The sequence below is a fragment of the Triturus cristatus genome, chromosome 1_2, assembly GCF_964204655.1.
Source record: "Triturus cristatus chromosome 1_2, aTriCri1.1, whole genome shotgun sequence".
Classification (NCBI taxonomy): Eukaryota; Metazoa; Chordata; class Amphibia; order Caudata; family Salamandridae; genus Triturus; species Triturus cristatus.
Window position 1 is genome coordinate 168,829,598 of NC_140580.1, and position 576,716 is coordinate 169,406,313.

The window sequence follows — 576,716 nt, forward strand, 5'->3', positions numbered from 1 at the left end:
AAGGGACATAATACGCACTGCAAAGACACTGTGGCTATTCTTCCACCCAATGGGTAAACGGGCGTATCGCCTCTGGGAACTGAGGACGGTAAACGCAGACAAGTGACGCATCTCAGGAGCCAGGTTGTGACTGAAAAAACAATTAGAACTATTAAGTGTAGTCTTAAATTTTTGACAGACAATATTATTAATCAGAGCAGTACTATGCATGTTTTTGCACTACAAGTGTGTAGGACTATTCAAATGTCTGTAATATAAGACAATGCGATAAGAACTATCAGGTTACAAAATCGGAAAAAAAAGATCATAGGAGAGAGACAGGGGTTGATCACACCCTGATACTCAAGTTGCATAAGCAGGTCTTTAGCATCAAGTTTAATTGGATATTGAGGCTGAGACTGCGAGGTGAAACATATTGGAATTACATGTAATGGAGAATCCGTATCCTAACCAGCCTCGTTGAGGTATAAGGCAGGGACTAATGCTAGGGCCCACTTAGAAAAATACGCATATGCGAAAAAGACGGGAAGATTACATCTTTCCCACGAGGACACGTGGGCACAAAGGAAGGAGGCCAATCGACCTCCATCTATAAAATGTCATAAGAAGTCAAATTATCTGAAAAAGTGGCATTAATAGTATGTTTAATATCAACTTCAATCAGAATGTCTAAATGATAAAGTTGATCATGGGGAGCAACGCAAGTGTTTGCAATCTCAACTGTTAAAGGTGTCAGTTACATTCGCCTCCAGAAACTGGCAAAGTGTCTGGCGCCCTACAGTGACTTCTGCCACACTGTCAAGAAGAGTCACCAACCAACTCCTGTCCAGGAGAAGGGTTCTCACCTTCTGGGGCATATTTCGCAGCAGCCTCCCCAAATCTAGGGCAGGACTTACCCCATGTTCATTCACTACATGTTCAAGAATGTTCATAAGAACGCTCATCAAGGGGGTGCCATAAGAAAGTGTATACACTGTAGAGAACACCACTCCCCACGTGTTGCAGTCGGCCAAGGGGGGGGGGGCAGACCACTAGGCAAACACATGGTAAAGATCCTATGTTTTCCAGAGGACCTATAAAGGGAAAGACAGCATCATGCTAATCAACTTTTTGAGCAATCCAATACGGAAAGTCTTCACGGTTAAGGGGAAGTTTGCCCATAACAAAGTTGATAATGAAAGGGCTAACAACAAGCCCTCCAACATGTGGAGCTTGCACAGGAGGCGCAGCCTCAGGCAGAGCTGCCAGAAGGCACAGGAAACAAACTGAATCAAGCACCTATACAGATGGACTACTTGAGCGTACAACAAACATACATCTGCCACAGTAGCAGTGGCATGTGGATATGGAGTAAAACTGGCCAACAAAGGCCATATGGCCATTCAATACTTAAGGTTCGTATTCAAACAGAAGCAAGAGGATGAGGAAGAGTGCCATTAAACCAAATTTGGTGCTCCCAGGCTGTAAGAGGAAGCTTAATAATCACGCAAGAGCAATAAGCTGCAGGAACATCAGCCACAGAATAAGAATTAAAAGTATCATTTGCATCAACAACAGGGAACATAACTCCGGAGTAAAAAACTTCAAAGCGGCACGCAGGGTTCGCTTCAACTACAAAAATAACAGCCGACCCTGCATTGGGGACTCCATGCTGTAACATATTTGGAGTAACTGCTGCGCGGCAATGAGCCGGAATCGCAACGGGCTGAGCCATATGTCGAAAAGGAAGGGATTCAAACAGGAGCACAAAAGTGGGTAAAAACATTTTAAATTTCAAGCTTGAAAAACCTACAGAAAGAGGCAATCCCTACACACAGAGGAGGCAAAGCCAGACGTCTCCGGGAAATGTTAAGAGGGTATTGTGGACAGGCACTAGCGCTTCTCAGTCGTCCCGCAAATAAGTACCAGACCAAACATTGCTGGCACGATATTGCAGGGATTCTACGAAATCACAGAACTATGCTTGGGACCACAGAACCCTAGTAGGCAGTGACTGAGTCATCCTATCACCTTAGTACCCATGAGCCTGGGACCGACAAACTATAGTGTCTCATCCTATTCACTCAGAGATGCAAGTGATTAGATACCCTAGAAAACAACACTCCCGACCCTCTCAGGAATCGCAGTGACAGAACACTCCCTTTCGCTTTCGCTCTCGCACTCGTACTTGTCCACAATAATATCTGACGGAGACACGAGAAACGTTTAAAATATTTTAGCTATCATGCTCTAGTATGCAGTATATGTGCCACAAGAAGTAAGAAGAAGCCTAACGAACAAGTTACTTACCTTCGGTAACGATATCTCTGTAAGAAACATTAGTAGTGATAGATTCCTTACCTTAGAATTACCTGCAGGCGTCAGACTGGATCCGGAAAGTTTTTGTCAGCAGTACCCCTGCGTGTCGGAAGGTGGCGTCGCACGGCTCCGCGTCAGTCGTTGGCGTCATGGTCGCCGAGATGACGTCACGGCAGCTATTTAGATGTCGCCCTCGCATGCTGACATCAGTTCTGTATACGACTTTCCGCGCCAGGAACACAGAGCCATGACCACTGGTGCATTGAAACTAGGGCCCTGAAATGGATGACCTTAACCCTACAAATCAGTTCGCAGAACGGGGAGGATGGGTGGGGCGGTAAAGAATCTATCACTACTAAAGTTTCTTACAGCTATATCGTTACCCAAGGTAAGTAACTTGCTCATCTGAAAGAAACACGTAATGATAGAATCTTTACCTTAGAATAGATACCCCAGCAATACCAACCCCGGTGGTGGGTCTGCGAACCAAGATGACACCAGGAAGTCTCGGAGAACAGAACGGCCAAAGAAGCAGTCTCTCCAGACTTGGCTGTCCAGGCAATAATGCTTAGTACAGCGAGGCACACGTAGCTGACTGACAGATGTCTTGCAAGAGGACAGCACGTCCCACTGCTGTAGTGGCTGTCGTCGACCGGGTGGAATGGGCGTGCAGCCCCACAGAGGCTCCTTTTTAGCCAACGAATTACAGGCTTTGATACACAAGACGACCCATCAGGAAATGGTCCGCTTGTGTATAGCCCGACCTTTCTTGGCGCCTACGTAGCCAACAAAGAGCTGGTCATCCACCCGGAACTGTTGTATGCGGATCAGGTAAAATGAGAGCGCACGCTTTGGGTCCAGACGGTGGAGCCTCTCTTCCTCTCTGGAAGGATGCGGCGGCGGAAAGAAGGTGGGCAAAGTGATGGTTTGCCCGATGTGAAAATCAGTGACAACTTTTGGCAGAAAGGATGGACGGGTTCTGAGCACAACCTTGTCCGGATGGACAGATAGAAAAAGAGGTTTACAAGAAAGAGCCTGGAGCTCACTCACTCTCCTAGCGGAGGTGATGGCAACCAGGAAAGCAGTCTTCAAGGTTAAGAGACATAGAGGCCAGTTGTGCAGAGGCTCAAAGGGAGCACACATCAAATACGTAAGAACCAGGTTCAAGTCCCACTGTGGCAGCACAAAAGGAATAGGAGGGAAAAGGTGAGTAATGCCTTTGAGGAATCTATTTACAATAGGGGACTTGAAGACAGAGGGCTGATCAGGGAGCCTGAGAAAGGTCGAAATAGCAGAAAGGTAGCCCTTGATAGTGCCCAGAGCAGAGCCCTGCTGGTCCAAAGAGAGGAGAAACAAAAGGGCTTCTGAAAGAGGGGCAGAAAGTGGATCCACAGCCTTTGCTGTGCACCATGCCACAAATTTGTTCCACCTGCAGGCGTATACCAACTTAGTGGAGGGCCGCCTGGCCGCAAGAATAACATTACAAACTTCAGGAGGCAAGTCGAAAGGAATCAACTGCCGCTGCCCAATCTCCATGCAAGGAGGTGGAGACTGGACAGGTTCGGGTGGAGGACCGTCCCCTGCTGCTGCCACAGAAGATCCTTCCGAAGAGGCAGTAGGATCGGGGGATCGATTGTCATACTGAGTAGCTTGGGATACCATACTCTTCGAGCCCAGTCCGGAGCCGCAAGAATGACTTGGGCCCGGACGCACCTGATCTTCACCTCTCTGGGTAGAAGTGGTATAGGCAGAAAGGCGTACAACGGACCCCAACTCCACTTGTGACAAAAAGCGTCGCCTATCAAGTGCCGCCTTGGAAATTCCAACGAGCAGAACTGCTGACATTGCGTGTTCTCTTCGGTGGCGAACAGATCTAACCAAGGCTCTCTCCACTGTAGAAAGAGAAATTGCTCCATGTCAGAGTGAAGACTCCATTTGTGATCCATCATGCACCAGAGGCTGAGTTCGTCTGCCCTGGCGTTCAGTGAACCTGCCAGGTGTTGAACCACCAGGGAAATGCCCTGATGTTCCAGCCATGTCCAGAGGCGCAGAGCCTCCTGACATAGGGTCCACGACCCTACCCCGCCCTGTTTGTTGCAGTACCCAAGGTTCCACGACCCTACCCCGCCCTGTTTGTTGCAGTACCACATGGCGGTGGTGTTGTCCGTGAACACCTGTACTACTCTTCCCCGGACAGTGGGAAGGAATGCCATCAGTGCAAGTCGGATCGCCTGAAGCTCCAGAAGGTTGATATGGACCCATGTGACCACCCCATCCCAGGAGGGACGCATCCGTCACCGATGTTTGCTCTGATTGGGGAAGGGAGAGGGATCTGCCATTGACCCAATGACGGTTTGTATGTCACCACTGCAACTGTCTTGCAGTGCCTTCCGAGATCCGGATGGACTCGGACAGGTTCCCCTAGTGCTGCGCCCACTGGAACTTCAGGCCCCACTGCAGAGCCCGCGTATGCCATCTGACATGATCGACCAGCAGGATGCAGGAGGCCATGGGGCCCAGCAGCCTCAGGGTTAGCCAGACTGAAACCCAGGATAGAGGCCGAAAGATTGGAATCAGAGACTGAATATCCTGGACTCGCTGTTCGGGAGGATAGACCTGAAAGAGCGTTGTATCCAGAAACGCTCCGATGAAGAGGAGCTTCTGAGAGGGAGTCAGGTGTGACTTCTGCACATTGATGGAGAACCCCAGCAAATGCAGGAGGTCGGCCGTAGTCTGGAGGTGGGAGACGACTGCCTGGGGCGATCCCGCCTTCAACAGCCAGTCGTTGAGATAGGGGAAGACTGGAACCCCTGATCTGCGCAGATGAGCTGCAACTACCGCCATCACTTTCGTGAACACCCGAGGGGCGCTGGTAAGGCCAAAGGGGAGCACGGTAAACTGAAAGTGCTTGTGGCCTACCGTAAACCGCAGGTAAAGCCGGTGGGCCGGCAGGACGGGAATATGGAAATATGTGTCCTGCAGATCCAACTCTACCATCCAGTCTCCAGGGTCGAGGGCAGACAAGACCTGAGCCAGAGTTAACATCTTGAACTTCTCCTTCTGGAGGAAGCGATTGACGTTACGGCAGTCTAAGATAGGACGCAGGCCCTTGTCCTTCCTGGGCACCAGAAAGTAGTGGGAATAGCAACCACGGCCTACTTCTGGCGCAGGAACACGCTTGATGGCCCCCTTGGCCAAGAGGGTCACAACTTCCTGTTGGAGAATTGCCAAGTGATCCCCCGACATACGGTGGTACTGGGGTGGCATGGCTGGTGGCAGTGATGGTGCGCCAGTGGGGGAGATGATGGCGAATCCTGCTTCCCACTGGCGTTTGATGGGCCTGAAAAACCAGACTAGGAAGGTTTGGAGGCAGTGGTGGCCGAGGTGGAGGTGGACTGACCCGCCCCCTGGCCCCCTGACCCGCCTCTGTGGGTCCCACGTCCGCAGCCACACGGAGACTGTTGCTGCTCTGACCTGCGGCTCTGAAGCGAACGTGTCGTGGCGCCCCTTCCGTGGCCACGAAAGGAGCGAAAAGACGAAGGCGGAGGAGGCCGGGTGGCTGAAAGGCCCAAGGACTTGGCCGTAGCCCGCAAGTTCTTAAAACGCTCCAACGCACTATCTGCCTTGTTGCCTAAAAGGGGAATGCCATCAAAGGGAATGCAATCAGAGTGTTCTGGACACCCCCCGAGAAGCCAGTAGTCCTCAGCCAGGTGTGGCGGTGGAGCGCCACCGTTGTGGAAATCGCCCTGCCCAGCGAGTCGGCGGTGTCAAGGCCACATCGTATTGTGAACTTTGCTGCAGCTCTCCCTTCAGCAATAGCTTTGGAGAGCACTGTCCAGGTCTCCAGACACTGAGGCAGCACCTGCGCAACCGTATCCCACACAGAGTGGGAATAACGGCCCAAGAGGCAAGCGGTGTACACAGACCGCAGCCCCGAACTGGTGGAAGATAAAATCATCATCCCAAATTGTTCCAGTCTCTTGGATTCCCTATCGGGAGGGGCGGTAGGGAAGGCGCTTTGGGACGTAGAGGCTTGGACAACCAAGCTCTCAGGAGTGGGGTGTTGGGAGAGGAAGAGGGGGTCGACTGGGGCCAGGTGATGGCGTCGGGCCACGTTCCTATCCACAGGAGCCCCTGTGTTGGGCCTGGACCAGGTGCCCAAAAGAACGTCCGAATGTGCATCATTAAAGGGCAGCAGTGGCTCTGCAGAGGTAGCCGCCGGCTGAAGCACTTCTGTCAGGAGGTTAGTCCTGACGGGCACTGTAGGGAGTTCGAGGTGGAGAGCCTCGGCCACCCTACTAACACCACTGCATAACTCACACCCTCCTCCGTAGCCACGGTAGGAGGAGTTAGCATGCCAAGGTCAGGAGAGGGGAGGTGTCAAGACCGCTGGCATCCCCCAATTCCTCAACCCAGTCCTGGTCAAACTCACACTGTGCTGTGAGAGGGTCCTCAGACCCCTCCCAGTCCTCCCCTTCCTCCAAAGGCTGTGGAACAGGTCAAAAATACAGAGGCTGGTGGACATAGGGGTAGAAAGGCCCCATCAGCGTCGGAATCGGCAGAAAAAGAAAGAACTGACATCAGCGCGCGAGGGCGGCGTCTAAGTAGCTGCCGCGACGTCATCTCGACGACCAAGACACCAACGACGGACGCAGAGCCACACGACGCCACCTTCCGACGCGCAGGGGGACTGCTGACGAAAACTTTCCGAATCCAGTCTGAGCCTGGGGGTAATTCTAAGGTAAGGAATCTATCACTACGTGTTTCTTTCAGATACAAATTTCGGTCAGCATAGTAAGTAATCCATTAATCATAACGGGAGCTGTCATGGTATTAGACAGTATAAACTAACCTCCAACCCCTTTTTACAGAAAGAAGGTGATTATATATCAGAAGATCACTGAGGGTTTGCAGCAGACCTCGCATGCACAGATGAAAGTTCTACATCTCGGGTGTAGTTGCGATCTCTTCTGTGTAAACTCTCTCTCAAAGTGATGATGTATTTATAAAGCGCGCAATACCTTAAGGTGTCTAGGCGCTAGCCGTGAAGCAGACTGATTCAGCTCAAGTAGATTAAGCGTTATGCCCAAACAGCCATGTTTTTCGACCCTTTCTAAATTTTAGCAGATCTGTCTTTTTTGAGTGATGTTGGTAAGGAGTTCCATGGTTTGATTGTTGTATTGGGGAAGCTATTACCACTCCACATGGCCCTTTTTATTCTCAGGACGACAAGATTCCAGAGTTCGGCTGATCTGAGGGATCTTTCTGGGATGTAGGGTTTAAAATGGTAAGTCAGTTGCATCGGCTCTAGGTTGTTCAATGATTTGAATGCAATGCCGAGAGATTTGAACTAGATCCGTTGTGCTACCGGCAGCCAGTGGGGATGAACTAGGGCTTTGGTCACAGAGTTAAATTTAGAGATTCCTAAAAGTACTCTTGCTGCAGCATTTTGAACAGTCTGTAGTTTCTGGATGCTGCGTTTTGAAATGTGTATGTGCATGCCCATATGACAAAGTACGTGTTCCCAAACAACAGCTGCATTTGTGTGTTTTGTCTAGGTGCTAGAGCCGGACCAAAACCGAACAAGGGGCATTTTTGTTTGACCTAGTCTATGGTGTTCAGACTAAATCCCAGGAAAGAACAGAACGCAAAAACAGCAAGTTGTGTGTGAAAGTACAGTGTGGCATGAAGAAACATAAATTTTAATAGTAATGTGTGCACAGCATAGAGCAGTCTGCAACGTACTGATGCTAACATAAAGGAAAACAACAACGGGCCTCTATGCAAGTTGCAGGAAGGGGCCAATTCCTGCTTGCCTTCTTGTGCTTTTTTCGGACTAACAAACACTTCGACCGAGACTATGATCTGCCGGAAGAGCATGGCAATCCTTTCTAATTCCACTGGTCACGGGGTGGAGTCTTCTAGTGTTTGGCGACGCAGATTTTGGCTTCAGTGTCACATATGGCCTTAGAGTTCATCTGTGTGCAGTCATCGCAGGACTTGGGAGTTGCGGTCGCCACAAACCAATTTCATGAGCGTCCGTCAGAGACATCTATTTGTGGCAGTCCATACACTGTTTAAACTAAGAGGTTGTTGGCAAAGGATGGGGGGGGGGGGGGGGGTGTGACATTTTACCTTGCACATTGGTTAATTTGGTTTGAAAGAGTTGGTCAAACGACTATGGAGAAGCTCTGGATCCGCATCTGGAGAAAGAAAGGAACTGACATTAGCGAGCATCGATAGCACATATATGCGGCCCCACTCATCTTTTCTGGGTGAAACAAAGTTGGCAGAGAACCACAAAATGTCACCTACTGGTGAGCAAGAAAAATAGCTTTCAAATTTCCAGATCCAGTCCAATGACTAGGAAATACTCACAATGTGAGGAATCTGTGGTTAGATGTATCCACCAGAAATATCTGTTACTCAAATATAGGGATAAGGAGGGTTTAATCATACTAGACCTCATGTATATGCGCAATTTAAGGACACTGAACGCTCAACTTCCCTCAGGTTTACCATGGGCCTATATGCACGTCTGCAAGTAGACAGGCAAAGTTAGATTAAACTTTTATTTTATGCACCTATTATGCATTTATAAATATGTATATGGTATTTCTATAGCGCAAACCTAACGAAAAAGCAGAAGATCCCAGTGGCAGAGCTTAGTCTGGCTATAGGTACTGAACTAGGTGTGGCCGAGTTGATAGTTCTTATCATTCTAGGGAAAGTGGTCCAAGTTTGCCAAAAACCATATATGAAGTAAGCTAATAAATGGTATAGAAGGGAACTCAAAAACAAATTTAAGGTGCTATGGGCTGAAGTGAAGAGGTGATTAAATTCCACATAGCATCTGAATGCAAAGTACTTTTCGTTTGCATCTAGCAGCAATTAAGAAGTGCTTCTTTGGATTTTTGCTTTTTGTCTTCTATATAATATGCACAGTGCCAAAGCCATTCCCATAGTTAGCTAAATAAAAAAAAAGGGGTTGAACCTCACGCTAGCCAAGTCAAGAAACAGGCTGGGCACACTTTCAGAAAAGCCTTGGGAGGCACACTGAGAAACAAAATGGTTACTTACCAGTGGGAGTAGTTTTGCAGCCTCAAGAATTTTCTGGATTCACATTATTTGCATTATTCCACCATCTAGGAATTGGGTCTGGAATAGTCTTTGTATTTTTTTTCTTCTTGTTTTGGGTGTTGTCTACCACCATTTGGAGCCAGGTATATCCCCTGTGTGACGTCAGACGGGACCCTGGAGGTCATTGTGTGGGGTTATCCGTCTTCTAATTCTTTTTTCTCTGTGTTTTTAGTCTATTATCCTTTAGATGGTTCCTTAGCTAATTATTATAACTTGCTTCCCCACATCTTTGTATTCCTTGTAAGGGAGGCCGGGTGGGTCGCATGTGAATCCAGAAAATTCTTTAAGCTGCAAAACTACTGCTACGGGTAAGTAACCATTTCGTTTTTCAGGGTGAATTATTTTCTGGATTCACATGCTGTGCATCAGATTATGTAGCGGTTTCTCCCATCCTGGGGAGGCCGTAGGGAGAGGACGACTTTGCTAACAGGTTTTGTATAGTACTTTCTATCCTATTTGTGGTTCCTTATTCATTTGTATTTAATACAGTAGTGCCCTCCTTACATCCAGGGTATGGAGGCTTTTTTCCCCTCTTGTTTGTGGGTTTCAGAAGAAAACTGGAAGGAGAATACTTTGATTTAAGTGATATTTGGATACCACTTTTGGTAGGAACTGTGGGTTATTTTTTATAATAACTTTGTCCTTGTGGATTTGCATGTATGGTTCTTGTATGATTAACGCTTGTAACTCACTCTTCGCAAGGATGTTATGGCAATGAGAAAAGCAGTTTTTAAAGTGATGTGTTTGAGTTCTGCTTTATGCATGGGCTCAAAAGGTTTTGTCATAAGTTGCACGAGCACTGTATTTAGACTCCACATGTAAACTGGAGCTGTTCTAGGGGGATATCAAAAAAGGGAAAAAGGGGGACCAAGAGCCAATTATGGTTCAGTGCCTGTGCCCCAAATTCAAAAGCTTTAACCAAAGAGGGGGGTCACTGTTCCATCGGTGTGTGTGCTAAAGAGTCACGCTCACAGCGAAAAGAGAGTTAGTAGGACAAAATAGGGAGTTTAGGAAAAGCAGAGCTAGGTCCGGGACCCTCTTCGTGTGGGATGGGGGAACGGGAAAGACACTTCTTTTCTCTTGTTGCCCTCACACTCCCTGAAGGATGTCATGCTTCATCATCAGGCGGTTGCTCCCCATCGGGCAGACGTTGCAAAGCCCTACGGGTCCACCAAAGGGTTGCTTTTGCGGAGATCTTTTAAGAGAACAGCCGTAAGATGAATGCGGGTATGTGGAGAGGGTCCTCTGTGCACACTGAATGTGTGAGTAGTGGGATAAAAATGGCTAAAGGATACCAAAAAAGGAATGTATTAATAGTGTAGGTACCCTTGTCATGCTAAATAAGCTTTGGCATAGCCAATAGGTCTCGCCTTTGGGACCTTATACGTGTTTGATTCTTATGAGTTTCCTCATGTACATTTTGTAAATGTAAATCTTTTAACATGTAAAGCGCTCTGATACCCTTGGATCTAGCCAGCGCTATATAAAACTCAAAAATAAATAAATATATTCCCCAACTATTTTCAGGAAGGGTTGAAAAGTAATAATTTTGAATGGGAGAAAGTGCTGCCCTAAGGGCGCAGCTAAGGACAAAGAACTTGGTAGACCTAAAGATGAGTGCTCTACGTCTACACAAGTTTACATTTTTTAGTGTCAGATTCGCTTCTAGTGAGAAACAAAAACACATTACAGTAACGTTCTCTTTTCCCATTGTTCTTGTGGGAGTAGAAAGGAGTTCTACCTTTATCACCTTCCTCTTGTCATTCTATTGATTTTTAAGCTGAAAAGGGTGGCCTGTCCGGAGAGAAGTGTGCTATTTCACCACACTGCTGTCAATCATGCAATATTTCAATTCATGTGAACTTGCCCCCTCCTCTCCTATTCTCATTCACGTCCCCGGTGTGGAGCATCACTTACCCCTATCATCTGCAGCAGATAGTAATACTGTGGTCCACTGTAATAGAGGAAACTCTCACAGAAGAGCCATAGATTGAGCGCTAGCCAGAAAACCTGCAAGGAAGAGAACAAGGCTGTAGGAATCCAGAACTACAGTGTCAAGCCCTAGTGTGTCAAGCATGAAATGAAAAAAAAAAAACATTTATTTTATAACTAACATCAGCCATTTAAATGTTTAGCTATAAGTGACACATCCGGCCAGTTCTGGTTTTTAATTCACTGCACTTTGCTGTTTGGGGCTGTTGATCAGTACTTATTATTGCTGGAAACCATGGTTCGAGCCTCGGGGTCGCGTCCACATCCTGTGATTCTGGGCAAATCACTTTATCTCCCCGTACCTGAATGTTTAATGTAAAAACGGGGCTCATGTAAAGCGCTCCAATACCTTCGGGTCGAGTTCGCGCTATATAACTACGCACAAAAAAAAAAGTTGGGCGAAACTTCAAGTCCTAGAATGCAGCAACCCAGATATTTGCATTCTGGGATTTGGTTCCAACATTGTAAACGTGTATTAAAGAAATCTCACCCTCTTAAAAACGAAAGATCAACCCTGAAAAGATGCATTCTGGGGCTCATAGTTTCGCTTTTAACCGTCAGCTTGCACAAAAAAAAAAAAACACAAAATGCTAGATGCGCGACATTGTCAGAGTATGCTCATATTCTGATCTTATGCGGGAGCACTTGGCAACTGTGAGAAATGTATAGGGGCACGTAATTTGTTTGTATACTCTGACCCAGTTTGGACAACCACAGCTGAAACTTAAGTGATCATCCTCGTTTCCGAAATAAGACGTTTATGAAGCGGCCACTTCCAGACAAAACTAAGCCGATGTACATGGCAGAGGAGAGGCAACATACATGGTAGATGTGCAGGGTGGATACATCTGCGCCACAAAAGCAGACACAAATGCAAACTTGCAGATTTCAGATGTTCGCCTGATGTAATGATGCGCGCGCCCCAGCAGTCATCCAACAAGTATTTTACATAAAACAGCTTGCACGACAACCAAAACTTCGCCCAATTTAACTCCACACACAAATCACGTTAACAAAAACAGATGCTTTGCCCCCTCGTTGGAAAGCCAGCTCTTCCAGTGGACGGACATGCTGCACACCGGGACACCCCCTTCTCACCACGGTACAGCCAGCACCAGAGGTTGACCTTGTCATGGAAGTTCAAAGGTTTCCTCGCAGGGAGGCTGGGGACGCCGTGCTTCTTCCGCGGACTCCTTTGATGATCATGACTGCATTTTGTCCGTAGTTTTGCAGCGTCCCCTTGAAGCCCGTGCGTGCTGGTGTCCCGCGAGCTCCTTTGTTTAGGAGTGAAGTTGTCCCTGCAGGCTGCGCAAGGCACAGCGGAGTCACAGGAAACGCGGGCATCAAATTTCTCTCCCCCCAACCAAACGTGAGTGACAGCACCCAGAGTGGGCAAAACACGGCTCGCTGTACCTCATCAGCCTTTAAGTAATGTTACATTAGTCCAAAAAAACAAGGTTGCAAAATAGTGTGCATACATGTTGTAAAATATTTGAAGGGGTGTTCTATTTTATGTATTAAGATGTGAGATCAACTTTACCACTCTTTGAAAGCAACAGACGAGTACATAAGAAGTTTCCTAAGCTGACTGTAACCCTCCCCTAACGCTTACTGATGTAGGGGGGGGAAGCGGGCTGTCAGTGCGCTGAGGTGCTGTAAACTCATTATGCAGAAGCACAGCTGGGACGTGTGTAAGAACTCGTGTCAAATCTCTTTTGCATGTAACATCGAAATGTGAAAGCAGAGCACAAGGCTAGCGTGTCGCTCCTTTACTTTCATTGAGGAAAATAAACCGAGACTCTTAAGTTAGGACACTAGACAGAACCTCAAACAAGTGCGCGTGCATCGTGCAAGGGGGGGGGGGAAAGAGTTCGGCCAAGAGCAGGCAGCGTTTCCCTTGCGGGAGCGAGCGCAATATTAGCTACCATATGGCTCCGCTCGCTCCCGCAAGGGAATTGCCAGACGTGCACACGTTGCCATTGGAAGCAATGCAACGCATGCACGTTTTTGTCCACAAAGCTGTGCCGATGACTAAAGGTCAATCAATCAGTTATTGGTAAAGCGCACTACATACCCGCGAGGGTCTCAAGGCGCTGGGGGGGGCGCTACTGATCGAACAGCCAGGTCTTGAGTGTTCTCCTGAAGGTCAGCAGGTCTTGGGTCCGTCGTAGGCTCAGTGGGAGGGTGTTCCATGTTTTGGCGGTGAGGTGGGAGAAGGATCTCCCACCGGTGGTAGTTCTTCGAATGCACGGGACAGTGGCTAGTGAGAGGTCGGCAGAGCGTAGCTGGCGGTTGGGGATGTAGAAGGAGAGACGTCTGTTGAGGTCTTGTGGAGTGCCTTGTGTGCATGGATTAGGAGCTTGAAGGATAAGGTCTCTTTCCTAAGCAGCGCATGCGCGCAGCGTAGGCGAGACCTGAAAACCAGAGGTTGTGGGTTACGTCTATGGGTAGTAATGTACCCTGGGTAACTAAAAAATGGTCAGGTCGACATGTTTCGTGCTCAGATGGTCATAATGATCCTACACACTTCATAAGGACCAGTGAAATCAAGTGAAAAGTGCAGTAAGGAAGTGCAAGGGGTATACTAGCCCCAATGTCATTGAAGCGAGCAGGAGCTCCGCTACAATTAATTAGTTGATCTACTCAAAAAGGAGACCTAGAGGTAAAAGAGAAATACAAAAATACAGGAAACATGCATCAATACCGATTGTGAGATGTGTTCAAAGCCTGCGTGGGAGAATAACTGTTGCAGGCAAACTGATGGGCGAAAAAGGGTTAAAACCGGTGGCCGCCCCGGGCAGACCTCGGTAGTCAGAGGCTAAACAGAGAGCCCCCAAGATCATAACCTTCCTGTAGTGCCCCCAAAGCAGGCGGGAGTGAGGGTAATAATATGCTGTTCTCTTAAACGATCTCCGCAAAAGCGACCCTTCGGGGGACCCGTAGGACATTGCGGCGCCGGCCCGACGTGGAGCAACAGCTCGATGATGAAGCATGACATCCTTGGGGGTGTGTGAGGGCAACAAGAGACAAGAAAGGTCTTTCCCGTTCCCCCATCCCACACGAAGAGGGTCCTGGACCTAGCTCTGCTTTTCTTAAATTCCCTATTTTGTCCAATTAATTCTTTTTGCTGTGAGCGTGACTCTTTAGTACCCACACAGATAGAACAGTGACCCCACTCTTTGGTTAAAGCATTTGAATTTGGAGCACGGGCACTGGACTATAATTAGCTCCTGGTCCCCCTTTTTCCCTTTTTTGATATAGTATTAGCACGGCGGATCAGCTGAGGGACCTCTACTCTATTTTATTTCACCATACTTTTCTGGAAACATGACAACCTCCTATATGGGCGAAATCCTAGGATTAGGATTTGGCGATGATATAGTGGCAGAAATATTAAAAACGCCATCATTACTAGACAGTGAAGGGAACATGACTTCAACCAGTCTACAGGGAGACTGGAATTCTCTAGCATCTCTCAAAATACTGCAAGTTAAAATCGCACTTATTGCCACGATAATGAAAGAATACCTCAGGTTAAACACATCCCGTAACGGTCTGCTAGTGAGAAATGCACCGCGCATTTTCCTTGATGACATAATCTTTCAGACGAGAATGGAGCCAGATCGCGTGGACATGCACTCACAAGTGGCTAGTACTGATTACAGGCACAGCTAAACGCCATTCCGAAGCACTCATCAAAACAAACATAGCGGAGAATGGCCTAAAGACCGGCATTCGCATTTCGGCACACAAAACCAGTCTGGCCGAAATAAATTGAGAGATCCCCGACCACCATGACTATCTTACAACAAAAGATCCAAAAACTACAAAAGGACATCAAAAGATTCTCAAGAGAAAAGGTATACCCATATATAAAGGAGGACTACCAACCCTTAGACATTGATGCCCTATCTGATGAGGGCTCCACAACCTCGAACAACTCGAACCGAGCATCCAACAGCAACTCAAGCTGGGGTAGGAATACTCAAAAACAGGGACTTCTCCCACCACCACCCACGTATGGATATCCGAACCTACCATTCCATCAACAGGGACCGATTTGGTACCCCCTATACCCGGGTTCACACCAAGGGTACCAACAACCAATCTTCCATCACACTCCACCTCTTTTTCAGAGCAGAGGCAGAGGAAGAAGGGGGAACAAACAACTCCACTGGCAAGACACGGAGAACCAACGGTCAACCATGAGCATGACAAACCCAAAACCCTGATTGTCAACCTATCGAAAAGACATTTGAACCCCGAAGAGATCACACTGTCCTAGAGCTGGGTCTAGACTTTGTTCACACCCCCAAAGTGGATAACTTCCGTATGAATGAGGAACTTCATCTACTATTCCGTAAAATATGACTTAAAAGTTTCTTTTTGGACAAAGCAGCACCTGAACAAGGGGACACTGGGCTCAGACCTCCCTCTAAATTCACTCCCACAGCAGGTATGGTACCCAGTGAGGTCCTCACCTTCGAGAAGGCAGTTTTGAAAGGAGCCTACCAACTGAAGAGTAAACCTACATTCAGTAATTTCCCAAACAAACTGTGCTGAGCAATCGCTTCCCTCACCGAAGACAAAAGCATTGTCATCAAGCCGGCGGACAAGGGGGGTGCCACCGCTGTTCTCTACACCAACGATTATGAACAGGAGTGCCTCAGACAACTGGGCAGCACCCAATACTACAAGAAACCGGACACAGACCCCACGGAACACCTCTTAACCAGAATCAGGATCATGGTAAACGAGGCAGCAACAGAGGGCTGGATCTCCCCCCAGGAAGCATCATTCTTGATCAACAATGACCCCAAGACACCTTACTTTTATCTACTGCCAAAAATTCCTAAGGGCATTGTCCCTCCACCAGGACGCCCGATCGTATCGGCTCAGTACTTGAACCTCTGAGTCAATTCAGTGACTTCTTCCTACGACCTCTAGTCCAGGCTACCCCTGCCTACCTAAAAGACAGCCGTGAAGTCTTGAATCTGATTCAAGAAATCAATGAGGAAAACACCAGACCCATTGAATTATTGATCACCTTAGATGTAGAAGCACTCTACACAATTATCCCTCAGGATGCTACCATTGAGGTAGTAGGGAACCTCCTGAACGAAGCAGACCTCTCCACCAACACACCGGCTGACTTCATTCTGGCATGCATTACCATGCTCTCCAGAACAACTTTTTTATGTAGAGGACCACCACCTACCATCCGGTACAGGGTACCTCTATGGGTAGTACCTTTCCGCCCAGTTTGGCTGAGCTGTACATGTCACACTGAGTCTGCCCACATCTTCACGGACGAGAACCCTTTCCAAGAAAACCTCATCACGTGGAAGAGATACATAGATGACGTGCTCATCCAATGGAAGGGCACCGAATAAACTTGCGCCAAGTTCCACGACTGGATTAACCGTCAACACTCACCTACACTTCCTGATGACAACATCAGAAAAAGAAATCCCCCTCTTGGATTTACTGATTTCCCTTGAGGAGGGCCAACTTCATACCAAGACATTCAAGAAACCTACAGATTGCAACAGCATGTTGAGCTTCAAGAGTTACCATCCTAAAGCACTCTGGGAAAATCTACACTACGGCCAGTTTCTCAGGATCAGGAAAAATTGCAGCGAAGTCAGAGCCTTTGACGAACAAGCCGAGTGCCTCAGCAGAAACCAACACGACAGACTATCCAACGGAAGATATCCGCAAGGCCAGAAAACGTGCCAGGAATAATAACCGCCAGGGACTTCTAGAAACCAGACCACAACAAACAAACAAATCAATAATGTGTGTAACAACTTTCACTCCTCTATCAGACCAGATCAAAGGGATCATCAAACGCAATTGGAGAATCCTGAACACAGGCTCGCTGGACATTGAACAACCACGCTTTCCATTTAAACGGACAGTCAATTTGTGTGACCAATTGGTCCACACCTGACCACTGCCTAAAAAGAAACCCAATGAGAAGACACTTTGGAACTTACCGCCGGTGTCTGGTCACTACCCGTGTGGGTCATGTAATGCCTGCCCCACCACAAAACACACTAAGACTCCAGATTGGGGATTTCTCGTGGGAACAACGCGCACACACTCATTGCAACACTAAAAACTGTATATATAATCACGTGCCCTTGCCAGTTGAGATACGTTGGCATGACCACCAGATCAATCAATATCCGGATGAGTGAACACAGGAGCACGATCCGCAGGGGTCGCACATCAACCAAAATGACTAACCATTTCATTGAGACAGGACACACTGGTGACGAAATGGAATGGACTATTCTGGAGGCAAACCAAGCATGGAACACCACCACACTCCTGAGGCGTGAGCAACGCTGGGTCCATCGCTTACGCACCCACGTACACGGCCTAAACAATGAGATACCATAGTTGGAACTGTAACTCTCTCATAAAACTGAGACAGTGCATCAATAGTACTGACACCCTAACAGGGCACGACAGACTGTCCTTGTTTGAATAGATTTCACCGTCAATATATGCAACAGCCAATACATTAGGTTTGTTTGTATTTACAATGTGCAGATCCCAATGCCCAGGACTGCCCATATCTCCTGTCACACTATCCTATCTGCCAACGCCCCGCACATTGTGGAGATATACATCAGTTACAGGCCATAACTAACATGCACGTTTGTTTTTTATTTACAATGTGCAGATCTCAATGCTCGGGACTGCACATATCTCCTTTCTGTCACAAAATCATTGTGCCAATGACATCGCCCTATCTGACAACGCCCCCCACGTTGTGGAGATATACATCAGCTACAGGCCATAACTAACATGCACTACTGCAACCGGGATCACCACCACCCCGATAAACTAATGGACATGGATCACTTTACACACTACATACTCTATGCCAATACATTTGTTAAAACCACATGCGTTGCTCATTAATGCGGTGACATTTTCGGTTCCCGCGCGCATGCCCTACTGAACTGCGCACATGCGTGTGGCCTAACACTACACCCTGGCACATGCGCTTTGTCGGAGAATGGCGAGATGGCTTTGTTATTTGCGAATTATCGTATACTGAAAACGCAGTGATTTGTTACACTGTCTCGTTTTGCTATATGCAATTCTAGACGGTTTAAACACTGTTGAGCACGATGTGTAGAGCGCTTTGTAACATTTTCATGCTATTAATGGGATATTGCTAATGAAAGCAATTTACTATCTGCTATGGCTGTGCACTTCTCGTGAAGTTTCATTGGATGCATTTCTTGTCCTTTTTTTAGTTAATGGACAGCACTGACTGATCGGTAAACATTTTTGGGACAGACTGGATTGAGTGACCTTTGAATTTTTAAACGATACTTGCAGTACGTTTTGGAATTTTCCCCCATTTGGATAAATCATGCCATTTCAAGATACCATTTATTTCTAGTAAGTGTACTATGTAAACAGGGATAGCTTTTCAGCTTCCTTATATATATTGGGCAATTGATAAGTGCTGATCCATTTATATTGTAGTTGGTGCCCATATGTAATTTGGATGAGGACTATTGAATAATCTTGGACACGAAGCTGGAATGGTTTCTGAACTTAGGTATAATTTGTTTTTAATGGTTATATGGGCACGAATTGGTGTTATTTCTACTATTCTTTATTGGAGATGGTCTTGATTTTAATTAGACACATGTCTTTGTATTGATTAGTTATTTATGGCACTTGGGGTTCGAATTTTTCCAAAACATCTCTTCTCACTTGAGTTGTTTTAGTTTGTTTTCTTTCCTTATCTTTCTTTTGTTATGGTGGAGGAAGCTCAATGTTAATTTGTGACCCTGTAAGAGACCTACAAAATATATATGTATACATATTGATTTATATATTCTTTTTTGTACATGCTCTTTTGAAACTGTTTTTGTCCTGATGATGACCGTATATTGATAAAGCGGTTGAAACGCCGTCGGCGCATTTGTGGCCTGTGAATTAATTGAGGACACAGTATTTGTTTTTATGTTGTTCCTTGTTTTTGCGACATATTTTTGTCTGCCACTGCTTTTGGTCTGTGAATTTTTATTAAATTTTACCAACGCACTATATAGAGTACCAGTGTTCCCCCTTTTTTCTTGTTCTTTTTATAAACATATTCATTATGATAAATTTGTAATTTTGATAATTGTATATATAAGGGTCCTGTCTGTTTTTTGTTTCTTCCTTTCTTCTTTCTTAATTTTTGTGATTGTCACTAATATGCGATTTGTTTATTGAGTGTAATTTGTATGAGTTCTTGAACTATTGTTTGGATTAAATATTGTCGCTGACAATGACACAGCACCTGGAAATGGAAACCGCCCACACCACTGCACGGAGCAGTATTTCTAGACCTGCTCCACGCTGGCCTCACAAGATTCGGGCCGGCATATGGTGGGGTAGGTGCTGAGAAGCAACTGATGATCAGAAAACCGTGAGCAGCTCACATGCTTGATGTGATGATAAGCACTGAAGCAACGTATTTTTGGAGTTACTGAATTGTTGATGTAAATATGCCACCTATCTCCTTTTAGCCCGTGAATCTACGGGGAGACCCACACCGCAGCCCATGGAGTAATTCTCCACGCTACCTTAGGTGAGGGTTTTGCAAGGACTTTGGCTAAGCTTTATGACCATTCAGTAAAGGGGGTTGCCCGAGCAGTCTGGTTTGGATGCATGCATTTCGGTCGTGTATCTCACCCACACACTACACAACAGCGCGCCGCATCACCAGACTGTTTATGGGCAATCACAAACATGTGCATGGCCACTGGTGATAAGGTGCAGACAGACCCGGGCATCCCTTTCTGGACATCACCCAGTATAATAAGGTGGGCCAGAGTACCAAGAGTACACACACTCCTGCCTGCTTTGGGGGCACTACGGGAAGGGTACTACAGGAAGGGTACTATCTTGGGGGCTCTCGGTTTAGCCTCCGACTACCGAGGTCTGCCCGGGGCGGCCACCGGGTTTAACCCTTTTTCACCAATCAGATTGCCTGCAACAGTTGTTCTCCCACGCAGGCATTGAACAAATCTCACAATCAGTATTGATGTATGTTTCCTGTCTTTTTGTATTTCTCTTTTACCTCTAGGTCTCCTTTTGGAGTAAATCAACTAATTAGTTGTAGCAGGGCAGTAGTGTGCACAACTCCCGTTTGCTCCATTGACATTGGGGCTAGTATACCCCTAACACTTGCACTACCTCACTGCACTTTTCACTTGATATCACTGGTCCTGATGAAGCATGTAGGATCATTATGAACGTCTGAGCGCGAAACAGGTCGACCAGACCATTTTTTTAGTTACCTAGGGTACATTACTACCCATAGACGTAACCCACAACCTCTGGTTTTTTAGCATGACAAGGGTACCTACACAATTAATACATTTCTTTTTTGGTATCCCTTAGCTATTTTTATCTCACTCCTCACATACACATTCAGTGTGCACAGAGGACCCTCTCCATATACCCGCATTCATCTTACGGCTGTTTTCTTAAAAGATATCCGCTAAACGACCCTTCGGGAGGACCCGTAGAGCATTGCAGCGCCGGGCCGACAAGGATCAACCGCCCGATGATGAAGCATGACATCCTTCGGGGTGTGTGAGGGCAACAAGAGATAAGTGTCTTTCCCGTTCCCCCATCCCACACGAAGAGGGTCCCGGACCTAGCTCTGCTTTTCTTAAACTACCTATTTTCCCTACTAACTCTCTTTTCACTGTGAGCGTGACTCTTTAGCACCCACAGCTGTTCTAGGGGGAACAATTCTTTTACGTCCTTCTAGGAATAGTTTTCTGACAGTTTTTGTGAAGAAATTGTGCTTGTTTTTCCCCTGGTGTACGCTACGATGGCAGCAAGATATACTTTTATGCTTGAGTAGTTGATGTGACTGGATAGGAGATGAATTAGATATATGATCACTGTTTCTTGTGTTTTGATGGAGTTCATTTGATTATTAGCTGTGCACCAAGTGGTGTATTGCTTCCATTTTTCGGCACAGCATTTTCTTGTAGTTTGTATTCTTGCTTCCTTTAAAATTTCCATTGTTCATTGAGGCAGGTTGAGGTGACCAAACTTTAAGTATCCAGGTGCCAAGCCACTAAGTGTAGCGTCTTTGGTTCTGGATGAAAGATTTGGCCCGGTGGGGCAACGAGAATTAGGTTTGTCCCGGTTTGTCTTGCTTTTTCTAGTACTCTGATTCGGGGTATTGGTGGAAAAGCGTATGCAAATGTCCCTGACCAATTTAGTGACAGGGCATTCCTCTTTTACAGGTGGTGAGGGAAACCTCTAGGCAAAGAACTGGCATTTTGTGTTCTGTATTGTTGCAAACTGGTCTATTACTGGTGTTCCCAAGAGTTTGAAGATGTATTGTACTGTTTTTCGCTTCAAATCTCACTCGTGGGAGCAGCTGTTTTGCCTGCTCAGAAGATCTGCTGTTGTGTTGTGTACTTCCGGTAGATGCATTGTTTGCAGATTGATTCCTTGAGGGACTGCCCATTGCCAGATCTGTTGTCCTAGCTTGCTTAGTGGAAATTAATTTGTACCCCCCTGTTTGTTGAGGTAGAACATTGTGGTGGTGTTGTCCGTTTGAATCAAGACAGTCCTTTTTTAATGTTTTTGGAACGCTTTCAATGCTAGGAATACGGTTTTCATTTCCAAGTAACGGATGTGTTTTATGGAATCTTGGTCGTTCTATTGACCTGGTACTTTCAGTTACTTGAAGTGCGCTCCCCATCCGTTGAGGGATACATTTGTAGTGATTGTCACAGAAGGAGTTGGGTTTTTGAAAGGTCTACCCTATGTTATGTTGTTGGATGCCCATTATTGTAGCTCTGCTTGCAGCTTGTGCATAACAACCACTAGATCCTACAAACTCCCTGTGGCTTGACACCAATAGTTGGTAAGCCATTGCTGAAAGGGGCGCATATGTAGGTGGTCATGAGGGATGAGTGGGATGCATGACGCCATCATGCACATAAGTTTCATGACTCTCCTCACTGTCAGAGATTGACCCTTACCGTAGAGGGAGGTTTCTTGTTTGATAGCTTTTTACCTTTTTTTGCGTCTTGTAAGCTCGCTCGTTCTTAGAGTCTAGCCTTGCACCTAGGAAAATGTTTCCTCTTTCTGGCTTTGTGGAGGATTTCTTGTGATTTATTGAGAATCCTAGTCTTTATAGCGTGTGGATTGCTGTTTGAATTTGGCTGAGACATTTTTGTTTTGTTCTTGCCAGTATAGGCCAGTCATCCAGGTAGGGGAAGACGTGCATTCCATCCTTTCGCAGGTGTGCCACGACTGCAGCTAGGCACTTGATAAAGATGCGTGGTGCGGATTTTATTCCGAACGGCATTACTTTGAACTGGTACTGTGTTCCCTTGTGTAGAAACCGGAGATATTTTCGGTGGTTCTTGTTCATAGGTATGTGTAAATAGGAGTCCTTGAGGTCTATTGCCATGTAATTTCCTTTTTGAATTTGTGGGATTTTCCCTTGGAGAGTAGTCATTTTTAAATGTTGGGTTAAAATGAATTTGTTTATGAACCTTAGGTCCAGGATTGGTCTTAGTGGTAAGTCCTGTTTTAGAACCAGGAAATACGGTGAGTAGTTTCCTTTGAAAAAGTCTTGTCTTGGTACCAATTCTATTGCTTGTTTTTGGAGAAAGTCTTTGATTTCTGCATTTAACTGTATGAGTTCTGATTTGAGGAACTTCCTTATTTTTGGTGGGTTTGCAGGTGGGGTTTTTGTTAGTTCTATGTAATACCTGTATTTAACCAAATTTAATATCCAATTGTCTGTGTCTCCACTGTTGTAGGTATTGTAATATTGTGCCTCCCCCCCACTGGTGTTGGGTGTGGGTCTTTCTGTGAAGGAGTCAATTAGAGCCATTTCCTTTTCCTCTAGAGAGCTGGCTTCTGCCTCTTCCTTGATAGGACTGTTTCGGCTGTTGCTGCCAACCTTAGTATCCTGTTTGTTGGCTTGTTTCTTGGTAATTCCCTTGGCCTTGTTGTTGGTGTGATATTTGCTGTCTTTGAACAAATGTCACTCTTCCAGTGGGCTTTCTGCTGTTAAACCCACCTCTTTTGAAGGTACCTCTTTGTTGCAGGGCTCCCATTGTTCTTGCAGTCTCGTTATCCTTTTTTTTTTTTTTTTAAAACCTTTATTTCTTCAAGAGTCTGGACACAGCTATTCAGCCGACAACCCGGAGGTTCGGCAGCTTCGGTAAAGAAGAACAGAGAAGCGTCCACATTGCATTAAGGAGCAGTGAAAAGGTTCCATTTTTAAATAAACGCAAACACACAACAAACCCCAGCAAGGCAAGAACACTGAATGCCCATGGTGATAGCCCCCCAGGGGAGGCCGGACCCCAATCATCTAACAGTCGCAGTACTGTGATAAGAGGAAGAAGGGGGACAGCAGAGGCCCAAGAAGTCAATTAACCATCACATCTTATATACTGAGCTGGAAAGAATGTCAAGAAGAAAGCTGTTCCTAGGGGGGATCCAAATCAGGGGCAAGACATATTCCCCCCCCTGTATTGATTCCACCGCCCCCAGATGGCGTGCCACTTCAGAGGGCGGCCTCTAGCGCAATATACTGTCTTTTCCCTGAGCATACTCCAGTCCATATTTTCTTTCCAAGCGGTCAATGTGGGGGGCCCCACGGAGCCCCACAATCGCGCGATATCTCTCTTAGCGACCATGTTACCCAGAGTCACCCATTGGGTCTGTGCCTCATCGTGATCAGTGGGCCCCCAGACATTCAGGAGACAACACCGCGCTTCCGGCTGCATAGCAATGCCTCGTTATCCTTTTTGATTTGTTAAGAGAGATTAGTCCACCTCCTTTCCAAATAGTGCCTCCCCTGTGAAAGGCCTGTTAATGATGGAGGGTTGAACCTCCTGATTAAAGCCTGAAATTCTAAGCCAGGGATACCTTCTTAGGGTGGCACCTGTGCACATTTGTCTGCTAAAAGTGTCTGCTGCATCTAGGGCATATTAAGGCACGTGTTTGCAATGTTCTTGCTTTCCTGGACAATAGATTTAGCCCTTTTCTTGTCCTCCTCAGGGAGCTTGTTGATGAGCTTCTCAATGTCATCCTATTGCTGGTGTCTGTACCCGTTTAGCAGGGCATTCGAGTGTGCGATGTGTCGCTGCCTCTTTTTCCATCTTCCTGCCCAGCATATCCATTAGTTTGCTTTCTTTCTCTGGGGGTGGTCCACTGTTCGAGAGGGCATTTGCTCTTCTCCTGGCCGTGGTGACAATGATGGAGTCAGGTTCAGTATTCCCCTGAATATACTTGGGGTCCTTGAGGAGGCTTTGTACTTCTTCTCGACCCTTGGGGTTACCCCTTTGCTTGAGGCTGGTTCCTTAAAGGCTTTGTTGCCTTGGTCTAGAATGCTTGGCAGCATTGGCAGGTATTGTGTCCCCTTGTTGTCTGGGGCTAATGTTTCTGAAAGTAAACAGGTGTCTGCCTTCTCCTCTTCGAGGGGGGACTCCGAAAGTGTCTACTGCCCTTTTAACTTGGCCGTTGTATAAGGCTCTATCATCTGGTGGGGATGCATTTGAGGAATAGCAGCATATCTCCACTTTTGGACTTTTGGTGTCTAGGTCATTCCGTGTGTCCTCGAAATTTTCAGAGGCTTCCTCCTCTTCAGGAGCGTCATGTGCTCCTCGAGATCTTCCTCGCTAGGTTCAGGGGTTGAGGGTGATTAGAGAATCTCCTCTTCTTCCCCTTCAGCGTCTTCTGCCCCATCGGCGTAGACTACTTCGGTGGCTAGGACTTTTGGAATTCGGAAGTCCTTTAGTGAAGCGTCAAACTCCTTCTGGAGGAGCATCGCCATTTCGGCTTCGAGTCAGTTTCTCTTTTTCTTGATTTCGAGGGCTCTCTCGGCGTCGGAGACCAGAAACTTTCTTTTCTTGTTGGTGCTTGCCTCTGGTTTCGACGGAGTCGCGCTTCCCATCGGGGGTTTGTGCTCGACCCGTTTGACTTCTTGTGTGTTTTTCCCTTCACTGTGTCCCTTGTAGGGTTCCGTGGGGTTCTTTAGATCGCGGCTGGCCTTCGATCGCCTTTTTCTTCGGTGTCAGGGCTGCCTTAGGCTGCGCCTTGCTCTTGTGGCCCTTCGGTTCCGACAGATGTGTATGGTATCTTAACTTATCCGTCTTCTTCCCTGTATCGCCCGTGGGAGTGTGGTTTTTTTGAAGTCTCCTTCCAGAATTTCGATGTCCGATCCTGCGTTCATCGATTCTGCCAGAACTCTCTGGTCCTCTTCATCACTGGAAAGGACTAGGTCATTCAGGGAAGTTTTCTTTGAAGTCTGTGACAGCCTTGCGTAGTGCGCCTCTCTCTGCTTTCGGTGTGTCTCGAGTTATTTCCGCTGGAACACCGCGCAGGATTCAGCCCTTGTCCTTATGGTCTTTGGGCAGGCAGAGGTTGCACACGTGTGGGTCGTGTTGTGCTAACTTGTGGTGGCACTCGGAGAGAATTTGAAAGGGGTATTTATCATTGCCCCCAACTAGCCATTTGTCGACCCTTTATGTCTTTGATGTCGATCTATGGAATTCTGTTCTTCTCTCCGGTTGCGATGTCGATGGATGGTGGAGTCCACTCAAATTCTTGATTTCTCTCTTATCTGGTTTTCCAGAATAATTTTCGGAGCGTCCAGTCTTACTTCCAGAACCAACGGCAGAAAAAGGAATCTTAAGATGGCTACCACGCACAATGACCTCCAGGGCCCCGTCTGACGTCACACAGGGGACGTACCTTTCACCAAATGTTGGTGGACAACGCCCAAAAAAAAAAAAAAAACATAACAAAAAACAGACTATTCCGGACCCAACCATCAGATTGCAGAATAATGCACATCATGTGAATCCAGAAAAGGATTCACGCTGCAAAACACTATTTGAGACATAAGAGACCAAAACAGAAGTAGTAAATGCATAAAGCAGCAAAATAAATGCATCAAAGATTTGTTGAAAGCATTTTATGCTTTGAAGGCTGATCATATTTTGAATCCAGGGATTTCTATGACTCAGGAAGAGTGTGTCCAATCATCAAACTAATTAGTTTTAAAAGTAAAGTTACTTACCTTCAGTAATGATATATCTGTAAGAAACATTAGTTAGTGATAGATTCCTTACCTTAAAATTACCCCCATGCGTCAGACTGGATCTGGAAAGTTTTCGTCAGCCGTACCCCTGCGCGTCGGAAGGTGGAGTCGTGCTGCTTCGCGCTAGTCAGTGTCGAGGTCCCAGAGATGTTGCGGCAGCTCCTTAGATGCCGCCCTCGGCCGCTGACGTCAGTTCTGTGCAGGACTTTCCAAGCCAGGAACGCAGAGCCATGCAAGATACTGACCACTGGTGCACTGAAACAAGGGCCCTGAAAGGGACAACCTTAACCCTAGAAAACAGTTTGCAGAACGGGGAGGATGGGTGGGGCGGTAAGGAATCTATCACTAATGTTTCTTACAGATATATCGTTACCGAAGGTAAGTAACTTGTTCATCTGAAAAACACGTTAGTGATAGATTCCTTACCTTAGAATAGATACCCCAGCAATACCAACCCCAGTGGTGGTCTGCGAACCTAGATAACACCAGGCAGTCCCAGAAAACAGAACAGCCAAAGAAGCTGTCTCTATGGACTTGGCTGTCCAGGAAATAGTGCTTAGTACAAGTGTGCAGCGAGGCCCACGTAGCTGCCTGGAGGATGTCTTGTAAGGGGACACCAGGTCCCAACACCATAGTGGCAGCCGTCGCCCGGGTGGAATGGGCGCACAGCTCCATCGGAGGCTCCTTCTTTGCCAGAGAATAACAGGCTTTAATATACAAGATAACCCATCGGGAGATAGTCTGCTTGTGTACGGGCCGACCTTTCTTGGTGCCTACATAGCCAACAAAGAGCTGTTCATCCACCCGGAACTGTTGTGTGCAATTCAGATAAAATGAGAGCGCACGTTTTGGGTCCAGACAGTGGAGCCTCTCTTCATCTCTGGAAGGATACGGAAAGATGGTGGACAAAGTGATGGTCTGCCAGATGTGAAAGGCAGTGACAACCTTTGGCAGGAATGATGGACGTGTCCTGAGCACAACCTTGTCCGGATGGACAGGCAGGAAAGGAGGTTTGCAAGAAAGAGCCTGGAGCTCACTCACTCTCCTAGCAGAGGTGATGGCAACCACGAAAGCAATCTTCAAAGTTGACAAACGAAGAGGACAGTTATGAAGAGGCTCAAAGGGAGCGCACATTATATATGTTGGAACCAGGTTCAAGTCCAACTGTGGCATTACAAAGGGAATAGGAGGGAAAAGATGAGTAATGCCTTTGAGGAATCTATTTACAACAGGGGACTTGAAAAGAGAGGGCTGATCAGGGAGCCTGAGAAAGGCCGAAATAGCAGAAAGGTAGGCCTTGATAGTGCCCAGAGCAGAGCCCTGCTGGGCCAAAGAGAGAAGAAACAATAGTACTTCTGACAGAGGGGTAGAAAGGGGATCCACAGCTTTTGTTGTGCACCATGCCACAAATTTGTTCCACCTGCAGGCGTATACCAACTTAGTGGAGGGACGCCTGGCTGCCAGAATGACATTACAGACTTCAGGAGGCAAGTCGAAAGGAATGAACTGCCGCCGCTAAATCTCCACGCAAAGAGGTGGAGACTGGACAGGTTTGGGTGGAGGACTGTCCCCTGCTGCTGCGACAAAAGATCATCCCGAAGAGGCAGTCGGATTGAGGGATCGATGGCCATACTGAGTAGCTCAGGATACCAAACTCTTCGAGCACAGTCCAAAGCCACCAGAATGACTTGGGACTGGTCGCGCCTGATTTTCTTCAGCACTCTGGGCAGAAGTGGTATAGGCCGAAAGGCATACAACAGACCGCATCTCCACTCGCGAAGAAAAGCGTCGCCTAGCGAGAGCCGCCTTGGAAATTCCAACGTGCAGAACTGCTGACATTGCGCATTCTCTTCGGTGGCAAACAGATCTAACCAAGTCTCCGAACTGTCGAAAGAGACCTTGCGCCACGTTCAAGCAAAGACGCCATTTGTGATCCATCCTGTAGCTGCGGCTGAGTTCATCTGCCCTGGCGTTCAGTGAACCTACCAGGTGCTGAACCACCAGGGAAATGCCCTAATGTTCCAGCCATGTCCAGAGGCACAGAGCCTCTGACATAGGGTCCATGACCACACCCGCCCTGTTTGTTGCAGTACCACATAGCGGTGGTGTCTGTGAACACCTGCACTACTCTACCCTTGACAGAGGAAAGAAATGCCTTCAGTGCAAGTCGGAACGCCCGAAGCTCCAGAAGGTTGATATGGAGCCTGGACTCCGCCGGAGACCAGAGTCCTCTGATCTTCACCTCTCCCATGTGGCCGCCCCATCCCAGGAGGGACGCATCCTTAACCACTGTGTGCTGCGGTGGGGTTAGGGAGAGGGATCTGCCATTGACCCAAAGCCGGTTCATGAGCCACCGCTGCAGCTGTTGTGCAGTGCCCTCCGAGATCTGGACGTAATCAGAAAGGTTCCCCTGATGCTGCACCCACTGGAACTTCAGGTCCCACGGCAAAGCCTGCATAGGCCATCTGGCATGAGTGACCATTAGGATGCAGGAGGCCATGATAATATTGTAATTAAGGAAAGTATGAAAGATCCAATAGCCAATAAAATGAATGATCAAGCAGTGGACATTCCATGTTCCTCACAAACTATACCTTTAGAAGCATCAGAATTTCATTTATCAAAAAGACAGAGGAAAAAACAACAGAAAGCAAGAAAAAAATTCTCAAAAGTAACAAAATATGTAACTACCCTGGAAGTAGAGAGAACAAATATAGGAAATAAGCGAGAACAAATACCAAACCAGAAACAAGACGATAAAGATTTGTTACCAGCAAAACCGTTCTAGCCTTTGTTCAATCAAAAATTGTCAGAGCACATATAGTTGTAAAAAACAGTCATTAATGAGTCAATAGAGAATACAAAATAGGCAGAACAGGAAAAAAGACAGCTTGCAGGTGCATCATGTGTCAAAGAAATTAAAGAAAATGTGAAAAGTAAACTAGTGCAATCAGAAAAGAAAAGCTCAAAAAGAGAGAGTATTAGAGTGGCCCATGAGAGCACAGAATCGCCAAAAAAACGGAAGGAAAACAATACTCCACAAGATCAGGAAATCGAGGGAAGGAAACCACTTAAACAACCAATATGGTCTCGGGAGTTACGTAAACGCACTGGCAAGCCAATAGAGCGTGATCAAGAAAAAAACGCAAATCTCCTACAACAAAGATTAAAAAAACATGGTCAAAAAGGAGGAGTAACACAAGTAATTTTTACGCCAGAATATAAATCGAGGGGTAAGAACGATATCTTGAATCGAGGAAACATCTTAAAATTGTGCAAAGCAGTCCCTTCACTGGAAAGAATTAGAAGTACTGATATAGAATCAATTGAATTCTTAGCAAGTCATAACAGCAATCAAGAATAGACATTGGTAACCTGGACAACACCTACCTCTGCTGGTCTTATTAAACAAGAACCCGATCTTTTTCTGGACTGGGGAATAAAAGTAACACCACTCCAACCCTCCTACCCAAGCCCATTTATCTCACCAAAAATACAAAATAAGCAGCAAAAGAGATCAGACAATAACCAGATATATTCAATATTAAAAAATACGATTGGTATGACACTGACAAGCCCTGAGATCACTAGTTGATAGCAAAAGTGATCCAACTGAGATTCTAAAGTTTGGCTGGTTGACTGCAGCCCTACATGATGTTAAGGAAGACTGACGAATCTCAATTGATGTTCCTACGAGGGGTACAACAAGCCCAATTGATAGGATTAGAATATGTTCCTGGAATATAAATGGCACACAATCAAAGATCCAGAATGAGCAACTACCTTCCCTGTCTGACCATTTTCAAATTATCTGCCTACAAGAGACCTGGGCAATTGTACCTTTCAGATTAGAAGGTTATAAGGGCTTCTATTCGTTGGCCAGAAAACAAGTAAATATGGCACATCCTGTGGGGTTTTGGCTATTTTTATTTCAACAGAACTAAATATGGAGAGTGAGATGGATGCCCAAAGTATAAAGGACTGTTTGATTGTCAAAATACGTTACAAAGAACAAAAGATCAGTAAATCCCTTTTAATAATTAACGTATACATTAACCCGGACACCGGTTCACGAAGAACAATGGTTAGCTGCTTGACAACTATGATATTGCAGCAATTGGAAAATGACACCCAACCTGAGATTATCATTACGTGTGACTTTAACATGAATATGTTGTGGTGTTACATTAGAGATGCCGAAGTTCAACAACAGAACTATTTATGGTCAATCCCCAGCCTCCCACTTACATCAGATATTATGGGAGGAAAGAAAGAAAATTGGTAAGAGATTTTTAAAAGACTTGGAATCTATAGGTCTAAGGGTGCCTAATGGGCGATTTCAGCAAGACTCACCACCCGGTTCGACGTATCAAGCTTTGGGTAACAAGTCCAGAATAGATTATACAATGGCATCGGTGGACTTATTCCATAAAATGTTGTCTTATCAGATTGGAGGAACAAACGGGAGTGATCATAATCAACAAATAATAGAGTTAAACTTATATGGTGTAAGGCATGAAAAATATATGACACTTCCGGGAGACATAACAGTAAATTATAAGAAACTTTATTGGTCAGAAATTTCTAAAGAATCAATCATAGCCACTGCACAAGCAACGGTTGAGATAGATTTTAAAGGAGACTTCTCTAATGCTATTGAAAAATGGTCCCTCTTTACAAAGAAATTAATCTCAGGTCAGTTTCAAAGAGATGGAAATAAAGAGCATCGGAAAAGAAAATTACTGGCACTGGTTAAATTATCTTCTGAATATCAGCTATTAAAAAAAAGCGTACAAGAACCCTAAGATTGGTAAAGAAGCACCCAGGTAATCGAATCTACGGCGAAAAACAAAAAAAGATAAACACAGATGTAAGGAAAATGACCTGGAAGGATAAAATGCAAGCAAAACAAGCACTATGGGCAAAAGTTTATATACCTGTAAAAAGAGTAACGCAAGAGAATTCTGTGCACTAGTCAATAACATGAATAGATCTAGAAGGAAACCTACTTCTTCTACAGTCACTGAATCAGAATGTGTAACGTTTTCACACTTGCATTTGAATCAAAATCCAGGTACGGATATGAATCCCATCGCTGAGAACATAAGTAGAGCAGAGGACAATAAGAAAACTGATATAATTATAATGGAAAGCCAAGTATGCAAACTTATTATGAAACAGATCTAATGGTGCCCCTGGCCCAAACGGGATTCCAGCTGTCTTCTATTAGGAGAATGTATTATTTTAGTCTAGCTACCCAACACCAGTATTCAATCAAGCATTGCAAACAAGGACCATCCCAGAGTCCTGGAAGGGTTCTATAACTTCACCCATCTTCAAAATCGGGGAGTGGTCACTACCAGCTAACTATAGATTAATTACGCTGCAAGATATTGAAGCTAAGCTCTTTGCATCAATTCTCCTTAAAGAACTAATAGACTGGGCAACAGATAGAACTTAATTCCACCGAATCAGTCGGGTTTTATACAAGGCCAAATTGACTGCAACAAATATTTTAATATTGGGAACATTAATAGAAAAATAAAGTGAAAAAACAGCCACTATATCTATGTTTCGTGGATTTTAAATCAGCCTTTGACTGTGTGGATAGGCAAATTGTAATGGAGGAAATTGGATCACTATATGGCATTAGTCCCGGTCTTTAAAATGCTATTCAATTATTACATACTGAGACCTGGACTAGGGTCCGGCTAGGTAATGGCTCACGGCTTTCTGGAAAAATTAATAGATACCAAGGATTAAAGCAAGATTGTGTTTTAGCACCGTATTTAATTTATTTTTATCCAAGTTTACGGTGGCGATGGACAATGAGTTGGCTCATTCAACGAAACTGGCAGATAAACAAATATCAAATGTATTATATGCCGACGATGTCGTTCTGCTTAGTCAAACAAAGATAGGGTTGCGGCGACTTATAAACAAAATATCAATGTATTCAATTATGAATAAGATGATAATAAACGAAACAAAAAATAAAGTAATGGAAGTCAGCAATAGGGTATTGACGTGCAGTAAACATAAATGGATCTTTTTCACATCATAAAACAGAGATGAAAAAAGAGGCAACTGTTTACAAAGGGCCTTTTGTTTACTTTATAGCTCCCTGGGAGGTCCAACCTATCTCCCACTACTAAAAGTAATAAAAGCAAAATTGCTCCTTAGCCTTGCCTATGGAAGTGAAGTTCTTTGCAGTACGAACTGTACACTAATGAATAACGCTGTAACAAAAACTCTTAAATATTTATTTCTACTACCAGCTAATGCATCGCCTGCCCAGGTTCGGCTGGAATATGGCTTCGGCAACCAACAAATTGCAAGATGGGTCAATATGTAAAGACATGGAAACAAATTAAAACCAATATTAATAATCCAATGTGCTGTCTTCTTTGGCAAGAGAAGCCACGGAATCAAACGTCTGTCTTTTATAAACATCTTCACATGGCTTTGAAAGAATTGTCAATTCAAAAGATTTCGGAAATGTCTCTAACACCACAAGCTTTTAAGAAAATAATTAATAAATCAATAAAACATCTATCCTTTCTGAAAGATAAAGAATTGTTTATTAAGCGAACCCATGCATGGATGATGGTGAACGAATATACGATTCTTAAAGTTCAACCACATCTAGAAATACCTTGGACAGTACAAACCAAAAATATATTCATGAAAGCAAGATTCGGCAACCTGCCAGGCTTAAAGCATGCGATGCCTTGGCTGAGACCAACTATGCCGACTCCCTGCAGACTATGCAATCTGTGGGAAGAAAAGATCATTCATTTGGTTTGCATATGTGTTTCAATGATGGCTGAAAGAAAGAGATATCTGAAGAATTGCTTCATTGATAGAGGTGTTCGAACATGTAGACAAGCTGTGGTAGTTTTTTTTAAACCAATGGACATTCTAATGAACGCTAACTTTACCAAATTTTTGTTACTTGTAAAAAAGAAACTGGATGTATAGTAAAGTTGGACGTTTTAAATAGCTAGGGATAAACTCTGCATTGCACATGCGAATTTGAACATAAGTAAGGAAATTATAATTGCTAATTATCCATATTCAGTTTTGCCTATTTGACCTGCAAAAATGATTGACTGAATTAATGTTCATAATGTATTTTGTGGTATGATCTGTGGAAATTGTCGGATTAAGATTTTTAGATTTATTGATACGTTTTAAAAAGGTGTGTATTGAAGATTGTTCTAATTGCAAGATTTTAATTAATCATGCAATATTATTATTTATTATGATGATGGCTCCGCGACCAGTCCCTCGCCCTCCCACAGGACCGGGACCTCGAGCGGTGCGGAGCTGACTGCCGGACTCCAAGCAACTTTTGGGACTGCTCCTGCAAAGTCTTCGGCGCCATGGCCCGATAGTCGGAGCACGAATTGGGGTCGTGGTCACGCCCCAGGCAGTAAAGACACACGTGGTGCGGGTCCGTCACCGACATCATGCGATGACAGTACCCGCAGGACTTGAAGCTGGGCATCCCTACTGCACCAGGAGTCGATCGACTCGAAAAATAGAGACAAAAGCCTCGCAAAAACTTAGTCAAAAAGTGACTGGGGTTTACCGCTCTCTCCTGATCTGCGCTTGCTGGTGCGGAAAAAGAAAGAACTGATGTCAGCGTGCGATGGCGGCGTCTAAGTAGCTGTCGTGACGTCATCTCGGCGACCACGACGCCAACTATGGACACGGAGCCGCACAAAGCCACCTTCCGACGTGCAGGGGTACTGCGGATGAAAACTTTCCGGATCCAGTCAGACGCCTGGGGGTAATTCTAAGGTAAGGAATCTAGCACTAACGTGTTTCTTTGATTAAAAGGATCTTTGTGTCACGCTCTATAAAAGAGTATGCAATAAAGTAATTAGATTAAATTTATTGCTCGTTGCCATGATGAAATTTTGAAGTTTGTTGTCCTCGTTTGCAAATAAAACTTAAGCCCACATATTAACTTTGCATATACAAAAACAAGTGAAACTGCTGTTTAGGCTTCGATGATGGGTTTTAAGAATTGATCAATTTTAATGAATATCTTAACCTATTTGACTTAAACTTACAGTTGGAGTAAATCTCTGACTTTCACAACATTCACAAAAATTCCATGAGGTACCCTAGGAAATTCAAACTCTCTCCAACTTTTTTGCGGTTAACTCTGCAAAATGTTATTAACTTAAGAGGTTGCAGGTGCCAATGCACTGCCGGATGCCAACGCCTCCTTACAAACACTCCCACGCCTGTTACTATCTATAAACCTTCAAGGGTGTAAAAATGATTAATCTGGTAGATTTTAAGCATCAAAAACACTCCTTTTCATCCTATGGGTCAACTTTCCCGCGACACGAGAGGCAGAATTTAAACCTGAATCCTTTTTGGACAATTAGGCTTTTGTAACACCTATGTGTAAAATTTGGAAACAGACAGACTGCCATTAAACATTTTTCACATTTTGCATAATATCTTTTAAAGTCTTAGAACTCTTCCAGTCACTAAGTTCCAGTCCTTGTATAGGTTGCATAGGGAGGGGGCTTTGTAGCGCTTATGGTCTTTGCACTGTTTTTTGTGGCAAGCAGTTTGCCACCATATATCAGGTTGGAGCAGTCACCTTCCTGATTGGGTATCTCTATTGTAATTTAACCATGTTAGGACTAGGTCATATGTTGTTTCATCTAGTATCCTTCAACAATTCAATTTGCTTCCTTTTCTATGATGTAATAAGTACTGGAAATTATTTTAAATTAATGTTTTTATCTTTGGAGGATGAGCCGCCTGACATGATTGATCCAGTATAAATTAAAATAAGAGCCCATTTTCACAGGAAAAAGTCAGATTTGAAGAATATCCAACAATCTGCCCATTTAAGTTGGTGACATCTTTTTTTGTTAATTTTAAACTTTTGCTACAGTCCAGAAACATTCATTTTATGAAGGTCATAATAGCCAGCACGCAGATGATCAATTCAATCACATTTCAGTCTACACTCTTCTGTATTTGGAAGAAAAGAAAAAGCATACATGATATGAAGTAGGTCAATTGTGCTGGATAGGTTTCAAATATTTCATTCTAAAACTATTTTTAAATAATAGGATATAGTATTGCACTTTTGTTTTTTCAAGAGCAACGATTCAAACGGAACGCATGCTAAATTGGGCAGTTAGTAATGTATCACTGAATTTCAAATAAAAAAAAGATACAATAAACATGTTCTTAATCACTCGGACAACTGTAAAGCATCCGTTCACTTTTTGGGTTACACAGAGAAAAAAAGCCCTCCTTGGTAGACAACATTGGATTTTAAACAAAGTGCCCTGAGCAGTGAATCAACCAATAAGATCATGTCTGTTAGTGATCATTTAAATTGGTAGATTAGCCTCATGCAGTGGGTTACTTCCACAAAGCCCTTAATTTCAAATGGGAGTTTTTTCTAAATAGAACTACAACTAGTTTCATACACTCATATTCGTCAAGATGCATGACAAACAGCTATTATTTAGCAAACTGCAAAGGGTTTAACAAAAAGCAATACATTTATTCAAATTATTTACTCTCAGAGACCAGCTTTAAAAGGTGAAGTAACATTTACTGAAGATTTAGTTTTGCAATTCCATGTCAAATGGCAAACAAGTTAGTTTTAAGCAGCATTTGTGATACAGCACATGGGTTTTACCCTTGTCATGGTAAATCAAACTCATTAAGACTATAAAATCTTTACTCAATGGCAGCTCATTTACAAATATACTATTTATAATGAATGCATTGGTACAGAATGACTTATAAAAAAGGAAAACAAGGCAATTGTTATATAGACATAACATAATTGACATTACAATAATTCTGATTAAAATTACATTATCTTGTTGCACTGTTTACACATCAGTTTTAGAGCCCACATATCAAACTGTGGCACAGATTCCACAGCAAATCTACTGTGCTGTACTAATTAAAACCTAAACACAAGAATAGAGACATGATCTTCTCAGCTAGAATACAAAAAAGATACTGTACGTAATTTCAGTTTCGGCTTGTAATGATCCCAACTGTGCCTTTTCAGTTGTGTTGTGCAAATTTCTGCCACCTGTACATCTAAATAAAAGCAGGATATCTGACATGCAGATTTAAGATGCAATCAAGGTGCAGAATTTACTATACAAAATACTCTGCTGCATTCAAATTCCTTAATAAATCACATCATGGACAGTACTTTCCTCTGATAAGATACAGTGCTTTTGCCTGTAACATTCGATACAGAAGACACTCATAGAAGAAACACTGAAGATATGAATATATTTATGTGAACAAATTTAAATAAGATATGTTACAGATATCAAACTCCACACTTTTGTTTAACAACGGTTTCAAGAGCAAATGTAACATTATATGAATAGAAATTTAGTTCCAGGCACAATGAACTTGTATCGTACAAGTTATTTCTTTTTCCAACATGAAGAAACAAAGTGCTAATATATGAAGGGGGCAGTAACGAGTGCCTGAGCGTGTGTGTGTTTATGAACCATTGTTCAATGAACAATACCACATGGTTAAAATACAAAGTGACCCACTTGAATTAGTACAAAGGATCTTGCAAATGTTCATACTATGAAAACAATCGGAAAGAAATTTTGCATTCTCCTTGATCCCTGCAAAAATCGAAAATAACATAGCAAGATGGGGCGCATAACAGACGACCAAACATAAATCTGCCCTTGGTCTGCTAGACAGTTACATTTTTGTATCACACAGATAATTTGGGCTAGTTTACCTTTCAAAAAGGGATTACACTTTTTAGCATAGAACAGTGTTCTATACCTTAAATAAACTTGTAATTTTCAACCAACTCATACAAATAAACCAAGATACAATGTTAAGAACTGCATGAATAAGCAATTAGAGACCTACAGCCGAAATCATGTTTGAGAGAACTTGCAAAGAAAGAGGACATGCTGTAGAAGAAATAAAAAGTTAAGCCACACTAAACTACTATTACATATTTTAGTTATGAATTCAATGCCAACCTAAATGTGAAGTAAAAGAACCACATGTTAAGTGTATTTGGCTACCAACTATCGGGAATCATGGCACTCATCCCAGAAAACATGGACTAAAGTAGGGAACACAAGCACAGAATGATATAAAGAATATTTACAGAATAAGGCAAGAGACACCAAAAATAACAAGGAGGCACACAGAATATCAAAGAAGAAAATAAATTAGCTTAAAGACTAACAAGAACTGCTACAGTGGAAAGTAGAACATCACTATTTGATAAGTGATAACTGCTATAAAAATAATTTTCAAGGCTAAATGAACCTTGATTTTCTTGAACCAGGCAAGAGAACTAAAACAGTAATTCAAGAACTACACTATAAAAAGCAACATAAGGTCAGCTGATCCAGTATGTAAGAAGAAAAAAAAGCCAGAAAAAATATTTAAGAGCCGTAGGTATAGCTTGTCCATAAAGAAAAAGGCAAAGTCACGGACGTCTATTCCTGTCATTTTAAAAAAAAAATCTTGCAGGCCCAATGGCAGTGGTTAGGCAGCAGTCAGAGGCAAAAAAAAAAAAAAAAAAAAAGAAAAAGTACTGGATTTCTGAACTGAAATGTGTGAGTGTAAGTCATATAGCCAATGTAAGCCCTCCTTTGTTAAACAATCGAGCACTTTTCCATAAAAAAGTGTTTATAAGTGGAAAATAAATCAGAATATGGGGGGGGGGGGTCTACAAAGACTAATAAATGACACTAGACGAAAAACAATGTAGTCAAAAATGGGGCAAAAGCCCTGGAATAGGTCTATTGTCCGTTTATGGACCTTGGAAATATCAATAGTTAACTCAGCATAAATCCAAACCTCTTGGTAATCTATAGGGAATTACTTTAGAAATAGTGGCTAAAACAGAGAGGTAAGGATGATTCAATCAATCAATCAATGGGTTTATAGAGCGCACTACTCACCCGTAAGGGTCTCAAAGCGCTGACCGTAATCCCAATGTCACTAAAAGGAGAAAACTAGCCAGAAAAATACAATACTGACTGCATATTGCACAACCAGTGCACAGTACAACGAAAGATTTGTTTAGTTTTATTGAGAATATTGCATCCTATTTATCAAAAAATACTACAGTCCAGTTTTAGGTTATTCTGCACTTGTATGAAGTCAATTGACAAATACACTGAGAACTCAATCACGCCAAGTGCATTAAAATGCTATAATAGCTTTAGGCACAAGCTTAAGCAATATTAAAACACAGGCATGCCTGATGGGCACCATGATATAAACTATTTTGGTAAAACGTTTTAAGGAAATAACATACAAAAATAAATTAGACCAACAGTAATGCCAATTGCTTACTAGCTGGAAATTCAAGATTGGGTCTCTAGTATATAAAGCCGAGTAGGCAGTTAATTATGGCACACAATGTAATGTACAACAATCTTGCCTACCCGTGCTGATAACAGCAGGTCTGGTAAGTACAATGTGGAGATTAGCTAGAGATTACAAGGTTATTGGACTTACTGATTCTTGTGCATGTCTGTAGACAAGGAATCTAAGCAATCAGCAACTAAACTATGGGTGATCAAACTGAAACTCCCAGATATTAACTCAAAGTTTCAAAGGACTTAAAAGGACCATCTGTTGAATGAATTAACAGTAAATTCCCCCCCCTCTCCCCCAAAAACAAAACGTGATACCAACTTCAAATAAAGGGACGTTTTGGAATCCTTATTGTTGGCGAGGCTGGACTGGGTACGGATAATTGTGTTAACATTTCCATTGCTCCTTTTTTAACTAGCCTTTCTCTGTGTGAATCAAAAAAACGTACTGAAAACATCCAAGAAAGGTACCAAAGAGTTTTAGATCTTTATGGTCGAAGGAGCATGTTATATAAATTCTACAAATTGCACAAATGCCTAAAATGCCACAGGAGAAGACACTATGTAAAAATCAGAGCCAGAGAAAAAATAACTTATGCAAAATGATAAGAAAAACACATCAACGAGAACCCCAGACAAGAGCCTTCAAAAATGTAGGAAACTGTTGACTTAGACAGAATTACTTGCACATTTCATCAGGACTCAATAAGTCAATAAAAGTTCAAAACAGAACCAGCAGACTTGGGTTTCTATGAAACTGATGTTGAACTCGTCTAATGGCTTGAATCAGACTTTCATAGTCCCCCTCCTATTGTATTTGTCTCACATCTGACCACAGGAAACCAGGCCCTCTGGATTTTATAAGATAATTATCTACAGCTGTATCCTGATGCTCGGTGGTGATGTCAATGGTTTGTAAGCTATTGCTTCAACAAAGATTAAAGACCTTCCTAGAATGTCTAGTTTAGGAGGGGTTTATGATTTTGTTAATGCCTGGATAACGGGGATACCATTCAGTTGCAGGTTATTTTTAGTCTTGACATCATTCATATAGTAATCGGACTGAAAGAACAGCCACTAGGACAAAGCATTCGAGACGTTCAAGCCTGTCATGCAGTACATAACCTGGCTCTTAAACTGCGCCACAGAGCAAGTTTAACAAAGTATCCTTTCACAGTGCTTTACAAAAGAACAGTCTTTGTGGAATGAAGGATACATTGTCTATCACTTCCATTTCCTATAGTAGATTACAATAAATCTTGAGGACAGATACATTATCCTTCCAGACCCAGTGCAAACACATGGCTTAGTAGTTTAGCCAATCCAAAGGGGAGATATGCATTTCTGGGTCTCACTATAAACAACAAGTGATTAAGTCTTCTTCAACCCCATACCTATAGGGGGCATGAATATACAACAATGGATCACTTGGTCTGGAACAACTCCAAATTTTTGACCATGCAACAACCAGACACAATGTGCAAGTAACCTACATCCAAATTCAGCATTGTACTCCAGATTTAAGCATGTCACCTGCTATGAATTGTTGATCTGGATCTCAATTACACCCAGAAGACAGGATTGTAAATGACAGGAGTCACGATTCTCGGTGTTTAAAATCCTGGAAGTCTGCCATCCTCTTTGGTCCTTCATGCGTAGGCTATCATGGCTAAACGATGTGCTCTCTGGCTCATGTACATAAATAGCCTGGATTGATGGCTCAGAACTGCTTCAGTGGCGCTCAAACCAGAAACCTATTAGACCAGCACAGCATAATGCAATACTTGCATTTTATCTATCCCTTTTGCTTTGCTAATTACGACTGCTCTGCTCCTGGCATTACCTTATCTTGTGCGCTAGAACTGGGCTAGTAGTTTCTAAAAAATATGATAAACATGTCTAGCTTTCTTTTTATGCAGGGATTATTCAAACGCAGGCAAAAGCTTAAGGTAATAATAATTCAGAACACTTTAGAATAGTCTCCTCCAGAAGTGGTGACTAGCAGCCATGTAATCTGCACTAATACAGCCAAAGCTGCTGTAGAAATGGAGCAGATAGCAAATATATAGTGAAAATAGGTCAGAAAACAAAAATGGTCTGGCCAAAGTTTTCGTTGGCCGCAATGCTGGCTTTGCTGAAATCAATTCATTCTGTGGAACCATTATGATGTCAAAAATAAATAGAAAATACATCACTGGTATATAGTATGATTCTGCCAACCTGCACAGCTAGCTTGCATTTAGTTTTCCTCCCAAGGCCAGTGAATAACTGTACAAAAGTGTATCAGGCACTGATCAGTATCATTATCACTTAGTTTCGACATCTGCCCCGGAAGGCAAGAAAACAAAGCTATGTTATGCCATATCTGCTCATGAACACATGGGCATATAAAGCTTTTTGCAGTTATGTGATGTTTGCTTTGGAATCTAAAGTGTCATATTACACAAGTCAATATAATAGATGACTTTCACATTTACGCCACCAGGCAAAAGGCTTACTTCCACCTTGCTATGGAACGGTTTGCATTCAAATTTGCTTAATGTCTTCCCTAAAATACATCATAATAAAATACGCGAAATCTGATCATCACATTTTTACCATACCGCTTTAACTATTTAAAAAACTGCAATAAAATAATTAACTATGAAGTAAATTTTTCAACAATTAAGACATTTATAAACCAAACAATATTAAACAAAATGCATACTCGTTATTAAACAGCGTTAGTGAAATCATGAAAAGTACATTAAATGTACAGAGAATTATAATTTTATTTCGGGTTTTCTTCTTCCTCACAACAGCAGCAGTTGGAAACAAGAAATTGCTTCTCAATGTGAGAAAATAGTGCGTGAAAAACCTTCGGAGCAGCAGCCCTGCCTTTCTGTTTGAAAAAGTCAACCTATTTTCAGCTATACTGAATTCTTGCATTCACCTTGCATAAAACAGTTGCAATTGCTGATTTTTCAGGTGTGCTTTCATTTAAGAACCAGGCAGGTTGATGGGGACAAGTTTTATCTTAGAGCTATGCGAAGGGAACTATTAGCTGAGATATATGCATGCTATTAAGAGAGCTTGCAGAGTTCATTTTGGCACACATTGTATCCGAAATTCTGATTTGCAGTACTTACACAGTGATAGCCGCTTGACTGAAAGAACACTCATGAACACTATAAGACACCTACGGAGAAAGGACAGGTTTGATGCTCACTAAATTTCTGTTAGTGAACTGCAAACCAAAAAGCAATAATTCTGGCTAAAAAGACTACTAAGCCCAAATAAAGCAATACATTAACATTCCGTCCAGAGAAAAAAAAATATAAAATGAAGTGGAAATATGAAGGATGAGATACATGCCCCTGTAAGGGGCATTTGAAGTACGTGTGCATAGAGTTCCGTTTGTAAAATGTGTTTAAGATTACATCAAAACTTGGAATGAGCATATTTTCACATTGGTTGTAATACTGAACTGTTGCAAATTCAAATGTAGTCAGACCAGCTGTGGTTACGTTTATGTTGTTCCATTTCAGCTAAGAGAGAGGCATGTATTGGCAGAAGACATTTCAAACCGCAACTCAGACCACATTGTTGCTACAAGACTATTCTTAAACGTGTCATTTTAAAACTTTAGTCTAGATGGACAAAGTGAAAAGGATACATTTAATCTGCAGCAATAAGCACAAGTGCACTGAACTGCTACAGCCAAGAACAAGGTTTTTAGGATAAGTGCCATACTTTAAATTCGCATGGAAGGTCTTCACACAGTGTCATTTACACAAAAGTGGTCAAACTTGTGTACTTAGGACCACAGCGTAAGTCTCCTGAAGTACACTGCAGTGCTTATAAAACCTTCAATCAAATTACACCAATCTAACACACAGTCTTTAGGTCCTAAAAAGACCTAAACCTGGAAATTACACCAAGTACAATCTCCTGATGGAACTAATCTCACAAATAATATGTTCGAAGCCTGTAAATTATTAAAAACAATGCGGTATATTTGAGTCACAATGAACCAAATTGGGTTTACAACGGCCAACCAATACAATAAATTGTCAACATGTTCCAGCTCAGTCTATTAGGTGTGCTCTGAATTTGATTACACTACATGTATGTTACATTATGTACAGCACCAAAAATATAAGCATCCATAGTCAAGATCTATATAACTTTAACAATGCAGATATATCTATTTTTTCCCAGAACACAACTTCAATACCTAAATCATGTAGTAGATGTAGGAGCATCATAGTGCAGCGATTAGGAGCCACCCTATGTTTTGCACTTGATAAAAGCAGGCGGTGTATCCAACCCACATTATAATTCTATGTGAAGTACTTTATGGGGATGCTCTGAACTGTGTGACTTATCAAACTATAAGATGGGATTTATAAAACGATTACTTAGTTTACTGTTAGTACCCTCACAGCCCCCTACTCTTGAAGCTTTGACTGATGGATATTACACCAACTGCTAAATTAAGCCTGCTCTGTAATGGGTCCACATGTGGGGATTCCATAGTTAAGCCATTGTACAGAAGTCCTGAAAGAGGTTCTTAGACTCACAGGTAGTAGACCACTGGGGTGGTTTAGGTATGCTCTGGAGATGCTTGAAAGCTAGACATGCCAAAGGTTAAGACTCCCTGGAATCGGTTACCCCAGGTCTAGTTTACAAAGTTAAACTAGACTATAGAAAATGGTCCTAGAGTTCATTATCCGCTAATATGTCAAATGGAAGGACTGTCTTAACAGGAAGTCTGTACCCAAATATTTTTATTTGGATGAACTCGCACTTGTAGTGGCTACAGTTTTGTACTTATCATACAGGTTTGGCACTATATATATATATATATATATATATATATATATATATATAACATTTTAACACCTAATTGGGGTGCTCTTGGTGTGCCGAATCCAAATCGAGGACAAAATGAATTTTTCGTACTTTTGCCCAAGGTACTCCAATTCCCGGGTCAAATAGCTTAAGAAATTGCTGAATAACCAGGGTGTTTGGAGGATGAAACCTGCAACAGTTACACAAAACTGATACTTCAAGTTCAGTGGTGTTTGTACTTTTGTACTTCTAGTTGGCTACATGGAAAATAAGGAAACGTTTGACCACTGACCAAAATAAATTTACACATCCTCAGTGCATAACCTTTAATGATTATATATTAATTAACAAGGTGGTATTCATTTTTGATCTATGATCAAAGTTTGCAATTTGCATTCTTTAAATTGTATACTTATATTGAGTAATTTTGTAGTAATCTATATTTTATGGACACAATAAAAAAACTATTTGGCTTTGCAGAAGGAGCAAGTGAGTGTATATCCTACAAGGGTGATCAAAATGCATTTTGACTTGAGGTATTAAGGGCAAATAATGCTGCAAGACTTGTTTTAATCACAGTGCTAAGCGTTGGAACCATAAATCTGAACAGAATTATATTGTGAAAATGCCAATTGTTGCCAAGAACAAACTGAATTACTTTTAGTAAACGTAGTAAAGTGCTGAATATTTAAAGAAGTGATAGTTTTATTTTCTGTAATGACTAATGAATGACCCAGGACTCGTGGGCCAAAGTCTAAATCAACAGCTTTATTCAGCCTAGAAGATTTCTGCTCAGGGTTAAGATTGACTAACTAGACAGTGTCAGATTAATTGTGAAACTTTTCTCACAAAGTAATTCTGTTTTGTCAGGATACCTGGTCAGATGAATGAAATATGGTTAAAATTGTCCTGTTCTCCTATGAGCTGGATTAAAAATTTCTCAGCCCCAACTGCAAATAAAGGGTCTGGTTGCAGTGAGTCTAGCAAACATCAATGATTCCCTTAAGAAATCCAACTATACATATAATTAGAAAGACCCAATCATTATTGGCACCAAGTTATAATTCATGAAAATAGGGGTGCTGGAGGAGATTCATGATGATGTTTTAAGTGTTCTCCACTAAAACCTTTAAGGAATTAAAACTGCTACTTCACCTATATGGATTCCACCATCAGGAAAAGGCCAAGAGGTCTATTTTTATTGTACAGGATTCCTCCTTGGATACAAGAGAAAGGTCAAGACAGACTCCATAGGGAGATCTATAAAAACTACACAGAGGTAAAGCAATACCAGTGGCCTTAAGTAGAGCTGAATCACAGAGACATTATCCCCTTTGCAACTGTTAGCCAGTGAAGTGTCTATTTATTCCAATTAACCTTTTGTGTTACTTGGCCACCTAGGCTTTCCTCCTAAGGTCTGAATAGGAGAATGGGGAATATGCAATTATGTTTCTAACTAAGCCTAAGACCCAAGCAAAATTTTTGAAAGAACTTCTTGTGTATGAAAATATCAGAAGGCCCTAGCTCATTCATACATGCTTTACATCTATTTATAAACTAGGTGTTCACTTTTGGTCAGAATCAAGGCAATATTACCTTCAAGGACACCGCTACACCCAAACATGATTTGTGGGGCTGTATAGACAAAGATGAAAAGAAAGCCAGAAAGGTTGGATGCATATTATTGACAATAAAAGTTAAAACATCTCATTGCTTGGAATCCCCTTTAGTTAAAATTAATCGAATCCAACTAAGAATGCAGTACCTGATATTTGTTATTTCCCCTATTCCCTGTTCAAGAAGGTTACTGCAATTACAAGCTCTCAGCAGCATTTTTACGGGTATGCTGGTGACAGAACTTCCACAGAATGAGAGAATGATTTAATTGTATTTAATTATAATGCTTTTACTGGTAAGACTTGCATTACTTTGAATTGATGGACTTCAAACCTACATGCAGCACTTAATTTATAAAACTTTAGTGATATTGCTTATGCACAGTTACAGTAAAGGAGGAAGAAGAGGGGGCGATATCTTGATCAATTCTTGAAACATTATGTAAAAGCATCTCCTTTGAAACAGAAAGCGACAATAAAGAACACCATCACTTATACCTTTAAAAAGCCAAAATAAACAGAATTTACACTATGAAATTGCTACTCCTGGATTACCAGTTTACACATATGGGTTAAAAATATAATACTAGAAAGCACAAATAAAATAATCTGAGATTCGTGACGTAAAATAACTTTGTTAAACAGCACAGAGATGATGGGTCAAACCCGATGAAGCTGAGGAACGTGACATCAGATTAAGAACAAGATAGATGCCAAGTGTGCAGGAAAATCTAGAACATACTGAAAAGACAGCTGCTTAACTTAAGTTTCTTTCTGAGCTAGTGCTAAATGTGTTTTTCATGAGTGTGTGTAGTGGCGATTCAAAAAGTGATGCCGCCACACACCATGCCACCATGGGTATGTTTTCCAGTCTAGGCTTTCATTTGGCAACTTAATGCAATTGGGGTGTTGTAGTCTTGGACTGTATCCACTAAAACCATTAGACCAATACACCGAATATAATATTTACAAACCAGACTGGAAGCTGCTTCAGTAATGAAGTCGAATTCAGTAGCCACTCAGACTCTCTACACTTCTAAAAGGTACTTTGCTGACTCCAGACTATTTTGAATAGGTCAACAGGGGCAATAAGGAATTCACCATAGTGCCTTTTGTAGTACACAATGGCATCAGCTTAAGCAATGGAAATCTTTACTAAAAGGAGAACACAAACAACTGCTTTTTACATAATGCTGAAGTTTATCAACACCAACTGGTACGCTTGTTTCTTGTACATGGCTTATTATAACCATGCCTTTCTATAGAAGGTAAAAGGTAAAGGACAAAGGGCGTGATTTAGATCTCGGCAGACGGGTTACTCAGCCACAACGGTGATAGCTCCACCGAAATATAAATCCCATTATAGCCTATGGGATTTATATTTGGCGAACGGGAAATCCCTCACCGTTGTGACAGAGTAATCAGTCCACCAAGATCTAAATCAGGCCCAAAGTTAGTAGACATCGGAAAAAAGAATTCAAAGACACCACTGAACTCAGCGGATTGTTTAGCATGTCTGGATAATGCAGGCTCCACTCTTATGCAATTAAAACCCTTCATAACACAAATGTTTCCCATTTAAAATTCCAAAGACAAAAGTTACTATTCCTTACAATATAATCCAGTACGTAACAAATGAAGCATTACCGCTATTATCCAGAATAACTGCACTGGCCTAAAGAAATGAACATATTGTAGCGTGGCACGGGAAGTCTCTTGAAAAGCCTTTAGCTGCGCAAGTCCATTTAAGAACCTTTACTTCTGCTGACATGGAACAAAAGGAGGTGGTTAAAAAAGGATGGCATTAATCAGTGACTAAAGAAAGTGCCCCAGTGATGAGAGAAAAAGTGCATTTAGATCAGCAACAAAACACCGGGAAAAAAATGTCACTTATGCACAAAATGTTCCATTAAGGAAGGGTATACAAGGCAAGTCAATATAAGAATGCATCCAAATGTTTAAAATATACAACACTTTTACTTATTCTCCAAGCCTCGAGGCAGCTGCTTGCTCAATGATTCTGGTAAGTAACATTTGCATCAATCGTGATAATGCATATATGTCAGCCCTATTCGCAATCAATGTGCAAATTCTCTAAAATCCACTGGGAATACTAAGAATTTTCTTAACCATCAAACTGATTTCTGGAGCTACAGAAAACGCACATTTTTTGCTCTTAATTTTTGCTCTACGCTCAAGTAAACTTGGTTGGGTTATATTGTGCCCACACTGAATGACAAACTAACTTAGGAAAACACAAGAAATACATTTTTGATTGGCTCTTTGTAGATCATCCAAACCTGCAACTCAACCGTTCATAAGAAATGTATATATTTCTGCATGTAAGGAGTTTATTGCCTCCTTACGGTCTGAACCGAAAGGCGCATGTGTGTGTGGATATATGTACATAAAAACAAACAAGTTAAAAAAACTGTTGTAATCGAAGATCTTCAGCAGAAAATCTACCTACGGATGATTAAAACAGAGCAAATCATAACGCATTTAAAAAAATCCAGTGATTTACTCCGACTGTAAACAATATAAAAAAAAAAACACCATTATTTTTAAAATCTAAAAAATAAATTAAAGGAAGGGGGACTGGACATAGGGGTCTCAGGGAAAGGGAAGAAGGAGTCAGAACATAGCCGCAAGCATGTCCACATACAACCTTTGATAAGATAAAATAAAAGTTGATCAACCGATACCAATACAGCTAATATTCTCACATAATTATAATTACTGTTGAAATTGTTGGCATTATTGTTTTCTCAAGTGAACTGGCAATTTTAGATAACTCGTTAGACAAAACATCCAGCAAAGAAAAAAGTGGATAAACATTTTTTCACAGGATAAAAAAAAATCTAAATGGCTATGATTCCTCTATTAGCAGAAACACAATGCAGCCTTAATCAACTTGCCTTTTTTCATTTCATAAAATATACACATATAGGTATACATAAATATATACACAAATATATGTATATATGTATGATACTATAACATTAATGCAGGTTGTTTTCTGTACAGTGTAAGTGATGTCCGTTTTGTGTTAGACCATAGCACGGTAAGGACCCTGCATTTTCAAGAATTGGATGATGAAGGACGGTCCTCCTGCGACAATCTGTGGTGGTAGGTGGCTAAGTGGGCAGTTCTCAATACTCATGATTGATAGTTTACTGCAGAGAGCCAGCTCAAATGGTAAGAGATGTAGATTGGGGTTGTCATTCAAATAAAGTTCCTCCAGGTTCTCCAGTGTACCTAGATGCAAAAAGAAACAGCAAATTATTGTAATCTGTATTAAAACCTGGCTTAAATATTACAGGGTGTTCATTAAAATCCAGCAAGAGTGAAACGTTTATTAGATGTTTATATGCATAAATTAGCTACACACAGAGTATCACAAATCCAGTGTAATCCCAAAGTAAGCCTACAGGAAGCTTGCTCTTTATAAAGTGGACCAAAAAGAGGTTCATTGTGTAAAGTGTCCAAGAAACCCCAGAGGAATTACAGAGGCACAAATGACACCCCAAATGCTCTCTTTTGTGGCAGTGTGGTAGAGCAGTTAGGCATATCAGAGGGTAGTGCTGAGCATTTATTAGACACACAATGCAGTAAATGAGACACGTACTCAAAGAAATTATAAAAATAACTTACTTTTAGATACATTTAGATACCAAAATCGGAAGCGGGTAAGTACATTTCGAAGTTACGAATTTTTACAGTTGTCAGAAATGGACACTTCGTGCATTTTCTGGACTGGACCAGCCATGTTATCCAAAGGAGGAAAACCATGAATTGCATTCAGGCACTTGTCAGCCACTTACAGACCTGTTCTTCTGGACTGAAGGTGAGTATGTATAAGTTACTTACCTGTAATCCTAGTTCTCTTCCAGGGGTATCCTCATCAAAGTCACAAGCACTTGAATATTCTCGTTGATGTGCAGGGACCCCGGAAAATATATAAAAATTATATATGAAAACAATTATATACACAACTATATACACATATATATTATATATATATACATATACACAACTATATATATTATCTACTGGCGGTCGCCAGTAGATAGTTATAGTTAGGACCGTGTTTCCATAGGAAATCCGCAACATTCTATTTGGAATAACTTTGGCGCCGGTTGACGAATCCTCGCGAATTTTTCAAAACTAATGTAGCGCTACGCTCCGCTCCTACCCTGAAAGTCTCGGGGGGATTCGTCAAGCGGGGGCTGAGAAAAAAGGGGGGTCCCAAAACGCATTTTCCCCATGCATTTTCCCATAGGAACTTTAGTCCGAGCTACAGCCCGAACGGCTGAACAGAATTACTTTAAATTGGGCAGAGAGGTAGTCCTCAGGTCAGGGATGTGCCTTTTGCAGGTCTGGTGTAAATCTGTTCAGTAGGTCCTGAGAAAATAGCATTTAAATCAATATATATATCTGTAAGCGCACTCCGTGCGCTTATGGTAAGCTTACCGTACGCGTACGGTGCCGTGCGCGAGCTCAATTCTGATTGGTGGTTACATGACTGTAAACATTCGAATCGGTCGAAATCAGAAAGTATCGGCCGCCATTTTCTGTCTCTCGCACTGAAAAACAAAGGTTGATAACATGAAAAGGGGGCAACGAAGAGAGTTGCAGACCCCCTAGCGTTCGTCAGGGGGTTCACGAAGGACCAAAAAGTATGAAAAATAAATTTAATAATTTCAAAACAAAAATCGCGGAGTGCGCGTACGGTAAGCTTACCGTACGCGTACGGTAAAAAAAAATAAAAAATAAAAAATGAACAATCACATTTAATATATAAATCTAAGGACCCCCAAGGGAGAAAAAAAACAATTGATATTTTGTAAAAAATGGCGAGGCGTGCACGGTACGAAATGCGCAACGTGGCGCGAAGCGCACCGTGCGCTCAAAAAATAAAAATAAATACATAACTTAGCATTTAAAAAACCGTACAAATTCACTGAAAAAACCATAGGTTTCACACACGTTATAGTTAGGAATTAGCATTTAAAAAACCTTGCAAATTCACTTAAAAAACCATAGGTTTCACACAAGTTATAGTTAGCTGTACATTTCACTCGTAAAAAACCAATGAAATTCCACGTTATAGTTAGATCAGGTAACTATAACTTGCGCGACCGCAATGCACAATGTGTCATTTCAGATGTCATCATTGATGTCATGAGTGATGTCACTGACCATGTCATAAGTTATGTAATATGTGACGTCATCAGCAGTGCATTGCGGGCGCGCGAGTTATAGTTACCTGATCTAACTATAACGTGGAATTTCATTGGTTTTTTACGAGTGAAATGTACAGCTAACTATAACTTGTGTGAAACCTATGGTTTTTTAAGTGAATATATATATATATATATATATATATATATATATATATATATATACACATATACATATATACATACACATACACATATGCACATGTTATTTTTAAAACAATCAGTGCAGCCTCCCAGAAGAAAAAAACAAAACACATAATAGGCTAAGCAATGCTGTGAGACCTGGTCTTTGTACATACACAAAGAAACCAGGAAGACCAAAAGACACTTGAACTGCTTTTAATGAACAGAAGAAAAGTAGTCCTGCAAAGAAAAAGGCAGGCATTGGTAGCCCATAGGCTGCATTGGAACTTCAACAGCATAGAAACTCAAAGCAAATGTAGAAACTCAAAAACTTGCACAGTCACTTTAAGGCAGCCATGACCCCTAGCTTCCCATCATGTCTCAGGGGTGACAGTTAGGTCAGTTGTTCTTTGTGGAGACCCTAAGGTAAGGGCACAAAGATGACATCATTTTGGGTCATTTGCCCAGGGAGGTGGGTGGGTTACTTATGACTTTGATGAGGATACCCCTGGAAGAGAACTAGGATTACAGGTAAGTAACTTATCCTTCTCTTCCAGGGGATCCTCATAAGCACTTGAATCAAGTAGCAAGCCCACCCCCCTCGTCCTGCGGGCAAATGAGTACCATAAATGACAGTAACATAAAAGAAGCACTTCAAATGACATTAGCATTGAAATAAAATTCCTCAAGGAGGCTTGGCCTACTAGAGTATCTGCTCTGGAATCAGAGTCGAGACAATAGTGACTTGTGAAAGTATGTACCGATTTCCAAGTGGCTGCTTTGCCGATCCCAGCCATTGTTACATTGTGTTGAAAAGCTATTGTAGTTCCTTTCCCCCCATTTGACAAAAGCCGGGGACAGTCTGGGCTGAAGCATGTCTTTCCCGTAAATGATAGATGCTGTTCCGATATTATGCGGACTTTCTTTATACCCTGAAGGAAATCCTTAACCACCTGGAGCTGGAAGAAAGCAGGTTGATTGGGAGACTTTCTGTAAGCCGAAATGGCAGCCAGGTGTACCTTAATCGAAGTAAACTTTAAACCTGACTTGGCTAATTGCAGGAGATAGGGCAATATTACCTCCTCTTGCCCCTTGGTAGGCTAGAAACCATTACGTATACACCACACATAAAACCTTTTCCATTTAAAAGAATAGGAATGTCTTGTGGAAGGTCTTTTGGACTTCCTCAAAATGTTCATACAGTCCATGAGGAAGGTTTAGGTGGCTGTACTAGAAGACCTCAGGAGCCATGCTGCTAAGCTCAACGAGTGAAGGTTGGGATGATGGATCCTCCCGTTCATTTTGGACAGAAGGTCCGGTATGCACGCAAGCCTCCTGTGTGGACACTCCGAGAGATGCAGAAGGTCCGGGTACCACCACTGTCGTGACCAGTCTGATGCTATTAGAATCATCCTCATTCTGGCACGTGTGAGTTTGGTTATGATCTTTGGGATTAGAGGAAGAGGCAGAAAAGCGTTAACAAAGGTTCATGACCTGTCGATCAAAAGGGCATTCCCTATCGATCCTGGTTTGTAAAACCTTGACGCGAAGGCGTGGCATTTTTTGTTTGACTCGTCCGCAAAGAGATCGAGGGTTGGATGACCCCATTGTTGAAAAATGTCTGCCACCAATTCGTTGTTTAGAACCCAGTCTGGTTGATAGTCAAAGTGACGACTTGGAGTCCCCCTGAGAATTTTGTTCCCCAGGCAGATGGACTGCTGTGATTGAGAGCTGCCTGCCAGATCGTCTGAGCCTCCAGGGACAGCGGCGAGAGCAAATTTCCCCCCTACTTGTTTATGTAGTACATGGTGGTCATGTTGTCGGTCTGTACTAATATGGACTTTGACTGTATGGACGGGTAGAACGCCTTAAGGGCTAGGTGCACTGCCTGTAGCTCTAGCATGTTTAGGTCATATGTTTGTTCCTTGCTCGACCACCTGCCCGGAGTCTGTAGAAGACCTATGTGTACTCCTCAACCCTGAAGTGAGGAGTCTGTGATCAAAGATTGTGTCAGATGAGGTTGGCGGAAAGGCACTCCTACCAGGAGATTTTTTCGATGAGTCCACCATGGGATGGAAGATCTCGCAGCATGGGAATGAAGAATCCGGTCTTCCCATTGTGCCGACGACTGATCCCATTTGTCCTCCAAGTCCTGCTGCAGAGGTCTCATCCTCAGTCTGTCGCTGGAAAAATGCAAGATGCCATCGACCCGAGGAGCGATGCAACCTGCCGAACTGAGGGCTGATGAACTTGAAGACGATTGCACTTTAGCTTGATTGTTGATAGTCTCTCCTCCGAAGGAGACACTTTTCATGTGCTGGTGTCGAGAGTAGCACCCAGGTAGTGAATTCTTTGAGTGGGCTGAAGGATTGATTTCTCCATATTTACATGAAGGCCCAACCGTCGTAGCAAGTCAAGGCAGATTCAATAGTGGTCTTTCACCTTTTGGGGAGATGAGCTCTTTAGAAGCCAGTCGTCGAGGTATGGATAGGCGAACAGACCTTGGAGACGTAGAGCAGCGGCTACCACTGCCATGCATTTTGTGAATACTCAAGGTGTAGATTTTAGGCCGAACGGTAGGACTCTGTACTGATAATGCTTGGAGCCTACCATGAAGCACAGGAACGTCCAGTGCCGTGGAGCAATTGGAACATGTAAGTAAGCATCCTGGAGGTCTATCAAGCACATCCAATCCCCTTTCTGAAGATGTGGATATAGTTGATGGAGCGCCAGCATACAAAACTTTTCTTTTTGGATGACTCAGGGAACGAAGATCCAGAATAGGTCTGAAACTCACTTTTTGACCCATCTGTTGTACCAGGAAGTATCTGGTGTACACTACCTTTCCTTGTTGTGAGGGAGGGACCTCTTCTATGGCCAATTTCTGTAAGAGAGTAGATACCTCTTGACGCAACAACGGCAGTTGGTGAACTCTGGTCTTTACTGGGAGAGTGCACTTTGGAGGAGAACGAAAACGTAGTGCATATCCATTTTGCAGTATATTCAGCACCCACTGATCATTTGTGATGCTGTGCCACTCTTCTACATGGCCGGCGATACTTCGTCCCACCGGAGTGGGTAACGGCAGTAGAGGAAGTGAATGTTCATTATTTGTCAGTGTTCTTGGCCGTGGAAGAGGGTTGTCGGGCACACCTCGAGCCCTGGAAGGTCAACGTCCCCGATAGTGAGACTTGGACTGGTGGTACTGTCTCTGGGACCATTGAGGGGCTTGAACCCTCTGATGGAACGCTCTATGATCACAAGGCCTGTACGGACGTCTGAATTCCTTCCTTTTTCCTAAACCCATAGCCATAAGAGTGTCCAGTTATGATTTCATCCTGGCCATCTCTTCATCTGTGTGCAAACCAAAAAGGGAATTTCCAGAAAATGGAAAGTTCAGGATGCGCTGTTGGGGTTCCGGCTTTAAGCAGGTACGCCGTAACTAGGAGGATCTTCTAGTGCATATGCCATGGGAGTATGAGTGCGCAGCTAGAGGTGCTCCATCAGCTGCCGCACAATGAAGGCTCCCTCCTGGAGAACATTCCCAAAATTGTGGCGGTCCTCTTTGGCCAGTTTTTCTTTGAAATGCGCAAGTGAATCCCACAAAGCCCCATCATAACCACCCAACAGGGCTGCAGTGATAGACCCTTTCACAGATGAAGCTACAGAGCCGCAAGCTTTCCTCCCCCAAAAATCCTGAGCTCTGCTCTCCTTGTCCGGACGGACCGTTGAGGAAGAGGCTACTGCATTGGTCTTCTTTGCAGCAGCAATAATCACTGAATCTGGTGGGGGGGGTCTGACCTGAGGAACAGGGGATCTTGCTCGGTTAGTCTATATTGTTTTAAGATCCTTGCTGGAGCCCTTTTGAGTATTGTTGGGGTATGAAAAATGTCCATGACTGGTTGTAAGAGTCCAGGAACCAATGGCAGCAGAGGCCTCGACACAGACCTCTGATGCAGAGTCTCAAAAATGACAGACATCTGAGGTGTGGACATCTCTAGGTTCAACTTTTGTGCCCCTCTTGTCAGCACATCATGAAACGTGTTGATGTCGCCAACAGGTGACACTCTGGAGGGTGGACTGTCCGTTAATGTGGTTGAGTAATCCCTCTTGGAGGCATCAGTCTAGGAGGACAACCAAGAAGGTGAACTGCGTCTCCTGTGACAGCCATGGGAAGTGGATTTACGACCTGATGGAGATGGACTTGTCCCTTTGGCGACCCCTGGATGGAGCAGTAGGTAAATCATCCACTGCCTGCACTAGCCAAGCCCGAGGAGATCTATGGAGAGGACTTAAATAATCCAAAGTCTGTTGCACCTGTGTTGATGTCGCTTTCTGCCAGTGATGGACTGGGAGGAGCCACCTGGGAGAGAGATGAACAGAAGGAGATCGGTGGTCTTCTCCTCGTTATGTAGGAGGAACAGATATCTGCGGAGTGGATTTCTGCACTCGCCATTCTGGAGACTGAGAAGAGGAGCTTCTTAATGTCGAGATAACCTGTGGAGATCCTGCTCTCGACACTGAAGGTTCCAAGAGGCCCTTTGATGCAGAGCGGTGCCTCACCGAGGTCGAATGATGTGTCGACGTCGATAGTTGCGAGTGTCTTGACGTTGAGCGGCTATGCCCCACGAAGACCTGTGAATCCACTGACTGAGATCATGGCCTTGACATCAGCCGCATAGACTCATTCTGCTTAGATGTTGATCGATGCCCCATCAACAGACTTGTGTTTCGATGTCTGAAGAGGAGTACCCAACAGAGTATCAAGCCTCTTGACACAGTCGATCTAGGCCTTGATGTTGAGCACCGTCTCGTGGGCTGCAACGGAGGAGTCTGCATTGATGACAAACCCTTTTTCGACATCGTAGATGAGCTATGCCTCGACATTGACCGTCGTCTGGATGACGGCAATGGAGGACTGTGCCTCGATGTCGAACACCGTAACCCCACAGACGACAGAGAGCGGTGTCTCGACGTCGGGCGATGAACCCGCACCAGCAGAGAACGACTCCTCGGCGCTGACCGTCGTCAGGCTGACGGAGACGGTGGATTAGGCGCTGAACTTGACGTACCTCTGTGCTTGGAAGTCTTCAAAGACGACCGATGTTCGACAGTTTTGCTGTCATGGAAGGGATTGTCGTCAACGTTTTCTTCGCTGGTGGAAGCATTTTCGACGCTGAGCCAGATGCAGATGAAGAACAGACTTTGCTTCTGAAAGACGATCTGGGCCTTTTCTTCTTCTGTCTCATAGGAGACCTACCTCTAGAGGTATAAGTTTTCCTTTTCTCAGAGAGACCATAAAGATGAATCCTTTCTCTGTCCTTGAGAGTGCGTCTTGACAAAGTTTGGCAGTGTTGGCAAGTCTCCGGAAGGCAGAGAATACAAACAGAGTGAGAATCTGTTTTGGTCCTTTTTGCCACAGGAAGGGCAAAGATCAAACAGAGAAGGCATCTCTTAGGGGAAAAAATGCCTATTTGCCAGATAAAGGGTAATATATTACTCAAACAGGTGTTAAATGTCGAAGTAAAAGAATTTTAGCTAAAAAGTAGATATTTTCTGACAAAAAAGTCAAAGTATCTGTGGAGCTGATTAACCAGGGTCCTGACTGAAGGAGCCAGTAAGAACAACTGACCTAACTGTCACCCCTGAGGCATGATGGGAAGCTAGGGGTCATGAACGCCTTAAAGGCACAGTGCCAGTTTTTAAGTTTCTACATTTGCTTTCAGTTTCTATGCTGCTGAAGTTCCAATGCAGCCTATGGGCTAACAATGCCTGCCTTTTTCTTTGCAGGACTACTTTTCTGCTGTTCATTAAAAGCAGTTCAAGTGGCTTTTGGTCTTCCTGCTTTGTGTCTGTGAAAAGACAAGGTCTCACAGCATTGCTTAGCCTATTATTTGTTTGTTTTTTCTGGGCGGCTGCATTGATTGTTTTAAAAATGATATGCATATATATATATAGAGTTGTATATAAATATGTTTTCATATATAATTTTAATATATTTTCTGGGGTCCCCACGCATGGGCAGGAATATTCAGGTGCTTAGGACTATTGATGAGGATCCCCTGGAAGAGAAGGACCAAGGTCCAAGGCCACACCATCAGGTCACCACAGGAGGCTCTGGGACAACCGGGTGTAGTGGTGTGTCATGGCATAAGTTGTCCCATTCACTTCAATGGGAGCACGATCAGTTACAAAGAGGCTGCAAGAGGGGACTAGGTCAACAGTCTGTGGCAACCTACAAGGGGGCTCAACCCTGGAGAATCTCTGGCACTCAGACACCTTTGGTCCACTTCTTGGGCAGTGGGGCTCCAGTGCAGTGGTATCTTTTGGGGTCAGATTTTGGTGAAGGAGTCTCTTGTGGTTGGAGAGGGTCTGCAGAAAGAGGCAGCAGGCGGTGACTGGAAGTCCAGTCTGGGCAAAGCCAAGCGTGGGCTTGGCTCTTGTGTGTCTGGGGACCCCGTAGGGACCGTCACTTCCCTTGGACTCGGGCTCTGGAGCGCGCATAGATGCTTTGAGGCATCGTGTGGCAGGGTTCACAGACTCACTTTTTTGTCTTCTGCAGGAGAGTCAAACAGGACAGTTGGCCAACTCACTAGGTGGGTCTCAATGACCCTTTAGTCCCTCAGCCCTGGTGTCTGGTCTCAGTACAGGGATTGGCAATGTGCAGCTCAGGTCGGGCCTGGTGTCCCCACACTTGGAGGAAGGATGGATCTGACCTGTAGGAGCACTGCTACCTCTTTCTGGGTGGCTGCTGTGCTGGTAGACTCCGTAGGCAGCAGGTTGGTGTACCGGGTCTAGCTTCTTCAGTGTCTGCTGATGCAGGAGTGTAGCGCCTCGACTCGAAGGAAGATTCTTTGTCAAATGGCGAAACACTGGTAAGCATCTGGGCTTCTTGAGGTCTGCACAGCGGCAGGATGAATCCGTTGCTCCACAAGGGTCAGGTGCAGCAGACAGGCCGGCAGGGTTGGAGCAAAGTCAGTCATACTCCTCTGTTTTCGGGTCAACCGTCTTTTTCTTGCACTCTTTTTGTGTCTGAAGTCTATCAATGTCTGTGTTGTGTTTAAATCTGAAGATCTGGTATCAGGGGGTTCCCCTAAATACCTAATTTAGTCGCATTCAGAGGAGTGAGAGGGGGTAGCTAATGGGCTACTCGCCCCTGGGGTCACTATACCCCCATATGACCACTTCCTGTGGGAAGTGGGCATAACCATCTCCCAGAGTTCCTAAGCATGCCAACACAAAGATGGCCTCTTCATAAAAATTCGTACCCACATCACGTTAGGCCAACTTAGAGTGTGGTAGTAGCTTGGGGGGGGCACGCCTGCCAGACAAGCTAATTTTCCCACCTTCAAGGTGCCAAAGGGCTCTGGACAAAGGGGGTCGGCATCCTCTCCTGTGAGGGGAGCCAGATTCAAATTTCAAAGGCAGCAACCTCTTTGAAGCTTGACGGCCTAGGAAGGCTAATCAGCAGGTCATCCTGTGGGCGAGTCTGACACCCTTTTCCCGGAAAGGCTTTGCTCCTGACCTCCTGAGAGCAAAGGCTCTCACCCTGGGAGCTCAGAAACTGGTCTTGGGTGGCAGGCTGGCAGATACCAGTAAGCCAACACACCAGAGGCTGGTTTTCAGGGGGCACCTCTAAGGTGTCCTCTGTTTGCATGTATTCATAAATACGACACTGGGCTTATCAATATGAAATGTTTGATACCAAACACCCTATGTTTCAGTGAAGCCATTATGTAACTGGGGAACTCTGTTTGACCAGTGCCCAGTACATACATTTAGAAAGCTTCCCTGCTGACTTGCAATATCTAGCAATAGAACTATACATCACGGGGCATAGCTGCTCAGGCAGATATGTCCTCACATAAAATATAATGCACCCTGTCTTAGGGTTTAAAGGCGTACTATAGGGGTGACTTGCATATATTAGATGAAGTGACTTTGGCATGACACACAGGGGAAGAGTGTCATGTTGTGTTTTCACTCATTGTTTGCACCATGTCATGCAGCCTGCACTGGCAGTCTGTGTGGAATGCGTATGTGGGTCCCTTAGGATGGAATAAGCTATGCTACAGCACTTAGGGACCCTCCTTAGTACCCCTGCCCTAGGTACCTGGAGCACCATTTACTAGAGACTTACACGGGTGCTCAAGTCCTTAGTCAGTTGTAGCACAATTACACTTTACCTTTTTTAGGGAAGGAGCCCTAGCATTGGGATCTGGTTAGCAGGCCTCAGTGCAAGTCAGATTAAAAAAATCAGCTTCTAGTAGCTAAACAAAGGGGAAAAAAAACACAAACCGAGTTCCCTACAAAGCCAGACTACAGTTTTGAGATTGGCAAGGTTTTATTGCCTACATTTTTTTCACAAATAGATTTGTCATATCAACATATGGCAAAAATACCGCAGCAATACAAGTGCAGTGCATGGCTACATTAAAGAGATGGTTCCTGAACACCAACCTTGCCTCCTGGTCTGTATGTTTAGTTGCGTATTTAGTTGGAGCCGCCTCCTCCCAACAGCTTGCCCACTCACATTACTGCCTCGGCATTTGCTGCGGAGGCAGCAACGTGAGCAGACACGCTGTCGGGACGATGATCCCCTGAGCCAGCATGTCCGCTAGGCTATCCATGAATGGATCTTAGATAACTGCGGCCATTTAAAGTCAATTTTGGCTTCACTTCAGGATTATCGCTTTTATTTAACTCTTGAGAAATCCTCGGGCATTCCAGCAGATTTTATTAATAATTTGTACATGGGTATTGGGTGTTCTAATGGTTGGGTAGCACTTTTCTTTCTTTCCCCAAAAATGTTCTCCTTCTTTCAATTGGGGAGGTGTCTTCCTCTATTTTAATTGATTATAAAGTGGTGCACTTGAACCATTGTTCCAAACCATACAGAACACCACTGCAAAACTCATCCTCAATCTTCCCAAATGGACCAGCATCACCCCACACCTCAGAAGCCTCTATTGGCTCACCGTCCTAAAGAAATGCCAGTTCAAGACACTAACCCATGCCTTCAAAGCCTTCCACAACCAAGCAACTGCATACCTCAACCACCGCCTGAACATCCAGCAACCCGCTAGACAAAAGCCCTCCACCTCCTTAGCCCACGTCCCTCTCATCCAAAGAAGCCACAGCAGTGGTTGTTCCTTCTCCTATCTCGCTGCCAAGTTCTGGAACGTCCTCTCACTCCACCTCGGAACAGCACCTTCACTGTCAGACTTCAGGTTGGGACTCAAGACCTGGCTCTTCGACTAAGACCCCCAAGACCTTAACGCCCGAATGCCCTCTGGGCTAATTAGATGTGGTTTATAAAATACTATCGGAAAGTGTCAATGAAAAACCTTGCCTGAGAGTCAGGAGATAAGTAGAGGGCTCAGTGGTAATGCAAAAACTTCTACAGAAATTTGCAAGCGGAGGAAACTGCAATCCAAAATCAATGAGAACTCAAAAAGCCCCTTGGGTGACATGAAAAATAGCAGTAAGAACACAACACAACTGCAAACTAAGTAGGGTTTTTTTTGTATAAATAAAAGCACATCAGGTGGGTCCTGAAGTTGATGTTTGCCACGGATGTATATATAATTTTGTGAATGGCAATTCAGTGAGCAGCAGCATGAAAGACAATTAGACAACTAAGGATTTCCCACGGCTGGGTACTGCAATGTTGCCATCCCTAGCAGAGCAGTTATGTAAACATTTCGAAAAGGTCACATTTCACAGATACTATTAACTTAAAAATATTTATCAGAACACATTATACTTCGAGTTTCCAATGGAGCTAAACTAGTACTAACAATTCAAGTACAAGATTGGATACCATGATGGATAGGATTAAGAATGAGCGCAGAACATTTTCAATGGCATGAACTAAACTCAGATAGCAGAAAGTAGACCAAATCAAAAGAGTTTTTCCAAGATAAGCGACAATCAAAATTGTATGATACATTCATCAGTATTATGGGAGAAAAGCATAGAAGCCAGACAATCAAAGAAATTGTAAAGAGGTCATGCTCCATGTGAGGGACAAACATAAGAGTGACAAAAAAGCCATCAAATAATAAGCAGCCAAAACAAGAGTGACAGGAAAGCCAACCAATGGTAAGCAATGGGCAGGCTCCAAGCCTCTATATGTTCTTAGGAAGACCACAATATGTAATTTGCACAACACAGCTTGAGCAGTCTGGTGGGTTCAGCATAAAACAAAAATGCTCTTCTAATATCAAGCCTCTATCATTCAACTGCTAATGGAGTTAATATATAGCTAGTCTTCGAAAAAGATGGTAAATTAATACTTTCTAGGGACATGATTTTAAAAGTGCAAATAAAATTAGGTGAATAAGGAAATCTTCAACAAAACATGGATACTGAAAAATTGAGTTAATGTGCAACTCTTCATGCTAAGGTGAATATTTATAGGGAACTTAAACGTATCAATGTTTTATAAGGATAGCTTTGTTCGCATCACATATCTTAACAAACGTCAACTGTGGAATTATACTAAAATGACAGAAACTTATTAACAATTTACAAGTACTATAATTAAAAGATGTCTCGAAAAAAGCCATCTTGTAGAAGTGTAATGCCTACAGAAATGCTCACAAATTTTAATGTAAAAAAAGTGATATGTAGACGATGGAGGAGAATGTTAAATGAAAGTGGGATTCAACAACTGGAGGCAAATCAAGAGTCAACAATCAAGTCATTAGATTCCAATCGGGATTTTGAAGTAGGTTATGAGAAACTGAATACAGCAGCAGCAAATGCTCATTGCTAACCGGTCAATTTCCCAGATTTCCAGTGATTACACTTTCCTAACCTTGACAGGTAGACTGTAATTTCCTGACTTTTTCATCTGGTAAAATAATAAACAAATGTTTTACTGGAGAGAATGATCTAGGACTTTCCATGTAGCCCACCTTCACCACTGGGGATTAATATGCAAAACTCCTATGTGATGCCCTAGAATCAAGTCTGCCGACAAAGGCGGGGCTATAGTGGTGCAAGATACGACTGCATACAAATCGGAGATTCTACGGCAATTACAAGACGGTGTTAGTTACTCACTGTTGAGGTCTGACCCAACGAAGGACCTGATGGAGGAAATCCATTTAATAACTCTGGATGCTTTAAACTGTGGCTTTCTAAGCAAATTGGAATACGAGTATCTGAATCAACAACATCCACGACTACCAACCATCTATACGTTACCCAAGATACATAAGGATATCCTACATCCACCAGGTCGCCCTATAGTATCCGGCTGCGGATCACTTTTGGAACCTCTATGCAAGTACATAGACATTTTCTTGAAACCATTGGCAGAAGAAACAGAAACATACCTCCGAGACACCATGCAAGTTATTGCAATGATTGATCAACAACCTTTTAACCCATGTGAGCAGTTACTTGTCACTTGTGACATAGTCTCGCTATACACCAGCATCCCGCAGGAGCCTGCATTGACAGTTATGCGGAAAGTACTGGATCTAAGACCAGCACCAACAAGGGTACCTACAGATTTTATCATAGCTCTCTTGACCATCGCTATGAAAAAGAATTTCTTTTACTTCCAAGGGAAGTACTATGTACAAACAAAAGGAGTCGCGATGGGGGCTGCCTTCGCACCAGATCTAGCGATCCTTTATATGGATAATTTTGAGAAGCGGTTTGTCCTCACCAACAACCCCTTTTTGGCACATGTCAACACTTGGAAGAGATATATCGACGATATATTGATGATTTGGAATGGTGAGACTATCCAACTCAATTTGTTCCACCAATGGTTAAACCAGTGCGACCCTAACATTCAGTTCACCATGCAGTCCAGCACACAGGAGATCCCTTTCCTCGATTTAAAAATCTTCCACGAAGATGATAAACTTCTTACTACTCTATATAGGAAGCCAACGGAAAGAAATTCTCTACTGAGATACAGTAGCCACCATCCGCGCGGCTTGCGCGATAATCTCCCAGTGGGACAGTTCCTGCGGATCCGCAGGAACTGCACGAAACGAACTGACTACACTACAGAGTCTGAGAACCTAACAGCCAGGTTAATACTGAGAGGTTACCCAAAACGCCTGGTTAAGAGGGCCCGGAAGAGGGCATGGTACAACCCACGGGACATTCTGCTTTCACCTAAACATCGCAATACATCAAGTCAAAATAACAAAATGATTTGTGTTACAACATTCTCCACACGCAGTAATGCAGTGAAAAAGATCATCAATAAACACTGGAACATTATATCTACGGAGATTGACCAACCTGACCCACCGTTGCATTCTTTTAAGAAAGCAATGAGCATTAAGGACCACGTGGTACACTCCTTTCTTGAGGACCCGGTTGAACCAACGATTCGTTCACTCTGGAGTTTACCACCTATCATAGGTCACTTCAAGTGTGGTTTGTGTAAAGCATGCCCCACAACTATGCAAGCAAAGAAATTCGAATATCAGCATCAGACCATTACTTTACAATCACATACCAATTGCAATTCTAGCAACGTCATCTATGGGATCCTGTGTCCATGTGACCGACTATATATTGGCCAGACACAACAGAAAGTCAAGGCTAGAATCCTTCAACACCAAAGTCGAATCAGATGTAATGTGACAGGTGCACCCTTAGTCGATCACTATCACCAACTGGGACACCACCCCGAAGAGATGAAATGGATCGTCTTGGAAAAGACAGAACTGGGACCTCGAGGAGGCAATATATCCTCTATCCTGCTCATTAGAGAGTCAAAAATGATGATCCGCTTTGACACTATCCTAACTGGTTTAAATGAGCAAGACCCGAGTAATGCCCAATTAGCTACCCTCGGTAGCTCATGAACTAGGTTCTTTTTTGCTCTGTTCTCCCCAGCCCCCTTTTTCTAACCTGTGGTTAACGTTATTTCTGTGACATTGTATGATGTTGACCATGAGTCTTTTCGACCAATGTACATATTATGCACATGCATTTTTTTGATTTTTTTCTCACCGGAACCAGACTTTGTCTTACCCAGCAAGCTTGTATCCATTCACATGTATTGGCATTACTTTTTGATGTCCTCTTCCCAATGTAATTTATTTTTCCATCTGTAATAGCTGACCGATATGAGCACATATGTTTGTCTGTTTTAACTACCACTGTTCCCCCTTTTTTCGTCAATATGTTGTGCCGGTTCGCATCCCTAAGACGCTTTGAACAAATGCATTCATTGTATAACAGTGTTTTTCTTTTATGTACCTACTTAATTGATTACGAGCTTCACTGTATACTCTTTATTTTATGCAATGTTGCAATCTCCAAGTGTACAATCGATTCTTCCTTGTTACTTTTACGTAATCCCCTAAGTGCACATTCCTTTGATCAGGTTGTTCCCCCGGGCCCCGACGATGCCCTTTCATATTTTCATTTACACTTTTAATTTGTAATGATTTTATTTTCTCTATTTATTTAGTGTGGGACTTTATTTACCCACCTTCTATTTCCCTACCTCGCAATTGAACTACTCGGATGGTCTTTCTTCTATTCTCCCGTTGTTGGCAGCATCCAGCTGCTGCACCCGGTTTAACGTCACGCGGTTTCAGCGTTCTCCTTATCTGGGAGCCGCTCCGCGTCCTCAGTTAGCCGTTAGAGTCGAGCGAGCTCAGTCTGGTACGCCGTCTCAAGGTAAGGGAACCTGTCGGAATATACTCCGTTCACTCGGACCTGTTTGACCCAGGATTTTGTGTCCCTGTCCATTTGTTTAGTCCCCCTTCATCACTCATAGTCAAGTTTTGCCTCTTTTTATTATGCGCACCACACGATTAATCGCCCCTTTTGTTTATTACTTTTGGGTATAAGCTAATCCTGCTGGTTTCGACTTATTCAATATACATTCTCTCAGTTTTACTATTTACTGGACTTTCTAGTCCCGTTTCATGACACCCTAGTCTACGGTTGATAATGTGGGTGACCTGGTCCCGTTAGCTCTGTATTTCTCTAGTTTAGGAACCACCTTTTGTTTCACTCATTTATAGAGCGCTCTCTCCATTTGTTTTTAGAGGCTGTTTCCTCGGTGATTCGTCTCACCCCACATACCGATCAATCAGCGGTGTGTTTCTGATGGAGTATTCGTTTCCTCCTTTTTCCAAAAATAAAACGTGAGTCTAGATTAATTTGGATTCATCACCCACCTCCCGGTTTTTTAGCCATTTGCACTTTTGACCTTACTGTCGCTTTTAAATTAACTTTTAGGTGACTTTCACTCCCACCTGACCTTTGAGCCTTTGTGCCCAGATGCCAAGCTGTCACTGACTTGATGCCCTCTCGTTCTCTGGTAATTATGGCAGTCATATCCCTATCCAGTCACACAGTTGAATTTCCGCCTGGCACTATTCCCTTTTTTAATCTTCACCTATATCTTTGCATAGGTGCCTACCTCCCCCGGTTCACCATCCTCTTCCGTCCTGAGGAAGACCCCACCTGTAAGGATTTAACTCACCTACCTGTGAAGAGGGGTCGAAACGTCGACATCCCATCATGCCAGTACCCTCAATAGTGCGTTGAGCACTGTGAACTTTCATTTGTATATGGCCTCCTGGCAATAATATTTGATTTTGTCCATGAATGACTCTTGAATATTTGGCACGCCACTAAGGTGCCCAACAATTGATTTGTACCATTGCTTTGAAATTGTCTATGTCACTTACTCAACTACCCTACCCAATTCTTCACTCCCTTCCCATCCCCCTGGCACCCTGCACATCTGTAAATAGTGTGATTTGCTTTATGCATTTATATGCCTGTTCCTAGTGTGATTAAATAACACTATGGTTTTGCCTTAAAATTGTTGCAATATTTGTTTTGTTGATCTTTTTTAAATCTCCATGTATACTCTGGGACCATTTCTATTCCACTGTATGTTACCCAGGTCCCAGTGATTATTGGGTTTACGCCCTAGAATCACAGGCACATGGCTATTCTTGACCAGATCTTGTTGAACAGGGCCAATATTATGAAGAATAACAAGCCAGATGCTCATATATATATTTGAAATCAAGGTTTTGTAACAAATGTACAACTTGTAGATTAACACTGCTGTTTCTAAAATTTTCTATGTGACCAATTATGCAGCTCACTGCCTAATAAATCGTATAACATGGCAGAGTACACTGGCTAAATCTTAGTAGGGCAAATATATAGTTATGTGCATACTAAAGAGAATGTTTAATAATGTTGGGGGCACGGGAACAATTTGCTTAATTTCATGCAACAATCCACCTGCAGCCTTTGGAATTGGCTTGGTACATGAGAGAGTAGATTAAGGTGAAGAAGGCATTAACTACAGACACTACAAATATGTAGCTGGTGTCGCATGCTAGGCTGTTACCTCTGGATGGGCTGACCGGAGTGCCCGCATGGGGTTCCCCTGGGTGACCGCTGATATTTGATTTGTGGGTGTTCGCTTGGCTCCTACAGCTCCGCAACATTTAGATCTTAACATCAGGAGAGTGGTGGAAGAAGTACAAGCCTCAAACGGGTTTTGGAGGGAATTGCAATTGTCCATTATGGGCTGGATCAAAATAAAAGTGATAGTGCTACCATGCTATTTTTATGCCTTGCAAAATACTTTCTATGTGATCCCCAGGCAGTACTTTCCTACATTAGACAGTAGTAGACCTTTTTAAGAGCTCTAAACTTAAAAGGGTTGAACTCACCACTCTACAGGGAACGTGGAGTCAGGAGGGACTTAAAGTTTCCAGTCTGGAGTTTTACTATACGGCAGCTCAGTTGCAGAATGCCGTTCATTGGCTGGATGAGGACGATAACTGGGAAAAACAACACTTATTGAGCACTCTTAGTGGGAGGTCTTTGTCGGCATTCCTGATATCTGGAACCCGCACACCCTCGTTGCCTCCTTATGTTCGACAGCATGTTTCAACTATCTGGGAAAGAGTTGTTAAACGGATCATCTGGCTGGCTCCCTATGCACCGGATAAGCCTCCAAGGGTGGTGAAGCCTTTCTCCTGCATCGCTGAATTCATGTCAGTGCACGGACCAATGCCTTATTACACAGGCAGAGGCGACTGCTTCCTTTGATTTAGGCTATTGGCAATATCTCCAATATATGAACATTTCCAGCACCGCCTGGGAGGTGTGGCCGTCTTTCAGCAAAGCCTTCCTAATCCAATGTGCCAATGGTCATGTAGTATACGGCCCAGGGATGCCGGTCAATATCAGATCTCTATCGGGCCCAGCAAAATGCCCTGCCAAGGGCAGGGCTCCCTGTACAGGTGAAAAGGGACACCCTGGAATACCAAAGGGGATGATGGACGGAGCGTTAGAGCAAATCAAACACTCACCCCCAGTCAACTGATCTGGGTTTAATCCATCATCATTCTTTAGCTCACTCCACCACCCCAGTTCAGACATGGCCATATGCAAATCAGTCTGACCCTGTGCCACATGGGAACAGTCCAGCCCGAACTGCCAAGCCATGTCTTCCCTGGACCGGAAACAAGCATCCTGGGACCGGTTTCGGGTTCATTACCCTCGTCAGCCAGGCTATCTTGAATCCAGTGGCAAAGTGAGCAAGGGACCCACGTCTGGGCATACCCTGACAACTTAGGGCGAACAAAGCAATACCAAAGGGGATGATGGACGGAGCGTTACAGCAAATCAAACACTCACCCCCTCACCCTGTCAGAGGAACCCCTGTCGGCAGGGCCGGACCGGCTGTAGCGGGCACCGGGCATTTCCCCAGTGGGGGCCAGTTTTGGGCCCCTGGCGGGCCATTTTTGTTACCGGGCTGGCAATATCGGCTCTCTATAACAAAACCGGCCGAAACCGGCCCTAGCAAACAGCTTGGCTGCACCCCCCCTGTCCAACAGGGGGGCCAGCAGAGCAGTTTGGCAGGGCCGGTTTCGGTTCCCAGTCCGGCCCTGCCCGTCAGAGAAGGAGTGGGCAAAAGTTCATGAGAGGACCAGCATAGTTAGCTCTGATGCACGTTTTAAACTACTCCAATATAACTTTATCCATCAGACCTATTTTACCCCACAGATGCTCCATGTTATTTATCCTGCCTGCTCGGAGGAGAGCCTATGTTGCAGAGCCCAAAGGGCAGATTTTATCCAAACGGTGTGGACTTGCCCATTATGGTCCTCCTACTGGCAGGAAATACTTGGCAGTCTCAAAGAGGCTTCGGGTGGAGGGTCCCAATGGAGATTAGACAGGTGTTGCTTGGACTGCTTTCATTCCCTGCAAAAAAGAAATTGAGCAGGAAGTTTGATGTTTTGTGTCTTGTGTTTGTGAAGAGGCGTATTGACATCACATGATTTAGTCCTACACCCCCCACCTTTCGGACATGGTTGAACAATGTCTGTGAATGGGTGACTGCAGAAGAGGTGCGAATGAGACATATCCGAAGAGATGCAAAACTTGAGGATGGTTTGAAGGCCTGGTCGTCAATGTTGTCGGAACTCTTTCTGACAGTGTCCTACCTACACTCTCCGAATCAGAGAGAGACACTCTTGATAGTAAATTATCAGTAAATTATCAGATGATGAAATTTAGAAAGCTATTGCTCAAATTCGGTCCAGGAAAGAGATGGGGCCCAACGGCACCCCCATTGAGTTCTTGAAAGTGACGGCCTCCCAGGTAGCCCCGCATCTACGAGCTATGTATAACTAAAGTTATGAGACCGGAAAACTGCCAAAAGACCAGCGTCTTGCTACCATAGTAGTTATCCGTAAGCCAGGGAAGCCTGGGGATAAATGTGGTTCATATAGACCGATCTCATTGATTAACGTGGAGGCTAAGATATTGGCGAAGGTGCTTGCCACTAGGTTAGTTGCAGTTATCTCCTCCTTAGTTCACCCGGACCAATCGGGCTTTATGTCCGGTAGAAATACGGCACTTAGCATCTGTCGTCTCCATAACGTACTTGCACGTAGAGATTATTTCGAGGAGGATGCAGTGGTCCTTTCATTGGATGCATCTATGGCATTTGATTCTATTAAATGGCCATACCTATTTGCGGTCCTAGCGAGGTTGGGATTTGGTTCAACATTTCTAGGCTGGGTGCAGCTGCTTTATACCGATATACAGGGTCAAATATGAGTTAATAACTATACGTCCCGTGCCTTTACGATGCGAAGGGGCACCCGACAGGGCTGTCCGTTATCGCCACTGATATTTTCCCTCGTGATGGAGCCACTCGCGGCATGGATACGGCGGGATGTAATGGTAAGAGGGCTGAAATGGACAATGGACTACGAAGACAGGATATCATTATACGCTGATGATATACTGCTATAGCTTGCCTCCCCCTATACATCCATCCATGCTGTCCTGAACATATTTACAAACTTTGGGAAGTATTCCGGCTATGCAATTAACTGGAGCAAATCTGTACTATTTATGCTTCGGGCATGTTCCTCTTCTTCCGACGAACTGCACGATAAGAGTTGGCTAGAGATGGTTTCCGATATTTAGGGATCTATGTCACGACAGATCCGGCCCTGTTTCATAGTCATAATCTGACCCCTTCGCTGGCCCAGTTGCGAGCTGATGTAAAGCACTGGAGGTCCTTGCCGCTGTCCCTAGTGGGACGTGCAGCTCTCTAAGATGTCGGCTTTCCTGCGGTTTTTATATATTCTTCAGAACTGTCCAAACCGTGTTCCAGATACATATTTTGCAGCGGTGGAGAGTGAAGTTCTTACACAGCTGTGGGATGGCAGGACCCCTCGTGTGTCACTGAAAAAGTTAACCAAGGGGTGGTATGATGGTGACATAGCCCTTCCAGACCTTAAACTATATTACTGGGCTTCGCAACTGGTGGTGGTGAATCACTGGATATACGACTCTCCTAATGATCCGGCATATGTGCTGGACAGCTACCAAACTGGACGAGCCGGCTACCTGGGTGCACTATATTCCAAAGTCAAGAAACAGAGGTTTATTGGGCCCACTTCTCACACAATAGGTATCTGGCACCAGGCAAACTCCCGTTTGGGTTGGGCAAATACACTTACAAAAGCGACACCATTGTGGCAAGCCCAGAGACTGGGTACCCTAAGTCACCAACCAGGGTTCGATAAGTAGGACACCATCGGAATCTCAGTAGTGGGGGATTTGATCAAAAAGGGTTCCATCCTTAGCTTCGAGGAACTTAAGGGGAGTTACCACATGGCACAAGGGGAACTGTTCCGCTATTTGCAGATCACGCCCTTCTGACTGTTTTCACAGACCTCAAAGGTATACCAGAATAGTCACCCTTAGAGGACCGGTTGTTAAGACGGGCCACTGCACTCGAAGGTCATATCCCTAACATATAAAAAATTATGTAATAACTTGCCCGACACTTTCGAGAAACTTAGAGAGAAGTGGCAAAGCGACATAGGACTCATTGAAGAGGAGGACTTGCAGGAGGCCTGGATGTCCCCTAGAGAGGCGGCAATCAGCAGTGTGCGGCGTGCAGCAGTGTTTCGTGTAGCAGTGTGAGGCATGTAGCACTGTGTGGCGTGCAGCGGCGTGCAGCAGTGTGCGGCGTGCAGCAGTGTGTGCTGTGTGCAGCAGTGTGCGGCGTGCAGCAGTGTCGTGCAGCGTGCAGCAGTGAGTAATGCAGCAGGGTGCAGAAGTGTTTGGCGTGCAGAAGTGTTTGGCGTGCAGCAGTGCGAGGCGTGCAGCAGTGTGGGGCGTGCAGCAGTGTGAGGCGTGCAGCAGTGTGAGGCGTGCAGCAGTGTGAGGCGTGCAGCAGTGTGAGGCGTGCAGCAGTGTGAGGCGTGCAGCAGTGTGTAATGCAGCAGCGCGTGTAATGCAGCAGTGTGTAATGCAGCAGTGTGTAATGCAGCAGTGTGCGGCGTGCAGCAGTGTGCGGCGTGCAGCAGGGTTTCGTGTACCAGTGTGAGGCATGCAGCACTGTGTGGCGTGCAGCGGCGTGCAGCAGTGTGCGGCGTGCAGCAGTGTGCGGCGTGCAGCATGCAGCAGTGAGTAATGCAGCAGTGTGCAGCAGTGTTTGGCGTGCAGCAGTGTTTGGCGTGCAGCAGTGTTTGGCGTGCAGCAGTGCGAGGCGTGCAGCAGTGCGAGGCGTGCAGCAGTGCGAGGCGTGCAGCAGTGTGAGGCGTGCAGCAGTGTGAGGCGTGCAGCAGTGTGAGGCGTGCAGCAGTGTGTAATGCAGCAGTGTGCAATGCAGCAGTGTGCAATGCAGCAGTGTGTAATGCAGCAGTGTGTGCAGCAGTGTGTGGCATGCGGTAGTGTGCGGCGTGCAGCAGTGTGTGGCGTGCAGCAGTGTGTGGCGTGCAGCAGTGTGTGGCGTGCAGCAGTGTGTGGCGTAGTTTGTAAACAACAAGAAAAGCGCACATCAAAGGAAGGGTGGGAGGGAACGAGCATATGGGGTGTGAGTTATAACGAAAGTTAATTGTTGTAGGAGGGGATGCAGGAAGTGAGGCCAAGTGCGCTGGCAAAAGCAGTCTGCTGCTTTCAAGTCTGATGCCAGATGCCAGCTTCGCGCTTGAATGCCTCACATGCACTGGCCATAAACCGCATTCCTAAGGTCTTGTGCCCCTTACTAAATCTCTCTGAATGCGTGAGGCGGTGCACGCGCAGGAAGTAGCTGGTGGCAAATGTAATGCGCGTGGTTGTGCGCGTAACCGCCACCCGATCCGCCTGGGAAGCCTTTGGGAGCATTTTCTGAAGCCCCTACATAAGTCTCACTGAGCGATCGCTTACGCGATAGCCAGGTGGGACCTAAAAATGACATGAATGTGGGCACATCTTAAGAATTGTGACAATCTCTAGTTTCCTGAATGATTAAAATCAATCAAAAAACCTATTCCTAAATGTGAACTAAAATGCCCCTTCTGATGAATGCTGTAAGAGGGATTGGAAGACCGCAATGAAAGCTGTTGATAGATTTTCATTCAGAAATCTTGCACAAAAATAGCAGCAGGAACTCCATAATTCTGACAGTGCGAAAATGGCCTGGAAAGTACCCCGATTATTTTAGAACTCTGCATATTGTTGAAACTGGGCACTTACTGGCCTTTCAAGAAGATTAGGCTTGTATAGCAAGAAAGAAAAAGGTAAGCATGTTGTTTAGCAGGTCCAAAAATTACTTCATGACAAACACGACTGGCTTAATATCACTCAATGGTCTCTCACACAGGTGGTTTTTTAGGCATCAATCCTGGGGAGAGTGGGCTGGATACAAGCAGAATCTGATGTCCTCCTCAAATCCAACTTCTTCGCAAATGCTAAATCAGGAAAGTGGTACAAATTGAATGAAGAAAAACGTTGATAGAAATTGCATAAAGATCGAAGATGCACAGTAGCTATATTTGCCCCAGTTAGCTATACTTGTGTGCTAAAAAAGAAGAAAATAAAAGAACTGGTTTGTTTTTATAAAGGTAAAGTCTGGCTAGAGAAGGTATTCAAGCCACCCACTCATTACTCTTTCTGGATCTTCGCCAATACGTTTTAACCCCTTCGCCACGGCAGGAATTCCGCCGCGGCGCTGGGGGGGTTTGGGGGCAGTTGCGGTGGCGCTGTGCTCGTGACTGAACCACTCCGTCACGAGTCACGGGTGAGCTGTGCTCATGACGGAGTGGTTCCGTCACGTCTCCGCCCACTGCGCTAATCGCCCGCACAGGCGGGGAATTAGCGCTGCGTGGGCGGAGCGGCCGCCAACGGCCGCAGCATGACGGAACCACTCCGTCATGAGCACAGCGCACCCGTGGCTCATGACGGAGTGGTTCCGTCATGAGCACGGAAAGGGTTACGTAAAGTGCTAACGAAGAGAAAGCATGATTGCTGACTTCAGGCTCATGCAGCACAATTTCAAACTGTACAGCAATCCCGACTCAAATTATTCCAACAAGATGAGCTCAATATTCTCAGTGAAGTTCAGGATGCATAGTCCTTTCTTTAAACATTTTTTTTTTTAAATGAAGAGGAGATGAGGTAACAGAGGGGAGATGATAGGAAGGGATGGGGAATAAGTAGCTATAACAGAATTTCTATTGTGCTGCAGCAAGTGTCGGTATCGACTTAACAGAAAGGGCACGGACACCAATATTTGAACTAGGTTTGCTGTAAGCTGAAAATACACAACTGCTTATGTATTAAGGGGAGCAGGAATGGTTCGAGAGCAGGGAAGAGATGAGTGGTGGGAAAAGGAATTGGGGGAAGGTAAGGCAAAGTAGTGGGGAAGAAAGAAGTGCATTCAGAAGGAAAAACAAAAATGAAAAACAGAACCAATATGGACATATGACTGTGTAATATCTGCAGTTTGCATGGAGGAAACGGATGTCCAGGGCACATATTGATAATTTTTAAAGCAGATCGTGGTTCTTCAGGAATATGAAATTGCATTCTGGGATAGGAATATCTTTGTTAAACCGGGGTTTTAAGCAGGTAGTATACACAGAACAAAGAACATCATTAAAAGTAGTGGCTATTGTAGTTCTAAATCGCATAATCTAATATCAGATCTCCTCAGATTCAAAAGGACGTTGTGTTAAGCTCTCAATGGCCAGTACATCTGTCAAAACAACCGGCAGCATTCAAACAGCTATGGATCACATTGGTGAAGAATAAGTACCCAGTTGTTTCTAATGACCTATGAACCTATTCTAAAGGAAGATACCAGACTCCTGAAGAAATGGGAAGCCTTTCCAGAGACTCTTACAATGCTTGATAAACATGATTAAAATTCTAATACTATATTTATTTCGGGCTCTCCAAACTTAGTTTACCCCTTTCAACATTCACAGATTAAACTAAGCAATAACTATCTTTATGGGGACCCATAAAAGGCACAGGTGTGCCTTAAAACGTTTGCAGCTGCCTCATAACCCTGGAGGATTGGGGTGCGCTTCTCAACTTTCATCTTTATCAGCATTAGGAAAGAAGGTCGAGTCAGCTACAGATTCCTCACTGCACACCTGTGGGTGGTGCGTTGCTGATTTACAATGACGTCATTCCACTCTGGAAATAACATGCCAAGCCTTTATATGTGCTACTCCAGCACGCTGTCAGTTGCTTTCGAGAATGTCCGCATCCCCAGATCCAGAGCACCAAAAGCAAATTGTTGTGACCAGTGTGCAGATTCCTAGACCTGGGATCTAATTAATAGATACAGTCCAATCATAAAATGGGGTGTACGGGAGAGTTAGTGAGTTATCTGCGGCTAGATTGCATCTCTTCCAGAAAAAGCGTTCACAAAGGTAAGCCACTTGTTCTTCAGATAGAGACCTCTTGCCCAGATTGCTAATCTTTTGAATTGATACCAATACAGTATGTATTTGAAGGTGGGTCTGTGGATGGACTCAATTCAGAAAGTCTTGCAGGACCGAGCGGGCAAAATGTCCGTCTCAGCAAAACGGAATGTCCAGCCAATGGTGGTGTAAGATCTAGTGGAGGGTTGCCATTGCAGCCACCTGGCAAATGTCTAGGCCAGGGACTTTGTGTGCCAACACAGTAACAGCTTTGGTCCTGGTAGAACGAGCATGCAGTTCTTCTGGAGGCTGTTTTTTAGCCAGTGCATAACAGATCTTAATACTGAGTACAATACAGCAGCAGCTGATTCTTTTCTGCACAGCCTTGTCTTTTTTTTGCTTTAGAGAACCCCACAAAGAGATGATCATCAACCCAGTGTTCTTTGGGCAATCTGTGTAAAAGCTTAGCACTCTATTGGGGTCCAAGCAATGGAGTCTCATCCTCAGAAGGGTGAGGCGTAGAACAGAACACTCGCAAGGTGATATATCCTAGCCGATGTGGAACGGCATCACAACTTTGGGCAAGGAAGAGGTCAGTGTCCGCAAAAACAGCTTGTCTAGGGTAAAAGGTGATCTAATGCACTTTGCCACAGAGGACTTGATGCTCACTCACATGCCATGCCAATAGTATGGCAACGAGGAACACTGTCTTCAGGCTATGAAGCAGGAAGGAGCCATTGTGCAGCGGCTGAAAGGTAGAGCACATCAGAAACTTAACGACCAAGTTAATGTCCAACTTCAGCATGACAAAGGGAAAGAGAGGAAACAAATGTGAAACTTCGATAAAACAATGAGGACTCATCCAGGAAATGCAGAAAAAAGTAAAAAAGTACCCATTAACTGTGCCCAGAACAAAGTATTGCTGGGCTAGGGCCAAATCAAATAAAACGTCAAAAAACTTCGCCAGGAGGGGGTCAACCAGTTGAGCACTGCACCTAGCCACAAATTTGCCCAACAGGGGTATACAGTTTTTGTCCTTGGATGCCTGGCTGCCAAGATGACATTCAGCACCTCCGGAGAAAAGTCGAAGGTGGTCAGTTGTTGTCCATCAATCTCGAAGCATGAAGGTGGAGCTTGAAAAGGCCTGGGTACAGAAGCCTGCCCGGCTGCTGCGACAGCAGATCCTCCTGAAGAGGCAGGTTGGTTGGAGGAGGAGAGAAGCTCGAACTCAGGAGTTCTGGATACCATAATCTCTGTACCCAATCTGGAGCCACTAGGATGACTTGGACACAGGCGGTCCTTATCGTCTTGAGAACTTCGGGAAGTTCTAGCATCAGTGGAAAGGCATACAGGAGTCTAGGTTCCACTTGAAGTCGAACGCATCTCTGAGCACGAGACAGCTTGGAAACTCAGAACTCGATTGGCTCGGAGGGTCCAACATGCGCAGAGGACGAAACCTACAACAGCATTATGGAGGGAGAGTCTCTTTGCTCCATGTGGACTAAAGGCTCACCAGAGGTGCTTAGCAAAGATCTGAAGAATCAAAGCAAGGCCTTGCAGAGCTCTTCAATCTGTTTTTGGGTGGCGGACAGCCCTGTAAACTCTGGTAGTGCCAGAACAAGTTGCGGGATATGCTCAGACATCCACCAACATCTGAAGAGGGATCGAGAAGTATGGTACCGCCCCAGTGCCATCTTAGGGGAGTGAGTAATTGAGCAGGTAACCTGGAAACTTTCAGTAGTACAATAGGCAAAAAGATGCAGAGAAGCGGTTCGAAATTGCAAACAAGGTATAAAAAGATATACTTCTATGTAGGACTCACAAGTATGTATGTATGTTTCCTTGTAATGTATTCTGTATGTGTAAAGATTCTGTTGATGAAATCAGTTGTCAAAAATGTTTTTAAAAATAAGCTCTGGTGGAACTAGCAAGATATGGGACTGCCGGATGATCATTTGAGTAACTAAAGGTGTTTGCCATGGTCATACTCTGGCTCTAAATTGATTTAATTTGTGTATCATCCAACTGTGTTAACAATGCTCCATCACTATCTGGGGTTACAATTTCTACATCATTGTCTGCAGGCAATATGATTTTAGTCTTCCACAATCCTGCGGGCCTTCAAAACTTATTGAATAGGTGCTCTGAATTTGGTTCCAGTTGATGGCATTTTATAAATACTACAAAAGCAAAGTTTCCTCCCATAAGCCTTCAAATCTCATTTTAGGAAGTATACAACTGGAAAAGGTGTCAGACATAGACCATCTTGGCATACGAGTAGATTCTAACATAAAACTGATAAAGCAGTCATGGACGTCATCAAGGCGTAGTCAAGGGTCGCAGCTATTTCCTTTAACTTGCTCCCTGCTACTCCTGGCACATCCTTTGCAACCCCCCCAACTGCTCCCAAATGATGTCCACGAAAGCAGCTTGAGTAAAGCAAAAGCTTATTAGGTTATCGTGGTGATGCTACAATACATTTTGCATCTATCATTGCAGTTCGAGCATTGTTTCCATCTCTTGAGCTGTATAGAGGTGAAGCCGGAAAGTCTGCACTTTATCGGAATCTAATAATAAGGTAGCCAATTTGCAAATTGCTAAAAATCATTTTCTGAAAGCTCTTGGACTTCCTCCAGGCATATCTACAATTCTTTTAAACTATGATTTAGAAGCATGGAATTTTTTAGGTTTAATAAACTCTTTGTCAGACTACAAGTACTCTAAAACTATTTTGTGACAGGAGGGGTCATCAATGGAGAATGATGCACATTTACACCTTGGTTTAATTATGTGTGCCATTCTTTGGTTTTCTTAGGTTTGAGGGAAGTTTGTTCTAGTACAATAACAATGAAAAGGGATTTTATTATATCTATTGAAAATCTGTTCCAGAGAGTCCAAGAATGTACATTTTTAGTGTGCCTAATTGGGAATCACCAAAGACACTTTCTCATACTATGAAAGCACTTCGGAGTACGTGATTTGCTTAGATTACATTTATCTCCAATTAGCTTGCATCTAAAATTTTGATTTGGAATTTTTCTTAGTCCATATATATTTACAAATTACATTTATTCAGTCTATAATTGTGATTCATATTTCAGGTTTGTGGATTCTGATGTTTGTTTTTTACTTTTCTGCGCGATATACACACAAGGCTAGACTATGGCAGTGCTACACTCTGTGGTCTCCCCAAATATACCTTGGCCCCACTAAGGGCCTCATTGAATGCGGTGGCCAGATTGGTCACGGGTACTAAAAGAATTGCGCACATCTCCCCAGTCTTAAAAATCACTAAACTGGCTATCCTACGAAGCAAGAATACAGCTAAAGATTGCCTGCTTATCACACAAAGCCCTCCATTTCAAAACCCCCAGTTATCTAGCGCAACAACTGGAGCTATCCGGAGGGGGTAGACCGTCTAGGAGTGCTAACTCCCTCCTCCTGAAACCTCAGATCTTTCGCAAAAGGAGAACGTGTCACCGAACTTTCTCCGGCTCTGCTCCGAAGATCTAGAACTCTCTCCCACCAGAAATACGGAGAATCTCCTCCAAGTTCACTTTCAAAGTGGAAGTAAAAAGATTCCTTATGAAAAAATTCCTACCTTAATAGGGTGCTGGATTGTCTGCTCTATTACATTGGACTTACACCTTTTAGCCCTGTGCTGGATGTTATTCTTGTTGTTTTTTTTCCATTTTTTTTTCTCCCTTCTCGATTCATCTGTTGCCCTCCTTGTTCGCCACGTATCAGTTGTTATCTTACTCTTTGTCGACCCCTTCATTTGTATCCGTTCTTGTGCTGTGAGTTCTATTTTGATATGTACTCCGTTTGGTATCCCGATTTGACTCATGTACTGCAACCTTTACCTTCCTCTCCCTCCAATTGTAAAGTGCTCTGATATCCCTCGGGATCATGTTCACGCTATATAAAACTTTATAAAATAAAAAATAAAGTAAAAAAAAATAAAAAGTAGAATGCGGTTTACCTTTGGCAATGTAGAATTTATCATTTTAAGGAGTATAACATCGCTTTTCGTTTACGGAAAGAGTGATGCATAATTATCAAGGATTTTTTCATTAACCAAATATACAATCTGCTTGGTAATGTCCTGTTATACCAGTGGGTGTCAAGGCGCCAACTCAGGGAAGAGAACGTAATGGCATAGAAGGAAAATTCTACTTACCAGTATGCATCTGTTATTGGCATGTAGAGCTGTACTTTTGCATAGATTGCCATCAGGTGTTAGGCTCGGATGTTTACACTTTGTTATTGTAGAAGTCTTTGTAGTCACGGTTTAAGTGACGACTCCTCTGGTTAGTAGTGAGCATGGGCATCGACTGCATCCTTAGATTGTTTTGCCATGAAGGGTGATGGAGTTAGTTAGAAAAATAGGAAGATGTCCATGTGTAATGTATCTAAGTAAGATAGTACTGCAACACATACAGGTGTCCGGGGAGGTGGGTGGGCCTATGCAGATCTACAGCTCTACATGCCAAGAACAGATGCATTCTGGTAAGTAGCATTTTCAGTTCGAGGCATACAACTTGTAGATCGCATACTTTTGCGTAGACTATACAGCAGTTCCCGTTAGCAGTGGCTACCTGTATGCGTTGCAGTAGTTTGAAAAAGTGTTTTTAGTACAGCCTGGCCAACACTTGCTTGTTGTTTTGCGTGCACATCTACACAGTAGTGTTTAGTGAACGTGTGCGGTGTAGACCATGTTGCGGCTTTGCAAATGTCATCCATGGGAATATTTCCTAAGAATGCCATGGAAGCCCCTAGTTTGCGTGTGGAATGTGCTCTAGGGAGAATGAATAATGTACGCTTTGCTTTTTGGTAGAATATTTGAATGCATTTAACGATCCACCTGGCAATTCCAGATTTTGATATAGGATTGCCTTTGTGTGGTGGTGAAAAAGCTACGGAAAGTTTAGTTTTCCTAAAACTTTTTATCTTTTCAATATAATAAAGAATAGCTCTTTTGACGTCAAGCGTACGAAGAGCTTGTTTTGCTACTGAGTCTGGTTGAGGAAAGAAGACTAGGAGCTCAGACTGGTTAAGGTGAAACGCTGAAATGACTTTAGGCAGGAATTTAGGGTTTGTCCTAAGAACCACTTTGCTGTGATGTATTTGTAAAAAATGGTTCTTGTATGGTTAATGCCTGGAGTTCACCCTCTCTTCTGAGGGATGTGATGGCCACAAGGAAAGCTACTTTCCATGTGAGGAACTGTAACTCACATTTATGCAAAGGTTCAAATGGGGGACCCATGAGTCTTGGAAGGACAATGTTTAGGTTCCATATTGGAGAGGGTGGAATTCTTGGAGGAATTATCCTTTCAAGAACTTCCATGAAAGCTTTGATGGGAGGTACTCTGAACAAGGACAAGTGTAATCGTATAGAGATGTGTATGCCAGATTACATCTTTGTAGGTGCAGGAGATAACAAATAATGTTTTGAGTGGAAGCATCTAGTGGATGGATTGTGTTATTGCAGTAAATAACAAATCTTTTCCATTAAGCTGAATAGCATGCTCTAGTGGTAGGACATCTAGCTTCTTTAATGAAGTTCATGCAATCTGGTGGGAGATTGAGGTAAACAAACTCTAAGACTTCAGGAGCCAGATCGCTAGGTTCAGTTGCGCTGGTTCTGGATGTCTTCTCTCCATGGTTCTGTGTGAGAAGCTTTGGGGAGAGGTAGAGCTTTTGGTGTAGGACTATTGAGAGTTCCAGTAGTGTTGTGAACCATGGTTGTCGTGCCAATGTTGGCGCCACCAGGATCATTGTGAGAGACTGTTGTTTGAGTTTGCGCACCAGTAATGGATTGAGTGTGAGAGGCGGAAAAGCGTATGCAGATCTGCCTGACCAATTCATCCATATCGCATTGCCTTTGGACAATGTGTGTGGGTACCTGGAGGCGAAGTTTGGGCATTTTGTGTTTAAATGTGAGGCAAACAGATCTATGTCTGGATGTCCCCACATTTGAAAGAATGGATGAAGAACTTGCAGATGAAGTTCCCATTCGTGAATCTGCTGTTGACTACTGAGCAGATCCGCAATTTGATTGTGAATCCCAGGTAGATGCTCTACTAAGAGGTATATCTTTTGAGGGATGGCCTATCTCCAAATACTTTGGGCTGGTCGTGAAAGCTGCAGAGAGTGTGTCCCGCCCTGTTTTTGTATATAGCACATTGATGTCATGCTGTCCGTTTGGACCAGGACAGCTTTGCCTATCAGATATTTCTGAAAATATTATAGGGCGAGAAATATAGCCAGTAATTACAGGTGATTTATGTGGAGAAGTCTTTGTTGAGGGGTCCACATACCCTGGATAGTGCAATTTAATAGAAGAGCTCCCCCAGTCGGTGAGCAATGAGTCTGCTGTTTGCACTATTTGTGGAACCGAAGAGCGGGGATGAATAGTATCATTTGGATCCAACATATCTGAGGTGACCGAAGGGGAAACACTGATGACATATGTGTCTTTATGAAAAATAAATATTTGTAATATATGTATAGCTAAAGATTAATGGAAGAAGACATGGCTAAATAAGTGTCTAAATACAGTGATGTAATATCTGACGTCATCAGCAGAGGATTGCGGTTGCGTGAGTTATAGTTACCTGCACTAACTATAACGGGGGAATTTCATTGTTTTTTTACGAGTGAAATGTCCAGCTAACTATAACATGTGTGAAACCTATGGTTTTTTAAGTGAATTTGCAAGGTTTTTTAAATGCTAATTCGTAACTATAACGTGTGTGTAACCTATGGTTTTTTCAGTGAATATATATATACATACATACATATACACACACACACACATACGTACTCATATACAAATATACTCACACACAGTTATAGTTAGGACCTATTTTCCATAGGAAAAGCATTTTTTGTCTTTCTAATAACTATGACGAATCTTCACAAAATATTCAATACTAGTTTGCCATTCACTTCAGCAGTAGTTTGGAAAGAGTTGCATTGATTTGTCAAGTGGGAGCAGAGGAAAAAGGGGGGGACCCAAAACGAGCTTTCCCCATACAATTTCACACAGGGATTTTAGACAGGACTACAGCCCGACCCGCTGAACGGAATTACACCAAATTTGGCAGAAAGTTAGATCGTGGTCCAGAAAGATCTCTTTATGTTATTTGGTGCAAATTCGTTCAGTAGTTTTGGTATTATTAAAGAAAAAATATTTAAGTATATCTAGTGACACAGAGGGCCCGTGGATCCGACAGATCTCATGGGGAGATTGGATTGGCTCCCACCACTTCAATCAGGGGGAGTCCCAAGAACATACAATTAAAAAAATAAAGAAATAAAAAAAGGATACGGGGAAGGGTAGGAATACCCTGACCCCCTAGGCCTGGTGGTGGGGTCCCACAACCGTATTTATTTATTTTAATTTTTCAGCGAATTTGTAGAGAAATACTGAAAGAAACAAGCGTGGTTTCCAGCGCTTGTTTTTACCAACCCCTGGGTGGGCCAGGTCTGGGGGGGTATTATTTATTATATAATGGGGAGAAGCACATAGACCCCCTTGCCGGGCCGCTTTTGGTCCCCATCCCATCGGGCTCAACTGTGGAATGGGGGCTGCGCCTCCTGCCAGGCTGATTTCGGCCCAGGGACCCCATCCCCCTGGGGGCCGGCTGACCTAGAAAATAGGGAGGGGTGCTGATTTCGGCCAGAAGGACCCTATCCCCCGGGGCTTGGCCGTGCTTTCAATAGTGAGGGGGCCACGTTCCCACCCCCCGGCAGCCATTAATGGCCCTGGGGACCCCAGCTCCCAGGGCTGGCTTCTGCTATGTCCAGGGGTGCCCTCCCACAGGAAATAGCAGTTTCCCTGGGCACACTGGTGCAGGAAGGGCAACCTGTGTTTGTTCATGCTTGGCAGGAGCAACTTCAAAGCTGCAGCCAAGCGTGCAGCAAACACTAAGTTCACTCCCAGCTGGGAGGAACAGGTAAAATACTTGAAAAATACTCCCTCCCGCTGGGAGCGTTCTTTTCATCGGTTTCCCTGCCCGAAATGAAGCGGGCAGGGAAACAGCAATGCTGGCTCCCGCTGGAGACGGGGATTCAGCTGGGGCCGCTAGGGCACTGGAGCTCCCCCGGCAGACCCAAAAAAGGATATTCCGGGGGATGGGTCTCGAAGGCAGATATTGGTCCGGGGAGGGGGGCTGTGTGCCCCCTACCCCTTTATAATATGGCGGGCCCAGGAGATGAGAACCCTGGGACCAAAATAGTTTGCGGAGGGGGGCTGCGTGCCACCTTCCTTCATAAATCCAGCAGTGGGCCCCAGGGAATGGGGTCCCCAGGGCCAAACATGGCCCGGGTAGGGTGGCCACTTATCCTCCTTCCCTAAACAAATGTGGCTGGCCCCAGGGGACAGGGAGCTACAGGACAGAAGTCATCCCAGGAGAAGGGCTGTGTGCCCCCTCCCCCCCCCCCCCGGTTTGCTGCCTTTGTGGGGTTGGCTACAGGCCAGGCCCTGCGACCAACCATCCGCTGCATCGGTTGAATTTACGTATGGTAATTAATTACTCTACGTAAAAAAAATTAAAAAAAATAAAAAAAATAGAAATTTACTGAAAAAAAGCAAAAGGTTACAGGGATGTTAGTTAGGAAATACCATTTAAACCCATAGAAATTTACTAAAAAAAAAAAAACAAAGGTTACAAAGATGTTATAGTTAGGAAAAAGAGTACAACAAAATTTTTTTTTTTAAATTCACACAAAAAAAAAAACAAAGGTTACAGTGACATAGTATGACATCATTGGTAATATCACTGTTCATCTTTCCAATAAAATTATTGATGAGAAAACTGTACATGGCAGGGGCGCAAGCTATAGTTACCGCAAGGTACGACCTCATAGTAAGTCTCACGGTTACAAGACCTTCATAAGTAGATTTGTAATGGCCACTAAAGTCACTCAAAGCTCACTTACCCATAATTATGACATTCCCCAATGGAGTCGTTAATGTTAACTTATATTTTATTACTGAATAGAAATGCACATGAAAGGGGTATGTAATTAAAACACCATTATTTTTCCATTAAACAAAACTATCTGGAAGAATGTCAACTGTTTGCTTACCAATTTCCTCAGGCAGATGTGACAGCAAATTCTCTCCAAGTCCAAGATGTGTCAGATTGGTTAGGTGTCCAATTCCTCTAGGAAGGGTGTTTAATTGATTGTTAGTCAGGACCAATTTCTAATGAGAACACAAAAATAAATAATTAGTCTGAAGTTATGTCTCAAAATTGGAAGAACATTGCTCAACTTTAGCAGATATTCAATCTCCATTTCACAAATGGATTGGAATAGCATGAAAGGGTCCTAAAAACGTACAAGTGCACACCACTTTAGGGCTTTCCTGTGCTCAGTAGAATAAATTTAGAAAAGCGTAATCTTCTGTAGATGTTTTCTGGAACTCTGAATCACTGATGACACACAACAATATAGCTCTTGTTAACAAGTCAGATGGGGGAGATATAAAAGAGAAGAAAGCAGTTACTTAACTGTAACAAAAATTCTCCAGTATTGAGATCTTTCATCAGTTCACATGCTTTAATAATTCCAGTTGTTGAGCTGGGATCCCACAGTTGACATAGTGAGCAGTACAACGATAAACATACACAGGAAAGCTTTAACAATTACAATAGTAGCCTATTCGCATTACGAAATAACAAAAACTCAGCCAATCAAAGTACTATATTACTTACCCTGTAAGCATCTGTTCTTGGCCTGTAGAGCTGTAAATTCAAATGATTTGCATAGTCCTGCCATCTAGTATTGGGTCCGGATGTTTGAAAGTTCTTTTTCTTCAAAGAAGTCTTTTCCAGTCACAAGGTTTATATAGGCCAACTACTCACCCGTAAGGGTCTCAAGGCACTGAGGGGAGTGTTCCTTTCGGCAATAGTGCCCACCGGCATCGACTCCATTGTTAGATTGTTTTTCCACAAGAGGGTGAGAATGGAGTAAGTAAGTGTAGTACAGAGATGTCCAGACGTATGTAAAGGGAATAGTAAGAACTGCAACAACTGTAGGTGTCCGGGGAGGCGGGAGGGCGCATGTGAATCTACAGCTCTACATGCAAGAACAGATACTTAAGTAACATAATCCGTTCGAGTCATGTGCGCTGTAGATACACATGCTTTGCATAGATTGTATAGTAGTATTCTCTCAAAGCAGTGCTACCCAGTGGGTGTTGCAGTCTTTTTAGCACAGCTTGTCCAACATTAGCTAGCTGATGTGCTAATACATCCACACAATAATGTTTGGTAAATGTGTGTGGTGTAGACTACGTAACTGCCGTACAGATGTCAGCTATGGGAATAATGCCTAAAAAGGCCATGGATGCTCTTAATTTGCAAGTAGAATGTGCTCTCTGAGGTATAGTTAAAGTTATTTTAGTTTTAACATAGCAAGTTTGAATACATGTAACAATCCATCTAGAAATACCTGACTTACAGATAGGAATTTCCTTCATGAGGTGGAGCAAATGCAACAAAAAGTTGTTTTGTGGAACTCTTTTGTCCTATCAATATAGCATAATAATCCTCTTTTGACATCAAGTGTGTGTAGAGCCCTTTCTGCTACTGAATCAGGTTGAGGGAAGAACACAGGTAACTCAAGTGATTGGTTAATATGAACAGCAGAAACTACTTTTGGCTTTGTACAAAGAACCACTCTTTCTTTATGAAGTCAAAAGAAAGGTTCGTCTAAGGTTAATGCCTGTAGCTCACTAACATGTCTTAATGAAAAAATAGCAATTAGAAAGGGAACCTTCCATGAAAGAAATTGTGTTGTCATCAGGAGGTGATGCTTTTGCAGAGTCCGGATCATTATCTATAAGCGGATCAATATTTTAATCATTACATGGATCTATTGGTGGTGGAATATAGTCATCCCCATCTTCTAGATCAGGTTGTGTATGCGGAGAACCCTGTGGTTTATTGTCTAACAGGTATGAGCATGGTAATGGTGAAGAAGCTGGTGGGGATTTAAGGATAGTGTGGGTGGAGATTGAGAGATAGGGTGGAAAGGAATTGTAGCAATGTCCTTTTTTAGAGGGATTTTGTACGTTATTTCCTCTGGAGAAATTTTCCTTTTAGAAGATGCTGATTTTGCCAATGTCCAGGGTCTGGATTAATGTAAGTTTTCTTTTGCTTAGGGTCCAGTTTTTCCTGCATAGTTTCCAGGACTGGTTCTTTGGTTCGGTGCCAAAGGAGTTTTGTCTCTGCTCGAGCCCGAGCCGGAAGGCTTTGTTTGCTGTTTCGGTGCCGAGCCAGAGGGCGAGGCATTAGAAGCAGAATCGGTCGACCATGGCCAGAAGGCAGTGGAGGCCCAGAAGCTTTCTGTTTGATGGAAGCAAGTTTAGTGGGCACAGGGGTTGTTACTCACCACACCCTGTTCAGCTGAAACGTCTTCGGACTCCAACTCTATTTACAGTTCAGAATCACAATCTTGGAAGGAGAGTGCCTGCTCCGCTTCTGCTGCGGATGCTTCCATCTTCTCTTGCTCAGTAGGTTCTCCGAAGATATCCAGGGTGTGTTCAAGAGGCACAAGTTGCAGACTTTATGGAGGTCTGTGCATGGATATTTGGAGTGACACCGAGGACAGAACTGGAATGGGGTCCCTTCCATCAGCAGAAGACTTGATGATGTGTAAAGGAGTGGAATTAAATCGACAAGGCTAGGCCTGAAGGCTGTCAGTGATGTCTTCATGATCGAAGATCGAGTTTTCACGCAGAGGATGATGAACGCGTACAAAACAATACCGACAAAGGTACAGTGGATTGCGCACCAAGGGGATCCGAAAGAACAGTTTTGAACCAGAGCCCCACAAACCACGTCCAAATCTAATGGCGGAAAGAAAAAAATCTAACAATAGAGTGGAGGACCAAGCACATTTTTTTTTTTTTTTTTAAATATGTTTATTGGGATTTTGCACAAAGCAACAAATAAACAGAAAGAGGGAAAAAACAAACATATTACAAGTGACATTATCTGCATGCGAGTCAAATAAAGATACCAATCTAAAACGAGAAAAACAGTACAGAGGAAACTGGGGAAGTCCTACCCACTGAACGGTAAAGGGCATAGTATCATATACGCTTTACTGGGAGGGTATAAATTGTGGGGTGGGGGGGCAGGGGGGGTCTACTCAGTTAGTGTCGAGGAGGCGGGGTTGGTACTAGGCGGGGTGTCTGTCCGGGAGGTCATCAGTCGTGGGAAGAGGGGCGTCTGTAGGGTCGGCAGCAGTCGGGGGATTTCGTCTCGACATATACAGGGCCCAAAAGTTTTTCGGCCTGTTGTGAGGCGGCATCAGTTCGCTATAATTTTCTGTTTGGGTGCAGCAGAACATCATGTCCCTGGAACATTGTGCTAACGTGGGTGTAGGGACTCGGAGCCAGCAGAGCGCAAGGCACCTCTTGCCCAGTAAAAATGCCATGTCCACTAATCGTCGGTGTGCCTTGGGAAGGGTCTTGGAATACCCCAGGAGGGCCAGGGACGGATCAGCAGTCAGAGTCAAGTCCGTGATGCGGTTAACTTCAGCAAATAAGTCTCCCCAGAAGCGAGCAACCCCCAGGCACACCCAGGCCAAGTGATAAAAATCTGCAATCTGCTCCCCACATCGTTCACATCGTGGCTCCTCGCGCAGCCCATAGCGATGTTAACGCTCCGGCGAGTAGTAGACCCTGTTTAAGAATTTGAAATGCACCAGTCTGTGGCGTCCATTGAGCAAGATATGTTTAGTGCTCGTACAGCAATAGAGCCACTTTTCATCTGTCAGATCTGTCTGCAGGTCTCGCTGCCATGCCAGTCGTGGTTTGGTGTAGGTATCTCCCCTAGCAGTTAAGACAATACGATACAGTCTGGACACTAGTTTGGCGGGGGATTGTGCGTTGATAACTGCGGTGAGTGCCAAGCATTCAGGGGGTTCCCTCCATATCCTCCCCTAGGAGGTCACCGAGAGCGTGTCCAAGTCTGTGGTATTGGAATCAGGCGAGGGGTGACGATCCTGCCTCTTCGCCAGATACACCGTCCCAGGTGCGGGCTGTACCGTCCGTGAAGAGGTCTCCCTAGGTGCGTATGTTTAGTGTCTGCAATGCAGTGGTAACCCCCGTCTTTGCACGGAGCTAGCCAGTGGCACCAATCAAGGGGGGCAAGCGGTGAGTGTAGTATATTGCCGACCTGAGCGTCTAATAAAGAATGCCAAGCGTGCACGACTGATTTGATAGAGTCCATTATGCCCGTGCGTCTGTCATGAGGTGCAAACAGCAAAGCGGGGAGAGGCCTGGGGGCAGCGACTATGGTTTCAATCCGTATGTGTGGGATGTCCGGATGGCCATGTATCCAATAATATGCGTGAGAACACTGAGCAGCTCTATAATATAATTCCAAGTCAGGGGCTCCCAGGCCCCCCATCTCATAAGGCAGTGTCAATAGTTTCCAAGCTACACGCGCTTGCTTGCCCGCCCACGCCAGGCGCACTATTAGGGATTGGAGGTGCTGAAAGAATATCCTGGACAAAACCATGGGTATGTTCATAAAAAGAAAAAGGAAGCGCGGCAGGATTATCATTTTCATAATAGAGACTATAACCATCAGGGACAAGGGGAGGCGCACCCAACTGTCAATATCATCTTCCAACCTGGAGACAGCCACTCCGTAATTCTCCCTTAGGACAACCTGAATCAGTGTGCAGCTTGATCCCCAAGTATCGCACTGCCTCTGTGGTCCACTGGAGAGGGTATTCCGGTTCAAAGCAAGTGGTTAAAGGTGTGAGGGGGAACATGATGGATTTGCTCCAATTGACCCTTATGCCGGACAGGGAACCATAGTGGACAACCTCGAGTAGGACGGGAGAGATGGTTGGTCTCAGGGTCTCGAACATATAGAAGCGTATCGTCCGCATATGTGGAGACAATTAAACTGTAGTTCGGGAATAGGATGCCTCTCTGACCGTGATACTCCCAGAGTGCGCAGGACAGGGGTTCCGCCATCAGTGCATACAGGATTGGTGATAGGGGACAGCCCTGTCTCGTGCCCCTGCGGACTCGTATGGGGTCAGTGACCAGGGAGTCAATCCGAATACGGGCTGTAGGAGCGGAGTACAGTGCTGCAAGGAGTTGCAGAAAAACTTCGCCCACCCCAATGCGGACAAGGACATGTCTCATGAAGGGCCACTCGACCGAGTCGAAGGCCTTTTCCATGTCCAAAAAGACCGCGATAGCCAGAACGTCAGGCCGTGTGTGCTGTAGGGCAGCAAAAACAGTTCTCAGATCATATGTTAGATTTCGACTAGGCACGAATCCAGGCTGTTCCAGTGCCACCAGGGTTGGAACGAGCAGGACTAAACGATTAGCAAGCAATTTCACAAAAATCGACGTTCATGAGGGACAAAGGGCGGTAGATAGCGCAGTCCTCCGGTGGTTTCCCCGATTTGAAAATTGCCACAAGGATCGCCTCTTGCATAGTTGGGGGCATCATGCCCATGCGCACTATTATCAAAAGGAAGCGTCACCTTACCTCGTGACTGGGAAAGTCTTCTTTAAAGAAAAACAACTTGCAAACATCCGGACCCACCACCAGATGACAGGAGTATGCAAATCATGTGTATCTACAGCACACATCCCTTGAACAGCAGTATTCACCTCTCCACATCGCATAAGTGTTAGTGGAAGGGGAGGAGTATGGGTTGCATGTAAATCTATGAAAGATACCAATACTGGAGACCCTCAGTTACAGATGAGAAATGTTTTCTTCCCCTATGTTAGTTCGTTCATAGATTTACATGGAAATCAATGAGCAATCAAGCGACAAGTTGGTGATGGTCTCAAAACATCAGAATGAATCTAAAGGTCGAAAGATTTCTTTTCATTACAACTAGTCAGCCATTGTGTTAGTCAGAACATGTCATCACAGTCAGGATGCCATCTCCCCTTAATTTCCTCACGTGAAAGTATCTCACTGCCAGAGTAGAGATCACCTAAAGTGGGAGTGTTGCAATTATTCCTGACCCTATAGTGATGGTTACTAAGTTCCAGCAGAAAGTCTGGGCTGTAAACAATAGGAATTTGTGGTGAGGAAAATGTGGTAGAACCCTTCTTGCACGTAATTTGTTGCCAATACTTCAATGGGATCTGTGTTGTGGTAAGCATTCTAGACCTCCCTAAATGAGCCTGTGGGGGGAGCAAATGTAATGGTATCTGGGAGAAATATTTTTCAATATACACCCAACCCTTATTTCAAGGGATATGATGGAGTTTGAAGGTGGCCAGAGTTGAGCGGCTTGAATATAAGATTCCATGTTCAGGAAGCCCAGGACTCCTTCTGCTGTACCTGTATACAATGTTGCTTTTAGAACTTGGAGAATGACACTCCAAAGAAAGGATTCAATTTTTCTCTAAATTTGCTCCACTAAAAATGTTGATAATCGCAAAGGCAGACTACATTACAGAGGGGATGGGGGAGGCAGTTCATTTTACTGATGCTAATCTCCCTTGAAAAGATATTTAGTTTGTCCCAATGGTAGAGGTCTTTGTATAATACTCGCAGCAAAGGTGAGATTTTGCACTGATATGTCAGCCATTGTGTCTGGTAAGTTAATGCCAAGGTATTTTATGGACTCACAAGCCCAGGTAAAGTAGTTTGTGGGGTCTTTTTCAGGTTTCAACAGCAACATCAGTTGAGATTCCAACATTGTACCTGTGACTATTCCTTGATTGCAGACATTATTAAAACCTACTGTTAATATTTCTGCTAAAATGTATATGAAGGACTTATGGAAGAATGCCAGGTAAATTACTTACAGGTGCCCTGACCTGCTCCCTGAGACGGTTTCATCCACAGGTGAGAAGTCAGCCTCTAATAGTGGAGACCAAATGTCCACCAAGAAGGCCTCCTGTGCATCTGATTACAGATACTCTTCAGTAACAACAAACTGGTAACAATCAATAAAGTAATTTAGGATACTCAGTGTCAGAGAGCAGAACACCTTGCGAGTCTTTAATTTTATGAATGTGATTTCTCTTGCACGCCTGTCTGAGTTTATAGGCTAATAACCAATCTGCCTTGTCTCCTTGCTCGTAATAAGTTTGATTAATGTATAATAATTTCTTGGCCGTATCAAACATTAGTAATTATTCTAGCTACCCTCATTGCTTTTCGTAGAGCACTATAGCTGTGGGCTGAACTGTTTTGCTTATGTTGTGTTTACAGTCAATGTAACTCGTCCTCGAGTTCTTGCTTTCTCTGCCTACCCATCCTCTTGAAGTTTGCTGTGTGAAATATTAATTCCCCTCCAATTACTGCTTTCGCAGCATGCCATAGTATGCCATATCGTATCTCGCTATTATCATGCTCTCACAAGTAGTTAGCTAGGGCCTCCATAATACGTTCCTCTGCAACTGGGTCTCTTGTGAAATTTAATTTAGAAGCCATGGCCTGCGCACTTGGGTATAGGGTTCACCATGTTCAGGTGAAGCCAAATTGACGCATGGTCAGATATTTTTTGGGACCCATTTCAGTGTTAATTATTTATGGCCTCAACGCCCTTGAGGTGAGAAAGTAGTCTACTCGCATACAAGATCTATGTACATTCGAGTAGAAGAAATAATCTCTAGCTCTCAGGTGTTCCTCCCTCCATACATCTGCAATGTTGAAGTCTACGCAAAAGGGAAGGAGGAGCCTTGGTATATGTAGGGCACACAGAGGTTCCATCCAAATCTGCGATTAAGGATACAATTAAGGGATACCCAACTATAACATTGCCCTTTGTGGAGTGTGCTAGCTTTGCATGAACTCCGTGTAAAACTGTACCTTTTCCTCATTCTGGTATTAAGCGAGAATATAGTCAAGAGAAGGTCACCCAACCTGCCCTGAAAGTCTATCCACCAATCCTCTCTATCCATGTGGTTGGAATTTAGCTCCAAAGTCCACCCCTTCAGATGAGCATCGCAGTGCGCTTCGTTTTTGTGGTGAAAATTGTGTGGAGTTGAGATGGGAACCAATCAAAGCAAAACCTGGGGGACATCTCTAGTTTGTTTATTTTATGTGTTTTGGTACTCTACTGAGGACCACAAATTTTTTAATACGATAAAATTCAGTTACATATACTTTTAGAATTTCATATTAATACAAAGCTAAAAAAGGTTTTAAAAATTTATAAAAGTTATAACAAACTAGTTCATTAGGAGGAAATTTGCATACTGTGATCAAATCCTTTACGGTGGTGATACGGCAGTTAATGTATATAGGATACAGATGTTTTGTCCTAGCTGCCACTACTTTTGGGTTAGGGCATATGAATAAAAGATGTTCTACATCCTGCTCCCCTCCGTGGCAGAAGTTACATAATGAAGATCCGTTTGGGTACCATCTTGATGTTGTGGTTAGCACTGGTAAAATGCCGAGCCTTAACAGGATAATTGATCTCCTTGCTCCGTGCGAGAGATTGAAGTATATGTATTGTTGCACTTGCTTAGGTGCGATTGTTTCCGTGAAACTTTTATACAGAGTCAATTTCACACAGTGTGAAAAATCAAGATCATAACTGAGTCTGGGGGTGAAACATTTTAAAAAGAGTTTCAATTGTGACGGAGTCCACGTGAGCAACAGGTTAACATTAATCTCAGCTAGTTTAAATACAGTGGACATGTTGCTGAAGAATACTTGTTTCGGAGCGTCACGGTCAAAGGTCTCGATTTTAAGTAGTGAACGAAGAGTTCCAGCCTTTGCGTGCAGCAGATTATATGCCCACCTGATGACGTTTGCGATAGCTCTTGAGTAGGAGCTCGTGATAGAGAATTCGAGGCGAAGAGCTTGCACCAGGGTGGAATGTGATACCTTCAGCATTTTCCTCAGTATCTTCCCTTCTTTTTGGTCCAGGAATGACCACTGTTTTATTGGAATATATTCCAAAGCAAATGATAAAACTGGAGGTATCTTTGTACTATATACTTTGAGAAGGGATGAAAAATGTCTGTTACCCGAAGCCACGTATAGTCTTTGAAGGGCTCCGGCATGCACCTCGGATTTCCTAGTCAGGTTATTAACCTGTAAATTGTTTTTTAATGTCTTAGTGAAAATCCTACCCAGGTATGTGTATTCCTCTGTATCTTCTATTGTTCCAGCGCCGAGTCTCCAACCGAATTTGGTGCTTCTTTTTCTTCCTGAGAAGGAAACTATTTTTGTCTTGGTGAGATTCGGGATTAAGAAGTTTTCCTGGCTGTATTTGTTCAGAGTGTCTAGAAGTCTTTGCAGGCCAAAGGGCGTAAAATCTAACATTACGATATCGTCTGCATATAAGAGGGCATGAATATTATGGGCTGCGATCTTTGGAGGCAGACTTGGCGTTTGTTGCAAGTGCTGAGGCAAATCACTAAGATATAGTGAGAACAACAAGGGGGCTAGGAGACACCCCTGCTTAAGACCGTTTGCTGTTGGAATTATATTGGTCAGGCCCTTTTCACTCCCCATTTGCACTTGACACCACGTGTGCGAATGCAGTGTAATTATAATTTGTAATAATTGTTGAGGGATTTTTAACTTTCTCAGTTTTTTCCAGAGTGATGGTCTGTCTACTCGATCAAATGCGGTAGAAAAAAATCGATGAATGCTGCGTATACCGGTTGGAATTTTCCTACAACGTATTTGTCGAGGATTGTTTGTAGTATCGCAATGTTATCGATAACCGAATGGTTAGGCCTGAAGCCGGCCTGATATAAGGGGATTAGATCCTGAGAAAATGCCCAATTTTTAAGTTGGTCCAACACTTCGGAGGCGAAGATTTTCCCCGTGGCATCTAGTAATGCTATTTGGCGATAGTTGCCAGCCTGATGTCTTGACCCTTTTTTGAAGATCGGTATTATGATACTCCCCTTCCAGGATTTTGGCACTGATCCTGTTTTAAAGATGAAGTTAAAGAGGGGAGAGAGCATCTTACTCCAACCCTTAGGATCTGCCTGCAGGACCTTGATTGGGATTTGGTCTGGGCCGGAGGCTCCTGTGGATCTCGCCTTTCGGATGTGCATTTCTATTGAGAACGGGGAGGCGGTTCCGATCAGAACGTTGTTACCTTCGCTGTTATTCCCAGTATTTACAGCCTCTTCATTACTCGTGTTTGCTCTATACAAAGCTGTCAGGTAGATTTCCCATTCTTGAGGTGGAACTGGAATGGGGTGCAGGGCCTTTTTTGTACCGGTTTCCTTTGCGATTAATGACCAGTATGATCGTTGGTTGCGCTGTTTTGCCGCAATTTGTAGATCGACCCAGTTTTTGTCCTGTGTTATTCTTTTTAAGTGACACTTTTCTCGCTTAAGTTGATTTTTCAGTTTGTTAATTTCTGCCTGTCTTGTGATTGAGCAGTCCACATATTGCGCTCTGATGAGTTTGTTTAGTCTTTTTGCAGTTACAGAATTTGAGGTTTTATTTTTGTTTTTATTCGTTACTGGTAAGACTTGTTGCAGTTTGTTTCGAAAAAATTGCTTTAGGTTCTCGATAATGGATTCAAAGTTTGTTATTACATCAGCGGAGAATTCTATAGGTAGAAGATGATTTGTATCGATTAGAGTAGTTATTTTTATCTAACATAGATGAATTCCAGTAGAGCCTCCTTTGGTTTGTTTTTGCCTCCACAGTGCTATGTTTATACATGATTTGACTAGGAGAGCAGGTGCTTATCTTCCATTGCGTATGTAATAGCAGGATTGCGTGGTCACTCTCTTCAGTGAAGTAGATGCGGAGATGTGAGGCGGACTCAAATGACTCCATACTGCTGATCATATAATCTAGGATTGAGAGGGTACTATTTCCCAGTCTGGTATGCGATGCTGGAATGTCACCTTCCACGTTCCCATTCAAAATAATTCCATTTAGTATTGGAAGTGACGCTAATAGCATTTTCCCCCTTTTATCAGCCCTGCTTCTAGTCGGGAATGTCGGCACCGGTATTTCTAGAGCTTCATCTTTGTACCAGTTCGCCCAGTTGGAGATTTCGTTGTTTGATATTTTTCCGTTGAGATCACCCATTATCAGGAATGGTGGGTAAGATTGAGCTTCAATTATTTGTTGAATGGTTTCAAAGGTTTCCTCAAATTGGACATCGTTCTTTGGTCCGGGAGGGACATATACATTGAAGAGTAATAAACCTTTTTGGGGGTCTGAGGAGTGAATCTCCAACCTGATTTTTATACACTGGAGTTGCTTAGAATTGGTGTCAACGATCTCTTGAGCCCAGAGATACTCTTCCCTTAGTAGGATAGCTATCCCTCCCTTAGCGTGTCCCCGTTTAGCTTCCTGCGCAGGGGTGTCATAAACGGAATATCCGTCCTGGTAAAAAGATTTTATGGACCAAGTTTCCTGTAATGCCAGTATGTCCGGTCGATTTTTTGTGACTTCCGTCATTTTTTCTGTGGTTTTCCCTGCCATATTCCAGGATGTTATCGAAAGGCCGTTGCTAAACGGGTTGAGTCGGGTACTTCGCATTTTTCCTACCGTTAAGTGACTCTGAAATCCATGACCATGACTGGAACGATTTTGCTGCTTCCTTTGCTTCTGCATCATGGCTCCAAACTTCTCTTTCTCCGTTATTTACTGAGATCCTTAGATTTTGGTCTCAATTTGGGTTTGTTTCTGAGTCTTCAATGCTGTAGGTAGATTTGTATTGAATTTGGGGATTTTCCCATAAGGGTCCTTTGGACGATTTTTTCGGGTGGTTGACTGTGGTTTCCTGTGTATAGACCAGAACATAACCACATTTTTGTAAGGTCTCTTGTTCTCTTAGGATGATCCCTGGTAACACCGGTGACTGAAATGCTACCACCGCTATTTTGGTATTTTCTTTGTCTGGGAATATTACTAAGTCGATCTCATTTCTTGTTAAAGTTTGTAACGGAGTTATGCGTTGAAGAAGGTTGACTATTCTGCCTCAATTTAGGGGAATGCTGTCTGTAGGAAAAAGCTCTGTTATTTGTAAAAGTTTTGACGATGTTTCTTCCCCTAAAGAGGCTTTTTTGTCGTGATCAACTGGCCCTTTGAAGCGCTCCCTTGACCCTGTAGTTGTTAGATTGAGGTGAAATTCTTCGGCTCTTGGATTTAAAGTGATATATTGTCGAGGAATTTTATTGTCTGTGTTTTCTGCCGCGTTTCGGTGTATTCCCTTTGTGGGAGTCGGTGTTTTTGTGCTTTCTTCGTGCTCGTACTGGGATGCGGGGGGGGGGGGGGGGGGGGGGGGTTCGGGAGTTATAACTTTCTGGAATTTGAGTCTACGCGCTTTCTTCTTTTTAATTCTACGTTGCGGTTTTCCTCTTTTTTTCCTAGCTCCTTCTTGGTTCTTCTTGATTTCTTGTGTGCCTCCCGCTTGTTCACCGTCGAGGATGATGTTTGCCTTCTTTCCTTGGTCGTTCACCGAACCGGACGTTGAGGATTTATTTTTGGTGTTTGTGAAAATAGGATATAGGTTGTGAGCGTCAATTGTATCTTCTCTGAAGAGTTTCTTTAGGGAATATATAGTTGGTTCCTGGTGGTTATTCTGGGTTCCCTTATTTGGTCTTCCTTTCGTTTGAGTACCTTTCGTTTGAGTACCGGTGTCGCTTTTTCCCTGGACTTGCAGCATGTTGGTGATATTATTATTATTACCTGTTGCCTCTTGAGAGTTTACTGGCTTTTCTTGTGTTTTTGTTGACTCGGAGTGATCTTTTTTTCTTTTTTCTTCTACTAGGAATTTTAGTATTCCTATTTGAGTGTCAAGGGTTTGGTCTGAATTCTCCAGGATATGGCCTAAGAGTGAGAGGACTGATTCTAAAATTTCTTGCAAGATAAAGAGTGATTTGGACACAGGAGTGTTGTGATTAGTTATGCTGGAGGATTTAAACATGTAAAGGTCTGGTGAGTATTCGAGTTCAACTACTCGGTCCAGGGATTTTTGTAGTGTACTAGTAAATATCTCCTCTGGCCTTATTTGTGGTTCGAGCTTCTTATCGTCCTCCTTGACAATTATTTCTGGGCATAAGTTGTTACAATCAGTACTGCGTTGGATGTTTAATAGACTCGGAGTAATTAGACCAGATAAGTCTGATTCCAGAGGGGATTCCTCTATAACAGAAGGACTAGAATTTTGTTCTGGGTCAAATTCAGGGTTTGTTAGGTTTTGTTCACTTGATTGGTCGTGTAATACTCCCGATATTTCTTTACCACCCTCCTTAAATTCGGGTTTAGTTCCTTTATTTTGCAGTTGACTTTCTGTTTGGTCTTTGGTGGTAAGTGTGGAAAAATAATTAGTTATTGCGGGAGTCCTAGTTATCCGTCCACTTTTCACCGCTTTATTGGAGGACTTCCTGATTGCCTCTTCAGTTCCCATTCGTTTCATAAAAATGGTTCGCGACCTCAGTTTCTTAAAAGCCATATCCTTATCCTGGGGCGGTAGATTATTCCGCCTTCCTGGGGGGGGTGGTTATTTTGGGCTTCCCCACGTGTTACGAGGCGAAGTGCGGGCTGTGAGGAGGCGTCGAAATCCCTCTTGGCGCAAGACAAATTGTTGGATGGACTCTCTTTCAAGGGCGCAGGGCGTTTTGGGGGGGGGCACTGGGGCGGGGAATGGCAGCGCTGACCGCTCAAATCACCACCACCCCCTTTCCCGAAACCCAGGCACCCCTCTCACCGTCTCACTGCCGGAGGCCTCCACTCGAGCTAACCGCCTCCTTCCTCTGAGTCCACCAGTTCCCGGGGCTCCTCACCGACGCCTCTAGTCACTCCGGTGCTGGGGCTCCGTTGGAGTCTCTGGTCCTCTGCTCACACTCTAGTCCGCCTCCGACTGTTCCCTGATCTCCTCATAGTTTGTTTTTTATTTATATTATTTTTAAATATTTGCAGGTGTCCAGATAGATTATTAAGAAATGTCTTTGTCCTCTTACCAGTAGTTGTATTTTCTTTCACCACTTATTTTGTATTTTTCCCCTTTTGTGTGTCAGTTCTGCAGCTATACTTTAGTTGCTTTTGTTGCTTTTTCCTCTGAAATTGTGTAGGCATTCTAACTGTCTGTAGTTATGTATATATTGTTCGCGCCCTAGTTGGCTGTAACCTGTGCGGATCAGTTGCCCTGTGCGATGCCAGCAGCGGCCAAAGAGGGGGACATCTCTAGAGACCACCTGGGTTTCTTGAAGGAGGGCCACATAGAGCTCCTTTAGATTAAGCCAATGTAACAGCGCCCTCCGCTTGACAGGAAAAGTATTGCCCTGACCGTGTTATGTAATTGTGATAGCAGTTATATTAGTATAAGGTGCATGTTTGGTGGAAGCAAAGTGGTTGAAAACAATTTTGCAGGCTTTTTGACCCCTCCCCTGTCTGCCACGCTTGAGCCCAGTGTGCGTGAATCAGCCATTGAGTGTGAATGGTATGCAGACTGTGAGGTACAAGTGCAAACCATGAAAAACAAATTCTGTGAACAAAGCCAAACAAAACAACAACTTAACTCATAAATCATTCCAACATTATCATGCATCTTACAGTCTATCTTGAATGTCCTCCAAAGTAATCTAGCTTGGAGGAACCAATTAGGGCTGGCTCCGAACAGTAGCAGACGAGCTCCCGCCATGCCAATGTTGGTTGCTGTATGAATCATGATATTGAAGACTGGGTAACCTGTTAGCAATTGCAGTGTATGGCGATACAAAAAACAGTGCTCTGCCCCACCCCAAGAGACAGTATGCATACCATCGAGCTAGTACATGGGGTTACAATCAGTCATCTTCCGAGGTGACTGTGAAATTTTTTTTTCTATTTGCTGTCTGTCGTTTTTGTTCCTCTTCCACCTTATCGGTGTTAGGTTTGCTCTAGAGTTCACTTGGACCATCCTTGTTAAGATATTGCCTTGGCCGTATCTCCCATTGCCTCCGTCAAACACAAAGCCCATGTTGCCTCATGCACCCAATATTATTTACCTATGTATGTGAAGAATATGCGAAAAGAAAACCACCACTTGTATGGGATGTTTTTATGGTGGAGGTGGATTGTGATCTGTGTGAACTCCTTTTAGCATGCTAAAGTGGGGGGTGATATATCCTGTAAAAGAGGGAGGGTGGAATCTAAAGGTAATTGATTCCTGCTTGTGGGCTGCCACTAGGATTGTCTCTGTCTTTAAAGAAGGTAACCCTAATGAGAACATCCAGGGCCAAATTTCTCTTCAGCTTGCACGCATAGAACACCATATGCGGGAGATAGAGCCTTATGGGATCTGCAGGCGGGTCTGGCAATATCTGCTGAAACAGGGCCTAGACATAGTCTTTTAGGATGAGATTTCTTATGGGAATCCTCAAAGTCATGTTATGTCTCCTGGAGCGATTCTCCAAATATTCCAGTTTGTTATCCAGATCCTCATGGCGTGATTCCAGTCAGGATATTCGTCATGAGAGATCCTTCTGATCATGGGCAGCTGTTGCTATATCGTTCTGCGCATGTCCATTCAATTTGACTCTGGATGGTCTGGTCTAATTCAAAGAGCAGTTTAGTGAAGTCATGGCTCCAGGCTGCCATATCTTTGCGAAACTCTAGGAGGAGTGTCCGTATCCAAGCCTTTTGTCACTGGTGCATCTGGGCTGGCATTTGATGAGTCCATGAAGTCTACAGAATGTGCCAGTGCAGATGCACCCAGGTTGTGGCTCTTCCCTGTCTTTTGCCTTAAAGCAAATCTTTTATGGAGGTGGCTCTTGATGCTTTAGGTTTAGACCTAGCTATAACTAGAACACTAGAAGGGTGTCAGGTTCTGGTGGTTGCCCAGCATGACTGAGACTGCCACCAGCCTAGATGAGACACTGCAGTCCCAGGTGGGAGTGCAGTAGACTCAACTGTAGCTGAGATAGAGGAGCTGAATGAAAAGGGGGGAGGGGGGCAATATCAATTTTCACACTTCCCATGGGCAAGAGCTCTCTTGTGCTGTGGTTCTTTGACGGTTAAGATTAGAGTTGAATAGGTTCCTTCACCCTACTCTGCCTGAGCCCCTTAGAATGGAGGGATGTCCCAACAGAAAAGGTGGCAGGGAGTCTGGGAGGAGGCCTTTCCATGTTCATGCTGGGGGTGCATCTCACCAATGTACGGTCCCAGATCTCTGCCAAGAGCGCTTCCTAGGAGGCCCAGAATGTAGTCTTTCAGGATGTCCTCCTACACCCCCCCTCTACCGCCCCACAAGCCAGAAGCACCGAAGGGAGCCTCTGCTTCCTCGAGGTTGAGTGCAGCCCCCCATGCATCCACCCCGTAGTGATATTGAAGAGTGGATCCTACCAGTGCCCCCCATGCCTATGAGGTGGGTCAGACGAAAGCCCCCGGATTCTCGTAGTATGTATGCCTTCAGGAGACTGTTTCCCTACTCCGCTGCCACCTGCTGGGGAATTAGGGCAGCTCTCCTCTCAGTTCAGTCACCACTTTGGCCACCTGTGTGCAGCCTGGTCGTCACTGCATTGTTTTTGCGGTTACTGTCGATGTGGCATCTTTCGAGACTCCATGGGTCTCTCCGCTGTTGACTGGGCAGGATCCCCTTACCTGTACTTTGTGCAGTTACTGTCAATTAATATTCTAAGTAGCAGTGCGGGAGCTCAGATGTCAGAGCTCAGGCGAGAGACATATTCCCAGGTACGCGCCCAGGCACCGCACCGAACTTCTGTTTTTCAGAGTTTCTGTAGAATATATTAGACACATTTTACAATCATTTGCCTGATGTACTGGTTGAAGGCAATATAAGCACTCCTAGTGGGGTCCTCAGAATGGAGCCTCTTGTTTTTCCACAAGTAGGCCAAAAAGACCTTTTTGTGGGAAGATCGGATATGACCTGATTTAGTCGGCTTAGTAAGATGATTATTAAAAAATGCTGAGAGAAATAGGGTTAATGCCACTTATCTGACTGAGCAGAGTTCAAGAGCACTCCCTTCACACACAATGTATGGTAGAAATTATCTATGGTGACCAAGTTGGGGAGGGGTGAAGACTGTGCTTTATTCTGACAGGCTGAATTTTTGATATTTTACAATTATGTGAATAGGCTACTACAGCTCGACAACAGGGCTAATTCAAGCATGTAAATCGATTAAAGATCCAATATTGGAGGAACCATGTTATCATTTTCTAGAATTTTTAATATGTAAGAACTGAGGATGCACCCTCAGTAGAAATGCAACACAACAAAGGAGCTCTAAGACCCGGAACTTGAAACTTATTTTAGACTTTAACCTCTTCAAGAAGCAGTGTAACATGAGCACTTTACATGTTCAATGAGTGTTTCTACTCTTATCCACTTCTGTGTTACTACTCGTGCCCTATCTTGTTCTTTTTGCCTCCTACTAATTTTAATAGACACAGAGAAGCAGCACACTTTTACAACAAATAAATAAAATGAAAAGGAGGCTAGGCAAAATATTGGAACTACACTGCAATTGTTATATTAGAACAAATAAAAATATCAGCCTATTTTACATTTACAATACCTTCCAAAATTAAAATCGAAGTATCTCCAAGTCAGTCCATTTTAAAAGTGGAAGACATTGTACAATTTGCTGTATCTGACAGAAAATTCAAGTGCCCAATGATGATTGACCAATTACTATTATATTAGAGAGACAGCAGCAAAAAGTTACAAATGATATTGATGCCTTACAAAGTACTCCTGAATTCCTTACCACACAACGAGCTAGTCAAAAAAACAGTAACTGTTTTTCACTCATCTTGTAATCTGCAATTTAATAAGTGCCTATAACCAAAAGTTAAGGAACTGAAACATGACAGAACAAACTTTAAGATGCAGATTTGAAAAATAAATGTACTGTAATTTTTTCCATTGTGCTTCATGAAACTACATATATCTTATTTGTTTATCCGTTATAGAAAACCTTTCAAGCAAAGAGGAAATCTGTAATGACTTTCTTCTGTTATGAAACTGCTGGGACAGAAAATAGGCAACTGTGGCACTATGAACCTGTGTATACACTGCACCTTTAATTTTTTTTTTTTTTTTAAACAGCCCCACTAGGTCAGGTTTTCTAGGACAGGTGACATTGTGTTAACTAATAAAGTGGGACCATTTTCATTAAGACAGCTGAGACCAATATTTTCTGTTTTGGAAGGGTGTTGTTCCCTTATGTCCCTCTTCTCGAGGAAAATTCAACTCTAGTTTGATGCTGAAATTTTAACTTTAACAAGTTGTAAAATGCTAACTTATTATTTCTTCTCGAAATACTCACTAGACTTCACTCATAACTCGCAATGTGCATTCCTCATATTAATATACTAACCTGTAGATCTTTAAGATATGCAATTTCATTAGGCAAAGACTCAAGTTTGTTCTCCTCCAAATCCAACTCTCTTATTTTCCGCAGGTTTCCAATGCCATGGGGAAGCTTCTTCAGAAGATTATTTGACAAAATAAGAACCTAAAAATAATAGCAAAGAATTTTAGGGAAGTGCCCACATCTGTTCTAGGATTACTGCTAGGGTAATTATGGAAACATGGAAGTTGTTAGGCTGCAGTACTCCATCTGTCACCGGACTTACCATAGTGGACATTCATTCTTTAAACACTTATGCGTAAGGTAGGAATCCAATTAGAAAACTGACTGCCAACCTTTTAAAAAAAAATTATACAATAATAATCATAAAAGGAAAATAAGCTATAGTAACTGCACATGTAACCTACGGCACAATAGCGTGAGATGAGAGAAGCCCCTCACTAGGCGCCTGCCTTTGATCATTTTAATATTGTGTAATCTTTTCTCTTTTTAAAATTTTGGTCAGATCCTAAGAAGTCTCTTAATGCTTTTAATATTGCGCTAGCATTTAAAGACTTGACAGACTTGACTTACCGTGTTTTCTGATGGTGATTGTGCCCACGCGATCCTTCGAGGCATGACAGCCTCTGTTTCCGCTTCCCTGGTCCGCCACGGCGCTTGCCAATTGAGCAGAGGGAAGCAGACACACCCCTTTGCCTGACCTGCCTGACTTCCGGCAGGAAATCCAAACTAAGGGACAATTTTGCGCCCGGCCAGCTACTTAAAGACATGCTGGGCCGGACGCGCAGCGGAGCGTGAGGTGAGAGAAGCCCCTCACTAGGCACCTGCCTTTGATCATTTTAATATTTTTTTATCTTTTCTGGTTTTAAAATTTTGGTCAGATCCTAAGAAGTCTCCTAATATTGTGTTAGCTTTCAATGTTTGTGTTGCCACAGACTTGACTTACCGTGTTTTCTGATAGTGATTGTGCTCACACGAACCTTCGAGGCAGCACACGCGCAGCGGACGCTCCAAAGGTGCTCCTAAGGGAAGCCAGTCTGCGCTCTGCGCATGGAATGCTGCCGAAAACTCCCCAGGTATGGCCTATACGTCAACGACATTAAAGAGCCTTAACGCAAGGGGGAATTGTGGATGTCAAATCTCACCTGAGAAACTAAGGTGGCCTCTTACTTGTCACAAATGTAGACTAGAGCTTACCATCACAGGCACTCGCAACAGGGGCAAGATAGCCACAGCAAGGCACAATTGAAAAGGGGGGGCTAATCAATGTCCGCTCATTATGCAAGCACGCCCAAGACATTAAGGAACTGATTATAGAACAACTTGACCGGCTCTTTGTCACGGAAACCTGGCCAGAAGACTGGCAATCCAGATATTGCACCAGCACTCTCTCCCCCCCCCCCCCCCATTAACACTATACAATTAGTAGGAAAGACAGAGGAGATTCCAGAGGAGGGGGGCTGGCCATTATTTTACATGATTCTTTACACCTCATGAGTTTCGAACTGGACACACTTAAGGGAGCAGAAAGCCTTGGCTTCTGCCTTACAATAAACGCCTCCCTTGCCTTTTCAGGAGCCTTGGTCTACCTCCCACCCGGCCACAGAACCTCCTTTCTCGAGTCATTAGGAGAAACCTTAAGCCATCTACTACTAAGATATGCTAATTTTACCTTCCTAGGAAACTTCAATCTCCACCTGGAATGTAGGAATGATCCAGGAGTTTATAATTTCCTCCAAACAATACAATCTTTTGGACTGCACCAACTAGTAGATGCTCCGACACATAAAGCAGGCCATACATTGGATGGCGTCTGCTCCAACTTCTCCTTGCTATCTGTAGACGCCCACAGATATGGTCAGACCATAAATTCGTACCCTTTATTATTAAGAGTCCAACCATGAACTGTCCAGGCAAACAAGTCATAAGTGGGCGCAATTAGCCAGCGATCCTAAACTGGCCACCACCGCACAGGCCCGAGTCCCTGTCCTAAAGGGTAAAACCCCAGAAGAATCAGGACTCTTCCATACCTGGATGACCACAATAAGCGATGAACTAATTCCACTAGAACTACACAATAATAAAATAAAACCCAAAACCCATAAAGCCCCCTGGTTTACGCCCACCCTAGCTGAGCTACATCTCCAATGCAAGCAACAGGAACATAAGTGGAGAACAGCGTACGATGTAACAGAGTAAAAAACCTTTATAAAGCGTAGGGAACAATACCATTCTCAGATCAAATTAGCAACAAAAAAACGTTCTATTCCCAAAAAAATTCTTCAGGCCAAACAAGACCAAAAAATATTCTCAATTATAAAATCCTTCATCGATCCCAAAGCACTGCATAAAGAAATCCCGCCCTCCCAGAGCTTATGCGATCAGATCTTGCTCTTCTTCGAGGAAAAAAACGATAATATCCAAAAGGACTTTATAACGCTCCACGGACATAGCCTGGTCGCCGGCCTGGAGACTGCCCAGCCAGCACCAGTCACTCACTTACTCCAAACCTTTAAACCAGCTTCGCTGAAGCCGACAGGCTGTAAATCAGGTTCCCCGATGGATGCCTGCCCTCCAATGATACTACACCAAATTATAGACATTATTAACCCAGAAGTCAACCAAATAGTCAACTCCTCACTAAATTCAGGCATAGTTCCAGACGAATGAAACAAGCCATAGTAAAACCACTGGAAAAAAAAACAGACTCATCCAATCTCTCTAATCTCCACCCAATACCACTTCTTCCTATACTGGGCAAAATCATGGAAAGATTAGTCCACAAAGAACTAACAAAGTTCCCTTTGAAACTACCATGATCCTTCACCCCCGGCAGTTCGGCTTCCGTCCCAAGCACTCCACAGAATCTGCCCTCCTGGAAATATCGGACACTCTTAAAATTATAGCAGACAAAGGCAGGAAGGCATTCTTGATTTTGCTCGACCTGTCGGCCACTTTTGATACAATCTCACATATTATTCTTCTTACAAGGTTCAAATCAAGTGGCATCTCCAATACCATATTGGCATGGATTGAGTCCTTCCTTACCAATTGCAGGCAAGCAGTGTCCCTTGGAACTTTCTTTTCTACCGAACGTCCCATCAAAATCGGAGTGCCACAGGGATCTTCCCTTAGCCCACTGTTGTTCAACATGTACATGACCCCGTTAATTTCCCTGATAAATTTATATGAGATAGAAGTAACTTCCTAAGCAGACGACACACAGCTAATTCTTTCCCTGGACGAAGATTCCACTGATGCTGAACTCAATTTTAAACTCTGCCTAGCCAAGGTCATTCAGTGGATGAGGAACAACCACCTCAGGTGCAACACCGACAAAACAGATCCTACTAATAGGGAAAGGCAATCCCTTTCAGTAAAATGTTTGGTGGCCAGAGGGCACGACACCACCACCCACCACTGTTAAGGTAGCAAAAAACCAAGGAGTACAATTCGACACAGCCCTCTTTCCGACCACACGCACGGATGGTGGCGGGGACCTGCTTTAACCTCATTAAGAAAATTCTTTGACTTCATTCCCCTAATGGCCAGGAAAACAGTGCCGGTGGAACTGATCTTATCGCTCCTGGATTACTGCAACAGCCTCCTGGCTGGAGCCAACAAACAAACACTGAAAAGACTACAGGTGGTACAACACGCTGCGGCCCGCCTAGTCCTGAAACTACCACGAAGGTCCTCAGCATCCGCAGCACTTAAAACCCTCCACTGGCTCCCACTGCACAAGAGAATCCTATTTAAGATTCTCTTAATTACTTTTAGAGCCGCACAAAATCTAGGCCCAACGTATCTCAGCCAGATTCACCCCATACACCACATCCAAAACCTTGAGATCATCATCAGCAAAGCTTCTCAAACCTCCCAACTTTAAGTACAAAACAAAGGGAGGTAAAACAGTGGCCGCATTAGGAACTAAAGCCTGGAACCTTTTGCCAACGCACCGGAGGAGGTCAGAAACCAAGACATTTCAGGAAGGCACTGAAAGCCTGGATCTTTGTAGCCACAGGCGAACTCGGTTTATCCCTTATATAGGGCCCATATGGCTTAATCTCATCCTCTCCTCGCGCCAGGATGCTCCTTCTGGAGTGACAGTTTGCACTTTATAAATGCAAAAAACAAATCATGACAGTCAGTGTAGAGCTTTCATATTGCAAAGATAACGTAAACAAAGGAGTAATCCAGTGAAACGCTTGGTCTTTTACCCAATCTTACAGCATCAACAATCACCAAAAACTAAAGGTTCCAGAAAGTCTTTGTTTCATGATAGCTAGAGGGGATATATAACCTACTGTGCTCGCAATCATCAGAAGGCCCTTTTAACGAGGGTCACACATCTAAAGTTAAAATTTTTCCAACCAGATGATTTGACAAACAAAAACCTATAACCCAGGCAACAAGGTGAGCATTTGAATCAAGGCAGAGAACTAGTAAATGGGCAGAACCAGTTTCACTAGGAAAGTGCTACAAATCTACTGATCAGAAACTTTGTATTCCAGAACTCTGGTATTTAAATTACCACTGTACTGAAAAGACATGTGCCCTTTTTGCCAAAGTGTGAAATCTATTAAGGGACTTGAAAAATTGCGAGAAGGGACCAGGTTAAAGTGGACCTTAGAAAATAATTACTATTAATCATTTGCATTATATATTGAACTTTTTGTGCAGGAGGGGAATATCAGGAGCCTTGGCCTTCTTTCACTGTCATCCACATTCTGAAAACCTGTACCACTGCATCACAACTGAGCGATCTCAGCAGCAGAACAACTAGCCTACAAGTACGTAAATGCAGTGTTTTTTGTATCACTTTTTAAACAAGAAATGCACACACACACACACACACACACACACACACACACACCTTACATTCATGTCAAATATAGCACTTGTTAAGGCAGAATTATTTGAGGAAATACAACCAGATAAAACAGGGCAGCACTGAATGTTTATTTCATTATGCCAACTAGACTGTTCATGTATGCCTTCTGTATCACACCCAGCATTCTGTAGCCTGCTGTGGAACTTGCTAGGGATGTGTTGGGAGTACAATGCAGCTTCAGGGATCCTCCACACAACTGAGGAAAAGGCTGCCTGGCACCAAGCAGGAGGACTCATGTTTGAGTAGAGGCAAGGACAGCCTACAGGAAGAAGGGCAGTTCAGTACAGGGTATGCAGTCCCAGATCTGCGGCCAACACGGTTTGGCTGCCCACAGAGTGTTGAGCAAAGCCTGGTGTTGGTCTGGTCCTGTGACCAAGCATATTATGAACAGCTTAAGGTCATGCTCTGCAGTTATTGGCCACCCGTGGAGGGTTCAGTGGATGGCATAGCTGGAGCATAGGTGTCTAGTGCATTAGTGAAAGTGTATGTAGCTGTTCAGGTATTATTGTCCTGTGTAGTGTAGGGCTTTATATGTTTTCATGAGAAGTTTGAAATGGCTGCGATTGTCATGTTTTGGCAATGTCATTAAGAACAGGATCGGCAAGTGATATCAACACAGAGCCAAAAACTGACAAAAACATATTCTACTCCAGGCACAGTATTACAGCTTTGGGTTGATAAAATACCATCCAAACCAACCTGGAACAAGTAAAAGCAGCTCCTGGCACACGTGTTTCGCTCTTGCTGGGGCTGGTCAGAGAAGTATAGCTTTGTCCAGGAGTGTGAGTGAGTGAGTGAGAGAGTGTGAGTGAGTGTGTGAGTGAGAGAGAGTGTGAGTGAGAGAGAGTGTGAGTGAGAGAGAGTGTGAGTGAGAGAGAGTGTGAGTGAGAGTGTGAGTGAGAGTGTGAGTGAGAGTGTGAGAGTGTGTGTGAGAGAGAGAGTGAGTGAGTGTGAGTGAGTGAGAGTGTGAGTGAGTGAGAGTGAGTGAGTGAGTGTGTGAGTGTGAGTGAGTGAGTGAGAGAGTGTGAGTGAGTGTGTGAGTGAGAGAGAGTGTGAGTGAGAGAGAGTGTGAGAGAGAGTGTGAGTGAGAGAGAGTGTGAGTGAGAGAGAGTGTGAGTGAGAGTGTGAGTGAGAGTGTGAGAGTGTGTGTGAGAGAGTGAGTGAGTGAGTGAGTGTGAGTGAGTGTGAGTGAGTGAGTGAGAGTGTGAGTGAGTGAGTGAGTGAGAGTGTGAGTGAGTGAGTGAGAGTGTGAGTGAGTGTGAGTGAGTGTGAGTGAGTGAGTGAGTGAGAGTGTGAGTGAGTGAGAGTGTGAGTGAGTGAGTGAGAGTGTGAGTGAGTGAGAGAGAGTGTGAGTGAGTGAGAGAGTGAGTGAGAGAGAGTGTGAGTGAGTGAGAGAGAGTGTGAGTGAGCGAGAGAGAGTGTGAGTGAGTGAGAGAGAGAGAGTGTGAGTGAGTGAGAGAGAGTGTGAGTGAGTGAGAGAGAGTGTGAGTGAGTGAGAGAGAGTGTGAGTGAGTGAGTGAGAGTGTGAGTGAGAGTGTGAGTGAGTGAGAGTGTGAGTGAGTGAGTGAGAGTGTGAGTGAGAGTGTGAGTGAGTGAGAGTGTGAGTGAGTGAGAGAGAGAGAGAGTGAGAGAGAGAGTGAGCGAGAGAGAGAGTGAGCGAGAGAGAGAGTGAGCGAGAGAGAGAGTGAGCGAGAGAGAGAGTGAGCGAGAGAGAGAGTGAGTGAGTGAGTGTGAGTGAGTGAGTGAGTGAGAGTGTGAGTGAGAGAGTGTGAGTGAGAGAGTGTGAGTGAGTGAGAGAGTGTGAGTGAGTGAGAGAGTGTGAGTGAGTGAGAGTGTGAGTGAGTGAGAGAGTGTGAGTGAGAGAGTGTGAGTGAGTGAGAGAGAGTGTGTGAGTGAGTGAGTGAGAGAGTGAGTGAGTGTGAATGAGAGAGTGTGAGTGAGAGTGTGTGTGTGAGTGAGTGAGTGAGTGAGTGAGTGAGTGAGTGTGAGTGAGAGTGTGTGTGTGCGAGTGAGTGTGTGTGAGTGAGAGTGTGTGAGTGAGAGAGTGTGTGTGAGTGAGAGAGTGTGTGTGAGTGAGAGAGTGTGTGTGAGTGAGGAGAGTGTGTGTGAGTGAGGAGAGAGTGTGTGTGAGTGAGGAGAGTGTGTGTGAGTGAGGAGAGAGTGTGTGTGAGTGAGGAGAGAGTGTGTGTGAGTGAGGAGAGAGTGTGTGTGAGTGAGGAGAGAGTGTGTGTGAGTGAGAGTGTGTGTGAGTGAGAGTGTGTGAGTGAGAGTGTGTGAGTGAGAGAGTGTGTGTGAGAGAGTGTGAGTGAGAGAGTGTGAGTGAGAGAGTGTGAGTGAGAGAGTGTGAGTGAGAGAGTGTGTGAGTGAGAGAGTGTGTGAGTGAGAGAGTGTGTGAGTGAGAGTGTGTGTGAGTGAGAGAGTGTGTGAGTGAGAGAGTGTGAGTGAGAGTGTGTGTGAGTGAGAGAGTGTGTGAGTGAGAGAGTGTGTGAGTGAGAGAGTGTGTGAGTGAGAGAGTGTGTGAGTGAGAGTGTGTGTGAGTGAGAGTGTGTGTGAGTGAGTGTGTGTGAGAGAGAGTGTGTGTGAGAGAGAGTGTGTGAGAGAGAGAGAGTGTGTGAGAGAGAGTGTGTGTGAGAGAGAGAGAGTGTGTGTGAGAGAGTGTGTGTGAGTGAGAGAGTGTGTGTGAGAGTGTGTGTGAGTGAGAGAGTGTGAGAGAGAGTGTGTGAGTGAGAGAGTGTGTGTGAGTGAGAGTGTGTGAGTGAGAGAGTGAGAGTGTGAGAGAGTGTGAGGTAGAGTGTGAGTGAGAGAGTGTGAGTGAGAGTGTGAGAGAGTGTGAGTGAGAGAGTAAGAGTGAGTGTGAGAGAGAGAATGAGTGTCTGTCTGTCACCGACCGACCGGGGAAATGCATCCGGCCACTTCAACTAGGTGTTTAAGACTATATTAGCTTACTCTTAAACATGGAATTGCTTTGTTTCACTTTCCCGAATGACTCGAGCAGATGGGCACAATGGAAATGTTGTTGAATACTTAGGACTTTGCACACTATCAGAATTACAGATTAAAAAACAATGGAAAAGCAACATGCCAATATAGTCCCTCAACAGTTTCTTGGCTGCAGAAATAGCAACAGCACAACAACAAGGGTAAGCTTTAACCTACACAAAAACATGCACACAATCACATCAGAACAGACGCATCAATGAGGCATTTGAATGAAGTCCATTTGCAGTTGGATAAAGGGGCCCCAAGAAGGTGGGCATTAAATCCAGGGGTAATGATCCCTTTCCCAATATTGTGGCTGGGTTGGTGAAATATGAGTGGCAAGCTTTGGACAAAAAAAAGCAGCAATTCTGTGGGTCGCTGAGGCACAAATCATACCTCCTTTTCCTACATGGGTAATGACATGATAAAGACATGCTAGGTTGGAGAATAAGACTTTAGACGCCATCACTCTCCCTAAGGGGTCCCTCCACACTCCCGCAGGTTCCTTTGACAAATCATTTTGATTCATTACAGTTTTTAAACAAACAGATCTTTAAGTGTAGGTAAAGAAAATGCATCACTTTGCAAAACATACATTATAGCTTCACTGTTGGGAGATGGTGCAGCTTTTTTGGCTGCTTGATATACAGGTATGTTTCCTTGAGACACTTCATATTGTGTAGACTGATGAGCGGCAAATTTTATCCATCCAACTTTGAAAGGCAACATAAGGGCATTCAGTAGGTTTTGTGAGTGCAGTCTGTTTTTAGTTAAGGGTACTACATAGTTAGAAACCCTTGTTGCGTCCACAGCAGCATGAAGTCATGGGCCACTTCAAACAAATCTGGAGTCTCTGAATATTGTGACAAATCTTCTCTTTTGGTAATTGGTGTGTCTGGTAAATCAATATGGGGTTTGGCCACGAGTTTGGGGACTAAAGGCCAGTCCAGGTTGTTCACCTTATTGGAAAGTGGGCATCAATTAGGTAGGATTCAATGAATCAGATTGATGCCAGAAGGGCTCACTAATAATATCTCTGGACAAACTGGCTCTAGCAGGTATTGTATTTTGTATTAAGTAAAAAGGTAGTCACAAAATGGCAAACTGCAACAATCAAGAATAAGTCTTAGCACAATATTTTGTGATCTATGAAAGATTCAATACTGGAGAAGTGTTACTGTGAAGCAGTCTTGAGGCGTGTCCACATACAGATGGATTCAATATTCATATCATCATAATATTTACATATGGCTTCAATTCATCAGGTGGTAAGTGGACACTCTCCAGATGTAATTCCATAACTTAAATATCACATATAGGGGGGAGACAAAATAGTACTTTCTCTTTCGAAGCCTTCTGCCCACTTTTAACCCATTGGGTGAGTAAGTAATGGGAGTCAGTCTTACACTGACTTCAGGATCGGACGGGACAGTTCAGGGCTTATAAAGACTGAGGTAGATCCCTGGAGGAGAATTAGCTTTCCAAAACGTAGGTATTAATGAATAAGTTTAACTGAAGTTCCAACTCTTTAGAAGACATGCTGGAAATGCCTGCAGCCAAATTTGTGGCTGCAGAGATCTTGTTGGCTTAAGGGACCTGCCATATGATGTTTAACCCTGTCACATATTCCGCTATTAGTGTGGCATGGTTTACTTGTCTGCTTCACTGGAGACTGTGTGCCACATTCTTTTGCAATGTAATATGAAGTGATTATGTTGCCAGTTCTGACCAACATCTTTAAACTTCATGCAGAGCAAGAACACCTTCAGGGATCATCTTTCAAACCCAATTAGTAAGATGGTTATGTGCAGCATCCCTTCCTGAGGGGGGAACTTCTAGTGCCCTGCCCACATAATGGGTTGTGAACTTAAGTTGAGGGTTCTATTTACACATGCTGTCATTTATAAATATGAACTTTGTCCAGCCATCAGGTAAGGGCCTGTTTGGTACCCAGATATCCCACGGTCTAATGACTAGTTTCCCCGATGGCCCGATTCTTCATGGAAATTCACATTGTCAGATGGTATTAAGATACACCAAAATGTAGGAGGTCCCTCCACCAAGCACACTGTGGCAATTGATATAGTTGGTTTACTTGTGACAATCTTGTGCCTCATTATAGAGAATGTTCTACAGTCAACCTGTTCCTGGAAAGTGGTGACCAAGGGAAAGGACATGCCAGATTTCCCTTTGCTCAGGGTGAGACCCACTGATGAAAACAACCTTAGTGTGATTTGTACTGCTTGTTGCTTGGCATGATCAGAAGGAAGGGATCTAGGCATGGAAAAGCGTCTATTCCTTCACATCAAAGTTGTGCCACCAGAGTCACACACTTTGGGAAAGATTTGTGAAAATGTCTTGACAAAGGGCAAAGTGTTCAACTGCTGAACATCTACCATGAGGCAAAGGCATCTACTTTAACAAGGGTCTTGGGGATAGGGAAATAACATTTTCTCTAAATCATGTCTGACACAAGCATGTCCCCTGCTTTATCGGGCTAAAGCATTCTGAAACCTATCTTCTTGATGTATTTGTTGATTGCCCTGAAGTAGAGAATGGGATGCCTCTAGCCAGGCTTTTCATTAAGATAACATCTGAATAGAATAGTTTATGCCTTTGGCACTCATTCAACTGAATACACAAGATCTTGCATGTCTTCTCAAAGGGGGTGCAATCGCAGATGGTTCTTTAGTTGGAGGCCAGAGAAATGGGCTTGAATTATTATACGAATTAAGGAAGACTGTATCTGGACAACGAAACTTTAGAATATGGGAACAAAGTTCATACATATAATGAGGAAATGTTGGCCCAATTGATAGCTACCTCACAGTGCCCCATCTGAACCCCTAACCTTACCAGGGTACCAGATGGACACTTTTTATTCCCTAAGGGAATCAAGAACACAGATCTACCCTTTTGTTGTCACTTTTGCATGCGCAAGGTTAACAAGAAAAAAAAGCTTTGTAACCAGCCTTACGAGAATGGTGCAAAAGATAAACAGTTCAATCATTATGACATTACTATGCGATTATACTGTTATTTAATACTACCTATACTATTGAGCTTATAGTGGCAGTACCAGAGTATGTTGTGCCAGGCAACCGATCTGGTGCAGAGCAGGCTATTGTCCTTTGCTGGATATAGGTTAGAGTCAGCATAGCTGCATCCCAGTAACAGTGCACCGTGTTCCAGGACAATCCCAGCAGAAGTGCCCCTCTGCCAAATGTAATGTAGGGGGTGTTCATATAATAAAGGCACTGTTCCAATGGGACAGAGTCAAAAGTGGAGAGCTCATGAGATGGTTTGTCTGGAGCCTTTCAGCTGTCTCCAACCAATCAAATATAAGAGCATCATGTCCTATATGCCTAGTCTTGGACAAAGAGTATGAACAACATCATAATACTCACTAAGAAATTAACTGCATGTATAATAGCTGGTCAGCAAATTATTGTGTAAGTGTAAAACATGTAAAAAGTAACTATTAGAAAAAGATGTCAAGCTCAAATGTGTAACTAAAATGGAGACTCAGAGCGAGCCCTGTTGAACATCAAAACATCCTCTGCTTGGCTAGAGGGAAGACTCGACCCAAACTAAAAGCAGCCTAAAAGGTCAAGCTAAACAACTATAAAATATAATTTAATAAAACAGATGAAAGCCATAAATAAAAAGATACATATTAAAAGCCCGCAATTAATAAAAACAAATAAAAGACAATTTGTGTTAAAACAAGGGGCCGAATTAAAAATCTAGGCGCCACCCGAAATGCTTCCTCTGTTCAGAGAGTCAGTGGGATCCAGGAAGGAACCTGCATCTGCAGACGATATATCCAGTGGCTCTAAATGCGAAGTCGTAGTAACAAACATGGCCATATCCAGTCCAATGAGTTGCTGATGCTGTGACACCCGGTAGTGTAACCGCAGTAGAAGAACCAGATCCCAGGAATTCATAAGCCAAGGCATTCATGCTGGCTGGAGATAACACCTCATAGTAAGCATCCTGCAGCAATGGTAGTCTCATACACCAGCATTAATAGAGCCCTCAACGGACGCACTTGCAGATCCATATCCATACATAGAACCAGTTGCATTACAAGACATATTGCACACTCAAAAAGGCACCGCAGACAGCGGAATACAGGCTGCACACAGTGTAACCACACATGTCTAAAGGACAAGGACTAGTTGTCGTTTGGTTACTGAAGTAAAGACACTCCAAAGTACTGTATCATGCATTCACAACACAGCAGGATGTGTGATAAGTCCATCACCAATTGGATTCGAGGAGGAACGTGCATTGCGGAGCAACAAACATAGATCAAAACAGCAATAACACAAGTGTTGTACCTCCAAATGTACTGGAAAACAAGGAGTGTAAAAAGGATGGAATCACCCAGAATACAGTCTGTAATGTACTAACAAAGCCAGACCCAATCGCTTTAAATAGTGTACCATTACTGCGGCATTTGAAGCAATAAATATTCCTCGTACACATTCACCAAAATGCTCCAGCAAGTTTATGTGCAATAGCGATTGTACTTCATAGGAAGACCTTTCAACTTGAACATCAAAGGTTTCTCAAGCAGATGTTAGTGCAACGTTCTTCTGAAGCAATATGGCTTTCAGCCAGCTTAACTCAAAGCTAATGTTATAAAATAGGAATTGAGGGCCACAAGCCCAAATTGTGTGTGCGGGCAGAAATCAAACGTTATTACAAGTCACGCCCTTAGAAACTGTCGCGTCATATTACACTCCCGGTTTACACTCCCGGTTTAATCCCACACCAACCTTGGTCGTTCAGGATCAAATAACTTCCATTTCAAACCAATCCGAACACTAGCCGAATTAAGGAGACTGGGATGCCATTCAGATAACACGCCAAATTGGACATGATAACACTGCACACACCATGAAGTGTCACTTCTTTACAAACTAATGAATAGGCAAATTAAGTTTTACATTTGTTTCCACGAAGGAAGGATTCAGTTTCCCCACTCAAACATCTGCAATCAAAGGGCAAAAAACTAATTTCATGAACAAAACTCTCCCCTAAAGCTTCATAGCTGCCTACTTAAAGTGTTTAAGACTAGACGTACACTGAAATGTGTATAATGGTAAAGAAATAAACCAGAAGATCAACCATACAGCAGATGGTGTTTCAGTTGTGTAAGTCGCATCTTTCTTTGCGATCAGCCGTTGTGTGCGTGTTAAATTGTAAGGCAAAAACAATTCTGTTGGGTTCATATATTTCCAAGTCATACAGTTTGATTTTATGTGCAACTCAATTCCATAATCTATCTCAGTTGATTATGCCGATGCTGGAGGAGAGACACATCATTCTGCATTATATAGAAAGCAGATGATACAAGTTTTCTTTGAATAATATTGTTGACAATGTAGTCATGCCATTATCTACAGCAACCAATGCTCTCCCCAAAATATCCCTGTTAATTTGTTTAAAGCGTTCAGCAGCTTCTTGCTGAGAAATTTGACAGTTCATTTTAAGTGGTATATAGGAGTCATTTAGAATATGGTGACCTAGGACGTAACAAGAAATCTGGTAAATCCATGTCGTCGGAAAGAAAAGATAGAAATTTCTTAACGGCAGATAAGGTGGAATGCTGTAACAAGTGATGGCATAACTTTCCTGAGCTATAGGTGGTAACCACCCTTGAATGTTGTGACTGCATATATTGGGGTCTAGTCTGCTAGCCTTGAAAGCCACTGAGTAGTGGCAGTAGTATAAAAAAAGCATCTGCAATGCAATAGGTCTCGCATTTACGCGAGTTTGAGCTATTGGCATTGTAAATGACAATGCCTTTTATTTAGGTTTTGGTTTTTAAAACATAAATAAAAGGCATTGTCATTTACAATGCCAATAGCATGAACTCTAGCAAATACCTATTGCGTTCCAAATGCTTGAAGGCATCGCTGAGTTGCCCTCTTCTGCCTCCCATGGCCCCTGAAGAGCTCCCCATTTGCTACAAGTTAATAAACAAGCCGGCGGTCACAACTGCGCACAGAAGACCCTCCGGCAGTAAGAGAAAGGCATCAAAGAAAATAGTGCTAACAGACTAAAGAAGACGTACCGTGTAACATCCGAAGTAAAAGGGCCTGTCCTCTTGGGAGGTTACAAATGAAGACAAGGCGGTACTAAGGAGGGACTAACAAGCCCAATAACAAATGAGAAGCCAGCATTTAACAAGGACAATGACACAAGCCAATGACAAATATGGACAGAGTGAGCGGGGCTTCACGTACATACTCCAATACAGCATGGCCCGCAGAGCAGCGCATGCGCTGCCCAGGCTTGACCTAAAAACGTGGCAGAGGACAGACACAGCACAGTCAGCATGATACACTGTAGCATTTAGGGCCTTGAGCCCCTCACAGATGAGTAGCGCGCTTTACAAACCCCCTGATTGATTGATTGATTGAGGCTGACAAATGTACCCCGATGACTGCATCCAGTTAACAGAGTCTACAGTAAAACCCAGACTTACAAGGTAAAGAGAGAAGAGTATCCTTCCCCACGGATGACATTGGACATATGGTCTCATGTCATGTGCTACTTTATACCATGGCTTCATTTGTGGTTGTATTTTGGCGCAAGAATATCCAGGAACCTATAGTTCTTTGTGTCCTTAATTTTACCGTCCCTTTTTTCCTACCTAGTAATAAAATACCGGTTCTTCTTCAGATCTGCAGGTATGATTGGACTTGGTGTTTATTGAATGGGATTACAAGAGTTGCAGTGTCGTGGTCCAAATCTCTTACAACTCGTGGAGAAGCCTTTGCTGCTCGTCCTTGCTACTCTTGGCGAGTCACGTGTGCAAAGAGAGGAACTAAGTTTGCTAATTAGAGTGCAAAAGTACCGTAGGGTATGAGAAAATAATGGCGAATATCAGCACCCACTGTTTATTATCCAACAACCTATATGGCATTGCTGGCATTCGTTTACAGGTTTAGGCTACTGTACCATTTTTATAGGGTTTGTTTTGTATTGTATTGGTACGTTTCTTGATTGGCCGATTAAAGATTTCTTGAACTGAACAGCACCCCTTCTCCACCCTACTGCAGAAAGAGAGGAGGCCTGGCAGAACAGGCCTCCAGGAGATGGTGGTTTTGGGTGAACCTAAAGGTGATGGGTGGGCCCTGGTGATGAGGGTGTCAGTGGATGGATGGTGTGATAAGATGACTGTGGTGGGCTGTTATGGTGTATAGACTCTCAATTGCATATTTTGATGGTGGTGAGTGGCGTCTCGTGGTGGGTGGGCTCTCATGATGGTGGGTGGGGTCTGGTGATGGAAGGTGAGCTCTGGTGATGGCGGTTGCACTTTATGGGATCTGAGGGTGCTGGGTGTGGTCTGACGGTGGGTGGAGTATAATGTGCATGGGGGTCTGATGCTCTTGTGTGAGGTCTGATGGAGTTGGGTCATGCTGGTGGTTGAGCACAGGTGACTGTGCGGACTTTGAAGATAGAGGCCAAGATTTACAAAGGATTTTACACCATTGCAAAGTGATGAAGTGACGCATTGGTATTTATTTTCCAGTGCAAAAGGTATATTGCGCCAGAAAGCTGGCCTTTGCCCCGAGCAAAAGGGGCTTTGCACTGCTTGCGTAGTCTGGGTGTTACTCGGGTGGAGCAGCACGAACTCCTACATCATTTGACGTAAAGCCTGATCTACTAAGATAGCCAGATGGGCTTGCATCAAAAACTAACACCTCCTTGAAATAGGCATTAACATGAGGAAATGCTTTCATTTCTCAAATAATGCATGTGTGCTGAAGTGCCCAGCACACATTCAATCCTTCTGAAATGTATGTAGTCATTGAAATATGTAATGGAAGAGTATGCTTCCAGTATGTTTCCACCGCAGGCAACTCCACTGGCTGTCTGTGCAGAAGAGATGGAAATTGAAGCTGCTGACCCACGCCATAAGGCTCCACACAACCAAGGACCCGCCTAAATTAAGCACTGCCTGAACTTCTGCCGTCGAGAAGACTACGTACCGCCTCCCTTTCACTTGCCCATACGGCCCGCATCTACCGAAGCAGAAGTGGAGGATGCTCCTTCTCCCACATCATAGCAAAGACCAGCAACAGCCTCTCCTCGCACCTCTGGACCATAACCGCTCTTGCAGAATTCCAAATGGCCCTCAAGACCTGGCTGGTCGAGTAAGCATTGTAACCTGCAAGCACCTGGATACCCTATCAGGGGATAAGATGCGCTTTATAAATGTTGATTGACTGTTGTACAAATGCTATGCTAGGCAACGCCCACTCACCTCTGTCTCACGATGCAAGGTAGTGCGTCCCGCAAACCAACCTAATTAGACCACCAGTGCATGAGATGACAGAAGCAGCACCTAAACTTAGTAGATATGGCTCTGCGCTGTGTTTTCCCTCTAGTGCAACACATCACAGCAAATTTGGCTGTTGTGTTGCTTGCAAAGTGAGCATATCAGCCCCATATAGTGCTGGTTCTGATGTTGGTGGGAGCTCTATGGTGAAGGTGGTGGGCTCTGTTGATGATCTGTGGGGGCCTAATGCTTGCGGTTGATGATGGGGTGTTAGCTGGTTAATGAAGGTTGGCAGCGATGGGTGGGGTCTGTTGATTGGCTGTTGGGCGTTGATGGAAGGCCTATGATCATGTTGGGTGGGGTCCAAGGATAATGGGGGTGGTGTGATGATGGTGGACAGGGTGATTATGGTTGGCGACCTGTGTCAGCAGCAGATAGTCGGTTGTAAGTTGTCAGTCATTCATCCACTACTTTATTTTGGATTGTTTTATGGGAATTGTAGTCCTGCATTTGTAAAAGTGAAAGGCATGACCGGGGTACCAGAGGACGGGAGGAACTAGAAAGGCAGAGGGGTGAATGGTTATCATGGGGCACCGTAAGAGAGAGGGACAAGATGAGAGAGAGAAAGGGAAAGAAGATGAGAGAACAAGAGATGGAGAGAGCAGGGGGAGGAGAGAACAAGAGCAGAGAACAGTTGAATAGAAGGGAGACGTCAAAAGAAGGAAGACAACATGGAGAAAGGGGGGAGAAGGGGAGGTGATAGGTGAGTACTGGAGGCATGAGGGAGAGCACAAAGGTAGCGAGGGAAGTGGGGGTAGCAGTGAGCAAGGACACGGGCAGAGATGGAGAGAATAAAGGGAGTGAGCGAGGAGAGCGAGCGGGAAAGGGGACGCGCAGGAGGAGAAACTTGAGAACGAGAGACACAAAGAGGGTGGGGAAGTAGATTAGAAGGAGGGAAGGAGCCAATAAGGAGAGAGACATCTGAAGAGAATGCGAGGGGAGAAGGAATGTGGGAAGCAAGAGAAAAGGGGGCAGGAGGAACGTAGTGGAGAGGAGGAGGCGAGATGGGGGGTCACGTTGCGGAGGGCTGGGAAAGAAAATGGGGAGAAGATCGGCGGGCGGGTGGGCGTTCAAGTGCTGGGGGATGAGATGATTGGGCGGTTGCAGGAGGTGCTGCTGGAAGAGCTGGGTAGCCTTGCTGTGTCGTCGGACCCTCTCTTTCGGGTGTGAAGCTTACCGTCTGCTACCAGAACAGATTCATTACATGCTACAAATGTCAGCAATTGTCAATCCGTGAGCGTTCAAAGCAGGTGGGACAGGTTTCGTGGGGGAGGGCGCACGCCCCTCCCTCCAGAAGTCTGCCTGCCCTCTCTACCCACGCATAATGATTTGCACCAGTCTCCCTCCCACATTTACATATACAGGTCTGCAGCAGTTTGCCACTCTTCCCTAAACACGCTGATCTGCACCAGTCTACTCCCATACACTGATCTGCACCAGCCCGCCCCACACACACTGATGCAACAGTCTACCCCACACACTAATATGCACCAATCTACCCTACACACACTGATCAGCACCAGTCTACCCTGCACGCACTCATCTGCACCAGTCTACCCCACACACACACAGATCTGCACTAGTTTGGAGGCACCATGGGAGTGTGCAGCGCCTTGAAGCCCGTGGGAGCACAACCAGAAGAAGCTGCAGCTCGGGAAGCATTGGCCGCCGCAGCTCCCCGAGACTCCGGGGTCCGGAGCGCATTAGCTAGCACTTTGAAGCTGGTGATGCCTAGAGCCCACTTTTACCAGGGAGCACGAGCCGCTGCAGCTCCTTGAAGCCCTTGCTGTGAATAAAACATGAGCCGCTGCAGCTCCTACATAAGCCGCTGCAGCTCCTTGAAGCCCTTACTGCCTATAAAACATATGCCGCGGCAGCTTCGTGAAGCCCATGCGGGCTAGAGAAAGGGCTGGCTTTTGTCATGGGCGAGTTGAGTCCAGGGCGCCAATCTTCAGAGGGGTGCACGGTCTGCATCAAGGTCCTGTAGACAGCAGCGTCCCTCTGACTAGACTCAAATTAGGTTCCTGCAAGACCACTGACCTGCCCCCAATAACGTGCTGAGCTGCCTTGGAGTTAGTTTGACCCAATCCTGGGTCTGATTAGTTCATCAATGGTGGGCGTATCAGGTACAGTGCCGATCGCCCCCATTCCTGTTTGCCTTTTATCTTTTGGGGCTCCCCCGTACTTCATCCTTTTTAACATCCTCTGCTGCGACTAGTACGGACCACAGACTGTCCAACTTGATCGAGGCCTCCTGTTGCCACATGTCGTGTTACTCTGCCTTGGACTTGCCGCTTGTCCTGCAGTCAGCTGTTCCTCCGGCCCCAGCCCTTTTCCGTTCACTGCATTTGTTTTATTTACCTAAGGGCTCCAGCTCTCGTCTCGAATGAACTCTGCAGACTGTGCTGGCCCCCAGACAGTTAAAAGGTGGTGATCGCGTGCGCGGCTCCCAGAGCAGCCTCAGAGCAGCGGAGTAACAGAGCAATCGGAGCAGCAGGGGTGCAGCTTTGGTGGGGGCCGGAGGCAAAGCGGAGGAAAAGCGTGAGCGAGCCCAAAGCCCTTTGGACCGGGAGGTCCTGCCAGCCGCTGCGTTGTGCCGCTGCGTTGTGCAAGGAGCCGGAGCCTGAGCAGGCCTGAGGCCCTTCGGACCGGGAGGTGTCCTGCCGCCGCAAGGAGCCGGAGCGAAAGAGCGGACTGGCTGTAAGTAGTAAAAGGCAGTCTTGGTGGGAGTTCGACGCTTCCGGCATCTTTGGGCATCTTTGGGCATTTAAGTTCCGAGTATCACCTGGAGCGGGTTGGCTGGGTCAAATTTGGCCCTCCTTGGCCCTCCCCGACTGGGACTTACCCTTCGAAGCTGCCGCTGTTGCTGCCCTGTGCCTCCAGTATCACGGCGGGGGGAGAGACAGCGCTAGAGACAGTGCTAGAGAGTCAGTGCAAGTGGCGTCGAGTCGCTGTGTCGAGCCAACCCAGGTCTGCTGAGTGTACTTGCTGGGGGAATCCGGTCGTCTGACCAAAAACAAAAAAAAACAAAAAAAAAAAACTTAATTTTATGTCCGAACGCTAGTGAAACTCCTGAGACCTGAGCCGTGGAGGCGAAAGAGACCAGTGATCTTGGGCCTCGTGAAAAGGGTCCTGTGTCCTGTGCCCAGCGTCTGGTGGCCAGTAGTATCTGATCAAAGCCCTGCCGCTGCAGAAGTCCGGCTTTAGTCCTGTGAGCTTTTCTTCGGTCAAGTTCCTCATCTACCTTGTCGCCTTGAGATGAGATCTGGCAGGGTGAGGACGACGGCTCCCCAAAGGAAAAAGAAAAGCAAAAGGAGAAATGAGAGGACAGTCTCTGACCCAGAACGGTCACCTATTCTGTTGCTGAGCGACACCGACACCACAACTGATATCGAGTACCAGGCCTTAAAGAAGCATTCTGATACAAGGGCCAGTAAATCTATTGGAAACCAACCGAAGATAACAACAAAATTTAACTACTTAAAGGACGCTGGGTCAGCGTTTTTTTCTAGCAACAAGAACATCACCGGGCTCCCAACCCCCCTAAGCCCACTGGTGATTATTTCCAAGGACCGCTCAGCGAACGGGGGCTCAAGGAGTGTTGACCTCAACACAAAGGAAACTGACACTGAACCAGCGGCGGAAAAAAACAGGATTTTGGGAAATCTCAATCGTACGCTTCCTGAAGTTAGCTTAAGCATCCCGTGCAGTCAAAACAGAGAATCTGCGCTTCACTTTATTAAGGGTATTAACACCTCCCTTATGACGGAAAATCTAGGCACCTCCTCTGGGGGGGGTGGTTGCAACCAACAGGTTTCTCACCGTGTATGCAAATCTGAATCAGTGCACAATGAAACTAACGAACACAGAAGACGCTGAGGGTGTCATGAAGGAGCTTTCCTACCTCGAATCGACGGAATGGGCAAAAATGTTGAATTCATATGGGAATTCAAATCCTGGCTCTCCCAAGCCACCAGCAAATCCAAGGCAAGACAAAAGTGAGGTTCCCTCGCAAGAAAACGCATGGGCCACCGCCCTTGATATCCTTCAAAAGTCAGCAGACGCTATGCTCTATCAGGCTGATAAAATGGATATACAAATCAGCCTCTTAAACACACTTGCCGTATATGTTGCCAAAATCGATGAAAGGATCTCAAATCTAAACAGCCTGATCAGACGGGCCCAGGAAACTGCAGATCGCCCGCAGCAAGGATGCGACTGCTTACCTATTGTGGAGAAACTCAGTTCGCTTCCAGGCATAATAGAAAAGCTGGTAGCACACTTAAAAGAAATAGCAAAAGCTACACCTACCTCTGGGAATGGCAGCGATACAGACCTAGGAAATCCAAGTGAAGCTCGTCAATCTAAAACAGTCTTTAACTTAAGACCAAGCGAGGAAGAAATTGATAACTCCCTACGACCCAAAGAGAACACGGCGCAAAGTGGTGGCACGAGAGGGAAGCAGGTTACTAGCAGAGCCAGTTCCACCCCTCTCTCCCCAATTGAACAAGAAGAGGAAAACCCTGCGGGGAAAGTTAAGAGACAGAGAAAGCGGAAAGGACGTAATAAAATGAGAAGGGGCAAACAAGTTCTAAACCTCTACCCGATGTTTAACAGCCTTGGACCACCTGGTGTCTCCGGAGATGTCGAGCAAGTAACTCCCTCTGTCCCAGGAACAACAACGGAAGCACAACCAATCAATCAAGTTTGTGACAAAAGGAAGAGTCTTACTTCCAGCCCGCCAACAGCAAAGGAACCACCAACGGTCCCTTCGGGTAAATACTTGCCCATTGATGCAAAAGAGCAAAAAACCACCACCAACTTGGCTCCCCCCAACATACACATCAAGCAGAATGAAATAGATGTGAATCATGCTCCGAGTCTTGAGACAAGGCCGCTTGGAGGCCCCATCTCCAAGCTGGAAGATGCAGCAATCTGTGCCAACCACCAACAGGGCTCATTCCCAGTAAATAAAAACTGGAACTCTGGTCATGTAAATAATGAAAGGCTTGACACTATGCGCAATGAGATCCCCTTCACGGGTCCGTTGATAAAAATAGCGCAATTACCAATCATGGATAAAACAGAGGCAATGCCCAGGCCAAATAGCATAGTTCGGAGTGGGGACAACTACTCTACCCTTTTCTATCCAGAATATAAGTCTAAAGGCAGCCACGATATCCTAAATCGGGGTAACATTTTAAAGCTGACACAAGCGTTAGGTCTGTCTGATGAAATTACCTCTCAAGACAATCTCAGTAGAATTCGTCGCACCATGTCAAGGTCAATCAAATGATTCTACAAAAATCACCTGGAGAACTGCTGAAGCAATGAACAAAATTCTAGGGTCAATTGACACCTTCAAACAATGGGGAATACTGATACAACCGGGAAGGGAAGAGGGTTATCCACACGTTTTACAGGGAAGCTGCGGTGTTGTAAATAGAAGTGTAGGGAGGGGTACAGTTTACTCCGTCCTCAGGGGAGCATGTAATAAAACTCCCACTTCTGCCCACCCAATGAGGAAAGCAAAAGAAGATGGGTGCCTAACAAACAGGAATTTGGACGAGGTGGGTTCATGGTCATGGCTGGCCGGCGCCCTGAATACAACTCGTCTTTTACGCTGACATCCTAGCAGGGTGGTCTGTAAGGACAAGATTCCTTTAAAAATCTGTTCATGGAACATAAATGGCCTCATGAACAAACTCTAGGACAAGACTACCATTCCCTACCTTCGGGGTTTTGACATACTCTTATTACAAGAGACATGGCTTATGGCACCGCATCACCTAGAAGGCTTCAAAATCCACCACATCCCAGCGCACAAACTGAATCGTCCTGAAAGGGGGAGTGGCGGTCTAGCAGTCTATATAACAACAAAAAACGCAGTCACTTCCTGGGACTTGTCGGACTCATCAAATCGCCTCCAATGTGTGGGAATCTCTCTTATCTTGAACAATGGCCAAAAATGGAGGTTAACACTCATGAACGTCTACGTTCGCCCAAACACAGCATCCAGGAAATCCTTTGCAGGTGAAGTATCGGCATCAGTAGTAAGAGCGCAAACAGGCTTTCCAAACTCAGAAATTTTACTCACTGGTGACTTTAACATGTGGTTAATGTCAGTTCTTCATAAAAATGAGGTCACCAAATCACACGATAGCATCTGGGTGATCCCACCGCAAGCCAAGCCTGGTTGGCATAAGGAGGATTCTCATGGAAGTTCTCTACAAGGTTGAAAATCTGGGTCTAAGAGCCTTAAACGGACGTTATCCTGCTGACAAGCCACCTCGATTTTCCTACCTATCGAAAAAAGGCACTTCATTAATTGACTATACCTTCGTCAGCATCTCTTTGCTCCATCAAGTAGCAGGATACTGTCTTGGAAACAGAATAGAAAGTGATCACTGCCTGCAAGAAATTATTTTGAGTACTGGCTTAATACAACATAAAAAGGTAAGGGACTTGCCATCTGAGAGCCTCACAATCAACCTTAAACGCATCAAATGTACCCTTAAGAATCTTCAACCTATATCAGCCGAGGCTAAACAAATAATTGAGCGCCAAACGTGCCCGGACAATATATGTGCCAACTGCTCAATATTTGCTACCGAACTTACGGAAAGATTTGCGAAACCAACAAATTACGTAAGCCAAATTGATCAAAAGAATATGCCACGCTTGAACGGTGAGATACTATCTGCAAAAAGAGCAATGAATCGCTCATGGCGGGCTTTAAAAACTGATCCATCGGATCCCAGCAAAATAAAAAAACAGAGAGGCACGTAATCATCTTAAGAAAGCAAAACGTGAACTACGCAAAGACCAATGGAACCTGTTTTGGGTCAAATTACAGTATGACATTAAAACAAACAACTCGGCCAGGTTTTGGCGCACAATTAAGAGTGCATCTGGGCGCTCTTCCAAAGTCGCTTCTTCGAGCATTCTTGAAATAGAGTGGGTTGAATATCTTTCTTCCCACTTTAATGACCAGGAATTGCTCAGTAATGATCAATATCCCCCTCTCAGGGACACACTATCACAATTAGAGATTGCCTCAGAATCTCATCTGAACACTTCAAACTCCTCAAAAAAGCTCGGTCACAAAATGATACCAACAAAAGTAATTCATTCGATCCAAAGCAGCGCCAATTTAGTGACAGTCCAGAAGGGCGAAATTGAAAAAATAATAAAAAAGGGACGTCAGGATGGCGCGCCCGGCCCAGGGGGAATTCCTCAAGCTTTGTTCAAGGAAGATCCAATTTTTTGGGCTGCGAAACTAAGCCCCCTTTTCAATACATGTCTCCAAAACAACATCATACCGCCCTCCTGGCGTGGATCTATCCTTGCACCAATCTTTAAAGGCGGGGACAAAAAATCTCCTGGGAATTACCGCCTCATTGCACTCATTGACAACGAAGCAAAGTATTTTGCGGGAGTGCTGCTAAACTCACTTAGGTCATGGGCTGAGGAAAACTCCATAATTCCTCCGAATTAAACAGGTTTTACAATAAACACCGGAACCTCAGTCAATCTCATGTCCCTCTCATGCCTAATCGACCAAGCTAAATTCTGCTCTTGTTCACTTTATATGGGGTTTATCGACTACCAAGCGGCCTTTGACAATGTCAACAGAAGCAAATTATGGCAGAAGCTGTCCAGTTTCAACATTCCAGAGGCCCTTCTAAGAGCCATACAACTCCTGCACCAGGACACATGGATTAGAATTAAGATCGGGGACGGCTCAAGACTGTCTCGCCAGATTTCGACGGAAAAAGGCCTCAAACAGGGATGTGTCTTGGCCCCAAAACTTTTCAATCTATTCCTAGCCGACCTTCCCGAAGTTCTTAAGGTCAATTCCCACGCTCCTAAATTATCTGGTTTGCCGCTGACAAACCTATTATATGCTGATGACATGGTACTGTTAAGCAAAACAAAGATCGGAATGCAAAGACTTCTGGATGCTATTTCCGACTACTCAAACAATAATGAGCTTCGCATTAATAACAGGAAGACGAAAATTTTAGCGGTGCATTCAAGGAAAGCAAAGAAGCTGTCTTGGGCTTTGAATAACGAAAGCATTGTCGAATCCAACTGCCAAAGGTACCTTGGAGTCACTTTTAACAACAACGGAAAATACAAATCCCAACTAGAAGAGCAAAAAAGGAAGGGTACGTCACTTGCCTTTGCAATCGGACTAATTCAAAAGAAATTTCAAGGCCCTACTCTTGCACCCACACTTCAGGTGGCTCAGGCAAAAATCATTCCCACTATAACTTATGGCAGTGAAGCTCTAAAAGGACTGGACAGTGACCATCTGGATAAAATAATCACTAATATCTACAGGTCCGTGTTCAAATTACCAAACCACACATCACCTGCACAAATCAGGCTGGAATTTGGCATCTGCAAACAACGACTGGGCAGAGCCATGTCCTTCCTCGTGTGCTGTCACAAGTTGAGGTTATCAAAGGAGGGAAGTTTAGGTTACCATTTGTGGGCCTGCATTGATAACAACTTATGGCAAGCAGGACACGAATATTGGTCAAAAGGCTTAAAAACTCTGTGCCTAAATGACCTCTGGATCCTGCATGCCAGTCAGAAGGAATTCAAAAGGCTAGCGAAAATCAGCACCAAACAACTATCAAGAGTGGAAGACAAAGCCAGCCTTGCCAAAAGAAGTCATGGGTGGATGACTCTTCAATCCTATGCCTTGCTAATCCCACAGCCGTACCTTACTACATTGTTTAGTGCTCGGACGAAACTAAGTTTTTTAAAACTGAGACTGGGAGTCATTAATCTGTTGACACACCGGCCAAAATGGAAAAGAGAACATGGAAAAGTACAGTGCCGACTTTGTGGGTCCCCCAAAGAAGACATTACACACATCATATGCCTGTGTCCTCTATTACTGACAGAGAGACGGGCTTTACTCAAGCATCACTGGAATAGAAACATGATTAGAAGCTGTAGAGCAGCAGTCTTGGCGTATTTCGATCCTAGGAACACTAAACTAAATTGTGCCCTAGTAAGATTTATGGAGTGCGCTGCAAAAAAAACATACTGAGCTGTCCAGAGTCTGCGACCCCCCATTGGAATAATGCTGCCAAATCCTCACTTGCTGCTTCCGGCTCCCTTGAATATGACTTTTAAACTGAAGTTTTATTGTTATTATCCATACATATCAACTTTTTAATGAAATCGTCTTAAATTAACCTTGAATATTAAATGTTTGTATTTGCAATGGTTTACTTTTAAATCACGCAATCAAGTTTATTCTACCAATGACTAGACTCAAATTATTCCCACTAATCTGCTTTTCATAATTTTTACTTGCAGCAGGTACCGTGTTATACCAGATTACCCCCTTCCACCACTCCAATCTCCTTTTCATTCCTCTGGCCACATACACCAGCACTGTCCAGTCGTACCGCCAACTTGGCCCTAGTGTGAGTGACCTATGCTGTGAACGAATACTGATATTTGTGGGAGGTGCTGAGAAGATTATGCTTAGAGGACAGTCACTGCCGAGATGTGTGGATGGTAGGAAAAGGCACCTGTTAAAAAGTGATTGCATCCGGTTAGGGAATCAAAAATAGTGGGTTGAAGTAAAACCCAGCTAAAAAGCACAAAGTGTCTTGGGATTGTTTATGGACAAGTTAGAAGAAGACTAGATATGGGGACCTGGAGGAGGCAGATTTCATGATCACATACTATACTGGGGGCGCTACATTGATGATTGTCTGATGATTTGGACGGGCACCCCAGAGGTTTTGGCGGAATTTTTCACATACCTGAATTCAAACAATTTACACATGCAGTTTACACAGGTCTCAAGTAACACATGTATCACTTTTCTGGACATTGAGATTCTTATTAAAGACAATAATCTACATACCAAACTGTATAGGAAAGACACCGCGTGTAATGCAATTTTACACGCTAGCAGTGCACATCCACCACACCAGATTAATGCCATTCCATTTGGGGAATTTACTAGGGCCAGACGCAATTGTAGTATCGACACAGATTTAGTTTTCTGCCTACATGACATGGGTGCCAGATTTACTCAAAGAGGGTACCATAAATTAACCATACAAAGAGCAGAGAATAGAATCAGGAACACAGACCGAATTAATACCATCTTAGACAAAGAGGTGAAACGCACGGACACAGTGGTCAGATTGATTACCAATTATGATATCTACAGCAGGGCTCTCTCTAAGAGCATGCAGAAACATTGGTATATTCTTACTAACGATTCCTCTCTTACAAAATCTGTCTGTAATAAACCACAGATCACTTAACGTAAGGGTAAAACACTACGAACCCGTCTTAGTCCTAGCTACACACATAATGCAACCCAAAACACTTGGTTGACTACACGATCGATTGGTTTTTTCAAACGCGGTTCTTGTGGTACATGCAGATGGGCAGAAGACAAGAAGAAGAGTTTCGAAGGCCCCAATAGGACATATGACATAAGAGTACACAAACTGCAATAGTAAATTCGTGGTTTATGTACTAGAATGTACATGTGGGGGTAAATATGTAGGCAGCACCATTAGGAGCCTGAAAGAAATAATTGGGGAACATATTAGGGCTCTGAAACACAAGGACTCGAGATACCCCATGGCATTGCATATTTGGGAATGTCCCACACAAGACTCAAGTAAGAAGTTCAAGTTCTACGGAATAGATATCTGTAAACAAAACCCCAGAGGGGGCAATAGGGAGCTGAATTTAAGGAGGCTTGAAGCATTTTGGATCATGCGCTTACGTACTCATGACCTAGGTTTTAATAGTGACAGTGAGATGCACTATTTCCTAGGGAACTGAAACACTAGATTCATACGTAGTTTTATTCAAGCACGCCTCTTATGGGGTTTTGATTTCCTTAACAATAGGAATAGAACGCCATGTATTAAATCAAGTTGTGTTCTCAGTTACGTGCATACAGGATATATTTCCCTGGTATCTATACTTTTATCTCAAAGAGACTTAGAATGACTAGAATTGAAACTGCGGTCATTCTCATCATGTACTAAATGTAGTGTCATTATTTATATGTGTGTATGCCTTTACATGTAATTCGTGATCTTGTTTTCGTTTGTATATTCTTATATGTCTTTCTCGTACACTACAAAGCAAATAATTTTAAGAACTTTGATATGTCTCATTTGGAACATATGATATTGTCGTGGATAGTAATTTTCATCTCTTGTGTCATAGTCAACAGTCATTACATGTGATATCGCTGCCTTTATCTGTTCCGCCTTATAAGGATTACAATGCCTTTGGAATGTTGGCGTGTTCGTCACAGTACTTTTTATAACACCTCGTTTGGCTTTTCCTGTTTGTGTTATATCGTTTTCGTTTTCACTTATAAACTTGAAAAATATATTTCTTTTGAAATCATAAAATAATATCTATAAGATGATGCTACTTGACAAAAACCGGGATGCGCTGCACGTAACGTCACGCATGCGCACTGTCACATTACTGCATTACACACGTTCTAGTGTTTCACTGGCGCCCACGGTATAAGGTACTTCCGGGTATGCGCACGGTGCAAACACCAAAGAAACCATACGCGAGGTGATTGAGGCTGGGAGTCCGGGATGTACTCCTCATAGATTCGAAGCGCTTTATTGGCAATACTTGGATGGCCGTTTACTATTCTGAGGACGCAGACGGTATACATAATTTGTTAAGACCCACCGGGTCGAAAATTATCACCGGTTTTGAGGTAAGCCTTATTGTGGTTTTATCTTTAGGTGATATAGATATGCGTCTCATATACAACATTTTGGGGACATTTAAGGTTATATGTTCCCTCAAGGCAATTGATTTTCTTCCTGACTAATAGGTCTGATACACCCGCGACACTTATAGAAGGTAGGGGTTTAATAAACCGTTCGCATGTTTTCTCTTACATGTGGGGCATTATAAGTACCCCTAAATCTTGTGACGTCAGGAGACACAGCTGATGCACATTGTTATAGGGTGTTGTCGTTTTACTGTTAAACACACAATTGATTCACAATTGATTTACGCACATATCGTGATATAGGTTTGCTGATTGTCACACCGTCACTTAATAGTATTTTGAAATTTTGCAACTTTATGCATGCCGATTTGTACACACTCTCTCGGTCTTTTGTCAAGTTTTTCAGACGCTAACCTTAATACTACTGCTCACAGATCGGGTTTTCTTGATATCCCTTAATAAGTGAATCGAATCTTATCCCAAGACACTTTGTGCTTTTTAACTGGGTTTTACTTCAACCCACTATTTTTGATTCCCTAACAGGATGCAATCACTTTTTAACAGGTGCCTTTTCCTACCATCCACAAATGGAAATTAAAGAGTGGGCATGTCTGAAATGTTATATAAAGAATTTGTGTTGTGATACGTACTTTATGTATGTTTTTTCACCAGCCCTGAAGAAGTCTGGGGTTTTGTGCCCCTTGACGAAACACGTGTTGGCTGGTTGGATCTCCTAACTCTACATAAACAGAGAGACTGAATACAATCCTGTTTCCTGTGGTCCATCGCTCTTGCAATTACTCTGTTCATTGAATGTTTGTCGATTTATTATGCTAATACGCATTATACACTCACTAAACGTGTGCACAGCTTGCATTTTGTTTGTACGAGTGGGCTTTTGGTCCACCATTAGAGGGTTTTAGGGGTAAATTTTCCCTCTTCTGTGGCACCGTTTCAGATTTATTCAGGCTCATAAAATAACGTGATCAATAGTGCGCTCAGTAATAACCGGACATAAGAATAACACCCCCCTGTTTGTTTTTCACTGCCGAGATGTGTGACTGACCAGTGAACACACAATGAACCGCCTTCTGCCTCGTTTTATTCACCAGCTGTCACGAGAGCGACAAATTTCTATCAGCCCATGGCCCTCCCTATCCAAGCAAAAGCCGCTGTGGCTAGCGCCAAGCAGGGAGAACACACAGCTAAAGCACCTTGAACCTCTTGCTTCCTAGTGGGCTAATGCCACGCAGATCCTTCAAGCCAGTGCTGCAGAAATAGCCCAGGTCACTGAGGCTCTGAGGCTCCTCGAAGATTGTGCACAGGCCACGCAGCTCGTTAAAACCTATGCTGACCCGAGGGCACAGGCAGTACAGCACCTTGAAGCCAGACAGAGAAAACAGGCAGCTGCTACTCTGAACCCCTTCTAGCCCGTATGGCAGAAACAGAACAGGCCTCTGTGACACTTCAAAGCCTCACTGCCTAGGAAGCAAAGGCTGCGCAAAGAGCTCAAGATGCTGCAGCTCCTTGAAGCCAAGATGCCTAGAGAACATGGTGCTGCAGGACACAGGCTAATTGTGGTCTTTGAAGGCCCCACGGCCAAGTGAGCACCGGTTGCAGCAGCCCCTTGAGGCCTGTGCTGCTCACTGACGCCCGTTGCTGCCTACTAAGCTCAGGCCATATAGCTCCTTGAAGCCCCTGCTTCCTAGAGAGTTCCAGGTCGCCACATCCCATTGAAGCACAGGGAGCTCGGGCTTCTGCCAAGTACAGGATGGTAGGCCGCCCCAGCTCTCCCACTCCTCCCGCGGCAATGTGAATAAATGCAGGCCGCAGCAGCACTTTGAAGCAGGCACTGCCTGCCTACAGAAGACAAGCTGCTACCTGCAGCGCCTTGAAGTCCCGACTGCTCAAAGAGAACAGGCCCCGTAGCGCTTCGAATCTCATGTGGCTCTACATTACAGAGGACTCAGACCTGTCCATCCCACGTGAACCGGAGCAAAAGCGCTATAGCTCCTTGAAGCCTTCTTGCTCCCACGGTGTATCCGGATTCTCGGAGCAGCAGTCAGTTTTTGGCTCAGGAAAAGCCCGAATCTGCACCAGCGGCCGCCCCACACGGCTATAATTATGCCGGTAATTACAGGGGCGAATTAAAGCTCCACAGGCGCATTTGATGCAGTTTCTATTCTCCAGAGAGGTGTGGCGAAGACTCTTCTCGGGGGCGGGTCAGCGCTTTATTCTCAAGAAGAATGTATGGTGCATTTTATGAACAGAAACAGGGCATGCTTATAAAATAAATTCACACAAGAGCATAAGGGGTGAGAGGAAAAGGTCCCTCCTCGACCTCCCTACAATATCTTAATGACAACCCGGAAGAGGGACAGGAAAGTTGATAGTAGAAAATGCGTGTGGGGGAAATACACAAAAGTGGTTAAAAATGGACGGCGCCGGGAGAGAAAAGGTTTGGGCCACAGCTACCCTTGACGAAAATGTGTGACAATGGGGAGCTGTGCTCACTCCCCCGCCAGTTCAAGTCTAGATTTTAAATGAACTCTGTTCCTCTTGGAGAGCAAGGTGCTCTACCACATTTAAAATGAGCAGTGACTCAGTAGGGTGACTTGTCCTTTACTCCTGGATCAGAAGGAGGTAGGATCAGTACCAATAGGGGTCATATAGTTGAGAGTTCTGATTAAAGCCGGGGTAGTACATTTTGCTGGTTGAAACATGTTGACGGTTCTGCAGAGTGGAGGGGTCGGTGTCTCATTATAAGCCCCCCAACCCAGCATCCACAAGTCCATTTTTAATCTGGACAGGGTACCCAATATTAAAATTGTAATAGGAACTCCCCAAGACCAGTTTTAAGCCACTATATCTGCACCTTGTTTCACATGTGATCCAGTTTTTCTCAATTTAAGTTGTATGGTCTTCCCCCTCCCCATTGCTCCACCTCCAGCGTTGGTCTGCAGAGGTGTGTCAGCAGTCCTATGATGAAGCATGACACAGCTTGCTTATTAAATACCTGCAGATCTGGAGAAAGGAAACGGGTGGCGGGGATGGCAGCGCCAAGAGCTAAAAGCGGCTATTGAAAAGGATTAACTCCAATTCCTGCTGGGCGCTACCTCTAGAGGGTGTGGGCGCTCTAAGGGACCTTACTAAGAAATACATATTTTAAATGGTTCAAAACGGTCTCTTTTATTGGAAAACATTGTAAATGAAACAGTGTAAAATGGTTAGGGTGTTCACGTATTTCTGAATGGGAGCCATGAACTACTCCAGCACCTTAGTGACTGGCAAAATATGCAGGAGCTGTATTTCACCACAGCAGCAAATCACGTGTGCGCTTAGCCAGGTTTTTACCATGCGTGGAGGGCCGCTTTGAGGCTTGGAAAGGTTGAAGCACACAGACTCCTACAAGAACTCTACACCCCAAATTAACAAGGGTTCCCCAGTTCCTCTGTGACACAGGAAGGGTACAATACAGACGTGACATATGGGAGGAAAACAGATCAGCATGGGAAGAGGGCTGAATGTTGTGGGAAAATAAAGAAAGAGGCGGTGTGCAGAAGAGAACGTGAGGGGGAAACACAAAAACAAGGAGAAAATAAAGACATTTGCTTTGAAAGATTCAGGAAGTGGTTGGGTAAAAAATACATTTAAAAAATGTGAGGAAGCAGAGGACAGAATGGGTGGCGAAAGAATAAAGGACCACATGTGGGAGTAGAATGGTGTGGAAAACAGAGGTCACGCTAGAAGCCAAAAATAGGTATAGCCTGCCCTGGGGAGAATAACCTACACAAATAAACCTCTGTGGGCAAAAGGAGCTTGTTTTTGAAACAGAGAAATCGGGGTGAGAGACGCTCTTGTGTCTGCCATACAGACTTTGTGGAAGCAGGAATTGTAGCGATGTGTGATCTTGGGCAAATGACACCTTCCCTGTCCGTCAGGTCCCACATATGATAAAAAAAAAAAAAATAATAATATAGAAGTCGAGCGATTAATCGAAGGCTACATGTATGTGCAGGCTAAATGTATCAGAAATAAATAGAAACCTAAGCATCTAAGGAGAGAAGGAGGGTGCGAAGGGAAGAGAGGCACGAGTGCACGGTGAAACTGTGGAAAAGCGTGGGAATAGAAGCATGCCGGTGAAAGTGAAAAGATTATTGTGAAACGCAGCGAGTGGCCGGATCACTGTTGGAATCGGCAGGAAATTGCCTTGTGGGGCGGAGTGATACCTATGCGATGGAAGAAGGTAGTTTGAGAGAGGGGTGGATTTTTGGGGGGCAGAAATGAAGAGTGGAAACGGTGGAGGGAAGATGGAGGAAGAAGGAATGTGTTGTCAAAAGTTTACTATGGGGAGTTTGTGGAGTATGAAGGACATTTTCAGACCAAAGTGATTAAGCTTCTTTCTATGAGAGGAAAGAGAGAAATCTGCGAGGGAGGGAAATCGGATGGAGAGGAGGAAAAAATGACAGGACAAAAATTGTGGGTATATGAATAAAAGTTGCAGGGAAAGGAAAAATAGGTGGGAGAAAATGTGGAAAAGAAGGAAAGTTCGCGACGGAGGGAACTCTGCGGGAAAGGAGGGGCATTTGCAGGGGGAGGTAAAAGCGATTGCCACAGCTCCTTTGTATCGAGGAATGTGGAAGTGAAAAAACGCTCCATAGCGAGATGGTGAAGCGGTTTATAGCAGTGTGGAGAGCACGTCACCTGCTCGTGGGTAGATACCTCCGGAAGCAGGAGGTAGAGGGTAGGAAATCACTCCATCTCGCTGCGATGAAGTGGTCTATGCTTCTCTGAGCGGAGAGCGTCAGCTCCCAGCGCCATAAATGATCAAATTCAACCCCACAAAGGATGCTGGAGACCGTAGAGACTATAAACCACTCTTCCTCGCAGTGATGGAGTGGTGAGCTGAGTGGAGTGAGGTTATCCATCCCCGGAATAAATGACAAAGCAATTCTATGTTCAGGAGACAGTGTAGAGACAAGCACTCGCCATCTGTTTTCACTCAACCGCTTGTTTATATTTGCATCGCGCTTTCACTTTCACTGAAAGCGCGATGTAAAAATAAACACGGGGCTGAGTGAAAACAGATGGCCCCGACCAAGATAAGAAAATGGTTTGCGACAGCCGCAAAGCATACGAGACAGTCCGGATGGGCCGGACAAAAAGGCGAACGGCGGAAACAAAAATACCTAATTTTCAATGGCAGCCCACCGTTTAGCATAAACAGTGACGCCAGCCAATGGAAATGAGGGAGCAGGGCTTCAAGTCCCCTTCTGAAACCTGCTCTTGTACAATATCTCTCGCCCAGCGAGCAGCGCTTTGCACTGCAACGCCTGCGACACCTAAAAACATGTGTTACAACCATTAGCGTCAACAGGCTATAAAAACCACCCATCAGTACCGGAAAGTGTAGAATTATATGAACCATTAAGTACCATCATATTGAGCTGTTCTTCAGTAAAATTTTCAAAATGTTGCCAGTTATCAAAACATACAATAGAAGGTATGCTTATTTCTTTAATTTCAGCCAAACCAATAAAACACGGTTTGCTGCACTGTTTTGTCCGGAAAGGAAATTTGTCTAGGCATCAGACAAGCTCTAAATAAATCATTACTGCCCTGTACTTGCCAGTGTCATGACGTCCAAACGGATTTCATATCAATGTTTTCCTCCCAATATTCATAGCCTCGTATGGCCAGCTGGGAAATAAATGAATCTGAATAAATTAATTGTGTTTAGGTCAACATACTTTTCTTCACTGGGAAAGGGATAAGCTTATAATAAGCAAGTGAGTCCAGAAAAATAAGCACATTTTTTTTTAAATGTGTGTTTAAACCACCGACTGTTAGCATCCACAATGTTCTCATCATGTGTAATTAAAAGCTGTACGTGGAGTATTAACACTGTGTAAACAATGGTGAGCAAAATGATAACAAAACATTTCACCATAATTAGCAGAATTTAAATACAAATCTTCAATTTCAAATACTGTAGAAGACTAGTTCAGAAAGCATGCCATTCATCAGCCATGGATCCAGGAGTATGTCAGGGGACTGATGACGAACAGGACGATGTAATGCTTTACTACCCTTTGAACAACATGCCTGACACCCTGTCAATCCTCTCACAGGCTATCGACGGCCCCTTTAACTCCTTGCCGAGCACCCACGAGGAGGAGGAGCCCGAGGGATGTGCCAGATGACACCTGCTATGTCGGTCCTATCGTGTGAGGGCAGCAGAGAAGAGGAAGTGAACGCATCAAGGAGGGCAAACGTGAACGCGAGGATCGAGAAGGACGAGGAGATGAAGCTAACGCCAGTCCCTTGTTCAAGTCCCCGGACCTCAGGAGAGGAAGAAGCTCAGACCCACGTACAAGACGACAGTGAGACGCCAGGAGGCCAACGAGACCATGCACTGCCCAGCCACTCTCCAGGAGTGTGGCTGGACAATGTCCGGTCCAGACTACAGGGTTTTCAGGGTACTGGGCAGGGAAGGGTACGTCGTAGAGGGAGGGCACCGTAATCTTACCAAACCGCATTACACCAGGTGCTGGCAAGTGGTGTTAACCCCTTACATCCCCTACCTTGAAACCAAAAAGATCTTCGTATCCTTCCTACTGAAACCATTTTCGTTTTGTGTCTTTTTTTGTTCCGCATGCTCCGTGACAACGGTGGGAGTTGGCGACATCGGCATGCATCAGTAAATCCGTGGTGAAGCCTGGAGTGCTCCCTTAACCAGGACTCAACGCCTAGCTCAACGGACTCTTACCTACCTTATATGTCCCTAATAAACCAAAGGCAAAGTAAAGAAACCGATCGCTTGTGCCTCCTTTTATCTATTCTCAGCACCTACCCAAGAGTGACACGTGACAAAGTGGTGGAGAATGCGGGCATTACCCGTCCGATACAGGATGGAGAACATTGTGTACCAACTAAAGGAGGGACAAAACAAGCTAGAATGGGCCATGGAGAAAAGCACGAATCAGGCGGAGACGGACCGTGCTGTCTAACCTCCGCCATTCAAACGCAGGCTGACATGACAAAATTCATAGAAGGACAGACACAGCTGCTCTCGGGCCTAGGACAAGGGGAGGGTCCTGCACTTCCTGGGACGGTAATCCCCCTACAAAAGTATGTACCGGGAGAAGACCCCAATTCCTTCTTTCTGAATTTGGAGAGGGCAGCAAGAGCCAGCACTTGGCCAATGGATCACTGGCCTTTGTACCTGGCCCCTTTACTCACAGGCGAAGTACAGGCCACTTACCAGATCGTCAACAAGGACGGAACCACTGCCTATGGGCATGTGAAACAGTATATATTGGACTGACTGGGGGTAGACCACGATACACATCGTCTCAAGTTCAAGCAAGAACAAGGGAGGAGCATCAGGAGACACCCCGAAAACCCTATTTTACAAGATGAAGGATGCTGCAGATCGTTGGCTCAAGCCATTGGAGTCCACTAGAAAATTTACTTGGAGTAATATCTTGATGCATTGCCTTAAACACAAAAGTGGCTAAGGCAACATGCTGGCTTAACCCTGGACCATGAAGTAGAGATGGCTACCTCTTATACACGAGCACAGAACCGCACCTTGGTCAAAGAGCCAGAAAGGCTACAAAAGGCACCCCAACAGATGAAAACCGAGAAGAAACCCGGCAAACCCCCTGTTGAACCTTTTAGGGCCCGACTAGGAAGAACCAAAGGATTTCCCTCTTCAAGTCCCCAATGCTTAGAAAGTGGTGAACGTGGCCATATCCCCAGGTTCTGCAGAAAGAAAAAGGACAAACAAGACGACGAACCAATGAACGTCAGTTATGCACCCCGGCCTATCCTCTATGCTCAAGAGATGATCGCAGTTTACTATGCGAGTCTGAGGGTAAACAACGAGGCTGTGACAGCTCTTCTTGACAGAAGATCTTCCAGAAGAGGCAGTCTGGTCAGAGGATCGATAGCCATGTTGAGCAGCCAGGGCCCAATCCGGACCACAAGGATGACTTGGGCTCGGTTGCGCCTGATCTTCTTCAGCACTCTGGGCAGAAGTGGTATACGTGAAAAGGCATACGACAGACCGGAACTCCACTCGCAACGAAAAGCGTCGCCTAGCGAGTGCCGCCTTGGAAATTCCAACACGCAGAATTGCTGACATTGCGCATTTTCTTCAGTGGCGAATAGATCTAACCAAAGCTCTCCCCACTGTCGAAAGAGACCTTGCACCACCTCCGAGTGAACACTCCATTCGTGATACATTATGCACCTGTGGCTGAGTTCATCCACCCTGGCGTTCAGGGAACCTGCCAGGTGTTGAACCACCAGGGAAATGCCCTGATGTTCCAGCCATGTCCAGAGGAGCAGAGCCTCCTGACATAGGGTCCAAGACCCCACCCGCCCTGTTTGTTGCAGTACAACATGGCGGTGCTGTTGTCCGTGAACACCTGCACTACTCTTCCCCGGACAGAGGGAAGGAATGCCTTCAGTACAAGATGAATCGCCAGGAGCTCCAGAAAGTTGATGTGGAGCCCGGACTCCGCTGGAGACCAGAGTCCTCTGATCTCCGGCTCGCCCATGTGGCCGCCCCATCCCAGAAGGGACGCATCAGTCACCACTGTGTGGGCTGGTTGGGGAGGGGAAGAGGGATCTGTCATTGACCCAATCGGACAGAGTCCCCTGATGCTGCGCCCACAGGAACTTCAGGTCCCACTGCAGAGCCTGCATATGCCACCTGGTATGATCGACCAGCAGGATGCAGGAGGCCAAGAGGCCCAGCAGCCTCAGGGTCATTCTAACCGAAACCCAGGATAGAGGCTGAAAGATTGGAATCGTAGCCTGAATATCCCAGACTCGCTGTTCGGGACGCTAGACCCGAAACTGCGTCATGTCCAGAACCACTCCGATGGAGAGCGTCTGAGAGGGAATCAGGTGCAACTTCCGCACGTTGATGGAAAACCCCAGCGAATGCAAGGAGGTGGGCCGTAGTCTGGAAGTGAAAGACATCTGCCTGGGGCAAGGCGAGCCTGCCTTCAACAGCCAGTCGTCGAGATAGGGGAAGACTGACACCCCTGATCTGTGCAGATGAGCTGCGACCACCGCCATCACTTTTAAGAACACCTGAGGGGCGCTGGTAAGGCCAAAGGGGAGCACGGTAAACTGAAAATGCTCGTGGCCTACCGTGAACCACAGGTAACGCCAGTGGGCCGGCAGGACGGGGATGTGAAAATAAGCGTCCTGCAAGTCCAACTGTACCATCCTGTCCACCGGGTCGAGGGCAGACAAGACCTGAGCAAGCGTTAACATCTTGAACTTCTCCTTCCGGAGGAAGCGATTGATGACCCTGAGATCCAAGTAATGACGCAGGCCGATGTCCTTCTTGGGGACCAGAAAGTAGTGGGAATAACAACTACAACCTACTTCTGGGACAGGAACGTGCTTGATGGCTCCCTTGGCCAAGAAAGCCGTAACTTCCTGCTGGAGAAAGGCCAGATGATCCTCAGACATGCGTTGGTATCACGGTGGCATGGCTGGAGGAGTAGTCTCTAAGGGGAAGAGTAGCCCCTTCGGACTATTTGCAAAACCCACCTGTCCGACGTGATGGAGCGCCAGTGGGGGAGGTGATGGCGGATCCTGCCACCCACTGGTGTTTGATGGGCCTGAAAGGTCAGACAAGGAGGGTTTGAAGGCTGCTGCAGAGGGGGGGGGGTTGGTAGACTGGCCCACCCACTGTCACCTGGAACCACCACGGTTGTTTCCACGCCCCCGGCCACACAAAGGTTGGGTAACTTGCTGTGGACTGTGGCTCTGGGCAGGACGTAGCGGGGAACCCTTCCGTAGCCACGAAAGGAGCGAAAAGCAGACTGCGCAGTGTGGGTGGCGAGGCCCAAGGACTTGGCCGTAGCCCGTGAGCCCTTGAAATGCTCTAGAGCATAGTCTGCTTGGTTGTCAAAAAGGCGACGGCCATCAAAGGGCATGTCCATAAAGGTGTTGTGGACATCCCCCAAAAAGCCAGTCGATCTCATCCAAGCATAGCGATGCAGTGCTACTGACGCTGAAATGGTCCTGCCCGAGAGTGGGCGGTGTCCTGTCCACAACGTATGGTAAACTTGGCTGCATCCTTTCCGGTGGCGACAGCATGGAAGAGCACTGCCTGGGCCTCCTCCGGACACTGAGGTAGCACCTGCGCATCCATATCCCACACAGAGTGGGAATAACGGCCCAAGGAACATGCGGTGTTTACAGACCGCAGTCCTGAGCTGGCGGAAGAGAAAATCTTCTGCCCAAGATGGTCCAGCTTCTTGGATTCCCTTTCCGGTGGGGCAGTAGTGAAGGCGTTCTTGGAAGTGGAGGCTTGGACCACCAAGCTCTCCGGGGTGGGGTGTTGGGAACGGAAAGTGGGGTCCCACTGAGCCGGGCGTCGGGCAATCATCCTGTCCATGGGAGCCCCTGTATTGGGCCTGGACCACGTGCCCAAAAGGACGTCGGTGAGGGCCTCATTAAAAGGCAGCAGGGGCTCCGAAGAGCTCGCAGCCGGCTGAAGCACCTCCGTCAGGAGGTTAGTCCTGACCACCACCGTAGGAAGCTCGAGGTTGAGAGCCTTGGCCACCCTACGCAACGTCACTGCATACGACGCTCCTTCCTCCGTAGCCACGGTAGGAGAAGACAACATGCCAACGTCAGGAGAGGTGTCAAGACCACTGGCATCCCCCAGTTCCTCTCTCCAGTCCTGCTCAGATCCCATCTGATCAGTTAAAGGGTCACCTGACCCTGCCCAATCCTCCTCCTCTTCCTCAGGTTGCCAATCTGGGCGAAAAGGGACAAAATCTCCTCCCGGCACCGGATCCGGCATCGGGCGATGCCGGTCCGGCTCCGGGTCCACATCGGGGTGGAGTCCGGGGTCGACAAAGCCAGGACACGACCGGCGTTGGATGCGGTGCCCGAGGAAGCGGCGCCGGTGGAGGTGTATGCAGGTCAACCGGCGCCGATCCGGACCCAATCCTGGATCCATGGGGGCCTGGCGGCAATGGGGCTGGAGCAGACGGCGGAGAAGGACTAGGTCCCCCAACTGAGTCAGCGGGCCCGAAAGCACGCCAGCGGATTCGGGTCACCCAAAGTTGGCATGCATCGCTTCGTAGAACGTACGATGTGGGGCGGGAGTCATTCCGGGTCCCGGGAAGGGAGGGAAAACCGGAGCAGACTCCTCAGGCTCTGGGGAGGGGCACCGCCCGCATTCCTCCTCGCGTCAGCCGACCGATGTGGAGAAGTCAAAGAGCGACTATGCTTCTTCGACTTCTTTTTGTGCTTTGACTTACCTGATCCAGAGAGCGAAGAATTCGATGACTTGACGCATGGTAGTGGCTCCGCGACCGGTCCCTCGACCTCCCTGACGACCGGGACCTTGTACGGCGCTGAGCCAAATGCCGGCGCTCAAGCAGCTTTCGGAACCGCTCCCGCAATGCCTTTGGCACCATCGACCGGCAGTCGGAGCACGACTTGCGGTCGTGCTCCAGGCAGAAGAGACACGCGGTGCGGATCCATTACCAGCATCATTCGGGTACAGGAACCGCAAGCCTTGAAACCGGACATCCCTGGTGCACCAGGAGTCGATAGACTCAAATAAGAAGTCGACAAAAGTCGCAAAAGGCTAGTCGAAAAATGACTGAGGTACCGTTCTCTCCGGATCTGCGCTGGCTGGCACAGAAAAAGAAAGAACTGACGTCAGCACGCCAGGGCGGCGACTAAGTAGCTACTGTGACATCATCCCGGCGACACGATCGCAAACAACGGACGCAGAGCTGACCGACACCACCTTCCGACACGCAGAGGTACTGCTGACGAAAAACTTTCCGGATACAGTCTGACGCCTAGGGGTAATTCTAAGGTAAGGAATCTATAAACAATGTGTTTCTTTCATATAGGACTGTTAGCATTCGTTGTGTGTATGGCGATGTTAAGGATTACCCTGTAGCCCGGGTAACCTTTCAGACCGAAACAGGCCTGAGAACCACAGTTGACGTAGGGGTCCTCCCTGAACAGCTCATAATAGGTATAGACATTCCCTGCTTTTCTAGTCTCCTAGTTGATAATTTAAAGACATATTGCCGAAGGAAAGACACCCACAATAGTCTCCTCACTTCCGAACCATGGGCAACGGATACACACTTTAAGGTAGCGCAATTAAATGACAGCACCCTTAGTAACGCCTGGCAGAGCACCAGGGACACACAGGGCAACCCCCGAAAAACCTATCCCTATTTTTTGGAGCAAAACAGCGTCCTGTACAGAGTCGCGAAGGAGGGAGAAGAAACTCAATTATTGGTCCCAGCTGGTTTTAGAGACCAAATTCTCTTTTTTGCCCATTCCCGTCTTTTGGCGGGCCATTGCGAGGTAGAAAAACCAGTCAGTCCATCTTGAACAATTTCTTTTGGCCTGGCATCCAAGAAAAAATAAAGAAATACCTTCAAGAATGCGCTATATGTCAAAAAAGGAACCCATATGTTCCTGCGAAGGTACCCCTACAACCACTACCCATAATTGGCAAACCATTTGACCGGATAGGATTGGACCTTACAGGCCCTCTTCCTAAATCTTCCAGAGGTTATCAGTATGTCCTCGTAGATTACTCTACCAGATATCCCGAAGCCCTGTCCCTGAAAACCGCGACCACCACCACCACCACCACCATAGCGCAGAGATTGAGGTATTCGAGGATGGTATTTCCACAGGAGATCCTCATTGATCAAGGGGCCCTGTTCGTCTCTAGACTGATGAGGGAGGTCTGCAAACAGTTGGACATCAAGCATATTAAAACCTCTGTGTACCATCCACAAACTGACGGCCTAGTGGAGAGATACAACGGAAACCTAAAAACTCACCTTAAAAAAACTACTAACAAGGGATGGGAAGAACTGGGACCAACTCCTTCCGTTGGCCCTTTTTGTCATCAGGAGCACAGTGCAAAGCAGTTTGGGTATTTCCTCTTCAAGCTTCTCTTTGGGCAGAAACCGCACACCCTTTTGGAGATCACAAAGGAAAGCTGAGAAAAACAGGTAACAGAGGCTCAGGCCCTGTTAGAGTATACTAATCAAGTAAAGGATCGTCTTCATAAACTACAAACCCTAGCACATGATACGTTAGAAAGGACTCCGAACACACAAAGGTACCACTACGATAAGGGCAAGCAGTGGAGGGAATTCCAAGTCGGTGACTGGGTTATAATCTTTTTCTACCCATAAATTGAAGGAGTTGCAAGGCCCACATGAGATAGTGAGGAAAATAGGGAAAACCACCTATGTGTTACGCCTCTCCTCACAAAAAATTGAAATGTACCATGTCAATCGCCTAAAAAAATGGTTAGGTCGTCCTCCTGGTAGAGCTTGTACCGTTTTGTTAGGAAACACCCCACCTCACATGGTTGACGGCACTGTCCTTAGTCCTGACCTCACAGCACACGAAAAACAAGACTTAAAAGACCTCCTTCACTCCTTCAACGATATCTTTCCAGATCAGCCCGGCAAAATGCATCCAGAAGTCCATTCCATACCCACCACAGAAGGGATCCCGGTCAAACAACGACCCAATCGGGTTCCTGAAGCCCGTAGGGTTGCCCTACAGCAAGAAGTCGCACAGATGCTAGAACTAGGCGTCATTGTTCCATCGTCCTGGTACCAAAACCAGATGGGAGCACCTGGTTTTGCATTGATTTCAGGGCCATAAACCGGATTTCTAAACAAGATGGATATCCCCTTCCCCATGTAGACTAGTTAATCGAACGCCTAGGTGAGGCTCATTATATCTCCACGATCGACCTCTCCAAGAGTTATTGGCAAATCCCTTTACACCCGGACGATCAGGAAAAAATGCTTTCTCCACTCCAGACGGTTTATACCATTTTACCGTGCTACCATTTGGGCTGCACGGTGCACCCGCTAGCTTCCAGAAATTGATGGACACTCTGTTAAAAAAAACACCTTAGCTATTCATTGGGATACTTCGACAACTTCATTGTATACAGCAAAACGTGGGCTGAACACCTATGCCATCTTGGCCCAGTCCTGTCTGAACTTGGAAACGCCAACCTTCACATCAACGCGCAAAAGTCTAAATTCGCTTTTCAGCAAGTAAAATACCTGGGCTATTTAGTAGGGAAAGGTGTAATTGAACCCCAGACAGAAAAAGTGAGAGCTATAGAAGACACCACCTTTCCAAAAACAAAGAAAGAACGGAGACCCTTTTTGGGGCTGGTAGGGTTTTATAGGTGCTTTATTCCCCAGTTTTATGACATCGCTGTCCCTCTCACGGACTTGATGAAAAAACAGTAGCTCCTTCGTGCCTTCGATCTCCGTCCGGTAAGGAAACCCTGGCCTTTTGGACACTGAAAACCATACTGACTACTTCCCTGGTTTTACTTACTCCCAATTTCCAGAAACCATTAATCCTTCAGACCAACGCTTCAGGGGTGGGTATAGGTGCAGTCCTTTACCAATTAGATACTGATGGAATTGAAAGACCGATTCTCTACATTAGTCGGAAACTCTTACCTAGGGAGCATGTGTATGCTACGATTGAGAAGGAGTCCCTGGCCCTGAAGTGGGGCATTGAAAAACTGAGGTATTATCTGGAGAGGAGGACTTTCGTTTTATATACGGACCATGCTCCTCTTACCTGGCTCCAGAGGAACAGGGGCTGCAACGACGAGTCCTTCAGTGGTTTCTGGCCCTGCAACCGTTACGGTTCGAGTTCCGCCACCATAAGGGTAAGGACCAGGGCAACGCAGACTACTTACCACGTTTCCCCCTTTCCCCCCAGATCGGGGAAATCCTAGGGGAGGGATGTGTCAGGGGACTGATGATGAATAGGACGATGTAATGCTTTGCTCTCCTTTGAACAACGTGCCCGACACCCTGCCAATCCACACATAGGCTATCGACGGCCCCTTGAATTCCTTGCCGAGCACCCACGAGGAGGAGCCCAGGCAGGGGGGAGCGTGCCAGATGATGCCTACTACATCGGTCCTATTGCATGAGGGCCTCAGAGGAGAAGAGGAAGTGAATGAGTCAAGGAGGGCGAACGTGAACGCGAGGATCGAGAAGGGAAAGGAGAGGAAACTGACGCCAGTCCCTTGTACAAGTCCCCGGACCTCGGGAGAGGAAGAAGCCCGGACCCACGCCCAAGGCAACAGCGAGACGTCAGGAGGCCAACGAGACCACGCACCGCCCAGCCACTCTCCAGGAGGAGTGTGGCTAGACAAAGTACGGTCCAGACTATGGGGTTTTTCAGGGCACTGGGCGGGGAAGGGTACGTCGTAGAGGAATGGCACTGTAATCTTACCAAACCGCATTACACCGGGTGCTGGCAAGTGGTGTTAACCGCTCATGTCCCCTACCTTGAAACCAAGAGGATCGTCATGTCCTTCCTACTGAAACCATTTTCGTTTTGTGTTGTTTTCTTTGTTCCTTATGCTCCGGGACAACGGTGGGCGTTGGCGACATTGGCGTGCATCAGTGAATCCGTGGTAAAGCCAGGAGTGCTCCCTTAACCAGGACTCCACGCCTAGCTCAATGGACTCTTACCTACCTTATATGTCCCTAATAAACCAAAGGGAAAGCAAAGAAACCGATCTCTCGTGCATCCTTTTACCTATTCTCAGCCAGAGTACACCTGCCCAAGAGTGACACGTGACAGAGTAATTTCACCCATAGCGACCTTAAAGACATTCGGAACCTGTTAGGTTTCTGTAGGACCAAAAATATCAAGTGGGAACTCATCCTAAACAATTCCACCAGACACAGGAAGTGCAGAAATGTTCACAAGGGACCGGTCTCTTCACACTTTAAGTGAAGAATGAGGCTTCTGAAAAGTAATGTCCTTTCAGAAGCATGATAAAAACTGTAACAAATACAATCCAAATGAACAGGAAAAGCAGAAAAGTGGAAATCCAAATATAGGACCATGGAGGAATCAGATATGCCAGTTTTAGTCAAAGAGAAAATGCACATACACCATGCATGGAAGTATGTGATGAATCAGAAGCAAAATCATCAATATCGGCAAAGTAATCTGAGGCAGTCTGTGCAAAAAACAGGGACCTCACGAGGTAAAGGAGAACTGGTAGACACCTCCAAAGGTGTCTACCAACTTTGTTGTTAGAAACATCTGTAGAAAACTGTAAATTGACTTCTTATGTGCATCCTGTATCAGTAGTAGTAACAGGAAGTAGTAAAAATTCTGCATCTGAAGTACCCAGCCAGGGAGAATCAATATTAGTACATGAAATGCTTATAGAGGGATTTCCTATATGGTAGCAAAAGGAGTCCGGTAACTTCGCAGGAGTCCTCGCAGATAACTGTGTAGGACTGGCCACATGATGGAGCTTGATCAGATCTATTGAAATAAATGGTGTGTTTCTAAAACAAGCAAGCAATGGCAATCACAGTTCTGGTACCCTGAATGCCAAGGACTGGCGCTGGTGTTCTGTATGGGCCAATTTCTTTCCTGTCCGTAATCTTCTCTCGAACTAGATCCCCAACTTTAGTGATCCAGCCAGAAAGTGTTGTTTACTCCTTCAAAGCCAGTGGCAGAACATTTGGAAATGTCATTTTACTGCTCATCTCTTAAGTCTTTTAGTTCTTGTAAGATAGCGGAACATTAATTGATGTCAAAAGGTGAATCTGCCACCACTGTGCCAGGGCTGTCAAGATCTTCATAGGGAGTCCCGCCACCCAAGAATCATCTAGGTAGATTTAAAGCATTTCCATTATTGAATTTCCCTCAGGATGATGGGGGAGGAATAATGCACAGCAACGCTCAGTTTTCCCATGGTATCCGGGTAAGCCTTGGAGGCAAACACGAGTGCCTGGTCCGCGTGGTATGCTGCTACTGCATATATCCTGATAAAGACTTGTAAATCTTTAAGAACAATTAAAGCATCCGCCAAACGCTGTGGTGGCCACACACACAGAAATCTAGAACATGAATCTATGACCAATAGTATAAAATTGAATGCACCTGAATAAAGAGGTCACCGTGATCCGAATAGACAGGTTAGGTGGTTAGGTGTTTGTTTAAAACTAAAAGGGGTGTCTGCGTTTGAACTTTTAATTTGTTGGCAAATGTTACAGCTAAGGCTGTACAGGCCAGTGTTTTTGTAGTAAGGAAACTGTAGCTGCCACACCTTCATGAGCAGATGTTAATCCCTCATAAGCAGCTATGATTAATTCTAACCTGCAGTCTGGGTTGGGCATCACTACATCACCCACCCTGGGAATGCAAGCAAAAGGAATGTTTTGGGCACTCAATAGAAAGGAGTAATTTGCTGGATATTTTTAGGTAATGGAGAGCCGTTACATGAAGTGTTGACAGCAACCATGATGTCATTATGCACCCATGTGTGTGAACGAGTAATTGCAGCAGCAAATGCAGTCTGAACCGCTGATTTCATGGCTTCTGCAGCCAATGAATTCCCTACAACGTGTATCCCAGCACGATTATGAAAATTTATTAATTACATGAGCACATGGAAAGCAATCTTCAAGATTTGTCACTTTTTCCCAATGCAATTTATGCTTGATAGGGTTTCCTTTAGAATCTCTGAATCCATTAAAGTGCCAATAATGTAAGTTCTGATTAAAAGACTGGACACAGTAATACAAATCACATACTAGGAGTGTGGGGAGGTTAGGATCAGTATTCTATAGTACCAGAATTAAAACTTTCAATTAAGCCAGCTGAGTGATACAATCCCCTAAGGATTGTGTAAATGGTTTTTGTTGAAGGAATTCTCCATCTTACATGACACGGTGTACTGCTTCACACGCAGCTTATCAACATTGCGTTATGCCAATTGAGGGCTTAGCTAAACCATCTGTATATATTATGAAATCATACTGATCAAGAGGCAAAACTTCAACGGGTATTCTTGTTCAAATTGGAGAAATAATTCTTGTTTGCAAGGTAAGATCAAAGACATATTCAACAACTGTAGCTGCCCATTGTATCCATCTTGGATGTAAGACTCTTGTGTTAGGAATGCTTGCCTTGGTGACAGCCTCTGGGGATGGAAGGAAGTAGCCACAATTATGCGTTTCCCCTGAGCCACGTTCTTTCCTTTATAACCGATGTCTGAACAGCAATCAGTGCTTTTTCTGACAATTAAAAACATACTTTAGCATTGGAGTGTAAATGTGATTTATAAGCAATCAGTACAGTATCACCCTTGTTAAAGTTGACATGTATAACCAGTGGATCCCACAATTATGTGGTTCACCAAGTTTGTTGTGTTGACAAAAGTGCGTAAGTGTCTGGATGAAAGCATGTCAGTTTACAGTGTTCTGAGAATCTGCAAGTATACTGATGTCCAAGGTAAACTGGAGAAATCAGAATGAATCAATTCGTACAACTGTTTAACCCATTGTGCGCAGTCAGGTATGTATGTTCTACTAAAGTTGAGAAAGCCTAACAAATGGCCTTGGACAGAGTGTATGAACAGGAACATAATACTTACTGATAGAGCCAGCTCTGTTCTTCAGTGAGTTTAGCCCTGATGACCTTGAATAATTCTTCAACAGATTGTTTCAAATACTGATATTCCCACAATTTATTTTTAATGTCGGTGATGTGCGAGAGTCTATTACAGACATTTTGCAGAGAAATGTTTTGATGTTTCCTGCAACATCCATTTAAAAAACGTTTACATCAAAGCAGAACCTCGCAAATGAGAAATGGGAGAGTGTCACTGACATTATATCCAGTAATATTAGTGAGCTGCTGCTGTGTTACAATATTGAAATATTAAAAACACATCACAATCCCTGAATATTAGATGTAAACACATTTAACATTTTGACAAGTGTGCCTGTGCACTGTTAGTGACCTGGACAAAGAGAGCATGAAAGAGCTGAAACTAGATCATCAATTCAAATCTGTTCCGAACAAGGACCCCAAAATAGGTTTGGCCCAGGGCCCCCAAAATCCTTAAGATGTTCCTGGTTTCAGGCCTGACATTGCAAAGTCTGTGTGTGCAGTTGAAACTGGCATTTCGACCTGGCAAAGTAAATCTTTGGCCAGGCCCAAACCTACCTTTTTAATAGATATGTAATCCATAGGCTAGCATGGGGATTACCTTATTATATTTTATAAGTATAATTTCCAAATGTGAAGATATTACTAGTTCAAGTTAGTGTCTTTGGAATCCTAATCTAAAATACCAACTTATGGTGAAGTCGGATTTTAAATTACAATTGTACAATATGTACAACCCAACAAAAAATGTAATTAGTCATGGACTACAGAACTAATTTGAAACGCATGAAAACACCCAACTGCTTTCTACAGACCAGACAACACTGATTTTCTGGACCTAAAGTTCTGGTTGATGAGATTAGCATTTTTGCATAGCTTTTATTGAAATAAATGTTGTTAGTTTGCCATTTGCTTGGAAACTAACCAATGGAAGACCACAAAGTTCTTCCTAATGTAAACAATATCCTATTGAAAAAAGGAGGGGGGTCACTTAGACACCAGCAAGTGGTCAATCAACAGCTGTGGTGGCTTGGGCTCTGCCATGGTGGGCCACAAACTGTAATTACACTGACAGATTCACTCTGACATGGTGGTGATCTTTTCAACAAAAGGGTTCCTGCAAGTGTTCGGCAGGGATTTCAGCAAAAATTTAATGACAGCGGAGAGAGTGGCTTGCAGCCGAATGAAATGGCCGCAAGCTAACTGAGCTCCGGTTAACGCTCAGACATCCCCTAATAATCCGGTCACTAATCCGCCATAATACTGGCTCAGAAGACGTTCTCTCGGCATCGGAGCACTTGGGGCTCCTTCCGACCGAGTTTTGAGCAGAAAGCAGCGTCATCGCTCTGCAGATGTAAGACGAGGAGCAGCCTGCGGCCTTGCACGGAGCCGCGGACTCTCGTAATCGGACGGCCGGCGGTCTCACATGGCCCAACGAACCTTCCGCACAGCGTTGAGCAGTGAAAAGCGCTGATCAAGCTGCGGAGACTGTGCTCAGATGACCTCTCGGCGCGACGCCATCCAACACTGAGGAGGCCCCCCGCAAGACCTGCTTACAGCGTGATAGCCCCCAGGCAGCTGGAAGAGGTATGCCTGCGCTCCACGGACCCCCAACCGGCAGACCCTCGCGGCTCGGCGCGGGAAGACATCGGCGGAGCCCCAACACCTGTGGCGCCTTCAATCCTAGCGGGACCTAAGCATTGAACTCCTGAAGCCCCGGGTGCTGTGTGTGAAAGGGGCCAGTGGGACACAATACACCGGAGGCCACGGAAGACCCACATTGCCGCCCGACCTGTGTCCCACACAAACGGACAGACCAAGACGGAAAGCGAAGCGCTACACCCCCAGACGGTGGGTCTGCACTTTGGCGGCACAATTTCAGCATTCTCTGTGGCATCGCGCCACCCTGGTGACACGGGCAGCTTCCCACTAGGGATTGAGACCGCCTGGCACCCCAACCCCAACACCATCACCACTTGCACGGATCCTGCAGGAGACAGGGGGCACAGAGGTACAGATAGGAGGGACTGAACCCCCCCCCCCGGCACTTCCACGCTGCTAACTGCTGCATACTGATAACGCGGCAAGAACACCGGGCAGGGACCCGCTACACATGGAGGGAGCTGCATGACCTGCATATTTTAAGGGGCCCAGTGCCTCTGGCCACTACTGACGGTAGCGGTAGTGTACAGCATTGGCGATAGAGTGGATCACACCCTGTGGAGCCTAATTTGGGCACTGGACGGCCTGCTGCTGACCCTCAACTCTTGTGCTAAGATAACGCTCTGCCTGCCCTGGGAACAATAACAGCTTGGTCCCCACGCAGTCACGAGGCAGGCGGCGGTGAGTACTGCGCAAAACCAGAATTCCCGCCGAGAGGGTCTGATGTGGGGCGGGGGGGGGGGGGGGGGGGGAAGAGGGGGAGTCGAGGCCCGCGAGCGACCCAGCAAGCCAAACTGGACAAATACGCGTCCTCCAAAGACGCGCCGGACACAGCCACCCAACGAGCGCCCACGGAGGTCGGTGTCATGCCCGAGGGCCAATGAGAAGTTACATTGCTGGATATAATGTCCGCTTTGACAAACGTCTTAACAGTAGGGTCTATCTCCGCAGATTTATCATTCCTCCGTGCGGACTTCCAGCAAATAGCTTCTAGAGTAACCGAGATTGAAACCAAGACGACGTCTCTCACGAACGACACTGCCAACCTCCAGCAAAAGGTCCAGCAACTAGAAGCTCAAAACCGCCAGATGGCAGCTAGCCTGGATGACCAAGAAGGCAGGTCAAGACGTAACAATGTACGTATTACAGGAGTCCCGGAACCCAAGGGGATGCCAGCCATGGACCTCTACATAGAAGACCTCATCAAGAACCAGCTCCAACCCAGATGACTCTCCAGTTTGTTCTCTGTGGAACGGGCGCACAGGATACCGGGAGGTAAACCAAAGCCTGGAGCACCCCCTCGACCGATCCTTGCTAGGATTTTCAATTTCAGGAACCGCGACGCCATTCTCCAAACAGTGGCTCCACCGCTACGCATAGAAAACTCCGTAATCTCGTTCTTCCCAGACTACACGGCGGCGGTCACCAAGCAAAGAAGGAACTTCCTCGAGGTCAAGAAGGAACTCAAACGCAGAGAACTGGCATATTCTATGCTTTTTCCTGCGAAGCTCCGGGTAGCAGCAGACAGAAAAACCTGGTTCTTCGATACACCGGAAGACGCCCACAACTGGCTGGAGGGTTGGCAACGGGTCACCGGACCTAAAAAAAGACAGTACACAACGACGACGCCAACATGTGGAAGCAGCGTCACAGGGCCGGAGGCATGTAGGAGGAGAAGATGACCAGCAACAAACGGACACAGAGCAATGAACCACTGGGGATGGTGCTGGCCGGCTTGGCAATGACGAGATCTCGCACTGGAGACATCCATTCACCTCACGCTAGGATGCCCTGCCATAACCCGGATTGCCAGAGGTGGTATGGAACTGGCCCACTAGAGACTTGCTACGGCACTTTGTTTCCCAATTCCGATGCCATACTTACTGTAACGCTTTGACTTCACCAACGTCCTCGAGCAAAGGGATGTTCGGGGTGCTCCGGATGTCCTCTCTCCCTACACACAAGTACTGTTTATGGGACTGAAGCACTCTGCACAGTTGGGGTGGCGGGTAGTTGGGAATCCGCCTAGCAGGGAGTCAGGGAGAGGGGGGTGGAAGGGGGCGGTTTGATTAAGGTATTGTTTAAGTTTGTATTTCCTTTTTTAGATATGTTTAACTGTTTAACGCTGATGCCGTACACTTTAAAGTTACACCACGGGGAGCCCAACAACTCGCAAGCATGACTCCAATGTCTCAAAGTCGCCTTACCATTATGGAAGACATAGTTCCTGATCTCTTACATTCGCGAAGACACTCGAGAGCCCAGCCCTTCGCTTGCTCTTATATCCTGGAATGTTAATGGCTTAGGTAATAAAATTAAAAGAGGGCTGGTACTATAATATCTTAAGAGACATACTCCATCAGTGGTCTTCCTACAAGAAACTCACTTGGTGGGAACCGCCACCAAAGCACTGGATAGATGGGGGTTCAAAATGACCGTGCACTCCGAATTCACTACGGGCTCTAGGGGGGTAGGAATATTGATGAGGTGGATGGCGCAGGAGCAGGAGAGTTTCTCATCCGTCGGCACTCTTCTTGTGCAAGATTGTTCGGATGAAGGGTCCTCATGTGCTTCATCATACTTGCCGGGCCACAAGAGTATTTCTTGTTAAGATCCCCTCTCGATAGGACTCTTTTGCAAATCTTGCACGTGACCAAGGTGGCATTGGTCTTATTCTGCCCCTCGGGAAAAGTAAAAAATTTCCACACCACTGAAGAAAAACGTTTTTTGGGTGGTGCCTCCGGCAAAAATTCATCCTCAGAAGTATGAGGTGATGCAGGTGATGCCTGCTGCCCTGAAGCCATTTTTGGTTGAAAAAAGTTGGAGCTAAGTGTAAACTTAATCTAAAATATCTTCTTCTCTCCAAAGAGATGGTGCTCTAAAGAAGGTCAAAGAAGAATGATTGAAATGGCTGGGGTCTTTCAATAGTTAGAAGAGGAAGTGTAATGAACCAATCAAATCTTTTTTTGCAGGTCACATGGGATCCGCGCACCCTGCACGTACGCAGTGCGCACCCAGCGCGCATCCGCGAAATTGAATTAAAGAGAAATATAGGATTAGATGTAAAAATATATTACTTTTAAGACTAGTTTAGAGTTGGTCTTCAATTAATATTCACATGAAATACATATATATATATATATATATATGTTTTTTTAAATGTAAAATATTTCGCGGGATCCGCACACCCACCGCGTCATAGACGCAGATGACGCATCGCGGAAGCACGTAAACGTTGTGTTACGTACATCGAACGTGTCGCGTATAGGCTGGGAGTCGCGTACCTGTCGCATTGCAATCGAGCACTAAACACGTACCCAACTAGTACCATGCACGGATGCTATCACGTAGGGATCGAGAACGGTGCGCATAGGGTGCGCGGATCCAAAAACATTGAAAATAATATATAAAATACAGTTTTGAACATATAGTTAAAAAAATATTTTGAAAAATATAAAAAATTATGTTTGTAAAACCCATTAAGTTCAAATAACATTTTTTAATTTTTAAAAGAATTAATTGAAAAAATAAGTTTAAAAAATGGTGATAAAGTATTTTAAAAAAAAGATAATTAATGAAATTGACACACTGAATTTGAAAAATATAGAAATCCAATAAAAATCATTAAACAGGATATCTTCAGAGATAAGTTATAGATAGGAATTATCATTTAAAAACCTTTGAAATTCACTGAAAAAAACATAGGTTTCAGGGGCGTTGTAGTTAGCTGGACATTTCCCTCGTACAAAACCCTAGAAATTCCCCTGTTATAGTTAGTTCAGCTAACTATAACTCGCGCCCCCGCAATGCACTGCTGAGGACGTCACATATTACATCACTCATGACATGGTCAGTGACATCACTCATGACATCTCAAATGACATCACTGATGACATCATCCATGGAGTATGTGTTTCTGAATAGCTTTAATATGTTTAATATATATAGGGAAAGGCCTGTTGAAGAATAAGTGGGTATACAAGTGTGTGAATGGATGATTTTCTAGGTGCGTAACTGACTCTATAAGTGAGTCATTAAATGTATCTTACTGTTGACTAGTGACTAAACTGTGTGAATGTCTGTATGTGTCTGTGTGTTGGTGTATAAGTGGCTGCATGGTTTTGTGAATAGCTATATGAGTGTCTATATGGGTTATTGATTGGTTGTCTGAGTATCTGTATGGGTGCCTGAGTGTTTGTGTGGGTAGGGTGTGTGTGACTCTGTGACTAGATGTGTGAGTGGGTGATTCAGTGGGTGCATGGTTCTAAGGGGGAAGCTGTGATGGACTGTATGGTTGGGTGACTGTATGTAAGGGTGTGTTAGTGATTGAATGTATATCTCAGTTGTACATGTGTCAGTAACTACATATGTGAAACGCAGTGTATATGTGTGTAAGAGTATATAACTATCTATATGTGAGAGTGTGTGATTTTGGGAGTGGCTGTATGCGCCATAGTGCAAGGATATCTGTGTCATGTGCTGTTTGTTTTTCTGCAGGAAGACACAGAATTTGTTAGTATTGTTATGAGTAAGATAACAAGTGTGTTTAACTGTATAGGTGAGTAAATTGGACTGTGATTAATTATTTGCATGACTGACTAGATGTGTCAGTACCTCAATGGATGATTGGCGGTGTATGAGTGTCTATATAGGTGTATAAATGCACAGAGTGACTGTAAGTATGAGTGACTGTACAGGTGAGTGAGTGGACATGTATGTAGACCTAAAAGTCAATGAGTGGGTGTGTAGTTATTGGTATTGTAGTATCTATGGTTGTCAAAATGGCCGTCTGAAATTTTGAGTCGGTGTATCAAAGGTTATATTAGTGTGTGAGAAGGTGCACTAATATGTCACATGGATGACGTCATCAGTGATGTCATCAGTGATATCATTTGAGATGTCATGAGTGATGTCATCAGTGATGTCACTGACCATGTCATGAATGAGGTAATATGTGATATCAGCAGTGCATTGCAGGGGCGCGAGTTATAGTTAGCTGAACTAACTATAACAGGGGAATTTCTAGGGTTTTGTTCGAGGGAAATGACCAGCTAACTATAACGCCCCTGAAACCTATGGTTTTTTCAGTGAATTTCTAAGGTTTTTTAAATGCCAATTTCTAACTATAACGTGCCTGAAACCTATGTTTTTTTCAGTGAATAAATTATATATACATACACTTACCTGTAAAATACTTACATTTTCGTTGTAAAGGCACGCATGGTAAAGGCATATGCGTGGTAAACATTTTTGTGGTAAAGACACGCGTGATAAAGATGCATGTGTTGTAATGGACGTATAGTAAAGGAATGTATGGCAATGGTATGCGGAAATCCGTGATACAAAAAAAAATGGTTTGCCTGCCCTAAATAAGATGGTCCTTCTTACGCTCTAAAGTGGGTGACAGTATGGTTGAAGTGCAACAGCGGCTAAAGGTTTCCGACAGCGCAGCTATTGAAGGTCAGAAATCAAACCCCTAGTAGTAATAAGTAGGTTTATTAAAAGCATGGTGCTCCAAACAATGACAAAAAATCTCATACAACCATTTCCTAAAATCAATAACTCCCACAGCATTTACGTCCATTAAAAATGTAACCAACACACAGCCATCCAAGAAGGTTCATTAGTATAAAAATGTGAGTGTGGCACAAAGGACAATTGCCATTTTACAGTAAATGACCTGTTCTTATACGGTTAAGCAAAAACATCAGAAAACATAACGTTAAGGTGAAAGCATATAGAAGGAGACAAACGTCAAATAACTAAAATGAAAATGTATAGTTAAATAGACAACTTGCAAACTATTTTAGGCAATCAATCAAAGAGATCAATAGCAATAAATCCAAGGAAACAATGTACTCTACCTCGAGCGAAACAAGCCCAGACACATCCTCAGGAATTTTTGTAAGTTGATTAGTTGCCAAGTTCAGTTCCACCATACTTGTCCAAGTCCCAAAATCTAAAGGGAGCGAGGTTAGCTGATTGTCCTGCAATGCAATCATAAATCATTCATGTTAAGCTTTAGTAACAAACTTCATATATAATAATTCAACATAATTGCATCTAGAAGATCAATCATTACAATAGAAACAATACAATTATACTGTGGCAAAGTACCACTCCAGCAAGACACACCCTTCTTCACAAAAGGCTACAAGAGACTATTTTGTAAGCTATTTAGAAATTCAAAAATAAATACAAAATGCTTTAGAATACTTTAGTGTCTCAATTTTACACTTTAGTTGTGTGGATAATATTTGAAACAACCAGCAAAAACCAAACAGGATAGTTTAAAATTTGACTAATTAAACTTGGAGTTTAAGAAAGAGTGAAGAAAACGTCTACCACACAACAAATGACGAGCACATTTAAGTTCAGAACGATTGCTGGGGAGTACTAAGAAAACAACATATACTCTATGGCTCCCTTGGCCAAGATAGTAATGACTTCCTCTTGAAGTAAAGCAAGGTGATCCTCCATGGAGGGAAGCGTAGCTTCGAAAGAGAAGGATTAGCTCCTTCAGACTATCTGTAGAACTCACCAGTCTGAGGTGATGTCCTACCAGTGATGGAGGTGATGGCGTATCCTGCCATCAACTAGACACCCATTATCTGGATGGATCAGTCTAGGGGGGTTGGAGGCTGAGGTAGAGGGCAAATGGGGGTTCGAGGCCTCACCTGACTTCTGGCCGCCCGACCCACGGGGTCGGGGTGAGACGTGCCCACAGCCACGGAGGGGTTGCAAAACTTGCATAGTTCTCTGGCTAGGATAGGGCTGGTGCAGCTGGAAGCCCTTCCGTAGCCACGAAAGGAGCGAAAGGCAGACGCCGGCTGGGATGACAGAGGTCCAAGCCCACCGACTCCTTGAAGCGCTTTAACGCAGCGTCTACTTTATCTCCACATAGCGGAGAGCCATCGCCCTGTCCAGCAAGTCTGTCATGTCAAGGCCATAGCGTACAGAAAACTTTGCTGCATTGCTCCTATCTGCAACAGCTTGGAAGTGGACAGCCCAGCCCTCCTCCTGGACTTGTGGCAGCACTTGCGCAAACGTCTCCCGTAGGGAATGGTAGTAACTGTCCAAGAAGCATCCAGTGTATATTGACCGCAATGCAATGCTGGTTGAAGAAAACATTTTCCTTCCAAAGCTATCCAGCCTTTTAGGGAAGGGAAAGCACCACGGGAAGTAGAGGCTTGGACCATAAGCTTGAGGGTTGGGTGGGAGGTGAGGAAAGCTGGGTCACCCGGTGCAGGGCGGTGGCGGCGTGTGAACGTTCTATTCACAGGAGCCGTGTGCAGGGTTTGGACCACATCCCCAGAAAAACATCAGTTAATGCCAGCAAGGGTTCCGTAGTGGAGACACCAGGCTGCACAACTTCAGTCAAGACACTAGTCATGATTACCACAGTAGGAAGCTGCAGGTCCAGGACCTCCGCAGCCCTACACACCACCATGGCAAAGGAAGCTCCCTCCTCAATAGCCAGGTTAGGAGGAAAAGCATGCCAGGCTCTGAAGAGGTATCCAAGCCACTGGCATACCACTCCATTTCTTCTGTATAAGGCAGGATTTCTAAGGGGTCCTGCATCCCCTTCCAATCTTCCTCCAATCCTAGCCCAAAGGCTCTGTCGGTCTCTGCTTCGGTGGACGTCTGACCGGCTCCACGTCATTGGGGATAAGATTGGGGCTGGCATCGCAGAAGGTCAAAGATCTGGATCCAGGAATGGATCAATGAGGAGCCTTCGGCACCGGGCCAAAGCTGCCGGCACGGAATCCAATGGGACTCCTTCTGCTCAGCCTGTGGGGCCTAATGGCACGTCGGCAGGGTCAGGCCGCCCACAAATGGCGCACATGGCATCATAAAACTCTTAAATGAGCAGGGGTTGCTCCCGGTCCCAGAAAGGAAGGATAACACGGAGCCTTGAACGTTGAGACTCCTCTGTCACGTCAAGTGATGGACTTGATACAGTTGAAACATGCTTGTGCTTCTTGTGGTGCTTCTTACCCGACCCCTTCAAGGACTTCGATTGGGAGGAAGACCTGGAGCAGTGCTCAGACCTTTCTCTCGACTGGGAACGGGAACAAGACCTCTGAGAAAGCCTCCAAGGAGCCTGACGCAGGACCGCAAGAAGCTTTAGGGATCGCTCCCTCAAAACTTTAGGAGCCATGGTCTGGCAGTCTGAGCATGACTTAGGTAATGGTCGTGCTCCAGGCACCAAAGGCACAAGAGGTGGGGAGCCGTGACCGACATGGCGCATAACCAGCGCTGCACAGTTTGAATTCCCAAGCTTTCTTAAATATGATGGGTTCCTACACACTGAAAAAGGTTGAAAAAAGGCGAAAAAAGTCTGTCAAAAAATTGACAGGAGGCAGGTCTCTTCAACGGATTTATGCTGGCTGGCGTGGAGAGAAAAGAACTGACAGTGCGCTGAGGTGGCGCCTATATAAACGACGCACACATCACTAGGACGGAGATGACGTGGACGGCGTCGTCATGCAGAGTCGACCGATGCCTTCTTTCGGCACGCAGTGGTACTGCTCAAGAAAAATATTCCAGATCCAGTCTGATGTATGGGAAGTTCATAGGTAAGGAACCTGCGGCTAGACGTATCTATCAGAAGAAAAGGAAAATACTACTTACCAGTATGCATCTGTTCTTGGCAAGTAGAGCTGTAGATTCGTATACTTCTGCATAGATCGCCATCTGGTGTTGGGCTCGGATGCTTGCACTTTGTTTTTGCCTTGGAAGAAGTCTTTTGTAGTCACAAGGTAGGTGACTCCTCCTTAGGACGATAGTGCGCATGGGCATCGACTCCATCTCCAGCTTTGTCATGGAGGGTTATGATGGAGTTAGTAAGAAATAGAAAAGGATGTCCATGTGTAATGTATCTAAGTAAGATAGTACTGCAACAGATGGAGGGATCCGGGGAGGCGGGTGGGGTTAAACGAATCTACAGCTCTACATGCCAAGAACAGATGCATACTGGTAAGTGAGTTATATATTAATGGGGTAACCCGGTAGACCACTGGACTCGGGTATAACTAGGTACACAAAAAACTGTCACAGTGGAAACACATTTAGAAATGTAAAAAAGCCATACATCTGTTAGCAATGCAAACAAATTTTACGACAACACCTGTTACTTGCATGTATGCACATTATTTAATATCCAGTTTCTAAGTCCAACAAAGGATCAGTAATTCAACACAGCGCCAAAAAACATCACAATATCAACATATTCAAAAGTATCTTGGTGTAAGGTACGTGATAAGTGCAGGATTTTTGGGATTAGTGCAGGGCGTAGTGAGGGAGGGAGGTTGTGAAAGATTTACGAACATCCACAATTCAATTGAAGAACCTGACCTGCCAGTTAAATGGCCACAAAACTTAAATTAAATAACACAGACTAAGACAGCAGTTGTGCATTCACTGACAATCTCCTGTGTTGATTAAAGAAATGAAAAAGTCGACGTTTCGACCCCTGTTAGAGCCAGCAAATTGGTTTGCTTGGGGTTGGGGTCTTCATCAGGACCGGGGGAAGGGCTTACACCTGGGGGCAGAAGGTCAAAAATAAAGAGCCGTGAGGTGTGTCTATGGAGGACCATTACAGTTAAGAGAGAACAATTGTAAAAGATTATTTACCAGCAGCAGCGGCAATTGTCACGCTGGAAAAATTGGGAAGGGGCCAGTCAGTGCTCCTAGGAGGAAGGAAAAGAGACGAGGAATACTAAAACCATACTAAAAAGACGGGTGTCAGTAAAACCTAAGTAACCAGAAATACTCACCCAAGGTGTAGTATTCCAATGCTCGAAAAATGAGGCAAGGGAGGGCTGAATGTATCAGCATAAACACTCATCCAATGGTGTTAGAAGCTGGAAAGAAAGGGGGGAGATGGCGTTAATGGTCTCCCACACTCCAATCCCGTTGTAAAAACAAAGCGCATATAAGGTTGCTAACCCTAAATATATTGCGCGGGAAACTTGTGAAACAAAATTAAGTATCAGCGCATTCATGGTACGTCTGCAAATTATGGCAGGGCGTACAGAGGTGTAGGGAATCCCAAATACACTGAGAAAGTGGCAAGACTCACTTGTAAATTAGCATTGGGGAAAAGGACCACTGAGTACTTGGGCTGCAACATACCTCGAGGGCCGCGCCGTGGAAACTGACAGCTAACCCTGGGTGTCGTCACAGGACTAAACAAATACGGACCAATCGCGCGCACAACCAATTGGTCGCGCCTTGATTGGTAGGCTTGGGGGTGTGTCAAGTCACGTGTTCATGTGCGAACCCGGCTAAGGGTCTGGAAGTTTAACGAGAGACAGAGAGAAGCGAAACCGCCGCAGCTGCAAGCGATAACATACCTCGAGGGCCGCGTAAGTCGGTCTGACAGCTCGCCTTGAGCCGCGTCACCTGATCAAATATATATCGATCAGACGCGTCCTGATTGGTGGAGGATAAGGGGTGTGTAGTATTAGCTCGGTTTGTCTAAAGCAGGGACCATTTGCTGGTTCTTGATCCATGATCACAGTATTAAAAAGCAATACAATAATTTAAACAGTAGTATGGTAACATCAGTAGATGATATGGAAAACAACCCAACATTTGACATGACATATATATCCTTTGTTAACGCTCAAATAGCATACGTAACAACACAGGTGATTGGTATCACTTAACGGCACCACAGCGGAGGTGTATTCAAGTAAACACTGCAAATACCCAGTGTAATGGGGATTCACCCAGACTTATACTAGACAATTGCAGGGGTGTGTCCCATGCTGGCTTAGATGTTTAACCATTGTTTATTAAGGATATTTGGCTAAAAGTTGCGTCAAGTTCATTCAGGCCACATGTGACAGAGTCAAAACGGTCCATCCACTTACACTCCCGGAAGATGGAGTTTGATGTGAATACACAAACCAAGAAATTGGATAAACTATCTAAAGACGTCCGTTTTTATGATAAAAAAGTGACCTACCCATACCTACAGGAAGACTATTATAAACAAGACCAACAAGGCCGTTTCTTCAACAGAGGGAGAGGGGGCTATCGAGGCTCCCGTAGATTCACGAATTTCTCGGAGTCGTCTGGCTCCACAGGCAGTGAGGGAGAACCAGCAGGGAGCTACACAGGGTACCAACCTCAGGATACTACCTACTACCCACCCTCTGGACCGGCTTTTTTAGAAGACCGACAATGGCGTCCACCCAGGGGAAGGAATACGAATTGGAACTGGAACAGGGGACGCGGACGCGGCCGCCTGCAACAAATCCAGGGCTGGGACAGAGCTCAACAACAGGGCATGAACACTGCCCAGAAGCAGGTACACTTCCCTCAGGAACAACATGGCGAAATTCAAACGAGACGTCGAGTCTATCGTTGGTAGGCACATCCAAAGACCCCATTATGAACCTGTCGGATCATACACTTACCGCTGATGAACACCGGATTCTCAGTAAAGGCCTATCATATGTCCCTACAACCTATCCCAATAAATTCAACCTACAGACTGAGCTGTACCGGTTTTTTCGAAAGATACGGTTACGCTATTTCTTTCGTCAGGCCCCTGTGAGTACAACTACATCGTGTACTGGACTACGCACTCCATCGACATTTACACCTACCTCTCAGATGGTTTCACATCGGATTTTAACCTACGAGAGTACTGTACTAAAGGAGGCGCTTGGAGTATGCTCCACTAGAAAGTATGTCAAACACAATGTCACCTCAGCTGAACGGAAGGCCCTGGACGATTTGAGGAATAACCGTTCTATTGTCATCAAACCCGCTGACAAGGGAGGAGCCATCGTATTACAGAACGTGGATAACTATAAAGAAGAACTCTACTCCCAATTGAATGATGGCATTAGCTATACCAGACTCAACATAAATCCCACGAAAAAGATCAGCACCATGATCCTTCGAATAACCCAAGAAGGCCTTGCCCAAGGCTTCCTCTCAAACCTGGAGTTTCAGTTTCTGAATCAACCCCAGCCGCGTCTTCCGACAATCTATACCCTACCAAAGGTACATAAGAATTTGGAAAGACCGCCCGGCCGCCCCATAGTCTCGGGGTGTGGCTCAATCCTCGAGCCCCTGTGTAAATACATCGACTTCTTCTTGAAGCCCTTGGCAGAGAAAACAGATTCTTACCTACGGGACACGATGCAAGTTATTAATCTGATTGATGGGATGCCCTTCGATCCAACCACCCAGATTCTAGTGACAATGGACATTGTGTCTTTATACACAAGTATCCCTCAACAACATGCTCTGGAGGTGATTTTGAAATGTTTAGAGACAAGAAGCCAACCGGTGCAAGTCCCCTCTGATTTTATCATCAAATTGCTCAACATAGCAATGACGCAGAATTTCTTTTTCTTCCAAAATGACTTCTTCATGCAAACGAAAGGCGTGGCGATGGGTGCCAGCTTTGCCCCAGATCTGGCCATTTTGTATATGGACGACTTCGAACAGACTTTTGTCAGTAATATCACCAACCCATTCAGGCAAAGAGTCAAATATTGGAAACGATATATCGACGATGTCCTGATGATTTGGACGGGCAACGACCAGGATCTTGATGAGTTCTTTCTTTGGTTGAATGATAGATCGGCAGACATTCGGTTTACCATGACCAAGGATAAGTCCAGTATCGATTTCCTTGATATCACTATCAAGGTTAGGGACGACTGTTTGTACACAACCCTGTTCCGAAAAACTACGGAAAGAAACACCCTTTTGAGGTATGGAAGTCACCACCCGAGAGGACTACGTGATAACCTCCCCTTTGGACAGTTTCTGAGGATCAGGAGGAACTGTTCCAGAAAAGACGATTTCTTCACGGAATCCGATGACCTCATCCTCAGACTGATTGAACGCGGCTACCCTCGGAGGCTTGTCAAGAGGGCCCGCAAGAGAGCCTGGTACAATCATAGAGACCTCCTCCTTACCCCCAAAGCACGGATGGATGATCCCAACAGACTTATATGTGTTACGACCTTTAACACCAGGAGTAATGATATCCGCAAAATCGTCAACAAACATTGGCACCTGGTGGCAGCAGAACTTCAGCTCACTGAACCCCCAATGCATGCCTTCAAAAAAGGCAAAAATGTCCGCGATCATGTGGTAAAATCGCTTTTGGAAATACAACCTAGACCAACAATTGAATCGCTTTGGCATCTTCCGGCCCCCACGGGTCATGTGAAATGTGGACAGTGCAAAGCCTGCAATTTGACTCTTGAAACAAAGACGTTCCAGCATAACAACTGCACGGTGGATTTAAAGACGCTCACCAATTGCAATACTAAGAATGTTATCTATGTAATTGTCTGCCCCTGTAGCAAGATCTATATAGGCCAGACCACCCAGAAAGTGAAATGCAGGATATTGCAACACTGCAGCAGGATTAGATGTAACACACCTGGTGCACCCTTGGTTGACCACTTCACAACATGCAACCATTCCCCTGAATCACTTAGATGGCTGGTAATTGAAGCCATAACACTGGGTGTTAGGGGTGGTGACCTCGGTTCAATCCTAAACATTAGGGAGTGTAAGTGGATGGACCGTTTTGACTCTGTCACATGTGGCCTGAATGAACTTGACGCAACTTTTAGCCAAATATCCTTAATAAACAATGGTTAAACATCTAAGCCAGCATGGGACACACCCCTGCAATTGTCTAGTATAAGTCTGGGTGAATCCCCATTACACTGGGTATTTGCAGTGTTTACTTGAATACACCTCCGCTGTGGTGCCGTTAAGTGATACCAATCACCTGTGTTGTTACGTATGCTATTTGAGCGTTAACAAAGGATATATATGTCATGTCAAATGTTGGGTTGTTTTCCATATCATCTACTGATGTTACCATACTACTGTTTAAATTATTGTATTGCTTTTTAATACTGTGATCATGGATCAAGAACCAGCAAATGGTCCCTGCTTTAGACAAACCGAGCTAATACTACACACCCCTTATCCTCCACCAATCAGGACGCGTCTGATCGATATATATTTGATCAGGTGACGCGGCTCAAGGCGAGCTGTCAGACCGACTTACGCGGCCCTCGAGGTATGTTATCGCTTGCAGCTGCGGCGGTTTCGCTTCTCTCTGTCTCTCGTTAAACTTCCAGACCCTTAGCCGGGTTCGCACATGAACACGTGACTTGACACACCCCCAAGCCTACCAATCAAGGCGCGACCAATTGGTTGTGCGCGCGATTGGTCCGTATTTGTTTAGTCCTGTGACGACACCCAGGGTTAGCTGTCAGTTTCCACGGCGCGGCCCTCGAGGTATGTTGCAGCCCAAGTACTCAGTGGTCCTTTTCCCCAATGCTAATTTACAAGTGAGTCTTGCCACTTTCTCAGTGTATTTGGGATTCCCTACACCTCTGTACGCCCTGCCATAATTTGCAGACGTACCATGAATGCGCTGATACTTAATTTTGTTTCACAAGTTTCCCGCGCAATATATTTAGGGTTAGCAACCTTATATGCGCTTTGTTTTTACAACGGGATTGGAGTGTGGGAGACCATTAACGCCATCTCCCCCCTTTCTTTCCAGCTTCTAACACCATTGGATGAGTGTTTATGCTGATACATTCAGCCCTCCCTTGCCTCATTTTTCGAGCATTGGAATACTACACCTTGGGTGAGTATTTCTGGTTACTTAGGTTTTACTGACACCCGTCTTTTTAGTATGGTTTTAGTATTCCTCGTCTCTTTTCCTTCCTCCTAGGAGCACTGACTGGCCCCTTCCCAATTTTTCCAGCGTGACAATTGCCGCTGCTGCTGGTAAATAATCTTTTACAATTGTTCTCTTGTGGAAATGTGGATTTTCCTGATCAGTTATGTCCCCTATCTTGGACCCCAACGGTTCTATATGCATGTTACAAGTACATGTATGTTCCCTCCAGTTCCAGTTTCTAAGACGCAAACATATGTGTGTCTACCGTCGACATGTTCTCTGTCAGATCCGCCATCAATGGGCTGGATATTCGCTTCCTAAGTATGAAAGGCCACCGACTTTTTATGGTTAAGTTACTCCATTTTTACAGTTCAGGCAAGTAGGCCCGATTCTGTCCTCAAAGCCTTTCCCTGCTCTCTGTCTCTGACAGTTTCAGCTTGAGCTCGCATCTGTATCCATGAACTTTGTCCTACTCCCTGTGCAGCTAACGGTGCCCGCCTCGGCCAGTTTTCGCCTGCCTGCCAAGAAGCTGTATTTCACCTTCGAATTATCTATTTTGCTCTTCAGCCGATGCATTCCTGTCTAGTGATTTAGGTAAACATTTCCTTTTGCTCACAAGCAAAGGACTCAGCCTTTCCGTCCTCCTGCAAGTGATTCATAGCCCTGTTGCCATGGAAAGTTTTCTGCCCCTCGCATCTCATATAGGCACTTAGACGCTTGTACACGCACACACAGTCAGTATAGAATAGATTCTGTCCGAGAGTCCTTCCTTGTGGATAACATCGTTCTCTAAACATAGGATGTTAGATATGATTTGGGATTAGGTTGACTTGACCCCCCAGACTTCTCGTCTCCACATGTAGAGCTAAATGTCAAGTCCCCTTCACCCCCTAGTTGCACGTCAATCACACGTCATGCTGCTGCGCGCGCATCTATGTTAAGGATTATCTTATAGATCCACCTATGTAAGATAATCAGAGCCAATCATGTTTCTTTTTGCTCCTTATTACGCCTAGTTTCGATTACGTATTACCATGTCATTTGTCTTATCAATTGTTACGCCTTTTGCATTCGTTTCATTTTAATGTATGACCTATAAAAGTTACTTCTTGTCAATAAAGTATTGTACTTCACTTCCTGAACCCTCGTGGTGACGGAACCTGAAGGCCGCGACTCGAGTCGGCCATTTTGGAATAAAGCCCATTTAGAAAACCTCTTATACCACGGATTCTGCCTCTTGTTATTCTGAGCTATTTTACTTTATTTTAAGATTCCGTATGAAATTCAGTTTAGGTGAAAAGAATATTTACCACACTCTCTTAACTGTAATGGTCCTCCATAGACACACCTCACGGCTCTTTATTTTTGACCTTCTGCCCCCAGGTGTAAGCCCTTCCCCCGGTCCTGATGAAGACCCCAACCCCAAGCAAACCAATTTGCTGGCTCTAACAGGGGTCGAAACGTCGACTTTTTCATTTCTTCAATCAACACAGGAGATTGTCAGTGAATGCACAACTGCTGTCTTAGTCTGTGTTATTTAATTTAAGTTTTGTGGCCATTTAACTGGCAGGTCAGGTTCTTCAATTGAATTGTGGATGTTCGTAAATCTTTCACAACCTCCCTCCCTCCCTCACTACGCCCTGCACTAATCCCAAAAATCCTGCACTTATCACGTACCTTACACCAAGATACTTTTGAATATGTTGATATTGTGATGTTTTTTGGCGCTGTGTTGAATTACTGATCCTTTGTTGGACTTAGAAACTGGATATTAAATAATGTGCATACATGCAAGTAACAGGTGTTGTCGTAAAATTTGTTTGCATTGCTAACAGATGTATGGCTTTTTTGCATACTGGTAAGTAGCATTTTCCTTTCGAGGCATACGAGCTGTAGATCGTTTACTTGTGCATAGACTATTATACAGCAATTACCTCCTTAGCGGTGGCTACCTGTATCTGTTGAAGAGGTTTGGAAAAAAATGTTCTTAATACAGCCTGGCCCACACTAGCTTGTTGTTTTGCTTGCTCTACACAATAGTGTTTAGTGAATGTGTGTGGTGTAGACCAAGTTGCTGCTTTGCAATTGTCATCTAGGGGAATGTTTCCTAAGAATGCCATGGATGCCCTAGTTTACATGTGGAGTGAGCTCCAGGGGGAATGGTTAAGGTGCCTTTGGCTTAAGCATAGCATATTTGGATGCATTTAACAATTCACCTTGCAATCCCTGTTTTAGAGATAGGATTGCCTTTCTGAGGTGGGGAGAAAGCCACAAAAAGTTGTTTAGTCTTTCTAAAGGATTTTGTTCTTTCAATGTAGTGAAGTATTCGTCTTTTTACGTCTAGCGTGTGAAGTGCCCATTCTGCTACTGAGTCTGGTAGAGGGAAAAACACTAGGAGTTTTACAGACTGGTTAAGGTGGAAAGCAGAGACTACTTTAGGTAGACATTTTGGGTTAGTCCTATGAACCACTTTGTTATGATGGATTTGGAGAAATGGTTCTTGTATGGGTAATGCCTGGAGTTCACTAACTCTTCTGAGAGAGGTGATTTCAACCAGGAAAGCTACTTTCCAGGTGAGAAATTGTAATTCTCATTTATTTATAGGTTCAAATGGGGGACTCATGAGCCTGGTAAGTACCACATTTAGGTTTCATACTGGAGAGGGTGGAACTCTGGGTGGAATTATTCTTTTAAGTCCTTCCATAAATGCCTTGAAAGCTGGTACCCTAAACAAAGACAAATGTTGTCTGTTTTGGAGATAGGCTGCCATTGCCGCAAGATGTAGCCTAATGGATGTATACGCTAGGTTACATTGTTGTAGATGCAAAAGGTAACAGATGATGTCTTGAATGGAAGCATCTAGTGGGTTGAGTTTGTTATTTGTACAGTAAATTGCAAATCTTTTCCACTTTGTGGCATAGCAAGCTCTAGTGGTTGGACGTCTAGCCTCCTTAATGATATTCATGAAGTCTGGCGGGAGATTATGTAGCAAAACTCTAAGATTTCAGGTGCCAGATCGCAAGGTTGAGTTGATTGGGATCTGGATGCCTCATCTCTCCATGGTTCTGAGTGAGAAGCTTGGGTGAGAGGTGTAGCTTTTGTTGAGGAAATACCGGTAGTTCCAAGAGGGTTGTGAACCATGGTTGTCGGTCCCATGTTGGAGCAATTAGGATCATTGTGAGGGAATGCTGTCTGAGTTTCCGAACCACTGATTGAATGAGTGGGAGAGGCGGAAAAGCATAAGCAAATTTGCCTGAACAGTTCATCCATAGCGCATTGCCTTTGGATAATGGGTGTGGATACCTGGATGCGAAGCTTGGGCATTTTGGTGAGTGGCGAACAGGTCTATGTCTGGGTGGCCCCACATTTGAAAGAATGGAAGCAGAACTTGAGGATGAAGTTCCCATTCGTGGATCTGCTGGCGACTGAGTAGATCCGCAATTTGATTCTGTATTCCTGGGAGGGGTTCTGCAAGGAGATGTATGTTTTGAGGAATGGGCCATCTCCATATGCTTTGAGCTAGGTGTGAAAGCTGGAGAAAGTGTGCCCCCCGCTGTTTTTGTATATAATACATTGCTGTCATGTTGTCTGTACGGACTAGGACAGCTTTGCTTAGGAGGTGGAGTTGAAAAGAATTTAACGCTAGGAAGACCGTCAACCATTCCAGGTAGTTTATGTGGAATTGTTTTGGATGAGGAGTCCATATGCCCTGAATGGTATGGGTTTGAAGATGAGCTCCCCAGCCAGTCAGCGATGAGTCTGTTAGCACTATCTGTGGAACCGGGTCGAGGAGCGGCCGCACTTTGAAAAGGTTTTGTGTGTTCCACCACTGCAGAGAACGATGGGTGCGGTCGTCTACCAACACCTCATCCGCTATCTGACCTTGAGCTTGGTTCCACTGACATGCCAAACACTCCTGTAAGGGACGCATTTGGAGTCTTGCATGAGGGACAATGAGAATGCAAGAGGCCATCATCCCGATTAACTGCATGAACACTCACGCTGGTAGTGAGTGTTGAGGCTGAAATCTTGCTTTTAAAGCTTGTATGGTGCTTATCTTATCTGGGTTGGGGTATGCTAGAGCTTTTGAAGTGTCTATTGTAGCCCCTAGATACTGTTGTATGCTTGACGATTGGAGATGGGATTTGGTGAGGTTTACCGTGAATCCTAAGTTGTGAAGCAGTTGGATTGTTTTGTGTGTTGTACACAGCTGCTGTGTGACTTGGTTTTTATGAGCCAGACGTCCAGATAAGGGAAGACATGAATGTGCTGTCTTCTTAAGTGGGATGCAACTACTGCGAGGCATTTGGTGAAGACTCTGGGTGCTGCAGTCACCCCAAATGGGAGGACCTTGAATTGTAGTGTTGACCATCTACCAGGAACCGGAGATATTTTCTGTGAGCAGGGTGAATGGGAATATGAAAGTAGGCGTCCTTTAAATCAAGAGTGGAGAGAAAGTCGCCTTGTTGAAATAGTGGGAGCACTTGGAGAGTGACCACGTGGAAGCGATCTGACAGAATGTAGAGGTTTAGTGGTCTGAGGTCCAATATGGGTCTGAGTGATCCGTGCTTTTTTGGAATTAGGAAATAGAGGGAGTAAACCCCCGTGCCTTGGTGAGGCAAGGGGACTGGTTCTATTGCATGTTTTTGTAATAGAAAGAGAACCTCTTGTTTGAGAAGTGTTAGATGTTCCGTGGACACTGGGTGTTGTCTGGGCGGAATGTTTGGGGGGGGTAAAGGTGAGTTCCAGGCTGTAACCATACTGGATAATTTGTCTTACCCTCTTGTCTGTTGTGATTGAATTCCAGACAGGTAGGACTGTGAGAGACGTCCCCAGACAGGAGTGGGATGATCAGGGGGGGAAGTGCAGGGAAGTAACTTTTTGGTGGTAGGAGAGGTGCAGTTATTGTTGCCATGACCTCTTCCCTTACCATTGTTGCCTCTGTAGCCTCCGCAAAGGTATCCTTTGGAGGACATTTGAGTGGGGACCATATAGGACGAAGAGGGATGTTCTGAGCCAATGGTTTTGGAGCCAGCTCTGTTGAAGGAGCAGTGAAAAGAGCCAATGGGGAAGGGAATTGTAAGGCCCCCCATGGACTTAAGAGTTTCCATATCTTTTTTCATCTTTTCTAAAGATGTGTCAACTGAGGGCCCGAAAAGATGCTCTTGATCAAAGGGCTGATTTAGGATAGCAGATTGCACCTCCCGTTTGAATCCAGAGAACCGGAGCCAAGCGTGCCTGCGCAACAAACCGCTAGTTTTAATAGCGCGGGATACGGTATCAGCCGCGTCGAGCGCACATTTAATTGAGGTGTTTGTGATTAATTTCCCCTGTTGGATAAGGTCGTTGGCCTTTTGTTTGTACTAGTCATAGTGAGCCCGGTCGTTTCTGGCCAATAAAGCATGGGCATTGGCAATGCGCCAATGATTTGCAGCCTGTGACGCGATACATTTACCAGATGCTTCTATGAATTTTGATTCCATATCAGGAGGAGGGGGGGGGGGGGGCTGTACTTTGAGTGTGCCCTCTTACGTGCATTAGACACCAACAGAGAATCCAAAGGGATTGGACCATTAATGTCAATTGGATCATTGGGAGCGGCCTTATACTTTTAATCTATCTTGGTGTTGAGCATCCTGGTTCTGACAGGGTCCTTAAAAACTTCTGAGGCATGTTTGAGCATGCCTTTCAACATTGGCAGGGTGTGCGTGGACTTTTGCGAGGGTGCAAAGGTTTCAAGTAAAAAGTCTTCCTCTAAGGGATCAGAATGTAATTGTTCCCTTGTGGTATTGGACAGCCCTATTGATTAGTTGGGCGAACCCAATATTGTCATCTGGTGATGATGGCCTAGATGGATAGCGGTCCGGGTCATTGTGTGGGTCGGGATCTGTGTTGTAGTCATCCCAAGGGTCTACATCATGTGGGATAGTATGTGCATCATCATCCCCATGTGGATCTATATCCACTCCCCTGTCAGTAATATCGTCCTCAGTATCTAGTGTTTGAGGTGAAAACGCATGTCGTGGGGAGTGTGGTGGAGAAATCAGAAGATTTGGATCAACTAGACGAGGAGAAGGAGGTGGGGAGGTGTTAGTACTCATCTTCTTTCGTTTCAAGGGTATTTCAGATTCTTCTGAAGTGTCCAGTTTCCTCTTTTTTGGGGGGCTTGGCGGAGACTATGCCAGTCTCTGGGTCAATAAAAAGAGTTTTTTTTTTGGATCCGAAAAATCAGGTACCTGTTGTGTGGGTAAAATGTATTTTTTCGGTGCCGAAGATTTTGGGTCAGAATGTTCTTTGGACCGAGTTTGAGGCTTTCTGTGGGATTTTGGACTCCTTAGGTTTTGTTATAGGAGTTTGTCAGTCCGATACTTTATTCGGCTCAGACGATTTTTTTGGCTCCGAATATTTATCCTAGGTATGTTTCGACGCCGAGGCCTTCGGTGTCTAGGCTGCCTTCGGTGCCAGCGAAGGGCGTGGCACCTCTTTGGTCTTGTGCTTCGGTGCCGAAGGTGACTTTTCGGCACCGGAATGGGGTTGGCTCGAGCCGGAAGGCTTCTCTTTAGGTTTCATAGCCGGGCCAGAGGACGGGGCATCTGAGACATGTTGCCAGTGTCCACCAGAGGGCGAGGGTGTTACCGGAGCCTTAGGTTTGTTTTTTGGGAGAGGGGTTTCGGTACTCACGGACCGCTGAGCTGGCGTGAGTGTCTCCTCTTCGACGTCGGAGTCGTCGGCCTCAGACGGAGAGGTCTTCTTCATCATCATCACCTTGTTGCTCCGGCTGGACATTGGCATCTACTCGGAAGATGTCCGGAATCGAGCTGCTTCCGAGAGACATTTAGTGACGTCGAGCCAGACGTTCACGGATGGTTTTCTTCGACCTGAAAGATGAGCAGGCCTCGCAGTTCTGGTCTTTGTGCTCAAGGGAGAGGCAGAGGTTACAAACCTATCGCAAGTCCATGTGTGGGAACTTAGCACTACAACCGGGTCATTTTTATGAAAGGAGTCCTTTGCATTGACTGCAGGTGTAGTCGGCGCGGTTAGGCCCATCGGCCCGCGTCGAAGATCGAGGATTTTGTTTCAAAGATGTGAGCCGAAAGGGAAACGCGATCGAGACAATACTGTCGAGTGTAGAGGAATTGCGCGTCGAAGGGGGGTTTGAAACAGACTCGGAACGCAGCAAATCTCATCTGTACCTGATGGCGGAAGAAAACAATCTGGAGATGGAGTTGATGCCCATGTGCACTATCGTCCTAAGGTGGAGTCACCTACCTCGTGACTACTAAAGACTTTTTCGAAGACAAATACAAAGTGCAAACATCCGAGCCCAACACCAGATGGCGATCTAAAGGGAATCCTGGAGTTCAAATGACACATACCAAGTGGGGAAAAACAATGGACTACAGCTGCTGGATTATACACATTTTCAGATGCTTTATACACAGTCTCAATGTAAGCTGAAGGTGGAGAGAAGTGGGAAACGGATCCCAGTTCCTGTTCACCAAGATGACACATGGCATTCTTTGGCTAGCCAATTTAATGGCATTTGCTCTTGTAATCTGATGTTGTGCCATGCTATATTAATGCCATAATCCATACCCTCATAAGACCTTTCTTTTACAAATTACGAAACCACAGCTTATTAACTGCATATTTATGACTGACCACAAATACAGGTTTAAGTAATTTATTTGCAGGTATAAACAACTTTGAGGAAAAAACTGGGATCAATCACTTCAAGGATAAATATTCAAAGCCTAAACATACAATTCATCAAGCTACTACTTTGGCAGAGATGTACAATGAATGAAATCTTCACAAGTCTGCTTTCTCACAAGAAGTGAAAGTACCGAAGAACATATGTCTCGATGCGGCGAACGTGACCCACGCACGTTGCCGTAGCGTCCCTTGGTCTGCCGATACCCCGCCCATGGAGAGAGCTGTCGTTTGATGGCCGCCGCGGTCTCCGCATCTGAACGCATTTGAATGCAGAAAACTATTGCCTGCTTTGGGCTTTCCACCCGCTTGCCCGGTGGCTTGTCTCGCCCCGGTGCCGCGATTTAGCGGTCTTTTAGCGGTTTCCGGCCGCCATCAGAGCCGCTCCCACGCCCGCCTCTGCTCTCGTAAAGGTGCCGATAGCAGAAACAGGAGGAAGTGCGGTAAGCACGGCAGTGAGACGCTGAACCTTTGAATTGGCATTTTGCATGGATGTCCTGTGCTGCAGAGCGGCGAGCGAGAGGTAAGAGGGTGCACGTTACTGGAGCTACAGTGAGGTAAAGATGATCACTACAAGCGTTGCAGATGAGGAAGCTGGTGGGGAGCAATTGGTGTTAAGTTTGGGCCCTCCCCTGCAAGAACTGTTGAATGTTTTGACCTCAAGTTGGACTGAGCAGGGGGACAGGGGAGAGGACATTATATTACTTGCACTGCTCAAGGTTTTTTTTTTTATACTCCTCACTGCCTCTTCAACCCTCTTAAACGTTCTTAGAACACACATTGAGTGAAGCTGTACGAAGTTGTAGATGTGCTGTAGGTCTGCAAATCCTCATAACACAGAGGTTTCCAAAGGCTTTCTAAGGGCCATCTTCTTCAGCTTCCAAGCTTCTCAGCAGTGCCCTACGCTCTGTGTTCTCTGCCTTGGAGAGAGGAGGATTAAGGGAGAGAGGAAAAAAAAGAAAAAAAAGATGTCGGTAGTTTCAAAAGCAGCAGCAAAATTGCTGAATAAACAGTCTAAAGCTGGGACAGGAAAGGACTTTTTAAAATCTGGTCAATCCAACACCAGTCTTAGCGTCCAAAGGTGCTAGGACAGGGAAAAGAAATGCCCAGCAAAGAATGGACTTAAAAGCTAAAGTTCTGGCATTGGCTGAGAAAAATGAACTGCTTGGACAGAATGATTTTGACAAAACCTTGGAGGAAGAGGATGAGAGAGAGGAGACTATCTGAACTCTCAGCTGATTTAAGTATGTTGGCTGGGGAAGAAGGAGGAGGGGAGGGAGATGTACTTAGCAGAGAGAACGACAGCTTGGCAAACTCTAAACAGTATCCTCTATTCGGCAAGCCCCTCGTGACACGGGGAAAACCTACTAGTACACCGCAGCAGAGCCGGGAGGAGCAACAGGCGGAAGGTGAAAAATGCCTACAGGATACGCAAGGACAGAAAATACTATCCACCCCTGCCCATGCCCAAGTCACAAACTCACAGCCCATACTGAAATTGCACCCAGGGCCAGAGCCTGTAGAAGCAAGTACAGCTATCCATGGGAAATCATCTCGGACTAGTCAGCCACTGATGATCAAAGTAGCTCAAACACTTCTACAGACATTGCAAAAGACATCGCAAAAGGAAGTTGGGAAAGAGATACTGTCAGACGAGTTGGATTCTACGTCTGAATTAGAACCAGAATCCGAGTCAGAAAAGGAAAAAGAAAAGGAGACACTCCTCACCTCAAGAGTCAATGAAACCCTGGGTAATAAAAGATCCGAGCCTCAATACAAGAAATGCTTACAACTATTTTACAAGAATTACGAGCAAGCATTCAAAATATCACAGCTGCACAATAGGTTAACAAAGATGGAGGAAAGTCTAGGCAACTTACCCAGAAGGGTTACTGAGGTGGAGGTCCGTGTCTCAGCCCTGGAAGATAACATTATCATCATGCAAAAAGATCACCAGGTGTTGAAGAAGAATAAGCCAGATGGATTCGAAGTTACAAGATTTAGAGAATTATAACAGAAGATCCAATCTGCGCCTTGTGGGAGTATCGGAGGGTTTGGAACATGCGGAAATGGTGAAATGGACTGAATCTCTGCTGAAAAAGGTAATACCTGAATTACAAGGAGACCTCACAATTACGAGAGCCCATAGGGTACCTGCACACAAACCCGCGAATCCTAAATACCCACGAACTATCCTAATAAACTTTTCTGATTATAGAATTAAAGAGCAAATCTTAAATGTGGCAATATCAAGGAGATCATTTACCACCAATGCAATAAAAAACTTTAAAATCTTTTCCGACATGTCAGCAGCCTCTGCCCATAGACGCAAGGATTTTGTTAAAATGATTGACTCTTTTAAAGCTAAAGGAGAACAGGCGATGATTGTGCAGCAATCTAAATTAAAAGTTATAGCCAAAGGAAATTATTTTATCTTCACAGAGATACCGGAAGCTCAAAACCTTTTGGATGTTCTCGCAGCTGTATAAGGAAAAGATACTCTGTGGTTATAAGGCTATAAGACTGAGCTGTAAAAAAAAAAAAATGTTTTCCTTTGAGGGGCGGATGTGAGGTAACTCAGGGGACGCAACAGGATGCAACAAAATGGCATCCAATAGAAAGAGGGAAGGATAGTGGGTCAAGTTGGGGTCTTTCTTCTTTCGGTGTGGGGGGGGGGGGGGGGGGGGGGGGGGAGTGGTGGTGAGGGTGAAGCAGCTAGAAAAAGAGTTCATAGACAGAAATATTTTTCTTTTTTTTAATAAGTTAAGGAAAAGGATACGTAATGTTGCTAAGGAAAGATACTGTCTTATATAATTGTCATATTGCACATATTGCACATTGAATCCTGCACTTTAATGTTTTAATGTTTTTCTAGCATAATTGATACAATTTGTAATGTAGTATATTGCTCTGATTGGTCTAATAGCTGCCTGATTTGCACTTTAAATAGCTTTTTGCACAATTGATACAAACTGTACTGTAATATGCTGGTCTAAATGCGTGATTTGCACTCTATTGTATGATTTGCACAATTGTCATATTAGGTATGGTAGACTTGCGCAGTTTGCACAATTTAATGGCCTGTATTTTAGTGTATAACCTAGCCCGCTATTTTTCCATTGGGAGAAGAGATTTAACTTCTTAAGCGGTCACTTATTTATGCATTTTGCACATTTGCACAAGTTGCACTTTAGAAATGCATTCTGCACAAATTGCACTTTAGACGAGATGCCCCGAGGCGTACGGATAAAACAGGCTTAAGTTTTTCGTTTTTAATTGCATAATGAATAGGAATAAACTGTCAATTTTGTCTCTGAACGTTAATGGTTTAAACAATAGGCGTAAAACTTGTGAATAGAAAGCTGGCTAAAAAGTCACAATTCAGATGTGATCTTTTTACAAGACACACATTTCCGAGCCTTAGAAGATGCTAGTAAAATGATTAAAAACTGGGCGGGTTTTTATTGCTCGGCTGTGTCGGGGACAGCTCAGAGGGGTGTGGGCATCTATATAGGTAAACATGTCCAATTTCATGTTGAAGCATCTCATTCAGATACGAGGGGCAGATGGACATTCTTGCATGGGAAAATAAACTACACAAGCGTGATACTTGCTACAATCTATGCACTAGTCATGGACCACCCGGTCCCCATTTTGCAGTTAAAACAAGCACTGTCAGGTATACCTGGTCAGATCATATGGGGAGGGGACTTTAACTTCCTGCAAAATCCAGTGGTTGATTCTACAAAAAAAGATCGAAGGCAAAATAAACCACAAGTATGCACCGCACTGTTGAGTTGTAAGACAGATTTAGATATTTTAGATAACTGGCGGCTCAACAATCCAACCAAACGTGAGTACTCTTGCTATTCGGCGAAATAGGACTCGACATCAAGGCTAGACTTTTTTCTAACCTCCCATAATCTGGAAGTCGGTAAATATGAACATATAGTGAATGCCTTCTCAGATCATGCCCTCATTAAGATGGAAACCCTTCTAGGGAAGAAAGATGAACAAGCATCAAGATGGTGGTATTTTATTAAACTTAATTTTGCAGATAAGCAATGGTGTGCAGACTTAGGGAAGGAGATTGGTTCCTTTTTTGTTATAAATAAGGATTCTGCCCCAATTAACATTATATGGGACGCTTTTAAGGCTACACTGAGAGGCATAATCACCTCAAAAGAGATACCAAAACAAAAAGCTAAGAAGGATAGAATGGCAATAGAAAATAGTCTAGCCCATGCAAATCAAGAATATTTTAGAAATAGGACTTCGAATAATAGACAAGAAGTACTGAATGCAAAAACAAGAATGAGGAAATGTTATTATGACTTAGGGGATAAGGCAAGTAGATTATATCTTCAGACAAGCTATGAAGATAGCGAGTACACGGGAAGATTGGTAGCCTGGCAAGCAAAGGAAAAGCAAGTCCGAAATAGAGTCGAATGCATTCAGGACAAAGTAACTAAAACTCGCGGAAAAACGACGCCACTAATAGGCGAGCTGTTCCTTAAACATTATAAAGACATCTATCAGACATCTCACCAGGTCTCCTTAGAAATAATCAATGAATTACTGCGGGAATTGACAATTCCAACTTTGGAAAATAATTTTAAAGAGCTGCTGCTAGCCGAATTCACGAAGGAAGAATTAGATGCGGTTATCAGCTCTTTGCCCAACTGTAAACCTACCGGAGAGGATGGCATTCCCGCAGAATTAAAAAAAACTTTTTCTACTGTACTCTGCCCCGAATTTAAGACTCGCGAATCATTTATTACAAGGGGGTGACCCACCTGCATCTTTCCGCACGGCAGTAGTGGAGAGTATTTTAAAAAAAGATAAAGATAGTGAAAATGTGAACTCTTATAGACCAATAAGCCTTTTAAACACCGACTACAAAATGTTTACTAAACTCCTTGCCAACAGGTTAAATAAGATGGTGGGATCTCTTATTGGAACAGATCAGTGCAGTTTTGTAGCAGGGAGACAGCTTTATACCAATACAAATTTTTTATTAGAGGCACTTGATTTTTTTTAATATCAATGAGGTCGAGGCACAGATTTGGTTTTTAGACGCCGAGAAAGCATTTGATCTTGTTTCCTGGAACTGTCTTTTTACAATTTTAGAAAACTTCGGCTTCCCAAATGAGTATCTTTTTATTGAAACAACTCTATATAAATTCACAGGCCCAAATCTTAATCAATTCTGTTAATATAGGGACATGCCAAATAAATAGAGGCACCAGACAAGGCTGTCCCCTTTCCCCGATTTTATTTGCGCTATTTATAGAACCATCAGCAATTGCAATCAGGGAAAAAAGAGCCCACACGGTTCCGGTTCAAGGAATAACGAACATAAAATTATACGCTGATGACATTGTTCTCTTCCTGAACCCAAAGATAGATACCCAGACGGAAGTTATGAGAATCTTTGCAGACTTTGAAAAAATAGGGGGTTATAAAATCAGTAAGTCTAAAACAGAAATTATACTGCGCAATTGCGGTGTAAATTCTCTCTTATTAGAATTTAGACAGACATACAACACCCGTCCAAAGAGGTATTTAGTGATTCATGTAACTGACAGAGTAGAAGATCTTTTTTCCATAAATTATATTCCATTGTCGAATAAGGTACACGCTCAGTTAAAACGATGGAATCAGCTGCAATTATTATTAGGACGAGTTGCGTTAATTAGAATGTCTATTCTTCCGCTTCTTAATTTTCTTTTTAGTGCAGCTCCTTGTGCAATACAGACCTCTTTTTTTAAAGAAATACAGTATGTTCTCCTCTTTCTTATGGACAAATAAAGTACCAAGATTAGCACTTAGCACTTTAAACTATCCTGTCGCTGATGGAGGACTATCTCTTCCGAATATCAGAAATTATTATTATGCGACATTTGCACATCACAGTTTTAGATTTTTCTTTTTAGATCCTCAAGAGACAGATAACTTCTTCATGAAAAAGATCCTAAGGGAGTGTAACATAATAGACCCCACAAGAGTGACTAAGTACCCTAAAAATGTACGTTATAAGACCCTACAATGGCTATTTAAACAAAAAACTCAGCTTTTAGCACACTACGATATCCTAAGAATTAATCTCTCTAACAGGCTTTCAAATATATATACGGAGGAAACAGGTTTGTTAGAGAACAATATACTAAGGTTGTGGGAAAAAAATGGTTATGTTCAAATCCAGGATTTCATCAAGGGGAACTGTTGGAAAACCTGGGAGGAGATTGAAACGGGGCTCCAACATTCAAACACAATCTTAAAATGGTCATTTATTAGATTGAAACCCATATTGGAAAAAACTAGATATGGAAAGTCTGCGTTATAAAACTATTATTAGCGAAGCCCTTAATTCCCCCGCACAACGGAAAATTAGTAACTGGATTAAGATCTATGAATTTAGACAATGCACTGTTGAATTATAATACCAAAGTAGAAAAGAACACTCAACACAATGCAACTAATAAACAGAAGTGACAAAGCATTACATTAAGGGTACTCAAGAATACATAGTTAAATAAACCATTGTACCACAGGAGTCTGGTATTTTAGAAGCATGTGTAATTTTTTTTACAGTATTGTTTCCATTTTTTTAACTGAATATTAGGAGAGTGAATGTTAAAGCAGGCAACTACCACACTTGGTAACTCACAATCTCCCAAAGAGTGGAAAAATGTTTCAATATGATGCAAATAATATTTCGGTGTCCTTCCTTCCTTTGGAGAATTCAGGACAAGTAATATGTGCAATGGTGTAAGAAATAAGAAAAAACAAGTTTACAGTAATACAGAAGACTGCTTAGACAGAATCTATACTAAATCTACATAATATGTTTCACCTCACTACAACAACGATAAGGACCTGACAAAAGAAGGAAAGACTAAATAAAACAATCATGAGATATTAACACAAAAATTAGATTAAAATGTGAACTAGTGTAAGCTCATTTACAGTAAAAATAAAACAATATTGTTCAGGTGTTGTAAGATAAAGGATATTTTAAACCGTGTAGAAATAATTGAATAAGAATATCAGATAACTTGATGGCATCACACAGGACTGCTATATTTATTAGCAAACTGCCATGACTTTGTGGAGACTGTGGAAGAACATGCAAACAAGACGTTAGGCGCTATGTAGTACTAATCTGGAAAGTTTACTGTCGGCAGTGTCTTTAGGCCCAGTTAAGAGTGGTACACTGTTCCACACAAGGTAGGCCTGGTAAAGTTTTAGGCATTACACAATTCTATAATATCTAAATTATTCTATTTAATCAATATTATAAACAACCATAACGTGTGAAAGAACACAAAAGCTTAAATTAATACTTAATGAAATTGCTGTAGAAGTCTGTAATGATAAATGATTTGTGTAACCTAATTAGCAAGAAAACATATTTCTGATACGCTAGCTCATTCCTCCAGAATTTACCCTTCATATATAAAGTAATCCAAGTATATGACCTAGGCTGCCACGGTTATGGGAGACAATATACCTCAAGTAAAGATCTGCCTCAATTATTTTAGTACAGGAGCAAAATAATGTGTGCTTCCTTGTGGCAAGCATGAACGTTGCTATTTAATTAACCTAGTCAACAAAAAAGTATAAGGTCTATAATACACTAGAGGTATTAACATTTTCTCAAATCTATTATATTGTGACTGCTGCACAAAACAGCATAATACGTGGTCAGACAAAGACTTGATAAGGGATGTGGAATTCCTATCGCCCGAAGCCCAGGACACATTGTTTGGGGTCAAGGGCAACAAGTTTTCAGGTGTATTTTGTCCTTGGGACAAGTACGCCCAACCCCCTGCAGCACAAACCCTTTAGCTGCCGGATTGCAGTACTGCATTATGGATCAGGAAGTGCACTGTATGCAGTTATGGTAATATTTTTGCCCATATGTTTAATGCTGTTCAAACTTGTATTTATGGTTCATTAATTGAAAGCCTTTATTATTAGGTTGAGCGCTCCAAGTAAATGTTGTAAGCTTCAACTACACTACCAACAGTGGTTCCAGTATAAAAAATGTGTGCACACGTTTTCAAAGTTTAGCAATATGAGGCTATATATAATGCTCCCAGAATGCTCTCGGATTTGATGCAAATATTTGCAGAAGCTTGAAAACAAGATTGATGATTCTTTGCTTTCAAAATAAAATGTTCATAAAAAAATGAAAGGAGAAAAAAAAAAAACATTTTGCTAAACTATTGTAAAATTTCAGGTCCCATTTCTTAGCAGCATTATTTAGAAACATGTGTTGATGCAGGCTAGTATTTACCAAAAATATTCATAATGGTAAATCAGTGTAACCAGTATCAATAAGATTATGGGAAACAATAAACCAGCACTGGCAAAGCCAGTAGGTCTGAAATTGGTGGTTAGCTTTTTAGTTTTGTCAATGTGTGACTTGTTTTGGCATGGTTTTTGTAAAACCTTATTGGTGAGGGAGATGCCAGGCCCTCAACATTATAACAAACATTAGCAAAGGTAAAAATTGTTATTTGGTCTCAAAAAGCACACACTGCCAACAGTAGTTACTGGCACTGAACAAAACTACTTTGTGTTAAGTTATGCTCCTTGTGAAAGAGCAGAATGCTGGCATTCACAGTGAAGATAGTGAGAAAGAATTATAATAAAAACAAAAGGTTACGGCCAATGCATGATCAAATTAGGGGTCCAATTATTAAAGAAAGTCTCAAAAGTGTACCCATGGTATGTGTCTTTGCATTAAGTGCAGCTGTATGGTTTTCATGAATTCCCAAGAATTTACAGAAGTAGGATAAGAAATAGTACTCCTAGAAAATAATTTTGAACTGCATTTTAGCATGAGCAAATGTGCATGTGCAGATTTGCTCATGCGAAAATCAGTGTTTGCAAGTTCACTTTCCTTCTGTTAGAAATGGGGGTCTCTAGTTGGCAAGGGATGCACCATTGTCCGAATAGGAACCCTTCCGTCTAGTCAGGATAAGGGAGTTACACTCCTAAAATAACCCCTGCTCACCCCCTTGGCAGCTTGGCACGAGCAGTTAAGCTTATCTTAGAGGTAGTGTGTTACATTTGCACATAACCAACAGTAATACTGTGTAAGCGATACAAAAGGACACCACACCAGTTTAGAAACATAGCTAATATATTTATATTCTCCTGACAAGACCGAAAATGATAAAAATCCACAATACAGTACTTTGAAATCTTCAGTTATCAAAATAACCTTGAAATACAGTCCTTGAAGTCGATAGCTCCGTCTGTGGCTATCATGGCTTCGTGCACAAACAAATCCAAACAGTTCCGGCTGACCGCGGCAAAGCGAGCCAGCTGCGGTGTCTGGGAGATATGCAAAACAGTACCTTTAGAAATGTAGGGCATCGGCGACCTCTCATTGAGCTTCCGAAAGTACAGCGTCTATAGGCGTCGGTGCAGGAGTCCTCGGGCCCTCGAAGTCACACGCTTTGCAGATCGAACTCCTCGCGGTTGAAGTCAGGAGCGCTGGCGTCGGGTGCTGAGGTGCGAAGTGCAGCGAGCGATGCCCTCAGGACACAGTGCGATGCGTCAGATAGCATTGTCGGTGAGAACAGGGTCGCGGTGCTAAGTGATGCGGTGCTCGTCCCGGGACTGCAGGTCAAGGTGCAGGCAGCGGCATAGTCGTTGTTGAAGCGCTGTGGTCAGCTGACTAAATGGAGCCGATGGCACCAGCGTCGGTAGGCCAAGGCTGCGGTGCGGGATGAGGATGGTGCGTCGTGTAATTTACGAGTGGTGCCCTTGAACCACAGTGCAAGCAGCGGCATCGAAGTCGGCGTGAAGCAGCGTCGTCGGGGATACCAAGGCGGCATCGTGAAGCGGTGCGGAGTGCAGTGCCCACAAGTCGCGGAGTGAGCAGTGGCTCGGTGGCGGCGTCAGATGGAGTCGGCCATGAGACCAGGGTCATGGTGCGGCGGTGCCCTCTTCGATGCCTTCAGAACACGGAGTCGGCAGAGGCGTCGGGTTGCTTTTTCTTCTGTTGCAGCACAACACACAGTCCCCAGTGCTGAGGGCAGAAGAACTTGAAGTCTTTGCTGTTCCTGAGACTTCTTGAACAGGGGGAAAGCTATACCTCACGCTCTTGTAAAAACCCACAAAAAGAGATTGCAGAAAGTTCAAGTCCAGTCCTTTCACTGCCCAAGTCAGAAGCAGCCACTGCAGGCCAACACAGCAAAGCTCACAGCAAAGTGGTAGTTCCTCCTCACAGCTTCTCCAGCTCTTCTTCTTGGACGTCTTCTTCGTCCAAAAGAGTTCTGAAGTTCAGGGGTTTGGGCCCCACTTTTTATAGCCCAAAATCCTTTGTCCTCCCAGGCAGAGTGTGTCTGTGCCCGGCCAGAACCAGTTCTGTCCTCTCTGGTGTAGCTTCCTGGCAGGGGGTGGAGACTGCATTGACAGAGGCAGACCAGGCCCATTCAGGTGAAAGGAAATCTCCTCCCCCCCTATTCTAAATGCAGCCCAGGTCTATTCAGCTCTGCCCTGACTCATCAGACTTCTGGAGCTACTGCTCCTCTCCAGCTCCGTCATCCAAAACCCAGTCAATCCACAAACCCAGCAGAGGCCTACTGGATGGCTGACCCAGAAAATTACAGACTTTCTAAAAGTGGTATTTGCACACACAGACTCTAAAAATCACCTTCACTAAAAGATGCATCTTTAGATTCTGAGTTCAGGCTTACTAAACTTTATTTCTCTACCTAGTTCCCAGGGCCAGTTATGTTTATAAGATGTTATAAACAAACTCCCCACTCTGTCCTATGGGAACAGGTAGCCTTGCAATAGTGAAAAACAAAATTAGCAGTAATTCACTATCAGGACATGCCACACACATCAGGGCATGTCCTACCTTTCACATACACTGCACCCTACCCTCAGGGGTACCTTGGGCCTATCTTAGGGGTGACTAACATGTAGAAAAAGGAAGGTTTAGGGCAGTGCTTTCCACAGTGTGTGGCACGACACAGTAGTGTGTGGCACGACAGTACTGTGTTGCCTCCCATCTGTGGGTGTGTCGCGCAACGGTGATGTCTGCAGCCAGATTAGGGCGAATGCTCTTGCATTCAGTGACGCAGTTCGGCGGAGGAAGGAGAAGCGAGAAGCATTATGCGAGCGTGAGCCCTTGTTCCCTTTGCGACGGTGACCTCTGCTCCCCATGTAAATGCTCAAAATGTTCAAACTCCGTTTAGGCCCCTGGATGAAATAAAACCAGTTTCAGATGCATGAGCGTGTGGCCTTGTCCCCTTTGCGACTATGACCTCTGCTCCCCAGGTAAATGCTAAAAATTTTCAAACTCTGTTTAGGCCTCTGGATGAAAAAGAACCCGTTTCAGCTGCGCGAGCGAGCAGCCTTGCTCCCTTTGTTATGGTGACCTCTGCCCCCCAGATTAATTTTGTAAAAGTTAAAGCTGTGTTCCCGATGGAGTGTGCTGGTTTACGAGCCCGAGCTCGAGAACAATTAAAACATGTATGTTCTTTTTATACATTAGGCAGCATTACCATCAATGCAGACATTACTTTCTGCTCCTCTCCAAACCCCATTTCCATAAGTCTGTGTTAATATCTAGGATGCTGCAAAATGTTGATCATAAACATGGCTCTACAAGTCAGACATAGAAAAGCAAGCAGACGTGCTTACTAAAACTTAATGGTCTCCATATTTGGCAAAAAAAACTCACAAAATGTACCGCAATGGGAAAATACTGAGGAGAAATATTGAAGAAAAATATCCAAAAGTACAGAAATATACCTATGAACAGTTATTGGTGTAAAGACGAGAACCCTCACTCACCAAGATGGTGACATGCTTCATCATTGGGTCCCCTCTTACACACAGTGTCCGCAAGGTACTCTGTGTGGGCTACAACTCTCCCACAGGAGAGGAGCATGAGGTGTTCTATACTCCAATGTGAGTGTGTGAATGAGGGGCAGAGTGCAAAAATAATATCAAATGTGACTTTAAAACCATCTCTATATGGAGAAAAATTATTTATTGGCTCTCCCTTATGGATGGACTTTAAAATAAGTAGTGTGACGATAAGAATACAAATATTTCTTATCTGACTAGGTCAGGTCAACATGTTTCTGTCCATTGATATGAATTCATGGCATTCATCAGGACCATTGTCTTGTCGCTCTGCTTAAAATATATAACAAAAACCATACTCATATTCTGTAGGTATCATGAATGACCAACATCATTCGGTCTTCTTTCTGTAACACATGAAAAAAAACAACAACCTTCAATATCTCACACTAGTTCCTCACCAGTGTCTATCACCCAGTGTATATACATTATGTGCCAAAAAACACCCATGTGGCACACACAAAAATTTCAAATGAAGAGCATTGTCCTCACCATTAAGCAGTTCAATACCTGCCAATACCTTTCATTGGTCTTCGCGAACGGGTGTCTAAAAATAAAACAGGCAAATACACACAAATTACCACATCAAACTGGGTTTCAATTTTTTTTTTGCATAAAAGTGATGTAATGAAACATTCCTGTAGAGTACTCCCAGTACTGAGTAATAGTGTTTTCTAGACGATCTAAATACTATGATGCAAATGGCCAGATGAAAGGTTCAATACTCAGCACTCTCCGTATTGAATCACAACACACCATTTCATTATTTTGTGTTGCCGCCAAACGATCACTCAAAAGTAGTCAGTCTAAACACAACTTCACATAACTATATCCTCCAAAGAATCAACTACACAGGAAACGCTTAGTCTCTCACAGCGCCTCCTTAACATCTTGCTAATCACTTAGTTCAATATATTTGCGAGTGTGACTTACAAAAAGTAAAACATAAGGAAAATAATTAACTCACCGACTCACTCCGTGCGCTTCTCCCGAATGGAGCAGACGCAGACGAGTCGAGTGATTCTTTATATTCTCGTTTCACTCGTACCGCTACAGGAGAAGACCCGGAAGTATACAAAAACTTCCGGTTCACGGTGACCTAATTGGACGGTGCCGTTAAAAATTCACTAAATAGACAACTGGTGTTAACTGGTTAATAACCGTTTGGTTCCTCATTATTGTCAACACATACTCAATTGACAAAAACTAAAATGATGTAGAAAATTCATCTCGCTATATATTTCGTATTCCCTCAGCCAGTGAAATGCATTGTGGGATATATAGTATGAAAATCCATTGGAGAACGTCTGACCAGTTTAAGCAATGTCAATGTAACTATATATAATTTACATTGTGAAATGTATAATGTAAAGTATATTTTTCTCTTAAAAGGCCTACTTACGCACCCAAGCGCTAGATCTACAAAACAAGCACCGTAATGTTGTTGCATGTAAAATGGAAAATGACTGTCTCCAACACATACCACCATGCTAAACATAGTTTGACAAGGGATATTAGGGTAAAACAGCCAGTTCTTAATATTAAACTCTTCATAGACCAGTATAGATGTGGTGTTTGAAATATTCTTTTTCTAACACCATATGACAAGACTCTGCCATGCCCAAAAGGGTTGCTTATGGTGTAACATTAGCAATGTGAAAAAACAGCCCTATTTGTGAGGGCAAAATTATGTCACAAAATCAATTTCACAGCGTATTCCACAATATATCTTCATTGAGACCAGTGACATGGCTTTTCATACGGAACACCCATCTCTGTTCCCTGAGAAACAAGACCCTCTCTAACGAACCCATGTTGATATGGTATTTAGGTTTGTCGATGATCACCCAAGTAAAATCATCTTCATTATGTGACTTTTCAACAAAATGTCTTGTCATGCAAGTGTTTTTTTATTTTTTTATTTGCTTTATTCGATAATTACTATCATAAAAGCTTTACATCCTTAAAATCAACATTATACAATTCAAGGTTTAAAATTCTTAAAATAAGAGTTCCATAAAACACACACTATAGCACCAATGGTTAAGACAACAATTCATTAAAAACAGGATTTCCAATAAAAGCGAATTGCTCATAGCAGCAGATGATCTAGGTAGCACAGTTCGTCCCTTCTACCCTCTTACACAGAGTAATAACTACAAGTTCATTATGGGGCGACATCAACTATTTCAGCGGCTTTAGCGATAGCTTTTGCACGAATAATCCAGGCACAGCCCAGGAATTTAGCAACTCCGCATACAAAAGCAGGCCTAGAAGCATCGGATCTCAAAATACGGAGTGCAACTTGATGGTTCTTTGTTCCCATCCGGACACAGATGCATTTAAGCCATTTGTTCCTTGCCTGTCGATAAGCCGGGCATACGAATAAACAGTGTGCTATAGTTTCTTGCATATCGTTGCAACACGGGCAGCGTGGTGAAAGATTTTTGGCTGGGTCCCTTTTGGCAACTGTGGCATTAAGGTATAGTGACCCAAACCTGAAAAGCATGTACAACTTTCTGTCCATGGGAACTCGAATAAAATCCAAATAGGGTTCCAAAAAGCCAACTTGTTTGTGTTGTAAAAAGTCCTCTGTTAATTTCCCATGGCTCGAATAAAGTATGAACCGTTGCTGGATCCAGTTCCAGTAGGTCTTTTTTAACTCCGCCTTAGATGGCAGGGCTTGGTTCTCCCACATATCAGTTAAGCCCAAAGATGACAAAAGTTCCTTGAGTTCTCTTAGCCATTTAACCCTTTTGCCCGTGTCCAGAGTAATCAGTTCGCTAAGTCCTGCCGCATAGTGGCATAACTCGGGAGTGGATCTTAGTCTTGCCCAGTACAAGAGAGGGCGTAATCTAACAATCTCACTCAACCTGTGTCTCCCCATATCGAGGAACAATGGTGTTAGAGGGGTACAAAGGGGGACGGAGACCAGATCTCTTAAGAAATTGTTCTCTGATTTTTGGATCTCTGCTGTTTGTTCAAACCCCCAGAGTGCCGAACTCACTGCCTTGCCCTCTTTAACAACCAGGACAGGCGAGACCAATCTGGAAGAGGACAAACGCTGCTCTCTCAAGATTGCCCCCGCTGCCCTTTTGTGGTTTAGGAGCATCTTGCTTGGTTTTTTTACAACGAAAGGCACTGCGATGTTCAATCATCCTTTGCTTTACCTTCCTAGTGGTCATTCCAATATATACAAGTGAACACGGACAAGTGATCATGTATATAAACCCCACTTGTATTACAATTAGTGTGTGTATGTAATATCAGAGGTGCATCAAGGCCTAGCTCAAGCTGTGTCACTTTTTTTGTTTAAGGGCAAACAGAACATGAACCACACGGAAAATGTCCTACCACTGGTGTTGCACCCCATATAGTTGATTGTCTCATTTCTTGTGTACCAATCCTAGATCTAGTGTGTACTAGCACGTCACGTAAATTACCACTCCGTTTAAAAGCGAAGAGTGGTCTTTCTAAAGATAAATTCCCTGTGTTCAAAATATGCCAAGCTTTATTGACAGCCTTTTTAACGTTGTCAGATCGATCGCTAAAGGTCGTAACACAAACCATACTTTTATTTTCAGGTCTAACATAGGATTCCAAAAGAGCCTCACGGTGGTTATTACGTTCTCTTTTATTAGCCCCATGTACCAATTTCTTCGGATAGTTGCGAGATATTAATTCTTGACAGAAGTTCTTAGCATGTATTTTATATCTGGATATTTCACTGCAATTTCTACGTAGTCTAAGAAATTGACCTACTGGAAGATTATTCAGGAGTGCTCGCGGATGAAAACTATTGAAACTTAACAATGAGTTCCGTGCCATCGGTTTGTGGTACAATTCTGTCTGAATCTTTCCATAACCTGGATAGAGACGTAAATCTAAAAATGAAAGAGTAGTGTTGCTGGATTCACCAGTAAATTTCAGATTACGATCTCGAGTGTTTAACCAAAGGGAAAACGCATCTAGAGACACCTGGTCACCTTCCCATATGACCATATCATCATCTATATATCGTTTCCATAGTTTCAGATGATGTGAGAAAGGATTGTTAATGTCAAAAATCACATGAGATTCAAAGTTGTACATGTAGAGATTGGCCATACTGGGAGCACATGTGCTCCCCATAGAAGTTCCAGTCGTTTGCCAGTAACGCTTTTCTTCATAAGCAAAGAAATTTTCTTTCAGTGCCAACACTGCACATTGCATCACAAAAGAATTAGGTGTTTGGTCATCCAGCGGATGGCTCTCTAACAGTAGTTCTAATTTTTCGAGAGTGTCATCCTGCGGGATATTAGTATATAATGACTCAACGTCATATGTAGCCATCAAACATGTGGTAGGATCAAAGGAAACTGTATCCAGAAGAGACAGGGCCTGCTTGGTATCCTGTATATAAGAGGGCATTTCTGCCACCATGGGGCGAAGGAAATGATCCACAAATTTAGACAAGGGCTCCAAAACTGAGCCAATGCCCGACACTATAGGTCTACCAGGAGGTGGTCTCTGGGGCTTGTGTATTTTGGGAAGAATGTAAAACGCAGGAATCTTCGGATGTCTCTGAATCAAGAATTCAGGAATCTTCGGATGTCTCTGAATCAAGAATTCTGCTTCATTCTTAGTTATCCAACTTTGTCTTCCTTCTTCTACTAAAATCCCAATTCGTGTCCGTAATCTCAAAGTGGGTTCATGATCAATGGGTGTATAAAACTTCGCATCATTCAATTGTCGTAAACATTCGTTACGGTAGTCAGTGGTATTCATGATGACGGTCGCTCCACCCTTATCAGCTGGTTTGATTGTGATGTTCAAATTATTACCTAGTTCCTGAATGCACCTCAGTTCTATATTAGATATATTACAAAATCTACCTTTGGGAGATTGTAAACTTTGTTCATATTCCTTCAGAACTGCCTTCTCAAAAGTGTGTACTTCTGAGGGTACTTGTTGTAATACAGGCATAAAAGTGGATTTATTCCTCAGACCAGTATTCTGTGTTGAACCTATCTCAGCTCTACCTTTATCAGCAAAGAAAAAATGTAATCTAACCTTACGAAAGAACTCAAAAAACTCCTTATGAATCAAAAAATTATCACCTAGCTTCGTCGGAACAAAGCCAAGCCCTTTCGATAGAACTTTATTTTCAAGTTCTGTAAGGTTTTTAGAGCTCATATTGACTATCAAACAGTCGGGTCGTTTGTGGACGCTGTCATACTCCCGGTCACTCGCTGCTCTATTGAGGGATCCCAACTCACTTGTTGTCAACTCATCGCCCGTCCCCTGTTGTTTCCTCTGCGGCGTCCTCTTCTTCCTCTGGCCTGGCCAAAAAAGGGGGGTAATTAGGACCTCCAAAAGATGGACCTTGATGAAAAGGAGGAGGTGGATACGGCCATGGTTGTGGTGGCCACCAAGGGGTCTGTTGTGGATATACTTGTAAATTACCTCTTCCACGTCTCACAAACGGTGGTGGTGTGTAATCAGGATCTGAGTCATTAGAGTCACTCCATTCATCTGAATTAGAGGTCCACTCATCTGTGTCCTTACGCCATCCTCGTTGTCCTCTTTTGTCTTTCTTCTTATTCATCGTGGTTTGATAGTTATCTGAAATATACGGATAAACTTTCTCCAATGTGAATCTATCAAGATCTTTCTTCAATTTATTTACCTTAAACTTTACCAGATAATCTTTCATCTCATTGAGATTTTTGGTAATTTTATCCAGTCTCTTCTTGTACACAGTAACCTGCACTCCTATTTTCAGTTGACTCTCTAATGCTTGTATTTCGATGGCTAAAAGGTCGGCCGTTTCTTTAGCTGTATTTATAATTAAAACTAGCCAATCTCTAGTACAACGCCATGCAATTTTGGACCAATTTGTCACAAAAATGTTGTTATCCGAAAAGAGTCTCTGGGCATTAGTCACCACCAATCCTGGGGGAGCCATGTTCCCTCTCAAATATTCTGTCAATATTGCACCATGTAAAATAGTTCTAACCTGTTGTTTCTTCACATTGCTGAGTTTAGTCCATTCTTCTGTGTTGAATAGAGTCTGTGAGATATGTGTATCCAGGATACTGGATGTTTGTAGTATTGCTTGGACCATATCGTCATCAAATGCCAAACCAGTATTCTCCATCATGATTACAAAATTAGAAGCCCAAATGTATAGGGAAAATGTGTATACCACACCTCTAAACACCGATTAAAAAACTGACCTACAGCCCACAGCTGTACTCACTATAAACTCACGAAAAAGGCCACTAAGGAGAATTATAGACCACACATGGTACTACTCCTATATCAAAAACTCACAAAAAGTACCGCAATGGGAAAATACGGAGGAGAAATATTGAAGAAAGATATCCAAAAGTACAGAAATATACCTATGAACAGTTATTGGTGTAAAGACGAGAACGTAGGTTATCACATTCTCAGAGTGGATAGACCGGTCGGCAGAGGCGGAGGTCTGGCGATCATCTTGAAAAGCCAGTACCAATGCCGTTTCTCGGCAGACACTATCCCTGACTGTGAAAGCGCAACTTTCTGCTTAGAGTTCGATGCAAACAACTCCTTCTCAGGCACCCTGATTTATCGCCCCCCCGGAACCTGCAAACATGTTCCACAGGTCCCTGCCAGAAATCATTGCGGAAAGAACCCTCACATCAGCCAACCACACGATTCTGGGGGACCTCAATCTTCATTTTAATTCCCCTACTGATCACATCGCACGGAACTTACTAGAAGATCTGGAGGCCCTCCAACTCACCCAGCTGGTGGCGGCTCCGACCCATGGAAAAGGCAATTTGCTAGACCCCATTTTCAGCAACTGCCTGGACCTAACGGTTGATCCACCCATCCCCCTTCCGTGGTCAGACCATTTTCTGGTCCCCTTCTCGTGGGCCACTTATAAAAATCCCCAAGTACCCCCTCAAGTGACCATCAGGAGGAACTGGTCAAAACTCCCGTTGGAATCCTGGCTGCACCAACTGGATTCCACTTGCCCCTCCCCCTGCTCGGATCCTAATGTGGGAAATGACATCTATAGAGACTGGATCACCCGTTCATTAGACTCCACTCTCCCGATGCGTAAATCCTCCTCTAAGAGACTTCAGAAATCTGCCCCATGGTTTTCTGACTCTCTAAAACAGCTAAAACGCACTTGCAGACAAAAAGAGAGAGCTTGGCGCCTAGATTTCCTCCCAGAAAAGAAGACCTCTTATAAAGAGGCCATCAAGGTATATAAAGAAGGGATTAGAGCAGCCCAGGCTACCTACTTTTCAGAGAAAATAATGGAAGCGAAGTCCAAACCTAAGGAAATCTTCCAAATTATAAAACAATGCTCTAGCGCCACCACGGCTCCCCCCCCTATCAAATCCCAGAAGCAATGTAACGAGCTTGCAGATTTTTTCCATAACAAAGTTTCAAAAATTTATTCCACCTTTCCACCTGCAGCTACCCCCCCGGAAGCATTCAAACCATCTCGCCTCAGACCACCCCCCCGTCCAGGCCAGCCGTCGCTCGAGCACTTTCTCCCCCTTGACCTCGACACTTTAGGCAAAGTGGCCCGTGCGGTCAAGTCGGGATCTCCCCGTGACCCTGCCCCTCCAGATATCCTGATGCAGGCAAGTAAAACCATCCTGCCTGTAATCTTGGATCTCTTGAACTCGTCCATCTCTGCATGCTCTGTCCCCACTGCCTGGAAGCAGGCCATGGTACGGGCACTGCTAAAGAAACCGAGCCTAGACCCAAACGATCTGTCAAGTTACCGTCCCATCTCACTCCTTCCTTGGACGAGCAAGGTGCTAGAGAAGCACATAAATGCCCAGCTGGTGCAGTACCTGGAGGATCACTCGCTGTTACACACATCTCAGACAGGTTTTAGACCTCAACACGGGACAGAAACCGCCTTGTTAGCAGTCACCGAAGATACTAGAAGGATTCTGGACCAAGGAGGATCAGTGGCAGTGATCCTCCTTGATCTAAGCGCCGCATTCGATACGGTCAGCTACTCCACCTTGCTGGACCGTCTCCATAACATCGGAGTTTCAGGTGACGCTTTAAGGTGGCTGGAATCCTTTCTGTCTGGGAGGTCGTTTCAGATCTTCGACGGTGTAACAGTATCCTCAAGCAAACCCCTGAGCTGCGGAGTACCACAGGGCTCTTCCCTGAGCCCTGTGCTGTTCAACGTCTACATGAGGCCGCTGGCAAGTGTCGTCGAACCACATGGCATCAAAATCGTGTCATACGCCGACGACACCCAGCTGGTGGTCTCGCTGGCCACCGAGAACAGTAAGTGCTCCCCTGCCGATCTGCTACACTGCCTAGAGGACATAAAGGGTTGGATGACCAACTCCTCCCTTAAATTAAATGGAGATAAGACGGAACTCATGCTCCTAGGCCCACCTTCTCCAGTTCCATTCACCTCCCTGTGGCCTAATGCACTGGGTCCCCCCCCCACCCCAAAGGAAAGCGTGAAGAGCCTGGGAGTATGGTTGGACAGCAAACTCTCCTTCTCCACCCAGGCCACTAAACTATCTGCCACATGCTTTGGCCTTCTAAGAACCTTGAGGAAGGTTCTTCCACTGCTGCCACTAGAAGCCAAAAAGGTTGCGGTCCAAGGGCTAATCCAGTCTCGCCTTGACTCGAACAATGCCCTATACATGGGGGCACCTGAGTTTACACTTCGAAAACTGCAGGTTGTCCAGAACTGTGCAGCTCGTTCCTTGCTAGAAATCCCGCGCACTCAGTCTGCTAAACCTGCCCTAAAAATTCTCCACTGGCTGCCAGTGAGGCAGAGGATAGCCTTCAAAGCACTGTGCCTGGCGCACCGCACTTTCTGGAACACAAGCCCAGCGATCAACAGAAATCTTGTTAACCCCTACCATCCCAACCGGAACCTACGATCAAAGGAGGCCTTCCTTGCCGTCATTCCCAGAGTAAAGCGAGCCAGAGCAGGGGGAAGAATGTTCTCGCTGAATACCGCCAGGCTCTGGAACGACCTTCCCCTCCCACTCCGGTCCAACTCAAATCTTCTATCATTCCGCAAAAACTTAAAAACATGGCTGTTTGACAAACCCACTGTACCATAGCACCTCCTCCGTCACTTCTGTTCAGCTTAGCGCTTGGACGCCCATGGGCAGCAATCGCGCTCTACAAATACCATTACAATTACAATTACAATTACAAGCACAAATGAGTTGTGATGGGAGAGATGCATGTTAACCTCCTTTACAGCCGTCTTTTTCGAAAGTGAAATACAGAGATTGATTTGCTTAAACTTCTAATAGTCATTATGTTTATGTGCGCAAGCTCACTTCCACTCACACGATAATTTTTTTGTTCCATCTCAAACATTTACTTTGAACTTTTATGAATTTTAAACGGATCTAAAACACTCCATATGTAATGAAAGTTCATCTGAAGTTATGGAAATCATGGCTAGATTCAGTTTTTTTACTGCTGCAAGTCCTACTTGTCAATAGACTGGATACACAGATATAGTCATAGACAAGGCACTGGTATATTAAAGGAGTTTCATTTAATTCCTTGGATATTCTTTTTTTTTTTTTCTCTCTCTCTAAGTAAGCTATGGCGCAGAAAGCTCAACATCTTTCGGAGTAATTATTTATGAATGTCTGTAGATTCATCCTACGTCAGAATGACGAAGTTTAACCATATTCGGCTTACTTGAACCTGTGATGTTATGATTCACCTTGACTGTTTAGTTTGTGTGGCTTGCTGAATTACGGCAGTCTGTTACAAGAAGTTACCGATCTTCCCTCCAGGGGTGGTTGATGTGGAAAATGGTTGTAAGCATTTGATATGGTGGCTTTTAATTTTACACGAGTAGCCATATTTTTTTTTTTTTTTTTTAAAACCTTTATTGACATTTCAATCAAGAACAAATATGGGCCTACAACCCCCCGGGGCCGGCCGCTAAGCAATCAGAGCAATAACGATCAAATGTAAACACAGGCAGCATTTCGGGGAGCAGAATCCTCATGCTAATACTATGAACAAGGCAGGTAGGGCAACAGAAAAAAGGTTTTCATTTTATAATAGAACAAGACAGAAGGATCAGGTGCCAGACAATTTCCCAACAACGATAAAAGGTATGCAGAGTAATAGATGTAAGCAATATACCGCAATCTATTGGATCAATGGCGCAGACACAAAAACGTCAGGATGGGGAAGAATATCATAAACAGTTGCGCCTGCGGTCCCCCGCCCAAACTCCCAGAGAACACCCCGGAAATTGTGGCACCCATGGAATGGCAACGAGTCATAACAAAGGAGGCGTATCACACTGATCCCAGAAAAGGAAAAACAAGAAGAATCAGAGAAGAAAAAGGAGGCCATGGAAAAAGAGATGAAAGACTAGAGAATCCCCTCCCCCAACCCCCCACCCTGCACCTCTGCAGATGAGTACGGCCCCCCCCCCCAGCAGTGTGCCTGTCGCCCTGGAACCAGACCCGAAATATAGGAGAATAGGGAAAAAGAAGCAGGAAAAGAACCCCACCAGACGGGGGGGTAGAGAAAGTATTAATAAACTGGAGGAGGGCCTTCAAAACATACCCCCGGCTTCTCCCTCCCGCACGGTAAGTATCCCCCAAAGTGAACAATAAGCAGCACAAAATCGATCGTATCAAAGAAAGAGGGGGAGCATTATGCACCTATCATGCTATTAGCTATTCCAGGGGAGCACGCAACCCCTGAGCCCGCCCATCCACTAGATGACCACCCCTGACGGATCAGCCTTATCCCTGACCACTCTTTGTAATTCTGCCCATGCCTACCCCTCGACCCAGCACCATAACCGATGTTTCAAGGTAGAGGAGTGTCCAAAAACGACCGAGAAGCGACGCACACAGGTGGGGTGGAAGTCTCTGAGCACAAACACAGTCCGCAGCATGGAGGGACAGGCTTCCCAGTGCTGCCCCAGGATCTGCACAGCACTCAAGGTCCAGGAAAGCAGAAGCAGCCAAAGCTGACAATTGTTGCTGGAATTGTCCCTGGGTCGCCGGAGGCCATGTACGGGACGAGGCCACCACCTCCCACTCAGGTCCAATGCCTCCGGGACAGATCAGGCCCTCAGCTGGCCGAGCACACGGTAGCATACTGTCCGGAGCGTCCAGCTGTGCACTATCCTCGGGGGTGGCCGCCACCGTGTCCTCCTGTGCGCCGTGTGTGTAGTCCCTGTGTACGTGAGGACAGGCGGGCCGCCACTGTCCCAACGCTGACGCCACACCGTCGAGCTTACTCCCCAAGACCCCGACACCATGAACCAAGGAGAAGTGAAGAGCACCAAGGGCCTCGAGGAGGTCGCCGTACCCCAGCACAGCTCTCTGCGATCGCTCCGCCACACTCCCAAAAGTCACACACTCACAAACCCGCTGCGACACAGCGGACAGGATGGTAGGCTTCATCGCAACAAGATGGCCGCCAAGTATGCCCGACCCGCACCGGGGCCGGGACCCAGGGACAAGCGCCTCGAGGTCCACGTCGCTAGGGACCGGGTTCCGGGGGCAGGCGAAAAGTTATCCGTTGCGTGGTCAGGGGCAACAGTCGTCCCCACCACGGACCAGCTCCCGCGAAAAACCGGGAGCGGCCCGCAAGGATCAGGGCAAGATACGGGCGGCGTCTGGGCAGCTCACCATCAAAGGCAGGGGCAGTCACCGGAGGATCTGAGAGTTGCACCCCCGGGCGTGCACTCGGTCCGCTACGCTTGACAGTGGAAACGACCACGACGAAATGTAGGTCAAATTTGGCACCGCTCCGGTGGACCGACTCCCCCCAGTCACCACAGGCCGCTGTTGTCGAACTTCCACCCGGCCACGGCGTCCACTCGAGGTCCCGGCTCCAGGGCCGCAAGGGCCGCTAAGTTCAAATGCACATTTCTCCGGCGATACCGCAGCCAGAGACCTCGGAGTCACACGATCGGGTGCCACTCTCCTTCAGAAACACAACCGCGTAGCACAGGCTGAGGATCTCGTACAGGATATCCGTGCGGGATGCGGAGGTTCACGGAGCCGGGAGTCTACGCTGCCGTCCCGGTCGCCATCTTGGCTCCTCCGAGTAGCCATATTGTTAATTATTCCCGCAAACTGCCTGCATAAGAGGCAGCAGTTTCTCTCAGGTCTTTGTTTAGTAACACTGAATAGGCTTCTCACTCCCTCAAGATTGTTCCAGCCATTCCATTCCAAATGTGACTTTCCGTAAGTTTTATCACTTTCTGTTCAGTACCTATGATTATTTTGCGACGCATATTAGAGAGCTTCTAAGCTGCCTGACTGCATTCTGCTCCTTCCATATCTTTGAAAGCAGTTTGTGATGTATCCAATCTACTTTTCTAGCCTCTTCGCTCCATGGCCAATAGTCCACCCAATCACTCATACTGCTGCATTGTGTTGATTGTAATTCTGTTGTTGACTGGTCTAGTCTTGCTTTCATGGGGTCCACTTACTTTACTGTGCCTCCGCTCCACCGATTTCCACGTTTCCCTTACCTTCCCACCTTTGAGTAGAGATTAATATGCATTGGTATGCTAAACCTGACACAAGGACACCAGGGTGTTGTGTATCTTATCGTCATTTTTTGCACAGACATATGCCATGGTGACATAACTGACAGAAAAGCAGGAATGTTGTTGATAGATACATTGCTTAACATTTGAAAATGCTTTTAAAATAGAATGTTACAAAGCTTTGGGGATTTGTTAAATTAATATAGTTTTTTTTTGTCTGTTCTGCTATTTAAAATGACGAGGGGGGGGGGCAAGATTTTAATTTAGAAGCCACTTTTGAAGGATAATTCTAAACATATATTTCTTAGCTTGATAATATTCCTCAGGGGCCAGACAGGATCCGGAAACTTTTCATAACAAGGCTCCCGTGCGCCTCTATGTTGCGTGGTGCGGCTTATAGTAGACTTTGTGCCACCCCAGAAGTGACAGAGTGGAGCCACCTATAAGTGCCACCACTGTAGGCCGACGTCAGTTCCTTTCTTTCTTCTCATTGGAATGTGGTTCTGGAGCTCCGCTCCCACTTTTGTCAGTCTGACTCCTAAAATGAAATTCAGTGTGCAAAGGAACAGTGTCTTCTCCTAAAAAAACAGGTTTCCAACCATGCTGCGAGTGCCGATAACATATGAGGCTCAATTGTCTTTTTTGCTCAGACTCTGGCCAGAGCTTGCTGCCGTCCATTTGTAGCCCTGGACCTCTTGGATTGATGCACGGTGTTCTCAGCTGTGGGGGGCTATTACAGTCCTCCCAATAATGTCACTACTGTGGCATTACACAGCGTCAGCCATCTATATACACAGCATCTTAGAGCTTCCTCCCAGGTCATGTTGCCGTCCATTTATAGCCCTGGACCTCTCGGTTTGTGCTGTGTGTTCCTGGGACCATGTCTGGTTACATTCTAGTTTAGGCTTTCCAACCTGCATTTATTTGCGTTCCTGTTTTGTTTGTTTCTGAACCTTTTTCTTTGTGTGCAAGTTATTGAGTGTGTTTGTCTGCCTGCGAGGGTTTCTGTGTTTGTTTTGCGTGTTTTTTTTACAGCTGCGTGCAAGTTTAAAGCCAGTTGTATTTTAAACATCTAGCAGGGCAGGCCTTGGTTTCAGTTACTTGAGGGTGAACTGTCAAAAGTGCAGGTGCTTTCAGTTTAGTTTTGGGGTGCTCCCGGAGAGTTTGTTTCATTTCAGCATTGTGTGTTTGTTAGTCAATTGCCCTTTGTGTCTAGGAGAGTGCAAGCTTTTGTGTATGCGTGTGTCTGAGAATTTGTGTTTACCATGCCGTCGCTTCTTTGGGTCATCTCTGTGTGTGTGAGCGTGAGTGTGTGTATGTGTGTGAGAGAGCATGTGCTCGAGTCTGGAAATGTCACATATTTCTATGCATGTGATTGTATGTTTGTTTTTGAACATGTCGGTCATCCTTTGAATATTTATGCATGTTTGTGGCAGGGTATGAGGGGGAGGTATGGGAGACATTTACATACTCCAGCACTCTAAACAGAGTATGATAAATCTTGCACATTTATGCATAACAAACACTAACAGACCTGGGGCTGACCAGGCTACTCCAAATTTCAGAAGATACGTTTCCATTAATGTGGATCATGTAGTCACAGAAGCAAGCTGCCTCAGTTCGGCTTCTCTAATTGTAATCTAGACAATCATTTTTAAAGCTGCACACTTCAAACACCATGTTCAAATAACGTGTGTTACATGGTTACCATCCTAGGACTGCTCAGTTACTGTGCACTAAAGTGAGCATTACTGTATGCTGGATTGAGATGTTTGTGAATATAACTGTAAAACTAGAGTTGTTCAGTTAGCCATCAAGATAGTGTTGCACTCTGGTTGTTTGTACATTCTGAAAGTCACGTTTCAAGGAAGATGTTTTTTTTTTAGTTTTGCTGTAAAATAAATGCTTTGTTTATATTTCTGACTTTCACAATTGGTTGATATTACAGCTCTGTGTTTACTGCTTACTCTTTCAGTGTAAATTCATTGTCATATAGCTGGGTCTGAACTGAGGTGGCAAAGTGAGCTAATGAATGATGCATCAACCCAGATCTGTGACTCGGGAGTTGGGGGGGGGGGGGGGGGGGGGGGGGGGTATTGACTGTAAAGTGTCAGCGCTCCGTCCATCATCCCCTTGTGTTTGCTTCTTTGTTTTCGAGACCAATCTTAAATCCTGTGATATTATTGACTAGATTAGAACTAGATTCTTGAAATATGGCAGCCATTATTTTCAACACAGCTTGGGCAACAGTTGGATTCCCCAACCATTTTAGAGGTTTCAGAAACGTGGTCCTCCAACTGAATTAGAATTTTCCATGGGCCATGTTGGCGTGGCTCTTCCACTTCAATGTCATGTTCCCGCGTGCCGCACTGCTACCTCATTTAGGTTGCCCGTCTCTGATCTAGTCAAAGTGGCTTCAGTGTCATAGCAGAGGAATATGTGGTTGTTTATGTGATTATCTCTTGATTGCTTCCTGTTCAAATAGGTAGATTAAAAATGAGACAAATTTGTTTTTAGGAAAGTAAGCAATCTAGTTTGGCGGGGAAGACCACGGCATGGAAATGTAAGGACCTTCTGATAAAGGATGGAATATAATTGTGGATTCTGGACAGCTCACTTGGAATCCCGAGTCTGTCCCAGCCAGCGTCAATGCAGTTATTACTTCTGTTCCACCTTATGCTGATAGCTCTGATTTCACATGATTATCTACTACTCAAATCCTGCAATGCTACAAGAGAGAATGAGGACTGTAAGCAAGGCATAAAGATGTTAAACTTCGTATCTCGTTTACTTCGTATCTCTAGATTTCCACATTTCTTCATTTTCCCGAAAGGCAAACAGAAACTCAAATTGGATAAGTTTATAATTAAGAAGCGAAAAGCTGGTGAAGATGGCGTTTGCAAAGAACAAAATGAAGCAGCTATTGAGCAATGTACCCAAGAATCAACTGGCCGGTCTGTCTCAGTACGTAAGAAGTGTAAAGGAAAAATCTCCAATCCTCGTTTATATAACAAAGCTTATATGAAACTGGGGTTCACATTTTCTGGCAATAAAATCCATCCTTGTCCCCAGTGTTTAGTTTGTGGGGAAATACTTGCAAATGAAAGTAGGTAACCAAATAAATTAAAACGACATTTTAACACAAAACACAGCAGTTTGTCAGAAAAACCAGTAGAATACTTTGAGCTTTCAAAATCTATAAGGAAGCAGTCTGCGTCATTCACAAAGAGAATGAAGACGTCAGAGAAAGCTCAAAAGGCAAGTTACTTGGATGCTCAAATAATTGCCAAAAACAAGGAACCACACACTGTTGCCGAAACCACCATAAAGCAATCTTGCTGTGCTATTGTTCCAATTGACCAATGTTTGGGCCCAAATTTGAGATAGAAATTAATAAAATCCCTTTGGCAGATAACACCATTGGAAGGCGGATTCAAGATATGTCTGCCAACGTTAAGCTGCAAATGAAGGATATTTTTCAAGACGATAATATGGTCTTTATATTGCAATTAGATGAATCAACAGATGTCAGTGGGTTAGCTCAATAACTGGTTTTTATACGTTTCATTCATACTGACAGAATTATTGAGCAATTCCTGTGTTGCCTAGAACTTCCATTGAGAACTAGAAGTGAGGATACATTTACAACTTTAGATTGCTTCATGAAGGAAAATAATTTGTGCTGGTTAAATTGTGTCGGGATATGCATGGATGGTGCACCCTCAATGGTCGGCTCAACAAAAGGTTTTATAGCTTTAGCAAAGAAAGAAAATGAAAATATCATATTTACTCATTGCTTTTTACATCGCAAGGCACTAGTCGCTCAAACCATTGGAATTGAATGAAGAAAAGTTATGGACAAAGTGATTCAAATGGTCAATTACATTAAAAGCAGACCTCTTATATCAAGAATATTTGCTCATATTTGTGAACAAATGGGGGCAAGGTTTAAAAAGCTCCTACTGCACACAGACGTTCGTTGGCTCTCAAGAGGTCGTGTGCTTTGTCGTGTATATACGAATTGCGGGAAATGATGCTTAAACTTTTTGAGGAAAATCAGCAACACAAATTCTGCGATCTTATTCAAAACAAACTTTGGTGCACAAAATTGGCATATCTTGCTGACATATTTGAACATTTGAATAAAATGAATACCAGTATGCAAGGAAAAGGCGAAAATATCTTAACAGCAGTAGATAAAATTTGTGCTTTGAGAGACAAAATACAAATTTGGGAACGGAAAGTGAAAGAAGGTAGTTTTGAAAGGTTTTCCAAAACTGATGAGTGCCAGCTGAAATGTGATATCAGCCCGCTGATTGTTGACCATTTAACATTGCTCGGAGAGAAAGTTTATCATTACTTCCCAAATGTTGAAATCCAAGACTATGATTGGATCAGAAATCCATTTCTTTCAACTGCAACTGGGAACTTTTCACTAACTGAAGAAGAATTAGCTGAAATAAAAAATGATCGAAGTATGTTCATGATGCATGCAGAGGGTGATTTAGACAGCTTTTGGATTCGTGCTACAAAAATGCATTCAAACATAGGTCAAAAAGTGTTAAATATTCTCTTGTAGTTTTCTACTACATACATTTGTGAAGTAGCCTTTTCAACAATGACAAACTTAAAGACACTTAAACGTGGATGCTTGAAAATGCTTGATGATGAAATGCGAGTGTCTTAATCTAATATTGAACCAAATATTGACCAGCTGTGTTCATCCCATCAGCCTCATATATCTCATTAAAATAGTAAGACAAGTGCTGTTTTTATTCCAATTTTGTAATTCTTGTGCTATGAGAGACAAAAGAGCAATTTGGAAAAGCAAAGTGAATGAAGTAACTTTTGAAATGTTTTCCAAAACTGCTGATGGCCCGCTGAAATGTGATATCAGCCCACTGATTGTTGACCATTTAACATTGCTCGGAGAGAACCTTCATCATTACTTCCCAAATGTTGAAACCCATGTGTCAATGTGTGCATCATTATATTCTTGTTTCAGGCACGAACCTAACCTTGCTTACACCCAGTTTTGACAGTCACTATCTTTGTTAAAACAGATTCACAATTGCTTTATTAACCTTCCTGCTTTCTCAAATTTGTTTGAAAATGCAACATTTGCCCACTATTTTTTCAAAATGTTATGGGGGGGGGGGAGAAACCCCCCCCCCAAATCCCCCTTAAGTGGTTTCTAGCTCGGTCGCTCGCATTACCGTGTCACTAGGTCAAGATTGTCTAAAAGGTGTGTCACCAACATGAGAAGTCTAAAAAGCTGTGGTTTAGGGACTGGCAAGTGGGTGCACTTGCATGGGTCGACATGGCAGTTACAAACTGGGCACAGACCCTGCGGTGGAAGGCCTGAGTTACCTTTTCAGTGCTACTTCTGTGGGTGGCACAACCAGTGCTGCAAACCCACTAGTGGCATTTGGTTTACCAGCCCTGGCACTCTCAGTGCACTTTACTGGGGCCCTTACCAGTAAATCAAGTATGCCAGTCATGGAAACACCAATCCATAAACATAATTTACAACAGGAGCACTTGCACTTTAACACTGACCAGCAGTGAGAAAGTGTGCAGAGACACTAAACCAGCAAAAACAGAGTAAAAACCAGGAGGTCGGAAAGCAAAAAGAGGGAATACACACCATAAGATGTCCAGTCTAACACCCTCCAACCAATTTTTTACCCAACTCTGGAAGAAGGTTTACGTGTGCCATTGTCGGGAGTAAATTTCCAACATTTCTCAGTAAGGGAAAAGATTAGAGCAGAGTTGTTGAAACCCCTTAAGCATGCAAGTTAGTAGGTTTGCACAGACTCAAAAGGGCATTCTAACTCTAGAACAATTGCTTATCACTACCTTCAACCCCAGTATGTAGAAGTGCGGAAGCGTGGCAACATAAGGGGATTGCAAGTATTCAAACACTACTATGGTATGATCCCTGGCATAATCAGAGAGGCTATATCAGAGCTTATATAATAAGATTGCTGTCATAATATGTCACTGCACTACATGGCCCCAAAAGGGCAAGTGGATTTTGTTATAGGACAAGTAGATTTAAGAAGCAACCTGCCCCATGAACAAGTGGATATTTTATTAAATTCCACACCTCTGCTAGATGGGAGTTATTTATAGAAATACCTACCTATTGTAAAATGTGTTTAATTCGGATTTGGAACAGCTTTTAGAATGAGAGGTATTAAAGGCTCATTGTAAAGTAACATTTCAACATGCTGAAATACCAAAGTATTGACATCATGCTCTTTATTACAAGGATGTCTGCTTCCAAGTTAAAGTCTTAGAAGATAAATTTGGGAAATGAATCCATAAAATCTTTGACAACAGCATATTCATGTTTGCATAACATTGCACAATTTACAAGTTTTAATCTTCTAAAAGGCAGTAGCCTAGGACAAGTCTTCAAAGGATTATATGTTTCGTTTGTAACAAAGACCTCCATATGTAAGGACATACAAAGCTGAACAAACATCAGTTGCCTATACATAATGTGATAGCATGTTTGGATGAATCTAACAATCTGTCTTACAATGCCCGATTTAAAAATGGTCCTGTCAGTGTGAGGTTTCGTGAAAGCAATACAAATTTGTTGTGTTTATCTGAATGATTTAGTCCGGCCAGAGTAATACATGAGAACTCGTTATACGTCTAATGTCTGAAAAACCCGTTCGAGAACGGAGTTAGGTTGAGGAAAAAAAAAAGTTCAGTGGACTGATTTATGTGGAACTGTGAGACCACCTCTGGGAGAAATTTGGGGATGGTGCGGAGTACAACCATATCCCTGTGTATTTGGAAGAAGGGATCTTCCAAAGTAAATGCATGAAGCTCACCGACACTTCTAAGGGAAGTGATAGCAACTAAGAATGTTACCTTCCAGGATAGAAACTGGAGGAAACGGGAGTGGAGGGGCTCAAAAGGTCCCATTAGTCTGGTTAATACAATATTGAGATTCCATGTCGGAGCTGGTGGCACCCGAAGAGAAATGACTCTTAAGACCTTCTATAAAGTTTGTTGCCTAATTTATAGGTATGCAGCTACCACCCTTAGATGTAGCTTTATGAATGTAAAGGCTATACCAGAGGTGTGAAAGTGAAAAATAGCAGACAATATTTTGTACCTTTGCTGCTAAAGGGTCAATTTGTTATGGAGTGACAATAGTGAACAAATCTTTTCCCCTTAGCAGCATAACAGGCCCAGCAGTAGGCCTGCACGCCTCTGAGAATGTGCATATATTCTTGCAAGGTTGAGGGATCTGAGGTTAGGGTGTCTGATTTCTCCATGATTCTGTGTCAGAAAGTCCTGCCTGCTAGAGAGTATTTCATGGGGAATGTTAGAAACGGGTGTCTCTAGTTAACAATGGTTTGCACCTTTGTCCAAGTAGGGACCCTTCTTCTCTAGTCAGGGTAAGGGGAAACACTTCTAAAATAACCCCTTCTCACACTCTTGGTAGCTTGGCACGAGCAGACAGGCTTATCTCATAGGCAGCGTGTAAAGCATTTGTGCACACATACAATAATACAGTGAAAACACTACAAATGGCCACCACACCAGTTTAGAAAAATAAGTAATCTTTATCTACACCAAAGGAGACCAAGACAACAAAAATCCAACGTACAATAATCAAAATATGACTTTCAGAAGGTAAAAACAGTTCTGCCCATAGCAAACTATAGATGCAACACTTTCAACACAAAGTACCTTGGATGCGTCAAAATCAAACAAAAACAGCCGCAGGGAAAGTGATGCGTCGGTTCCTTACACCCAGGGAAGATGCTTCAGTTCCTTACTTAAGGGAAGGTGATGTGTATGTTCCTTACTGCCATGCAGGGGAGGTGATGTGTCTGTTCCTTACTGAAGGGGAGGTGATGAGTCAATTTCTTACTGTGCAGGGAGGTTATGCATCTGTTTCTTACTGCGGCCCGGCGTTCTTGTAGACTTGGCGCCCCGGTGTGATGCATGGAGATCGGGAATGCGTCGATTCTCGATGCAGTGGCGGTGACATTGGAGCTGCATTGATCTCTCAAGACACAGTCCCACAATGCGTTGGTTCTTGCAGGTGCACCGAAGGGCCTGCGTCAGAATCGGTGCGGTGATCTCACACTTCGGAAATCGGCGCACAGGATTCAGTGTGCGGCGTTTTCTCCAGCCATGGGCAGGTGCTCCGTCCGTTTCTTCAGAGGCACAGCAGCAGTGCTTGGAAACTGATGCGGATGCGTTGCGCTTCTCCTAGTTGAGTCTCTTTTCCAGCTCCCAACAGCAGGAATAGCCTCCAGAGGCCCACCAAAGCAACAGGCACCTCTTGGCAGGTCAGAACTCCCAGCAATGAAGCTCCAGGGAGCTGGTACTGAAGTCTTTGTGTCCCTGAGATTTCAGAACTGGAGGTAAGCTCTACTTCAAGCCCTTGGAGATCTTCTTCAAGCAGGATACACAGCACATATCGTAGTCTTTATCCTCTCCTTGGCAGGAACAGCCACTGTAGACCAGCCCCAGACAGCACATCGCAAAGGGGAAGTACTTCTCCTTCAGCTTTCCCAGCTCTTCTGCTTGGCAAAGGTTCCTCTTGAGTCCAGAAGTAGTCTAAATTTCTGGGGTCTGGGCCCCAATATTTATATTCCATTTCTCTTTGTTCTCTGGTGGCAGAGTGGCTCTATGCTCACTTAAAACCAGTTCTTTCCTCCCTGGTCCAGCTTCCCGGCAGTAGGTGGAGACAGCATTATGTAGGGCAGACCAGGCCCATTCAGATGCAAGGAAATCTCCTCCCCCTACTCTAAATGCAGCCCAGGTCTATTCAGCACAGCCCTGACTCAAAGGTAGAACACACATCAACCACCCCTCAGTGGCTGTATGAGAGAATGCACATCCCCAGCCCCCGTCACTCCAAAGCTGGACAGTCAATCCAAAAAAGGCACACAGTTTGGCTAAGCAAGAAAATACCCACTTTCTAAAAGTGGTATTTTCAAACACATAATACAAAAATCATCTTCACTAAAAGATGCATTTTTATATTCGGAGTTCAAGCATACTAAACTCCATCTTTCTACCTTATTCCAATGGGAAGTTATACTTATAAGATAAGCCTTTCAATAGTGAAAAACGAAGTACACTATATATCACTATCAGGACATGTCACACACATCAGGGCATGTCCTACCTTTCACATACACTGCACACTGCCCACAGGGGTACCTTGGGCCTACCTTAGGGCTGACTCACATGTACTAAAAGGGAAGGTTAGGGCCTGGCCAGTGGGTGCACTTGCCAGGTCGACATGGCAGTAGAGACTGGCTGCAGACACTGCAGTGGCAGGTCTGAGACCCCTTTGAAGGGCTGCTTGTGTGGGTGGCACAATCAGTGCTGCAGGCCCACTAGAAGCAATTGACTTACAGGCCTTGGGTACACATAGTGCACTGTACTAGGGACTTAGTAGTAAGTCAAACAAGCCAATCATGAAAACACCAATCCATAATAACAATTTACACAGAGAGCATGTGCACTTGAGCACGGATTAGCAGTGGTAAAGTGTCCAGAGTCCTAAAGCCAACAAAAACAGGGTCAAAAACAAGAAGCTAAAAAGCAAAAAGGTCTGGGAGTAAACCCGCTGGAAAAGCCAGGTCTAACTTGGAACTACTATTAGTTCAAAGAGGGTAGTGAACCACGGTTGTCGTGCCCATGTGGGAGCTACCAGGATGAGGGTGAGAGATGTTCAAGTCTGTGAAATACAAACAGAAGCAGTGAAGAGGTGCAAAAGCATAAGCAAATATCCCTGACTAACTCATCCATAGTGAGTTGACCCTGGACTGTGGGTGTGGGAACCTGGAGGCAAAGTTTGGGCATGTGACGTTTTCTGCTGTGGCGAAGAGGTCCATTTGTGGTAGTCCCCAACACTGCAACTTTTGTAGGAGGACTTGCGGGTGGAGTTCCCACATGTGGACTTGTTGGCACTGCCTGCTGAAGAGATCTGCAAAGTCATCCACTCTACGCAAGGACTCCTCCAATAGGTGAATGTTGTGTTAGAGGGCCCACTCCGAATGGTCTGAGCTAAATGAGAAAGATGAGGGGATATGTGCCCCCTTCATTTTGGAAATAGTACATGGCAGTCAAGTTGTCAGTCTTGATGCCTTGTCAATCATGTGAGGAAAGAAGGCTTTCAGTGCTAGGTAAACTGGTAATACTGGCTGTTTATTAAAAACCTGAAATATTGGCGAGTTGCCTGTGAATAGGAATATGGAAATAGGCATACTTGAGGCAGAGTGCAGCCATGAAGTCGCCCTGTTGTAATAATGGGATGACATCTTGAAGAGTTACCATGTGAAAGTGCTCTGAGAGAATGCAATCATTTAGGGGTCTGAGATCTAATATTGTACTTGGGGACCCGGTTTTTTGGGGAATAAGGAAGTATAACAAGATGAGTCCAGTACATTGTTGGTGGAGAGGAATGGGTTCTAGTGCTCCTTTTTTGAGGAGTGCTTATACTTCTTCCATGAGCAATGTTTAATTTTGTGGGGACAGTGTGTTTGGAGGTGGAATGCTGGGAGGTGTGAAATCCACACAATAACCACGTAAGATAATATCCTACGCCCACTGGTCTGAGGTAATGATTCACCAGGCAGAAAAGAACCTTTGTAGATGACCCCTGACAGGTGTTTTGTGATCTGGGGGAATGAAAGGTAAGTTAGGCCTTAGTGGTAGTGGGGGTTGGTTTGGTGAATCTACCTTTGCCTCTGCCTTTGGAGTCATCTTATAGGAGACTCAGCAGTAACTCCAAGGAGAGGTGGTTTGAGCTTGTGGAGGCTTCAAGAGATGCTGTTTTGGACCCTCCACCATAGAATGAGTGGAGAAAGGAGCCACAATGGGAAGGTGTTTGTGTTGCTGCTATGAATTTCACAGTTTCAATATCTTTTTCAAACCAAGAATCTACCCATGGGCCAAATAAATGTTCCCCATAGAAAAGGGAAGCACAAGTAGATTCTGCTTGACTTCCGGTTTAAAACCGGCGACCCGAGGCCAAGCATATCTGTGCAATAAAACACTGGAGTTTACACCCTTAGCCGCAATGTCTGCAGCATTTGGGATCAACATATGGTTGTATTGGATATTAATTTTCCCTCAGAGCCTATTGGCTATGGTGTGTTCTTCTGGTAGGTAGTGGAGGATTTCCTCTATCTCGTCACGGTGGGCCCAACCATATCACGAGAGAAGGCCAATAACATACGCCAATGACTGGCCGATTATGAGGCTACCTTCTTTCCTGTAGCACCTATCCTATTACTCGCTTTATCTGATGGAGGAGCGTAACCGGTTGTTTAGGGGATAGCTCTTTTGCATGTGGTTGCTACCACTAAAGAGTCTGGTGGAAGTTGACCTTGTATGTAGTGCGGATCATTAGGGGATGCTTTATATTTCTTGTCTACCCTTAGTGTTATAATCCTAATTCTTACTGTGCCATTGACTAGATCAGGGATGTGGTGGAGAATACCCTTTAGCATTGGTAGGTACTGGGCGGAACGCTATGTAGAGGAAAGCAATTCAAAGAGGAGGAAGTCTTCCTCCAAGTGCTCCTTGTGTGGCTGTAACTTGTGGAAGGTAGCAGCCCTACCAATGAGGTCATAATAGGTTGTAGTGTCTTTTGGGAAAGATGGTTTTGTGGGATACAGATCAGGGTCTGTATCCGAAGGTGGGTCTCTGTCAAATGTATCCCAGGGGGGTCATACTGTGTTGGGATATCAAAAGTGTCCCTTTCCTCTTGTCCCACCTACATATGAAAAGATTGACCCTTCAGGTGAGTATGGTGTAGGGTAAGCTGGCAAAGGGACTGTGGCATGTCCTGGTTATTTTTAGGTTGGCAAAAGTGGTATGTTCAAAGCCTCTTCAAAAGACAGCTGCATTTTGGAAGGTTGAACCTTAGTTTGTAGAGGGCCAGCAATTATCCGGCATGTGTCAGGGTGGATCATTAGAGGTTTCTCCCGGGTGACTATTTCCTTCTGCAGTCTTTGAAGCAGGGGTTCCACGGACCCCGATCCATGAGCAGCTCTGCTATGCGTATACATTCTCTGCTCTAAAGCCAATTTTTTCAGCTCAAAAGGTCTCTGCTCCGAAAGGGAAGGTTTTGGAGCAGACAGTGGCCTGTGCTTCGAAGCTGAAGTTTTTGGCTCCAATGCTCAACTCGACTCAGAGGTAGAAGCGGTCGGCTCCGAAGCACTCCGCTTTATTCAGCGCAGAGCCAGGGCTGGGCATTTCCAAAGACACCGGCTGGTGCCTACCATGGCCCAAAGGCAGTGGTGGCCCGGCAATCTGCTTTGAGCAATCATGAATGGTTATTGGACTCTTGGTAGTGGTCTACAGGGGTCGATGGTGAGAGCACCGTACTCGCGGCTGGTTGAGGTAGCGGTAGATCTTGGATATCGAATTCTGAGCCAGAGATGTCGACAGGGGAGAAGGTCCCTTCTTCCGCAGGTGACGCCTGTGCATGATGTTCCTCCTCAATGACCTCAGGCCGAAGAGGGCTGGTGTGTCGTTTCATGTACATCCAAATCTGACCATTCCTGCCAACAGAACATTTTCCTTTCAATTTTCAAGCCATTTTAATTCATAGTGGGATATTAAGGTGCAAAAGACCATGGACACCCATTTGTCTACAGGACAATTCCTAATTGAAGAAAAATGAATGTTGTATTGGATTACTATCAGGCATGCCATATGTGAATTCCTTCCCGCTACCGGGCTTTTATTTAAATACAAGATGGGAGTATGGTCAGCTACAGTTTAACCTCTTCGACGCCGATGACGGAACGGTTCCGTCATGCACGTCGGTTGGGCTGTGCTTATGACGGAACCGTTCCGTCATGGCCCCGCCCGCGCTCAGAACTTTCAGCACCGCGCGGGAATCCGCGCAGCGCTGAAGAGGTTAATGATAAAAGAGAAATAATGCATGGTGCACCCTCTAGATCAGGTAGTTGTAGACCATTCAATGTAGTCAAGGAACAGAATTTCATCATTCTGAGTCCTTGCATCATATTATCCCAAATGAACAATTTGAAATTATTGTCTGATCATGACAGAGGTTTTCTGTATAATGATCAAAATCATTCCAAAGTCTTAGTTAAACATATGCACATCATCAGCTTTTTGCTGAAGGCATTTTGGACATTTTGGAGTAGGACCCTTCGCAAATTTGGAAAGCTTTTAGGGAGACCAGTACACCCTGTGGAGACAAAGATGTGATTTCTCCTTAGGTTTGCAGCTTGAACTGTGGAATACAAGATGTTATAGGATACTTGTCATAATTCTTCTGGATGGGAGCCGAGCAAGCACTCTCCCCACAGCTCCGATGGAAGTTTGAAGTCGCCCTCTGCCAGGTCTACCAAAAGCCAGTATAGTTTTGCCACCTCTTTCTTTTTCCCAGTTTTCTACCTCAGAGTCGTCTCCAGTTCGTTAGATATACCAACAGTTGTCCCAACCGCTTGATACCAGCTCTTAATTTGCAAATATTAAATTTGGATAATTCGTTGTCCGTGATGATCCTCAGATTTTCCCACGAGAGCAGAGAGCCCTCTGGTACAAGTTGTACCCAGCATAAAATCCCGTCTGTTTTCAAAGGAGTTACCAAGGAGTCCTTAGTCCATTCAGGCGAACCCGGGGCATCCCAAATAGGCGCCAATGCGCTGTAATAGCTGATTTTCAATAGTTTCTAATTTTAAACCATGTAGAGGCTAACCAGTTTAGGATCTTTAGGCGTACCTTTTTGTAAAAAAACTTGGGTCACTGAATTTATATATAAAGCCTTGGTCTCCTCCCTTTAGATCTAGCAGCATTTCCTTGAACATTCTCCCAATGTCCGAGCTGTCTGGTTCGTTCATGAGCATTTTCCCGGCCCTCATTAAAAATATCCATGCATAAGAAACTAGGTCCGGCAAACACAACCCTGCCTTGTTTTTCTTTCTACATCGTTTTTTCCACGATATCTTTGTACTTTTAGAGGCCCATATAAAGCTATTTATTTTTGCCTGGAGTTTTTTCAATCCCTCTTCCTTAAATGCTAGGGGGATGTTTTGAAATAAGATAAGTCATAGTAAAACCATAATTTATACTAATTTATCTCTACCAATTATTATTATTAGAGGTAGGTATGCCCAGCTCTTTAAAGAGTTGCATATCTCTTTGCTAATTTTATGTAGATTCGGGTCGGTGATTTCTCAATATTTTGCGTAATCATAATGCCCAAATACCTTATCTCTTTTTCATTAAATGGGCTTTTGTATTAAATTCCAGGCCATACACTGCGTCTTGAACGCGTTGATCTCATAACCAGAGACCCGACCAAACTGTTGCGCCTCATTTTATATTATTGGAATTGCTGCATTTAAATCTGATGTGTAAACCATCAAATCATTGGCATATAAAGCTAACTTTTTTCCCAGGTCTTATACTTAAAGGGAGATATTTCGGCATGGCTTCTGATCTTTACGGCTAGAGGCTCAATGTATAGATTAAAAAGCAGTGGAGATAACGGGTACTCCTGCCTTATTCTCCTCCGAATTTCAACTGGAGCAAACAAGTTCCTGCTCACTTAAACTCTGGCTATGGGGGTTTGGGAGATCAGGCTAACTGTCCTGCAAAATTTCCCCCCCAAATTACACAGTCTAAATACATGCATCGGATAGACCCAATTGACTCGGTCAAACGCCTTGGTGGCTTCCAGAGTGATAATAGCCAATGGTTCTTTGTGGAGTGTTGCTAGATCTATTGCCCTGATTAAGTAGTAAGTGACGTCACAAATTCCTCTCGCCTGGACGAAGCCTTTTTGATCCTTACGTAACGGACTCCATTTAACCTCTTAGCAAAGATCTTATAGTCCAGATTAAGCAGAGAGATAGGTCTATATGAATCACAGGAGCTAGGTGGTTTTGATGGTTTAAGGATCAAAGCCACTGTGGCTTCATTCGAGGAATGCAGCATATTCCCGCCCTTTTCAAAGATGTGGGAGAATAACTTTTCCATAACAGGGATGAGGACCTCCATCAGAGGTCTGTACAGTTCCGCAGGCAGGCCGTCCGGTCCTGCAGCTTTACCAGGTTTTCCTGCTGCTAAGGCTGTCTTAATCTCACTCCTGGTTATCGGACTATTGAGATTGTAAGAATCCTTCTCGCTGATTTTATTTGGAACATCTTGGTGCAACCAGCCTCTTATTACTTCCTCTTGGACAGTTAAACCCTCTCGGTACACCTTTTCGAAGTGCATTTGAAAAGCCTCTTCGATCTCTGCAGGACTCGAGTAGATTCCCAGAGACATCACATTTTACTTCTTTAATGTTTCCTCTAGCTAGATCTTGTTTAGTCTTCTAGGCTAGAAGCTTTCCACAGCCATCCCCATACTCTAGCTTACTAGGTTGCCACCTCTTTTTAACCTTGAAGCGATCACCCCCGGCCAGTTCTGATTTAAAAGATTGCAATTCTGCCGAAGTGTTTCCAGCCGGCGAGTTGCTCTCATGGGTAATGGGCCTTTGCTCAATCTTCTGAATTTTACACTCTATCTCCTCCACCTCAGCTCTTTGTTTTTTCTGTCTGGCAATGTGGAGTGACAATATACATCCTCTCGGGAAAGCTTTCTAAGTGTCCCACACAATTTCTATTGGGGCACTATTCATGTTAGTTAAAAAGAAATGTTTGGTCTCTGCAATTAATCGCTCAATCACATCTTCCTCTTGCAGAATGGCACGATCTAGAGTCCATCTTCAATGAGTCAGCTTAGCTGGGACTTTTAGGACTAGAGTTACTGCCGACTGATCCGAAAGGTGTTCCCACACATGTTTTACGTCCTTCACACAATTTTTCAGATCAAGACTGACTAAGAAGAAATCTAATCTGGACTTATGGCCATATTTCTTATTATGAAAGGTGTACCCTCTTCGGTTTCCTATTTTGTCTTGCCATACATCAAACCATCCTAACTGCCTCATAGCATTTTTGATTGTAGAACTCATTTTACAGTTCTGAGTTGCACTGCTCTTTAGTGACCTATCCATGGCTGGGTCTAGGACCACATTAAAATCCCCTGCCAGGATTAAAGGGTTTGGGATGTTTAATAGATCAAAAAGCAGACCCCTAAAAGGGGCTGGGTCATCTATAGTGAGACCATAGTATCCCGCCACTGTAAATTTATAAGCGTGAAACTTGATTTTAGCAATGGCCCATCTGGTCTACTTTGCTGCTTTCTACAGAGATAGCGGAGTTTCTTTTTAATAACTATAGCCACACCCTTCGTTGTTAATTGTTGCATAGCTGAATCCAGCTCCTAGATTTACAAAAATTCCTAATTTCGCTCTTTGTTAGATGTGTCTCTTGGAGTATAAGGATTTGTTCTGGGACATCTCTCAGATATTGAAAGATCCTCTCCATCCTATACTTCGATCTCAGCCTTTTTAAGTTCCACGTCAGAACCTTTAGAAGTATATTTTGGTCAACTAATGACTGTGCCATATCTCTATTAGCAAAGAGACAATTTATTGAGGAACCTACTCAGGCGAATTGGACATTTTGGTGGGGGATTTTTTTTCCCCACTGAACCCCACCCCATACCCCCCCTCCCTCCCCATTCTTCCTCGTGCTTCCTTACCTCCAGCCCCCCCCCCCCCCCCCGAGTAACCCCTCCTTCCCTTTTTATGGCCCTACCCTGGCCTACAAGGCCCCCCTCCTAAAGTCAGAAACATTCAAACTTATATTACACATTATCTTGGGAAGGTTTCAAACTGGTTAGTGATACTTCTGTATCAGTAGTTATAATCTTAACCGCTGTGGTAGTACTGTAGAGATGTTTTATTTAGCTTACCGCTCCCCCTACTCCCCCGAGATAGACTGCAGAAAGTTTTCAGCTTCATCCACCCGCCTGAAAGCCTGCATTTTGTTGTTGTACATCACTTTTTATGTGGCAGGGTATTGAAGTTGTGCTGTTACGCTCTGCTTCCTGAAGGGTTCTAATAGCTTCCCCAGCTCCCACTGCTTAGTTGCTGTAATAGAAGAAACGTCAGACCGTATTTGGAAAGTTATTCCTTCCATACTTAGTGAGCTCATCTTGAGAGCTTAATATAACATTTTGTCTTTCAAGTTATATGTTAAAAAATGAACTAAGATTTTCCTGGGTCTGGTTTTATTTGGGCTCAACCTAAATGGGTCCCTGTGTACCCTCTGGATGTCGACCATAAGAGCTTGCTCTGACCAGTCAATTTGAGTAGCCTGTGTAATCAATTTAACCACAAACTCTTTAAGATTACTCCCCTCAACTCCCCCGGGAATTTTAAGCAAACAAATGTTGTTCCTCCTTTGGGAATTCAAGGGATTCCAACTTTTCCTTGAAACCGGTTTCTCTTTCTTTCATCAGACTTGTATCTCTTACATTCTCTTCCGACTGAGAGGCTAGCTCAGCTACAGTAGATTCCACAGCTTTAGTCCTGGCTGCTAGGGAGACCAGTTTGTCTTCCATTTTTTCGCAAGACAGCTTGATTTCAGCTTGTTTTTTTTTACGACACCACAAATCTATTTCGGACTTACTTTGTTAGCATTTGCAAGAGATCTAGAACTGCTCGGGGGTAGTCTGATCTACAAGATCCTCTCTCTGAGCTGCCGCTTGCCTGGGATCAATTTCATCTATTTGGTTCTCTCTTAAGGAGACCGAATCCCCCTGTTTTGTCAGGGTGCATTCATCTAAGTTTCTATCTCCTGTATCTGCCATCATTGATTCCCTTATGCCCATTCCTTCTGGTGACTCCAGCTCCCTTGCAAGTGTTTTGAACCTATCTGGGCGTAGTATACCTTACGGGTATTCAGATAACTTCAAGGCGTTGCTAGAAGAAGTGCAGTCTAATGGCTTTAGTATTAGAGTGCTGGGTGCAACCTTAAAGTAACTCCTCAGTGAGGGGGTAAGTTTTAGGTTCTGTTGCTTTTGGGAGGGATTTATCGTTTTCTTAGATTTTCTATTTTTAGGAGTGACCCATTTCCCTGTTATTTTATTCTGGGAGTGTAGTGTTTTTATACTTTTTTTGCCTGGTTGAACCCCCTTTTTCAGATACTATCCCTGGTGGCTTTAAAATCCGTGTTGGACGGGTTAAGGCTTGCACTTCTCAGAGCGTATCTGGATTGTCCTCCTGTGCCTCTGCCTATACCCCTGCCGCCTGTTCCACCTTCCCAAGTCACCCGAGTTCCCCCAATCAAGTAATTACCCCCCACCCTGTCCACCAGTATTGGACTTACTTTGCAGTCTGCTCCTGCCCCGGCAATACTCTCCTCCGCCGCGACCTTCATCCTTCGGGGGATTCCTCATTGTTCCTGCACTGCAGGCACCACGATTGTGCTGCCTCTGCCACCCTGGATAGGGAACCTCACCGTGGCTTTCCGTCCACGGCCCACCTCTCGGGCCACAACGATTCCTGCGTCACCTGGCCCCCACAGGGGGCTGCCGTCACCACAAACTCAACTGGCCCGCCACTTCCACCGCGCCAAAGACCAAGCAACAATCACAGTTGAGAGCCCGGACAAAGCCACCTCCCGCTGTCCGCAGCACCTCGCGTAAGCTTTCTTTCACGTCAGTATTTTCAATTCACTGCACACAGATTATACCTAGCGCTTTTAAAAGTAGCATCATGCTGTATTACAAGTTCACAGTTATTCACCGCTCGCCCAAGACATCTTGGTTCCTAACTCAAGGAGCCTTCACAACCGGCTACTCTCTGGCCACCATGTTCTCCCAGCAAGATTGAGAAGACTTGTCGAAAGAAAGGAATCGAGCAGTCTGATCTTCCAGTGACCCACATGGAGTTCATAGAGCCCCTTCATCTCGGAGATAAAGTCGCATCGCTTTGCAACTCCCTATCCCACCCTATAAAATGCTTTCTCAAAGTCTAAGGAAAGCGTTAATTAGTTGTCCAGGTCATAAGGCACTTGTAAATGAAGAATGATGTAATGCATGTAGGTTATTTGAGAAGAATTGTGCATCGGTGTCTGTAACACCATCCTGAGCCTCAGCCACACTTTATGCCACGTTTAGTGTCTTCTTCAATAAGTGATACGGGGAGGTAGCTTGAACACACAGATGTGTCTTGGCCATGCTTCACTATTAAGCTTGTGGCTGCACTTTTGATTTCCGGTAGGAGGTGGACTTTTGCTTCGGTGTCTCTGGAGAATGTCTTGTGTGGCATTATCACGCTTGTAAATTTCCACTGGATCCATGTCTTGAATGGCTATTGAAATTTCTTATGGGGAAATACATCCGCTCAGTGTCTGGCTTTATGTGATGCGCGGAGTAGTTTGATTCCTTTTAGCAATCTATTCCCTTCTTCTGATATATATAAGTGGAAAGAGATGTATAGAGAGCTATAGTTTTTCATTGAAGGTAGCACATTATTTCACTCTCTCTACTGGGTGAGTCAACAGGTCACCCAGGTCAGTATGGATTGCAGATATTGGACACATTTTCACACTGTTGCAGCTGCTGTGCCAATACCATTTAATCTCTCTTTATGTTCTTAATGATTCCACTAATTGCAGGATAAAGCATATTCACCACTGAAGGTGGATAGTTACTGTCATATTTAGCCATTAACAAATCTTTCAGAGTAGTCGATTTGGTACTGCTTATGTTATTACACACTCTAGGAGGAACAGTGTTTCCTTGGACATCTTTGGTCTGCAGATTCCCATGCAAGCCAAATACATCAATATGCACTACATATGCTTTGAGTGTTAGGTTGCAAGTAGGGAAATGAAGCAGAACTTTACATGAGTGGGCCATTAGGCCTCCAATTCAAAGACGGATACAAATTTCTGGTTACAGCTATGGATTCACAAAGCATTACACCACCACTGCTTTATGTACTAAACCCTTATCCTGGATAAAAGACTACTATCCGCTGCAATTACGGCATGCATGGTGCATCTTTCAGGTCAGGACAGTTCTAGAACCTCACTCATGTCAAGGGACAGGCCTAGGCCTGTGAGTGCACACTAGATTACTGTAAGGCTACGATCAAAATCGAAAACCAGTTCACCAGATACAAGCAGTAGGGCATAAGGGGCAGGTCAACACAAATGAATACCAAGCAGGGGGATATTCCGGTCCCAACACCTTGAAATCCTTTTGGAAAAACTGGATACTACGGCCATGGATACATCATATACAGAGTGCCACCCCGAACATATAGGAAATGGGATGAGAAACTGACTGACAATTAACTACAGTCCTCAAAACTCAGAGAAAAGTCTAGGTCTCCCCTCAAAAACAACACAGTGGATGCTTGCTAGGACTCGTACCATTATCCCTTTCTTAGCACAAGACAGACAGACCTCATGTCACAGTAGGCCCGCCAATCTTAATTGCCTGAAGGGCTCACTCCTTCCTCCCTCTCACTTCTTGCCCCTTTCACTATTGCTTTCTTCCCAACTATGCAGCCTGTATCCTAGATCACATGACTAGATATAGTTGGCCTTTGTGTATTCCTCCCGGACAGTAAAACAAACGGGGACATGGTAGACAGGATGGGACATTCTGAGAAGATATGGGTGATGAGCAAACGTCTACTGCTACTAGGCCATCTAGGAGATCTTGTGACTTGAATACCAGCTCAATGTAGACATTCTGCTCTCTGGGTATAGAATAGTTGCTGCTTTTACTATATCAGAACACATCACTGTATAGTAGTGTTGAGTATTTTGTATCAGGTGAATTGATTTGGTTATCAGAGAATCATCTTCTCTAGCACCAACAGATAGTTTAGAGGCATTGGTCATATATACTACTCGCCTCAGGGATTTGGGAAGACACATTGGGTCGGACAGAACTTGTATTGACCCAATATCAATGTCTTTATAACAGTTTCTCTGATTTGAAGGCAACCAGTATGCTTTCTGTGCATTATGAATGATGACTAAATCACATTCTATTTACATATAACTTGTATCATCGAACCGATGCCTAGAGCAGCCACATTTATTCATTCTCCAAGCTGGAGTATCCATTGTAATCGGTTGCAGTGAAAAAACAGTATTGGCTACTCAAGTAAAGCGGTTTCTGTAGGCCCCGTCCACCCACTAAGTAAATTGTGTTATTCGTAGATGCTTTAGGTGGCCACTGCTATTTCCGTTTGAGTTGTCACATCCACCCGGTCCATTCCACTTTTCCTAGTCAAAATAATGGGAGAAGATTCAAGCATTTTTCTCAGGAGAGACTTCACCAAAGTTGGTCTAATGCTCTAGAATTCCAGCCTCTAGTTCGTTCACTATTGTGATTAAGTCATTATTCGCTGGGGCAAATAAGTAGTTTTTGCACGGCCGGTCTTTATTTACTTTGTTTTACATGCTGATAGGGTCTGGAATCGCTATTCCAGTAATCAGATTATATAACAAATTACATTAAACTCACGTTGAATTGGTGCAGGCAATGTTGAAATGAAACAGTTTTGTGGCTCAACATCTTCTCAGGTTCATTAATGACCACTGATGGAGATTTGGCCTTCTGCATTAAGAACTACTTGTCCTTTTTTTCAAATAGTTTGGCCAATTTTGGTGCCTTGCTACAGGGCTGTGTGCTTGTGGCGTTCTCAAAATTCAATATTGTATCCACTTCCTCGATTAAGACACCTATTCCTCTCAATGTACAATTTCTTGAGGAGAGTAGTTTTTCGGGCTTCGCTGCACTATGAGTAATGTCAGATGCCTTCCTCTTCCCAATTTACGCCGTTCTTATTCGAGTCGATGTAACACAAAATGGCTTTGCTTGTAAGTGTAGGACTAATCCCACGCTCGACCCAGTGTTTTTTAATTTGTTTGGCAGCAAACTGATGAAAGCAGCAATATTTAGAATAAGATATTACGGCTTAAAAGTAAAAAACCTCACCAATTTGATGAGGATGGTCCCAAGTCGCAGAGCCAAGGCCGGTGGCCCAGCCATCTCAGGGTGATGACAGGTCTGTCCAGGAGTGCTCCATGAAGCAGGCGGTCTTAGCACTTTCTAGCAGTAGGTGGGGGCTGCAGAGCCCACTCCTCAACGCCCTTCTTGCTGACTTCTTTGGAGTGTGAGAATCTGGACCCCAAAAACAGGGCCTTGATAGATTGTTCCATTTAATAAATCATTGATTTAAAAGACGAGCCGATGTAATCACAATGGTCTTAAAAGTCAGGAGAAACAGGCACCCATGCATTGGCTTGAGTAGTGTACACGAATAACGTCAATACAAAGATAAGGTCCTGTAGCGGCATCACAAATGAACTGGATGAGATGTGTGCCAAATCGTTTATAAATCTTATCACAACAGGTGATTGAAACAAGGATGGGTGTTTTGGCAAATGGAAAAGGTGTCCACTGCCAGGGCCAAAGATAAAAAGAACAAAATAACGTTAAACAGCTTTGCTTATAAAGGGGCTGTTTTGCAAACGCCACAACCAGGATACATATTTGTCCCAGCAGCCAGCATAAATGGAAGTGGAAGGGCAAGGAGGACATCTACTACTTCATACGCAGAACAAGCACAATCAATTGCTGCTGCTCCATCTACATGCATATATGTATAAATTGTGCAGCTTTGGGTGGAAAGCTGAACCAATATTTGGTGCAGGGCTAGTGCTGAGGTAGTTGAGGCAGGGGTCGAAGGGATGTCAAGTGAGCTTGATCTGGACTTTGAAGCAGGTGCAGAGCTTCTAAAATAGTCCCTCAATGACACTTTTTTCAACAAGGAAGCTGCAATTGTTGAAGGTCTCGATGTTGGATCTTCGAGGATTGAGCTTTCCTGGAGCGTACCTGCACTCCAAGTTGTTTATTGGGCGAGGGTGCCATGAGGAACTGAACTTGAGATGTAGACTGCTGAGGTTGAAGCTCAGGAGCGGAGTCAGAGACAATGCCCGGTTGTGGTTTCAATGATTTTGCTAGTTTTGCAGTTTGGGATAGTGCAATTGCTGCAGCGTCGGAAGCCCTCATCTTCAGGCTTTTTTGTTGTTGTTGTTTTTTAAGAAGAGTTTGTAGGGGCTTTCCTAGTTATCCCTGATCTCGTCGGTGGAAGACATTATTGGTAGAGGACGGGGAATAGCCTTGGAGCCGCACCCCCCCCTCCCCCCTCCCCTCCCCCCCCCCATCACAGAACCCCCTTCCAACCGAGCAGCTCAGGAAAGCTCACCCGAGGTTCGTAGCTCCGCCGTGCAGCGCAGGGCAGGGCGGGCTTGACTTGCCCCCTCGGACAGCTCCTTGAACTCCTCAGTGGTGACAGCAGTGGCGGTGACGGTAGCTGCAGTGAGGCTGTGTGGTGAGGCTGAAAATGAACTGCAGCTGATGATGGCGGCAGAAGCGAGTGAGCAAGCGCAGGGGAAAAACAGGTGAAAGGCAGGTGGGGCACACAGGCAGGTTCCCATGCTGCACCTGAACTAATCGGGCCAATTCCGTGATCTGCCAAGGGCACACACTCGCTGCAGCCGCCGACTAATGGCGGCAGCGCTTGCCGCGAGAGCTCCAGTCCCAAGATCCGGCAGATCTCTGGCGAATTCCAATAAGCCCCGATCACCGTCCCCCCCCCCCACCCCTTGCTGTCAAAGGGGTCTTCGAGGTGGTGCTGGCTGGGCTAAAAGTAATGAAGCTCAGGTGCTCGCTGCTCACTACTCGTGCTCAGCCGCTCCGCAGACCAGACACACCTCTTCCTGTCAGGGCTATGTTAAGCAACATACTTCTTCGCCTCCTGGTTCCTGAAGGCATACATATTGCACAAATTGGGTGTCGTGGACTGAGCCCAGATATCAAAGACACTATATGCGGATCCATGACCGACAACGGCTTCCTGAAGTTGTGGCATTCTTGAGGCTCATTTTGGGCAGGATGAGACATCGTTCCCAAACACACTCATTTGACACAGTTTAGAAGTCGTTGAAAAACTGGAAAAGTTGGGAGTGGAGCTCCAGATCAGAGTCGAAAGGCACAGAAGTGTAATAAACTTCCAAATAATTAAAGGACCATTTCTGGAACAATGCAAACAGGAAAATAAACAACAAAAAGCCCAGAAAAGTTCCACATTTTAGAAGGTATTAATTCCCCAAGCTAATGCTAGTACTGTGTACATATAAAGGTAACAATCTGCTTAATTTATAGATTTTAAACAGAGGTTAAAGATGTCTAAGTTAATTGGTCAAGTTGGAGAATAGAGGACAAGCGAGGGTGGACGATCTGATTTAAAATGCAGCAAGGGTGTAACAGGTACAGAGGCACTGATAAACTGAGAAACGCCAACACTGCATAATAAAGAATGAAGAGAGATTTAATAAGTGGCAAGAGAAGAGGTGAGAGCAGATGCCAACAGTAAAGGAAGCTTGTTAATGAGGTAGCCATCAAACTTTAACTGAGACAACTGCAAACAAATAGAAACAGTAAGAACTGACTTGTTTCTCTTTTCTGTTGTATAAACTTATGTCGCATATTTTCAGTTAGTTTTGAACTAGAATGTGAACTAAGTAATTCCAAAACATTTGAATTGGTGGCTACAAATGTGGCTTAAGACCACTGGTTGTTCTATCACAAGGTAAAAATCAAGCCTTGTGGTTGTAAAATTCATTCAGGAGGACTAGTTGACAACTAAAATTTAAGTCTTAAACAGGATAAAATAATCAAGCAGCCTTTAATTAAAAGACCTGAGGTAAGTGAGGAGGCAGACACCCCACTGGTACGGCTCTATAATAAATGGAACGGTCCCAATTCCACAGTGAGAAGTGTTGAAAACTGTCAAGCATTTACCTTCAGCAATTATACAATTATGTGAGCAAGGGCAAGCAACTGTACATTTTGATTTGGGCCAAGGTATTTGCCATCTAACACAAGGAGTCAAGCATATTTTGGTGTACAGTAAATCTGAGGTACCAGAGGCAAGTTAGGATGGGTTTGGTCTGAAACTTATTAAATTCACATTTATGATTAACATGTCAAACCATCTAAGGCACAATGTAGTACAATGTGCTAAATTGGACAATACTGGACTCTATAAGCAATTCAGTGAGGAGTATGGATTTTAATAAAAACACAAAAAGTACAGGCCAGTATTGTCTGAATGTATTCTAAACATAAAAGTTATGTTACATTTTCCTCACCTTCATATTCAGCTTACTTAACACTTTAGCTCTTGAGAAAATTCCAAAAGGAATTTTATTGATACGATTGTGCTCCATGTTGAGAGAGTAGATAGTGGAGAATTGAGATGGTCCACCAACGGGGTAGGACTGGAAACAGTTCCTGGCCAGAGTTAAGTTGCTCAAGTTCACAAGACTGGATAAAAGACCCTGTGGAAAGCAAAAGATGCATTTAAAAATCTAAGACTAACTTCCAAGAGCTTTGGGCCTCGTCTGCGGTAAGAGGTTCTACACAATGCAGCAATAAAAATACAGTATTTGTTATTGTGCTAAAATTGTCAATATGGTACTTTGTCTCATATTCCAAACAGGTCATTGTGAAGGCTGGGTCAAACAGTCTAACAACAATAAATGAGGGTTGTCCAAAATGTGTTTCACAAGACATCTACAAGTTTTGTGCTTAAAAAGAAAAAAGAAAGGAAAGTTTCTGATGCTTTTACCATGATACTCTATTCCCATTAGGAAAAGCTACACAAGGTATGTATGTCTCGATTGATGGGGAAAACTAAGATATGGCACAGACTAAAGGGAAATGGTCATCCCTGTACACTACATCAAAGTCAATAATCAGGAACTTTGAAAAATCCCAATTGAGTAATAAAGCTTTGCACACCCTTCTACTAAACTGATTTTGACAAACTTCCTCCGTTGTTGCCAAAGATCATTCCCATATACTCTACTAAGCTTTTTTTTTTCTTGTTCTCTCTATAGTAATTAAGTCTGTTTTAAGACCTTACTTGAAACTGAAACCAAAACAGAAATATAAAATGCGTGCAGAAAACAAATGGTCTATTAATTTTGATATATACATCATCGCCTCACTGTCTCGCCACAAAACATGCATCACAACTGTTGGGATGCTAAAGTCCCCTACATGGTGACGGACTTGCACATGTGGCCTGAGTGCATGGATAGCTGGGTCCCTGGGACCGATTTTTAGTCATGGGTGAACATGGATCATGTGTGTGCGCTATACCCTACACCTGTCTTACGGTTATGCAGTCTTGTTAGACCGGGAGGGGTACAAGTGCTACCCTTATAATGGTAGAGAGCTACTGTCCTTAGCCGGAGTAAAGTGACACGAACACAAGGGTGGTTTTTATGTTTAGTAGTGTGAACAGATGGTTTCATCTGCTGTACAGGAGTGGTGCCTTTGGGACCACTCATGTAAAGATCCACTACTGTCTCACATATGTGACATGATGACTGTATGTAGTGCAGGACAACGAGTGTGTGTTGAGATGTAGGTCTCTCTCTGCAGGGCACATAAGATGGAGTCCTGCGGGCTCCATTTTGGAAGTCCAGGGTCTATGAAGGCATGTGGCGGTGAGAACTGCATCCCCCAGATAGGAGATGCGGATTGAGGATATTCTTGAGAGCTAGTGTGGGAACACATGCACACTGGATGAAGGGGAGCAGAGCATTCTCAGAGCACATTTAAGGTCTCCAATTCTGGAAAGAGTTACTGGTCAGTGGCGCCTGGGGTCAGGGAGATGGTTGGTCCAATATGGTTGGCACTTTAGCACCAAGAAACCATGAAAGGGAGGAAGGCTTGGGCCTTGGACCCTTTGAGGCATATTTCAGTGGAGGCTGAGAGCCAGGTGCGATCCCCGGTTACTCCACTGGCCTGTGTTGTGGGCGAGCAAAACTGAAGCCACTCCTGTAGGCAGCAGACTTTCCCTTCAACAAAGAACTGGGCAGGAGTTGGATTGGGAGGGGGGGGGGGGGGGGGGGCTGAATTGAAAGACTGACACTCCGACTGGTATATCAAAGAACCACACGCTGTTTTACAGCCAGGTTCAACTGGAGGGAAGATCTCCAACACTTCTAGTTGATGGACTAGGACTAGGGACCAAGGGCTGATAGTATTCCTGCTGGGTGAGGGGCCATCACCCAGGTAGTTAAGACCACTTGCCTGAAGCCTGAATTACCAACTTTCTGTCTCCCTACCAAGACCAGCAGACCCCGTAAGGAGTAGGAGATCGCCTGCTCTCTCCAATAAGGCTCAGCAGAGATCCTGCTGAGAGGCTCCAAGTGAGCAAAGTGTTGGTTCAGTCGGGATCTTTTCAAGCAAAAGGGCTGTGTGCCCTCTCCTGCAAAAGCTAGCTGAGATCAGCGAACCACGTGTGCCAGGAAGGGGAGACCATGAAGTCTGGGATCATCATGCCAAGGATGCTGTGAAGAGCTTAAAAATTGCCACAGGATCTGAGAGAGGATGTGCAATACAGACACAGGCAGTCCGAAGACTGAGGAGGCATGATGTGTCATTGGAAAAAAGACCGCATAAGGTTGCGGGCCCTCAGCTTTGGGAGAACAGAGTCTGTGAAGAAGCACCAGGGTCCTCCTCTGCTTGCCTGCACCCATCAAGTTGGGTAAGACTGTTCTAGGCCTATCTGGGAGGATTAAAGAACTTAGAACCTAGAGCTGCTAATATGGACTCTCAAGGCCAAACTTATACTGCGTTGCATGAGAACTAGCGTGGGTCACATCTGAAAGTCATCATCATCAATTGGGGAATAATCAACCACACTAGAAGGGGGAAGAGGGACTCATGGAATCCACCAAAGTTGATGCTAATGTGCAGATTTTGAGACTGAGGATTATTTATTATGTTTTTATTCTTTGTGTTTTTACATAATCAGCTTATTGAAGTTACTATTTGTACTTTTGAGACTTGCACCTGTGTATACCTTACACCTACCTCCCACTCAAAGACAAAGGACTGTTTGACCTGTGCTATAAGCAGTAGTAAGTGGCCCATTTTCTCAGGACCTATAGTAGGTCGGCCCCAGGACAGCAGGTATAAAAGGCTGCAAACCACTCAGCTGGGTCCTGTATTCCCCGCTTGCCCCATGGCTCTCTGAAAGGGGTTCTGACAACAATCATTTGTTAAACATGACCAACCAGCCTATACATATTGCTGATACACTGTATACTTCATTTCCAAAAGTAATTCTCAACATGTGGAACTGTAGGTTGGATGTACAGCCTAATGTGCTTAAGGATGTTCACTTTTTAGATCTTTCTTGAACACGCAGTTATCACTAGACCTTTGGTGATCCTCAGGGAAAGGGCTTTAAGGAGTACAGAGAGACAGCCCACATGCTGTTCTCTCTCGCTAAAACCTTTTTATTGTCGAACAAAAATCACAATAAGCTGTTTAAATACTTCATCTAGCTAACGTCCTGCTTACTGCCATACTACAAGTATGTAAGCGTGACCGGTCTTAAACCCTCTCTCCAGACTTGGAATTTATGTGAATGCGATCGTGGGAGACAGTTGCAACATACCAGACATAATCAAATGTAAATCTTCAGTACAAAGTAGTTGATGAACTGCAACTGCACCTCAGCCTCCCTGCACGGGAAGAAAACCACCACTGTTGAAATGAGTCTTCAAAATCCTACAAAATATTTTTGAAAAGCCCTCGAGCAGTCCTCAGGACTGTAACACTGACAGGATTTTGAACCCCTTTAATGGAGGAAGGACTCGGGCGAGTAAATAGTCCGCATTAAACGCCAGCACACCTAATCAAGTCTGGATGGTCTGAAGCAGGCTTTGGAGCTCCAGCCTCCTTGAGGGTTTCAATCTTGTGAACGAGCGGTCGTAAACTTGATCTTTTGTTGTAACTTTACGAGGCCAAACTCTGCATGAATTTGTTTTTTTGCCAGAAATACTTCCTACAGTGAAGACCTAGAATTGTATGTACTGTGATTATTACACATTCTCCGTTCTACAACGTTGTGAAAAAAATGCACTAGCTCGTTACTATATGGTAAAAATCAAAGGCTGCTATATGTGTATCGATAAAACCAAAACTATGACTTAAAAAAGGTAAATTACAAACGTTTGTCGTATAGTGGAGACCACTTGCAATGAAAAGAAGTGGACAAAACTGTTAAATAATCACCTCCACACAGGTAGATCAAGAGACAGGCGTTTATTCAGCTACAGATCCTCCAGCACCAGCTGAACAAGTGAAGAACACCAACATTCCAAGGTGAGCTTCACACCAAGATTCTACTGGGATGGAACGTACTACTATGGGAAGAGGAGGAGGGGGAGGAAAGGGATAGAGAGGGAAGGAGTGAACCAAGTAAGGTAGAGAGGTACAGGCATGGGGAAAATCACTGGTTACAACACAAAACGGTTGTGCGAACTGTCAATATTACCAGATTAAGAGAACAGAGGAGACAAATGGACCATGTTTGGGCAGGTTATGTTGGCTTTTCATTTTTTGCCAGAAAGACTGAAATATGATTATCTTTAAAACGGTATTCCTTAACAAACTTCATATACCTAAACACCAAGATTTAGAAGTCCATGTTAACTGTTACGTAAATTCATAAAAACAGCAACCCATATGACCGAAAATGCATGCACATTACAGATGCATTTCCCCAAATAGCAATATGATTCACTACCAAGGCATTGCAAAAGGGCAACTAGAGATGTTATTTAGTGTTAAGTAGCTTCTACCTGTGGCATGTTAGCAGTAGCAAAAACAACCCCTGGCCATAAGGCACACATGGCTCAGAGCCATAATTACTTTCTGTAGTTACCTCACAGAAATCCTTATCTCGCACAGGACATGTCCAATACGGTTAGCCCTTTGGGGCAAAATAGCATTCTGTCTCTGCCACTTGGGAATGGTGATCTGACTTTTAAGTTTCAAAATAATCATAGGGCCAGGCCCCTTATGTTATGCTATTTAGATTAGCCTTATATAGCTAAATATAGCAGTGTTAAGTAATTATATTTACAACCCACTGAGCTATAATAATAAAGATGATGTTTTACAGTATAGGTTAGTCTTGGACGGGTGGCATCCATTTTGTATGCCGGCTGCCATTTTATATTTTGGTTATATACGAGCACGCGATGAGCTTCAAACTATGAACGAGGTAGGCCCAGATAGTTGCGCCATGACACTTGTTGTTCACCTAATAAGTATACGCCCAGTTTTGTTTCTGTTTTGAGCAAGGGGCACTCCCTCGCTTATGAATAGGCTCTTTCTGTGTGTGTAAGCAATGTGCTGTTCACAGCACCTCTCCTACGTGGGGAGGAGTAGGCATGCAGCTGGCTGACCTTGACTAGAAGATACTGTGTGTCTGTCTCGGGCTGCTGCTGTACGCCCCTCTGCCTCCCTAAAATACGCATCCAAAACCTGTAAATTTCTCTTGTAGGCGTGCTCTAAAGGTTCATGAAGTATTTGATGTATTATACTATGTTGCGCATTATTGATTCAGTCCAGTAGCAAGCATCGCATGTAGCTTGTTGTATTTGGGCTCCTCTGCAGAGTATTGCTAATAAACTGCTTGTTTGTATTCTCTACTGGCTGACCGACTCTTCAATAATATAGGTAAGGCCGAGAGGTGGTTTAGTAACCCGAGTGATCATATTCGGGTCACTTCCTTCAGATGGCGCCCGAACAGGGACTCCGCGTTATCACTCATCACACCTGCAAATGGGTCATGAGGTCGGGGTGCAGGCTGGTTCGGCAGGCGGATCGGGGGCCCCCCACAGATGGAGCCCCGTCTCCGTGGCTTGCCCCGCCCGCTGTGTTCCCTGTCTAGTGGTGATACGCCGGAGTTAGAGAGACGGCGAGACCTTGGAGCTGACCAGGTTGGTCCGGAGAGTCTGCCGTAGAGAATCACGTGTGAAACCTTGCATCAAAACGAGGTGAGTGAACTTGTGTACGTTTTAGTACCTGGAAATGTACTGGCGCCAGTCTTGAGGTAGTGTTGGACTGGACCATGCAAGGCAGACCGTTGACGTCTGCCTTTCGGTGTGAACTTGAGCTGCTCCGGGTGATTCGGGCTCTTGAGACCCGTCTCATGGCAGTTCTTGGGTAGCACCGGGAGGGGCAGGGCCTTCGGAGCATGTTTCATGGACGGAGCCACACTACCGACTTGGGTGAGACAGAACCTATCAGTCTGTTCTCCGATAGTGGTGAGGGCTGCGAGGGTGAGGTTGCCCATCAAGCTGTATCTTTGTGGTCTTGAACCACGCATGAGATGAGCCTTAGCAGTGTACCTCACGGGCAGTGCCGGACCACGCCTTGCAAGGCAGACCCAGAGCAGTACTCTAGTGTGAGACAAGCTGCTGGGCTGTGCTCCAATAGCGAGTTTGATCTGAATGGTATGTCAAATTCGTGGGGCTCAATCTCGTAGTGGTTTGAGAGTCGGTAATGACTCTACGAGCTACAAGATGCGGGATAGGCTTTAGATCGTGTCGAAATGCAATAGGATCGAGCTGGGCTATTCATAAACCTAACAGAGGTTCTTAGGTGGTGCTTAGTGAAAGGCTGTTTGAGCCATGTTGTATTGCATATCTAAGAGGTTTGTTCGTGCTGGTTTTGATTGTATTTTATGGAACGATTTTTGGACAAGAGAAGTGGATTTGTTTTGTAGCTTATATTAAGATGTTGTGTTTTAGTAAACTTGGAAGTTTTGCATGCCGATGTTGTTGAAGTAATCGACTGGAAGAAAGACAACCTGCTCCTCCAGAGGGTACCCCGAATTATGATGTGTACATAAAGCATTGCATTGGCCTCATTATGTTTAGCACTCTATGGCATAAATATACGAAGGACAATGCTGATTTGCAGTGGCCACTTGATGGCTCGTTCGATTAACAGTAGCTGACATTTTTAGAAAGAAAGCTGTTTGCTAAGAAGAGTAGGCAGTCAATGTTTGATATGTTAATGGGCTGGCAGAAGGAGGCAAAGCAGTGGGCATTAGAGGAGAAAATGTAAAGAGGACAGGCGATGACGATTGCTCTGAAAGCCATGGCTTATGATAAAGCAACAATAGATAGAGGCATTGAGTGCGCAGATAGAGCGTTTCGGCTACAAGCTGAGAAGAGTTATGTCGTTCAAAATGAGTGATGCTTTTGTTGAAGATTTGTTAGACACCCAGCCCCCACCGCTGTATGCTCCTGTATGGATATATACTTCTGTTCCAGCTTCCCAGGCACCAGCTTCAGGGGCTCTGGCTCCAGTTCTTGGCCCCATTGATACTCTTCCTGCTAACATTCTGGGTCTATATTTGACACCTTCTGGGCATTATAGTACTTTACCTATGCCCAGGTTGGAGGATGTCCCTCCATCTGTGGCACATGATTCTGCTCCTTCTAGTTCGACTTTCTTTACCCACTCTAGTCAAGATCGGTCATCCATGATACTGGTCTCTTCATCTACTCTTTCTCCAGGGGATGTTTCATTTCCCATGATGCAATTTGACAGAACGCCTGTGAGTGGAATGTCCCCAGGAAGTCGAGTGAATGCACAAGACCGTGTGAGTAGGGTGTTCGTGCGTTCTGCAGTAAGTGAACAGGAAAAAAGTGGTGGCGAATCAGGCTGCACAGTGGATTCGACATCCGATCTATACGGTTGAGGAAGTATGGGATGTGATGAGACAGTATGAACCGCTTATGCAGCAGCTCGCGCTTCAGCGTGTGTGTACAGTATTGAAGAGTTTGTGGGAGCAGCGTTTCAATGCTGAAGTCCCGAGGGAGATTTGTGAGATACGAGATGACATGTATGGTTATGGTATGGATCCTGCTGCTGCGTTGAATAAGGTTACTACTTTGTTCAAACATCGACGTAGGATGCTTACAGAAAGTTCTGCAGCATTAGCACAATTTCCTATGAGAGAAGTTCACCCCATATATCACCAGCAGTAATGAATGCTACAGGTGACATTATTCGACCCCAGGTGGGGGCATGATTTCAAGAACAATGGGTTTATACGACGAGAAGTGAAGTACTTGCTCTTAAAAATCAATTGCCCGATCCTAGAAAGAATCTGACTGCTTACTATAGAGAACTGACTGAAGTGGCCGACTAGACAGTTATGACGTTAGCTGACATTATGTTGTTTTTTGGACTTTTGGTGCAGACTGATATATGGAGACAGCTGCACTTGGTAGATCATGTGTTGGAGTTAGGAGCTACATGGGATCAGATAAAGCTATGCGATCAGGAACGTAAGCCAGGTGAGAAGCCAAGAGCGGAAGTGTTAGCCTTACCTTGGCGAATTATTTCGTATATGCATTCATTTATTGCTCCAAAGAAAGTAGATTGGGATAAACTTACGGCATGTTATCAAAAGAAAGAGGAGTGTGTCAGATTTCTTACTAGATATGAGGGAGTGTTTTGGGATTTCAGTGGACAGGATTTGTCAGTGGATGGTGGAGTCTGGCTGTTTGTTGACAGGTTTGTTAATAATTTGCTTACTGAGATTGCAGCCAGGATGAAGGCAGCGGAAAGTACCCGGTTCACAACCACTCCCTCGGGAATATTGAGTATGGCACAATATTATGAACATCGAGAGAACAAACAGAAACAGAGTGTAGAGAAGAAAGGTAAGGAATTGAAGACAAGACAAAGGTGTTGTTACAGCAGGTGCAGGGAAGTAGAGGAAGGGGTCAGCCGCATGCGAAACAGCGATGGTCCGTACCGCGAGGTGGTGGAACGAGTGCTCCATATGTACCTGTGGGACCTAATCAATGTGCGTATTTTGAGAAGGAGGTGAACTGGCGACATGGGTGCCCTGAATTGTTACAGAATGGTGGGATCTCTAGAGGAATAGGAGGTTTTCGGGGACGAGGTAGAGGAACGGGAGGACAGGGTGAAAGAAGACCAGGACGATTTGAGCATGTTGAAAAGGATCAGAATTACTTTAATGATCCTAGAGGACGACAGTATTGTCGTGAGGATTATGATGTGAATGATGGGACAGGGAGGTCCATTAACAGCTAGGACAGCGACGGACAGGGTGTGGGACCAGTTTCGGTGAATTTAGATCAAAGCGGACCCTATGTTGCTGCAGATTTGCTTGGTACCTTTCTAAGGTTTTTAGTTGACATGGGTGCTATGAACAGCTCCGTTTCCCGTTCGCTGGATCCTGGAGCAGCTCTGTTTGGCAATGGTTTGGTGGGATTTTCAGGCGTGCCGGTTGTTAGTCCCATCTCTAAGCCCCTTGCTTTGACAATTGGTCAGTTTTCAATGAAATCTTCGTTTCTTTTGACTTCAAATTGTGGGGAAAATTTATTGGGGCTTGACATGTTGAAAAAGCTGCATGCACCCATTTATTGTTCCCCAGATGGTGTTTACATGACGATTGGACCTGATGTGGCGCGGGCGAAACAGCACTTTGCCAAAGGTGCCCCTCTCCCTGACGAATTTAAGGACATGCCTAGTATGTTGTGGGCGACAGGTGACACGGACGTAGGACTGTTACAGGTACCGCCAGTTTCCATTCAGGTTAAGGACAATGTCTCTCTGCCCCGTATTCCACAGTAGAAAATATCGCAAGTAGGAGAGACTGCTTTGTTGAAAATAATAAATGATTTAATTGTATCTTGAGTATTGAGGAAACTGTTTCTAATGAGTGCAACAGCTCTATTCTTCCGATTCTTAAGAAGGTCCCGAGAGATTCCCCTGATGCCTATCTAGATGTGTACAGTTTTATTATTGATCTTCGGGAAATCAATAAAATAGCAATACCACAATTTCCTGTTGTTCCCGATATTACTTCGGGATATTACTTCGATTTTGACTGCGATCCCTCCTACAGCTCAGTATTTCTCTGTGATTGATTTGAAGAATGCGTTCTTTAGCATTCCGATTCATCCAGAGTCAAGGTATCTTTCCGGTTTCAATTTATCTGGGAGAAGCTTCATTTTCTGTCGCGCTCCTCAGGGGTATACTGAAAATCCTAGTATATATAGTCAAGCTTTGAAAGCACAATTGGATTTGTTAGTACTTCCGGCTGGTAATGTACTGTTGCAATATGTTGATGATCTCATCGTGGCTTCTGATACTGAAGAAGGATGTAAGGAAGCCATGGTTAAATTGTTAATGCATTTGGCACAAAATGGACACAAGGCGTCCATTTCCAAGTTTCAGTATTGTCGACAGGTTACCTATTTAGGTCACCACCTATCGAAGGAGGGTAGAGGACTGACACCTTAACGCCTTTCTGCAATCAATAATATGAGTGTGCCAAAGACACAGAGAGAAGTGCGAGCTTGCATTGGAATTACCTCATATTGTCGACATTGGATCCCCAACTATTCTTTGACTGTTAAACCCCTTCTTCATTTAACTACGAAAGATGTGTGTGAACCTTTGCCGTGGACGCTTGAGTGTCAGCATGCCTTCGAACAGCTGAAGCATGCGTTGTGTTCTGCTCCTGTCCTTGGTACTCCTGACTATAGGAAACCCTTGGTATTGTATGTCCATTAAGTGGATGGTTGCGCGCTGAGTGTGTTGCCAGAGGCTTTCGATGGTAAGTACCAGCCCTGTGCTTATTTTTCTGCAGTCCTTGACAATGTGGCTAGAGCGCTACCGAGCTGTCTGAGAGCTGCTGCTGTGGTGGCAATTTCAATCAGACAATCGGCAGGGCTCGTTCTCAACACTGACCTAACGCTCATGAAACCCCATCCTGTAGACATTCTATTGAATAGAAAGCAGACACAGCACCTTACCAGTGCACGTGTGACTGGATGTGAGCTAACTTTGACCGCGCCACAGGTCACCATTAAACGATGTGTCACTCTGAATCCAGCCATATTACTACCCCTCCCTTCGACAAGTCATGATGCAGATGCGCATTACTGTATGTACAGAACAGAGGCAGAAACAAAGGGACTGGTAGACCTGACTGATGTTCCCTTATCTGACCCCCAAGGGGAACTATACATCGACAGCTCATGCCTTAAGCTACCAGATGGCACTACTTCTGCCGCATATGCCTTCACCACATTGCGCAGTCGTAGAGACTTCCCGCGTCTCATATCAATCTGCCCAGGCTGCTGAGTTGGTAGTCTTGTTGAGAGCTTACGAGTTAAGCAAGGGAATGGCTCCTACTATTCATACCGACAGCCAGTATGCGTTCGGAGTCGCTCATAATTTTGGGCGGCTCTGAGCGGAGTGGGGGTTCCTGACATCCCATGGGTTGAAGATACAGCATGGCCCGTTGGTCCATAGATTGCTGTTGGCTTTGATGTTATCCAAAAAGCTGGCAATAATAAAATGCAGTGTCCACAAGGTAGTTACAGATGACGTAGGTAGGGCCAATGCATTTGCGGACCAAACAGCTAAAGAAACTGCTAGATCGGAAATGACTAAGATCTTTGTGGCAGGACCTGCTAGTACCTGACAATACAATGTACGAGAACACTGTAGATCGTGATAAGGACATAGAGAATGAGGCCACAGCAGATGAAGTGGCTGTATGGCAGGAACGGACAGGCACTCTAGATGAAGATGGGTGCTGGAATGATCTGTCCGACAGCCAGAGATGGCTGCTGCCTAAGGCATATGTTTTCCCAGTTGTCACTATAGCTCATGGTCCCGCTCACATTAGCGCAAAAGGGATCTGTAAATTGTTAGACCCAGTGTGGAGAAATGATCTTATTTCCAAGGTAGCTGCACAATTAGTGAAGACTTGTATGATTTGCTTAAAGTATAATCCAGGAAAAGGTACCCCTGTCCCTCCTGGGAATTTTGCACCACCCCCATTTCCCTTTGAGGTTCTTCAAATGGATTTCATTGAGCTATTTGAAGTACGTCCTAGTGGTAGTGTGTGCTTTCAGTAAGTGGGTGGAGGTGTACCCTGTGAAGGCAAATATTGCTAGCGCCACGGTGAAAGCACTCAGAGTTCTTTCCTCGCTACGGGTTACCTCTGGTGATCTGGAGTGACAACGGCAGCCATTTCAATGTCAGACTTGTGCAGTTGGTGTGTGAAGGGTTGCACATAAATCAGAAATTTCATGCCTCAAATCACCCCCAAACTGCAGGTCTTGTGGAGAAATACAATGGAATGATCAAGTTAAAATTGGCCAAAGTACAGGAGAGCACAGGTCTGAAGTGGCCGGATGCGTTACCATTAGCCCTTTTATCCACAAGAATGACTGCACACACGAGGACAGGACTATCTCCGTCCGAGGTAGTTTATTGGGCACCCAGCCAATATCTGGGGTGTCCCTAGGCCCAAGAGATTCAGGGAGATTGAGTATCCAATGATGATAGATTACCTGTATGAGTTAACTAAAAATCTTTGTTCCATTCATCAGCAGATCGAGGAGTCACTGTGACCACTTCCTGAGAGTCCTGAGCACACGCTGCATCCCGGAGACTGGGTCCTGATCCGGAACTTTGCAAGGACCAAGGCTTTGGAGCCTCGCTGGCTCGAGCCGAAACAAGTGCTGTTGGCCACGAGGACTGCGGTAAAGGTGGATGGGAGAAAGAAAGCATTGGATCCATGCTCACCACACCAAACGGGTATCCCTGCCACTCTCTTATGACCGGTGGGTCCAAGAAGGAATCCGGGATCAGGAATGTGAGCACATACCACTGTTTGTCCCCTTTTCGGATACCCGGCTGACCTGGACAGAGACAGAAAAGGAGAACGACGACGTGATGCTGAAAGCTGTCCCCCCTAAAATAAGGGCAGCCCAAGCGTCCTCTGACACTGAACAGCGAGTGTTGGAGTCTGGGAGTGTTGTTGAGACTGAAACTCCGTTGCTTTTTCCTGATCAAACAGTGCCTGGGCCTGGACACGATATGACCTGCGCACACGACCAACGAAGAGCACCAGAGGGAAATACAGTGTCATGGATTTAAGTTTATGGTAAGAGCACGATATCTGTACTGCCTGCCGTTTGAACACTTAGACTTTCGAGTGAGCTGTGAGTGTTTGCCAGGAGGGCACTCCGACAGATACTAAGAAGGACTAATTTCATGAGAAAGGCCTAGACTGGGAGACCCTACACGGAAGAAGACAACTGGTACAGTTTGGTGGACAATAGAAGCCTACTAAAGAGGCTTAGAACGGACTTTGGTGAAGTTGCTTATTGAGTGAAGATGGTCACAAGTGACGCCAGTATTATTGTATAAAGTAGGTGTTAGATATGTTTCCATTTGGGCGATTAGTCGCGCAAGAGGAGCAGCCTCTGGCTGCCCCGCCCTTAGGTCAAAATGATCCTGGATAGCCTATTTGGACCACTAAAACCAAAATTGTGTTATTATCTTGTATCTTTGTTGTAACGATCATATTGATTGGTGTGATATTTTATTTAGAAGACAAACACCCAATGCATGTTCTGATAGGGACTACTCCTGATCCGCCTGAGCATTCGTTTGTTTCCCTAGCTCCGCATAAAGATAGACATAGGCAGACATATTTTGGAAATGCTTTTCTTCAGATGATCCATGAAGTACACCAAACGACTAATGCAACAGTGTTGAATTTGTGGTTTACTCCCTTCTATGACTCATAAGTATGATCTCTTTATATCCCTGCCTCTATCATATCTAGGAAGTTGTGAAGCAAGGTTCCAGCTCCTTACTGTAATGTATACCCACTCGCATGCAGATACTGCCAAACTGACTAAAGAAGAATATGAAGCAGTGTTGGAATACATAGTGATGCACCAGGGTTACACTCCGGGAAAAAAAAAGGAGGGAAGCTAGATACTTTGCACCCAGATGCCTGTATAAATGTTTTTGAGCGAAGTGTAAACAGTTCATGGGAAAAAGATGAAATGACGTAGTTCCTAGGGTTTAATATCAGAGTATTTTAGATCCTTCCATGAGAAAAATATCCCAGATAATGAGGCCATACTGATACCGATAATTGATACACCAGCCCCATTTTGTGTAGAAGGGGTTGGGAGTATTCCTGTGGGCCATTGTAATTACACGTTTCGTTTACATTGACCACGAATAGTAGTCCACCCTTGCTTACACCCCCAAATGTATATATTGTCTGTGGGACACATGCTTATGTATGGCTCCCGAGGGGGGGGGGGGGGGGGAGGGGGGTCAGGACGCTGCTATGTTTCTTTCCTCCTACCCCCGGTTTATTTAGTCCAGTTCAATTATCATAAGGATCATCAGTTACAGAAAAAGAGTGCCTCATTGTCTAGAGTAGAGAACTATTGACACTGAAGATGTTGATCAGACAGATACTACATTAGAGCAATTCTATGGGGCTGAGCTGTGGGGTCTTGAAAAACTGAACCAGCTAACACTAGCCGAGAATGCGTTTTTTCGTGTGATTACCAGTTTACCAGAGAGTACACCCACCCTTTCCCTAAGGAACGATTTAGGTAGGAAAGCCCTTAAAAATTTAGCTAGGTTACAGCTAATTCTATTCTGGGCGAAGATAATGGTGTACGCAGGAATTGACAGTATATAAAGAGGGCCTAAGCGAGGGCATTAATCTGGATCAATTCCACAAAATTAGCAGGTTGCAAGATCTGAGAGGTTTGAGCTATAAAATGGGCTTATCACATCTGTGGGATTCCCCCATTACCTTAACATTCCCCTAAAAAAAATATCCTTAAAGAAACCTACTGGGAAATAGTCGCACATGAAGAATTTAGGCGCAAAGACCCTACCTCACTCTCGGGGCTCTTTCTCCAGAATAAATCACGTCCGAGCCTCGAGACATACTGGGATATTATTAAAAAGCCTCTGGATCGGAAACTTTATTTTCAATTTAGATCAGGAACTTTGCCCCTGAAGTGTTTTTCATCCAAATGGTCACCCACAGGGGATAATAAATGTTAGGTTTGCACAAACATGTAGAATCATACTAGCACATGCTCTTTTCCTACCCTGCCTACGCCGGTTCACGGAAATCTTGGCTGGCCCAGCTTTGTAAGAATCTAGGCACAAGTTCATCTAACATAGCCCTGCGAATCCTTTGCTGTGATCCATCACCCAGGTATGCAACCCCTGTGGCAAAATTTCTGAGGTGGATGTGGCACAGTTGCTCCAAATCAATTAAGGCTGGCAATTGTTCATGATGAAATCTTTCAACATCGAACAGGAGCATGTGGGCATATCCGGACTTGTGGGGCTCTTAATGTCTACTAAGGCGCATGAGATTACATGCACTCGTTTTTTTAAAACTTTGTTTTATCATGCAACATCTGATAACGATGGCTCTGATTGCTTTTTTGCACAAATGTTCCTATTCAGATTTTAATTCTTGCACTGTTGATCTTTTTAAACTTTTATACCTTTTATATGTATGTGCTTTTATGACTTGCATAGTCGAATAAAGCTTCTTTTGAGACAGACAGACAGACAGACAGACAGACACACACACACACACACACACACACACACGCACACACTTCATGTTTTCCAGGTTTCGACAAACACGGTCCTTAAAAGACCAGGTCTAAACATTATTCCCAATTATTACTGAATAATGTTATGCACATAATTGAATTCTGTATCTTCCCGTACCTTCACTTGGGGCAAAGAATACTGCAGGTACAATATAATTTTCCCTGCCTATACCCACAAGTCTATGTCTAATGTCAAGGTCAGATTTCAATATGCTCAGAGCTCTGCAACACAAGTATTTGCAATGCACTAGGTCTCGCATTACTGAAAGTTTGAGCTGGTGGCGTTGCATTATTATTTTCAATGCCAGTAGCTCAAACTTTCTGTAATGCGATACCTATTGCATTGCAAATGCTTGTTCTTTTCTCTCCCCCCCCCCCCCCCCATACACACACACCGCGCTGCACTGTATTGGCATAGTCAATATATCAAAAAGACGAGGCATACTGGCTTTGCCACAGTTTGCGTTTATTTCAGTTTTACTTGTTAAAATGTTTTTCGGCCTTGAGTGCAGTACATGCTATTACGAACCAGTTGTGAGAAGGATGAACAATGGTAAAGAGTACTTACTGTACCATCATAAAAGTAATGTTTCTGTGCTGGTCATTAGTGGTCTTATTTCTAGCCATCAGCCGGGCCAGACTGGGATCCAAAGTCAACCCTGGCCAAAATAGTTAAATCCAGCTCCACTCTGTTGGAGGCCGTGAATTGCAAGGGGCCGTGAGGGGTGGTGAGGTCATGGCAGCCCACCCTAGCTTGCAGACTATCGCGGGCAGTCCGGCTCTCGCAGTGTTGGCCCATACTGTCATGTGAGATGGACAGGGAGCATTGTGGGTGTGCTCTTTGACTGCAGCAACGACCAGTCAGCTCGGTCCACCATTCTAAGTTAGCAGCAGCAATTCTGCTGGCCATACTGAAAATAGCTCCAGCGCCTCGGCATGTGACAGAGTTGCAACGTCAGACGGGATAATTCTGAACCATCAGAAATGCAGGACTGAAGGTTACCTCAAAAAAAGCCTGTCTGACGAAACCGGCGGATGCCCAGCTGTCAGGCACCCTCTTCTTTACTGTAGTCTAAAATATAGGAATTCGGTGTAATGTAGCGGTATCGGGACCCGCAAGCAAATGTCCACACAAACGCAGCTACTTTAGTTATTTATGTCTTTGGTTATTATTTTATTTGTGCGCTTACAATTGTTTTCCGCAGGTGTTTGTCTCCACCCTTATTGTCCCAGCTCTATCCGGCACTGGAATGCCCTTCTTTCCCCACACTTACTATCCTTTCCTAGGGACAGGAAGTGGTGGTCGGTGTCCTGGCTTTGGCACTCGGAGGGATCTGCACAGCATTCCTACAGTCCTCGCGACATGATCAAGCATGCTCGCTAAAACACAGAGCTGGTAGCTGTTCCTATTGTGCCCTGTGACTTCTCTGGCATTTACTCCACTGTCATTGTGTACTTTTAAGAGTCTGCATCCATAATCGCAGTCACATAGCAGACCCAAACTATTTAATGTCTGGGGGTGGGTGGCTCCGGTAGAACGGAGTCAGTCAACGATATTATGCACTCTCTCAGCTTTGTTGTTAAATCCAATTAATTAAATCTGCTATTTGGGCTCAGCCATTTCTTTCATCGCCTGCGTGAATAAGAAAATAACAAATGTTCCACCACGAAGAGGAGGCGGGAGGGGTTGGGGAGGGAAGGGAAGGGAGGTGGGGGTGTGGGAGGGACAGGAAGAGGGTGTGGAGCAGGACGGGGGGTGAATGCAGAGACAGAAGGGGAAAGGGAAGAGCCTGGACCGAGAGCCCCAAAATCTTCCAGAGAGGGGGGTGGGGGGGGGGGGGGGAGAGATTCCTGGGGAGAGTGAGGGGTGTGAGGTACGGTGCACCGAGTGAGGTACGGGGCGGGAGCGCTGCAGCCGGGACGGGGCCTCAAGAGCATGACCTGGAGGGACGGAGCTGGACCAAAGGCAAGGACCCAGCCGGACGTAACAGAACCGGCTAAAAGTAACAGAACCGGGCCAAAGGTAACAGAACAGGGACAAAAACGTGAAAAAAGTGGGCACCAGCGCTCGCCATTGCGGGAAGGCAGGGGGCCATCTGTTTTCACATGGCTGAGTGAAAACAGATGGCCCCCCTAAAGATAAGAAATGGTTTTGCGACAGTCGCAAAGCAAACTAGCCAGTCCGGATGGGCCGGACTAAAGCGAGAAAGGGCAGTGGCCTAAAAGCCTAATTTCCAATGGCAAGACACCGTTTAGCATAAACGGTGACGCCAGCCAATGAAAATGAGGGGCGGGGTTTCAAGTCTCCTACTGAAATCTCCTTGCTCACAAGAGGTCTCGCAGAGCGAGAAGCGCGTTGCGCTGCAACGCTACGCGAGAACTAAAAACGACCCTCACTTCAGAGACCGGTTATGAGAGAGAATTTTCAAATTCTCAAGTGCAGGCCCTAGTAGCCAACAGCAGTTTCAGCTATGTAGTTATGCTCCCACATTTATAAATTGGCCTATTCAATCTAATGAATGCACTAGCTACTTCTTGGGTACAATCTGTGAACCCTTAGATCGTAAGCCTGACTCACAGATAAGTAGAAAAACATGCATATCTTTCTGGTCCTACTGCTACCTGAAAAAGGCTAGTGGCACACAGAACCCAATCCTAATTCTCGAACAAAGGCGGTCTACTGCATTAGAGCCATTAAATAAAAAAACATTAAGAAGACCTTTGACATATTTGACAATAATGCACACACACTAACTATGAAGCTCTGTTCCATTTCTGAAATTTCAGCTTTGGCAATACACAGAGCTTCAGTCTCTCCGGACAGAGCCTTTTCCAATCTAAATTGTGTACAGTAGGACAAAGATACACTGTGCAACATGGTTGTTTATTAGTGATGTAGATTTATTACTTCCATGCTCTCTCACAACCACTCATTACACTTCATGATGCCTCACAGATGTTGCTATTTGTACAAACATTAAATATTGAATCTCTAATTCCATAGCAATTCACTTAAGATAATTTGGGCGACCCACGATAACCTTGTTTCCATCACGTAAACACCAAATAAACAGTATGCAGAGGGGTCCACTCTTTTCCTGATTTATATCTTCAAGATTTCAGGCACACTCCACCTAGCTGCCATTGTTAAACAGGTAACAATGCAGTCATCTTAAGTTCACAACATTATTAGGAACCCTAAGGGCATTTCCTTGTACATGAAGTGATATTTATACATTACCATTGCTACTTTATGAAACCAAATGTCCAATGCAGGCTTAGTGCAGTTTCATTCATACCCAATGACTGTCTCACATCTTGCACGGCTGTCAAATGGCAACTACGTTTTTTTGTCTATTTGTACTGGGGCACATTTTTTGAGGGGGGGGGGGGGGGGGGGGTTTACCAGTATTGGCCTCTAGTCAATTGCTGTAGATATTCTAAATATGCCTAATTAAAAAGAGATCACAACTATAAAAAACGGCCATCTGTCCAAATGGAATTCTGCCACAGAAGACAACCAAATTATGAGGCAGGGTTGACTAAATTATGTGGAAAGAAAAGGCACATTTTGTGCTCATGTTACGTAATTATTTTGATAATTTTACAATACTGTCTTGGAAAATATTTCACCGTATTAGAACCAATTTAATACCCAAATACAGCAATAACCAACTAAAAGATGACCAGTCACTTTTTGCAAAAGTTTTCCAGTGTGCAGGAACATGGGTCGCCAACCCCAATCAAACTAGTATCAGAAGTTTAACCGCTTTAAATTATCTTACATCATAAGTCACTCACCTCTGGTAAAGTTGATATGTTGTTGTTCTCCAGATTCAGTTCATCCAGTTCACTGCACTTTGCTAAAGACTTCGGTATTGCAGATAACCTGTTGTACCTTAGTCCAAGACGGCTTAAACTCGAGAGATTACCTAAATTACAAAGGTAAGAATGTTTACGCGAAAAAACTATTCAAGTAAACACGACGTACATCAGAAAATTAGCAGTGAAATAATTGAAAAAATATTCACTCATGAATTGCATGACATTAAACAAAAAGCAAACAAACCAGGTTGAATTCGCAGACCCTACAAAGCTAAACATTTTTTTTTAAAAAGACATTGTGTAATCATGTGATGTCAACAAGATCTCAGCATGTCACTTTTGTGGTATTTCATCATTGAGGCTAATTGTTTATGTGGATTTTGAACTCCTCTTAATTTGGTTGCATAATGCTTTCCTCCATGGAGATCTAGGTACGTTTTGTAAAATGTATATGTTCGAGGCATGTGAGCTGTAGATCACATGCTGTGCATAGCCTGCCATCTAGTGTTGGGTCCGGATGTTTGCACTTTGTTTTTGTTCAAAGAAGTCTTTTCCAGTCACGAGGTTGGTGACTCCTTTCGGTGATGATACCCGTGTGCACTGACTCCATTGTTAGATTGTGTTTTTTCACCCATCGGATTCGGATGTGAATTGCTGCGACCAAAGAAAAGACTTCCGTCAAAAGAGCCTCGTTCCAACGTTCCTCCTTCGGATCCGAAACAGAAAGAACTGGTAATAAATCGAGACACTGGGTATATCCATGCCAAATTGCTGGAAAAAAGGCAAATGGGTCTGCTGGAGGATTACCACATTCCTCTGAAGAACAAAAATGTGGGTACTTGCCCTTCTCCACCTTATATTTCACCTCCTTCGCCCACTGATCCAAATGTACTCATCACACCCACGAATTCACCACCACCACCACTATCACCTGACCCACAGGATAAAAGGGATGGGGGATCAGTATAGGCCACAAGATACTGACCCATGGGACCATTATGACACTGCCCCAGACACAAATACTGACCCCGATTTATATCCGCCCAGACCCTCACCGCCCGACGACACAATAGGCTACATTGAGCTACTTAACAGGGCTGCTCATTATGGGATGGAGCTGCATAAGGAGGATTTAGAAGAGGATTTCTAAATTTGAAACCCTAAGTTCCTCTCAGAAAGTTATGAGATCTTTAAGGATCCTGTGAGGGTAAGGATCATTACACCCAGGGTGGAGAAAAAATATAAACCTGCACCTACTGACCCCACCTATATCAAGGGTCAGCTGCCTTTAGACTCTCCGGTAGTTTCCAACGCTCACAAGAGAGCTAACTCGCAGACAGGTGAGGCCCCTCCTCCTGATCAGGAGTACAAATTAATTGATGTCTCGGGCAAAAGAGTAGCGTCGCAAGCAGCCAATCATTGGCGTATTGCTAATGCTCAAGTTTTGTTAGCTCGATACGATAGGGCTCATTATGATGAGTTAGAGAAGCTGATGCAATTTTTGCCTGATGAGCATAAATCAAAGGCTAATGACCTTATTCAGGAGGGTAAAATTAATCACAAACCCCTCCATCAGGTGTGCCTTAGACACAGCAGCCTGTGCAGTAAATACCAGCGTCTTGCTACGCGGGCATGCTTTGTTGGGAATTTCAGGATTTAAACCTCTGGTGCAAGCCTCTATTCTCAACCAACCATTTGACAAGGAACACCTCTTTAGCCCAGAAGTTGACACAAAGTTGGAAAAAATGAAAACAGACACGGAGGTCGCCAAATCCATGGTGGCTTTGCAGTTACCTTCAAATAGGGGTGCCTTTCGTCGCTCCTTTTACAGGGGTGGTTCCAAGAATATATCCACAGAGACACCCTCCTCCTCTTATAAGGGCAACAACCAATCACCCTCATCAAGAGGTTCTTTTAGAGGCGGGTTTCAAGGAAACAACGGTAAGGCAAGAGGCAGAGGCAACTCAACACGCACTTCCCCCGCAAACAAGCAGTGACTTCTTTTCCCTACCCCGATCATTCCACTCCTGTCGGGGGACGTCTCTCCCAATTTCTACCTGTCTGGAATACCATCACCTCAGACAAATGGGTACTACAAATTATCCAATATGGTAACTGCCTGGAACTTACAGACACTACCCCAAACATTCTTCCAAGACCACATGCAAAGTCACAGGAACATCTTACCCTTTCAAAAAAAAAAAAAAAAAAGTACTCTCCCTGTTAGAAAGGAGCAATAGACCCAGTCCCATTAAAACATCAAGGCAGCGGGGTATACTCCCTGTACTTCTTAATTCCCAAGAAGGATGACTCTGAGGCCTATACTAGACCTCAGAGAACTAAATCTATACATTCTATCGGACCACTTTCACATGGTCCCTTCTCCAACAAGTGCTTCCGGCTCCTTCAACAAGGCCGCTTTCTGTCCACACTGGACTTAAAGGACACCTATTTCTATATCCCAATACATCCTGCTCATCGCAAATACCTAAGGTTCATAGTAGCAGGACAGCATTATCAGTTCAAGGTGCTCCTATTCGGAGTAACTACCGCACCCAGAGTTTTCACCAAGTGTTTAGCAGTAGTCGCAGCTCATCTTCGAAGACAACACATTTGTGTCTTCCCATATCTGGACGACTGGCTCATAAAAGCCAGCTCGCAAGAAAGCTGTATCGATCACACTCACAAAACACTGCAGTTGCTCCACGATCTAGGATTCACAGTGAACCTGTCCAAGTCTCATCTACAGCCATCCAACACAGACGTATCTGGGAGCCACAAGAGATACACAAAAGGCTTTGGCCTATCCCAATCCGGCCAGAATCCGCAACACTCATTGCCAGCTCAAGTGTTCATGCAGTTACTAGGGATGATGGAGTCTTGCATACTAATAGTACCTTACACAAGACTTCACATGCGCCCCCTTCAGGAGTGCTTAGCACGTCAGTGGAACCAGGCTCAGGGTCTGTTATCAGATCTAGTGTTGGTGGACGGCCGCACCCATCGCTCTTTGCAGTGGGGGAATACCCAAATCCTTTCAAAAGGGCGGCCCGTCATCCACCCGGTTCCATAGATAGTGCTTTTAGAAGACGCATCGCTCACTGGTTGGGGAGTTTATTCAAGCGCATACAATTCAGGGCATCTCTGAGGAGAGTGGGTGAGCTTCAGGCACTAACCATAGAAGAACCAGTCTTACAAATACATCAAAACAAAGTGGTTCTTCGGACCAACCATAAATTTCTACTTAAGGTAATTCCTGCTTTTCATATCAACCAATCTGTTGAGTTGCCTGTGTGCTTCCCTCAACCAGATTATGTGGCAGAAAGTGCTTTACACACTTTAGATGTGAAAAGAGCAATTCTTTACTATATAGAAAGTACAAAACCCTTCAGCAAGACAAAACAGCTATTTGTCGCTTTTGCTTCACCACATTAAGGCAACCCGATATCAAAATCAGGCATTGCAAGGTGGATAGTCAAGTGCATGCAAATATGCTATGCAAAAGCAAAAAGAACTTTAACAATTCCTCCTAGAGTGCACTCCACTCGCAAACTAGGGGCTTCTATGGCATTTTTAGGAAACATACCCATAGATGATGTATGCAAAGCTGCAACATGGTCTACACCTCACACATTCACAAAACACTATTGTGTAGATGTGCTAGCAAGACAACAAGCTAGAGTGGGCCAAGCAGTTTTACGTACACTATTTCAAACCACTGCAAGAGCTACAGGTTAGCCACCGCTTTGGGAGACAACTGCTTTTTAGTCTATGCACAGCATGTGATCTACAGCTCACATGCCTCGAACGGAAAATGCTACTTACCCCGTATGCATCTTTTCTTGGCATGTAGAGCTGTAGAGTCACAAGCGCCCACCCGCCTCCTCGGGTACCTATATCTGTTGCAGTTACATCCATTATCACCCTCTGCGTCAAACAATCTAACAATGGAATCAGATGCCCATGCGCACTATCACTGAAAGGAGGAGTCACCTACCTCGTAACTGGAAAAGACTTCTTCGAACAAAAACAAAGTGCAAACATCCGGACCCAACACTAGATGGCAGGCTATGCACAGCATGTGACTCTACAGCTCTGCATGCCAAGAACAGATGTATACTGGGTAAGTACCATTTTCCATTCTGTTGCATCTAGTCAGGGACTTGGGCTTGTGTCCACTTAAGACAGTTTGTGCATTATGGTGTGGATCTCATCATGTTAGAGTTTTGTGTTAAAGGAAAGCTAAGCGGGAAGAACAGCACTTAGTAAATAATATCCACATCAAGAATTTTTAACTAAAGTCTGAGCTCTCTTAGTGAGAGCCCGAAGTTTGGACCAATGAATGAATACTTGGTAAGACATGTGAGTGCTCCTGGAAGAATTCTGGTATAAATACGTCAATCAGTTTTTGTGGTAGACTGGAGCGGGTAGATTGTGGCAGACTGGAGTGGAGTAGAGTGCGGTATATTGGAATGGAGTGGAGACTGGAGTGGGGTAAATAAGAGTGGGGTGGGGTATAATGGGGTGTAGTGGGACAGATTGAAGGGGGTGGTTTAGGTGTAGACTGGAAGCAGTGGCTCTGGGTAGACTGTAGGGGAGTGGGGTAGATTGGGCAGAGTGGAGTAGATTGGGGTAGAGTGGAGAGGGGTAGATTAGATTGGGTAGATCGGAGTGGTGTAGATTGTGGCAGATTGATGGGATTGGAGTGAGGTAGAGTGGAGTCAGGTAGACTGGGGTAGAGTGGAGAAGACTGGGTGGATTGGAGTGGGGTAGACTGGAATAAATTGACTGGAGTGGGTAGATTGGAGTGGGGGAGATTAGAGTACAGTAGAAAGGGTGGACCGGGGTGACTCATTGTCAGTGAAATTGCTCTCCCTCCCTCGCAGTTCCACCATTAAGTGAAGCCTTCCCCCCCAAGCCCCTGCACTTTTGAGTGTTGGTGTTCGAGGCCCTCCTCCACCCGCAGGTTTCACCTGCTCCTCAACTCTGGTGGTCCAGTGAACCTCTGTCTCCATTCTCTTGCTCCGCTTTTTCTCTCCTTTTCACTCGTTATTCCCTCACTTCCCCCCCCCCCCCCTTCACTCTCCTTCTGGGTCTTTCCTCCATTTTCCATCGTTTTCCCCTCATTTCAAGCTCCCCCCTTCACTCTCCTTCTGTGTCTTTCCTCTGTTTTTCACTGGTTTTTTACCCTCATCTCAATCTCCCCTTTCACTCTCCAGGGTCCTCGGTCTTTCCTCCACTCTTACACTTTTTCTGTTGTTTTCCCCTCATTTCAAGCTCCCCCTTCACTCTCCTTCTGTGTCTTTCCTCCGTTTGTCTCTCGTTTTTTACCAGAATCTCAATCTCCCCCTTTCACTCTCCGGTGTCCTCGGTGTCTTTCCTGCAGTCTTTCTTGCACTTTTGCTGCCTTACTTGCACTGTTCGCCTTTTTCCTTTTGCCTTTTTCAGCCCATTTTTCCCCGCCACTGCTGCCCCCGTGGCCCCTCCCCCCCCCAGCACGACCAGTGCAAACAGCCCAATCCAGCTCCCCTCCCCGCCTCCCAGCTGTCCAGCCCTCCCCGACCCCTACTTAATGGCTGCCGCGCCGCCGACTGCGACCAGCGCCAGGAACCCTGGATCTCTGCACCACCAACACTACGACCCAGCGGCACTCCACGCTCTCAACCCAGGCCGCAACAACAACTGCAAGCTAGCATTACCAGTAGACACCCACAGACCCTTCAGCTGTCACCGCTGCCGGGACACCTGCAGCACCGCCAAGACCACTGACCCAGCGCAATCCGCCCGAAGAACACAACCTAACCGAAGACCCTGCAAGGCATCCTCCTCAAAGTCCGATCCCTCCACAAACACGCCACTGAAATCTGGGACCTCCTCGACAGCACTACCCTGGACGTAGCATTCTTTACCGAAACCTGGACCAACACCACCTCGGGAACGGACATCGCCATTGCCATTCCCCAAGGATAAAAGATCTCCAGGAAGGACCGCCCCACCCGCCCGGGAGGATGAATCGCCATCGTCCACAAATCCACCCTCCGCCTCAGCACACTCCAACGAGCCCACAGACCTGATGGAACACCTTCACTTCAAGATACTGGCCAGCCCTACCTCCACCCTCCGAGGAACCCTCATCTACTGACCCCCTGGACCCCGCGGACTTTGCCAACTATCGCCGATATCATCTTGCCGCATGCCATCGCGTCCACCAACTACACCCTACTGGGAGACCTCAACTTCCACCTCGACAACCAACTGGACCCCAGCACGACATCCCTCCTGGACAACCTCCACAACATTGGACTCCACCAGATCGTGACCGAACCCACGCACTCCGCAGGACACACCCTCGACCCCCACTTCACAACAGGAAACTTCATCACCTTCAGCCACACCACCGGACTCCCATGGACTGACCATCGATGCGTCCACTTCACCTTCAGAACACCCACCATCCACAGACACCAGCACCTGCTCCCACCAAGAAACTGGACTAGATTCACCGACAACCAGCTAACCTCATCACTCAGCAACTCCACCTCAACCATCGCAGAAAACGACGACACCAACACCGCAGCCGGAACCATGCACAGATGGATCTCCGACAGCGCCAACACCATAGCACCCCTCAAGAAAAACAACAACACCCACGCCAAGAAAGCTTAATGGTTCACCACCGAACTTCGAGAGTCCAGACGCACTTGCCGCCGCCTCGAAAAGGCCTCGAGGAACACCAAATCCACAGAAGCCCACAACAACTTCAGAGCCGCCACCACCACACCAGAAAAACGAGGAAAAAAGCGATTGCAGACAGAATCTCCACTCATGCACACAACAGCCAAGAACTCTTCAACATCATCAAGGAGTTCGCCCAACCCACCAGCGAGTCCACTGACATCCCTCCCACACAAGACCTCTGCGACAAACTCTGCACCTTTTTCCACCACAAAATCAAGAGCATCTACAACAACTTTGACGAAGACAACCAACACACTGAACCCTCACCAACCACCCCGACACCCTTAAGCCAGCAATCGACAACTGGACAGCCCTTACTACCGAAGACACACTGAAGACTATGAAGTCAATCCACTCCGGGGCCCCCACGGACCCCTGCCCCCACCACATTTTCAACAGAGCCGCCAACACCATCGCACCCATGCTCTGCCACACCATCAACCGCTCCCTGGCAACCGCCTCGTTCCCGGACTGGAAACACGCTGAGATCAACCGCCTCCTGAAGAAACCCCCCGGCGGACACCACCTACATCAAAAACTACAGACCCATCTCCCTGCTCCCGTTCCCAGCGAAAATCATCGAGAAAGCCATACAGCCAACTCGCCACATTCATCGAAGAGCACAACATCCTCGACTCCTCCCAATTCGGCTTCAGAAAAACCACAGTACAGAAACCGCCTTCCTCGCCGCAACAGACGACATCCATACCTTACTGGACAAAGGAGAAACAATAGCCCTCATCCTCCGGGACCTCTCAGCGGCGTTCGACACAGCCTCTCACCGCACCCTAATACGCCGACTCCACGACGCAGGGATCCAAAAAAAGGCCTTCGACTGGATCCGCTCCTTCCTCTCCGGCAGAACGCAGCAGGTCAGACTCCCCCCTTTCCTTTCGGACCCTACACCGACCACCTGCGGAGTCCCCCCCAGGGGTCCTCCCTCAGCACTACGCTCTTCAACGTCTACATAGCTCCGCTCGCCCCCATCGTCAGAGCCTATGGACTCAACGTTGTGTAATACGCAGACGACACCAAACTCATCCTCTTCCTATCCAACGAACCCAACAACGCCAGACACAACTTTCGAGAAGGCATGGAAGCAGTCGCCAAATGGATGAAAAACAGCTGCCTACAACTAAACACCAACAAAACGGAAGTACTCATCATGGACCCAGACGCCTGGAACGACACCTGGTGGCCCCCTGCCCTCGGAGGCCCGCCCACCCCCACGGACCACGCATGCAACCTGGCAATCATCCTGGACTCCGAGCTCAAAATGGACCGCCAGATCAACTCAGTCTCGTCCTCCTGCTTAAATACCCTCCGCCTCCTACGTGAGACCTTCAAATGGATCCCCCTCGAACACAGAAAGACCATCACTCACGCCCTGGTCACCAGCAGGCTCGACTACGGCAACGCACTCTATGCCAGAATAAACAAAAACCTCACCCGCAAGCTACAGAACATCCAAAACGCCGCCGCAAGACTGGTCCTCAACCTGCCAAGACACTGCCACATCTCCTAGCACCTGCGCACACTCCACTGGCTCCCCATCGAAGCTAGAGTCACCTTCAAGATGCTAATCCACGCTCACAAGGCCCTCCATGACACCGGACGAGCATACCTGAATAGCCGATTCAAATTCCACGCACCCCAAAGGATGCTACCATCAACCCAGCTCTCTTATGCCGTGGTCCCCCGCACCAGAAAGACCAGATCGTGAGGCCGCTCCTTCTCCTTCCGCACGGCCAGAGCCTGGAACGACCTTACGCTCCACCTCAGAGAGATAACATGGCTCCCCATCTTCGCAAGAAACCTCAAAACCTTTCTCTTCGACAGACACCCTCCTTGATGGACTGGAACCTGCAACCCCCCCCAAAACAACCCCAGCGCCTTGAGACCCTTACAGGTGAGTAGTCGTGCTTAACAAACACCTGATTTGAGGGTGGGGTGAACGAGTGGAGTAGGGTAGATAAGATTAGAGTAGGGTAGATAAGATTAGAGTAGGGTAGATAAGATTAGAGTAGGGTAGATAAGATTAGAGTAGGGTAGGGTAGATAAGATTAGAGTAGGGTAGGGTAGATAAGATTAGAGTAGAGTAGGGTAAATAAGAGTAGAGTAGGGTAAATAAGAGTAGAGTAGGGTAAATAAGAGTAGAGTAGGGTAAATAAGAGTAGAGTAGGGTAAATAAGAGTAGAGTAGGGTAGATTGGAGTGGGGTGGGGTAGATTTTAGTGGAGTTGGGTCGATTGGAGAAGAGTGGTGGAGCATAAAGTGGAGAGGCGTAGAGTGGAGGGGAGTGATGTAGAATGTAGTGGTGTGGAGGAGTAGAGTGTGAGAGTGGAGTGGCGTAGAGTGGAGAAGTGTTGTAAAGTGGAGTGGGTAAAGTGGAGTGGCGTAGTGAGATGTATGCATGGTGTGGAGTGCACTGAAATTAAAGACAACACATTTTCAATTGAAATGACCACTACATTTTCACACACACAGTTTTACTGCATACAAGCGATAATGTGTGGAAAGGTCATCATCTAGTGTATTGATAAGCTCTGATCGTATTCCAATATTTGTTTTCACAACACTTAAGAATTACAAAAAAATAAACTTAATCAGTACTTTACCAATTATGATATATTCCGAAATAGGAGCACAGTTCATTTTTGTTGTATGCTAGAAAAAAGCATTTCGTTTCCCGGAAAGATTGTCACATAAATTCAAGAAAACACCATGCTCACTGGGAAGACAGTGCCCGTTTGACCTCCGTCATTGAATGCACAGCAAATGTGACAAGATAAGAACAAGATTTAAAGGCCTGTTAACAGAAAATGAGCCCTCGGAAGGATGCAGCAGTAAACAAGCAATGCTCCACCAGACAAACTCAAGCTGGACAGGATAAAGACAGAAAATAGAAAGCAAGCAAATGAGTTACAAATCACAAAGCCAATGGACAGCAATGAGAAGAATGAATTCCCAGGAAGCTTTCAGAATGTCCATAAGTAGTAGTTAGCAAACCAGACAGCTGTACTGTCTGGTAGGCTTCGACCTAAAAAGGAATTCACTCTCTTCTTGTTTGAGGAATGTTAAGAACTACAAATGGAATTTCCTGGTAGGGAACTCAAACTGGCACCCACCCATTCTCACCGTGCAGACTCCAAGCTTACTTTTTTATGTTGTTGGTTTGATATGTGGCAACTATTTCAAACTCATGTAAATGCATCTACCCGCTGCTTGAGCTGGTGTTCACTGAAGATTGTAAATCATGTTTGGCAAACCGCTGACATACAGTTAGCAAATAGCTTCTAAATGTGTGTTTTTTCTGACCAGTGTTTGCAAAACTAGATTCCGTCCAGAAGAGGCACAGAATCTGGCCTCATCACCATTTGGATGATCTCAAAAACACAGTAGACCTGAACAGGGTCACTGCATGACTTCTTTTGGACCTTTTGGCTGCCTACGACACAGTTGATCATGACACTGCTCTTGAATGAATCACATCCTACGCTCAAAACAGAATATAGGTCATTCATACTCCCCATTTCTCATCCAAACCGTAATTCAGAAAAGCAGGGGTCCCTCAAGACTATCATCTCACCCATAATTGTCAACATCTACATCAAGTCATTACTGGCAATGATCAAAGAATTTCAGCTCAGATGCTATAAAAACGCAGATGACCCACAAATACTTCTTAAACTGGAAAGCCCCAAGACATTGAAAAATCAAAAATATTCAGCTGACTCAGAGCCATTGATTAATGGATGACATGGAGCCATCTCAAATTGAATGCATCCAAAACTGACTCACATGTGGTGAATAGAAAAATTATGACCCCACACTGCACCTGGCCTGACAATTTGGGACCACCTCCGAAAGTATCCAAGGAAGTGTGAAACCTTGGAATAAAATTACAGTGGACTCCAAGCTATGAATGAATGCCCAAGTGGATAAGTTAGCAAGGTCAAGCTTCACTACTATGAAACTCTGAGATGCATCTTCCCCCACCTAGGATTTCCACATAAGGTCCAAACTATTATCTCTCTTGTACTGCCTAAACTTGATTACGCCAATGGCCTCTACCACAGATCTTCTTTATCCAGTATGAAAAGACTACAAACAAATTCAGAACTGCTGCCAGAGTTCTGAATTTTCCTACATGTGAAGCACCAAGCCCACATCTCACCTGCCTTCAGGGTCCTACATTGGTTACCGGTTACCAGAAGATGCACACTCAAGCTGCTCTGCATCACCCACAAAGCAACACATGCAATAGGACCACTTTTAATCATGAATAAAATCACCAAATACATACAAACAAAGAAACCTCTGCTCCAGATTGGCACCAAGGCCTCAAAACCCCAGCATTCAAGATAAAACCCATAGCTTCAAGCAGCCAAACTATGGAATTCACTGCCCCCAAACATAAGATCCATGGATAACTATCATCTCTTCAGAAGACTACTCAAGAGTTAGCTCCATCCTACATGACCGCCATACTCAAAACACAAATGCACACCATATGCCTGTGTATGTAAACATGATAAATTGATATGTACGTGTGTAGATATGTAAAAAAAAAAAAATTGTACAAATATATACCCTACTTATGGCTTAAAAATATGTAGATATTCCTGAAGGTCAGGTTAACCAATGTATACATTACTTACGAGAGAACTATCTATTATTTTATGCTCAACATGCATATAGGTCACTGCATACTTTACATACAATTTATATGATTATATGCTTATGGGTCTCGGCTTTATTTTATTTATACTACCACAATGTTTAAATATGATCATAATAGTATCGAAAAGTGCTTCACTATTGAATTTGTGGGAAATATAAAATAAAAACACATTTAAAAAACTATTACAAAACAAAAAAATAAAATACAGAAATAACTTTACGTACAGCAACACTTGTAAGTTGAAGTTTCTAACTCTTTATCCATACATATGCATATGAGTCTTTATAGAACTTTTTCTCTACTATTTTCCATATACATGCATACCTTACTATGCAGTTATTTATCTATATATTTATTACTTTACTTCTACTGTAGAAAAAATAAATTAAAAAAAACTTTACTCTCCAATTCACTACTCTACGTCTCATTCTATACCTCTTTCAATACATCTTCTACCCTTTCTCTTTGACTTATCCCAAACCTCATTGTACTACTACGACCTCCCTAATAACCCTGTCTAGACTCTTCCATGCTCTGTCCCTCCTTTGACTCATCCCAGACCTAATTTTACTCTGATCTCCCCAATTACCCTTTTCAGACTCTTTTCTCCTCTATTCCTCCTTTGACTCATCCTAAACCTAATTTTACTACTATGATTTCCCAAATAACACTTTCTAGAGTCTTCCTTCCTCTAGCCCTCCTTTATTTATTTAATCTAACTAGCAGACTCACATGTCCACTGCATGGATTAACAACTTCGATTTCGCTATACTAACTCACCACTAATCCACTTTGGGTTCCGGAGCTGCCGGAAAGCCCTTCACTGACACGTCAGGCGTTTTATGCACTTTTAACGTAGAACTAAATCCATCATTGAGTCCATGTAACTAAATGGGATTTCCTCTAACCAACAGCCAAAATCATTTGTCGCCAGAATTATGCTACCAAAACACTCTCCGATTGTGGCAAGGAAGCATAATGCTGATAAAAGCCCAAATAAATTAACCTTTTTCAATTTTTACATGTGTGGGGCACAAATAAAATGTCCACACAAACCGCAATTTTTCTATATGGGTATACAAACCTATCACCTGTACTGGGGGAATTACTGAAATCTAGATCACACAGTTGGCTTAAGAGCAAGGAGAAGGCGTTTGGTGCGGATAAAACTTTAAATGCAAAGCCAAATGCATCTATTTCACTGCACCCAGCCTTCAAAAAGGCCCAATTGATAAAAGAAAAAACTAAGGGCATGGCCCAGCGGGCCAACGTGGTGGACGCACTGTAAGCAAGCTTCCTGCAGTCACTTCTGTGATCAGTCAACATCCTGCTCACATTGCGATACTTTTTAGATACCTACCCGCCCCAGAGACAGCGGAGGAGACAGGAAGCACCTGGATGCAGTGGAATTGTCGATGGCCCCTGGCGGTGCATTGAACAAATTGAAGTGGCCTGGCGGCGGCCTAGGGTTGTGGACGACGGCCAGGCATGGGAGCTGCCAGAGGCTGAGGCCTTTTATCAGCGGTTGCCATCATCAGGAGCCGGCGGTGAGGCGGTCTGCGACTTTCTGCCCGCCCCCGGGCAGATATCCGCGAGCACCCATTCGCGACTAAGCAGCGTGTAAGAGGAGGCCACACCCAGTGGGTTGAGTGGCCTGACGGGAGCACGATGTGGGAGCTGCAGAGACTTGACCCTGCGGTCCCGCTCCAGAGCCTAGCTTGGGGCCAGCAGGGTGGCAGAAGCAGAGTGGTGAATAGCTGAAGTGAAAGGCTCCAGTTTCCCAGTGTGAATAGTGACGACAAGGTTGCTGGGAGCTCAACTGATTGGTGCCGTTTGGACCCGGGCTGATCTAACTGCTGGCAGAGTCCGGGGTTCGGGGCACCAGGTGTCCCATGGGCCGGTGCTGCACAACATACTTTGCGGCAGTTTCCGGGCACCACGCGTGGATAAGTATGCCTCAGGAAGTGAGAGTTGGGCTTCCCTGCATGATGCGCCTGGCATAACGTGTTTTGAAAGGGGCGCACTGAGAGAACCAGAGGAGGCACTGTTGATCCCCCCCGCGATTGGAGAAGTGGTTGCCCGTTGAGACCCCTGCGCGTGTGATGCCTGGTCATCTGCCCAGGAGCTCGGACAGTGTACACTATACTCGATGCTAGGCTACGTTAGGTGGTCGCGTTGCAGCAGATTCCTTGGTCGCTGAAGCGGCTAGGCTAGGCGCGCCTTGCAGCTGGGGACTGGCTGAGCCTGGAAGGAATACACTTGTGTGGCCCTACACTTGGGACCGTGGCTACTCTCAACTGCAGTGGGTGGCAGTGCAGGGCTACCTGTTGACGACTGCTCGTGCCACCCCGCAGTTTCACTTTGGGGGGGGGGGGGGGGGGGGTCTGGCAGGTCGTGCGCACCAGGGTCGCCAGGAGTATCATCAGGGAAGGTTTTCGTGTTAGAGGCCTCGACATGAAAAAAGACAAGCCTACCCACACGATGACCAAACAAATCACCATGGACAACTTTGCAAGTGTTGGGGCCACAGCTCCGGGAGCAGGTAGGCCTGCGGGTCCAGACCCGACAATGCAGCACTTTTGGCGGCATTTAAACAGTCAAGGGATATGCTGGATTCAAAGATCGGTGCTGTTTGCTTCGAAGTTACCAGGATCTCCGGAAAGCGGTGAAGCAGATCAATGAGGCAAAACCTAGGGTGTCTGGCATAGAAGATTCGGTGGTGTCCCTGCAACAAAAAGTCAACAATCTCACGGTTGTTATGAAGGAATTGGCAACGCGGGTGTCACCATAACTTGTGTTTTGTCAGCTTCCCTGAGGGGTGTGAGGCCCCCTCCATGGACAAGTTCCTGAAACAATGGCTCTGCTCGACAATGCTAGCAGAGTCTCCCCCGGCGTGCTTTGTGGTGGAGAGGGCCCACCAAGCGCTAGTGAAGAAGCCACCTCCAGGGGCGAGGCCGCAACCAGTGATTTCCAAGATCCTCAATAACTTGGACGGGGATATGGTCCTTCAATATGCTCAGAGCAGAGATACGATTATTTTTCAATTCCAATACATAATAATTTCAGGACTACACGAAGCTGGTACAGCAGCAGCGTCAAACGTTCGCGGCAGCCAAGCAGCACCTGAGAATTTAAAATTGAAAACATGTTAAATCCAGATCATTGAGGGTTGCATTCAATTCACAGACTTTCTTCTTAGACACTCCAAAGGAGGTCTTCACATGGGCGGACTACCACTGAAGCCACATACTCTGCCATGCTTCGACTCGTTCCTGAGTGATTGACAAACCCAACCCACGAAATCTACAGTGAAGCGCTGCAATAGATCCCACTCCTGCTGGAGAAGCACACGTCGCGAGGATGAACACTAGCAGCCTCTTGATAATACAGTGACATATGAATACGTCTAGATTCAGCTTGTCTGGTCAAATACTGAATGCTGTGTCTGGGGGGTGAACTGGATTTCTGCACTTGTAATGTGGGCTTAATAAGCATGACTGCAACCCTAGAGTTTCAATTCTTATTAGCAAGGTATTTTTCTAGTTGGGTAAGGGACATGGGGCTTGGTTGGCATTGTCCTTCCCTCTGCCCCATTGGGGTGCGCAGTGGGTCTCTACCATGACAGGTATTTATTGTTTACTGAAGTATGGGGACAGGGTGGGTTTGACTTTTGTTGTTGCCGCACTACACAGACTCAATACATGCACCTCCCTTGTTCAATATGCAGAAACCCAACTCTACTTCCCTTAGCCATAGATGAATGACACATACTCCATTGGCCCCAAAGGACATGTCCGTCCTTACATGGAATGTGCGGGGAGTTGTTGATATAAATGTGCTGTACTGAAGCAGGCCAAGATACTGAAGGCAGACCATCTATTCCTGCAGGAGATGCATCTTTTGGGTACCAAAGCTCCCCGTTTGGCCAGATATGGTTTTACACCGGTATATCACTCAGGGTTTATAAGGGGATCACGAAGTACAGGCATTCTAATCCACCGCAGGGTTCCTTTTTGTTCCTTAAAGGTGTGGACGGATGACTATGGCCAATTTCTGCTAGTGACAGCTACACTTTATGATGATGCCCCTCACAACACTTGGCAGTATTTTGCAGATCGGATGATCAATTGGGGGGAATCTGGCAGGAGTCCTTTCATTAATCGGCGGAGACTGGAATGATGAAATGCAACCAGCAATCAATTAATGGAGTGTTGGGAGCAGAGGAGAGGGGGCACAGGGGTTCAAGTTAGGCTCGTTGGTGTCCGAACTGAGTTGGACGGATGCTTGGAGGGTATATTATCCCTCAGATGCTGGGTATACATATTTGGCAGTTCACTGCACCTTCTACAGGCTAGATTACATTCTAGGTCCCATCAGATTCATACATAGGGTTTCAGATGTCGACATTCTGCCTAGAGGGTTACCCGACCACTTCCTAGTGGCCCTGAAGCTTCATGTGGGACCAGGGTCTCCCCCCCCCCCCCCCCACTCAATTCACTGGTGCTCGTTGCTATGGCACCTGCGGAACCCCTCGTACAAGGTGCTTCTTGGTCAGTCCATTACACCATATTTTCCCTTAATACAAGTTCGGTGCCCTCCAAGATTATGGGAATCCCTCAAGCTATCGATCCGAGGGGAAAATATCTATTGTGCTGAAGAGCAGTAGTGTAGAAACCGTAGAGGTGAAGATACAAGAGCTAGAAAAGAGAAGACACGAGAGGGATGGTGGTGTAGTGCGGTGCCAGCTATGTTTTATCCAACAGCAGTACCAACAGACACTCCTAGACGATGCTAAACATGCGTGGCAGGCGGCGCAAAGCCCCATTTATCAATGGGGTGACAAGCTCAGCCGGATGTTGCATAGGCTGGGTCAAGCAGCCCATACAGTCTTACCAATGCCAGTGATCAGAGATGCTCAGGGCGAGTTGCTGTCTGGTCCCAGGGAAGTGGCCCAAACTTTTGCTGCCTATTTTGAGGCAGTATACGCCCCAAGGGAGGCAGTTGACACAGATCAAGTAATAGAATTAATCAAGACTTTGTCTCCGTGGTCTGTGACAGATGCCACTCGAGCTCAACCAGATGAAATGATCACTGAAGAGGAGCTATTATTGGCCCCGGCAGAGCTGTGGACTGGACAGGCTCCGGGGCCTAATGGTTTCTCAAGTAAGTTTCTTCACTCCTATATGCCGCAAGTACAAAGTCACTGGCATGCTGAGATAGTGGTCTCCCTTAAGCTTCATCAATATCAAGGTGAAACTCCTTGCTAAGACCGTGGAAAATAGACTAATGAAATATATGCCGGATCTGGTCCACCCTGACCACACTGCCTTTATGCCCCACCGAGTCACGCGCCACAATATTAGGCTAGTGAACAAAACCCTTGCGCTGGTGGTCTGCCTGGGAAGGCCATCTGCAGTGCTTCTAGCTGACATAGATAAAGCCTTTGATTCCATCAGTTAGGAGTGCTTATTTGCTCTTCTCAAAAGCATTAATTTGGACCCAATGTTCCTTTCTTATGTTAGCCTATTGTACACCGACCTAACCGCCAAGCTCCGGGTCAAAGACGCAGTCTTGGATACTTTCCAGATCTACAAGGGCACAAGTCAGGAATGCCCGCTGTCCCCCCAGTTATTTGCCCTGGCCATGGAGTCATTGGCTGCATGGGTGAGAGTGGATGTCGAGGTGAAGGGATTTAAATGGTCTCCTGCGCTGTCCAATAGGATAGCTCAATATGCAGATGATGTTTTATTCTTTATAACAGACCCGGCAGCCTCTTGACTACGTATCTTGCAGATCATGCAGATATTTGGCGAGACATCCGGTCCATACAAGAACGTCGGGAAATCAGTAGTTTTCTCGGTGGGTAGGGATGCCGGAGACCTGGAGTGGGAGGCGGGGCAAAAGATAGCTACTGGGAGGTTCAAATATCTGTTTCTCCAGACCAGACATTATCATCGGTCCATAATGTTGCCTTAGTGCCGACGTACGTTAAAGAGGAAGTGATGGCATGGCCCACTTTGCCGTTGTCTCTGCTCGGCAGATCGGCCATCTTCAAAATGGTCTCCCTACCCCGAATGTTATACCAACCCCAGAATAACGTATATTCTATCCCTTCATCCTGGTTCCATCAAGTTAATGCAGTACTAAATCAATTTCGGTAGGGGGAAGGGAGCGACACGTATTGCTCTACGGACATGTGTTCAATCTACATACTGTGGGGGCGTTGCTGCAGCCGACATGTAATCGTACTAAACTGCCTCCCACCTATTATTGACTGGTAGTATGGCGCCCGGTAAGATCCCGCCTAGGCAACAGAGAGATGGGCGATGGGTGACACTTACTTGCTTGACCTCATACATAGTGGGAGGGATTCCTTCCCCCAGCAGCTCGCATAGTCTTACATGTGTGGTAACATTCCCTCAGATGACTGGAGTGGTGGGTGAGACTGAGGCGGAGTACACCTTTGAGGCCGGGCATTTTCCTTCGGCAGGTAGCCCTATTGAGAGGCTTCTAGAAGTGGGACATCATAGGAATATCGATGCTAGGGGATGTTATGCGGAGCACAGTGTTTCATTTCTTGGAAAGGTCCTCTCCTGAGGGATTCCATTAGCCCCCAAATTGATCCTTCTTTACAGCACAGAACACATAGGAGGGAATCGGTATAAAAAGCACCTGTTTTGGGGGATTTCAGTGGCGAAAAGAGATAGACAGAATGTGGAAAGCTAACACATCTCAATCTGTGGGGGCTTGGAAAAGAGGGATGGATCATTGTATGGGTCTTGGTGTCAGTTTCAGGCACAGGGATGCCCACAAAAACATTTGAAGATACGGCAGTGATGGGCAGATAATAGAGGTATAGTTTTAGCCCCAGTACATGCTCTAGAATCTCAACTGAAGTAGCGATACGGAATCATGGAGCCACAGAACGAGAGACAGAGACGGGGTCTAATGTTGCATCTGAGTAAGAGTTTTATTGGCGGCGCTGGGTGGAGACTGATTGAGCAAGTTTTTATGTTTTAGTTGTTCACTGGAGTTTATATAGCAATCGCCTATGTATGTATGTATGTTTGTATGTATTTGGGCCGGGTTGCCCTTCAAATATTTCAAAAATTCTATTAAATGTGTTATGGAAAAAAAAAAAAAGACAAAAAAAAAAAAACACAAAGCTCAAGAAAAAAAATAAAGAGCACAAGAAAAGAACGATCTCGCATCCAGACCTAGGATCCCATGCATGCCAACCACTAAGTAGCCAGAATTATATAAAGAAGTGTTGGGTGGGATGCATGAATTACTCAGACTGGATCCGGCCCGAGTAATTAACAGTGACTATTGTTATTTTGCACATCATGGCCTGAGCAATTAGTTGTGGCGGAGATTAATTCAACCATTCCATTCATCACTTTTTTGCATACTAGGCATCCCCTAAGGTTCTACTCTCTCCCATACACCATTTAACCTGTACATGGAACCCCTGACAGAAATCCTCAAACTCTTTCACATCTCCAACCACATTATATCAGATGATACTCAACTCTACATGACAACTACCTCTTCTGACATCAGCATCCATAATAACACCTTGACAAAAAACACAACATTGGCTGACGGGTAAGCACCTCAAACTTATTGAATGAAAACATTGTGTTGCATAATTACTTAAAGTCATTGTAATTACACACCTATAATAGTTTAAAAAAACAATTAAAAAAAATATTTTGCTAATAATACAGGCCAGAGGACAGTTCAGAACCAACCTCTTCCCTTCAAGTTGTCCGTGCATAAAAAATGGCCGTGCAAAGTCAATCGGCTAGACTGTAGACATGGCCTCCCACATTCATAAACAATAGCTCTATGCCAGCAAAATAGCTTGCTTGTTGCCTCTGTTCGGGGCATCCAAACAGCCTAGTCCCACCAGTTTTCAAATTTAAAAGAAAAGAAAAAAAAAAAAAAAAAAGGATTCTACTATAAAAAAAAAAAAGTGCACTCCACAGGCAGAAAAAACTCCATCCCAGATATATACCCATAGCTCAAACTTAATGCCCTCAAAAGATAATTCTTACTTATCTCAACGCCCAGTATCGCCCCTAGTATCAAAGACTGGCCCCCACATTTTACTGCCTTGTAATGTACCCTACACATCATTAACTCAGCTAAATCCATAGAAATAATCTTGGACAATGATCACTCCATGCAAAACTACATTTGTGTCACCACCAGCGGAGGTAACCATCAACCGCATGCATTAAGGAGGAAACTAAAACCTTTCCTTCCCACAGCAGATCTCAAACAGTGTTTCAAGCACTTATGATCTCTAAATTAGACTATGGTAGTGCTACTCTGTGGGCTTTCAGAAAATCAGACTTGCACCACTGAAGGCTTTCTTCAAAGCGGCATCAAGGCTCATCACTGGCTCATTAAAAGACCATATCACCAGACCTCCAATCACTGAAATGACTACTGTTAGAAATGGGAGTCTCAAGCTGGCAATGGTTTGCATCTTTGTCCAAGTAGGGACCCTTGCTTCTAGTCATGGTAAGGGAGTTACGCCCCTAGACAACCCCTGCTCACCCCCTTGGTAGCTTGGCACGAGCAGACAGGCTCATCTCAGAGGCAGTGTGCAAAGAATGTGTGCACACATACAGTAATACAGTGAAAACACTAAAACTGGACACCACACTAGATTAGAAAAAGGAGTAAGCTTTATAAAAAAAACAAAGATCAAAGCGACCAAAAATCCAATATCCAGTTACCAAGATGTGACTTTTAAAAGGTAAAAATAGTTTCTGTCTATAACAAGTTATAGATGCGACACGATCAACACAAAGTACTTTGGATGCGTGAAAATTATAAGCAAAACCAGCCACAGGGAAAGTTCCTTACGCGCTGGAAAGGTGATATGTCAGTTCCTTACTGCCACGCAGGGGAGGTGCTGCGTCTGTTCCTTTCTGAAAAGGAAGTGATGCATCGGTTTCTTACTGTGCTGGAAGGTGATGCGTCAGTTTCTTACTGCAGCCCTGGCGTTGTAGATTTGGTGCCCCAGTACAATGTGTGGGGATTCAGGGATGTGCCAGTTCTCGATGTGGTGGCGGCAACAGCGCTGTGTTGATCACTCCAGCCGTGGTCCCACATTGCGTTGGTTCTTGCAGCTGCACAGCAGGTCCTGTGTCAGAGTTGGTGCGGTGATCGCGACTTCGGAGATCGGTGCACGAGACTCTGCGTGCACCGATTTCTCCAGCCACGGGCAAACGCTGTGTCTGTTTCAACAGTGGCACGATAGCGATGCTTGGAAATTCTTCCAGCTCGGGGGTGTTGCATCGGAAACCGGTGCGGATGCATCATGCTTCTTTAGTTGCTTCTCTTTTCCCAGCTCGCAGCAGCAGGAACAACCTCCAGCGGCCCAACACAGGCGCAGGCACCTCCTGGCAGGTCAGAATTCCCAGCAAGGAAGTTCAGGGGAGCTGGTAGTGAAGTCCCTGAGACTTCACAACAGAAGGCAAGCTCTACGTCAAGCCCTTGGAGATCTTCAAGCAAGATGCACAACAAACAGTGACTGTTTCTCCTTGGGAGAAACAGTCACTGCAGGACAACCCCAGACAGCACACAGCAAAGGAGCAGTACTTCTCCTACACCTTTCCCAGCTCTTCTCCTCGGCAGAGGTTACTCTCGAGTCCAGAAGTATTCTAAAATTCTGGGGTCTGGGCCCCAATATATATTCTCACTTTCTCTAGTCTCTTGTGGCAGAGAGGCTCTGTTCTCAATCCAAACCAGTTCTGTCCTCTCTGGCCCAGTTTGCTGGCAGGAGGTAGAGACAGCATTGCGTAAGGCAAACCCGGCCTATTCAGGTGCAAGGAAATCTTCTCCCCCTACTCTAAATGCAGCCCAGGTCTATTGAGCCCAACCCGACTCATCGAGGAAAGGCAGGACACACAACAACCTCCCCAGTGGCTGTCTGAAGAAAATGCACATCCCCAGCAGCTGTCACTCCAAAGCCAGACAGTCAATCCATAAACCAGCAAAGGCACACAGGATGGTGAAGAAAGAAATACCCACTTTATTAAAGTGGTATTTTTAAACACACAATATAAAAATCATATTTACTAGGAGATGTATTTTTTATATTCTGAGTTAAGGCATACTAAGCTCCAGCTCTCCATATTGTCCCAATGGAAAGTTATACTGACAAGATGTTATAAATAAACTCCCATTCTATCCTATGGAACATATAGCCTTTCAATAGTGAAAAACGTCACACACATCAGTACATATCCTACCTTTCACATATACTGCACCCTGTCCACAGGGGTATCTTGGGCCTACCTTAGGGGTGTCTTACATGTACGAAAAGGGAAGGTTAGGGCCTGGCAAGTGGGTGCACATGCCAGGTTGACATGGCAGTAGAAACTGCTGCGCAGACACTGCAGTGGCAGGTCTGAGACCTTTTTGAAAGGCTGCTTGTGTGGATGGCACAATGAGTGCTGCAGTCCCACTAACAGTATTGGACTTACAGGCCCTGGGCACCAGCAGTGCACTGTACTATGGACTTGGTAGTAAGTCAAACACACCAATCATGAAAACACCAATCCATATTCACAATTAACAGAGGGAGCACTTGAACTTTGGCACTGATCAGCAGTGGAAGTGTCCAAAGCATCTAGACCAGGAAAAAATGAAATTCAGCACATAGCAAAAATACAAGAGGCAGAGGTAAATAGGGGAAAACCATGCCAAGGATGCCAGGTCTAACACCTGTCCCCTCCAGCTCAATAGTGGGGAGACCAACCCACCCTCCTGGGAGTGCTCTTCACTAAGGCGGAAAAATCTAGACAGACCATCAGCACTGGCATGTTCTGTAGCCGAGCAGTGTTTCACAGTAAAGTCCATCCCCAGTAGGGAAATGGACCACTGCAACAGCTTTGGGTTCTCATCCCTCATCTGCATCAACCGTCTATGGGGCCGGTGGTCGGTTTGAACCCAAAAGTGAGTCCCAAACAAGTAGGGCCTCAGCTTTTCTGCACCCAGACCACGACAAAAGCCTCACGCTCAATCGCACTCAAACTCTGTTCCCGGGAAGTTACCTCCTACTAATAAAGGCTACAGGTTGGTCTAGACCCTAATCATTTAGTTGAGAGAACAGCCCCCACACCATGCTCTGAAGCATCTGTGTGCACCACAATTTTTATTGGAGAAGTTGAGCGCCTTGAGCACAAGAGCTGTGCACATGGCAGATTTCAGGGCATCAAAATCTTTCAGACAGGCGTTAGTCCAGTTCACTTTCCTGGGCTGCTTCCTGGAAGTCAGCTAAGTCCCCTTGACTGAGCTGACTTCCAGGAAGCAGCCCAGGAAAGTGAACTGGACTAACGCCTGTCTGAAAGATTTTGATGCCCTGAAATCTGCCATCTGTCAAGGTGTCATGCACCTTGACAGACCTCCTGTAAAAACCGGTGAGGCCTAAGAAGGCTCTCACCTCTGTCTGGGTCTTGGGGGATTCCCAAGCTAGGATGGTGTCAATCTTAGGCTGTAGGGGCACCATCTGTCTGCTTCCTACCTGGTGTCCCAAGTACACCATTGTTCCCTGCCCGATCTGGCATTTGCTGGCCTGGATCGTGAGGCCTGCCCCTTCAGGGCCTTCAACACTTCCCACAGGTGTTGCAGATGTTCCTCCCAAGTGGCACTGAATACTGATGTCATCCAGGTAGGCAGCACTGAAATCCTCCAGTCCAGCCAACACCTTGTTGACCAACCTCTGAAAGGGGGCAGGGGCATTCTTCAACCCAAAGGTCATCACCCGGAACAGGTAGTGCCCCTCTGGGGTTGAAAATGCACACCTCTCCTTGGCCCAATAAGTTAAGAATATCTGCCAGTACCCTGACGTTAAGTCAAATGTACTAAGGTACTTGGTAGTTCCCAACCGATCTTTGAGCTCACCAGCTCTGGGGAAAGCGTGTGCATCCGTCCTGGTGCCCGAATTGAGCCTTCAGTAGTCCACACAGAACCGAAGCTCTGGATTGGCACCGGGTCCGGCAGCTTTTTGGACCAAGACCACTGGGCTGGTCCAAGGGCTGTTTGAGGGCTCAATCACCCCTAGTGCCAACATCTTGGAAACTTTCTCCTTGATGCTGGTTTTGACCCGGTCAGTCAACCTGTAGATTTTGGGTTTAACAGGAGGACTGTCCCGAGTGTCCACATCATTGACACACCACTGAGTGACACCTGGGGTTAAGGAGAACAGTGGCAATCTGCCCCAACACCTGGCGGCAGTCCCTCTGCTGCTTAAGGGGAGAGGTTTACACCGTTCACTGACCCATCATGTTCCTTAGCAGACAGGAGGCCAGGGAGAGGCTCAGTTTCCTCCTCCATTCCATCATCTGTCGCTAGGAGCATGCCCACTTCGGACCTCTCCAAGTGAGGCGTGCGGAAGTTCATGTGTAGGACCCGCAAAGGGTTCCTGGGAGACTGCAAGTCCACCAAATAGGTGGCTTTACTCTTGCGCTCCACCACATCAAAGGGTCCAGTCCACTTATCCTGGAGAGCACAAGGCTCCACTGGGGCCATGACCCACACTTTTTGGCCAGGCTGAAACTTGATCAGAGTGGCATTCTGATTGTACCGGACGTTCAGCATGTAGCTATATACATCCTGGGGAGGTTTACTGGGAGCTTTCTCACAGCCTTCTTTCACCAGACTCAGAGGTCCTCTTATAGGATGCCCATACAGGAGTTCTAAGGGCCCGAACCCCAAGGACTTCCGTGGCACCTCTCTGTAAGCAAACAGCAGGCATGGTATTAGGACTTTCCACTTATGACTCATGGGTTCTGCAAGACCCATAATCATGCCTTTTTGGATCCAGTTGAATCTCTCAACCAGCCCATTACCTTGGGTGTGGTAAGGAGTGGTGAACTTATAGGTAACACCACACGCCTGCCACAAAGACTTCATATCCAAGTATATGAAGTGTGTACCCCAATCGGATACCACCTCTCTGGGGATCCCCACACAGGAAAAGATCCCCGTCAACACCAGGCCCATCATGGGGCCGTCGTGGTTCCAAAAGGGATAGCCTCTGGGTACCATGGTCCCCAAGACCAGGTGGAACCTGTTGCCCATGGCTGTCTTGGGGTCCAGTGGCCCCACTACGTCAATACCCGCCATCTCAAAGGGGTGCTGACTACAGGAAAAGGTTGGAGAGGAGCCTTGCACTACCTCCCACTCTTAAAAAATTGCCTGGCAAGTCTGGCAAGACCTACAAAGCATGTCAGAGTTCTTGCGCATTTGGGGCAGTAGAAGTGGGTGACAAGCCTTTCAAAGGTCTTGTCCTGCCCCAAATGCCCTGCCAAAGGCACATCATGAGCCAGACCCAGTAGGAAGGCTTTGAAGCGCTGGGGTACCAACAGCACATGGGCTGACCCAGGCTCAGCAACCTCAGGCTCAGTATACAGGAGACCATTCTCCCATTAAATCCAATCCGATCCGGACTGAGGGGGCCCTTTCCTGCTTCCAATGGGTCAGTGCAGGCAAGTCCCCCAGTTCGCCCCTGTAGGCTCCAGGGTATCCCCCCTCAAGGTCTGCCTCCTCTTGAACTTCGGAGGGTGGTTTCCTGCACCCCCTGCCTCTTCTCTTTCTGCAAGGCACCTGGGCCACTCTTTCAGGCTCCAGGTCCTCTTGATTGCCCTTACCGGCTGCCATTGACAAATGTTCACCAATGCCCACTCAGGCAGATGCAACATCTCCAGATGATGCCTGTGTTCCACCTTATCCCTAGGGGAACTCTCCAGGTCATTACCAAGCAGACAGTCAACTGGCATGGCTAGTCTCACAACTACTTTCAAGGTACGAGACACCCTCAACCTCCCCCGCCCCACTCAAATGGATCCTGTGCCACTTTGCAGAGGCACTGAGTTGTCAGCTGCAACTACGGGGTAAAGTCCTGCTTTTCAGACACCAGCCGACAGCTAACAGCTGTCACACTGGCTCCAGTGTCTCTCAGAGCCTCCACCCAATGGCCATTAATGGTCACCCACTGCCTGTATTTTAGTGTTTGCTGCAGGCGGGTCCTTGGGACCATCTCACTGTCACCTAGTGAGACAAGGGTCAATTCTGCTGGCTCCCACCTACCCTGTGGGTCCAATTCCTCCCCCAATGCTACACTTGTCAACAAACAGGGCGGTGCACCAGTGGGAACACTTAGGATCCCAAATAAAGTGACCCACCTGATCACAAGCCTAACATTTGAAGGGACCCTTCTCTGCAGGCTTCCCTGTAGAGATCCATGGCTTCTTGCCACCGGAGGGCTAGGAACCTTTCCCTTGGGAATTATTTTGGGGCCCTTTTGGAACTCCTTTTGTTTACCCTTGTCCCCTCCCCATAATTCTGCTGGGGACCCTGCCCACCATTGGCTGAGTCTTCCACATACCCCTGCGGACCCTGGTGCTGAACACCTCCACTGCAAGCTTCCTGAGGTCATTCAGCTTACTGTCAATCAAGTGCTGGTGTGGGTCTGAAAATCTATTAGCAGACAAGTGCTCCCATGCCATCAAATCATGGTGCCCCGGAAAATCAGTTACCTGGCTACCCTTCACCCAACCATACAGCGCTCTGCAAGAGGAAGCAACATACTGAAAGTGTGTGATTCAAGTTTCTTACAGGCCCTAAACTTCTGCCTATACAGATCTGGGGTCAATCCATACTTTGTGATCAAGGGAGCATACACCATCTTATCCTCCTAAGGCATGGCTAGCAAGGTGGCCCTCTCTTCTGCCGTGAAACAGCTCCACATTCCAGCTCCCTAGTATCTATCAGGGACTCTGTGGTACCTCAATGCTACCTCGTACTCCTTAAACCACTGACTAGTGTCATCACTAAGCACAAAATCCTCCTCGGGAATATGCACCCTCCCCTCCAGATGCACTGAAGATAAGCTGCTACCATTGGAACTGGACACTCTTGGCTTTTATGTCCAACTCCTTCAAACATCTCTCATGCTCTAAGAGCATCCTCTTTTCCTCCATGGCACGCTTCTGCCTCTCTAACTCCAATTTCTTATCCTCCATCTCATGCACTCTGCTTCTCTCTCGGTCCTCTAGCTCCTCTGGAAACAGCCCCTTTGAAGACACGCTACTGCCCTCCCTGAAAAGCACTCTCCCACCAGGCAGAACCAATAGCCCATCCTGCTGCCCATCTAAATTCTCTACCTCCACCAAAGAATCCTCAGTATGTCCACGGGCATTCCTCGATTCCAACCAGGCCCTTAGTGTTTTTGGTTATTTCTCCTTTCTGGTGAGGCCTCTCGCTGAATTTTAAATTTCTTGCAGATGGATTTCTATTGTAGCACAGTGTAGGTTTCTACCCTATCCTCTTCAAACTCGATAGCCTTAGATGCAATTGATGCTGTTTTTGTAATGGTGAAAACTGGAAGTCCACAAGTTGCAAAAAAAAATAAATAAAGAAAGAAATCACCAAATAGTATGTAGTTGCATAACGGTCTGCACTACACTAGTTAGTTAGTCTACACCTATCACTGTATGTTAGGCACAAATGCAAGTCCTAATCCTCACCGCTGACCACCAATGTCAGAAATGGGGTTCTCAAGTTGCCAATGGATTGCACCTTTGTCCAAGTAGGGACCCTTGTTTCTAGTCACAGTAAGGGAGTTACGCCCTTACGCAACACCTGCAAATCCCCTTGGTAGCTTGGCACAAGCAGACAGGCAAATCTCAGAGGCAGTGTGTAAAGCACTTGTGCACACATACAGTAATACAGTGAAAACACTACAAATGGACATCACATCAGTTAAGAAAAATAAGCAATCTTTATCTAAACCAAACAAGATCAAAACGACAAAAAAATCCAAGTTGTGACTTTTGAAAAGGTAAAAATAGTTCTGTTCATAACAAGCTATAGATGTAACACTTTCAACACATAGTACCTTGGATGCATCAAAATCATTAGCACAAGCAGCCGCAGGGAAGGCGATGCGTCGGTTCCTTGCTCCGCAGTAGTTGATGCCTCAGTTCCTTGATGCCACGCAGGGGAGGTGATGCATCGGTTCCTAACTGAAGAGGTGATGTGTCTGTTTCTTACTGTGTGGGGAGATGATGCATCGGTTTCTTACTGCGGCCCCAGGGTTGTTGTAGATTTGGCGGCCCGGTCTGATGCGCGGCGATTCGGGATGTGTTGCTTCTCAATGCGGCAACAGCACAGTGTTGATCTCTACAGCAACAATCCCACGATATGTCGGTTCTTGCAGCCGCACAGCAGGCTACTGTAAATACAGCCCAGGTCTATTCAGCCCAACTTTGACATCCATGAAAGGCAGGACACACCTCAACCCCACCAGAGGCTGTCTGGAGAGAATGCACATCCCCAGCCAGTCACTCCAAAGCCAGACAGTCAATCCACAGACCAGCAAAGGTACACAGGATGGCTAATCAAGAAAATGCCCACCTAATAAAAGTGGTATTTTCAAACACACAATATAAAAATCATCTTTACTAAACTCCATCCCTTCATCTTGTCCCAATGGAAAGTTATACTTGTAAAATGTTATAAATAAACTCCCGTTCTATCCTATGGGACAGATAGCCTTTCAATAGTGAAAAACGGAATGAACTGTATTTCACTATCAGGACATGTCACACACACCAGTACATGTCCTAACTTTCACATATACTGCACCCTGCCCACAGGAGTATTTTGGGCCTACCTTAGGGGTGTCTTACATGTACGAAAAGGAAAGGTTAAAGCCTGGCAAGTGGGTGCATTTGCCAGGTGGACATGGCAGTAGAAACTGCGTGCAGATACTGCAGTGGCAGGTCTGAGACCCCTTTTTAAAAGGCTGCTTGTTTGGGTGGCACAATCAGTGCTAAAGGCCCAGTAGCAACATTTGACTTACACATCCTGGGCACACACAGTGCACTGTGTTGGGGGCTTAGTAGTAAGTCAAACAAACCAATCATGGAAACACCAATCTATAGTCACAATTTACAGGGGGAGCACTTGCACTTTGGCACTGATCAGCAGTGGCAAATTGCCCAAAGCATCTAGACCAGCAAAAACGAAATCCAGTACACAGCAAAAATGCAGGTGGCAGAAGCAAAAAGACAGGGGAAAACCACGCCAAGGATGCCAGGTCTAACAGCTACCCTATGAGGCTAGGATCCATCTGAAAATCAAACCGCCTCTATAACTAATTAAAGTGGTACACCACATCACCCCTTCTTACCTGGCTCAGAAATGTTACTTATCTGGCGGAAGCAGATGTTCCAGATGCACAAACTTCCAAATATTAAACCACAAAAATTCAACTAAAAGAATACCTACAATAAATCCTTTTCCGGAATTGCCCCTATAATCTGGAACGGTCTTGGTCCAGAGACCAGGTGCAACCCTTTCACATCAATCTTCAAAAAAGAAGTAAAACTTCTACTATCCAACAGATTGCTCTCACATGGAGGCTAAAACTCCCTCTCCTCATGTGCAATGCTTACCTGTTTGTTTTATCACTCCTTCGTCCACACCACAATGCCCGCGCTGCTCTACCGTTTCCCTACCTGACACCTACTGGATTTTGACTGGACACCAATTGAATTTTGCTCATGCCAGTACTTACGAATAACTATTTTTTCCCCGTCTTACTATTTGGTTTTGTAACTATTGCCTACATGACCTATACAATTTGTATCATAACTACCTTTCAATATTCTTGTAAAGCGCTCTTTCACCTGAAAGGGTCTTGTTAGCACTATATAAAACTCTATAAATAAAAATAAATACTTTAGTGGGCAACCACTAATTAGCTAATCACAAAGGATGAGGGAAAAAGTGAACCATTAAGCGCTTTGTTTACGCCAGCACATGAGCTTAGTTTTAGAGTCCTTGGGAAGTTGCAAACATTTCACCTCAAAAGCACAAACTAACTGTGGTGGTGTACATCTCACAAACCCACACCGATTGCCCAGATGCACTATCCAAGCCCTTAAACATGAATGCAGTATGAATGCATAGTTCTAAAAACATTTTTTTCCCCCCAAACTCGTTGTTGTTCCCCTCAGTACAAACATGTTTTTTGTTTGTCACCTCATAAAACACACAGGCTTTAAAAACACTGCAGCATTTGACATTTTTAGGTCGAGCCTGGGCAGCACATGCATTGATCTGCGAGGCATGATGTATTCAGGTAGGGACTTGAAGCTCCGCCCACTCTCCATCCATACTTTTCATTGGCTTGTGTCATTGTGCACCATAAACTGTGGCTGTTCGTTGATCAAAAGGCATAAAAGTCCCTCCTTTGTACACCCTTGTTTAATTTTGTAACCTCCCATGGCAACACCCCCTGTTACGTGTCATGTTACTCTGTAGGCTTTAATCACAGCCTCTGAGCATTATTATCTCAAATAGCTTTGCAGGCAGGACACAGTCTTTGGACGCTTTAAAAAAAAATGTTTATAGCACTGGCACCGAACACATTTGCGATGCAATTGGTCTCGCATTTGTGAGAGTTTAATCTATTGGCATTGTAAACGACAATGCCTTTTGTTTATCTGTTTTAAAAACAACACATGAATAAAAGACATTGGCAACAATGCCAATAGCTCAAACTCTCGTAAATGCAAGATCTACTTCATAGCCAATGCTTGTTTTCTGTTCTACTTGCGTCTGGTGACAGTTAGAGGTCTACTTCCGTGCAGGGAATGTCCCGTTAACGTTTGTGAATACTCTCACGCAAGTTTATGACTGGGTGCTCACCTCGTTTGCAATGAATTTTCCTGACCACTCTTTTGACACTCTTAAGCAATGCCGATGAAGCACGTTTAATTATATGTAAATCAACCATAAAATAAATTAACTTGTCCAGGCATATGTCACAATTGACGTATGCCTGGAGGAAAAAAAATTACAAGCTGACAGACGTCTGCTACAAATTGATGTGCCTTCCTGTGCAACTCTCATACTTCTGGTTATTCAATATTTTTGATAATGGCAGATCCCAAACCACTTATATAGAAGTCAAACTGTTAGGATATTAGAAACAATTTAATATGAGATCAAGTGTCTAGATCAACGTCTGCGTACCTAAACATGTGTGCTAGTTGAGAAGGGCGTGCAGCGATAACAACCGTTGATGGGGAAACTCTACGAAAAGATCGTGCATTTTTTTCAGCTGATCAGGTCTTGTGAACACGGTTTGCAGTAACGGTTTAGTGGTAACACGCTTACCTAGTTAACATAAAAAGATTGAGTTCTACCTCCTACTATTTCCTCTCCAAATAATAAGTAAAACATGACCAAAATGATACTGTTTTACAGCAAGAGGCCATTCTGAATTCAAATGCTGTGCCTTCGCTCACCACCAAGTGGCTGAGTTTGGGATAGCATCTAGTTTATTCGAACTATGAGATTACATACATTATGTTCACAGAGATTTACGACCAAACCCACATGTTACAGAGACCCACAGAAACAAACATTGGCAATGCCAATAGGTCTGGCTTTACTGTGTCAGTGTGTGCAAACACAATCATTCAAAATGCTGTTTGTATGTGTTGAATGCACAAATTCTGTTTATCACATTAAAGCCAATTCTATGTGCTTTGTCATGCTTGCGAAAAAGTAGCAAAAGAGACTATTTTCTGTAGATTATGCTTGTAGAGTAGGATGAAGACTTTAATGTGGCAATGGTGTGGGTGTACCTTTTAGATGTAAAATCGTCCTTCATGTATTTCTTACTCTGCGCTAGGAAGTGACTGCAACTATAAATACTACTTTTCATGTTAACATCAGTAGGGAGCATGAGTAATGGCTACAAATGGGGGAATCACGAGTTTTGTCAACACAATATTAAGATCAGAAGTAGCCACCCCGTTCTGTAGAGGGTCTAATGAATGTGAGGATTGTTCCAATGCAATGCTGTAACAGATCAGTTCTTCGTATAGGCCAAATAACATTGGAATCCTGTCTAGATGGCTCTGTGATACATGACATACCCCCCAGCCACACCACACCGAATTGAGGACTGATTCACCATATACGAAAGACAAAATATAATGGTCTGATTAGTCTGGTCGCCAATATTTCATTAGAGCTAGTGGGTTCTTCAGTAAGTTCTTAAATTAATAATCTATCATTTGAGTAGCCCTTGTATCTATGAAGGCAAACCTAATCACAGCATCACATTCAACAAATAAAACATTCAACGTATAGAGACCTCATCTGGGTCTGCAGCGATTTACCTATAGTCTCCGGCAGGTCCAGGAGTTCATTGTGTTGCAAGTCAAGGTTGGTGATCTGTATACAATTGCCAATTTCTTTTGGTAGGTGTTCAAGCTGATTGTGAGCCACGTCCAGCGTTATAAGATTACACAATTCACCTAAACGTAGAACAACAGGACAATCAATTAATAGGCATGAAGCTTCCAGTAACAATGACCCAGAAACAGACTATTTGCCTCGCCCGGCAACGGTAATCAAACTGTCAAACAATAATGAAATCCTGCTCATTAGAGGTTTACCAAGCAACGTCAATTAATGGAAACAGAAATGATAGCTTAATACTGAAAGAACCCTTTCTCTTAGCAGTAAGTTAAACCAATTCAACATAAAATTAATGACAACTATATCATTTATGCTTTAGCAGCTTTGGCTTATAAGCAAACGTGAGCAGAACATACAAATAGGGCAGTGGAAAACAGTGATGAAAAAAAGTAAATAATAAAGAGGAATTAGTCTTTATTAATGCTGCCTTCTATCATTAGCAGTGGACGCTGCAATACAAGCGCATGACAAAGACAGACAGGCTGAACCAAAAGCATTCAAGGTCTGTAAGAAATAAAGGACCCGCGATACCTGAAATGACTACAGCTTATATGCACATGGCCACAGCGTGCCAGGTGACTCAAAATGACAAAGCAGGGTGAAATAAAAGTAGCAAAATGCAAGAACACTCAGACAATGCTGCACCACAGACATCAACATATGTTTTATAGTCGCATTGGGTCGTATTCACATACACCTAGGAGAAAAACAAAAAGGAGAAAGAGGAGGTAACTACGGGATCAGCAACAGGCAATCAGAGAACTTGATTCACGGATCAGAAAAGCATGGTACTGATTTTCAATGTGATGACATATCGGTTGTGAATCCTGCGGATTACAACCTCAGCACTCATCAATTAGCGATCCTTAGCAAAGTACTTGATGTTTGTTCACGTCAGTACCTACTTTTTCTGACTTGCATATTGGTTTTTTCAAGTTTAGTCGTAAACGTAAACTCCATAAATACTTTCATGGAAAGGAACTATATCGGGTTCTTCAGCTTCCAGTAACCATGGACCGCAATATGTTGATTAAAGACACAAGTTACATATAGGCTGTGTGTTCTTTGGAACACACAGGACACCACTCCCTCTCTTTCACACATCATGGTGGGTTTAAGTATAATCCCCAATCTACTTGGACAGTAGCCTCAAAACTAGATACAACTTTACACTTTGTCTCATACCAGACAGACAATCTCATGGATATTTATCAGGAGGTTAACACAGGAACAGTAAAAGTTGGAAGATATTCATATGAAGGGTTACTAACACATTAAAAATAACATCACTAAAGAAGACAGACAGGCATTAAACTCCATTACTAAAGAACCCCACATTGTCATCAAAGAAGGAGTTAAGGGTGGTAATAATGTGGTCATGAAAAGGGTTGAGTATAATAAGGAAATTGATCGACAACTGTTTGATGGTGTTGTGTATGAGAGACTCACACATAACCCACTTAAGGATGCAAATGTGATTAATGAGCAAAGAAACATTTTAAGGAACCTTCCCTGTTTTTTTTAGACAAAATATCGATATCTTTTCAGTCCCACACCAAAGGCCCCTTGCAGATACATTTTGCCCAAAATTCATAAACGTGGGGCTTTTCCTCCTGGCAGGTTCATTATATCGGTTCCCCAAACGAGAGAATAACTGAATATATTGATCTCTATTTGCAACCTTTTGTTTGTAACTTTCCTTTATATATTTAAGACACCAAAGATCTTCTTAGTGTGAGATCAGATTTTGAGTGAACTGAGGGTAAAATTCTGGTCACGCTAGATGTATGTTCACTTTATACAAGTATCCCAAAATGCTAGGGCATTTATGCTATTTAACATTCATCAATGCCCAGAAGAAGCCCAAGGTTGGGCGAAACGCGTTGGCTGGCTGTTTTTATGAAGTGCAACAAGGAAAATAAAAAGAACAAAAAAAACATTCACATGTGAAATGCTTTATGTTGAAACATTACTGTTTATTTGATTACCTGTGCTATCATATTGCCTCTCATTCAAACAATTGTTAACTGCTGGGTACTCTAGAGTACCTAGTGCCACCCCCAGGGATGAGTCCCAGGGATGTTCTAACTGTTGCCCATAGTTGACCTTTTTGGTTTGAGGGTTTTGGCGGTCAGCCATGTTGGGGGGGCTGAAGTGGGTGTGCTTGTTTGATTGGGTATGATCTGGGGGCGTTACAATGTGCTTTGTATTCTTCTTTCCTTCTTCCCCCTTTTCTCTCTCTCTGGCCCTGCTGCAATGACAAATGGTGGAGCTGGGGGCCCCAGGGCGTCAGGACCTGCATGATCCAAAGGATGGGTGAGAGTGTCAAAGTGGAGACTGTGATTAAAGCAGTGACATGGAACGTGCGTGGTGTGAACGACTGCCGTAAGGTGAGACTGCTGGCAAATGGTGGTGTTGGGGTACCCAGTATATCAGATCTTGTATGTTCCAAAAGATGGCTGCGGCCATTACAGAGGTGAATGCGATTTAAGCAGGGACATGGAATGTGCATGGTCTGAATGACTGTCGAAACTACAACAATATTTTTGATGGTACCCGGGTCAAAGTAGTAACAGACTTAGCCGGTGCTATTGAAAATTTATGTTTGGAAGAGAATGTTGTATTTGACTTTATCTGGGTAGGGGATTTTAATACTACATTGTGCGAATTGTCTACACAAAAGGTCTGTGGGGTTACTAATAATGCTGGCTGGGATGTCCTGCATTTCGGGCATAGCAGTTATGGGGAAGCATTGCACAAGCTCAGGGGCTGTTATGACCTGGAAATAGTGGAGTGTTGTAAAGATGTTAATGGTTTATCCATTCCCACTTTTAAAAATTGGCATACCAGCTCTGTCATTGACCATGTGATCATATCCTCCAACATTATCTCTTACTGTGACCCACCCAGAATTGAAGTAACTACATTAAGTGATCATAACCGCATCATTCTGGACACCACTCTTTGGGTAGGTAGCTCGATGGATGTAGGAATTACAATTACTAATGTAGAACCACACAGGATTAATGGTGTAAGGCTAAGATGGACAGGTGAAAGGGCCGATTAATTAATTAGCTCCATAATTAAGGAGAGCCTGCTGGACATAGTTTCTATTTTAGAAAATAGTTCTGATTCTGAGAAGGTTTTATATTGTTTTAATAAAATTAATAAAGCTATTGATGCCAAGTTCACTGGGCGCAATAGCGGGCAACGTAGGACTGGACCGGGTTGGTTCAATCACCATTGCACTTCCACATTAACTGCCCTCAAGCTGGCATTAGCAGTGAAGCCCAGGGACAAAAATTTGATAATTAAACTGAGAATGGAATATAAATGTGTGCTCAAACAGAGGAAGCGTGAACTACAGCAACAGGCTTGGGACTCCCTTAACCAAGCAGCAGAGTTATCGAATTGCACCTTATTTTGGGCCACGGTTAACTCGTCCTTTTTAAGGGATGAAAAAATGTAAGGGATGAAAAAATACCCGAGCTGACTTCTAATGTATCAAGTGAGGGTTGGATTGCCTATTTCTCTAGCATTTTTGACTCTAACAGTGTCACTGATGCCAGCCCCAATAAGTGGGCTGTTTTGCCCCTGGACATTTCTGTGAGTGAGGTTGAACATGGCATACGTGCTAGTAAAGGAGGGAAAGCCCAGGGCCCGGATGGGGTACCTATAGATGTTTACAAGGCTGCACCAGATGTTTGGGGTCCTCTTCTGGTTACTGTTTTTAATACAGCTGTGTGTGTCGAGGCCCCTGTAACTTGGGGCGAATCGATTATTGTGCCAATTTATAACAAGCATTTACAATGCAATGGTCTCGGCAATATTATAGGTAGAGCTATTGGTATTGCTCATTTTTTTATCATTTTTGTATCCCTAAATAAATGGCATTGTCATTTCTATTGGCATTAGCTTTTTTTTGCATATGCGATACCTATTGCATTAGCAGAGAGAGAGTGAGGTAGTGAGATAGAGAGAGAGAGTGAGGTATTGAAATAGAGAGTGAGGTAGTGAGAGAGAGTGAGGTAGATAGAGAGTGAGGTAGTGAGAGAGTGAGGTAGTGAAAGTGAGGTAGTGAGGGAGAGGGATGTTGTGAGGTAGTGATATATAAGCATAGAGTGATGTTGTGATGTAGTGAGATAGAGAGAGAGGTAGTGAAAGAGAGAGTGAAAGTGAGTTAGTGAGATAGAAAGAGTGAGGTAGTGAGATAGAGAGTGATTGAGGTAGTGAGTGAGAGAGAGTGAAGTTGTGAGGTTGTGAGCTAGAGAGTGAGGTAGTGATGTTTTGAGAGAGAGAAGTTGTGAGATAGTGAGGTAGTGAGATAGAGTGGAGTAGTGAGGTAGAGGGAGTTATGGCAAACACAAATTATCTAAGGTGAAGATAAATATAAACGGGACCTGCAGCGTGGACTTAGATGGCCATAAGGATTTTTAACGTAGTTGTTGACGACTTAATCAGTATTGTAGAGCACGTCATCTGAGTTCACGTATCTGCATGTATAGCGCCAAAGAACATTCTTGAAGTGTTCGCAGAGAACAGCGCTTCTTCGTTCAAGACCTCTTCAGTTTAAAGTTATTTATGTGGCAGCCAGGAACAGAGGGCCACAGTTCCACAAGCTCCCAATGAAAAGCGCGCACAAGACACAAACGACTCAACTGTCTGTATAGAGCGCTTTAAGAAAACAGCGCTGTCAGTCCCCCCTGACCTGCTTTAACAAAGCCGACCATTCACTACCTGTGCTGCTTGGTGTAAGCAACTAGCATTGTCCATACCTCCCTTCTTCGCCTACACACCCTGATCCTCCCGTCACTGTATTGTAATTGCATTTATATAGCGCTTACTACCCCTGCCGAGAAGTCGAAGCGCTTTGTCGGCGAGTAGCACGCTACTCCGGAACGATATAAGGAAACGGTGTAATTCATATCACCCTTCTACACCTTCACGTCGCCGATCACCCTGTCCCTGTACGGAGCGGTATAAGCAAACAGTGCTGTTAATATCACCCTTCACCGTCCTCACACCGCTGACCCTCAGGGCACTGTACACAGCGGTAACACGCACCACGAGTCTCGCGGTAACGGCGCACAGCGGTATATACTTAGAAAACAGACACTGTCATCATTTACTAACTTAGCGCCGACGGACCTTCTGAGGCTGTACAGAAAATGGTACTGTTAATAACAACCCCCTTCATGGGTTCACCTATCACACCGCTGCACTGGCGGTAACGGTACAAAGCGGTATTATTTCCGGATAAGACTTAAAATGTCACCCTTCACCGACTTAACGCCACCGAGCCTTTCATAACCGTCCAGGGAGGTCTAAGCTTGTCGTACTGTCCGTGTCACTTTACTCCTCTGACCCTCTTAGCACTACAGTACAGACGGGAAACGAGCAAACAGCACCGCCGTGGCACGTCCCACTAAACACCGGTTTCACAGGATCTCTCACACCTATGGGTACCTAAGTAACCACCTGCCAGTACCATCCACTACATAAAAGACGGCTTTACAGCATAGAGAGGTCGAAGGAGACAATACCATTCCATCAGTAACACACTTAACACAGCTGGTGTCTGGGATCTGTGTGTTATACCTCGAATCTACAGGAGAAATTCATGACATTTTCCACAGGATGCAAATTATAAGAACATTCACGCAGGCTGGTCTTCCGCACCACCTGCCAGACTCCCAAACAACTGGAACTCACAAATCCCTCAACAGAGGGGGCATGGGATGTGAAAGGAACTGTGTCACACGCTGACGTCACGTGTGTAGTACCACAATTCACCCCAGCTAAGAGAGGCATGCACTGAGTGATCGGTGTCACATCGTGAAGATCAAGGAACACGAACTGCCAACCAACAAACGCAGTGACAGAACAAACCATGCCAATCAACAAACACAGTGACAGAACAAACGGCAGATGTGGTCGCGTCTCACACAGCACACCAGATCTCCCTGCCACCTTCCAACAAAACTCACGCGTGAAAGCGTAGCAGAGCCAACATCTTAAGCCACAGAAGTGCAAAACTGCGCCCACACCAACCTCATCCGCAAATACACCCCCGACACGGGGCGCTAGAGGGCACCAGACCGACATGGCCGCACTTATGTGAGGCTCTCGCCAGCCGGGCAATTCAAACATTCGCTATACCCATCCTGTACCCTGGCCACTGAAAGTAACGACACTCGTTGACTCCTGAGAGGTGGCTGCACATCTGAGGCAAGTTTGGCGAAAATTGGTGCGGAGACGGCGACGCAATCTGCCCTGACAGGCCCCGCGGGAGACACTGCTGGCCGCCGGCGCAGGAGAGACGGCGGGCACGTAACGCGACTCCGGTGCTCACACGTGGGTCCTAGGCCCGAAACTGCCGGGGGCTCAAAACATCGCCGGACTGCCGGAGACAGCGCTGAGGAGCCTGCAGCCGATACGATGCAAAGGAGATAGAGGGACACGAAGGCGAAGTGAGTAGCGGGTTGACAGCCGCCTGACGAGCCTGCCGCCCGGGAGCACCGGAGGAGCGCTTTGCCACAGCGCGCAACCCCGATGAGGCCCGCACATCTAGGGGACGGCATCCCATGCGCCCTACCTGCGAAAGAGGAGCACCCAGACGCCTGAGAGCCCGTACAGAGAGGGGGAGCCTACTGTAGGAGTGCCCCTCAGGCTCCTATCGCCCTGCCGAACCCCGCCACAAGCTTTAGGTGAGGAACGTCGCTGCCTGGTTGGAGAGGTTGCATCGGGAGGTGGTGGAGGGCTCCCCATTGACATTTCGCCTCACGCACATCGCTTGTGGTGACCATAAATACTTGCACTCGAGGCGGTGAGGGGTGTCCATCGTTACCCCACCACTGACCGGGCGACATATGCACGAACGGACATGCTGCCTCGATTCGGCTCCTGACCTTGGAGACCGTCTCCAACGCCAGAGTGTAACATCACGAGGGAATTAGAGAGTCTGAAGCGGAAAACGGACCGGCGGTATTGCGGCACGACATACCTGCCTAGATCTGCACTGATCGGAGAGGCCCGCTCTGGAGCTTTGGAGTGGGGGAAGACGCTGCCTGTCCCGCCAGAGTCATGGGGAAGACAGATCATAAACAATCTAAGCTCCCCTTCGAGACCCAAAAGAAGAAAACCCGCACCCCACTGACGGGAGAAGGGGACTCGGAGGGTACAGAGGCGGAGGAAGTGGATTGGAAGGCGCTCCTTCTCAACATGCAGACAAGCCTCTCCTCCATCGACTCAAAGATCGATAACATGTCCAGAAGACTGGACTCTGTGGTGCACCGCCTGGACCAACAGGAAGAACGGGTCAAGGAGACGGAGCAGCGCATTTCGGGGCTTGAGGATGGCGCTGTAGCGAATTCCGACACAGTCTCGCAGATGGAACGGTTATTGAAAGTGATAGCCGATAAGAACGAGGACTTGGAGGCGCGCTCGCGACGCAACAACGTGCGCCTTGTGGGTCTGGCAGAATCAACAGTAGTAGGGAAAATGGAAATATTCATAGAGAAGTTATTATCCGAACTATTTGGCACGGAGGCCTTTTCCCCATGTTTTGTGGTGGAGCGGGCCCATCACTCCCTGGGTCCCCGTCCCATTCCCGGAGCGCCCCCGAGACCAATCCTTATCCGATTCCTAAATTACAGAGACCGCGATACATTACTACGCCTGGCACGAGAGAAACAACCTGTACAATATGAAAACACTACGCTCTCATTTTTCCCTGACTTCACGCAGGCTGTACAGGAGGCACGCCGTAAGTTTGGAGCAGTCAAGAAGCGACTACTTCAAAGCGACATTAGATACTCCATGCTCTACCCGGCGCGCCTGCGGGTGGTCACCCATGGCAAGACGCACATATTTCAGAACCCGTCCCAGGTGGAACTGTTCCTAAAAGACCACAAGCGCGCTCACGAACCTGCCCGAACTTCTCCTGGGAGAGAAGGCGCTCGCTCTCCCACATCAGCGCTGGACTGACTAGAAGGGTAGGTTTGTTATGCTTACTCCTCATTAAACTGACTCTGCATAGATCTATATAGCCTGTACCGCCCAGGTACCCTCGCTACTTGCTGGTTCCTTTGATGGACTCTAGGCACTTGGAATTATGATAAATATATTGATGCCCCGATTGCGTCCAGTGTACGCCTGTAGCTCTACAACTTGATCTTGCCCTGGCACACCCTTCCCCCCTTCCCGCATAGCTTGCCGCTGCTAACCCAGCGGACGGCGGGTGCAAAATCGGGGGAGTTGGGGTGGCGGGTCTGGAGCCCTAGCGTTTCCCACTTGGGTATTCCCCAACAGTCTATGATTTGGGTTGTTGTATTGTTGTGGGTGGGGGCAGATGCTCGGCATAATTGGGATGTCGCTGTGGGTGGGGGTGGGGGGGTTTACGGGATAGTTGTTATTTTGTTTGAACACAGCATGTATACAGCCACAATGCACATATCATACTCACCTTCTGAAGCATCCGTGGGGACAGGGCCCAGGAGCAAGTGGGAGCTCGTCCACACCGGTAACCCCCGATTAACTAGACGAAGATATGAGCCGGGGGGCGCAGATGGATAGCAGGGAGGGGGGACGGCTGTCAGTCATCTCCTGGAATGTCAGAGGCCTAGGCGACCCGAGAAAAAGGCGTCAGATACTGGGAGCGATAGACAGACTCAACGTTAATGTAGCACTCCTGCAGGAAACCCACATGGACCCACTCCATAGAGGCGCCTTCGCTGCACGTTGGGCGGCACACTCGGTATTCGCAGCATACTCATCCTATGCTCGAGGTACCGCAATACTGATAAAAAGGAGTGTCCCCTATGCTCCACTGGGGGAGGCATCGGACAAAGAGGGACGATACTGCGTCACCTGGGGGAGGATGGGTGCAGATACCATCACCATTGCATGCTCCTATGGCCCGAACTGCGATGACCCGAGTAGTTTTATTGCCCTCTGGAACAAGATCAGGGAGGTGGGCTCGACACATCTCATATGGGGAGGAGACTTCAATGCGGTCCTGGATCCCACTCTCGACAGGTCTAACCCTTCCCCGCACCACTACACCAACACACATAGGTACATCTGTGATAATCAGGAGATGGTAGATACATGGCGACACTTTCACCCGACCGATAGGGAGGGTACACATTGGAACATGGCTCATGCTACCTGGTCCCGCCTGGACTACATATTGGTGTCTCGGGGGCTGGCCCCTTCCATGGCTGCCGCACAGCATGTTAGCCGCACTTTTTCCGATCACTCTCCGGTGCTGTCTAGATTCCGACTGCCGGACATACTGGGAGGGCCCCCTTCCTGGCGACTTCCCCCCAACGCACTGCTGGATGATCTATTCCGCCTTGAAATACGTCAAGACATCGAAGATTTTATATCCCATAACAAAGGATCTGTAGAGCGGGTAGCCACACTGTGGGAGGCATTGAAAGTTACGATCCGCGGCAGTTGCATATCCAAGGGCTCGGGCGTCTTGCGGGTTTTACCCAACACGTTAAACACATTGGAAAACACACTCCGCACACTAGAAACCCAGCCGGACTTTCCCACGGACCACGTGGCTCAGGCCCGATATCGAGAAGCACTGTCAGAATATACTACCACTGCAGACAGGGAGGTGAATTTTCGGGGAAAACATTCCAGGGCTAGAGCTTATGGAGAGGGGGAACGCCCCGGGGGTTTCCTGGCGGGAGTCATTCGTCCCCGACGCGGCTCCAATTTCGTCCTGGAACTGGAGGGAGACGGTCAGCAGCCATTAAGAGATACACACTCAATCTTAGGTGCGTTTGTCAGCCACTACTCCGCACTATATGCAACTACCAGAACGGGACTCCTAGACATGGATGATTATCTGAGGGAGATCACTCTAGGGTGGCTTCCGGACAGGCATAGAGAATTCCTGGCAGAACCCATAAGCCAAGACGAAATAAGGGATGCTATTAACCAGATGGCTCCTGGGAAGGCCCCTGGATTAGACGGGCTGCCTATGGACTTCTATAAGGCTTACGCGGATCTCCTTATACCGGTGCTCCATGAGGTGTACCTTGAGGCCCATGAGTCGGGAATCCTTCCCCCATCCATGCAGGAAGCCTTAATCATTTCCCTGCTGAAACCCGGTAAACCGCCCGGGAGTTGTGACTCATACCGGCCGCTGTCCCTAATCAACTGTGATGCTAAAATCCTATCCAAGGTCCTGGCCAATCGCCTGCAGCTGCTGATGGGGGGACTGGTGCTGTCGGACCAAGCTGGATTCATACCGGGCAGAGCCACCTCATACAATCTGCGCACGCTCTTCTCCATATTACAAAATGTGGACCCCGGCTTGCCAATGGTGGCGGTGTTTTTAGACGCCACTAAAGCCTTCGATTCATTAGAATGGGACTACCTCCTTTGCATACTTCGAAACATGGGAATGCCGATAGGCTTCACACAGTGGATACATACACTTTACAGTCAACCAGTTGCCCGGGTTGGAGTAAATGGTCGGATATCCGACGCATTTGCAATATCCAGGGGCACACGTCAGGGGTGCCCCTTATCATCATTGCTGTTCGCCTTAGCGATAGAACCACTGGCGGCCAGACTCCGACAGCACCACAGGGAGAAGGCCCTACGCTGCCTACAGCGAGAGGTACTCGTTTCCTTATATGCAGACGACATCACGCTATATGTACGTGATCCATGCGATAACCTAAACCCACTGCTGCGAGAGTTCATCCGGTTCGCCGGAATGTCAGGAATTCATATTAATTGGGGAAAATCCACTATCTTCCCGCTTACGACAGCGGCCCAACCATTCACCCTCGATTATCCTCTGAAATGGTGCGCAGAAGAGGTCCGATATTTGGGCATAGAGCTCACTAGAGATCGGGACGAGCTAATGCGGATGAATTATGGCCGTGCACTTGACCATATCCAAAGCTGCGTGACCAGATGGATCACATTACCACTCTCGTTCGCCGGACGCGCGTCCCTCATCAAGATGGTGATCCTGCCTAAACTCCTATATCTCTTTCTCAACATTCCATACTACCCAGGTAGGCCCTTCTTCAAAATGCTGCGTTCTGAACTCATCAGATTGGTCTGGGGGGGAAAACAATCAAGATTGCGCTGGGAGGTCTTGACTCGCCCATTCGCGCACGGCGGCTTTGACCTACCAGAACTCGAACTGTACTACTATAGCGCTCAAGCACACTATATACATTATTGGATCCGCCCCGCCCCCTTTTTGCCTCAGGTAGCAGTGGAGCATTGGTTGGCAGACCCGATTCCGCTGGAGGGTGCCTTATTTAGTACACCCGTGACCCAAGTTGCTGACACCACAACGGTCTCTAGCACAGTCATGGCGTGGCGTCGCATCGCGGAAAAAACTAATACAGCCTTACCATACTCTCCGCTGCTTCCATTGTCGTACCATCCCGACATACCTCTACTGCAGGAACGAATATTTAAAATCTTCCTAAACAAACTCAACATCAAAACGTGGGGAGACCTATACCATGATGGTCGGTTTAGATCGCAGGCACACATGTTCGCTGACCTTACACCCACACCTATGGATACATTTATATATATACGACTTCGGAGCGGGATTAGAGCACTAACAGCGGAGTATCCGGCCGAGCCACCCACACTGGCCCCTCTACATCAGCTGCTCAAAGCCACTACCCCAGCGCATGCGGTTTCGCACCTCTATCACTTAACACACGCTAGTCTGGAGCCGGAGCATTGCAGGGCGCGAAGTGGCTGGGAGGGAGAACTGGGAGAACCCATCGCAGACGACATCTGGGAGTTCTGCTGCACACAAACTGAACAAATATCTTCCAGCTGCAGGTTCAGGGTCATTCACTACAAGTTTCTGCATAGACTCTATCAGACACCAGCCCGCATGCATAGGTTCGGCCTTCGGGAGGATGACCATTGCTGGCGCTGTCATGCACCCGCGGCAGATTTCTTACATGTGGCGTGGGGGTGCCGGGAGGTGACTGAATACTGGGGCCTGGTATATTCGGGCATATCAGAGATGATAAATACACCATTGTCACCATCTCCGGTGCAGGCGTTACTGGGCTACACAAAAACTATTAGAAAGTCTGAGCGCAGCTTCGCCACAATCGCATTTCTTATGGCAAAGAGACTGATAGCTTGCAGATGGGGAAGGGGAAGAGCCCCGAAATTCAAGGACTGGATCAGTAACATGGTGAAATGTCAGGAGACGTTGCTCCTATACGCGGAATTGCTGCCCGCGGCCTCTCGGCCGTTGGACATATGGAGCCCTCTCACGACATACCTGCTCTCACACCCCATAACATAACACAACATTCAAGGCTCTACTGAACAGGTCATGAGACACCGCACCCAATGGACCTACCCTGTATACACGCTAGCCTTAGACGACGGGATCGGGCGGATACAGCTGTACCACTACATACATATAGGGAGGCCTCCAGCGGTGACGGATTAGAGATGCGGCTTCCACGCTGCGGGTAATCGGGCTGGGGGAATACCAGGAGGTGGAGATGGGAGGGGAGGCATCATTGAATCCATACGCCACTGGGGGATACGCATTGAAGGGAGAGATAATAAGATACTGTGACATGAGACGGGGTGGGGTGGCCATCAATATTTGTTGCCCGGAGGGGTCTGTCCAAGCCAGGGATTAAGAAACCGGACGGCCTTCATCCGTTTAATCGATATACGTTTTGTTAAACACATTGACGCGGCCGGCCCCTTGCGGGTTGTGGATGAACCGCTGTGTACAACATTACATTTCATTCTCCTGTTACGCTGCCGGCCCACGAGGTTGTAGGCATAAGCTGTGTACTGTGTATAAATGTTGAATAAAGAAAGTTAAAAAAAAAAAAAAAAAATACACCCCCGACACCCTGAGATATAGGGGCAGCAGTGTGGATCGAGTGAGGCCGGGACAGTGGTGGTGGGTAGCAATGGATGTTAGAAGCACCGAGACAACCAGCGGCACACTCACAGCTCACAAACACGCTCCACAATCAAACACAACGAGCTGACACAAAGTAGCATCCCTTGCAAAGTTTCAGTGGTTGCGGGGATGCTGCCGAGACGTCACCCGTCATTACGTGGAGTGCCAGCTAAGGACCAGCGCGCGACACGAGGAGTCTAACAGCCGCACACTGATGCGCATCATTCGAACCAACACACCGAAGTACACATCTTCCCAGAGCCGAACGAATCAATCAGATTCTGAAAAGCCAGGATCGGATTTCAAGATCACACCGGGCTTTGAATGGCAAGGCATTGTGCAGAGCGGGCACAGTGCTGCTGTCGCGGACACGATGCCCAGAAAGCGCAATGCTTTCCATTTACATCTAAGGAGAGTACAGTGTGGGGCACCGGGCACATGGTACACCAAATAGGGACAGGGTCAAAATCCGTGTGAAGTGTATTATTACCCACAAGAGATTTTTGAGAGACCTGATTGGGAATGTAAAACAAGCACAGCACTGCCTTTACACCATTGCCTTTCTCCGAGGCGAAGCAGAAATGCCTCGGAGAAACGCAGCGGTGGTTTCAGATTCGGGGCGTAGCTAAAAAGTGGAAAGAACAGCACGGAACACGCCCCCGAATCTGAAAAAGACGGAGCCTATTTGGAGGGACGGCTCTCTCCTCCAATGGCTGGCCACTGTTTGGGAAGCCAGCCAATGGAGGAGGGGCAAAAAGAGAGGCGGGCTAAAGAGCCACTCTCAGAAACATTAAATCTCCGACTTCCGGTTCTGCCTTCGGCAGACCGGACGGTCCTCGACCTAAAAAGGGAAGCAGGTCTGACGCTAAGAATTACCGCCCGATCTCTCTCCTTGACTCATCAGTCAAGGTCATGAGCAGAGTTATGCTCGTGAGATTAGAGGAATGGGTTGAGGCATACTGGCCGAGAGCCAGTATGGATTTAGGAAGGGCCAGGGTATGCTCGACCAGTGCATCAATCTTGATTTACTGATCGGGAAATATACTGAAGCGAAACCAGGCTCTTTGCAGACCTGAGCAGTGCTTTCGACATGGTAGATCATTCTATTCTGTAGCCAACCTTGTTAAAGCTAGGAGCACCAGAAGGCATAATTTTCTTTCTCGCTAGGCTATATGAGAAATTGAAAACCAGTGTACGCTTTGGAACTAGAGGAGAATGTACCCCAAAATTTTGTGTTAAACGAGGAATTAGGCAGGGCTGTGTTTTAGCTCCCCTCCTATTTATTTTATTTATTAATGGATTTGATGCTATTTTAAAAAAAGTTAATGCTGATGCTCCCCAGATCAATGGTGTTCCGGTGCCGGTGTTATTATACGCAGATGACGCCGTTTTACTTTCTAGAACTTCTGTTGGACTACAGCGACTAATGGATAGTTTTTCCTCCTTTATCAAATATAGAAAATTAGTAATTAATAAGGGAAAAACATACACTATGACTTGTGGGGCTAAAGCTAAAATGTTAAATGCCTTTTTTATAGATAGTGAAAAGGTGCAACAGGTGGACAAATTTTGTTACCTAGGTATTACCTTCTCTAACGACAGGAAGTGGAATAATGAATTTAATAATATCCGGAACAAAATGGTAAAGAATACCCATGGTATATACAGATTTGCTGCAAAGGTTGGGGACCGCCGTACCAGGGATATGCTCCAGATTTACCAAGCTAGATGTGTGACTATAGCACTGTACGGGGCAGGAGTATGGGGCTATAGCTGTGTTCACAACTTACAGTTAGAGGAAAATATGTTTTTAAAAAAAACTCCTGTTTTTGCCCGCTTCAGCTTCAACTGAATTAAGCCACCGAGAACTAGCCATCAATTACCTAACTGATCTGTTATCGCTTAGGCCACTGATGATTTGGCGGTCTTTTTGGCTTGGCGATGAGAAGTTATTTAATAGATCTATTGTTGAGGATTGTTTGCGTTTGGACAAATAGAGATAGTCCCTGGGTTAAATATGTTGTTGTCTGTTTTTCAGACATTTTTAACTTGAATATTTTAAATGATCCCAGCGCAGCATCATTGATCTCCAAATCGGAAATTAAAAGTATATTTCTGACATACGTGGAAAGGAAGCGAGCAATCGCAACCGGATCATTGTCTACTGTCATTTTTATAATAGATATAATTTAGCGGAGGGTTTTCCATCTTACCTATCTATGGTGACTAGGCATTCACACAAATTCGTGCTAACCAGACTAAGATTTGGGATGGCACATTGTTTAGTAGCCCATCCAAACATTAAGAAATATCCGATTAGGCCATGTAGGTGTGATGATGTATCCACACAGAGCACTGTGCACTTTCTGCTGTTTTGCAAACTGTACACAAGTTTTCGTATAGCATTTTTGAAACCTCTGTTAAATACGGAGTATATACAGTTAAACATGCTATGGCTTTAATTTTTAACTTGCAATCGGCAGATACTTGTTTTTATACTGCTACATTTTTAAATCAGTGCATCAACTCCAGGAAAAGTATGAGTTTTAATGAATTCTGACTATCAATTTCATATGTTTATGTAAATGATATGAATTGACTCATGAATTATTGACTGTAATTATTAGTTGTAAATTTTAGTTGAAATGTCCTTTAAAATGTATTATTGTTTTCTATGTCTGTGCTTTTATGGTCATTTATATGTGCCGAATAAAGCTTAAAGAAAGACTGTCGAAAGGTGAGACTGGTAGCAGCATACCTACACAGACAAGGGGCAGACATCTGCTTCTTAGAGGAGCTACACCTAACTAGCAGTAATTGCGCGCGACAAAGCAGGATGGATAGGAAGGAAATTCGTGTCAGGCTACTCTAATTATGCTAGTGGAACAGCTATAATCCTCAGGAAGGGGCTTCCCTGGTTTACGCATGCTGTGCTGTGCGACCCACAGGGGAGGTATGTAATTGTAGCAGGCGAGCTGGGGAGGCGACCGGTCAGGCTCGTGTCAGTCTACAGGCCATATGTAGACGACGCACAATTTTTAAGTGAGGTTTGGAGGCTTATAGAATTGCTCGGATCCGGGGCAGTCTTGGCAGGGGGGGGGGTGGGGGGGGGTGGTGACGCGGATTAGGTGGATTTTAATATGGTTTTGGATGAGAGCATGGATCGGTTTGGCGACTCCTGTAGACCCCACCCGAGGGCAGAGGAGCAACTACGAGCCATCATGGAGGACCATAAGTTGGTGGACGTCTGGGGACGTCGACACCCACTCAAATGAGAGGGCACTTTCATTTCCTCAGCGGGCCCGACTTGGTCCAGAATCGATTATTGGCTTGTGTCGCGTGGATACTCACGGATGACCATTTAGCCCGATCTCTCTCTGACCATGCACCAGTGCTGCTGAAGTTTACGTTGCCGGATGTGGCACACAGGCCCTTTAGTTGGAGGCTCCCATCAGGTGCACTCCGGGATCAGGTTTTTAGAGAATCAATCCATGCTTATATCATAGAATACTTTGAGATAAACAGTGGGACTGTGGATTCGACCTCTGTATTATGGGAGTCTTTTAAGGTGGTTATCCAGGGCAAGTGTATCGCCATGCAAGGTGGGGTACTGCGCTCACTTAGGGTGGACGTCCAGTGTCTGGAGGGGGAAATTCAGGATCTCGAGTCAGAGTACTTTGAGTCCAACAGCCCGGCAACCCTGGGACGCATCAAAGGAAAAAAAGTGGGGTTTGAGGAGGCCGCACAAAGAGACGCATTACCTGGGCAGGGAGGCACAGGCACGACAATATGGAGATGGGACTTGAGCTGGGAAGACATTGGCAGGCCTCCTAAAAAAGCCATGGGCCAGTGAGTACGTGAGTGAACTGCGTAATAGTACCGGAGAGGTGATTGCCGGCAAGGAAGCGGTGCAAGCAGAAATGATTGCATTCTACACCTCTTTGTATTCGGCTAAGCAGACGGAAGGGCATTCGGATCTTCTCCCCTTCTGGAGTCGATCGAACTAGCCTGGTTGAGCGACAGTCAGTGCAACTACCTTGATAAGCTCCCGGGTTGGATGGACTCACAGCTTCATTCTATAAGGAATATGCACCGCTCCATGACCCCCCCCACCTTCTCAACATGTATGAGAAATCACTGGAACGTGGCTCACTACCCCCCTCTCTCCGGGAGGCTCTGATCGTCACCATCCTCAAACCTGATAAGGACCCGTTGTTATGTGATTCCTATAGGACACCGTCAATGATAAACCTGGACAATAAGATACTCGCAAAATTACTGGCGTCTTGTCTGCTTCCCTTTTTGCCGGCTGTGTTGTGGCCTGACCAATGCGGCTACGTGCCCGGGCGGAGTACATCTCACAGCCTCTGCACCTTCTTCGCGACCATGCAGGAGGTGGATGACACTCTCCCTGCAGCAACTGTTTTCTTAGACGCAACCAAGGCCTTCGACACCCTGGAATGGCTGTACCCGTTCACGCTCCTTTCTCACATCGGCATCAGCCCCCTTTTTCAACAACAAAAAAAATGCCTTCCTATACTCGGCTCTGACGGAGAGACAGAGTCAATAATCTGGTCTCTCCCCCCATCCCAGTGGCCCGGGGCATGCGACGGGGGTGTCCGCTCTCTTCTCTTCTGTTTGCGGTGGCGACGGAGCCGCTCACTGCCAGACTTCGGCAGCACCACACTTGACGGGGACTAGATTATACCCCTAGGGTGATCTTGATCTCTATGTATGCGGATGATGTGACCTTACATCTCCAACGTCCAGCTGAAAACCTAGACCCTCTCATCGGGGAAGTGATTCGCTTTGGAGGCCCATCAGGCATCACCATAAACTAGGAGAAATCCATAATTTTCCCGCTCACCCAGGCCACTGATCCATTCCAATCAGAGTACCCACTTAAATGGGCGGACTCCCCGGTAAAATATCTGGGAATTTGGCTCAGCGGAACACAGAGGAACTCTGAACCTACAATTACAGAAAGCTTATCGACTGGTTTGAGAACAGACTGAATAGGTGGAAGACACTGCCTCTGTCCCTGGAGGACCGACTGGCGATCGCCAGGATGGTGGTTCTCCCCAAGTTTTTATATGTCTTTGTTAACCTGCCGCTTCCCCTCACGGCAATTACGCTCAAATTTGATATCGCTTGCATGGGCCCAGAGTCGCGTGGGAGGTCTTAACGTTGCCGTTTGAGTAAGGTGGGATGGGCGCGCCTGATATGGAATTGTATTACAACTGTGTTCAGGCTCAATTTGGCTATCACTGGGTGTATCTGACCCTTTTTATGGTGCACACTGCCCCGGAGAGTGACAGGGCGGACCCGGCGTCTCTGCACATGGTGCTATTTGGACCCCAAAAGAGACCCCCGAGCCACGGTTGATACGGTGAGATGCACAGAGTGGGCGTGGTGGGAGCTTAGACGTAGAGCGTGACTGGAGACAGTGTTTGCCCTCTCGGTACCACTCATTAGACATCCAGAATTGCCCTTCACTACTTTTGCCCGGGGTGGGTCAAAGACTGCAAAAACTACAGCTCCATACGATAGAGAAGGCATTTCCCAATGGGGTATTCACTACCATAGATGAATCGCTTGGTGAAGAACACACTGGGATGTTGAATAGACTGACATATCAGCTAATAGCAGCGCTGCACGCACTTTTTGAATCTTTCCCTGTGGCACCGCCAACATTTCAAGTATTAGAGGAGTTCCTAGCAAATCCCTTGCTGAGGAAGCTCATTACCCGCCTGTACTCAGGAATGCAGCGCGCGTCGCAGATATGTGTCCCTCTGGCGCAGTGCAAGTGGGAGAGGGAGAGGATCCCGGGTACCCCCCTGGAAGTGGGTGTATGGGCTTACTGCTGCACACAGCTCAAAGAAATGTCACCAAATGACAGGCTGCAACTTATTCACTTCAAGTTCATCCACAGGCTGTAGAGGACCCTTGTCTGATTGCACAAAGCTGGGCTGAGTGAGGATGCGAGATGTGTGAGATGCCGTGGTCCGGAGGCCTCTTTTCTGCACCTGGCCTGGGAGTGCCCGGTGATGGCGAGGTACTGGGAACGAGTTTTTGAGGTACTGGCGTTACTGACGAATAAAGCAATTGAATGTTCCCCTCTAGTGGCCCAGTTGGGGTACGTACGCAAATAGCTGCGGAGCACAGGAAACTAGGGGCCATGCTGCTACTGCTAGCAAAAAGGAGGGTGGCAATCTGATGTGGCCGCAGGCGCAGTCCGAACGTGACAGAGTGGCTTAAAGATGCAACGTTCAGCCACAGCCAGCTGTCTGACTACTGGGAACTCATGCCCACACAGTCATGACCGAAGGACATCTGGGCACCACTGCAGCGTTACCTAGATTAGCAATTCCATGCCTACAGAGAGCTGACATAAGCAGAGTCCTAAACACTGCGCACTGATCAAGCTCAACTCTCCTGGGTTCAACGAGCCTGCCGTCGCGGCTGACCAGACATGGCCTCATATGGGCCAGGGAGAAACCTCTATGCCCCTCCTCTTTCACTATCCTATCTTTACTCCTCTTTCCTATGGGTGGTGTGGTGCTCTGGAATCTATCCCGAGAAGACACAATGCTACTAAAGACTGAAGGACATTATAGGTCTATGGGACTCCCGTCTAGTTCGAATGCATAAGGTAACTGAGCGATGCTCTGTACCCTTGATTCACACTATCCGGACTATCCAAGGAAAACAATGAGCTATGCTGTTTTCTTGGTTTTTGTGAAACTCAATAAAAAGAAATTTTAAATAAACCATTTCATACAATACTTAAACACTTACAATGTTACCTTCACTCATCAACATAGTACACAGAAAACGGACTATCTGGATGTAGAGGGTTAAAGTATATGCTCAGAGATCTATAGAAAACCTACATCCTGTAATAGAATTCTACAGGCAACTAGCTCACATCCACCGTCACAGACCAAAGTGATACCCTAAGGAGAGATTATTAGAATAAGATGCAATTGCAAAAGGATTCTTAATTTCTTTCAGAACTCCAGAGAAAGGAGACAACGTTCAGAATGAGGGGTTGCCTCAAAGAGATTGAGTGAAGCTAAGAGCAAGATTATGAATCTCAAACGGAATGATTTATTGACGAACATGGTCTAGAAAAGAAGAGACAGACTTTCATTCATTACACCCTATAATTCACTAAGCTCTGATGTTTACAAAATTCTACATAAACACTAGCATCGCCTTCGAATAGATATTACACTAAGATGTAATTTCAACTAAGCAGAGTCTTACACAAGGTAGAGGGAAAACATTAAGAGAGTCACTAATCATAGTTACCTGTGACCAATCACATAAAGCCCACAGAGCCTAAACGTTTCCATAAATGTGGTTTATCCAGTATTTGTCGGTTTTCAAAAGATAAGACTATGTCATTCCAATACAATACAAACAGACACTATGAGATGACTAAATTTATGAACTGTAACACCAAATGCTGTATCTATGAACGTAGGTGCATTTATATTGGGAGTACTATTAGACCCCTCAAGAAAAGGATTCAGGAACATCTTAGGGTCATACGGAATAACATTAATTACCCCTTTGAAGTGCACTACAACACTTCCCATAGTCAAAGTGATGTGATCAACATTAGGTTCCATGGCACTGACACATTAGAACATATGCCTCATGGAGCAACAAGACGCTGGCACTCAGGAGACTAGAGAGCAGATGGATTTTTCAACTAAGCAGTGGATATGGGTTTAATCACTGACAGGGAGCAGCATGCATTTTCCGATAGACTAGACTATAATGTGAAACTTAATCTATCCATGCCTGTCCTCATACGGGGTCTGACAATGGCTATGCATTTATTCATTATATACTTAGCAAAGGTCTGAGACACAAACTGACACAGCCTATGAAAGTGACCCTATTATTTTCAGACTCTACTAGTTTATGTGGGATGTTCTTTGTGTTGCGTGCGCATCCTCCCGCAATTTTCTATTCTAATTGAAAACAGTCTTGGAAATGTCTTTCACTGAGATTGTATATAATATTAGCAGTACCAGAAAATGTTACAATTGTAGTTTGGCAAACATTGCAAAGTATAATGAGCACAGAGCAGTAATTCTCTTTGACAGGTCGGACAAAATGAGTGTCTTTCTTGAGATAATATTAATTTGTATTACTTTGCATACTGGTGGCCTGCATGTGTCATTTTGAACTTTGGCCTGGAGGGTGACTTAGGCAGACTGCCTCCACTGATATTATATGCGAGGGCCGTGGAGAGGGCAAGGCCTATACAGGGACAGAATAACACACTGATTTCCAAGTCAGGCTAGTGGTTAACCTTTAGCGAGGCAAACTGCAAACAGTGGTACTGCAATGGAGAAGTAGGCACTCAATCTCCCTTTTACCTGCCCTTAGGTTGCCACATTTACTGGATACATACCATATTGATACGTAAACCGTCTAGGGCCCTCGATTTCCAGGAGGGAGCTGGAGATGAGTGAAGTGGGACAGGGAAAGGAGATGGCGCTATAAACAAGCCGACTGGGAGAGTTCCCCTTGCTAATCCACCCACGACGGTAGCGGCTAAGCTCCTACATTACTGAGATCAAGATGTCTTCCTACAGAAAGCCAGAGATTAGGGCACATTCAAAGTTTAACACCTCTGTAATCGATGTTACCAGATTACACCATGACCGTGCAAACTAAGACAGTCTCCTTCCTTACAGTATAAAGGAAGCTCAGTGATGCAAACTTTCAATATACTCTGGGGTTTCCTGCTAAATTAAAGGTTATGCTGGTTGGAGTCCTTCTCTTTTTCACCGAACCAGTGGAGGCTCGGGGATGGCTTGAGGCTCACAGGAAGGACAACCGTGCCTCGCAGCCCCAGACTCGACCATCCACACGGAAGAAGAAACGGAAGCAGAAAAAAACCTAGACAATGACAAGTCCAACCAGAATCCAGAAGGAGAAGGATCGAGCCGCTGTAGTGTTAGTTTAACACTCTGAAGCGGACAGCGCTGTAGCATCTGAGCGGCGGACCTCGGACTCAGATTGGAGCTCCAAAACTGGGGAAGCACTGCCACATATCATCCCCAGAATGGCAGCCAATTATTGATTAGTGATGGATCTATGTCCTCAGGGGCAAGAAGCTGGTAGTTGCCCGAAAGATGTAGGGATACCTATACTTCCTGAACCCCCGATAATATACTTTCAACTGACGGGAAATAACTTGGGAGCCTCTCTGCCGTGTGGACAGGTGGTGGGAGGGACCAGGGCCTAGAGTTCAGTAGTGCCTAAGCGGAGCACTACCCATCCACCCCCTTTCCCCCAAAACGCGACCCAATTGCATACTGGGTGTAATCACTCCATGAGAATGATTAAAGCTAGCTTGTTTGGGTGGGAGGTTGTTGACTCTCCTTCCTGGGGTGAAGGAGAAGAAGTTGGGTTCACAAGTTTACACATGGTTCTTTCATTTAATGCCGGTTTCTAAATGGTTAGCAAATGGGTACATGGAAAGTTCGGAGAGTGGGGAGTCAGAGGGGCTCATACTCTCAGAGACAACATGGAACAAGGCTTGAATACCTACACCCTAATCTTTTAGAATATAAGGGGCCTAGGGTCGGTGGTCAAGTGGCATAAAATTATTGCCTACCTTAGACAAGAGAGGGGTGCATACAGCAAGCTCCAATGTACCCTTTTGACCGTCCTATAGGTTGCCTGCTTACAACGTAGAAGAAAGGGTCAGTTATTCTCTACAACATTTTCTGCATATGCGAGGGTGGCACGGATTTGGGTTCAGCTACGAGTCCCATTTTCACCCCACACACACCGGTATCAATAAGGAACAAGTGAAGGTTTGATTGGGGCATCACAAACGGCTTGGGGAACAGGTGTGTGAAACCTTTAATGAACATCATCACAACTGGTGATTTAAACAGTGGCATATGGTACAGTAAACACAGAAAGGCCAAAAGGGATGAAAATACCTTTTATGATGCCCAGGGTAAAGCCTTGCTGGACATGCCAAAGGGGCTGAAAATACTTTTTACAGAGCCCACTGTAAGGCCTTGCTGGACTAAGGAAAGAACAAACAGCAGACCATCCAACAGTTTAGCTTTTATGGCATCAGTGTTTTGTGTACCACTCGACGCAACAAATCAGTCTCAGCCCCCAGTTTTGATGGATTTCTTGGAAGGGTGTCCAGCAGCAAGGATGAAATCTACCATTTCGGATGGCAACTCGGGTAGTCTACAGCCCTTTCTCAACCTACATGCTAAAGATGTTAGTAGCATAGGTTCAGTTGGAGGACTCTCCTTCCCATGTTCTTCCGAAGAAGTAGATGCTCATGCTCAGGAGTTCCGGGTACCACAGGCTCATGGCCCAGGCTGGGACAATCTGGATCAATTGGCTCAGCCATTCTTGATTTTCTTCAGAACTCTGTAGTGGTGAGAAGATGTACAGGAGTCCCATGTTTCATTCCAGCTGGACAGTCTCTACGGAGCTCAGGCAAAAACTCCAATTGCATAATTGAAGACACTTCACGTTCTCGTAGCAGCAAACTGGTCTAGCGAAAGTTTTGCCCACTGGCAGAATACACCCTATAAATAATGAACAACCTCCCACGTGACCTAAATTACTTTAGTGCTTGCTAACATGTAGCATAGAAGCGGGTCATTGACTTTTAATTTCTCCACACATAGATCTAAATTTCATATAAATTTATTTTATTGTACACATCTTTAAAAACAATCAAATAAAGATCTTGATTTTCACTATACCATTTTTTTCTAAAACATTACAATATATCAACAGATTTTAATAGTACATTTTCTTGTAATGATTCATGTAATCTATACAAAAACTCATTAACATTTCCTCTTGAGACACTAAAACCAAATTTTCCAAACAAGAAACAATTTCCCCAAACTGACACCTCATTCACATAATCCACACTCATATCACTAACACATACTACACGCATTCATGCTACCCAGTACAACACTGCATGCACAGATGGAAAATACTAGGGATGAAGACATCAACCCTCAAAAGCTGTGCTGATAACTGGGGCATTATGTTCTCAGGTCGACGTACGTTTTAATGGATGTGACAAATTGTCTCCATCAGGACCTATTGGTTCTCTAATTTTTCGTAAAGGCGGACAGTAGGGAATCTAAAAACACAATATTTGGAGGGAGAAACAAGACTACATCAAATGTATGACCTGGGAGCTTTCTTGCATTGCCCCTAAAAAATTCTTTCAAAAATTGCGATTACTTCTCACCCATTAACATCAGAGAAACCTTCACCAGTGATTTTCTTTCAAAGGAAAAAAGTGTAGAGGAATAGTGCCAAAAATGTTGGATTCTCATCATATCTGCTACTCACCAAACAGAGAGAATCAGAAAACAAGTTACAAAGAGATTAAAACAGACAGTTTTCAGAAAATGTATTTCGCTAATAGTTTAGTTATACGCCCTTCTGAAACCACTCTCTCTCTCAATGCCTCCATCACCCATTTGCAATCAAATGGATGTTTCCAAGCATGCTGTGCCATTTGTGTTGTCCAATGAAAGGGTGAAATGAGGAGAGAAAAAGACAAGCAAAGACGAAAAAGACAACAAGGAATCGGTTGGGATGGTGCCCTCTCCCTTTGTATGTGGTACTATACATTCAAATACCTGTTGTCACAAGTCTTGTAGAGCAACACCCCAGCTGGAGTGATAACGACCCCTGGATTGATGATGGTTACATAGGGTATGTGCTGCTAAGAACTACCTTGTCGGAAAATAAGAGAAAAGAAAGAGCTATTACTGCACTGTTTATACGTTTTTAGTCTCCATTTAAGAAAGCCTATCTGTGATATTATTTACCAGGTTCAAGTCTCCCAAAACAGCAGTTTCCGATTTTAAAATGGAGGAACCTCCGATTTCATTAATCTATGAAAGTACTAAAGTAATTAAGGTCACATGGGAGGTTGTTCATTATTTTTCGTTTATTTCCCCCTCACTCCCACACCTTTTAAGTTTTGTCTTTAGGGGGGCGCCTTTTTCAAATAGAATTTTCAGTGTTTTTTTAACCACAGGCCCTAAGTTGTCTCACATATCCAGTGAGGTTGGGAATACTTCTCCATTATATTTCTGATTATTCTCTTTTTTTTGTTAAAAGGTTGCACTTGTTTATTTTCTCCATATAATAACAAATGAGGTTGTTGCCATTTTTGACGGGATACTGGAGAATAGGGCATTATCAGAGAGTAAAATTGATTCGTGATTCAGATTGTAGTTGTTGTATTAGCTTTATTCTCTTGGATTACAGGACCCATCTAATAAACTAGGCTAACCGATCAATTGAGCAAACCTACTCATTCCTCTTGAGAGGGCAGGGCATAACAAACCTAGCCTATGGCTAGATACATTAGCTTAAATATGGAAGCCCTCAAGACATTCAGGTTCACAGATGAAGACTTTACAGCACTGATAGGAGTGAGACCCAGTACCAACAAAAGGGTGACACTATCCAATGCAGAAAATAATGAGTGGACCAAATTACTTAACCTTAGAAAAAAAGCGAAAAGAATGTAATCGCATGCCACCTTCATGCTAGAGTATCTTGGGACAGTTGTCATTCCATCTGGACTAAGGGTTCGTAATATACCATCACGTTGTGTAGAAACACACACATTTCTAGAGAAATGGTCCCATATTGAGAATAGATGTTCAAGAGATTGGATGATGTTGATTGTCGAGACGGCAAGAGAAATAGTGATGGTCCTAAACCAGGAAATTATTGGAACTAGAAGATAAATTGAAGAGTATGACGTCTTTGGAGGATGCTAAACAAAGGTTGGAAAGTCTAAGCGGTGAGTTACATGACTTTGAGGAATATCTAATAAAAAAAAATAAGACAATCCAGTTAAAAAAGGATATCCGATGGTATACACAAGAAAAAGCGTATCCGTATTTGAGGGCAGATTACTATCAGGAATGTCAACAGGAGCCTGAGGCCCAATCCTTTAGACACAATCAGAGGAAAAAAGGTTTAACTTTTTCAGATACAAATTCCTCGGATTCAGAAGGAGATGGTTCCAACGCATTTGAGGGATCTAACTCCAATTATCGACCGCAAAGAGGTAGGGAAGGAGACCACTACCAGTACTATCAAGCCCCACCGCCTTTTTTAGCGAGAGGCCGGAACAGGGGCAGAGTCAGATTTCAGAGGCAGGGGAGAATACCAACAGATGGACCCTCCACCTCCTTAAATGTACACAAGGACCCGAATCCAACAGTATTGGAGGTCCCAAGTAGTACTGCCAAATCAGGGACTATTCCTAACTTATCGAGCCATTGCCTCCATCAGCATGAAATATCGGTGCTCAGTAAAGGCTTATCATTTGTACCCAATACGTTGTGCAACACATTCCAACTGAATCATGACAGGTTTGCTTTTTCTCAAGAAGATTCGCCTACAAAATTATTTTCCACGACTAGAGACACAAGATGATGAAACTAATCTTTCAGGGTGTAAACCAAAATCAATTTTCACTCCCACGTTGGAGAGGGTGGGCCCTGAGATGGCGTTTTTTTTAAAAAGCTGTGCTCAAGGAGATACAAAAAAATAACCAAATATACACATAAAAGTAATTCCAATTTGACATAGTTCGAGAGAAAGGCACTAACCAGACTTCAAAACTCCCCTGACTTGACAATAAAACCTTGTGATAAAGGTGGGGGTATAGTGATTGACACCTCAGAATACAACAACAAAATCTCAAAAGATGCTGGCAGTACCAGAGCATTATAGACCAGTGAAGGTGTCGTCCCTTAATAGACTGAATGAACAGATTACTATCATCTGTATTAAAGAACGTCAATTTCTTAAACCCAATCCGGTTACGCCAGCCTTGTATGGTATACCTAAAACCCACAAGAGTGTCAACAACCCTCCCCTGCATCCAATAGTATGTTCGATTAATTTGAGCACCGAACCGCTGTCCAAATATATTGATGCATTCCTATGTCCCCTAACTGCTAATTATAAATCGTACATCAGGGATACTGGTGACATCAGGAAAATAGAGCACCATCCATTCAATCCTAATAGTGAGATTTTGGTCACATTAGATATAGAAGCGCTGTATACAAACATACCTCAACAGCAAGCCATTGAAGTAGTAGCAGCCCTCTTAGGAAGGACGACAGGTGACAGCCCGGACCAATTCATTTTAGAGTGCCTAGAAATAGTCTAAAAGAACAACTTTTTTGAATTTCAAGGAAACATCTACCATCAAATTAAAGGGACCAGTATGGGTGCTTCGTGTGCCCCGAGTGTAGCCAACATATACATGGGCGAATATGAACTGAGAGACCTCTTTAACGAAGTGGCATCATATTATGAAAATGTCAAAAGGTGGCATTGATTCATAGATGACATCTTTTTTGTTTGGGAGGGCGACAAACAGACCTTGTTGTCATTTATCTCGTGGCTGAACGTAAGTGACAGTAACTTGAAATTCACAGCCCACTACAGTGCAGAGGCGGTGGAATTCGTGGATACAGTCATTACTGGACATACAGGACATATACAAGTCTGTTTTTTACGCAAACCCACTGCAAAGAACACCATTCTCAAACATGATAGCTACCATCCCAATACTCAAAAAGACTCCATTCGGAGAGTTTTTGAAGATAAGACGCAACTGTACGGACATCAAAGACTACGACAAACATGGGGGTGAGTTAAAAGAAAGACTCTTACAGAGAGGGTATCCCAAACGTTTAATTAGGACAGCATTTAAGAAAGCACGATATTATGATCGCGATGCTCTTTTGGCAGGGACTACACCACCGAAACAAGAGAACTTGACGTGTGTAATAAACCATTCAACCCTCAACTATAAGGTCAAGAGAATTTTAGATAAAAACTGGCACATTCTAAACGTACATGAAGACCAAAATACTCTACAAAAACCTATTGTGGCATACCGCAGGAATGCAAGTTTAAAGGACAAATTGGTCCATACCAGAAGAAGGGCTAACATGTATCAGACTCAAAAAACCATCATGGGTCTCCCAGTTGTAACTGGCAATCACAGATGCGGTACTTGTGTGGCTTGTGACTCAGCACTGGTTACCAGCCAGTGGGAGTACAAAGGCAAAGGAGGAGTACTTAAGGACTTTACCAAATGCAGGAGTAAAAACATAGTGTACCTCATTCTTTGTACTTGCCACTTGGGATATGTAGGTTAGACAGGCCGTGAGTTCAGAGTTTGTTACTCTGAATACAAATCGGCAATTAGAACTAGGAAGACAGCATCACCTATGGTTCAACACTGCATAGAATTTTATCACAAAGAAAGTGACTTCACATGGCTCATATTGGAGAAGGTGAGAGTCCATCGAGGACAAGACAATACAGGTATGGAAACGTAGAAAAACCTTTTGGATGTATAAGCTTGATTCTGTCAAGGAAGGATTAAATGAGGAAATTATATGGCAGGTCACATGATTCTCTACCCCACACGCTCTATCCAATATATTGCTATTAGTTTGACAAATATAACTATTTCATCTCTTTCCTTTTCTCAGTATCGCGTAAGACCAGTTTTTTGCCGCAATAGGACCAATGACAGTAATTTTATTTGAGATCCATCCGTACACCGTAACATGACCAACGCAACAACTGGTATGTAGGTCCTTTTGTCTCTTCCTCGGACAGACCCTATAAACTTAATAGTAACAATGGTATTCCACCCTTAACTCATATTTTAGCAAGGTTAAGGGCCATTCTATCAGCATAGAAATGCATCGTTAATAGCGGAGGAAGACATTCCAATATGGCATCTTTATGCGCCCTTTTGAATGACATGCAGACTCAAGAACGCAGCCGTACGTTTTTATCGCGGTCACATGCGGAAGTAGGCAATAAATGGAGTAGTAACTACAGTATTCCACCTTTAACTTATATTTCAGCAAGTTTAAGGTGCATTTTACCAGTATAGAAATGCATCTTAAATAGAGGAGGAAGACATTCCAATATGGCGTCTGCATGCCCCTTTTATAACGACGTGCACACATATGAACGCGACAGTACGTTTTTAATCGCGCTCATATGCGGGAATAGGTAATAATGACGCTGGGTGATGCGCACAGATTGCGACAGCTGGACCACCGACACAGAGTATTCTCGCAATTACAAAGGCCTGCAAGAATTAATGGTGGTTCCCGCAAAAACATACCGTATTTAAGGAAAGATGGGATGTCTAGGCAAAGATCGAATGAAGGAGCAGGGAGCACCATGCCACATGATCGGCATTTCAGGTTAGTGACTAGAGGGGTCCATTTTCTAAGGGGGAGGATTAAATCTCTACGCAGAAAGAGCAGGGCCTTGAGATACCGGGACTTTGCAGTAGTGGTGGGAAAGCCCAGGTCATTGAATATTTTAAAATCGCTCGCTGGAAGCAAGAAATAAACAGCAGGTTTTTTTTATTAAAGTTTGGATATACATTTGGGCTTGTGAGAAGGCTTGATGGACCGAGCACTCTTCGGCCATGTAAAACAAATCAGTCGAGGCATAACAACCAAAATTAAGCAGTCCCTCATGCTTGTAATATATTGGACACCGTCAAGAAATAAAAAAGCCTAAATTTTCAATCTTGCGAATCCCGGGTCCCAGGATACTCTAACAGTCAAGCTACGAGTTTATCTAAATATGAAAGATTAACTTGGTAAATATCAGTATATACAGTTTTACCTAGAGGAACAACATAACATATATAAGTAAGGACACTTTTTCAAACTTGTGTTTCTACTTCCCCCAGAGAGAGAAACATAGCACAGTGGAAACCATAAGCCCCCGTATCAGAATTACTAGAGGTTCTTTCATAGATGTATGAAATCGGAGATTCCTCCATTTTAAAATAGAAAATGGCTGCTTTGGGAGACTTGAACATGGTAAATAATATCACAGATAGGCGTTCTTATACGGAGACTAAAAACGTTTAAACAGTGCAGTAATAGCTCTTTCTTTTCTCTTAATTTCCGACAAGGTTAGTTCTTCGCAGCACATACCCTATGTAACAATTATCGATCCGGGGGTCGTTATCACTCCGGCTGGAGTGTTTCTCTACAAGACTAGAGACAACAGGAATTTGAATGTATAGTACTACGTACAAAGGGAGAGGGCACTGTCTTTTTCGTCTTTGCATGTCTTTCTCTCCTCATTCCAACCTTTCATTGGACAACACAAATGGCACAGCATGCTTGGGAACGTCCATTTGATTGCAAATGGGTGATGGAGGCATTAAAGAGAGAGAGGTTTCAGAAGGGCGTATAACTACACTATTAGCGAAATACATCTTTCTGAATACTGTCCGTTTTAATCTCTTTGTAACTTGTTTTCTGATTCTCTCTTTTTGGTGAGTAGCAGATATGATGAGAATCCAACATTTTTGGCACTGTTCCATTACACTTTTTCCTTTGAAAGAAAATCACTGGTGAAGGCTTCTCTGACATTAACAGGTGGGAAGTATTCACATTTTCCAAAATAATTTTTTTGAGGCAATGGCAGAAAGCTCCCGGGTCAAACATTTGATGTAATCGTGTTTCTGCCCGCCAAATATTGTATTTTTAGATTCCCCACTGTCCGCCTTTACGAAAAATTAGAGAACCAATGGGTCATGATGAATATGGAGACAATTTGTCACGTCCATTAAAACATACGGCGACCTGAGAGTATGATGCCCCAGTTATCAGCACAGCATTTGAGGGTTGATGTCTTCACCCAGAGTATTTTCCATCTGTGCATGCAGTGTTGTACCGGGGAGCATGAATGTGTGTAGTATGTGTCAGTGATAAGAGTGTGGATTATGTAAATGAGGTGTCAGCTTGGGGAAATTGTTTATTAGGAAAATTGGTTTTAGTGCCTCAAGAGGAAATGTTAATGAGTTTTTGTATAGATTACATGAGGATTCTGATCATTACAAGAAAATGTACTATTAAAATCTGTTGATATATTGTAAAGAAAAAATAATGTTAAAAAATGGTATAGTGAAAATCAAGATCTTTATTCGATTGTTTTTAAAGATGTGTACAATAAAATAAAAATTGTATAAGAAATTTAGATCTATGTGTGGAGAAATTATAAGTCAATGACCCGCTTCTATGCTACATGTTAGCAAGTACTACAGTAATTAAGGTCACGTGGGAGGTTGTTCATTATTTTTGGTTTATTTCCCCCCTCACTCCCAGACCTATAAAGTTTTGTCTTTAGAGGGGCGCCTTTTTCAAACTGAATACACCCCATGCCACATCAGGGTGTAGATGTCTTTCGTGATCTGCCAGATATCTCACAATTTATCAGCTCGGACATTCAGGAACCACACTAGGTGGGTGGCTACTATAAGGATGTTCTGCTACTCCCCACCATCTACAGAGAAGTAATGCTTCTTGACACAGGACACCACTCCACCCTGCTTGTTGCAGGACCACAATGTGGATGAGTTGTTTGTGAGAACCTGAACAGCCCTCCACATGAATGGCCTGAAGTGCCAGTAGGTTGATGGGGAGCTGACTTTTGGCTGGAGAACAGAGGCCTTTGAGCTCCACACCCTTAAATGAACTCCTGCCCCAAACCAATAACGATGCATTCATCACGACCAAGTCCTGTGTGGCGAATGGTAAACAGCCCATCACCAAAAAAAACAAGCATTGAAAATGCAATAGGTCTCGCCTTTGATTAAGTTAAAGCCATTTACTATGCAAATTGGTATTGTAGATTGTATAGCAAAGGAAATGGCTTTAACTTAATGAAAGGCGATAACTATTGCATTTTAATGCTTGTTTATATCTCCTACCCAGGGCTTTAAGTGAGCCTGGATCTGCCGGTGCTCAGCACCGGCAATTCTAAAAAGCAGGTGATGAGAGAGCTCCATTTCGGGCTCTCCATTTTTTGCCCTCACCCTTGGGTGGAAAAACAATTTAGCTTGGTAGCAGTCCCACCCGCCACTGCTTTGATGTAACTTCAAAGAGACTGTTCTTTCAGTCTCTTCATTTCAGAACTGAAGCATTTTCAATATTCGATACAACGAAGCCATACTTGTTGCTTATTTATCTTATGCATCTAACACCCATTGACAAAGCAGTAGTCCTGGCTTGTTGCAGGTGTAATGTTACTTGCATCTGGATGCAATGACAGGAGCATCAAAACACCAGTCAGGCAGCAAACAATGAAAAACACATATTTAGCGTAAGTGTTTTTAAGCTACGCCTTAAATTACATCGGCCACGCCCCTTGGAGAGACCTCACTACTTTTTCATCCCACTTAAAGCCCTGCTCCTACCACAAAGTATGTGCAAAAAAAAATCTGCCCAAGAACGGATGGAATGTCACATTTAAATTCACATAGGGTCACGTGAATCAACTCATGAAAATGAGAGGAATTAATCTCCAATGCGGTCACGTGGACATCCTCATGACTTGCTACGTGTAGCCGCAACAGACATAGAATCGTGGTTTAAGGAAGCATTATGAAGCGTTTATCGTTCCTTTCACTGACACATATGCCATAAATGCATTTACTGGCGCTCACGGGTGCAGCAGGTGCAGTGGACAGTGGTTGTAGGTAAAAGAGGTGCGACTAGTGGCCCCCAAAGGTCCTCCAGTTATTGGGCTGGGGTTTACCTGCAGTGGTATTAATTGTAGTGGGTGATGCTTGCAAGCACTCTAGGCACTATTGGCGAATGCAAGGCACTGCAGGTGGAGTCAAGTAGTGCTTGCCGGTGCCTCGGCACGTGGTGTTGCTCGCAGGAGGGACACTGGTGTCTTAGGGGCTCACGGTTGTTCTAAAAGGTGCCTCAGTTGCAGCTATGGGTGTTTACATGCACTGCAGGGGCAGTTGGTGCTCACAGATACCCCAGGTGCATCTTTTAGTGCTCACGGGCAATGCAGGTGCAGTTGATGGTGTTAGCATGCACCTTGTTCGCAGCTGCGGTTGATTCTGTTGAAGAGAAAAGAGAGGGTCCCCGAAAGTAGGCATGAAAGTGTGGAGCAATAAACACTTTAGAGAGAGAGATGAAGAAGAAAGCTGGGCGAACACAAAGTGAAAAAATAATTAATAGAGAGGAAGCCACTATACTGCAGAGAGGGGTAGGGAGAAGGGAGAGGAAAGAGTTAAACAGACCAAATGAAAGATAATAGAAAGAAAGAGAAACGCAGAGAAGAGATGAGATGACAAAGAGAAATATTCGGAGCGGCAAGGAGAAATAGAAGCGCTCTGATACCAGATACCTTCGGGTGAAGTTTGCGCTATAAAAACTAGGCAGCGTGACGAAGCTTCTGATAAGAAGCTTGGTTGCCATGACAATAGAAAGCTATTGCCACAAGATGGCGTCGGACTGTCCACTGTCCGTACGTACACGCACATGCGGTTAGGTTTGGACAAATGGCAAGAGCAGCCATCTTTGTCCATCCCTACGCGTGCATGCAAGGCTTTCAGAGAATCGATTGCAAAAGCCCTCGCATGGCAAGAGCAGCGCATGCGCTGCTATCGAGCGGCGAGACCTAAAAATAGGAGTGGTCAGCCACCAATGCAGGGCCTGGGCTGTCTCTTAAAACTTGGATGAAGTTGGAGAGGCAGCCTTCATGCAAGGCCCACTGGGATTTCAGGTTCCATTGCAGGGCTTGCATAGGTCACCTGGTTACTGCTCACAAGCATGATGTATGAGGCAAACATTCAAAGAAACTCACAGTCCTCTTCACAGTAATCCAGGACTAAAATTGAAATATTGAAACCACGGGCCGAATGTCCCAGACTTGCTAGGTAGGAGGAAATGCCTTAAACATCACCATGTCCAAAACTGTTCCAATGAATGGAAGTGTGATTGGGGCACAGGTGGGGCTTCAGCTTGTTGATGGTGAACACCAACTATGTCAAGATTTTGGCCATTAATCCGGAGATGGTCAATGATTAACTGCTGCAAGCCCAACATTAACAGCCAGTCATTGAGATATGGCGATATGGGTAATATATACCTGCAAGAGGGCTCCCCAACTATCGCCACTATTATCATTAACACCAGCGAGGCCAAAGTGAAGCCAAAGGGAGGCAAGTTTTCCTGGCCCAACTTGACTGAACTGCAGGTAATGTCTGTGGGATGGCTGACTGGGAATATGGAAACACGTGTCCTGCACATCCAAAGACACCATCTAGTCTCCTGGGTCCAGAGCAGACAGAATCTGAGCCAGTGTGAGGATTTTCAATTTCTCCTTTCGCCAAAAGTAATTTAAAGGCAAGAGACCCAAAACTGGCCTGAGAACCCCCCATTCCCTTTTAGGGAACAAAGAAGTAAAATGAATAAGATCCATCACCTTTCTCATAGTCCTGTGCCCGTTCGATAGCAATCTCTTAGAGTAAAAGATTTACATGCTGGTTCAAGACTGGCAAGTGCTCCTCTGTAGATGGGACGGGGAGGAAATGAAAGGAAGCGCATAGCCCCTTCAATAATCTAGAATGCCCATTTGTCTGAAATAATGGATCTACAGTAGGAAGGAAAAGCTGAATCCTGCCACCCACTGGACTGACATGAGTCACTAAGTACAGACTATAGCAGCTGGTATTAAAAGCTCTAAGGTGAGAAGGAAATGAGGAACTGTTGATCCTGCTGCCCTGTGCAGTGTCTGCCAGTGGGACATCTGTAACCCCGAAAGGAGTGTACAGTCTACTGTACCACCAGTTGTGATGGTGGAGCACAACTATGGTGTAGCCCCCTACAAAATCCTTTGAATATCCTGAGATGGGTGGGGATCTGTTTTGCTTGCATCATACTGGTGGTACATTAACAACCCCAAAAGGAATAGACGGTCTGTGGCACCACTGGTTGGGAAGGCGGACGTCGCCTATATGCTAGCTCCCTTCAAAAAGTCTTTGAATTTCCTGAACTGGTGGGAAAACTGTTTCACTTGCGTCAGCAACATCAAAAGAGCGGGTAGTGGACTGGCTGACTTTAAATCTCTCAAGTTCAAGGTTTGCTTACTCTACTAAGTCAGAACCCATCAAATAGCACATCCATAACTGTGGTGTACATATCCCCAGAAAGTATAAATCTCATCCATGACGGTCTCTGGCCGATGACACTGGTGCCAACAGCCCTACCAAGTCAATCAGCAGTACCCAGGCCTGAGCAGCGAATGTATTTCTCTGCATCCGTCCCTTCAGTTGACTGAGCAAGAAATCTTCTAAGGCAGTGTCTCCAACCTTTCATATAGGGAGAGCTACTTCTCCTCAAGGAAATTCCTACTGAGCTAATAAGTTTCACTGTAAAATAGTGTCCAAATCGATTAACGTTATACTTGGGACTACCCTAAGTAGGATTACCAATAGTAATCACCCAATCATTTTAGGGAACCAACGGCTTTAAATGTATTTTGGAAATGCAATCTTTTGTCATCATCAGACTATCAGTTTTTGAAGATGCACCTTTTTTGGTCTCCCGTAGGCAGAGACACATGCTGTATCCAGAATAGGACTGGAAGCTCCTTCCATCTTCCAAATTGGCTCCTTTGACTGTTCTTCTTAAATGCTTGTTTTTCTTTGGTTAATTTGTTTATTAGTCCCTCTTTCTGTACTGTTGCTAGCTCCCATGAGGACTGCCCCCGTTACATGTGATCTTACACAGTACATTTTTATTTTTTACAGTTTGAGCACATTTTTTACTGACTTCTTTGGAACTCGTGTTGGAGCACGACAGCACTTTCCTGACCATAATTTCTTTTTTTTTTTTTGTTGTGTGCCTTCTAGCTGCTATTTTTTTGACATGGTGCAGTGTCAGCCCTTCACCCTCCCGTCCTGCTGGCTGTCACGCCCACAGAGCTGTCCATAGTGGATGCCTGCTTTGGACAGATGCTTCGGCCCTGAGGCTAGAGCATCTGCTAAGTTTATGGAGGAGAGGGGCAGCAGGTATTTCACTTAATTTTTGTAATCTTGGCACTGGGATTGGTTATAGGGAGGACATGGGGTGTTAATCTGTCCCACGTATCCACAGCCTCTTGCGACTCCATTCGCTGCTCAAGTTATTCAGCACACATCTTGAGATGCTGCAGCCATCCCCACGGTGCTCGCCCCCGCTGTGCTTGGTATCTGGAGCTGAAACACTCTGCGAGCAGCAGGTGAACAGCAGCTTGTGTGCACTTCTCTTCGACGGTTTTGTTTTCCTGCCCAGAGGAAAAAGATGGCTGGGCTTCATTTAACTACAGTAGAAGCTTCATTTTGCATATGTAGCGCCACTTGAGTGGAAAAAAAACACCACTCTTGCACCTTCTGTAGTCACTCTCCTCCTACATCACCTCTTCTTTCCTTTTTGGTCCCTTCTCTTTCTCCTTCTCCTTCGTTATGCACACCCTACCCCTCCATCTCTGTGCCCTCCCGGTGCACGCAGTGCATATGTCAAAACTGCTTCAGTCAGAGAAAAATTATGTAACATTACACCAGTGCAGTTCAGATGAGAGCAATTTACTACTACCCACTGCACTTGCAATACCATTTATTTATATTGTAGTTACACCAGCAGCAAATATTTTTGCTCCGGGGTTCCGTGTAAGAGTCGTCACAAAATCCACCTTACCCATGTAAAGTTTACACAATGTAGTAAATGCTGCATGGAGAGTTGAATGAACTATGGAAGGTAGATTGCGATTTAGGAGCTGTTAACTGTGCTCGTAGAAAGAGGCGAAAGGTTTTGTGCAAAAGACCCTAGCTGGAGACATTGCTCTATATACCCTTCGTAGCTCAGGCTTCAATGCCTAGAGCACATGACCTCCCCTCCCCCGCTCTACCAATGCCACCCACCTAGTCACAGGGCATGCCACCGCCCACCACAGTAGCCCTGCCCCTTACACACAAGTGATTTCACTAAACTTTCCACAGTAGCGCTTTCGATTTAAGTCTCATGCCCTCCCTAACCGTTACGAGACTTCGAAATGCTTGTGTGTAAGTGGCCTCTTGCCCTGTGGTTACAGAAATGTCCGCAGGGGTAGAAAGTTTTGTATGTTTCTGTCCCGGGAGCATATGGCACTTCTACTGAGGGGGTAGCTAGCTGGTTTTCCGATAAGCTTTCAATCACAGTAAGCACAACTGTGTAATATTTATTAACCTCTCTCCTCTGAGATCTTGGCCAAATTCCATTATAAGGCTGCATTACATCTATAAAACTCTGACAATTACAAATAATGGCATAACATAGTTACTGGTTTTGCCACATAATACAAGTAGAACAAAGACTGATTGATCGTCGCGCATTACATAAACAGGGAAAAAAGCAATAAATCTAGGTAAGCCTATCCAAACTGTAACTTGTGGCATGTAAGTAGCAAGCTGATCTCTGCACCAAATGCACAACGTACCAAACGCACAACCCACCGAACTACCTTAACTACACGTCTAGGAATCGGTAATCTCTGTGAATGAGGCCTTGTGTCTCGGAGGCTGTTCCTCAAAGAATAGTGCTACTGTGTACTTTAGACGCAAAGGTGCATTTACTGCAAGTTCTGTACGGACCTTCCCCGATTATGCAAACTGACGGGAGCTGCCAGCACACATTATGAAGTGATACTTTACCAGGGTCATCAGGGGGTGATTCTGGTAAAGGACAACATTGTCTTTATTACTGTCTAGAATATTACCTCATAAAATGGCCACAGAATTGAGTCCAATTTCTCGTTTATTCTAAACTCAACCAGCCTTTAGCTCCTTTCTGTCTTCCACCTAGACATTATTTACACACACTCAAACTTCGCACCCACTGACTTATAACCTAACCAAATGCATCTGAAAAGTTTATTTGTAGTGAACTGTGTTGGTTTGCTCAATTCATGAGATCCAGGTTTGTATTGCTTTGGTCTTTTGACAAGGTCTCATGCTCCACCCCTTTTCAGGGTTAACTCCTTTAAATCTTTTCAGTCCATACCCCATAGTCAAACATGCCTAATTGGGTAGCGATGTAACCAAATTTTATTTAGGGTGTGCAATAGTCTTAGGGCCTAGAACATTGCATAAGTATGTCATCTAGTCCTGCTTTTAAGTGGGCTAGAGACGGCTTTAGCAGTTTTGATAGCCAGTTTTCAAGAAGATCCATAATAAAATACTTACTTACATACTACACAGGCTTTCGGACAGTACTCTTCATCCTTGGGCTATTTCAGTGTCATTTACAATTAATGTCCACCTACCATAGAATACAGAATGGAGTAAAGGGTCAGCTAAACTTTACTGGCTGCACTACACTGCGAGTGATGGCATTTATCCTCATCACATGTCCACAGGTGCCCATTTATTTGTCTTTTCAAACTTATGCCAGCACCTTTAGATAACAGGTTTTGACCTTTGACATTAAATCCTTGATTTGTATTGCAGAAGCTGGCAAAAAATACAAAAATCTATGGCACAGTTTCCAAGGACAAACCTGTCAACTTTGCTAGTGCTGGTTTTCTTTCATTCTGGGATCTGTAGCTGTGCTTAACCCATTAAAAGGTCAGCACAACCAGTCACAGAGACAACATAAGGCTGGAAGAGATACTCATGACTGGATCAGAGAAACCTGGGAGCTACCTCAGAGTAAAGTATCCAGCACTGAAGAACATTTTCAAGTCATGTCCACTTGGCTTGTGTTTTCAAGAGTGGGTGGTTTATTTAGTCCATTCTGTTCTTTTTATTCAGATTCTTGTTAATTCCATTTTAAATTCAAAGACAAGGGGACATTAAATCAAACATCAAAATGGGTGTAGATGGGGCATGTGTGCCTTCATAAAAAATAAAAATAAAAATACAAAATAAAAAATAAATAAAAAAAACACAGAACTGTTTAGTTAGCTTTGAACATCAAAGAGGCGCTTATAAAGACAGTGTCAGGAAAATAACTTCATGTGATCCCCCTTCAATGACATTCAGCCTAGGACACATGCGCTTGTGTCATTTGTTTACATACAACAGAAGAGGACACTGCAGAATTGAGCAGTCTAAGCTTTCAGATTCTTGTCGCACTCTTGAGTTATATTGAGCAATATACTGATGCTGAACCATGATATTTCTGTGTAAGACTTTGAATACTCTTGCTACCGAAAACTTTGAATTTTCGCAGTGTGTAAATGTGGACAAATATGAGAATCTGTTATATGAATATCATATTATCCTCCAACAGGAACACTGATGGCTTTGTATCAATTTGTAAACCACACACTTGCGGTGAAGTGAGGCTGTGTGGGGGCCTTCTTACACTCATTTTTACAAGGATTATATCCAATGTGAAAAAATTGAAGTGGAAAGTGGGTGGTTACAAATAATAGTTGAAGTGTAGACAGATAAGAATAGTGGGGTACATTACATTTTAGTGAATAAATAACTACATAAAGAGTTAAGAGTTTTTGAAGAAATTTGAAATTCGGCTATGAAAACTAAGGTCAGGTTATCCGGATGGCAAACTGATTATGGCAGAAGACTTTAATCTGAAGATCAACCAGAGGAAAGCAGATCATGTACTACATGACATACTTGAAGAAATATAGAGTATCCTAAGTTCAGTTCTCTACAATACCGTCTTTAAAGGCTGCAAGCATTAAATACAACTGGTTAGGGAGACAAGGACTAATGTACCTAAATCGCTGTTTCGATGAGGATAAGCCTGCCAGACAAACCTTTCGGATGGGGCCTCACCATTGCCCCACTGATTGTCCATTTGCTTCACATGAGGTTTTAAAATTATTTTGGGATTTTAATCTAAAAACAGTGTGATGGGTAGTGATCATTAGGAATTACAAGGTACACCTATTTTAAAAGTAGCAGTGTTATTGCTAGAATTGGGTTTCCCAATAAGAATAAAATAAATGCAAATAGGTACAAGGCAATTTCAGGTTCTGAATGAACTTCAATTGGCCCATGACCCGTATAACATTTTTTCCACCTATACAGTTTAAGTAGCTTTGTCATCCTTACGATGTGCTGGCATGTTTATAAACACAGAGAAGCAGTGTAGTAATGGAAAGTGTGTCCAATTTAGAATGCCTTCACTGGGATGCTTTGATCGAAATTGTGGGGAACTCAAGATAGTACCTTGAAAAACACAGCTTGGGCATAGGAGAGACTCAGAGGCTGCAAATTCAGATCACATACATAGGCTGAAGTGGCAGTACAAGAGCTTCATCAGAACTAAGAAAGAGTCCTTTTACAACCAAAAATGGAATTGAATGTTGAAGATGAAACCGATGGGGAACCAGAAAACGTTTTTAGGACCTGGACATATTTGGCATTCAGGGAGGGTCTGCAACAAATTAGATAGCTGAAGATTGAGTTACACATGTTTAAACTCCTCCCTTTTCCGAAAAGCACCAGATAATAAGTACAAAACGGATAAAGAGATAACTGTGTTATTCTCATTGAAAAATATAGAAGAAGCAATATCACTCAAGTTGAGTAGGGCTGCAGGGCCCAACAATATACCTGCAGTCACAATTAAGGTCAACATTGAATGGTGGACGGAAATTAACTTTTATTTGCATGGATAGCAGAAATGGGTAAAATCCTCAAAACACGGGAGGGGCACCATCATTAAACATTTATTGAAGAATGGGAATGGAAGTATCCCAACAAATTATAGGTTAAGTAGCCTTTTCCTTCTCCAAAATATTGCATTCCACGCTGAAAGAATGGGTCTCCACTAAAATGGTTTACCTATAGAATAAGGAGGTGTTCGAGAAGATCACTTCACAACTGATCACTGCTTTGCCCTATGGACAATTGTGAAGCAATCCATTGAAACAAATCAAATGTTATGCTGCTGTTTTGGTGTCTTCTATACACCAGTTGATAGAGGGAGGTCATGGGGAAAATTGTGATCCTCGAATGCTCCCCAGAATTTATTAAACTTTAGTTGAAGCATTAAGTACATTCTGTGTGTAATGGATTGCACAACAGGGTGTACTAGTGATTCTTTTTAGCTGGTATGTGGCTGATTTAGCCACTGTACTAAATACCACAAGCACATTTACTCCAGAAATTGGATATTCCCATATATAACTTATTTAATATATACTGACGACCTTGTCATATTAGACAACACCCCTAGGGGTCTTCAGAAGAAACGCAACATCCTAAAACAATATTGGAAGGTTCACTTTTTAAAGATAAAAATGGAAAAAACAAACAAGTTACTTTTTGGGGGAAAAGGTGTTCTACTTAAGCTGGTTTCTAGATGTATAAAAATAGAAGTTAGACTATATAAATAAATAAATACTAAGGCATGCTATTTTCTACAGGCTTAATATTAATCACTGGTCAACAATCAACTATCTGAACACTTAGAAAGCAAAAACCTGTAGGACCCCTCTCAAGCTGGGTTTCAGGCTTTTCACAGCACCGAAACGGCCTTACTGGAGATTGTCTGGCATCAAGAGAAAGCCTGATGTTGTCGACTATCTGCCATCTTGGTCCTACTTGACCTGTCGGCGGCTTTCAACACCATTTCCCATTGCATTCTACTGGAGCGCTTATGGGAACCTGGTGTCGAGGGACCCGCACTGAGCTGGCTCAGGAGTTACCTGACTGACCGTACATCTAAGTTTCAAATAGGAGCCTTTACCTCCAGCAGCCAACCCATTGACAAGGGTGTGCCCCAGGGATCCATCCTAAGCCCCACACTCTATCTGTATGCATCTCCTTTAGCCAAGGTTATTAGAGCTCATGGCTTTGAAACAGTGTTGTATGCGGACGACACTCAACTGCTAATCACCCTTGGACCACATCCCACAGATATTAAATACAGATTCAAGCAATGCATGGTAGACATTAATGATTGGATGACAAACAATCATCTCCAACTTAACGCTAGTAAAACCGAAATCATACTCTTCGGAAATGCACAAAAGTTGTAGACCAATGACTGGTGGCCTTCCACCCTAGGTACATGTCCTTCACCTAAGACGGCAGCACGCAATCTTGAAGTGATAATTGACAACAAACTCTCTATGTCTGACCACATCAATCATGTGGCTCACACATGCTAAGGACTAATGCGTAGCCTCCGAAAAATCTTTAAATGGGTTCCACGGTCTTCTCGCATGCCACTAGTGCAGGGATTATTAATAAGCAACCTAGACTATGGTAACGCGGAGCATCCATAAACGAAGAACACTTAACAAAGCTCCAGGTCCTGCAGAACACAGCGGCCATGCTGGTTCTTAACCTCCCCCCCCCCCCCCATTCCCCCGCTCGCCCTCGGCTCCCAACCTGAAGACCCTCTACTGGCTTCCAATCAGGAAGCAGATCAACTTTAAAATCTGCTGTCTGGTACAAAAAACCCTTAACAGACGAGGGCCCCACTATCTAGCTAAGAAACTGAAAAGACATCAGCCAGCCAGAACTGTCCGATCTGCCAGGAAACAACTTTGAACTGTCCCGAGATCCGCACCGTTGGGAACGGCGGCAGATCATTTTCCAAAATTGCCCATATGATATGGAACACCCTACCTCTGCACCTTCGCAATGAAATCGATCATAAGAAATTCCGTAAATCCCCCAAAATCTGGCTTTTCTGAGCCCATCCCGCCCAGATGGTCTCCCCTTTTCTTCAGTCTCTTGGTTTTCAAGTACAGGCTAGCACTATGAGACCTTAGGGTGATATATGCGCTCAACAAATACCAATACTTAACATTAAATGAACATATACAAATTATTACTTCCAGAGAAATTTTACAGTCCAGTTCCCTTGTGAAGTTTAATTCCATATATGGAGGGCTCTCTTTTAAAAGCAATTTTGCACAAAACCTCCTCATTTAGCACTTTCCAAATCAGAAATATTTTGTAGAGAAATAACTGATATTTTACACCTAGTAGAGAGTAGCTAAATCTACCAAAATGGTCAATGATCCAAAGTATACATTGTGGAATGAATTTATTATCTTGGTCTCAAATGATTGGTATAGTTTTTTTTAATTTGTAAACTCTTACTAGATGATGGCGCAATCAAATTATCCCAGATCTACTGGCTGTAAGCAAAATAGTTGGATTATAATTAGCAAAATATGTGAGAGAAATGTGGATAATTTTGATGTGTTTTGATGTGAAATTGTACATAAAGTCTAATGGATTTATGGACATTTGTCTCAATAATCAGATGACTACTTCTGTATTTCTAGGGCCTAGGTTCAGCTGGTAGAACATTCAAACTTTGAGATCGGCTAATCTTTCCCTGCTAACAATTCCAAAAGACCGAATGTTATTTTTAGTGATAAAACTCAAGGTTGAAGGCGTCAGAATCTTTAATTCTCTAGTTCAACTGTTACAAACTAAAACCAGTCTTTTGAAACCTACAAAACCCCTAGGTTTTCTTTCAGTTTCAATGACATCACTCGTTAGGTCTGGTTTACCCTTTACAACAAGAAGCTTTGTCATATCCGGAGCTTTAAAAATAAATCTCAAACAATAGCATACATGTACATAAAGATATATACAGAAAGATTTGTTTAACTTAATTAAACAAACAAACAGAAATACACTGAAGAGCAGACAGTTTGATTGTCATTCTTTCTTGGGCAGAATTTGCAAAATGTTAAGAGGATAACATGAGTAGGAGACAGCAATTGTTTAAAACCTTCAAAAGAAGATAGACCAAAAAACAAAAGATCCACAAAAAAGTGCAGACCGCTAGAAACTGCTGGGGTTTTTTTGCCCATAAAGTGAATCTGGAATAGAACTAATTTTCTGATGAAACCTTAGAGAGACATTACGGATATTAAAGATTGGTGCGCTAATATCGCAGAAAGCCTCTCCCCAACAATAGTTAAACAAGCCAACTCCACCATTTTGGGGGATCTCAATATCCATTTTGATGAAATAACCTGTGGTACTGCTACTTCTCTTGTTGAAGACTTCAGAGCCCTGAACATCCAGCTGATTAATAACTCTCCTAGTCAAAGTTGGACACTTGCTGGAGCCTAGATTTTCTAACAAGGAATCCACAAGCAGACCCCACCCTTACCTAAGCCATGGTTTGTTCATTTTGTAGACTCTTTCGCACTTTCAATAGGCATAAGGTCACCGAACCATGAGAATCACTGAGTCTCGTATAGTAGGAGCTGATCAAAACTGCATCAAACTGGATGGTCCATGTGGAATGCCATCTTAGAAGCCAATCCCCTCCCCCCTGTGTAATTCAGTGGTGCCAGATCAGATACACTAACAAAAGATTCCTGGCTCAGGTCCTACCTGGATACATCAATTCCCTTCTCTAACAAAAAGAACCACAGGATCCTCCAACCATCCCCATGATTCCTTGTAAGAAAAGTGAAACTCATGCAAACAGCTAGAGAGCGTGTGGCGCAAAACCTATAGACAAGGAAATCTATAAATTAGCTTTAATGTTTTACCCAAAAACTTGTTGTGAGGCCAGAGCCTCGTTCTGTACGAAAAAAATTGCTGCAACTCTAAAACTGCCGTAAAACATTTTTTCAGGTGGTTAAAATCCTCTGACCCCACCAGCATTGTACCAGTAACTCCCCCCACACCCCTCTCAACTCCAGTGCAATAAAATGGCAGACTTCTTCCTGAAAAAAAGTGGCAGACATCCAGGCTGCTTTTCCTATAGCAGGTGAGGTTGGTAGTCAAACAGCCCTCCCTAATGCAGTCAATACCGTGCACAAGTTTCAGGCCTTAGATGTGCATTCTTTTATGGTGCTGCTTGCATCTATTAAAACAGGATCCAAATTGAATCCTTGCCCCCCCCTTCAGTACTTGGCAAGCTCTCCCAACCTACCCTGAAACAAATTACCCAACTGATGAACTTTTTGTTGGAAGGCATTGTCCCCAAAATCTGGAAAATTGCTTTGGTCACCCCCCCTATTGAAGAACCCCAATCTGGATCCACTCATTTGGTCAAATTACAGACCCATATCTCCGTAACCCATTCTAGCCAAAGTACTGGAGAAGCACATGAACCAGCAACTCACAGTGCATAAGGAGCTTGAGGCATTAACTAGTTGAAGGGGGAGCAGATGCACTGATTTGGTTAGATCTCAGTGCAGTATTTGATACTGTAAATCACACTACTTTCCTACAAAGATTAGAGATAATGGGAGTTCGGGATACTGCCCCATCTCGGCTAAAATCCTTCTTACATAACCATACCTTCCAGGTTCATACTCACAAATATAGGTCAAAATCTCACCCATTAGCCTCAGGTGTGCCTCAGGGTTCTACTCAGAGTCCACTGCTCTTCAATCTGTATGCAAGATCAATGGCGGAGATAGTAGAAAATGATGGCCTCACTCTTTTTGTATGCAGATAATATACAAATTGTAGTATCTCTGTCATCCAAGGACAATAAGGATGCGAAAGCCCTTAATACCTCCCTCTCCCAAGTCTTGTCACGTATGTGTGCCAACCCCCTGAAATTGAACAGAGACAAGACAGAGGTCTTGTTGGTGGCCAAACTCCCCAACCCCTGGTGACCTCACAAGTGGCCTACGACCATGGATCATCTCCCCAGCCCAGTGCCGGTCATAAAGAACCTTGTGTTTGGCTTGACGACAAACTTACCATGAGCCATCAGATTAATAAGGTGACAGTCACTTATTTTGACATCTTGAAATGGCTCAGGAAGATTCTCTACTGTCTCCCTACCTCCGCCAATTGAACCGTGGTCCAGGTCCTAGTTATTTCTAGGCTGGATTATGGGAACATTTTATATCTGGGGGGGGGGGGGGGGGGTTGGGGGGAGACAAAAACAGTATTCAAACGCCTCAAGACTGCACAAAACACTTCTGCACATCTTCTGACCACTCTCCGAAGCTTACACCCACAGCTGGCATGGTACAGAACTTACATTGGATCCCAATTGAACGACATGTGCAATTCAAGGCTCTGTGCTATATGCACAGATGCCTATCAAACACAAGACCACTTAACCTTAGCTCCTTGGTGTCCTTGTATTCACTTGCATGCTCCATGCGTTCAATCTTGGGTTGGCGGGAAATGCCCAGAGTTAGGATATCCCGCCAAGGTGGTCGAGTAGTCTCTTTTCTCAAGCCAAAACTTTGGAATGATCTGCCTCAAACACTAAAAGAGTGCCATTCACGCTCTGTGTTTCGTAAATTGCTTAAAATGTGGCTGTTTCAACCCTTAGAATTTTCCTAAATCAGTTTCTTTTTGGACAGCAATCTGGTGCCCCCTTCATTCAACAATCAGCTTAGTGCTGGGAAACCATTAGCCATGCGCTGTATAAAAAATGCATAGTAATAGTAATAATGAGAAAACCATGAGTTAGAGAGAAAATCAGCCGAAAGACATTTACTTACAAGATATAGATCTAGTAAAACACCACAACTATACAAGGCACTTCATGTAAACAGCCATCATAAACCAATAAAAAATAAATAAAAAATGACTACAAAAGAAATTCTCTGACAAGGAATGTGCTAGAAAAGGCGCAGAACCACAATCTTAGCCGTACAGTCATAAAAGCACCACTCATGTAAATGACTAAAAATACAGAAACTGCAGGTGATTTAAAAAACATACAGACAGCATATATTTTGATATATTATAAGCCTTCCAGTAAAGAATGATTGAGGAGAAAGAAGGAAAAAAGTGTCAGTTCTAGCTGAAAAAATTAAACAAATTAAAAAAACAAGATAGAATGCAGAAATGAGAAACAATAATTAGAAAAACATAAGCTGCACACAAAAAGGATACACAGACTGAGGAAAGCCACCTTTGGCAAACCCAATAGATCAGAGCAGAAAATATAAATAGGTTTACTGTTGGTCAGATGTAATAAACATGAGAAAGAACAGGGATTTAGATATAAATGATGGAAGAAAGAAATCTGGCGTGAAGGAAAAGAAATCTGGAGTGAAGGAAAAGAAATCTAAATGCATTTGGGGGTTCGGTTGGTGAGATAAACCAGAAATTAGAGGGGCTGGCTGAACATGCCTGACTGAGCAGGATGAAAAGGCAGTAGGAGTCAATAAACAAAGGAATGTAAACCAATTGAACATAAAAAGTAGAGACTTGAAAAATAAGAATAAAGAAACCAACTTTTGTTTTATAGGGATCACAAAAACAATGCGGCTAAGTACCCCCTAAAAGAATATATGATTTAACTGTTTTCTAAATTAATCTAGCAGGAGTAAAAGGAATAGACCCAAATAAAATGAAGAGTGCCAGTTTCAAATAATGCTGCTCAGAAAAAAGGCTCAACAAGATTTAAATACATTTCAGATGCTATGAAAGAGTAAATGCTTTCATAGGTGGGCCAAAGTACATCAGTACAAGAGATGATGCTAAACTCAGATATGTGTTAAGAAACAGACAGTAGGTTGTGAAATATGGGGTCAAGTGTAACAAGCTGGGATACAAGCATAGCTTTTCCACAACATTCAGTGCCAACAAATATTTACAATAATATGGTGAAATGATCAGGAGACATCTTTAAGAGAGAAGAGGACCTTTCCAAGAAGTCATGAATTGAGAGGTGCCAGAATGGAGAGGAAAAGGCTAGATGGAACAGGAACCATGTGCAAGCAGAACTTTTAACTTACAAAGACTCACTGATAAATCCTTTTAGCTCAGCAAGATTAAATTTGCCAACTGTTATGCTGACAGAGTGTTATGTCCTACTGAAAATGATGTGAAGCAATAAAAAATTACTAAAGTCACACAACAATCAATATAAATCACGAAATCAACCTACCCTATGAAAAATAAAGATAAGTTGCAACTGAACGAAAGCTCTCTAGCCTCAAGACAAAAAACAATTTCAAGATCCCCAGTGAAAAACAACTGGACCACTAGGGTTCCTCCCTATTAAGAAATGGCATACAGGCCTAAGTTGTGCTTATTTTATTGATTTAAATTACATTAAAATGTATGGTTGAACATATCCAAACTCACTAACTTGACCAACTTGTAGTTTACAATATAATTTTACAGTGTTCAGTTCAGTAATAAAAGAATCACAGGAATACAAAACAAAAACAAGCCAGGTATAGCAAACTAGTACATTGGTTATAAGTGAGAAATAGCCAAAGATCAGGGCACCTTACCAATTTCAGCAGGCAGTTGCTTGATTTTGTTCTCCCGGATGCTAAGCATTGTGAGCTTGGATAGATTTTTGAAGTCCTTCTCAACAGTAGTAATGCGGTTGAAACGTAAATAGAGAGTGGTAAGGGAACTTAGCCTGTACACCACTGCAGGGATTTCTCTTAGTTTATTGTGTCGCAGGTCAAGCATGCGCAGTTTCTTCAATGAATCAAGAGAGTCTGGCAAACTGGTAAGTGAGTTTTCACTCAGGGCCAGTGTCTGTAGGTTCACCAGACAGCCCACCTCTGCTGGTAGAGACTGCAGTTTGTTACTGTACAGATACAGTTCTGTTAATTGGGTTAATTCTTTGATGGACGGTGGAAGCATATGTATTGACCTCTTGGACAAGTCCAACCGCATAGAATTCTCTTCCCGGCACTTGTTGAGCTCTTTGATAACCTCTGCATTGCTTGCTTTTTTGCGATTTGCAGGTGCTGGATTTGGACGTTTTATTGTGTTGTCCACTGAAAAAGCAACCCCTGGTTGAGCACCACTGGGTTCTTTCTTTCCTTCTTTGGCATCTTTCCCTTTGGTCTTGGGCTCCTTATCCTTGCTCTCTTTGGAAAATCCACCGGAAGCCTTGGCCTCTTTCTCTCTTTCCTTAACTGTTTGGACTTTAGGTTCCTTTTCCTTGGAGTCCTTGTCTTTTCCTAAATTACTACTCATGGTGATTTCCCAGCCAACAAGTGCCTCATGAACTCCACTATAAAAGGACCACAAAAGTTCCGCTTTAAAGAAAAGGATCTGTAATCACAAACGTAGCGGACGGAGGGAACACCTGGAGTGAGGTCACTGCCATCTGCTACATATTTGTTTGAAGGCACCAGATTCCCACAACAGATACGTTTGTCAACAGTCAGGAAGTTATGAAAAAAGACCATTCATTGGAGGTCCTGCAATAAAGAAACAAGAAAGTTTAGCGTCAATCACACAATTTTAAATGGATACCCACTTCTATCAAAAATGAAACCAGCCTGACTAGAAAAGTGTTGCCTTAACACAAGCATCCTACAATGTTGTTGTGTACAGGCGCTCACATAATATTTGTGTGTACTATATTTCAGAGTTTCTCCAAATAGAACCACTTCTACACAACAGATGTTTAGACTAAAGAATATTGTTGTGTACAGGATGACCTGAATAATATTTCAGAGCAACAAAATTCTTTCAACGGCTTCCACACCACAGCCCTTTCACGTTCCCAGAAAGGTGCTTTTGTAATGTAGTAGGGAGATCATGTCAGAACAATGTATAATGTCTAATGATGGAAACTGCACATTTGTAGGGAAAACATCCAAAATATAAGGCAGAGTCACCTGACACACCAGAGAGCTACATAGCCCCATGAGTGAGGTAATTGCAGAAGCAAGGAATTTTGTCTTCTTCATACATTACTAAACCAGTCAAACGAATCAACGCAGCACACCATTTATACCAATGACAGTAGATTGAACCAATAAAATAATTATACATATTATAGCAGAGACACCATTTATTAGTGGAAATGATTTTTCTAAAATCAAAATGTCAGTAATGCCTTTGGATGCTTCTCAACAAACCAGAACTCTAGGAGTTGTAAAGATAACAAAGTCAGAGTTGCTGAGCCCAATCACCTTCTACTTTTTGGCAACATACAAAGTGATTGTTTTTGTTTGTTTTTTTAAAATGGTGAAGAGTCACTTTGCACCAATAATGACTGACTTAGTCCCTCTGTCAGCTGAATCACATATTGGCTTGTTTAAACAAAGCTCTATTTGAAATTCCACAGAAAGAATAGCAGTATCTAACTTGTGTTTAGATTTGAATCTAGCTTTAAGTGTAGATCTATCCTTCTGGTTTTTCACTGATGCTTAATGTTGTATATAGCCGCTCTCTGGCTTATAGCAAGGGTTACTGATATCGACTTGTTCCATTTATATTCTTTTTTCGTTTAACTGTGATTTAGGTGCTTTGCATTTTATTTTTACTTTTGAAAAGCCAACTGCCACCCTCTATAAAGTGCCATTGAGTATGCACTAGTCAGTCAATTTAACTTTATTCGATCTCAAGAAATAAGATCATAACAGTACAATGCATCATAAAATACATATTTGCTCTTACAATACAAATCAAATAAATTTAAAAGAGAGCATAGATAAAAGCATGATAAAAACCATAGGTAAGCTAAAACCAAGAAAATCTCTGTTATATTGTACTACATAAAAACTACGAAAAAAAATAAAACCCTGAAATTCATGACCTAAGTAACGATCTTGCCATGCAAAGTGCAATAAGCGACACCCAGAAAGGAGGTGCCCATTAGACTTCCTCTTCAAAGATCTGTAGAAGGAAAAGACCAGGGACGCATCGACTCACTGCCTCCAGCAACTACAAATCGGTCAATCTCCTGAGCCATGGACTCATCAGAATTGGTGCTCCGACTTGGTTAGGTTTTCACACAAAAGCCCTTGGAGGTGTAATAAACTAGATATTCTCCTTTCCACAGTACTGGATTACTTGTGAGTACTCTGACCATATTTTCTTCACTAAGACTTTGCTATTCTTCCTACTTTCTTGATCCTCTTTTTGCAAGCATTTTAGCAATTAGTGCAGGCTTCTCCAAGAAGTAGCTCGCAAGCTACTGGTAGCTCTCCAGGTACCCGTGAGTAGCTCTCCTGTGTGTTTTCAAGCATACTCAACAAGCAGCTTTAGCCTGGCTGAATTATATGTATGTCAAAATTGAAAAGTGTGTTTTTGAGACAAATGTGTGTGTATTTATAGAACTCCTAAGCTGATGTTGGAGAAAAAAAAAACAGACTTTCCACAATATACTTAAAGCTGATTTTTGAGTGATAAATTATTTCGGGTTTGAAAGCTTATTACTAATATCATTACCTTCGTCCTGGGGATGTTGCAGCTATGACTTATGTACTACTCAGGTAGAGACACTCCAAATTGACAAATCTTTTTTACGTTACTGCAGACAACCTTGCTTGTTGCACTGATTTGATCACTGGTGCTAATGTTGCATAGGGAAGCCACTAGTGTACTATTGTTTGACGTGTCTCTATTACAATACTAATAGTATTGGTACCTCAGAATGATTGTCACTGAACATTAGTAGCTCTTATAAAAGAAAAGGTTAGAGAAGAATTAGTGGATTTCCCAAACTGTACTTACAATCACTCCACACTAGTTGCCCTAACAGCTACTGCCATTATCAAGAGACAAAAAAAAAAAAACATTAAAAGAAAGGCCAAGTACTAGATTAGAACAAGTGAGCAGAAGGATGGGAAGAAAAGGCTAGGCATAAAGTGTACTCCTGTTCTAACCAAACCGAAACACATCATAGAAGGGAAGAGGATGCGCAATGAAACTTAACCATAGGGTTGGGAATCTGGAGGTGAATCCTTGAATACTTAAAGGGGCTCCTCAGGTCAGTTTTATTTTATTAACTACGTACAAATGAGCAATTCATAGCTGGCTTAGTAACTTGCATGCTTGTTCCAGCATAAAGAGGATAGTAGAAGTGCAGTTATGGTTAGTTGGGCTTTTCCAAAAATGAAAAAGCCGTTCCGTAAAGGTGCACGTTTTAAAAGGACATTAACTATTTTTTTTTAAATATATTTAAAGGGGAAAATCATGGTTTTAGAACACTATGCAACCTTCGGCACGACTTAAGTATTGCACAGTGTTTGAAGGGGATTAGAAAGGTGAACACTACTAAAAAACAGATTTCGTGAATACAGGAGGGCTCACTTGTTCATTTATACAAACACATCTTAATTATAATGTAATCAATATCCATTAAAATGAATACCAGATGTGTGCACTATATTGAAGCTACTGCTCCTAACACCCATGGGCACCTGCATTTTGTAACCAGGAAGCCCATAGGGAGCACATTTTGAACTCCTGAAGTCTTTTTTGCACTTCTTATTTTGCTTTACTCACGTACACATTGAAATGAGATACAAGGCCCACTGAACTTGCCGTTTATCTTACTGCTAGAGAAACAGCAGGACACAGGTTCAATCCTCTTTTAGCAGCATCTGTATAACGCTTTTTAGGTCTCGCCTGGCGTACATGCACAGCTCGCTCGATGATATTTATTGTAAGTGAGGAGTTTGAGAAAAGGGCTTTAAGCCCCGCCCCTCATTTCCATTGCCTGGCGTCACCGTTTATGCTAAACGGTAGCCTGCCATTGGAAATGAGGGTTTTTGGTTCACACCCTTTCCCCTGCGAGCCGGACTGGCTCGCCTGCTTTGCTGCTGTCGCAAAGCACTTTCTTATCTTTATGGGGCCATGTGTTTCTAATTAGAAACACAAGGCCCCATAAAGACAAGAGCTCCCCATGATCTGGCTGCAGCCCGGTCCTTCTTTCACTTTCGGGACCACGCCAATTATCTTTCTGCATCAGCAACACTCAAAACTCTTTAATCACGAGAGCTCCAGACATCCGTCTCGGATTGAAATATGAAGCATTTCGAAAAAAATCAGAATGCCGAAGCGGAGTCACCATAGAGAGGCTGACAAACCATGTATCCAACGCTATTGCAAATGGAATTTACTGTCTTTACACTTCTTTTTGGTCTAAATGGAGCGCTATTTTGCATCTCCTAAAATATATTGTCCCATCCAGTCGTCATATCTTTTGAACGTGTATTTACGGCCATCTGAGCGACAGCTGGACAGGGCCATACCACCTCGGCAGGCAACTTTGGTTTAGTTCAGTGCGCGAGATTTCACAATTTTTTTAAAACTTTGTACAGAACATAGTGGCAGCCCTCTGTTTCCACATTCTGGAAGTGACCCTGGTCACCATCCCCTCTTTGTCCGAGAAGAGCCTCTTCGCTCCAGGAATGTAATCTGCGGACTGCGGCAGCCATGGCCTCTTCCCGGCTAAGACCCGATGGCTAACGCTGCCGAGTCACGTGTAGTACACGGCAGGAAACAGCTGCTGACCCCCGTCACACCAGCGCTCACTGCTATCAAAGAGGCCACCGATAGATAACTTTAGGAGAATCTTATGTTTAACCCAGCATTAACATAATTAGACACACTCGAAAATAAGACTGAAACGTGAACCAAACTTCTAACACGACCAAGCAGCCAGATAGCCCAAGTTCTCGTATACTGACAGCCTGCACCCGGGACTTTACACTCAGTTTCGTGGACCACAGTTCAGGTTTTAAACACACTTCCCCAATTTAGGAAAGAGTCGAATCTCGCCTTGTTTAAGAACTCTACATTACGGCGCAATACCAGTCTACAACAGTGGTACCCTCCCCACAGCGCTCGGCTGGGTTTGCACTAATGCGGGCGGTGGCGATCCGCCCTACATCCTAATGGACCCCATAGTCTGGCTTTGATAAGTGGAATCTCATTGACCGGTCAAGGGTGGGGGAACTTTGAGTACAGGGGAGTGTCATCTTTTTCATGGACTTGCAAAGCGAATATCAGCTAGCACCCTACTGAAACTTGCGGTTACCTTCGGATACAATATGCATTACTGAAGGCACTGGCAGAAGGTGCGGTGCTTTCCAAGGCCTCCCCACTGGTGGACAGGCTACTCGACACCCATATGCCCCGTGAGGCTACCTCACTTATCAAAAAATAATTAACAACTCACCCGACACACTGGTTCACTTGAGGGCACAATGAAAGTTGGATCTGGAAGGTCATGAAGATGATGAATGGCCAGAGGCTTTGGCATCCCCTAGGGAGGTGGCCATACAGTCCAGATTCTGATTAGTACAAATACAAAATACTACCCAGTTCCTATGACGCATGTGCCACCTTAGTAAAAATGGGCAGAGCCGTGGATGCACAATGTCGTAGACACTGTGGTCAGATAGGCACATTATTTCATATTTTATGGAGTTGCCCCATGCTGCAAGGCTATTGCACAGCTGTGATCCAACTATATAGGTGAAGTGTGTGGCTGTAACATGAAGCCTACTGCCAAGTGGTACCTCCTTCATATCTGGGTCACATCGGAACACTGGGAATGATGTTAGCCTAGTGGAACATTGCACGCTTGTGGGGGGCGAATTGAGAGACTGGAAAAATCTACATGGCTTTGTTCATGCTTGCAGAAAAGATGGTGTATGAAGGGAGGGGAATTTCCCAAAAATGGGTGAAGATATGGGGAAAACGGAACGAACACAGGAGCAACCCCTGTACATCCATTGCCGGGACTGGTGTCGATTCATTGCCTGCTAATCATCCAGTTTCACTTGTACACCTGGCTGGGTGGGGGGGGGGGAATCCGGGAGGAGCACAAATGTGGTTGTGGGGATGATGGATCACTGTCTCCATCTGTACAAGTCATTACATGGCAGTGTATTTTTATTTTACTATGTTTTGTCGTTTCGATGTTTATAACAAACAGAACTTCAACAAAAAAAGAAAAAAAGAATTGCCACTAATAAATTCTATAACCTCAAGCAAGGCAGATTCCATACTAAATCCTATCCTGAAACCAGATTGAGAATCATAACACAACTGAATAGATTACAGAAAGAGAGAAAGTTGTCTATTCACTAGCTTCTCAAGCATTTTTACCCCCATGCTGGCAGAAGTGAAATGGTGGAGAGACAGCAATAACACCGGGTACGATTACCTAAAGATCCATACTTTGAGTTGGAAACTGGGCATAAATAATTTGAATCCTTAAAAAATAAGCTTTTCACAGAGGTCTGCAGACTGGGTAGGTTTATTCTGCAAAGCAATAGGACAGAGAAAGGAATTTACAATTTTAAAAAGCTCCTTTGACTTGTTCGAGTCCGATGCAATTGCAGAAGAAATATACTCCCAATGGGATCTCCTAGCAGATAAGCTATACTTTTTAAGGACGGTCTTATAGACCGTTTTAACCTCCAAATTGTATGATTTTCTCCATAACCGTTCCACACATTTACTCCTTTAAAAGTAGCTGAGAACCAAGGAGCAGATGATGTAGATCTTCTAATAGTAAAGGTTTTTATAGGAACAATAACATTTAGAGCCTCGGATAGCCAGTTGTTAAACTTTCCAAATCAACAGAATCAGTTATTTTGATAGGAATAGATTGAAAAGCCTTAGTTAAAATGGGTTCAGAGATTTGATGCCATGCCCTGGAGGTCTTCTGGGATACAGTCTGCACATTTATCGGCAAAGATGAACAGATCGTAAAAAGGTACTAGATAATGATCAGACCAAGTTAATTTCAGAGCTGACATAACTAGGATATTCAGAGGGTTAGCAAGGATAAGATCCAGGGTGTGGCCCACTCTGTGTATAGGGCTGTTCACAAATTGCTCTAAATTAAAACCCTCTAATGTAGTCACGAACAATTTAGCTGTAGTACAATTTGTTTTATTGATGAGCCAATTAAAATTACTTGATACTACAAAATTTGAGCGAAGCAACGATAAATAGCCTAAAAAATCCTCAAGCAGAAAAAGGGAGTCATTAGGGTTGTACAGGAGTCTGTAAATTAAGACACCCAACAGATTAAAGGACGGTCCCAAAGCAGTTGAAAATATTAGACCTTCAATAGAACCTTTATTAGACATTTTAGATATGCAACACGAAAAAGAAGAATGATAAATTACAGCAACCCACCACCTTTTTTTGCCCCGTCAGTTAATATGCTAAATTAGAAAGCCTGGGGAGTGATAGCTAATGCAAATCTGCAACCGAGTAGTTCATAACCAATGTTTCTGTAAGAAACATTGAGTCCCATTTGTCCTCTGAGAGCAGATGAAAGATATCCATAGCATGTTTAGGTAGAGATCTGCAGTTAATTAGACAGGCAGAGAAAGTAGTACCAAATGAAGCTGCCTGTTGATTCAATTATGTAAAAACTAAATAGGAATGGAGGTACTAATAGAAGCTGAGGCAGAGGTAACAAAGGAAAAAGGACATGGACAATTGTGTGAATGAGAAACTGGAAAAGTAGAGGGAGCTTTTGGAAGCTAGGCCAAACACTGATCCTTTCCCGCGTCACTACGTGATCTTACGTAACCCTTTTTCAATCGGATCTCTTGGCGGTTTCCTCTACCTATACCCATACCTGTGGTCTGCATTTGTTACATCGTTCGATCACCCAACCATTCAAGTAAGTCAGCCCCCTCATTTACGGTTCAGGTTTATTCCGTCTGATCCGCTTCATCGCTCATACTGAATTCTATTTCCTTTGCACACCAGACTCGTATCTATCCAGTATACGTTTTTTCTACCTATGCCTGTGGTCGATATCTGTTTCCACGCCCGACCGTCATTTCACTCAAGTAAGTCAGCCCCTTTTATCTTCGTTACATCTCCTTTCCGTCTGACTCGTTTCATCACTTTGTTTTATTTTCTTGGCACGTCTCATTTGTTTCCATCTTATTTATGTGGATCGTATACCTATTTTTATTGTTTTCCATTGCATTCTTACTGTTCTCTTAGCTTATTATGTTTCAAGTTCTGGACGTTACAGTCATCTTTTTTTCTTCATTTCGTTCAGGGTCTTGCTATCTGGTTAATTGCTGTAGCTATCTTTCTGTGATTGCATTCATTGTCTGCCTTCTTGACACTTTGTATAATTTTTCTTTATATCTTGGTTTCTTTATTTGTCTTTTCAGTGTGTGCTATCTTAATATATTAAGGTACATCTTGACTTGTCACGAATCTGCCTGCGATGTTCCGTTTCTCTTATGTTGAATTCGTATGAGGTTCAGCTGAGTTACTCCATACATTACTTCATGCATCCTTTGAAGCTGTTGCAGGTATTTCCATTATGGTATCACTCTCTGGTTTAGCCTGTCGCCATACCATTGTTACAATTCATTCTTGTTGGTTTGACGTTCTAAAAACAGATTCGTTTTGGTTTATTTTTCATTATTTTTCACTTATTGTGAATCTTTTTGCCTTTATTGGACTTCCTGGCATTTCTTAGTTGACTCACCTGACTACTTGTTAGCAGTTATCCACTGATTTAGCTAACTTTTCCGGTTTTCTCTCCCGATATGAAAAGTATATACCTGCTATCTGTTTATCATACATATACAAGTATGTTCCTGATTTTTGCCTTTCTTTTCTTATTCTTTCTTCATTATATACAGAAAGTATTTTCACTAATATCAGGCCCTGGTTGGACTATTTTCATTTATCTGCCCCCATGACATCCATTTGAGTAAAACGTTTCCTCATTATGATACTCTATGGGCCACTGTTGGATATTCTCTTTCTTTTTTGTTATTCTGCTTTAATGATCCTCTATATTCATTGGCCACTTAAATCTTTTCTATTTCATGTTTACTTATCACTGGTTCTTTCTTGGATATCTTAGCACTTTTCTCTATTCTATCTATACTTGCACATATATATTTTTTCGGTTTTTTCCTCAACTTGGGAACTTTAGCAAAGGTTGACTCTGACAGCGTTTTTCTTTAATTCACTTCAATAATATGTGTAGGTTCACAGTGTTTTTAAAAAAAAAAGAAAACACTCAAAAAAAACTGTATATTTGTGTTTTTTATATGGTATTTTTGTATTTTAATAGGATATAGGATCATGTGGCTCTACTGATGAAGACGGCTTGCTAGCGTCGAAACGCGCGTTGAGATCTTCTTGACTTCAGCCACTTTGTTTCGCTTTTTTGTCTTTGTATTTGTAGTCCATTACTTAATATATGTGATTTTGGTTTATCATGTGCGTTGTATTGTTCATCTTGCATAACACATTTTTTTAATCATATTTTCTAATGTGGAATTGCCTATCATTAACACATATTTTTGTGCGATCTATGTATAATAAAAATCAAAATTGTTTTTATTAATATTATGTACACTGTTTCCTTCTGCAATTTTCAATATAGTTCATGTATTATACTGTTGCCTAATCTAGACTGCCTAGGACTGTATGTTCATATTGGAAGCTAGGGAAGCGCCTCTGGTGCTTCAATTGTAAAAAATACATGGCCAGAGCACATTCGGAAAGGGCAAGTTGGGAGCTCTCCTGGCTTGGTTAGCAAACCCGGCCAGGAGGGGCTCAGTGATTTTGGAACTTAGAGACCAGGAGGGGGAAGTGAGATATGACCAGCAGGGCATCAATGATCTGTTTTTAGCCTACTACGCAAACCTCTACCAGAGCAAGCTGAATCCAACAGTGGAGTTGCTCAGGTTCACAAGGGAGGCGGAACTGCCAACCCAGGATGAGGGTAATGCGGCTGCACTGGGGCGGGAGGTTGAGCTTGGAGAGGTGAGGGGGGAGATTAAGGCCATGGCTCAGAATAAAACACCAGGCACAGATGGCCTGCCATTCGAATTCTACCTCGCATACATTGACTTGCTGGCCCCCCGGCTGGTGTAGTTGTACAATGACGTCAAACAGGTTGGCCACCTACCTATGTCTACTAGAGAGGCGATCATCGTGCCACTGCTCAAGCTCGGGAAGCTGGCATGGGATAAAAAAAAAAACAGCCTACCGCCCACTGTTTACGCTCAACTTAGACTACAAAATACTAAGTAGGATTTTAGCTACGCGCCTGTTCCCCCACATGACCGCCCTGATACACAAGAACCAATCAGGATTCATCCCCACCAGAAACACAGCGTTAAATGTTCGGCGCCTGCTACGGGTACTCGAAGCAGGATCCTATAGAGCAGACACGACGACGATCTTTGCCGTTGATAGAGAAAGCGGTTGATAGCCTGGAGTGACCTTACCTATTCCATGTGCTATGGAAGTTTGGGCTGGGGGAGGAGTTTGTGGGTTCAACGGCGCTCCTGTACGCCAACTCTACTGCCAGGGTTAGAACTGGGGGGCTAATATCAGATGCCTGTACCGTGAAAAGAGGGACGCGACAGGGGTGTCCCCTTTCCCCTCTGCTGTTTGCCCTGGCGGTGGAGCCACTGGTGGCGCGAGCACGATCGTGCGGTCCTTTCCGGAGACTCGATGTGCATGGTCAGATCCATCACATTGCATTGTACGCTGATGACCTATTGCTATTTCTGGCCGACCCTGGGGAGGCGCTTACAGGAGCGAAAACTTTACTGCACGACCTCAGCAAAGTCGCAGGGTTAAAAGTGAATTGGGCAAAGTCTTACCTGTTCCCTGCAAAAGGGGACAGAACAGGCCCACAGGTAACGGAGGGTGTGACCTGGGAAGACAGATGCCGTTATACCTGGATATGCAAATATACCACGCTCCGGAGGATATCCTAGAGGGGAATATAGGGAAGGCCATCAGGGGAGCAAAGAGTAACTTTGACTTCTGGGGCTCCTTGCCACTGTCCGTGTGCTGGCCGGGTAGCCCTGCTTAAAATGGTCACTCTTCCGAGGCTATTATACTATTTCGGGACCTTGCCGGTCTGGATCCCAACGAAGTACTTTGTCAAACTACGCTCGTTGGTTACGGGGTTCGTCTGGGGCACTGGAAGAAGTGGAGTGGCGCTTTGTCCTTATCAGACCACGAGAAGAAGGTGGACTAGCAGTGCCTGACTTTGAGGCTTACTACCTGGGGGCGCGATTTCAATGCCTCACGCAATGGGTAGCGAATTGTGTCAGGGGAGAAGAAGAGCAGAGGAAAGTCTTTGTGACCCTAAAACTGCTCTCCCGCATCATATTGAGGCTTCCTGTTAATATCACAACCCTCACCACAGAACTAGACACGACAAGAAGGTGATGGAACAGATACCTGCGGAGAGCCAAAATCAACCACCCTTACGTGCTGGAAATCCCGTTACTTATGTGTACGGTTTTAACTCATGGTGGTAACTGGTAGTGGCTGGCACACTGGACGGACCAGGGGCTGACTTGCATAGGAGACCTGTATGAGGAGGGGGCCACAATACCGTTCAATGATTTAAAAGCCCGCTACAACTTGCCTGGGGGGGCTTTCTGCTGTATACAGCCCTTACTACTGCCATGCGGAAACACTGGAGAGGGCGACTCACTGCACCGGAAACGTCACTGGGCTGCCAGTACGCGGTTATGGCAGCAGGTACATTCAAGGCGGTAACGTGCCTGTACAAGTGTATAACGCAGGAAAAGTTACCCCCCTTAGCAGAACTGAAGCTTAAGTGGGAGGCTGACCTTGAAGAAGTCATCACGGAGAAGACTTGGAGGGAATTAGTAGAGAGCTTGGAAGAGCACCCGGAATGCCAGGTTCCAGTTAGTACACTTCTACATCCAACACAGGGCGTACCTTACACCGGCAAAAGGTATTTCCCAACGGCGGCTTGTCCGCACTGCAATAAGGAAGGGGAAGATTTTAAACCCATGTTCTGGGACTGCCCGTTCCTGGACAGCTATTGGGGAGAGGTAACAAAGTTACTGATCTACATCACTGACAGAGAAGTAGAACCGGCTCAAAGATACTGTATTTTACATTGGTTCCCGCACACATCCAAGAACAAAATCACAAGTACGTTCTTAGATTTGGGCTCCTGCTGGCCAAAAGAGATATCACCATGCACTGGAAGGCAAAGCAGGCCCCAAGAGTAGCAAGGTGGAAAGCAGAACTCCTTAAATGGGCAGAATGTGAAGGGGTGATTAGGATGCAGATAGCCAAAAGGACAGGAAGTGAGAGGGCAGTAGAAGCGGCAAGAGCTTGGGAAGAGTTAGTTGCAGAGCTTAAATCTCCCGGCGCTAATGAAGACTAGGACGGAGTGGGTGCTGCTCCGGAAAATTTAGATTAGGCTGAAGACAACTGAAGCCATCTCAGAGCGTAGAAATCCGCTACCAAGATTGGCGCCTTGCTACCTAGACTAGTTGTGATCCCCATAGTGAAGCTTCAGCCCATATAGGCACGCAGAATGGGGCTCCGGACTACTGTACATTGACGACCTGAATTTACAAAACAAATGAGGGACAATTGTTTGAAGGGCAGTTATCAGTGCTTAAATCAAACAAAAAAATAAATAACACTGATTTTTGGAGATTGAACAATTTATCGCACGAGTATACATGTCTGACTGAACAAGGGAAAGACTCAACGGCAGATTGGCTGGTGCTGGACACTAACCAGATCCTAACGGCAGCAGATGGGCTTGCCGTGGAGCGCATTCAGCGCACCAGCTGCACGTCCCCGCATAGCACAGTTTATATGCCGTAGAGAGAAGGCAGAATTCAACCAATAGAGCGCATCCGAACCAAAACGGTGCCTCTGTTGTGGAATCGAAAAGTGCAAAAATCACTTAAGAGAGGAGGTTTTAAGATTCAATATGAAGTTGGCTTTTAACTGTCTTAAATGCCATTCACTTTATTACTCTATTGTCTGTAACCAGAAAAAGTAAATCATGGTTCATCAGTGTATACCAAGTTACTGTGCCGTAAATGAATGCTTTTATCAAGCTGCTGAACTTTCCATCAAAAAGTAGCAGTGCATTATAATGACAATGCACAACTTTGTAGAGGCTGTACTAATAGATAGTCTGAGACATTTGAGACAGAGCTAAGCAAGTGAATAACCAGCCCTACCCTTGCATTCAGAGGCAACAGTCTGATGTGAAGTCTCTAGATCCCCCTATAGGTCAGGCTACTTCGGTAATCTTGCATGCAGATTTCAAACATTTAGATAAGATACCTCTATTACATATTGCTAACAATGCTCTAAATTGGCCTGCCAGTGGAGTGCTGATAATTCATAAGACACTGTATATGGGGCGAGTATGCAGATAGGTGCAGAGAGTGAGGATCAAGATGTGAGTGCAACTTTACTTACATCAATATGGTGGAATATACCTTTACGGATCAGCTGCAACTACTACCCTGCAGCGTTCCTTGGCCCATCAGTATAGTTTATCACCACTGACCACCTGTACCATACCACTAAAACATGAGCATCTCAGATACCATAATACAATGGTTTGAGTCCTGCATTACTAGAAACAATCACCTTGACTAATGCAGATCCCTATGTACGATCACACGGACCATTCAAGTCTAAACTCCTCCTGGTTACATTTTTACATGAAGCTGAAAGAAGTTTCAATCCGTCAACAAGACAACCCTCTTATCGATTTGTTGGCGACTCTCAGTAACACTTCACTGTGTTGTTAGCACAACAATCACAAACTTAAATTTGGTTTTGAGCTCATCTAACCAGAGTATCTTTTATGTATTTCAAAAGTAGCCTAACAAAGACCTAATTCTTTTAAGTCTGGAGACAAACTCTAAAGTTTATCCACATCAATCTTCCTTTCTTTGTGCTTAGTTGCTAGTATCCCAACAAGGCCCTTAAAGGAACATTAAGTAAACAGACAACCTGGAACCACCTTCATTACTTGTGCACAAAAATAAACAAATCAAAAAAACAGGCCTTCACTTTTTTTTTTTTTTTTTTTTTTTAAACCGCTGGTAATCTATGGTCCATTTCAATGTTTAATCACACAGCAAAGAGTAAAACTTCCTAGACCCCAGGACGATGTCGCTGCCACTAATCAGTCAGAGGGGAAACCCTGCTATTCTTCCTCACATTGTCCCCTGCCCCCAAACATTAAGAGATATGGCACAAATTTACTTTCCTCAAAGAACCAACTTCAAACCTGGCTGTATCATTTTCAAAGCCAATTAAAGGAAATTGAGTATTTTGCCAGCTAGTTTTACAACTCCAGTGCTATTAGCACAACTCGTCGCTTAAAAATACAAAGACTAGGAAAATAGGCACAATGAAAGTGACCTTCTCATACGTGGTAAGTGTGAAAATTACCCGTCACACACATACACCTAAATTGCACACAAAGTCTACTTCTTTAATATCTTCCTTCCACCAAAGACCTGTTCCATGTAGTTACAACTATAACGTATTCTCATGCCACTATGAAAATATAATCAAAGGCAGCCTCTGCAGTTGTACATGCAGTACATCCCTGTTACATGTACAACTCTCCGAGGCTGGGACTACTCCCCATAGGACAGCTAACAATATTTAAAGTCGGACTAGTGGAACTAGAGTGTAGTCACTCTAGGAAGACCACGAAGGGGCAACAGGTCAAGAGGATATGGAGTAAGAGGGAGAAATGATGAAAGGAGACATTAAGAGAGAAGGGGAGGAATTAAGGAGAGGGAAATTCTCCAAATTCAGCCACACAAAATTAATAAAAAAACATGTGAGTAAATATTTGTATTTTAGTACTCCATCAAATGTTAAAAATGTTATTGCTTAAAAATAAATTTTAATTGGTACACAATTTTTTGTTTGAGAAATACAGCCTCCAATTCCTTATTACTTGCATAATCTTAACTAAAGTCACTGGCATTCAAACACTATAGTTTATATCCACATAAAAATCTAGTTGTAAACAAATAGACAATTTCCACATTGGACTTGAATTTCATAGCAACTTCCAAGAACTTAATATATTGCATTCTGTACTTTTTGGGACCTGCTGAAATAAACAAGCACTTGCAATGCAATAGGTCTCGCATCTAAGAGTTTGCGCTATTGGCATTGTAAATGAAAATGCCTTTATGTTTTTTGTAAACCTGCAAGCGGTATGTAAACACGCACTTTGTTCTTATAGTCCTTGCTTACGAGAAGCAAGACTGGCAGTTAAGAGGCGCAGTTACTGCCAGACTTTCTTTATTCCAGATAACTGTGCTCTACATTTTATTACACCAATAGTGAATAATGTGCTATTATTCACTATTAGTGTAATAAAATGTTGACACAAAAAGTCGAGCCGCCACTATGTTTTTGGCACTGATTTTGCCACACTTGAGACCAGGGGTCACGAAGGCAGTGCCAGGGGTAGCAATGGGCAAAGCAGGGGTCGTAGCTGCGACCTCTGGTGACCCCTAAATGACATCTATGGTTCCAACTCTAATGATTAGACGGTGATTAGTGTAGAGTTGCTCCTGGCAGCAGTTGATATTGCCAGGGCTACTGCAAAATAACCTGACACTGCCTGAATCAACTAGAATAAGACAAGTATCTCAAAAGAGACATGTACACTCATAAGTTTGATTTGTGGTTTGAGCACATGCTGCTGAGATTGTTAACATGCAACTTGTTGCAATCTCCATTTGTCAAGCTGACCTTTCACATTCTGAAGCAAAAAGAGATGGACAGAATGCTGAGCATTTGAAAACAATCCCTCCCAGTCTCAGATTTGGGTTTAATCCATTGTTTTTTCGCTCACTATATCACGCCAGTTTGGACCCAGCCATATGCAAATTAGTCTTGACCCTGCGCCCCATGGGAACAGTCCAGCCCCAACTGCCGGGCCAGGTCCTCCCTGGACTGGAAACAAACATTCTGGGACTGGTTTCGGGGTTTCACACTCTTAAGACCAGTTATGGAAGTCCGAATAACCAGCCATTAACTAGAAGTTATGGTGCAGCATATGCAAGTCAGAATAGCATGTGTGTACAGTAAGTAAGCTAGTTGGGTGCCGTATCTCTTACACAAGTAACTGCAACTGTGCAAGCCACATGCTTAAATGGACGTTGCTGAATTTCAGTCCGTGCCCTTGATTCTTCTACAAAGTGCTAGCGCAGTATCACACCGCTCAAATTAATTTCATATTTCCCTATACTAATTCCCCACTAATCCCGTTTGGTTTCCGGAGTAGAGTGGCACCTGCCAAAAAGCACTTCAACACCTCAACAGGGGTAGCAGGCTCTATATGAAGGCAAACCTTTCCCTCTTCTATCCCTCCACTATCCTTCTCAATACAAATAACAGACTAGCATATCCACTGCTCAAATTAGTTTCATATATTTGTCTATACTAATACTTTTGGGTTCCGAAGTAGCGCGCTACTCGCCGAAAATGCGCTTGGACGCCTTGTCAGGGGTAGTAAGCGCTATATAAATGCATTTACAATACAATACTACTGGGTTGGGATGATGATGTCAGTTGTTACTTAACATTAACAGAAATTGCCTGCCTGAAGCAGAAGGCATGATACATGTTAATGTAATCAGATGTGAGCGGGGTACGTACATGGACTTTTAAATAGAGTGTTACTCCTACTAAACACAAACATGTGTACAAATGCAAAAAGTGCATATATCTGGCCTTTCACACGGGCATAACAGAGCACAAAAGGGAGCGCAGCTCGAAAGGTACGCCCACAGTGGCTAACAAGGGCCTAACTTGCATTTTGTTTTCCGCCTCAAAGTATGAATGAAAAAAGCACCAGCTAACTTCTTCACGCATAGTGTGAGAACTATAATGTTCCAAACTCTGAAAAGATTAGTGGTGTCTTTAAATTACATGTTACCAGCGTTCAGGATACAAGTAATTAGCATCCATTCCCTTTAATTGATGTCAGGCAAAGGTGGCACTTTGATGCAGTCTCCATTCATAAAATCTTAATATGAGTATCTGTAATTCAATACTATTTCTGAGCACCAAAAAAAAATCCCATTTAAAAATTATACTATTGTGTGTTTTTATAGTGCTAACTTTAACAGGCGCACTGCCTTTTCAAGCTGTAAATAAGCGCAATTATAATGCAACTCACTCGATGTTGTGTGTTTAACATCCCAAAGAAGGATGAAAATCAGAATCAGCCCTGCCGGATTCCACACTGATGTCTGTAGCAGGTTCATTCAAGTGCCTATGCAGACGTCGAGGCCTCTGAAGTTCTAAATTTGTGCGTTAGGTGAATAGTTATTTATTCGCGCATTTTCACAGTTCTGGATGTTTGAAAATAAAACAATTTTAAATGAAAAAGAAGGAAAGATATCTTGGCGCCTTGACTGGCCCCTGCTCTAATCAACCTGCAAATCACCAGCGTCCTAAAAAGCCATGCATACAAGTTCGAGAAAGTCGGTATGGTTAAGTTTGGGTAAATCGTAACTCAAAGATGCAACTTACAGCGCTTCGATGCCGCACACACCTAACAGTCTGCACTACATTAAAATACAGCTAGGGAATCTTTGAATGTCTGATGTCGGTACATTTTGTACACAACTGTTCCACCATCTGCTACACAGCTTACAAGGTGCAGGACTTGTCACACGCATGCACTGTTGCAATTTACGAGCATGCTAGACTGCAGGCTATATTAAGAATCTAGGCTTCATATAGGAGACCTGTGGTTTGCCTCATAGTTCAGCAATAGCTTTGCCATGAGGCTGGGGGCAAGAATGTTTCTCGGTTCAAGTTGGAAAACTCATTTTTAGTGGATACTTCAACAATGCAAAGATATAATCTGATGTGCTAAATTACAACGCTTCCTCCAGTTAAAGAAAAACACTTTTTTTTTTTAAAGACACATTATCAAGTTTTTACACGTTTGTTGCATAGTTGTCGTACCAAACATGTCCAGGGCTCTGGTCGTTCTCTGGCTCTTAGAGACAGAGCTGACCCTTGGCTCGTGACCCTTGGCTGCACTCTGGCTCTGCTCTCTGTTAATTTCAGAGAAGACACGCCGTGAGCGTGCACATCGGCTGTCTGGGCAAGTGCACATCTTCTGTCCCCCTTTGGATGCAAAACCCAAAACAATAGATCTTGCCAAGGCAAGCAGCGCATGCGCTGCGTCGCTAGGTGAGACCTAAAAAATGAATGAGTGAAACTCAGGCCAAGACTCGAAGTAATTAAGGTCATTCCGGTATGCCCGAACAAGCCATATCAGATATGGTTTGAAGCACACTAGGCACCCAAAGATTTGTGCCGGAGAAGTGTTACGCCCATAAAATTCACAAATACCATATCCTTCCAAAAATATCTATGGAGATCGAGCAATCAGACATAAGAGTTGCATACCAAAAGAAAGCGCACATTCTGCTTGTGTACATCTCAACAAGTATATATCCTGATTCCATGTCAAAGCATTCTGCACTTGGACCACCCCTTTTCTAAAGGCAATAACAAAAGTGTAGTGGCTCACCCAAATGAAATCACTAAATGAAAGAGGGGCAGATCTATCACCAATGTCTACTTTATGCTCTGCACACATTATAATCCAAATTCCAAAGAGACTGATAACTTCTTAACCGGGGAAGCCTACATACATGAAACCTGGAAACATTACATGCGGTTTCTAAAAAGAAGAATTTCTGGAGGAAAAAAAAAAAAAGAAGAAGGTTTGAGGAGTTTAGTTAAGGACCCCGATCCAGAAAACGTTCTCAATTTTTGAAGTCCAAAAAGAGACGCTCTGTACTTCATAAAAACAGGTTCCTACATAATGTGCTTTTGCATTACTTAACACAAAAGAGTCTGGGTTTCTCTGTCGATGATGCACACTTAAATCCGGATATGGCTAATTGCTGCATGAACAGCCTTTAACCTTTTTGTACGCTTTGTTGGTTTATGGACTGTGGTGGTTCCACGGGATTACTGGACACTAAAGATGCTGTACTGCATGCATTCAGAGTGTTTTATAAGCAATCTGGGGTTACCCTGTAGACTGCAAATTCATTGCTAACTCAGACTTTTTGCATTTTCAGAAATCTTTACAAACATTCACAAAAACCAGTGTTAATGGCTACAACACTACCTTGACCTCGGAGCTACATAAACATAGTGTGTGCTGGAATATGTTATAAAGACAGAATTAAAACAAACTCAGAAAGTATATACTTTTACTCTTTTGCTATTTTCGGCAATGTAAACCCTTTCACATTTGGCCCGGTTTGAAAGAGTATTCTTGGCATCAGATCAGAACAAGATCTAAAAGGTCAACACCACAGAATTCAATCTTTCCCAACATTCTTTACAGCTTACAGAGTCTGCAGGCGGGTGAACATTTCAAGCTAAATGAAAGAGCCACAATATCCTCTATGCACAAAAACCGTTATATCGGCATTCTGGTGGTTTGTTTTCGCTCTAATTAACTTCTTTTCCACTGATATTGCCTTCTGTGTATCGCGTTTTAATGTAAAATACCAAAACAAGCCTAGGAAAAACAGAAAGTTCGAACCTTTCGCATAGCTGCAGTCCCTAAAGTCATTACTAAATGTCCCGTATTTAGTCAGAAGCAACAGCGTGAAATCTTTAGTAAGGCTGCATCATCTCAAACCTTTACTAGATGTCCCTCTAAAGTATCAAAGCTGAGATAACTCATTACTAGATGCCCTTCCATTTTAGGATGAAACTGCTTTAAATTTCCTTCACAAAAGGTGATGGGGTGTGGCTTCACCATAAAAAAATAAAGAGAAAAGAAAAAACACATACACTTTTGTTACTCTAGTGAACTGTACTTGTTTTCTATAGGATAAGTGAATATGCTAAATCCGATATATGGCGATGAACACTAGTGAGACTTTCAATAAATGTCTTGATTTCTATGAAATGCTCTGTGAACATTCAATCTGGTACATACAGATACGGTCAGTCATGGTTTAATCAAGTGCCTTAAACCATATTCTCATCAAATGTTTTTTTGATTAGCACTATATTGGTGTTAAAATTAAAATACAGGTCATTATAGTGAAAGGTCCTTTTATTCACATGTTGCATCACATGCCCTTCATAAAGCGGAGGAAGTGTGGCTTCAAAATAAATATACATACACTTTAACTCTAATGAATTGTGCTCGTTTTGCACAAGGAGGAGTCAATATGCCAAAGCTTGTTTCTGGAGAGTTTATCCTGCAACTTTCAATAGTTGGAAGTACCAGCAGTAACTGGCTAATTATTCAAGTACATTCACAACCCTATCATGCTTTTTTTTTCCAGAGGCACTGTACGGGGAGGGGGGGTAAGAGGGCGGGGGGGAAATCGAGATAATTTTCTTTTGTCTTGAGGCTGGCAAGTTATTCACAAACCTGCAGTACCTTAAGTCGTTAGAGGTCAATAAGTTCAAATACATTCAAGCGGGTAACCTTTGGTGTTTGTTTCAGTAGATATAGAGGAGTATACAATCTAAGCATCCCCTTGAAGTAAATATACTCTACAGCTGAAGTGGGCTGATCCACTTACATACTGTGTGTAATGGGTTGCGAACAAGCATAATTTGACTGACAACTGAGTAGCCTAATTGATACAGATGGTTGACTAATAGCCCTTCATGCGTACATACTTTAGTGATGATGATTTTGGGGAAACACCAGGTTGGTAAATTTCAATAAGTTTCTTGATTACTATAACACACTAGTTAGAGTGGCAGTAAACGTGTGCCGATTATTGCAGTTGCTAATATTAAAGCCCAAGGCCATAAGCTGTGGTAGGATGAAGCAAATTGTCAGTGGAGCAACACAATAGGTAAAGATATTTGATGAAAGGATCCATCCATTTGTCGAGAAGACACACAAAGCTGCAGTTCAAGTTGTTAATACAGGTCCCTGCCTAGTCCAGTGCAAAAGAACTAAAATTCCTTCATGAAGCAACTGTGCCTCAAGTCACTACTAGAGTTCCATTTCCGGTCAGATGTAGCTGCTGGAAATGACCTCCTCCAAGCTGAGGTGGTGGTGCCTCAAAATGTAGGGCCTCCATGAAACTGAACTACTATGATGAATGCTCAATGGCAAGTGACTATTCGATAAATCTGATGAAAACAATGGAAGGTGAAGGGAGGGTTATCCAAGACATGAGTGTTAGTGAATTGAGACCAATGGACATTTAACAACAGAAGATGAAGGGTCTGGTTGAGAAGAGAACAATCGAAAATGCACAAAAGTACCAAACTGTCACAGAAGGAGCGAGAGTAAAGCCTGGAAAAGGCATAGAAACACATTTAAAGGTGCACATGGACAGTGGTAACCCCCACCCCCTCCCATTCATCCTTGCAATTTACATAGTGGCTCACTACAGTTTATATAGCAGGGCCTAATTAATGAAGAAATAAAGTTATTAGAAAAGGCCTTAAAATATTTTCTAAGTTAATACTTAAGATGCATTTAAGCTCCGTCAATAAAACTAGATTAGATACTGCCACCATTAAGCGTGTTCTGAGTCAACTGTCCAACAAGGATTTTCAAGACATCGAAACACTACTCTTTCCAGGAGTCAAACCTTTCTAAAAAATATCAACAAGATTAAACTGGGCATACATCGGATTTAAACTGCGAGGCTCCTTTTGCCCGGCTCAATTTAACACTCCAGGATGACACTGGGGTCTAAGGTGTGCTTGAAAGGGGAGACTGCTACCCGGAGCACCGAACAAACTGCTCTTCCAGTTTTTGCAGCACTATACGCCGCCCGCCTGTGAAGGTGGAAAAAGTTGAGCCGGTGATCTGCTGAGGTCGCAGGTGCTGAGGAGTGCCTCTGAACAGCAGGCCAAAGTGAAGTGTAGCAGACAAGAAGGCTGCGATTGCCCATCAGAGCTGAGGAGCGGTGCCAAACTGAGAAGAAGTCCGAAAGGAGACCACCGATTCCCACGGTGGTCTGGTCAAGCAAGCCACCTAGTGCGCAGACGCTGGCGGAAGGGTGGGGCTGCTGTAGCCCAGCATCAGCAGAGAGGCTTTGCGATCACACTGCAAGCCGGTACTGGTTGCTAATACTGCCTTGGGATATCACGCTCTGCCTCGATGCCAGGGGTCCTCAGCGACCTGAAGAGGAAAGTGTTAGCCGGCCCGCCTGAAACACTGAAAATTGCAGAGCGGTTATGATCGTATAAGGCAGCAGAAGCTACATGAAATCTCCACAAGCAGAGTGGTGAGCCACAGTGAGAAACTTCTGGGGGCTGAGGGACTCTGGCACGCAATATAGAAGCAGTATATTGATTTCTGCAGCGTTCTGCTTGCGCTGCCTGGCACATGAACAACAGGGAGAGCGGGGCTGCTGCCATCCAGCGCCCCTACAACCAGATCCAGACCGGGCCTGTAACACCCAACTATCTTCATGGGCAGGAAGAATTGCTGTGCCCAACCCTGAATAAAACTAAAAAAATATTCTGCGGTCTTTAGACCCATGACTGAGTGTGAATCTTTGAGGGGGAGTTGTCCAATAAAGAAAAGCTGTTGCCCAATTCAAAGAGACGCCCCCCCCCAAACAAACAAATACAATGGGTAAAAACAACGATCAAAGCAGAGCTTCAACTAAAAGAAAGCTACCATGGCCCGCTCTACGGACTGGTCAGGCGCACCTCACCCTGAAGCTGGCAACATTTTCTTCTCGTGCACATGCAACATAGCTTAATGGCCATAGAAAGCAAAAATAACACACTGACTTAGAGGGTGGATACAATGGTGGCCACGTTTACAAATCAATAGCAGCTCCTGAAACAAGAATCTCCACAATTGAAGGCGGCACAGCTGGTACCAATGAGAAGTTAATTAATATGCAAAAGGTTCTGGCGGCTGTAAAATCTAAATATGAAGAGTCCGTATCCAGGCGAAACAACCAGCATGCAGAACTGCTGACATTGTGCGCTCGACAGTGGCGAACAGATCTAACCAAAGCTCTCCCCATTGCTGAAAGAGACCTTCACCACCTGTAGATAGAAGCCCCATTTGTGATCCACAAGACGTCTTTGGCTGAATTTGTTCACCCTAGCATTCAGAGAGCCCGCCAGGTTTTGAAAAACCAGGGATATGCCCTTATGTTTCAGCCACGTCCAGAGACAAAGGGTCTACAGCTCCATTCCGCCCTGTGTGTTGCACTACCACATGGCAATGGTGTTTTCCGTGGACACCTGCATTAGCCTCCCATTGATAGAGGGAAAAAAAAGCTTTTAATGCTAGCATGATCAGCCGAAACTCCAGTAGGTTGATTTAGAGTCCGGGTTCCACCAGCGACAGAGCCCTCTGATCTCCACCTCTCCCAGATTGGTGCTCCATTCCAGGAGTGACATCTGTCGCCACTGTCCGATCTGGTTGGGGACGGGAGAGTGTCTGTCGCTGACCCAATCATGGTTAGTAGCCACCACTTCAGATCTTTTGCAGTTCCCTCTGAGATCTGGACCATGTCGGAGAGATTCCCCTGATGCTGAACCCACTGGAACCTCAGGTACCACTGCAGAGCCAGCAAATGCTGGCAGGCCTGAGTCACAAGCAGGATGCATGAGGCCCAGCATCCTCAGAGTCACTCTCACTGAAACCCAGGATGGAGTTTGAAACATAGGTATTATAGCCTGAGTATCCTGGACTCCGGGGAGCCCCATTCGGGAAGGATAAGCACAATGTCCAGAAAAGCGCTAATGAAAGGGAGCATTTTTTGGTTTGCATTTAACTTTTGTGCCGCTTTGCAAATCTTTACAAACAAAAATTTCCAGAACAAATGCTTACCCACCTCCGCTACTTCCTTAAAAATTATGGGGTGCTCTGTCAAGACAAAAGGGAGATTCAAAACACAATTTCCCCATCTTTCGGGATTTTTGAACGCGATTAAGCCCAAATAGCTGAATGCAATTACACCAAATTTGGTAGAAAGCTAGATCTTTACCATAAAGCACAGAGTAAATCAATTCCAATTTTATTCTATTTTTATTTTATATGGATATGGAACTCTGACGGAGGGCCACAAAAGTACACCAATTAAATTGAAAAGGACATACTTTATATACAATACAAAGTTCTAGTTTGTGGGAGTCGCGAGGGCACACACGCAATTTCAAATAATAAAGCGATCCGATTTACCGCGGTTATCTTTTTTGGATTGGCCAGCTCCCTCCCATGGGTGGGAGAAGTTGCCGCAAGTCCAACAGGAGCACATACTCTGATTGGCTAGCTGCATAATTATGCACAATGTTGCAGCAACTATTTTTTCAGGACGGGGGAGTAAGTTTCCTGAAAATTAAGGGGAAAAGTATGCGGTGTAAGGTGGCAGTGTCGCAGCAGCCACTGTCTTCCGGCCATCTTGCATCTTGGGTGTTAGTCCTGAATCGCAAGTTATGGGCCATGCAAAAAAAGAAAGGTAAATCATTACTACAGACAGGAGGGGACACCATTAGAGGTGCCGAACCCTATAAAAAGTTTCTGGGAGGCACACCAGGCATAGAAAAAAAAGACATCAAAAATAAGTTCAGAGCACCTGAATCACAAGAAAATAGTAATCCAATGGCAGCCATTTCTGTTGGAGGAAGCTTCCATTTTGTACTGAAGATCTTTTCATCTAAAATAATAAAAATTAAATTAAAAGGGGGAAAATAGTTTTTCCATTAAAAAGGACAGGCAGACAGCCTATATTCCCATTTTAAAAACAAAAATCCTGATGTGGAGGCTGGATAAAAAAAAATGAGGTCAGGCACAGGCTGCTGTAGATCAGGAATAGTGGAAAACTCTGCACTGAAAGTTGGGTGCAGGACATGCTTAAGACTGTGCATAGCCCAAATTGGGCTTATCCCCCCCCCCACCACCACCACTGCAGGCAGGCCAGGTCTTGCATCCAAGCTGCCACAGGCACACTGGACTAGCTGGCAGGTTGAGTGCAAAGCTAGGCCAATTGCACAGCTGTGGTTGGGAATTAGGTAGTACATTAAAGGAAAATAATGGACCAAAAAAACAGTTAATAAAAAGGGGTTCTGGTTTTGGCTTGAACACTTAAACCCACTGAAATTTGCCTGTTATGGTTACCAATGCACACAATAAAAGTCACATGCTATGTTCTCTTCGTACTCTTTTTTGCGCTCTGTGTTTTTTCCAGTCTGAACCTGTAGAGAAAGTCTGAATAACTTATAAGGCAGATGGAATCGATTTAGTGGGTACTGCCATCCTAGTAAGCAAATGTGAAATGAACATGAATGTCATTTTACAGCTACAAGCAATTGTGCCTCACAGCTTGGAATGCTTCTGGAGTCTGTTCGCTGCTCTGGTTGTTATCCAAGCCACAAGCAGAAAAGCAAAATGCCCATGAAAGGTAGACGCCAGATTATGAATCCTCACTATATAGACCTGTGCTCTAATTTTAGAATCAAAGGAAGAAATCTGTGCCAAACGCACCACCTGCAAGCAGACTCCAGGATGAGTAGAATGTAAGCAGTATTCAGGAATCAACCGCCAAAAGAGCTGACAACAAACTGATCACACATGTACTCGAATTATCCACTGTTTAAATAAGAACAGCAAAAATAAAATACTTAAGAAAAGACCATTTAAACTAAGAAAATTCTGAAGCTACATACGCATAAAATGGCCAGAGCAGTCTATCTAGCTACATACGCATAAAATGGCCAGAGCAGTCTATCTAAAACCAGCATTATGATGGGGAAGCTGATAGAATCCTAGGAGGCCAGTGCATCAGAATATTCCTAAGGCACAAAAGTCTTAAACCCAATCAGTAACACTCGAGAAAAGCATGGCACACATCAATCTACCTATATTCTGATAATACTGCAAATCTTTTGCATGCTCAGAGTTAAATCTACTGAAGAGTCCAAGGTACCACAAATTGATGGGAAGGTTAATTTAACTTGAAAAACATTACCAGGTGGCACCATTGCACGGCGAATAACGTCCCTACAGTTTGAGTGGATAACGAGTTTTGAAAAGAGAGAGATGGAAGGCCCTCAATGAATTTACTCCTAAGAATCAAACCAGATTTGACAGTGCCAAAAGGGTCACCTCTTGATGTGTTCTGAGCTGTTGCCTGTTAAGTAGTGTTTGAGAAAACTAAAAGCAAAAAAGAATAATTAAAACTACTGCAGGAAAATCAAACCCATATCTTATGGTATCTCAACATTCTACATTGAATTCAATGTTTCCAATCTTTATAAATAGCGTGGTTAAGTTAACATTCCCAGAAGCACGAATTTAACCAGCATTCCACAATTCTACAAAAGTGATTCCTGCTTAAGAATTATTTAAGATTTTTGTATTTATTGAGTTCTTATTTCAGAACCAATATCAAACCCAATAAGTAGAATGAAAAGATCATTTTTACACACAAGACAGCCTAAAGAACTTTTGCTCAACAGCCTTGTAAAAAAAAAAAAAAAAAAAAAAGAGGTAGACTAAAAACCAGAAGAGTGTTTAACGTAACCATTGAGTCAGTCCTATATATCCAACATCGAGGAATAGCACTTTCTCTTTTTTCGCTGCTCAGCAGCCAGATAGGTGCTTTTCCTTCATATTGGATATTACTGCCCAATGAGTGTTATTCTTATGCCTTATTGTGTAAACGTGTTTTCTCTGTAGGAAGCTTCCAGCGGTGTGTTGATTGCGGCGACCCCTAGTGAGGTGAGTGTACGGGGAACTCCATGGTGCGGGTGGGCAGGCCCTTGGTGGCCTCCAGCGTTGGGCAGGCCCTTGGTGGCCTCCAGCGTTGGGCAGGCCCTTGGTGGCCTCCAGCGTTGGGCAGGCCCTTGGTGGCCTCCAGAGTTGGGCAGGCCCTTGGTGGCCTCCAGCGTTGGGCAGGCCCTTGGTGGCCTCCAGCGTTGGGCAGGCCCTTGGTGGCCTCCAGCGTTGGGCAGGCCCTTGGTGGCCTCCAGCGTTGGGCAGGCCCTTGGTGGCCTCCAGCGTTGGGCAGGCCCTTGGTGGCCTCCAGCGTTGGGCAGGCTACTCGGCACCACTGCAGGGCCTTGCGCGTTTGACCCAGTGCGCCTCTCTGCAGCACGATGCGCAGCTGATCAAAGTAGCCAAGGAGTCTGGTCATATGATCAACTCCATGATTCTGTCAGGCTGGGCTCAGCGGGCCCCATGTTTTTTAGGCAATGCTAATTGTGCCTTCTTGACAGAGCACAGACTATTCTGGTTAATTAGGATCGAGCCCAGAAGCCAGCCTGGTGGCAAACAGAGATCTCTTCGGAGAACCCTTCATTAAGGAGCCGTCGTACTTCTTTAACACATTTTTGTTGCTGGACAAGGCCCAACAGTTCATCAAGAAGGTGTTCAACCAACACAGGTTTGGAGGGGCTGGAAGAGTTTGGGTCAGCCTGGGCTACACTTCCAACCTCCAGAAATTTCAGATGCAGCATTCCTTCCAGTGCAAAGACCATAAGATATTTGGAGGGTTTTACCCCTCAGGAGGTCGTGGCAGAGGACATGGAAGTAAAGGATCTTTCCGGGGAGCCAGCAACGCACCAGGTGGCGCCAATAGTAAGGGATATCCTTTATCCCCGACAATAAATTGGGTGTCCATAACGGGACGCATGGGTGCTTCAAACCGTGAGGGGATTTCACTGAGTTTTACGGCACGTCCCATCAGCACTCCCATCCCCTCGCATTCTCACAGGAAGAGATGCGAGTGGTAAACCAAGGGGCCTAGAAAAAGGGGCAATTACCCGTTCAGACAATCATCCCAGTGGGTTCTTGAGCAATATTTTCCTGGTAGAAAAGAAGGACAAGTGATTCAGACAAGTCCTAAATCTGGAAGATTTGAAATCGATGGGTGGTGTATCAGCACTTCAAGATGGAGGGCATTAACCTTCCACAGGGGATATTCTGTTTCCCAATGACTGGTTGGAAAGACTAAGTGACGCCTACCTAACCATTCCCATTTTTGCTCCCCACAGATGTTTCCTAAAGCTCAAATGGCATGGTCAAATTTGAGTTCACAAGCCTGACATTTGGCGTGTCATCATCTCCTTGGTGTTTCACCTAGGTGTTGTGCCCAGACATGGAATGGGTTCGTGCAGGGGGAGTTCGGCTAATAATGTATCTGAATGACATTCTCCTAATGCATCAGAAAAAATTCACTTTAGTCTCCCAACTTCAGATGACCCAAGATCTTCTGCAGGGACTGGGGTTTATAGTGAACACTCAGAAATTCCAATGTACTCTGGCTCAACAAACGACCTCCTTGGGGTTTGAGGTAGACACAGCGCGACAGTTCCTTCGACTGCCCCATAAAAAGATACTTCTGATCCGTCCAGAGTTGCGTAGAATGTTGGGCAGGGAGAACATTTCCCTTCATCATCTGGCCAGGATTGTAGGCCCCTGTCTTCTTCGATCCAAGCAATCTTACCAGGCCCACTGCATTACTGGGCCCTGCAACGCCTGAAGGCGCAAAATCTCCGGAGGGGCCTCTTATATGCACAGGAGGTCTCTTTCGCCTGACGCAACTTTGTTGGTGGCTCGATCACATGCAGGCCTGGAATGGCTGAGCCATCTTTGGGTCAGACCCATACTTGGTCATCCAGTCCGATGCCTGTCGACTAGGATGGGGCTCAAGCTGTGAAGAGATTACTACAGGAGGAGAGTGGTCAGAGTGGAGGAGGCTCTACACATCAATTGCCTGGAACTCCTCGCAGGCTCCTTTGCGGAGTGGAGTCTAGCAGCCAATAAGGTTTCATGTGCCATTCTTCTGAAGATGGACATCTCAGCAGTGAGATCATTAAATCGCTTCGGGGGCAGCAAGTCAAAAGGTACAAGCGGACTTGGCAAGGGACTTCTGGAACCATTGTCTGGAGCACAATTGGACAGGTAATGGCAGAATACCTACTGAGGAGACTCAATCAGTCTGCAGACTGGCAGTCTAGACACCTGAAGGATTAAAGTGCATGGAAACTGGATCCCTCTGTTCCAGGGAATCATGGAGCGGTGGGGTCCACGCTAGGTGGATCTCTTTGACCTGAGAGTCAACCAGGAACTACCACACTTTTTCAGCTGGCATCCAGATCCTCTGGCCGAGGCACCAGACACTTTTCTCCAAGATTGGAGTCTGTTTCAGGGGCATGCGTTTCCTCTATTTTCAATGACAGCCAAACTTGCAGCGGTTGTCAGAAGGAGCAAGTGATCTTGGTGACACCGCTGCAAGTCACAAGTATGGTATACAGTTCTTCTGGAACTTTCTATAGATTTTCCAATCCAACTTCCACGGACTCCTCTGCTTCTGACAGTCCGTCATGGCAACTTGCACCAACAGGTTCAGGATGGAACTCTCCTGCTGATGGATTGGAAGATTACAGGGGATGTTGGGAAGTCCCAGGCCTTTCGACACAAGCTTTTTCCCTCATCAGCAGAGCGTGGGCAGACTATCATCAAGAGATACGGTTCGGCATGGAGGAGATAGTCGCGCTGGTGTATGCAAACGGATCTTGATCCCGTGGGGGCGGATGTAGTGCATGTTGTCAATTTCTTGTCTGAGTTGGTTGATAAGGGAATGGCTTATTGCACTATCAACGCATTCAAATCTGCAATTTCTGTAGGTCATATGACTATTCATGAAATTCCAGTAGGGAAACTTCCTCTAGAATGTCGTCGCTTGAGGAATATTTGGTTATCCTTCACATCGGAACCGAAATACTTTGGGACATTAATGTTGTACTCACAATACTGCCTATATGACAGCATAATCAAAACTTGTCTCTAAAGGAGACAACCGGTAAGTTAGCAGTTCTGTTATGTCTTATTTCCTGTAAAAGATTTTCTGATGTTCGTGCACTTGACATTGCTGCGCATATGTATATCCAGTAAGGAGTATCATCTAATATTTTGCGTCGTACGAAGTCCACTACTAGAGTGGTTCATTACCCTGCTTTTCCTGGTCATGCAAAATTGTGTGTGGTCCACGTCCTGAGAGCTTATGAATCCATGACCAAGGAATATAGGCCACTGGGGGTGGCGCAATTATTAATTTCCCTCTAGAAGCCTTTTCAGCCAGTCTCCACAACGACTATCGCCCGATGGGTGAGCTGGGCCCTACAGGAAGCAAGTGTTGACACGGCCTCCTTAGAGGCCGATTCTATTAGGAGTGCTAGGACTTCCAAAGCTTTCTCCTTTAGGAGCTGTCTGGAAGATATTCTCAGGACAACCGATTGGTCTTCTGATTCTGCTTTCAAGATCTTTTATTTTAAACCAATCATTGACATGGCTTCACTGGTTCTTTCATGTTTGGGCGATTCCCTATTTACACAAGCACCACTTTCTTGCCTTGTATCTGTGTTAGAGTACACCGGAATCATAGTATCCAATTTTCATGAACATTTCTTGCTTGCTTTGAACAGGAGTTGAAGTACACTCTAATTACAGTTTTGCATCCTTCGTAACTTCTGGTTAACTTGCATGTAAATTGAATTGTTCCTGGATGGCCACAGGACAAATTTGGTAAACGTCTAAATGTTACTTTTTACAGTTCCCCTGAAGAAGGGTTCATACCCAAATGCATTGGGAATGAAGCATGAACTCAACTGAAACGTTGATACATTATGAAGTGATGTGATGTAACATTGTTAATGATGCAACATTGTTTAGGTATACACAAGTTGTTATAAGCAATAGGTCTTTAAATCAAGGCTGATTACCTTTGTACATCAATTGAAGAAAAAAATGTGATATAATACAAAGCATTAATTAATGCATGTTTTACTTTATTGAGCTTGATGAAAATTTCACATAATTAAAAGAACCTTATAGGTCTAGAGTTGTGTGCATTGTGTTGGGTGCACAGTACCTGTACACCTTTTTCAGCATATTCACTGGTTGTTCACCTGATTTAAACTAGCATAACTGAGCCTCAGGGTCCAGATATAGAAAGTAAAATTTTGTAGCTAGCTTGAAGGAAAGTTTCATTCTATTAAGGACACAGAGGAGAGGATTATCCCTCCCAATTGGATACAATTCTGGTACCCTCCCTGTATCTTTAAAGTCTTCAGTTGGATAAGAAGGATTGGTTGTGGACACTGTAAGGGTCTCCACAAGGACTCTAGTACATTGCTTTGTTTAAGATGTCTTTGGTGCTATACCCTTCATACGATTCATTGATTACGAATATCTGACTCTGTACCAATATTGCAGATGTGGAAGATTGTTTTTCTACATGATTGATGTTTTGGAAATTTGCCTTGGGTATCTTGTGATCCTTCATTAAGATCGGACCAGAAACAAGAATTCTAAGAGAAAAGCTGAGTTCATGATGTCTTGCACTAAGAAAAAACAAGCATTGGCATAGCCAATAGGTCTCGCTTTTGGGACCCTATAAGTACTTAGGTATGCAGCACAATATCCTTAGTGCAACAACACCAACTGTTGCATGGCTAAACACTTATAAGGTCCCAAAAGCGAGACCTATTGGCTATGCAGATGGTGGCGCCGCAAAAGTGAAAGCAATCGCGGTGCCGCAAAAGTGAAAGCAATCGCGGCTGTAAGGGTGCCGGCGAGATACAGAGAGCTGATACATGGAGAAACAGAGTATGTCCTGTTTCAATATTCCTGTATGCATTATGAGGCAGTGCAATTCCATCTCAGTGCACTTACTTAGCCAATTCTACTCAATTTTCATCATCTGTGGACCTTTTGCAGCACCTCGTGTGTCATTAAGCACTGAGAATTGTTTTAAGAAGTAGTCCTGTGTTGGAACCGGTCACATGTTACATCAACATAGGTAGAGATTTAGCAAATCCCATGTAAATGGACTGAGAATAATATAAAACTAAATATATGCACTCTTAGCCCCATAGCTCCTAGAGACAGGAGGCTCTAGCCATACAAAGACACTTAGGAGCCCATATATTCCTAACAATGAAGGACACTGCGCAGCAGAGGCTGAAAAATCGATTTTACATGCACAAAAAAATATTTATTTACTTAAGTGACCTTCAGTAACACGGAGGGGTCCAGCATGAGCGGAGATTAAAAAGAAAACAGATGAAATAGACAGATTTCTAATGCACCTTGTTCCCTTCGTAATCAGCTTATGTTGTGGTGAGAAGAGGGCGCCTGTCAGCTGAGGTCATGCAAAGCTGCCCCCAGTGTGTGAACAGAGTACGTGCGGGCACAAGCGTGAAAGGGTGGGGGGGGGGGGGGGAGTCACAAAGACTCGAGGATGGAGAAGGACGGAAGAGGCGGTATTAAAGTGTTTCTAGATCAGCACTGGGAATGAGGAAGAAGGGCGGGGCTATGAGGATAGCAAAGCAGCACATGGACAGGAAGAGGTGCGAGGAGATGGAATGGACGGGTCTAGAATGTACAGCAGCTCGCAGGCAGGAGAAGGGGAAACAGAGGGGATTGAAGGAGGCAGGGTTATAGCAGTAGACAGACCACGGAGAAGAGTGGGGAGGGATTGGAGTGATAGAGCAGTACACAATCATGGGGGAGTACACAATCATGGGGGAGAAGAGAGAAAGAGGCGCAACTGTTCGTTCGTTTTCCGAGTCTAACTGAAGTGCTGTAATGGCGAGTGTAGGGTCAGTCATGCTTGGTCTGTTGTTCCTTTGTTGTTTCCCGGCCGGCGGTTGTCAGGCGCTAGATTGTGAAGGTGAGCGGATCTGTGCTGCTTGCTTTGTGTAGACGACGCACTCTGAAGTACTTCTTACACACTGACAATCCCTCATCGCGATCACTCTAAAAGCGATCGCGATGACGCACGCTAGGGATGCACGTGCAGCAGCGGGGGGAGGGGTATGGTGCTGAAGTCTGGCGCAGGAAAGACAGATGGTGGGCGAGAAGGGGGGGAATGCGGGGAGCAGCTGTGCGCGTGTACGCCATCGTGCACTGTAGCTTGTCGCTAGCACAAAAATGTGGGTAGCACTTTCTAAACCCACCTACTAAATGTCTCGCCAGACCAGCGCATGCGCTGGGTCAGGCGAGACCTATAAAGGGCTTTTCCTTGATATTGGATATGACAGCACCTCTACGGAGGGCACTATGGCTGAAACATGTCAACCCTATGATCACAAGCAACCATGCTAGGCTGAATTCTCTGGGCATGGTTGTGTAATTAGTTTTAACCCTGTCCCCTGGGTGTACCAGTAAAATTCAACATACCAGGGAGTTAGTTTTATCCTCACTAACACTTTTCCTTCTTACACTCTCCCTCCACACCCAGCTCACAGGTTTTAGTATACCTCTAGTCACTTTCAATCAAAACATTCCTGAGCTCCTCCCTCTCAGTGAGGGGGTCGTAGCACGTACTGCAACCAGGTTCGCAGTGCAAGGAGGTTCCCTATGATGAAGCATGTCACCCACGGGTGAGTGAGGGAATTTGTCCTATAAAAAGGAATCCCCTGTACACTCTTTCCACCTTCTCTTCCTTTGTCTTGACCCAGGGTGGCCTTTTTGTGTTATTAGTTCATTGTTGGGGAGCCGCCCCCTGATGGTCGTTAAATCTCCTCGGGCCTTTTTAGTGGTTACATGTGTTAAATTGTCACACAGACTCTTGGGATTTGTAGTCTTTGAATGAAAATGTTTTTCAATAAGGCTCCAGAGCAAAATAAATGGAAAAGTTAAGCATAATCCTTGCCTCCGTGTCCTTCATAAAACTGAAAATTTCCTTCACGCTAGCTAGGAAATGTTATATTCTAATCTGTGGTCTAATGATATAAATTCCTAAATTCACGTTTTGGGCAAGCTCAAACCATAGACCAGCATATGCTCCCTCCTCATAGAATAGAGCAATCTGCCCCACTGGTATACTAGTTTCAAACTATTAGCCTAAAAAACGGGTGCATGGCACAGCCTAAAGTAAAGAATAATTTATATGGTACTACAAAGAGACCAACACATGTTTCACAACATTTATAGCTTCATTAGGATCAAGCAGCATATTTTTAACATCCACTAAAAAAAACGACGAAAAATAAGCAATCACTTCAAGTAAAATGTAACATTAAAAATGATATACCATACAATTCCACTGAGCATTCAATCTATACTTTTGTATCACCAACAGCAAAACTCATTTACAAAGGATTTGCTTAAAAAAAAACATTTTTAGAATTCATATTGAATCCTTTTGTTCATCAAATCGCCATCTATCTATCCCAAGAGAAACCAATGAATTTAAGACCTTTACATTGACCTCAAAGGTATTCTGTATTTACCAACAGAGATTTATATTGCCCGGAGCTCAATGTTACCCAGCACCTCATATTTATACAAAAGGGCCTCCTATTCAATAGATAGAAATGTTTCAAATGATTTTGTTCTAATTTTAGAACCAAATGTCAAACTCATTAAGTAAAGTCATATTTAACATACGACATTCTAGGTAGAAGAGTATTTCTCCGATAGGTGATGTGATTATCATGCCTAAAACCAAAGTAAAAAGCGTCTGATCAAATTAAAAAAGTGAATAAGAAAACAAATGAGACTATACTTAAAAACTAAATAACTTTCCCACCCTGCCCGCCCCCCCTCTAATTCTCCTAGCTAACCTTATCTCTGTTGGCTTCAAAAAGTGACTGGGGTAGTGCTGCTTGAAATTTCCTATGTTATTAAGTCTTTCCTTCCGCAGAGACTTCAATTATCACACTGAGGTGCAAAATGCCAAACGCCATGTGCTCTCAGTGTCCGAAGTATCTTTGGTCTCACACTCTGTGCCCTTAGTGGAAAGTAATAGCAGTTAACTCCACAAGTTTGTGGTACCCCTCACCAGTTTGTTTGGCTAACAGTTTGATGCTAGTATACCAGTAGGCAAATTAGTATATTTCTGAGGAGGGAGCAGATGCCCATCTAAGGGTTGAGCTTGCCCAAAAAGTGAATTAAAGAGTGCAAGTTGGTGTGCTGATGGAAGATTGATGCAAGGCTGATGGAAAACTTCTGGGTGGCTGAATGAGATCATATTACCTGACGAGATATCTAAGTAAGTAACCATGCAATGCTTGGCAGACAAGGCAAAGGATCCTGAAGTGTAAATGTAGTATCATAAGCCAGCAGATGAACATAATTGCAGATGGTTTTTGACTTAAAGATCTGCTAAGGATTTTTTGGGAGGCCAATAGGGGTATCACTGAAGTAATCCAGATGGAATATTACCAGTGATTGACTAGTGAAACTTTTGTTTGGAAAAGTTGGAAAAGGGATAGTTTCCCTCTTTGTACATGTAAGGCTGGAAAACTGATTTGGAGACTGCATTTTCCTGGGGAATAAGGGTTCTCATTATCAAAGAGGGCACAGAGGTGGCAGACTTATTCACTGGATAGAGGGGAGAACCAGTGAACCTGGTCATGCAATTGATAAGAGATTCACAATGAGAATGTCTATTTTCTCACAATTTCCGTGGGGCCAGGACTGCTTCAAACCACAATACTGTTTTACAGATGCCTGCTGACATGGTCAGCCAGTTGGAAAACAGTGTGAGCAACTGAATTGAATTCAGCTAAGAGATGTAAGGGAATTAGAGACCAATTAATACCTTGGATTAAAGAAATGAGAAAAGTATTGTGTAAGCTTTAAAAGCTTGGTCTCAGTGCCACATGAAGGTCTAAATCATGACCGGAAATCACTTAACCATCCAAAGGACTCAAGTGTTCGGTAAAGTTGGTGAGAGACAATCAGTTCTAATGACTTAGCAAGGGAGGCAACCATGTGTGACACATGTTCCACATGTCCTTGCCCGTCAGTGGCCGACTGTGGCTGGGCCCTCCTCCATTAGTTTTGTTCTTATTGTTTAGTCTAGCTGTCGCTGGGCCCTGTGGTGTTATTTTGGTTTACCTGGGGTGTACTTGAGGTTGTTGGTTATTCTCCACATTAGGTTTGTAGGTGTTGGTTATTTTCTATCATGAGTAAGAGGAAGGCTGAGGGTAGGTTGGCGGGGACCCTTGACGATTATCTTACAAGGGCTGAAATAGTAATTAATGATAAGATCTTAGCTGTGGAACGAAGGCTATCTCTGGAACCTGCCTCTGCACTTCCTTGTGTTCAGCCCCTAGCCGTCCCTGATTTCCCCGTGTGCACCGGGTCTGGTAATTGTTCTCTAGTGGGGCCTGTAAGTCTACCATCAGGGTCTGGCCCTGTAGATCCTCCTATAACTGCAAGTTGCCCCACTAGTCCAGCCATGGTAATCACACGGGCGAAACAAAAAGAAACTGGAACCAAAGTTAGAGAACCACCATGCAAGAAAAGGAAGGGTCGGGGTCCTAGCAAGATAAATGCTTCCAGGGCCGTCTCTAGTATCATAGAGCCTCACATCCATGGGATTCCCACTGCCCTAGCAAATACGATTACTTTGCAACCTATGGCTCAGCAGAGCTTTGAGCTTTTGTGTTCCCTACTCAGTGACCAGTTCGCATCTCTTATACAAACAGTAATGGAACAGTTAGAATCCGTGATGGTCAGGCTTAATAATATCGAAGCGAATCTGGAACGTACACAATTGTCAGCTGCCTCAACTTCTGTGCAGATTCCCAAGGTCGGGGTTAGCCATGAAGGGGTCACTACTCGTCCTCATGACCTTAGAACCCAATCAGATAAACCCCATGTTTCCACTGTGTCTAGGGGTCTAACATCCCGGGCCCTGTCTCCACTCAATCAAGCTAACTGTCCATCGAACGAACAACAGCCAATGGGGTACATGTTAAGGCCTGATCCCCAGGACATAGAGGATTCAGATGTGTTAATTAAATTACATCTCCCCCCAGAACCTACTCCATACACAGTTATTCTTGCGAATGTACCAACGCTTTATGCTGGGTGTAAGGAGCATTGGTCCAACCTCAAAAATAAATCCCTGTACTATCTTGGGAATAAACTAGGGGTTAGTAAATCATTATTTGAGGAATTTAAAATGGTAAGGCGGGTTACCTGGGTTGGCCACTCTCAAAAGGCTATGGTAGGGGATTGTGTTGAGTTGAGTTTTAGGTCCCCTGCACTGGTAAAACACATACTGGAGATGGTCTCCCATCAAGTTCCCTCTCCAAATGAGATCATGATTTTACCTTTAGGGTATTTCTATAGACCAGCAAGGGCCTCATCTCACAAACAGTGCTGTGCCCCGCTTAATCCACCCCAGCTAGGCCTGCAACCTTTCATGTCATGTAATCGCTTTACTGCTCTATCTACCCTAGAGGACAATGACTGACTGACGAATGACATTGATCTTCCCGGGTCAGGTGTGTCCGGGAGTCTTCTGCCTCCCTGTCAGGAGCTATCTGTTCAATCGGACTTACTGACCCAAGGAGGGACATCTGCAGCAACTCTTAACCCCATATCTGAAAGTTCCTCACCAATCTAATCTGGTTAACCATGGGGTGTACAACTTATTTGGGCGCCACAATTTAACGATCTCCTCCTGGAATATAGCTGGTTACAATCCAGATTGGGTGTCCCTGACTGGGTGGCCTTCGTTGATCAGGCGGATATATGGTGTTTCCAGGAGACATGGGCGTTAGAACCCATTTTTCAAGTAGGGTATGTGAACTTTTTTAAACCAGCTACTAAGGGCCCTAGAGGTAGACCGGTGGGGGGTTTGTCCACCTGGGTTCGACAATGCAATGGTATTACAGTTGTGGAAGTCCCGTCTGATAACCCTGACATTTTGGCCATTAGGGTCATCTCTACAAGGGGCCTTAATCTCCTCATCATCAATATCTATGTGAGGGGTCTCCCAGGAGGTAAATGTTTCCCGTTAGTTTTTCTTTTGGAGGAACTACTTAGCACAGTATCTAGGAATGGTCACAGGGTGGTGGCAGGTGACTTTAATACTTGTTTTGAACCCCTGGGGGATGATGATGGCAAACTGACTGAGGATGAGGATTCTGTGTGGGGAATTCCCCAATTGGAATTAAATCCCATTAGGCAATGGACCTAAGCAGCATTATATATGAAGGGCATGTGCCTTGAAAATGGTATGAGGGCTGTTAACGGTAGAACGATTTCTGACAGGTCTGGGAAGTTGACCTTTAATAATGGTAGAAGCGGGAGTAGAATTGACTACATTCTGGTCAATTGTGAGCTGTGGCCGACTGTTATTGATATGGCGGTGACAAATAGGTTAGAAAGTGATCATAACCCTCTGATACTGTCTTTATTGGACAGTAGTTTTTCTGGTCCCCGCCCTGACAATGGTAGTTCTAAGTATGTGCAAGTTATCTTGACCAATGACCTAAGAAGGGTCAGTTGGCCAAAGATGGTTTCTAATGCACCCGTTAGTTTATCTTTGGGTCAACTCTTCAGATGTGAGTCCGAGGAAGAGATTAACCTTAGTATTCTGAGTATACATAGAGAACTATTTGAGGGGCTTAAAAGTTTTTTTATTAAAAACATCCCTGCTAATGGAAAGCTCAAATGTTCAAGGGAAAACTCTTGGTTTGATGCAGACTGTAGAGAGTCTCGAACTGCCCTAATTACAGCTATTAAATTTAGGCTACCGGAAACTATAAGGAGTTGCAGAGCCACATACAAATCAGCTCAAAGAAAAGCAAAAGTAAACTGGAATGAAAGACGCTGGACTGAGCTATATGAGGCGTGTGAGAGTAGTAATAGGTGTCAATTTTGGCACCTTCTGAAATGGGGTAGGAACCCGCAGGATATGACTCCGGTTAATTATGTAGAACCTGAACAGTGGGTTAGCTTCTTAGAAAATCAGTTCAAGTCCAGAGAAGGACCAGAAGCCGATCCATGTTCATTTTGCGGCATGGAAGTCCTACAGTTCGCCCCTAGCGAAGTAGCTATAATTTTGAAATCTCTCCCGAGTGGCAAAGCCCCGGGTCCCGATTGTATCCCTGCAGACTTATTCAAGCAGGAGCAGGACCTATGGGTCCCTTTCTTGACCATTTTAGCAAACGCCCTGGCTAGGGGAGTATCGGTTCCGGATACCTGGCTCGGAGCGGAGATATTGCCGATCTATAAGAAAGGTGATCGCTCCACCACGGCCAATTATCGGCCGATTAGTTTAATAGACGCTGCTCAAAAAAAATCACAGCTCGTTTGCTACTGGGCAGGATAACGAGTTGGATATCCGAAAACGATATACTATCGCCCTTACAGGCGGGTTTTCGGACGCACGTTGGGACAATTGATCATGCCTTTAGGTTTATGCTTCTATACTGGAAAGAAGTATATCTTGGGGGTGGTATGCTTTTCGCGGCCTTCGTGGACCTAAGGTCTGCATTTGCCTCTGTGCCAAGGTCCAAATTGTGGGAAGTACTTCGGGACATGCCTATGCCATTAGAACTACTGAAGTTGTTGATCAATCTGCACGAACATACATATGCTCAGGTTCGTTGGGGGAAACCAGGGGAAGTAACACCAAGATTTGAGGTATCTAAGGGTGTTAGACAGGGTTGTGTACTGGCCCCCCACCTTATTCTCCCTGTTTATCAATGGAGTAATTAAATATTTTCTAAATTTCCCAACAGATGCACCCTCTTTAGCCGGCATGAAAGTCCCCCTGCTCATGTTCGCGGATGACACTCTTATAATATCAAAGACACAACAGGGGCTTCAGTTAGCACTGTCTCGGTTTGAGTTGTTTTGAAGCGATCATGAGTTGGGAGGTAAATGTGGGGAAGACCAAGTTCATGGTTCTTCGTGGTGCCTGCCCGGTTAAAGCAAGGGTTGTAATGGGCGGTGCTATTTTAGAACAGACTTCAAGTTTAACTTATCTGGGGGTCACATTTAGTGATAATTTAAGATGGAAGCCCCAGATTGATTTCCTTACCCTTAAGCACTCACAACTAGGTGGAGCTCTACTTAAAGAACATAGGCAATCCAAAACTAAGCCTATGTCCCCTCTGATTAAAATACGGGTCTAAAATACTCCCCGCTGTGATGTATGGTGCCAAATTATGGGGGTTTATGACCTAGGCTGTCAGCCTGTTGAGGACATGGTGCGGTATAGGCCATTGGCGTTCTGGCGACGCTTATGGACTACCCCTGAACTGTCCTTATATGCTAAGGCACTGCTAGAAGTTAGAGCCCTTGGGGGCTCCTATAGAATTAGCTGGTTGTCTGAAATCAAATCTATTTTGATTGACTCGGGCATGGGTGAATTATGGACTAATCCAGAGACTGCCGTTTTCCCCCCGAAAAAGAGCTTTAGGGACACCTACTGGCATTGGATTAAAGGCAAGCGTTATGCTTCCTTGTCTGGCAGCTCTTTGACTAATACATACTTGTCTGTCAAGGATGAATGCGCCTATGAGGTGTATTGGGATGTAATTACACAGCAGCTGGATCGGAAATTATTCCACCAATTCAGAGTAGGTACTCTCCCGCTACGCTCTTTTACTAAAGGGTGGAATCCAACTGGTAATGATACATGTCCCATATGTGAGGAACAGACTGAAACAGTTGACCATTTTTTATTTGCTTGTCCTGAGTATCAGCAACCGCGACGGCTTTGGTTGCGCCCTGTATGCCGTGAATTGGGCGTTAGATCTGCACAGGCAGCCACCAGAATCTTAAAATCCGATACATCAACATTTGTGGTTATTGGTGTGGCCAAATTTATTAGATGGGCATGGCTCCTACGGAACAGGCGTATTAGCCATAAACCCCCTCGCCCCATATAATGTCGGGGCGATGGGGTGTAGTTTTAAAAATTACATTCAAGTCGCTATTCACTTGTAAATTTAATATTTTTCTTATTACTGTTTTACTGTGTTATTTATTAATTGGTCCATTTTGCTTATGGTGCTAATTTTATTCCCTTTTTAATCAATTGTATTAATGAATTGCTATTATGTCTTTTAAGATGAAATACTCGCAATAAAGACTTTTTTGACTTGACTTGACTTGATACAAGGGAATTCGAGACCAATTAATACCTTGGATTAAAGAAATGAGAAAAGTATTGTGCAAGCTTTAAAAGCTTGGTCTCAAGAAGGTCTAAATCATGACCGGATATCACTTAACCATCACTTAACCATCCAACCATGTTCGGTAAAGTTGGTGAGAGGCAATCAGTTCTAATGACTTAGCAAGGGAGGCAACCATGTGTGACACATGTTCCACTAAACAAGGAACAATATACATTGTTGGCATGAAGTACTTGCGCATTTGAGAGTTAATAGGGCTTCTGGAGAAATGGGAAGGGCAAAATTAGAAAAAGGCACAAGGTACAAAAGGAAAACAAACAGGCACTGGCAAAGCAAAGTCATTTCACTTGCCAATGTTCAGTGAGTGACGTGATCAGCTTTCCAATGCTCGAGCAGTTATATTAACAAGTATAGAAAGCAATGAAAACACTTGTTTCTACACTTTCAAGATGTCCGCCATGTTGCGTAATCACACGTGTTGCTGTGTCATTTTGTCATAAGAAGCAGCCATCTTAAAAGTATATTAAATATTTATATTTGTTTACATATTTTTTAATTTGGCTGGATGCCACTACTGACTTTTGCCAGTGTTGGCAAAGCTTAAAAGCTTTCATCGCTGCTGGCAATGCAAAGTAAATAGTGGCTACCACCATGGATCACTGACCCATCACCAAGACTACCAATGGGCACAAGGTTTGCATTGAAGGTTAAATTGAGAGCATCATCAAGGCCACCAACTCGTGACTAGTACACCTTTGTGGAGCATCAGCAGGAAGGAAGCAACAAGGAAGCAGGGGGAATAAAGTAAAGCGAGCATTCTGAAAACAAACACCTACATTCCCATGGAGTGCTAAACAAGCAATGACATGATGTAGACCACAACAAACAAAGTTCCATGATGTCAACAGTGGAAGCCTATATACTAACTATTCCAAAGCAAGGGTAACAAGTTATGCTCCAAGGGAGGGACAAAACACCAAATAGGGAACAAAGCCACTAATACAAAGAAGAGACCGGGACCTGAGAATGACAAAAAGTCATCTAATCCTGAGCAATGGTTAACTCTGTGGAAATTGCATACAATAATAATAACAGATAGAAGCAACACAAATGTTTTGAAAATTCACTTTGAGACTACTGGGCTGCAATTGAAGGTAGCCTGTATACCTCGGACGCCATTTACTGGAGGATGACAAATTGGAAGGACATTTTTTGACCATGTGAGAAAGTTAAGGAATAAAATTATCCTATTAAGTAAACTCTAGGTTAAAAAGCATAATAGGAAACTCTTCCAAATTTCAGGCGGAAGCCAACCGCAAATTGTGATTATTTTGACTTCCTTGGTACAGTTTGGAAAAAGTTAAGAATCCCAGGTTAAAAATGGGGGTTTTAGGTTTCTAAAGCACTCAGCGTTTAACAATGATCCGTGCTTTACAATGCAATAAACAGTTTGTTCAACCAAAGACCAAACAGTAAAAAATTAAAATGTGAAATTCAACAGCAACATTTTGCAAGTTTGTTAACAGAACAGCTCAACAGGACACCCTCATGAGCAATCCTTTAAAGCTTTCTTTTAAATGTGGTTGCATGGTAAAATAAACCCGCATTTGCAATGCAATAGGTCACGCATTAATAAAGTTTGAGCTGTTGGCATTGCTTATAATAATGTAACACCAATAGCAGCTCAAAGAGTCAGATTTTTTTTTATATAGCACAAACTTGAGTGAAAGGTGTGTATTTATGTTGCATTGAGTACAGTGTAATTATGTGTTGTGATATTATGTGGCACAGAGTGGTATTGTGTGGAGTGTATTTATCGTGCATTAAGTAGAGAGTAATTATGTGCGTGCAATTATGTAGTACTGAGTGGTACGTGGAGTGTATTTATGTTGTATTGAATACAGTGTCATTATGTGATGTGTAATCACACAACCACACACACACAACCAACCACACACCCAACCACATAAACCATAAGGGAATCGGGTAACGCAAAGAGAAAGAACTATCCAAAATCACACGTTTTCAGTCCAGTCAGAAAGTAGGACTTAGCCCCAACGAGTCCTTGTTTTGTAGCTAAGCAGATACAGTCAATAATTTCAGAAAGCCTGACGCGACATTAGAAAAAGGGAAGTATAGTACAATTATTAGGCACACATTGTTTACCTTGTAACCGCGTAAATATTAGCCCCCCCTTTTTCATTTTTTGAGGTCTCGCCTGACCCAGCGCATGCGCTGGTCTGGCGAGACTTATTGAGAGGGCTCCAAAAAGTGCTACCAGGCCAGCCTAGAGTTACACTGCATGTGCGCGGGAGCGCGCGCTGCGCTTTACCGCTATTACTTTCACAGCCGTACGGCCGCTTTGATGTTTGATGTTTGATCGTGATCGCGATTGCGATCACTTTCACGGCCGCATGGCCGCTTTGCATAGCCAATAGGTCTCGCTTTTGGGACCTTATAAGTATTTAGTTATGCAACTGTTGCATAGCTAAACACTTCTAAGGTCCCAAAGGCGTGACCTATTGGCTATGCCAATGCATGTTTACCTTGTAAATCGCCTTCATTTGTTTTACCTTGTAACGACGTAAATATTTGCAGCGCATTTTCATTTACTTTGCCTTGTAACCGCTATTTTACCTTGTAACCGTGTAAAGATTAGCCACGCATTCCTCCCAATTAAGCAACAAACTGTATTGCAGCCGCAAAGCCACAAGTAAAGTGATCACAAAACTGAAAGCAAAGCCACAAGTAAAGCTATCGCGAAACCGAAAGCAAACGCTTTTGGAAGCAGAGACAGCCGCCAATGGTGCGTGTGCGTGCCACAGGCAGCCATATGCTTTCAATTATCGCGCCCGTGTCTGGGCACGATAATTGAAACCAGATAGGCTTAGTGCGCGTAACAGACACCAATAGGCCGTGGGCGGAGCGATACGCCTGTCTTTGGCCTATTGCGTGCTCTGTCTAAAAAAAATACAGCCACTAAAAGCCAAATAATAGAAGACAAAAAAAAACACACACGCACAAGCATGTACGATTCCATGGTCCGTATCTGAACCCCGGACAAAAGGACTCTCGCTGCGCAGTGCAACGCTAGGCGCGAGAACTAAAAATGTATGTACTGATTCATCCTTTGGAAAGGAGTTGCAAATCAATTGTCGGAACACACTTTTTCGGAAAATTATCCTTTTGTTCTACAAGCTTTCCTGCAAGGAAGGGGTGGGTTAACAGTTGTGGATAATGAAGTTCACAATCTAAAAAAATAAGTTTACCATAAATCACTTCACTCCCAAACATGTGTTGTACATCTCAAATTGAACTATTCATAATGTACACAGGGATCCAGACGTACAACTGAACTAATAAATGCACACACAGTTACTACTACAGTTCAATTGTTAAATTCGAGTTTATTATTACAATACAGCAAAATTGACATGACAAAAACACTATTTACTGCCTTACATATTGCCTGTAAAAATGATCTTACACGGATGAATACCTTAACTAATAGTCACAAGGTCTTTTCTGTGCAATTTGCCATACTGCACAAATTGAATCCATTGCATCCAATTTTAGGTTAAACATATTTTGTTAAAACAAGTACACATTGAAAAGGTATCATGGCATAAAACATACATGTAGATCTGTAGAGTACTATGAGTTACTTCTTACCATGGTGGGGGGGGGGGGGGGGGGGGAGAAGACTAGCGGCATCACAAGTCACTTGAGGATGGTCTCTTTTGAATCATGGCCCCTCCACTCAAAAATGGTTATGAACGGCATATTGCAGTGTACGTGTGTGTGCACGTGTGCATACGTTGGTGTGCGCACGTGGGTGGGTGCGCGTGGGTGCGCGCGTGGGTGCGCGCGCGTGCGTGGGTGGGTGCGCGCGCGTGGGTGCGCGCGGGTGGGTGCGCGCGTGGGTGGGTGGGTGCGCGCGTGGGTGGGTGGGTGCGCGCGTGGGTGGGCGCGTGGGTGGGCGCGTGGGTGGGTGGGTGGGCGCGTGGGTGGGTGGGTGGGCGCGTGGGTGGGTGGGTGGGCGCGTGGGTGGGCGCGTGGGTGCGCGCGTGGGTGGGCGCGTGGGTGGGCGCGTGGGTGGGCGCGTGGGTGGGCGCGTGGGTGGGTGGGCGGGCGCGTGGGTGGGTGGGTGGGTGGGCGGGCGCGTGGGTGGGTGGGCGCGTGGGTGGGTGGGCGCGCGCGCGGGTGGGCGGGCGCGCGTGGGTGGGCGGGCGCGCGTGGGTGGGCGGGCGCGCGTGGGTGGGCGGGCGCGCGTGGGTGGGCGGGCGCGCGTGGGTGGGCGGGCGCGCGTGGGTGGGCGGGCGCGCGCGGGTGGGCGGGCGCGCGCGGGTGGGCGGGCGCGCGCGGGTGGGCGGGCGCGCGCGGGTGGGCGGGCGCGCGCGGGTGGGCGGGCGCGCGCGGGTGGGTGGGCGCGCGCGGGTGGGTGGGCGCGCGGGTGGGTGCGCGCGCGGGTGGGTGCGCGCGCGTGTGCGCGCGTGGGTGTGGGTGTGCGCGCGCGTGGGTGTGCGCGTGGGTGTGCGCGTGGGTGTGCGCGCGCACGTGTGCACACGTGCGCGCGAGTGTGCACGCGTGTGCACACGTGCGCGCGCACACACGTGTGCGTGCACGTGGGTGTGCGCACGTGGGTGTGCGCACGTGCATACGTGTGCACGCATACGTAGGCGTGCACGTGCATACGTGTGCACGCATGTGCATACGTGTGTGTACACGTGCACGTGCGCACGCACGTGCATACGTGCGTGCAAATGTGTGCGTGCATACATGTGTGTATACGTGCATTCGTGTGTGTATACGCGAGTGTGTGCATGCATGTGCATACATATAGATGTACGTACATGTGTACGTGCATGCACGTGTGTGTGCACGCGTATGTATGTGTGTGCATGTATGTTTGTATGTGTGTGTACAGTCATACGTACATACATGCCATGGCAGTGAAAATAAATGTGCGTCAATAACACCTGTTATTTACACATTACTACAATGCTGAGGTCAAATTACCACAGTACAGACAAATTGGCATGCGAAAACCCTCATCTAATTTACGGGCTACATGTACCAATTACCTTACACAGTTTATCATCCCTCCTAGTTATCAGAAGCCCTCTCCAGTGTTAATTTAACGTGCTGCACAAATGTACCGTTTAACATCATGGCTTCAGGTAAAGAGGTTTTGTTAAATATACATAAAAAACGCAATGGTAGAACCAATACATGCCGATGCAGAGTAGAATATCATATATATTCACTTAAAAAAAAAAACATAGGTTTAACACATGTTATAGTTAGCTGGACATTTCACTCGTAAAAAACCATTGAAATTCCCCCGTTATAGTTAGTTCAGATAACTATAACTCGCACGACCGCAATCCACTGCTGATGACGTCACATATTACATCACTCATGACATGGTCAGTTGCATCACTCATGACATCACTGATGACATCATCCTTGTGATAGAGTGGCGGCCGCGCGAGTTATAGTTATCTGAACTAACTATAACGGGGGAATTTCAATGGTTTTTTACGAGTGAAAAGTCCAGCTAACTATAACATGTGTGAAGCCTATGGTTGTTTAAGTGAATTTTCAAGGTTTTTTAAATGCTAAGTTATGTATGTTTTATTATATATTTTTTTTTTTTTCTTTTTTTTTAAGGTTTTACACCGTGCGCGCACGGTGCTCGCACCCCGCGAATTTTTGAAAAAAAAAAAAAGTTTATTTTCACCCTTCGGGGTCCTTCAGGGACCCCCTGACAAAGGCTAGGGGGGTCAGGAACTCTCTACCCTGCCCCCTTTTCACATTCGCCACCTTCCTTTTTCACTCTCGCACTGAAAACAAACAAAATGGCGGCTGACATTTCCTGATTTCGACCGATTCGAACATTGACTGACATGAAACCACCAATCAGAATTACGCTTGCGCACGTTAGGGTGCGCGGCTATAGATATGCATGTGCTTTTAACTGCAATTTTCTCAGGATCTACTGAACAGATTGACTCCATATATGCAAAAGGCACATCCCTGAGCTGAGGACTACCTCTTTGCCAAATTTCAAGTAATTCTGTTCAGCCTTTCGGGCTGTACCTTGGACTAAAGGTCCCTATGGAAATTTGCATGGGGAAAATGCGTTTTGGGAACCCCCTTTTTTTTCTCAGCCCCCGCTTGACGAATCCCCCCAGGACTTTCAGGGTCGGAGCGGAGCGCCCCACCTATTTTGAAAATTTCGCGAGGATTCGTCAACCGGCGCCAAAGTTATTCCAAATAGAATGTTGCGGATTTCCTATGGAAACACGGTCCTAACTATAACTATCTACGGTGAAAAACCTTAAAAAAAATATATATATAAAAAATATAATAAAACATACATAACTTAGCATTTAAAAAGCCGTACAAATTCACTTAAAAAACCATAGGTTTCACACATGTTATAGTTAGCTGGACATTTCACTCGTAAAAAACCATTGAAATTCCCCTGTTATAGTTAGTTCAGATAACTATAACTCGCGCGGCCGCCACTCTATCACAAGGATGATGTCATCAGTGATGTCATGAGTGATGCCACTGACCATATCATGAGTGATGTAAAACTATAACGGGGAAATTTCAATGGTTTTTTACGAGTGAAATGTCCAGCTAACTATAACATGTGTGAAACCTATGGTTTAAGTGAATTTGCAAGGTTTTTTAAATGCTAATTCCAAACTTTAACGTGTGTGAAACCTATGGTTTTTTAAGTGAATATATACACACACACACACACACACACACACACACACACACACACACACACACATCCAGTGTTGAAGTGGGAGGGGCGCCATGACCCACTTGAGGCGTCATTGCTCAGTAATTATGGCCTCACTCAACAGTAATAATTAGAAAATGACACTCTGCTCGTCGGCATATATAATGTATATAGATATAGAAGAGCATTAGCAAACTCAATAGGACTGGCTTGCATTTTAAGCTATAATCCAGACCTACTGGCTTTTTCAAAGCAACGGAGTGCACTCAATGTCATCCCACGCCTGGAGGACTCGCAGAGAAGATGCTGGATGTACCAAATGTCTACTTCACCAGCAATCAGAAATGTCTACTTCACCAGCAATCAGGCAACAGGAAGGCTGCCGAGCACACTGAATGCGTGCCTGAAGGCAGAAGACAGGTGCGGGGATGGAGGAGTGTTGGGAGGCATGCACAGCAGCATGAGTTGAGAAAGGCAGGACTGTAACAGCTATAAGAGCTAAGTTATGCTCATGAAATTCCTTTAGGGACCTACAGTGAAAACTCTTTCCTGCACCACTAACAATGACCAATTGCAGAATGCACCCGTTTTAATTATATCCATTTGGGGTTTGGGTCAGGTTGACATCACTCACCAAATGGTGCATTTGCTGGAAAATGGGTCAACAAAGACCATGGTCTTAATTAAATAGCACAGCCAAGCAATGGCAACCCAGTAAAACTACAGTAAAGACCAATGGCTGAAGGCAGTTCACCCAAGGACATTTCTTTCTTTATATACTTCTTTTTGATATTTTGCAAAGAGAACTGATAGTATAAGCTCATGCGGCAAACAGATAAACAGGTCACTAGCCAGACTGAACAAGGTCCATGCTAACACAGCTAAGGTTGTGTTGCTTTCTAGCAAGCTAACCACACAGACCATTTTTCACATTAAAAAAGTACCAAAACACTGAAAGTTTTGAAATAACCTCTAATGTTAGTTTAGGAGAACACGCTACTTCACAACTTGCAGAAGGCAGGCTTTTGACATCTCCACACTGATTCGGTTTCTTTCAACAGACCGATTAGGAAAGATATTACCAGCACTTCCGCAAAAAAAAAATGAAAAAAAAAATCTAACTTTTTTCCACATAGATCAAGTAGTAGAAAGAAAACTGCTATGTACAATAACAGATACAAACATGTGATCCGGTCCCAAAATAGTGATATGCCAAGAACTGTTATTCAAAGTTCAACACCCTGCCCTCAGGACAGCCCTGCCTTTCAATTCCAGAGGCTCATTTTGAAGTGTTTACCATAAGGACATGGAAATACGCCCACCCTTTCTTAATCCTGGGCTAATCACCAGAAAGGGTTGGCTATAATATACAATAACTCGAAAAGATTTGATTTCAGAAGGAACACATTTGAACCTTCTAAACCTTTAATGTAAGTTTTATATTTTTCTCTTTCAAAACAGCAGTTACACAATCACTTCTTACACACCCGCAGTTATTTTAATAACTCGGTTGGTTTTCTTAGCAAAATTATTTCCGTACCACTTAGGTGCTCGGGGGAGAGGGGCGAGGTCAGATACAGCGGGCGGATCTTGGGAATGGTGAATCATTAACAAAATCAGACAATGTGTGTCTTAAAAAAACAATAGACAAACAGGGAAGAGAAGGCTGAGAGAAAGCAACACAGAATATGAAGGGCAGACAGTCATGGAGCAGCACATGAGGAGAGAGCAAGAAAACACATGGGCTTACGCGCATGGAGTGCTCAAGGAAAAACAAGCATTTGCAATGCAATCTGTCTCACCTTTCGGACCTTATATGTATTTAGCTATGCAGCACATTACCCTGGGTGCTGAAACATCTACTGGTTTTTAACATGGAGGGGAAGTAAGCACCAAACTGTGGAACACGCCAGGTCTGGGAACACAGGGAGAGAGATTTTGCCTATCAGCTGAAATGGTATAGTCTAAAACTCTATTTTTAATATGAATTCTGGGCCTTAGCCGGTCATATCACTGAAAACACAAGATTTTGAAAAAATATTATTGTCTACTCGTGCAAGACAAGTTTCTATGGCCTGGAATCTAGGGAATGCTAAAGTGATTCTTGGGATGAGGCTTTGAGCTCTGACTAGCACGCAGCAGGGCTCAGATGCCCCCTCGGAGGCCACCTGTCTGATCAAGCACTGAAGCATCACAGAAGCCCTGAGAAGCAAAATTGACCAGGTCACACTGAGGTAAATGGATCAAGTCCCTGATAAAGAAGCAAGGGCAGCAGCAGCCCTAACCCCACCACTCTCCAAAGCCTCCGTCATCACTATAGTCCCTGCCATTTTGTCCACCTTGAAGCCTACCTCCAGAAGTTTTCTTTCCAGCACCTTCAGATTGTCAACAGGCGGCTAGCATGGTCTATCCAGTTCTAAGACCTCCCTCCCTGCCCTCTCCCCAGGAAGGGTGGAGTTGTGTGTGCTTGAACTACACAATTTTCATGGGGGGGGGTGTGCACACGTCTTGTTTCAGAATCTTAGTGTATTTCTGAGTGTGTGTGTTTTGTGCGGGAGTAGGTCCCTGCATGTTGGTGTGCTATACATGCGTTTTGTGTGAGAGTCAGTACGTGCCTGAACATATTTTTCTGTAAATATGTTGTCTGTGTGGTATTTATGGCTAGGTTGCGTGAGTGTTATCGTCTTCCCAGAGACAAGTTCCTTTGACAGATTTCTCCCCTGGATGAGAAACATTAACGCTCCATTTTGACTGTTGACAAACCCCATGACCGATTGTGCAATGGGCACTTGCAGTTCAAAACATCCTACCTCGCACAAGGCGAGCCAGGTGTGCGCAGTAATCACAAATGTCAACACATAACAAAATGTGTAACACCACTTCACCGCCTCTCAGAAAAGCACTTGTCTTTTTTAATAGCGGGGTGAAATTGTATGTCCTTTCAATGTCACCTGGTTACAGATTCGGAAATGCACACACAACATTGCATGTTACATTAAAGCTTCTGCCAATATGGTTGTATACAAGACATGTTAATACTATGTTACACAATTTGTATCTAGCAAGTTACCAACAAGGCTACACACATGACTACCCTCGCCAATATACACACAGTACTACATGCCGGACCCCCGCAATCGCACAGCAAAGCGCCCCCTTTACTTACTCTGAGTACCAAGCACTCCCGCTAGAAAATGAAAAGGAGTCACGTTAACTTTTTGGTTCAAGGGGGAAGAAAACACACGCATGCCGCAAGCAGCCGCCGTAAATGGGGGCATTCACTAACCCATGTCCTGACGGCAGGCAGCAGCCCACATCCCGGCCACCACCCCGCCTAAGCCGGGCCTTCCCAGGATCTTTCAAAAAGAGAAGGACCAGGCGGAAAAAAATATTTGCAATGCAATAGGTCTCGCATTTAAATGCGTGACCTATTGCATTTCAAAGAAGCGCCTTCCATTGTCCCGGCTGCTTCGAAAGAGAAAAGCGGGATTGGCGTGCTGAACGTAACTAAAGCACATCGTGCCTGCAGAAAGAGAAACTCAATAAAGAAAATAGTGCTTACACATTGAAGAACATGTACTGTGTAACAACCAAAGTGAAGCGGCCCGTCGCCATGGGAGGTTACAGATATAGATAAAGCGGTAGTATGGAGGGACTAATAAGCCACTTTAGGAATCAGACGCCAACATTTAGGAAGGACACTGACACAAGCCAATGACAAACATGGGCGAGAGTGGGCGCGGATTCTCTTCCATACTCCACTACAGCAGTCTCGCTGAGCAGCGCTTGCGTGCCGACTCAGGCTCAACCTAAAAAACATTTATTTTTTTTAAATCTAAGTGTGAGTAATGGAAGTATGCAAGTTATTCAACCAAACGATTGGTTAAGATGGTATGCTACATGTGTGGGGCAACCACAAGAAGTGGATGAAACGCCACGGAATACAAAATAAAGAAACTAGAGAGATAAGACAACTACTGCACTGACCCAAAGCAGATTATAAGTATCAAAACTCTCCACAACAGCTAAAAGTTGCCAGTAGGCAAAACCTAAGGAAGTAATGAATTGGTAGAGTGATCAATGAAACTGCAGAAAAATTTGGGACCCCCGGGGATTGCTGCTTTTGTTACTGGGAGCAGATATTGAAGCCCTGCTGCAAAACTGACTGCCAGTAACAACACCGGTCCCCACCCTTCCAGCCTTTTGGGGAAACGCCTGATGCCCTCTACAGCCAATTAATCCCTGGCAATAAGCAACTCCAACATCATTCATTCACAGATACTGCCATCATCAGGCAAATGTTCCTGTACGGATGTGTATGCCACCATTAATGCTGGAGCACACATTCTGTGTATTGAAAACTGGAGAAAGCACCAACTCAGATTATGCTTGCTTACCTCACTAGGAAAAGTCAGACAAATTCCTAGGGGGCAACATCTGTTCAAACTGAGTGGTGAACTTTGATGCTGATCATTCAGCACCACCTTGACAGACCAATGACTAATCTTTCATTGAAAGGCATTCTCTGAAACAAATTAAAAAGAAAATATACAAAAACCACGCTCATGTATATAAAAAAACTGCCCTGGATGTGTTAGAATACTGGGGGAAAAAAAATCATAACATTCCCAAGTGCTGGTAGGCCTCTCTGTAAGTGCCCAGATTGACAAGTCGTCTGACCACTCTGGTGTCTACACTATCTAAGCCACACGTTGAGCAACAAACTTAGTTTAGCTCCCACTGCACAATGGACACATGGGCCACATGGTCTGGCAACCATCAAAAACAGATACAAAAGTACACAATTCGGCAGCTACCACAAATGTTGCCCAAATCTATTCACAACTACCAACAAGACAGGTCTAGATTAACTGGAATATGCAATGTTGCTTCCAGATGAGAAGGTTGTTACCAGCTTACTTTAGCCTCACTGGATTGTAATCATGCTATTCTATTAAGGTTACACATTCAGAATCCAGAAGACTGCTTGTCCACTGGTGAACAGAAAAATGGTAAACATACTACTATCAACAGACTGCACACCAAACCCACCAATAATTCAAGAAGTAAATCACGGCTTTCTGTTTTTTGAGACAAATGATATGCATCAATTCCACTTCCCTCAGCATGGCGTGGATAGCAATAAATACAGGAGGTCCAAAAAGCATAAAGGAACATTTTTGCTACGAGAAGGCATTCCTGGGCCTCATCTGACAAACCAGATGCCTAGCTAAACAGTTTCCCAAGGGGCATCAGACTCAAGAGTTTGCACATTTTACCACCACACAGAGCACTTGTTGGTCTTCACAGTGGACTCAAGGAGCAAAAGTACACTTGTATGTGTCCACCACACTAGCACTACACTCAGCAGCTATAAGAAAAGGCCCATACTTTGTTTGCAACAGAATATAGACAAGGGTAAAGACTAATCAAAAAGGTATGCATATCATTTTAGCCTGGGCATATGTACAAATCGAAAACTGTTAGTTAATTCAGTTTAGTTCATTTGTTCATCTTGTCCATCAAAGGTGGAAAGGGAGTCGCGAGTTTAGATGCTGAAATTGGATGTTTGTTCCAGCGACAAATACATTTATGTATAGTTCCCCTCACAATGGGGTATGTCAATCCAGTTTTAATATTTCACTAAAGTTCTTCCACCAGTCATATAAATAGTTGGCTGTGCGGTGTTTATTATTTTGTTATCAATTATTAAGCAATAGTTGCTGCATGAAAAATAACCTTTAGCATTCACACAACTTTGTATATGAATTTGCATGGATGTGTTTCAATAGTAGATCCCTTAATACCTTACAGATGGCAAACTAGAATGCCTCAAGACTAGGGCAGCTGACAAATCTAGGAAAATGTATCTGCTGCTTTGTGAGAATAGCTCAGTTTTATTAAGGCATTTTGCTAATTTAGAAAGTGTGATGTACAAATCATAGTGTGACATAACTGGTTCCCCGGTTTAAACATTTTGTAATAATTTTAAAAGTAGGTTAGAAATTTGGTCGAGAGCGACAGATTCAGATAGCCATGTGGATTATTTCTTGGCACATCATGGCTGATTATCTGGTTTTGTTTCGGTTAAAGAAGGGTATATATCAGAAGTTGATATGTTTTCACGAAACATCAGTCTTAAAACTTATTCTGGAAAAAAGAAAAAAAAAAAAACGGTGAAGTGGTTTGCTCCATAAAAAAGTGTCTAATCGGTAAATATTCAAAGCATTCATTCTTATGTAGACTAAAATCACTCTGGAGAAGTGATATGGATTATATAGCATGAACTAAAATAAATTGTTTAGTTTCATAATCCCTAAAGCATGCCATTAGAACAGTGATTATGTCCAAAACATCTGGCAGTACAGTGTTATGCTGGAGAGTGGTTTGCGAGTGAAAATTGACAATGTGTAAGAACTGTTTAATCGTGTACAATATCATACCCAGGTAGTCCAACATCTTCAATTTAACTTTCTTGAATAACTCTGTCACCAACTTTCCATACAGAGCATCTAGAAATATCATGTAGTAAGCAGTTGATTCAGTATGTGTACTGAAAGTGTGAAAATCGCAAACGCATTCCCATGCACACAGAGTAAGAGTCTCCAGTCAGGAAGGGCCCATCCATCCATCACTAGTGATCGAACGTTGGAATGATCTCAGTGCTCTAAGAGGTGTTTTGTTCTGGTAAAGAAATTGTATGTGCATTTGTAAAGTGCACTATCACCCCAGGAGTATCCTGGCACTGTGCTTGTGTGTGTGCCTAGCCTTGCCAATAGCTGGGGTTGATTTGGAAAACTCAATCAGCCTCTTGTAGAACCCAAGAAGGGAGGAGGCACTGAAGTGTAGTGACGTCATTTCAAGCTTTAGGACTTATGTACACGATGTCCAGATGATTGGTATAGCTCGTTGACTGTTATGCTGCCAAAGGAGGAGATAATCAGGTCCAAGAGTTGTCTGGCGGCGTGGGTGGGCCCAATGACATTCTGGATGAGGCAGTGTTTGCTGGGGTTCAGAGTTCAGGTCAATGCGGTCTTCCATGTGAAAATGTAGGTCTTGGAGAAAGATGAAGGTGCTGAAGTAGATTATGAAGGATGCAACAAAGTCTGATGTGGCTGGCAAAGTTAGCGCGGGGACCTAGAAGTCTAAGTAATAAGACTCCAGGCAAGTAAAGATATACTACACTAGATGTGCTTCCTGTGGAGTAAAAGTGCGAGTGTTTTTCTAAAACAATCAGCGCTCCACCCTGTGTGTTTGTCTGCACTAAGGTGTTGACAGCGGCCCTATGATGAAGCATGTCACTGCATAGTGGGTGAGGGTAGTCTTAAAAAAATCTAATGATTTGGGCCCCCCCCCTCCCCAAGTATCTATTTTAAACATTCACACTTGTACTCCCAAAGAAGTACATCTAGAATAGTTAAATAGTGGATTTTGGAGCAGTTGCTGTTTTTCTTCTACAGCATATGTTAGTCCTTCTCTTTAGGTGAGTTTAATTGTATTTGTGAGGGGAGCTAGAAAAGGTTCGCTTCCTTGTCACTCAGTTTGTGAATATTAAGTGAAGATTTACTGCAGGTTTGTTAGAAATGGGGGTCTCTAGTTGGCAGGTTGTTACCCTGTCCAAGTAGGGACCCTTCTTCCTAGTCAGTGTGCGTGGGATACACTAGCCCCTGCTCACCACCTTGGTAGCTTGGCACAAGCAGTGAAGCTTAGCTCAGAAAGTGTGTAAAGCATTTGCACATAACCAACACTAATCTCAGTAAAAGAGAGGGGCCCCTTAAACCAAAGAGGTAGGGCACCAAATAGACACAGTCCAAAACAATATAGATCCTCTTTGGTGGATTCAATCGCTTCACTCTGACACAAATCTAAAAACAATATCTCCAAAACCTAAATGGGATTAAAAAATTGCGTATGACTTAACTCAAAACAGGCAGAATTTCAACTGCAATGTTATAAATTCATTTAAAAACCACAATGTCAAATTTTAAAACAACCATATGTTGCATACAATTAAAATAGGCATTAAAACATTGCATAACAAAATACACATGTTAATATCCCCAAATCAGAAAGACCTATTCTGAACACAAACAAAGAGGGAGAACAAATTAGAGTTGTCTCATGTCATTCAACAATCACCAGTCTGTAACAGATCATTTGTTCAAAAAGTAAGATTATCTCTTCTATTGAATGGTCTTCAATTAACAAAATGTCCTAAAGATCTAGTGTGAAAGTAATATTCTTATTAAAGCATCAACGCGTTTTGGTGTGTACTAGTATTTGACATCCACCTTCAGGAAATCCGATATCTCCTAGCCACAATTTTGTTATCTTATTTTTCCACAGAAAAGCACTCCTGGTACTCTCAAAGGAGTTCTCAAGATACAGAAAGCAAGGTATCCATAAACATCCCTTCTCACCACTCCATGGGGATCTTTTTCTGCTATACAGCCAACCCCTTACAAATAAAAACAAGACAGATGGATCCAGCACCTTCACAGAAATTAAACAATTTCTTGTGTATGGTACCGACCCAAGTGAGGGTTACCGATGGACACTGCTATTGTTGCCAGTCATTCAACTGTTTCAATAAAGTAGTCCTCTTTGTCCTGCTAGCCACTCTTGCCTTTTAAGTGCAGCAGTGCAATGGGGTATCGGCCTCGGTATGGTTTCAAAACCATAACCATATCTAATACAGTGACCACACTACAAAAGGGACACCTGTCTGACAATGGCAGCGAGGGGAGCCATGTAGATATTCAAGAGTGTGGGGCTGAGCAATGAACCTTGGGGTACTCCGCATGATTTCTGTGGGTTAGGAGAGGAAGGGAGGGAGTCTGATCCTTTGGGTTCTGTTGGCGAGAAAGGAGTGGATCCAGTCGAGGGTGGTTCCTCTTATGCTGGCGTCATGGAGTCTGGCTGCGAGAGTGCGGTGGGAGACATTGTCGAAGGCTGCGGATAGGTCTAGCAGGATGAGGGCTGTGGAGTGGCCCTTGTCGAGGAGCGCACAGATGTCATCGGTGGTGGCGAGGAGGGCGGTCTCGGTGCTGTGGTTTCTACGGAATCCAAACTGGGAAGAGTCAAGGATGTGGTTATCTTCGATGAAGGTTGTTAGCTGGGCATTCTGACAAGACGTTGTCATTGCAAGTCCCCTAACATCACAATCAGCCCCATGACTACTAGATCTCACTTCATCATCCTTTTCTACCACATTTCCATTTCTCATTACTTCTTCAGTGTTCTAAGACAAGATTTTATTACACCTCGACAGCTTACCAAGGTGCCAGATCTTTCTATCACTCACAATTGGCTGAACACAGGTATTCTTCTTTGACTGACAGTGGTTGCAAAAAACTTGCTAGTTCCTCTGGTGACGTTAACGCTCACACTGGTCAGGATACTCCTTAACTAAATCCAGGTTGTCCCCAACTACCTCAAAGGACCACTTCTTTTGTAGCTCAGAACACAACCAAGCACCATTATCCTTTGTGAAAAGGTTCCTGGCCCTTCAACAACTTTACAGGACTGCACCCCGTCACAGAAGAGATTCTGCATGCCCAAACCATTTTGCACAACTATTTTTCCCAATCTTTGCAGTATTGATAGCAGATTGGACACTCCCCATATTCACCCCGTTTAAACGTTCCACCGTTCAGTTTCCCGCAGGGTGATGAATCAATGCATTCTTGACTTTGATACCATTCCTGGAAAGGAAATTATTCAACTTCTCTGCAATGAATTGTGGTCTATTGTTACTCAGTAAGCAAATTCGTATATATTCTCTCAAGAAAGGGTTTTCCAAAAAATAAATCAATTTTGTAGCTTTCACCTTATGCTACACTTCAACTTAAGGCTATTTACAATACAAATCTAACATCACAGTAATACATTTAGGCACACCTTTGCTGTCCAAAATGAGACCTAAAATATCAACTGCTAAATCTTCCCAAGACCCCTTAGGAATTTCTGTAACCCACAAAGGAGATCTAAAAACCTTCACAGATGTATCTGCAATCCTAGTTTGAGCGTTCGGCCCCCGCGGTTCCCGGAAGTACATCGGGAACCGCACTGCACCAGGGGCTGACGCTCTAGTTGTTCTGCTCCGGTGCCACTATATCTGGCACGCTGGAGCGTCCACGCAGCAAGTAGGTAGCGGGGGCTTTGGTCTCGTTACTTGCAAGGTGAACTGCCGCGTATTTTGCACACATATCACCCGCACTTTAGTCGCACTTTAGTCCTGACGAAATAGCTGCTCATTCAAAGTTTTTTGCTGAAAGTCTGCTTTATTTTTAAACCCATCTCAACATACCTGTCATTTATGTTCCTCCATCTATTACGTATACTCTGCCATAATCCTAGTTTGAGCGTTTGGCCCCCGGAAGTACATCGGGAACCGCACTGCACCAGGGGCTGATGCTCTAGTTGTTCTGCTCCGCCGCCACTATATCTGGCACGCTGGAGCACCGCGCAGCGGGCGCGCCGAAGGTGCGCCAAAGGCAAGCCCGTCTGCGCCCGGAGCGCGACCAGCGCCAGGACCCCTGGACCAAACAGGCCAGTAAGGTATGATAGGCAGATTTTATTAAATTTAAGATCTAGTGTATGCGTACCCCACAATCTACTCATACTTCAGGGCATGAGAGCTGCGGTTGGTTGCCCAAAGTGTTTTTTTAAGTTGGAACAATATGGACAGGGTAAAGATCAGAGGGGAAAGACAGAGAATTCTCAAGACAATTATATGAAGCCAGGTCCTGCTGGGAGGGCTGCGGAGCAAGCAACCACTACCTTTAAGGAAATTACATTTGAATATATTAAATGTGTGTTGATAAATGCTCGCTCCGTTGTCAAGCATAAGTATGAAGTGGAAGATTTTATACGCTCCTCCACTCCAGATACCGTTTTTTTAACTGAAACCTGGACAGACAACTCCTCCGCCCCTGACTGGAATATTGCAGTCCGGGATGGATATGCGTATTTCTCACAAAATAGAGGAATAGGGAAAGGTGAAGGGATAGCTATTATTTAAATCGAGCCAATTTCAAAGTTCACATAGAATGCATCTCGACTCTTTCAGCAGAGGCGCTGCAATTTCGTATAAAACTTAATAATATGCAGATCTTCCAGGGTATCCTAATGTACCGCCCTCCTTGCCCCAGAGGAACTTTCGCGCAAATGTTAATGACTCTCCTGGAATCGTATACTGATCCTTACTCTCTTACGGTCCTGGGAGATTTTAACTATCACTTGGAGTTAAATAATAATTCAGAGACCGCGAGACTTTTAGATAACATGGCGGCTTTCAATCTAGGGCAGATAATTGGTCCTACTCACATGTCGGATCATACGCTGGACGGGATTTTTACTAATGAGTCAGATATCTCCCTCGCCAATCTTGGGGATCTGCCATGGACTGACCATAAGGCTATTCATTTTAAACTTAACATTTCTAAAAGGCAGCCCATAACACAAGTAAGATCAACTAAAATTCCTATTAGACGCTGGGACAAAGTAAAGGAAGGAGTCTGAGTCAACCTTGGGACCAGGCCCTACTGTGTTAAACTGTGACAATAATACTGTAATACAGCATTTCAATGATTGGCTTCTGGGAGCAGCTGATAAGATTATACCAGTAAAGTTAGTAAAAATACAGAAAGGGAAGACATCATCCCCTTGGTATACCCCCGAACTTAAAAGTTTAAAGATTACCTGCAGAAAGGTGGAGCGCCTCTGGAGGATAGATTATGACAACTCAAAGAAAATCTTATACAATCTCTCCATTCAAGAATATAAGGAGGCAATAGTGGCTGCTAAAAAACATTTTTTCTCAGCTAAAATTAAGGATGCGGGTAATTCCACCAGAGAACCGTTTAAAACTGTGAATTCGCTGATTAAACCCCAGCAAATCAGCATTTTTAAGCCAGACCAGACTTTCTGCAATGCTCTTGCAGAACATTTTCAAGAGAAGGTTAAGGGAATTTATGACAAATTTTCAAATACGATACAACCTCGGGATACGTCGGCGCCCCCCACACAGCTTTCGAACAGGCTGATCAGTTTTCAGCCGATGAGCAAAGAGGAGGTTAATAACATCTTGCTCTCTCTGAAATCTGGAGCTCCGACCGACCCCTGTCCTCCTTTTATGAATCGAGCAGCCGATCCAATCTGTAAATATCTTACACCTATTCTGAATCAAATTATAAAATCTGGACAGTACCCCGCTATCTGGAAACGGGCGGCTATCACTCCCCTTTTAAAAAAAACAAGTTTGGACCCGGGCAATGTTAACAACTATCGCCCTATTGCCGGCCTTCCTTTTGCAGCCAAGGTTCTGGAGAAATACCTGAATAAAATGCTCACAGCTTATTTAAACGCTAATAGCTTGCTGGACCATTCCCAACATGGCTTTAGGCCACGACACTCGACGGAATCAGCTCTGGTTAAGGTAGCCGAAGAGATCCGCAGAGCTGTAGATAGTGGTGGAAAGGCAATTTTAGTACTCCTTGACCCGTCAGCCGCTTTTGATACCGTCAACCACATGGCTCTGGCGCAGCGGCTGAGGGAGATTGGGATAGGAGGAACAGCCCTGGCTCTTCTGGTATCCTTTCTCAGTAGCAGTTCTGGGAAGGTATGACATCGGATGGTTTTCTCCCCCCTTGTGGAGTTCCACAGGGGTCAGCCCCATCTCCTACGCTGTTTAATCTGTATGTGACACCTTTAGCTGACCTCGTCAGGAAACATGGCTTTGTTTTGGTCTCGTATGCGGAGGACTCAACTTGTCCTGGCTACCAACAATCAGCTCGGAGCTATAGCAGGCAATTTCATTCTTGCCTTACAGAGATCATGTCCTGGATGGGTCAGAATTATTTAAAGATAAAACCGAAGTGATGGAGTTTGGGCCAGGTCTGCCCCTGTGGAATAAATCATGGTGGCCATCAGAGGCCGGAGTATGTCCGTCCCCAGTAGAGAAGGTTAGAAATGTGGGCGTCCTTTTTGATGATAAACTTAACTTGGGGGCCCAAGTGAATAGTCTTGTGTCCTCTTGTTTTTTCCTCCTGAAAACACTGAGAAAGGTTTTTCCTTTCATCCCATTAGAACTACAAAAAACTGTGATGGTGGCTCTGTTTTTTTCTAAGTTGGATTACTCCAATGCCTTATTTTTGGGGATCGATAAAGGTCAACTGTTGAAGTTGCAGTCATTACAGAACGCAGCAGCAACGTTGCTGCTGGGTTTAAGTAGAGGACAGCCAACTTCAGCAGGGATACGATCTCTTCACTGGCTACCTATAAAACAACGTATAGAATTCAAGGCGCTTACATATGTGCACAAGGCAATTTACGGCAGTGCTACAGAGGACTTAGAGAATTTCTTTGTACCCTATGTTCCTGAACGCCCCCTTAGATCAGCTATGCAGGGTCTTGTTAGAGTCCCAAAAATTAGAAGAGCACGCTGGGGTGGTCGGACGATTACATATTGCGCAGCCAGGCTGTGGAACAACTTGCCTCAGGCTATGAGACTGCAACCCGACCTTCAGGTTTTTAGGAAAGGATTAAAAACTCGCCTCTTTGAAACCATATGAGTGATTTCTCCTTATGTCCCCTGTTACTACACCTCAGCGCCAAGACGCCTCAGCATTCGAGCGCTTTAGAAACATATAAACATACAGCTTTCACATACTCATACAAAAATTTCCATATCTAAAGCCACTCCTGGCCACCAATACGAAGGCTTCACTTTTATTTTATTTTTTACTGTAACAATGCCTAAGTGTCCTTCATGCATAATTTCAAAACTTCTTGTTCACAAGGACCTGGAAGAACAATTCTGTTGCCCCATAACACAAAATCTGCACTAGAAAAGGGGAACCTATTCTCGAGTCCCCAATATTTTTTACATTCTTCATCTAATTTATTATTGGTAGGCCATCCTTGCACAATGTATTTTTTAATTTTGCAAAGCTCTTTGTCTCCCTTATAACCTGACATCCACTCATTCCGCACAATGGCTTAAGCGTCACCATCTACAAATGGTACATTATACTCATCCCATTGATTACAAATTTGTTCCTGCTACTGCAGCGGGGATCTACTTAAATAGTCTGAAACCCTATTCTCATGTCCAGGTACATATTCTACACTGTATGTATAGTCTTACAGTTTGAGAGATGTACCATCAATCCTTGGATTAGCTTTGCTGAACGCTCTGTGGTCAATAATTTAATTAAAGGCTTGTGATCCATGGGCGGTGTAAACTTTGAGCCCCACAAGTAATGTCTAAATTGCTCTGTAACCCACCCACACACACGCTAGCATTTCCTTCTCAATAACCGAGTACTTTGCTTCAACAGGTGACAGCGATCGGGAGGCAAAAGGCAGAGCTTATCCCTCGACACTGGCATCAGTGGCTAAAACAAAATGAGCAGATTGGTCAAAACCCTGTAAAGGTACGACAGTGCAAATATCATTTTTGATTCTTTGGAAATCCTTTTATAATTCCTCATCCCACTTGAAAGCGCCATGTTCTTTCAATAACTGTTTCATGTTGAAAGTCTTCGACAAACTTTTCCACGAATTTCGAATAAAACTCTAATAACCCAAGAAATGACCTCATATCATCTCTACAAGTAGGAGCAGGGGCATCTATGATGGATTCAACAATCTCCTTCTTAGGTGAAACATCCGCAACACCGACTTCATGGCCCAGGTAAGCAACTGATCTGATCTCTCAATCTTACATTTCTTCGACTCTGCAGTCAAACAATTGTTCCTCAGTATTTCCATCACCTCCCACAATGTACTATTGCGGTCTTTCCTTTTGCCTATCACCAAGATGTCATCCTGAAAATAGGACTCCTTTTATCCATTAGGGAGAGCAGGCAGCAACCAACCTATCATCACCAGTGTTTCTCCAACTGTCACAGCTAAACGTTCTCATGCTAAGCCAACATTCTAACCATCGTGCTACCCTGGGAACATGTCATAGTGCGAGGGCAACCTAGATAACATTCTGTATACGAGGGCTCCACAAAAGTTGAAGTGTTCGGTGATGAGTAATTTGAACAGGAGAGGTTCCTTGTAGCTAATGGATGAGTCTGTGGAGGAGGTGCAACTGACAGGGTCCTTGAATATGATGGCAACTGTGCCTTCAGGCTTTTACGCACAGTTCTGCCCAGCGATACTCCCTAAATGTTTTTTTTTCTAGTAGGAAGCAGAAGTGGCACCTCTCAGCCAGAAATGTATTATGTTCAAGAGTGTAAAACATACTTATAAGGCAGGCTGATAGATAAATCAGAGTGCACATTTTTCATTAACAAAAACTACAATAACTAGGTGGAGATAACAGGTTTGAAAAGATAACAGGTTGGGAATCAGGCCATATTGTGATAGCACAATAGACGATAACCAAAAGGTCTCTGTGGAACAGGGGTAGCTAATTTTGGTCCACAAGTGAATGGAGCATGCCAGATTTTCATTAGATTCACTTTCATACAACAAATCTAAATGGGAATCATTTATCTACTTTGTGCTACTTTTTGCTCCCAGGAGGCATGTATTCAGTTGGGATGCATTCAGTTACCTTTATAAACCTGCAATTATGCAAACCAATGTTATGTAGGTTTGCTGCTTTTTAGGTCTCGCCTAGCGATGCAGCGTATCCGCTGCGCGCCTTGGCGAGAACTATTGTTGTCGGTTTGGGGTCCAAAGGGGGACAGCCGATGTGCACGCTCACTGCGTGTCTTCTCTGGAGCCCAGACAGCAGATGTGCATGCTCATGGCATGTCTTCTCTGGCGCCCGGACAGCGATACGTATGCCTGAAGCTGCTGCTATGATGGTTTACTGTTTGCCCAATTACAGATGGCAGCCCATTAAAACACTTGCCAACGCCTCGCAGGGGTAATAAGCGCTATAAAAATTCATTTAAAATTAGTTTTTAGCGGCAGGGTTCTTTACCTGTTGGGGTATGTGCTATCTTCACCCTCCCAATTTGGATGGTTATTTTCATGATTGTAGAGCAGACATTCTTGTCCCCTTTGTAGCGCTGTATTTCGCACAAATGAAAATGTAGCGACTATCAACGCTGCAAGGATCTGCGCCTGATGCTGCCTGCTTCCTGGGTGCTGCTCTGACAGCACGCAGTGCAGGCTGGAGAGCGGATGCGCAAGATATTTATTAGGCGCGTGTGAGCTTTTATTCCCAAGCCCCCGGGCCATCGCTACCATTGAAATACCCTGAGGCAGGGCGGTCACTTCCAGCTGCATCAGCTAAAAGGATAGTTGTCAGCAACAAGATTGTGGTGGGGAGGATGAGAAGTACGTCACGCGGGATGAAAACTGACATCCCCAAACTGCATCTCCAGGTCCACAGGCAGCAAGTATAGAGGGTTCCTAAACATAGTTGATTATCTGGGCAATTGGCGCTGGCTTTAAATACTGCACAACGATTACAATGGTTACGTTCGTATGAAGAACTTTTTTTTGTGCAGTGTTTTTTTTATATAGCACGAACTCGACCTTAAGGTATACGAGCGCTTTACATGAGCATCGGTTACATTACACAAAGACGCATTCATTTTTGGTAGGTACGGGGACATTAAGTGATTTGTCAAGACTCACAGTAATGTTGAGCCAACGCAGAGACTCGTGTGGTTCCCCAGATCCAAAGTCTGCAGCTCTACCAGTTGTGCCACATCCTCTCCCCTTTAATGGATTTCAGCATTTTAATGTCAGGAAATTGCCTTTTTGTGAAAATTAAACTGTTGACATGAAAAGAGATTACCTCATTAAAACAATTAGTCCGTATTTTACTATTAAATGAAGGTTTGGAAAGCGCAATAAAATATGCAGGGACTACTTCTCCCATAAAGCTGCAAGACTTCGCTTAAGACAGCCTTACTGAAGGCAGACACCGGTCAAGCGCTTTGTGCTGCTTTGTTTGAGCACTGCCAAACCGGTCTTAGTGTTCTTAAAACATGTGGCCTCTGGAGCCAGTGGTTTGAGCCGAAGGGATGCTCTCTTCTTGAAAGAGGCATATGGGTTTTTAACCATCTGCATTATCAACACCCCTAACAAGGTTTAATCCTTCTGAAGAGGTTTAGTGAAAGCCAAGCATCATGATCTAAGAAGAATAATAAAGCCACTAATAAAGCGCATGGCTACTTCTAACAAAGTGTCACAGCGCCAGGATGCAAGTTACAGCTACCAGAATTGCACATAGAAAACGTTCTAACTAGATCTAAAATACCAGGTTTTAATTTTTTTCCTAAAGATCCCCTTGAAGGAGTCCAGCCGGAGTTTGGGGGGGGGGGAGCTGTTCCCGTCCCACCCAGTACCGTTGAACAGGTTAGTGACAGTGATGCGGCGTTGGTTGAGGGGGGAGTGTGGCCAGAGGGCTGCTTGTTCTAAATGTGCTCATTATGACTTGGGAAAAGCATGCCACTTCAAAGTCCCAGGACATTAATGCGAGGTATACATAACAAACATTTGCAATGCAATAATTCTCGCATTTGCGCGACTTTAAGCTATTGGCATTGTAAATGACAATGCCTTTTATTTAGGTTTTAAAAACAAAAACAAAAATAAAAAGGCATTGTTATTTGCAATGTCAATAGCTCAAACTCGCGTAAATGCGAGACCTATTGCATTGCAAAGGCTGGTTTGTTATCTCACAGAATTAGGTTTGCGCATATTCATGCCCTGGTATGTAGATACTGTTACGGTGAACAGTCGGTTTTCTGATTATATGGGTTGGGTCATCATTGATGTTGGTGTGGTCAATATGCTGCTTTTGTTTGGTTGCATGTGCGTTAGAATGGTTAGTACTGCTTGATGTGTGGGATATATAGATCTATCTATCTCCGGAGACCTTCAACTCTGGTGTGTTCCACCTGAAGAACTTGTATGTTATAGGTCTTCCCTGAACTCGGTATCTGATTTCCCAAACAAACTAATTGTTGGAATCAAAACTAATGAAAGTAAGTAGGAAAAAAAACAAATATGTACAATGTTTTCAACTGTATTTTTTGTCCCGAGGTCAGTATATTATTACATCCATCAAACTTCTGGTTGCAGGTATTTGTAGTGTTTGTTGGCTGTCAAAAGATAGGCAACACCTATAGACCTGGGGATTAATATTTGCCATTGTATACCAACCATGAATCAATTGATACTGAAACTTTAATGAATGAAATAGGGATAGAAGGAAACCTATGAATTTTTTAAATTATCTAAAGATTAGGAGTTTAGGAATAGAGGTGATTTGCAAAAACTCAGACTTTGCCGTTTCCCCACAAAATCACGTGATTCAGAAGGCATTCTGCAAAATGTGTTCTTTTTTCCACACTGACTTACATTTAGAACCAAAACAAGGCAAGACATTAAATTGAAAATAAAGAATGTCCAACATTCCCATATGTTTTCCAGATAAACAATATGCCACTTGTGAGACTGTCACCCACAACAGGAAACAAAATTTGGACCTTGTAAAGTCAATGTGGTGTCACTGAGGTTTCAAATGGTTATTGTTTTTGTTTGCTACCAAGAAATGTTCGGTACACCCCCTTATGAGCAGGAGTATTTCAATGGAGAGAAGTGATAGAATGCAGGGTATTAAGACTTTGGCATGAAGTGCCAAAATGATTTCCACCAGATAAATATGGCAGAAATATTTTTTTGACTCACTTCTTTGATGTTTGCAAAGCATTCGGAGTAGAGAAAATATGCTACGATCCACGCAAGCAACACCACCATGAATTCCCTGGACCTCTAGATGCAGACCAAAACAGTACAGCAGACTACACACACTAAATGTCCTAGACACAAGCACAAACTGACAATTTGGACATGGGAAAAGTCAGGGTTATGGCTTGAAATAATGTGTTCATCTTTTGCAAGAAGCAGATCTGTCTCTTTCTGGGAAGCTATGGGAATCATCACTATGTGGGTCACAGTCAGTGCACCTCCTGACAGGTTTTTATCCCCTCTGAACACAAGTCCGTAATATAGCACCGTAAAATACACTGCAATATAAGGAGTGAGCACAAATAAAAGTTAGACTCCTAGGGCACTTTCTGTAATATGACCCCCTCATGTCTATTGTACTTTCTAGCCCCTGGATGGAACATCAGAAGTAAATCTGGGGTGCAGAAAGCTGTCGGGCTTCAGGTGTGGGGGATACAACCTGATGCGAAATCAGGCTGGCACCCACCCAATTGTTTATCTTTTTCCTAAGAATCTGCCCATGTTGTCTTAACCTGGATTTCCCGGGAAAGGTGGAAAGACTTGTTTGGGTTTAGGAATTGGGCCCCGATACCATAATGAGATGGCACCATCATATCCTTATACCTGGTGTCTATGGTACTTTGTGCTCTCCTGGGAAGGGCAGATTGGGAGTAAATCCGACAATCTGCTCCTCCTGGGGTGCCAGAAAGGCAACTAAGGCACTTTTGGTGTAGAGTGGGATGGGGTTCGATATCATGAGGGGCCAGCCACCAAAAGATGGAACTTTTTTTGGCGGGGGGGTTGGGAGGGTGAGGAGGTGGGGGTGGAAAGCACTGAAACCATGCCCATTGGCTAGTGCCCGGATTCCCTGCCTGGTGTGATCCTCCTGTGACACTCCCTGAGTAGGGAGAGCGAATCGTTGGAAAGGGGAGACTCTCTCCTTTCCAACTGTTCCTCTCTTGTGGTGATCAATGCTGGAAGAGGGGACCTAGGATATGCCCCTGAACACCAATCACATAGAGAAAAGCAAGAGCATCAAGACTCCAGCTGCTTTAAATTAAAAAGAATTCTAACCAGCCTTTGGTTAAACAAACGTCTGTCACTAATATTTTCAAAAGGAGAACATAACATCCAAAATATTGTTTTTCCAAACTTAAAGTCAAGTTAAAATTGTAATGTACATGCACTTTTTGGGACAGGTTTGACAGCATAGCTGTCACCAGGCCTTGTGTGACCATCAGAAGATCTTTCAGAAGCACTACTGAGGGAGGGGTTTTGACTACAGCCAAACAGCAATTCTCGGGAGGACAGATTTTCATTTGACGGAGGTTATATGCTACTGTACAAAACGTTTTCTAGATCACTTTTGCCTTGTGGGAAAGCTTATGCTCAATACAGCATTATTGAAACAGGTATAGTGACAAGCCACTGATACATGCAATAGGCTGAATCTTTTTATTATAAAAAGTTACAAAGACAACAGGCCCGAGTTATTTGCAGGGAAACCATATGTTAAAACCAATAGACCTTTTAAAAGTGTGTAGTCGTTACACTGTGTTAAACCTTATAGGCATGCATTTTGTTACAAGAATCTCAAGAGTACCATAGCTGGCAAGGATTTTTGGTGATGGTTATTTTCTGTGACAATGCCTCAGGGTTTTAGCTTTGCATTTTGAGAATTTTTATAATTACATTTCAGGAAGCTTGCATATTGTAATTACAACTGTAATTTTGTAAATGTGTGTCATTTTATAGTTACTGAAAGAATAGCTTTGACGTCTCCCAAAATTACTTTCTTCAGTACATATTTTGATTGGGCAGAAGTGTACTTTCACAGTATAGAAAAAGGGTTTTGCTACACTTTTTGCCTTGAGGGAAAGCTTATGCTCAATACAGTAGGACTGTGTTTGTGATAAGCTACTGGTCAAGCTATATGCCTGATCTGATTATTATGGAAAGTTAGGATAGAGACAGTAGACCCAAATTATTTACTGGCAAACATATGTCAAAGCCAGATGGCATGTAAGGGTAGATTGCCATTATTGTGTGCTAATGATTGCAGAAAGTCATTATTTTAAATCGCATCTCACAGGTACTGCAGTATGCAAGGATATTGGTGTTGGTTATTTTCTTTGACAAACTATGGCGATAAGCGATCTCCACTGTGGTGATTCTTGCTCGACCCCTTTCAGAGGGCCTGGCAGGTGTCTCAAACATACAAAAGGGGGATTGGGGGGGGATGTTTGAAAGAAGTCAAAACCAATCGCGCTAAGGAGCACTGCAATGCATTGCGTTTCATCCACTATGCCACTCTAGACAGAGGCCCACTTCATGTAAGTCAGTGCTCTCCCTGCCCCTCATCGGAACAATCTACAACATACTGCAACGCAAGGCTCCCTACAAAAGGGACCAACCCTCCACGATCGACCAATGGGAATGGAATATGTCAAATACAATTTTAAGGGTTTGCGCATGGGGGGGCGGCAGGGGGAGTGAGAGTTGAAGGGCATAACTGGAAAGGGGAAGAGTCTCACCTTTACATTGTTGGCCCTCTACAAAGGATTCACATTCAGGGATTGGGGCAATGACCCTCTCAAACATCTTAAGAACAATTTATTAGAGAATCTCCAACTCATACAAAGAAAATAAAGTGAAAATCCGCATGTGCGCAAAGTGTGAAACAACACATGCAATGTCAGTAAAGTACAGACATTTTCAGTTTGTAAGGCTTTGATTATTGCAAGGGGTGCAAACTGCATCAGCAGTTTTTTTTATATTTCTTTATTGTGGTTTCAAGGTACAATCCATATGCTTAGACAGTTATAGCCCATAGACAACCATTAACAGTGAGCATTACAGTTCCATTCAACAGCAATTTTTCCCGATCTAGGTTGCCCTGTAAAGGTGTGTACCGAACCGACAATTAGTATGGTCATTTCTCTTGCTAAAAAGACAAACTTGTAACTAAACACCCCCCCTCCCAACCCCTTCCCCCTACCGGGCCCACTCACCTAGAGGTCCATCTAGCAGAAGCTCAATCAGGTGTATCCTCTCGTCTCCCCTCTTGTCTGGGGGGACTCATTTTCCACGTGACTATCCTCATCCGACAATGCCTCTGCATTAACAGTTTCAAAGCAAATGCTGCTAAATTAGCAAAGACATTTTACAGCCGATCACTGTTGCACACAAGAAAATGGAAATATGTGCAATTTGTGCATGATGCTCTACCTGTTACTAGATGCCCCAAAAACCTTATCGCACTTCTCTCCAATATTTTCAACTTAAATCCCCATATGCAAATCCTGGGCCCCAACTGCTTTCCCACGTGTATTTTGATGATGAACTGAAATGCTATTTTGAAAACACACTGGGACTATGTGCCCTGATTATTTACTGTTCGATCACAATTATCATCTGTAAAATATTGCTTTGTGGATTTTTCTGTTATCACAATTGAATTTCCGTATGCATTACTGATTTGTGTACTGGCCATTGATGAAATCTTTGTTTCCATCTTCCCAGACTGTGAGGCCTGTACATTGAAAGGTTTGCTTTCGATTTACATTCATTACGATTTCAAGTATTTTTATGCCTTTTATTGCATTTTTCTTTTCAAAACATTCTCATTTTCTGCTCATATCATACAACTGGAACACACTGCCTCTCACCTGAGACAAGCCCCGTTGCTGACCCAATTCAGAAGGTTCTCAAGACCTGGCTCTATGACTGAACCCCAGCGCCCAGGCGGATCAGAAGCTCCCCCCCCCTCCTCCCCCATCCCCCTTGAGACCCTAACGGGTGAGTAGTCGCGCTATATAAACCTTCATTGATTGATAGACACATTATCAGCATTCTCAGTGCAAAAACATTTCTACAAGTACCTCTGCATTCTTCCTAGCAAACACTATTTGAAGAAAAATGTAGATCGGAAAATAGACATGGCATCTTGTTGTATGACTGCTAGCTTCAAGTCAATAACGGAGCACGGTTGGCAATGCCGGTTTTGATCCAGAGACTGCATTTGAGGGAGAGGATCATAGATCACAATTTTCAGTTGGTTGAGGTACATCAGATGAGGACTCTTCAAGTATTTCTTAAGAACATGGCCATGCAGCACAGCAAGGCAGTTATGATGCACCTTTGCAATCCCAACCCAAGCTTCTTGGAGCCAGTGGTAGTGTATAACAATCCAGAGTGCATAAAGGTGTCAAGCAGAGCACAGCAATGGTGCTCACTTGGCAACTCCCTAACTGTCCAGCACCCTAATTACTCCTTTTAATGGAGATGCTAGGTTTAAAGTCAATACTTCAATGTTTTTTGGCATAGACTATTTCCAACTTGTTATGGGCAAAGAATACCCTCGGGAGCCAGTTTATAAAAGGTTTGGAAAAAAGTCAGTGCTGAGCCTTGCAACTAATTGTTAGTTGTGAAATTCTGAGACAGCAAGTACAAGTGCTCATAACTATTCATGATTCAAGCACTTATATCGAAAGACTTAGGCTCGTCTGCCAACTGACCCCAAACTATATGTGTATACTTGATTATAACAAGAACATGGGTGCAATACCAAAAACTGACCAGCCACCCCTGCCATATGATGTGACCTGTAAAACTCACAAACAGTACAAAAAGTTGCATATCCACGTAAGCCATATGAATTTGTTGTCTACAGCCAGCCTTCCACTGGAAGACCAATGTCCTTCCATGACAGCGTCAGCAGTTATCAATCTCACTTCTGCAGAAGCAGTAACCTCTACTTCATCTATTGCGGAGGACTTTGCAAAGAGCCAGGGTCGAGATTTTGCAGACCACATTCCTGAACAGGGAAGAACAAACAACCATATTGAATATGCAGAGTTCGTACTCAGCAACAAATGAGGCAGGTGACTCCTTACTACAGTCCCCAGTGGCCACCTAAGCCAGGCCTGTGCCTTCTAACTTGCTTCATTTTATACCACATAAAAGGTGAAGTTCTCGGAAACTGACTGAAGTGGAACAGTCAGTTCAAGAGTTAGAATGTGACTTTAAATGGTCATACATTGATACAAACCTTCTAGGGCCCATCGCTTGATTTGCCTATGCAGCCTTCAAAATTGTTCCATCTAAATTAGTAAATTGTTTGAATAGTTCTCACACAAATAATAGCCATCATCCATACGTTTATTCTTGCCCAATTAGATCAGAATCAATGTGTCTTGGCAGGATCAAATAAATGGGTACATATTGGTCATACTTTTGGATTGCTTGCTGCTTTCATGTGGCTTTGGGCTTTATTTGGAGAGTGGAGGACCGCAAAGTGGCACACATTTCATCCACTGTATTACAAGTGCGTTATAGTCAATGGCACTGAACATACAGCATCTGAAGCATACACCACATTTTCATGGAGCAACCTGTCTGCCAAACTCTAAAGTATTTCTAGAAATACTTTTAAGGGAATTTGGAGAGTCTTCCTCAGAAGTTTTACCATGGTTTTGAATTATAGATGTACTCACATGGTCTGGGCAGTGGTTCAGAAAAATGTTCTCTGTAGCCGTCAACTTATTACCACACAGTGGAAGAAGTTGGATTTTGGCAATAGTTAACTGGATTTTTGCCAGTCACATTGCCAGCCTGAAGCCAGAGGAGGGCCTCTGCCAAAAACACTCCCAAGCACAGAGATTGCACTATACGCACAAGAACGACAAGTTCTCCTGAACATTATCATAGGAAGGCAGCCTGGTTAGGTCTCAGAGCAAGAGAGAGACATGAACACAATGATGGGAGATTCACTTAGGAATGTACCACAGTACGTGGATGGGGGTCTGCCTTCCTACACAACTTCTATCGTATAGTCAACAGATTTGGAAATTTGGAGGAGATTATGCCACTAGTGGAATTTCATAACCTGCAAGTCTCACGTCCTACTCCCAGGTCGCCCAACTAAAATTATACCAGGCACGTATGTATGTTGCTTCTGTGTGGGAGAATAAAGATATTTTTGAAAAGAAGACACTATCTCCAGAATGGTGTGCTAAGCATGGATTCATACGGGTTTTTATATCCAGGTTGCACTGCAAGTATAAAAGTTAACAGTGAAAAAAATTTAGTCCCACACATTTGAGAGACAGAAAAACTCGAGAAACAGCAAACTTGCATTTTAATTTTCCTCCTGGTTAAAATTCTGATGAGAATGTGTCTACATCCAGAAACAGGAACAGGCCAAACCACTGACCATGAGAAGATCACACTGATAGTATATTGACTTCCTACGGCCAATGTGCAACGTGACAGCTATGGAAATGAATATATGGGAAAATTAGAGAGAAATGGATAAAAGGACTGAGGGATGGGGTAGTATGCATCTATTTTGGAAAGAGGGGGAACTAGAATATTATTAGCAAATGAAGCCTTACCATACTGAAGAATGAAAATTGGTAGAAAAACCAAAACTCTAGAAAACGGAAAGCAAGAAAATGAAGAAAAATCATATAGGGGCCATGTAGTATAACAAATAAGCGATGTATCATCATATGCAATTAGAATTCTGGAAGTCAATTCGGAGTCCTGTAACCCTATAGAGGCACTCAGTCAAAAGACCTGTGCATGGCTACAGTAACCAAACTACTTGGAGATTTGCAACATTTTTGTGACTTACAGTGGAGTGCTTCATCCTATGTTTAGTCATAAACTGAGTAAAACGAATTCTAGTGGTTAAACATTATCAGACATGAAAGGATCTGTCTGCTAGATTGAACATGTAATCCTAAAATGAGACAAATGTTGCTTTTGTGATATTTAGGAGTGTAAGCCAGATTTCCATTTCTTTGGTTTGAATTGTATTTCAATATGGTAAAGTTAGGAAGCAACAATTATTTCAAGGATCTTTAAAGGCAATTAGAAACCTGCGGGTTTGCCTCCTGACCCGCCCCATGGAAAGTATCATCAAAGTTTATAAAGCAAAATGTTTGTCAGTCGCCCACTATGGCTCCGCTATTTGGGGATATACTAGCTCTGCCAAAATACAGAACGTAGAAAATAAATTTTTGAGATCTCTGCTTTCTGTTCCCCAATCAACTCCGATCTTTTCACTGCATACAGAGTTAGGTTTGGGCTACATATCTGACACCCTAAAATTAGCTCCAGTGATTGGCTGGTTAAAAACTTGGCTCAACCAGGAGCTTACTCTAAATCATATCATTTTAAAAGATTGTTTAGCCCTGGATAGAGCCCTTAACATTCCATGGGTAAGACATGTGAAAATCCAGCTTACCCTAGCAGGTCGTCCGGAGCTTTTCTCATCTCCAGATGGAATAACCTATGAAGACTTCAAATCAGTCAAAAACACTCTGTCAAACTTATATTGTCTGGAGAGGGAAGAAACAGAGCTGAAAAAAATCATGGTAAGGAAACACTGTATTCTTTCCTCTGCCCCAGGAATGGAACCATACCTTTTGTCGGTTACAAACCCTTACCACCGTTTTCTCCTAACAAGATTTCGTTTTGATTTAATTCATTTTATTCTGGGCGATTTTAGAACCTGGGCTAGACCTGATGATGCAGAACCATGTGACTGCGATCATTTTTCAACGCAGGACACAATGCACTTTATTATGTTTTGCGGTCATTATATTGGGAACAAATATCTTTTTCTAATCTCTATTTTACGTAATCAGGGCTTCATTCAGGTAAAACCAGCCCTGCTGTTTTTGCAACTTCTTCCTAACACAAAAGTAGCTTTTTCAGTTGCTAGTTTTCTAGTCGCAGGAGCACGTTTAAACAAGCATCGTACAAGGCACAGGCACTTTATCTCTGAAAAATGAATTCTCTCTTTACTCATTCACTTAAATGAGCTTGTATTTTAATAAACCCTTCTTTTTATCTTTTTTAAATATTTATGCACATTTTATTGTAAAATTTAGTGTTTTTTTATATAATGATTGTTTGTAAAAATTTGTGATCTGATGAAATGGTGACATGTACTTTTGCTCGTTCTTTTATGATTTTTAATAATCGAATAAAGATAATTGACTGACTGACTGCCTCCTGACCCGACAAGTCAAGAGAGGGTTGTTACATTACAGCTGATTCGTAGACCACAACTTTCGTCATCTATTAACTCAACAACTGGTTAATTTGCAAGCTACTGCTCAGGCAATGAAAGACAATTACTACCAAATTCAGGGACCACAGGCTATTAGGAGTATAATACACATTAAGACGTGCAATTATTTTTCTCTGGTGAGATATACTAAAGTGGAAGTTGTAAACAGCCCAATAGAATCAACTATAAGAAGAATTTAACATCTTATCTAAAGCAAATTTGATCAACTTATTTCACAACATATCAGACTTTAATCCTTTTCTTAGTACGTGAAGAACTAAGAAGACAGCAAAATACCAACAAACGTGCTTTCAAAATTACAGCACTACAACAAAATCTGTGACACTTTGTGAAATTCTGACATGAAAGATATGAATCACGCAAGGTTATTTAATATAAAAAACAGAAAATCGTAGCTCTCTTTTACACAGCGGCAAGAAAAGAGGGCTTAGTCTGGGGTTGTATGGTAAACAATAAAGTCAAATAACTATTAAACTTGGCAAAGCTCAACGTGGAAACGTGGCAGGTTGACAATTTTCCCGCAGCTCACAAAGGATTGCTCCCAATATTTCAGACCTTGTAAATAAACTGCATCTTGCTTTCAATTCGTTTCTCCCCTCTGACCCCATAAAGAGCCAGTCATGGCGCAAATAACTACAAAATCTTAAGCAGGTAGAACTGTCATTACTCTATGTAAAATTCCAAACACATGCTCTGTTACAAGTCTGTTTCTATAGCTGAATTAGCGCTTCAATGATGATGCCATCAAACATCTTATATTACATCTGAAGGTAAAATCTGCTCAAGCTTACTCGTGTGGCACTTGTCACAGAAACTTGTTGAATGAACACACCAACACAATCAATACTTCTGGAATCAATCATCTATTTTAGTTTAATGGTGGTTGCCAGGTCCCCTTGAACCCGCAAAGCACAGATAATGGTACTAGAGAATCTCCCAAATTAGTTACAAAATGTCCAGCATAAATAAAACTTAAGATGAGCTGACAAGAATGATAGCCCCCGCATAATAACTATAATACTTCAATAAAGAATAGTGTTGAATGGAAAAAATGGAGTTAAGCTTAAGACTGAGGACATCAACTGGATATTCTATTAAAGCTAAAAAGTACCACCTTACTTAGGAAAAATTGTACATGCATTTGCAGCTTCCTCGTGGATGGGTGGGGTGTTTAGCGATTGGAAAGTCGTTTTCTATTGTCTCCATTACAAACACAGTCGTTTTTACTTTCCTTGTTTGACCCTATGCAATGGCTATATTTTTGTGAGGGAATCAGATACTAAATTTGACATGCTTCACAAGAGAGTGATTTGCATCAACAGACTGTACACTATCATATCAGGTCAACGTGATACAAGGAATAGCCAACCAGTTCACAATTACCACTTAAGATTGATAACGTGTGACATACTGTGGTAGAAAACCATTTCATTTTAGAGAATCCTGAGGAAGCCTTTGTATCCTTATAACTGGTACAAACTTTAAAGAATTACATTTATACTATACTGTTCCAACCAGTCTTTATTTTTGCTTTCAAAGATAAATAGATAGAACATGCCACTACATGTGGCATGCATGGCTGAACCTCTGAAAGCCTCTGGACTAAGCCCTGTGATGTGAAACAAAGCCATAGAACAATCAAAGATGCAACTCCGGCTATGCTCACTTCTTACAGAAAACCCAGCTCGATGTCCTGTAGCAGAATAGGAAGTTCCCTCACAAATGTAGGTCTTCCAAAATATGAGTCTTGCTTTGTGTCTATTATTACCACCTGCTACTTTTACCTAGATCAGTGCCTCATCACACCCGTCGCCACCCTCTTTAAAAAAATGTCAAAACAGTTGGTACTACGGCAAAAACACTTGTTATAGATTAGATACCCTGTTACTGTTTGCTACGGGGGATATATAGTAAGAAAGAATACCTTAGATATGAGTAGAAGGCCTAGTTGTGAGTCTGTCTACTCAGGTCAAAGCAAAGTAGTAAGTAACGCTCAGAGATAATGGCACTTCTCTCTATAAACTTAGTGGCATCTCTCTGCCCCTTTTCTGCATTTTCATGCCCATGCTTGCTTCTGTGCTTTTTCTTCCAGCAGGCGGCATTTACAATGTGGGTAGAGATTCAAAAATGCTCAACGGTTTTACAACCATACCTGGGAAAATGTGGTTGTAAGACACAAAGATGAACATTGCAATACTTTAGATGCTTAATACAGATTGTCAAAAAATTGGCACTGAAGATGAATTTATGTAAAAAAAAATTCAGCTTGTAAGACACTTTAGCAAACGGTCAAAAATGTAATTTCTTTCAGATATTTGGCATTTGTTATACTGACTGAGAGGGTACTGACTTACGTTATTCTGGATAAAATGCAACATGTTTTCATCAAAGGGGGTGAATCAGAGTAATTAGACTAAAAAAATACTCTTGATCCAGGCACGGCGTTGGCACTAGACGGTAACCACCACCACCGGTGCACAAAAGCAATGCAGCTCAAGCCATGCACTGGAAGAAAAATCCGTGTGTGCAAGGTCGATTATTTTTTGCCTGGACCCACACTGTGAAGAAGTTCTGCGCCTTGTGTGAGGAGGTTTGCACGAACAACTTTCTTGCTAACCAGGCTAACTCATCCGGTTTTCCCAATATTTGGAATCAATATTGAAATTGTCAGCTTGTCCTTCCGCATGCAACTGGTGGGCTAAAGAGGTAGTAGACACAGTATAAGTCCGCCCCAGAGACCACGACCTCCATCTCCATATTGCTGAGGATAACGAGAGAAGCAGAACTAATGAGAGCCCACTAACAACTACGGAGCTACCTCGTAACCCCGGTGTGCACGATATGTGTAACTCACGACCAAAGGCAGCTCCAGACCCATCTCTAAGACCCCCACACTAATGAGGATAATACATCTTCACCACCACTACAGTGAATCGTTCCCCAACTGGTGCATGACGTACAGGAACATGTACCGTATAATGGGTTCTAACACTTCAGACATAGTGCCGTGGTTCACCACGGGTGTGACATTCCAGGCCCAGACATGGTAGACAAGTGCACGATCAGTTATGTGTCAGAGCGGGTGCATGGGCTTCAGTCTCAGCCCCGGTTCACCAACCTCCCTTTGCCACCTTAGTTTCGACTCAAGCTGTCAGCAAAGGCTATCCTATACAACAGATGTACTCGCGCCAGAGCCCTAAGGATAAGACACCCCCACCCTTGCTGTCTGACTGCAGGCCCAGGACTGGCGCTGACACCCCAAACACTCACACAAACAGAGAGGCTGGAGATGCTGTGGTCGCAGACAGAGCTACCCCTCCATCCCAGTCTTTCCTCTCCTGCTGCCCCCGCGCAGCGCCGGAGCGGACGCCTGCTCTGGACTCACCTCTCAGAGATCGGTCTCCGCCACCATCCTCCTTCCTCCTCCTACACCGCCTCTTCCCTTCTGGAGCTGGCAGCACCCAGCGCCGCCCCGGGCCCGCCCCTCACTGCGCAGCCACAGCAACGTCACGTCTCGGAGGCTGATGTAAACGCGCTTGCACTCTACGGTCTAACACAGACGGTCAGTAGACATAGAAAATGGACAATTTTTCACAGGATTTTGTCCCCCCCTCCCCCCGTAGCGAAAGACCTAGATGAAGGACTATCGGAAAAGCAATAACACGAAAGCAGGACGCCTACAAATAATTTCTCCTGGCATAACGGTCTATAAGAGAACTAGAGTGCTACTGAAATCTAAGAATGTCCCTACGATGGGCGCCATGCTGCTGTGTGAACGTCTTTGGTTTATTCTTCCATCCATTGTAGAATCAAAGAAGGTTTTAAAAACAGTGGGTATCCTTTCTGGGTTAGCTATTACAATTTACTTATTTTTAAGCTACAAAATGGTTTACGAGATGTACGAAAAATAATTGGTATCTTCATCACATATGAGATGCTAGGTCCTGTTATAGTTTGACTAGACACTTTTCAGAAGTTGTTCGGCTCATTTTGAGAAAGACCTCTAAAATTCCACTGAACTATATGTATTGTTATGTTAGGAATTTTAAAGAGCGGAGCATTCCCACGCCCTGGCCGAGGATAATGTAGTAATCAAGTTCACATCCAGAATGTAGTTTAAGGTAGATTTATTGAAGTTGGTTACAAGATGTAGGTTCAGTAGTATTCAGCCCCACCAGGAGCAGCCAGCCAGGCGCTCAGCCCTTCTCCAACTGTGGGTTTCATAGATGAACATTCCACATTACATCATCTCCACATTGTTCCACTGGTGGAGAAGTGAATGGCAAGAACAACACTATACCAAGATACTACATATCCTCCTTTCTTCCAGAAGGAAAACAAAACAGAGAAATAAAGAATTAGATATAGAGCTCAGAAGAACAAAATCGAGAGGAGAGTACAAGGGAGAACAGAGCGAAGGCAGAAAAAGAGAAAACAAGCAAAGGTCTTAAATAAACAGATAAAATAACTTGTTTCCCATCCTCCTTTCTATAAATGAGAAAAAGAAATAAAGAAAAGAAAGAGAAACCATCAATGAGTACTCTCTGCACACCAACTGGCCAGGTGAGTATGCGAGAGAGCAATCCACACCAGGAAGAAACAAGATGACAGAGAAGAAGAAAAATGGAAATACTCATTCTTCTCCATCAAAAACATGAGGAAAGAAATTACAAATAGAAAATACAACTGGGCTACAGCGTGGAAAACAAAACTAGAACCATCAAAAACGCCCAGAGTAACGTAACCCATACACTATGGCGACTTAAACCATACACCCGCTAAGGGTAAAAACATTTGCTTATGCATGGGCAACCTCGAGTGGAGGTATGGATATGTGCACTGTTAAAAAAAAACCATGACCTACACTAGACACCTTAGGAAAGGTAAAACGTGCACTGCAATGAAGGCATAAGACATGTAATGTGATGTCCATGTACGGACGCACCTCGACTGGAGGTAAAAATGCTATGCACAGGATAATGGGGAAAGACCCCACAACACACCTCCGGAGAGGTCAAGAGATTGTGCTTAGTAAATGCGGAACACACGTCCGCGTGACGCACCTCGACCTGAGGTGAACTGATAATCACATGAAAGTGGGACATAACCCCAAAACACACCTCGCGGAGAGGTCATTATTTGAGCATGTGTGAGTGGGACTATTGTCCACGCATAACCTTGTGTACATGAGGAGAGACACTGTACACTGTAACAATGGGTGAAAACAACCCAAGGAACACACCTCGTGTGGGGAAAGAAACGTAGTGCACTAGTGAGGTAAGTAAATACAAGGAGTGAAGGCACCTCATAAGGAGGTAATAACGTTGTGTACCCCACGCTGTGACCGAAATCGTCACAACACCCTATGTAAAATGAAAACGTAAGAGGTTGCACCTCCACTGGAGGTCAATGTGTATGCACATCAGAAAGGGAGAGACCCAACAGACACACCTCACGGAGAGGTCAGACACACCTCTGGATAGGTCAAGAGACATTGTGCATAGAAGAAATAGGGTTAAACAGTATAATCTGTAAATAGAACAAAACACTTTAAACTGAAATAGATTTAGACCTTCAAATTTGGCATATTAATACTGAACAATGAGGCACTGAACATGGGGCTAACAGATACAGACTTGCCAACATTGAACTCCGTGAAAAAAAAAGGTAAACAATAGGAATAAATAGTACTTCAGTCGTGAAGGTGAGAACACCCAATAATAAAATACACAACATTTTTCTTTTAAATAGAGCAACTAGAAACGCACATTGATTATGCATTGTAAGCCATAATTAGGTACTGTAAGCTTATCATAACAAAAATGTCACAGGTGTGCCTGTCACCGTAATTGTGAAACAGGCAGCCAAAAGTCTCCAAAGAGAAGCTCCATAATTGTCAGAAAACGACGAGTGGAGACCAAGGTGACAAGGGCTTGCAAATAAAGAAAGAACTAACCAATGAAGTACTGGCATGACACAGTCTGCTAGGAGTGTCCCAAAATCTATAAAACTCGAACTGACACCCTTACCATAGGGAACGGCAACAACTTTATTATGCTCAGGACAAACGTAGACTACGTTACGAGCATGGCAGGAGAAGTCACGTGGAGCGGACCGTTCCTCAGACTGCTACAGCAAAATCCATGTGAAGAGAAATGTGAAGGGATCCACACACTCCGAGGTTAAAGCAGGCTTCCGTAGCAGGATACATTATTAAATTAGCAAAAATAAAATGTTGTTGGCGAATTCAGAAAGAAATGTACATCACTGGGGGTGAAAGCTACTTGTAGGGCTGGATCCGCCAACTCCAAGATGGCGGGACGCACAGGAGACGCATGTCGGGTGGCTCACGGCGCGCTCCTGCTGCCAGACGTCCACACGCAGCATCAACAACCATGGGGGCGAAAACGTCATAGAAGCTTGAAGAGAGGCACCGCGAGGCATTGATCAAGGTAAATTGCGCGAGGCAATTTTAAATTTAAATGAAGCGCAACTGTCTTGGCAAACTGACCTCGCAACCAACATCAAAACAAATAATAATATCTTTAAATCTCACTATGGTCACAGTGCAGGTGACTTCTTAATCTTGGAGAGACTCTGGTGACTGAACCATAACAACTATCAAAGCGCCACCAGAAAAACCAAGCAGACAGTGGCACAAGTGACTCTCACATTAGTTTAGCGCTAGCACGAGGGAGCACATGAAGATAGTTAGAAAACCAACATCCTATTTTGAGGAGAGTCAATAAACATCGCAGTTGTTTCAAAACACAGGCAGGCATCAATTACCTTGGTTTAAGAGGCACAGTCTCCATTAGTAGTTGCAGCCTTGACGTTACTTGTTGCACCATGTACAAAAACAAAAGGGCTTACCCTCTCTTGAAGGCACAGCACAGGAACACACATTGATGAATGCTGTAGACTTTTCCAGGCGTAGGTAGGCTTACCCTCTCTTGAAGGCACAGCACAGGAACACACATTGATGAATGCTTGGCTTACCCTCTCTTGAAGGCACAGCACCTGACCAAGGCGTTGTAGAGTGTCAGGCTTACCCTCACTGAGGGCACAGCACGGGAACCAACTGGAAGGATGATGAGGGCGACTGATGTGGGGGTCACTGGTGGGGCTGACGTGGCAGTTTGATGGTAGTATGCAGACAGGTACTGAATAAGATTGCTCGAAGTTCCCAGACACTTCCACTTGAACCTGAGAGGTAGAGATTTCAGGTTCTTTGTTAACTCGTCGCCAATAAAATGTAGTAATCAAGTCCACATCCAGAATGTAGTTTAAGGTAGATTTATTGAAGTTGGTTACAAGACGTAGGTTCAGTAGTATTCAGCCCCACAAGGAGCAGCCAGCCAGGCGCTCAGCCCTTCTCCAACTGTGGTTTTCATAGATGAACATTCCACATTACATCATCTCCACAGTGTTCCACTGGTGGAGAAGTGAATGGCAAGAACAATACTATACCAAGATACTACCGATGGCAACTCCCGTCACCAGCTGGAACACTGAAGTGGACCACAGGCAGACGAGTGACAGTTTGTTGAAGTAGAACAAAGCAGTTCCATCTATGTAACAAGCTAAACATTATGACTTAGACACCAAGCCCACAATTCAAAATTTGCAAACATACGTGACAAGAATTTTCAATTCTATTAAGGACACGGAGGCGAGGATTATGCTTCTCTTTTCTTTACTAGGAAAAACTCAGCAGCCAATCAGATTACAGTAAGAGAAAAAATAAATTACAATACCCATGAATACACTGGGTATCACCTGACAACCATAGAGAGTCCCTCTGTAAAAGGTCCATTAGAGAATACCACATCCTCTTTCTTTGTTAAGCAGAACAGGTAGAGTGAAGAACAGTCCAACATTTGTGAAGAACTTGGAAATTAAAGCAGCTCGATCCTTGAAACAGCAGACCAACAGGCAGGAAACAGAAGGCTTGATGCGTGCATCGTCAGAAAAACGGAACCTGCAGGTAACCATAAGACAGTCCATGGAGACAGAGTAACACGCCTTACTTAGGATCCGAACCTTAAAGGAAATATAGAGTCGTAATACATCATTCCCTCATGGTAGAAAAAATTACAGTAAAGGGGAGGAAAAAGAAGGAATGTATCCATAATACAAATATACATATGCAGTAAAAGCAGACGATATAAACAACCATATGAAACAGTACTGGGTGGGATAATCCTCGCCTCCGTGTCCTTAATAGAATTGAAAATTCTTGTTACGTATGTTTGCAAATTTTGAATTCTATGTCAGGACCGGAGGCTCCAATTATGCTTGTTCAATGCTGTGCCACCACCACAGATGCAATATCCACAATTGGTTTATAAAACAAAGTTTTAAACATAGAATCAGTTGACCAATCAGCGGCTTTCATAATATCCATTAAACTAACTCCCATAGAAAAAGCCTTGGAATTCATAGCTCCACGAGCTGAGTGTGCACCAAATTTTGTAACATCAATTCCTGCCTCACCCATGAGCCATCTCACCCATCTTGCCAGTGTAGCTGGGGTGACCGGGGGAAAAGGTTTTTGCAAAGCAATCAACAACTGACCCTGCATATCATGTCGAAATTCAGCAGTACTTACCACATAATCCTTAATACATTGAACTACACAAAGTTTAGGATTATTAGGAAAACTCGGGTAAGTAATAGAGGTAGTATTACACTTAGCGCGTCTGGAGATGGCAAAAGTAACACCTTCTGGTGAAAATCTACGACCTGCAAGATCCAGAGCACGGATATCTGAAACGCATTTAGAAGAAACCAAACATAACAACATAGACAATTTTGCCGAAAGCTGGTTGCGGGACAGATTACTATTGGAGGGCCAGGCTTCCAAGAATCGTAAAACAGTAGAAACATCCCACAAATCAACATATTTAGGGCAAGGCGGTTTTACCAACCTAATACCCCTGAGTAATTTGCAAACTAAGGGATGCTCACCTGCAGGTTTGTCATTGATTGTAATGTGGCCAGCTGAAATGGTGGATTGAAAATTATTAACCATTCTATAAGCATGACCGGAAGAAGCAATTGATGCAAGAAAATTCACTATTAAAGAGATATCTGCTGAAGCGGGATCCACCTCCCGTTGATCGCACCAACTACACCATTGTTTCCAGGCTGCAGAATAACGTTTGTGTGTGTTGGGAGACCAAACCTCGCTGATAAATTTGGTAGCGTCTCGCTAAAGGCCTGGGATTTTCCAGCGATCCCCGAAACCCGCCAGGCCACAAGAAGAAGTTGACCCGATTCTATCAGTGGATGCGGTTTGTTGAGAGGGTCCAGCAACAGATTCCAATGCTGGGGAAGAAGGAGCGGCACGGCACAAATCATTTCCAGAAGAACCGGAAACCAAGCCTGAGCCCCTCAAAGAGGAGTGATCAGAATCAATTCCGACTGATAATGTTTTGTGCGAGCCAAGACCCTGGGGATCATCACGAATGGGGGAAAGGCATAACACAGATGAGACGGCCAGTCCAACAGAAATGCATCCATGGCCAGAGCTTCCGGATCCGGGCACCAACTGAAAAACATTGGAAGTTGCCTGTTGAGTCGAGAGGCAAAGAGATCTATCTGACACTGACACCAAATCCGAGTGAGAGACCTGAAGACACGAGGATGAAGCCTCCAATCGCTGAAATCTCTGAGATGACGAGAGTTCCAATCGGCAATCAGATTGTTGCACCCCGGAAGATATTCCGCAATCACTGAGATTTGTCTCTGAAGACAAAAGTGCCAGAAATCTTTGGCAATCTCTGTCAGGATCTTGGACCGCGTGACCCCTAATTTGTTGATATACCGAACCGCTGACACATTGTCCATGCGGAGAAGAATGCAACAATTCGTCATGCGCGGTGAAGACAACGAATCGCAAATGATCCTGCCAGAAGCTCCAGACAATTTATATGGAGAGATAATTCGTCCTGGGACCACCGGCCCCCGTGGTTACCGAACCGCAACGGGCTCCCCATCCCCACCGACTGGCATCGGACTCTATCACCACTTCAGGAGTCGCTCCGAATAGGGCTCGACCATTCCAAGACTTCATGTGTTCTAACCACCACAACATCTCCCACCTCGCCTCTTCCGAAAGAGGGATCTGATCTGAATACTTGAGGCCTTTCTGGAGATGGCGGATTTTGAGTCGTTGAAGTACTCGGTAATGGAGAGGACCCGGGAATATTGCCTGAATTGAGGAAGGTAGAAGGCCAACTATCCGGGCTACCGATCTCAATGACACAATCTGTTTGTGTAAAATCAATCTCAATTCCCTCTTGATAGATCTGATCTTTTGATTGGGTAAGAGGAGCTGGCAACTGAGGGAATTGACCACAAAACCCAGGAACTCAATTGATTGAGACGGGATGAACACTGACTTCTGAGGATTCACTAGAAATCTGAGCGATTGTAAAAGATGTATTGACCATTCCAAATGAGTCATTAGTAGACGAGGGCAACGAGCCATGATGAGAATGTCGTCCAAGTAAATTATCAGACGAACACCCCTGGCTCTCTGAGACTCCACGACAGGCCTCAGAAGTTTCGTGAAGCACCAAGGTGCTGACGAGAGGCCGATAGGCAGAACCTTGTACTTGAACCAGGCTCCCTGCCATTGGAACTGTAGAAACCGACGATGAGGACCAAAAATTGGCATTGACAGATATGCATCCTTCAGGTCTAGACGGACCATCCAGTCCCCTTCCTGAAGAAGATCCCGAAGAAGATGGATGCCCTCCATCTTGAAGTGACGATAAACGACCCAGCCATTGAAGACTTTGAGGTTGAGAACCAGTCTGGATCCTCCCCCCTTCTTCTGAACCAGAAAGACATTGCTGGAGAAACCTTGAGGATGACGGGTGGTCTGAACAATGGCTCCTTTGTTCAGAAAATAATCTATTTCCGCGAAAATGACAGCTTGATCTTGAAGGGAAAAAACTAGGGGCGATGGGGGAGGAGTCTGATTGGGAAAACTGAAGAACTCTATCTTGTAACCCATCACGGTGTCTAACACCCATACATCGTTCGAGATCTGTTGCCAATTGGGAAGAAAAAATTGAATCCTTTCCCCCAACACAACCTCCGAAGCTGTTAGTAAGCTCACCTGAAGCTGAGGAATCGTGATGTCCTCCTTGATTGCCATCATAACGTCCCTTGCTGAACCTGTTGCAGGCTCTGCGACTGGGATAGAAGTTGGAGGTGTTATTATATCCAGAGTCTTGATAACCTCCACGATGGGACTGAGAACCACGCTAGGCATCGTGATTATTTCCGCGGCCGAACGATCGTCCTCTATATCGTCCGGCCCGACCAAAACCGGATGGAAAGCTCGCCTAAGGGATGACTGAGCCTTGTCCAGACCGCTGAAAGTGGCAACAAATTTGGTCAGTTCTTTAAGAAAAGGTTGACCAAACAATAAACCCTGAGCCAAAGGGCCAGATTCGGAAGATGACAATTCTGCTAATTTTGGGTCCAACTTTAAAAGAATAGAACGTCTACGTTCACAAGACATGGCACAGTTGGCGTTGCCCAAAATACAGACGGCTCTCTGAGTCCACTCAATCAGTTCATCAGTGGCGATGGCAGAAGATGATTCCTTAGCCCGAAATCCCAATTCCCAAATTTTTGTAAGGGGGCCCAGCAAGTCTAATAACTTGTCCTGGCAAGAACGCCACGCTCTATCAGTTCCCTTTTTGGGATCCTTAGCTTACTTTTTCAGATAGGTCATCATGGACGGATCTACCTCTGGCGTGTCAGCCAATTTATCAGCGAGATCAGGTCGCAGACATTCAGAATGCAGATGCGTCCGTACATCTTTGTCAAAAGGTAGGCGAATATGAGCCTGAACATATTCCGCAACCTCCGCGGACGGGAGCCAAGCAGAAGAATTAGGATGTACAATGTCCTTAGGAACAAAAGTCAGAAGTTGAGGATGCGAGGGTGCATAAACAAAATGCTCTTTATGAACCTTCTTAGCAGGAGGAGAATCGTCATGGTCAGAAGACGTGCCAGAAGACGTATCCCCATCATCCACCTGGCGAGAAGGAGAACCCGCCGCAGCTTTGGAAGAATGAACTTAAGAATAGTCATTGGAGAGAGCCTTGGCCAATTGTGCAAAATCAGATTTATGAGGATTCGCAGCCTTCGCAGAAGGACCCGGCAACCAACCCTGTTGGACAGCATAAGAACATAAATGGCGCTTCAAAGGCTGAATAGCGCGGACCAGCACTTTATTAACAGACTGTTGGACACCCAAATCAAGTGCCTCGACCAACTCTTGTTCCATGGACCCAGAGGCCCCTTCCTCATAGTAATATTCCTCCTCATCAAAATTTTCAGCCATAATAACACTGAAGTGAAATATTGCCCACAGGAGGAAGGAAAAAACAGCAACCAAACGTAATGCCGAAAGGCAAAATAAGGGGGGAGTGGAAATACCCCAGGCAAGCCAATAAACACAGATACAGAGAAAATGTGAATTAATGTAAATTAAATGTGGAGGGAGGGCGTTCCAAGAAACCACTCTAGGCAGAGCCTATGCAACAATTATACAGCCCAAAGCCTGAAACGGTAATTCGGGCGTCAATAGGGGCATAAACTAGGCTGTGGGCAAAACAAGCATTAAAAGCGCTGCTCCCGCGCTCCAAATTCAAAGAGAACCGGCAAAATACGCCTTGTAAACAAACAAAATGGCCGCCGCGCATGCGCGGTAAGGGCCACCTAGTTAACAGTGAAAGAGGACAGCGTGATACACAGACGTGCATCCTCAAGCCCCGCTCTCCCGCTCCACAATTTGAAAATAAAGCGCTGGCGCAAAGCGACCGAACCAGGGAGGTGCCACACGCTCCCAAATGGAAGGAAAAACCGGCGAATGCACCGCAGAAATACACAAGGGCAAAGCAATACCAGCGCCACGCGGCGAAGCAAAGTAAACAGCAAATAACACAGCAGGCATGAAAGCGACAACAGTAAAATGCATGAAATCATCAACAAAGCAAGTAAGAATGGGAAAGCACTTAACTGGCTGCGAAGCAGCAAAGAAAGAGGATGTGGTATTCTCTAATGGACCTTTTATAGAGGGACTCTCTATGGTTGTCAGGTGATACCCAGTGTATTCATGGGTATTGTAGTTTATTTTTTCTCTTACTGTAATCTGATTGGCTGCAGAGTTTTTCCTAGTAAAGAAAAGAAAAGCATAATCGGAGCCTCCGGTCCTGACATAGAATTCAGAGTGATCTCAGCTGCTGGTGAAAGTTATCAGTAATATAAAACATGGGACAGCTTGGAAATTACTCAATGGGACTTACCACTTCCCCTTCCTTTCTTCCTCACTGTCACTCCCTCTCGTTTTCGCTCTCTCAGATTTTCAAATATCGCAAATTGTTCTGTTTTTTTGCAAAATTGTAGAACCTGCAAATCACAATGTATTATCAGTGAACTAATTGTAATCTGGAACCTTAAAGCGCAAATGAAGTTAACAAAACTAAAATTGTCAGAATGCCTTGTTTCTTAAATGATTGTGTCGAACTGGGGCATGCATTTGACAATTACAGACCTGCCAAGTACCACGCATCAAGCTTTAGACTCGCGCATTTTAGTTTGGTGGTCCGCATCACCGCACTGAAATGCAAAGACACGCATTATGGAACAAGAAGTTAAAAGATTTCCGTTGCCCAGGCGTCGTTGTTATGAGGCCTATAGGGCAGAGTAGGCCAGGCCTCACTTGGCCATGGGAATGACTTACACGCAAAACCATAGTCTGTATGTTGGCTAAGGCCACAAGTGACCTTACGCCCATTTATTTATACACTCGGGCCGAGCACGGCACTCAAGGGTTGAAGTGGATACATTTTAACGTAGAGGTTGGATGACTCTCTACATCCCTCATATCATTTAATAAGAAACATAACCAAACACACAAAACAATACATCAGCACAGAAAGTCTCTTATCCTCTTACTGGGTGCAGGGTTTGGACGCAGTTGGTACCTCGGGCTCCTAGGAGCTGCATCTGACTTTCACAGGGCTGGACTGGGATCCGAACCGGCCCTGGCAAACTGCTCCGCCTCCCCCTCCCCAGGGGAGAGGGTGAGTGCGGCCGAGCTGTTTGCTAGGGCCTGTTTCAACCGATTTTGTTACAAGGGGCCGATATTGCAGGCCCCGGTAACAAAAACGGCCCCCACCCTGGTGGCCCAGTGGGAAAATGCCTGGTGCTCGCTACGGCCAGTCCGGCCCTGCTTTCTCGTCGTGCTGCTTTCCATCTGGAACAACATCTGAGGGTGCCATACTAGAGCACGGGGACCTGTCAGGGGGTGTCCGCATGGTGCTCACCTCCTTCTCCACCTGTTGAGGAGAAAAGGGTTCACCTCTTCCTTGTGCTGTGTCTGGCACGCCTTCTCCATCTCCCGGGCCATCGTCGTCACTTAGCCTTTGACTGGCAGGCACAATGTCTCCCTGTATTTCTTTGAACCAAGATGTGTTTCTCATGACTGTCTGCTGACTACGCTTTGCAGTTACCATGGTCTCATTGGTTTTTACAACAGCCCACATTTCTGGCTCATAGCGTGTTCTGAACTTCCACCCGGTGTAGCGATCTTTCAGGATGACTTATGCTCCGACCTGCACGGTGGGTGCCTTTGCATTCCGATCACGGCCAGCCTTCTTGTTTGTCATCTGTTGCTTCCTTTGAGTCTTTTCCACATCTATGCGCGGGGGTCCAGTCATGATCTTCCGAGATGATATCTTGGGGCGTTCGTTTAAACAGTGACGTTGCGGGAGCACACCCTGTGGATGAATGTGGGGTCTGTCGGTAGGCTTGGAGGAGCTGATGAAGGCAGGCTTCGGCGTCCTGGCATTGGTCCATCCCAATTTGGAGAGCTTGGTTCAGTGTCCACACAAATCTCTCTTCCTCCCTATTGGCTTGCGGCCATGGGGGGGGGGGGGTCATTTTCCAGTGGCGGATCGTACGGTGCAACAAAAAGTCCTGGAATTCCTGCCTCTGGAAGGGGGGCCCAATATCAGACTTCATCTACTCGGACAGACCTAGTAACGCAAAGATCTTCTCCAGCGCAGGTTGGACATGGACGAATGCAGTGGAGGGTACCAGTTCAACCACGGGGAACTTAAAGTACGAGTCCATGAACACCAGGGTGTTCCGTCCATTGGGTAAACTGCCAAAGTCGATGCTCACATTTGACCAAGGTGTGAGACTGGGCTCTTCTGTCAGCACTGGTGTAGGGATCGGGTCTCTGCTTGTTATGGCATAGGTGTGACACCTCCTGATTTCCTCATCAACCAGATTGTCCATACCCGGGAACCAGACCTTGGCTCTCACCCTCGCCTCAGTCTTTGCCGCCCCATGGTGTCCTTGATGAGCGAGATTGACCGTCTAAGTCTGGAGGCTCTTGAAGATGACGATTCTTTGTCCTCGCAGCACCAGGCTGGTGCCACTCACACTTAGTTTGTTTCACACCCTCCAGAGCTGACGACGTGTGTTCTGCTCCTGCGACGTCATTGACTGTGCTCCATCGAGTAAATTATGCCACTGTCTCTGGGCCAGGACTTCCTTCTCCTTCACGAGGTTGTTATCCTTGTCCGTGGCGTCTTGTATGTCTTCTCGGGTGACGGCAATCCAGCAGGCATTGTCTACGATCATTGTTATAAAGCACTCGGTGCGTTCTTCTTCTTGGGCCTGTCTGCTCGATGTTCTTTGTGTAGAATGATGTGATGGGAAATCCGTGGGGTTGATGTTGTCGGGTCGATAGACAGCTTGGAAGGCATAGGCCTGCAGATGTATGGCCCACCTCTCTATCCATGGAGAGGGGAGTCGGGACGATCCGGTGAACAATGGTAAAAGTGGTTTATGATCCGTCACCACCCGGAACTTGTGACCACACAGGTAGAGGTGCAAATGTTGGCATGCCTTCCAGATGGTGAGGGCCGATCATTCTATCTGTGCAAAATGGGTTTCTATGGGTGATAACGCCCAACTACCATAGGCTACTGGCACGCATTCACCTCTGACATCATCCTGTAGAAGGACCGCTCTGAATCCTACTAGGCTTGCATCGACTACTAGTTCAGTCCTGCGCTGAGGGTGAAAGTAGGCCATGGTGGTTTGATCCAACAGGGCCCCCGCCCCCTTTATTCTGCAAAGCAAGTCTTCTTTCTAGGGTCCCCATTGCCACGGATTGCCCGCTTTCATGAGATGTTGCAGAAGCGTTGCTAGAGTGGCCAGGTTTGGTATGAATCTCCCGCAGTATGTTGCCATACCCAGGAAACTGCATACCTCCGTTGCACTTTGGGGTATATGTGCACTGCGGATCGCTCTGCTTTACTCAGGTCAACCATGAGTCCATCTTGGGAGAAGACATATACCCGAAGAAATTGATTGAGTTTGGGTAAAAACTTTTTTTTTTGTTTCAGTATAAGGTAAGGCCATAGTCTGCCAAATGCTGGAGAGTGTCCCGCAGCCGGACGTGGTCTTCCAGGTTCTGGGAGTAGATGATGCTATCATCACTCAGATTTATCACACCTAGCAGCCCTGAGAGTTTTTCTTTGGTGACATTCTGAAATTCCCCTGCTGCAAGGAGATGCCGAAACTCAGCTGTGTGTATTGCCAGAGACCTACGTGCGTGGGGAATTTCGTGATGTATCGACTTTCCGGTGTTAACTCCAACTGATGGTACCTTGAATTTAGGTCTAAATTTGAGAACCATTCCGCTCAGGTCTGAGATGATATCATCCATGGTAGATGTAAGGTGTCTTTTTCTCCGGATGGATTGGTTCAGTATTCTCATATCGACTCATAGTCTTCTGGCACGATACTGCTTAGGTTTAGGTGCAGTAACAAGTGGGGATACACATGGCGTGGGCCATATACTTTTTCAATGACCCCTTGTCTCTCCAGTTCTTGTGATTCCTTCTCCACCAGCGGTCTCAGGTGAAAAGGGACTCTTTGGTTTTGAAGCGCCATGGGTTTTATGGACTTGTCAATGTGCAGAGTGACTGGTGATCTTTGAGTTTCCCCAGTCCCTGGAACAGCTGGGGAAATTCCTTCATAACATCGTCTACATGAGAATTGTGGATCTTTTCCGTGAAAAATACCAGTTCTAAGTCCTCAGCGTGTCGTGTAGTCGCTACAAATCTAAATAGGATCTGTGCTTTTAGACAACATAAACTAATGGTTTGGTGTCCAGACTGATTCCAGACACCCCCAAAGGATATGTTAGTCTGGTAGTGCTGCTAGCTCACAGTGCCACTATGAGCCTCTCTTACCAAGGAGCGAATAGCTTCTGGCAACTATCGAACATGACAACCCTGACCCCTTAGAGATAATGGAAACAGTACAGTACTTTTCGCACAGTCACTCGTGCTCCCTTTGTCTCAGAGAGATATGCAGAATAAACGGTGAGGACGTTTTTTTAATAAGCATTTATTGAACCAGCATCATTCTAGTGTAAAATACGTGTGCTGCAACGACCATAAGACAGAAACAAATATATACGGTTATAAGCACCAGCAGAGTAAAGAAAAGGTAGAATTCTACCATAGTGTTAAAACAATGAATTTAGGCAGGCATATAGATACATGACAGTAATAATGCTTATTCCTATGATGCAACCCTAACTAGATGTACCTAAGTGTACCTAGAATGTATGTAGGTGTATAGCCAAAAATCCCCTTAGGATAAGGCCAACCCCATTACCTGATGTGGGAGAGTGAAGGACCCTGTATCGGTCTGAAGAAGGACACCTTGCGAGGGGTGTCAGACCACCGCGTACTGAAGTGTCTGCTTGCAGGAACCTCAGCATCTCCCGTCAGCGTGTCAGGAAGGACGTCTTTTTCTCCTCTGGTTTGCCCAGTGAAGATGTAGTTCTTATATATCCGAAAGGTACCCTCAGGGGTTCTACCTAGAAGTGTACTATGGGCATGCCGGCCATGTAATGCAGAAACTGGTAATCCTGCTGTGATACTGAGAATCCTCGTGCATAATACCTGAGGCTAGTTTTTGGAGAAAACCACACAACAGTCATGCAGCACCTAACTAGGTAAAAGGTCAGTGCCAGACCCGTTATGTAAAACAATGGTAGGACAGATGTAGGTAAAAGGTTGTGCAACTACCTAGGCCTATATTGGGGTACATTGGGATTCATAACAGATGGTTTGCACCCCGGTAGAGTACCCGTTTGACCGTCAGTGACGTGAAACTTGGTTTTGATGGTCCAATCTGAGCTGGTGATGTCAACTTCGATGGTGTCCCATAAAGGCAGCGGTTCAGTGCCCCAATATGTGAAGCTTTTCGCTTGGCTAGCAGTGAGTGTTAGACGAGGTACCAGCTTTTCATATTATACTGAGTCCATCACGTTTACTGATGCTCCGTGTCTATCAAGGCTAATGCAGGAGTGCTCTTCATGTAACCTGTGCACATGGGTGAGGGACTTCTCTTGTGGCCAGAGTGTCAGGTGAAGGAGATGACGTCCGCATCCTCATCCTTGGAGTGAGTGGTGGCTCTTTGAGAGGGGGTCAGTTCTGCATCAGATTGCTCCTCCAGTGTCAGATGTCGATGTGTGTCCTCTGGAGGCTCCACCTCTCAGTCACTATCTTCCACCTCAATATACACTCACATAATGGTGGATCCTTCCGCACTTGGAGTAGGTTTGTCCATTCAGTGGGCATGCCTCTGATTTTTGATCAATCCACAGTAGCCACATTTCTCGTGTTGTTTTCTGGGGGCTCCATATGAGTGTGTTGGTCTCGGGCGCTTTGCACCACGTCTATCCTCTCCTCCTTAAAGCTGGGTGTCCGCAAGACTGTGGGAACGGGGGCAGTTTTGATAAGAGCAGCCTCCATCTCCTCTGCCCAGCTATTCAACAGTTTGTGAGATTGTGCGAGGATCAGGATCTCATTCAAGGATATCCTAGGCTGGCGCAGAATTAGTATTCGAAGTGTGGCAGACTTGCACCCTTGGATGATTTGTGCATGTATCTCTTCTCGCTGGTCAATGGCTATGCACGAGTTTCCGCAGTCTGACGTAGAGCATGTCTACTGCCTCTGAGTCTGCTTGCTTGGCTGGGTGCAGCTTGAAACGCTTGCAGTCGGGATTCATCTGTGGGTCGAAGAGCCTGTTGAGGGGGGTTATTGCAGCATCCTCATCAGTGTCAGCCCCCGTATTCGTCAGGGTCTTAAATAATTCGTAGAGCCCCTCACCCCCAAAGGGCATCATCAACAAGCGTTTCACAGCACTTTCAGTTTCGGTTGTGGCGTGAAAATAGTGGTTTAATTGTCCAACTGCTGTGGCGGGGTCTGCCAGCTAGCTGCAAGGGGGCAGTGGGGTGACGGAGGCATGCGTATAGTGCGTTGGGCCTTGTGGTGGTGGTGAGTCTCCCATTATCAGAGGCGCAACTAGAGCCAAATTTCGGGGGGGGGGGCAGAGCAAAAATTTCGGGGGGGGCTGAACTTTAAGCAATTGGCAGAGTGGAGCTGCAGGGGCTCTTAGAAGGGGTGAAACAACAGCGAGGCCTCATTAACATGCAAATGGCCTTTTAAAGACCTGTAAAGTGCTCGGGTGCGGCTGCTTTTTTGCCCGGGAAGGTGTCTCATCCCGGGCTGCTGCACACGACGGGGGGGGGCTGAAGCCCTTTGAGTCCAATGGGTGTTGCGCGCCTGCCCATTATTGTGGTGTAATATGTATAATTCTTTTTTTTTCTTTCTTGCCCGGGCAGTCTACCCAGGCAAGTACCACTTCCTCTCTGAATGAAGCAGGCCGTCTTTTGCTGTGGGGGGGATGCTGTGTGCTCAGAATAGTTAAATGTGTGCTGCCACGGTACCTTTAACAGAAAGGGCTGTGTGCCCAGAATAGTTCAACTGTGTGCTGCCACGGTACCTTGAGCAGAAAGACCATCAAGTGTCCACGTGCTGCTGCAGCGTCTCAAAACGTGCTGTCCGCTCGTTGTATAGCCACCCACGTGAGTTTGGTATCCTTACTGGAGGTGCAGGTGCGACAAACCGGACACAGCCTCAGCAGGTAGGGTCCGCTGCGTGCGCCGGGGCATGTGGAGTCTGTAGGGCATGGCTGGCACAGTAGGAAATCGCTGGTGTAGACTGCAGAGGCTGCGTCGGGCAAAGGCCACGCCCACCGGTACAGTGCAAGCTCAGCGCGGCATGAACAGTGATCCGCCCGAGACCACGTGAAGGGCCGCTATGCACCCAAGAACATCAGCTAGGTTCACCAGGTGAATGGTGCGGGTGGTCGGGAGGAGCCGGGAGACTGCTGGCCAATGAAAGGTGGCACCTGCAGTGAGGAGGCAGTTTGGCGATGGTGCAGGAGTCAGGGGTTGCTCCGCCGTCATGGCCAGCGGCACCAGGTTGCAAACAGGCGTAGGGGAGAGAGAGATGGCTGCTTCAGGCTTGAGGCAAGGGGTGTATCTCCCTCATCGCCAGTGTGATGAGGCCTATTGGACATGATTGGACATTGATGAGGCCTCACTTGGCCTTAAGAATGACTGACGCGCACACCAGAGTCTGTATGTCGGCTAAGGTCACAAGTGACCATACGCCCATTTATTTATACCCTCGGGCCGAACCGGCCCCTGAGGTTTGAAGTGGATACATTTTAACGTAGAGGCCAGATGGCTCTCTAGAACTGTAATAGAGATAACAGGCTTTTAATTTTCTTTTAATCCTGTAAAATAGAATGCATGCATCTGAGACTTCACGTCCCATGATGCCCCAGGGTTGTTTTGCTGCCTTGTCAGCAAGGCAGCTGCGGTATAAATCCAGTCCCACCCTGCTGTTCACCGCTAGTTATTGTTCTCATCAGCGGAGAGGCAGCTGAGCAGGGTGCGCAGCGGAAAGCAGTCAATGCAAAGTTTGGAAAGGCCAGTCAGCGGTATGGTAAGGGTGCATATGCACCAATTCAACTCACATGGTTATGCGAGCCCCAAGCTGGTGATTCCTGTTTCTTAGTACATTCTGCATTGCGTGTGCTCGGATGAGCATTGCATATCTGATTGCCCGCATCGGTTGGAACATTGTTTGGTACCTTAATGGAACATAATGCAGTCAAGACGAGTGGACTCCGCTCTTGTCAATTTACGCCTTTACTTGGAGCTTTTGTTCATCTGGTACAGTCATGGTGAGTGGGCTCCGCTAGTGACAGTTTGTTTGAGCTTGGAGATTGATATCAATGTGCATTTCAGTGGGTTTGCTGTAGGCAGTTACATCCAGACTCTGTGCACATAAGCAATTAAGAGGCTGAACATTGTGCAGTGCCTCAGAAAGGAACGTGTGCTGTTGTATGAATAAGAACTATGAAATTCAAGAAAACTATGGGGGCCATTACGATGTTGAATGGAAAAGCCGTCCGCCCGCCATGGTGTCGGAAAATATCCCCCACATGGGCCGCAGCATTTCCGTCAGTCAAAGTACGATGCAATGTATGCAAAATCAGACCGCAATGGACGGATGTCACAAAACACCGTCCACCACGGTCGGAAAAGCAGCAAATACGACCGCCGCAGACGGGTAAAGCTGTACAACGGCCCCTGCCGCGGCATGACCGCACGGCCAATTACGATGAGAACGCGGAGCTGGCAGACCGAGCACTGCATCTGACCGCCTCGCACGCACACAGTCCAAATGAATAGCGTGCAGAACCAACCCCACAATAACGCAGAAGTGTGCCTGTACTCCCGGCCGCCCCAATCACAACACACACACCACAAAGACACGCCCCAACCAGCACCTGGTAGCAAAAGCCATGCGCATCGTGGAAGAGACATCTGGAGATCAACACCCATGTGGACACACCCACATACCACAGTACAAAAACAACCCCAACCTGGACCAGCAGCCTTTGCACACCACAAGCCGAGACAGAGAGACAGGACACCATTGACTCACACTGCACAACATCACACCCACCTATCTCCACACAACACCACTCACACCCACACACAGCACACACTACACATCTCTCCGTCATTACCTTGCACCCTGCACCCCTCATTCATCTGTACCATGCCCCCCCCGAAATTGCCCAACATCCCCGAATCAGAGTTGAACGTGATGCCAGACGAGACAATCAGGGCTGAACCACATTTGTTGGGGCACCTGCTCCAACACAGCCCACTTGCACGCAAGAATCAGATGTGGGCAAGGATCCATAGTAAATTCAAAGCCGTAGCGGCCACCCTACGCATTGTGCGTGATATCAGGAAGCGGTGGGGTGACCCTAAGGGCCGGGACAAGCATCCGGCCCACAGGAACCACGCAGTGGCCAAGAGTACTGGTGGCATCCCTCCCATTCCACCACTATCCTTCACTGAATGGGAGGAGAAGGTGCCTGCCATAATGCATCCAGAGAGTCCCACAGGAATCGGGGGGGGGGGGACTGGAGGCTGGTAAGTACCAACAAAATGATCATATCACACTACAATACACCGTAGTGCACAACAAGTGAGCCCCAATCGCCAGCCCACATCAAACTCATGTGAAATGCACGCTTACAATATGAATGGATCACAAGCCCATCACCTCCTTAATCAGCTCAACCCCACAGGTAGGTGACAGCTCATGTACCCTGGCCTCCCTCTCGAACAGCATGGCTCACCCTCCCCACCCCACAGCCATGTGGCAGCTAACTCCGTCGACTGTGCTTACCAACAGGTAGCTAGCCATCTCACTGGGGAGAGGGATGTCGAGCCCTTATCGCAACACCACAACTCCCACATGACCCTCTGTCTCTCCTCTCAAACGGCATGGAGCCAAATGACCCCCACAAGGATGTTGCTGCTCATGAGGCTCCAAAGGAGTGATTTCCCTAGACAAAATGAATCTACAAAGGACTTCACTTCCCCACAACGTTCACCTGGCATGATGTCATGCCACAACTACTCCACCAGTGAGTAGTGAGGAGTGTGACCATGCACACATTGATGTGCCTGCTGTCAATGCATCCCAGCAGGACGAAGGGACCGCCTGTGGCAGGGCACAAAACAGAGCACGAAAGTTACCTGTACCGAGGCCCACTCTGAAAAGGAGACGGTGCACAGCACCGGTGAGAACCAGCCCCCTGAAAGACCTGTATGCACATCAACACCATGTGCGACTGATGACATACTGACATGAATGCCTAGTAAAGCCACGGCAAAGGTCATGTCACCTCCATTTAAATGTGGCAAACATGAACAGCTAAGTCGTGCTGTGTGCAGAACATGCTGACAAAAGTAACTTAACTACAAAAGGTGACTTGATAGCAACAGCAGGCAACCGTGCCATGGACGAGCCCAGCCAGCCTCCCGGCCTGAAGGTGAAGCCTCGGATGCAGAGTCCCTAGTCTGTTCAGGTGAGAAGAACCTACATGGCCACTCCTGCGTGCACAAGCCATGCATTTCGCATACGGGAACAGTTGCACAACATGTCTATTTTGTGCCAATGTACTGCTGACTCCCCCAGAAGTGATTGTGGTTAGCCATTCGAGTTCTCACATTCCCACAGCGAAAGCATACTTCAATGAGTGTGCAGGCACAATGAACCTCTGTGTAGACAAGTAGTCGCCCCCACACTAGCCCAATGACCTTCGGATACCAGGTGTCTTGACCGCCTTGAGCGATTCAGTCAGTGCTGAACACGGCTCCCCCACTATATTCGCAGTGAACTGACACACAGAGCATTTATAGCGTCTAATACTGAAGGCTGTTGCATACTTTTTATAAGACTTGTGGGCTCTGGCTTTGTCCGTCCCGTCCATGCCTTTCCGGAAGTACCACCGGGTGTCAGTCCTCCAATTTGCAGCCTGCATTTCACGCTTACTGACCTTACTTTGGCTGTACAGCTGAGCACTGGGTCTGAGATTACTCTCACGCCATGTCTGACCGTCCAGTGGGCCAGGCCGAGCCCAGTCTGTTGCAACTGTACCGTGCCCGCGTGCAGCTTCTCTTTGAATGTGTCCCACTGGCTGTGCTGGGCATCAGTTACAGGCTGACGTTCCGTCATGTCTACTACACCTGCGTGCAACCCGTCTTTTCCTGCAGAAGATGTCTGTTTCAGTGGGCCATGGATGTCTACCTATCAAACACATCCCTTGCTGACCTGGATAATGAGCTGTGGGTGACTCCTTTGTTGGTCCACGTGCAAGACTTTACAATGTGTCAGGCAGGCTGACAGCTGCGCCTGTGCGTTAGCGCAGTGGCTCCTGTGCCATGCCTACATCGAACCTCTCCCATGTTGCGATGGGATGCTACATGCAACCTCGTGGTGCGAGGAGCACATCTGTTCCTTCATACAGCTGGATTGGATGGCGGTCATCTTCGCTGAAGATTAAGTGTATTGTCTCTTGGAACTGATTGCCTTTGAAGCTGCCTATGCCTTCTTGGATTCGTAACTACTTCACAGCAGCAAGAACTGTTTGTGACTAATTCAATCATCGTTTCCCTTTCTTCACACCTACTGACCAGAAATGGCACCCAGCTCTCTGACTTTGGCCCTGTCTGCATTGGCTCAGACCGTGCTGTGCTCTGCGGTCAATAGCGCTTGGTACCACAGACCAGGGCGAGTGGAGGCTGTCATCTGACCATCGTGAACGTTGTCGTCTGGCATGAGCCCGGCTTACATTATGCAGATGTAGAGCACGAAGAGGACATGGCGTTGTTGTCTTGCAAGTACCCAGGGCTCAAGTCGGGGGTACACGCAGGTACACGGTGCCCCCGCGTTGCACCTGTTTGACGCCACCCCCCCTACAATGATGTTGGTCCCCACAGGGATATGCTTAACTTGTCCCGGTGTACCGTCCACATCCCGGGTGTTATTCCACTGCACCTGCACGTTGTCTGCTGTCCATTACCAGCAGCAACATGCATGCAGAGAGTGTGCCTTTTTTCTCCTCCAGCCGGGCCTCAGTAAAGAGGCCGTCCGGCCTCCTTTTGTTGGTACATGCTGACTGGGGTCCGCCTTGAACCTTCCATTTGAATGTAGATGCCACAGAGGGGTATATATGCACACAGCTTGCCATCTCCACGCAGGTACTTAAGTGAGGCATGCTTTTGCCTTTGTTCTGTCCCTGTATGTCAACGCAGACACTGTAAGACTGTTAGATGGGTTGGTCTGTCCCAGTATTTGAACAAATCATGTCAGTCGCACTCTTTTACTGCTTTAATAGCGCTACGTCGTGGTGTTGTGGGCTCATTAGCATTTTGTCTTACTTGGTCAGTCCCCCCACTTTCGGTTTTAGGACTTGTGCCCTGCAAGTACCATAGTACATGTCTGTCACATGTTCACTGCGCGGTCCAGGAGTACTGTCTGCACATTCTGTCCATGCTCTTAGAACCCTGTCCCTTGTCATTCTGTTCTTTTCAGGCCATAGCACCCCATATCAACAAGGTCTCACAGCTGCTAGAGGCCACGGATCCCCTTTGATTGACATGAAAATACGGGCCAGATGGCCCACACTTGGAGGGTCATCCATCCTGTGATGAGTACGACACAGCCAATGTTGTGTAATCTTACCATGTATAGTCTGGGTAAAGGGTTCTGCTGACAAAGGTCATAGACCAGGGACATCCCATACGACTCCTTCCTGCAAGGGGTGGGGGGGATATGCTCGTGATTCGACGTCCAGGGGGGTTTTGATGCCACATCTTGCTTCATGTGAAATTGATATGTCACTTTGGTTACTGGTTCAGTACTCATGCATTTTCAACCTGTTGTGGCACGTATTTAGGATGCTTTGACACTCTTGTAAAAACTTCACATTTGGAAAGGTTTCTTGTCTTCAAATCGTCTGCTTGTGTGTACATGCGCTTGGATGCGTCAGAGTGAGTAGGGGAGCAAGTGAGGCAGTATGGCAATGGTGTCCTGTGCGTAGTGGTGCTTCTGGGTGCTCAGTCCCTGCATGCATGTGTTTTTAACTCTGGAGCATAGTCCGGTATGTGTAGGCAATCTCCGGGAAATTTGTCTGAGTCTGTGAGATGACAGCAAGGCACACAGACACAGTCACGGTCAGTCATTGTTGCATCACACTCAACGGAAGTAGTTGACGATGAGCTGTAGATGCTGGTCAAGGCCTTCTTCATCACCACTGTCATCATCACTGGGTATGTGTTCTACAATGTAATCCTGTGCACACATACAATTCAAATTGCGTAGATGCAACTTAACCACACTAGTAATATATACAGAGTTCTTGAGTAATACTGTAGTTTCTTTTATTCTTAACAAAAAACGCAACCAGCCGACACGTGTTTCATCGGGGAAGAGTGATCCCACGACTCTTCAGGGCTGGGAATGATACAAACATAGGGTATAAGTACAAAGTATGGGGTGACTGATGCCTAAAACCATGCACCCTCTCTAATGACCACGAGAGGGTCACACCTAAACCGTGGAAACCCAAAAGAGCAAACCCCATTGAGGGTGTACACATTTAACAAAACATATTTTGTGTAAAGGAATCGGCGTATTCCTCAAATGACTACAGGAGTGAGCAGGGTGAAAACCAATTTATGAAACCAGAATCTTAAACGGACGTAGCGGCAAGTGAGATAGTAGTGGCATAACACAACTGAGAAAATACGAGTGCTTGAGAGAACCAGTTACATATACAATGTAGTGCTTATGGAGGGGTCACGTCTGAGAAGGTTAAAAGAAAACAAAAAAAGAAAAGAGAGAAGAGCAAAAAAAAGAAAAGAGAGAAGAGCAAAAAAAGAGCAAAAGGTTCATGCAAGGAGTAAAAGGAGAGAGTGAGTAAAACATCTAATGGTACATGAGAGAAGTAGAATGGATGAAAAATCATCTACAGAAATCAAGGGAAAAATAAAAATATCCCAGCGTAAGATCTAGTCACAAGCTTATTAAAAAAAGACATTAACCATATGTCTAGATATCAAAAAATAACTCAAGCCAATCCTCACCCCATAACCGGTGATAGTTCCAACCCGGCTGGGTATACAGTAGCAACGGGCAAGAATGGGGCAGTAACATTACACATGAGGTGCACCAATCACTTTCGGCCAATGAGTTGTGATGTGTGATATTATAGCCAGGGTGTTGATGCAAATGCGGTATGTGTTTACATGCACGGTAGCTGGCATTCGCAGCAATGACATGCATTGGCCACACTTGAGAGTTGCAGGGTTGCGGTCGCAGCTTCCGGGGCGCCAGGGTGTGGCACACACAATGCGATGAGTCATCAGCCAATGGGTGCCTTCGGCGTCCATGTTTAGGTGTTGGGGTGTGTGCGCTCAGCAACTGCGGGCTCGTCATTGGCTCCAATTGCCTTCTGGGGCACCGAGGGTCACTCATGGTGATTGGGTGGGCCTTGCACTTTGCATTTGGCAGGTTGCCACATTCATCGTGGTGCCACCACGCTTGCTGAGAGTTGTAGTTGTTCAGGGGTTGCATGCGTGGAGATGTCGGGTACGTAACTCTGCTGTTGAGCGCGGCGGCGTCTTGTCTGACGGAGGTGTAGCAGGTGGTACAGCGGAAAGGCCTGTGGCACAGGATCCATGACGGGTCTGGGGGTTTATATGGGTACAATATTGGCTACTCCTCTCCGATGTTGTATTTCCACCATCCGCAACGTGGTGGTTTTTGCGCGGCGGTGGGAAGGGCTGTCTGCAACATCGTGATTTGCTTGGCGGATGGAACGTGTTTCCAAACGCCGATCCTGCCCTATTGGCTCCGTCCACCACCCTTGCGTACGCAAAAAACGTGCGGAGCCTGACAGATGCCTGGGGATGGAAAATGACCACTGTGGGTCCATTGTGATTTGTTGGTCGCGATGACCGCACCTGGGGCGGGAATTATGGAGGTTTCCGCCACCAGCACGGATGACCTTCCGTCCGGCATCATAATGGCCCCCTATGTTATGCACTGGTGCTTTGCAACAGTTTTAAGATCTTCTCAGAGTTTCTCGTTGCTCAAATGGGTGTAATGTGTGATATTTATATGTTTCCCTCATCTTCATTGCTTGATTTTGCAGAAGAAAGTGTCACTCATAGTCATTGAATGTCACTCATAATTACACTGAAATTATGAAAATATCACACATAAGCAATCTGAAACCTTGGCAGCTATGCAATTACACCATAAGTACCATGCATCAGGAGTTAGACTAAAGCATTTTAACGTGGAGTCCGCATCACCACACTAAAATGCATTAGTCATGCATGAATAGCGCCCTGAGTGACCACCTTCTGTTAGGTACTCAACAACATGGAGCTGCAATTATTTAAGCAACCAGTGTGCTTCCAGTGAATGTGCTGGTGCTTGCTTGACTGTGCCTGCTGTCTAAATATATATGTGTGGCCTAATAGTTTTCACAATTGGGAAGCCGACAACAACAGAACTGTCATAGTTTGCAGCGAGAGGACCATTATGCATAACAAATAGATCCATGGGTGGCAGCTCCCCTGTTGTTGCTTTCAGGCATGGCGACATCCCACTCTGTCCAATGCCACGCAGTGATGGGCCCCTGAGGTGGTGAGTGGCAGCTTTCGGTTCCTTGCCACTCCAGCCGCCTCTTCAACAGGTGCAACCTCTGTGCTGCTTTCCAATGCAGCAGAGTTTGTGCTATTGTCCAAGTCCTGTTGCCCATGCTCACCAGATTCAGCCCCTGTCACTCTAGTCAAATTCGCTGCAGCTCAGGTACATGCTAGAAAACAACTTATGACCACCACATGTGTTGGGGGCTGCTAGGGAGGGCCGTTTGGAAAGAGGTCACTTGTGTGTTCCATGCGAGCCCTGCGCCGGCAGTGGCCGGGAACTCTGATATTAAAGCATCTTTCCTCTACAAAGTTTTGAAATGTTTGTTAATCAAGGTCTTTAAATCACATTGACAGCAGAGGGAGAAAGGCTATTTATTTATTTACCTGCCATATCTCCGTCAAAGAAAACAAGAAGTGCGAGGTGCTCCAGTAGTCAGGTTAAATTGATCGGGAAAGGCATTCTTTGTTTTTCTTTTATGATCACCTTATGAAAACCAAATTGGTTAATGCATTCAGAGAGAGAGAGATAGAGAAAGAGAGAGTTAGAGAACGAGAATGAATATATACCCAAAGATAAACAAAGTTGAGCCCCCGTTGGTGTCGTAAAGAATACTGACTAGTGCATTCATAGTGCTTAAAGGTGCCAATCTGTAATTAAGAAAAAGAAAGTGGGCAACCCAATCGACCCTTAGAGGCTTGGGAAAATTAAGTATTAACAGGTAAAAGTGCATACAAGGGATTCACTTAAGCACACTGAGTCAGAAAATTCATGCAATGATATATCAAGGTTCCAGCCGGTAACCTGCAGTTAAACAATCTCCAATTCAATTTTCAATTTCTTCCCAAAAGATCTACAAAAGATAATGTTGAAACGGGTGTGAATTCTTCATCAATCAAATGTATGTAATATGAATATAAAGGGTACAAAAGGATTGTAACAAACACAAAAATGACCAAGGTTTACAAAGAAATTATGTGCTATTAATACGTCTGAGTCATTATTGCATGCATCTATTCCAAACAAAAATACATAAACAGAACAGTGAGTCTGAACAAAACAGAAAACCCTTTCTAAAGGAAAACTAAACAATAAGGAAATAGATGAGGTTGTCGACGTTTCGGTCTTGTTGGTATTTGCATCCGTTAGACCATCTTCAGGACAATGAAATGGCTGTTGTGTGACCCTTATGAACATTCTATTAGGAATGTCCAACCATGATTGAATATGCAGATTAATAAAAACTTCCTGGTCATTTACACTGAAAGGGAAAAAGCTATTGAAAAGCTTGTAGAATTGGTAAACTTCCAAACAAATGTTAAGGCTTAAATACAGTCGCCATAGTCAATTCACTGGTGTTTGTGCTCACAAATGTCGAACAAAAGACAGAGTGAAACTCCTCCGACACGCCACTAACACTTCAGTCAGGATCTGATAGGGACCTTCAAATCTAGGGGAGAATTTGGAATGAGTGCTTAGTAGGGACCCAGACCAAATCTTCTGCCTTGTAAATATGATGGCACCTGACAATGACAACCAGCAAAGCATTTATAATTTGGATAGGCTATCACTAAATGTTGCAAAGCTGTCTCTTTTTTGGTCCTAGTGTAATATAAAAGCACATTGTCACAAGGGACAGAGGAAGGAGAGAGAGCAGATTGCAGAATGCGAAGAGATTTGCCAAAGGCGCAACAGAACTGACAGCCTCCCAAAGAAGTATGTAAGGAATAGTTTAAGTGAGTTTTCCAAGAGCAATCCATTTACACCTCTCTGTCTAATAATTCATAAGGAAACAGCTAAGATATTGTTCAATGGATTGATTCAGCCTCTAGTCTGTCCATCTGTTTGTGGGTTTAAACTTGCTGTAGCTGCTTGTTTTTATTGGAATTGGGAAACTGACCTCCTTCTTTTCTACCAATTTTTATTACACCAATAGTAAATGATCGCCTATTGTTCACTTTTTATATCAGAAAAAAATCCGATCTTCGCTGCAAATGAGGGTCGAGCAGCAGTCTCGGCATTGACCCTGTCTGATGGTGGTGGAGCCTGTCTCAGCCATCAGACATATTGTGCAGGGCTGGTGAAGATCCAGCCCCTAGCATCAGTGGTCTGACATACCTATGTCACTAATATGTTATATATATACCCTTCAATATCACCTAAGCTGGTAGCTCCAGACACTCTAGGCTTAAGCCTTGCAGTGCCCTGTGCTATCTGTCAATAAGGCTGTTACTTTACCATCTCCCATTTTGTCAGTGGTGTTGGGCCGAGAAATCACTGACCACTCCACAACATGTGATGAGATGGGTGAGGGTGAGTTGAAAAGCAAGAGCCTGAAAGCTGAAATCAGCACAGTGCATGGTTATGTACAGCACAGACTTCATCTATCAGTTTCCTGCTTCAGTGCCTGATGCAGGAGGGAGCTGTGTACCTGTACTGAGTGTCCATGCAACAGCTGCTGAGGAGCTGATGTGGACCAGCGCAAGCAGCTAATGGTAAGTAGAAACACATCTGTCAAATGTGTTTGTGTGAGAGATAGTGTGTGTGCCAGCATTCATGCATGTGTGTGTATTTGTGTATGAAAGTGAGTGAGTGAGGGTGAGTGACGATAAGAGAGCAATGAATTAGAGTGAGTGAAACAATGAGTGAGAATGAGAATAGGGCCGAATAAGTGAGAGGGAGCCTGTGAAACTGAGAATCAGTGGGAATAGGAGTGAGTGCAAGTGATTGCGAGTGTGTATGAATGAACGTGAGAGTTTGAGGCAGTTAAACTAAGGGAATGTAAGTGTGTGAGAGTGAGAATGAGTGAGTGGATGTAATTGAGCATAAATGAGTGGAAGTGTATGTGAGTGATTTACACTTGCACGTCTGCCACTGACCCAGGTATACTGAGGGTAACTCTTGGCTTGTGGAGTACCCATTGCAAAATACTGGAGGTGGCATATTGGATATAATTCTTGGCATTAATAGCAGTCATAGCAAAATACTGGCTCTAGCATCGTCGACAGGCATCATAGGATATGACTACCATGGTATGCCTGCTACATTTATTGCTCTACTTCAAGTCCCATGAGCGTTAATTTCTGCAGGAACACAGGAAGACAGCAGGTTGGAGAGGGTATGGGCATTTCCTCGACATATGCCATGCATCTTAGAAGTTATGAACAAGTCTGAACTTGTGTGAGCTGCGCACTGTTCACCTGGTGTTAGTTAACACCTCATGTTTATGCAAAATAGAACCACTCAAACAAAGTATTCAATCAAATTGTATGACATTTACTTTTCAACAATATATTTGCTGTTCTTTTTAACAAGCATTGGTGGTAAATAAAGTTTTCCAAATAAAGTTCAAAAAAACATTCATCAGTTTTGCATGAATTCCATTATGTAATACAAATATGTTAATCATTCACATAAATGCTTCTGTAGTTTACTTTATTTGGAAAACTTTATTTACCACCAATGCTTGTTAAAAACAACAGCAAATATATTGTTGAAAATTAAATGTCATACAATTTGCTTGAATACGTTGTTTGAGTGGTTCTATTTTGCATAAACATGAGGTGTTAACTAACACCAGGTGAACAGTGCGCAGCTCACACAAGTTCAGACTTGTTCATAACTACATAAATTCTCAGCATCAGTGGGCAACTCATGCTCAGCTGCAGCACCTTTGGAATAAGTTGAATCTCAACATTTCGATAAAAATACTTCAAACCAGGAGTGCTCCCCTGATCTCATAACTATATGCATCTTAGAAGGTCATGATTCCTGAAAAACCTGAGTAAAGGCAAGAAGAACTACATGTTCCATAAACTTACACGACTCACAAGACTTGTTATAGGTGGTGGCAATCCTGAAGTACAGAGTATAAATTCTTTGTGATCCATATCATCCTTGACATAGTTGCTGCAGCCAGGACTTGGTGTTGGAATCCTGTTATCTGTTCTATGAAGGCGACAAAGACACTTTGGATAAAGTGAAATATCTTACATAAATAAAATTGCACTTGTTTGTTTCACAAGGAGTCCTCCATATTATTATAACCTCTATAGCACTTATTTCATGTTCCATGGACCATCTCTCATCTGAGTGTTGCAGACAGCCACCGAGATGTGCTCTCCAAACTGCTTGACTCTTCTGCTGCAGAGGAAGTCAGCGGTACATGCTAGGTGTGTGCCGCTTGGTGAGAGATTTTACAGTGAAATGCTTGCACAATACAAGACTTCCAAATCTTGCAATATCCGAGATCTCCACAAAACTCTTTTGATACTTGCAATGGTGGCTGCCATCTTAGATCCGCTCAGGATCAGTTTCTTGTGTTGCAGATTGTTCCTAGCTAGGCAATCATGACACTTGTTTGCTTGAGCCAGAAACTTGTCACCAGGAGACTGAAATGTATGACACTTTTATAAAGAGTTATTGAGAACTTTAGTCTGAGAGAAGTATTCTGAATAATGATTGCAGATGAGGGATGGACAAAGTTATGGAGTGGTCCTTCCAAGAATCATGAACTCTAATCACCGGGGTCATCTTTTCTAGAATTACAAATTATATTGCTCCTAATCACAAGAAGACTTAGTCAATCCTTGGTCCAGACTTTGTTTAGGTAACTTGGAATCCATGGTATTACGGTATTGCCAGTGATGGTGAAATGGATACACACTGCCAGGAGTGGAAGCATAATATTAATAAGCATTCAATATGTTTACAGCTGATGAACTATTTGTTTTGCGAATCATTCAGATCATAGACTTGATTCTAACTTGCTGATGGTAGTTATCGATATAAGCATGTGCATTACAGTTACGTTTTTTAATGCATTTATTACAAAGGTTCATTGTCTCCTTCAGCATTAGGTAGTTATAGAGTTGTCAGCAACCACAGAGGGTGGGTTAAAGAGAGATTGTCGCAAGCTAAATCAGATGTCATAGCGTAGCAGAATTAGTGAATGATATGATTACATACTAAAATAATTATTTCTTGTAGATATTAATGCCTCTGCAGGGCAGGTTGAATCTGAAAGCATAAAACAGACAAGGTGAGGATATCTGGTATCTCTCTTTTCTCTCTCTCTAGATTCAATCCATTTCCCCAGCCTGTTGCTGACCAGCATAGACGTTCTTTGTATGGTCATCAGTGGACTCAGGAAAGCATGGGTACTGGCATCGCTACTGTTGGAACTGAATGACCAGGTTTATTCAACTCTGATAACTTGGAGTCATCTCTAGAAAAAACAACTCTATAGTACTTGTTTACTTAAGGATAACAAGATCTACAGTACTTGTTTCATAGGAGTCATCCAAAGAATTATGAAATCTGTTCCACTGTTTACTCTGCAAGGAACCCGTGGTGTGGTTTAAGATCTACTGCAAACTCCAATGGAAGTATATTAGAAGAGAAGTATTGTTGTATGATATGATGATATCAAGGATAGTGAATACATATATGACCACGGTTATAAACTATACATACAATAGTTGTGAATGCTTTCATGTTAAAGTTATCCACTTGTCAGAATGAACGCAAATCAAGAACGAAAAGCAATTTCCTTATGGTAAAGGTAACGCTTATCGGAAACATGCTTATTCTAATATTGATAGCTATTAGTTACTATATGAAAGCTTAATTGCATTTCAGCTCAGATATTGATTTACCAATATGGGTGTGACTACAGTTCGCCATATTTCCTTGAGTGCTTTTACCATTAAAAAAACATAGGTGCTCCTATCCCTAACAGCTGGCCTTCCACAGCTCTCAACGTTATATGAACAAAAGAGATTTTAGGGAAGGGAAAGCACTTCAAAAATGTTATGTTCCTTTTCTTTAATCCTTAATTAGTAGCTCACATATGGTCTCTAGTGGCTTTTCATGAAGATTTTCCTAGGTCAATGAGATAAAATGATTGCCACGTGTGAAGTCAATAACTCCTTATTTCTTTATTAATTCAATATATATATATATATTTTTTGAACTAGGACCATCTCCATGAAAAAGCAACACTATAGAAGAGTTGTGAACTACTAAATGTGATTAAAATGAAAAGAATAATACTTTTTTGGGGTGCTTTCTCTTCTCTAAAATGTACTTCAGCTCAGAACAATGGCTGAGTTTCAACCAGTAATAGACTGTGGAACTAAAGACAATGTTAACAGGTATATTATAGGCGACACGTCAAGTTAAAACAATATTCAAGCTATAGCTATTCCAAAGCTCTCCTTTGCTTTTTAGATATCAGTGCTCCAGTAGTGCTGATTAAGTCCAGCTGCATAATCAGGTGTGTGACAATATACAGAGTCTCTGTTTCTCTCTAGTGTCCTATTCCCCTTTCCTCAGATAGTATTGTGGAGTTGGCTTCGGGTTTGGCAAAGTGTGGAAAGTATCCTTGCTCCTGTAGGATCCAGATTTTCCATATTGTGTGTTCAGCCAGATTGCCCAGCCCATATTATCTTTCTGATTGTAAGCAACAGATCCTGAAACCAAATTATCTTAAATCGTAGACATAGTCACTGACTAGAACAAGAGGTTGGTACTGCAAAATCTGATAATAAGGTGTTACAAAACGAATTAATACAGATTAAACAAGAAATACGTTATCTGTTAAGACCTGATTAAAAAAGATGCAAATCACATCCTGGTACCTACAGAACCCAAATCTACTAATCCCTGGGTGTACCATCTCCTATCAAAGATTGCAGTGCACAATCAAATGCAGTTTTTACCCATTATACTCATAGCACCATCAGAGAGATTTAATAGAAACAGTAAAAAGTTTACATTGTCCTTTGCTTAGTGTCAGTTGCATTTTTTTGTGTAAGCCTATGATTTCACCAGATGATCAATTTAAGATAGCTTTTGTTTTGTCTTACTTGAGAGGCGATGCTGCTAATTGGTGTTCTCCACTAATTGAAAGTAATGATCCCTTACAACATAATTTCTGTTATTTGGGAGAACAAATGAGGAAGATCTTTGATAGGAAATTCTATGTTCTTTCATTAGACAATAAATTGTTTAATTTCAAACATGGCGACCACTATTTAGAAGGGTACAAAACTATGTTTAACAGTTTAATGATTAAAACAACTTTTCCCTCAGGAAAGAGATCTGACTTATTTTATCACGGGGTTAGAAAGAGAACTAAAAGATGTACCGACTCAAGTGGGTAATCCTCTAACAAAGTGTGAGGGCTCATAAACGTTGTGGTGCTGTTAGATCACTGTTTAGCTGATCGGTATTATGAGAAAAATGAGAATTAAACAAAATGTCTGTATTGCATTCAAACATTGAAGAAGAGAAGCACTGAAGTTTCAGAGCCTATGCAACTAGCTTATGTTCAATGTCTCTTCTAAGGCACTGGCAGGCTTTGTAACATATTGTGTCATTAGTTGGGTAACCTCTTTACCAGTCTGTTAGAAACATTTTCATGATGCATTTGGTAAGAAGAAAACAAGTATAAGATCTTCAAAATAAGGATTATGATTGAAAGATTGATTTCATTAGCACTTCACTTTGATACCCTGTAGTTGAGTGTATGCACTTACAGAGTCTGAGATAGAATGTCTCAGGCAGTGTATTAATGAAAATATATCCAATACATCACAGTCTCCAACTTCTTTACCTCTGATTTTGTACCTAAGAAGCAGACAAAAATGAGCATGTATTGATTACAGAGCTCTCAACATAATGACTGTAAATAATACCTATTTGTTACCATTGCTATTAGACCTTATAGATCAGATCAAAAGTACAAAGAATTTGACCAAGTTGGATCTCAAATCAGACTCTCATAAGACTTTCTTAAGGTGGCATGCATCTTGAAGCCCAGAGTATAGGTTCCTCATGGTCTATATATTATCCTTGCTTGGCAGTTGTTATAAATAGATGCTGCAGCTGGAACTTCTTGCTTTAATCCTGTTATTTGATCTTCTTTGAACTTGACAAAGACACCTGGGAACCGGAGAAGTATCTTGCTATAACAGACTTGCATTTGTTTGTTCCTCAAGGAGTCATCCATAGAGAATACAGGCTCTATGCACTTGTTTCTTTACAAGGATCCTTCCGTAGGAATTACAATCTCAGTAACACCTTGTTTCATAAGGAATCCTCCATAGCATTATGAACTCTATTGCACTGTTTACTCCTTAAGAAGTCAATCATGATGTTAATGAACCATTTCAAACTCCAGTGGAAGTACATCAGCACAGAAGCATTGTTCTATGGTATGCTGGTATCAAAGGTAGTGAAAGTATACATGATCAGGGTTAGAATCTACATACGCAATATGAACAAATGCTTTTGTTTTATAGTTATCTACTTTTCACCTTGATCATAAACCAAGCATGAAAACCTCTTTCCTAATGTTGATGGTTATATTAAAGCTCTCCTTTACTCTTCAGATCTCAATGCTTTGGCATGGCTGATTAAGCCCAACTGTGTAACCTGGCGTGGGATAATATCAAGTGTCTCTGTTTGTCTCTTTTGTCCTGTCCCCCTTTTGTCAGGCCTATTATATAATTCCACAATATTACTGTGGAGGTGGCTGTGGATTTGGCGAAGTGCTGAAAATATCCTTGCTCCTGTCAGATCCAGATTTCCTAGTTAATCATCCTGACCGGCATACTAGACTTAATTCTTGGCAAAAGGACCAGCCCTGGCAAACTCCTGCTGCTGGTATATTAGAAGTAATTCTTGGAATGTGAGACATCTGTGGCAACATCCTGGCTCTGGTATACAGGCCATAATGTTTGGCATTTAGAAGTACAATCATGGGATATAGGATGTAGGCAGGGGAAGCATGCAACCATGACAACATTCTTGCTCTGACTTATTATAGGTATATTTTGACATATTGTGAGAAAGTGGCACTGTATATACTGTACCCAAATAGTTACAGTGTGTACAGAGTCTACAGTCCCCAGAGGTTTGGCAGAGGTTAAAGTGAGATATAACCTTACTCTCTAAAGTGGTAGCTTGGTCGTGCGTTAAGACAGTATCAGAGGACAGTGTAAAGCATTTGTTGTACACACTCAGTCAGCAGATGGTCTCACACACTCAATAACTGAACTCTAGACCAATGGTTTATATACAAAAATATATTGTTGTTTTATTTTAGAACCAACAATAGGTACCAAAATATACTTTCTCAGAATGAGATGCTTTAGTTAAATACTTTTGCAATATGCAATTGACTTTTGTAGGTAATAATTACAGGTTGTTGCAATAGGCAACACAATTTCAAACACAATAATACATTGAGCTCAATGGGAATTTTAAGTTATAGTCACAAAACCTCCCCAGGGGAAAGGTGGTGAGAATCCCCAAGATAAAAAGTCTGAGTCTTCCAAAGGGCCCCAAAAACCTGCTCAGGGGGGTGGGACCCAAACTACTCCCTATGTGCCTCAACCCTATAGGGGGAAGAATTTTGATCCCTTAAAGGCCTGGTGTTTTAACTGTAAGAGGTCAGGACACCTAACTGTAGATCAATCTTGCCCCGCAACAAAGCCCCTAAGGCACCCAGTACAGCTACTCCCGGGGCAGCAAGTCTACAGATGGGATCAGAAGTGTGCCCTGAGCAAACCTGGGGACACACTGAGGCAAGTCTAGTCTCACTGGGGGAGGTGGAATTTGCCACTGTAGCTGTGTGGCCACCCAACCTAAAGAAATATTTGCAGTACCCCTGGGTAAATGGAACTAGGGTAGAAGCTCTGAGGGATACAGGTGCCAGTGTCACTATGGTGAAAGACACACTGGTTTCCCCTGAGCAATATTTGATTGGGAAGTCTTACCCAGTCACCAATGCTGACAGTGTCACCACTAGTCATCCCATGGCCATGGTGACATTAGGCTGGGGGGGGGGGGGGGGGGGTTACTGGCCTGAAACAGGTAGTGGTCTCTCCAAAATTGCCAGCTGCATGTCTGCTAGGAAATGATCTGGAAACCTCAGCCTGGGCTGAGGTTGAGCTAAAGGCCCATGCAGCCATGCTGGGCATCCCTGAATTGGTGTGTGTGCAAACCAGAGCACAGAGCAAGAGGAAGGGTGAAAACATAGGTCTGGAGCCTGAAATAATGGCCCGACCAACCAAGAGAAAAGGTAAGAAGACTGGGGAACCAGCTTCTGTACAGCAGAACACTCAGGACCCCTCTCCCCAGGGAGAGGACTTGGATACCCCTGAGGGAACTGAGCCCATGGAGCTTGACCCTTACCAGGTTGAACTCTTGGGCTCAGGGGGACCCTCTAGGGAAGAGTGGTGCCAGGGTCAGCAAGACTGCCCCACTCTTGAAAGCCTGAGGCAGCAAGCTGTTTCAGAAGCACAGGGAGATGTCAGTGGTACCCACAGAGCTTATTGGGAAGAGGGATTACTGTATGCTGAGGCAAGAGACCCCACTCCTGGCACCACCAGGAGAGTGGTAGTGCCACAGAAGTACAGGGAGTTCCTCCTATCTTTGGCTCGTGACATCCCCCTAGCTGGACATCTGGGGCAAACCAAAACTTGGGAAAGGCTAGTTAGTCACTTTTGCTGGCCCCAGATGCACCAAAAGGTGAAGGAGTTTGCCAGCACCTGTGTTACCTGCCAAGCCAGTGGCAAGACAGGTGGCCACCCAAAGGCCCCCCTAATCCCACTACCAGTGGTGGGGGTGCCCTTTGAAAGGGTAGGTGTGGACATTGTGGGTCCACTTGAACCTCCCACAGCCTCGGGGAACAAATTCATTCTAGTAGTAGTGGATCATGCTACTAGGTACCCTGAAGCAATTCCACTTAGGACTACTACAGCTCCTGCAGTAGCCAAGGCCCTCCTGGGTGTCTTCACCAGGGTAGGGTTACCTAAGGAGGTGGTTTCAGACAGAGGTTCCAACATCATGTCTGCTTACCTGACACACATGTGGAAGGAGTGTGGAGTGCAGTACAAGTTTACTACACCCTACCATCCACAAACCAATGGCCTTGTTGAGAGATTCAACAAGACATTGACAGGCATGATCGTGGGACTCCCTGAGAAACTCAAAAGGAGATGGGATGTCCTGTTACCATGCCTGCTTTTCGCTTACAGAAAAGTGTCACAGAAGGGAATAGGTTTCTCACCCTTTGAACTTCTGTTTGGTCATCCTGTGAGGGGACCACTTTGTCTTGTAAAAGAAGGCTGGGAGATGCCTCTCCAAGAGCCCAAACAAGACATAGTGGACTATGTGCTTGGCCTAAGGTCCAGAATGGCTGAGTACATGGAAAAAGCATCCAAAATCTTGAGGCCAGTCAGGAGCTTCAGAAGCACTGGTATGACCAAAAAGATGCACTGGTTGAATTTCAACCTGGGCAACAGGTGTGAGTTTTGGAGCCAGTGGCACCAAGGGCATTCCAAGATAGATGGAGTGGGCCTTACCCTATCCTAAAAAAAAAGAGTGAGGTCACCTATTTAGGTGACCTGGGCACTAGCAGGACATCCAAAAGGGTTATCCATGTGAACCGCCTTAAGCTCTACAATGACAGGGCTGACATCACCATGCTGATGGTGACTGATGAGGAACAGGAAGCAGAGAGTGAACCTCTCCCTGATCTCCTCTCCTACAGCCCACAAGATGGGTCAGTGGATGGTGTAGTCTTTTCAGACACCCTCTCTGCCCAACAGCAGACTGACTGCAAGCAAGTCTTGCAACAGTATGCTAGCCTCTTTTCCCTGACCCCTGGTATGAAAAACTGGTGTACCTATGATGTGGACACTAGTGACAGTGTCCCTGTCAAAAACAAAATCTATCGCCAGTCAGACCAAGTCTAGGAAAGCATCAAAGCTGAAGTCAGCAAGATGCTGGAGTTAGGGGTCATTGAACCCTCTGAGAGCCCCTGGGCTAGCCCAGTGGTTCTGGTCCCCAAACCTCATCAATAGGGTGAAAAGAGAGAGATGAGGTTCTGTGTGGACTATAGAGGGCTCAACTCTGTCACCAAGACAGATGCTCACCCCATTCCAAGAGCAGATGAACTGATAGATAAATTGGGGGCAGCCAAATTCCTCAGTACCTTTGACTTAACTGCAGGGTACTGGCAGATTAGCATGGCCCCAGGAGCAAAAGAGAAAACAGAATTCTCCACACCTGATGGGCATTACCAGTTTACTGTGATGCCTTTTGGGTTAAAGAATGCCCCTGCCACCTTCCAGAGGTTGGTGAACCATGTCCTGGCTGGGTTGGAATCCTTTCTAGTGCAGCTTATCTGGATGATATTGCTGTATTTAGCTCCACCGGGCAGGATCACATGATCCACCTTTGTAAGGCTTTAGAGGCTCTGCAAAATGCAGGCCTCACTATCAAGGCATCCAAATGCCAGATAGGGCAGGGCACTGTGGTATACTTGGGCCACCTTGCAGGTGGAGGCCAGGTACAACCCTTACAACCCAAGATCCTGGCCATCCTGGACTGGGTAGCTCCAACAACCCAGACCCAAGTCAGGGCATTCTTTGGCTTGATGGGGTACTACAGGAGGTTTGTGAAGGGATATGGGTCCATTGTGACTCCCCTTACAGAACTCACCTCCAGGAAGATGCCCAAGAAGGTTAACTGGACAGTTAGTTGCCAAAAGGCTTTTGACACCCTGAAAGAAGCAATGTGCTCAGCACCAATTCTCAAAGCTCCAGATTATGCCAAGCAGTTCATAGTGCAGACTGATGCCTCTGAGGTAGGGATAGGAGCAGTCCTATCCCAGACCAATGATGAAGGCCAAGACCAACCTGTTGCTTTTATAAGCAGGAGGCAACTCCCCAGAGAGCATCGTTAGAGTGCCATTGAGAGGAAGGCCTTTGCTGTGGTTTGGTCCCTGAAGAAGTTGAGGCCATACTTGTTTGGTACTCAGTTCCTAGTTCAAACTGACCACAGACCTCTCAGATGAGGCTAATGCAGATGAAAGGGGAAAATCCAAAACTACTAAGGTGGTCCATCGCCCTACAGGGAATGGACTTTGAAGTGGAACACAGACCAGGGACTACCCATGCCAACGCAGATGGACTTTCCAGATTCTTCCACTTAGACAATGAAGACTCCATAGGGCAAGGTTAGTCTCATCACCTTTTGTTTGGGGGGGGGGGGGTTGTGTGAGAAAGTGCCATCTTTCTTGCATGGTATGCCCCCACTTTTTGCTGAATTGCTGACTGTGCTTTGACTGAGTGTGCCCTGGGCTCCTGCAAATCAGGTGCCCAGGGTCTATGTTCCTTTCCTAAAACCTAAAACCTAAATTGGCAAACCTTGGCCACATGTCAGCCCCTGGTAAATGGTGCCCTAGGTGCCCAGGGCCTTGTGACCAGGGAAGGCCTCTAAGGGCTGCAGCACCTATTGTGCCACCCTTAGAGGCCCTGTACCCTAACATAAACACACTGCCCTTGCAGCCTGAGTGTCCGGGTACCAATTTGGGTTTTAGGTTTTAGGAAAGGAACATAGGCCCTGGGCACCTGATTTGCAGGAGCCCAGGGCACACTCAGTCAAAGCACAGTCAGCAATTCAGCAAAAAGTGGGGGCATACCATGCAAGAAAGATGGCACTTTCCATTTACCAGGGGCTGACATGTTGCCAAGGTTTGCCAATTTGGGTTTTAGGTTTTAGGGAAGGAACATAGGCCCTGGGCACCTGATTGGCAGGAGCCCAGGGCACACTCAGTCAAAGCACAGTCAGCAATTCAGCAAAAAGTGGGGCATACCATGCAAGAAAAATGGCACTTTCTCACACATATGGATAACCCATTGTATAGAGATGGCATCAATGAGAAAACTCTGACACAGGCATCTTGTATGTAGTTCTTGTCATAAGAACGCACCTATGCTGGCAAACAAGAGTTAAATGTTCACATATGGGGACGTTACCCTTGGCACATTTTGACAAATTAAGTGTATACACTCATAGGAAACATCTAGCTGCTTTGACGTGGATATTGTTTAATATTTAATAAATGTTCTTTGAGAGCCCATTGCTTTTAAGCAGATTTATGTGAAAATGAGGCTTTAAAATGCACTATTTGACCCTTATTTTTTTCAGAATTTTATAGATGGAGACCTCACCTAGAAGAAGTCAGATTCCCTTGCATCATTTTCTCACTGCAGTTCAGGGCAAGTGTTATGCACCACTACGTTCAAAGATCTAACCACTACTGTGTCCTCATGTAACACAACTGGTGCTCGTGTAAAACGCTCTGATGCCCGATACCTTCAAGTTTGCGCTATATAAAACTTCATAAAATAAAATAAATAAAATACAGCATTTGACTTTCTGGTTGTGTTTACACTTGCTGCCAAAATACTACTGTAATTTCTAAAGACAGCGGTCCCTAGACAATCAGAATATTGTTAATAAATATAGTCTCAATCAGTGCTATATTCTTTGTCCAGCCGGACAGATTTTTAATATACAATAAATGTATGACATAAAGTAAGAGAAGAATCCAAGTGGGACACAACCTGCGTCCTACTAACATAAACAAACAAACAACATTTAGGGAAGGGTTCAGGCAAGGGGGACGAGTCTGCATAAAAGTTTGAGGATATATCAGACCTAATAACGTGAAAACACCATTACATATTTGGCATCACAATATAGTATATGCATATGGTGTACATTATGTCGGCAGCGTTTCGATCCCTTAAATAAATAGTGGGATCATCATCAGGAATTTTGAGTTGTCATGCCTGTGCACATATAGCAGTTATTGCCGATTTGGGTCCGGAATTAAGGGCGCAGATCGTTCTCTTGTCAATGACAAAAGTGCGCGAAGGCGGATATGGCGGTCAACCTAATGAATCGAAGTTAACTTGAGGAGCTTCAATGAGTTCAGGCGAGGTTACTCGTGCAATTGGCGAATGCCGTGGGATAGCGAGTAAAGTCGGTGTGGATGCCGGGATCGCTGGCGGGGGGTTGATAATCCTAGTAAGGTACAGAGCAATAATCCAATTGGAGCCGCGGTCGTGGTCTTTGAGTGGGAGAATTCCGAGGGGTTCTCGTCTCCTATCAGTGATGCGCGAACGGGCTGCTCGCCGCCGTAGATCCTGATTGTCCCTTTCAGTTTGCCCATCAGTCTGTGGATGAAAACTAGTTGAATATCGTGTCTCAATGCCCAATTTCTTAGTGTAGGCCTTCCAGAAATGGGATAAAAACTGAGATCCTCTATCAGTAATTAGAACCTTAGGGATGCCATGTATTTTAATCAAACTTTGGTTAAGCTGTGTAGATATTTGTTTTGCTGATGCTTCTCTCTTTAGGGCGAAAAAATGAACCATTTTAGAGAAGGCATCCACCATTACTAAGATTTAATTGAATCCCTGACTAGAGGGTAGTTTCACAATTAGATCGAGTGTAACTGTGTGCCAGGGGTATGGAGGTGTGGGCAAAGGTTTCAACAACCCTTGAGGTGCCTGTTTATCCGTCTTTCCCATTGCACAAATCTCACAGCCTTCTACATGAACGTCTTTAGATAGCTTAGGCACCAAAACTGCCTTTTTAGTAACTCTTCTGTTCGATGGATTCCAGGATGTCCAGCCATTTGACTATTATGGCACTCAGTTAGCCCTTCTTGTTGGAGTTCTTGAGTTGGTATGAATAGGGCCTTGGAATGAAACGGTAAACCTTTGTGAATCTCTCAAGCTGGATTCTCTAGAGCCCATTTTTGCATTTCTTCTGAGGTCAAGGCTTCTTTGACTTTGTCTTCCAGAGTTTTCTCAACTGTTGCTCCAACGATTTTTGTTTCTGGAATTATCTTTTGTTCACAAATAAGATTCTTTTTTCCATCTGTGTCCATTGTTTTTTCCCGGCCAATAAGTTATTACAAAATCATAGTCGGCGAAGTACAGGGACCACCTAAGTTGGCATGGCGTGAGTGTTCTGGCTGACTTTAGGAACTGAAGATTCCTGTGATCTGTGAATACTGTGACCACATGTCTGGCTCCGAGAAGGTAATGCCGCCACTCTTGGAAGGCATCCTTGATGGCAAGGAGCTCCTTATCAGAAATTGTATAGTTTATCTCTGCTGGTTGCAGCTTCCTGGAATGGTACGCTACCAGGTGTAACTGGCCAGTTTCTTTGTGTCTCTGTGAAAGTCCCCCTCCAATTGCTTGTTCTGAAGCATCTGTCTCCAAGTAAAAAGGTTGAGTAGGATCCGCATGCAGTAAAATAGGCGCAGAAGTAAAACTTTTCTTCAGAAACTGAAAGGCTTCTTCTTCCTCTGTAGTCCATTGAAAAGGAATTCCCTTACATAACAATCTGGTAATAGGTGCCACCTTCAAGGAAAAGTCTTCAATAAACCTTCGATAGAAATTTGCAAATCCAATGACGCTCTGTACTTCTTTCACAGACGTAGGTGGGGCCAATTCAGAACCGCTTCAATTTGTTTAACATCCATTGTTAGCCCTTCTGGTGCAATAACAAATCCCAGGAAATCCACCGATGTTACTCCAAAAGCACACTTTCCAATTTCACATAAAGATCGTTTTCCTTCAGGCAGCGCAACACCTTTTTTACCTGATGTTGGTGTTCTTCTTCAGAAGATGAATAAATCAAAATATCGTCAATGTAGACAATAACGCATTGGTCAATGAACTCTTTCAAAACATCATTAATGAAGTACTGGAAGGCTGCAGGGGCGTTACTTAAACCGTAAAACATGACTTGGTACTCATACAATCCATGCTTCGTTCTAAATGCAGTCTTCCATTCATCTCCACTTCTCACACGGATCAAATGGTAAGCACCCTGCAAATCTAACTTTGTGAAGATTTTTGCATCTTTTAGTTGATCCAAAAGTACGGAAGTCAGGGGCAATGGATAGCAATTTTTGTTGGTAATTTTGTTTAAGGCGCGATAGTCGATACACGGCCTCAAATCCCCATCCCGTTTTGGAATGATAAACAGAGGAGAAGGGACTGAAGACTGGGACGGTCGAGTGAATCAGTTTTCCAGATATTTCTGAATGTAATCCTTTAGATGACGATTCTCAGCTTCTGTAAGCGCATATACCCGACTACATGGAAGGTTGGATCCTGGTTCCAAATCCATTTTGTAGTCGTAAGATCGATGAGGTGGCAACTTTTTCGATTACGATTCACTGAACACTTCAGCAAACTCCAGGTATTCAACAGGTAAGGTCACTGTCTGAACTGCATACACCATCATCTTCCTTTCACATAGTAAGGCTGCCAGGTTTTCTTTTGGCTCTTCCAATTTTTCTCCTAAGCAGTGTTTCAAACAATAGGCAGAGTCAAATTTCACTGTCCTTAATTGTTGGGTTATGCTCCGTCAACCAGGGAAGGCCCAATAGGATTCCAAACTGCGGGGCATCAATTAGGTTGAATTGAATCTCCTCCCTATGACCTTCCATTGAGATGAGCTCCACCATTTCCGTTTGACTGGTTATTGGGCCGGAGGATAGGTTGGCTCCATCAACGGCCCTCACTGCTTCAATTCTTTCCTTGGGTAACACCTTCAAGCCAACTCTCGAGGCGTACTTAAGATCTCAAAAGTTTCCAGTAGCTCCCGAATCTAACATCACCACTACCCCAGATAGAATGCGATCACGGAACTTCAAGGTCATCGTCAGAATGAGATGTGGAGCGGAAGACTGTAGTGTATTAGCTATTTGATGAGATTGTGGAGTTGTACTCTTGTTGGCAACCACCAGCCCAACTCCCTCTACTGGTGGTGCTGAGAATTTTCCTTCTTGAAGGCATTCTTTCACAAAATGCCGTTGGTCCCGCAATAGAGGCATAGATTATTTTGTCTTCGTTTCTCTTCCTCTTCTTTTGAAAGTGGCCCTCTAATGGTTCCAATTTGCATTGGTTCAGCGCTGTTTTCTTTTTCTCCTGATCTCACCAAATCTGACCTTGCCTGGTCAAAGCGCGGAACACTTGGTCGAAATTCTCGTCTCCTTTCACCTCTTCCCTAGGTTTGCCTATAATCAATCTCTAACACCAGATCAATTAGGACAGACACATCAGTTGGGCGATTCGGGATTTGTGACAAGGCATCTTTTAAGTCATCTTTAAACCCTCGATAGAACAAGGCGGCTCTCTTGGACTCCAGCCAATCAGTTTCTACAACTATCTTATTGAATTGCGCCAGGTAGGTGACTAATTTGCGATTCCCTTGCCTCAATTTCAGCAATTTATTATCAGTTGCTTGTGTGACTCTCCTTCAATCAAAAATACGTAAAAATTCCTTCTTGAACTCTTAAAAGTTATACAGTATGGATGCATCTTGAGTTACCAAGGGAATTGACCACGACGCAGCATTTCCATTGAGGTAAGACAAGATGAAGGCAATTTGAGATTGTGCATCAGGGAAGACAGTGGGTCAGCACATAAAATGTAAAAAGCACTGAGTCAAAAAGACTTGAGCCTTCTGAGGATCCCCACCGAAGCGCTCGGGAGGTGCCAAAGAGATAACTGGGGCCAAGGAATGTACAACCTGAGCGGTGGACCCAGTACTAGCTGCTGCCCTTTGATTAAACATACTAGTTCCAGAAGGAAGTGAGTGGACCTTATCCCCAGACCCATCTCCCTTCAACTGGGCTGCAATTTCTTTAGTCTCATGCCTAATAGCCTCCATCTCAAATTTAATAACCTTATTCTCCTCCCTTACTGCCATTAATTCCTGTTGAATTTCCTTAAGGACATTTCCAATTTCTTTTAAGTCCAAACCTACAGCCATTCTGCTCGGGCAAGTAAAGCTCATGGGCACTTCACTCTGTCAAGGCTCTTAATATTCACTTGAAGTCAGCACTGCCGGGAGCAGAAAGTTGAATATTTCTCAATTCCCACCTGTGGCCTCCACACGAAAACAAAATTTACTGGCGGTTGCGTAAACCCCGTCGGGGGAAAGGGGAAGTTGACAGAGAAGAGACTGCCTTGACATTTTCGGTATCTTCGCTCGAGCCTTCATTTTCTTTCTTCAGAATGTGCTTTCACACTCTTATCCTATTGCATTAGTGGAGATACTGTAACAGAAAACACTTGATTTTTATTATTCTTTAATTCCCTCCCTACCTCTCCTTGATAGCTTTCTCCTAACTTCCTTACCCAATTGGTCATAAGCCTTAGCTCCTCTTCTATCTTCTTTTAGTGTTTGAAAAGTTACATCCTAAACCATAAACAAGACTTGATAAGTTCTCACTTAGTAAATTCTCACGTTTTTTAATTATTGCTCTCACACTCTCACTCTGCCTTACTTGTTTCTGTTCTGTAACTTTCTTGTATCTTCTTTCGCTGATGAACAAGAGTGCTGGACACCACCGTCAAAATCCAAGAATACTTAGGACCAACAGGTTAATGAAAATTCTTCCTGTACCTATTTGAGCTTTTAAATCTAAGAACTAATGATATCCCTTTCTAACTACCATTGCAACGATACGCGCTTACCTACACCTAAGCCTAGCGAGGAAAGACTAAACTGAACTCTGACTGACTAACTGCAGCTTCAAAGACATGCTCCTGTCTTAGGAAATTCGTTGGTGAAGTACGTGGTTTGGAATTCCAAATGGCACTTCTCAGCTGAGCAAGACCTCGCGCCCGGACCCAGGCGTGAGAAACTAGACTGCCAACCTCCTGCGCATTCCTACCTGTTGGAAGAACTGAACTGGTGACCTTATTTTGTTCAACGGTAACCCGCGATTTATTTCGAGCGGGTGATCGTTTCCAAATAGTTTTTTCCAGAACTGCTGTGGCGCATTGGAGTATTTTAACTCCTTTTGCTCCAACCCTGACATTATGTGCTCATGGGAAGAATGTCACACCCCATTCACATCTGATTCATCGGTGGGCACTTGCTGGGAATATCTGGAGAACAAATGTAAATTAGCTGCCTGAAAGCTCATGAAGGTAAAAGGTAACCCTTTACAATGTACTTTTCCTCAATATTTATTTAAAATCAATGTAAAATGTGATTGAGACTCCCGTCCGCGTTTTGCTACAGCCGGCTGGTGAGGAGCGAGGAGCTGTGCGGAGGATGAGCGGCGAGCGGTGGCAGGTGTGCATCAGCATTGGCCGAGGAACCAAGCAATCGAGAAGCCGCGGCCACAGTCGGCCCCCTCCGGCCCCTCCACCCCTCGCTCAAGGCTTCTCCATGCCGTAGTGGTGCAGTGGCGCAGTGCAGAGGCACGTTGCCACCTAGCAGGCGCTGGTTGGCATGGTGCAGACAGAGGACTAGACTAGAGGACTAGAACAAAGGAACAAAGGAGTAAGGGACGGAAGGTACGATCTGCACGCCGGCAGAGGGCTGCGACAGTTAGCGGCCCCCACAAAAGCCTGTTATCGCTCTAAGTTTTGCTCTACGCAGCAAGGGACTGCTTCCAGCGTTTTCAAGCGTTTTCAATTGCTTTAGGCGTTTTCAAGCGTTGAGCACCGGTACGAAGGAGCGGTGCCTGGATCTTTTCATGGTGCAGCAAGCGGGGACCCTGTGAGCAGGAAGGAGCAGGAAGGAGCAGGAATGTGGGTGGTCCTTGCTGTCTCGCTGCTGCCTCGCTGTCTCGCTGTCCCCCGTGGTCCTTCACACACGATTGTGAGCAGCTGAGTGGGGGAAAAAGACGACGCCACAGACAAGGCTACCTAAAGTTAGCAACTAAAGTAAGCATTCAAAGTACTCAAACTAAGCACTGTTAGCACTGTTAGTACAAGCAGCACAAGCAGCGTAAGCGGCATAAGCAGCATAAGCAGCACAAACTGCAGCAGCCCACAAAAGCCTCTAAAAGCCTCTAAAAAGCCTAAGGAAAAACAGCTTAAACAGCTTAAAACAGCCTGAAACGACCTCACAGAACTGAAAGCATGAGATCAGGGCGCATGCGTGGGGGGCCCAAATCTGTTACTAGAACAAGTAACACTAGTAATAACTCAAACAATACAACAAAAAGGAAAAGGAAGCTGAAAACACCTGAAGGCACAGAGGGAGAACCACAGGTTAAGACCAGACCGGCAATGCGGGAAGACAGTACCATAATTGAAATATCACAAGACTCAATGAGGTTAAGCAACCTAACGCCGGTGACCAAAACGTTAAAATGTCGCCTATTTCAGCCTAAAATCGACACTAAATTCTGCTTTTTAAAAAATGCAGGCGACACCCTGCTTTCATGCCCCATGGCATTTGCGGGCCTTCCAACACCACTCCTGCCCTCCTGCCAAGAGGACAGATGCAAAGAGGAGGGGATTGAAGGGTCTATCGCCCAAGGAGGAAAGGGGGAAAGGCAAGGGTCGGATAGCTCAACAACAACCCCACATGGCCCTGCAGTCACCGTAAGTTGGAACTTCAAGACCCCGGAGAAAGAGCACACTCAATTGCACTCAGAGGCATCACAACCTTCCCCGCAAGACGGGGGAAACAAGACTGAGACCCATGGTGCAAGCGAAGAACGAGCAAACAACACTGAAGCCTCAGGCAACTGCAACCCTGCAAACGCACACAACATCACTATGGTTTCAAAGCCGAGGCCTGCCAACCAACACAAAAACGACCGGGGAAATTGCGCATAATTAGAGTCACTAACCATCTGCGAGTTAGACAATCCAACAGCAAACCCACGGTTGGGAACTAATTCCAACCCTCCAGAGGGCAACCTGGTAGATAATACGGAAGATCTGAAGGCAATACGGGGATCACCCGAAAACCCAAGGGACAAGCTGGGCCCAGAACATGAAGTACGTTTTGTCTTAACACACCTACAACGTGAACCGGCGATGCCTCAAACCAGCACACTGGATGAACTAGAAGAACCGGATCAACACTCTTACCTAGATAAGGACGAGTGGGAGGCACTCCTGGCAGCCTATCGGGGGGACACGCACAGGAGCGAATCCCCAGATAATCCAAAAAAGGACTGGAGTAAGGGGACAGCGGAGGGGCAGCATGAGCTGTCCACTCGCACACCTGGGGAATCTAGAGCCAACCAAGGAGGTAAACCAAAAACAGACAATGGCAGCAAAACTAACACTGAGGCTGTTGATCTCAAAGAGGTTATGCAAGGAACCGACCATGGGGATGCTTGGGCAAGCTTGCTTAAAACTGTGCAACTCCTGGTAGAGGCCCTGCAATATCAGACCGATAAAATGAATTTGCAATTAACCCTATTGAACACCCTGGCTGTCTACATGGTATCAATTGATGGCAAGCTGGGAAATCTGAACATGATGCTGCAGAGTACTCAGGATCGCACGCCAGTCAATCATCGAAGTTGTGGGTGCAGCCCAATTGTGGACAAACTAGCAACCCTTCCAGCAATGCTGACGGACTTATGCGTACAAGTCAAAAAGGCATCAAATAATGCCCACACACAGCCTACTAAAGGGCAAACTCTGTTTGGACACTGGGAAGACAGAGTAGCTTACCAGCCTGTGCATGCCAACAAGGAATGAACACCAACTCTAACTAAACAATCGGAAATCATTACCAAAAATGACAACAGCACACAAATAACAGCACTTTCTCCTAGCCATAGCCACACGCTACAACAGACACAGGCAGAGGCAGAGGCAGTCAAAGGGGAACTGAAATTAAATGCAAAACAAAGACGTGCACAAAAACGGAAAGGTCAGAATCAGAAACAAAGTTCCATCAGTAACGGATTCCTACGACTCTTTGGGGCATCATCAGTGCAAGAAGGGACAAAGCAACAGCCCATTGGGATATCGCCAGTGCATGAAGGGATAACGCAACAGAACAATTCTACACTAGAAGCTATCATCATTAAGAGCACTTCAAATATGTCTAGTGGTTCCCAAGACTATCCAAGCAGAAAGCAAGAAAACAGTGCACTTGAGGTAGCACAGGAGGAGGCTGGAGCCAACCCCTCCCAGTCTCACCCAGCTGGAAACTCCATTGCAAATCAAATTAAAACCAGAACTGAAGGAGAAAAAGGGATGAGAACCCAAACCACAATGACAAACCAGGAGTCCAGACACTTCGATAACCCTCGAGCTCCACTTACAAATGACAACACCGCCGTGGGGAGGAACATAAATCAGGGGACTCTGGTTACCCCCCTCAGCGAACAGACAGCCAAAAGGGAAGTGGAGAACATACGGAACAGCCAGCTCCTGTTCACAGACATACCAACCTCACAACCAACTGCCAAAAACTTTCTGTTACCTCAAAAACAAATTCAAACTAGCCAGCGCCCAAAATGGCAAGGAAATATATGCCCTACAGAAGGAAACCAAATGGCACTGGGATGCCCACAAAACTAGGTCAGCTGGCCCGTCTTACAAAATCAAAAATATGCCTCCAACCGGGCAGGGGCAAGGGGAACAAATGCGATATGGTTCATACCTGAATACACCTCTAAAGGGAGGCACGACCTCTTGAACCGAGGCAACATATTGCGGCTATTATCTCACATAATATCACTGGCAGATATAAAAACAACAGACTTGGAGTCAATAGAATTTATCAACTGCGGTGACTTAATGGTAGGTGAAAAAACAAGAGCAACATGGACCGCTCCAATAAAAGCATATAAAATACTCTCAGAAAGCGACATCCTAAAGTCCTGGGGGATAACCATCGCCCCGTATTTCAAACCAGGATATCCAGATCTGGTAAACCCGGCTCCCCCGAGGGGACCTGAGACGGCTACTCTTAGACCAACCACATCAGTGCTGAGAGGAGCCACAGGGCACTGTAATATGGATATGAGGCATCAATCAGAGGAACTAAGAAGCTGTAATGATCCCTTCATACTGCAAGCTTGGGAAGAAGACACAAGAACCATTAACAACACAAAAGATTGACGCAATCATTGCCCGCTATACACAGCAAATAAAAAGTGGACAGTACGGATCTGTTCCTGGAATGTAAATGGCCTTGCCAACAAACTAGCTGATCTGGACTTTGTCACCTATGTCAGGGCCTTTGACATTGTGGCACTGCAAGAAACATGGGTAACAGACCCTCCTCATCTCCAAGGATTCTTGCGCTTCTACATAAATGCCATCAGGGGGGCAAAATACGGCCATCAGCAAGGAGGGCTGGTCACATACATGGCAAATACAATTGTTCATTCTGCTTGCGACTTTGGCCCCACAATGCAATCATCACTAGCAGTTATTGCATCCTTCTCGTCAACACTGACAAACAAAAGGGACACTAACATCATGATAATCAATGTGTATATTCAACCGAAAACCAAAACAAAACTAGTAAAGAAAATGTGCAATTTTGCAGAAACATGTATAAGAGAGGGACCTACAACTGATCTCATCTTAACTGGGGACGTAAACCATAATCTAATGGGCTCCTCCTAGAACGAAGAAGTGCTTTTGCAAAACGCAAATTGGAATATCCCGCTGCAAGGAAAACCTCAAGCGTGCAAACAAACCAAGATAGGACAAACGACCTTGGAGGACTTGGAAAATCTCAATCTGAGGGCCCTAAATGGCAGATTGCCAGAAGATAACCCTCCTGTAACAACATACAGCTCCACAAAAACAAGCTCAATTCTGGACTACACTTTTGTCTCCCTAGGCCTTTTCCAACAAATTGCATCTTTTCAGTTGGGCAATAAAGGCGATAGTGGTGATCGGCCTCAAGAAATAGAACTGAGAACAGTCACTCCAACATTCAAACGCTGTCGGGAGCTTCAATGACTAACTGCCATCATTAACTTTAGAAGAATTAAATTCAAAATAGCCGCAGGCAGTGAGATGCTGAAAACCGCAAAACAACACTTTGCTGCGAGGGTCGGAGATGGCAAAGTTGAGAAATGGAAAAACTTCCTGTCAGTGATGGAATCATACGCGACTAAGACCAAACCACCAAACCAGCAAAGATTTAGTGGCATGAAACCCATATCATACAGCGCAAAGCAAGAAATCAAGCTTGCAAAAAAACGATTTACCAACTACTGAGACACCTTCAGCACACGCCCAGCGATAAAATGCAACTACAAGCACTACGGAAACAAAGGGCAGTCCTCAAAAAACTAAAAAGGGATGCGAACAGAGCTATGGAGGAAGATCTCTGGGCCAAACTACATGCCGATGTCAAACACAATAACAGCACCAGATTCTGGAGCACTATAAATCGATTTATCCATAACAATCACAATGGTATCTCCTCGAACATCTCAGAGGAAGTCTGGGTAAATTACCTCAGGTCCCACTTCCACCAAGGCACCGACTGCAGAGAGCAGGGTCAAGCATGCCAAAATGAAGCAGACTGCCATCACCTAAGTCCTGGGCCAAAAAAAATCTTGCCGACTCTGGGAAATCAGGGTCAGACTTACCAACTGAGGACTTCCGAAATAACTATATAGGAGCCATCAAACAGCAGATAGGAAAGGGGAGAAGAGAAGGCGCTCCTGGCCCAAATGGAATACCACCAGCACTATACAAACAGGAGGCAGTTTTCTGGGCAGAAGCACTGGACCCACTCTTCAGAGAAATTAGAACGTTGAATATCCTGCCTAGTTCATGGAGAGGTTCAATCATTTCCCCAATCCATAAATCCGGTGAGAAGTCGGAACCACAAAATTACCCATTGGTGGCACTATTAGATAACGAAGCTAAATTGTTTGCCGGCCTGTTACTGGAGGATCTCCAGGCATGGGCGGAAGAAAAATCCGCAATTCCCCTACAACAGACTGGCTTCGCAAAATCGGTTGGGACAATGACTAACATATTAAGCATGACTATGCTTATGGACAAGGCTGAGGCCCCACCGACGTCTTTACATCTATGCTTTATTGATTATAAATCTGCCTTTGATCACGTCAACCGATTCAGACTCTGGCCCAAATTGCACAGCTGGGGGCTGCCTCACCCCTTACTCAAATTAATAATAAACCTGCATACGAATACGTGGCTACAGGTGAAGCTGGGCAACGGCACGTATCTGTCGAGGCGCATACCCACGGACAAAGGGTTGAAACAGGGCTGTGTCTTAGCACCCACTCTTTTTAATCTGTATATTGCTGATCTAGTCCCGCTGCTAACCAGTTATAATTCACACGCCCCGAAATTAGGAGACATCTCACTACCCTGTCTCCTCTACACAGATGACATAGTCCTGATCAGCAAAACAAAAGTAGGGCTGCAACATCTTTTAAACACAACGCGGGATTTCTCCCAAGCTAATGATCTAACGATTAACTTGGACAAAACGAGAACAATGACAGTTGGGAAAAAAGGTGACAAACCGCTGCCTGGTTCTGGGGAGAGACTAGAATAGAGGACACAACTGAATACAAATATCTAGGTGTGAAGCTGGATACAGGTGGCCGCTTTGTGGCACAGAAGAACAGCATAAGGCACAAAGGTCTAGCACTAGGAATCTCCCTAAAAACATTAAACTCTAAATTAACTGGCCCATCGATCCTGCCACTCATTGAGGTGGTTCGGGCAAAACGTTTGCCAACAATCACCTACGGTAGCGAGGCACAGAAAGGCAGGGGCGCGAATACACTTGATGCCACAGTAACAACAACAAATTGGGTTATTTTTGGGCTGCTGAAATATACTTCATCTGCGTAAATCAGACTTGAATTTGGCGTTTTGAAGCAATCATTTGCTAGACAAGGGGTCTTTATCATTGCATGGGACAAAGTGCGAAAAGCCGAACGGGGTACGCTAAACGAACAGCTGTGGAAGGAGTTACAATCGCACCCCACACTACCAGCTGCGGAATATCTACATAGCAGTCTACACAAATTGGGGCTAAACCAACTTTGGGAAACACCGACAACCACCCCAACCTTTAAAAAAATAGTATGGAAGACAGTGAAACTCCTCTCATGGCTGGAGGACAAGGACGCACTCTCAAAGAGAGCCCACGGTTGGATGACCCTGAATACATATACGAAGCCGGGCACCCAAGCCTATTTCAACTTGGGATATGATAAAAACATAAAAATTGCTTTTATGAAATATAGATTTGGACTGCTCCCCTGTGCCCAGCATCACCCTCCCTGACTTCAAATCAAAGCAGACTCTCTGTGCGGCTTATGTGGATCAGCTTGGGAAGACATGCTGCATCTACTATGCTCCTGTAAAGAACTCACAACAGCATGAAAGAAATTTCTGAAACAACCTTTCAATCAACGAGGGATTCGCACCAGGAGGCAAGTTCTGCTGGCATGTCTTGCACCTAGTGGTCCACAATTGAACTGCAGAACAGTAAAATATTTGAGGCTGTGCGGTAGCAAAATGCCAGAAATGCAGACAATAGGAACCTAGTCAGAAAAAATATATGTAAACGTGCAAGGGATCTGAGGACACTTCGAACATATAATTCAAGTTGGTAAAACTGACAAGTTATTTAAGCTACTATATCTGCACAAAATTAGAAAGCTTTTTTAGCACAGTTTTTAGATACAAGAGTTTTATACATGTACGTGATAGTTTTTAATTGAACATATTTTTTGTACTGCAACGGTTTTAATTAACTATGCAAATAAACTACTTGACTATTTAAAATTAGACTTCAGCATTGAAGTATGTTTTTAATACCTATTAAAAATAGTGGTTTGGGGTGGCGCTAGAGAGCCCACAACAAGATGGCTGCATGTTAGTGTAGCTTTGCCAGCCGGGACTCCAATCCGTCCAGAACCCAGGCCAAAAAACGAGCCATCCACGATCATACAGGGGAGATAGGCATCCCACAGAATGATTGCCGTAGATGGGTGTGGAGCTGTGCAGTGGGACCCCCTTATAGCGAGGAACTGCGAAACGTGGTGGGCGAGCGATATCGCAACCTAAGATGACGGCACCCAGATTATGAGGACAGCAATACGAGCTGAGAGGTGCCGAGTCTGACACCCTTGACGTGGAACCAGAGCAGAGTTTTTCAGCCCTGCCTGATTTCCAACTCCAGCCAATTGCGGCAAGATTGCTACAACTTGCTGTGCGTCCCATTCTGGGGCAGTGATCCCCACCTCCTGGGACGTAGTGGCCACTGGGGATGTGAGACGAAGCCTCTCCAGAGAATCAAAGGCCTATGACTGTAGTTGGAGCCTGTGGGGGTATCACTGCTGCTGATCCTGGTATCGTGTGTGGACCCGTGGGGATGTCAGTGAGTCTGAGGAGGTGGGCCCCGGAGATCACTGGAGCTCAAGAAGCTTAAGGACCCCGTTGCATCGGACCCCCACGGTACACATGCACCAGGGCCTACCTGCTGGGCTCAGTGGTCTTCGACACGGACCTTCTCTCCCTGGTTTCAGTGCATGGCATCAGGTGTGGAGCTAGGGTTTCGCTGTGGGGCAGTGGCTGCCACGCTGGTGAAGCAAGCGTGCACCACAGCTGTGAGGAGGCCCTGGAGAAGCACTGGTAGTGTGAGAAGATTAGGAAAGTGCATGCTCTGAGCTGTGGTGGCTGCAGGCCCTGTCAGCTCCCGGCGGTCCATTCATCATCTGTCTGTACTTAACACTATCAGAATCAGTGTGTGCCGTGCAATAACAGGGAACACTCGATGGCCTGGTGAGCACACGAGGGCCCCGCTGGATCATTCGGCTCTAAAAATGATATAGGCCTCTTCTCTCACCTCTGCTTGCTTGGCATATTTCCTTAGAAATATGTGTATTGGAGAGTGCTCGCCCTAACTATTAGATTGCTGCACAGCGGCACCCATTTCCACATTGTGCATGGGTGAGGAGATTAGTACTGATTTGACATGGGTAAAGCAGACAGATAGCAGACCCTTCCCACTTTCAATGGCCAAGCAGATACACAGGCCTTCACAGCATGCGCACTCAGACTCGGACCAAGAACTGCCACCTCAACCTAGCATATACTTGGAGACCACCTTGCTGGCCATGCAACAGAGTCTGCAAACTAAAGATGGAAAGATAGATGCCCTAAATATCTGAAAGGATACTATGGCTGCCAAGGTAGACAAACATGCGACACCTTGCAACGGCGAAACAACGCATATCCAGAGTGGAGGATGACTTTCAGGCTCTCACCCATAAGCAGTTGACATGGATAGCTGTTATTCAAATTAAAATTGAGGACTTGGAAGCACGTTTGCGCTGCAGCAACTTGCGCATAATGGGCATTCCAGAATCCACCAACACAGGTTGTCCTGAATGCTACGTGGAATCTATGCTGAGAGAGGTGTTTGGTAGTGAGCAATTGTCCTTGGTTTTAATAGTGGAATGTGCCCACACGTCTCTAAAGGTGCAGCCTCATCCAGGGGCCCCCCGGGACGATCATAGCAAAGCTCTTAAACTACCAGGATCAGGACACTGTGTTGCACCTCTCTTGGGAAAAACAAGTCACACAGTACCAAAGCAATGACATTTCTTTCTATTCCAATTTCACTGCGGCGATGCAGGCAGCTTGGAGAGAATTTGTACAGATGAAAAAGAAACTACAATCCTTGGGTCTCTCATATGCCATGTTGTACCCTGACAGACTGAGAGTAGACCACAAGGGCACACAAACTTTATTCATCCCCCAAAAACGGTAATGGACTTCATCAAGTCTCAGGGACAAGTTTGCCGTACCTCTCCAAGATGTGACGTTGATGCAGTGGATGCCGTGGACTAAAGAACGCTGTACAATGTGGCCATAGTCTTTTGGAGCTAAGTGCCTGTGCTGAATGCTGACATGTATTGGGCTGCTGAAAAGCTGGGCCAGAGAGGACAGAACTGGATTGGACTGACCTGAGAGACTTTTGCCACAAGAGAACAAAGGGAAATGTGGTATAAATGTTGGGGCCCAGACCCCAGAACTTTAGATTACTGCTGAACTAAGGAACCTGCCAGGAAGAAGAGCTGGAAAAGCTGTCAGGAGGAGCTACTACTTTGCTGCGTGCTCTGATATGTTGGCCTGCTGCTTAATGCTTCTGTTTTGGGCAGGGAAAGGACTGGATTGTACTTTCATCATCCTGCTGTTGAAGTTTTCCACAAGGGCTTGAAGTAGAGCTTGCCTCCTGTTGGAAGTTTCAGGGAGATAAAGTAATTCAGAGAACTCGCTTGGATCAAGGAACCTGCCAAGAGGAAGAGCTTGAAAAACTGCTATGAGGAGTACAGCCCCTTTGCTGTGTTGTTGCTTTGCTGTGCTGGCCTGCAGTTGCTGCTTCTGCCTTGGACAGTAAAAGGACTGGACTGAACTTTCTTTACTTTTTGCTGAGTATCTCCAAGAGCTTGAAATAGAGCTTGCCTCCTGTTCATGAAGTCTCTGGGACAGCAAAGACTTCACTTACCTCTGGTTACCACCTCTGGAACCGTGGGTTTCAGTTGCCACAGAGGGGGAAAGCAGCCGATACCGTCACTGACACCATTGCAGTCTCCATGTCCTGAAGGCACTGCAGAGGGCACCGCCGCACTTCACGCTGCAACCCTGGTCTCACCGACAGCAACGAACTGCTGCCGCCACTTACCAGCTGCTTGCACCGCGACCTGTGGGCACCGTACTCTGCAACGCCTCACTTCACTCCGCCGCCCTGGTCTCACCGACAACATTGCCCCCTGCTGACCTCGACACCCGTTACCGCACGATGATTTGGGGGCACTGCTCGTAAGTCACACGACACACCGCCCCATCCTACACCGTAATCTGGGCCAACATATGCCATCTACCATCAATGGGCACTGCCGCTTGTACCGTGACCTGTCAGCAACTCAGTGAGCACCGGCTCACTTCACACCGCAGCCCTGGCCTCACCAACGCCGCTGGATGACTGTCACCGAGCCACTGCATGCCGCACCACAACGCTTCACATTGCAACCACGACGGTTGCCATGACCGGCCCGCACCGATGGATTCTGTTGTTTTCAGCAATGCGGTTGCATTTTTAAGTCATACTTGCAGAGTGCCTATTTTTGATTACTGTATGTTGGTCTTTGATCCTTTTGGTCTTGTTTTCACAGATAAAAATTGGTTATTTTTCTAAAACCGGTGTGGTGTCCTTTTGTAGTATTTTCACTGTATTACTGTTGGTTATGTGAAAATGCTTTACACACTGCCTTTGAGATAAGCCTGACTGCTCGTGCCAAGCTACGAAGGGGGAGAGCAGGGGTTATTTCAATAGTGTATCCCCCTTAGCCTGACTAGAAGGGAGGGTCCCTATTTGAACAAAGGTGCAAACCATAGCAAACTAGAGACCCCCATTTGTAACAGTAACCTAAGAATTATACATTTTAAATATCTACAGCAGGCCTACTACTCCCCCCTCCAACTACATGGATTTGGGTTGTGGGAAGAGACATCCTGTATGTGCTGCAGGGCCGCGGAGGTAGATTTCTTACATCTAGCATGGACGTGCGGCCCAGTGGCCCAGTACTGGGCGCAAATCATGCAGACTTTTATCAGTCATAGTAAAAGAGCAGGTTGAGTGGTCCCTCAGGATGTCCCTGCTGGACCTTTTAAAATCGCTTCAGCTCACTAATTGTAAATTTGTGGCAGTGTCACTTAAGTGCTAAACGCAGAGTGTCAATGTTTTGAGGAGAGCCCCTAAGCATGTCAAGTGGCTTCAAGATCTAGCGTATTGCAAACCACAACTAGAAACCTATGCTGAAGAGCTCCCACCAGCTTCAAAACCAAAAGATTTCTGGGGTCTTTATGTTAGGGGTCGGAGGGGATGGGAATGATCCTACTGACTTATCTATGGAATTGCAACTCGGAGTCCAAGTTGGTTTGTTCATGTACTACTTGTTTCTTGAAAATCAGAAATAAAATAGGTTAAAAAAAAGTGGTTTAATTATGTTCCTCGCTTGTCCCTTTCTCGAATTAGCAGTATTAGTATTTTAATCTGCACTCTGGTTTTCTACATAAGACTGTTAGACTAGAAATATTCATGTTCGCGTATTGCTTTATGTAAATTAGCATTTGCTGGACCATTTTCTATTTAGACGCCACAATCAAAACGAATTCCATGCTAGTTCTGAGAAAAGGCCTCAGTTATGTTTAGTTTATGCAATGTTAGGTTTTGCTACACTAATGAATAGCCTGTTCTTATTAGTGCATACCTTTCCCTCTAGATAGAGGCCCTCTCCTACTTGTCTGGTGGCGGGAGCAGGGTGAGACGACCTTGGGCAGTAATAGGGAGGTATGAGAAATGAAACTTATTTGTTGTATTTCACTGTCAAGCTGCATCTGCTTGGAGAATTCCACTAGGGGTGTGTTTTAGCCCAAGTTACGAAGTGTACATAATGTGTCTTTATGCTTATTGATTTCAGTCCCTCTGCAGCACTCCTAGAGACTGGGCAGACCGGGCTCCCCTCTGAGTGTATCTAATAAACAGTTAGTGGTTTGGATTTTCTACAGTCTGACCGACTCTTCATTTAGTATGGAAGGCCGAGAGGTGGTCATTTGTGACCCGGGTGACCCTAATTGGGCCATTTCCTTCAGTTGGCACCTGAATAGGGACTCCTTCGGGTGATTGATCCATTCCCTTTCCGCAGATGGTGGGGAGTCCGATGACATCGTCGGGTCGGACTGACGGTTCAGGGATCCCTGCACGAGGAGTATCATTTGCTCACAGTTGCCCCTTCTGTCCTGTCTGATGGTGCCTCGCCCACTGATCATCCCGACTGGAGTCCTGCATGGCAAAACCCTTGGATCTGACTGTTTGGTCTGAAGAGTCAGTGAATTGGCTCATTTCTACTCATATCAGGTGAATTTGTTTTGGTTCTTTGTGGATATGGTACCATTGTGGTTTGTTTTTGGTACGGTCTGATGACTGTTTCTGATAAAAGTACTTGTAGCTACTTTGTTAGGTAAAAGCAACAAACTTGTTTTTTTTTAAGAATGCCTAATTTTAGCAAAATCTTGTATTTGTGTTGTTGTTGTTGTTTTGCAGATGCTTGATTGGAAGAAGCTCAGCCAGTTCCTCCTGAAGGCAGCCCTAATTTTGATATGTATGTGAAGCATGGTCTCGGCCCTATAATGTTTAGTATATTATGGCACAAATATACGAGGGACAATGCCGAGTTGCAGTGGCCTTTGATGGGCACTTTTGATGAACAAAAAATTGGGGTTTTACAGGAGCAATTATTTAAGAAAAGAAGTAGACAGTCTATGTTTGATTCCGTCAGAACTTGGCAGAAGGAGGCAAGAAAGAGATGGTTAGAGATGGAGAGAGATGCACGGAAGGGGAAGATGCAAACATTGACACAGAAAGGTGTGGCATATGATAGAGAAAAGCAAGAGTCTGGAATTGAATGTGAGGATAGGTGATTCCGATTGCATATGGACAAGTCTTATTTGACCAAAGAAGAAGACGGTACTTTTGTAGAGGTGTTGCTAGACACTCGACCCCTGCCGCCTTATGCCCTGCAGAGAATCTATCCTGCCATTTTCTTACTGCCACAGCAGCCTGTTACACCTGCTCTCGCTGTTACTGTATCCACGGCTGTTCCGACGGCTGTGGCTATGGCACCTCCCACTCCGTCTCTGTCCTCGACGTCTTTGGCAACTGTTACCCTCAGCACATCTACTGTTTCGACTCCTGTATCCTCTGTTTTTTCTCCTCCGGTGTAAGCACCAGCGACAATTGTACCTGTCACTTCTGTTGTTTCTCCTTCCATGGTTTTTCATCCCCCCGTATCTTTGAATGTTGAGACACCAGTACGTGGATTAGAGGATAGAGATTGGACAAAACTTAAGGAGCGAATGGGCCTGCTAGTGCAATCTGGAGTGGGGGATGAAGAGAAACAAGTAATAGCTGACCAGGCTGCGTGGTGGGCCCATAATGCAATTTATAGTGTGGAAGATGTTTGGGAAGTCATGCGAGATTTTAAACCCTTTATACAGCAACATGCCCTTAAGCATATGTCTGCCACATTAATTGGTCTTTGGCAGCAACACATTGGGACAGATGCGCCTCAAATTTAATTTGATATTAAAGATCGAGTGTTTGCTGCTGATTTGGAGCCAGGTAAAGTATTTGGAAATGTTACAACTTTGAATGCTTACAGGGGTAGATTACATGAGAGGAGCACTACTCCAGTATTCCAGTTTCCGATGTGGGAGGTTCATCCTATATATCACCCGGAAATACCCGCGAAAACGGATCATAAAGGAAATATTACTAGGCCGGCTGTAGCTGCCCGTTTTCAGGAACAATGGGTTTATACTCCATGGAAAAGAAGTGAGGTTTTGGCACTTAAGGCTCATTTGCCCAACCCTAGAAAGAATCCTACAGCTTATTATAAAGAATTGACTGAGGCTGCCTCTTCTACTGTAATGACTCTTGCTGATATTGAAATGTTCTTTGGTCTTCTTGTTCCGGTTGATGTTTGGAGACAGGTGCATACATAGGACCATGTTGTGGAGTTGGGTGGTACATGGGATGTGATTAAAGGATGGGATCAGGAGAGGAAGCCAGGTGATAAGCCCTGAGCCGAGATATTAGCTTTTCCAGGTCGCATTATTACATATATGCATTCTTTTATTCCACCTAAGAAGGTTAGTTGGGATAAATTGATGGCAGAAAAAGGAGGAAAGTGTGTCAGATTTTTTTACCGTGTTTGAAGATACGTTCCTGGACTATAGTGGGCAGGATATGTCTATTGAGGGAGGAGTTTGGTTGTTTGTCGACAGATTTGTTTCTAATCTTCTTCCTGAAATTGCGACTCATTTACAGGCATCCGAGAGCACTTGGTCCACCTCTTCCTCCTCTGTTATTTTAAATATGGCCCAGTACTATGAACATCGAGATCAGGAGGATAAGAATAGGACTGATAAGAAACATAAGGAATTGAAGACGAAGTTGTTGTTACAGCAGGTGTTTAGGGTAAATAGTGGAGGACGGAGTGGTCCCTCTAGACAGCTTCCGCGTACCAGTAGACAGCCTTCGCCGACACCTTGAGGGCCAAATCAGTGTGTGGATTGTTTTTTTTTTTTAATTTTTTATTTTAAAACAAAAAGTGTCAGTACAAAATAAAACTTTTATTCCGGACCAAAAGGAACCCCCCACCCCCCACCCCAAGTCTGGAAACAATGACAGTATGTATTTGCAAGCAGTGAAATTATTGATCAAATCAAGTTAACCGAAGATCAATAAGGAGCAAATAAGTACATAGGGAATAACCACGCCACACAGGAAAACTCATGACCAAAAAAGGGGTGACAAAGGGATAACAGACCCAGACGGAAGATAAAGAAAAACAAACACAAATCCAGATACCCCAGCATAGCTACGCCTCCTGTATGTTCAATATGCTAAGCCAATTAGTTAAGGGTGGCCAAATCTCCAAGCCTCTTTTTTTCCCGAGCCTGCCATTGAGCAAAGGAGGGAGGGTTCGGGTCCTTCCAATAAGAGGCAATACAGATTCGGAGAAGAGTCATAGCCAGAAACAGAAAGGCACCCCCGGATTTTATATTGAGCGTGCTATTTAATCCTAGCATTACAGTGACCGGCAACAGTTGTATGTCTTGAAGAAGCACTCTGCTAATAAATGATTGTACCCTTTCGAGTAATGGGGCCAATTTTGAACATGTAGCAAACATGTGTATAGAATCTGCACTATACACAGCACATCTCGGGCAAGTTGTTCCGCTGCCAGTACCCTATTTGGCCACCCTACTTGGAGTAATATATAAGAAGAAGCCAGTTTTAAAGAACTGAGCTTGCAACTTTGATGACAATAGGTGTGTTTGAGCAAGACTTAGGGCACGGCAAAAGGTGTTTGAGGGTATGTTCAGTTTCTGCTGCCATTTTTCATCGATTTTACTAATATCGTCAGGCCTACGCTCGTTTAATATTAGGTAGATACTTCCAATCCGTGATGTACTGGGCTCCAGAATTTTATCTATAAGGGCCAGCTTAGCGAAGCCAGCAGGGCCGCCGGTTGTATTAGCTAAGTATCTGGTAATTGAGTTATATTGAAATAGCTGGCTATTGTCTAAATTATACAGAATTTTCAAAGTATTAAAAGGCAAAATGCCTTCTGAGGTAATCAAATCCCCCAATTTATAGAGGCCCGCTAGATACCACCGTGGAAGGTATGAATTTTGAAAAATAAGTGGTAAATTACTGTAATCACAAGTAGGAGTGTAGTAATTTAATTTGGACAGTCCAAATAGTTTACGTATTTTAAAGAACACATTATAGGCATTCATAAGAGTCTTAAATCTGACCCGTTTGAAATACCCATAATCCAATTGGCGCCAGAGACATCCTCTTACGCTTTCCCCTAATAGTAGAGTATAGGGAGACGGAAGGCCAGTGGGGATCGCTATAGGAGAGTCTTGCAATAGCTCAGGACTATAATGCAGAACAGTGGCCCAGTAATAAAGTTTTAAATTAGGAAGAGCCCACCCTCCGGTGCGGGTATGTCCTTTTGGAGAAATATTAATATTTTTGCAGATGACCAAGACTGTGGTGGAGATGAACCATTAAAAATAGAAGAAATTACATTAGTAAATACATCTTTTATTTGTAGCGAAAATATTTTATAAAATTCCACTGGGATATTGTCATCTCCGGTGGCCTTTCCGTCGGGAAGACTAGCCAGGGCAGTTGCAATTTCCTCCCAGACAGGAGAAATTTCCGTTTGATTGCTACTCGCCCTATCAAGTTCAGCCATCGGAACGGTGTCTAAGTAGGTATTAATGTCGGACTCTCTGAGTTTACTGAGCTTGGTAATTTCTTCGGTGTATAATTTTTCGTAGAATGCTCTAAAAGACTCCTCTATTTTGACAGGATCATTAGTTATCCCTTCAGAGGCAGTTTGAATAGAAGAGATTAAATTAGCAGTAACCTGTTGCCTGGAGGAAATGGCCAACTGATGCCCGATAAGTTCGCTACATTCATAGAGCCTTTCACGGGCCGAGGCCCATTTTGCAGCCGTTCTTTCTGCTAATATGGTCCCCATTTCTGCTTTGGCGACTGCCACGTTGGTCTGTGCTTCCTCAATTCTGGAGCCCAGCTGGACGGCACTAATTAATTTCCTTTCAGCTTCTATCATTTGGTTAAGTAAGGAATCAGCCTGTATTTTCTCCTTTTTATTCTTATTAATGGAAAATCTGAGCGTCTCTCCCCTTTTACCTGCCTTTAATGTGTCCCAAACAACCATTACCGGGGCTGACCCGCAGTTGATCTCTAAAAATTCCGGTATCCATTTTTTCATAAAGTCTCGATATTCATTATCGTACAGGAGGGATTTTTCAAAAGTCCAATTAGAGTTTGACCTACTATTAACCAGTCCCGCTATGTTGATAATAAGAGGGTTGTGATCTGATAAGAGGCGTGGAGCAGTATCGATAGTACAGCCATGCGCCAGAGATGCAGAAACTAAAAAATAATCCAGCCGAGCAAAAGACAAATGAGGAGCAGAAAAAAAGGTATACCCATCCTGATTAGGTTTCATCTTGGCCCATACATCTTTCAGTCCATGAGTCTGAATCAAATTTAAAACAGCCTGAAAAACCTTAGGTTTTCTGCCCCTATAAACCCAGGACTCATCAGAAAGCCAGGTGCTAGGGAGGTTTAAATTTAAATCGCCGCGCAGTATAATTGGTAATGGCCAATGAGCCAATTCCTCGTTAACACCATAAATTACCCCGGGATCGTCGAGATTACTTCCATAAACTAAGCAGATTGTAAAACCAGCACTATTCGGCGGAGAGGAAATAAAACAATCTGCAATCACCCACCGCCCTAGTGAGTCAGATTTAACCTGGTTGACAACTAGGGGCAATCTTTTTGATACCAGAATCCCAACTCCTTTAACCCTAGCACCTTGAGAGGTCGCTCCAATAACCTTATAGCCCAAGGTGTTCAGCAAGGACTTCTGGGCGCCCTCGACATGTGTCTCCTGTAAGCAGACCAAGTCTGCCCCCATTATTCGCAAAGTTTGAGCAGTTTTGTGCCTTTTTGAGGGATCGTTTATACTGCAAATATTGAGTGAAACAATTCTAAGTTTCTTTAACAGATTGATTGATAGAGACTGAAGTTTAAATGCCTTAACCCGGTGGCTACAACAATAAGCATCATTATCATCCTCGTAATCATCGTACTACCACCACCTATCAAGATACCGACATGAATAGAATAGCCTCCGGACACCCGACCGACCACCCCATCCACCAAAGCCCTCCTAACCCCCCATCCCTGCTCCCACCATACAATCCCCTTATTGTCACCACCCATCGTCATTCCTGAGTATTTTCCTGTGATCGTTCCAAAAATTGCCAGAGAAAAAGAAAAAAAGATATAAACCAATCCGATAGTACAACTGCCACTACTTGCATTCCAGACCCCCTACCCCTACCCCTCCCCCCGCCCCTCCCCAAAAATAAGCAGTCAGGATAAACCTGAATGATGGTGAGCATGCGTGAGCTCCTGTCGCCGGGCCACACCAGATCAAAAAATAGTTATGCGACAACTCCGCCCCGACTTTTCTCTTTTTTCTTTTCTTTTTTTTTCCCCCCTCTCTCTCACCCCCTCTTTCTCCACTTCCCCCTTTTCTCTCTTCATCCTTTCCTTTTCACACTTCCCTCTTCCCTTTTTTAATCTTATCTCTATTCCGACTCATTTACAGGCATCCGAGAGCACTTGGTCCACCTCTTCCTCCTCTGGTATTTTAAATTTGGCTCAGTACTATGAACATCGAGATCAGGAGGATAAGAATAGGACTGATAAGAAACATATATGCATTCTCTTATTCCACCTAAGAAGGTTAGTTGGGATAAATTGATGGCAGAAAAAGGATGAAAGTGTGTCTGATTTTTTTACCGTGTTTGAAGATCCGTTCCTGGACTATAGTGGGCAGGATATGTCTATTGAGGGAGGAGTTTGGTTGTTTGTCGACAGATTTGTTTCTAATCTTCTTCCTGAAATTGCGACTCATTTACAGGCATCCGAGAGCACTTGGTCCACCTCTTCCTCCTCTGTTATTTTAAATATGGCTCAGTACTATGAACATCGAGATCAGGAGGATAAGAATAGGACTGATAAGAAACATAAGGACTTGAAGACGAAGTTGTTGTTACAGCAGGTGTTTAGGGTAAATAGTGGAGGACGGAGTGGTCCCTCTAGACAGCTTCCGCGTACCAGTAGACAGCCTTCCCCGACACCTTGAGGGCCAAATCAGTGTGTGGATTGTAAGGAGGAGGGTCATTGGCGTAGTGAGGGTCCTGTACTGTTGCAGAAGGTTGCGGTTCCTAGAGAACGGGGTTCTCATGGATGAGGTCGTTGGACAGAGAGAGCTCAGAATGCAACCGCTTCACAGGGTTGTTCTGATAATAACTATTTTGATGACCTTTGTGATTGCCAGTATTATCATGATGATTATGTTATGGATGAGGCGGCTTGTATGTCCTATAGTTAGGACAGCCAAGGACAGGGTGAAGGGCCTGTTCCAATACCTGTAGATCAGCATGGTCCTTATGTCACGGCAGAATTGCAAGGCTCGACTAAGGAATTTTTGGTGGCACAGGTGCAATGAAAATTTCTGTTTCTTGACATACGTCCCTGGGGTAGCCCTGTCTGGCCTTAGTAATGTTTCGGTAGGTTTTTCAGGTGTACCGGTTGTTAGCCCCATTTCACGCCCCCTTGCATTGACTATTGGTCCTTTAATTGTGGATTCTCCGTTTTTGTTGACATCCAATTGTGGTGAAAATCTGATGGGTTTGGATTTGTTGAAGAAGTTGTATGCTACAATTTATTGCTCTCCTGAGGGTGTCTATATAACTAGACAATGTTTGTCACAGGATGCACCCCTTCTGGTTGAATTTGCTGATGTTTCACCCACTGTATGGTCCACAGGTGACACGGATATGGGCCTGTTGCATATACCACCAGTTTCTATACAAGTTAAAAAGAATGTTGTTTTGTCTCGTATTCCCCAGTATAAGATACCGCAGACAGGAGAACAGGCTCTTTTTCAGATTATTCTGAATTTTATTCAAAAGGGAGTAGTTGAGGAGACATCTGGCAATATTTGTAATAGTTCTATTCTTCCGATTCTTGAAAGGGCACACTCAGGCCCCTTTGAGGACGCTGATGATGTTTGTCGTTTTGTGATTGATCTGCGCGAGGTTAAGAAAATAGTGGTCCCGCAGTTTCCTGTGGTTCCTGATATTACTGCAGTTCTGACGATGATTCCTTTTACCGCTAAATTCTTCTCTGTTAGTGATTGAAAAATGCTTTCTTTAGCATTCCTATCCATCCAGACAGTAGATTCTTGTTTGGCTTCACACTGGCTGGTAGGAGCTTTAGATTCTGTCACGCTCCTCAGGGCTATAGGGGAAGTCCTAGTATTTATAGGCAGCATTAAAAGGTCAGTTGGATTCCTTGTCGCTTCCCTCAGATAATGTATTGGTGCAGTATGTTGATGATCTACTCATAGCTTCTGATACGGAACAGGGTTGTAGAGATGGTACAGTTAAATTGTTGTTGCATTTGGCCCATCATGGACATAAGGTTTCCCTTTCTAAATTTCAGTATTGTCAACAGGAGGTTACCTACTTAGGTCACCTACTGTCGAAGGAGGGTAGGAGATTGACCCCTGAGTCCATCGGTACTATTGTTAAAATGCCCCTTCCACAAACTCAAAAAGATGTGCACGCTTTTATAGGTATCACTTCCTACTGTTGTCAGTAGATACCTATCTATTCATTACTAATCAAGCCTTTGCTTACATTAACAACAAAAGAAGTGTACGAGACTTTGCCTTGGACGCCTGACTGTCAGCAGTCTTTCGAGCAATTGAAGACTGCGCTTTGCTCGGCTCCAGTGCTTGGTATACCTAACTATGCTAGGCCATTTGTTTATGTGCATGAGATGGCTGGTTGCACGCTCTCTGTCCTAACACAGAAATCCGGGGATAAGCGACGGCCGTGTGCTTATTTCTCTGCTGTGCTTGATCCCGTCGCAAGGGCCCTCCCGAGTTGTCTAAGAGCGGTCGCGGCTGTGGCCGTTTCAATTAGACAATCGGCTGGACTTGTGCTTGATACTGACCTCACAGTTATGGTACCCCACGCTATGGATACACTTTTGAATAAGACGAAGACACAGCACCTCACCAGTGCACGTCCTACTGGCTATGAACTGAAATTGTTTGCTAAACACATTACAATTAAAAGTTGTGCTACTCTGAATCCGGCCATGTTACTACCCCTCCCTTCTGAGAGCAATGCAGTCGACAAGCTTGATTGTATCTACCAGACGAAAGAAGAGAAGAAAGGACGGGTACACCTGCCTGATGTTCCCTTATCTGACCCCCAAGGCGAACTATATGTCGATGGCTCTTGTTTTAAATTACCAGATGGCACCATGATGGAGGCTTATGCTGTCACCACGCTACGCACAGTGGTAGAGACATCAAGGGTCCCTTATCAGTCAGCTCAAGCTGCTAAGCTTGTTGCTCTTATCCGAGCTTGTGAATTGAGTGAGGGACTGGTTGTCAACATCTATACTGACAACCAGTATGCCTTCGGGGTCGCGCATAATTTTGTGCGACTCTGGGCAGAGAGGGGGTTCCTTACTTCTCATGGGACCAAAATTCAACATGGACATCTCATATTGAGGCTCATGTCCGCTTTAAGGCTTCCTAAGAAATTGGCTATAATCAAGTGTAGTGCTCATAGGAAGGTTATTGATCAACTGGGTAGAGGAAATGCTTTTGCAGTTCAGACAGCTAAGGAAATAGCCCGAACAAAGATGAAGCGCACGTTTGTAACAGGCCCAGCCAGGTGGGTCCCTGAAGTTGTCATGTTTGAAGATACTCTTGAAAGGACATACAACGTGAAGCCACAATAGAAGAATTAGCGGTGTGGCAGGAAAGTACAGCACAGCTGAATGGGGAAGGATATTGGATTGAAAAATCAGGGAAACAGAGATGGATTTTGCCGGATGCATATGTTCTTCCTGTGGTTACTATGGCATACGGTCCAGCTCATATTAGTGCGAAAGGCATTTGTAAATTGCTGGATCCTGTATGGCAGAATGATAACATCTCTAAGACAGCTGCACACTTTGTAAAGTATTGAATGGTATGCATGATGCATAATCCTGGGAAGGGTACACCTGCATCCCCGGTAACTTTTTTTTTCTTCTTTGTTTTGTCCTCATTTGCCTTCTTGCCACCCTTCTAGTTACGATACCGCCCTGGGCTTTCAAATTCATTTACTGGATACAGGAGGATAGATGTGAAGCTTCAAGAGTGGAGGCCACCCATACCTGCACGCCTTTTTTTACCCTTGGAGGACCTCCTCCCCCAGCTACACAGTCATACCATTTCCCTAGTCTTTGTGTTAAACACAGAAGATTTTCACCAGCCGAAGCAGATGAGGGCATAACCATTGGACTTTTTAATACTTGCACACCCAGCCCTTAACCATAATGTGTTAAAAAAGGCTTCCAAAAATCATACCTCTTTTTAGTCTGATCCGAAATATCCATCTTAGCTGCAAATTTCATTGATTGTAACCAACCACCCTCCGTAGGGCTGACGGGGGAGACCCAAAGTTTGCATATCTCTCTTCGAGCCAACTATACTGCATAAAATATAAGCTTTTCTTTATCGCTCATGTCCTTACCATGCAACTCCAGTCTTCCACATATAACCACCTCAGGGCTTACCTTTATCTGTAAACTTAGAACCCTTGATAGACAGTTACTCACGGTCTCCCAAAAGGTCTGAATCTTCAGACATTGCAGAAACATGTGCAAATCATCTTCATTCAGGCTTCCGCATTTGGGACAAAAAATCACTCCCCCTGATCCAAATTTCGAAAGTCTTAAAGGAGTCCAGTAGACCCTGGTCATGGTAAAAAAGTGTCTCTTCCTTAAATACGCAGGTTTCACTGTTTTATAAAGCACAGACATTGTTACTTGCCTTTGGTCTTCTGTCGCGATCTCCGGCAAGCAACTTCCCCACAGGCTCTCCGGTAGCATGAAAGGACCATCCTCCATCTCGAGCATCAGCCAATACCATAATGCAATTTCTTTCTTAAAAGTACAGTTGGAAAGAAGCTTCTCCTCCAGTTCATTAGAAGTGACTATCAAATCTCCAGCTGCCACATACCAGCTATGAATCTGGAGGTATTTAAATCTGGAAAAACTAGGTCCCCACTCCTCTTCACACTGCCCCCATGATATTAACTGCCCTTCCGTAAATAGCTGCTTCCAATTTCTTAAACCCCTTTCTTTTAAGGGACGGGCATGTAAGTCTTTTGTCCAAAGTGGGGACCCTGGTGCATCCCAAATTGGAGCCAGCTGACTAAAATATGAAATTTTTAAAGCCTTCCTAATTTTATACTATGTTTCTGCTAAGTCCTTTAAAACCTTCAATCTAACCTTTTTGAAATATTACGGATCAGCAAACTTAAACAAAAACCCACTTTCTGCATTTCTCTGCTTCTTCAACATCTCCCTATACATTCTCCCTATTTCAGTGTCTACAGGTGTACCAAATAACATCCTACTATTTTTTAACATAAATGCCCATGAATAAAAAAGCAAGTCAGGCAGAGCTAAACCCCCCTTCGCTAAATTCCTCCTAAGCTTCTTCCATGACAGACGCGGACCTTTTGACATCCAAAGAAAGGAACTGATTTCACCCTGCAACCTTACAAACCACTCCTTCCTAAAACTTAAAGGAATTGTTTCAAATAAAAAATTTAGTTTCGGCAGGATCATCATTTTTACCAAGTTATCCCGGCCAAACAATGTAACAGGTAAATGCATCCAACCCCATAAGCTAGCACTGATCTCCTTTCTAAGCTTTTTTACATTTTCTTTAGTGAGGTCAGCTATATTGTGTGTGATCTTAACTCCTAGGTATCCCATCTCTTTTTTGCAAACTATACCTTCAGACTCATATTCCATGCCATGACCTCTATTTTTTTCCTTATTGATCTTATAACCCGAAATGCTACCGAACTCACTAGTTAAGTCTATTAAGCTCATCATAGTTTGGTGTAGATCTGGTGTATAAATTATAATGTGATCTGCATATAGACCTATCTTTTTACTCCAGCCTTCAAACTCAATAGGCACGATGCCCGCTGTACTCCTTATTCTACGTGCCAATGGCTCGATATATATAAATCGAACAAGAGTGGAGACAGAGGGCATCCTTGTCTGGTATATCACGTGATCTGAACTGGCTGGGTCAACACTCCATTTACTAGTACTCTGGCCTTTGGAGCCGAATATATATCTGTTAACGTTTTACAGACATTCAAACCTAAATTCAGATATCTCAACACCGTCTGTAAGTATACCCAATTAACACGATCAAACGCCTTGGCTGCATCTAAGGCTATAACAGCCAAGGGGAGATCAAAAGACGTGGCCATGTCTATAGAACCAATAAGAGAGTGTGTCAGTTCTTTCAATGTTCTACTCCTAATAAAACCTTTCTGATCCTCGTGAACCAGATATGCCATGACACGATTCAGCCTTCCTGCTATAATTTTAGCAAAAACCTTATAATCCGCATTCAGTAAGGAAATTGGCCTATACAAATCTACCTTTTTTAATGACTTCCCTGGCTTAGGGATCAAATAAATATTTGCCTCGTTCCATGATGGGAGCAGAGAGGCTTCTGACAAAAATATCTTATTAAACAACTGCCTCATTGTACGTGCCAGAACCCCAAGCCAGGATCTATACACCTCAACTGCAAGGCCATCCGGCCCCGGGGCCTTACCCTTTTTGCATCCTCTAATAGCCTCCTCCACCTCTTCATTCGATATCTCTTTATTTATGATATCTTTTAAATCGTCCGTAAGAGGGTCCATATTTTCCAGCCAGCTCCACACATCCTGTTCTCTAACCACCAAGTCTTCCTTGTAAACCCTCTCAAAATGACTGTGGAATGCTGCAGCAATTCCCTTACTATCACTAAGCAACATGTCCGAATCCTCACTTATTATTTCCTTAATCAAACTTCGAACCTGTTGGCTTTTAACTTTCCAGGCTAGTAATTTACTACAACCCTCGCCATATTCAAAATGTGCCAGCTGGCTAGTTTCCCACCTTTCCTTTACTCTGTCTCTCAAAACCCTCGATAGGTTTGCTTTTAAATTTACAATAGAGCACCCCAGTAACTTTGCAGCACCTACTTTTCCCTTTGAAGTCCTTCAAATGGACTACATTGAATTATAGAGATGCAATAATTTGAAGTATGTGTTGGTGGTTTTATGTGCATTCATTAAATGGGTTGAGGCTTATCCCACTAAAGATAATACAGCTATTACGACACAAAGGTACTTCTGAAGGAGTGCTTTCCTCATTTCGGCTTCCCCGAGTTATACGGAGTGACAACAGAAGACATTTTAATGCAAAAGTGATTCAATTAATTTGTGAGGGTCTTCATATGAAGCAGAAATGTCATACTGCTAATCATCCACAGTCAGCAGGTTTAGCTGAGAAGTATAATGGTACTCTCAAACTGAAACTGGCAAAGATACAGGAGACTCTCAGGGTTAAAGTGGCCAGATGCTTTACCGTTAGCTCTTTTGTCAACAAGAACAACAGCTCAATCTAGGGCAGGATTGTCTCCCTACAAGGTCGTGTTTGGGCGTCTGACAAATGTCGGGGGCGTCCCGCGTCCTTGTAGATTTTCTGATATTGAGTACCCTATGTTGCTTGATTATCTTGGCTAGTTAACAGAGAATTTGCGTTCTATTCACCAACAGGTGCGGGAGTCCCTGCCTTCTACATCAAAGGGACCCGGCCACGACATTCAGCCTGGTGATTTTGTGCTCCTCCGGAACTTTCAGTGAAAGAAAAGTTTGGAGCCACGTTGGAAGGGACCAGAACATGTACTATTGGTGACACATAATGCTGTGATGGTTGCTGGCCGTAAGAACTGGGTGCATGCCACCCATTGTCGGAGGGTTCCTTCACCTCTACCCTATGATCAGTTGGTCAAGGACTGCATTGGGGACTCCGAGTGCGAGCCGGTGCCTCGGTTTGTCCCATTCAGTGATGCCCAAGTAATGTGGACGCAGGCAGTTAAGGAAAATGACAACCTATTGAATGTGGCTGTTCCTACGCAAATACAAGCTATTCAAGAGCCTCTGTTCACCGATCATACAGTGTGTGGGACTACCAGGTACAATTTGTGCCCTCGGCTGAGGGAAATTGCATCTAAGGAGAAAAGAGATTAGGGATGGACTAGGCAGATAGGTTGTACTGAGTTGTAGTACCAACGGAATTAGCTGAAACTAGTGTAGAATGTTTGCTCATTTTATCTTAGTTGTTTGCACAGTAGATAGGGAAGACTGAAGTATACCCTGAAGGTATACCATCTTGATCGTTGTGGGATACGAGTTTAGGACAGAGTATGTTCCACCGCCAGTGCTCAAGAGCGCCAATGTATTGATGGACAATAGGAGCCTGTACCAGTGAGGCTCTGACGGACACAGAGAACTTGCATATTTCTTTCACATTTTGCCTCCTTTTTATCATTCATTATGCATCCCTGTGGTAGAATGGTTGCTGAGGAAGAGCAGCCAGTGATTCCTGTTGCTTAGCATAATGTGATGTGGACCCGCAAACAGAAAATAATATGTATTGTCCTGGCGATTTTATCGATAATAATATTGTGTGGTGTATCATGGTTTTTGGAACATGATCAAAGTATACCTTTACGAAGTAAGAGTAAGGTTATCTCCCCAACCAGAAATAAAAGAGCAGCCCCAAGCAATGTATTCTTAGAGACACATAAGAGGTTCTTTGGAGAAGGGACAGCTTGTTACCCCACTCAATCTGTCACTAGTCTATGAACTCCATACCCTTTATCACTTGTGCATTATACGTATAGTCGGCCATCTGATTTTGCAGAAGTAAACGGAGTGTTTAAGTTCGGTTACTCTGGGCCATGCCTTTACCACAGTAAGCAATTGGGGGAGGGTTACCCCGGTTGTGACAATAATACGTACTGTGATAATTTCTATTTGGACAAACCGAATATAACTTTGGTGGGTTGGCATTATAAGGAATTGACAGTTCCCAGAGAAGCTGGTTATTAACCTGCTTGTTGTCCAATTATCAACAGTACTGGTACCTCATTGTATGTAAATTGTTCAGGGATAGTATTGTATAAGACCACATTCCCTTTAGTGAATTCAGAAGACCCCAGTACATTTGGGAGGAATTCCCAATATTCTGCAGTGGATTATGATAGACCGATTTATGCACACCCAGGGTTTTTCATTTTGTCTAACGGGACTTACTCTAATAACCATAATAGTGCAGAGAAAGAATATTGAGGTAAAAATATCGAATTGCACAAATATTGTGGTAACAATATCGTGGGTCAGGAATATTGACAGTAAAACCCTTGTGGTCAAGAATATCAATTTTAGGTAAGTAATATCAATGTAAAAAATATCGAAGTGTTTAATATCGTTTGTAAAAATATAGTTGTTAAAAATATCGATTTTTTTATTAATGTTATGTATTTTAGTATTTATTTAAATGTGTGTGATGTTTGTTTTTTTGTATAAGAATTGGTTGTATTTTTATTATATGTGTTAAAATTTAAGTACTTAATAATGTTTTTTTATTGAATTTTGCGTTTTAAGGGGTCGATTAGGATGGCGTTTGGGAAACCATTCCGACCACCGTGGTAGCGGAAATTAACTGTCTGCAGGTACCGCGGAAACCCGGCGGTCAGATTAGGATGAACCACCAGAAAAATCGAACAGCGGCGGACAGATGCCACGAAAGTCCATCGGGAGTGTGCAGAGCAAGTGAAAATCCGCCCGCGGCGGGCGGATTTGCTGCGGAAAGACCCAAAACCGCCGCTTGGTCAGTGGATTGACCGCACGTGAAATTAGAATACCATTGCGGTGACAGCGGAACGATCCACTGTTCCCGACGGCCGTGATCGCAACCGTTGATGAATGGAAGAGCCGGTGGTTGTATACCCACCGCCGTGGTCGCTCCGGAACAGTAATGGCGGTCAACAAAAAAACACACAACAGGGCTACCAAGAGTGGCCATTAACCTGGCTCAGCCTCAAAAAACACCTAACACACCCCAATGACACATCCTCATGGTAACTAATAAATACAAATCCCAGGTCAGCCCACACAACACACTTGACAGGAAAACACCATTTTGACCCACCCACATAGCTGAGTATAAAACCAGCCCCTTCCCTGACCAGAATCCTTTACACCACTCGACTACTGAAGGGCCCAACCCCACAGCACAAAAGATAGGCAAATCTTCACACATCACACCATCACAACACCACACACACATCACCACCACTACTTTCACACCTGCACTTTTAACCCATTTGCACATCACACACCATGTCACAGAAGAAAATGCCCAAATTCACTGACAATGAGTTGTCAGTGATGGTAGATGAGGTAATCAGAGTAGAACCACATTTGTTTGGAAGCCTGGTCCAACAGACACCACAATCCACTAAAAATCAAATGTGGGCAAGGATAGTCAACAAGGTCAATGCAGTAGGGACCATCCCACGCTCCCAGAAGGAGATCAGGAGGCGGTGGAATGACCTCAAGAGCAAGGTGAAAGAGAGGAACAACAAGAACATTAAGCTGGCCCAGATGACTGGCGGTGGCCCTCCCATTCCACCACAAACATTCACCGAATGGGAGGAGAAGGTGCTTGCCACACTGCATCCAGAGAGTCTCACAGGAATAGCAGGGGGAGTGGAGGCTGGTAAGTACCAACAAATGTCTACCATTACACTGCTATGTACTGCTATGTACTGTCTTGTACAACTACAAAGAGACACCTCCTAGGCCCAAGTGCATTGCATTTCACTCATCACACTAACAGGTGGGTTGCCATCTTAACAGGGAGGATTGTTTGTGGGTGGGAAGCCTGCATTACAGCTCCCACCAGGCCCCCTGTCCCAGACTCCCTAAGTTTATCAGATGCGGAGCCCGAACCTGGCGCATCAGGACTACCAGGGCGCAGCACGTCCCATGCACTCACTGTCCCCACCACCACCACCTCAGCAACAACAACCACGCTAACGCCTGCTGCAATGACCTGTGCGGCCTCAACCACCACCACCAGTACTGGCTGCAACACTCTCCCTGCCTCAGAGGATACTAACACCACCCCACAATCTGAGGAGTGCAGGGACAGTCTGCAGGTGCGTCGAGTGGCACCACCACCGGTCCGGGACAGCAGGGCAGGTGGGAGGGCAACTGGGGGACAAAATCAACAGGACACTGGGGCTGAAGCCCTGGCCAACATCACCAGAGTCCTTGGGGCATATGAACAAACCCAGGGATACATGGGCCAGGTAATGGAAGAAGTGCGTGAGCTCCGCCTGCTGCTGAGGTCCATGGATATGAGTATGGGCCAAATCGTGGACCTCATGGGCCAGCTTGTGGGTGTTCTGAGGGACAGTAAAGCGGCCCAAAGGACAGCTTAACCTCCCTCCAGTGGCCCACAGGTTGACACTCCCACCACCTCAGCTGGTCATCATCGTCCAGGATCAGGGGGATCTCTTTGCACAAGGCCAGATTGTGGAGCATGCAGCATGCAACTACGATCTGACACACCTTTTGGGGAGAGTAGAGTAGTGTACCTCCGCTCTTGTCCAGACACCGGAATCTAGACTTAAGAAGACCAAAAGTACGCTCCACAACTCAACCTGTCGTCCCATGGGCATCATTGTAGCGAACTTCACCTGGGGTCCTGGGATTCCTCAGTGGGCTCAGCAACCAAGGCCGGTTGGGATATGCAGAGTCACCTAGGTGTGAGATACACAGAGCAATTTTGTAATATAACTGTGGCTGAGGACAGCATGTCACACATACAGCACACTACTTGACTATGCATACTCACCCACAATCCACGCACACTACGGATGCAGATTTGCCATCAGCTGTGGTACTATGCTGTTACGCAGTATGTAGGAGTCATGTGCTGATCCTGGAAATTTGGCACAGACATGGAATATTATCATATCCGCTTGGCATACCACTTGCACATTAATGGAATGGAAATGCTTCCTGTTCCTCTAGATGTGCTCACATGCCTGTGGTGGAACCAGGCCAACATGTGTGCAGTCAATGGCACCAACAACATCAGGGATGTGGGCAAGGTAATAAAAATCAACCTTCACAGCTGCCAATTCATATCTCCTGGGATAATGGATGTAGCTGGACACCGTGTACTGGGACTAACCAGTTGCAAAATAATGCAGGGCCGACATCACCTTACATGTTGGTGTCAAAGCAGTCGGATAGGTTCTGCGAGGCCTCAGATGGGGCTCCAACTGACCACATAGGTCTTGAAGGATAGGTCGATCCAAACAGAATTTAGGTATGATGTCCTCATCCTCCATATCCGCAAGCAATGTGAATGGATGATGCACATTTGGTCGCCTCCTAGATGAGATGAAAGGGGACACATGTCAATTCAATTCCCCTATGAAATGTGTCCAACATCTTACATTTTGACTGAAACAGCACCAGCAATGACTGGCCTGAATCTACAGCTTACAGCACAAGTCACATGCAGAGACACCTTGATCTAAAGTAGTTGTACACGTGTCCAGTATGTACATAGTGAGTACACCAAAACAGATTCTGACTATGTGAATGCCTATTGGTACATTCCAACATCTTGTGTCACCAGCCCTGAGAGTAGTTAACGCAGCACATGTCTGAAACAGCAACACTGCTGGTTTCAACATAGCTGCTGTACCTGACACACCTTCTTTCGTGATTCGGACAGGGCACCCATTACCAACACAATGAGCACAGTGTGTGCATAAAGATCAAGTATAAACATGAGTTCAGCAATCTAAACAGTGGAATAGGCACATTATGTAGTCAGTCCATCATTACTGTGGGTTGCTTAGCCATCTCACACATTGACATGTGTACATATTTGAGAGTCCATCACAAAACAGATCTGTGTACATGCACAACAACATCATTAGTGACATGTGAGGGAGTACATGCCAAGGCATGTAATCCTGTGCACTGACATGGCATGTGTAGTCATCAGTGAGTTAATTGTCACACTAGCATTGAATTACACTATCTGGTGGCATGATTCATAGTAACTGTCTACTGTTCAATCCTGAGAACTGGCAATTGACATTGCCACCGCATGATGTGTCCATAGGTGCCGCAAACGTGCACCGCCACAGCAATCATGGCCATTGGCACTAATTTAAAGATGCCATTTCGCTGCAGCGACCGCCTGGCCCCTGCGGTGTGACACCGCCAATGCCCATGCCCTTACAGCCAATGGGAACCGCAATCCCGGCAGTGAAATACAGATTTGAAAATCGTGGAAGGCGTGCACCGCCACCGCGGGGCCGGTCATTGGTTGCGATTGAAAGATGCCAAATTACGGTAGTGACCGCATGGGTCCCGCAGTGTGACACCGCCAATGCCCATGCCCTTGCAGCCAATGGGAACCATAATCACGGTAGTGAAATGCACTTTTGAACATCATGGTAGGCATGCACCGCCACTGCGGGCCGGTAACTGGATGCAATTGAAAGATGCCAAATCGCGGTAGCGACCGCATGGGCCCATGGTGTGACACCGCCAATGCCCATGCCCTTAGAGCCAATGGGAACCGCAATTGCGGTAGTGAAATGCACTTTTGAAAATCATGGTGGGCGTGCACCACCACTGGGGGGCCGGTCATTGGATGCAATTGAAAGATGCCAAATCACGGTAGCAACCGCCTGGCCCACGCAGTGTGACACCGCCAATGCCCATGCCCTTACAGCCAATGGGAACCGCAATCGCGGTAGTGAAATGCACTTTTGAAAATCGCGGTAGGCATGCACCGCTACTGCGGAGCCAGTCATTGGATGCAATTGAAAGATGCCAAATCGCAGTAGCGACCGCCTGGCCCACGCGGTGTGACACCGCCAATGCCCAAACCCTAACAGCCAATGGGAACCGCCATCACGGTAGTGAAATACACATTTGAAACTCATGGTAGGCGTGCTCCGCTACCGCAGGGCCGGTCATTGGTCATATTTGAATAAAGCTAACCTGGAACACCAATTGCAGCAGCTGAGTACCACTGAAACAACCCCAGGGGGCTATATATGTCTAGGAGAGAGCCACACATTTCCACTGCATCCAGACACTGGTGCCTGACATTCTTCGACACCAACTGCTGCTGTTCCTGTCTCCTGAACCCAGTGATGGCGAGAACTGAGAACATCAGGGCCCGTCCCTTCACCACAGAGGAGCTGGAGGTCCTGGTGGACGAGGTGCTTTCACAGTATGGGAGGCTATATGGTGCTCCGTATGTAATGGTAAGTGTGTCAAAGTGAAAGTTGGAGAGTGCAAGAGTGCACACATTAAGTTTATCTGCTGTAGTATGTGCCTGTGAGTGAAAGTTTGTGTGATACACTGCCTAGCATGCTGACTTCAGGTAAATGGGGTTTGTAGCCTAATTTCCACAGATCCATAGCTGAATTTCAGGATGGGAGGGACATGCAGTGTTTTTGCAGCCATACAGTAACACTGCTGGTTTGGAAAGTGGAAGTCAGAACAAACATTGCCTGGTTTTCACATGTTCATTTGTGACATTACAAATGTGTTTCATCCAGAGGGTACTGATATGTGTCCATTTTTTATATTGCCACTATGGATATGTAAGCATTATGCACAAGATTGAAATGCCTGAGGGTGACACTCTTGGAGGAAATGCACCTATGACACATCATATTAATGTACTTCTGAAACATCCTCCTTCCCTTGTTTTCATTATGTGTATTGACTCGCATGTGTAGGCACTGTTCGCCCTCTCATATTGTACATGCATGTGAATGTTCTGATGGCCCGCGTTTAACCTCAGTGTGAGTCCTCCTGGCCTGCACAGATACTGCCCAATTTGACAGGAACCCATCAGTGAATGGACAGAGTGAGACATATGTGTTGTCTGCCACCCTATTCATCATTGAGCTATCTTAGGCCTTTGGATTGCACAGGACAGACCTTGTGAGAAGGGTGTGAGAATATAAGATCATGTCCCTAAATGTTGCCTCCATGACACAGTGAGCCATTCACAGGCCTAGGGGATTGAGGGGTGTGTAGTGTTGGTCACAGTGAGTCTGCCCCGACACATCATTTCCAATGTAATGTATGTCTTGCTCCCTCACATACTGTATCGCAGATTAGGGCCTTCTTCACATTGCTTTCTGTGCCGGCATTCTGCATGTGTATGAAATGGCCAGGTACTGTGTCCATCCTCATACCTGCATGCATTTCTATACAATTATCTGATGCTAATGTACTACGTGTCATGCTGTATGGCCTCTGCTACACATATATGTATAGCTGTGCTAAGTTTGTACATGCTCCTGTACTGAGACACAGTGGTACATAACCCCGTGTCACTGAAACTTCCTCTTCTTGTCTCCCATGCCTGCTGCTTAAAGTCTGCCAGCGAAAGGCCTTACGGAGGGCCATTGCACGCGGTGTCTCCAACCGACGGCACACACACTGTCACAAGAGGTGGGATGACATCTACCGGCTGAGCAAAAATGTGGCAGAGATGATGCTGGGGCTGCTCCCACGGACTGGAAGGTTGGCGCTCAGGAGCATGACACCACTAATGGCCCGCATCTTGGCTGTGACACAGCCAGAGCTGGATAGATGTTTGAGGGCCCATCAGTAGCAAGTTGGGGGTGAGTATTCTGCGAAGGGTGACTTTGAGTGTGAGTGACTGCAGAAACACCAACTTCAACATCATCTGACTCCAGCGGTGACTCCTCGATATTGGCGGACACAGGGTGTGGGAAATCTGCCTCTTTTTCCACCACACATCATCCAGTGCCCACCCTCCCGGCTACTACCACTAGTGCAGCCAGTGCCCGCAGCAGTAAGAAGGGTAGAGTGTCCCTCCCCCAGGCACCGCTGCCCCTGCCCCTGTCTCCCCTGCTGCCGTCAGTGTTGAGGCGGTGGACCTATTGCGCCAGCTGTGTGTGGGTAAGACTACTCTCCTGAATGCCTTCCAGGATCATGACAAGAAGTTAGCACAGGAGGGCATTCTTTCTGACGTGGGTGGGCTACACAGAAATGTCCAGTCTTTGTCCTCCACAGTGACAGCAGCCATTCAGCTGTCACAGGCTCAGAGTCCAGCTCCAGTCCCTTCAGCAAGCACCCTGCCAGTGGCAACATCTGACGAGAGTGACCACACACCACAGCCCTCAGGCTCTAAGTACTCAGCACACAGCACATAATAGCAGCATTCCAAGCGGCCCAGAGTGCAGACATCATCCCCAAAACAAAATACAGGCACACAGGAGCGCAAAAGCCCTTCAGGTGACACTCAGGGCCATCAGGCCAAGAAGCAGGCCTCAGGCTCACAATCATCCAAATCACCCCCATCCAAGGGCACTCCCGTACCCAAACATGCTCCAAAAGACAAACAAACAGTTGCCCTGCCTGCTTGTGAAGCTGGTGCCTGCAAAGAGTCTGCACAAACAGCTCTCTAAGGCAGATTCACCCACAACCTCAACTCCCACCCACACCCATGTGAAGGTTGGACAGGAGAGCAATGTGGGGGGTTCACCTGGTCAACAGGGTATGAAGGGGAAAAGGCAAGGCCAACCCAAGTGTACCACCAGATCCAGCAAATCCCCACAGGGAGAGCCACCTGCACCTGATGCACTTTTGGTAGAGAGTGAGGCTGTTGAGCCCGCCCCACTTCCCACTCCTACCAAGACAATTCTTGGCTATCGAATCCCCAAGAAGTGGAGATCCAGCCCTCCACATTCACCCTCACAAACTGTGTCTCACGACAGCATGTCTCTGCCTCTCCATGCCACGATGCCACCCAGTCCAAGCAGCCCTCCGGCTCCCAAAGCCACTGATGCCTCTACCTCAGTTGGGCCTCTCTCTTCCAGGTCCAGTCCTCCAACTGGCCCCGACAATCAGCCACCTCCCAGTTCAACTGACAGCAAAGTCTAAGGCATAGTCCCCCTCCCAAACCCATCACTCCCACAGCGGTGCCTGGACTGCCCATTTGTATCCCCCAAGCTGTGGTGATTCCCATGGCAGTGTACGGTGTTACCCATTCCCTGTGCAGGTTCTCATGCACACATGTACATACTTTGAACTATAGACTGGCCAATGGCCTTGCTGTTTGTCACTTTGGATGACCATTTCCTGTTCAGGTTCTCATGCACACATGTACATACTTTGAACTATGGACTGGCCAATGGCCTTGCTGTTTGTCACTTTGGATGCCCATTTCCTGTGCCGGTTCTCATGCACACATTTACATACTTTGAACTATGGATTGGCCAATGACCTTGCTGTTTGTCATTTTGGATGCCCATTCCCTGTGCAGGTTCTCATGCACACATGTACATACTTTGAACTATGAACTCGCCAATGGCCTTGCTGTTTGTCACTTTGGATGCCCATTCCCTGTGCAGGTTCTCATGCACACATGTACACACTTTGAACTATGAACTCGCCAATGGCCTTGCTGTTTGTCACTTTGGATGCCCATTCCCTGTGCAGGTTCTCATGCACACATGTACACACTTTGAACTATGGACTGGCCAGTGGCCTTGGTGTTTGCCACTTTGGATGCCCATTCCCTGTGCAGGTTCCCATGCACACATGTACATACTTTGAACTATGGACTGGCGAATGGCCTTGCTGTTTTCTACTTTGGATGCCTATCTGGGTAATATGTAATAAAGACAGTTACTCCTGTTGTCTGCTTTGTCAGTGTCCTTGCTAAATAAAATGTTTTCTGTATGGGTATAGGTATGGTTGCATGTGACAAATGCTCTGTGTGCCACTTTAACATTGCCAATTGCTTGTTTTACTTTTTCGGAGTTTGCCAGAGGTGACAGGCAATTTAGTTCTTCTTGACTCTGAGGCTTGAGGGTGCAATGATGGTTGTTTGTGATGGTCCACTGTTTTCCTAATCATTCTATGGTCATGTTTGCTAAATTGTACACATGTCATGTTAAGATGCATTACCACAACAGAGGTGACTTCTATCTACAGGATTACTTGCGGGGTGGCCAGGGTTCATCGTATCTGTGTGATCTTTCTTAGGTGTGTACAGCAGTGTTGATGTGTGGTCATCTTGTGTGGGCCTGTCTTCCTAGTCACATGGGTACATTTGAATATGTGAACTTGAGTGTCATACAATGTAAATGGGCTGTCATTGTCAGTAGTGTTGATGTGTGTGTGTCCCTGCAATGCCAACTGTACACATGTATGATCCAGGTAATGAGTGCCTGTTTGTTTCAATTATCAGCCATGTGCTTCAGATTGTGGGCACATGTAGGAGTTGTAGGTTGGTCACATTGCAGTGTGTTGGTGTGTCCTTGCACTCCTTGGCAACACCTACTTCTTGTTGCTGTCAATTGTGAGTATGCAGAGTGTGTGACTGCCAAGTCTGTGTTGTGTTTTGTTGATCAGCCATATGTCTTGTAACTGTTTGTGCTCACTGTGCAGACCTGCTCAGCCACACTGACATTATTTGTGAGTTTTCTCATGCATTGCTGTCACTTGACCTATTTTTGGCTCAAGTATGGTATGTGGTATGTGGAGTCATGCCATCCCCTATATGTGCTTCTGATGCCTACACATTGTGAGTAACTCCTCTATGTGTTTGTGTACTGTACACTCCTCACCTGTCCACTGCTGACGTACACACCACTTCAATCTCATGACTTCCTCCCCATGGCTTGCCAGTGTGTGAGCCTCCCCACCACTTCATAGTGTGACACTATGCTTTGTGAGGCTGAACTGTGCACAGGACCAATGTGCCACTCAGGACAGTTTCCCGATTAATTATGTGTTATTTTCTTCTGCTGTTTTGCTGTCATGGTTGCTCATGTGCAATGCACATGTTTGAGCAGCACAGTCCTCTAGTCATGTTTGCCCCTGGGTTTCCCTTAGTTGTGTATCTTTGGGTGATGGTTAAGCTGTATGTGTGTTTGCTGGGGTACTGCTACCCTTCCTGAGTGTGATGTTCTCTGTGTGCTGTGATGATTTGTGTTGTGGGAGTTCATGGTGTGGCACTCAGATATGTGTGCTACTGGTTTGGTTGGTGTGCACACACTGCTTGGTGTGCATGTAGTGCGTGCTGTCAGTGTATTTTGCCTTGTACTTGCCTGGTGTGCATACCCCTGATGTCCAGCTGAGCTTGCAATGTGATGGATTGGAATGTGCATCTCTAGTGTTTTTGTTGTTGATGTATGCAGTGTTTGGCTCTTTCTACATGACAGATGCTATGTCTGTGTGATGTTCTATTTGCATTACATTGTGTGTGAGTAGCTGTTGATGTGTGATACATTCTTTTTTTTGCAAATCTGTTTTTATTGGTTTTGTAATTTGATGAGAAAGTACATTGTACGGCAGCATGCTTTACACACAGTGAGTCATAAACTTATACAGGTTGGCAAATCATGCCGGCAGTCAAGAGGAGATAACCTGCTGTCTGGTTGCGCGCCAACCACCACCCGCTTAGGAGCCGGCCACATTGTCTTTATCAGTTCCGGTGTCATCTCTTGAGAAGGGGCCATCGCCACCACCTACCAGCCATTGAGCCGTACATGGAAACTTATGTCGCCTACACAACTGAGGCGTCAATAAAGACAGAAAAGTTACATGCAATACAAAAAGAGGAACCCATAACAGAGGCAGCGTGAACAGTGATTCACATAGTGTGCTCCTTCCCCCTACCTACCCCGACTCCCCCCCCCCGAACCCCCGGATCGCCCCTCCCAGCTCCCATGAATGCAATTATCCCCAAGTGTTCGCAGACGCCCCATCTTTGGGCCAGAGATAATAGGGGCTATGCTATCCCGTCAGCGAGACTGCCTGCATTGCGCCGCCGCTTGCGCTATCCTGTCTGGCCTCCCCTATGCAGCCCGTGGTACCTTCCCCTTCCAAGCGCCGAAACTCAGCAAGCAACTGCTCCCAGCGGTCCGCCATGGGTTCCCTCCGCAGCCCCAGGGTGTCCTCCCTGCGGATGGCTGTCCCCTCCGCCCTGGCCCATGCCCGGAATGAGGAACTCCAGGTCCGTGTGTGTGGTGGGTCATGCGCCTTCCATCTCCTGGTGATGAGGCGCTTCGCTACTACAAGCCCCAGGTCTAGGAATCAGGACGCTACCTTGTCTTTGGGCGATCTGGTAAATTGGTGTAAGATGTGTTCAGGTCAGTCTAAGGGGATGCTACGACCCACACTCCCCAGTAACTGCCCACTGACCACCCTCCAATAGGTGCGCAACGCAGGGCAGCTCCACAGCATGTGTAAAAACCCCGCCCCCAGCTCTCGGCACCTAGGGCAGAGCGCGTCGTTGCGGTGGAAGTAACTATTAATCAGCTCAGCTGTGAGGTAGGCCCTGTGAACTATGAACAGCTGGATTTGGCGGAACCGCATATTGCGGGGGATACGCAATGGGCTTTTGAGGACCCTCTCCCACTCTTTGTCCGCCAGCGGCCTCCCCAGGTCCAGCTCCCATTTGCCTCGGAGTGGGCCCAGACCAACCGCCGTGTGCTCCCGCAACGAGGCGGCGAACCAGCGGACCAGGTGCCCGCCCCTTCCCATGAAGTGCAGGTATTGCATAGTTAGGTGTTGGCCAGGCTCCGTAGCCATGCTTCCCCATTTGGCGGTCCAGCTCGCCAGTAGTGAGCGGTGTGTGAGGAATTCGCCGGGTGGGAGCCCGTCCTCCGACACCAAGGTCTCGTATGGTATCAGCTCACCATCCCTGTATAGGTCCCCCAGCATGTGCACTTCCGGCGCCCACCAGCCCGTCAGCACGGGGGCGGCAAGTACCCCCCCACCTCCGGGAGATCCCTCTAGGGGTATTGCCGGCGCGTATGGCACTACTGTGAGCGTGAGGTACAAGGCCCTCCTAAAGCACCTGTACGCCACAGCCAGGAGGAGCGGCAGCAGTCCCGCAACCGCAGCCAAGGGGTGAAAGAGACCGGTCACACGTTCCAGCGAGTAGGGGGCTGCCACCGTGGCTGTATCATCCCTGCCCCTGTCAGCCAACCAGCGGCCAATCCATTGCAGCTGGGCCGCCAGGTAGTAGTGCTCAAAACATGGCGCCGCCAGACCACGCCTGTCCGTCGGGAGGAATAGCTTTGCGAGCGCTAACCTGTGCCTGGCAGTGCCCCAGACAAAATCCCGCAGCATCCTATTGAGCCTACCAAAAAAGGCGGGGGGGACGTACAGCGGTAAATTGACAAAGTAGTACAGGAGGCGAGGGAGCATGACCATTTTGGCGAGCGCCACCCTGCCGTGGTTGTCAGCGGGAGCGTGCTCCAAAAGGCCACCTGCGACCTGAGCGCCGTGACCGCCCTCCCCAGGTTGCCATCGAATAAGTCGGTTGGGCAGCGGTAGATGTGTATCCCCAGGTATCGAAAGGTGCCGTCCCTCCATTGAACCGGCGTGCCATTCAGGTTGTAACCCGGGTCCGCAGTCCCCTCGCTAAAAGCGTACAGACAAGATTTACCTGCGTTCACGCGGAGCCCCGAAACAGTGGCAAAGGACCGCAATAACGGGGCCAGCCGCTCCAGCATACTACCTACATCTTTAACGTACACTAACAGGTTGTCTGCATATAGCGACACCTGGTGAACAGCGTCTCCCAGTGGTATACCAACTCCCAGGGTCGTCCGCACAGCCTCCGCCAGGGGTTCCATCGCCAGGGCGAACAACAACGGGGACAAGGGGCATCCCTGCCAGGTGCCCCGGCCCACCGGCACCGCCTCCGAGACATGGGGGCCCAACCGAACACGGACCGTGGGATTCCTGTAGAGCAGGTCGACCATCCGGAGGAAGTCCCCATCCAACCCGTACTGTAGCAACACCGTGGACAGATAGCCCCACTCCAAGCAATCAAACGCTTTCTCCAAGTCTAGGAGGAGGCACCCCACTCTGGGCCATCTGTGCACAGCCTCACCAGCCACCCTGAAGTATCTCCTAAGATTTAGCGACGTGGACCTCGCAGGGACAAACCCGTTCTGGTCGGAGTGCACCAGGTGCGGGACCACTGGCGCCAATCGGTCCGCTAGGGCCTTCGCCAGTATTTTGTAGTCGACGTTGAGCATTGCCAAGGGACGGTAGGAGCCCAGGGCCGTGGGGTCACGATCCGGTTTAGGCAGGGAGACCAGGAACGCCTCCCGCATGGAGGGTGGGAGCGACCCCTCCTCCAGCGCTTTGTTATATAGCTCGCGCAGCAGCGGCACCAGGATCTCGCGGTATGCCTTATAGTACTCCGCAGGCAATCCGTCCGGCCCCGGAGTTTTGCCCGTCGCCATTAATTGGATCGCCTCCCCAATTTCCTCTAGGGAAAGGGGGCCACTGAGCGCTGCGTTTTGCTCCCTGGTGGCCGCAGTCAGGTGAATGGAAGCGAGGAACTCCCCAAGAAGGTGCCGGGAACCCATCCCCTGAGCCGCGTACAAGTGCTTGTAGTGGTCCACGAAGGCCCTATGTATTTCGCGCTGCGTGTGTACCATCACTCCATCCTCCCTACGGATTGCTCCGATCGGGGCCCGGCGATCCTCCTGCCGGATTAGCCAGGCCAGCAGACAGCCCGCCCTATCTGCCCTGGCGTGCGTTCTGGCTGTGTGCGCCGCATAATTGTGGCAGCGGAGCTGCTCCAGGAGCTCCGCGTGCTGCCCGCGGAGATCCTCCAGACTGCATGAGTGTCTGCCCCCCCCTTCTCCTTCCCTCTCGTACTGCAGGAGGTCGTTTTCGAGGCGCGCCAGGGAGTCCGAGAGGGCCCGACGTATGTTCCACTGGGTCCCCAGGCAGTGCCCCCAAATGGCCACCTTATGGGCGTCCCACTCTACCAAGGCACTGCTCGCCGTCCCCTCGTTGGCATCAAAGTAGGCTAGGATGGCTGTACCAAGGGAGGAACGGAACTCCGGGTCCTCCAGTGCGCTCGGTTGAAGTCGTCAGGTGGGCACCGGCGGGCGGTCCGCCACCCAGCCAATCCGAAGCCATAAGGGGTTATGGTCGGAATGCGTCCGCCCCAGATATTCCGACTGTTCGATAAGCGGGAGCAATGACCGGGACCCCACTATCCTGTTCAACCGTACATGTAGGTCGTGGACCGCCGAATAGTAAGAATATATCCGATCCGTTGGGTGAAGTGTGCGCCACAAGTCCTGCAGCGACCAGTGCGCGAGCCAGTCTCCCAGTGCCTGGGCGTTAGATTCCACCACCGTGGCACGGAGGGGAGGGAAGGATCTGTCCAACTGGACATCCAGCACCATATTAAAGTCCCCTCCCAGCGTCCAGGGAAGCCCAGCATAAGGATGTAGAAGCTGCGTCAATCTCACCAAAAAGGAGGCCTGGTCCACGTTAGGCGCATATAGGGAGCCCAGCAACAGCTCTTGGCCGTTCAACTTCCCCCGCACTAAAGTGTACCTGCCCTCCCGATCCACCACCACCTCTTTGCAATCGAAAGGGACGCCTGCTCGCACCCAGATCAGCGTGCCCCGCGTGTGCGCCGAGTAAACGGTGCCGTACGTGTGTCCCCTCCAGCGCCTAGAGAGTCTGCCCAGTTCCGTCGAGGACATGTGCGTCTCCTTTAGGAGGGCAATCCCAACGGAGTGTCGCTGCAGATAGGAGAAGATGGCGTAGCGTTTGGACGGCGTGTGCATACCCCGTATGTTCCAGGTCACAATGTTAGTGTGCGTCATCGCAAAGCTAGGTGAGCAAGCCGGGCTGGGGGCAGGGCGTCCGCGCCAGGGAGGGGGGGTGGGCCACAGTCCGGGGGGAGCATGTTAATGCGCTGCCATGTAAACAATAGAACCATTATGAACAGTGTAACAAGTAGGGCGTATTGCCAACAGGGCATCCGTCCAAACCTCAATAACGCCAAGTATTATTAGGCTATTGCAGTGTGGTGACAAATGGGGTTCGTGCAATCATAGCAACCTGCTGGCACTAGTACCCCTCCCCTATCCCAACTGGAAGAGGAAGGAACAGCATCAGGTCCGGAGCTGAACTGCCGTGCAGGCCCAATGTAAACCCCAGCGGGAGGCGTCCGCAGGTGTAACGTCAGGTGGCGCTCGCCTCGCGCAGCCCGCCCCCACAAGGCCAGGCGCTCCCAGTTCTGGGCCCACTGCCCCCCAGGTGGACCCAGGGCCCCCGAACCATCCAACACATTGCCACGGCATGCACGCGACCCCAGTTCAGCACATGCAGATCTTGCCCAACCTTCGACATCCTGACATCTGGTCACACAATCAGGTCCGCCGTCTGTGGGGTCACCGCTGGCAGAAGCAAGTCCTCCGAGACCACCGTGGATGGGGACGACGCCCCACTCGCTCCCATCGTGTTGTGCGTGCAGGCCTCCATGCGATCACTGGCGGGTGATGTCCCAAGCGTCGCCACCGCCTCCAACGCCTCCCGCCGCTCCATCCGGATTCTCTCCGGGCTAGGCGCCACCGGTCCCGGCCGCGCCGGCTGCCGTGCCCCCCGGCGCCCTCGTCTTCTTGATCGCCTCCCCGGGCGGCTGTTGACATCCGAGCCAGCAGGCCTCTCCCCCGTCCACTGCCCCGACTCCTCCAGCCAGTCCCACACGTCCGCCGGGGAGTCGAAGAAACGGGCCCCTTCTTTTGCTACCACTCGCAGGCGGGCCGGGAACAGCAGGGAGTAAGGCAGAGCCAACTCACGCAGCTGGCGCTTCACCGCCATGTAGTTGCTTCTGCGCCGCTGCACGGCTGCGGTATAGTCCGGAAAGAGCATGACTCGGCTACTGCCCACGGTCAGGTCACCAGATCTTCTAGTTTCGCTTAGAATCGCATCTCTCTGTCCCGGTAGTTGAGGAGCTTGAATAGGAACGGTCGGGCCGGGCCCCCGGCTGGGGCTTCTGCGCCGGCACCCTGTGCGCCCTTTCCACCACAAAGTGTTGAGATAACACCCCCTGGGGCAGGAGGCCCCGCAGCCAGTTCTCCACATATTGCTCCGGGTGTCTGCCCTCCACTCCCTCCGGGAGACCCACTGCGCGGATGTTATTGTGCCTCGAGCGTCCTTCCGCATCATCAACCCTGTCTTCGAGCGCATGGACCCGGTCCAGCACATCCTGCAGTGCTGCGCTATGACTCCGTACAACAGGTTGTAGTTCTTGAAGCGTCTGACCATGTGACTCTACTCTCTCGGCCAGTTTGCGGTGGTCAGCATGGAGGAGGGTGAAGTCGGACGTGACCTTCTTCATCCTCGTTTCGAGGGACGCCCGTGTCTGATCCAGGGTAGCGCCAAGTCTCTCCACCGCCGCGAGCATGGTGTCCATTTTAGTCGAGAGGGCCGCCGCTTGCGACTCCGCGTCCCCCCCCGGCCGGCCCTGCACGGGGTCCATGGTCACGGCACGCAGCTGACCCTGCTGCGTCTTGTCACGAAGTCGGCCCATCACGTACTGTTGGGCGGTCGGCATTCACAGCTCGTCTCCAGGCGTCATGCACTCGACCGGTCGCGGGCCCTCTAATCCACGCCGGCTCTCCGCTCCGTTCGGCCACCGGGCCTATACTCGTACCCCGGAGCCCAGCCGCTGGGCCGAAGTCAGCAAGGGGAGGACCGGGGACACCCCACAGCCCGCAGCAGCAACCGGCTCCAGTAGGGGAGCACACCGGTAGTAGTCCTCCAGGCTGCAAGAGGCTCCCAGGATCGTGCGCCTCGCTCCCCTCAGGGCACCGCACCGCCGTGTTTGCTCACCGATGCTCCAACTAGCCGGCGTCCAGCCCAGTCCCGTTCTCGCCCTGCTAGGTACACCCAACCGGTGCCCGCCAGCAGACCGCTGCGCGCCAAGGTTCGTTCGCTCTGCGGCGTTGCCTCTGCACAGCCACTAGGGAGCTAAGCAGTCCAGGCACAGAAGCCCCGCCGGCTAGCTCCACAACCGGGGTCCCGCTCCCAGGGACGCGACGCCCAGCACCCCGGGCCGCAGTCGCCTGCGGAGGCCTCTCACCTCTCCGATGCGCGGCTCCTGGCGGCCCCTACGATGGCCAGTGCACCGTCCTCCGCCGCGGCCTCTCACAAAATGGCGCCTCCCAGGTTATGGCGCCCACCTCCGCCAGCACCAGGCCTCAGTGCCCGCTCCGCGGCCTCCGGGGTCTCCGGACGCGCCGGGCGCGCCTCCGAACCCCTCCTGCGCAACAGCTGGCCTCTCCCGGCTGCCCCGGTTCAGGCTCCGCCGCTCGTGTCACTCCAGCCCAGGGTCCTCCTCTCCACACGGCTCGCTCCCAGGCACTCCGGGCTCACCACAGTAGGCCCCAGGCCGCAGCTCGCCGTGCTGTCTCGGCCTCGACGGCGGCCCCCACCACTCGGGGCCGAAGGCTCCCCCGAACTCCAGTCGTGCCGTCCCCCGGGGGCCGCAGCTTCTCAGCTCTCCACCGCCCTGCCCTCCACGATGCGCAGCAGGCTCTCAGCCTGCAGGCCAGGGCGTCACACTCTGCTGCACTCCACGTCGCGGGGGCCCCCCGCAGCTCCGCAGCACCCGGCAGGGCTCCTACCGATCCGTGTCCGCCGGCGATATCAGCTCCCAACCATCAGGGCACCTCAGCCGCGAGGGGAGCAACCTCTCGTGCAGCGCCGTCCCCCGCTCCATCTCCCGGCTCCCTCGCAGGGTCCCGCGGCAGGCCCCGCCTCACAGGCCGCCGCGCGCCTCCTCTCCTCTCAGGTCCCGCCGGGTCGTGGCGCCTCGCAGTCGCCACTCGCTGGACCACGCCAGCTTCTCTGCACTGCCCCACACCGGACCCGCGTCCAGCTGCCACGATCTGCCCCTTCTCAGGATAAACGGCAGGATGTCTGGGAGGTAACGGTCGGAGCCTCAGTCGCTCGTGTCCGCCATGTTACCCGGCTGGCCACGCCCCCCCGTTGATGTGTGATACATTCTGATGTGTGTTGCAAGTGTAGTGTGCATTACTTGTGTGTCTGTCACATGCAGCAAGGTGGATTCTTGCTCCTGAGCTTGTTTTGAGTGCACATTGGTAGTTTGTCCTCCTATGTTTGACCTGTCACTTGTCAGGATTGTGCATGCTTGTGGTACACTATGACACCATGTTCAGTTGATGAGTGGTGTGGTGTCTCTGTCTGTGTTAGCTGATTGTCCCATTGATTCCAGTTAGTGTTTATGATTGTTTTTTGATGATGCAATTCTTGTTTGTGTTGGGGTATGGTGTCTGTGCATTGGCCCTGAGTGACAATCCTGTGTACTCCTGTTCTGTCTAGGGTTACATTGCCTTTCCACTGATTGGCTGCACATGTGTGGGCTTGTTAGACTTCTGTGGATTTTGTTTGTGAGCTTTGTGTTTGGCTATTGTTTTGTGTCAGCATTGGTTCAGGCATCCCTGAGTGTGAGTGTGATGTTTGTGGATGCACCACAGGGAGTGTGATTGGTTGTCATTGAACTCACAGGACATCATGTTGACCATTATGTGTGTTCCTCACAGGTGTTGAGTGTTGCAGGGGTGAGGTGGGTAGAGGAGCGGTATGTGTGAAGGTCCTACTTGTGTTGGACAGTCAGGAAGTGTGACAATGAGCCACATGTGTTGTGGTGATGACATACACATGTCAAGTAAGTTGACACATATGTGTGGCTGGTCACTGTATGACTTCAGAAACTTCCTATCATTCCTGTTTCTATGCATGGCTTGCGTTGATATCCCCCTGAGTTGTTGCACAGAGGTCACTGTGGTTTAATTTCACTCACTGTGCCACCCATGTCCACTTTGATGGCCTAAGGGTGGTGCAATATGTTCCTTCTCTTGCTTGTGATGTACAGATACTATGTTGCTTGCTCCATGGTTTTCCAGCACTGTCCACTTCACTTTTGGCTGGCCCATTTCTTGTCCTCCATTGCTGCTGACCTATGGTATGAGTATGTGGCTGGGTGTCAGTGTTGGGTGTTTGTGAGTGACTTGACAGGTAGTGTGAACAGTTCAGTGGATGTTCATATGCAGTGTGAGGCTTCATTTTGTAATCATACTCAGTTTGCTTCACACGAGTGGAAGTTAGGTGTGAGGAGGAGGGTTGTCCAGCCCCTGAGCTTCTGTGCAGGGTGTTCCTCTTCACCCCCACCTTCCCAGTCAATCTCCCTCGTCCTTTGATGTGTGAGACGCAAGGTCTGGCTACACCTGGCAGATTAATTGTGCAGGGGGGCACAGGAGGAGCACACAACATGTTCCCAAATGGATGTGGGAAGCGTAGTGTGGGAAGGGTGAAGGTGGAGCCCTGTGAATCTTGGCAGACTGCCCATGCCTGGCACAGGCCCTGCCTACTATTTAGGTAAAGTACTATAGCAAGTGAATAAACATATGGCACAACAAATGCTAGGTGTAAGCCATGAAAGTAACCACTAATAATACCAAACTTATAAATAAAGCCTTCATACACAAATATAATTTAGAAAAATATATAATATTTATTTCTTCATTTGATATTTTTTATTATTGTTTTTTTTTATATATCATTGTTTAGTGTTATACATATCAACTTGATACCCAATAGCAATTACAAATCAGTGGACTAAACAATACAATAGAATATTTCATCAAGAAAAACAATAACTGTTATGTACTCAAAACAGATAACACAGACAATTTATAAATATATAGTTGATAGAAGCAATGCGGTAGATGTAAGCTACGCGCGTTTCGGCAATACTGCCTTCATTAGGAGACCGTCTATTGCACTGAAACTGTATAGGATATAAACAACATACAACTTCTCTCTCTCTCCTTTTATTTGTCATTTACATGGTATTAGCCGTAAGGATTGTATAATGTATAGAGCTTGAAAAAATAATTAAGTCTAGGTGCATATGTATTTAAATCATGAAATGTAACCACCATATTGTATGTTGTTTATATCACCATACTAATTCACCACTAATCCTTTATGGGCTTCCTGAATAGCGTGCTTCAACACCCCATCAGGGGTAACAAGTGCTATATAAATACAAACCTTTTTTCCTCCTCTATCCTTCTGCTATCATTCCAAATCCAAATAACTGACTAATCTATCCACCACTTAAAATGTACTTGCATTTTTCACTATACTAATTCAACACTAATCTTCTATGGGTCCCGGAGTAGCGTGCTACTCGCCGAAAAAATGCTTTGACGCCTCGTCAGGGGTAGTAAGCGCTATATAAATGCAATTACAATGTTATAAAAATGTGCTTATTTAATTATTAGATGTAAAAAAATACATATGTACAAAATATTTTATGTCTGTAAAATAAATATGATTTACTATCTCTAAGTCTTCATTTATCTTACATATATTTAATTAAAGAAATATATCTTGTTGATTTCAAATTAATTTACAAAAAATAAACATCATTTAAAAAATAAAAAGTCTGCCCGCCATCATAGTGGTGCTGGGAGGCCCGCCTTACGTGCGGCGCTCCCACCAGCCCAATTAGGATGTACCCGCCAGTATGTTGGGCAAATCCTGGCCTTTTAACATTGTGGATGGTGCTGCTAGCTGCAGCACCATTCGCAATGTTAAAATGCCACGATGTGCATTTCCATGCACAAGGTAACAGGCACCGCGCAGTGCCTGCCACCTTGTGCATGGAAAAGTAGGGAGGTACCATGGGTACCCCCCTAGTGCACAACTGGCTCCCCCACCACAGAGGGGGCCCATAACGGGCCCCACGAAGCCAGCCTCCGCCTGCCTTTCTATGGTGGTTCCACCGCCATGGAAAGGCTGGCTGATGTCAGCATTGTGATCGGGTGGGCATTGCCTGCTAGGCACCGCCACTATATCCCCAGTCTGAACCACTCGGCCAGACAATCGCAACGATTGCCTGTGGCGGAAGCGTGGCGGGCGCTCTTTGCAGAGGGATATGGCGGAGGGACCTCCACCGCCGGCCCGGCGGTAGCGGTCTCTCCACCATCGTAATGAGCTTCTTAGTAATTAATCTACACTTGGTTGCAAATCTTCATTTAGAAATGTCAAAAAGCAAAAAAGTGTAGCTTTGTCTAGTTGCAAGGATAAATGTACACAGAGTAAATCTAAACATGTAAATGTACCTTTGTGAGTGGGACCCCAGGTAAGTCAGTAGATTCCCCTATTGGTGCATCTGGTATATTGCAATATAATAACTTGCTTAAAACATGTATTGCAGGCCTCCTTGGATTTGGTAGTTTGGTATACAGAAATTTACCCTATACTTTACCATATGGAGATCTCTACCTGACTGTGGCATCTTCTTATGGTGAAGTATAGAGAAAAGTCAAAAATGTTTATTCAACTTTGAAAACGTTTGTTAAAATATTTTTATGTTAAATATTAAGATAAATAATTTTCTAAATGTATTTTTTTATGTAGAATTAAAGAAACAAATGCTACAGCACTACTAATCAATTTTTTGTATTAAAAATACATTATTTAAAATATATTAAATTGCATTAAAACTATTTTTCTCATGCTAAAATAAAACAGATTCAATCGAAAGTAAAACAAAGTAAGTGTTTTTACACATTAGTAAATATTAAAAATGATGTATAAAATTAATTGAAAGTAATTTATTTTTATTTAATAAAATGTATTGTTACATTAATTTTTTATGCAATAAAAGATTATTAAAATATTATAAAACTAAATTAAATTAAAATATGTGCTATTTAAGAAAATATATATATTATATTATATGCATTTATATTTTTAACTACTTGAAATATTTTAACTTAATTTAATGTTATTTCCCATGGGGTTTTCTTTTAAGTCCCTAACTCCAATATTTTGTATGGGAGGCTGTTGCAGTACCAATGGTTGGCCATGTGTGGTGGACATACTTCACCTCTGAGCTAGAGTAATTTACTATCAGTTGGGTCCCTTTTTGGCTGTAGTAGTTTTAGAAGTACAGTTGTGAATAGCAATGGACTTACTATTTTATGCATAGATAGACATCCCTCCTAAATCCCTCCCTGATCCTTCCTTAAGCCCTCCTTATTCCCCCCTATTCCCTTCCCCTTTACTAGTACGTATTCACCATTTTCAGGCAACTCCCCTTTGTCCCTCCTATATTAACTGCTAAAATCTATACTTACATTGCAGATATTCTGCACTCGGGACGGAGGTCTCTGCACAGAAAAAGGAGAGCCAGAGGCATAAAGCCACACATAGGTTTGTGAACAGCATTTTGTAGTATGTTTTGTAGTACTACAAAATGCATTTTGTGAATAAGTCCATTTGACTGCTCCATTTCCACTATTTCTAGGGCCATTATTCCCTGTGGGCGGATACTCGTTGGAGTCTGAGATATCAATATCGAGAGGAAAACCTTCAGAATGTCCTGAACACTCGGTCCACCTCACCCGCAGGGGCATCCCTATTGTTTGTGCCTGAAAAATTCTGAAGAGTTGATACCATGTATAGACTTTAGAGGACTAAAAAAGGTAACTATCAAAGACTACTATCCTCATCTCAAGGATATCTTGTAATCTGTTTGAGGAGCCATGTATTTACTAAATTTACTCTTTGCAAAGTCTACCATCTGCTTCAAATTAATGAGAAGGATGAGTGGAAGACTGTCGTTCGCACTTTCATTGCTCATTACAAGTACTGATTTATTATCTTTTGGCTTGTCCAATACTCCAGCGGTTTTCCAAAGGTTCATCAACAGAATCTTCTCTGACACCGAGTGTGAGCTGGTGCCCAGGTTTTTTCCCTTTAGTGATGCCCAGTTGACTTGGACACACACAGAAAAGGAGAAGGATGATGTTTTGAATGAGTCTGTTCCCCCAGAAATACGAGCTATTCAGGAGCCTTTGTTTATTGATCACACGGTGCCTGGGGCTACCAGGTACAATTTGCACCCTAGGCTGAGGGATACTGAGTCCAAGGAGAAATAAAATTAGGGATGGACTGTGTAAGATAAGTAGTACTGAGTTACAGTACCAATGGAATTAACAGAAATTGGTGGAAATTTTGTGCTCACCTGGGGGCATATTATCAAGCACGGCGTTAAAATTATCGCCGCTTTAGCGGCAGGAAACTGCCGCTAAAGCGGCGATAATGGGCTTGATAATATGCCCTGGAGAATTCCAAATGAAGCCCATGTTGACACCAGATCCTGGGCTTCTATTGGAATTCTCAAGGGCATATTATCAGGCCCATTATCGCCGCTTTAGCTGCAGTTTTCTGCCGCTAAAGCAGCGATAATTTTAACGCCATTTCTTGATAATATGCCCCTTTGTCTTTATTGTTTGAATATTATCTAGGGAGAGCAAAAGTATATCTTGAAGGTATACCGTCTTTATCGACGTGGGATTAAAAGAGCTTAGGACAGAGCAGGCTCCACCGCCAATGCTCAAGAGCATCAACTAATTGATGGACAATAGAAGCCTGTACCAGTGAGGCCCTGACGGACACTGGGAACTTGTATATTTTCTTGTATTTTGTTTTTCTGTTTTGATTCATTATGCATCCCTTAGGTAGGAAGGTTGCCTAAGACGAACAGCCAATGGTTCTTGTTGCACAGCCTAATGTGGTGTGGACACGGAAACGCAGAATAATATGTGTTGTTCTTTTGATCTTGCTGATAATAATACTGTGTGGGGTGTCATGGATTTTGGAAAATGATCAAAGTGTGCCTTTGTGCAACAAGGGTAAGGTTATCTCCCCGAAAAGAAATAAAAGAACAACCCCGAGTAATATATTTTTAGAAACACATAAGAGGTTCTTCGGGGAGGGGACAGCTTGTTACCCCACCCAATCTGTCACTAGTTTGTGGACTGCATATCCATTGTCACTTGTAAATTATACTTACACTTGGCCACCTTAGTTCACAGAAGTGAAAGGAGAGTTTGATTTTTGTTATCCGGGGCCATGTCTATATCATAGAAAGCCACTGGGAATGGGTCATCCAGGTTGTGATAACAATACATAGTGTGATAATTGTTATATGAAGAAACAGAATGTCACATTGGTGGGTTGGCATTACAAGGAATTGATAGTTACCCGAGAGACCTGTTATTATCCTGCTTGTTGTCCCATCGTGAATAGCACTGATACTTCACTATACATAAATTGCTCGGGAATAGTGTTGTATAAAAATACGGTCCCCTTGATAAATGACGAGGATCCAAGTACTTTTGGAATGAACTCCAGGTATGCAGCAGTGGATTGTGAAGTACCGATTTCTGCACACCCGGGGTTTTTCTTTTTGTCTAATGGGTCGTATTCTAATTTTCATAATGGTACAGATGATGTAGCTCTTGGAATGGTATTGCCCTTGGGTGTACCTTGTAAATATGCCAAGCCTAACATACGATGGGTTAAAAGAACTCTGACGAAAAAATTCTGTGAGGGAGTGACCGATATAGAGGTCAATAATTATAGTAACGGGATGACTTTTGAATACATCCTTTCTTGTATATTCACTTTGGGTGGTACCTCTATGGCCAGGGGTGAAAGGGCTAGAGAATATTTTGGATGTAAGCTGCAAATTTCATCTAATACTACAGTAGCAGCTTTCTGTGACATCACCACTCAGTTGGAGAGTCTGCGAATATAGTCAGAACAGACCAGATATGCAGTTGATTTTATTCTAGCTAAGAGTGGTGGTGTATGCGTGATAGTCGGCGATCAGTGTGTGGTCGGGATCAAGAATATGGAAAAGAAAATTACCAAACACATTTTAGATATTCTTGAAAATGTCAAAGGATTGGAAAGTGGGAATTGGAGTTGGTCTCTTTTTGGCAGCTGGGGCTGGAGTCTTGAAAAAGTGATTTATCGGATTGTGGTATTGGTGCTCTGCTGTGCTCTTGTCCAGAGTCTTCTTCTCTGCTGCTCCAACTGTACCACTATTCTCACACCTAAACGGAAGATAGCAATTCATGATACAAATGCGCTATAATGATTAAAAAGGATTTTGATGATCTGATGAATATCGTTGAGGTAATATTCGAGAATTCCTCCCTGCTTGCTGTTTCACTTTCTGATGCTGATAGTATGGAGTGCTCATAACTGTTTATTAATGTGATTTCTTATTACTGTTTGTAGTTTTGTTTCTTCTTGTTACAGTTAGAAAATGTTTTAGCTCATGCTAAAAGAAGGGTCTGTTAGAATAGAAACTGTTTATGCTTACACAGTGATCCATGTAAGTTAGCATTCGATCTGCCATTTTCTATTCAGGCGCCATTTTAGGCTGTTCGAAACTGATGTTGTTCAATTCCGAGAAATGCTCCGCTCTGAGTTTCGTTTCTTCACTTCGTTTTGTTTCAGTAATGAGCAGACTCTTCATGTCAGCACATAGCTCTCTCACCAGATAGAGGCCCTCTCCCACTTGTCTTGACTATGTTAGTTTGTATAAGATATGAGCGCTGAAATCCTTTTTTTCTGTATTTCGCTGTTTAACTGCACCTGCTTGGAAAATTCCACTGTGGGCGTGTTTTTGCCTGGTTGTGAAACGTACATAATGTATCATTATGCTTGTCGATTTCAGTTCCCTCTGAAGCCCTCCTAGCGACTGGGCTGATGGGGCTCCACTCTGAGTGCATATGAATAAACCGTTTTCGATTTGTATTCTCTACTGTCTGACAGACTCTTCAATTAGTGCCGAAGGCTGAGAGTTGGTCATTAGTGACCTGGGTGGCCCTAAACGGGTCTCTTCATTCAGTCCACTCAGATGACCGGGGATGGTAAATATCAGAAGGATCAAACATATTTGAGTGTCCGCCGTCCCTGTCTGGGGAATCAGAGTAATTGGACCCCTTGCGCCATGGTCTGCCTGAGTCCCCATTCGACTCACCCTCCCCTCAATAGGGAACCCAACAACCTAGGTCAAAATTTGAGGTGATGGCGTCACTTTTTTATCCGGGTTCATCTTCCTCCAAGTAGGGTACATGTTTAAGCGTGTGCGCACTCTTATGAAAGGTCTCTCTAAGCTTTTCCAAACCTTCCAGGTGCCTTGCTTCATGCTCCCCCCCCACCGCACTACTACTAGGGCTTGCTCCTAAGGATGGAGCGTCGCTGAACAAACCGAGATTGCTCATGACCAATTCATCTACTTGATCCTGCAGGAAGGTAGAGCTCTAGAAATTGCTTGAGAAAGAGTTTGGTCCACCACTGCAGGGAGGCGTTGGAGAGGCCACTCTTCTCCTGCCACCTGAAAAGAGGAATATTCATGATCTCTAAATTGATCCATATTCTTTGAGTGTGTGAGCACATAACACTATAAAATTACACCCCAAACTCTATTTTAGGCAGCAACCTCGCAAGTGCTCTAGTAGCGTGTAAAATGGCTGCAATACAGTATATTCATCACCAGGTGGTGTTGTAGCCCCCTGGCTACTCGTTTGGGCTCAACTGCAAAGGGAAAGCGGTGTCAGACTGGGAGGGTTGGTTGGGAAAAGCCTGAGGGAATTCCTAAAGGGAGTTCCACAGGGGTTTTCCCAAGCACGCATGTATGCCTGGCAAGAGCGCTTGTAAGCCACCTCAGCTGGCTGCAATGTTCCTGCCAGGAGAGAAGTTGGTGTGAAACAGCGCCCCTTCATGACCCACAAGGGATCGTGGAGCTCACTCGGGCAAATGCCTACCACACGTGAAGGGGATGGGGAAAACCCAGCAGCAACAGTATTAAAACCATATTAAGCAAAACAAAGCACTTATCACTCAATGATCACGGTCAAAGTAGGATAGTTAAGAAAAAGGCAGAGACTTAACTGATAAGCAGTGAAGAAAGAGGAACAGGAAGGAACGTCACACATTTACATACATCGGACTGGACTATGATTGGACTATGGTTGTTAATGAGACTCATCCCCTATGGTTCAAAGGATATGTAGTCATTTATTGTTTTTCCTAAGTATGGGGCTCATTAAGATGGTGTAACGATCGCCACTGCCGAGCTTGCAGTGGCGACCATTACGCCATCGTAACGTGAAATAACCCCCACCATATTACGATGGCGGTGGGTATCGCGAAAGACGCAAAGTCCATCTGCCGCTTTTTCGCCGCTCGTCAATCGTTACGATTGCTGGCTGGGCGGAGCTGGGCCATTAATATTGTGGTAGTGCCCAGCAGGCACCGCCAGCCATATTATTATTTGGCTTGCAGACAGTCCTTTCCATGGCGGCATCCGCCATGGAGAGGCTGGTGGGGATAGGCTTTGGGGGCTCGTTGCAGACCCCCAGGGGTGTGGGAGGGGTGGGGGGGTGCACGGAAATGCTGTGCATACATTTTTACCATTGCGGACAGTGCTGCAGTCAGCAGCATTGTCCTCAATGGTAAAAGGACAGGATGTGCCCGCCAGTATGGCGGGCGCATCCTAATTGGGCCGGTGGGACCACCGCACGTCTAGCGGTCGGTCCCATCCCCGCTATGATGGCGGGCGGACTGATGTCCGCCTGCCATCATAATGAGCCCCTATATTCTTTAAAGGCTTCTAATTAAATAAAGTAAAGAAATAAATGTATAATAATCGCCTCTAGTCCTGACATAGAATTAGAAAAGGATCGTATCCAATGGAAGAGGAGAAAGAGCCGAAAAGAGGAAAAGAAGAAAAGGAGCATGTCCAAGGTGGAGAATAGGCGAGTCAAGTGAATCTGACAGAGAGAAGAGACGGAGTCTGACGGGGGCTTAACGTAGAAAGGAGGTTTTGCCCAGAGCCGCCCCTCTTCACTGCAACTGACCGCAAATCTGACCAACCCCTCCCATACTCTCAGAGGAGCTTGGCTTACACAAGTGGGTGTCCAGTTGAGAGGTCGGAGGTGGCGGGGAGGGAATACAGTGCTGTACAGACTCTAAGAAATAGGTTAAAAACTTACAAAACCAAAACCTGGCAAAGTGAAGAAAGTAAAAAGTTCTGGTTTGTTAAAAATTTTAATTAAGAAGAAAGGAAGGCCAGAAGGTTGGGAAGAGTGAGAGGGAAACTATACTTTTCCCTTCCGGCAGCTATGGTTTTTTGTGTGTAAAAGATTTCAAAGTTAAAGTTTTCCTACTAGGTTTACTGTTGACAAGTCTGTAACTGCCTATGTTGTTGTAGAGAGTCAAGAAATTATAATAAATTACTAACATTTCAAGGAAGGCAGAAAAGAAAAAAGATTTCTAAGGGAGAGTCACAGAGGCTCTAGTGGACGTAGTGGAGAGAAACAGTTATACGCTGACAGAAGAACTACCTGAGGAAGGGGAATTTAAAGAAGTAGACATGGAGTACTTCATTAAGTGAAAAGGTGAGAAACAAAAGAAAGTAGAGAAATGGCGCAGATTATAAGGAAGGAATAGAATAATAAGACAGCATCAGATATGAAATAGTTGAGATATCAATGCTTGATGCACTTGCCTGTGTCACATTTTCTTCCTTCGCGGGTCTCCCGTCCAGCAGTAGTGATGTCTGTGGAAGAAAACTAGAGACAATTGGAAGGAATTAAAAGTAACTAGCACATCCCAGCCAATCTAAACGTGTGCTATTTCTATTCTTTCAAAGAGCTCTAGAATAAAGAGAGAAGAAGGACAATCTAGAATTGTCACGGTCCATTGTTTATTAACCTACCATTCGGAACCTAACGCCTCACACAAGGATTATGGGTCGTTTTGTAAATAAAGGGTTGAGTGCATCCTGCCCTGGCATCAGACCTGATCCCCTCTGATTCAAGGGCACTGCAGTCTTTCTGCCCTCCCTGGGAGGGCAAATTGGCATGGTTATCCTCAATCTAGCCTCCGGGAGGTGGGCAGAAAGGCCAGCAGACAACAGGGATTATGTTTTTTGTGTGTTTTTTTTATTTTAAAAAGGTATGGGGTAGTTGCAGCCTACCCTGGCTTTCTTTAGGTTGGAGAGTTTATCCCCAATCTGCACTTCCAGGGGCCACAAAGCCTACTAGATACCAAGGATTATGAAGAAAAAACAGAATTGGGTGCAGGTGCTCTGCTCTGGTATTGGGCCATGCCCACCACCTAAAGGCCCTAACAGTCTTTCTGCCCCAACCCCCACCCCCCCAGGGAACAGACTTACCCCCAATCTGCTTTCCTGAGGGAGGGCAGAAAGCCCACTCAATGCCAGAGATTATGTATTAATAGAAGGAAAAAGCATGGGGTAGTGTAGTATGAGGTATGTGCGTACATGCTCTCGTGCTTAGGGCGCGAGAGCTCGTATTCTTTTAACTGTGGTTCTACAGTCTGGCTGCGAACGATGCGTGCCAGGATTCCTTCAACGTTAGTCAGTTGCTGGAAATCCTGGTACGAAGCGGGAGTGCCGGGCTGTGGGTGTCATTGACCTTTTTAATAAAAGCTTTCAAAGAAGAATTACGTATCCTCACTTACTTCATTGGCGACAAGGAAGAAGGACGGACCGACGCGTCTGACACCCACCAGCATATTTCGAAGATTTGGGCGCAGCAGTTCCTCACGAGACTCCGCCTCGTTACGTTTTCACGCTCCTGCTGCCAGCCTCATTAGTCGTCTATTTTGAAGCTGCTTCCTGCATACCGATGTTATGCTGAAGGCATTCTAGGCCATTTTCTCGTGATTGGAGACATCGCGGTTACAACGCGCTGTCTCCTAGCAACGAGGGAGGGCAAGCCAAGACGCTTCCTTCACTGACATCACACGCAGAGGTTTCCTAGCAACGCCCACAAGCTCGAGTCAGGAAGATCGACGTTTATTTATTTATTCTTGAAGGCAGCCACGCGCTGAGGCATTACCTTGCTGTCAACACTATTCTTCTGATCCCAGGTAGGATCCAACCTTCGCTTTCAACACAGTGACAGGCACACTTTTGTCTCAAGCACATTTCGGCCTGCACTTTTCACGGTGACAGGCACACCTCTCATATGTACTCTCAAGTTTAGTCCAAGGATATTTTGGTCACTTTTTAAAGAACTACTTCATTTTAAAAAAAAAAAATTTGTGTGTAGTAGTGATTTAAAATTGTTCTATTTAACAGCATAATACTCACTTGCTCATTTTAAATTTTAAATTGTTCTATTTAACAGCATAATAAGTCATTTATTGCTCAAATTTTGTCTCATTTATAATTTATCAATAATCCATTTTGGTCATGGCTTCTGCTCAGCAGTTTGCTCAACCTCCTCCTTTTCTACAACGACCTGGCAAACCTGAAATTCCATGGCGTCAGTGGGTTAAAGCCTTTGAAAATCGTATTGTGGCTATAGATGCTGTTAAATTTTCTCATGATCGCAAAGTTGCTATTCTGTATGGTTGTTTGGGTCTGGCAGCGCAACATGTTTTTGAGAATTTACCAAAATTCCCAACACCACCTGGGGAAGCTGGAGATGCGCAACATTGGAATTCTTATAAAGAAGCGTTAGCTCGTTTGGCAAGCCATTATGACCAAGAACCAAACATTATGCTTGAGAGACATCATTTTCACAAGAGGAAACAGCGTGAGGATGAAACAGTAGATGAATACATTGCTGCATTACGCGTTCTTGCTTCCACTTGCGAATTTGAAGCAGATCCAGAAATGTATATACGTGACCAGTTTGTTTTTGCTTGTTTTTCCAGAAAAATACAGGAACGCCTACTCAGCTGTAGAAAACCATCCTTACAAGATACAATTGATATTGCCAAAAGTATTGAAAGGTCCATTGTTACTTCAAAAGTTCTTCAACAAGACCAGTCTATTAACTCCTTCAGTTCGGTTCCAAACGAATCTGCGAATTCTGTCAATGCCGTTAATGTTCGCAAAATTTATAAGCAACCTTTCAGAAAGGTTAATACAATATGTTCCAGATGCGGTTCTCGTTCACATCTTGGAAATCATCCCATGTTTCCTGCGTCAGGGAAAAGATGTGTTTCATGCCAAAAAATTGGCCATTTTCAAAGTGTTTGTAAATCTGTCAAGAGACCTACCAGAGTTAATAGCATAGAAGTTGCGGAATCCCTTGAGGATTGTACAAAACAATTTCATGACATGATTGTCTCAATTGAATGTAATTCAATTTTCAATTCACATTATGTTAAAGGCCCCATAGGTCTTGCACTATTTGGTAAAATTGAAATTCCTATCATGGCAGATTCAGGTTCTCCCATAACCATTTTATCAGATGTAATGTTTTTGGAGAAATGGAAGAATTCCATCACCTTGACCAAAACAGACATCAATCCAAAAGCGTTTGGTGAATTTGGCATAGAGATGTTGGGATATTTCATTTCTAGGTTGTAGTATCTCGAAAGATCAATATACACTAAAGTCTATGTTGCAGTTAGGGGATGCAATATAGTTGGTTGGCAGGATCTTGCTAGGATGGGGCTGTACCTTGTCCCTGGCGGTGATAATCCCATTATGCGTGGTGATCCACCCCAAGGTTATTCTCCAGCCGGATGGACAGAAGATGTACTAAGCTCAGTAGATTGTGTTGATGTCACGGATCATTCACATGATCTCAAAAAGATTCTAGATCTTTTTCCTAATTTGTTTTCCGATAAACTTGGCACTGTCAAAGGTTTCCAACATCGGATTAAGTTAAAACCAAATGCTCAACCCTTTGTACATAAGGTTCGCACTTTACCACTCAGTGCTAGGGATGAACTCAAGTCTACACTTAAAAAATTGTGTGATGATGGGGTCATTGCACCTTGCAACTCTTCAGAATGGGTTTCTCCCATCGTTATCGTCCGCAAAAAATCAGGTGAGGTGAGGCTATGTGCGGACTTGCGCACTTTGAATAAAAACATATTAGTTGATTGTCACCCACTCCCAAGGATTCATGATCTTCTTGCTAGTTTAGGGGGTGCAAAATATTTTTCATTAATCGATCTTCGTTCAGCCTATCACCAAATTTGTTTAACAGATGATTCACAAGAGCTTACCACTTTTGTCACACCCTTTGGTGTCTATAAATATCTTAGTCTTCCTTTTGGCCTGGCATCTGCAGCCAGTGTTTTTCAAAAAATTATGGATAGTTTATTTCAAGATCTGCCTGGAGTCCAAGCCTATCAAGATGATATTCTGGTTTTTGCAAATGACTGGGAAACACATGTAAAAAATCTTACTTGTGTTTTATCCAAATTGAATGATGCGGGCATGACTATCAGATCTGACAAGTGTCAATTTGGGAAACAACAGTTAGATTACTTAGGTCATACGTTGTCTTGTCAGGGAATAAATCCTAAGTTTTCGCTTGTCGAGGCCATCAGTCAGGCTATTCCTCCCAAAGATAAAGATGCGCTTCGGTCTTTCTTAGGTTTGGCAGAGTACTATGCCCGTTTTGTTAAAGGATATGCCCAGACCGTGGAGCCATTACGTGCCCTGTTGCGTAAAGGTTCAAAGTTTCTTTGGTCCAAGGAGGTCTCATTTTCTTTTGATCAAACAAAAAAAATGATTGTTGAAGCTCCTGCTCATCATGCTTTTCAAGATGATGCTAAATGTTTCATTATGGTGGATGCCAGTCTGACAGGTTTGGGGGCAGTTCTTGGTCAGTGGGTAGCAGGAAAAGAACATACTATAGCCTTTTCATCCAGAATGCTCAAACCTGCAGAGACCCATTATAGCACAATTGAACGCGAAGCACTCGCTTGCGTTTGGGCAATAGAGAAGTTCAGGAACTACATTTGGGGACGTGAATTTGAAATATTCACCGATCATAAACCTCTTACACATTTACTTGATGGTGATGGGTTTGGTAGGACCTCTGCCAGGTTGATTCGGCTATTGTCAAATTGCAAGAATTTCATTTTACCATCAAACACATTTCTGGTGGGGGAAATTTCAGGGCTGATTGTCTTTCACGCATGGCATCTTATGATGCTCCTGATTTAGATGTTGTTGAGGACACGGAGTGTGTTGTTGCTGCACTTGACGCAATCAAAGAATGTCCTACCATTACTGAACAAACTTGGTTGGAAGCTTATAGTAAGGATATTACGCTCAAATTGGTCATGCAATATATTGTAAAGGGTTGGCCAGAGAATAGAAAGCTGTCAAATGAGTTAAAAGCCTTTTCCATGGTGGCTTCTGAACTTTCCTTGGTCAATGGGATGGTTATGAGACATGAATCCTTTGTTCCCCCAGTGAGTTTGAGGGAGGATATCATTAAGTGTGCACATCAGGGTCATTTGGGGATTTCAAAAACCTCTCAACTTATTAAGTTGTATTATTGGTGGCCATCTTTAGAATCACATGTCAAGTTTTATATTGATTCATGTTCAGAGTGTCTTTTGTCAGACAAAAAATGGAGGGTCATGAAAACACCCTTACATCCAGTCCCATTTCCAGACAAACCTTGGGAAAAGGTTGCGGTGGATTTCTCAGGTCCTTATGATCTTTTACCTCCCGAGTTGAGATTTTTTATTCTGTTGATTGACTATCATTCCAAATGGATTTATCATATGTTTTGTGATTCACCTATTTCCAATAATGCCATTAGATTTTTGAAGAGAGTGTTTGCTATTGAGGGTTCGCCCTCCATTATCGTTAGTGACAATGGTACACACTTTGTTTCACAGAAATTTGAGGAATTTTTAGCGGGAAAGGATGTCACTCATTTCAAGGTTGCTTTGTACTTACCAACATCTAATGGGTTAGTTGAAAGGACTAACAGAGTGGTCAAAGATGCCATTCAAGTAGCTCTTTCATCAAAAAAGAATGTTCAGGATTTTGTTGAGGAAAAATTATGGTCATACAACATTTCACCACATTGTACAACAGGTCTTCCGCCTTTTTCCCTGTTGAGAGGTAGGAAAGTTCACACTACCCTGTGCCCTGGTTGGTTGCAGGATAAACAAAGTAAGACTACGCCTCAAGATATTAATCTGGCTTCACGAATTCTAGAAAAACAATCTTACATGAAAATGGTGTATGATCAAAAGAAGAGTTTTAATGATGTTGATTTAAAAATTGATGATTGGGTTCTTATCAAAAACCCAAAGAAAGTGGCAAAAGGTTTGTCCAAGTTCTCTTCTCCAGTGCAGGTTACAGATGTGCACAAAGGTTCAGCACTCCTTGGGTATAAAGGGTGGTGGAACAAGAGATCGCTTGTCCGACTAACTGATTCACAGGTTTCATCCTTATTGAAACTGTCCAAGCAACAGTTTGATCAATCTGATTGGACAATTTGGCTGCATGATGGTTCACATCAGAGGGAGGCTGGTGAATCTATGGGTGGACAATTGGTTGATGAGGTTCCTCATGATAGTATTGGGCATGCATTATCTTCACCTACTGTTTTGGATACACGTCAAAGAAGATTGCCTGCAAGATTTAATGACTATGTTTTGTCTTAATAATTTCAATTAGTATTGCTGTATTATTAGTTATCCATTCACTTCTGTTTGTTAGAAGGAGAGAAGTTGTAGTATGAGGTATGTGCGTACATGCTCTCGTGCTTAGGGCGCGAGAGCTCGTATTCTTTTAACTGTGGTTCTACAGTCTGGCTGCGAACGATGCGTGCCAGGATTCCTTCAACGTTAGTCAGTTGCTGGAAATCCTGGTACGCAGTGGGAGCGCCGGGCTGTGGGTGTCATTGACCTTTTCAATAAAAGCTTTCAAAGAAGAATTACGTATCCTCACTTACTTCAGGTAGCGATAGCCCTTCTGGTACGGGCTGTGCCCCACCCTATAACAGCCCCTAGAGTCTTTCTGCACCCTGGGTGGTGGATTGGGGGGTTGACGCCCAATCTGCCTTTCCCAGAGGTGGGTTGGCAGAAATCTCACCAGGTATATACTTTTTTTTAAAATAAAAAGGAGATGGGGTGGAGGGAGGCCTGCTCAGACGTTGGGCGGAATCCCCGCCACTGATGGTCTCAATGGTCTTTCTGCCCCCGGGGGGGGGTGGGGGCAGTTTGGGAGATTTACCCCAGTCTGCAGTTTGGGGTGGTGGGCAGAGAGCACACTGGATGCCAGGGATAGATTAAAAAAAATGGGTTGGAGGCCGGTCCATCTTGGCATCAGACCACAGGAGCATCCCTAAATCCCCAACAATCTTTCTGCCATCCTGGGGCCTAGTGTATCCCCATTTCTATGGCAAATTAGAGGAAGTCTGGCTGTAGTTTTGAAATGTGGCCTGGCACAGAGGAGGTTCCAAATACTGCAATTACACACATTTTCAAAATGGTTCAATTTGCAAGGCAAAATCTTGATGTGTCCTTGTTTTGAGGATTTTCCTATGGTGAATTCTGAAATACACAATAGTATGGGCAACCCCAAATTCATGGCTGTACAAATAACCAATATTCTACAACTCATACTCATGAACACATGTCAAAAATGCAAAGCTTTCCTTCATATCCATTTTGATTTCACCTCATGAATTAATGCACGCTCAGTACACAAGGAAATATCATTATAAGCTTCAGCTAAGTTGTTGGCTCTAGGCATTGCATGTTTTTGGACAAATGCTATATATCCCTGCGAATGAAAGTATCTGACTAATGTTACAGTATATTACTTTTGTAAATTGGTCATTGAGGCATAAAAATACAGATTAAAACGTTGTCACTTTCGCTTTCGCTACTGGGGGGCATATCATCAAGGGGCGCCGATAATATTATCGTCGCCTTAGAGCCTTTTTTCGGGCGAAAAGCGGCAATAATATTATCGCATTATCATCAAGGGCACGCTAGCGCGTGATTCCTTGATGTATCGCCCCTTTTTCACATGCCTCGCATCGATAATGAGATGCAAAAGAGGCGTGGCTGTGAAAACAACATGGGATAATATTGCGAAGGCAGCTTCGCAATATTATCAAGGAGGGTTAGCGATATATAAAATTGCGTTAGGTATGCCTTAACGCAGGAATTTAACGTCTGTTAAATTCCTGACTAAGGCATACCTAACATAGGGGGTGGATTGTGTGGCTAAGACCACAGGCCCTAACATCGAGGATATCGCCGTTTTCACCATGGAAAACAGCGATATCCCAACTATCTCTGGAATTTTTATCGCCTCGGCGATGCTCGTTGTTGATATCGCGCTAACCAGCCGATAAATTCCAGAGATAGCCGGTGATAAATATGCAAGCGCTAAGTGCGCTTTGCGATATTTATCGCCGGCCCTTGATAATATGCCCCTACGTTTCCTTATTTGTAGAGCTCAACACTCTACCCAAATGACCGCTTGCAGAATTAAAAATGTTGTCTCAATAACAGAAATATATAGCTTTTCATGGTCATTCATGGGTTTCATGCCGGTTTCTACCACAAACTACAAGTTGGCAGAAACCACAAAAAATAGCAAAATCACGCACCACTTACATTTTTTTATTAAAAAATGCTTTTTACAAACCTGCTTGTTCCTGAAAGCTGGTGACATCGTGATCTTAGCACACCAGACATGTGTTGCTACTTTATTGCGCTCCCCCCCATTTCTTTTTTTGCTATATTTTGGCTTCTTTCTCAATTCCCTTCTGGGGTTTCCTCAAACCCCTGGGTACCTCTAGAATCCTGAGCTTTAGCAGTTAAGGCGATAAACATATTAATAATTTTTATAATAATAATAATCATCATCATAATTAAAATGTCAGCACAATAAGTGCTGTCATGAACTTCGAATCAAATGTGATTTTTTGTCGCTATCTCTCCATTTTATGCACAAAGGAAAACTGAGATTTTCAGAAACTCAGCCTGCTGTTGTACATTGATTGCCACAAAAGAGTTTCAGACTAGTCTGTGGTTCATAATTTATACTCAAATGCCCAATTGTTATCTAAAAAATCAACTAAATTCTGTTCTTGCAGCTTCCTAGATTGTATAAGCATTTGTATGTGTTATACTAAACCCGAGGTCTGCCACCCTTGCTAATTTGGGGAATGGAGCAGTCCAGCGACTGCTGCGGTATTTGGACTTGATTTGGGCTATAATGTAGCCCTGGGGTATATCTGCAGCATTTTTCTGCTACCAGCCACTATTTTATAGTGCTGACATGGTGGTTGGTAGCAATTTGTAGAGCGTTGTTTCCCACTTACCCACTCTTTAATTAAGAGTTTAACCCCTTGAGTGCCCATGACGAGATGGTCTTGTCAGGGGCCGCGGTTGCGCTGTGCCCATGACGAGACTATCTCGTCATGAACCCCGCCCACTAATTCAACGCCCGGCACAGGGCGGGGAAAGGGCGGGGCACACAAGGGGTTAAGGAGTCTTTGTTTTTCGAGGATGGGCCCATTTGGGTTGGCTCCAGTCGAAACAGGTGTAAAGGGTTTATGAACAGCATGTATGTTGTCGCTTTGGAGCAGGTGCCGAAGCGGTTGGCCGAGAAGTTGGATTAGGTTAGCCAAGTTTATTGTTGCTGATAGCGGCAATCCAGGCTGAAAGGGAACTGGTGGAAAAGCTCAGGCCTGGACGAGGCAGGAAGTTTAAGGTTCATCAGGAAGTAGAACAAGGACCACATTACGATCTTGGTGGACAGAGTTACTCTGTCATAAAGATATCCCATCTGCCAAATTACAATTCTGTAATATCCTATGGAACTTATAATACGGCGGACGGGATATCTGTCATGTTTGTGACGGACTATCCCACCAACCAAGATAGTGATAATGCCCTTAGCGGTTAATAGTTGCAGGAAAAATGTATTGGAGGTTTAAGGTTTCAGTTGTTGAAGATCAGCACAGGAGGCGGTAGAGACTTGTAGGTTGAGTTTTGTAGCGGGGGGACTTTTAGGGGATAGGGGGTAGTTCAACATAGGTAACATACATGTATAGTGAGGTTTTAGTTTTGTAAGGCGAAAGGCCCAGGGTTTATTTACGTGATGTGCACCTGCTGTAATAAAAGCAGCCTTTTTCACACAAATCTGGTGTCAGTGGTCTGTGCTGCTCCCCCTATTCCCTAACAGCTACCGTTTTAAGATGACCTGCCAGATCCTTGCTTCTACATAAAGAGTGCTATGTAAAGGGTGTTGCGGTTGTCTTTTTGTATGTGAAATCCGAATATCTATACTCTGGACGGCGCGTGCCCTCTGCTGGTCATTCAGCAGATAGCGCTATATGACGCTCGCAAATGTACAAAAGCAATTGGTGTGGAGTTGGGTAAAATCGCCTTTAATCATGTCAACAGGGTTTGGTTTAATTTTTCAGCATTTATAGGAAGAATACAATTTACAATAGCATTTCTCTCTGCATGTTCTTCATAGCAGCAAAAAACACAAATCATGAAAGACAAATCAAGAAAGACACGTGATAGATCGGTTAAAAGGTGATTTAAGTACGTCTAGGGGAATTTATGTTTTCTTTGTTCTGCAGTAGGCACAAGCAAATCTAAGTGCGAATTCTGTTCATCTTAAAGGCGGGAGACAGGCAGCATCCTGCAACAAATGCCCAGATTACCTGCATGCCCATGCAGTCAACGACTATCCACGAGATTGGTGATTGGACTGGAATCTGCCAAACAGATGGATATAAGCACAGATTGGCTGACGGCTGCTGATGGAGGCCAATCAATTCAGGCAAATATTGTTTTGTGGCCTTCGTGGAAGTTCCATAAATATAAAACGAAACAAAGTACATAAATTAGGTCAATTATTACAAGTTTAAAACAAATATTATGGCCCATATAGCGCTATCTGATAACTTGGAAATTCAAAACTGAGGCTAGTCATAAAATCAATACAATTTAAATAACAGGAAACACATTAGGCTTCCAACCATAAAGGTTTATTAAAGGTTAAAACGGTTTACATATGCAACATCATCTAATTAGTGTCAATCATCAATCAATACATGAATGCATCCAAGAATTATGAAATTCAAATCCATCTGAGTCATATAAGTGAGAAAACAAATTAGTGTAAGTTGTTTCAAAAGGAAAAGGTTAAGTAAATCAATTCTCCCATACAGAGAGCACCTTACTCTGTTCTCAGCTGTCTTAGAAGGGGGTAAAAGCATCTCCTGGAAAAGTTCTGCTCTGCCTTAGCTTAAATCACATATTTCTAAAATATGCTACCCCTATACATCGTTCCCATTAAAGGCTCCAATCAAGTTAAAGCATACAGATAAAATCTAGGGCCCAATAGTTTCTCAGGATACTACACAATGCTACTTCTCTAAACAACCTTCAACCTTAAAGGTATCTGCAACAATCAAGATACATTGGGCCAGCCTGTAATCTGCAGGTGCACTGAAGAAAATAAATAAAGCATCCTATAGTCATCATGTAAAGGAAAATACTTCACATGAGAAAGAAAGCAAAGTCACATCGGGGTTGTTAATTGTGAGCTCAGCTTCTCCTGGAAAAAAATACACATGTGACATGAAACAAGATTGCTCCCAAACGTTAGGCATATACTGAGTCGTGGTTCTCCGGGTAAGCCTTTTATTAGGTATAAAAATTAGCAGGATGTGATGGTGATTGGTGTGCCTGTCACGGAGTGTGAAGTCACTATATTTCAGGTAGCCCGCTTCATTGTGCCTATCACTGTTCGTGAAGGCCCCAATCCAAAATGGCGGCTTCGAAGAACGTTCCAACGCAACTGAATTTATCTCAGGAATATGCCCACCGAAGTTAAAATGCGGCAAAGGCATATGGGTGAATCATGTTGCCGAAGGTACCTGTGGTGTCGCTGGGGGCCTAAGCAGATAGGCCCGTGGTGTAGGCCTAGCACGTGGGGCCCAATAATTACACGGGACACTTGTGTTGCTTGTTCGCCGTCTCCGCAGCCGTGGCGTTTCTCCCTACGTGTCTGTGTGACGTCGTATTTATTCAGGAACGTACAACTAACGTGCCCTGACGTGCACACCATCGCGTGTCACGTCAGGGATGAATATCGCGACACTACATTCCTCCCCAACACACAAAACAAAAATACAATACAACCCCGGGTTCGTGATTACACCCCCAGGTATGGACAACAGGTTTCACAGTGTCCCTCACTCTGCAGCTTGAAGTCCCAACAATAAAACTTAAACAGTCTTACTTTACGTAGTCTCGTAACCGGCAAGAGGGCGCGGGGTGCGGCCTCAGGTCGTATCGCACTCCGCCACGTTCCACTGCAGCATCCTGACCTCCGCTCCCAGAGTCACCCTCTGCGCCGTTCTCTCCGGCCTCGGGCACGCCAGCCACTTCAGGTGGCAAGGTCTCTGGCTGGTGCTGCGTAGTGTCATGTCCTTGACCTGTGGGCTCTGCTCTCTCACCCGCCTGGCCCTCGGGTTCTAAGAGTCTTTCCTCTCGCGGCATGTCCCTCATAACCCTGTCCTGGCGTCGTTCATCCACTCCGGAGGGCACGGGAACTTTCTTGAAGAATGAGACATTCCTCGTTATCCTTTCAGCACCCTTCCGGGCTGTCACGCACGTGCCTCGGACTTTCTCCACCATCCAGGGCTGAGGTTCGAAGTTCAAATGAAATTTGCCCCCTGGCACCCGATTGCGAATCAGTACATGGTCACCTGGGGCTATTGGTGAGGACACAGCCCTCCGGCGGGCGTCGGCTTGGGCAAACGCTCCACGTCGATGCGCATCAATGGCACTGTCATTGGGAGTTTCGGGCTGCCATTCTGGGTGATGCGGTATTGAATCGGTGACAACCCGCCCCATTAGCAAGTGCGCGGGTGCCACTCCCGTGATTGAGTGGGGCGTTTGGCGATAGCTGCGGAGGAATGTGAAAATGGCAAGTTCTACAGACTGGCTCTTTTCGTGGGCGATCCGTATCACTTTGTTGAGGGTCCTCATGAAGCGTTCTGCTTCTCCGTTCGCTTGAGGCCATCGGGGGGTGATTCGCCGGTGGTGAATCCCGAGAGCCTGTAGGTACACCGCGAAGTCTTGGCTCTGAAACGGTGATCCATTATCGGTTCTGATCTCTTTAACAATGCCATGGGTTGCCATGATTTTCTCGAGCTTCGGGATTACTTCCTGAGCACTCAGAACAGTCAGTATCTCAACCTCCGGATACTTGGAGTGATCATCTATGGCCACCAAGGTGTGCCGTCCGTCTGGCAGGCTGCCGAAGTCGACACTGATCTTTGACCAGGGCCTCCTCGGGCGAGGCTCCATCACCACAGGGGCCGGCCGGGGCACTTCACCGGTTAGCTGACACGCCTGGCACTCTCGAACGGTAGCCTCCACAATTTCGTCCATGAGAGGGAACCATACTTTGGTTCGGAGCCGTGACTTAGTCTTGACCATGCCCTGGTGACCGATATGGGCTAGATCCACCACTCTCTGGGTGAGGGACATCGGTATGACCAGCCGGTGGCTTCTCAGCAGGCATCCAGTCTCGTCTTCCGTCAGTTCTGTCCTCACATGGTACAAGCTCTCCATTATCTGCTTCGCCTGAGGCGTCAGGCTCTTCCACTCCTCTCGGGCGCGGGTCCAGCTGTTGTCTCGGACTGCTACTCTCGCTCTTTGTAGGCACTCGTCTTCACTGGTGGCCTGGGACAGGCTAGCCATGGACACTGGCCGGGGGCATGACCGCGCCATGACGCACCAGACGTACTCTTCTGTTTCTGCCGCCTCTTTTATTTCTCTTGGAGTTGCTGTGCGGGGGTGGCGAGATAGGTAGTCCGCCGGGTTTCGCGCACCCGGCTGGTACTCAATCTTGCAGTTGTAGTCCTGCAGTTGCAACATCCACTTCTCTATCCTTGGCGGCGGCTTCGTGGAGGTGCCCGCAAACAGGGAAACCAGTGGCTTATGGTCGGTGGTCACAACAAAGGGTTTGCCGTAGACATACAGGTGGAAGTGACGACACCCCCAATGAATGGCGATCGCCTCCTTTTCTATTTGAGAGTATCTCTGCTCCATCTCAGTGAGTGACCGGCTGGCGAAGGCCACTGGGGCCCACTCCTCGGCATTCGTCTTCCGTTGCAGCAGGACTGCGCCCAGCCCGACTGGACCGGCATCGACGGCAATCTGTGTCAGCTTGGCCGGGTCGAAGAAGGCCAGCGTCGTGGCTTCTGAGAGTGCGTGTTTGACTTCCTCAAATGCTCTGCTCTGGTCACTGTTCCATGTCCAGGGGGTTGACTCCTTTGTGAGTTCTCTCAGTGGCGCTGTGAGGTTCGCTAGATCCTTGATGAACCTGCCACAGTTATTCACCATTCCTAGAAAACTCCTCACCTCCGTGACATTTGCAGGAGCGGCTGCCTCCTTGATGTCCTTGACCTTGTCCGGATCGGGGTTGACGCCGTCAGCTGAGAAGATGTAGCCGAAGAACTGGATCTTCCGGCACAGGAATTCGCACTTCTCCCGATGTAGTGTGAGGCCTGCGTCTCGTATGCGTCGTAGCACCTGCACCAGCCTCTCGTTGTGTTCCGCTACCGTCGTGGCATGTATCATGATGTCATCGCTGACGTTGAGCGCCCCGGGGATTCCAGCGATCAGTTCCTGTATTACATTCTGGAACACCTCCGCAGCGCTCGATACCCCGAAGCTCAGCCTCGTGTATCGCCTCAGACCTACATGGGTGGAGAACGTTGTTATGTTCCGGGACGCTTCGTCCAGAACTAATTGGTGATATCCCGAGCCTAGGTCCAGCTTTGAGAACCACTTGGCGCCGGCCATCTCCCCAACGATGTCATCGATAGTCGGGGTGATGTGTCGCTCCCTTTTGATGGCAACGTTAGGGAGCCTCATGTCCACACATATTCGGACAGCGCCTGGCTGCTTGGGCTTCTTCGCCACGACAATTGGCGACAGCCACGGGGTCGGTCCGGATACTTTCTCAATGATCCCCGCTGCCTCAAGCTTCTTCAATTCCGCTTCCACCAGTGGCCTAAGGTGGAATGCTATGCGGCGATGCCGGAGGGCTATCGGCTGGACCGTGGGATCGATATGCAGGTGAACTTCTTTCCCCCGGAACTTGCCTATCCCTTGAAAGATTTCCTCGAACTCCTCCAGAGTGTGGTGTACTGACTCTTGGTGTACCCCAAACGCGAAGGTTACCACTCCCAGATCTTCCGCCGCTCGACAGCCCAGGAGCATGCCTTGCCCGTCTTCGGTGACGTAGACGTTCGACGTGATGGACCTTGTCCCATGGGATATCACCGTTCTGAATTTCCCTCGTACCTTTAACGGTTCTTCCTGTCCATAGGCGAATACCGTGATAGTCGAGGGCTGTAGTGGGGGCTGTGGACGCATGGACTTGTGCATCGCGGCAGCCATGATGTTGATGCTGGCTCCTGTGTCTACCACTGTTGTGACTTCCTGTGATCCTACTCGGATGCTGCATTGCGGCAGTCTCCTAGTCCGGCGGGCCGCCGTGCCTATCATGTGCACCCGGTGTATGACTTTTTCCTCCTCTTCATCGTCGTCCATGTCGCTGGCTCCCGGACCTCCTTCCTCGACCGTGTGCACGGCTTGGCGGGGCTTTCAGAAACCCTTCGATCGGCACACTTTCTCAAAGTGGTTGAAGCGCCCACACCCTCTGCATTTGGTCCCTCTTGCTGGGCACTCCGACGGGGCGTGGGGTGAGCCACCACAGTATCCACATGACTTTTGCTGTTCTTGAGCAGCCGGGGCTGGCTTTCGTCGGGGCCACCTCTGTTTCGGCTTGACTGCCACGGCATTGACCGGCTCGGCCTTCACTGGCACTTGCAGTGCCGCCTCCATGTGCGCAGCGCGCGCCTTGGACAGTTCCTTCGTTCGGCCCATCGTCAGGATATCAGCTAGGGGCTTACCGGATTCCTCCAAGATTCTCTCCCTGAGCTTGGCGGACGCACACCCTTGTATTATCTGGCCTCTTATCTCCTCCGTCTCGTCTCGAAACCCACAGGTGGCCGCTAAGTTCTTTAGACGAGCGTAGAATTTGTCGAGCGACTCCTCCGGCGATTGGCGCGCCTGGCGAAATATGAAGCGTTCATAGTCGCGGTTTGCCATTGGCTTAAAGTATTCGTTGAGAGCTGCTATGAGCGTCGTGTGCGTCTTGGGGGTGGCTTCCGCGAGCGTCTTCACTATGTTGTGAATTTCTTTCCCACCTAGGTGAATTATCATTGCGCGCTTTTGATCTCTGTGGACCTTCGTGGCCTCGAAGAAGATGCGCACTCTGTCCTCCCAGTCTCTCCACCGGGCTGCTACCGTCGATGGGGACCCCTCGACGGAGAACGGCTCTATTGGCGGGATTGTCGCCATGTTGCGTGTGCGTGGCTTGCGCAGGGTTGGACCTCCCTCTCTCGTGTGCCCTCACGCTGGGCGAGACCTTCTGGCACGTGTGTGGCTGGCGCTGGGCTAGACCTCCTGCTCACATGCGCTCTGGCGCTAGGCGAGACCTCTTCTCCCTTGGGCAGTTCAGATTCCCCAGGAGGGGGGCCTCCGAGACAGCAGGGGGGGGTGTGTGTGGGCCAGCCACTCCCTTGTCCCACGATATTGAGGGCTTATGCAAGCTCAGGGGCACTTGACCCTACCTTCCTGGGCATCCGGTGAGCAAGACGACGCTGTGTGTGTCTCTTCTGTCTTGCTTCCGTCGTGTGGAGGCAGGGCACGGCAGATGCTGCGCGCTCCCCAGGTCAGGAGGGCAGGGCACGTGAGGTCCTTGAAACGCGCTGGGGCGCCGATGGCAGAGACGGCCCCAGCGCGAGCAGCCAACCACAACGGAGCACTCCGGCGCTTCCGCGCACGTCCTGGGCGGACTGTCAGCGCGGGGACCGCAGCGCGCTCCGGCGGGGCACGAGCACCGCAAGCGAGGAGCGCTAACGGCCGCCACACCAACCGGACGCGCCGATCAGGAGCGGGGGCACGATCGCACCCTCGTCGCCAACTTGTGGTGTCGCTGGGGGCTTAAGCAGATAGGCCCGTGGTGTAGGCCTAGCACGTGGGGCCCAATAATTACACGGGACACTTGTGTTGCTTGTTCGCCGTCTCCGCAGCCGTGGCGTTTCTCCCTACGTGTCTGCGTGACGTTGTATTTATTCAGGAACGTACAACTAACGTGCCCTGACGTGCACACCATCGCGTGTCACGTCAGGGATGAATATCGCGACACTACAGGTACCCCTCTTTGCCAATACAGAGTCGTGGTTATCCAAGTAAGTCTTTTATTAAGTATAAGCATCAGCAGGACGATACATAACATCTGCTTGCCACGGACAATTCCTCCCAACTGCCACTTATAGCTTTCCACACACAACATTCCCCATCTTTCCTCACCACATTCGTACACCATGGTTACCACAACATTCCACGAGATAAGACCCAACAGCATACTAAACACAGGCCTGCAATAGCTATAGTTAATCTAAACATGAATAATACCAAGTTAATAGCATTTGCATGTTCACATTTGAATCTTGATAAAATGCAAATAACATTTAATATGAAAAATTACCTTATCACAAAATATAGTACCAATCAGAATAAGAAGATGGATTCATTATAAAACTAATTGCCTCTTTTGCAGTCATCACATTACCACAGAAAACATGTTCTTAAGAAATCCAAGTCCAGTGGTGTATAGCATTGGGCAGATAAGTAAAACGTGATTTAAATCTTGGGTACCCATATCATAAATTGGGTGAGCCTAAATAAGACCAGAAACTTTCTCTCATATAAACAGAGTGGATTGTACTGGTACATTCTCAGTTCTTACTAACAAAAAGAAACAAGATATAAAATGCTTTTGTAAAGAATGTAAGTAGCACTATATGGGAAACAGCCACTACAGTGCAGCTGTTTACACGCATACCCATAACCAAAAATGCATTACAATGCATGCATGGTTACCACACATACTTCTACAACTAATTAAGTTGTAAAGGTATGTATGGTAAAGGTATTTGGGGTGGGGGGAATCGCGCAGGGCTCTATTTTTAGGGTTCAGGTCAGGGAAGGGGCGTTTGTTAGAAGGGTTTGGGGGTGGGGAAATTGCACAGGGGTCAGTATTTAGGGTTCAGGGCATGGGGTCCCCCAGGGTTACAGGAGAGGGGTATTTTTTCTAATAAAAAAGATCTGGGGGTTGGAGGGGGGAGGGCTCACGGGAGCAGTTATGGGACTGGGGACAGGGGTCTGGGATGACCTTTACCATGAATATGCCCTTATCATGCATGGTTTTACAATGACATTTGTTGTAAAGGTATGCATGGTAAGGCATATTCTTGGTAAGGGTTATGTGTGGCAATGGCATTCGCATTGTAACGCATACGTGGTAAAGGTATGCATTGCAACGGAATGCATTGTAACGTCACACAACCACACTATATATATATAAAAAGCAGATTCTAGTATTCTTAAGCAAGATTTGAGACCTGAATAACTTGCAATATCAGATGAATAGCGTCCTTTACCTACTGCATTCTTAATCTCTAATTTGACTTCTTCAAGAGCAAATATAGAGACATAAACTACCTAAAACGATAACCTATGCAAGACATCAGTTCATATTCAATAAGATACCTAAGTGAGCAAGGAGCAGACTTATAAGCACAATAGTTCCAACAAATGATTGTTCTGAGGCAGTGCATTAAGTGGAGTGAAAAATGCGGTCTTGAAACTGGCGTGGCTTGATAAGACTTAATTCACTGCACACTCAAGATAATTAATACACGTGAAATAACATTCTGTGTTTGACAAATTCAGAAATATAGTCTGACTGGAAAAAGCATGTTGGGACGAGAAGGCTTCTGCATGGTTCTAGAGAGTGTGCTTCCCTGCCATATGTTGATCTCCTGCATTCACTTGAAAGTAGTGTAGGTTTTTTTGATCTCTACCTCAGGGATCACTGACACACTATCAGACACAAACATATTGAGCTACAGAAATATTGTGTAAAAAATATTGATTAAAAAAATTTGTTTCCCTATACTTATAATGGTAAGTACAAAAATATTGAAAAAAAGATATCGCTTCACTCTAATATCGTTAAATATCATAGACAAATATCATTTTGTAATATATATACTTTAAATTAGTAAATCCTAAATATTTTACTATGTAACATTCACATAATGAAAATGGAATACATCTAAATAATATGTAATACTAACTATACATACATACTTATATAAACACACACACACACACACATATATATATATATATATATATATATATATATATATTACCTACTGGCGGTCGCCAGTAGGTAGTTATAGTTAGGACCACGTTTCCATAGGAAAACCTCAACATTCTATTTTGAATAACTTTGGCACCGGTCGACGAATCCTCGCAAATTTCTCAAAATAGGTGGGGCGCTACGCTCCGCTCCTACCCTGAAAGTCTCGGGGGGATCCGTCAAGCGGGGGCTGAGATAAAAGGGGGGTCCCAAAACGCGTTTTTCCCATGCATTTTTCCATAGGACCTTTAGAACGAGCTACAGCCCGAACGGCTGAACAGAATTACTCAAAATTTGGCAGAGAGGTAGTCCCTAGGTCAAGGAAGTGCCTTTTGTAGGTTTGGTGTAAATCTGTTCAGTAGATTCTGAGAAAATAGCCTTTAAATCAATATATATATCTGAGCCCGCTTACGGTACGCTTACCGTACGCTTACGGTAAGCGTACGGTGGCGTGCGCGAGCGCGATTCTGATTGGCTCTTAGATCTTAGTAAACATTCGAATCGGCCGAAACCAGGAAGCGGCGGCCGCCATTTTGTGTATTTCACTCTGAAAAAAAAGAGTGAAAACAAGGAAAGGGGGCAATGAGGAGAGTTACAGACCCCCTAACATTTGTAAGGGGGTCAAAGAAGGACAGAAAAGTACAAAAAAAACATTTATTGATTTTAAAAAAAATCACGGGGTACGCGTACGGTAAGCTTACGGTAAGCGTACGGTAGAAAAAAAAAAAAAAAAAAAAAAAAAAAAATGAAAATCAGATTTAAGTGTTTACATATTAGGGGGCTCTAAAAAGAGCCGTTGTGTTTATGAAATGATTTTTTAGTGGTACCTACAAGTAAGTACCGATGCAGAGTCTAAGGTTCAAGAGGAAGACTCTGTTCCCTTCATCATTGAAGTGCACACCATTGTTGTGGTAAATGGCACCCATACCATAGTCACGGAGGAAAGCAGAAACAGATTTGTTGACGTGCTTTCTTGCTTTGTCATCGCACCGCGTGCCCACCGTGCGTGCACGGCACTAACTGCGTAAAGTGGGCGCGCGGTGCGCGAAGCGCACCGCGTGCTCACTGTGCGCGCACGGTGCGCGAAGCGCACCGTGCGCGCACGGAACGAACTGCGTTAAGTGGGCGCGCACGCCACGAATGGCGTAAAGTAACTTAGCATTTAAAAAACCGTACAAATTCACTGAAAAAACCATAGGTTTCACACACGTTATAGTTAGGAATTAGCATTTAAAAAACCTTGCAAATTCACTGAAAAAACCATAGGTTTCACACATGTTATAGTTAGCGGAAATTTTACTGATAAAAAACCAATGAAATTCCCCCGTTATAGTTAGTGCAGGCAACTATAACTCACGCGACCGCAATCTTCTGCTGATGACATATGTGTCTTTATGAAAAAAAAATATTTGTAATATATGTATAGCTAAAAATGTATGGAAGAAGACATGGGCAAATAAGTGTCTAAATACAGTATTAGCATCAGCAGAGGATTGCGGTCGCGTGAGTTATAGTTGCCTGCACTAACTATAACGGGGGAATTTCATTGGTTTTTTATCAGTAAAATTTCCGCTAACTATAACATGTGTGAAACCTATGGTTTTTTCAGTGAATATATATATATATATATATATATACATATATATTACCTACTGGCGGTCGCCAGTAGGTAGTTATAGTTAGGACCACGTTTCCATAGGAAATCCGCAACATTCTATTTTGAATAACTTTGGCGCCGGTCGACGAATCCTCGCAAATTTTTCAAAATAGGTGGGGCGCTACGCTCCGCTCCTACCCTGAAAGTCTCGGGGGGATTCGTCAAGCGGGGGCTGAGATAAAAGGGGGGTCCCAAAACGCGTTTTTCCCATGCATTTTTCCATAGGACCTTTAGACACAGCTACAGCCCGAACGGCTGAACAGAATTACTTGAAATTTGGCAGAGAGGTAGTCCTCAGGTCAAGGAAGTGCCTTTTGTAGGTTTGGTGTAAATCTGTTCAGTAGATTCAGAGAAAATAGCCTTTAAATCAATATATATATCTGAGCCAGCTTACGGTGCGCTTACGGTGCGCTTACCGTACGCGTACGGTGGCGTGCGCGAGCGCGATTTTGATTGGCTGTTAGATCTTAGTAAACATTCGAATCGGTCGAAACCAGGAAGCGGCGGCCGCCATTTTCTCTCTCGCTCTCTGAGTTGGGCAGCAAAAACGATGCCAAAAAATGTCTAAAGAGGCAGTTTCTTGAGATCCTAACCACCCAGCATTGATATAGGGGTCCCCAAACAACCCCCAAGCCCAAATAAAAAATAAAAAAAAATTCGGAAAATCGCCGATTACGCTTACCGTACGCGTACGGTAAAAATGTTTTTAAAAAAAAATTATCCACACCCTCCCCACCCCGTGTGCAAATGGGGCGCCTGAAGGGCACCATTTGTGCATGGCTTATCACAGGTAAGAAATAAACAAAGAATAAATTTCACAAAGATGCGCATAATATGTCCCCCATGTGCGCACGGTGCGCGAAGCGCATCGTGCGTACATGGCCCATCCCGCATAACGTGGGCACGCGGTGCGTGCAGCGCACCGCGTGACCACCGTGCGTGCACGGCACTAACTGCATAAAGTGGGCGCGCGGTGCGCGAAGCGCACCGCGTGCTCACTGTGCGCGCACGGTGCGCGAAGCGCACCATGCGCGCACGGAACGAACTGCGTTAACTGGGCGCGCACGCCACGAATGGCGTAAAGTAACTTAGCATTTAAAAAACCGTACAAATTCACTGAAAAAACCATAGGTTTCACACACGTTATAGTTAGGAATTAGCATTTAAAAAACCTTGCAAATTCACTGAAAAAACCATAGGTTTCACACGTTATAGTTAGCTGTACATTTCACTCGTAAAAAACCAATGAAATTCCCCCGTTATAGTTAGTGCAGGCAACTATAACTCACGCGACCGCAATCTTCTGCTGATGACATATGTGTCTTTATGAAAAAAAAATATTTGTAATATATGTATAGCTAAAATTTAATGGAAGAAGACATGGGCAAATAAGTGTCTAAATACAGTATTAGCATCAGCAGAGGATTGCGGTCGCGTGAGTTATAGTTGCCTGCACTAACTATAACGGGGGAATTTCATTGGTTTTTTACGAGTGAAATGTACAGCTAACTATAACATGTGTGAAACCTATGTTTTTTTCAGTGAATATATATATATATATATTCACTTAAAAAACCATAGGTTTCACACATGTTAAAGTTAGCTGGACATTTCCCTCGTAAAAAAACAATGAAATTCCCCCGTTATAGTTAGTGCAGGCAACTATAACTCACGCGACCGCAATCCTCTGCTGATGACGTCAGATATTACATCACTGATTACATATGTGTCTTTCTGAAAAATAAATATTTGTAATATATGTATAGCTAAAGATTAATGGAAGAAGACATGGGTAAATAGGTGTCTAAATACAGTGATGTAATATCTGACGTCATCAGCAGAGGATTGCGGTCGCGTGAGTTATAGTTGCCTGCACTAACTATAACGGGGGAATTTCATTGTTTTTTTACGAGGGAAATGTCCAGCTAACTATAACATGTGTGAAACCTATGGTTTTTTTAAGTGAATTTGCAAAGTTTTTTAAATGCTAATTCCTAACTATAACGTGTGTGAAACCTATGGTTTTTTAAGTGAATTTGTACAGTTTTTTAAATGCTAAGTTATGTATTTATTAATCTTTTTTTTTTCAGGTTTTTTACCAGTTCCCATAGGAAATCTGAAAATTCTATTTTGAATAACTTTGGCGCCGGTTGACTTATCTTCGTGAAATTTTCAAAACTAATGGGGCTTTCTGCTCAGCTCCTACCCTGAAAGTCTAGGGGTGATTCGTCAAGCTGGTGCTGAGAAAAAAGGGGGTCCCAAAACGCGTTTTCCCCATGCATTTTCCCATAGGACCTTTAGTCGAAGTTACAGCCCGAACGGCTGAACAGAATTACTTGAAATTTGGCAAAGAGGTAGTCCTCAGGTCAGGCATGCGCCTTTTGCATATATGGTGTCAATCTGTTCAGTAGTTCCTGAGAAAATTGCAGTTAAAAGTACATAAATATCTATATGCTCGCACCGTGCGCGCACGGTGCTCGCACGGGGCACGCACCAAATGTCCGCGAGCGTAATTCTGATTGGTGGTTAGATGTCAGTCAACATTCGCATCGGTCGAAATCAGGAAGAGTCGGACGCCATTTTGTGTGTGACAGTGAAAAAGAAAGGTGGAGAACGTGAAAAGGGGGCAGGGTAGAGAGTTCCTGACCCCGTAGCCTTTGTCAGGGGGTCCCTGAAGGACCCCGAAGGGTGAAAAAACCATTTTATTTTTTTCAAAAAATCACGGGGTGCGCGCACCGTGCGCGCACCGTGCGGGCACCGTGAAAAACCCTTAAAAAAAAACAAAAACATTTTAAACTGTTTATAAGTTTATAGAAGATATTAACTATGCAGTTCAACTTTATCCAAATTCAAAATAAAAGAGCTGAGCCATTCCATATTAAAGGATACAGTCAATCTATAACTATATACATAGGTAGTTTATTGTAAAATAAATATATAAAAAATATAATACATATATAAATTAGCATTTAAAAAACGTTACAAATTCACTAAAAAAACCATAGGTTTCACACACGTTATAATTAGGAATTAGCATTTAAAAAACCTTGCAAATTCACAGAAAAAACCATAGGTTTCACACATGTTATAGTTAGCTGGACATTTCACTCGTAAAAAACCATTGAAATTCCCCCGTTTTAGTTAGTTCAGCTAACTATAACTCGCGCGACCGCAATCCACTGCTGATGACGTCACATATTACATCACTCATGACATGGTCAGTGACATCACTGATGACATCACTGATGACATCTCAAATGACATCACTGATGACATCATCCAGTGAATATGTGTCTTTTTTATATATGTATATCTACAGGTTAACGGAAGAATAAATGGGTAAATAAGTGTCTAAATGGATGTTTTTTTCTGTAAAATTAATTGTATAACTGACTTATTAACAGTATCTTAGTGAATACAGTTATGTAATATGTGACGTCATCAGCAGTGGATTGCGGTCGTGCGAGTTATAGTTAGCTGAACTAACTATAATGAATACACAATCGCTCCAGCGACGAAGAAGGCACGTACTCAAAGCTGCTAGGATACGGCAACTTTATTTCCTCAGGTCTCCCTCGAACTCGAGACACAAGAGACGCGTTTCAGCTTTGCAGAAGCCATTCTCGATCTAATTGGCGCCAAGAAAATGTTTGTATATATAGCTCCTCCCCCTGCAGCATGGGTAAACATAAACAACATACTATGATACAATGTATCAATGCAAAGCCTGTACGATGTTTCAAATGCTCAATACACATATTCATGGATCATAAAGCTGGTAAGATAAAAATTGAAAATTACATAGTGTAATTTGAATGCACAGGGTGTCAAATTAATAAATAAAACACAGCTCAATACATGGCCAACCGACCTCAACCGCCACTCAAGCAGTATGGGTGAATGAACAAAACAGGCACACATTAAATATATGCGTTTCAGTCTGCAGTGATATTAGGAACATGTTCTATATGAAATATGCCGCCAATCTTTCAACCTTGTCGTCATCATGTGTAAAGCTAAAATAAACACATAATAACATTATGCTGCCTGCTGTCACAAATTCATTAACTCAAGACCACCTCTCATCAAAGAAGTTACGATATTGTGCAAACTGGCCCACCGGAGATTGCCCTGTGATCTGCTCTGCGGGAACTGTTTCAATATATGCCCCATTGAACTCACATCAAGCAATATTTGCAAGCACATGCTGAAATGAGACATGGTAATTTCTGTTGTAGCCAGGGACCTAAAAACACGGTGTGTAAAATGTTAGACATAAATACCGGCCCCTCGGTGCATACTTCTGTCCCCAGAAGGACTACCGATCCCATAATGCCGCTTGGCAGTCTTGAAAAGGAGTTCACGGGCATATGACCCCTGTCAGAGTCTATGGCATGGATTCAATTTGACCGAAGACCAAAATCAAAACATCAAGAAGGGACAATGCAATCAAGACTCCTCACTAGAACTGTCGCAATGTCTTTGATGGCAGGCAGCATGGTTATAAAATTAAATGAAATAAAACCTGGCACAGTCTTGAGGTCAAAGGAGGCCATCAAACAAACATTGGATATGACAAGCAGTCCTCACCGCTTCCGCATCGACATCTGCGGTGCCCAGTCACCAGAGGGGACCAGTCTCCTAGGCAAGGCATTTCTAGGGCGGGGACATATAGACATATAGATATATAATGGAATTTGGTTTTTTTTTTTTTTAATGTACTGGTATAAAACATATATATATATTGCCTGACAACATTGTACCTGGATGTCCCGTCCTTACATAACGCACCTTTTTCCTGCTACTTTTCCCCACACAACACCGAGCCAGAAACACTGATTTCTGGGTAATTAAGTCTACTATGAATTGCAGTGGCAGTGTGACCATGTGACTAGGGTCAGTAACTCTTCCTCCAATGAGGCCGTTGCAGGATATACAAAGTTGAGGGCGGAGTTATATTCAAGGAGCAGCCGCATCTGAGTGAGGCCATTTTGGCAGAAATGCATTACGCACATGCTGTTTTTAATAAAGGTTTCCTGGTTTTCCCCGAAGTGGCCTCTTCTCATTGCTTACCTGGAGGGGATTTGTTCATGGATTCGTCTGCCAGTGGCGCATAAAGAGGCCCCGTTCCTGCAAGTGGCGGGAGTAGTGCTGACCCCAGCTGTTTCAGCTTGAACTGCTTTTCTGAAGTATCGGATCAACTCTTGCCCACCCTGGGGGCCGGCTGAGCAAGGGCTTCTACCAGTGGTGGCTCGTTACTACATGAGGATTCGAGTGCACTGTCAATTCGTCTCAGAGCCCAGCAAAATTCCTGCACCCAAGGCTGGAACGTCAAGGGGACCCAAGGGAGCCTGACAGCATCGTACCTGGATGTCCCGCCCTTACACAACGCACCTTTTTCCTGCTACTTTTCCCCACGCAACATCGAGCCAGAAACACTGATTTCTGGGTAATGAAGTCTACTATGGATTGCAGTGGTAGTGTGACCATGTGACTAGGGTCAGTAACTCTTCCTTCAATGAGGTCATTGCGGGATATACAAAGGTGGGGTCGGAGTTATATTCAAGGAGCAGCCGCATCTGAGGAAGGCCATTTTGGCAGAAATGCATTATGCACACGCTGTTTTTAATAAAGGTTGCCTTGTTTTCCCCGAAGTGCTCTCTTCTCCTTGCTTACCTGGAGGGGATTTGTATATATTTTCCAGATGAGGATATGTATATACTTGCATAAGCGAAACAGAAAACATATTAACACAACAACTACAAAACATTAAATCAATGATCAAATTAATTAAACCTAAAAAATAAATGTACTAAAAATATTATAATATAAAAAAAACGACTCTAAATTTATACGGTCAAACCCAGTTTAGCTATTCAAGACATCCCCACATTACATGTCATTGATGATCTGAGCCACCACAGTCAATCCAGTAATATAAGGGAACGACTTGATCCATTTGACTTGGTCAAACTTCCACAGAGATACTGGCTACATATAGACGATCCACATGAGACTAGATTTAGAGTATCTTCTAAGTATACACCTTAAACAATCAAAGACAACATAGATGTTTTGCAATATGGTGGCACAGATTCTATTGAGTCTCATTAGGAAAGCTCCACATAGCAGAAACATGACCAGTGAACAGGGGGAGGCAGTAACTAGATTACAGAGTGATCCTAATCTCATCATTAAGCCATCTGACGAAGGTGGGAATGTTGCACTCATGTGGAGAAAGATGTACGTTAAGGAAGCGTATCGTCAACTAAACAATACGACATGTTACTATAAAGTAGATAAGTCATACCTGACCAATCTACGTGAAATATATTTCACTTTGATTCAAGGTTGGTATGATAAACAGTTACTCAATTGGGATGAAAGACAGTTTCTACGTAAGGACACCTATATATCTATTACCAAAGGTACACTTGAACCCCCTGTGAGACCCATTGTTCCATCTAAGAATAGACCTCAGATTAGTGGTTGAGAATGGTACCATTATAGCTGAACTCTATAGAAAAAGAAAAGCAGGTAACTGTATATTACATGCCTCAAGAAGTCACCCACCTAGCTTTAAATGGTGTATTCCTTATAGTGAATTTCTCAGAGCAAAACACAACTGCAGTTCTGCAGAATCTTACCAAATCACCAAACAGGAGATGATGGATAGGCTACGTGCCAGAAGTTACCCGTATAATGCTTTAAAACAGGCAGATAAAAAAGTAGAAACATTGAGCAGAGAGGAAGTACTGTTCCAACAACTCCACCCCAAAAGCCAGAAGGAAAGACAAGATGACCCTATAAGGTTCATTACGAAATGTAGCAGTCAAGCGATACAGCTAAGAAAAATCTTGAAACAGAGGTGGTGTATATTAAGACAAGATCCCATCCTGAGAAGTAAGATAGGAATCTATAACGTATCAAAGAAACATCTCACTCGAAGACATGCTTGTACAAAGCCATCTGTCCCCTAAGGAAACCAATTGGCTAAGACAAGCTAAAGGGTTTCGATGATGCGGAAACTGCAAAGCCTCCAAATACAGTGACAATATCACTATGGTCACTCTAGAAAGAACCCAGAGAAGATGGAACATTCCCAAATTAATAACTTGTGGCACTGAATTTGTAGTTTATGTCATCATCTGTCCCTGTGGTATGTGGTACATAGGCTCTACAACCTTTCCTGTAAAAAATAGTATCTTGGAGCATTGGAGAGCCATTACCAAAAGGGATTTTAGTTATAGTACAGCTAAACATTTTTATGAAAAACATGCTGGAGATCTCGAAACACCAAAGAGGTGGTAACCACCTTTCTTCCTCACAAAGATTAGAATCTTGCTTGATCCTGCAAGCTGGTACCGTTTCACTTATGGTATGAACAATGATGAAGAATTGCATTCTCATCTGTAAAGTAGCATCGAGATCTCCCAGGATTTTCACTATGTACTTACGTTTATGATTTTCCTTTATGTATATGTCACTACTTTATCATGGGTCAATTGAGATGAATCCTTAATCCCTAGGTAGACTAAGCACGATAAATGATATCATGGAAATATACAGCTATATGAAAGATTAAGATGTAATTCATGTGTATGGAACCATTCTGAATATGATATAATGACTATTTTCTCCCTTTATATTTTTCTAACTACATGGACCTTATGACAAGCACAAATCGAATAAACCATAATCGCTCATATAGCGTATATCTGCACTGGAGTTAGGAGATGTTCTAGGCCACTGTCACTGCTCCATAGTCAATCTAGTATGCAGGGGATTTTATTTGAACGGCACCAGCACATGCAAGTATGAATTGAATCTATACAAACTACTAGAGCATCACCCTTGGATGAGCTACCTACCTGAGAATATGACAATACCTTGAAAGAATTTAAGCGTTTTGGGGGTACTATACCAGTATTGCTGAAAATTCTTCAGTTCTTGTCCTATGTAAATGGGACCATTGTTTTGATATAAGACATGGTCTGCCTATATTGAGAGAATATACAAAGATGTCAGTTAATAGAGAGTGCTATTCTTCAAACTATTGCATTACACAATAGAATTCAATAATGTATAATTACCACAAAGCGGTCAATAATATGTTGTTAAGGACAGCATGATGTACAATATATTGTACAATATATTTCTTGGATTCCCCTTGCTTTAAATCATGAAATGTTACACGTATGTAATATGTGGCAAATGAAAATTTTGTTTTCTCAAAGATAATGCTTTGATTAGACCCATGAATTCGATTTTTGTTTTATGTTTAGTCAAGAACGGTTGTGTCGAGTGTGACACAGTTTTGACCTTTAAAAAAGTGACTGGACCATAACTTAAAGTAGTGTGACCAAGACCAAGACCACGGCTTTGGTGGAAAAGAGTTAATTTGTTGTCAGTTAAATAAATACCTCAAGCTGTTGATCGGTGTGGCTCGTGCATCTCTATATATATATATGGTCACCAGTAGGTAGTTATAGTTAGAACCTAGTTTCCATAGGCAAAGCATTTTTGGACTTGCCTATATCTTTGGCGCCATTTGACGAATCTTAAAAAAAAATTCCCAAAAAAGTGTCAAGTGGGTCTTGTTGTGTATGGAAAGTTCTGGGGTGATACATCAAGCAGGAGCAGAGAAAAAGCAGAGTTGAAAAAAGTAGGTTTCCCACGTTAATTCCCTTAGGGATTTTAAACACGACTACAGCCTGATCGCAGAACAGAATTACCCCATATTCGGCAGAAAGGTACTTCTTGGTCCAGAAAAAGTGCTTTTCGTTATTTGATGAAAATACATTCAGTAGTTTCAGAGTTATTAAAAGAAATACAAAGTTGTATATCTAGGGATGCAAATCTTCTGGGGATCCGACAGTCCCTGAGCAGAGATCTGATTGGCTACCAACACTTCAACCAGTAAGATTTAGCAGCCAGCTTGGGAGTCGGCTTCAGCAGAGTCCTAAAAAAGACATTAAGACATTAAAGAATACAAAAGGGATGGGTAGGAACGCTCTGACCCTCCAGCCCTGTTTTTTTTTTTACAATTTTGCCACAAAAACGTCACGGAGTCGCGAATCGACAGGAAGAAAAAACCACACGCGGTGTGCTGCGCTTGTTATTTTTTCAACCTCCCGGTGTGCCAGGTCCCGGGGGCATGGTTTAAATATAAAGGAAAAGGGGAGGGGGCGCGAATGTGGCCTTACTCTCCAAGGACAGATTTGCCCCGGGGACCACCACCTCCCTGGAGTTTATTTACATAACAGGGGAGGCACATGGACCTCCCTCCATGTTAAAAATTGGCCTGGGGACCGCCACCTCTCTGGGGCACAAAAAAGGAATTAGGGGGAGGAGAGTCCCCTTTCCGGGCCATATTTGGCTCCGGGAACCACCACCTCCCCAGGGTACTTGTAAAATATTATTGGAAGGGGGCCACCTGGCCCCCCTCCCGGGCCATATAGAGCACCGGAGAACCCATCTCCAGGGCCAATTAAAGGAGTGGGGCTGCACGGCACTCCTCCTGAAGCCATTAATTAATGGCCCTGGGGATCACCACTTCCCAGGGACGGCACCATATGCCCTGGGGTGCCCACCCCTGGGACATGGCTGTCCAGCAAGAGCAAACATAACTCTGCTGCCAGCAAGCAGGAGCTATAAAACTACTCCCACTTGCTGGGAGCAAAGTTTTCATCTCATTCCCTGCCCACAGGCATGTGGGCAGGGAAAGAGATGAAAGTATTTCTCCTGCACGCAGGAAGCAGCATTTCCAGAAGCTCCCTGTGTGTGGTAGCAATGTTTGCACCCGCAGGGGACAGGAAGATGGCTGGGACCATGGGGGCCTTGTGGCTCCCCCATGGTCCCTAATATGCCCACTTGGTGCCCTGGTTGGGCTCCAGGGCAGCCAGGAGTAAGAGGTTGGGGATGGGGGCCCCAGTGCTGAAATTGGCCCGGCGAGGAGAGCCATGCGGCCCCCTCCCTCATTGAATATATTTACATATATAACATTTGTAAGAGGCCCCATCACTTTTATCATTTATTAGCTAATGCAAGATTTTGACCCAGAAGAAAGAATAATGTGCACGTCCTGGAGCTTCACCCACTCATTAATGGGAAAATGTGTGGGCAAAAGCATTAGCTTTTGCTGAGTGGTTTCCCAAGTCTGATAAAACTCATAACTTCCAGTACAGCCAACTCAACCTTCCAAACTTCCAAGGTCTGTTTATTGAGTAATATGCATTTGAGTAGTAGTTACACTGCCTTCTACAGCGCTTAGATTCAGCAGTCATGCTATATAAACAAGTTACCACTAAATAAATAGCAAGTTATCATTATATTGCAGGTCTACAATTCGCAGTAATCAGAACAGATACTTTTTTATCATTCTATTTAATCTCATTATTTTTCATCTCTCCATAATTAATGTCAGTGGTTGACTCTTCAGATTGTGAATTCCTGTCACAAGAGGAATTACCTTCTGTAGACTCGGTCAACCTGATAAGGTTTTGACGTTGTGTTGACTGAGGTCTTTGAGCACTTTTTTAAAACATATTCATTCTCCTTGTTTTTATCTTTTCCTATTTTACATTCCCTCAATCCACATGGTCAACTAAGCAGGGGAGCTATTAAAACATTGTGCTCTAAAATCACATCATATTAAGAAGGTATCTTTTCTCCAGGCTAAAGATGGAAGCATTGAAGACCCAATATTTTTTATGGATACCCACACGTCCCTACGTACAAGTTCACTCGTACATTCTTTAAAATAAGCATTTAAACATTCCTATAGTGTATCATAGTATAATTCTGAAATGTCACTTGGGAGGTTCAAAAAAGGTGCCCACTATAGTCTTGCTACACATATTCAGTGATTGTAAGGGCGCTAATTCATCAAAATGAAAAGGGTGGCAGAAGTGTTGCTAAATGGTGAGTGTGAGGCAAATCATACACTATAGAAAATAAGAGCCTTGTTTACTTTCTACTTCTTCATCTATAACCATTACCCTGAAACCAAAAGTTGGAAGGGCAGTGCATGGGTTAGCACTTGATTAGGCAACTATTGGTAAAGCATCAAAAGGAGTTTAAAAAACTGCTCCGTGACCAAAGTCAAAAGAAAACTGCAAACCAATCAGCACCATCTAGTTAGTACATAGAACCCAAAAATATTAGTGGAGAGGTGCTGCAGGAGAGTGAAAGGGAGAACAATCCTCTCTTGAGCACCCTCAAATTGCATTCAATACAGTGCAAAACTAATGTGCACTGCGTCAAACAATTCACATTTCAAAAATGCTTTTTGAAATGTACAATAGGTCTGTACGCATGTGTATCAGTAGTTGTTTGAGTCTGTGAATGTGTTTGTTAATGGTTGTGTGGGTGTGTGAGTGGGTGTTTCAGAGATTGTATGGGAGTGTTGGTGGGTGTGTGAGTGGTTCTGTGGATGATGTCATCTGTGATGTCATTTGAGATGTCATCAGTGATGTCATCAATGATGTCACTGACCATGTAAACATAGTTCAAAAACATTGCGCACTCTGGCTGTAATTTTCAATGATTATTTATTTAAATAAATGCAACTTCGGGCATACTGACAAACGCGTTTCAGCCTCCAGGCCTGGGTCAATGTCAGTGAGTTTATACAAAAAGTCGCCTTATAACAACAATTCATTTCATTGGTTTGCAGCTGCAAAGAAAAATCAAAGAGGGGACTTTAGGAAGGGGGGCCGCGTGGTCCCCCTTCCCTTGTGCACCTCTTGCCCCAGGGACCCCATCCCCCGGGGTCTGGCCTCTTCAATGGGGACCGTGTGGGGAGCCCCAATGCCCCCATGGTCCCAGCCGGCTCCCCGCCTCCTGCGGGAGCCGGCATTGCTTTTGGGCAAAAGGAACTGCTAACATACAGCTCCCCTTGCCCAAAAGCAATCTTGCTTTGCTTCATTGAAGCAAGAGCAGGTTTTCCTCCTCTCGCTTCAACTAAGCAAACCAGGTTTTGCTATAACAGGGTGGAAGACGTGCTTCCACCCTGTCATAACAAACAACAATGTCCCTGGGGTGGGCTCCCCGGGACATTGCAGGAGCCGGCCCCGGAGGGTGGTGGCAGTCCCCAGGGCCATCCTCCCTCTATTTTCAAAGCCCCGGAGAGGTGGTGTTCCCTGGGGCTTCCGGGAGCCCGCAAAGCCCCCCCCTGCATACCGAGTCACAAGATGGCTGCCAACACTTCCTGGTTTGGAGTGTTGGCTGACAATCACATTGAAGCTCGTGGTCATGGCAGCCAATCAAAGTGAAGCGCGTTGTCCGGAGGGTGCGCAAACCCACCACTGCCCCAGATATCAAAACTTTTATTTTTTTAAATTCTCAGCAACTACTGAACGGATTGACACCATTTAAAAAAAAAAGTCGCTTTCTGAATCAAGCACTACCTTTTTGCCAAATTTGGTGTAATTCCGTTCAGCAGTTCGGGCTGTAGCCTGTAAAAAAAATTCCTACAGAAATTAGCATGGAGAAAACACTTTTTGGGCCCCCCCCTTTTTTCTCAGCCCCTGATTGACAAATCCCCCCCAAACTTTCAGGAAAGAAGCTGACCTGGATAGACCTTTTTATTTTAGAGAATTTTGCGAACATTCGTCAAACGATGCCAAAGTTATTAGCAAATCAAAAAATGCTTTTCCTATGGAAACAAGTTTCTAACTATATATATATTCACTGAAAAAAACCATAGGTTTCACACATGTTATAGTTAGCTGTACATTTCACTCGTAAAAAACCAATGAAATTCCCCCGTTATAGTTAGTGCAGGCAACTATAACTCACGCGACCGCAATCCTCTGCTGATGCTAATACTGTATTTTGACACTTATTTGCCCATGTCTTCTTCCATTAAATTTTAGCTATACATATATTACAAATATTTTTTTTTCATAAAAACACATCTGTCATCAGCAGAAGATTGCGGTTGCGTGAGTTATAGTTGCCTGCACTAACTATAACGGGGGAATTTCATTGGTTTTTTACGAGTGAAATGTACAGCTAACTATAACATGTGTGAAACCTATGGTTTTTTCAGTGAATTTGCAAGGTTTTTTAAATGCTAATTCCTAACTATAACGTGTGTGAAACCTATGGTTTTTTCAGTGAATTTGTACGGTTTTTTAAATGCTAAGTTACTTTACGCCATTCGTGGCGTGCGCGCCCAGTTAACGCAGTTCGTTCCGTGCGCGCACGGTGCGCTTCGGGCACCGTGCGCGCACAGTGAGCATGCGGTGGGCTTCACGCACCGCGCGCCCACTTTACGCAGTTAGTGCCGTGCACGCACGGTGGTCACGCGGTGCGCTGCGCGCACCGCGTGCCCACGTTATGCGGGATGGGCCATGTACGCACGATGCGCTTCGCGCACCGTGCGCACATGGGGGACATATTATGCGCATCTTTGTGAAATGTATTCTTTATTAATTTTACAAGTGTAATATGCCATGCATAAATGTTACCCTTCGGGCACCATTTGCACACGGGGTGGGAATATGTGGATATTTTTTTTTTTTATAAATTTTTACCGTACGCGTATGGTAAGCGTAATCGGCGAATTTCAGAAAAACAAAAACATTTTTTTTTTGGGCTTGGGGGTTGTTTGGGGACCCTTATATCAATGCTGGGTGGTTAGGATCTCAAGAAACTGCCCCTTTAGACATTTTTGGGCTTCATTTTTGCTGCCCAACTCAGAGGGCGAGAGAGAAAATGGTGGCCGCTGCTTCCTGGTTTCGACCGATTCGAATGTTTACTAAGATCTAAGAGCCAATCAAAATCGCGCTCGCGCACGCCACCGTACGCGTACGGTAAGCGCACCGTAAGCGCACCGTAAGCTGGCTCAGATATATATATTGATTTAAAGGCTATTTTCTCAGAATCTACTGAACAGATTTACACCAAACCTACAAAAGGCACTTCCTTGACCTGAGGACTACCTCTCTGCCAAATTTCAAGTAATTCTGTTCAGCCGTTCGGGCTGTAGCTGTGTCTAAAGGTCCTATGGAAAAATGCATGGGAAAAACGCGTTTTGGGACCCCCCTTTTATCTCAGCCCCCGCTTGACGAATCCCCCCGAGACTTTCAGGGTAGGAGCGGAGCGTAGCGCCCCACCTATTTTGAAAATTTCGCGAGGATTCGTCGACCGGCGCCAAAGTTATTCAAAATAGAATGTTGCGGATTTCCTATGGAAAAGGGGTCCTAACTATAACTACCTACTGGCGACCGCCAGTAGGTAATATATATATATATATATATATATATATATATATATATATATACCTTTAATCCCATTTTGCTGCATGACAACATCGATGTGTACAATGATTTAGTGATTACTCAACTTAAGAAATTGCACATGGTAACTGAGCAGGCCCAAAAAAGGCGGCGCACACAGAACAACTGCTATGGGAGCCTTATGAAGAAGTTACAAAGCAGCAACAATGTAATAATACGACAATCGGATAAAGGGGGCAATATTGTACTGTGGCCTAGGTCTCTGTATATGGAAGAGGCATTGCAACACTTGAGTGATCGACATTGCTACAGACGCAGTGACTGGTTAACTGTCAAATCAGCTTGGGACAGTTTTAACACCAAATTACTGTCCCGGAAGAGCGCAGGGTTATTGAGTAGTGATGAGTTCAAGTTTTTAAAAATCAATCATCCTGTCATTCCTGTTTTTTATTTGATCCCCAAGGTTCACAAAAACCCTGAGAAACCCCCGGGAAGACCGATTATTTCGGCAAAGAACAGTATCATGGAAAATACTTCACGATACATTTATTTCTTTCTCCAGGAACATGTCAAAAAGTTACCTTCCTATTTACAGGATACAGGGGATTTTCTAAGAAAGCTAGAATCAGTATCTTGGCAAGATGACTATCTGTTGGTTACTTTGGATGTCACTGGTCTGTATACCAGCATACACCATCTAGATGGTATCAGAGCAGTGGAATATTTTTTGAGAACTAGACCTGTGAATATGTTGCATCATAACAGAATGTTAGTGGATATGATTTACTCTTGTCTACATCACAATTACTTTCTGTTTCAAAATCAGGTGTTTCAGCAGATGCGGGGCGTGGCTATGGGAGCTTGCTTTTCCCCAAGCTACGCTTGCCTGCATATGGGTTTATGGGAGGAGCAAGTCCTCAAGGCCCAATTTGGTCACTTCCTCACAGATAACATTGTAGCATGGCATCGCTACATTGATGATCTGTTTTTCATCTGGCACGGATCAGAATCATCAGTCAGACTATTTATTGAGGATATCAATGTAAACACCCTTAACCTTGAATTCACAGGTCATGTGAGCGGTTCTTCTGTGAACTTTCTAGATATAGAGGTTTACATAAGTAACAACAATCTGGAGACCCGGTTACACCGCAAATCAACGGCGGGGAATACGGTTCTACAGTCACCATCCAGATCATCTGATACGCAGTATCCCCTATGGGGAGATGCTGCGCATCAGACGTATTTGTAGCATGGAATCTGAATGTATAGTGGCACAGGCAGTTAGTAGGACAAGGTTTTTGGATAGAGGGTACTCAGTTGAGGTGATCGACACAGCGATCAGGAAAGCCAACTCTATTTCCCGTTCATCCACTCTTGGCTTGACCAGTGATCAAACCTGTCCTCTGGTGCTGCCCTCAGCTACCACAGAACTTCCCAGATTGATAACCACTTTTAGCCGCCAACACAAACAACTGCGCGTGATCTTTAATAAGAGCTGGCCAGTTGTTCAAAATGATTCTATCATTGGTCATCTCCTAACCAAAAATCCAGATGCTACCTTTCGCAGGGCACGATCCATGAATGACATGCTTGTCAAAAGTAGCCCCGAAGTCTTGGTTACAAACTACCAAAGGCTTTATCAAATGTGCTTCATGCAAAGCCTGTAAACTAGGTAGGAATAAGACATCGTACATGACTCCTTTCAGCAATGTTCCTGTGTTGATTTCCAAGAAATTAACATGTAAATCTGACTTTGCGGTTTATGTGCTGGAGTGTACGTGTGGCCTGCAATATGTTGGTAGTATCAAGTTGCAGGTTCACAAACGTATACTCCAGCACATGAGGGCCATCAGTAACAACTATGCCGCCTACCCGGTCGCAAGACATTTTAAAGAGACGCATGGCAGCTGTCTTGATTTTTTAAGCTTTTTTGTGGTGGACATGGTCCCACAATTGCGCCGCAGGGTTGACCGCGAAGCACAGCTTAGACAGCTGGAAACACAGTATATACTCGAGTTGGATTCAAAAGCCCCAAATGGATTAAACTCGAGTGAAGATCTCTTCACTTGCTTGTAGATAGTGATATATCAGGGTTGGACATGGACAGGGTAATAAAAATAAGATGTATATTTTTTTCACATATACATATTTGATTTCAATTGGCAATATTAACTCCAATTAAGGGCGTATTGCATCTATATATGTATTTCTAGGCTTGCCCAAAAAAATGAAAATACAAACTTTTTATTCTTTTTTTCACCTCGACCACACCCCTCCTCTTGCACTTTACATAGGTGACCAATAAGGGCAGACTTTATTAAATTCTCAAACAATAATCTGCATTTATCTACAGGATTCCCATAGTTTAGACTTAATATGCATTCTAGGCGGATGAGAGCTACATAATATTGTGGTTTCCAGTTGGATCCAATGATGAGGAACTGTGGTAATGTGCCGCTGTGACAAGAAGTGCACCTTTTGGATAAATAGCTATTATGGGTTTGATTAATAGTCCCAATGGGGATTTTAGATGTGGTTTTGCTAAATTTTTGCAATTGCATAATTTTGCACAGGTATATAGCTCTGCATTAGCAGAGAGGCAGACACATATCTGTATTACCTTGTATTTATTTGACAGGGATATGTTTGTATCTATTGTACTGACAATGTTTTCTGCCCATTTATGGCGTATATTGCTATTTTTGCTTAAATTTGCACAATCCATGTTTTGCACACTCTCGCGTGGGATTTATATCAATACAACTCATTGTTAATTCATTATATATTTATGAAATTATCCGCAATGAAAATCCGTGTTTTTTAGCATTTTATGTTGTTATGAGAAACATGTTTTCTATGTCTATTAGCCCATTGGTCATGTGGTTTGCACTTTGTCACTTTAAATTCTTGGCCTGCCTGTACTAGCGTCATGTGATCAAGGCCTTTCTGAGGCCGAAACGCGTCATGGCTGTGCATGGCACACTTTTGGAATAAATAACTTACCTGCACTGAATTACTGGGTCCGCTTCGTCCTTTCTGCCGATTCCTGATGCTGTGACGAAGTTCCTGCATATATATATATATATATATATATATATATATATATATATATATATATATATATCCAAAACCAAAGAGTTGCCCTTTGTAAGGAAGCCACACACCAGAGGTACGTTTTCACCGCTTTTATTGAGGAAAGCTGCAGCAGGAAATCAGGACACTTCCAAGAGTATTTAAGCGCCCGACGCGTTTCGTGCACCTCTGCACTTAATCATGGGCGAACACAGTCTTTGGCAGTGCATGACGGTTTTATACAGCACCTGATAGTCGTTGTAGGGCCCGCCTCAGTGGGAGTTCGCAGGCGCATTGCCTGCTGGCCTTCGTAGTGCTGTAGCCCCGTCGCGAAGCGATCTCAAGCTGGCAACCAGTGGTGCTTCGCTGTCAAGAGACCAGAGGAGGCGCGAAGAAAGTTCTACAGTGCAGTATGTCTCACAGTGACTCTTTTCAAACCCACTTGGATTTGAATTGAAGGTCGAATTGTTGGCAGAGCATACTGCTCACTTGAGAAAGAAGTACAGCACTACGAAGGCCAGCAGGCAATGCGCCTGCGAACTCCCACTGAGGCGGGCCCTACAATGACTATCAGGTGCTGTATAAAACCGTCATGCACTGCCAAAGACCGTGTTCGCCCATGATTAAGTGCAGAGGTGCATGAAACGCGTCGGGCGCTTAAATGTTAATTCCTAACTATAACGTGTGTGAAACCTAAGGTTTTTTAAGTGAATTTGTACGGTTTTTTAAATGCTGAGTTATGGTTTTTTTTTTGTTTTTTTTTTCAGGTTTTACACCGTCCCCAAGGGAAAAAACCCCCAATTTTTTGTTTTTTAAAATCGCGAGGTGCGCGCACCCATCGCGCACTGCGAACCGGGCGCGCTTTGTCCAGTATTTCTGTAGATCAGTTTATAATTACATCATTGTCCATGATTTTAATTACCTACCCGTTTCATATATTCAATATTCGGGCATTTAGTTTCTAAGTCACAGTGCAAGTGCAAAACTCATTTAACAGTTATTAAAGAGAATTCTTTTTTTTGCCAGTGCATAAACAATACAATTCTTGGTCGTAAAGTGCTAATGCTTAAGTGCAAATTAATCAGTTCCTCTAACTTAAATGTACATATTTTATATAACCCTTCAAGGAAATAAAAACCTCATATATTTAAAAAATGCATGTAAAGGAGGAGAATATTTCTAAACACAAACCATATTTCTTACAAATATCTTATCTAAGTAAAGTGCTTGTGCTTTAGTATACAAGAAATAGTTAATTTCATCGCCAATCTTGAATACTTGTCTACAGTACACAACTACGGAAAGTGCAAGTCAAGTGCTTCACAGTATATTATTTTTCTAAAAGCTAATGATTATTTTTATCAGTAAAACATATTTCATATACCTTCTAAAAACACTTTAAAACAATATATTCCAAATATCACAAAATGCTATGGTTTTAGAAGTCTCCCATTCCTTTTCCTATAAGCAAACTCTAGCACTCTTAATACCCAAGAATTATATTAAAGGATTTTTTTGTCCCATCAAATGTGTGTAGCCACGTCCCTCGTTTTACGTTCCACCAACAAATAATACAATCTAAAAAAAGAACAAATGGTTTCGCTATGTGCAGATTTATCCTCATTCTCTTATTTCCATCTACCTCTTAATACAAGCAAGTATACAGGTCCTCATCCACATTCAATCCATGAGGTTCCTTGCTATTGAACTCCAGTATAAAGTATGTCTCGAATTTTCTGAGTTCTTTTTCCCTATCCCCGCCTCTTCTCTTCCTGGGGATTTCTGCTATACAGGTATACTGCAAGCTAGAAGGATTACTTTGGTGATGGATTTCAAAGTGCCTTACAATCGGATAGGTTCTACCCTGATTTACAATCACTCTCCGATGTTGCAGAATTCTCTTATATACAGGTATGGTTGTACTTCCTATATAAATCTTTAAACATGAGCACTGTAGTAAGTAAACAACAAAACTGGATCAACAAGTTAAGAAGCTCTTAATAGTAATGGTTTTGTTAAAAAATGTCCTAAAATCTGTGCGGTTCATGCCATGTTGGCATGCCTTGCACTTAAAACATTTTTTAAAACCCGGTTTCTGTTGGAGCCCCGTAGGGGCTCCCCCTTTTATTTCCTGATTTTCACTTTTTACAATCAGATCTTTTAATGATTTAGATTTTCTGTAGGTGATATCTAGGTGTTTTTTCACTTTAGAACCCAGTACTGGATCATCCCTTATCTGATGCCAATGTCTATTTAAAATGGATCTGATTTCTTTATGTTTGATGTTAAAGGTTGTTATGAATCTATGATTCTCCAGATTTATTTGTTGTTTCATATTATTTTTCCTCTTTACTGTTCTAGATGGTTCGAACAGCACTTTTTGCCTCTCTAGATTCCTGGCTTTCGTGGCTGCCCCTTTTATAGCCTCAGGTGAGTACCCTCTCTGGACAAATCTATCTGTCATTTCCTGCTCTATTCCGCAGTACTCTTCCTGGCTGCTACGTGCCCTCCGTGCTCTGTAGAACTCCCATAAGGGAATGCTCCTGATCAACGGTGCCGGGTGGGCACTAGCCGCGTGAAGGATAGTATTGCCCGCTGTAGGCTTTCTAAAAACAGTGGTCTCTAGTTTATCTCCTACTGGTTTTATTCGGATGTCTAAAAGGTCTGTGGTGGTTCTTCTTTACTGCCCCACAAACTTGAGATTAAGAGCATTCTGGTTAAGGTCCTTGATGAATAATTCTATGTCCGTTTCCGTGCCCTGCCACAGCACGAAAATGTGATCAATGAACCTAACCCACAGTAGAATATATTTCGACCACTGTTCCTGGGGTGGCCCTCTGAGCACCTGCTCCTCCCACCAGCCAAGATGTAAGTTAGCATAACTGGGGGCGAAGCAGGTGCCCATTGCCGTGCCCTGTTCTTGTTGGAAAAGTTCCTCTCCAAATAAAAATATGTTCTTTGTCAGGCACCACTCCATCAATTCTAAAATCATTTGATTATGCTTCAGGAATCTCATTGGTCTCCTATTAAAAAAATGTTCAGTTGCTTTCAAACCATCAATATGCCTTATGCTGGTTTACAGTCGATATATCAATGGTTAACAGTATCATAGTGGTTTCATTCGAACGTATATCATATATACAATTAGGAAAATCCGTAGAGTCCTTAATAAATGAAGTCAAAGTTCTAACAATTGGGTTTAAAAAATAGTCAAAGTATCTCAACGCATTTTCGAACAAGCTGCCACATGAAGAAATTATTAGCCTCCCAGGTGGTGTTGTGGTGCTTTTATGCACCTTTGGGAGCATGTAGAAAACCGGTATTGCTGGCTTTTCCTTTTTGATGAACTTATACTCATCCCAGCTCAGCAGTTCTTCCTGTTTCCAAACATCCAATCTTTTAAAGAATTGTTCCTTCACCCCTTCATATTCCTTCATACTGATCCTACAATAGTGTTCACGATCAATTAGTTGGCTGAGCGCTTCTTTCTTATACAATTCGCAACCCCACAGCACAACATTTCCTCCTTTATCAGAAGGTTTAACCAGTATTCCCTCCTCTTTTTGTAATTTAGTCACAGTTTTGTGAAATAAAGCTTTTGGGTTCATTTTCTTTATTTTTTGACTGGCTTCATAATACAATTGTTTGAGATCTTTTGTTACATTTTCACCAAAGATATCCAAATTGTCTCTTGCCAGCTGTGGAATAAATCTGGAGGGTGGTCGGAATGGGGTATGATCTTCTCTTTCTAACCCTGCCGTCATTAATTCTGCTTGTTCATGGCCTTCAGGTACACTGTTCATATTCTCCATATCCAAGTTAGCGTCATTAAGTAATGTTAATAAGTCTGTCCAAATAGGTGCATCATTCACACTTAGGAAATTAGATTCATTTGGAGGGTCTGTTGATGTTCCTTGAGGTGGTGGGTTTAGTGAATTCCAATTTGCATGCATTTTAGATAATTTGAGTTTCCGAATGAATCGATATAAATCCATTCTACTCTAATTAAAATCATTATCATCGCAGAAGGACAGTCCTAATCCCAATATCGATTGTTCCTCTTCTGTTAAATTCACAGTACTCAAATTTATAATCGTAGTATTGTCAGTTACTTTTTCGTTGATTTCTTCATATTGGAGTGCAGAGATCTTTTTGTTTGCTATATATATTATATATATAACAAAATGAAACTGTCGCAGGGATGGTCGGAAATGAAAGCTAGGAGGCCGTATAGGTTGAGCAATGGTGATATAGGTTTCATTGTTACCCTTAGTATAGGATGGCGGGTAGTATGAAACAGTTAATATACCGTGGGAGTCTTAAGTTCAATGTACAGTCCGTCAATAATATGGGAAAGTTGATTCGCTGTCCGCGAGCAAAGATCTTCCGCCTTCGGTGTCTTGGATTCTTCCTCGCCAGTGGTGGTTCCCAAGGATACTCAAAAGAGAAGACAAGAAACAAAGTGGTGGGAAGTTCCAAGGTCTCGAGCACTCTTATCTCTATGGTACCCTTCACCGTTCCTGGTGCACACAGTGCTTTACAGCCGAAAACGACGGTGTGATACGTGAGGGAGGGAGCGTACAGGGTTTTGAAGGGGGTCGTAAGAAAGAAGAGTTAAAGCAAACCAACTTTCTTTAATCAGACATAGGAGGGTAGGAGTAGGGTTGGTTCTATTTACCGCTATCAGGGTAAGTATGTTTACGACCTTTGTCACTTCACGGCACAAAGGAAACTCAAGGCCCAATAAACAAAAGAAAAAAGAAAACCCAAAAACGAGAATAACGCAAAAGTACGCACAGATCGCAAAGCAAAGTCAAAACAGGACTGTTCTGCAACTAGCAGACGTCCGCCCTGGCCCAAACATCAGTTCCCTTCCTCCCACCTGGGTTTCCCTGTATCCTTCTACTCACCGCCAATGCCATAACTCTCCTGAGTTACGGCGGCCAACTCGTGTCTCCTGGCGGTATCCACCAGTCCTTGCTCCACGTCTCCAGCTCCTCTTCGGCGGCAGCGTGGTCTGTCCTTGGGTTTCCTGTTTCCTGTTCTCCGGGGTCTCTCGGCGTCCAGGGTTCTTCCCTCTTTTCCTCCTTGGCGTTTTCGGATGCACCGTCTCCGTTCTCGACTGCTTCCGCTTTCGCCCAGTTCTCTCACGAGAAGTTCCTTTTCCACGCCTCTCCCAGCTCTGATTGGTCTTCCCCGTAGGTGATCTCCTCGTCGTCCTGTAGAGGAGAGGGTGTGAGGAAATCATTAACCCTGTGGATGCTGGACCCTTTTTCCTCCATAGGCAAGGGCCGAGCACCAAGGTATGCAATACTGGGTTCCCATCTGGGCTTTTCCTGACAGGAACAAATAAAAAAAATATGATATTAATAGATGTATTTAAACAAGTATTGATGTCTAGGAATAATAAATAACTATACCCATTCCAGTCTGCAACAGTAGGGAAAGAGTTGGACTTCGTAGGTGTTAAATTTACTATTCCCACTCCAGTCTGTGCAACAGTAGGTAAACCATTAGACATTGGAGGCATTATATTTGCTATTCCCTCTCCAATCTGTGCAACATTAGGGAAACTGCTAGACTTTGAAGGGATGACACTTACTATTCCCACTCCAGGCTGTGCAACAGTAGGGAAACTGTTAGACTTCAGAGGGATGACATTTACTATTCCCACTCCAGTTTGTGCAACAGTAGGGAAAGCATTGGATTTTAGAAGGGTTAAATTTACTATTCTAGCTCCAGTCTGTGCAAACGTAGGGAATGCGTTGGCTTTGGAGGGGTAAATTTACTATTCTCACTCCAGTCTGTACAACAGTAGGGAGAGTACTTCACTTCAACCACATAACATTCTTGAAGAACCTTATTAATTAAAACAAATATACAACTCTTAATATGAACATTGTTAATTAAACAATTAAACAATGTATGTGAATATTAAACAATTTAATAATTAATAATCAAATAAAATATTTGTCATTTATTGCTTAATCGACTTACCACACTATATCCCCACAGACCTAGCAGCACAATACACAACTACTATATACAAGGAACATAATTAATCATTAATTAAATGGTTATTATTACTTGGTTATCCAGTTTGATATCCAGTAGTACTCTGGTGCCAGGACACCAATGGTAAACAACTGCAATTGATGCAACTGGCTGTCCTGGTGCCCCAGGAACCCAGGTTGTCACAAAGCACAATTAAAAGCAGCATATTTTATTTAACAGTTTATATAGCAACTTAATCCATGGCTAAAAGCAATTTAAAAACTTGACCAGATAAGTTTGAAAGTAAGTCCCAATGCATTTGTTATGCAGTTGAAATGAGGTAATGCTGTAGGACCTGGGGCACCAATGGTAACCAACAGTAGCCATCTGCCACTTCTTAGTCCCTGTGTCACATAATGGGAATCTTGTGATTTACTGTTGCAGCACATGCATGTGACAGACAGGAAGATATGTTTATGTTTTTCAGCTGATAAATTACAGAAACAGGGGGCCCCTTAGGGCCCTAGTTTAATGTCTATAGTTGTGCTTTCCAGGGTCTCGCCCTGGTCCACTTACATCGCTACCCGTGGGCTTTATTATAAACAGGGCCACTGGAATTATGTGATTCTGCAGCTACTGTTTTGTTTGCATAATTATGGATATGCTGCATTTGCCACAGAATTCATTGCCTGCTGCATAATCATGGACTCGGACACGAAGGGTAGCGGGGAGGGAGCAGGTGCAACGGCAGCAAGAAGAAGACTTTGGGCATGCGGGATGGGCAGTGGCAGCATATCAGACAATGCAGGCAGGCAGGAGGGGCCAAGGGCATGGATGCAGACAGCAGAGAGCAAGGGGTCGAAGGAGCAGGGGCAGGAAAGTAACCACAGAGGGCAAGCGGGTAAGGCAGCAGCTGTTCAAAAGTCCACTTATGGCAGGATGGAGGGGCAGGGCATAGACTCAGACAACGGAAGGTAGGGAGGTATGGGCAGGGGCAGAAAGCTGACCACAAGGGAAATGCCAGCATGGGCAGGGGCACCACAATGGACCAGATAGGACAGGAGGGAGGATGCAGGGGGCACAAACACACAGAGAACAATGGCAGGGAAGTGGAGGTAGGAGTAGGGGTAGCAAGCTGACCACATAGGGCAGGCAGGGGTAGCAAGCTGTCCACATAGGGCTGGCAGGATGGGGATTGGGTACACAGAGCGTGACTAGAGGGCAGGCATAAGGAGGGCAGGGGCAGAAACTTCACCATAGTGGGTGGGCTGCATGGCCAGCAAAATAGACCCTGGAATGCAGGAGGGAGGGGCAGGGAGCAGCAACCTGACCACATAGTGCAGGCGGGCATGGGCTGCGGTAACAAGCTGACCTTGGAGGGCAGGTGGGAGGAGTCTGGGGTTTGCAGACAGAGTACAGAGGGCACGCGGGAGGGGAGCAAGTGCAGCAATCTGACCACAGATGGCAGGCTGTGGTGAGTTGGACATTCACAGGGGAGTGATTGTGCCAACCCCCCTGCTGTGAATGACTGAAGGCCATGCTCAGCTGCTCAGTGGAGGTGTTGGCTCAATATGCTGAAAGAAAACTAGAAATTCAATGAAAAAAATAAAAGTTAAAAAAACATTATAGTATGGTAATTTGATCTTCAATGTGATTAAGAAAACGGAAACTAACTGAAAAAAACACATTTTAAAGTAACATTATAGTTAGGAAAGGCAATAAGATCTTAGTTTACAATAAAAAAACATACAATTCTCTGACAAAAAGCAAAGCTTAAAGTAATGTTATAGTTAGGTGTTGAATCAATGTTGAATCAATGCTAAAAAAAAAAAAAAAAAAAATTCACCAGTTATAGATCGGTCAACTAACTTTAACTTGTGTCCCGATGTTCTGCTTACGACCTCAGATATTACATCACTTGTGACATGTTAAATAACATCATTGATATCAGTGAGGATATCTCAAAAGACATCAGCGATAATCCAAGCTACTGCTCCTCAAATTATTCTATAAACTGCTCCATCAATTTAGAAAAGAAAGTGAGTAAGAAGGGACCCTCAAACATATACTGCATACATTGGTTGCATGTACATGTGTGCATCTATGAAATATAAATAGTGTAGTTTTGGAGACAATTCTGATTCGGCATGATAACATGTACATGGTGCACAGTTTAACTACTAGTAAGATGAGATGTTAAGTGCAAACTGTACTTCATTTAAACAAGGTAGAGACTGATTGCAAATAGTGTGTGTTGTAGATGTATGTTACTAAGTTGTGGCTTAAATCAAAGTCCTGTTACCAAAATATGTGAGAGAAACAAAAGTTGATCTTTACAATACATTATTCACCTGTGAGATTCTATGCACATGCTGACATTCAAGATTTTTCATGCAGTGCTACCGATAATTTCTGTATAAACTGGAGAGTTTGAAGGAATAGTTATTAATTTACAGAATTTCAATGAAAATTCAGACAGTATACTCACATACAAACGATTAAGGTAGTAAAATGATTGTAAGCTTTGCTGTATTGGGTTACACGATTCTGCTCAATTTCAAGAATATGTGTGCGGTATTTTTGCAAACATGCCTTATCAGTGGGTAAAGGCCGCATTCATCAGCCAGCCCCAACAGCTGCAGGACGTCTCTGACTGCTCGGCCTCAGGCTCCCATTCACTGCCCTGTCGCCCCTCTAAAGAAAATTACATTCTCCAGGCGGATCTATGTACTGCCAAGCTGCTTGTTTTCAAATAATTAACCTTTGAAGCCCCTGCCTCCCACTTTGGAGACTCTAGGAACTTTACGGGCAGTTTAACTTCAAAATACATGCTCACCACTGTCCTGAAGATGAACCCCAATAATTGGGTTCGAAACGCCGTCGACCACCCCACAACATGAATTCTTTATAACTTGTTAAGATCAATTATGGAATTCAACTACTATATTGTTGTCAATGCGATGTCTTTTTAAAACTACTATCACTATTTCACACCACGCTTTTCTTATTTTGTGAGCATTCTAAAATTGACTTTGTTTAAATAAATACCTGCTATCTTTTGACCTACATGACCCTTTACGTACTTTGTCTCCTGCTCCCTACGGAATTGATTTCACTTATCTTAAAAAACAAGTGACCCTGCCTGGGTCACCTTTTCTATTGGACCCTTTTGGGCCATCCTTGAACCATTGTTCTTAACTCTTCATTATCACCCCAGGTTCACATATCGGGGTACCCTTGTCTCCTAAAACCTTATCAGTGGGTAAGGCATAAATATGAAGCCATTGACATAGGATTTTAAGTCGGATTAGGTATTTACCAGGTACATATCACTATGGTAAATAATGACCAAACACTCTTTTGAAAGGAATTTCAAGACTAATAAATTGCAGATTTCATCACTGTCTACAGAGACATTACGTGTCTTACACACCTGAATACCAGTAATAAAAAAGGAGCAAATTAGCTACCAAATGTGGGTGCTTTCACAGATATGCTTAATGTCCTGCACGTTGCAAAATCTTTCACCCATTAGCACCACAGACGGTGTAGAAAACTAGATCGAGGTAAACCTTGCTGAATACCTTCTAGTATGAAAAGTGTATAGCAAAATGTAAAATTCATTGGATGAGGGATCAGTGATGTCATTTAATATGTCGCGAGGGACATAATATGTGAGGTCATAAGTAGTGCACAGCAGGGGCACAAGTTATAGTTAGCTCAACGAACTATAATTGGGGAATTTCAATGGATTTTTGCTTTGTCAAGCGTTAGATTTTAACTCACTGCAAAACTTAACAATAATATTACTTAAACGTTTGTTTTTACAGTAAATACATATATATATATATTTTTTTTTTTTTTCACTGAAAAAACCATAGGTTTCAGGGGTGTTATAGTTAGCTGGACATTTCCCTCGTACAAAACCCTAGAAATTCCTCCGTTATAGTTAGTTCAGCTAACTATAACTCGAGCACCCCCGGAATGCACTGCTGATGACGTCACATATTACATCACTCATGACATGGTCAGTGACATCACTGATGACATCACTGATGATATCTCAAATGACATCACTGATGACGTCATCCAGTGAGTCTGTGTTTCTTAAAGTTTTAATATGTTTAATATATATAGGGAAAGACCTATGGAAGAATGAGTGGGTGTATAAGTGTGTGAATGGATGATTTTCTAGGTGTGTGACTGACTCTATAAGTGAGTCATTAAATTTATCTTACTGCATTCTAGTAACTAAACTGTGTGAATGTCTGTATCTGTCTGTCTGTTGGTGTATAAGTGGCTGTATGGTTTTGTGAATAGCTATATGAGTGTCCATATGGGTTATTGATTGGTTGCCTGAGTGTTTGTGTGGGTAGGGTGTGTGTGACTCTGTGCATAGATGTGTGAGTGGGTGATTCTATGCGTGCATGGTTTTAAGAGTGCATCTGTGATGGACTGTATGGTTGGGTGAGTGTATGTATGGGTGTGTTAGTGATTGAATGTATATCTCAGTGGTACATGTGTGAGTAACTACATATGTGAAAGGCAGGGTATATGTGTGTAAGAGTATATAACTGGGTATATGCAAGAGTGTGTGATTGTGAGAGTGGCTGTATGGATGAGTGTATGCTTGTATCAATAATTGAATAAGAGCGTAAGAATGTGGTAGTAATTTTATGAGTAAGTGAACTTGTGTGTGTATAACTGTATAGGTGAGTAAATTGGAGTGTGATTAATTATTTGCATGATTGACTAGGTGTGTGAGTATGTCTATGGATGATTGGCGGTGTCTGAGTGTCTATATATGTGTATAAATGCATATGATAGTCCTGTACTGAGTGACTGTAAGTATGAGTGACTCTACAGGTGAGTGAGTGGAGGTGTGTGTAGACCTAAGAGTCAATGAGTGGGTATGTAGTTATTGGTATTGGAGTATCTATGGTTTTGAGAATGGCCGTCTGAAATTTTGAGTCGGTGTATCAAAGGTTATATAAGGGTGTGAGAAGATGCACTAATTTATTACATGGATGACGTCATCAGTGATGTCATCAGTGATGTCATTTGAGATGTCAGCAGTGATGTCACTGACCATGCCACGAGTGATGTAATATGTGACGTCATCAGCAGTGCATTGCAGGGGCGCGCGAGTTATAGTTAGCTAAACTAACTATAACGGGGGAATTTCTAGGGTTTTGTACGAGGGAAATGTCCAGCTAACTATAACACCCCTGAAACCTATGGTTTTTTCAGTGAATTTCTAAGGTTTTTTAAATGCCAATTCCTAACTATAACGTGCATGAAACCTATGGTTTTTTCAGTGAATTTCAAAGGTTTTTTAAATGCTAATTCCTATCTATAATTTATCTCTAAAGCTATGATGTTTAATGATTTTCATTGAATTTCAAAAAATTTCAATTTCAGTGTGTCAATTCGTTTAATTATGTTTTTTTAAAATACTTTTTTATCACCTTTTTTAACTTATTTTTTCAATTACTTCTTTTAAAACTTGAAAAATATTATTTGTTTTTATTGGGTTTTTTTTAAAAAAAATTGTTAATGTTTTAAAATATATTTTTATATATTTGTAAAATATTTTTTAAACTATATTTTCAAAACTCTCTTTTTAATTTTTTTTCCATTTTTTTTTTACCCCTACGCGAAAGCATCCGCGTACGGTAAGCGTTGGGTACGTGTTTGGTGCACGATTGCAATGCAACCGGAACGCGACTCCAAACCTATACGCGACACGTACGATGCTCATTACGCGATGCTTGCGCGCTTCCGCGATGTGTCATGTGCGTGCAAGACGTGGTGGGTGCGCGAATCCCGCAAAATATTTAACATTTAAAAAAACATATATATGTATTTTATGTGAATATTAATTGAAGACAAACTGTAAACTACTCATAAAAGTAATATATTTTTACATCTAATCCTATATTCTTTTTAAATTCAATTTCGCGGGTGGGCGCTGGCTGCGTGCTGCGTAAGCGTACGGTGCGTGGATCCCATGTGACCTGAAAAAAAGAGATTTGATTGGTTCATTACACTTTCTGTTCTAACTATTGAAAGACCCCACCCATTCCAATAATTTTTCTTTGACCTTCTTTGGAGGAGCATCACTTTGCAGAGAAGAAGCTTTTTAGACTAGGTTTTCACTTAGCACAAACTTTTATCTTAACAAACAATGGCTTCAGGGCAGCAGGAATCTCCTGGATCTCCTCATTCATCTGAGGATGATTTTTTGGAAGAGCCACCACGCACACCACGTTTTTCATCTGTGGTGTGGAAATTTTTCACATATCCTGAGGGGCAAACAAAGACCAATGCCACCTTGGTGACCTGCAAGATCTGCCAGAGAGTGCTGTCCCGTGGGGATCCAAACAAAAAATATTCATGTGGAACGACGAGCATGATGAAACATCTAAGGACCCTTCATCCGGTAAACCTTGCTCGGGAGGAATGCCGAAGAATGAGAGTCGTTCCTGCTCCTTTGGATTCATCGCAGCCAAGCACTTTAAGAGTGCATCCTTCTGCACAAAATTTGGACATCCGTCTGCAGTTCCAATATTTGAAAGTGCTCTGCATAAAATGCAATGCTACTTTATGCTACGGGGAGCAGTCTATTGATCTAATCTGCCGCAAGCAAGAGAGTCACCATTCCTAGTTTTTTTTTCCCCTTGAAGTTCATTGTTTTGTTCCTCCAGTTCCGTTTTTTCCTTTTCTTTTCAAGAAAATCCCCCAAAAATTAAAAATTGTTCAAAAAAACAAACAAAAATATAAAAGAAAAAAGAAGAAAAAAAAAGTTCTTCTAAGAACTAACTTTCCTTGTTTAAAAAAAGAGCTATATATTTGTTTGTTGGTGTGTGAAAGTTTAGATGAATGTATGTGTAGAACGTAATTGACTGAATGAATGCATTAATAGCGTATGGTGAATGTATAAGTGCAGAACTATGAGGAAGTGCTGCAGCATCACACAGTAACCTCTTTAACTGCAGTGTGCTGTAGTACTTCCGAAGCACAGGGATGCAACATATGTACATAAATATGTTGCACATCTATGTTTCTCTCTACACGGCTACTTAAATTGCAGCCATGTGGTGACACAGGCACCCTTGCACCATAGTGGAAGGATATCTGTGTCATGTGCTGATTGTTTTTGTGCAGAAAGACACACCTTCCTGCACAAAAACAATCAGTAAACGCATTTTTCTCCTTCAATGTAGGCTGAACATTTTAGAATGCATTGAAGATTTAAAAATGAGGAGAAAAGAAAACGATTCTCCTTGTTGTGCTTTCGTACACCAATTAGAGAATGGTGCAGCATTCACACACATATCGAGATTTATGATTTATGATACATCTGGAGATGTGTCTTGTTCTATGAGTATTCAGTGCAATCATGCACAACAACACTTATAGAACAACCTTTCAACGCAAAGTGGTGTGTATGATGAGGTTGTATTTACATGGAGTAGAAAAAGTACACAGAGCGCCTTTTCCTCTCTTTGTAAATATGAAAGAGTGTCTTGTGCAATAACTATGTTACAAAAAGTGACATATTTCTGTTTTAAAATTGCTTCCGAATGATAGAAGGTAAGCACAGAGTTTTGTCTGCAAAGATGCTCAAACAAGAATGATTGAAATGATTGCGGTCCGTCAATAGGTACAATGGGAAATATTATGAACCACTCAAATCTGTTTTTTTGGAGGTCACATAATATCCGGTAACAGAGAGATTTCAAAACTACATCGGTATAAACAGAGTGTTTTTAAAAACTTGTTCAATCTTTGTAGGTTCTTGCAGATCTGCCCAATCTGCATATTAATACTTAGTTAAACTTACCTTCACAGTAATAGAAATTAAAAATGGTATACATTTTTTTCAGATTTTTTTTGCAATGTAAATTGATGTAAACTGCTTATTTTAGAATTAGGATCTGTAAAGAAAAGAAAAAATAGTTATAACATGTAATAATACATTTTTTACAACACACCCTAATTTCAACAAAGTTATTTGTTTGCCTTTTTTGCTGTTCTCAGAATATATTGAATTTCATTAGAAATAGTGATTTCAATCGTACTCATCACTTAACAGCGGGCAAAAAAAAAAACAATCAAAAAGATTGTTTAAAAAAAAACAACATGCTGTAAAATCAGTAAAATACCACAAGATACAAATCACACATATATGAAATGCTTATGGCTAACAAAATTTTATAAGTTTAACTTCTAAAAACTGTAAATGTTGTCGCTTAAAAATATTAACCGAGTCAATGAGCACAAAAAAGTCCATAATTCAAACATATACCTTTCCTTGAGGCCAAATTGTATTTTTGCACTCCTTTTTAGGTCTCGGCTAGGCAGCGCGCATGCGCTGTCTCTTCGAGACATCTAGTAATCTATATCTGAGGGGAAACTCAGCCTATTACTTGGGAATGTATCGCCGCTTGCCATTAGTTAACTTTTGTTTCTTTTTTGGTAGCGGGCTTGTTATTGGCTTTTCACCCGATACATAACTTCCGGTTATTCCGGAAGCAGCACCACCTAACCACAGTCTCTTTACGCTTACACAGCGTATTTAAAATAGTGCGCATTAACATGCGCGCGCTACCATCTCGTTTTGTTTACCGGTGACTAATGCAAGCATGTTTCGAAAATTACTTGCCAGCTTGGGAACTGTAGTCTCCCAGAGAAGGTTACATGCACGCAGCTCACGTGGGCAAACTACCAATCCCAGGATGCTCCGGGCTGAGCTGGCGGAGAACCTGCAGACATGCTCAGTACAGCTGTGTGGGAACGTTCAGATTGTGAGGCAGTGGTAGGTGCTTTTACTCTTACATTTCTATGCATAGGTTTATAGCTGCCTACATGCCTTATGTTTACTTCCTTTTTTCAGATGCCCCCATTGCCACAGTCTTGCTGTTACGTAGCCCTCAAACCAGAAAGTGTTACTCTTTCTAACCTCTCCTACTGGTGCGATCGGCCTTCGAACGATGAATGGTTGTACTGACCTAAATGCGTCATATGCCCTTGTGGTTATCTACAGATTCCTATAGTAATTATATGAACACACTGAGCTGTCTTAATGAATATATCAACGCGAGTAAGATTACCGACTGAGCTACCTTAATTGGCACACCTCAAATAGTAAGATAGCTCAGTGGGTAAGACAACCTATGCGGAAATGTGCATCGGCAGCAAGTATCGTCTTTTGGTGAAGTAGTTCAGGTGGTTAACTTGCCAGCTGCAGTGCACTTTGTGACTAGGTCCCAGGGATTGAATCCTACACTGTGTCACAGTGGGCTCGGTCGTTTGTTCTGATTCTGGTACGCCCTGTAGTCAAACATTCCAAAGCTGTCACAAGATCTCCGTTAGTTGTGTACGCGATGCGAAGACCATCACGTGATGTCCAGCACACAAGTTTGACCTTGCGTGCCTTTCAGTTGGAAGATAATTAACGGCTGTTTTTAAGCACCTTTACGCAATTGTTCCTGTTGTAATGCTTCGCATACATTGTGCATTTGGGGATGTCATGTTAGGTACCGTGCTTGCCCTGAGAACAGACAGGCTAGGCTGTCTCTCGTTCTGTGAGGGAGCTCGTTTCCCCTTTCTTACAGCCTGTGAGAAAATGCCTTAATTTCACTTTATAGTTAGTTCAGCTCTTTGCTAACTTGTGACTTGTTTTTGGTTACCGTGCCTTCAATGCAGTGCTGACATTGAATTGCAATCAGTGGCAGTCATTTTGGGAGGCCATTTGGACTGAATCCAGTGTCGGGAAGGTATGCACGCACCCTTCCGGTAATGAAGGGGCTTCCGTTCATTGTTAGGTTCTTAGCTGTTCTGATTTGGGCTCATGTTTGTCAGGTTAACTCCAGCCATACTTTACCAGACTAGAAGTCGATGCAGACTCCAGTATCTTCCAACTCTAGGAGGCAGTTGCTAAGCAAAAGGGAGTTCCAGCTGACCAGTTGCGTGTCATTATTGCAGGGAAGGAGCTTAGGAATACCTTGACACTCCAGGTAAGTCTCTCCACTTAATTCCTGCCATGTTTCCAGCTGCACTGTTTCTACCTCTAATACTGCCAATCTGGCATTAATGCCTGAGATCTAATAGAATAAACGGTGCCTGGGGATGCCTTGAACTTTACTCCAAATTGCAAAACGTTATACTATAAATAGCATAAGAATTGCCATCCCGCACAAATCAATTAATTTTCACTCAGGCAACAGTTTACAGAGATTGTGCACGATCTAGCCCAATCTGTGAACCCTGCTTGCAGACATTCACGACGGCATCACTCGAACGTGGAGATTTTGGAAGTTCACAATTTTTACGGCCCATTAACTGTGGAGACATCTAAAACTGCTAAAATGCATGATAAGACCTTTTTTTTGTAAAGAGCCAGCCCGCCTGTTAGACTCTTTCCATAGTTGATTGCTTTTGGCATTTTCTTGTTCGTGGTAGTATGGTCAGTGGGGGCTGTTTTGTTTTGACCAAAACACAGCTTGTGTGTTTGTTTTATTATTTGCACCTTCGTACTTTTGTTTTGAGGCTTGAATTGTTTTTTACTGACGTTGTGGATATTTAGTAAGGCCATTACTCACTGTCAGAGTAACGTTCTAGAATACTCTAGGTAAGGTAACTGTGCACTTGCAATACTCAATGATCTAATAATAAATGTTGCCTTTGCTTAAGCCAATGGTTTTGAACTCCGCATTGCTATTTCAAAGTCTGTTATGGACTTCTCTGCTTATACTGAATAAGCAGCTACCTACATCATTATATAAAATCTCTTTATTGATGTCATAACTATACTTTCACAATTGCCAATCCAACCGACACATTTCCACTACAAACCACATACATATACTCCATAACACATAAGTAAAAGACATTGTCGTTTACAATGCCAATAGCTCTAACTCAAGCAAATCCGAGACCTATTGCATTTCCAATGCTTGTTATGTAAATTGTCCAATGGTAGTCCTATTAAATTATAATAATAAATTCCCCAGAGAATGAATTATCTTCCTAAAACTTTGACTTTAAAAATATTAGGTAGGAATTAGGCAATTCCCTAGGCAAACGTTGTTTGAAAACCAACTGGGAATCATTACAAAGTGTCCAGCCTTTGTCACATTTTAGATAGGCAGTGTAATGTCCAGATGTGGTGGAAGGACCATCATGGAAAATTATTGCAATTGCTACAAAAGTCCTTCCTGTTATTGATAGTTGTGTTGCTACAAACTGCTTTATTAAAGTATCCAATTTTCTTCCATCAGCTGTACAACGTTGCATCATTAAAATTATGTATTGTCCATATTTTGTTAAAAATAATGTGAATAACATTTCTGATTTACATTGGCTACACTCCATGTTTTGATTTGCACCTTTAACTAATTTATTGAAAGACACTGATTTACAGTCTGGTAATGTTAAATACAGAAATCTTTCAGTGTCTACATTAGTGGTACATGTATACATGCAATGTTCCCAATGATGTTCCCATTTGTAAGAAAGGCCAAAAATATTTTCTGTTTCTACACCTTCATTTTCAAAAATGGTAAGCATATACATTAAAAATTCCTGAGCATCTTGTTGGATATTTTGTGTAAATTGTGTAGAACCAGAACACACATCCAAAAGATTACGAACATCTGAAATAGATTGTATTTTACTTGAATCTGTTGTTCATAGTCAGAATGCAACAAAGAACAAAATCTTTTTTGACGATTCTACATAATTTGTTCTTGCAAACCTTCAAGATAAAAAACAACATTGACCACTACATTAGCATAGCAGTTGACACCTGAACTGTTTTTAAACTGATAACCAACAACCTCTTCAACAGTGTCCAATTTCTTTTTACTTGCAATCACAACATTATCTTGTTATTTTCCCTTCTCGACACCTTCAGAACAGATATTCTCAAACCTTCTTTTTCGACCAATCACACGCTTTTCAAATACAGGATATTGACCTACATTTGGAGCATACACCCTTGTTAACCTATTTTACTCTTTTACACAGTTTGCATCTGCAGTAACCTTGTCTCATCAAAATCAATCAAAAACAAACCAGATAATGTTCTGACTCGCGACAAAGCAACATAAGCCATACCCTCTTTAAATACAGTAGATCCAATGTTCACCAATGCACTGTCTACACTTAATCCTTGAAATTTATGAATAGTCACTGCATATGCCAGAGAAAATGGAAATTGTTTCCTACGGACATATAAATCTTTAACAAGCAAAAAACGAACTGAACAACGACCAATTTCTTTAACTTCTTCAATCTGATCAAATTTAATTTTTAAAAATTCAATTCCTTCTTTTTTCTGATAATTAACAAAATCCACCACTTTACCCATTGCGCCATTAACGAACCCTTTTTCTACATTCAAATTACGCCTTAAAATTACCAGACAGTTTACACACGCATATAGGCGCCGATCACGATCCTGTAAAAACCGGGTACGAACTGTCGGACGGAGCATATTCTCCGTCCGACGCGTACCCGGTCGTCAAAATATACAAACATGGAATTACGATTCGCACGGGAACACCATTTCCGTACGAATCGTAAAAAACCCCGACCGAACAAAATAAACCTACAAATGCGATCCGGGAAAGCGCCGACCTGACGTCGGGACGCTCGCAGCCTGCCATTCACGAACCAGGAATTACGATTCGCACCGACGTCATCCCGCACGGTGAATATTTTCCGGCTGCCAAAAACTGCCGGGAAATCAGGACGACGCGAACAAGGACTACCAGTACGCGACGGACAGACAGGACGACGCGAACAAGGAGGACCAGTACGCGACGGACAGACAGGACGACGCGAACAAGGAGTACCAGTACGCGACGGACAGACAGGACAACGCGAACAAGGAGGACCAGTACGCGACGGACAGACAGAACGACGCGAACAAGGAGTACCCGTACGCGACAGACAGACATGGACCCGAACCTACGTGTAATCCCGGCCCTCATAGCAGTTGACCTCCTCTACAGGTTCGGACGCAGACGCCGCAGAAGGTCAGAACAACTAAGGGAGGGTGGAAAGTGGGGGGGGGGTGGCAGGATCAGGGCAGGCCACAAACCCCCCACCAAAGTCACACAGCACACATGCCCTGGACATACCTGACTCCCAGGCCCTGGTCACTACGAGGGGGTGGGGGCGTGTCCAGCTAAGCCAGCGACCGCCACAACGGAAGTCCTTCACGACGCGAACCGGCAACACAACCAGGCAGGTACGTCCCGTACCCACGCCTGAAGAGCGTGGGTACGAGTCGTACCACGCCCACACCCACGTCACCCCAACAATGGCGGGACGGCTCGTACCCACGTGGCAAAGGCCTGGGTACGGGCCGCACAAGCATCACATAGCGTGGGGACGGATATGTACGACCCGTACCCCCACCCGCGTACGTATGGAGCGTACCCCCACCCCAACAGTGTAAGTACGACCCGTACCCCCACCCGCATACGTATGGAGCGTACCCCCACCCCAACAGTGTAAGTACGACCCGTACCCCCACCCGCGTACGTATGGAGCGTACCCCCACCCCAACAGTGTAAGTATGACACGTACCCCCACCTGCGTACGTATGGAGCGTACCCCCACCCCAACAGTGTAAGTACGACCCGTACCCCCACCCGCGTACGTATGGAGCGTACCCCCACCCCAACAGTGTAAGTACGACCCGTACCCTCACCTCGAATGCATGGAGCGTACCCCCACCCCAACAGTGTAAGTACGACCCGTACCCCCACCCGCGTACGTATGGAGCGTACCCCCACCCCAACAGTGTAAGTACGACCCGTACCCCCAACCGCGTACGTATGGAGCGTACCCCCACCCCAACAGTGTAAGTACGACACGTACCCCCACCTCGAATGCATGGAGCGTACCCACATCCGTGTATGTCATGAGCGTACATATTGTGAAATAGGAGGGGTGTGTGCAGAGTCCTCCCAGCAGTGCCCAGAGACAGGAGGGGTGTGTGCAGAGTCCTCCCAGCAGTGCCCAGACACAGGAGGGGTGGGTGCCTATCACTCCCAGCAGTGCCCAGAGACAGGAGGGGTGGGGGCCTATCACTCCCAGCAGTGCCCTGAGACAGGAGGGGTGGGTGCCTAACACTCCCAGCAGTGCCCAGAGACAGGAGGGGTGGGTGCCTATCACTCCCAGCAGTGCCCAGAGACAGGAGGGGTGGGGGCCTATCACTCCCAGCAGTGCCCTGAGACAGGAGGGGTGGGTGCCTAACACTCCCAGCAGTGCCCAGAGACAGGAGGGGTGTGTGCAGAGTCCTCCCAGCAGTGCCCAGACACAGGAGGGGTGGGTGCCCATCACTCCCAGCAGTGCCCATGGAACGCAAAGGGTGGAGTAGCCACAGATACCACGCCCACAAATGTCAGTCAGGTGCACAAAGACCCTGCAGTACATGTACCACATGTGTGCGAGGCTGGGAGTATACGCATGCATAGGGCCAAAAAGAAAACATGTCCACATGAAGTCATGTCAATAGGCCACATACACAAGTACAATGACTACCAAGGATGCCACGAATGATGCAGGTGGAGAATGGCTCAGCATGCATGTGCAAAGGTGAAGGACTACGTCACACACCCAGCTAATGGACACACAGCTCTGCGCTAAAGTCAGGGGACACCCTGCAGGGAAGAAGTCAGGGTACACAGAGGAAGGAATACAACTTGGGACAATTGCAACATGCAGCAACTGCTTACATGAATGGAGAAAGGTAGCTGACACCGTGTGATGGCACACAGATCCCAGGGTCCCCCCTATGAGCAGCACACTACTACATTTCCCACACACCCAACACATGGCCAACACCCACAACCATGTAGCAGCCCCACCAACAGCAATGCCAGCAAAGCAGGAGTGTTCCAAGGGCAAAAAATAAATAGCTTTATTCAGCATGAGCAAAAAACTAGTATGAAGTAAGTCCAATATTAACAAAGCCCATAGGGCAGTCTAGGAGTCCCAGCTGGATGGGGGACACAGTGGGATGCGTGTCCCCTAGCTTGCCTGCACAGTTACAAGCCGTTGTCTTCCACAGGGGTCAGGGCATCATGTTGGGGGGAAGGAACAGGCACCGCAGGGACAGGAGGGCGAAGGGTAGGCGACGTGGGTGCAGGGATGGAGGACTCCACCACAGGGGGTGGGGCAGGGCCAAAGGTGGATTCTAGGAGCGCGCTGCACACCTCGGCAAGGTCCTCCAGGGACTCCCCTGCACCCGAAGGAACCACAGGCCCCAAGGAGGGGGAGGGGGTCAGAGGGATGGGTCGCAGCGCCACTGGGGGAGGGTGTGGACAGGGGGGGGACTCAAGCACCCTGACCGTGGACCTCCTTGACCGCTTGCGGGGTGGTGTCACTGTGGGGCTCAGGGACAGAGCGGCCATGAAGGAGTCTTTGGGGGAGATATGGCCAGGAGAGCTGAGGGGAGGGGATTTGGAGGGAGTGGATTGGGTGGAATGCGGACTCCCACTCTGGCTGCGTGTCACACGTTTGCCCCCCGACCCAGTGGGTGTGCCTACTTCACCCTGTGTGTGCGTGTCAGGAGGTGTGCGGCGGACCTTCCCTGCTGGTGTGGTGCCTGTGTCTGTTGTGGTGGGTGCATGCTTACGTCTGGGTGTATGTGGGACAGGCATGGGAGTGGGAAGTGGGGAAGGAGCAGGGGTAGGGGGTGGGACGTAGCGCTGCAGGAGACCCACTGCTGCAGTCAGTGTGGAGTCTATGGACCTCAGCAAGTTGCGTTGGTCAGCCTGCGATGAATGAATGCCCTCCAAGTATGCCTCCATGTTGTTGAGGACCTGGCTGTGGGCATGGAGGACATTAAGGATCGCAGTCTGACCAATCTGCAACTGCCGCTGGATGTCCACAGACTCAGCATTGGCGGCAGCAGTGGAGACAGGGGCAGGGGGTGCAGTGCCTGGCAGGAAGGAGACATGTGGTGACCGGGCACGTTGGGAAGGGACACGAGCACGTGGGAGGTGGCTGATGACAATGGAGGGGGCGGTGCCAGATGTAGGGCTGCTGTCAGATGGTGGTGCAGCCACCGCCCACTCGGAGAGATCATCCTCGGACCCGTCAGCTTCATACTCTGTTGTGCCAGTCGACAGGTCCCCGGGTTCACTCTCCTCCGCCTCAGTCCCACTCGAAGTGCCAGCCCCGATGTCACCGCTGGCACTGGTGCTCGGTCCCTCCGCGCCGTCTGTGTCCATGTCTCCCTCCGTGTCCCCCGACGATGCTGTGGGCAGGGTGAAGAGACAGAAATTAATCATACACCTGTATACATATGTCACATGAGTCAAATCTACTTAGGTTACAGTGCATAGCCTGAAACAAAGGATGAGTTACAACTACAAAACAAGGTACATATGTAGGCCCTGCAAGACACAGTTGTGTGACCCACCATGCCATGGAAAAACTATGGAGAGCATGACACAATAGCAAATGAGATGACATGGAATTTTGACTGAGGAGCAAGGCCCTGGGGACAATACAGCACTGCATCTGCACCACACAGCGTGGCAGGAAATTGGGATGAGCAGGGACCATATCCAGGAACTAGAGGCACATGCAGCATAGGTAATACTGATAACATGCCCACCCTGACTGGCACGCTGCACCTTGAGTGTATGTCCAGACAAACATCACACACTGGCCAGTCCGAGCAAGGAGATAACAGGTCTTGACATGTAGGCCATGGCCGCACCACCCACCCCCTACATGAGACAAATCTGTGGAGACACAGGAAGCCCTTACATCTCTTAGTCTGGGTGAAATACACATGGGATGCAATAATTCAAGATTGCACACCAAATACCCAAGGTGCGCCTGTCCAAATAATCATGTACAAATGGGCATCATCAGATGATTGCTACAAGACACACAGGCAATGGCCACCGTGAGTATGTACCTGGAAAATCAGGTCAGGCTGGACAGTGGACACTTGTAATACATCTCACGTCAATAAACATGGTGCCAGGGGACAATGGCACAGAGCACAACCTATGCTGTAGACACAGAGATTGTCGACATTCTCGGATTACACACATGATACCTAGGAAAAGATGCCCCTGGGGACAGTAGTGGCCACACAACTCCATGCTCTTGAATGGAAATGACTGCAACACACGCTAACATCCCTGCACTATGCGTAACGCACACTCATGCACATCATGTCACAGGCCACCACATGGGACATGCCTGCTGGAAGGCCTCACACTCGAGAGATTAACTCCCATGTCTGCAATCAGCATTAGTGCCAACTTACATGGAACCCACAAGTCCAGAACTGGACAGGGCACAGGCAAGGTCGCTAAACCTGTTACACACCACCCCCACACATGATGCTGCAGGCATTGTACACTTGGAGAATGTGTCAGGCTACATAACTTTGTGATGGAGTGACTACACAGAGACCAGTGAACACATTGCAAGGTGGGGAAGGGAGGCAGGAGAGGCCTGCAACACTGTGGGTAACAGGATCTGCACAGCACCATAAACCCTGGAAGTGTATCCATGGAACAGTGCACTTACAAATGCTGGTGAAACACAACAAACACACACATGTACCTACCCCCTTCCGGCTGCTGCATCTCCTGTAGGCGCCTGTCCAAGTCAGGAAAGACCACCGCCAGCACACGTTTCTGGATGTGGGAGAGACGGCGGCGCCCGCGGTTCTTATGGCTCTCAGGTGAGTCCCCCAGCAGGACCCGTGCGATCCTCCGCGTCCAGCACCGGATATCCTGCCAGCGTTTCCACACCTGGGGCAGGCGCCGCTTCCGACCATCCGCACTCCTCACGGCGCTGACGGCGTCCAGCCATATCTTCTCCTTGGCAGAGGCGTCTACCTGTGAGGATGGACAAGTGACACTACCTCAATACACCTGGCACATGTCACAGGGACACAGATTATAACACATTTGCTGTTTCCAACAAGGCATAGTATGCATCCAACGCATTGCACCTTTGTCATAGGGACATGATCCTCTGGGGGAAGGCCAAAAGCAGTACGTGCGATTTAAAGAACACAGGTGGAATGAGGGCAACTACACAAGCAATGATCCTGGCTCACACTGTGCATCACACCCACCCCTCCTGTCTCTGGGCACTGCTGGGAGGGCCCTGCACCCACCCCTCCTGTCTCAGGGCACTGCTGGGAGTGATAGGAACCCACCCCTCCTGTCTCAGGGCACTGCTGGGAGGACTCTGCACCCACCCCTCCTGTCTCAGGGCACTGCTGGGAGTGATAGGCCCCCACCCCTCCTGTCTCATGGGAGGGCCCTGCACCCACCCCTCCTGTCTCAGGGCACTGCTGGGAGTGATAGGCCCCCACCCCTCCTGTCTCAGGGCACTGCTGGGAGGACTCTGCACACACCCCTCCTGTCTCAGGGCACTGCTGGGAGTGATAGGCCCCCACCCCTCCTGTCTCAGGGCACTGCTGGGAGTGATAGGCCCCCACCCCTCCTGTCTCTGGGCACTGCTGGGAGTGTTAGGCCCCCACCCCTCCTGTCTCAGGGCACTGCTGGGAGTGATAGGCCCCCACCCCTCCTGTCTCAGGGCACTGCTGGGAGTGATAGGCCCCCACCCCTCCTGTCTCAGGGCACTGCTGGGAGGGCCCTGCACCCACCCCTCCTGTCTCAGGGCACTGCTGGGAGTGATAGGAACCCACCCCTCCTGTCTCTGGGCACTGCTGGGAGGGCCCTGCACCCACCCCTCCTGTCTCAGGGCACTGCTGGGAGTGATAGGCCCCCACCCCTCCTGTCTCAGGGCACTGCTGGGAGGACTCTGCACACACCCCTCCTGTCTCAGGGCACTGCTGGGAGTGATAGGCCCCCACCCCTCCTGTCTCAGGGCACTGCTGGGAGTGATAGGAACCCACCCCTCCTGTCTCTGGGCACTGCTGGGAGTGATAGGAACCCACCCCTCCTGTCTCAGGGCACTGCTGGGAGGGCCCTGCACCCACCCCTCCTGTCTCAGGGCACTGCTGGGAGACATCAGGCTTTCCCCCCCCTGGACCCCCCCTACAGTACATAGCATGTGTGTCACACCTGGACACAATGGCAGAAGTCACAGTCAAAAAAAAGGGACACAGTCTGTGCCAGTGGACACTGAACTCACCTGATAACCTGGTCGCCCATACAGCATGGGGTACCGTGGGAGGATCACATCCACCAAAGCCATGTTCTCCTCCAGGGTGAATGGCTGTGACCTCTCCACAGCCCTTGACATGGTTCCAGGGAATCAGTAGCAGCAGCGGGGCCGTGGAATACAGAGATGTGCAGGCAAGTGCTCCCTCATGGGACCTGGCTGCCTTATATCTGCCTTGCTGGCCCATCTCATGCACAGGAGTACAGAGTGATTGGTCACTCACATATGCATCCTATGTTTCCTCCAATCCCTTCAAACCTAGCAGTCTGTGGGTTCTCAATCTGTTTTTTTCTCCTGCATGATGTCAGCCCCACAAACACATTGCAACAAAGTAGATTCATTCCAACTGACTTCTGCTGTGCACCTTCCTGAACAAAATCAAAATTTGAACTTGGTCTCCATGACAACCAGCATGAATGTAGGCCTTAATACTTGTCCCTCATGCGTCCCCTATGTAATTTGGAGATTCACACATAGGTACGGTGCGTTCCGGGGCCCTAGGGCACCCCAAATGCATAGCAACGGCCCGTACACGCGTGCCTACGTTCACTATCACTATGGGTGTCCTCGTGTATGCGTACACGTAGTTGTACGGGCCGTACACACGCCTGTACTCTCCCTATCACTATGGGTGTCCTCGCGTATGCATACTCGTAGTGGTACGGGCCGTACACACGCCTGTACGCTCACTATCACTACGTGTACGCATACGCGAGGACACCCATAGTGATAGGGAGAGTACAGGCGTGTGTACGGCCCGTACAACTACGTGTACGCATACGCGAGGGCACCCATAGTGATAGGGAGAGTACATGCGTGTGTACGGCCCGTACAACTGCGTGTACGCATACGCAAGGACACCCATAGTGATAGGGAGAGTACAGGCGTGTGTACGGCCCGTACAACTACGTGTACGCATACGCGAGGACACCCATAGTGATAGGGAGAGTACAGGCGTGTGTACGGCCCGTACAACTATGTGTACGCATACGCGAGGACACCATAGTGATAGGGAGAGTACAGGCGTGTGTACGGCCCGTACCACTATGGGTGTTCTTGCGTATGCGTACTCGTAGTGGTACGGACCGTACACATGCCTGTACACTCGCCATCACGATGGGTACACATACGGCAGCACTCCCATAGTGATATGGGAACATACACAGGCCCTCTTAGCAGCAGTACGGCGGTTTTCACACATCACAGTGGTGACAGGCAGCACACAGGAAGGAATAGGGCGGACATACTTGTCCATGGATGGACATACTTGTCCATGAATGGACATCAAGGCATTGTCTGTGCATTACTACATGTGTGGGGCACAGGTGTGACAGGCTGTGATGTGGCACATTACTCCTGAGTCGAGAAGGCACCAGATGTATGATGAGATGTGTACAGATGTAATGTGTGACGGTGCAATGTGTGCCAGGCATGCCCTTGACTCCTTGGACATGTGTGCATGTCGTACTGCACTCTTGGGATGACCGACACTGGCATGGCACGGACACCAACACACGGAAGTGTCCCCTGATGCCCGTTACAGGGGTTACCACACCTGACTTGTCACTACCCACGGTGCACGATGTGACTATGTCATGTATGTGTGGGGGCTTCCCATTTGGTTGATGTTGGAGCACCCTCAAAAGCTGCAGCTGTTGCAGCAACCAACATGTGTCTGTGTGTAGATTGACATTGCACACTGTTCCGCACACCATGCCACATGTGGTTTCGGATGTGAGGTGCGCATGTATGCATGGGACACAGAGTAGCATGACAAGGACATGTCTGCATCCTCTCAATGAATGTGTGGTGAGTCATGACATGTGCACCTTCATGGCAAGGTGTGTGGGCTGTCCTAGTGTAATGTCATGTGACCTGTGGCTCTAGTGTTCCACTACCAGTCTCTGCAATCGGCCTCCTACTTCTGCTGATGTGTGGGTGTATGTCACTCCTGTCTTGCGTCTGGCTGTTCACTTGCACTGGGACACAGCTAATCCCATGGCATGGCATGGGGAGGTTCTCAATCTCCGTGTGTAGCTGGGTCTTGGTAGGAGTGTCACCTGGCAGGCATACGTGTCCAGGGCATGTGGCACATACCTCACTCCGTATGTAGCATATGTGTATAGACAGAATAACATGTGCTCAGTACAAATGATTTGTTGTTGTGGTGCACTCACTCTTCCTTGTCACTTCCAGATTACTGCAGAGCGCCGCCTCTTCCCCGAGCAATGCCGGACTTGGCTGCCATGCGGGAGAATGATCGGATCCGGTGCTACCGCTTCCCGCGACGGTTGATTCTGGAGTTGACGGCGAGACTGGCACCACACCTGCAACCGCTGCACAGGTATCCTACGGCACTGAAGGTAATGGCAGCCCTACATTTTCTAGCCACGGGTACCTTTCAAAATACCATAGCTCATGTTGGTGGCATGTCCCAGAGCATGTTCTGCCGTGTGCTGCATGATTTCTTAGAGGCCATGTTGATTCACCTGGATGACTTCATCAAGTTCCCAACCCCTGAACAGATGACTGGGGTCAAGCGTGGATTCTATGCCCTGGGAGGGATGCCCCATGTCATTGGGTCCATAGATGGGACACATGTAGCTTTGGTACCACCACACGCACGGGAGGTAGCGTACCGCAATCGGAAGCACTACCACTCCATCAATGCCCTTGTGGTGTGTCTGTCCAACATGGTGATTTCACATGTCTGTGCTCGTTTTCCAGGATCAGCACACGATGCCTACATCATGAGGCGTAGCAGGATGCCTGAAATGATGATGCAGCTGCGCAACGAACGAGCATGTGTTGTTGGTGGGTACAGTCTGTCTGTCCTGTATTTTGCATAGCCTACCAGCACGACCGCTTCACCACTTCTAACAATGTCCATGTGCTTCCCATGTAGGGGACGCTGGCTATCCCAACATGCCATGGCTGCTCACACCTCTCCGCAACCCCATCACGCCGGCCCAGCTCCGCTACAACACCGCCCATGGCCCGACAAGGCGAGTGATAGAGAGGACATTTGGCCTGCTGAAGAGCCGATTTCGGTGCCTCCACAAGACCGGCGGCGCGCTCCCATATGCCCCTGCGAAGGTCTGCAAAATCTTCATGGTCTGCTGCATGCTGCACAACATGGCAGTTGAGAAAGCTGTGCCACTCATCCTGGATCAGCATGACGAGGACCATCCACCCGTGGAGGACGAAGGGCTTGGCAATGGGGCTAGTGATGTGGAGGATGTGGAGCCGCAAGAGGACATCCGGACTCGGCTCATACGCGACTTCTTTGCTTAGTGGTGAGTACCAGTGTCTGAGTGTGCACGCATTGGTCCCCGTGTGGCATGTGTTGTGATGTGTGTCTCCACCTGCATGTATGGCACGTGAGTCAGAGGTGTGTGTGGGTGTGTCACTGGAGTGATGGTGCCAGTGATGGTTGTATTTCCCCAGTCATAATTGTGACCTAGCATGTTGTCATCCATACATGTGTCGAGTAAATGCACATGCAAGTGGCTGTGCTTTTTGTGGCTGACTTCTTGTGTGTCTCTCTTCCCCAGGTACTTGCGCATGCCGTCTGCTGCTTGCATTGTTGTGGCACTGCTATTCCTCATGGACACGTCATCGTGTGCTGACTCAGCGTTACAGGCACGGACACGTTTGGAAGTCTCCATAGGGTAAGGGATGCATCAGGGGTGTATTGGGTGTGGCAGTTGTTCACGATGTATGCACACTGCCCCTGTCGATGTTTGGTTCCTCTGCAGACATGTAGCATCACCATGGTACACATAACATGTAGCTGGGTACACCTGAATAGATGGTCAGACTTGTTGACAGTCATCAGTGATGGGATAGTGGATTGTGATGATGGCATCAATGTGTGTAACACTGCCCTCGGTCACATACGGTTTGCATTGGCTTGACATGGTGTGGGACTTCTACATCAGCGGATCTATGGTGTATGGCAGGATCTCCGTGAGCAGCTGTGGGTGTTTAGCTGTTGGCCGACAATTGTGTGCCAGTTCCATGGCTATCACGCATTTGTGCTGCAGAAGGGGGGTGCCAGTGTTGGACCCACATGTTACTCCACATGAAGTGTTCATGTGTACTTCAAGTTGCCTCTGCAATCCCGAAAACATGACTAATAAAGGTGTCCCTATGCCTCCAAGGTGCCTCTTCTCAGTCAATGCTGGTGTGTTGCCACGGTGCATCCAGCATGTTTGGCATGGTTTCCCCTGATAGAGGCTATGTGTCTATGTGTTGAGTAGCAAGATGCAAGCTGTGTGTGTGGGCTGAGACTGTGTATTATGCATGATGTCCATGACTGTGTGGGTATTGTGACATGTGCCATCCCCATGCATCCAACGTTGGCCAGGCCCCCATTCTCTGCATCCACCGGACTCAAGCTTGCAGGACATGGTTCTGCCACCTGTCTACACATACCTGGGTGCCCCCCAGGACACTGGACTGGATCCCTGACCTCTGCGCATGACTGTTGCTGTACTCAATGTGTCTGTCAGCACGGTTGTTCGGCCACCCCCTCAGCTGGTTGGGCCCATCACGGGTGTGTGTGGTGCTCCATGTCTGTCTTGCCTAATACACTGTGGCCCGTGTGTCCTGTGCCAGACTCAGGCCCCAGGGTGTGGATGGTTGAAGTCAAAAGAGAACTCTGGCATGTTTAGACTTTACAAGACACATGTAAGGTAATAATGCAACCAGCAGGCATCTTCTCTTCATGGTGTGAATTTTTATTTTGGGAGGGGGGGGTATGACGTGAGGGGCTTTCCGGGAGTTTGGAATCCAAAGTTCAGTAGGGGAGTTGGTGTCCTTGCCATTGGAAGTCCTCAGAGTCCATGCCACAGTCTTTGTCTACATTGGTCAGACAGTGACCAGCAAGGCCATGTGGCAGAGAATGTCTCTTGATGCTGTGATGCTGTTGCTCCAGTGGGCCAGGTGCCAGGCCAGGTGTCCTGGGAGATGGTGATGTTGCGCCGACCCTCACGGTCTTTTCCGTGGACAACCCGCCCTCCTGCGGGGACCCTCAGAAGCAGGCCGTGACGACGTCTGGTATGCTCCATCGGATGTTTCCTCCTCCTCCTCCTGATCCCTCCCTGTGGGTGGTGATGTTCTCCGCCTTCTGGCACAGGGAGGGTCGGCCATGTTGTCGGCCATCCGACGGAGTGTATCGTGAATTCCCGTGTACGCCGTCACGAGCTCAGCCTGTCCATCCTCCATCCTCCGTTGGTGTTGCAGTAGACAGGCATCTAGCTCCGCATGTTGCTGGGCCTGCTGTGTCTTGATCCCCTCGAGGACGGACACAACCTGGGCCAGGCCCGTGGTGTTCTGCCGGTATGTGTCCAGGATGTTTCGGACATGGGAATACACCGGTTCTGCAGCCAACTGGTCAGGCTGGCGCCTCCGCCGTCCTCCACTCCCACCACCCCTGCCCACTTGCACCTGGCCTGCCCTTGTGGGCACATCGGGTCTCCGGGACCCCTGAGGGGTGGCATTTGCGTTGTCGCCTGCCTCCTCCTGGGTGCCCGGGACACCGTGTCCCTCCTGGCCAGCCTGGCTGCTTTGTGGTGGTGGGGCAGGGATCCTGGGTGTCTCCTGGGATGTGGCAGGAGTGGGGGTGGTGGTTGGCCCCGTTGTACCTGACGCAGGTGCTGCAGGTGGTTGGACACCAGAGGGGCCAGGTTGGTCGGGGTCGTCCACAGAGTGGTGAGAGTCGTCGCTGCCGGTGGGATCGGCCTCCCGCAGATCCGGGTCCTGTGAGTCTTCCCCCCCAGTGTTGGGGGGTGAACCACGATGTTGACCTGTGTGTGAGAGAGACAATGTTAATTTTGGTCCATGCAACATCCATGTTTCATCAGTTTCAACGTTGGCACATTTCCTCTTGGAATTAGGATCTGTCTTGCATTCCACTCACAGTGCACTTGTGCATGGGTGTGTCCCTTGTGCACCACTTTGGCCCCTTTAACTATGTGTGGCACAGTCTTACTTGCTGCGTCAAGTGTGACTGCAGTCAGCAGTGGAGTGGGCAGGTGTGGCGAGCCATGCATTGGCGCCTTCCGTGTAGCACTGTACATGTGCACATGGAGTGGATCCACACACTTATATAATGCAGGTAGCTGTCGTTGTGCTCGTGAACAGGTTGTGAGATGGCCCTGTGTTTGGCCATGGAGAAGAGGGGGGGTTCTGGCACTGGCCACCCTTGGCTACATGCACGCAGTCTACCTGCTGACGAGCAGACATTCCCACACACCACACTGCTGATTTGCTCTCCCTGTGTCTCCCTCCCTCTCTGTCCCCCTCTCCCTCCCTCCGTGTGTCAGCCTCCTCCCTCTGTCCGTCTCCCTGTGTCTCCCTCCCTCTCTGTCCCCCTCTCCCTCCCTCCGTGTGTCAGCCTCCTCCCTCTGTCCGTGTCCCTGTGTCTCCCTCCCTCTCTGTCCCCCTCTCCCTCCCTGCGTGTGTCAGCCTCCTCCCTCTGTCCGTGTCCCTGTGTCTCACTCCCTCTCTGTCCCCCTCTCCCTCCCTCCGTGTGTCTGCCTCCTCCCTCTGTCCGTCTCCCTGTGTCTCCCTCCCTCTCTGTCCCCCTCTCCCTCCCTCTCTGTCCCCCTCTCCCTCCCTCCGTGTGTCAGCCTCCTCCCTCTGTCCGTCGCCCTGTATCTCCCTCCCTCTCTGTCCCCCTCTCCCTCCCTCTCTGTCCCCCTCTCCCTCCCTCCGTGTGTCAGCCTCCTCCCTCTGTCCGTGTCCCTGTGTCTCCCTCCCTCTCTGTCCCCCTCTCCCTCCCTCCGTGTGTCTGCCTCCTTCCTCTGTCCGTCTCCCTGTGTCTCCCTCCCTCTCTGTCCCCCTCTCCCTCCCTCTCTGTCCCCCTCTCCCTCCCTCCGTGTGTCAGCCTCCTCCCTCTGTCCGTCTCCCTGTGTCTCCCTTCCTCTCTGTCCCCCTCTCCCTCCCTCCGTGTGTCAGCCTCCTCCCTCTGTCCGTCTCCCTGTGTCTCCCTCCCTCTCTGTCCCCCTCTCCCTCCCTCTATGTCCCCCTCTCCCTCCCTCCGTGTGTCAGCCTCCTCCCTCTGTCCGTGTCCCTGTATCTCCCTCCCTCTCTGTCCCCCTCTCCCTCCCTCCGTGTGTCTGCCTCCTCCCTCTGTCCATCTCCCTGTGTCTCCCTCCCTCTCTGTCCCCCTCTCCCTCCCTCTCTGTCCCCCTCTCCCTCCCTCCGCGTGTCAGCCTCCTCCCTCTGTCCGTCTCCCTGTGTCTCCCTCCCTCTCTGTCCCCCTCTCCCTCCCTCTCTGTCCCCCTCTCCCTCCCTCCGTGTGTCAGCCTCCTCCCTCTGTCCGTGTCCCTGTGTCTCCCTCCCTCTCTGTCCCCCTCTCCCTCCCTCCATGTGTCAGCCTCCTCCCTCTGTCCGTGTCCCTGTGTCTCCCTCCCTCTCTGTCCCCCTCTCCCTCCCTCCGTGTGTCTGCCTCCTTCCTCTGTCCGTCTCCCTGTGTCTCCCTCCCTCTCTGTCCCCCTCTCCCTCCCTCTCTGTCCCCCTCTCCCTCCCTCCGTGTGTCAGCCTCCTCCCTCTGTCCGTCTCCCTGTGTCTCCCTTCCTCTCTGTCCCCCTCTCCCTCCCTCCGTGTGTCAGCCTCCTCCCTCTGTCCGTCTCCCTGTGTCTCCCTCCCTCTCTGTCCCCCTCTCCCTCCCTCTATGTCCCCCTCTCCCTCCCTCCGTGTGTCAGCCTCCTCCCTCTGTCCGTGTCCCTGTGTCTCCCTCCCTCTCTGTCCCCCTCTCCCTCCCTCCGTGTGTCTGCCTCCTCCCTCTGTCCATCTCCCTGTGTCTCCCTCCCTCTCTGTCCCCCTCTCCCTCCCTCTCTGTCCCCCTCTCCCTCCCTCCGCGTGTCAGCCTCCTCCCTCTGTCCGTCTCCCTGTGTCTCCCTCCCTCTCTGTCCCCCTCTCCCTCCCTCTCTGTCCCCCTCTCCCTCCCTCCGTGTGTCAGCCTCCTCCCTCTGTCCGTGTCCCTGTGTCTCCCTCCCTCTCTGTCCCCCTCTCCCTCCCTCCATGTGTCAGCCTCCTCCCTCTGTCCGTGTCCCTGTGTCTCCCTCCCTCTCTGTCCCCCTCTCCCTCCCTCTCTATCCCCCTCTCCCTCCCTCTGTGTGTCACCCTCTGTCACCTCAGCCCAGCTTCCTGGGCACACACTGTTAGCAGATCTTTGAATGGCCCTTGGCTTATTGATGTGAGTTTGTTTCTGATCTCCAGGCACCCATTGGGTGTAGTGTGTGTCTCTGCGCTGCTGCTGTGGTGGTGTGTGCGCCACTCTTTCACAATGTTGGCTGTTCATTAGCTGCTGTCATGTGCAAAACAGTGCCTTCACCCCCATGTGTTGATGCAAGGCGTCCGCCATTTGCTGGCGAGTCTTTCCTGTGTGGGGACACAGTGTTTGTATGGCTGTGACCTAGGCCATATGGGCAGAGGGCATTGTTGTCTGCTTCTGAGTTGCACTATGTGAATTTTGGGGCCCACCCTCCCGCCATCCGGGTTACCGTGTCATGTGTTGGTGTCTTCTGTGGTCTGTGACTTGACATTGTCCAGCTGGGTGCATGGGGCATGGTGGCGGCAGTGGCATGTGCGTGTTCATGGAGTGTGGTTGAGTCATGCGATAGCTTGGGGTGGTTGCGTGCCTGTTAGTGATTTTGGTTGTGGATGACGTTCCCCCCATGTGAGGTGCGTTGTTTGTGTACTCACCCGGGTCTCGGAGTCCTCCTAATCCTTCGACTGCCTCCACCGGCTGTATGGCCATCACCCTCTCCTCCCAGGGCTGGTAGTGTACGGGTCTGCGGGAGGGCCCTCCTCCAGTGGCGTTGGCCTGGTTGTGTTCCTCCAGCATCTTGGCTCGGACCCTCCACCGCAGATCGTACCACCTGGCTTGGCATTCATGCCTGGTCCTTCTGGTGTCCGCAACAGCATTCACAGCATCGACGATGGTCTGCCACATGGCTGTTTTTGCTGCAATGCTGGTCTGTCTGACCAATGTTCCAAAGAGCTGTGACTCGACTCTGAGGATTTCATCAACAAGGACCTCCAACTCTCGGTTACTGAACTTTGGATTCTTGTTAGTGGGCATGGTGAGGGGTGTGGGTGTGGATGGTGGGGGGGGGTGTGGATGGTTGTGGGTGTGTGGGTGTGGTTGTGCAGGTGTGTGTGTGTGAATGTGATGAGGGGGTGTTTGTGAAGGTGGTTGTGTGAAGGTGTGCAAGTGTGAGGTGTGGTGAAGCTTGTAGTATGGTTCTGTGGTGTCTGGCAGCAGTGAGTCTGTTGCAAAGGCTCATGGTTTGTGTGTGTGGGCCCTTTTTATTGGTCCATTGGTGGGTGTGGCTGTGTTTGAAGTTTGGGTGGGTGTGTTATAAGGAGTGGTGGTGTTTTGGGCCTCTGTTTGTTTTTGGCAGTTGCAGGTCAGTGAATGTGTTTTTTTAGTGTTTGTTGGCCATGTTTAGTGGCTTTGTGCCATTCGAATAGTGTATTCTTGTGTTGTTTTGTTTTGTCCTGGTTGTGTACGTGCGTTTTGAGCGTGTGTACGGTGTGTACATGGGCCATTTGGTTGTACGGTGCTGTCCTTGTGTGTGGCTTGGTACGACTCGGTTGTGATGTTGGGGCCTGGGGTGCGCTCCGTACTTAGGAGGTTGTGGTGGGGGTGCGACTCTGACGTACACGGGTGTACATACAGGGGGGTAGGACACGTACAGGGGTGGGGGTACGACGCGAACGTACTGGGGTGTACATACACGGTGGTACGACATGTACAGGGGTGGGGGTACGACGCGAAAGTACTGGGGTGTACATACACGGGGGTACGACACGTACAGGGGTGGGGGTACGACTCGGACGTACTGGGGTGTACATGCACGGTGGTACGACACGTACAGGGGTGGGGGTACAACTCGAACGTACTGGGGTGTACATACACGGTGGTACGACACGTACAGGGGTGGGGGTACGACTCGGACGTACAGGGGTGTACAAGCACGGGGGTAGGACACGTACAGGGGTGGGGGTACGACGCGAACGTACTGGGGTGTACATACACGGGGGTAGGACACGTACAGGGGTGGGGGTACGACGCGAACGTACTGGGGTGTACATACACGGGGGTAGGACACGTACAGGGGTGGGGGTACGACGCGAACGTACTGGGGTGTACATACACGGTGGTACGACACGTACAGGGGTGGGGGTACGACGCGAACGTACAGGGGTGTACATACACGGGGGTAGGACACGTACAGGGGTGGGGGTACGACACGAACGTACAGGGGTGTACATGCACGGGGGTAGGACACGTACAGGGGTGGGGGTACGACTCGGACATACAGGGGTGTACATACACGGGTGGGGGTTCGACACGTACACGGGTGTACATACAGGGGGGGGGTGTACATTAACGGGGAGTGCGACTCGAACGTATGGGTGCTGGGGGAGTGTTGGGCGCGTATGCGGGGACATGTCTCCATGGTTGCAATGGGAGTTCGGTGCGGACGGTGTTTTTACCATACGGTTGTGAGATCGGACGCACGGGTTGGATCGTGATTCCTCGGTCGGACTTGACTTTTCACATTTGTACGGTAAATCGTCCGAGGACGTGTCGGACACATTTTCCGACCCGAGGACGTGTGGGGAAATATTCCGACTGCGGTTCGTATGGACTTTTTACCATGCGAATCGTGATTGCCAGTTTGTACGGCACTTGTACGATTCGTACGGTAAAAAGACCGGATACGAGTCGTACGTGGAATTTTTTTGCCGGATCGTAATTGGCACCATAGTGTCTTTTCTAAACCAGCTGTTTTAGATATTTTTTTTTCTAAAGAATCCAGTTTTGTTTTCAACTTTCCCGTCAAAATAATAGTGATTCCTTCATGCTCTATTTTATCGATGGCTTTCTTTTTTATAATTTCTTCATTTTCCGGGTTCAATAGTTCTTCATTGAATATGGAACACTCGCGCAGTGTTGGCATTAAACAGATCACTGATTTATTTTCAGCAATTTTCATGTACACTTTTGCAGGAACTACATTTTCATTTGGAAAGACATTGCAAAGTAATCGACTTTCCAAAGCTTGTTTGCCATGTTTTGTAAGAATTCCAATTCTTATATCTTGAAGAATACTTCCATATTCAGCATCATTTGCCTGTCGCATATTTGTTGTCAGTTCTTTGTATTCAAAATTAGTCCAAATGTTCACATTACCAACACTACCAAGAGACTTTCTGGTATTTTCATGTGCAAGTGTTTTAAATACTGGTTGTCCTTTTACCGGAGTCAGTTGCAATAGATCTCCAAAAATTATGACATGTTTTCCTCCAAATAACACGTCATACTCTGTTTTAAGAATTTGCTGCATTCTTAAATGCACAAAGGCAAGCATCAAGTTTGAGACCATGCTCACCTCATCAATAATGAGAAGTTTCATTTTCTTCAAGACTCTTGAAACTTCACAACAAGCTTCTCCAGATAGCTTATGGTATTCCAATTTGTTCTCATGCTCTACTGGAAGCATTAGTAAACGATGTAAAGTAATTCCTTTAATGTTATGTGCTGCCAACCCAGTTGGAGCAGTGACAACACAAGACAAATGCGACTCAGTTGTTTTTTGCAGATAACTTGTAATTACTTTAATTAAGAAACTCTTTCCTGTTCCAGCTTGACCACTCACATACATTCGGATAGGTTGAAATGATGTACATGAGCATCCTTTCTTTTCATGAAGTAATCCATGGTCAATCTGCTCTTTAACTTGTTGATATATTTGTTTCTGTTCAACATTTAGTTGTTCTTCCAAGTTTCCTAACTGTATTACATCTTCTTGAGCTTGATACATTGCTGTTTCCACCTCATTCATGGCAGTTGCTGCTTTATTTTCAACAATTGGTTGTCCAAGTGGATCTTGAGTCAGTGCAGCAGAACTTTGACTGTCTTGAGAACTGTCTCTAGCAATCTCAGCTGCAATTGTAGCTTCTTGATCAATTTCATCATTCAACATTTTCACATAATTTGCAAAAGCACTGCATTGTATGCTATCTTTACAAGCATTAAATGAATCTTCATAGCTCTGAAAATCTCCAAGTAATTCCAGTTCTGAACGCCATGGTTTGAACATTTGCAAAAGGGCTAAATAGTAAAATTCCCTTTTATCAGCAGTGTCGCAACTCTGTTTCCTGTGAATAATTACATTTCCTTTCCTTTGTTTCACCAGACATCCTTCGGAACCAATCACTGCATATTTTCCCTCATTGATGTTCTCTGTAGTATTCCGTTTAAAAGTGTAGTTTTGCAGCACTTCATAGAGATACATGTTCTCAAGATGATGACTTCTGTTTGGGTAATATGTGTCCGACATATTCGTTTTCAAAATATCAGTACTTTATGGTTCTTTTTCTGCTAAATATTCAATTTCTTGAATAGATTTCAGTACCCGATTTCGCATTCCTCCAAGACCTAGACTCACCCAAATGATTCTTCTACTTTTGGAATATAGACTTGCAGATGATAACCGATCTGAATATTCATATGCTCCAATTTCACGATGCGATAACATCTTCAAACTGAAACTGTATAATTTCTTACTTGGAGTCTTCTCGTGAGAAATCTCTTCCCACATTTCTTTCAATTCCGTCTTTTCTGATTTAGTAATGTAGGATGTTACATATCGAGCAACAGCAATCGAATTGTCCGCAACATACTGAATATCCATGTTAGCGTTCCACATGGATAAAATAACTGGATTGTAGTAATTTATGTATTTTGATTCTTCGCTTCTTCTTAAGTTGTAGGTATTTTTCGGAGACTTTCTTGTGATGGTATGTCGCATAGCTGACATAAAACTGTTCACTCTTCCTTTGGATAATACAGGACGTGGAAATCCAAAACGACATTTGGTATAGAACTTATCCTTTGACTTGTACTTTCGTCGACAGTATTTTCCACATCGATGGCTTTGGAAGCGTAAGACTTGTTGTTTTAAGTTTTTATGTTCTCTGCTATTGGGTACAGCACATGTGGCATAATCTTCAATGAAAGACAAAACAGTTTCATCTGAATCAGTTCCAAATTTGGGGGCGTCCTTGATCCATAACAACATATGTATATGAGGAGCACCTCTTGCTTGATGCTCCTTTCTCCAAAAGAATTCCACAACTTCTCCAAGAGGAGGATTCTTTTTATTGCAGATGAAAAACATCATAGCTTCAAATCTATGATTGAAATATCTACATACATTAACAGGATCCAAAGAGCACAACTCTCCAGGTGTCTTGTATTCAATATTTTTTATATTGGAATTTGCCTCTCGAAGAAATTCAAGTAAATCATCCCAAGCATACTCAGCACAGCTTAGTGTAACAAACCATGTAGGAGTTCCCAAGTTCCGTAGCATACATTTCAGTTCTCCATGACGGCGATACCAATATTCATTAGCCCCACGCTGACATACCATTAGATTAATCAACTGAGATTCTAAATGATCATCTCTCTGATACACTTTATCCATAAAATCCTTTGCAGTTACATTTTGCAGATGCATTCCAGTTTTTAAAATGTGATTTACTGCATATGAAAGTCCAAACAAGTCACTTTCAAACAGAAGATGAAACATATAAGGGATACATTGTCGAAATCTTGGATCTTCTGCATATAATCTTGCTGTCCGATATTCAGATGCAGGAATCTGCACAGGACGTTCATCATATCGTCCACCTTTTCCTGTTGGAAACAACTGCGGGAAACAGCGAGCTTCCAAGCTCTCTTCCCATACACTCATGGGACTTCCTGTTGCTTTTTTCTTTTGGAACAACTCAATCGTATTCCCCATCACCTCTTTGGAATGAAGTGGATGTACACTGTAATGTTCATAGATTTCTTCACATCTGGACATGTCCACTTTTTCTATTTGCCCACTTAATGTTTCAGTATCTTCTGCTAAATCTATTTCTTTTTCTCCTACAAACACATTTCTATAGTACTCATAATTTTTTTGACAGATACAATGATGCCTTTTACACTTTTCTAACATCCACTAACTCTTGCCAGATTTTCTTATTCTTAGTAGGAACACCATTAACTAGAATGACTAGTGGATCATTTTCTGCATGGTCTACACCAATAGTTTCAATATTTTTCCTTAAATCTAACGGTAAATACACAACTCTTCCTTTCAATCCTCTTTGCAACTCTGATGGAGGTAATTTACCTGTTTTAGGCTCCATACAAACAATAGCCTGAAACGGGTGAACACATTGAATGAGAATAGACTCATACTTATTTAAATCTATCAGCTCTGGAGGAATAGCAACCAACTCTAGATTATTATCAACAGCTCTAGCAGGCATTTTATTCTCATCTAATTTGTTATAACAATATTTGCAAATACGCTGCTCCGATCCCAAATCAAAACAATCCTCTACCAACAAATAAGTTGCAAATTCCATCCACTTATCATTATCTTCTATTTCACTTTTTAAATACAGATTGACACCCCTAGTCTGATTTTTATAGTGAGTTCGCCGACAACAAATACAAGAAACATTTGGTCTTTCACCTGAAATTACCTTAAACTTTGTGATTTCATCCTCAAATTTTTTTGGAATTACGGGTTCTACATTGTCTTCAACATTTTGTTCTACTAATGTGTCAGTTTCTGCACTCTCTTGCTGAGGACCAAAGTAACAAAACTCAATATCATCACAAACCTTCTTCACATCTGATACTGAGCCACGCAAAAGAGCACTGTTCAACTCATTTAACTTTAGTGCTGGACTTTTCGCATAATACAATCTTCTCACTAACTTCCGAATTTGAGTATGATGTACTGCCAGCATCCTGAAATGGTGAAAAACACTTTTACAAACTTTTCTAGAAAGACAAGCCAGAGAATGACGTTGCAAACCAGTATTTTTTCTCACTCTGCAAGGGTCTAGTCCTTGTAACACCTTAATCTTTTGTTTAACACTTTTTTTACTATATGCTCGTAAAAAACTACATAATTTATCAATAGATTCCTGTTGTACACTACAAATACTACTGCAATCCCAAGTGTACACAGGGTGTTTAGGAGGTCTCCCTAGAACTTCATCAGCTATCACTTCTTCTGCATTTCTTTCAACCATTTTCTCTTTCTCAATTGGACAACCATCTCTAACCTCATAACCTCTACCACTGGTGTCAACTGCATACAGTAATTGTTTGCTCTGTAAATAACTCTCTAGGCTCTGAACTGGAACTGTGTTTCCAATCTCTCAAAAAAACTTCACAACATTTTTTTCTATTAATTACTCTTTTCCTCCTACTTTTGGCCTTCATTAAATGGATTGGTTTATCTAGTGATCGAATTCTGTTTAATACTAAAATGAATAGTTTCCTTTTTACTTCAAAAGCCTTTTCAACAATGTTTTCAATATGCTTCTTCTTTTTATAAAATAGAGGTCTCTTTTTATATTTCTTCACATCTTTCAGCAAATTATGTACTACTATCT

The 576,716-nt window shown here is 44.9% G+C and overlaps 1 protein-coding gene and 1 long non-coding RNA gene across 2 annotated transcripts; both read right to left on the reverse strand.

Moving 5' to 3' along the window:
• Nucleotides 1–45,873: 45,873 nt before the first annotated feature.
• SHOC2 (SHOC2 leucine rich repeat scaffold protein) lies at nucleotides 45,874–398,437 on the reverse strand. Its single transcript, XM_085603417.1, has 9 exons — nucleotides 398,255–398,437; nucleotides 320,119–321,048; nucleotides 272,015–272,152; nucleotides 240,345–240,475; nucleotides 221,352–221,540; nucleotides 155,266–155,388; nucleotides 101,234–101,371; nucleotides 83,047–83,164; nucleotides 45,874–48,647 (listed from the first exon to the last, which is right to left on the reverse strand). The coding sequence occupies exons 2-9, from the start codon at nucleotides 320,819–320,821 to the stop codon at nucleotides 48,439–48,441; spliced, it is 1,749 nt and encodes a 582-aa protein (XP_085459543.1). The 5' UTR covers nucleotides 320,822–321,048; nucleotides 398,255–398,437; the 3' UTR covers nucleotides 45,874–48,438.
• LOC146867008 (uncharacterized) lies at nucleotides 158,857–159,254 on the reverse strand. Its single transcript, XR_014966052.1, has 3 exons — nucleotides 159,181–159,254; nucleotides 159,038–159,093; nucleotides 158,857–158,945 (listed from the first exon to the last, which is right to left on the reverse strand). It is a non-coding gene; the product is annotated as an uncharacterized LOC146867008 (long non-coding RNA).
• Nucleotides 398,438–576,716: the final 178,279 nt, after the last annotated feature.

Excerpts from the sequence above, each read along its gene's own strand:
- SHOC2 (XM_085603417.1), bottom strand. The coding sequence starts at position 320,821 with ATGAGTAGTAATTTAGGAAAAGACAAGGACTCCAAGGAAAAGGAACCT. Across the intron at positions 272,153-320,118 it reads GCAACTGCCTGCTGAAATTG|GTGAATTGTGTAATCTTATA; the intron begins GTAAGGTGCCCT and ends TTCTACGTTTAG. Across the intron at positions 48,648-83,046 it reads ACATCTGCCTGAGGAAATTG|GTACACTGGAGAACCTGGAG; the intron begins GTAAGCAAACAG and ends TTTTGCATCTAG.